Raw genomic sequence first — 569150 nt, 5'->3', positions numbered from 1 at the left:
TTTCGTTCCTCCACAAATATTTATGTGTGCACATATTTCAGTGTGTGTGTGTGTGTGTGTGTGTGTGTCTGTTGTTGTATTTGTTTTCACGCACGTAAATATATGGTGTATATATCTACTCTTACTTCCTCGTTCAACTAAATCTCCAGCAATGCGCACGCCCATCTCTCCACAATTCGTTTAACTGACGACTCTTCCTCTCTCATTCGCACGCTCACGCATTCACTCACTCTCTGCACAAATGTATTGAAAGTAGTGTCGCTCAGCGACTGGTTTTCTATATGACATTGGGCAGCGCTCAGCACAACGCCTCTTTAGCTCAGTGGTAGAGCGTTGGTCTCGTAAACCAAAGGCCGTGAGTTCAACCCTCACAGGAGGCAGTTACTATGAAAACATTTTTTAAAAAAAATTGATTAAATTTAGCGCTTTTTAATATTTATTAGTAAAAGATCTCATGTTAGATCCTAATGTTGTAATTATTCTAGCTACTTATCGTTTTTTATTAGTCAACATATGAGAAAGATAAGGAATTTAATTTTTGCCGCTGCGCATGCCATTTCTCTGTGATAACGGATACGATGTGATCTTTTCCAATGTTGTTTTTATCTTTCATTCGCATTTCAGTTTTTATGACGTGTAGTTTGTGTACGTCATTTGGCAGCGCTCTTCGCAGCGCCTCTTTAGCTCAGTGGTAGAGCGTTGGTCTCGTAAACCAAAGGCCGTGAGTTCAACCCTCACAGGAGGCAGCGTTTTTCGGAGTTGAGACTTTTTTAAAATTTTTTTTTTGTTTTATTTCAGAATGGTTTTTAATGTTAACAGCTATTATTGTAGTTTGTTTGTTATCGATTATAGTCGGCACTTTGCACTGCATGTGCTTTCGTTTATTGGGATTACCATAATAATCAGATTATGAGCTGTTTTTTCTTTCACCTTTAAGTAGTAAAAATATTTTTTGTGGTGGTTCAGTTGGGGAGCATCCATGTTGGGGGCAGGCAAATTGTGTCGAGGGCATAAATAGTTCGAGCGCGCTATTATTCTTCTCAACTGTTTTTTTTATGACCAACTCACACCAACACATAGAGCACAAACATTGTGTAGATGTGAAGCACGTTTAGGTCTTTAAAACTAACGGCAAATAAGAGTTGTAAATAGGGTTTCGGACGGCACGAGTAAGGAGCAGGAATATGGTAAGTGATGCGGGCGCCTGCCTCGTAAAACCAAATAAGTCTGACCAATGCTTGCGAATGTGCGTATGCGAATGCCACAGTGTAAGTGTGTGTGTGAGTGTGAGTGCGTGCGTAACACGCACAATGATTATGTGCATATGTATTACTCGACATTTGTTTGTGCATACACTTGTGAGTGTATGTGTTGGGGTTGAAATTAACGCAAATGTTTGTGACGCTATTAAAAGGAGGAAATAAAAATAAATTCAAGCATGCGAATGAATCAGTAAAAACAGCTTTACCTTTAATATGCCACATGGGGCAAGCGGCAGAAGAGAGGTCCAAGGACAGTGGCAACAACAGAACAGAAGTTGTGTCACATCGCTCGTTGTTAATTAATCTATTGTGGAAAAAACGGGGCTTCGCCAGCCTTTCATCGCAACTCTGTTCATTTTTTTTTTTGGCGGTTGCACAAAAAACCGCGCAGCGCCACAAAAAGTGGCAAAGCCAACGAACTGCGCTTCAAATGGGGTTAATTTCTGTATCCATTGAACAGGCTGCAAGTGGATTAGCTCGCTTTTGAAACGCACTTGAAATTCATATGCGAAATGTGATTTAATTTTAAAGCTTTATTCAAGCTGGTTTCTACACGTTGTGCGTGCTCTTGACTTTATTAATTAAAAAGTTTTTAATCGCAATTAATGCGGGGCCAAATTAGGTAAGAAAGTCGACCAGCTCGAAATTCTCGTCGCATAAGAGGACATAATGAGGTGTCGCATCACCCTCTGCAGAAAAAGGGTTAACAACATTAAGCCAGTTTTGCCAAATGAAATGACATCAATTTAAAGGCATCTTTTCTGTGGCACCACGACCTAGACACAATTTTGTGAATTTATGAATTAATAAGGCAGCTGATGTTGCCGAGCCTTGTGCTCGACATTAGCTTGCCACAAGCTGAATCTTGGCTTCTCTGGCCCTCTGGCTGAAACTAATTGAAGGTGACAGTGTGACTGACGCTGTGCGAAACATCATTCGTACCTCTCGCGTCTCTCCTCTTGTGTCTCCCCTCATAATGATGACAGCAGAGGCTGACGAAATCCATGACAAGACGAGACGAGGTTGGAGGAGGAAACTCATCAACTGCGTTCTCTGGGTCCAAATCAAATCAAGGTAATTTAGCGTAAAAGACAAAAAGCCATCATTTCATTTTAAGTCTAACCTACTCCTTGGCCACGTATTTGGCTCTCACTTTCTTAACGCGCCAGCTGCCAGTAATTTATATGCGTATCTCTAGATATTTTCTTTACGTTTTTTTTTTGCCTTCTCATTTCTTTCCTTATTTTTATTTTTTTGCCTCCACATCGCGAGAGCTTTGCACTTTGCATATTGTGTGTGTGCGTGTGTTTGCTGACGTCGTCTGGTCTTATAGTCAATATAAACAGGGACCAAAAAAAGTACGTGAGACGCCTCAGGTTGTTGCTTAGTATGCAGGTGATGAACGCGGCCACGCCCACTTTTGGGACACGGGCGGGTTCGCCTATCTATGCTATACGCATTTTGGTACCCTTCAGTTTCCTGATTTTCAGACGCTGCACTTTCTCGCTGTGTAGCCCATTTGGCTTTGGCTTTTCTTTGAAGCATACTTCAACACGCATACACACACAATCACACACAAACACACACACACACATATACATTGAGAGAAGAAAGCATTTGCCTTTTCTCGTTTAATTTCAACATTTTTGTACTCGTCGCCATCTGAGTTGAGTCGAGTTGAGTCGAGCAGGGCGCGTGCCGAAAGGACTTCAAGTGAGCCCTTTGTTTCATACTCAGCTCCCTCTTTCTCCCCTCCTCACCCTCCCTCCTTCCCACCCTATGTTTGTATGTGAGAGTAAATGATTGTTGCCTGCGTTGAATTTAAACAAACGCAGAATTGTTGTCGCCTCTCTCAAAGGTCGCCATTCATCTGCCGCTTGTCGACTGCCTTTTGAGTTATTTAAATATTTTTGTCTCTTTCTGTTTTTTTTTTTTTGCAAGGCATTTGCCTGCCACCGATATTGTGTGCGTGTATGTGTGTGTGTGGCATGCACCTTTCGAGAGAATATTGGCGAATGTATTATTAATGCATTTAGGGCCTCTTTAAACATTGCCATTCACTCAATTTTAATGAGAACCACGCGATGCGTCTCGTCTACCTTTCGTTCCATCTCTCAGTTCATAAATTTTATTGCCCCAATCAACGTCAGAGTGTTTGTGTGTTTGTATGTGGGCGATACTGTGACAATTCAATGAATAAATAAATGAAACGAAATGAAATGTCATAAATATCTAATTAGAAGCTGATAATGTTGAACGTTCAACGTTGAACGTTGAATGAATGCGACCGACGGATGTCAGTTTCACTTACACATTCACTCAACTTAATGAGCCCAAACTGTCCCTCTCTCTTTCTCTCTCTATCTCTGTCTCTTTCATACCATACCATTTAGCCATCCCTTTGCTCTTGACTTACTCGGCCTTGTTCTGAGGCTAGAGGCTAGAACATTTAAAACTTTTCCAATAAACCTCATTTTCTGTTTTTTTTTTTTTTGGGCGGAAAATGAAACCTGAAGTGCTGAAAACTTTAACATCTCGAACTTGTAGTCGTAGGTGCGGCTTCGAGTACCCGTTGACCATTCATAAAACTTTCGTTTTATATTCATAGTTGCTTTATTTTTATTCGTATTTGTTTTTTTTTTTTACATATATTCCATTTTGTCGCACTTCATCTACAATGCGATCGTAATAAGTTTACTTCATTTTTGTTTCTGTTAGGTAAAAGTTAATTTCGTTTTTTTCAAGTTTATTCATAAATCATTTATTGAATAATTTCATTTGCTTCGCTTGCTGCACATTTGCATTACGAGTAATTCTAAACATTTATAGATACTTCAATATCGACAATTGGTTTAAATATATATATATTATATTTTTATTTTGCTTTTATAATATTAATATTTCTGTTTTGTTGTTTTCTTTATTTTGTATATAAGTATATATATATATGAATACGCGCTAGATTTGTTCAAACGTAAACTAGTATATATACTCGTTAGTGGGGCCAGCTATCGTCGATACTATAATCGTATTCCCAAATTTCCCAAAAATTTCTGCTAATTTAATATACATAGTACAGAGTACACACACACACATACAGACACGAGTGTGTGTGTGACTTTCGTATTATACAATTATCGTTTCATATCATTTCATTTGCTTTTGATCGCATGACACACAGACACATTTATACATAGTTAAGTAAATACTCGTATTTATTTATGTTTTATGTTTTTGTGCCAATGAAAAAGCCATAAACAATACGACCTCAACTTTATGCTGTCAAAAAGGCTTTGACATATGTTCTCACTAAAGTCGATACATTGATTGATTTGCTAAATACGAGCAGAGGCCTCAATTATGGCTTAGACATTTTTTGTTCAATATTTTTTTTGTTTTTATTTTTTTGTTCATAGAGTTCAGCAAATTTTTGGTATGTTTTGTGTAGTACATTTAATGGAAGTTCTTTTAAGTTTTATATTTTGGCAAATACACTTTCAGTTGAGTCCGAAGCTGTATGGAAAAGAGTTGCAAATCAAGTTTTTACTATGTGGCACTTACAGATACTTTGACAAGTTTTTTTTTTGTCTCAAACTAACACTCGAAATTCTATATATTAACATATAACAATCGTGACAAGTAAAGCTTCCAAACCAATTCTATTGTATCAGCGTTTAAATGGATAAATTATAAACTAGATACAAATGCAGAAAACATTAAAGAGTATTAATTACTTGCTTCAAAGTATTCGCGCTTAATTCACACACAATTCCATTGTAATCTTTGGCCATCTGTCAGTTTGTTTGGTTTCTGTTTTGATGTAAAATTTATCGCGCCACACTTTAGTTTACATTTATAGCAACAGCTATAGATACAGATACGAATACAGATACAGCTTCAGCTACAGATAGATATGCTCATTGACAGCATCATTTGCGAGACATTTGGATGACAGTTTTCCCTCACCCTCGATGCTTTTGTTCGATATTGAAAAGGAAAACCATATTTTGTATTTGTGCATATTGATTCAATCGCTGTGTGTGTGTGTGTAAACTAAATATTGTATGTTTGCTTTATTTTTTATTGGCTGCGTTTATGGCAAACTTTCATGGGTTTCCTTTGGGTGCCAGATGTTTCCACAGTGTGTGTTTTCCAAATATAAGTAGTATTCCTTTCATTTCTTTTGTTTTTGTTTTTTATTATTTTTCTTTATTTATTTATCTGCATTGCATTGTTATTGCTCTTGTTGTACTATGAGAGGGAGATTTTTGAATAACAACTATTTTGTAATCGGATTGGCTAGTAATAATTACGATATTCAAATACCTTTATCCATTGTTAGTAATTCGTTTTTAAGTATCCTACAAAGCAAGATATTTCTTCATATAAGTATACTCGTATTTTTCTTTTTACCTGGCGGAGACTTTATTAGTAAATATTTTATTTGTTTGTTCAATCTATTTGCTCAAGAAGTGACCCGTATTTTAAATAGTTCATTGTGATAGCTTACAGCTGCCCTACTTCTATGTATATTGTTTAGAAATGTATTGCTAAATCTTGTTTATACTTGAAATTGTGATTTACTATTTTCATCATTTTCAAATAGAATTTCAAAGTTTTCGTTTTTCATCGCGTGAATGAATCAGCCAGAGTTTATAGTCGAATAAATTGCATTAGATTATTTGAGTTTCAAGAGAGAGAGTTATTGACAGGTAAATAAAACAAATCTGCTCTATTTCTTACTGGGATTGTTGTTAGATACATAAATTGTACATTTGAAATGTTCCCATTTGGAATACTTATAAAGGTGGGCTTAAATCATCAAGCGGCGAGATTATGTTTTCTTTTGTTGTTTACTCAGTTCCGATTTGAATAATGAAATTTACTTAAGAAGAATATCTTTAGCTACTTTTCCCCTTCCCCTTCGAATTTGACGATATGCTAGGAAGAGTATACATATTTCTCTATGATATTTTTTTAGTGTGTTGGTTTCTCATTTACGTTTTTCCAGTTGTTATCACAAACATAAGCAGATCGGGAAGCAGGTGTGGGGGAAGCGAACTTAACTTAATCCCGTATAAAGACAAACTCATTGTAATGATTCCAGCGATTCTCTTCCGTGTCCACGCCCGGCTTTGGCTCGGCCGCGGATCCCGCAGTGCCAGATCCACAGCTGCCTGCCATGCGATAACCATGATCGTGCAGATTGTCAAAGGCCTGCTCGATGAAGCAATGCTTGAGGAAGAAGCGCGACGTATAGCGATCGGGACCACCATGATCCGGGTCCCGGGACTCGTTCAGCGTATCGCCAAAGACCTCGCGACACTGGGCCACACGACCGCACACAAGAATCCTCGACAGCTTGCGGAACTTGACATCGGCCAGGCCGTCCTTGCCGAACTGGAAGCTGCCGCGATAACCAATCGTGATGCAGCCCGGCGGTCGAGCGTCTCTGTCGCCGCGTATGCAGTCGAGCATCGCCGTGAGTTTAAAGTGCTCGGCCTCGCGCTGAAGACGCTGACGCTCGCGGAAACCCTCGGGCAGCTGGAGAGCTTTGTCCCGCAGAAAGTCGAGTATGTAGCGGAAGAGGACACCATCACGGTCCAGAAAATAACGGCCTTTGCTGTCCTTGGCTAGGGTGTCGCGACCCTCGGGGCCAGCAAACAGTTCGTGCAGCAGCGTCGACTTGTCCTGCAGCAGAGTATTCAGCGTCGTTGTGTAGTGAACACCGCCAACGTTAAGCTCCACAATCTCAGGCATCTCTATTCTGTTCTGTTCTTAATGCTTTTGCACTTTCCTTCCTCAATAGACACACACTTGTCTTGTCACACTGATTACAGATGCCAGTGTTTAGCCTTAGGCTTCCTGCGCTCACGTGGCACACACAGACACAACAAGACGCGCTTGATTGACTTGGCTTAAACACACAGATTAGCTAAATGTTGCTATTGTTGCTGTTGCTGTTTTGGTGGTCGAAGTGGTTGTTGCACGCTCTATGAATCGCGATTTTGTTATCTACACCTTGATTTGGCGTTACGACCGCTTTCCTTTAATATTTTTTTTATTTTTCCGCTTTGCCCGTCCGCACTCGCTGAGCTCTCGTGTCGAACTGTGGATTCCTGGTCCTGTACTGTTGGCCATGATTCTCGCTCGCTGGTGTATTCCCCAACCAGAAAAATGTGTGTGTATGCGTTGTAGAAACTTTCACCAAACGGAGAGAGCGATGGCAACACTCACAGAGAGCATCGAGAGAGCGAGGCGCAAGTTGTTGCGCACACGCTGCATTTGTGTGTTGTGTTGTTATTGAATAATATTTTGTTTAACAAGTGGTTAAATTTTGCAATGTTTATCAATATTTCAGTCATTGGCATTAGGCACAAAACCTTGACTTCCCCCTGCTCAATCAATACACAAGGCGTGTGCGTCATTTGTTGCATTCGCAAGAAAATAATACGCATACGCACTGTGTGCCACAATCACAACATGCTGCTGCCACTGCTGCTGTCTTATCGCATTCGCCTTATCAATGTCACTCAAGAGACGACGCGAGAGAAGTGTAGCGACTGCTCACCAGCATTCTTTTTTTTTGTTTTTTGGGAGGCCAACAGGCGCTGACAATTTGACACCTTGGCACTGACATTTACCCCATTTTGGCCCATTTCCCCCATTTGGCCATGGCCCCGGGACAGCAAACGTGCCTCGCACGGCTAAACGCAACTGGTTGGCCAAACTCATTCACTCACACCCTCTGCCCTCCGCCCTTCGCCCGCCGCAACACAACAAAATTCAATGCTCCACTCGTTGGCTGGCTGCCAAGTGTGGACGGCCATGTGGACAGCTTTCGGCTGCTTACCTGTGGCAGCAGCAACAGCAACAATAACAGCAGCAGTAACAGTAGGCAGCAACATCTGAAGCGGGTCAAGTTAACAATTCATGTGCCTGTTGACAGACACTGAGCATTACCCTAGACCACCGCAACTACAACTCGTTCGCTGGCGTAATATTAGCCCCAGCTGGCCAGCTTAAAAATCAGCACCAACAACAGCAGACAGAGTAACAAAAACTGCAACAGCAACAGCATCAGCCGTCAGAAGCAGCAGCAACAACGGTTGCTGCTCTTTCAGGCGGCATCATTGCGGACAACGCTTGTTAATGCCTTGACGTAATAACTGCGTTTGTGCGTTGAACTTTACAAACATCCACCCACACACCCATAATCATAGAGATGAACAACTACAGGCACACACACATACACTTGCACTATGGGATAAAGTCTAATGCCATTCTTATGCCAACAAATAGTTTTATAATTTTAGTATTTCCACAGAGAAAAGAACATTTTCTATATATTTATTCAATTACTTGTCAAATAAAATATATAATGGACCCTCTACGCATATAATAATATTTTATAATAATAACGTGGAACGTGGTGCATTGGAATATTCATTTGAATCCTTCAAGCATGTTTTGAATAGCATCTTTTTAAATTAACAATTTAAGGTAACATTTTTTATTTAAATATCTACAAATGCTTAATAAGAAATAGTACTAAAATTTTGGTAAAGAATATTACTTCAAATAAATATATATTTAGAACATTCACCATAAAAACATTACTAGAAATTTCTTTCAAATAAATAAAAATAAAAAAAGATACTATTAAAACACACTTATTTACTACCTCAAATAATTTGGAAAGATGGATATTTTTACATTTCTTCCTGATAATTTGTTACGCAATTTAGCACACAGAAACATGGTAACGATCATTCGCTCTAGCAGCAACGACCTCCCCAAAATCCAGGACCGGACGGACCACACCAGCTGTTGAATGGCCCATTAAAGGGTCCAAAGCAGGGATCATAAAAGCCACTTGGAGCAGCACCGCCACACATTCCGATACAGGCGCCAGGATAGCAAGTATAACTGCACATTGTGATCTGGAAAATATAATTGCTAGCTGTTAAATCGATTGTTGTACAAAATAAACTTAAAATGCAGTATATTTACATTGTCTACGTTACATAAAATCAGGAAGAAATATTGTTTCCAAAATGTTTATTTTAGCAAAATGTGGCTTCAGGGTTGATGTGAAAATAATACTTAAAACTAAAGAGTTTCATGTACTAGCAGTTTTGAATTTGAATATAAAATCGTAGCATGTTGTGTAATTTGAAAACTCTATTATTTAGTAAAATTCGAATGTGTTTGGACAACAGAAACCGAATATAACAACTTATAATCAGAAGTATTGGCTAAGCCCTAAATTTTAGAGTCGTTAAATGATATAGTCCCAATTTTTTTCTCATCGCTTGGAAGCGTACATTTAACTCTTGCTGGCTTTCCAATATTTGCCCACTTATTAATACGTGCAGTTTTTATGGTGCATAGAAATCAGATTCATATCTTAGAAGTCATTATTTATCTAATTGCAGTTGTTTAATTGTTTTGGTATACTTATTGGTTATATTTCAATATTCTATATCTGTATCTACCAAATATACATTTTGATATTTTAAGCATATTTTTGGTATACTTATATGGTATACTTTAGTATAAAAGCCTGAAAGGCTCAACAGTAAGATTATCAATTGTTTTTGTTGATTCCGATGCAAGCAACTGTTGTCAAAATGCTGATAAAATGATCATTCTGTCCACAGTGCTCTTGCAAACGCATTTGATAATCACACATACGCACTGTTCTAATTGAAGTGAAAACTTGCGAGTCGAGAAACCATTTGCCAAAGTGCTGAAATGAAGGTTGTGTGCTTTGTTAAGTGTTGAGTATGCGGAGGAGAATGCTGTGGTGTTGGCTGTGGCCTGGTTTAGTGCGTTCAACCCACCCAAACCCCTTTTTAGCTGTACGAATGTGTGTGAGTGTGCAAGTGTGTGTGTGTGTGTGGTTTTCATTTGTTGTCTGACTTGTTTGCCTGCTTGCTGACTCGCTTCATTTCCGTTTCCTGCTGCTGTTGTGGCTTCTGTTGCCGTTGTTGCTGCTGCTGCTGCTGCTCTGCTGCTACTCCTTGTGGCTGCCTCACTTCCACGTGCAGTTCGCCGTTAGCAATGTTGTCGCTTATCAGACGCCTGTTAGGCTCACGCCCCTCTAACCTTCACTCTGTGCTACTATCTCGGCTCGAGTTTGCCTCCAGCCAGCGTGGCGTTGAATTTGCGGTTTTCGGGCACACATTAAAATGACAGCAACAATTTACGCGCCATTACGCGGCAGGTTCCTGTGCATTTGAGCGAATGAGTGACAGAGAAAGAGCGAACGAACCAGAGAGGGCAAGAGGGCAAGAGGGAGAGGAGGAAATTTAAGTATTTGAGCTGCGCTGCTGCTCGCGTTCCTCTCAAAGTGGAGTTTGTTGCGCAATCGTCCTACTTGGATGCTTTTTGCCAGCCTGGAAATTGATTTTGGCTCTGGCTCTCAGTGTGCGTGTGTGTATATACATATATATGTGTGTCATTTTGTGTGTGTGTGCGTCATGTAGCACTTTGTTTTGACAACGCGCCAAAAAGTGTGGCCAAAAGTGGCTGAAAGCTGCTCACGTGCTACCAACCACTGATTTGTTTGTTTACCTTTCGAGCATTGGCTTCTTTATCCGCCTCATTGCAAGAGGATGAGCGCAAAGCAGGTTACGTATAATTAGACAGCCACCTACACGAAAGTCAAAACACTCAAGAGCAGACACACACACAGACACACACTAACACGGGCGTAGAAACACTTTAATCATTTTTCAAGGATAATGAACGAAAATGTAATTACTTGAAGTGGCATTCAATGCTGACACAAATGATCAAAACCCATAAATAGAAGATTAACTGCATCATTGATTCAGCTTTGATTATAAGTAAAGAACATATACTCTAACCTAGGCTACATTACTTTTGCTGAAAGTAGAACATTTTCATTCTATATATTATGGAATATTAAAATGAAAGTAAATAAAACATACATAATTAGCCACATAATAAGTTTAAATATGTTTCTTAGACATTGTTCAATAATTTTATTCCTTAACTTACCTATTAAATATGAATATTGATTTCTTTACTTAAAACATATGTATATTATACTTTTTTGCCTACCTTATATAACATTTCTATGTTTCTTTGAAATTTTTCTATGTTGTTGTTTTTAAAATAATTTAAATTTAAGTTTTGGTTTTTTATTACACTTTTGGGCATTGTTATAGATTATAATTATTATTGATTCTTATTATATCAAATAAATTCAAGAACCTCTCAGTGCTAAATAATGTTTATTAAAGTTGCTTTTAATCTGCACATAATAAATAATTAAAGACGCAAGCATTTCTTAATTTTCAAAATATTGTTGAAAATGTATTGAAGCAATATAAATAAAAGCGTTCATTAAAATATTATACCTCATAATTTCAATCAAAAATAAAAATGACAGAATTGATTATTATTATTATTAATCCATTTATTTCCTGTTCCATTTATGAAAGAGCAAAGAAATCTCAGACTTTTCCGTACATAAATAATTTTTTTTAAATCATTCCGTGTTTTAATAATAAAACATCATTAATTTAAAACAAATTGCGGACATATATAGCTAATATCTAAAGCATTCAAAATCAAAAACAATAGAACTGAATTGGTTTATCTACTTCGCATAAAACAAGCAATGAAATCTACCCTCTGGTTATACATTATTCAAATTATTCAAATCATGCTAATATTATAGCACACGTCACGGACAAGGTTATTTATATTGACCCCTCCCAAAATTGTTTTTATTTTATGTGAAATCACATTACTTATACGCAGTGTTGCCAGTGTGAAATTGATACAAATGATACAAATTGAATGCATAGAAAGTTGTATAAAACATATGATTTGTGTTAGAGCATTCAGCTTAGAGTTATGGGTTTCTTTGCGTTGTCACTGTGAATATTTGTTATGTCACATTACTCATTCGCACCGTTGCACAAATATCCAATGAAATATGCGAGCTGCTAAATTTTCGCCCATCGCTGGGTGCCCAAAAAGCAATCGAAATCGAATTGAAAGTCGACGCGAACGTCGATGTTGATAGACGTTGTTGTTGGTGGTGCCAGCGAGTGGAATTTTTGGTATCTCAAGGTTTACAGTTGTCAATCAAAATTTCTAGTGCAAATTGCAACGATTTTGGCCAATGTCGAAGCGCAAAGCGAAAATGCCAAAACAGCGACTGTCAACAACGCAATGTCAAGCCAAGCAAATCAACAATGCCACACGCACACACCCACGCAGAAAGAGAGAGAGAGAGAGAGAAAGAGAGCGAAAGAGAGCGGTAGCGAGACAAGCAAATATAGATAGAGATACAAATGTAGTTGTCCTTAAATATTGACACAGCTAATGTAAGGGGAATTACAGCTGTTGGTGCAGGATGAGTTTGAAGAGAGATTGAAGAGCAGGAAGCAGCGATTAGCACACAAACACAAACACACATGCTCGCACTCGCACTCACACTCTCACATAAATATAAATGTGGGTTATTGATGCACACAGTGGTTGATGAGCATGTTGATAGCTGTCCTTTGTGTTAGTTATTAGCTTTGACCCGAGTGGACATGCAACTGGGCGTTGGATAATTGCCACAAGTTGGACAACAGGCGACTCTCAAGGATACGCGCCAAGCACTTTTGTGTGTGTGTCTGTGTGGCAATATGTTATAGCCTTAAGCATACTCAACCACACACACACCCACACACATACACACACGTACACCTACGTCGTATGTATCTTTGTGCTGTGTGTATTCTCAAGATACTCGTATTCTGACAGCCTGCACGCGCCGTTGCTCACGCGAGGAATGCAAATGTGCGACGGGCTGCTGGGCAATTTAACACCATGCAAGGCGTCCGCCGCAGGATGCAGCTGGCAGCAGGCAGCAGCAGCGTGCAGCAGGCAGAATGGCATGGCAATAGATTTAATGGCGCTGCCATCTCGTACTCGGCTGCTATGTAAATAAAAGATGCATAAGTATGCAGCGAGGGGAAGAAAGGCGGAGGCATTTCTGAATTTATCTGAAAAGAAGTGAGCGAGCAAGCAAGAGAGAGACAGGAAGAGAATGCTGGACTGTTTGTTCGCATGTGTTATCGTTGTAGCTGATTTTATTTACTGCTGACAGCAACAGTTTGGCAGAGATGTTGCATGTTGCAATGGCATTGTGTGCGAAGGACATTCCCGAAAGAGCTCGTATTCGCATGTACTTATAATGCACGCCTGTATGTGTATGTGTGTGTGTGTGCTTCTGCATGTATGTTATGTGGCATTCGTTATAAAAAGCAAGAGAGACTCCGCTCTCGCCCTCGCCCTCGCCCATTTAAGTGGATTATTCAAAGCTTACAAAGTTGATGCCCATTATTCAGAGTGTCCCTGGTATGTATTCAAGTATATTGCGGATGCAACCAAAACACATTCATTCGCACTCACCACTCCATGAATAGTTTTGTCACATGAACTGTCCTTCTATAAATATAAATTCATTTCCAGGAAAATTCAGTTTTAAGCATTTGATTTTGCCACCAGCAGCGATAAATTGGCCAAAATCTTAGCTAATTAATTTCATTTCAAGTTCAAGTCGAAAGAGCTTAACAATCATAAATTCTTATCCCCAGCAGAGCAAAGTTTGCGTCCAGCTTTCGCTTAATTTGAGACACTTTGTTAAAGTTGATCAAAGTTGAACAACAATTTTCCTCTTATCAAATCCCTAAAGAGAGCGCAATAAACCTCATAAAAAATTTCGACTGGACTTATTTTAAAGCTGTAAAAATCTGAAAATTGTGTCTAGAATTGAAAGGCATCTAAAAGTGTTTTTTATACATCATAAATCAACAAAAACAAACGAGTAAGATTGAAATCGTTTTGATTGCGTTAAATTCTATTTAAATTTGAAAAATTCCATAGAGCAAATGTCAGAAATGTCATTTTATTTGACCACCCGAAGGCGGCACTTTTAAAACACATAAAAAGTTTGTAGCTGCTATAAAATGAAAAGTGTTCTTTTTGTTTTTAAATTTCATTTTATGATTCGTCAAAGAAATAGAAAACTTAAATTCAATTGAAAATTGAATCAATTATGAGCTCAATCTTTACGGCGAATTTATTTTCAAATTTTTGTGCAGAATTGCAAATGAAATGAGATAAAAATTCGCAGAGAATCTTTCGATTTTCTACTTTCGCCATTCACATTCACAGTCGTCGCAGACACACTCATAAAAGTGAAAAGAAGCAAGACTATAAAATTAGCTCGGGGCATTAAAATTGCAAAACGCGCAAAAACTTGGCAATTAAATCGCAATAATTGCAGTGTGTGTGCTTGGGATTAATTCCAGAACTGATTAGTAATTGCATTTGATTCGCTTATTATTGCATTTGCAGTTGCTGCAGTGGCATCAACATCAGCATCAGTAAATCACCAGGGATGGGGAAAATAAGTAGATCTCACTGGGGCATCTCGTTGATTTCGCTGTGCATCGTTGTTGGTCAACTGATGGACAGCTGTCGAACGGAACGAACGAATGTGGGTGAGTTCAGTGCACAACGGAATATTATTATGTAGAGAATTTATTGGTGTACTCGGAAATGGAAATTCTTACGTAATGGAAATTTCAATTGCGCCATGCAAATGTGCCTCGCATTGCCCAAGCTGTCTCAACCAATGTGAATATATGTGTGTATTCATGTATGTATGCGTGGATGCGTGGCATGTATTTTTATTCCCCACCAAATCGCATGGCAGGCCAAAAAAGAAAAACATCAACAGCGGCGAATTGGTCGGATTTGTGCGCTTCTCTGTGGACTGTGAATACGTAAACAGAATTTGCATATCAAAACAAAAAGCAAAGCACAAAAACACAACACACAAGAAAAACTATGAATAGTTTTTTTCGGCTAGCAAACTGTAATGCGTTCTATGCCCCACAAACACAAGTGAGATGGGGTATTCAAATCTCCTGCAGTCGTATGTAACAAACTGAAATGTTAAAGTAAATAAATATTATATTGTTAGCAGCAATCAGCAATTAGTTCGTAGACTAGGACTTTTTAACATGCTGCGTTTAAATTGAATTGTAGAAAAAGAAAAGATAGCGTTAATTGAAATTGCATATACCAAACATATTTACTAAATAGTTGAATTTCTTTGAAAATGTTTTAATTAAAATGCTCTTCACTTTTTATGCCAACTCGTTTATTATTTGATATATTTGCATATATATATTGAATATATATATTTTTGGTTGGCTTCTAAAAAATTTAATTTTTGCCACTTTAGACAGCTAAGCAAATTAATGTGAAACAACTGCTTACAATAAACTGCTTTAATTGTAATGCTTTATGCACTGCTTATAACACTCTATGAAAATTCATCCAAATGCAATTTACAGGTCATCTCATCGTCACTTTTGCATTCATTTTGCAGGTCTCATCTATGAAAACACCAATCCGGATCTAGAGAAAATCTTTCACTTGGCCATCGACAAGGCGAACGAGGAGAATGAGGAGCTCAAGCTGCATGGCGTGGCTGTGGCGATTGAGCCGAATAATGCCTTCGAGACATCCAAGAAATTGTGCAAAATGCTGCGAGTAGGTCGACATCCCTTTCCCTTTCCACATCCTCACACCCAAAACCCCAATACTTCCCACTCTCGTTTTGGCTGGCCTTGGTCATAAGCTGTGATTTTGTTAGCAAAATTTGGTAGCCGTATTTGGACCAAGCACGAATTTGGCCGCACGCCATGCCATGAGCATATGCGATGCCAAGGAGCTGCCCTTTCTGGACACACGCTGGGATTTTGCGGCCCAACTGCCCACCATCAATCTACATCCGCATCCGGCACAACTGGGCGTGGCTCTCATGGATTTGGTGAGCGCTCTGGGCTGGGAGAGTTTCACCATCATCTACGAGTCGGGTGAGTATCTGGCGACAGTTAATGAACTGCTGCAGATGTACGGCACAACGGGACCGGCGATAACGCTGCGACGCTATGACCTCGATCTCAATGGCAACTATCGCAATGTGCTGCGACGTATACGCAACGCAGAGGATGATTCATTTGTGGTTGTGGGATCGATGGACACGTTGCCGGAGTTCTTTAAGCAGGCACAGCAGGTGGGATTGATGACCAGTGATTATCGGTACATTATTGGTAATCTCGATTGGCATACCATGGATCTGGAACCATATCAGCATGCGGATGCCAACATCACAGGCATGCGTGTCGTCTCACCGCAAAACGAACAGGTGCTGGAGGTGGCCAAGGCGTTGTATGCGAGCGAGGAGCCTTTTCAAAATGGTAAAATAGACAAGCAGTAGCAAAGCTGAATTTCATATTCGTTGCTATTTCAATTTCACGTGTTGGCAATTTATGCAAATCCATGTGGATTTGCATAATTGAATCAGCTTCGAAAAATGAGAAATGATGTATGCAAATGGTCCGTTGAACATTCATTTTGCTTTGCTTTTGCGTTTTCTTCGCCGCTTTGGCAGTGTCATGTCCTGTGACCAACAGCATGGCCTTGATCTACGATGGCATTCAGCTGCTGGCCGAGACCCATAAACATATTAACTTCCGGCCCATTCAGCTGAGCTGCGCCGACGACAGCACCTGGGACAAGGGCTACACGTTCGTCAACTACATGAAGCAGGTTAGTGAAAGAGTGAGTGAGTGAAAGTAGTTGAAGTGGCTTCATAAAACATGAATATGACCCCACAGTTGACGCTCAACGGCCTCACGGGCACCATTCGGTTTGACAACGAGGGATTGCGCACAGATTTTCAGCTGGAGGTCATTGAGTTGAGTGTGTCGGGCTTGCTGCCAATTGGCCAATGGAGCACCGAGAACGGCTTCGAAATGAATCGACCTGCTGCAGCGCATACACTTGAACCGGATATGCGTTCGCTGATGAACAAGAGCTTTGTGGTTGTCACGGCCATTGTGAGTATTGTTGTGCAACAAAGCATCTGTTGCCTGTTACATGTTACACGTTCCACGTTCCACACTCTAATTTCTATGTTGCAGAGCGAACCCTATGGCATGCTCAAGGAGACGGCGGAGAAGCAGGAGGGCAATGCACAATTCGAAGGCTTCGGCATTGAATTGATTGATGAGCTGTCCAAGAAACTTGGCTTCACCTACACCTTCTATCTGCAGCCGGACAATAAATACGGCGGCCTGGATCCCAAAACGGGCGAATGGAATGGAATGCTGCGCGAGATAATAGACAATGTAAGTGTGCTCGTCTGGGGAATAGCAGCCATAAATCCAATCGAACCTCGCCCAGTGGCCATTTATATCAATGAGCTTATACTTATCCCTTGTGTATTAACGTTGCACATGATGAGCATCATCATTAACATAATTATCTCACAGCCACGCCTCCTTTTACTTGCTGTCAACTAACAAAAACGCTTTATAACTACTTTATTCTCGGTCTCATTTTATTTTTGTGTCAGCTTTCTGTTCATAATTATGATAGTCGGGTAATAAATGAACGCAAAATGTAGCTTAAATATTCTGAATTTAGCAAAAAAAGGATTACGCGTGATTAATCAATACAATGCAACAATGTTGAATCTAGTTACACTACGCTACATTAGATATGAGCAGAACTTTAATAATAATGTTTAATAAATCAATCTTCTATGAGCAATATAAAAGTAACGAAGTGCAGAATTTAAATGAATAGTGTTTATTTTGTCAGACAAAATGAATATCCAATTTACTTAATAGAAAGTCTTATTAAATCATAATCATAAAATTGATTTGCAGCAAATTTGTAAGTTTCGTTTTGTATGTAAACGGAGTAGAGCTTGGATGATATTCTTTCATAAATCAAATATCTATGAGATATAGAAATGTGAAAGACTTACGCATTTAAATCAAAAGTCTGTTATAAAGAAGATCTAAATCAGTTTACTGTAAATTGTGATAAATCATAATCTATTGCTTAAATAGAATAGAATTAAGATACTGCTCCAAGTTTTGCTTAAGTTTCATAATGGTTTGATAAATTTTATTTCTACGAGACATAGAATAGTAGTAGTTTGACTTTTTAAAATAATGAAGTTTTTGTAAAAAAAAGCATATCTAAACAACTTTATTGAAAGTTCTGCTCTAGCTTTTAAGGTTGACGACAATTTAAAGCTTTGAAATACTGCTAATATTGTCGTATTATTATTTTAAAACAATAGAAAATATAATTAAAGCCTTGCATAAATTCGTAATTCAGTTAAATGCAAATTTTGCAATGTTATCCAATAACAATGTACTGTGAAGCTGTGAAGCAAACACAGAATATGAAATGCAATTGAATTTGAAAACTTGGCCACACATTAGTTGCACATATCGAGGATTATATGGTAAATAAATGATGTTCATCAATTACAAAAACATTGTTTCATCTCTGCTCATGCATATACATACATAATAACAACATGGCCAAAGCAATGAATAATTGAAATAATTTAAATAATGCCACTGTGCGTATGCGCAATATTTGCAATGTTTGCATATAAATAGAAATGTGTTTGTGTGTGTGTGTGTGAGTGTGAACATTGTTTGCAAATTGTATACTTAACATTATTAATTAGCGTGCTGACATGGGCATAACCGATTTGACCATGACATCGGAACGTGAGAGCGGCGTGGACTTTACCATTCCCTTTATGAATCTGGGTAAGCATACAATCATCAATGCCAGCTGTCCTTTTATTCTAGTATGTTATACAAGTAGTAGATGGGCACATTAGCACGCGTGACTTAGCATTTTCCATTGCAATTTTTTTGGGGGCATTTCAGGCATCGCAATATTGTTTCGCAAACCGATGAAGGAGCCACCCAAGCTATTCTCGTTCATGTCCCCATTCTCGGGCGAAGTTTGGCTCTGGCTGGGTCTGGCCTACATGGGCGTATCCATCAGCATGTTTATACTGGGACGTTTATCGCCAGCGGAATGGGATAATCCATATCCGTGCATTGAAGAGCCCACCGAACTGGAGAATCAATTTAGCTTTGCCAATTGCCTCTGGTTCTCCATTGGCGCTCTGCTGCAGCAAGGCTCTGAGCTGGCACCCAAGTGCGTTCTGCTATTTGATTACACGTTTCTTTTATTATTTATGCTGCTCGCTTTTCAGGGCATTCTCAACACGCGCCGTGGCCTCTTCTTGGTGGTTCTTCACACTGATTTTGGTTTCCTCGTACACGGCAAATTTGGCCGCTTTTCTCACAGTTGAATCGTTGGTGACACCCATCGAGGATGCCGATGACTTGTCACAGAATAAAGGAGGCGTCAATTATGGCGCCAAAATTGGTGGCAGCACTTTTACCTTTTTTAAAGTGAGTCGTTGGCTGACACAGAAATTACTACTAATTTAATACTGTTACTCTTAGGATGCTAAATATCCGACGTATCAGAAGATGTTCGAGTTTATGGATCAGAATCCGCAGTACATGACAAATTCAAATCAGGAGGGCGTCGATCGTGTGGAGAACAGCAACTACGCCTTTCTCATGGAGTCAACGACCATTGAGTACATCACCGAGCGACGCTGCACGCTGACCCAAGTGGGCACGCTGCTGGACGAGAAGGGCTACGGCATTGCCATGCGAAAGAGTAGCTAAAGCTGAAGTTGTATATACAGAACTAAAGTAGTCTCTATTGCTTTGCAGACTGGCCCTATCGCGATGTGTTGAGTCAGGCCATCTTGGAGATGCAGGAACAGGGATTGCTTACCAAAATGAAGACCAAGTGGTGGAAGGAGAAGCGTGGCGGCGGCGCCTGTTCGGTAAGTTGTTTAAGATTTTGAGGACATCCGTATTGCGGCTGTCTCTGTAAGTGTGTGGAGTGAGTGTGTGTGTGTGTGCGCAGGATGCAGGCGACGAGGGTGGCGCATTGGCCCTTGAGATAAGCAATCTGGGTGGCGTCTATCTGGTGCTGGGTGTGGGCGCCTTCTTTGGCGTATTCGTATCGCTACTGGAGATGCTGCTGGGCGTCAAGGAGCGCAGCAGTGAGAACAAGGTATCAGCGCATTTAACATTTACAACAAGTCTACCTTTTTTATTTTCGCTTAAGTAGTTGGCCTGTATCCCAGAAATATACACACACACCAATACCACCATGCACACACTCTCCGTAGACTAGAGACACTTTGTTGATATATTCAATCATCGTTTCCGCACAATGAGCACAGGAGGAAAAGGACTCGGATGCCTCCTCATTGGGCTTTGCCAATTTAGGCGGAGTCTATCTGGTCATGTTTGTGGGCAGTTGCTTTGCCAGCGTTTATGGCCTGATTAACTGTCTGCTTAGCGTCTTGTGGACATCGCTAGAGAACAAGGTAACCAAGGATGCGCTCTCACTCACTCACTATCTATGAATACGTGCGTGTATTAACAGCAACCCAGATGCAGATGGGAATGTGTCTGTGTGTGACTAAAAATGGCCATGCTAAAGGTCGACTGTAACTTAAATAAACAAACTCCCACAATACGACATGCGGGGTCAGTCAAATGAGCTGAGCGCTAACTAAAGTTCATCAAGTTCAACACGTTCATGTCCTAACTGAAACTCTAGAGAATGGCAGCATACTACATTCGCTTTGCATGGCAGTTGATCACATTTGCATGCCTGTATCTGAATTATCCTTGACCATATACACTGCCCGTAACTCATTTGGTGTCTGCTTACTGTCTAGGTCAACTTTAAGGACGAACTGTTGGATGAGCTGCGTTTCATAATGCAATGTTCGGGGAATACCAAGGCTGTCAAGTATCCCAAGAATTCGGGCAGCAGCTCAAGCTCATCGGGCAGTGGCGACAAGTCAAAGGAAGGCTCTTCAATGTCCGTGGACTCGCTACCCGAGGACCAATCCGTTGTCGATGTGGAGGCCGTCAAGGAGAAACGTGCCAAGAAGTAGAAGAAGCCTTCATAGGAGATTTAGTACATTTAATTTAGTACATTTTGTTATTGTTTGTGTGCCCTGCTAATAAACTTTCTCGAAAGCTTTGAGCTTTTGTCAGCAAAGCTTTTGTCCAATATCCCAAAAAAGTACTTCTTTCATTGCGTATACTTACGTTGGATACGACTGCATAGCAAGCAGCTTTTGCTAGGAAATCATAGAATGTCATATGAACTATAGATGGCGCCACGTATTCAACGGAAATTCATTTCAAATCTAATGGGAAATAAATACTCAAAAAGGCCAAACACTTTGTATTCTTTTGAATACCAATATATTTAATAAGTTTTTCATAATATTGCTGTATCGACACACATACACAACATACACAGATGTATATTAATGTACTGTATATAGAGTGTAATTACATGCACAATATCGTTTTACTTCATTAACTTAACTTCTTTGTATAGTATATCCACTTTCCATTTCTGGTAGACACTTAGATATTGAAAAGGTAAAATTGTACGAAATGTTTCGTATTGTAGGTCTATGTAATGTAAGAATGTATGTATTTTTGTTGTATACCCCTTGTATGTATATTTGTTTTGTCATGGTTTTGATGTAAGCTTCTGATGTGTGTGAATGTTTCTTTTGTTGTAAATATGTATACGAGCAAGTACAACAAGTACCATCTGATACTTAATTATGTTACTTTATAGTATATATATATATATATAGTATATGTATATAGTAGATGTTTGTATATATATTTTTGTGTGTATATATCCATTGAAGTATAGACTAACTACTATGCATATGCCAGGGCACGCATAGGGTTAGCGAGGCGTACACATATTGCTAATAAATTGTTATAGTTTTTGTTTGTTTTCCTTTGATTTTTTGATTAACATTCTGTTCAATATGTTTGCGATAGTTCTTAGTAGTTGTTTTTGCTTGCTTTCATCGGCTTTATCAGTTTTAAATTCATTTATTTAATTACCAAACATTTAACTAGTAGTACACATACGTTGCACAACAACAAAATAGATCTAAATAATATTTATAAACTACAATATATACTTTTTTATTCATTTTTTTTCATTAATTTAATTATTTAATTATTTTTATGAGTCGTGTTGTTTTTTAGGTATGTCACATAATGCCACATTAATTCAGTAATTATGTTTTCAGTGTGCTGCATCATCACATTCGCCTTGGGGTCGATCAATATAGAATTATTATTCTGGTTTGAGTCATGCTTTTATTCTTCAAGTGACTGTGTTTGTGTGTTTATATGGAGGTGTGTTTTATGAAGTGTCAAACCAACAATTGCATTTGATTAAGCACTGTTAAACAAACAAACAAACACACACATAAACACAGACTGATACATAGATGGAAGTTATGATTATACACACAATTAAATTTTGCACTGATTGAAATTGAAATATGCCATTAAAAGATTAATTTCGGCATTTAAATGAAATGCATATGCAGTGAGTGAAGTGAGTTAGTTCAACATCATTTGTGTGTGTCTGTGTGGTCTTTGGCATTGTCAGTATGTGAATTGGTAACAAGCTCTACTCTGCTTTTTGTTGGTCAGTGTTAGAGCAGGCCCAAATTCGGTGGGTGGGTGTCAATATTATAGTTAGTATTCATTATTTGTTGTTGCGAGTGTCTTGATATATTGTTGTCTTATGGCATTTCGAGTTCATTTAATTCTCTTATTCAAATTACTTAATTTCATTGAGCTAACATGTCACTTGAGTTATGAAAACATAGTTATCTATCAATAGTATTCGAGGCGCTAACGTGAAATTAAATGGAAATTAGTTGATAGGTTTTTCTTTGTCCCCTAAAATGCTGTAAGCTCGTATAGTTTTTTGTTTTTGTTTTGTTTTGTTTTGGTTTTTGGTTTTTTTTTGTCATTGGTCTCGTATAAAAGTGTTTTGCATTATGTTTCTCTTATTTGATTATTAGTTCTCACTAAAGCTATAACATATACATTTACTCATACAATAAAGCAGCAACATTTGTGGGTCGAGTGGGAGATTAGGAATTGGGGTTGGGGGAACTTGGGGAGGATTTATTTATCATAACAAATTGCATAGGACTTAAAGCTGTCTTGCTAATTATAATTATATAAAATTACACATTTAAAGCATTTGGTATTTCTTTTGTGGTTTTGTAAAGTAGTTTTTGTTCTAGTGTTTGAGAGTTGCGGGAGTGTCAAGGAACCATAACATATGATCCTGAGTTACACATTTATTCACTTTTCGAATATAAGTAAGTATATAAATAACTATTTCCGCAATAAACTTGGTGTTTCCGTCAAAAAGTGTCAAGGAATTTGATTTAGTGTTTCATTCATTTTAATTATGGGAACATTTCCCTGATATTGTCTAACTATATAAGTAATGTATATATTTAAGTATATATAATAGTTTTTTTTTTTTTTAATATTTTGTGTTTTTTCGAAATGGAATAACGCTGTCTAGAACACAAAACATAAGTGTATTGAGTTTGTTTTGTATTAAAAAATTACATAAAGATTTCAGTTTTATTTAGTTTAGCATTTTCCTTGAATTTTCAGTTATAGTTTATATTTGTTTTTGTGCTTTTTGTTCATTCTCTATATTCATCTCAAAAGGTCATTAAAATAAATGCGTTTCTTTTGTTTGTCGGTTTCTTATGGCTAAGTACCAAATTGTATCTGTATCTTTCGCTAATGTAGTAAATAGTTCTGCAGTTATACATAGTTATAGATTATAGTTTCATTTGTTGTTTGTTGTCAGTATTTCACTGTTCTGTGGTGGGGGCTTTGCGTGTTTAGTTTAGTAGATGGGTGTTTAATTTGAGTTTGAGTTTGAGTCTGAGTTTAGTTGAGTTGAGTTGAGTTTGCTTAGTTGCGTTGCCTTTGTGAGTTGGCGAAAATTATCTAAAGATTTGTATCTAACTATTCAAAAAGGTTAGTATCGCTCACCCGGAACACATCATTGAATGCTTTTTAAAAAAAGCAGCTTAACATTTAGCTGGAATAACTGAAAGTCGCATGTGAAATCAGCACACTCAACTCGCATCCTGCCCACATTTTTGTGTTGTGTGCGAGAACACATGGCAGGATGAGCTCCTGTTGTAGTTGTTTGTTTGCTGATGCTGTTGTTGTTGTTACTGTTGTTGTTTGGTTTATTTGCTTTTCGTTTCTGCTTATGTGTGGGCCTCTCAAATGACACTCATGCGACGCCTGCCATTTCCGGAGGCCTCGGCTCAGTTGGAGTTGGCCAGCGTTTCGTGACACACCTCCATGTAGTCGGGGTCGTGCATAATGCCCTTTATCATGTCCTTGAGCATTGTGTATCGTGGAAATATCGGATACATCTTTGAGCTGCCGTACTCTTCCTGCAAAGAGTAAAGGAAACGCAACGGACACAAAACATAGAGACATGTCAAAAAGTTTCCCCATGAGGTCAAGCAAGCTCTGAAGCCCATTGTTTGGCCCGCCTTTGCCTTCTACTTTCTGCTCACCTTTAGCACGCGTATCAAATGCCGCAAGCCCAGATACTTTTTCAGCAAACGATACAAATCATTAATCAGCTGTGTGTTCTCGTGCTCGATTTGTGCCGTTGTCATGTCTGCGTTGTGGGGAAAGGATGCTGGTTAATTATTCTCCTAGCTATCAGCTGACCGCATCAGCTGTCTTTTTGCTTATGACTTACGTTCCAAGCGCTCCATGCGCTCCCTGCGCTCGGCAGCCTCGTCTGCCAGCTTGGCCGACGTCTTCACGCCCTCGCCCGACTTTTGCGTCTTCTCCATAATGGAACAGGCTCGCATGACATACGACGGCACGGTTTCCTGTTTCTCCTGGCGCGGTATGTCCACCAATGTCCAGTACTGAGTCTCCAGTCGTATGACTTCCTGTAAATTGAGTTTTAGTTACGTATTGTTCTATGTTGCATTTGTTTGCGACGCACCTTTATCATTAGCTTGAGCATGGGATAGCGTTGAAATATGTTGCGATGGCTCTTCGAGTCGCCGTACTTGTTCATCAGATTGATCAGCGCCTTTTTCACCGTATCGTAGGACTCCTCGAGGCGCAGGCGTAACGAACGTAGACGTTCATTGGTTTCGATTACCTCATCACGGGTCATGCCACTGGGTGCTCCCTCGTCTTTTACATCCTGCACGATTCGACGCACGCTCTGCGTGAATTTGCCCACAAAATTTGTGGTGGCTAAAAATAAAAATAAAGTATATAAATAAATAAATCACTTAAGTACTGGCAGATATTACAATTATCGTTTGCATCAATTAAAATAATATGTACGGAAATTACACGAAACACTGTCATTCATTATGCAAATGTCAGTAGACACGCGCATTAACCCACTTTAATCTGCGATTCATGCGGAAATTGTTCGTCTATGGGAGGAGTCGAACTATTATGCCTAGAATGAGTCGCATTTAAATCCGTTTAAAAATAAATGCATTTTATCAATTGTTGTTTTTTTCTCGCGACCTGAACCTACGCGGATTCGAACCCGCGATATAAAACATGCGGTGTCACACCTCTAAGCGTTGCGCCACAGGCAGCAACAAAACTAAATAGGCCCAACAGATGTTTTCATTAGCTGATGGCTAATTTCTGGTGTGTAATCATTCTAAAGGCCTTTGATAAGAGTTTAATGGTTAAAAATACTATTTATATAACCCATTTACATTTTAAATGCATGCTGATTACTTGTGTTTATTGTTTTTGCTTTAAAAATACTTTAAATGTTGCTCACATTTATTTAAACCTAGAATATAAACATTTATTAAAGATATTATATTTGATTTTGTTTTAAGCGGCAACCAAGCATAAATGCCCAGAAGGCAAAAACAAGTTGTCAATTTATTTATAATGCGAATGAACTACTTTATTTTTTTTTTATCATTTTCTTTGTTGAAAAGCTTACCATTTGGTATTCTATTCTTTATGCTACTCTTTTTTGCATTTCATTTATTTCATTTCTTCTTTTTGTAGCTTTTTAAATTAAAGTGCTGGGCAATTTAAAAATGTATATTTTAAATAACAAAGAAGACAAACAAGTTTATTGAGAATACAATGTAGAGAGCTACTGAAATAGCACCACTTGACATACATGAGTTAATGTATTTTAAGCTATGAGTAATTCCTTCACACTTGAAGATTTCATTGATGAAACAATGTACATTATTTGTTTTCAAGATAAACATTTTTAACTCAAGTGCCAGCAGATTGAATGTCAAAGAATTTTAAAAAATATTTCATTAAATAAATTTAAAAAAAAGAGGTACTATAAATGGCTGTCGGATTGTGGCCTGAGGCTCAGTTATTTTTTCGCATGCCACAAATACTTTGTATTAATAAATGGGAAAACTTTAGAGCATCTGTGTGTTATTAAATGTGTAAGTGGTAATTAGCATTCATCATGACATCGTTTAATGGCAATCTATTCAAGTTCACGTAAAACGTGACCTACCCATTTCGTAACCTTGGTGGGAAGTCTGCGAAAATGAGTAAAATAAAAAACGCTGTAAATTAGTCGAGGAAGATACGCAAACGTTGAAGACTGAATCGAAGAGCGCGCTAATTGTGTTTGAAAACTAGGAATTTTTGTAGCTTATGACAAACAAATAATTCTTTTATAATCTATGATGATGAGTTTGCATTTAATAATGGCCAATGCAGCTGTGCGGATGCACATAATGAGTACAGAGTGCAATCTATAAAGGGAATGTTATAGTGAGTCATCGTGGGGACAAAGAACTTCTACATATAGCGGGCGTCTGAATGTTGCTATTAAAAAATTGCAAAGTACTCGTGATATGCAATTTCGAATAGTCTCGAGATCAGAAAAACCATTTAATCAATGAGCAATGTGAACTTTGGATGCTGGGAATCCTCGCGTCAAGTAAGAATCAATTTTTATAGGAATACAATTGTGAAGAGACGAAAAAGAAAGATAAAGAGATAGAGACAGAGAGAGAGAACGAGCGAGAGAATCAGTTGAGCGCTCACGCTCCCACTGACGATTGTACAAAAAGTGTTTAAGCTTGCAAATATAATTATATATTCCTACACATGGGAGATCTTTTCAGTCTTTAGTAAAAAATCAAACAGCCAGCAACACGACGGCCCGGCGTACAGAAGTGAGCGAAACACGAACGAAATACGTATAGAGTAATATGACAACGAAGCACAAGGACAGCGGCAGCATAAAGTGAACTTAACATCAGGAAAAACGAACTTATATAAGCTACTATATAGCTACACACTTATACATTATATATATAATATATATAGGAAATGCTCGTAAAGTGTCATTCGGGTGTACAGAAAATTCGCTAAGCATTCGCATTCGCAACTCGATCGTGCGTTTTTATTGAGTTCATTTGCCACAAAAACTTTTAATTAAACAATATTTTCAAATTTAACACACTGCCAACAGCGAAGAGCGAACTAAAGAGAACGATAAAAGAGAGTGAGATCGAAGAGCAGAGAACGCACTAGAATACTCTCGTCTATATAAATTCTCATTGGAGTTACCAAACAAGGTGAGTTTTATGATCGCGATTACCATACACGATTTGTATCTGGAAACCAGATAATATCTATGTTTAAATCGCTGACACAGCGGCAAATGCTATAGCATCATTATAAATTATCCAAAAGCAGTCTCTTTTTATACTCAACATTACCAAGTTAGAACTTTTTAACCTTCTGCTGGTCATTGGCCGACGACAACAGCTGTCGCTATCTGAACTCTTCTTCATATTGGCAATATGCCACAATATTTCCATTTAAAAAAACTGCAAATGATCCATGTTTGTAATTGTTGCGCACGATTTCAGCTGACTTGCATAATTTAATGCAATTTTCCCTCTTTTTTTATCTACTCGTATTTGTTTTGCGATATTCCATATGTTGACCATATGAATTCACTTTTCGACAGAAAAGCTAGACATGCTGTACATGTTTTTTAAATGCTTACTCACAAAATGTGTCACAGACAGACGTCACATTGACAAATAATGCTGCCAAAAAATGGTTTAAGGAATGTAAATCTTAATTCTGAGAAAATACAAGAATTTCAATTAATTTTGGCTTTCGATTCATCAAAGCTGTTAAATAAATTACTTTTTGGCAATTATTGCTGTCTCAATTTTCAATAAATTCGGCTAACAGAAGTATACAGAAAATGAATTAAAAAAAACATGTTTTTTTGTAATGGATTTTTCAATATTTTTGCTCATTAAATCTGTCTGAAAATGTGCGCTAATTAAATGAAGAATGCATTTTAATAAACATAAAATTTTCCAATGTGTGTCAAGATTAAAGCAAATGTTTTGTTTAGAGGAACAGATAAATAAAAATAAATAACCAAGTAAATTCTTCGCGTAAATTTCGAGTATATGCAGATCATTATTTGCGTAAATACAATAATACGCTTCTTTGAACAATTTTTGAAGTCGATCTTTGCGCAATTTGAATTCGTTTTGGTTTTGGACTTATCATGGTTTTTATCATTAACTGGGTAAAGCCAAAAGATATGCGTGATTAGCAAAATTCTAAAAGTTTTGACGTCAGAAAGCTATCTAATATTTACCCAGATGAGTTAGAGCTGTTTTTGATTAAAAATATTCGTCGATTCACTCTTGAAATGAATAGTTCCCTCGATGTCTAACGGTATAGTTGTGCATTTGTGAATTAAGACGCATTTTGCAGGGGCAGCAAACAATCAATGGAAAAAAAACTTAAGCGACGACAAACACAGTTGGTAATGACATTATCGATAAAAAGTTTTTTATTAAAAACCCAAGGAAACTGGTGTCGCTTGTAAAACTCGTTTCTCGTCGCACAGTCAATGTGCGAATCTGGACCAGTTTGAGAGACCAAATACTTATTGCTTGTACTACTGCCATATACTTGTGATATCTATAAATACTAAGTATATACATACTTAATTACACTCAGTTATGGGAGCTAAGGGTGCTGTGCATCAGAAATGCAAATCGAACACACGTGCAAGTATGCAATATACGATATACGATTAACGATATACGATGTACGATATGCGATGTCGAGTGAGCTGTTCACAACACTTGTTTGTGTTTGCACCTTTTGCAAGTGTATTAAGTACGTGAATTGTTTTTGTTATGCTATCATTTTGACACTGATAGTCTGCTCCCTCTCATTCTCTCTTTCTTTCCTCCCTCTCTATCTTTTTTTGCGCTCTTGCGGCCTTGTTGCCGCTCGCATAATTTGTTAAGAGTGTGCCGAGTACTCGAACTTGACTGCACCCAAAAGCCGCTTCACTCCATTCCACTCTTCTCAATCCCAAGCTCAAGTCGCTTTTGTCGATATGAAGTATGTACTGTAAATATTTGACACAAAACGTGCTCCATTCTCACAGCGATTCAGCGATTCGCTTGCCTCCGTCGACAACGTCGACTAATGAGCGAAGCGGCTTTTGTTTACCTTTCGCTTTGCTGCTCTGCACTGCTCAGCTCTGGCCCTTTTGCCCCCCGCCCTTCACTCTCCCCGCATAAGCAACTTCCGCGCCCTTGCTTAGTACATACCTCGATGGCAACCAGTGTAAACCGGTTGTTGCTAATTTGGCAAAACACACACAGAGGCGAAAAAACAGCAAACAAAAAAACCAACAACAAAAATTAAAGAGTAACTGTGCACTGGTTAAATGATGCTGAAGCAAGCAGATACCCTGTTGAAGCAGAATGCAATTAACGCTGCTCAAGTTTAAATTAACAACTTAAAGTTAAGGTCTTAAATTACGTTCACAGAATTCAAGAACTGCTGCCTCTATTGTTATCTTATTTTTAGCAGCGAGTCTCTTTTGATAATTTAATCTCAATAACTTTTCTGAAGTGTGAACTTGATTTTTAAGTTGAAGTAAGAAAAGAAATGATCAAAGAGTTATGTATATGAAATCGGTAATATACAATGAATCTTGAATGTGATTTATTTCTCGCTGTTCTTCGAGTCTCTTTTGATAAATTACTTTTAATAACGCTGTTCAAGTATAAATTAACTACTTTAAGTTAAGGTCTTAAATTACGTTCACAGAATTCAAGAATTGCTGTCTCCATTGTTATCTTACTTTTAGCAGCACGGCGAGTGTATGTTGATAATTTAATGCCAATAGCTTTGCTGAAGTGTGAAATGATCTAAGAGTTATGTTTATACAATCTGTAATATACAATAACTCTTGAATGTTATTTATTTCTCGCAGTTCTTCGAGTCTCTTTTGATAAATTTCGTATAATAACCCTGCCGAAGTGTGATTTTTAAGTATAAGTTTTATACTCTGCTTAAGTATGAACGTATTTAAGTTGACATCTAAAGTTGTGTAAGAGTTATACACAATCATAAATACATTATGAATCGCTAGCAGCAGTTCACTCGGCACAACAAGTCTGTTTTCATCATTTCATGCTGAGTTAAGAACCAACTTGAAGAGTTATATTAAATCTGTATGAACTATGAATGAAGAATGTAATTTTATTTCTCACAGCTCTTCAAGAGTTTCTTGGTAATGTACTTTCAATAAGTCTGTTAATGTATGAATTGGCAACTTAAGTTTAAGACTTAAATTATATAATTAATATTACCAGCCGAAATATTCTATAATTCTTGATTATAGAGTTTCTGTTTTCTTTGAGACTTTCGAATCTCTTTCAATAATTCACATTCAATATACCCCACGTTTCGCTATTTGCTCGCAGGGTATGGAAAAGAAGTGAGCATTGTTTTCAGTCGCAACCTACAAATACAATACAAAAAAAAGTATCAAGCATTCTCACAAACACATCGACATCACATCGCAAACCTCAAACGCAACTTGTCTCCAGTGTCTTCAGCAGTGTTGAGTCTTCGCATTTAGTCTGATTTTGAAGCTGAAGCTGAATGTTTGCAGTGTATCCAAAAAGTACTCGTGTCTGTGAGTCGAATAAATATACAAATATATCTTAAAGATACAACGAAAACGGGCGCCAACTTTTCGTTGTACAAATTTTTGTTTTGTTTTCATTTGTTTGGTTTTTGTTATACGAATAATTAAGGCACTGCACGTGTATGCGGTTTTTTCGTTGTTGATATTGTTGTTGTCGAGTGCTCTTATGTACATTTTGATAGCTAAGTGTGCGTGTGCGTGTGTGTGCGTGTGTGTGTGAGAGTGTGTCTGCGGCCTCTTCAAGTTCAAGCAAGCTATTAACATAACGCTTTTTATTGGCCTACACGACTTTAGATTATGCCAAATTATCTGCCGAGCTGCGTTCGTTTTTTCATTCGTTTTTTTATTTTGTTTGTTTACAGTTTCCACATTGACGTATGCTTTTATTGTTTATACGTTTTCACTTTTATTTAAGCACGAGTACTCTACAGTCTCATTGCTTCTCTTTCTTTGTTTCTCCCTCTCTCTCTCTCTCTCTATCTCTCTCTCTCTTTTGTTACTGTTAAGTGACGCATCGCGAAACGCGTCTTGAAGGCAAATATTTACGATTTGGGTTTCTACGGCTTATTCATCATTCAGTCATGAGAAATACATACTCTACCTACATGCCAATAAATATCTACATATCTGTTTCGTTTTGTTTCGTTTATTTTAAGCCAAACCTCAAAATGGAATTTTCAGTCCGTGAATTTTTTATGCTGAAATTTATTGTCACATGCAGCAGCTGCTGCTCACTGCTCACAAACACACACAATCGTAATAATCTCTCTCGTTGTCGGAATTGTGCACAAAGAACGCCGCCGCCGACACGTGTTTAAACCGCAGACATGTATTGGCAATAATTCAAAATAATAGCAGTGGTTACAGCAATCAATTGACAAACTAACAGCAGCGCGTCTGTTAGCTACCTTACTTGATTGAATCTTTTTGCATTTGTAATTTTACGCAAGGCGTATGCATCATTTGTGTGCTGAGATCATATTATGGGAAATAACAGAATAAGAAACAGAGGCTCGTCATTTTACTAAGAGTGGGAAACTTCATTGACGTCATACTATGATAGAAATAATCTTTACATTACCATGACTGACCATAAATCCTAGCAATTATGATAGCATTAACAAGTTTTGCTTATTTTGCTTAATTGCACATAAATAAATGGAAGGCAAAAACAATCGTAAACAATCGAGAACGAGTTCCTTTTGATTGAGCTACTTCTTTCTTAGCTTATGCCACAGCTGATGTCACGAACACTCGATTGCACTCGAATCACATGCATTTAATTAAAATGCCATTTTACGAGCATAATCGATGCTTTCGGCGTGTCACTTCTAATCGATTGTTTGGGTGGCATAAGGGAAATGGCGAAATGCGAAAACTATTTAATTGCAGCGCATTAGTGCACATGTGGCAGCCACAAATTGAGTGTATATGTGTGTTTGTATGTGTGTGTGCAATTAAGCTGGCTATCGTCCAATTAAAATTAAAGTATTGTGAGCGCAAATTGAGTTCAATTATAGTACAACCAACTCTCCCCCACCCATATAATGTGGTCTGCTACTCACACGAGTGTAACAGATACATCCGCTAAAAATTCTAGTCAATGCGATTTGGGGATCTCAACAGCTAAGCAGTGTATTTATTTTGGTCACGGCCATTGCACAATGGCACGGAAATTACTTGGAGCTTAAGCAATTTGAATGTAGCCAATGCTACTATGTATGAGATCATAAGGCATGAGGTAATGTTTGATCAACAGCATATGGCATAAGAAAGTCGACGGCGTCTGCTTGATGAATAACACACACATCATCTTTTGTCATCATCAGCTTTGTGCATATTATTAACGTAAATCCTTCATTCTTATTTCGTTTGGCTGAAGTCAACGCTTTCACCTGCTTGCCTTTTATTACAAGTATTAATCAGCCCACTGAGCGTATGCGCAATATTTCGTTTAGCTTTTGTATTTGTGTATGCCAAGGGCGTGTGCGTGACCCACAACCCCTTTTCAGGGGCAACCCCTGCCTCTTCTCCCCTCTTATCAGCCAGGCATTCTCTGCTAATTCTCATCAATCAGCAAACTAAATGAGCGTACGAATGTGACGACGCCTCACAAATCCTAGTCGCACGTGCTTATTCCACTTTCCCTATTAGTTGCTCCCTCTCTTTGTGCTACTTCCTTCTACGCCTCCTACACCTCCTACACCACCTACACCTCGCACACTCTGAGTCAGACTCGCTGTTAGTTTATTTTATGTGACAAGCCGGGGGAGTGTTTGCTCAGCGTGTTTTAATTAGTTCACGTTGGAGCCCCTTTTGTTTCACTAATTGACCGCATTTGGCGACATTGCGCGTAGTCAGGCATTCAAACAGTCAAATCGAGTCACACCTCTTTCCCTCTAAAAAAAAGGCGTGTCAATCATCAGCCACCTTTTTGATTTATTGACTTCGTGCTGCAAACAATTGAACTCAAAATGCAAACTGCACTCGTGTTGACGATGACGATGATGATGATGATAAATGCTTGTTGGCCACAAAACTGATTTATGAATGCATCGTTTATTTTTCAACGCAACTGGGGAAATGTGAATGAATGCGCGAGAGTGTGTGAAATGTGTGAAATTTGTAACCTGTAGGTGACAATCTAGCGGATTAGTCAGACGACACTGTGCAGCTTTCACAGTGGCGCGAATGACAAACAAGTGCTTCAATTAGAGCGTGGGATTGCGATTTGTGGCACTTTTGTTATGCCAAAGCTGAGTAAATATTGTTGAGAGCAGTTTAATGTATTGAAAATACACAAAATGATGATATACATGGAACTCAATTATAATGTAAATTAGTTCGATGACTTGTCATCCACCTGTTGGCCTCTAGATAGAACTGGCTTTGTTATACTCGTATTAGAGTACGACCTCAGCATTAGTTAGGCTTACACAGTTTGTGGCATCTTGACATATTGACAGCCCGGACAATGCATTTCATTTGTACACAATGTTGTCTAATGCAGCTCAGCTGGCAAAGTCGACCACAAGCCGAACGACATCGTGTTCTTTTACTCTGTCTGAAGAATGATGTTCTACAATTTTTTGCCTTAATTACAGCTAAAGTTTTACTACCAATTTGGGTGCAATGGGGCGTATGCGCAACATGTTCGACACTTCAATTGAATTAGGACAATAAATTAGATTATTATGTGCAGGTTTTCACAAGTCAATTTTCAATGCAAACGTCGCATGAAATTCAATACAAGTGGCTGCGTTTCGTCTTTTTTTGAGTAAATTTAATGTGCACTCCGGGCCAATGCTATATCGTCACTTAATATTTGATGTAAGTGTTCTTCAGTGTGTGTGGCACTCGAGGGAGAACTCCTTGTGTGTGTGTATGTGTGTGCTGTGTGTCAGTGTGTGTATATTTGTCTGAGCCCGGCATTTTCATTAAAACTTTAAGTCACTTTTGCTGCTGTCATTTGATGCTACTACTACTTTGCATTATTCAGGCAACTGCCGCCGCATTTGAGCAAACATAAACACACAAGCACATGTGCGTGTGCGTGTGTGTTGTGGTGTGTATATTAGTGCGTGTGTGTGTGTGCCCCAGCAGGCAGCACAAATAGATGAGTGCGGCAGCATCCAAACCAAACGAGACGAGTCGAAAACGAAACGAGGCGAAAGGACACGAAAAGGACTCGTCGAAGCTATTCCTGGCGCCTGCCACCAGCTAAATTAGAGTCCCCAGTGTGAGATCTCAGCCTTGTGAGTTTTGGTTTAACCTTAGTTGAGCCCAAATTTGACTCCCCAACACACGCCTGATTGTCCTTCACACAAAGGCAAAATACATTGTAGCAAAAAAGAAAGAAAAAAATGAGATAAGGAACAGCAACAGCAACCACAACAACAATAAAGCCGACAGACGCCCAATTGGATCCGCAGTTTGACAGATGCATGCTGTGTGTGTGTGTGTGTGTGTGTGAGTGTGTGGCAAGAGCGGCAGCAACAACAATATCGATATACAGACAATAATTACAATTCTAACAACAATTTTTCGCTCATGTTGCGCTAATATTGACGCAGCACAGTGACAACCGCAAGGCAACAAAGCCACCAACAACAAGGACTCTCGACAACCAGCTGTCAACTTGTGCAAACTAAACAAGCACCAAGGCACACACACGCAACAGAAGCGGAGAGAAGGGACAGAGGAAAGTGGAGTCAACGCATTCAGGCAGCGAGACAAATTGACAGACAATTTAGCTGTCAATTGTGCGTCGCTCGTTTGGCGGTTGCTCGGTTGCTCTGTGGTCCGCTGCTGCTTCGGCTGCTGCTGCTCTTCACTCTCTGATTTCCTAAGGTCTCACTCCACAGGAAACATCTTCGGCATTAATTTGGCTCGTCCTCCTGCTGCTCACAATGCAAAATGCGACTGTATGAAAATGACCATTTGATGGCCATTAAGCTGGCTTCCACTTGGACCAAAATCAGCTCTTGCCAAAGCCAAATCTGAGTAAATAAAACAGTCATTTGTTTGGCCAAGTTCATGTCGACGTGAACAACAACTACTTACGACTTACAACAGCGATGACGATGACGATGACGACTATTAGGCCAATTGGGCGTGCTTAAAGACATCTCAGTCTCAATTCTCTACTCTCTGCTCTCTGCTTTTCTCTTCTTTCCATAAGCAAATGCAAACTAATAAAATATTTCGTGTTTGCCTCGTGGAACCACTTCAAACTGCCCGCAGCTGAGAAGAGCTCAGTCTGCCTTTCTCTTTCCCTTTTTCCCATTGTGGTCTTTGAGCATTTGCATCTTTTGCACCTCTTCGTGTCTCTCTCTCTCTCTTTTTCTAGCTACTTTCTCTCTAGTTTCTGTCCCGCTGAGTGCATATAATTTGCAAGCCCTAGTAGGGCACAACTTTTGCAATTAGAAGATGCCGTCCTGGCCAAAGTGGCATTTGTGGTAACTCTGTCTTGTCACAAAGCTCCTCCTTGTCGACTGCACCACTTTAACAGCCACTTGTAGCAGTTGCCACAGACCCAGTTGCAGTTACCACTCTTACCACTCTGCCACTTCTTGCTTTACCTCTTTTTACTCTTTTCTCATATTTGACACTGTTGAATTCATTGCAAAAAGGAATAAGTCAAACATGAAATAGTTTTTAGCTAATTAGATTGCTTCCTCTTCTGGGATTACTCAAGTGCCCAACAAATTTGAATTCATTTGATGACAAAAACTATGGCTTCCAGCTAATTTGAAAATGTGATTTTAAAGGTTGAATTATTCCAATGTAATTTGCCACTTGCTTATGTCATAATTAGTTGCCTTAATTTGATAACAAGCCCAACAAACTATATTGTAAAAAAGTTGTTTAATAAATTGTGAACATAATACCAAAAATTGAAAATTATAAAATATAATTTGCTATTTGTTAATGACATAATTAGTTTCATTAGTTTGTTAGGCAATCCAATAAAAAGTATTTATATGCCAAATATTAAAAATTGAATCAATAAATTGTGTGCATAAGTCCATAAGTTGCAACCAATAAAATTATAATTTGTCATAAATAAATAGAAGCTTTCATTTGTTAGGCCAAAAAAAATGCCGCAATGCAATATTCATTTATAATGTTCAAAAAGTAGTTCTATAGAATAGCAAAATTTTTAAATATAATTTGTTAATTTATTGTATAATTAGTTTGTTTCATTTGTTAGGCACCCCAGCAAAAAATGTAATGCAATTACGCAATTTACACATTTTAATGAAAGCTTCTGAAGCTGAAGTAATTTATTTTGCAATTGCAAAACTTGTTTGTAGCATTTATAACTAGTATTTTATAACTTTTGATCTCAATTTATTAGTAGTATTTTATATGTGCTAATCACTGTTTATTAATAATAATTTATATCTGTTGACCACTGTTGCGGTAATAGGATTAGTCAACAGTACTCAATCAGTAAGTATTTTTTAAATCTGAAAATAATTTTATACTAAAGAAAGTATATCCAAGGCAATCTGTTGATTGGTGTTGATTATTCCCAAATTTGAAAACTAATTTAAATTTACATCGTAGCGACTTAAACATTTTAATTGATGCTATTAAAGCTCAAGTAATTTATTCTGCAATTGACAACTAGTTTGTTGCATTTATAAGTAGTATTTTATAACTGTTGATCTCTACTTATAAGTAATATTTTGTATGTGTTGGCCACTGTAGTAGAAATATAATTTTTCAACGTTTTGATAGAAGTCGATTTTTAATCTTCACACTATTTTTAACCGAAGAAAATATATCCAAGGTAATCTGTTGATTACTACAAAGCATCACGATGCTAACGCTCCGAGTTGTGTATATCATCCGTCTTTGGATTGAAACTCATAGTCGGCCACGGCATTGTTGCCACTATTGTTATTATTATGCACATTCCACCACAGACAGAAAGAGCGGGAGGGAGAGAGAGAAGTCCAATGCTCCCCCTGCACATAACACAAATGTATATTTGTTTTTGGTATTGTTTTACTTTTGCCCCACTTTCCAAGCACAAAGTAAACTTTTATGAGTGTGCTTCTGTATGAGGGTGTCTGTGTGTGTGTGTGTGTGTGTGTGTGTGTGCGAGTGTGCGCTACATAAAATTCATTTTTAACAATAATAAGAAAAGTTGGCAGTATTTGGCCTGAGGTCCAACCTCGTAGTCAGATCAAAATCGCACAAGCAACAATTGAAACAACAACAACCACAAAAAAAGGCAACGTGCATAATTTAAACACGAAAAAGCAGACAAACCGATGCCGAAATACACTAACAAAGTGCTATTGTGGATTAAGATTAGGGAAACTTTACAGCATGCCTTGCTCTACATATGCTGGCCATATTACGCATACGCACCATTGCACAAATCTCATTAGGCGTTGTCATAGAGCAATACAAAATGCGGACTACCGAGTGCCAACTGCCAAAAGCCAAATGCAAAATGCAACAACAACAACAACAACAACAGCAATGTGGCATCTTAATTACAGTGTTCTGTGAGCCTGACATGCTCATTGATTGGGACGATCTGAAAAACTTCTAATTACCCGATGGGTCATCGGATGATGGGAAAATGCGCCGCACAATGATGCAACAAGCAGCCGAGATATCGGACAGGATTTACATTCAGTTGCATTGACATTGCCAGTTCCTGTTGCTGTTGTGTTGAGTTGCTGGTGATTTTGCTGCTACGTGAGCAGTTGATGGGATGACACTTTGACGCTTGAATAGAACACGGAACAAACAACACAAGGACACAAGGATACAAGAGAATATTGTATATTGCAGAAATTGTATATGCATGCATATCCTCACATTATGGCATAAGCCACTTAATATGGGAAAACGCCTTTCAAATTCATGTCACGCTCATTTTGTAGCTTAACGTTAAACCGGCCAACAGAATCTCTGTTCTCTGTTCTGTACGTTATTAGATTTTGCAACTTTGCTTTTCATTTTGGGCAACGGCATCGTCAGACTTAATGGCCAAACAAATTTAAAAATATAATGCTCTGGTAGCAATTTGCTTCTTTCTTACCGCGCTGCATGGCCCCACTGTGTATGTTTGCGTTTAATCACTTTTTCAAATGAATTCCTCTTGGCGACATTGATGAGCAGAGCGTGCCCGTTCTTTGCTTCTTTTTCTACGCAATTTCCATATTGCAATTAACAGCTGACGTCGTTTCTGTCGTCGCTACTTGTGCCTGCTGATCAACATTTCCTGTTTGCCTGTTTGCTCAGCTGGACAAATAGTAGTTTGACAGCCGCGAACCGAGCCAAACCAAGCTGCCGTAACAATGTGCCAACGTCACCTTTAAGGCCGCCAGATGCACAAGTACTGACCGGACCCCGGTTGACAATGCTTCTGCTGGCCATGCTGGCCGAGCTCGTTTATGTACACAGACTGTGTGCGATTATCGTCATCGTCGTCATGAGGATACGCCTGACTGGACACTCGGCCTCATCATCGACAGCCTCCGTTTCCATTTTGTGCCATTTGTGACTCGGTCTCAGCTGCTCTTAGTGAAATCTAAAACAGTTTGCCAGCTAAATGGTTGCATTAACGGAAAACTGCTGCTCGCCTCGTCAGGACTTTTGCTGACACGAAAAATGAAAGGAAAAACTTTCTAATCGTCGCCCGTGTTGCATGCAACAGGACATGACGGGAGCATGTGTCTGCCACTTTGTTGGCAACTTTGTTGTTGTGCGCTTATTAAATTTCGTTTCACCTTTTGGCAGTCGAGCAGCTCCTTTCACCCATTTAGCCACTCAATTGAGTGGACTCCCTCGCTGCCTGTAAAATAATCACTTACTATAAGTTGCAAAACTGTATTGACCACAATTGTGTCGAAGGTTCTTCCATAAATAGTTTTTCCACTCGTTCGTTCGTGTAACGTTGCTCCTTTGCCAGTTTGAATATAAAAATTGTGTTTGTATTTGCAGATATTATTTTTGCATTTATTTCATATGTTAACTGTCTCTCAACGAATTCAATTAATTTATAATCAAAAATAAATTAATTCACAATTGGAAAAGCTGCGGGAAAACGCACCGAACAAAAATCAAAATATAATCAATTTTTGGTATGCCAAATAAAAGCAATTACGATTCGATTAATTGCACGAATAAATGCGAAAAATTTTCATTTGAGCATATGTAAAAATTGAAATTTAAATATTTATGCCAATTGGCTCGCATTGCAAAGTGTATTTGTAATGCGATAATTTGTTTTTACGCTGTAATCACCAATGCTTTAATTTGTATATACATTTTTAATTTACTCAAATTATGTGGCAAAGCCTGGAGAGAACGACAGCAGCTGTTGCTACAGCTTGTCAGTTTCTTTTTGGCCATACAAAAGCTTCACTTGCCAAATTGACTCAATTCCCATGACAAACTAACAACTTCCGTTGGCCAAAAGTGCAGCAGTTGAGCAGCTGCCTTTCACATTTCAGGGCTTCCATATAAACTGTTATGAGTTTGCCAAGCCCATCCACGCGCACACACACACACACACCCAACAGTAAATTGCCTGTTATTGTGGCTAACAAAACTCACACTACAATTTGCAAAACAATTTTGCAATCAATTTTATTTGGTTTCGATCAGGAAGTGCATATTTTTATGGCAACAGTTCTAATGGTTTAATTACATAGTTTAAGGATTACATTTTCATATGCTAATAAATATGGAAAAGAGGGTATATCCAATCTCTTTTTTAAACTACAATTTACTCTCTCTTATAAATATTGAAAAAAGGATATGTAAAGTCAGTATTTTAATATAAATCTAACTGTTTTCTCTTTCTAATAATTATTAAATAGAGGATTACATTTTTGAATCCTAAAAAATACAGAAGAGATTACATTTTCATGATGTAATGAATATTGAAAAGAGGGTATATAAAAATAGAATTTTTCAAAGTACAATTTAAAGGGAAAGCAACTCTTTTGCTATTCGTCAGAATGTTATAAATACGTGCTTGGAAATTTTGATCGATAATTAAGAAAAGAAACCACATAGAGTATTTTCCCATCGTTCAGCCCACAAAGTGTTTAGCATTTCATTTAAGCATTCTTGCTCACATTTAAATTAACAAGAAATAGTTTAAAAATTACCAAGTTTTCCCTTCAGTTTGCAGTCTTAAAGAAAGCCAACAAATTGAAAATAGAATCTCTTTCATCTCACAACCCTTCCCCTTAGTTATTTAGTCCGTTTTGCGGTCAATTAATGTAGCGCATCCTTTGGTCGCATTGTTCGGATGCTCGGATTACCGCAAATTGAATTACGGCTTGAAATTGAATGCTTTATTAACACTAATTGGTTGTCGTCGTCTTCCATTCGCCCTTTTTTATGCTTTTTTGCCGGGGTTTAGCCTAGACAAACGCTAAAACAAAAACAGCATAAAAATTGCAACATTTTTTCTAGAGAACACAAAATACATTTTTATTGGTTTTCCAAGGAAATTTCTGGAAATAATTGCGAATGATTTTTTTGTGAATAACATTTTAATGTGTATTTTGCTGGCAACAGATCAAACAGATTCGCACATATTTCCTGATATGTATTCAATTGTTACCTCATGTTGTCAATAAGCAAAATGTGCTCTAATAAATATTTGCCTAGTCGATAACCAGAAGGTCTGTATGAGTCAACCCTCTGTGACTTCTTAGTCAGAGCAAATTTAATCTTTGTGCGATAAGAATTGGAATTCTGTAGAATCAGATCGTCAATCATAAGTTAAATTTAAAAATATATTTAAGAAATATAAAAAGGTTCTCCAAGAGTCCTCATCAACTAATTTGTTTAGCGTTGCCTTATCAGAACACATTTTCTCTGACGTACGAGTTCAAGCATTAGGCATACTCATACGACACATTGGCTTGAGTCTGGGAATATATTTAAGTGTGAGTGTTGAGCACATTGAGTGTTCTTTAAATTCAGATGTACTTGCAAGCAATTGTTCAGTTTACAATTGCATTCCGAAGCGGAAAGATCGAAAGCACATTTGGTGACTTTGACAATATCAAAGTGAGCTTAATATAAGTAATGTAGATTTTGTGTGTGTGAATTGCAGTAAAGTTTAAAGCCGCAATTTAAAGTGTCAACTAGCTTTGGCCACATTCAAAGCCAAGGCTAGTTACCAGAACCGTAGCAAAACCCAAAACAAAACAGATGTCAGAGTGAAAGTAATTCTAAAGTTCGCCGCAGCACACAAAAACATGCAGCGTGGCCCCCCAAAGAAAAATTGCACTAAACTTGATGTCTAATTTAAAATAAACCTCGACTCCTTCAAGTCAAACGCAAACTTTCGAGCCTGGCCAAAAGCCAAAACAGAACCGCAACAAAATTTACAGCTCGAAAAGTTTGACGTCGGATTGCTTGTTGTTGGGTTGAATTGGTTTCGTTTTTTTTTTTTTTTTTTTGTTTTTTGTTTTGGGGTTCTGGATATGGGTCTGAATCTTAGTCTGTATTGTTGTTGGGTTTTTTGGATTTAAGTAATTGAGATTGAGCTTCAAGTTGACTAATGATGAATCGTTGTTTGCAGAGAGAACAACAAATTCAATTCAAGGATATGAACGAAACGAGACGAACAATCGGTGGCCTTGCACTTCCGGCACTGCTATTGACGCTGCTGCTGCTGTTTGTGTCCCAAACCGAGTGTCGAGCTGCGGGTGAGACGGAAAATGAGTCTGATATTGCATCGCTTCCGCCGGATGTGGATAACGTGGAGGTAAGTGCAGGGCAACATGTTATGTTAACACCATCGATTATACAACAAGTATTTCCCTGAGCAGTTGCATCGAGTGAAGCTCGTTAATGGCGTGATGACTGAGGATCATCCTATTGTTATGTACAAAGAGGACTTTGTCAACGAGGATTATGGTAAGTTTAATACTAGTTGTGAAACTGAAACATGCTTGATGAACTTGTGCATTCCTTGCGCAGATCCCACCCAGAGTGAAACCAAGGCAAAACCTACAAGGAAATACAAGCAACTGAAGCGCATGCGTCATCATTACAGCACCGCAGAGAAGATACGCTTCGATGTGCTGCCGGAGACACCAATCTTTGTGGACGATGCCGATGACTCTGGTGCCGATAACTTTGAGGCAGCCTCGCTGTTGGAGCCTTCCAAGCAGGAGACTTTGCAGAAGTATCCCAAGAAGTATCACAGTCGTCAGCGTCGTCAAGCGTACTACTACAACAGAAACCACTACTATGTCCAGCCCTATCAATATCCCCCCTCTCCCGCACCATATTATCTGCCAGTTGCGACACCAAATCAATACCAACAGTTAGTATAGAAAGTTGTTTATGAAAATGCCTTGAATTTCATTGTTTATCTCTGCCATTTGCAGTAGTCAGGTAGAGGGCAAGAAACCTAAATATCGTGGCAAGCAACCGCCATGGCAAACGAAGCCCACGAAACCCAACATGCCCACCGATATTGGCACACGTCTAGGTGAACCCGATGAAAACTCTTTGTTCCATGACTCGAATCCTGCCAATGCCGACTTCTCGGTATTCAATCAACCCAGGCCAGCAGCAGACACTCCCAGGCCAAGCTCAAGCAATCGGCAAACGCCAACAACTCGCCCTCCTTTTGGTGGATTCCAGTCCCCACCAGAGTCACCAGGTTAGACGACATTTTCTTAAACTCAATACTTAAATTAAACTCCATTATTTTATGTACTTTTTAGTGGAGCAACCGCCTAGATGGGAGCCCAGCCCACAAAGACGTCCAGGTAAATTTAGCTCCCTTCAACTCCTCTCATACTTGATCATTCACTTGCATTCGAAATTCATTCATTTTGTGGCATAACAAAAACCCCTGCTTTATCTCATTGAGTAACTGCTAACCAAAACGCTTTCTCTCTGTGTCTCTCTTTCTCTCTCTCTCTCTCTCTAACGCTCTCTCTCTCTATTGCTGCTTAATATTTGACAGCCACAAATAGGCCGACGACATCCGCACCAGCAGCGTCGAGAAGAACCACACCGAGGGTGTCAAGCTGTGTCTGGGCCATTGTCAACTGTTGTTCGCAGGGCAACAGTGATATCCACTATAATTGCTTTGAGGAATTTGGCTGTCACGGCGCCTTTTGGGGCGTCAATCCCTGTGCGGACAATGTGCGCGATGGTGCGATTGCCTCATTAACGAGATCCTTTTCAACCGGTCCTCCATCCCTACGCCAATAAATAATCGAGATTTTCGCTTACTTCGATTGGCTGTGTGTGCGCCGTGAAAGTATTTTTGGGATTTTCGCTACATACAGGAAATCTACCTATTTAATTTATTCTCTAAGCTTAGGTCTAAAACACTTAAAATCCAAAACACAAATAAAGAATTTTCAAATTTGTCTTTTTTAACTGCAATTATCTTTCAATTACTAAACATATCTGATTTAATTGGCAAATGGTAAACTTAACAAATCCGTAGCTGTTACTTGGTTAATGGCTTTTACATGTTATTGGTTTGGTCTACGATTACACATCAATTGCAATTACAATTACAATTACAGTTACAGTTATAGTTATACATTAATTACGCCCACTCAATCAGTTGACCAGCTTTCAACTGTTGCAGTCTTCTATTGTTTGGCCAAAATGCATTTCAATTGCAGACAATTAAAGGCAATCCGATAGCTGGCTAATAACTGTTCTTGTTGTAATACGATACAAATATTCCCACACATTCACACACATACACATCACAAACACACACACACACCTGTAGAGCAGCACACTTGTCCACGCCAGAAAAGTTAACAAGTCGGCGCATTTTAATTGCAGCTTCTGCGCTCTCCTCTCGCCCCCGTCCAGCGCCCGCGTATCGCCAGGGTAAGCCAACTAACGTTGACTGGCCATGATGGATGTCCATGTCAAAGTAAATCAATTGCTTTGTTTCATTACAGACGTCCTCGTGTATCCCGAGGAGCCGAGCTACGAGGAGGGCAGCGCCTGCCATCGGGCCTCGCATCTCTGCTGCAGTCTCTCTAATCTGGCATCGTTGTACGATTGTTTCCAGCATCTGAACTGTGAGAACAGCATCTCTGAGATACTCTCGACCTGCTCTTAGTGATTGACAAACACACACATACAGACACACGCACACAATGACTCGAGTTGCTTTTAACTCTGTCTCACATTACTGCTTGCTGTCTGGCCGCAATTATAATTAAGCCAACCACACAGAGAGTGCTGCTGACCATTTGGCTTTGACCTTTTCCTAATTCACATACAAGAAGTAACATAGCTAGTCGTCGACTGACTTTCCCGCATACTCGCTTATAGATGATACAGTTTAGCCTAGCTTAACATAGCGTGTTTATACATATGTTAATACCACGTATACTCGTATATTTTGTGCCAAGTTTCATAAATTACAAAGTTCTGCTCTGCTGTCAACTTAACAAAGTATGTCTTTATTATACCTGTCAGTGATGGATTAAAAGGGTATGAATACTTAGTTGTGATTCCTTGAGTAAGTACAGAAATGTTTGAGTAAGTATACATACATATTTAATTTTACTATCAGCGACTACTGTTTTATATAGGTGAAATGCTGATTTCAAACTTGATGGCAATATTAAAAAGACTAAAGGTTTTGACTCAAAAGTCTCATGACCAATGCATAGGTTTTTACATATTTTATATATGTGAATATTTCGTAGAATTTTCTTATTTAATAGGACACATATATGATTGATAACAAATCTTCTACATCCTTGAATCTATTGGAGAATTGGCTTTAAATTATCAAGATAATATTTTCTATAGGTAAAAGAAATATGTCAAAGGTTTCATAGTTAATGCGACGATATAAATCATAAAAAAATAGAATTTTAAGGATTGAATATATTTTTTAACCATAAATACCAAATCCTTCTAGTACGTATGTATATTTTAAATTTTAATATAGTGATATATGTATGAAATATTTCTTGCAAAATTTATGGCCTAAACAAATCTAATTTTTCAAAGGTTGGATAGAAAAAATGTATACGTACATACATATAATATGGAAATATTTTGTATAATATTCTTAAAGTTTAAACACCATATTTATTATTTTGTTCAACATATATAATTGTTTTCCTTGTGAGTAGGAATCATACTGCAACAGTCATATATCGATAAGTGTATTAAGACTTTTGCTTAAAATTGTAAATAAATATTTATATGGTTTAATCAAATTTTGTCAAAAATTAAGTAGCGAAGAATTATGCACATTATTTATATATATATATATATTTCTTCGCCTTAGTTTTATTTGATGTCAAATACTTATCAGTTTGTTTTGTCCAATATTTTCCATCTTATTCAACTTGACTTCATTGCCCACTTCCATTTTCACTCCCATTCACCCCTCTGGCGAGTTTCGAGCTTTTGTTGAAAGCCGCCACATAATACGTCTGCAGAGAGTCGCACTATGGTCCAGGAGCCCACTTTTTGTGGCATTTATTAATAACTCCTGAACTAGATAAGATTTTTGTATGCGATGTGCCGGTAGGAAATGTATGTAACAGGTAGAAGGAGGCATCTCCGACCCTATAAAGTATATATATTCTTGATCAGCGTCAACAGCCGAGACGATATAGCCATGTCCGTCTGTTCATCTGTGTGTCTGTCCGTCTGTCCGTATGAAACACTGGATCTCAGAGACTATAAGAGATAGAGCTATAATTTGTTAGCATTTGTTATGTTTGCACGCAGATCAAGTTTGTTTCAAATTTTTGCCACGCCCACTTCCGCCACCGCAAACCAAAAAAAACTAATAACAAGCCTAATTTTAGAATAACAAGCCTAATTTATAGCGAATTTTGGCATATACAATAAATACTATAGTAGTTATGATTCCTGAAAATTTGGTGACGATCAGATAAAAATTGTGGAAGTTATTAAAGAAATACTTTTGTATGGGCAAAAGCGCCTACTTACTAGGGTCTGAGTTGGTTTGGCCGTTTGACCATTTGGTTTATTTTTTGTATTTTTGCAGTATATTCGGTATATTTGGAAAATGATACCGCAATATTTTGCCTTTTTTAAAAATGGGTAGCGGGTATCTCACAGTCGCGCACGCTCGACTGTAGCTTTCTTACTTGTTTTATTTAAACTAAGGAAGGTCCTTAGAATAAATTTGGAAAAGAAGGCGTGTCCACGCCTACGTGAAATATTTTTTTTTTAATATTTTTTTTTTTATATTTATTGATATTAATACATTGATTTTCACTCTGCATTTTTACAATTGAGGTTATGGTCTAATAATGCAAATTTCATGAAATTTGGTTATATGTGGCGATGCAGACTAAATACAATTGATCAAGAATTAATTTCTCTACGACACACAATAGGTTTCAGGGTCAAAAGGGGGTCAGAGACACTTTGTATAGCTTCTGATAAATGAGATTTAGGTGAAAATTTTGACTTGCTTGATGACATACTTTTACACATAACTACAAAGACATCAAGACGACTTGAGACATTTCACTTTACAAAACACGTAGTACATACTCCAACTTTATTAATACTAATTGGTTGTCGTCGTCTTTCATTCACCCCTTTTTATGCTTTTTTTGCCGTGGTTTAGTCTGGACAAACGCCAAAACAAAAACAGCAAAATAAATTTTTATTGCTTTTTTAAGGAAATTTCTGGAAATAATTTTTTGTGAATAACATTTCAATGTATATTTTGCTGGCAACAGATCAAACAGAATCGCACATGTTTCCCGATATGTGTTCATTTGTTACCTCATGTTGTCAATAAGCAAAATGTGCTCTAAGAATTATTTGCCTAGTCGCTGTAACTTTTGAGTCAGAGCAAATTTAATCTTTGCGCGATAAGAATTGGAATTCTGTAGAATCAGCTCGTCATTCATAAGTTAAATTTGAGAACATATTTAAGAAATATAAAAAAGGTTATCCAAGAGTCCTCATCAATTAATTTGCTTAGCGTTGCCTTATCAGAACACATTTTTGCTGACGTACGAGTTCAAACATTAGGCATACTCATACGACACATTGGCTTGAGTCTGGGAATATAATTAAGTGTGAGTGTTGAACACATTGACTGTTCTTTAAATTCAGATGTACTTGCAAGCAATTGTTCAGTTTACAATTGCATTCCGAAGCGGAAAGATCGAAAGCACATTCGGTGACTTTCACAATATCAAAGTGAGCTTAATATAAGTAATGTACATTTTGTGTGTGTGAATTGCAGTAAAGTTGTAAGCCGCAATTTAAAGTATCAACTAGCTTTGTCCACATACAAAGCCAAGGCTAGTAACCAGAACCGTAGCAAAACCCAAAACAAAACAGATGTCAGAGTGAAAGTAATTCTAAAGTTCTTGGGTTTCTTGAATTTAAGTAATTGAGATTGAGCTTCAAGTTGACTAATGATGAATCGTTATTTGCAGAGAGAACAACAAATTCAATTCAAGGATATGAACGAAACGAGACGAACAATCGGTAGCCTTGCACTTCCGGCACTGCTATTGACGCTGCTGCTGCTGTTTGTGTCCCAAACCGAGTGTCGAGCTGCGGGGGAGTCGGAAAATGAGTCTGATATTGCATCGCTTCCGCCGGATGTGGATAACGTGGAGGTAAGTGCAGGGCAACATGTTATGTTAACACCATCGATTATACAACAAGTATTTCCCTGAGCAGTTGCATCGAGTGAAGCTCGTCAATGGCGTGATGACTGAGGATCATCCTTTTGTTATGTACAAAGAGGACTTTGTCAACGAGGATTATGGTAAGTTAATTACTCATTGTGAAACTGAAACATGTTTGCTGAACTTGTGCATTCTCTGCGCAGATCCCACCCAGAGTGAAACCAAGGCAAAACCTACAAGGAAATACAAGCAACTGAAGCGCATGCGTCATCATTACAGCACCGCAGAGAAGATACGCTTCGATGTGCTGCCCGAGACACCAATCTTTGTGGACGATGCCGATGATTCTGTTGTCGATAACTTTGAGGCCGCCTCGCTGTTGGAGCCCTCTAAACAGGAGACTCTCCAGAAGTATCTCAAGAAGTATCACAGTCGTCAGCGTCGTCGAGTGTACTACAACTTCAGCCGAAACAACCACAATGTGCAGCCCTATCAAAATCGCCCCGTTCCCGCATCATATTATCTGCCAGTTGCGCCACCAAGTCAAAACCCACGGTTAGTATAGAAAGTTGTTTATGGAAATGCCTTGAATTTCGTTGTTTATATTTGTCATTTGCAGTAATCATTTAGTGGGCAATAAACCTACATATATTGGCAACCTACCGCCATGGCAAACGAAGCCCACAAAACCCAGCATGCCCACCGATATTGGCACACGTCTAGTCGAACCCAATGAAAACTCTTTGTTCCATAACTCGAATCCTGCCAATGCCGTCTTCTCGGTATTCAATCAACCCAGGCCAGCAGCAGACACTCCCAGACCAAGCTCAAGCAATTGGCAATGGCCACCAACTCGCCCTTCTTTCGGTGGCTTCCAGACCCCACCAGTCACACCAGGTTAGACGACATTCTCTAAAAATCAATACTCAAATTAAACTTAATTATTTTATGTGCTTTTTAGTGGAGCAAGCGCATAAATGGGAGCCCAGCCCACAAAGACGTCCAGGTAAATTTAGCTCCCTTCAACTCCTCTCACACTTGATCATTCACTTGCATTCGAAATTCATTCATTTTGTGGCATAACAAAAACCTCAGCTTTGTCTCATTGAGTAACTGCTACCTAAACGCTTTCTCTCTGTGTCTCTCCCTCTCTCTTTTTTTCTCCCTCTCTATCTCTCTCTCTCTCTACTGTTGCTTAATATTTGACAGTCGCACCAGCAACGACGAGAAGAACTTCACCGAGGTTGTCAAGCTGTACCTGGGCCATTTCCAACTGCTGTTCACAGGGCAAAAGTAGGATCCACTATAATTGCTTTGAGAAATTTGGCTGTCACGGCGCCTTTTGGGGCGTCAATCCCTGTGCGGACAAAGTGCGCGATGGTGCGATTGCCTCATCAACCGGTCCTCTATCCCTACGCCAATAAATAATCAAGATATTCGCTTACTTCGATTGACTGTGTGTGCGTCGTGAAAGTATTTTTGGGATTTTTGCTACATACAGGAAATCTACCTATTTAATTTATTCTCTAAGCTTAGGTCTAAAACACTTAAAACCCAAAACAATAATAAAAAATTTGCAAATTTGTCTATTTTAACTGCCATCAATAATAGTTATAGTGATATATAAGACATTTCTTGCAAAATGTATGGCCTAAGCAAATCTAATTTTTCAAAGGTTGGATAGAAAAGATGTATACGTACATATCATATAATATGAGAATATTTTGTATAATATTCTTAAAGCTTAAACACTATATTTTTTTATATTTTTTTAATAACTAATTAAAAACTTATTTTCAACATATACCATATAATATAACTGTTTTACTTGTGGGTAGGAATCACACTGCAACAGTCATAGATCGGTGAGTGTATTAAAACTTTTGCTTAAAATTGTTTGTCAATATTTATATGGTTTAATCAAATTTTGTCAAAAATTAAATAGCGAAGAATTATGCATATTATTTATATGGGATTATTTTGTAGAGTATTCTTAACGTCTCAATATTATTTCTATCATTTATCTAAACTTTTTTATTCAAAGTTAAGCATCCCAAATAACTAATTTACTTCCCCTATATATATAAAAAAAAATTACCAAGGTGACTACCACATATCTGACAGTCAAATCTACCTTTCTTCGCCTTAGTTTTATTTGATGTCAAATACTTATCAGTTTGTTTTGTCCAATATTTTCCATCTTATTCAACTTGACTTCATTGCCCACTTCCATTTTCACTCCCATTCACCCCTCTGGCGAGTTTCGAGCTTTTGTTGAAAGCCGCCATAAATACGTCTGCAGAGAGTCGCACTATGGTCCAGGAGCCCACTTTTTGTGGAATATATTAATAACTCCTGAACTAGATATGATTTTTTGATGCAATTTTTATACCCGGTACCCATAGGGTAGAAGGGTATTATAATTTTGTGTCGGCCGGAAATGTATGTGACAAGTAGAAGGAGGCATCTCTGATCGGCATCAACAGCCGAGACGATCTAGCCATGTCCGTCTGTGTGTCTGTGTGTCTGTCCGTATGAAACACTGGATCTTAGAGACTATAAGAGATAGAGCTATAATTTTCTTTCGACAGTATTTGTTATGTTTGCACGCAGATCAATAAAATCGAATAACAAGCGTAATTATACCCGCTAGCCATAGGGTAGAAGGGTATTATAACTTTGTGCCGGCAGGAAATGTATGTAACAGGTAGAAGGAGGCATCTCCGACCCTATAAAGTATATATATTCTTGATCAGCGTCAACAGCCGAGACGATCTAGCCATGTCCGTCTGTCCGTCTGTCCGTCTGTGTGTCTGTGTGTCTGTCCGTATGAACACCTAGATCTCAGAGACTATAAGAGATGGAGCTATAATTTTTTTTTGACAGCATTTGTTATGTTTGCACGCAGATCAAGTTTGTTTTAAATTTTTGCCACGCCCCCTTCCGCCCCCGCAAATCAAAAAAATCGAATAGCAAGCGTTATTTTAAAGCTAGAGCTGCGAATTTTGGTATATACAATAACAACTATAGTAGTTGTGATTCCGGAAAATTTAATTGCGATCAGATAAAAATTGTGGAAGGTATTAAATAAATACTTTTGTATGGGCAAAAACGACTTCTTACTGGGGGTCTGAATTGCTTTATCCGACAATCTGGTATATTGTGCCGTCTATGGTATATTTTGAATGTGGTACCATATCGATATAGCAAATATACCGCTCGGTATATTTGCAGTAGTTTTTGTAGTATTTTCGGTATATTTTAAAAATAACACCGCAATAATTTGTTTTTATTCAAAATGGGTAGCGGGTATCTCACAGTCGAGCACACTCGACTGTAATTTTTTTTACTTGTTTTAGATATAGAGCTGTGAATTTTGGTGTATGGAATAATAACAATAATAGTTATGATTTCTTAAAATTGCGATCAGATAAAAATTGTCGAAGTTATTAGAGAAATACTTTTGAATGGGCAAAAACGCCTACTTGCTAGGGGTCTTAGATGCTTTGGCCGACAATCTGGTATATTGTGTCGTCTATGGTATATTTTTAATGGGGTACTCTATCGTTATACCAAATATACCATTTGGTATATTTCTAATATTTTTGCAACATTTTTGGTATATTTTGAAAATAATACCGCATTACGTACTTTGTTTTTATTCAAAATGGGTAGCGGGTATCTCACAGTCGAGCACACTTGACTGTAGCTTTCTTGGTAGTTTTTTATATGCGGATGATTAGAATTAAAAATTCGATTAATTTTAATATATGGAGATCCCATTTAAGATCCCTAAGATCACCAGAGCCATGTTTTGATCATTGAAACGGACTTAAGATATTTCACATTTCATGCAACTTGTTGTACGATTTGACCCATATTTTCTATTTTATATTAGGAACAATTGCTGTCTACATACTTATATCAATTACTACCTATAGCCATTCCATAATAGCTAACAAAAAAAATTAACTTGGCTTTTTTTCTCGACACTGATTTTCATATAACCTAAAACTGCAGTTTTGCAATTGAGGTTATGGTCTAAATATGCAAATTTCACGAAATTTGGTTATATGTGGCGATGCAGACTATATACAATTGATCAAGAATTAATTTCAAAACATCAAAGGAGGTCAGAGACACTTTTTATAGCTTCTGATTAATGATACATAGGTGAAAATTTGCACTTGCTTGATGACATACTTTTACACATAACTACTAAGACATCAAAACGACATGAGACATTTCACTTTACAAAACATGCAGTACAAACTCCAACTTAATTAACACTAATTGGTTGTCGTCGTCATCCATTCGCCATTTTTTTTTTATGCTTTTTTGCCGTGGCTTAGTCTAATCAAACGCCAAAACAAAAACAGCATAAAAATTGCACCAATTCTTCTAGGGAACGTAAAATACATTTTTATTGTTTTTTAAGGAAATTTCTGGAAATAATTGCGAATGATTTTTTTGTGAATAACATTTTAATGTGTATTTTGCTTGCAACAGATTAGACAGATTCGCACATGTTTTCCAATATGTATTCAATTGTTACCTCATGTTGTCAATAAGCAAAATGTGCTCTAATAAATATTTGCCTAGTCGATAACCAGAAGGTCTGTATGAGTCAACCCGCTGTGACTTCTTAGTCAGAGCAAATTTAATCTCTGCGCGATAAGAATTGGAACTCTGTAGAATCAGCTCGTCAATCATAAGTTAATTTTAAAAATTTATTTAAGAAATATAAAAAGGTTCTCCAAGAGTAATTTTTGCTGACGTACGAGTTCAAACATTAGGCACACTCATACGATACGTTGGATTGAGTCTGGGAATATATTTAAGTGTGAGTGTTGCTCTCATTGAGTGTTTTTTAAATTCAGATGTACTTGCAAGCAATTGTTCAGTTTACAATCGCATTCCAAAACAGAAAGATCGAAAGCACATTTGGTGACTTTCACAATATTAAAGTGAGATTAATATTATATAAGTCAAGTAGATTTTGTGTGTGTGAATTGCAGTAAAGTTTAAAGCCGCAATTTAAAGTGTCAACTAGCTTTGGCCACATTCAAAGCAAAGGCGAGTTACTAGAAACTTAGCAATACCAAAACAAAACAGATGTCAGAGTGAAAGTAATTCAAAAGTTCTTGGGTTTCTTGAATTTAAGTAATTGAGAGTGAGCTTAAAGTTAACTAATGATGAATCGTTGTTTGCAGAGAGAACAACAAATTCAATTCAAGGATATGAACGAAACGACTCGAACAATCGGTGGCATTGCACTTCCTGCACTGCTATTGACGCTGCTGCTGCTGTTTGTGTCCCAAACCGAGTGTCGAGCTGCGGGGGAGACGGAAAATGAGTCTGATATTGCATCGCTTCCTTCGGATGTGGATAACGTGGAGGTAAGTGCAGGGCAATATGTTATGTTAACACCATCGATTATAGAACAAGTATTTCCCTGAGCAGTTGCATCGAGTGAAGCTCGTCAATGGCGTTATGACTGAGGATCATCCCATTGTTATGTACAAAGAGGACTTTGTCAACGAGGATTATGGTAAGTTTAATATTCATTGTGAAACTGAAACATGTTTGCTGAACTTGTGCATTCTCTGCGCAGATCCCACCCAGAGTGAAACCAAGGCAAAACCTACAAGGAAATACAAGCAACTGAAGCGCATGGTACGCTTCGATGTGCTGCCGGAGACACCAATCTTTGTGGACGGTGCCGATGACTTTGGTGCCGATAACTTTGAGGCCGGCTCGCTATTGGAGCCCTCCAAGCAGGAGACTTTGCAGAAGTATCCCAAGAAGTATCACAGTCGTCAGCGTCGTCAAGCGTACTACAACTTCAGCCGAAACAACCACGATGTGCAGCCCTCTCAAAATCGGGGCGATTCCGTATCTAATTCTCTGTCATTTGGGCACCCAAATCTAAACCCACGGTTAGAATAGAAGGTTGTTTATGGAAATGCCTTGACTTTCATTGTTTATCTCTGCCATTTGCAGTAATCCGGTAGAGGACAAGGAACCCAAGAATCATGGTAATCGACTGCTAATGCAACCGCCTAGAAGGGAGCCCAGCCCACAAAGACGTCCAGGTAAATTTAACTCCCTTCAACTCCTCTCATACTTGATCATTCACTTGCATTCGAAATTCATTCAATTTATGGCATAACAAAAACCCCTGCTTTGTCTCATTGAGTAACTGCTACTTAAGCGCTTTCTCTCTGTGTGTCTCTCTCTCTCTCTTTCTTTCTCCCTCCCTATTTCTCTCTCTTTATTGTTGCTTAATATTTGACAGCCACAAATAGGCCGACGACATCCGCACCAGCAGCGTCGAGAAGAAATACACCGAGGGTGTCAAGCTGTGTCTGGGCCATTGTCAACTGTTGTTCGCAGGGCAACAGTGAGATCCACTATAATTGCTTTGAGGAATTTGACTGTCACGGCGCCTTTTGGGGCGTCAATCCCTGTGCGGACAATGTGCGCGATGGTACGATTGTCTCATTAACGAGATCCTTTTCAACCGGTCCTCCATCCCAACGCCAATACCTACCTATTTAATTAATTGTCTAAGCTTAGGTCTAAAACACTTAAAACACTAATAAAAAATTTGCAAATTTGTCTTTTTTAACTGCCATCAATAATAGTTATAGTGATATATGAGATATGTTTTGCAAAATGTATGGCCTAAACAAATCAAATTTTTCAAAGGTTGAATAGAAAAGATGTATATGATACGTATTACGTACATATAATATGAGAATGTTTTGTTTAATATTCTTAAAGTTTAAACACCATATTTATTATTTTAATTTCACTGACAAAATTTTAATTTTTGACAAAATTTGATTAAACCATATAAATATTGACAATTTTTTAGCAAAAGTTTTAATACACTCACCGATCTATGACTGTTCAGTGTGATTCCTACTCAACGAGTGTACTCGACTGTGAGATACCCGCTACCCATTTTGAATAAAATCTATATATTTTGCATTATATTTCTCAATATACCAAATATACTACAAAAATACTAAAAATATACCAAATGGTATATGTGGTATATCGATATAGAACCCCATTAAAAATATACCATAGACGGCACAATATTCCAGATTGTCAGATAAAGCAATTCAGACCCCCAGTAAGAAGGCGTTTTTGCCCATACAAAAGTATTTCTTTAATAACTTCGACAATTTTTATCTGATCGTAACCGAATTTTCAGGAATCATAATTACTATAGTTGTTATTGTTATTATATAACTCTAGCTTTAAAACTACGCTTGTTATTCGATTTTTTTTTTGATTTGCGGGTTCGGAGGGGGGCGTGGCAAAAATTTGAAACAAACTTGATCTGCGTGCAAACATAACAAATGCTGTCGAATAAAAAATATAGCTCTATCTCTTATAGTCTCTGAGATCTAGGTGTTCATACGGACAGACGGACAGACACACAGACGGACAGACGGACATGGCTAGATCGTCTCGGCTGTTGACGCTGATCAAGAATATATTTACTTTATAGGGTCGGAGATGCCTCCTTCTACCTGTTACATACATTTCCTACCGGCACAAAGTTATAATACCCTTCTACCCTATGGGTAGCGGGTATAAAAATACCATCTATCTACCTTTTTCGCCTTAGTTTTATTTGATGTCAAAGACTTATCAGTTTGTTTTGTCCAATATTTTTCATCTTTTTCAACTTAACTTCATTGCCCACTCCCTCTTCCATTTTCATTCCCATCCCCCCCTCTGGCGAGTTTCGAGCTTTTGTTGTAAGCCGCCATATAATACGTCTGCAGACAGTCGGCGACAAGTTGAGGCACAAATCTGGGCCAAGTTAATTTGCCAGCCTAATGTCACTTGTTATGGTATTTACTGACCTACGCTCTCAGCTCTTGTAAGGCGATTATGCCAAGGCCACGCCCACTACCATCGGCTTAATTGCGTCTAGTATAAATCGTGTTGTGTGTGTGTGCGTGTGTGTGCGAAGAAAAACGTTGCCTAGTTATGAACGCAGAGTTTACTTACCGCTGCCGCTGTCATAGGATCTGGAGGTGGAGCCGCTGGTATTGGAACGTTTAATCTCACGTCGACCCATGCTGTCGCTGTCTGTGGTCGACTGAAGTTGTTGCTGCTGTTGTTGTTGTTGTTGCTGCTGTTGTTGGTAACGACTGAAGTTTGCGGTGGGGCTGGAGCTGTTGTTGGCCACGTGGCACGTGGCAAGAACTGCACAAGCTGTTGAAGCAGCCGCTTTGGCAACCGCAGAGCTATAGCTCGGACTATTGCCGTTGCAATTGCAATTAAGCGAGGGCGTGGAAGCGGTGGCGGTGGCACAACGATTGCCCAACAACACCAGCGGGTTGCCACTGCGTGTGCTGTTCGCTTTTGCGTGTGCGCTGCTACTGATGTTGCTGCTGGTGGGCGGAAACTCAAAGTAGTTGACCTGCAGTTGATTGCCAAGCAAATTGATAACAGGTTTGGTGGCCAAGCTACAGCCTCCTTCAGTATGGTTGGTGCTAGAGCTGCTGTTGCGTCTATGCTGCTGTTGCTGGTGTTGGTGTTGCTGCGGATATGAATGATGTGGCGAATGTTGATGTTGCTGGTGCTTGCTGGAGCTGGAATTGACGATGCTGCTGCTGCTGGCGGTCAATTGGTGCTGATGCGGCGTGGGCGGCGGCGGGGGACAAGCGTTGTTGATGCTGCTGCTGCTGGAGAAGGACGATTTGCGCAGCGATGATGGTCTCAACCCTTTGACAGGGTACAATGGATACTATCGTCCTGCAATGCGTACCCAATCGCGATGGTCTCGGTCGCTGTTGTACCAAATGCCTGCAAGCACAAATAACAAGGAAGTTGAAACACATTTAATCGACATTTTCATTTTCATGTTCATTGTCATCATCGTAATCGTTACTGTAATCGTCATCAGCGGCCATCATCGATAAGCACATTAACTGCACGCAATGGCGCCAGATTAAAGACAAAGTGCACTTAAAGCCCAACTGAACGCGTGGCCAGCATGACAACAGCCAGCCAGAGCGAACACACTCGCACGCTCGCATACAGATTGCGTATTGCGTATACGCCCCCGTTAATGCCGTCCGACTGCCATCGTAAAAGTCAGACCTCAGACTGTGCGCGGCCATTAACCAAGCCAAACCATTTGGGACAGCCTCCTCCTCCTCCTGTCCTCCGGTCTGGTCATCGAGCGATTGCTGTACGCAAGCGGTCAGCGCCAATTTTACCAAATATTTGGCACATGAAATCATTTTGCGCTAATAAAATTTCACGTCCCACTGGGCGGATCATTGATTTGCTGTAAAATGACAGGCCACAAAACTCAACGTTCCCTCTCTATTGAACCGAACTCGCAGATACCAACGCACTACATAGATACAGATTCAATTTACGCTTAATGGATGCGTTATTTAGCACTTAATACACGCATATGCATTCAATCAGATACTTAAATGCTCTCATACTCCCACTTGTCTGTCCAGTAAAGTTCATAAATATGTTCCACAAAGTATTAGTAAAAGTTGCATATTAAAAGTTGATGGTCGACAATGAATACAACTCGATGAAGTAATTGATTAAACAAAGAGTAAAAGTGGTTATAAATACTGATAGATTTTGAGACTTCATCAACTAATCAACTGAATTAAAAAAAGATAGTTGAAGTCGAATGTGCTCGACTTTGATATAACAATGTGACCTTATTTCTTCACAAATACGTTAATGAATTTTAGTATTCAGAAAAATTATAATTTATTTAAAAAGAATAGATTTCTTACCTAACCAAACTACTAATCAGAACTAGTAGGTGTTTTGTTTTGTTAAAATAAAATGCGATTCTATACTATATATTTATTAATTTTACTTACTACCTTTTTGAAGACAATTTTGCTCTCTCGTTTAACCTAACAAATACCTATTTTAATTATGATGTGAAGCATATAATTAACAATTGAAAACTTTTAAGACAGCTCACAAATTAGATTAGTGTTCCAGAAAATCATGTTTAACAAATACTAAAATTGCACAAATTAGCTGTGGGCAAAACGCGCTAACTCAATCGATAATTACAAGGTTTAAACGCCCTGCTGCATAATCTAATCAAAGGTGCAACGCAGCAGAAACTCTAGAGTGAGCCACATTAAAGTTGAAATGTGTTTAACCAAAGCCAGCTAGAGGGATCCCAGTGGAAGAAGAGGGCATTACTTTTATTTGCCTTGGCAACAAATCCATGCGAAAATTCCACTTGAGCAGCCATCGAGTTGCAGCTTGTATAAACTATAGTACTTGTAGTTCAGTGCACATCTCAATGCTTATCTTCTTGTTGAATGTTGAAAAGGGGGCAGAGAGAAAGGAGGAAATGGTTTTACTAGAGGAAAGAATCAAACACACACACAATGCAATAACAAATCAAGTGAAGCGCTTGCAATAAATATATACATGCATATAAATCAATAATAATAACAATTTTATCAGCAGCAACTCTTATTGCCTCAACAGGTTGCAGGTAGATTCACTCGATTAACTGTCTGGTGAATCAAATCAGTTTGCTGGAGAGCATAGAGTGGTAAACTAGTTTTTGCTGTTTCTCCTATTAAATTATGGCATGTGGCATGTCCGCAGACAAAGAAAGTAGAAAGCAGGACGCACCTCAACTCAAGGTAGAGGAGAAAGGCTGGCAAAACGGGTAAAGAATAATTGAATTTGAAATGCCAGCGAATTGCTTTTAACCAAGAGTAATGGCAAAGAGACAGCAATGCGTTGCACATGCAATGTGTGGCATGCCACACACTCTCTAGTAAATCTTTGCGATTTGCTTACTCAATGTAATATCTACAGCACAAAATAGAATCGAATGGAATATATGTAATAGAAAAGAATAGAAATAAAGCTGGTCACCGCACGCAAGGTTGAATGATCTAATTCAATTGCAGAGAGAAGGGATGGAACAGATAGCTGGAGACGAGGTCAGGGACTGAGAAACTCAGTCTTCCACATGTTGCCTCTAATCATTGCGGATTCGAATTACCATAATATGACACCCAATCGCTGAGGAGTGAGGAGGCAATCCAAGCATAGCGAAGCGAAGCAAAAGGAAAATACAAAAACAGAAAACAAGCAAGAGCAAAAAAAAAAATGTCTAGCTCAATGAATCTCATGGCTCAGATCAAGCAAGTCCGGGGCAGGATTAAAGCATCAAATTGTTAGCCCTTGCCTTTGTGTTGGGTTGCGTTCTGTTGTATTCTTGCCACACACACACACATATATATAGATCAAAAGCAGTAAACAACAATGTATGTGTGTGTGTTTGGGTATTGTGCAACATTTCTCAGCCTCCAGTTGCAGCATCGACAAGGCTTTTAATCAATTCCTCAAGTCAGTCTATCAATATGGACGGACGAAATGAAAAGTGCTTTGACATTGCTTTTCTTACTGTTATTGTTCTTGTTGTTGGCCAACTGCTGAGCAAGTGGAAAATGCGAGTTTCCTTTTGTCGCTCGACGTGTCTTCCGCCTTTCCGTCTTCCTATTTCATTTTGCCATTTGGCGTTTTTTTTTTTTTTTTTTTTCTTTCCTTTCCGTTTTTTTTACAGCCACATTTATGTTCATTCGCCATATGCTTGTTGCCCAACACAATTTTCCTTTTCGTTTTTTTTTTTTTTGGGGGGACAAACGAATATGTCAATTTTTGTAATGAGCCAGCAAAATGCGCGCATTTAAATGTTAAGCTGAGCCGCTCTTCTCTTGCTTCGCTGACAGTTCAGTTTCAATCAGAAAGCTCTCAGAAGCTTCGACTGGAATTCTTGTTTTATTGCTTAAGCGAGACACGCGGTGGCAGGTGGCAAGTGGCAAGTGAAAAGCGACAAGCTGAGTGCAGGTAAGTCTGCCTATTTTCGTTTTGGTATTTCGTTGCGCTTGCGGCAAACTGTTGAAAATACTTTTGTAATAATATTCCGAGGCGTCTGCCACATTCCATTTGCTCCCCCCTCAGCATTGTCATGCCAATCGCATGCTCGGCGAAAAACTTGGCTTTTACATAGTTAACGTCATAGTTAAGCCAATGTAAAGTTTTTTAATTTGCAATAATAATAAAAATTCCGCTTCTTTTTTTTTTGGGCCGACAGCAGCGACCAAAATTTAGATGCCGTCGTCGTCAGTCGCAGCAGGCGAATAATTCAACAAGTTTTATGCGCTGCCATGGCAACACACCGAAAGAGATAGACAGACAAATTGAGAGAGAGAAAGAGAATGAAAAATATTTGTGGCTGCTGTTTGTATTCTATGCCAACTCACACATACTCACGCCTTGGGCGGGGCACTTGGTGGAGGAGTCTGCTCTTATGGCCAAGTGGATCACTGGCGCGTTGTTTAAGACCTATTTGATTTATGGCCCCAAAGTGCAAGCTGAACTGGTTTGGTTTAGTTTAGTTTCTGCTTTATGCCAACACCAACCACGAAGATGGTGAAGGTGACAGTTCAAATACCTGCTTCAATTTACAAGCTCTTCAATTTGCCATAAAATAACTACGAGCTTGTACTTGCTTCTCAGCACTGCAAATTGCTGATAAGAAAATTCGATTTTACACCGACTCGATTGAATATTGATGTAGTCCATGAAGCTCAATCAGTGAATTTGTTCATGACGAAACTGAAATTTCATACTGAAATCGCAGACACCTTCTGAAGGTCACAGCTAGTTTAAAGCGAAATAAATGATGGCCTGCTCCCTTTAATATGATTGAATAAAAGTTGGCATCATTTATCACAACTTCAAAAAGGGCAAATAAATATTTCATGTACTGTACTCCTTCTTGAATTTATGACATTTTTATGTGATGTATTGTCTACTTATGTAATACGTTAATATAAAGTAGACGATTTTGATTCCCGAGTTGAGGGATAAACACATTAAGACGCTTTCTTAGACCTCTTCGTAATATGTGTTGCGTAAAAGTGTGAACATGTGAAAGTTCAATTAGCTTTGTTAGAATCGAAAAAAGAGAGGAGTCTTCCAAGCTGAAGGATGATGCATTGAAACTATTAACAATAAATTTTCTTAAATTTTACAAACGTGTGTTTTATTGTTTTAAATATAAGAAAACAAATTGAATAGAATTAAAAATGTGTCAGTATACTAGAAAACATATTAAAAATGTAAAAAATAATGAGAATCCAACCTAACGATGAAGCACTAGAACTAAAATCGGTAAATTTCATTTCATTTTACTAAGTTTTGGCTGGTTTTCAAGTAATAAAAAGATAGAAGCCGATATTTTATTAGTTTTGAAAGATGTCTTGATGATTAATATATATTAATTGTTAATAAATCAGATAACCACAAATTCGATTAATTTTATTAAAAGTGATCAGATTCTATCCAGTCATTATTTTTATAAAAATTCATTATAATTTAATAACTCTACTCAACTTAAGTAGAATAATGATTACTTCATTCATCAATCAATTTTCTAATTTTACGAAAATTGATTCATATGCAAAATATGAAAATTATTCATAATATGTGCACACATAGAAATATAACATTTCGCTTAAAATAACACGTTGATAGCTTTAGATTTTGTATTTAATCATCATCATCAATCATCTAATGAAATAATGCAATCAACATTTTAATTATATTCAATTTGTAAATGCATTTCAATTGTGAAATCTTTTATGAAGTCCTTACTCATAAATATTATATGACAATTGAATTCTACTTAATGCTTACATAATGTTTTTTTCATTTAATATCTAATCGATTTATGCAATCAATTTTATAATTTTACCAAAATTGAAATGTGCGAGATTTCTGTCATATCGTTATAGTAATTCAATGCACTTAAAATTATATATTGATTACTTTATAACTAATCGATTCATGCAATCAACTTAATAATTCCACGGAAATTGGTTCGCATTCAGCGCTCGCAGTTTGTTCAAAGAAATGCTCTTTAAACTGGATGTTCGCTAAACGAATTCCCTCAGTGAAGAAAACGCATTTGATAAACTTGACAAAAAAAAAGTAGAAAAAAAAGAAAACGCAGCCAATAATCCGTTGTATGGTCTTGGCTGTTCCATTAGTCTCATGTCGGGTGCAAATAAAGGCCAGGACAACGATGCAGAGAGATAAGGAGAGAAGGGGCGACAAAGCGGCATGCGGCATGTGGCAGATTCTTTAGAGTTAATGCTGCTGTCGTTTGCCGAAAATCGATTACCACGCAGAGCGCACGAAGCTGCCAACAGAACGGGAGACGTGGGTGGCAAGTGCAAAAACGAACCCAGAGCGAGCAACATGTGGCTAGTGAGATGCACACACACACACACACACACAGGCGGCGCCTGTTCGTGCAACAGCACGAGAACTATAAAAGACAACAACTACAATAACAAGAACGACAAAAAAAGAGAGAACCTCTAACGGAATAGCGGCATTTCGCGATGATGCTTTTTGTGGCAGTTGCTCGTGCACATTTAGCCAGAAGCGTTTTTTTTATTGTCACGAGCATTTGAAATCGCACACGAGCCGCGCTTCCCAGGCAACTTGATTGAATGAAAGCTGTTGAGTATATATATCTTTCCCTCTTTTCTGCTCTCATTCTCCCTCTCTCTGTTTGTCTGTTTGTGGTGTGTGTGCTCGTTTGTGGTAGCTGCTGTGTTTGTATTGATAAACGGCTGCAACCAGCCAGCGAGGCAGCCAGGTAGCCAAGCGAACTGCCCTTGGCTTAAATAAGCGAAGCTTCGCGTCCTTTCACCTACAAACAATTGCAGCTATCTCGCTCTCTCTCTCTCCCTATCTCACTCGCTCTTGGTTGTCCCTATTTGTTAGTGCTGTTTGTTTATTTAAGCCGCATGTGCAAATAAAACGCTGCCAACAGAAACTTTAAACACAGACCAACAATTGTTGTTGTTCTTGTTGTTTTAATTAAATTTTAATGAAATTAAAGAAAATATTTTTATTGCCCATTTATGTTAACGCTACATCGTTGGCCCTTTTTGCATGTGACTGTGGCACACACACACACACACACACACACATCAGCATCAGCAGCGCATCGTGCTTTGTGCCATAAATGCTCTTCAAATATGAAATGTGAAATGCGAAAATGTGTGCCGCACATTTATGCAGATGACAGCTTTACTCTTTTGTTCATCCACTGCGTATTATGCTTAATCAAATTGCAAACAAAACTTACTTTTGTGCAAAAAATATAGAGAGCGAGAAAGCGAAATGTGAAATGTGAAAGAGGTAAGTGAATGGAAATTATTATAGAGCAAATGTGAAAAGCAATGACTGCCAACTCAAGTGATATAATTATGCTCACAAAAATGTATAATAATGTTATAATGTGATCACCTGTAAATTGTAAATTAAAACTTATAATTTAGATAGACTTTTAACTAAAAAAGAAAACGAATTTTAAAACTAATGACGACTAAAGTGTCTTGATAATAATTTTATTACCAACTAAATTAAAAATTTTAGAAAAATTTTTTTTTATGTATGAAAATAAATTGTAATTATAAAATAAAATATATCAAAAAAGTTAGTTTTACAAAAAAAAAAATAATAAAAACAAAATATTATAGAGGTAAATAAAGAATTTTAGCCCAAAAGCAAAATGATAACAAACTTAATAGATGTGACTAACTTTATTCTCATAAATTAAAGCACAGTATTTAGTACCCTTAGTATTAAGCTCAATTGAACACAAAAAATGTGAAATATTTAAAATATTCTATAGTCTAAATTTTATTTAAAAATATTACTATTATAGTTCGTTAGAGTTTGGACTTTTCTAAACCAAATTCGTTTTATTAACTTTAAAAATAATACCAGAATATTTCTATTATATTCCTTTTTGAAACTATAATTAACTCTAAAAATGAACATATTTTAATTATTTTTTTAAAACAAGATTCGAAATATTAAATTATTTTTGTTATATTATTAAATTAAATTGAATTCAAATCAAGATAATAGTTCTGACGTTTTCAAATTTCATTTAAACAAAATCTATAATATTTTTAAAACTGAAATTTAGTTTTAAAATTTTTATATTGAAAATGTTTTAAATGTGAATCTGTTCTTTTATTTTGTGCATCACTTTTTTAGATTGTGCAAATTGTTATTTTAATTCAAGGCTCGACATTCTTCAAAGATATGCAAATAATCAATATGTCAGAGAAATAACGATAAATGGCAGTGTGTTTTTCCCTTGACTTTTTTGCCATCGCTAATTCGGCCAGCAGCGGGCACTCAACCGTGAATAATCCATTTTTATTAAAATGCCAAGGGAAATATATGTATGTATATGTATAATATACATACACACGCATACCTATGCACTTATGAAGCAAGCATTGTTTGCCACCAGCAGGCGGCAAGCAGTTATGTGGCAGTTGAAGTTATTGTAGATTAACTGCTCGCCTAGGCAAATTCACAGCTTACTTAGTGAGAGAGTTACATACCCGCAACCCGCAACCCGCAGCCCTCCTCACCGTTATCCGTTAGCAGTTTGTCCTGCAAACAGGTTAATTGAATTTACTGAAAAGCGGGGAAGGAGAAATGCCGAGTGTTGGCTGCCAACTGCCGATTGCCAACTGCCAACAGCCAACTGCCGAGAGTGTCGGAGTCTCGGATTGTCGGAGTGTGTTGAGTGTCGACAGCCGGCGAGTAGCATCATTGTGCCGGCTGGCAATGCCTGCAGTTTCGATGCAGTTAGCGTATTACTCGGCTTTTATTCACTTCCACTTTTGTTGGCTGGCATTCGCATTCCCATTCGCACTCATTCTCGTTATCCTTCTCCTTCTCCTTCTCGCAGTGGGCACACAAAAGGAACTACTGCTGTTAAGTATTTTGCCGCTACAAGCCCATTTCATGCCTGATTTCAGCGGAAACGTGCAATGCTCATAGCTTGAATTATTCACAGCCAACCCAACAGCTTCGAGTGTAAGAGGTGTGTGTGTGTGTTGTAAAGTTAATTATTCTGTAAAATGGATTCAGCACTCGCTACACGTAACGAGGCGGCAATCAACAAACTTTTATCGCCATCGCCGTGCAATTTGGCGGCCATCCACGACGCTGTCTACGCCTGTTCCCTTCTTCCATCTCCCACTCCCCCCTCTCTCTCTCATTTGCTGTGTGTGCGAGTGTATGCATTAACTTCATTACCACAACAGAACACAGCACAGCACAGCAGTTTTCCACTGGACCCTTTCTACCATAAAATATAACGTCTCCGCAGCGTGCGCCCCAGCCTTTGCTTTAGCTAGCTATGTTGGGATGAACAGCTTTGAAAATTTGCACGTCATACGCACAGAGTTTTTATGAGCATTACGCAAATAGCGTGGAGACACACGGGTTGCCAACCCTTTTCCCCATTTCCTTTTTTTTTTTGGTTTGGTTTCCTCTACACACGCACACACACAGAGACACATGCGTGTGTGTACTTTATGTGCGCCATTTCCAGCGACTCAACTTTTACGATGTGTTTTCAACAGTTGCTACGTGACTTTTCACTGAGCGCTGCAGTTGGCACTTCAGATGTTGCTTTTGATTTCCCCCATTGGTGGGCGGGGCTGCCAGGGATACCAGCACACTGATAGCCCTAGTCAACAGTTGGCCACACGCACTCTCACGCACACACACACACACACACAGTGGCACTCTTAATAATTACATGTGTGCCAAAGAGCACTTTGATATGGACACGACAGCTGGCAGCACTGGACTTCGAGACACGGAGACTCCAAGACTTTTTGGCACTGCAATTCGAGAGTTTTTGCCAAATTGTGCGAGCTATAGATTCAAATTTTGAGGGGGTGCGGGGTTGAACATTTGCCATCTCTTGCACACAATTTGTGGATTGCATTTTTAATTGCTTCTGCGTAAACTAGCATGTTAACGGCAGCACTCGACTTTTGCTCGTTTGCCAGCAGCGTTTTTATTGCATTATTGCAATTTTCGGGTTGTGCCCCATTCGGGTCACGCTAAAACGAACTTGCCACTGCAAGCCAGCCAATATGCACTATGGGAAAGTTTAACATTTATTTTGGGAAAACAAATTTTCTGAGAAAAGAGAAAGAAAAGAAACTAATTTTGTGGTACTACGAAATAAGATTAATATTATTAATGAAGTTTTTGAAAATATGTACTTCTGGGAGAAAATAAATCCTTAAAATTGTTAAAATGAAATCTATAGAACAATATAACAAGGATTTCCTTTAATATTGTGAACTGGAAAACAACTTGGGTCTACTAATAAAAACTTAAAATTAAAAAAATATAGGAACAACATTTGCAACTAATTTAATCACTATTGACAGTATTATACTTTGCAAAAAAAAAAAAAAAAAAAAATATTGATTAAAAGTAAAATTATAGTAAATAAATGTAAAATTGAAAATAATGAATCAAAGACAAATTTTTGATAAAGTGGCTCTTTTCGAAAGTTTTGAAAAAAGTTTATCATTCATTAATCAATTCAATTTTTTCTTTCTCTATTTTAAGGCCACAATCCCTAACATCAATATTTTATTTTATTTCTTTACAAACTAAAAACTACTAGTCTAAACTTTAGTTATTAATTTTGTCCGCGAGAAGCAATGAACTGCACCACAGTGCACTGCTTGGCCGCAATATAAATCCAATTTCAGTGGCATAGCGTTAAATTAGCTATAACATGCTCACGGCCAAAAAGCGAGTGATATAGATAGTTAGAAAGAGAGCGAGAGACGGGTAAGAAAAAGAGTAGCCAATTATATCTTTCATTTGCCGGGCATAAATCTCAGCTGGCAAATGGGCAACAACTAAAGTGCATATGGATAACGTCAAACCCAAAAAACAAAAATTGAAATAAAAAATACATAACGAAAGCCAAAAAAAACAAAAATGAACTGAAAAATGGCAACGCTTGAGAAGGACCAACCAAAAAAAAACAAAAAAAAAATATATTGTGCAGAAAAGTATGCAATGAAAAATTGTATTTTTCATTTTTGCAAATTCCTCGGCCAGTAACAAAAGGAGAAATGGCAATGGCGAATGGAAATAGAAATGGAAATGTGGCTGTTGATGGAGTTTGAGGCAGAGAGGGTGGGCAGAAGGGGAAGGTGGACGTACAGCACTTGATGCGCTTGGGTCACACAAACGCCATTTGATGCACTCCATTTGTGCCAGACCGCGACGCATTTCTGTGTGTGCGTGTGTGTTTGTTTGCTTGTATGTGTGTGATTGTATAAGCTGCTGTATGTGTAATTAACAGTTTTCATTGTGGTCCCAAAACGCTTGCCGAGTTGTGGCAAAAATAAAAATGCGCATTGCAATGGCAGACACACCCAAAAAAAAAACAAAAAAAAATAAAAGAGGAGGAATGTAAAAATTGTAATATATTTTTGTATGCACATACTGCATATAAAACTACTATCAGTTTCTCTTTATCTTCTGTGTGTGTGAGTGGGTGTGTATATGTGTGCGTGTATGTTGCTGCTGCGTGTAAATGCACTTGAAGTTCTACTTCCGTTTAAAATGTCAACATGTGTGTGCAGACATGCATGCGACCATATCATACCAACATACAAATACTGGCACAAAAATGTGTGTGGTAGATGCATGACAGTGCTTTGTATTCCCAGACTCTTCCTCTTTTCTCTTCAAAGTGCTCAGATACAGTGACAGCAATGCCATTAGATACGGCTCACAGTTGCAAATTGATTGAGAGTATGGTGTTAAACTTGCAATAAAAGGGCACATATGCTGAACTCTGGGAACTTATTTAAATTGACATATAAAAGTGAACCAACCTGATCTTATTGAAGGAAGTAAATTGGGATAGACTATAAAAAGCTGTTTATGCATTCACTCTAAAGTGATTTTAATTTTCTCACTTAAATTTTTTGGATTGGCAATTTCCATATAAAACTACATAAATGATCATTGAGATTTTTGGTACTATTTGACTAACCAGCAATGTGTGCATAAAAAAAGGTGAAAGGTGTATTCAATTTATGACTTATCGCATTACATATTAAATATTCTGTCACTGTTCATGTATCGCACAGCGCTTATGAAATTCAAATTAAAGTCTCATGAATAAAATATGCGCTAATTGAAATCAAATTTATATAATTGATAAAACATTTAAATAACAACGCTTGATTGAATGTAATATTCATAAAAATCAGTACTTAAATTAAATTCAATAAAAATAAATTAAAATGAATTAAATGTATGCTTCAATGTCATCTTCATTAGTTATTAAAACTTTAATTCAAATGAATTTAAGAACTTATTAATAAATAAATTGAATTTAATTAATTATCAAAGATAAAAATTTAACATTGCAAAATACCCTTCGATTGAAATCTATCTTCATAAATAATCAGCAACATAAACAATATATTGAAATCATAATTAGGAAACTTAATACCTTTCTTAATGTGTAAGGTTTTTTAAACATTTAAATAATATTATTTATATATCTTTATATATAATCAATGTATAAATTAAATTGAATTTCTGTTAGAATGTCATCTTTATAATCAATCCAAATATAAATTAAATTAAGACGAACCTATTACATGTATAATAAGTAAATTATGTTTAATACCTTTCTACACATATGATTTTTCATAAATAATCCAAATTTCAATTTAAATGTGCTTGAAAGTTTTATTAAATATATATTAAATATTTCACACACCCTTTGAGCTTGCCAATCTTTAGTATTAAGTGCAAAGAAAGAAATAAAATTGCTCTTAAAATTGAAATGAACTTTTATTCAATCAGAGTACATTAAACACTTTGCCTTTGATACCAAAACCTTTGCCACGCTTGACAACGCTCAGATTGTTTGCATATTAATCGATATGCTATTTATATAATAAAATTGTAAGCTTGAAAGTCTAAAATATTTATTCAAATATGGCACAAAGAATTTCGTGCTCTCTACACACAATTATCTCTTTAATGTTTTATGATGACATATTTTGTGCAAACTCATCTTAAATTCAGCATTTCTGAGTGACACAAACTTTTAATTAAGAGAAAATAGCTGCTTGACTTGTTGGCATATTTAAATAGTTGACTCCTAAAGAATATTTCTAGTCTGGCGTCTAGTCTTGACATTATATGTATATCCTGCAGCGTATTGTGTATAATGCTTGGCATTTCTCTCTCTCTCTTGAGAAGCTTTGTGGATTTTTTGGGGGGTCGGAGTAACGCAGCTCCCAAAAAAACTTTGCAATTTTTATTCAAGCGATAATAAAATGTCGATGTGGAGAGAAAACCATTTTTTATTTTCAATTTTTTGCGTTGTCGAACACATGACAAAGTGCCATCAACAAGCAACATACAACGCAAGGCGAAAGGCGAGGCGACGCATGGCAAAAGGACATGGCGACACGCAAAGCGAGCAACAATGTGTTGCCTGCCACAAACACACACACACACATACCCATATGTACAGTGGGGGAGTGAGTGTTGTTGGTGTGTTTAAATATCGCTGGCAATAAGTGAAGGGCCACACAGCAGTTAAGGAGACGACAGCGAAGGCGAAAGGACTCGCAAAGGAGTAGATGCGATATGCCATAGCAGATAAAAATGGAATATATCCTTGCTCCTTGCTCGTTGCTGTCGAAGTCGAAGAATTATGCGAGGTGGCGGCGGGCAACAGTTATCACTGTTATCCTTTTGGCCTGTTGGCGCCTTTTGATTTCATTAGCTCAACTTAGCCGTTGCCTTTGCACTTACTAAATTATTGATCGAATTAAGGTTTAAATTGTTAATTAAACGGGGCCAGCGTCGTGGTGTTTCCGCACTTCCGGCCCCAAACAGTAGCTGTATATTTTCCCAGTCTATGTGTTTGTGTTTGCGTATATATCGTATGTCCTGTGTGTACTTGGCGCTCGCTTTGCTTCTCCATTATTCGGCTTGTAGTAAGTACTCATTAACATAAGCCGCTGATGCTCTTCCTCGCTGGCCATTGTGCGCGGACGTCGACGCGGATTTGGACGGCACATTTAAATTAATTTTAATAAAAAATCAAGAGCGAACGTAGAATATTTCTTGGCAATTGCCGTATGGCACTCGTAGAATCAAAAGATACCGACCGACCCATAAAAGTGAAAAGCCAAGACAAACTTGAAAACGAAAATGCGAAAAAGCGAAAAGAACGAAAAGAGCAAGCTGCCAGTATATGGCTTAAGCCCGAATATAAAAGATAAATTAAAAAATAATATCAAGGCAGCGGCAACGGCAGCGGCAGCCAAGTTCTGAGGTTGAACTCAAAGAATGGGAACGACAAAGAGCCGAATTACGCATAAAAAGCCGCAATTGAGTTTTTGGACCGCACTCTGTGACTGTCTCTGTACCGCACACACACACACACACACATATACACACGCACACACATACAAACCACAGCCATGCAATATTTGCGTAAATCTCTACAAATTTCATTGGGGCGTATGCGATGTCGACAACAACGTCAAGCGGAACAAAAAGTCAAGCACGAGAACAACAGCTAAATAAAAGCGAATCGCATCAAGGCAAAGGCTATTTCAACTTTTCAAGCACTCTACTATATAAAGCATTATGTATTATATATAGCATTCTATGCTTTTAATTATTTTCACCATATAAAATTGATCGTCATACTCGCTCTCTCGCTCTTTCTCTCTTGCCATTATATTTGAAATTTCGTCAGTTTTGCGAGCATTTTATCACTTGCATATAGCCAACGCTTCCCTGTCCCTGTTTCTACCCTTCGCAAGAGCATCAAAAAACGGCAAAAGAAAAGCACAAAATGGCGGGAATGGGCCTCATAAAATGTGCACATTGTCACACATACATACACGCACAGCTGTGTACTAAGTGTTGCTCGCTGTGCGTGTGTGTGTGTTTTCTTCAGTCAGTGCTGAGACCAAGTCGCGATTTCTTATATCATATGACAAGTCTTGTAGTATATGAGAATTTATAGAAAACTATTATTTGTTGCGAATATAATTGGAGTTACGTGAAGTCCTAAATAGCTATTATTTTTTATTTAAAAAAAAAATATTCATAAAAATAACAATAAATAAAAAAATTATATAATAATACTTAAAGAAATGTTTAAAATTAAAAAAAAAACTAAAAACAAAATTCAACAAAATCAAAACCTAACATATAATATTTTTTATTTAAAAAAACTTGATAATTTAATAAGTATAAAGGAATAAGAAAACATACTATATGCAAACTTTTTCTATACAAGACTAATATAAATTAGCTGCAAATATAATTTTCAATAAATTCTTTTCTTTTCAAATTACTTGAATCTTTTTCAATAGACTTTTACTTATAAATTACGAATAGGAAAATGAAATCCTTTCTTATTTTAACAAAGTAGAAGTCTTTTTTTTAAATATTTATCAGCAATTATGCAATTAAATAAAAAAAATTGCTTCAATATAACTTATATAAAATTAACTAAACTATTCTATCACTGCTAGCACTATATAGCTTTATTTTAATTTATTTTAATTTTAATTTTACGAAATTTTTAATAAGAGTATTTTTTTAATAAGTATTTTTTCTTTTGTCGTTTTTTTAATTATCTATTTTAAAGTCTGACTCTATCGTTGCTGATTTTCGGGAATTTAATTTAGTTACTTCTCAATTACAAAATCTTCGCAACAAACTTGTTACTAATATTGACAAAATATAAAAATATTAGCTAAGCAGTGCTTCTGCATAGTTGCTTGCCTGCATTTTTGTTTAAATCTTCATTTTTACCACAACTTTGCTAAAATGCATATTTTTCGACTGCAGCGCGACAAGAAATTCTGCCAACTGCGAGCAAAGTGCCAATCACATCGTGTGCTGTCCTACTTTGTGCGCTACTTCGAACATCGTGTAATTTCACTTTACTTGCAGTTGCATTCATGTTATAGTATAAGCTAAAGCGCTACAGCTGCTGTCGTGCTTAGTCGCGTGTCCTGCTCAAAAGTTTTTTTGCATGATTGGTCAAGCTCTACCTCTGTTAATGAGAGAATTAGCTGTTTAAATTTCTTGCTTTTCTCTTTCTCTCTGTGCCTTTATATAACCGCTATCCGTAGGGTAGATGGGTAAAACAACCTTGTGACTGCGGGAGATGTATGTAGCAGGCAGAAGGAGGAATTCCTCCTTTAAAGTAGAGTATTTATAATTCATAAAAAATACAGTCAGATAAAAATTGTGGAAATATTTATGTTCTTCTTAAGTCTTAGATGCTTAAATTGTTAACCAATCTGGTATATTTTGTACTTTATGGTATATTTTGAATGTACTAGTATATCGATATACCAAATATAGCTTTTCGAATATCTTATTATTCGCATGAAACGTTATATTAATTTGGTATATTTTAAGAATAACACCGACATGTTTTACTTTTATTGGATCTGGGTAACAGGTATCTCAGAGTCGAGCACAGTCGACTAAAGCTTTCTTCTTAAATTTAGCGCTGTCAACACGCGCTCATCCCTAGCACAATGTGGAACGCTACAGGAGATTTTACAGCATTTTACTGCACTGTTTCATTAACTCGGCATCAATACTTTTTTTTGCGTTGCCAGCTTCCGGAAGTTGGCAACTTTTTACGAGGCTTTACTTTATAAAGACATCGCTTATGGAAATCAATGCACGCTTATCCAGCGCAAACAGAAAGAGAGCGAGAGAGTGGAGAGAGTGAGATGGAGCGACTTAAGCAGTCGCAGTTACTGTTGATTTACTTGGAGCTCGTGCAGTTAAGCCTCGTAAATCTTTGCAGAGATACTCAAGAGGAAATAAGTTATAATTGCAAAACGCGTCCGCGCCTTGATGTATGCAACAAAAACACTTACACACACACAAACACACATATCGATAGGGGAACAGAGGTTAAAGGTAGCAAAGAGGCAGGCGGCAGCACTTGGCACAGTGAGTACGCAAATAGATAGATATGAAGGTAGTCTCTGTGTAGTCTGTGGGGATAAGAGGCTTAAAGCAACGCAAAAGCAAAGCAAAGTAAAGCAAAGATACTCGTACTCGTTTCGTGTGCCGCAGATTTGTGTATGTTTGCCAAGCTCCCGTTTCGTTCCCATTTACACACACATACTCGCAGAAATTACACACAGGATGACATAGTGAAATAAAAGGGATGCCGTAAAACTAACTTGTTGTTAGAACTTAAGCCCGTTTCATGGTCAGCTGAATTCTGCTGGCCAGCTGACGATCCTCCGACCGTCGCCCTTGATTGTTTTCGACCAACTTTAGTTCGTTTGTTTTTTTGCTGTGTATTGTTTATAAATTAATATTGTGGCGCGTCTCTCTGTTGCTGTTACTGTTGCTGTTGCTCAACATTGTTTACAGTTTTTGTAAAAGGAAACTTTTCTCCCTTTTGTGCAGAGTTCTTCTTTCATTTTTTTTCAGCTGTGCCACAGCGAAACAATTGCTCTATTTCGCACTTTGCTGCTGAGTGCCAACTACACAAAGTGATTGTCTGTCCAACTGTCAGTCTGTCTTTCTGTCTGTCTCTCAGTGTGTGTGTGAGTATGTGGCATGCTTTATGCAGTTGTCAGGCAGCGAGCGAAAAAGGAAGCAACACACTCTGAAAAGTAAATATAAAGCACATTAAGTGGCGTTTAACGGGGCGCAGCAGCCACAACAGCAAAAGCAACAGCAACAACAACTGCAAGCCGCATTTGTGTGTGGCACGTGGAGTGTAAATGAGCAGCATACCCCAAACGTTTATTAGCATAATAAGCACAAGGCAGCCGCATCGACAATGGCAATGCCAACAAAGAAACCAAAAAGAGGAGAGATAGGGGAGTCAGCTGGAGGGGAAGCGGGGAATAGAAAAGCAGACAGCGGGATCAACGGCGGCTAAAGCGGGCCAGACTGTGGCCCAATTTTTCACTTACTTATCATTTTATGCCGCTTGGCCGTGCGTAAATCCTTCCGCAAGGATTTCTGTGGCGCGTTCTAATTATGCAGCACACACACACACTCAAGCACGAACTCACACACAGTCACAGTCACAGACAGTCAGACAGTTGTAAGACGTTGGTGAAACTGTTGCTTGCAACTTGAGATCGAATTTAGTTTGACTTTTCTTGGTTTTTCTATTTTTTCGTTTTTTTTTTCCTTTGCTGTTAACTGTTGCGCTTGACACTTCACTTGCACACGAACTTGAATGCGAACTGAACTGTGATAATCGAATAACTTTGCAGTTTTTGAAGCTTTGCACCTGCCTGAGCTGCTGCTGCTGCTGCTGTCGGAGTTGTTGTTGCTGTTGTTGTTGTTGTTGGTGTTGTGCGTTTAGCGCGTGCAACGTGCCACCAGAGCGAGGACTGTCGATGAACTGTGCGTTGCGAGCAGCTGGAATTTCAACAGGCACTCTGTTATACAGGCAGACAACAGCAGACGTAGCACAGTGCTCCCATGCACAGTGGCACACGGTTTCACATTTTGCCGACGCACATGGCGTATGCGCAATATCAAAGAGCGAGAGAGAGGCAGTTTGAGAGCAAGCTTAAGCAAGGAGTTAGAAGATGTTTACGCAGCGACAGCGCAACAATTTGTTGAAGAAGAGCGACTAGGCAGCGACGACGAAAGGCAAGCGGACGTTGATGTCGTTGCTGCCTGCTTGCCTGCCTGCCTACCAGCGATTGTCCTGTGTCCCGTGTCCTGTGTCCTCTGTCCTCTGCTGTCCTGTGCGACGTAACACCGGAAGCAAGAAGTCAGCGCGATAAGCAGAGCCAGCTGGGGCTAGCGCCTTTTTTATTACCAATTCGATGGGAAAAGAAAAGAATGCACGAATATGTAAGAAAAGGCAGCAAGAAAAAGCTCACCTTCAAATCGAAGTCCTTCCATGCCCCAGGAGGAAGCACAGCAACAGGAGACGCCGCTTGCGTCTTGCGACGCATTAGCATAATCGCAACGAACGGCGCTCAATGGAAAATTGAGTTTGACAGCCTGCAACGCAACTTTTTTTGATGGCCAACGTGTCGTATTAGCAACATACGATGAAGATGCTGATGCGTTCGCTGCGTTGCGTTGCGTTGCGTTTCGACTGCAAACTGTTGCTCAATAAGCAATTTTCAATGTTTTCTAGTCTTAATTCACGCATACAAAACTTTGGGTAATGCTGCTGCTGCTGATGTTTGCGATTCATAAATATGCATGAGCTGCAAAGGGTTTCAATTAAATTTACTCGAAATTGTGGTGCCTGGGCTGCGAATCGTCGTCGTTGTCGTGGCTGAGGTCAAGAATTTGCATGCCAACATTTCGCCTTTTTTTGGGTTGCCGCCAGCTCAAGAATTATTTGGGTTTTGCATTTATGATGAGCAGCAGCAGCAGCAACAAAAGCAGCACCAGCAGCAGAAAGAACGACCATAATAAAAACGCAAATTAAGAGCGGAAAACTCGAAGATGCCTGAGACGAAAGTGTTAAAGTACCAAAAAGCGACGATGCAGACTTCCGTCTTAGCACGAAACTACTACAACAAACTCCCCAAGCTGCCAACTAACAACTACAACTACAACAACAACTACAACGAAGAGCAACCAAGTTGTTTGTGACTAGGACATAAGTCCACACAGATCCGGCTCAAATTGCTGCACGCGCAAACATACGCACGCACATCTAGGCTGCCAAAGCCGAAGCACTAGGCAGAAGGGTGGGGCAGGGGGATGGGCGAGAGAGGTGGTTGCCAGTCAGAGGTGGGTTGGGCCAGCGACTTGACGGCCACGGGCAAACATGAGCGAAAAAACATGAAACGTGCGCTGCCTGTAAAGGACATTGATTACGCAACGGGGCTGCCAGCTACCCACGGCCCACAGCCACGCCTCTTTTCCTCCGCCCGATGGCACATTGAATTATTCCAGTTTTATTTCTCAACGTTTTGCTAGCGTTGCACACACACAGACAGCACACAGCAAACTGTAGCAAGGCCCGCGGCGCCTTGACAGCGGGCAACATTTGAACCGTCTTAGCAGAAAGCTGACTTCTTCTTGGCTCGGTTATTGAACCACAACACCTGTTGATTGGCCTCATCAGACAAGATATCGTATTAAGCCCACAAAATCAAAGCGTAAGTTAGTCCCTCAATCAATGAAATATCTCATCTTTTGCTTGATTGAAATAAATACGAAACTTTGCACTCAACTCAACTTCAGCATTAAAGCTGAAAACTAATTAAATTTGACTGTGTGTAAAATAAATCCCAATATTTGCTTTTCTTGAAAAACATTAAAAGGCTCCCAGAGCTCTAAGTAGTCATTGCGCTTTAGTCTCATTAAATTTAATCCTAAGAGCAACTCGATATGTTTGTATGTTTATACGAAGTTCTTCGTTCGCAACTCCCAATTACATTTAAATTACAAAAAGCAGATGTGCAGCGCCATCTATATGTGGGTTTCATGTATATGCCATAACAGCACTAACCATAAATGAGTGCATTGACGCACTGAGCGGGGAATAGAACCCAGCGAGCAGAAACGACAGCGAACAAATTTTTGCTGTTATTATATTATTGTTTTTTGTTATTTTAATTGAATTTCATTAATATTACTGATATTTTTGATATTTTACAATTATTCTATTTTTGGTTATTAAACAAATTTTAAATGCAATTTGTTTGTTTTCCGTTTGTTGGTGGCTGCTTCCACGGTTGCTATTCCAAAAAAATTGTCGCATACATATTTTCTCAATTATCTTGTCAATTGTCATCGCAAATCGACTGTATGCGATATTTTCCAGTGATAGTCGTGGTTCAATTTATAACTGATACAACATTTGTGTCTGGTCGAACAGAGCCATTTGTTAAAATAATATATGTGAACATAAAATTTTATGAAAAATTTAAATGCTAGACTAGGCATATTGAAAATGTACCAATATGAAAAAAAGTGATCCAATGTACCAACGCATAAAAAATGTACAAGTTTTGGTACATTTGTACCGAAAGTGGCAACCGTGGTTGTGATGTCCGCTATGTCCGCCATGTCCGCTATGTCCGCCATGTCCGCCATGTCCGCTATGTCCGCCATGTCCGCCATGTCCGCTATGTCCGCCATGTCCGCTATGTCCGCTGTGTCCGCCATGTCCGCTATGTCCGCTATGTCCGCCATGTCCGCTATGTCCGCCATGTCCGCTATGTCCGCCATGTCCGCTATGTCCGCCATGTCCGCTGTGTCCGCCATGTCCGCTATGTCCGCCATGTCCGCTGTGTCCGCCATGTCCGCTATGTCCGCCATGTCCGCTATGTCCGCCATGTCCGCTGTGTCCGCCATGTCCGCTATGTCCGCCATGTCCGCCATGTCCGCTATGTCCGCTGTGTCCGCCATGTCCGCTATGTCCGCCATGTCCGCTATGTCCGCCATGTCCGCCATGTCCGCTATGTCCGCCATGTCCGCTATGTCCGCTGTGTCCGCAATGTCCGTTATGTCCGCCATGTCCGCTATGTCCGCCATGTCCGCTATGTCCGCCATGCCCGCCATATCCGTCATGTCCGCTATGTCCGCTGTGTCAGCAATGTCCGCCATGTCCGCCATGTCCGCTATGTCCGCCCCTTCCGTCTACAAAATTTAGAAAAAATTTTATATTTTGAGCAATTTTAGAAAAAAAGACCTCATTCTTGGTAGACACAATATAAATCCAAGCCCGGATGTGCTAGGATCAAAAACATGGAAGTTATTCACAAAACATTGCTTCAGACGGCCCTTCTCTCTATTTCCTACAGAGCACAAATCGGTGTTGGAAAACGTGAGGTTATCGAATTGCGCCAATTGTTCGGAAAAATGCAGAAAAAGACATTTATTGACGGATTAAGAATTGATAACACTACAACATACAGTTGAAGTTATTGCTCACTTATGCTAACTTCATTTTCGAAATCCATTCCAAAGTTGAAAATTGTTCTTCATACTTTGAGGGTGCAACAAGGGCGTTTTTTCGAAAACAAGCAATATCACGGGCATATCCTTCCGAATTTTCAAAGCACACATAGGATCGCAAAATGTACCAAAACGTAAAACAGTGATGCAATGTACCAACGCATAAAAAATGTGGCAACCGTGGCTGCTTCATATGTGGGTTCCGGTCCCGGCTATTGAAGTTGCGAAGCTGTTGACAGCGATGTCTCTTTTGAGAGAGAGTTTATGACACTGCCACCAGTTCATAGATGGCGCTGCAAATTTGATTTCCGGCTTAAATGTAAATTATAGAAGTGTAACAAATAAATTCGTCTATAATTATAATTTAAAAAAAAAAAACAAATTTTAAAATGTATATTGAGGTTTTTAAGTTAAATACTTACTCTTACAACGATGCAATGTGGTTTTAGAAAAAACGATTCAAATTTAAAGTGAATAACACCGATCCCTTAATTCAACAGCAGAAAAATTAATCAGAATCAAGAAAAATGAGCATTGCCGCATATTCCATCAAAATATTTAAAAACCATAATTTTTATATTTGTATTTGTTGGTTTTTATTATCATCGTTATCTATGCTGGTTTTGTAATTGTTTTAAATAGTATGAACTACATTTGAATTGTACAATCTAATTAATAATTAACATTTAGCCCATAATAGTACACAAAGATGCGCAATAGGTATAGTTAGGTAGTATATTACTTTTCCATCTTTCTTTCCTTCATTTATTCATTACGCATTATCATTTATTTTTATCTCCGTTTACGTTTACGTTTACGTTTATTTGCCTAGCAACATTTACATTTACTTATGTCTACTGTTTTATGAATTACATTCAAATTTGTTTTATTTGTGTGTTATATTTTGTTTTGTTTTTGTTGTTTTTTTTGTTTTTTGTTTTTTTGATTAACTTTTAGGATTATCAACTATAACAAACGTAAATAGCGCAGTTTTCTTAGCATTCAGTTAATTGTTTTCCTTTCGTTAGAAGTTTTTGTTATCAATCAATTGGATTACCGACTTTTCACAAAAAGAAAACTTCGTAAGCCCGATATTATATGCAGATCTCTAGAATCCTATATATGTATATACAAAGAATGATACCAGACTATATTACGTATTCCATTGCGAGTTCTAATTGTATGATGAATGGGGACTTGGTGGACTTTTAGAGAAATGTACAAGTTACGATTACAAGTTTTTTTTGTTTGTTTTTGTTTTAGGAATATTTCCAATTAAATAGATTTAAGCATAAATTATTACATAATTGTGCTAATGTGTTTTTAAGTTTGCATTTCTTTATTATTTTGCATCATCTTTTCATTCAACTCGTTTTCGATATTCTGTTTGCTTGCCTTTCTGCTTTCTTTGTCATCGCTTTTTTATTCTTGAATGTTTTTCTTTTCTTTTTTGTTTAGAGGGGTTGGAACATTTATTTGTATACGTTTTACGCTTTCTTATTTGTGGTTCACTTTATGCTAAGGGTATTAAAAATAATATGTACAAAGTATGACTTACAAACTAGCAATATTTTGTTGTTGTTGTTGTTGTTGTTACAGTTTTTGTTGTTGGTTGATTTGAATTCCTTTCAAAGAAATTACAATTAGTGTTTTGTTGTTGTAGTTGTCGTTACGTTATCAATGCACAGAGAGAATTCAACTAATTTTAAGCGCTAAACATTGGTTATTACTTTGTATATGCAATTAAGTTTACGCATATCTATATGTATGCTATACGTATGTGTTTATGTATATGTTTATGTATGTGTGTATATGTACGCATGTGTTGTGTGTTTTGTGTTTTGTGTGTATTTTAAATTAGAAGCGACCAGATAAATCCTGCAAAGAAAAGAGAAGAAATCACTTATTAGTTGAGATACATCAAATACAATATTACAGACTAAGAACTGCTATTACAGGGTATACATAAATAGTCAGATAATGGGTATATCATTGCGCTATCATGCTGTCACTCAGTTGGCCATCAACACTTCATAAAAACGCCATCAGCCGCTGTCCAGCTATGCCAAAATTGCGGCTAATTTATTCATTTAGGCGGCAGTTGACACTTGGCAGCCTTTGCTCCCCTCTTCCTTACCCCATTGCTATTCCCTATCATTCAGTCTACGCCACACTTGGCGTCAAAATATTCATAAGCGATAAGCAAATGTGAGAGATTGTTGCCATAAGCCTCAGAGAGCTCTTGGCAATTTTTATGCAAATTGGGGCGACGCTGCTAAACTACAAAAGACAGGCTCAAATTGTGCCATAAAAGCGACAGTGTTGAGCATTTAAAAAAAATATACAACAAAATACAACAAGAAAGCAGAGAAAATACCAAATTTGCTGTGACTATAAAAATAAATTTCAGTTGAACGAGGGGGAGCATAAAAATCAAAACTCGTCGTTTATCGGACGTTTTATTAGTTACAGCTTAAAATTATATATGTAGTCATATCTTTATAGAGCAAAGGGGAGTGGGGAGATGAGATGGTGCTGTATATGTTCAACACGCGCAATTTTTATGAGCTGCAATTGAATTTTATGTGTGCACAGGCCGTGCGAAAAAAAGTATTGCCTACTTTGCTGCGCCGTCAAAAAGAATTTTATTACCGGCCTTGGGGCAGCATTTGCTCAACTGCCTGACTGACTGGCTGACTGGCTGACTGAATGAGTGCTTGCTTGGTTGGCTGGTTGATGATTAGTTGCCACGCCCCAAGCATATATTTGCACTTTGCACACGTTCAGCGAAGCGTAGAGTTGACTGTGCTCCGAGCGCCGCAGAGTATGTCCTGCGCCTTGCAGTTTATTACGAAGCCACGAAGCTTGTTTGCTTTATTACTTATTACACATGTGTGTGCGTGCGTGTGCGTGTGTGTGTGTGTGTCTGCCTGTCTGTCAAGTCATTATCCTTTGTGCTGTGTGCAACAAGTGTTTAAATCGCTGTGCTTTGTTTGCCCTGCCGTGAGTTCGTTCGTGTGTGTGCTCACCGAATCCTTGAGGGTCTTAAGCAGCTTGTGTACAAGCCCTTTGCTTCCTTTCCCCTACTTTGGCTGCTGCCAGCGACTTGGCAATTGTTTTCCGACACTCTTGAGGCGCGTCCTTTGCCAGGACAGAGGCAGGGCGACCTCTATGCTCGCTACACTCGAGTCGAGTTAAGTGAGTGTAAATGTGGTTTGTGGCATGCCTCCAACAAGGCAAGCAGCCTTACAGCTTGTCAGCGGCTTAAATGCTATTAAATTTGCTGACAATTTTCACTGTGGCGCAAATTGATTTCGCTGTCAGTCTGAGCTTTAAGCATAATCAGATTTTTTCGATTCAAAAGTCAGAGCACAGTTAAACAATTAGCCGTCATTTTCTGGACGACGACGAAGAAAGCAGAGGCGGCTGCTGTTCTCCTGGGGCAAACTCAATTTATTCTGACAAATCCCAGGACATTTATTAATGATGCACTGGCATTAAAATTTAATCAAATGTGCCACAAGAATTGGCCGGCAAAACTTGTCGCTCTAACAAACTTGACTGCCTGAATTATTCAGCGAGTTGCGGACAAGTTTCAACACCTCACGCCAACCGTCGACAAAAAAAAAAAGTGGAAAAGGGAAGCAGCAAACTTTTTGCTTCATTTTTCTTTTTTTTTTTTTTGGGTCGTTGCGTTGCCTAGGCGTAGGCCAGAGATTGTGTCGCCAATGTCAACCTCAGAAATCGCGCATTTTGGTTTTCTTCTTTAATAAATTGGCTGAAAATGCTTTTGTGTTTCACGCGCGCTTTCACCGGGGCAACCAGCTGGAGGAAGGAGGAGTTACTTCCCTTGCCTTGCCACTTGCCTCCAAGCAGCTGCAGCCATAATTTGTGTGACTTTATTATGTGTCAAGTGAGTCAATCTGCGGACGATGATGATGGCTGAGCAGCATGTTGGAAGCTGCCACAAAATGTTGCAGCTGACGCTGCCAACTTTAGCCGTTTATTGGCATGTGTCGCTCTTCCCGGTTCGCTCTCTTATTAACTGCGTGAGCCTTAAAAAAAAAATCCAATGCGGCATTCTATTTTGCTGCCATTAAATATGCAATACAACGCGGCACATGCCACACGGCGTAGCACAACTTTAAGTAGACATGCCACACACCATTTGCATAATGAAAAGAAATTTTAAATTTATATACGAGAAACAAGCGCAATGCTTAACGCTGTCACTTGGCGAACAGCAGCAAAAGAAAAAATATATATGTGAAAGATGGAAATATGGAAAATGGAAACAAAAAAAAAAATGCCGGCAAAGAAATGTAAATCCGATCGCTGCTCGCTGCTGGCTGCAATTCAAATTATTCACTCAAATGAAGCGGCAGCCAAACACAAAAGTTTGCACTTGGCATAAATTTTTGAAGTGCCGCGCCCCCTGCCCCCTGCTCCTGCCTCGTACTTTCCTTGGCTTCGCTCTCCTCATCACAAAGTAGACGATTTGATTTTATTTTATTAGCACGTCACACGATTGGCGCCAGAACTTGACAAAGTTACAACTTTGTCCTGTGGCAACTGCTCTTCTCCTCTCTTTTTCTACTACTCTTTGCATTGGCAACTTGCTTTTGCTTTTGGCCAGCAAGTTGCGAGAGATTCGCGTTTTTTTCTTTCTGGTCGCTTTGCTGTTTTCTAATTGTTGGCTTACAAACTTAATGCGGAATTCAATTTGTGCGTACTTGCCCAAGCAAGCGGGGTGCAAAAGTTTTTCATGGCATTTCTTTGGGTTTTTTGTCGCCCCATTACCTATTACACACCCTCATCCTCCTCCTCTTTCCCCCTGCTTTTGGCTCGCTCTACATTACAAAAGTTGAGCACAAAGCAAAAATGCACACTGACAGCTTAACTGACATTGAAAAAAGCCAGAACATAATGAAAGTGAGACAAAAGGTGGACTGAATTTTGCATTAGGATATGCACGAATAAGAGATACGCTTTTAAATATTTGGTTTAGCTAAGAGTGAAATTAATGTAAAGGTTGTAATACAAATAAGGTACTTAAATATCGAACATAAATAATGTTAAAAATTTTAGCGTAAAAATGGCTATAACATATATTTTGCTATCAATAATTTTAGATTTTTTTAAGGAAAATAATTGTTACGATTTTCTTAAAATTTCTCAAAAGATTTCAAGAGAATTTCTATACCAAATAAGTGTAAAATATTTTTAATTATTTTTAATAAATCTTCCTAAAAGAGCAGTGTTATTTCTTTTTATGGAAATTATTTTTTCTCTTTTTGCCGTCTACAGTAAAAAAATGGAACAATTGTTAAATGATTATATTGAAAAAAATTTAATTTGGAACGGAATTATTTTGTGTACCTCTCAAACATTTTTTTTTTATTTAACATATTTAATTAAAAATTTAAATAATAAAGTATTTAAATATATATTGAGAATAATTTTATGAATAAATTTAAAGAATTGCCAACGTTTGTTTCTAAAAATTAATTTTCAATTATTATTTAAATATTCTTCAAAACAAGAAATGTACTGAATAAATCTAATAATTTCCATCAATGAATTTTTTAAGTTAAATTTCTTCCCACCCACAACTGTCACATTCCATTAAACTTAACTTTTTGTCAAAAGGGTTAAGGGCTAAATTTGAAATTTCCATCTCCTACCCTGGCGAAAGAAGTGCTTGTAAAATATGTGAAAAATCCAATGTAATTTTTCAATATTAGCTGCACTTAACACACTTGATTTGAGCGGCAGCTCCACAGCCAAGAGCCGACAGGTAAATAGCCAATGGTTTTAGCCATGGCAAAACAACAACAAAATTCACTGTGCATAAGTCACCCTAAGGACGTAATTAATTTTTCAGCATTTGCTTTTGCTGCCCGCCTGGCAGGACTAAGGGACATCGGTTGCCTTGACGAATTTGCGCGACGAGACGCGCTGGTCGCCAAAGGAGCTGCGACTTGGGCCGCGGGCAGTTCGGCCAACCAAATTAGCGCGGCCATTACAGCGGGGGGAGGAGAAGAGAGAGGGGGAGAGAGAGCACAGCAATGTGTGTGTAAGGACATAAGGACACTTGAATGCCTCCCGCTCACGGGAAGCACACGGAAGCTTTTACATATTTTATGGCACCGGTAAATTGACTTAATTTCCTATAATTTCTCCAAGCACGCGTCGACTTTAAAGTGCCAAATTGAAAGCGAAGAAGGACTTTAAATGTTTTCTTTCCTCTCCTGCTTTGCTTTTCTGTTCTTTTTTTTGTAGGTTTGCGGGGGACGCACTTGACATTGTATTATGATAATTGAACGCGTGTAATTGGCCTCAAGTAGCGACGACTGAGTCAGCAGCAGAAAATGGCCATGAAAGATTCATGGCCCCAGCAGCGAACTGAACTAAGGCGATTTACAGTGTACAAAAAAAGAAATGTATGAAATTTCAAGAATATTATAAAAATAGGAAGCGCGTCAAGATTTTTAGGGGTTGTCTTGCGGCCCTGCCCCTCTTACATATTCATAAAGTGTAACGCGCTTTATGCGTTGTGATTTTTACATTATTAACATAAATTATGCATAAACTGTCACATTGAATGGCTTTTAAGCTTGATGCAAATTGAAAGCGATTTCGAAGCGAAGCGAACTGAAGCTAAGCAAGTCTTCTACTCACTTTGTAAACTGTTGTGGCGGCCAGCAGCTGCAGCAGCAGCAGCATCAGCAGCTCGCTCGCTACTTCTTCATCCATCCTTATGCTTAAACGTCACTCTTTAATGCACCCATGAAGGCGGTACACTTGAGGTAACCACGCTGGGTTGAGAGTACTGCACACGTGCATTCAGATTGGCTGTCGCCGTTTGAGTTGCCAAATCCAAGCTGTTATTGTTGTTGCTCAGCAGCAACTGTTGCTGCTGCTGCTGGTGTTGCTGCTGCTGTTGTTGCTGTTGCTGCTGTTGTTGTTGTAACAGCAATTGTGCCTGCAATGCGCTGCTGTTGGATGTGTTGGTGGTGGCGGCGTTGTTGCTGCTGCTGTTTGTACTATTGTTGGTTAAGATCACATTGGTAGCATTCGTGCTGACGGCGGCCAGCGGTATATTTATGTCCAGCAGTCCATCGTAGCGCATCTCCTGCTGCAGCAGCTGTAAAGTCGAAGAAATAAGTAAGTAAAAAGTAAAAATATTAACCCATTTAGTACTCACTTCCTCGACGTTGCACTCGAGACCGCCGTGAAAGTTCTCCAAGTTAAATTCGTCAATCTGCTGCGACTCATTGTTCAGAGCCTCCAGGCATTGCCCTATCAAAGTAGAGGCGCAGTTATTATCTGCTCAATAGCAGGCGACAGACAGTGGAAGATAGGCGAAATAGATAGACGAAAGAGTTGATTTTTTTGTGTCCGGTGGAAGAGTCTATAAACTTACCCTCCAGCCCCGAGCCCAACTGTTGCTGCTGCTGTTGCTGTTGTTGCTGCACAAGTAGCGCAGTATTGTCAGAGGAGCCATCGAGCAGGACATTGCTGTAGGTGTTGAGGGAGTCAGACGAGGGCTCGCTATTCGGATACGCAGGCGACATTGTGGTGGTAACTGAGTTGGGCGAGAGACCCTAAAGAAAAGAAGAGAGGGAACAGAGATTAGTTTCAATTTAAACAACTGTTGCATGCCTCACACCCTCACAACCCACACTTACATCTCGCGCACTGTGCAGACAGCCACAGTTGAGGGAGCGATGCAGCAGACACTGCGGCTGGCTGGGATGCGGCTGCAGCGTGGGGAAACCAGAAGCCGAGACACCGGGACCATTGAGCGTATAGCCTTGTGGTAGCTGCTGTTGTTGCTGCTGTTGTTGTTGCTGTTGCTGCTGCTGCTGTGGCGGCTGGTATGGTGGTGGTGGCTGCGTTGGCAGACCGGATGCTGCACTGAACCTGCTCCATCCGTACGATCGTTGGGTTGCGATTATGAAACAAGAAACAAAACGTTGACTTTATAGAACAGTTTTCACATAGATGGAGAGAGAGAGAGATCTCTCTTTTGAGATCAAGATCGAGACATGCAATGTGTATAATGTGTGTGTGTGTGTTTCTTTATCCATGCAGAGGCGAAGGCGGCACAATGAATCACAAATAAAGAAAGAGTCACAGACAATCAACAAAAAAATCATAACTCAACTGACCCTTGCTGATTGTGTAGCTTCAGATCATCCGCCATGGAGCCGGCCAGCTGTTCGAGTGCCTGCGCCTGCGCCATCGTCGTATTCTGATAGTCAACCGGAAAGCCCCAATCGGGCTCGAGATCCAAAGCACGAATCGGACTCAAGCGTCCGCAGGAACTGGCATTTGATGAGGCGCGTTGACGAAAATCTGGCGACAGTTGAAACCCGCCGCTGAACCGCAATAACGAAAACGAAAACAGAATCAAAACACAAAACATAAATAAAGTGAAACACAATCAACAATAAATTAAAAATAAAACCAAGTCAAATTTTAAAAATAAAGTTGTTTGGTTTGGTTGCTTTAATTAATAAATTTAAATTATAATTTTGTCAACTCAAGTTTTTCAAGGACTTCTTGTTGCCAAAGAAATAAAAGCTGGCATTCAAATATGCTTTGCATACTATATTACTACTATAAATAATTTCAAAATATTGCTTTAAGTTTAGTTGCTAAGTATATAATAAATAGTGTAAGCTTGAAGCGCATATGTGTGCTATTATTGTAAACTACTTAGCTATTAGGATAGACATGCTTATTGTATTAAAAAAATATATAAATATGCATTAAGTATGTTGGAGTTTAACTACAAATTTGATTAAAATATTGCTACATTTATCTAAAGTTATTTTTGGTTGTAAACCTTAGATCAACCTAAGTTAAATTTGTCATCAATTTATATTTATTTATAAATTCTAATTATTTATTCCCACAAAACAATATCTAGAATTGGTTGCTTACATTTCTTTCATATACAATTAAACTAAGATGAATTTACCTCCATTTTACTTTTTATATTAATTACATATTCCCACAAGTCTTTTACTATAAATCTGTTAATAGTAATATTCTTCAAAGGTTGAATGTTCTTGGAATTTTAACAAGAAAAAAGACTAGGTTTCAAACTATAAATTTGATTCATACATTAACATTGTATTATGAAAACCTATTTGCTAAAAATACCTTTAAATTTAAAAGAAAAAAATTACAAGCAAATTTTTAAAAATAAGGCTGACCTTAATTCTAAAATATTTTGTCATTGAACCAATATTAAATGCTAAAATCCATTCGTACAATTTCCTAATTAAAGAAATTTTAAAGTATTGCTGCTAATCGTAATATATTCTGCTTTAGAATCAATACTCAATGCTAAGAATATATTTTTTTTTTACTAAAAAATAAGGTATAATTAAATTGTTATAAAATCCTAATTCTAATCCTAATATGTAGCGCCTTCGACGCAACGTACTAACTCAGAATCCTTCACCTTTACGAATCTGCAGCTTATATTTATTATTCAAGCTCTAATTCTGATTGTATTCTAAATGAAAGAAATAAATGTTACGCGTGCTTGGCCACTTATCACTTAACACGATCCGATATTGTCACCACTCGAAATAAATCGCTTAGAACTAACACATTAACGAGTCTCTCAATATCCTCATTTATCATTTATCTACCAAGTGTGAACTCAGTGGCTAAAATTAACTTTCAAACATTTGCGTTCATAATTAAAATATTAAAATTATTTGCAAAGATACTAAAAAAAAGGTATTACTAAATACTAGAGAACTCGCAAAGTAATTAAGCAAATGTCTCAGCGGTAAATAGTTACCTGTGAAGCGGACTCTCCGGAAAGTGATCCAATCCCTCGCTGACACTGCTGCTGGGCGATGGAGTCGCATCATTGAGACCAACAACACCGCCTTGGGCACGCAAAGCCTCGACACGCTTTTTGGCCCGTCCACGTCGCTTCTCGAAGCGTGATGTTTCCATGGAGGCGGCACGACGACGCACCGATTTGCCAGGCTTGGCCTCCGGGTTCAACATCCACCACGAGGATTTGCCGGTGCCTTCGTTTTGGACGCGCATGAAGCGATTGTGCAGCGATAGATTGTGCCGTATGGAGTTCTGCAAAACCAAAATTGTGGCAATTAGTAACGTTATTTCCTGATACGATATGTGCTCTATAAATATATTTTGCGGAATTTGCAAATCTTATGCGCTGATGTAACAATTTGTAAGCATTTCCTGGAGACAGAAAAAGAGCGAAACAGGTTTGCCAAGAAGCGTGAGGGGCAGAACTCTAAGGTCCTGTGTGCGTTTCCTTTGCCGGGTTTTTGCCATTCAATTGTCTGACGACGTTTTTATGGGTTTTAGAGAAAATACTTGCGACGCGCTTCTCTCTAATTGGAACTTGTCCTCGCTTTTGTCGTTCCTGTTCTCGTTGTCGTTGGCGTTGTCAGCGCCGTTTGCCTGTCGCTTAAGCTGTCAATTCATATTTTATAACAATAGTCATAAATATCGTCATGCGCAACGTAATGACAGCGAATCGACAAAGAGAGAGACAGACGGACAGAGTTGGAGACCAACCGACAGACAACTGGCAACTGAACTGTGAACTCAATTCCGATACCAACCAGTTGCCCCTGCCCTTGTTTCCATATGGATGCCGCGAGAGGTAAAAACCAACAGCAACAACAACAGCATCAACAATTACACGCCACAACCAAAAACAATCAAACACGTTTAGTGCGGATTTGTCATCAGTTACATTTTTGGGTGAACAGCGAACGCAAAAAAAGAAAAAAAAGAAAAAACGTAAAGTCGGAAGCAAAATGGGAGCTGGCAGCCAAACTAAATGGAGCATTACAAAACTAAACTAACTGTAAAAGCAAAGCTCCCCTTCCTGCTCGTCCCTTATCGTTCTCTTAAATTGCTAACAAAACCCGAATCCAAAAATCCAAAGCGATGGCGGCTGCGTTTGCGTCGCGACTTCAGGCGTCACATTGGCGCCATTTATCACCGTTGCCAGCAGCTCATATGTGTGTGTGTGTGTGTGAGTGGGTGTATGGCGACTAAACCTGTGCACAGACAGCGACAGACAAGTCAAGGGTTTGGGGAACAGAAACCAGGAGCAGACTTTCTAATACTTTTTTTTTTTTTTTTGGTGTGTCGTCTTCTGTGTGAGTCAAAAACTTTTACTTGGCGTCAGTCGGAGTCCTGTTTGGCGAGTCTCCTGGCGTCGTCGACGTTGTAATGACATTTCGGTTTTACTCCCACCAGCAGAAAGAGTGAACAAGAAAGAGAAAGAGAGGGAGAGAGAGACAGTAGGAGGGCAGCACACGCACAATTGCCACTTTACCCCTTTTTGCTGTTGTCGTATTTCTTGCATAAAGTTATCATTTTTATTTAAATGTTTAAGTATGTCCTTTAGCTCCTCCGCTCCTCCAGCACTTGCTTGTCTGGGATATTTTTGGCAGTAATTTAAACAGCATAACGTCTTTATTATGCTAATGCGACGAGCAGTAGATTATCGCACAATCGGCTGGACATATGAACCTTATCGTGTTATTGGAATTGCCATTGGCATAACATGCATAAATTAGTCCCTATTAATATGCCGCATTTTCTGACTAAAGGATTAGACTATGCTTTACTGGCAATCATAATTCTTTACAAGAAAGTTTGGGGATCTTTTAGCTGAACAATAATAAAACCATTCCAACGGTTCTTAGCAAAACATCCAATAAAATAATATTACTTTTATCAATTTATCCATATTCTCAATAATATATTAAACATTATAGATTTTATGAAAATATTTATAAATTCATTTTTGGCAAAGGTAAAATTATATATATATATGTAGATACGACTTTGGGATTTCTTTCGCATTCCATTCTTCTTAATTTGAAAATTTTCAAAATATACATATTTTAAGAATAATCGGCAAAAGAAATATTTGTCAGAAATTAAGATGTTTCATTTTGTTGCAAATACTTTGTTCAATTTGTTGCCTTAAACTTAAAGATAGATTCTTGGCTTGAAAACTTCATTATGAGAATTTAAATATTTATTGTGGCAAGATATTTAGATTATATTTAGAAAAGAATTTCAACAGAAAATTTTTAAAATAATAATATGCATTATTCATTTGAGATACTTTATTTGCAAAGAATTGTAGATCATTTATTGTAATACACATTGCATAAAAACTGCATTTAGATAATTAAATTCAACAAATTTTTGTCGTAAACACTTAATATTAAAAATTTCATTAAAAAGACGTTGAGCCTCAATATTATTGGCAAATTTATTTGTACAATTTATTGTCTTAAAGTTGCAGATAATTTTCATTTTCAAAAGAATTACTTGAAAACTACATTACGATAATTGAATTGAAAAATTGCTTGACGTGAAATTTAATATTAAAAACGCTTTTGGAATTGCAGAACCTTGATGTAACCTTTAAAAAAAAAACAGAGACGTTGATCCTCAAGGCCATAAAATCTTCACGGAATGCTAACAAATGGCATTCATAATTTATGGCACACACTTCATTGAATATTCATAAACTTAAATCTGGCAAAAATGTCGGGCAGCAGCAATGAAAGAGAGAGATTCAATTCATCTAACTAATTGGCGCTATTAAACCAAAAAGATACTCGTCGTATGTAAACAGTCTGATATGGATATGGATATGGATGGCGACCACATGCGAAGTGAACACACAGAGAGTGAGAGAGAGAACTGAGTACTTCAGGAGGATATGCCAAGGATACTTGTGAATGGTAACACGCGGCATGGGAAGTTGCCAAGGCGCTGCATTGTGAACAGCGGGGGAGAGTGTGTGTGTTTGCTTATATGGGTCATCCCCCAATCAACACAGCAAAAATACAAGAGAGTGAGTGTGTGTGTGTGTGTGTGTGGAAAAAAGCCGAGCTAAAAAGGAAGCTGAAACTATGCGAAATTGCGAAATGGTGAAATGACGACAACTCCGATGGCTTCATTGAATTGTTGCTTGCATTGAATGGGAAAAAAAAAGAAAATTTTCGAGAAATGGAAACTTAATACGCATGTGTCCCAAGTCCATTTGTCGCCAAGGATATGGCCGCATGGCCTTTTGTGTACATACAATTAATGTGCACTAAGCGTGAATTACAATGAAACAGCAAAACTCTCGCCTCCCCCTCCCCATCCCCCTTCGACTGACTGGTTGCCATGTTCGCCTCGCCTGTTGACCCAGTTATGCAGAAAATAGTAGTTGAAGCTGCCGATGCCAATTACATTTATTAGGGCACAATTTTTATTTATTAGTCCGCCGCACACACATCATCACACACACACACACACTCTCTGATTCATTTCCCTCTATAATTTATATGAGTAATTGTTCCAGCTACGCGCTGAAGAGCGCAAGAGGGAAGGATACTAAAATATATTAATTCTGCCGGAGTGCGTTTCATATTCAGTCGTCTCTTGTATTCATGACTTTTTTGCTTGCCTAGCACTTGGCTCAGTGCAGGGGCAAGCATCCCCCTTTTGCCCCCCCTTTTTTGTCTAGCACTGATATGAGTTTCTAGTACGCCGTCATCTCGCATCAAATATGCATATTTCATTGGACCATTTGAGCGGCTTATGGGGCGCATTTGGCAGCCACAAAAAAAAAAAAAACCAACGAGCGAGCAACGCGCGTCATGTGCCACACAATGTGGCAACAGAAATGGAACTCACTTGAGCTATAGCTATACGAAATACATTGATATTCTTAGTGGTATTCCCAGCATGATATCTAATCTTGACTTGACACAGTAATTACTGCAACTTTTGCAAGTACTTTACTTCTGTTCAAATTTAGGAATGAAGAAAGGGAAATTCATGGCAAAACAAATATTATAACATTTAGTAAATTGACTAAAATTGTAATTATTTTTACTATTAAATGCAAAACTAAAAGTTGTTTAGTAAATTTATTTCAATTAAAGTTTCAGGGTCATTGTTAATATTCTTATGGTTTAGCAATATCAATATTTATATATTCAAATTCGTTAAACTTTATCTATAATTTTACTTACTCAATACTTCCCAGCAAAATATTATAATTTCTTGTAAATTGAAACGATAAGTTTAAGAAGTAGAGTGAGTATTAAGCTAGGCCTCAATTAAGTTATATGTTTTAGGTTAAAACATTAAACTAAAATTCTGTGTTTATTTATTTACATGATAATTATTATACAAAATAATATAATAACTAAAAGAAGGGAGTGCTAGCAACTAAGGCCATCGACTAATTCTGTGTTTAATTAAAGTTAATACCTCTCTTAATTTGGCCAGTATAATGGTTGAAATAAGCTATGATCCACTGTATAATCTCAAATATAATCTAACTATTTATCAGGATTATTTATTCCTTCCTTTCATTTCAACAAAATTTGATGTCAATTTAAACTTTAACTCACTAAAATTTATGAGTAAATTGAAAATTAAGAAGTTAAAAATAAAGTATTTACCAAGGGCTATTATTTCGCTCTTAGTTTTTGCAATATTTTATTTATGTATTTTTCAAATTTGTTAAACGTTTGCTATCAGCCTTATACCAATACAATTTAAAATCAAATTTCTTGTAAATGTAAACTTTGAACTAATCGAATTGAAGGATTCTTCTGTCATCTACTCTTTCGAATTTTCATTGCTAAGAGAAAGTAAGCAGTGAGTTTTAAAGTAATCCCGCGACAATCCATTCATGCAAAGAACTTGATTCGTTGTCATGGTCGAGCTCAAACCTTTCGCTAACAAAAGTGACAGCATTTCAAGATAATACCAGTGCTTTATGTCGTGCGCCGCTAATGCTATCTATTTATGAGTAAAGTGAATAAATAAATACAACACACAAAAAAGAAAAAAAAAGAAAACAGATCTCAAATAAAAATTCCCCGTTTGCGAGAACTGGAGCGCTTTTGCTGCTGGCTGGCTGGACGTTTAAATGGCATTTAGCAAAGCCAGCCAGTCAGGCAGCCAGTCGCAATCGCAGTCCAGTTTGGTCAACAAAAAGCGTAGTAGATTCATATCGACATATTTGAACGAGTACGTTAGGTATATGCGGAGTCGGTGAATATAGTAGATACAAAATAAAAGTACAAATAGAATATAAAAATAATAAAGAAATCGCGCTCGAATGCTAAACAGCTGTGGCGATTCTCACACACAAATCAAATGGCAACGGGGGGAGAGAAAAAAAAGAAAGAACGAAAAAAAGATTATTCGCATTTAGATGTGAAATTGAGATATAAATTTTTGAAACGACACTCGATGCACAGCCACAAGTAACCAGCAGGTGCTGCAACTTCAGCCGCCCACACAGGTTGCTAATTGTGGCACGCTATGGAGAGAACTCGAAACCAAGTTCAATGCAGTTAAATTTTAATGTGCCACCCTCCTGTGGTACGCCCCTTTTACGCCCCTGAAACAAAAACCTGCACGTCCGGTTTGGAACGCGGCAGGCAATATTTTTTCATTTTTTTTTTTGGGTAAACGATTTGAAATTGATTTCAATTGTTTTAACAAAGTTTTGCTGACCAATTTGTAAACACTTTCGGGCGGCGAAGACTAAACAAATCCCCCCAAGCAAAATATCAATGATATTTAAGCAAAAAAAAAGAAAAAGAAAAAAAAGAATCACACACACAATTTATGGCCACTCACTTGCCTCGCTTCGCTTGTGTTTATGTTTACTTCACTCTAATTAATTGTTTAAACAAATTGTTTTCTTTTCGAGCGAGCTCGGCACGAGAGGAGAATAACCCTCTATATAGCGTACATCGATATTTGTGGGAAATATTGACAGAAACGCGCGGATCATGCCATCAAATTTGCATTTGAAATTCCCCATTATCGTAGCCAGTATGGGGACTGAAGTCTTATCAGTTTTTTTTTTTCGTTTTTTCGCTTTTTTCCATTATTTGGCCTTCTGTTTCTCTTAGCAACTGGCCAACGAACTGATTATACATATGTGGAGGAGGGCTTAAAGCGACTGTCAGGCTAGATTAGATAAGTAATGACCTAGACCAAGTGAATATTTGATGGCAAAATACGATATTCGTTGACAAATTAGTGTATATTTGCAGTCGGGTTGTGATCGATACTTTTTTGGTGTATCAAAAAACGATTTGAGAGTGGGCAAACTTTCCAGCAATGATGCTGATATGGCCTACGCTTCCCTCCACCCTCTACCCTCTGTCCATTTATGTGTTCAAGTTGAAGTCACCCCTGAAGAAGAAAGTTGTACGTATTGTTAAGATATGTGAACATAAAACTAGCTAGCTAGCATTATCGAGCCAATGATGATGTGATGATACAGCGCATGATATGAAATTGCAAAACTTTTCTTTTTTTTCGAAGGGGGATATCTGCGAAAAAGTTTTATGAATTTGAGTTGGCGACAAAGCCGCATAGATATAGAAATACATATAAAGTTTGCGATTAATCGCTGTGGAGTTGGCGCCTGACGGAAACGGAAGCACAACTGTAAACGGAAACGCTACTATAAAAATTCAATTCAATTCGCTACACCTGCTCAGCTCAGCTTTAAGCCACGCAAACGCATCATCAAATGTCTAACAAGTAGCAAATGCCAATGTCAATAAATGTGGAAGAAAAGTGCACTCCATAAACAGTTCATAAGTGTCGCGTTTTGTCTCGACGACTCGCAATGAAAGGTTCTGCTGGCTTTCAATAGAATCAGCCAAAGGCAAGTACATAAAAAAAAGAAGAAAATAAGCACAAACTTTTGCCATTCAAGCAGCTACAACAACAACGAAATCAAGCCAAATTATGTACAATTTGTGCGGCGTCGAGGACATTGCCCCAAAAAGTATGCAATAGAAATGGCAGCAGACAAATTCAGTCTCTTTGGCTTTGCTGTTGGTTTTTGTCTGTCGATGACATTCATTAAGTACTCATATGTAGTGTTTGCTAGTCTTTAAGCCGCTGCCGCTGGTCAATGCTTAAATGTTTGATTGATTATGCAGCCGCATGTTTTGAGCTGGAGGCTTAAGAGTCGAGCTTTGAGCATTGACAACGACTTAAGCATATTGAATAACCATTTGGCCAAGCTTTAACATTATTCACCCACCCACCATGCTCAATCGTAATTTACGAGCATTGGCCCCATTAGTTGCCGCCTTGACCATTAGCTGGACATGAATTGAGTCATTGAAATGATAAACGCGCCGAGGTTCAATACGCTTCCCCTTTTTGTTGCCACTTGACCATCAATCCAGGTTGTCAGCGAATTCTTCTTGTTCTCCTTTTCCTTATTTTAGCCACGCCCATGTCCATATGACATAAGAAATTCACACAATTTGCAACGCGTTTAGCGTAAAATGCAGAACAACAAAAACAGGCACAAGAATAATATAATTTTACGACCAAAAACTCACAAAAAAAGAAGAAACTACAGTTTGGTATGCTCGACTTTGAAATACTCTCATAATAGTGCGGTATTATCATGTTAGTATATCAAATTAATATACCAAAAAAATACTAGAATATATTCAAATATGTATTTGGTATATTGGTAAAAATACCATCTAAATACCAAATAAATTTAAGAAATACCATAATATACTATAATGTATAATAACGTCAACGTCATGTTAGTATATCAAATTAATATACCGAAAAAATACTGAAATATATTTAAATGTGTATTTGGTATATTGATATACTATAAATTCAAAAATAACATAATATACTATAATGTATAATAATGTCAATGTTATGTTAGTATATCAAATTAATATACCGAAAAAATACTGAAATATATTTAAATGTGTTTTTGGTATATTTATATACTATACATCAAAAATACCATAATGTATAATATCAACCAAGACAACTAAGACACGGACAGAGGGATATGGATGTATCAAAAATATATATGTTACTTGATGAGATCAGAAATGCCTACTTGTGTATGTTATACACATTTCCTGCCAGCTCAATATTATAATACCCTTCTACCCTATGTGTATCAGGTATTAAAAACAGGAATGCCATCGCAGGCTTGGCTGGACTCGTCTCGTCTGGAACTGTTGAGTGTATAAAACACAGTTTATCTTTGCCACGAGTTTCATTGCTTTATGTCTGGTTTCTTTTGATCAGTTGTGTGTCTGCTCGCCTTTTATTTTTATGGCGTCTCTCATATGATTATTATTATTGCATTATTATTTATTATATTGGCCAGTAGTCTAACCCCCGCAGAGACAACGAGACAACAGTCACTTTATGACAACATCACAATAAATTCGCCATAAATTTGTTAATTCCTTTTTGCCTTCTTCTATTTTTGGGCTATTGAAAACCAGTTATTGGCTTTCAATTGCCTTTTGCTCTTCAATTAATGCATAAAGTTCATTAAATGCCAAACTTTGTTGTACTTGTTGTGTGTGTGTTGAGCTTAATGATCAAATCAGAAGTCACAATTAAAATTGCTAAAAATTCAAATATTAAAAAGGAGTTATAAAACATTATCTATAGCAGCTGATATACAGCTGTTCACATTCAATAAACAACATAATAATAAGCAACATATCATTTAAATATACCAAATTAATATACCGTTCATCTTTAATAAAAGCAAACAATGTGGTAAATACCAAATAATACCTATATACAAAATATATCACATACTATACAAAATACCAAATTGATAACCAAAGCAATTATTGTCTGACATCAGCTGTAATTTTTATCTACAATTTTTTCTCGAATCACTTTTAGGATTTTTATTTGATCTAAATTTTCAGTAATCGTTAAATCTTTATTGTTGCCGCTAATACTTAATTAAAAACTTAGATCTATTTTTAATTTCTAAAAATAACAATGTAAATGAATCCAAGATTCGCACACCCATCGATTACCCACATTAAAAGTTATTATTACTATTCAAATATTTAATGCCCACTCAATGTTTTCGCCTTCAAACAATAAACTGCGCAGTTTGGCTACAATTTTTTTTCTCTTTTTGTTTGCATATGTTTTGCCAAACAGACACTTGAGCTAACCAGACGATATTTGGTGCATAAGTCGTACAACGTTCAGCGAAAATAAGTAGTTTTATTTTACATATTTACGAGCATGTGCAGCCAAACAATTTTCATAGCCCAAAGGCAGACGGCGGCGTTAATTAGTTCAACAAGCCCGCAAAAAAAAAATTCCAATTCTCGTGCCACTCGAAGTAGTGCAACAAATGCAAACTAACCTCGGACAATGCAAAAGTCAGAGGCAGTGGAAACACAATGAAAGTGTTCGCTTTGCCATAGGTGTTTATTGCATTAGCATATAGCAAAACATTTCGCATAGCCCAGGAACTTAAAATATATATAGTAAGCATACGATTCGCGAGTGTTCTCAAATTTTATGACTGGCATTACTATATCACATGAAATGCGTGAGTGTAACATTAAATCTTAAGTATTTTGCAGCTATGAAATACTAATTGCGTGTTTTCACCGCTCTTAATTTTAAACTTGATGTAATAATTATAAATGCATGGCGAGGTAGCACACTAATGATTTATAAAGGAAGAAATATATATCTTTGCAACATACATATTATATTTATATTTGAAATGGTTGTATTTTCATATAATTATTATTAAAGTTGTGGTGGATCTGCTTTAATAATTATGATTAAAAAGGTATTTTTATGAAATCAAACTCATGATTGCCTATTTATATTTTAAAATTGTGAAATAGAAATCAGTGACACTTATAATTGAAAAAATCATTATAGAAATTATATTCAGGAAAAGAACAAGCAAATTACTAATACAATATTAAATGCAGCATTTTTTTATATAATTTTTTAATTTTACAACACATATTTACAAATCTTTTTTAATAACATTGTGGTTAAGACAATTTTTTAATTTAATTAAGTTTAAATATTTGCAAAATGAATTTAACCTTTTTAGGTTTTTTCATACAATGCTGAGTTTTTAAAAACTTTATATTCCATATGTTACATATGATTTTTTTTCAAATATCTTTACATATTTTATTGAAGTTGTCGTTGTTTGTTGCTGTGTAATTAATAATAAATTGATTGAGAAATGAAATTCATCTTGGCATCATTCTATTGGATTGCTTTGCCTATATACAATACATTTTTAAGTTGCTTAGTACAAATTTCGCATTTGCATAAATTTATTATTACTGCATGCATATTTTATTAAACCGACCAAGTGCACAGTCAATTGTTTGACCTCATTTGTGTTGCTGTAATTCAAGAATTTCACGGCATAAACGTGTTAAATTCGCTTTAGCGAATTAAATTATAGCGCACAGACGCTAAGTGCATTATACAGTTAATGCCGCTATGCACTTTAGAGCGGATTCTTCCTGAATACTCATCGCATATAAATATGTTATGTGTGGATATTTGATGTCAATCAGCAGCATAACGAGTACATAAAAAACTTTACAGAGCCGCAGCAATTAGCCATGAAAATGTTAACTAAAAACTGGCAAATGTAAAATAGAACATAAAATGAAATGAAAGCAACAACAACTAAGCAACTGAACAACAACAAAAAAAGTATTTGCCAAACGGAGGCACGGCTGCTTCCGCGTCGCCATCGCGTTGACGTTGCTGCTGACGTCGCTGCTGCTGCTGCTGCTGCGGCTGGCAGCGAAAAGTGGGCGTGTGCCATGGCATAGCGTCTACTACGCAATACTCTCGGTACTCCCGGTACAGTTAGACGAGACACGACACCAGCAAACCATTAAAAACAGCAACAAGAACAAATTCTGAGTTGCAGGCAAAGCACGAAAACTAACAAAATATGTGTGGCATGGTCACAGTCTGACCAGACAATCAGCGAGTACTTGAGAGGTGGTCGAATGGGGACTGAGCGGTGGGCAGAGTGGTGAGAGGGGGGAGGTGCAGAGGGGAACAACAGCGACTGCCGCGCACAAGGTTAATATTTATTTATAAATAAATATTATAGATGCTAGCCGATTACTCTCTGCAGCTGCTGCCGCTCTCTCTCTCGCTCTCTCTCTCTCTCTCTCTATCTCTCTTAATCATGCTATCGCACTCTATCACACGATCTCTCACTCTGTCTTGGTCTCTCTAATGCGTTATCGCTCTTTTCAGATTTTTATTGTGCACAATTATTCCAGTATTTGCACGCTTCATTTTATTGAGTACGCCAAATGTAAAGCAAAACAAAAATATTTTGCTTTTTTCGCTTTTTGTTTTTGTCTACCTCCACCTCTCTCTCCCTTCCCTGCACCTGTTTTATGGTTGTCCGAAGTTAATGTTATTGTTATTGTTTCTTATGGCGAAGTGCAAACAAAATGCGCCGTAGAATGCAAACAGCAAAATACATCATGCACTTGCTGGGGGTAAAACCAGTGCGGCGTATACTTAATGCGCCTGCAAAATATTTACTATTTACTACTACTACATATTATTACTATTATTATTACTACTTTTATTATTATTGTTTGTTAGCTGCGCATGTCAAGTTCGCTGCCGCTGTTTGTTGTTGTTTGCTTGCTATCTCACTTTTATTTTCTGTTTTCTGCTGTTGGCATTTGATAAACTATTAACTTATATAGTATAAGAGCAGCTGCAGTTTTTGCCCCCCTTTTTTTCACTAAGACGCAGTTTGACTCGGCACATGTTGTGCCCCCTCTCTCTCTCTCTCTCTTTCCCCTCCACTGGAGCTTTGTGACTCTTTGCCAAGTGGTTGCTCCAAGTGTCAAATTGATTATACAAGTAAGGTTGCCTAAACGCAGTTAATGAATGGAATTACTTAAAGCTCCCCGCTCGCTCTGTGTGGAATGTTTAATTACATTTCGCATGCAAAATAGGTTCTGCCTCTGTTTTTTCATATCAAGGCTGTACCGTTAACTATGGACTTGCATTCCGTGTGTAATACGCCAATTGGTAATTAAGCATTTAATTAATTGTGTATGACTATAATAGAGTAAGTGTCAGTTGCAACACACTTTCTAGAAGTGCTTTATAAGGCCTTCAGCCACTTAAAAATGCCGCTGATAAAGACGTAAGTTATTTGTATAATATTACAAGTTGTATTCTAGTGTAGAAATTGCGCAATTTGCGCGCTGTTTGATTAGAAAACTAGATAATAATTCAAAAGAAATTCCAAATAGACATTTTTTGTGTTCATTTTTGAAATTTTGAAATCATATATTTTTAGACACAATTTAAGAACATGAAGAGCACACTAAATTAACTAAAATGTCTAATGTTTTGTCGACAACGCAATCGACAATAAATCTATCAATGCGCATAAAAAAAACAACCACAGAAAACTAATTTAAGGAATAAGTTTGGATGAAAAAAATTAAAATAAATGATATCATTGATTATATTTTAAACATGTAGATGTTCATTTTGTTCTTAAACACAATTTAAGAATATGCAGAGCTAGAAATTATTAATACGACAAGGCAATCGACAATAAATTTCTCCAAATTATTAATCAAATAAATTATACTAATTATTAACTAATACATGGAAAAAAATGTAGTGCACACAAAATTAAAAACAACAAGTAAGAAAACTAAAGAAATTATGTAAAGAAATTTTATGTATGATATATGTTCTTAATTTAATATTTCTTAACGAAAAGGAAACATTAATTTGAACTTTACATTTTGTAGTAATCCATTCTTTTTGGCTTTTTTTGATATAATAATAAAAAATATATTTTTAAATAATAATGATATTAATTAGTACAATTTTAGAGTATGCAAAGCACACAAAATTAAACAACAACAACTTATATTTTGTCAACAACGCAATTGTAAATAAATATAGCAAATATACGAGAACAAAATCATATTAATTTTGGAATGAAATTATTAGGCAAATAAACGAATATTAATATAGAGAATTTAATGTTGTGAAAAATTTATTTATTTATACAATTTAAGAATATGCAGAGCGCACTAAATTAAAAAAAGTGACTAATATTTTGTCGTCAACGCAATAAACAATAAATCAAAGGAAGAAAAAAATTCATAGAAAACACAGAATAAAATTATTAAGCTAATAAACTAAAGGTGTTTTTATAAGGGATTTAAGCAAAAAACTAAAAATAGGAAATGACGAAATGGTATAAGAGAAATATATATAATTGATAATCTATTAAAATGTAAATATATACAATTAATTATCAACTTAATGTGTACGAAGTAATCCAATTATTTAAACTTTACAACGCCATTTGATTTGATTTAAAGTCGAGTTAAGTCAGTTGCAATGCACCGAATGAATTTTCCCACCTGACTGACGTTAGCTAATATTGACAATTGATAAGCAAACAATAAATAGAGATAGTTAAAGCTGATGTAATAAGCAATTACATACGAAATTGAATCAGCATTGAGGTAACGTTTAGTTTTTTACGATTACTAAGTATTAACGTGAAACGAAAGAAAAAAAAAAAACAGTTGGGGGAGACAAGCTGGAATGATTCTGGGAAATATTTCTTTTTTGCGGATATATTTTTAGAACATCGCATTGCCATAAATCAAGAGCTCTAAGCAAGTTTTCATTTAATTACTGCACCGAGCTATAAAAACCGCAAAGTGTGTGGGCCAAAAATATATTTTAACACGTTGGAGGATCGTTGCCAAAAACAAAAAATAAAGATATTTATATATGTATGTATATATAGCGGGCATTGCAACGTTCGTTTTTTTTTTTTCTTTCCTTTTTGTTTTTAATAAAAGAACTAAACAGCAAAAGCAAAGAGAAAAAGAAACGAGAAGAAAAAAAAAAGAAATGTTGGCACAGGTTCAATGGCCAATCGAGGGTGAGTGTGAGTGAGTGTCTGTATGTGAATACGTTGTGAATGCGATGTGAATGTTGCCACAAGCCACGAAGCCAAATTTAAAATTCCACAAATGTCATTTCTGTTTTTATTGAAGAGGAAGCGCCGCTGAAGGTGTCTTCGTTATGTGGCAAGAGAGAGCAAAGAAGTTGCAGACTGACATCTGACTAAGTATAGAAACTTGCAACGTGTTGCATAAATTAGCTAGCCAACTGCAACATGCAACTGTCCCTTTCAACCGACGCAGAACCGGAAAGTTGTGGCCACTAAAAATAGTCGCAAACTTTTGTTGTATTTGTGTATCTGTGTGTGTGTGTGTGTGTGTGTGCATCTGTCGATCTGCCGATTTCTGTATCTGTATCTGTCTCATCTCATGGATGCTAACTGCGTACTTTCTTTGCCCAATCAGCAGTCGTCTCAATTTTCCCCCTCGCAAAGCGTCATCATTGCGTTGTCTACGCTGCGGTTTCTTTATCACGTTGTTATTTTGCCGCGTAATCGCCAAAAAGGGAGCAAAACGTCAGACAGACGAAGAGACGAAGCGACTGAGCGACACTTGACTACTTCCGCGAAAATAATTATAAACAATCATAATACTCATGCGATTCTAGTTTGAGTATCATCAAAATATGAGTTTCGGATGTCGCCAGACCAGCAAATTCTTCACTTCTTTTCCTCTCTCTCCCTCTCTTTTGCTCTCGCTCTCGTTCTCGCTCCCTTACTTCTTCTTCAATTCTTTTTTTGTTTAACATTTCGCAGACAGCGAGGTGCTAAACTACAGCAACAACAAAAGCTGGCCATAAAGTCTGGTAAATGGGCAAAAGTGGTAACATCAGCGAAATTTATGATCGGACAACGGCGCGTATGTGAGAGTATGAAAATCACGTGCATGACGCACAACACTTCATGCGAATACGTAAAGTTCTATTGAAAATGATAAGAGACCATGAAGTGCCCCACACACACACACACACATCATCATCAAAACAATAAGGCGAAAGTTTTTCTGCGCATTGCAATGTGAAATTATGTGGAACATGTACTTATAACAAAATTTCATCATTTTTATGCGGAATTGTGATAATCAATAAGTCATAGTTACGCTGCAAGCAAACGAAAGAATCCGGTTCTTGTGATCACAATCTATTTATAACATTTAATTAATTACGTATTATTTTATGTCAAAACCATTGCTTGCACTTGAACTTGTAATTAATTAAATTTAACTTTTGAGTACCGTGCCAAAAGATACTTTTTAAGGGTAACAAACCGACGACGACTTAACTTAAGCAATTTTTAAAAGACAGGTCTGTCTGTCGCTTATCACACGCATAAAATGAAATGTATTTATATTTTTGTAAAGTAGTCTTGAGTATTATTATATTTGCAGATATACATTTTTCATTTGTATGCTACATATTCTAAAAACTTCAGCACATTCTTTTAATAAAGTTGACTTATAACCAACGAATATCTGAGACGTTTGAAAGACGTTATTTTGAGATATATATTTTAATGTACATTTCCTGAAAACTTAAGCAGGATCGCTTATGAAGTTGTACTGATATTCAACTAATTATTCGCATCTATAATGACAAACCTATCATCTGAGTACAGGTTATCTTAAGTTCTGTTATATTAACAGATATGCACTTTTATGATGCTCGCTACATATTCTGAAAATTTCACGACGATCGCTTTATTCTTTATTCGACTTAAACTCAACTAACTAATGGATATCTTCAAGCCCAGCATGCTCCTAATTGTCTTGTTTCCAATTTCAAAAAGTTAAATACAAATTTAACTTGTCTGGCAGTATGTACATATTGTACATATAAATTAATATACATATTCTTATAATTACATACGAATGCAAAGTCAATGAACTTGCGAAAATTTGATAGCTTGCAAAAAAATGACTGTAGAAGCACTCACGAATACACTTGTACTTATCAGGAGAACAACAACCAAAAAAAAAAAAGACAAATAATAATAGTCTGTATAAAAAATACAAGAAGAAAAAACCAGCAAATAAACCTGATTGAAACTGCAATTAATCAAAATGTCTATACTACAAATAATTAAGTAAATTCGATTTAAATTTCACAGTTTATTCAAATTCGATTTTAATTTCATATGGTATTGAAATTCACTTTTAATTTTTTGAAAGAATCTTCTGGTATGAAGTAAATTGAACTAAAGTAAAACTTGTGTTTGTGTGTGTATTTTACTACTACTACTATTGTATTTATGTACGTATGAATGGATGTAAACAAAACGTAGAAAAAACGTTTTGCCATTCGCCAGCAAAAGATAAAAGCGCATTAATTGCAACTTTCAGTGACGAAGCGTGGACCACGCAAATAGCCAAAAGACGAGCTGAGGAAGGGGAAATGGGGGCTAAATAGAGCAAGGGGAAAGAGAGAGAGGGGGCGAGGGGGAATGTATGACAAACGAGCATATGTAATAATTCATGTATTTATTAAGTAACATGCACAACAAGTGGAAACGCGACAATGCAAACAACAGAGGATGATGACAACGATGACGATGACGATGACAAGACAACGGGCCGCTGACCGAGACACAGAAACACATAAAAAAAACACACACACAACGATAAAAAAAAAAACAGAACAGCAACAAAAAAAGAAAAGCATAAAATGAATGAGAATTATATACACAAAAAAAAAAAACAAAAAACGGAAAGAAAGACATAAAAAAAAGTAAACCAAACATCGCAAAAAAAAATGCAGCAAAAAAACAAAACTAAAGTATAACAAACGATTGTTTGACTCTTTCTCTATTTTGTTCGCCTTTTCTCTTTCTCTAGCTGTAATCCCTCCCTTTCTTTCATTCATGCCTTCTTTGGCCATGAACTTGAAACATTCATTCATTCATTGTTTAATTCATTCACTTCATGTCATTTTTACTGCGTGAACTAGTTAAATGAACCAGTTCGCATTGTACTAGGAATAGACAAATTAATTATATGATGTCAGATTTAGTCGTGAATCGATAATTATTCAGCGCACTTAAATGAAGTACTAAACTGAACCGGTTAAAGACATTAGTACTTTAATAAATGCTCTAATTTAAGGTGATGAATTAATCATGAATTTTATTGTTGTGAATTAAATGAATTTATATATAAAAGAACTAGTTCTCTGTTTTAGATTTTGATAATGGTAATCATTAATCCCAATTTAAGACGATGAATTGTGTTTTGTATTCAATCTTAAATTAAATAAAAGAACTAGTTCACATTTCTAGGTTTTCAAAACTCGAATCAATAATCCTATTTCAAATTAATGAATTTTATTCCAGTCAATCCTTTGAGTTTTGCCTTTGAGTTTAATTTACTTTCAACTCTTTCCAAATTTTGAATTACTTCATTATGAAGCAATAAACCAGTTCACATTACACCTAAAATTGTATTCAAACACTCACCTTCCAGCCTGCACTGCTATTCGAATCGCCTTTATCCTTAAAGTATGGCACATTCTGAACCATCCACTCGTAGATTTGGCTCAGCGTCAAACGCTTGTCGGTGGCAGAGCCGATGGCATGCGTTATGAGATCAGCATAGGATAGATTACCCCATGCATTGCGACGGGATGAGTTCTTTTTGGCCGCATTCGCATTCTGTATGGCCTGCTGTGAATCTGCATGATGAGATAGAAGGAAGAGAAAGCCATAAAAGACTTATTTCAACTGATTGCAATTGGGGGCAAGTTACTTACCACCCGGTGCCAGTTGCTGATTGCTGGCCTTTGTGCTATCGAGCTCGTCGACAGGCTCCACAAAATTCTCGGGACGTGGACATGGCCAGGTGTTAGAGCGGGCGCGTGTCTGTGGCTCGAAGGCGGCATCTGGATGCAGCTCGTTTACCAATTGATCCATTTGTAGTGCATTGTCTGATCTGGGCAGATTGGGCCAGTCCTGTGGGAAGCCGTCCATGATGGCGAACAGTTCGTTTTGGAGTTGCAGCTTTAAAGCTTTCGTCCGCTAGCTCCAAAACTTAAAAGCTACAAAGAGAGAGAAAATAAGATGAGTTCATGAATATTATTACAAATTTCATTATTATATATTTATTCCCTTACTAAAGTAAAGATAAAAGAGAAAAAGAGATGGGATAATATTAAGCATCATTATTTATATTAAAAGGAATTTCACTAATAAAATAAAATACATAAACAAAGTAATTATGATGTAAAGTTATGTTGATATCATTAGCAATTTCATTGAATCGTTTGATTGATTTATCAAGAACGAGTCAAATTCAATTCGGCTAAATTCAGCATTTAAATTGACTCCATCAAGTCGATTTTCAATTGAGCTCCCATCTTGCTAAACCCTTGAAGTCATTAGTAATTTCATTAAATCATTGTATCGTGTCATTTTGTCATTACGTTTAATTCTCAAGCATGCACACTCTTGTTTCATAATACATACTGAAACACATACACATTCACTTTGCTCGTCGATTAACATATTTAGTAGGAAGAAGCTGTCGATGTATAGTCCCCAAAACTTAATTCGATCTCTCGCTTCAAAGTGATCTAACCTGTTTGAATGCACGGAAACCGATTACGAAACGCGATCTTTAAGTGTTTTGAAAAATTTACGAGTTCGTTTTGTCAGTGAAATTTTTTAAACAGAAATTTGTTATGGCTTTCAGCGTGAATTACGTTAACTTCATATATTAAGAAATACGTTTAGCTGACTATTTGCGCTCTTCTTAGACAAATGAGCTAAACTTATAAGTTACAACCATTTTATTAATCATTTTCGTGATTGAAAGTTCATTTATATGTTAGCTACAGGGTATGTGTTAGCCGAAAGCTTTTGTAATTAGTCTTAGTTTCATTATCTTTATGTACTGTTATCAACAAAAAAAATGGTGCTGCCATACCAGATTATATTTATATTAGTTACAGGGTATCTTCCAGACGAAAACATTCAAATTTATTGAGTTGAGCCTCAGAGTCGGGGGTCGTAACTCATTATGTAGGAAAATTGTTGTACTTTGGCTACGATTTGATATCTTTTATATACTAAAAACTAAAACAAAAATGGGAACAGCGCTGCCATACCTATCTTTATATACTAAAAGCTTTAGAAAAATAGGAACAGCGCTGCCATATCTGCTGGTATTTATATTTATATTGGCTACAAGCCGACGAAAACATTTCAAATTTATTGAACTTGTCTTGGGACAAGCTAAGTAAGACTTGTATAAAATTGGAATGTCTACAAGAAATACTATAAAACTCTACAAGACCTGTAACTGATTTTTATTAAACTTACAGGGTATAGGAACGTTTTATAACTTTTGCATTTACTTCGCTTTGTTTTAATTCAATTTAAGGAGCAATGAGATGATCGTTGACTATCAAAAGGGGGTGTGCATTCTTCTGAATAGCTTCGAGTGCGTATATTTCTGAGTCTGTGAAATGATCGTCTGTTTGTGTGTGTGTCTGCGTGTGTGTAGACTTCTGCCTCTATCAGTGGAATGTGCGACGAGGACGACATTGGACTGACGATAATGTATTATGGGTTATGATCTTGTCGTATGCCGCGCACAATCTTCAGGCATTCGCTGAGAACTCAATTAAAATTCATCAATTTCAATGTGGAGACATTCGCTGCATTCGCGGCGGTTGCTTTTGTGACTAAATTTAGCATACGAAACTATTAAATTGAGAACGAAATGCATAGAATTCCCAATAACTGATAATATAAAAGGCAACCACCAAAATAACGCCAGCAATCTTTTCTATATACATCGTTTGCCCATACATATACATATTTATGTATATAGTACATATATACATTATCAAAAGTCTATTGACACTGGCCGCGCGCTGTCTGCACGGGGAAGCTGATAAGCTTTTTGGAGATTGACTGCAGCTTGACGAACTTTGCACGAATTTCAAAAGCTGTTATTGTTATTTTGGAGACTTTGTGGTATATATGTACATGTATACAGCACGCACACTTATCTACATATACTATATATGCTTTGTATACATAATATTAACATTTGCGTGGTTTTGCATTTTGAAATAGTTTCAATTCCTTTCAATTTAAATTTTCATACACATTTGACGCGCTCTCTTAAATCGTTGAATTTGATAACAGACTCGCACTCACACTCACCGTAATAACAAAAGAGGCAAACACTTCTCCCTCTCTTCTCGCTCTTCGTTAAGCCGTTTGACCGATTACCCGATTGCTCTCTTTTGCGTGAGCTTTGTAAACAAATTGAAAATGTGTGTGAATTAAAATACACACACCTCATACACACACATCTATTGCGCTCTCGCAGAGTACACACACACACACACGCGAGTCTCACACACATTCGTTGAATATGTACAATGAAATTTTAACGAAAGAGGCGCAAAACAACGACCGTTGATCGCCGCAAACTTTTTGTTTTTGTTGCCTTTTTTATTGAGTTTGTTTTCATTTTGTATTTTTTTTTTTTTTTTTGCTTTGCTTTTCGACATTTCTTTGCTGCCTTTGAATTTTTGTGTTGTGTGGCGCATTAGGTCCACAAAATTTTATAAGTTGAGTGTGTGTGTATGTAGGAGGCAGAGATGGCGACGGAGAAATACCTTGAGACACAAGCACAGCACAGAACACGGAAGTATAACAAACAACAAACGATGTTCTTCTTATAAATACACATACACATCAATTTACGTGCATGTGTGTTTGTGTGTGTGAATATTTTTGGAATCTACCTGTGCTGGGAAACTACACACACGCTAGTTATTCTAAGAATTCCAGTTTCGTAACAAGCATCGCTGACCCGCCCAAAAAAGAAGCCAATTTATCGCAGAGTGCCAAAAAATACTAGATCCAACTCGTAAAGCTTTTAATACTACATAGTCGAATATGTAATACTCTAATCAAAGTTTCAAAAATATGGTACAGTTCAATCTTTTTAAACAGTTTTTTATATTTTATGCTGCATCGCAATTAAATACTTTAAGCAAATCTTGAAAACTTAAAACTAATTCTTCATAAAAAGTTTTGAAATTTAATCCGTCATAGCAGTTTAAATCTCGAATTATATCTTGAAAACCTAAAACTTATTCTTTTTATACAAAGCATTGTCCTTCTGAAATTCCCAGTCGTTAAACATTTTTGCGTAATGAAATTATTTGGTGGAGAGGTCGCGTTTTGTGTCATCATCGCATTACATTATATTCTATATCTTAAAGTGACTAGTTTATGGCCGTAAATAATGAGAACGAATTGGAAACATTTAACGACAGGAAAAAACCGCACAAGCAACTAACTGAACTGAACTGGAATGAACCTCAAACTGACCTTAGACACTAACAGCAAAGAGCATAACAATAAAAACTAAAAAAAACACAACAAATACTAAAAATAGGTGGATGGAGTTCAGTACTTATGCAGCTACGAAATTTAACTAACTGAAAGTTAGAAATGCAATAATTATTATAAAGTTGCCACAAGAATTACAAATAATATTTTAATATCTGATATTTTTTAATAAATTTTAAAAATACTAATTTTATTATTAATCAATTGTTCAAAAAATTCTTTTAACATTTTAATAATTAATGTTGATAAATTATCATAAGAAAAATACATCTATTTAAAAAAAAAATGCCTGAACATATCATAAACCCATTTAACTGCGCGTTAAAATGTAAGAAATTAACTCATTAGCTCAAAATTTAATTGTTTCCCTCGTTGATAGCTGGCTGACATCTAATTTTAGGTGCAACAATTGCTTCCAAGTTAAAAATAATCCACACATTAGTATGCATATGTATGTTTAGTTGTATGGCTTAAATATGCATATATATTCGAAACAGTGCGAAAAATTGCGTCGCACAATTAAATGAAATGAAATGAACAACGCGGCTACTTGTTGCCCGCCAAATGTCACCCAGAAACACATAAATGCTAAATAATTTACAATAAAAATAAGAATGACATTTACGAACGTCATCAACGGACACACATACCGAAATACCGAACTAAACATTTACATACAATCTGTAGATATATTTGAAATTCTCAAGAAATTCAGAACAAACGTAAACATCAAAACAATAACAGAGCACAGAATTCAGAATTCAGATTGATTTAGTCATCTTTATCATTGATGGGCTGCGTCATCTTTTAAGGTACAGGTTGGAGAATCTTTAAAATTAGTAATCAACATAAAAAGTAAATATGAGATTTACATATTTTATTCATTTAATATACAAGAAATTCAGCAGTAGATTCTTTCCGGAATTTAAGTTGAATTTGTCGAGTATATTCTACTCCCCCTTTTTTAGATACTTAACCCAGAGTAATTAAGATAAGATTAGATCGCATTTGCTTAAAATTTTCCAAAACTTCAGCGTAATTTGTTTTCGAAGAGACTTCATTAGACGAAGAGAACTTAATTATAAATGTGGCCAATTTTATAGTATTGACTTTAGTTTAAATGAAGCATTTATTAGATCTTATTCACTATTTTTCCACTCTTCAGCTGGATTCAGATCTTGTTGTTTACAGTTTACAGAACGTGGAAGAAAGAGAATTCGACGCCAACGCATTCAAAACAAAAACCTAGACAACAAATACTAAATAGACCTACGCGCGCAAGATGAAAGTAAAAACGTATTCGAAACTAAAAACATTTACGAATGCGAGTATAATTCAGAACGGGGCCCATTATTATTACTATGAATCAGTGAAAAGAGCCGCAAGCACGGAGAATTTGGTTCACATTTCTTAGTAAAAACGTAAAACGTAAAGTGGATCGCACAGAATTTCAACAGCATTTTGTGTGGGCGAAAAGAAATTAGCATTTGAATGATTGAACAACTGACAAATTGAATGCGATGTTTGTTCTAATTCTGTAGGCGAGGCGAGCACAAATATTACACAATTCTCAAAATGGAACCAAAAACGGTTTCGGGATGGCAAAATTTTCGAAATTTCGCCAAGAACACACCCCAAAAAATTAATGCTGAAACAATTTGCAATTTTGCTGAAAGGAAAAGTTCCATTTGACAGAAACTCATTAGCAAAAAGTGTCAGGTTTGAAAGAACACAAAAAAAAACAGAAAAAAAAGCGAGATTTGCAGAGAGCGAAATTAATAAAAAGAATACGACGAAATAAGCCATAAAGCAATAAACAAAAAAACACTCTAGATACTATATTATATACACACATATAGGCGAAACAGAAATTAAGCAACAAAAGATGCACAAACAAAGAGCGAAAGAGAAAGAGAAATAGAAATAAAATATAAGCAAAAAAAAAAGAAAAGAAACATTGTTATGTAATTTGTGCTGCTCAACATTCTCTTTCGTCGATTATAACGTTTTTTGGCCAACAGATAAAAATAGATATATGCGCGCTTAACTGGACCGACCTGAATGATAAGCACTGCTATATATAGTAGTATATATATATATATATATATGCGTACATTTAATGTTATCAGCAGAGATCGCAGGCAAACAGGCGACCAAAACAGATGCTCATGTGATGTTATTCCGGCTAAACCCTTCTCGCACATGGCCAGGTTCAGTTACGTGGAAGTAAAAGATACTCATACGAGTAGAAGATACAACCACACACAGACACACACATGCGAAGATATAAGTGTATGTGCTTGGCATAACTCGTCAAACAGGATTATTAAGCAAAAGTAAGTATGTCAGCGCTGGCTTTGCTTTGCTTTTGCTTTTTTTTTTTTGCTTTATAAAGACGCTGCACACTCAAGAGGCGGCCCTCCAATCAGACAGCCAAACAGCAACGAGTGCGAGCGAGAGCGCCTGAGTGAGAGTGAATGAGTGAGCAGAAAACTAAATAAGCTGACAGCTGGCACCTTAACTGGTCTGAACTCAGAGCTTCTACCTTGGTGTGGTCTACTTAGGCCTAAAACTCTGCGCTGACAAAGCCAAACTCTTCAGCCACCTTCACTTGCCACAGCATGTGGCATGCATTGATTAAAGATCTATTGAAGTGATCGTGACTATATTTTTTTTTGATTTAGCCCCTTTTTTTTGCACTTTGCTGCACTTGAAATGTTTGCCACGCTATTATCACTTCAGCTTCAGACACATATTCTTTCCCTCTCTCTCTCTCTTATCACTATGCGATAACAGCAAGCGACTGCGAACTGCACTCGTTTGTTGCCAAGGCAATAAGTTCTATGTGGATATAAATATATCAAAGTATTATGCACACACTGTCAGCTTATCTCTGCTTAAGCCTTGCCCAACAAGTTTGCCAACTGAACTTGCAATTTATCGTTTATAGTTTATCGTTTATCGATTACACTTTTGTCTATTTGAGTATGCATCTCTCGAGTGGGTCGCAAGCATTTCATTTGTATGATTATGTCATTAGTTTTCATTATTTACAGGTCTTAAGTAAATCATCTTCGCCTCTTACACCCACACGTGCTTCCCCCTTCTCACTCTCACACTCACTCCCTCTCTTTCTTTCACAATCTCACACGCTCTCTCTTTCTCTATCTCCTTCACCCGTTCACTTGCTGCCTGCACTCAAATGTTGTAGGCGACTGGAATGCAACAAAGAAAGTGCCAAAAGAGGCGACTGCAGTTTGCTCTGCTGATATCGCTGACGCATTCTGGTTTTCGTACACTGCACACAAAAAAGGGGTACATCGAATAATAATCAGATTCGAAGGACATCTACTAAGAAAAATTTGTTTATTATATTCCTCAGAATCTTCATTCTAAATTTCACTTTCTAAAAATGTATTCTTTTTTAAAGGCACTAAGTAAATGTAGTATTTTTTCGTATAAATACTACAGTTTAGCGGTATTTTATTATTTTGTATTTGAGCACGTCTTAACACAATTTCATTATTTTAATAAATGTTTATTTTATCATACTTTATTTATTACCATTTTTAATTTGCTTTTTTAAATACAGTAAAAACGAAGATAAAATCATTATAACGTAATTTTACAGAAATAATTGGCTAAATTCTGTTTTAAAATTTTATTATAATTATACGGACTTAAATATTTACAATCTATCAATTTGTTAGAGTACAGTCTTATATTTATTTTTCTGTTTGTATTATGTTTTTCTCTTTAAAAAAAAAAAAAAAAAACAGTAGAAAGGAAATATAACAGAATCTTTCTTAAAATACTTTAATTTGGTTAAGTTTTTTTAAAATGAATGATTTCATCGTATACAATTTATCGTATATTTCAATTTGAAAATCGTATTATTAAACCCTTCTTACTAGCATTCCATATCTAAATCCACCCACTTTTGTGTCTCAGTGTACGCCACTCAATTCAGTAGACAGCGCATCTAGTTTTCGTCGAGAACCGCATCAACTTGTTATTAATTTATTAACTCAATTATCACGGAAGCGCATTCAAATAGAAGCTTATTGAAAGTGCCATTTGCCGGCTCTTTCGCTCCTTAGCTCTACACGTGGCTGGGACTGAGGTCAAAAAGAGAGAAACACGCGCATTGCATTCAAAGGGAGTGCAAGGGAAAGAGGCTGCCAAATGAATAATAATAAATGTAAAAAAATTGTAAAAAAAAAAAAAGTCCATAGAGATCGCTGTGCTTTGTTTACAAATACAAATCAAAGTCTGTCGGGCAAACAACAAAATCAACTCTCGATCAATCAGCAGCAATGACGACGACGCTTGAGATGTTTCATATATAAGGAAGTTCTAATCGCCAATATATAACATATATTTTACTATACACTTCGACTCGTGCTTGACCCATTCCCACAATTTCATTTCAACTTCACAACTATCATTTGGCAAACTTTTTGGCCCAACCTTATCATAGAACACTATCTGTAAAAGTGGCCAGCAAACACTCGAAGATATGCCCGACTTTAATCTATAACTACCACCAGCGGCTATAGATAAGACATTTACATAAATACACGAGTAATTCAAGTATATGACAACTTATCGCAATGTCTGTCTCTCTTTCTCTTCATTTTTTTCTCTCTCTCTCTATCTCTTTTGTCAGTGACCACTGAAAAATCGACCCATTTAATAAAGAAACTAGCGGTTTAATCACATTTCAATGTCAATTTTGTTTGGTCCAACAAAAAACATGTAATATCACAATGACTGAGTATTTATTTGGGAAAGAACGCCTGCAAATGTTCCCAATTAACTAAAGCAGAAAAACGAGGAAATAACTGAATTTTGGAGGTAAGAACTAAAATACTATATTATGAATGAAAGAAAATCTTGTATGAAATATTTAGAGAATACTTGCGAAAAGAAAGCTTAGAAACAAACGGGAAAAATTTAAAGGAAATAAAAAAAGAAATCTAAAGGAATCTTGAAACAAATAAATAATTATTTTGTCAATATTTAGGAAAGCAAAATTTGAGAAGTCAAGTCAAGTCGAAAATAAATAAAATACAACTTTTTCAATGTTCTCCTAAAAAAACGAAAAAGAAAGTCTTGCGAAAAATGTTCAAATTGCGATTAACAAGCATACAACTAAAATATAATAGAAAAGGCAGCTAAAGTAATGTGAAGTTGAAAAGTAATTTCAGGAAATTAATAATTCTTATTGCTATAATTATAGACTGCCCTATACAATAATCGTTAAATTATAATTACGTTTAGTCTTAAGTATTCTTAAGCTCTAAAACATTAAACGGATCAAATAAAAACCACAAAGATCTAAATAAAAATACAACTTTCAATGAATATTAATCGAATAAAAAATGTTAATTGTGTTTTTCTTAATTATTTTAAATTATATATAAACTGTAATCTGTACATTTCTTAAAATTTACCCAAGCACTAACTTCGTTCAGTTTAATAATGTTTATTATAATTTTTGCAATCTGCTTTTTCATTCCTCGAATTCGAAGAAGAAGCTTTCTTTGAGTACTTAAACATTGTGTGAAACAATATTGTTTGAGATATGTAGTACGTTTTCAAAAAGGGTATAAATATCAACTAGCGACAGCAACAACAACATGAACAACAACAGAGCAACAACAACAGAGCGACAACGACAACGACATCGTCTGTGGTGCGACACGCGCTGTAGTCGCTGCTATCAGCGACGCGTGTTATTTTTAGACGTATTATCAGTAGTGCTCTAATTAAGATCTCTGCACTGAACTCTCAAACAAAATGCTAACTAATCAAAATCAAAGCCCTGCAGCAAAGACCACAAAGCAGGCAAGACTTCCAAATAGACCGGAAAATCAAAAAGATACTTCCAACTTGCCGCTAATACAAAAAAAGATATATTTGTTTTTGGATATATATTGAGCTTGTAGCTTTTCAAATTAATTAAACACAATCCAGCTAAATTTTTTGATGTAGTTTAAACTATGTTTTCTTTATCGAAACAATTTAAGTTAAAAAGTATTCGAAACAAACATTTGTGGCTGCAAATATTCAGATTGTTGCCTAAAATTGCTATATAACAACCTACTTAAATTGGTTATAATAGTTTGAGTCTTGTTTTCTCTATATTCTAACACTAAAGTTTAAAAGTATCTTGTGGATATTTTTGTAGAATTGCAGATTTAATTATTTTAATCTTTATTTAATGACATTTTCGTGTTTTTTATTCAGTTTTTAATCAAATTGAACAATAAAACAAATCTAAATTTGTTTCAATAATTAAGAGATATTTAAAAGTATCTTAAAGATACATTTGCACTGCACTGCAAAACTATATCAATAATACATTTATATATAAAAATGCCGCTTGCTGACAAGCTAGGAAAAAAAAACACCCATTTTGTAGGCGTTAATTGGGCAGCTGTCTTTATATAACAAACTCACACAAACACACACTTAAACACTTGCAAATATTCCATGTATAACTGTTATTTACCTGTGTAAATCCAATTGGACGTTTCAAAGAAAAGCTTTTGTTGTTGCTCCTGTTTTGCTTAAAGTTGCTGTTATCGGCTGCGTTTTGAACTTGTTGTGTTTTGATTCTTTTGTTGAATTTATTTTGCACTTATTTCTTAATTTTTTACGTATGTATTTGATTTGTTTTGTTTTCCTTTCGGCCTTTTTTATTCACTTGTTGTTGGTTGTCTTTTATATTATAGGGTACAATATATGAATATTTACGTATTTATGTTATGTTGTTGTTGTTTTTTTTCTTTTTGAAACTGCAAAACTTGTGCAGGTTTTTTGTATTAATTATTATTTAGCTCTGTTTTGTTTTCTTGTTGTTGTTGTTGTTTCTTTTTTTGTAGGCTAACTCGCATGATTTCTTTTGCTCACACAGACACAAACACATATGTACTTCTCCTGTTGTTGTTGTTGTTTTGTGGGCGGCTGCTTGAGTTACATATAAACATACAAATTTAACTGTATTTAACTTAGCAATAATAAAAAAAAAAATAAATAAAGAGCAAATATACACATAAGTACATATGTGCGTATGTATGTAAATACACACGTACACCGTTCGTATGTATAAAAGCTTTATAAAGAAGAAAAAAGAGCGCGCCACAGCTTTGTAAAGAGACGAGGAGCGAGTAAGAGAGAGACAGATAGATGCGAGCGCGGGATCGCGTCACGTCACCAATTCATGCCAATTGGACGCATACAGAAATTAATTGGAATTCTTATAAGAATTCAATGAAAGCGTGCTGCGCAGTCGACGACGACGACGATCTACAAAAAGCGCACACACAAAACACTCACAAACACACACACACACACGAACACGTACTCTCATTTACACACAAATAGGCTGGCTTATGTATTCGTATGTTTAAAGTTCAAATGGAAAAAAATTGATTTTATTTATTTTGTTGCTTTTTACTCCAATTTGAATTTGAAAATATATTTTGATTTTGCACCAGTGTTCTGTGTTTTTGTATGTGTGTGTGTGTGTAGCGACCGGCAGTCAGCAAAGATCATCGTTGTTCTTATTTATTTTTTAATTTCTTACTACGCATTCTTCACACGCTTTTTTTTAGTTATTTATGCTTTTGTCACCGTCTCTTTGCTTTATTTGTATGTGTGTGTGTAAATGTGTGTTTTGTGAATTTTGCTTTCGACTTTCGTGTTGTGCGCACTTTTCTCACTTTGTTAATGTTTTGATTTTGGAATTCAACTCGTTTGCTTTTATTATCACATTTCAGAGCACTTATTTACGTTACGTTGCGTGGTTTGGAGGGGGGGAGGGAACACGTGATCGTACGGGTGAATTTGGTGACGTTGGGGTTAAGTAGCGCGCTAAACGCTCAACGACCTCGTGGCTTTTAACCGCAAACGCAACGGACTCTGCTCGTTAACTGCTTTCTAGTTGGATGCGAACTGACAACTGATTGGTATACGAAACGCCACAAACCGAACCAGCGACAAAAACCGAACGAGCGAGAACCAGCAGCAGCAGCGACGACGACAAACGGCAACGACAGCGACGAAGCGACACGAACACGAAGCGCGGCCGGCCCTATTGTAGTGGTGTGTGTGTGTATCGAGAGAGCTTTGGGCACAAGAGAGCAAAGACTGGTTGGATGCCTGTGTTTGTGTTTGCTGCTCTTTGTGTTGGCATCCACACAACATTTTGAGTTCCACAACAAAAATGCACGTTTTGTATTTTGGCGCTCACATTTTATTTAGTATTTGTTTTTATTTCTCTTCAGTATTACAACACATACTCATACACCAACGAAGCAATAAATAACACGCCAATAGTTCAGCTATGTGTGTGTGTGTTTCTTTTTGGAATTTAGTATAACTTTGGAAAATTTAGTTGGTTTTGTATGGCAAGCTGCTTCTTTTTTTGTTGAACGTGTGAGAGCAGCGGGGTCAATGATAAGAGGCAAATTGACTGTTATCTGTACACACGTCCAAATTGCATTTCAGATAATGCAAATTCCTTACGAATATGGGGCTTTGAATTTTATTACTTGGCCAAAGAGTGGGAGAGTCGTCGTCGTCGTCGTCGTGAGTCGTTTTTACCAGTTTCACCCAATAGACTGGTTGGCTCATACGGCATTTGAGCATTTTTTTTAATGTGCCTGCCACATAAATTCCACAAATTACGCTGCTAATGAAGTCTAGACGCCTTTTGCCAGCGTTTAAGCAAGGCTTAGCGGCATTTTATGGCCAACGACAGGGACGCAAAAAAAAAAACAGAAAAAACTATACACAGGGCTGCAGCCTATCGAATGTTTCGATGAGAATTTACGAGACAGAAATCAATTTAGTTTCTATGCTTTGCTTTTCTCTCTCTCTCTCTCTCTTTCTCGCATTTTCCAGTTGAATAACTTTGCATACTCATCGCACTCTTCTTGCTACTCATTCTTAAAAATTCAGTTCGATTTCTTTTTAGTTCATTATGCAATAATGCAAGTGATTTTATGAGTGTTGACGATTCGCAAAAACAAAACAGTTACAAACTGGTTTGTAACAGGTTCAATTATTGAACCATAAATAGTGTCTGCATTTGTAATATCGAAAATCGGCTTGTTTATCGATTGCATCGATTAACAACGCGAGTGAGATAGACAGAGAAAAAGAGAGGGAGATCAGGCAATGCTCTTTCTTTTTTGTTTGGCGCGTGTCGAAATTTCATGTCTCGCCGTCATAATCGACACTCAGTTTTCAAGTGCTCAAACGCCTCCCCGTCCAAACACATAAAAAGAGTTTAAGAGTGACGACGAAAGCTCAACGTGTGGCTACTGATGACGTCTCAGGCAACAGCGCAGTCGCGTCGCCTCGCCTCGATAACATTTCCATTGCGCGCCTACGTTAGACAACACAAGGCATGCGCAGCGGCTGTCGTCGTCGTCAACGTCAACGTCACTGTCAAAGCTTTAAGCTCCGCCTGAACAATTGACGGCGTAGTTTAAAAATTATCTTAACACGACGTCGGCGCAATTGGAATTAGATGGGAGTAATGATATCAGCCGTTGACTGGCCTTCAAAATATTATAATTTCTGGTTAATGTGCTGTGTGTGCTGCGGAGAGCGCAGAGAGGAGACTACTGTGTGTAGAGTTTAGAGCTTGCCAAATGTTTGCCTAAGCGTGTGTGTGTGTGTAGAATGTTTGCTCTCTGCCGGCGTGTGTGTGTGTGTGTGTGTTTGTTAGAGTATCGCAAATCGAATTTGAATATGGTTACTAACAATTTGTTGGTTCGATGGGGTCTAAACTGGAATATAGATTGGTTATTTGCTGTGTATAGAATGCCAAATGAATATGGCCATTTTTTTGGTTGGATTATTACTGTTATTTATGTTCTATCGGAAGAGCTCTGATCGATCGCAAGATATTTCTATTATTTGTACAAAACTGAGTTCAAATTGTGCAATATGCAAATGTGTTGTAATGCAAATATGAATGTGTGTATTATAAAAGTAAGCTAATGAGCCAAAGGCGATATGATTAATTGAGCGACGTACATAATTAACGCAATCAGACAAGAGCTCACGACTTTAGAATTGACGCAATTGAGAGAAAAATGTGCCCTGCCCCCTTTCCCTTCTCTTGGCCATAGAATTATCATTCTCAAACACCCGTTTCTAACAAACCTAGAGGCGTCAATGAAAGTGCGACTTATGTATACACACACACATACTCAGAGTAGAACGCTTGCTGATGACGACGCTTAATATGCAAATGGCAGCGGGGTCTAGAGTCGAGTATCACACACACAGCTACTCACATACACACATCATAAACTCTTGCTTGTGTGTGCATGTAAATTTGATGAAGAACTTCCTGATGCCGCTAGAAGAAGACGACGACGACGATGTCGCAGAGACAACAACGATATTAAGATAAAAGAGCGACATCCACAAATGACATCCACATTGAAAATATCGAGAGTCCACAAGCTTTAATCATGCATAGCATCCACAATCACATCCACACACAAACACAAATGTGTAGCTGGCAAAACTGGCGAATCGCCAACACAGAAACCACGTGGTCTTTCAAGTTCACACCACACAGAGAGAAGACTAGCAAAAATAGACAAGGCGTAGAGCGCAATAAAATAGGCAAAAAGCGCAAAGCGAATAAAAAACACACACACAAACATTCATATAAGGCAACGTAGTAGTGTGTGGTATGTGTTTGTACATATGTATGGTATGTGAATTGAAGAAAACCACATGCTACGCGAAAATATTTATTGGGGTGCAAAGGGGGGTCAGCAGCGGCAGCGCAGCAGCTGCAGTGGTGTCGAGGATGACGTTGATGTTGATGACAGCGCTGCGACTGCAGCAAACAGGTTAGGACGTAGCGGCAATGAAAACAAAAACACAAAAACAAATGCAAAGAAAGCGGAAGTAAACACACAACAAAACACAACGCGAGCGGTTTATGTAAACAAACTGGAGCATTTTGGGTTCGGCGAGAATACAAGAGAGAGACAGATAGAGAGAGCGAAAGCAAATTGGAGAGAGAGTGGCATGACTCTCATTGCCGGTCGATCGCTTTGGAGAATGGCGAGCGAAAAAGTGAAGTTAGTCCACAAATGCACACATACAAGAACAGAAACACATATGTATACACGTTTCTGTATTCTTGTATGGGTGTGTGTGTGTGGCAAAGTGCCAACGTCAAGCGGCGCGAAGTTAGAAAACAGAATTGAAAACCTAACCTTACCTAATGTGGTATGAAATGACACGCAAAGCTAGTCACACACACACAGTCACTTCACTCAGATATTCACGCATACATTTACAAATAATTTATGTGTGTGTGTGTATAACCAAAGTAGCGCAAAAACGTGGTTTTCTGCGTCGACTGCGGCAGCAAGCGCGGCGGCTATTGCGTCGTTTTGAAATGTTGAACAGCGAAAACAACAACAAAACGCACGTTGCTGAAAGAACGACAAGAAAATAGAAATACTTCTACATAGTAAATGGAAGAGAATTGTGCTCCCCATACAGTGAATCGAATTAAACTGATACTCAGCCAATGTGTGGAACGTAAAGTTGCACTGAATACTTTTTTGTACAGTTCAGTATTAATCTAAGTATGGTTACAATGTATGCTTGCGCTATATTTAAATTTTGCCAGCTAATAAATTAATCTACTACAAGCTATTAAGCTGATTAACAGCACTCTCTCATTATGTTCCACAAGACCACTTGTATGATTTCGACTTATACTCCACACACTGCTGGCTGTCGCTCTCCCACATGCTCTCCACACGCACAAACTCTCTCTCACACGCACACACACACGGAAACAAGCGGCGCTCTCTCACACACAGCACAGCATAAACTTTCTCTCGTCGTTGTGTGTTCTTTACTCTTTTCGCAGCCTCGCTCGCATGCCCGTTCGTGTTCGTCACTCACTCAACCCCCAAAATGCATTGTCGTCTGGTGCCAACTCACTCGCACGCATGGGCTGATGCCTAAGTGCGAATGAGATGCACTGCATTGGCTGAGGACTTGCTTGGCTATGACAGGTAATCGTAACACGTATACGCAACCCTGGGCATGAGGCGCCGTTTTCTTGACACACTTTTCGACGAGCGCTGTGAGGGGTGAGGGGATGGAGAGGGGAAGCTGCGGTCGGCGTTTGTCGGCTGCTGTTAACTGTTGGTTAATATCGCCTCCGGGCCCGTTTAGTGGGTGTGGCCCTTGCGTGTTCGCCTGGCGTCTGCGCAGCTCGTCCTTTGCTGCAATAGGTTGCTGGCGCCGTCGACGTTAGTGGCGTTTAATTGCCGCCTGCCTGCTGGTTGGACGACGACGACGCCGAAGAGGCTTTTCTTAGGCCACCGGAGCTGCGACTTTGACTCCGACGGCGTTTCGTTTTGCTTGGATTTCTTTGGCTATTCTTTCGTTTCTTCCTTTTTTTGTTTGCCGACGGCATTCCTAGGGGTTGTTAGGCAGGCTAATGGCGTGTCCTTGGGCCTACTCACACACACACAGACACACATAGAGAGACGCACACGCACTGTTAGCAGGCAGGTAAAGAGGCTGTTAATGTTTGCAGCTTGATTTACCCCTCAAAGCTTTCCCACCCCTCTCCGTTGTCCGCAAACTTCCCCCTAGGTATATGGGCAGCATATCAACACGTATAGCACGTAATCATCATTCAAATTAGCACATCATCATCTCCAAGTCGCTGCCATATCAACAAGTGCACCCCCTCCCTTAACATCACTTGGTCCCGGGATACCCATTAGTAAATTGAGCAACGCCCATTATGTTGATATGCTGAATGGACGGAGTTGTTTCCCTGACCTACTTAAGTCATTATAAAACCTGTTAATTAAACAATTAGTTCTAGTCCTTAGAAAAGTCGAGAGAGAGAGAGAGGGGAGCGATTGTTAAGGGAGGCTGATGAGTCATTTTTTTTATTAATCAGACTCTATAGTATCACATCAGATTATTATTTGTGACGACCCTTTATGCTTCATTTCTATTACATATTGTGCATATATGTGAATATGCATGCAGCTTTTACCCCAATTTTTTTTTGAGTTATCAATTAGGTTAATGCAACTGGAGCATCTTGTTCGACTTGTTCGACATACTTACATACTTACTTACAAATAGTATTAGTGCTCCCCTCTAATCAAAACCATAATCGTCATTTGCGCAACTGACAAGCGGCAGCCAAGGAAATCGACGTCATTATTGGCAAAGTGTAACATAAGGAATTGGAGCAGACAAGCAAACAAAGTTGCACACAGACGGCATATTTAAATATGTTAGAACATATTCAGATTTTATTTTTAAAGCACATACACATGTGCTCATAGTAATAAGTGCATTGTTTAATTTAAAGTTTAAATACTGACAACACTAAATTATAAGCTACAAATATTATATAAAGGGTATATGTTTAAAAATGAAATAGTTATATATGATATTAAATAATACACGAAATCATATTTAGAGATTATTTTAAAGAGAGTACTTGTCACATATTAATTTCCTGAGCTTTATGAAAACCACAAAAATTATGTTATATATTATTATATATAACTATATTTAAAGCTATACAAAATGATTTGTATAGTAAATGCTTTTTCACAATTCTTATATGGTATTTAGTTTCATATCATTTCATCTTTTGTTTTATTAAACTTACAGAATCTATGAATTTGATAAGCTAAATTCTAAATAAATTAGTCTAATATTGTCTTTATTATTTGTTTATTTATTTCGTAATATCAGAAACTTTTTATATTCATTGAAAATAGTGAAAAATGTTTATTAATTTTCCTTGACATCACATTTTAAAATATACCAAGCACTCGCTAAACTTATTCTACTAGATCAAAAAATTTACATTCTTTTTGTCATTTAATGCTGAATGAATATTCTTAAAAGCTTAAAAAGTTATTATTTAGCTTAGAAAATAAAAATATGTAGTGAAGCGATACAACACTTTTTTAGCATTTAATAATATTTTATTATTTTGTTTTAAATACAACAATTATTAATTAGAAAGTTGATTTTCTAAGTTATAGAATATAGCTAGGAATTATGACAGATTACCCGAGTCACATGTTCTTCATATTCAATCAGATTGTTAATAATTGAAATTATTAATTATTTTTATTGTCAACATCATCGCCTCTTTTGCTGCCACGCCCCTGTCATCAATATGCACGTGGCTGCTGCGCTTTTCATGGTTACATTGAACCTGTCGCAATGCAACTGCTGCTGCTCTGCCTCTGCCGCAGTCGCCGTCGCAGTCGCTGCTTCTGCTGCAGTCGGTGCTGCAGCTATTGGAAAATTTTTGTCGTATCGCCTGCTCGACTTTTGCATTATCTCAATAATATTTGCGCGTTGCAAGTGTGAGTGCGTTTGATTATCAAGAATATATATAGTTAAGTTGAGTGATAGAAAGAGACGACGAAGAGACGATGAAGAAAACAAACAAAAGTGGGCGGAATGAGTGAATTGGGGGAGGCGCGGCGGGTGGAGTTTTGGGGCAAACAGCTTTCGACTCGCACATTTCTCGGCCTTGCTGATTACGCTCCCGGCAATGGGAAATACTATATAGACATACATATATATATATATATATATACTTATATATGTAGCTGTGTCTAGTTGTGTGTTTGGGGCTTATGCAGTTCTCAATTTGCGGCCAGCTGTAATTGTAATTGTAATTGTGCCTCGTCATACGTTCACAGCAGCTTCTTTGTTGTAATTATAGATACGAGTGGATTGACTCCACTTTCCTCTCTCACTCTCTCCCACTCACCCACTCTCTCTCTCTTACTCTCTCATCTAGCTGTATATATAGCTGTATAGTCGGCTACATTTGTGGCATATCGGTGTATATGCTCCGTTGACATTTGTGCCGGTTTGTGTCTGGCATTTCACTGATACTCACACCATTTCATTGCTCCTCCCTCTTTCCCTCCTTGAGAAAGGAATGCATTCCCCAGTCTGACGCAGATAGCATCCCAGCGTAAGTACTCAGTACTCTCCTATAGGTAACAACGTCATTATCTCAGTTGCATGTCTCAGCTGTTCAGCACTCGGAAACAATTCCCATCGACAGTAAATCATCAGAGATGAAAAACGAAGGGTACTAACATTAATTTTACAATTTTTATTTTATTTTTCCAATCATTAAAATTGAATTTATTTCAAGCACTACTATTAAATTGCTGAATATATATTTTGTTAACAAGTAAAAGAATTTATTAAACTTTTTAATCTTATCAATACTATGATCAATGTTAAATTTTATTTTGAAGTGATTTCAATTTCAAGAAATATGTGACAGCTATTAAGGATTTAATATATTACTATATATTATACATATGTACATACATATATAACTAAAAATGTTACCTATCCAAACATTAATATATTTATTTAATTGTTCAATAATATAAATCAAATAATATAATTCAAATTTAACTACTTCTTTTATTTCTTTGCAAATTTGTAAGTTTGCTTGAAAATAATACATAAAAACAACTAAGAAAGCTACAGTAAAGTATGCTCGACTTTTAGAAACCCGCTACAAATTTTTTAATAAAGTCTAAACGGTGTGGTATTAAATTTAAAATATACTAAATTAATATACCATAAAATACTAAAAATATACCATATGCTTTATTTGATATATTGATGTACTACATTTAAAATATACCATAGTGTGCAAAATATACCTGATTATCACCCAAAGCAACTAAGAACCTCTTGCAGAAAACATTTTTTGACAATACAAACTTCAACAATTTTTATCTGATTGCAACCAAATTTTCAGGAATCATTAGGACTCCATATTTATACGTATGTTATACGTATTTATTTAATATTTAGATATCAAAATTGCTTTAGTTATATTTCCTGATTATGGATAAGTTTCAATTTCAGGTATGATATAAGAATACAATAAGAAAATATTTTATAATTTGTTTTAATTTAATTTGTTTAAGTTTGCGGTTTAACAATTCGACCTTCAAGCACATTCAACTGATCAATTATAATTCATTAAAAGATATTTCCAAAATCTTTTTTGTTTATACTGAAAAGAATACTTAGAATTTATGCAGACTCTTATAAAGTTTTTTTTTGGCTTTAGTTTCTGATAAGATAAGATAAGATTCACATACTAAGAAAATAGTTAATTTTTATCTTAATTTTATTAACTTTTTGAGAGAACCAGTCCAAGCATAGAAATAATTAATCTAACATTATAGTTATTCGCCAAAAATTAATGATTGATAAAATTAATGAAAGGATGAAAAACTGTGTCTTAAGCTTTCTTTGGAAAATTCCCACTTGTTTGTGCCACATAAAACGATTAAAATCTGCGTCCTTTTTGCATACGAAAAAAATGAAGAAACTGCGGAATTTAATTTGCATTTTTTTTGTGTGTGTGGTTTCAAACATTCTTTGATGCCAAAAGCACTTTTCGGTCGATGTGGACGATGGACGATGGAAAAAGATGTAATCTAAACCGTCCGCTAACTGATGCTGATGTCGGCAGGCCATACTCGTATAGCCAAGGCAACCAATAGCCACTAAAAGGCTTAGATAATCCATTAGTGCCAAAAGGCCAGGCCAAAAAAGGTACAACTACAACGAAAGGATGTGAAAGGACGAAGTGAGGATAACGTCAAGTTGCCAGCAAACTGTGCGTGCGGGTGCGTCTCTGTGTGTGTTCGAATGTGTGTGAGTGACTGTGTGTGTGTGTGTGTGTTGATGTCGACACAGCAATTTGTACAAGTCAAACCCGTTGGCGCCAAAAGTCTACGGCGCTGGCGAAAGCAAAAGAAAAGCCAAACGCAAGAGATGAAAATCCGCTTAAAAAAGTGCCGAACGTGCCAAAGGTATCGCCATCCCCTCCCCCACCCTCTCTTTTCCCTCCTTCACATCTCTGCTGCATGATAATTTATAGCCCTGAAAACTTTGCGTACAAAAAGTTTTGCGCTCTTCGATTTTCATCGCGTATTTTTTTTTTTTTGGGTTGGCGCAACTTTTTCGCATGTTGCGCGGCGTTTGCGATTTTTAATTCTTGTGCTAAATTGTTTAAAAATGTTTTAGAAGAATTTTCGTTTTTGCCAAAAAGTAACTGCTAACAAAGTTTCGTGGCATGTTGACCACTTTGTCGCAGCAGATAGTTTTTTTTTGCTTTTTTCACAACAATTTCCGCTTCAGTGTCGATGCAATTTGTATTAGCAAAGAGAAAAAAAGAGAGTGGAGAATGGAGAAAACTTTGGCCCAAAGAATTTGCGTTTGCTCTTTTGAGAGGGCAATAAATTTGTGCGCGACTGATTTATGCTCAATTAGTGAACAGAGAGAGCGGGAAGGAGTGGCAACTATAATACCTGCCTCATGCCACAAAACTAAACTCAGATACATTCATAATCCTTGCTGAGCAGCATCAACGATGGCGACATTCATCACAACTCTTTCGGCACTTTGTTTGTTTTTTATGCGTTTGACTTTTATGTGCGACATTTAGTACCAGCCACGCCCCCCTTTCCCGCCTCGATCTGCCCCTGCAGTCGTAAAACCATTTAAGCCGTTACCAACGCCGACGCTTTGTTGATTTTATGCTCAGTTAAACCAATAGTTGACGTAGCCTGAGTTAAAGAAGACTTCTTGCTCCAACCGATCATAAAACTACACGCGCCCTTCATAAAAGCGTCAAAGTCAATTTCTGGATGATTCCCAACTCTGACTGGAGTCTGAGTGTCTGTCAGTTTCTCTTCCCCTCTCTTTCTTAATTCGCACTCTTCTCCCTCCTCATATATGGTTTTTTTATGGCGCTTTTTTTGGGGCGCAACTTTAATGTGGCGCTCATAAAAATTAATTTAAATCGATTGCAAGCGACTAAGGTTCATTTTTTGTTTTTTTTTTTTGCACAAGTTTATCATTTATGGAACTGGCTCAGAACTCAGCTGCCAAAAGTAAGGCCATAAAGCGTAAGAGAGATAAAAGCATATGCAGTGATATGAGCTCTGAACTGAAAGTGCTTCACAAAAAATATTCTCTCACTCTGTGATAAGGTATTCTTATTTCGTTTGAAATAGAGTTAAAGTTATCAAGCTAAAAACAGCAAGAGTTTTATATGAGATAGGCTAGTTTTTTCTATTTGATCAGCTCTCTGCCGCTTCAACACTTAAAGAGAATGAATTCTTTTAGTGAAGAGATCATTTCTTTGCGCTGAGAACTTGCTTAGAATACGATCTTTTAAGCTTTACCTCAGCAGATGAGAAATATTCGCTCTTTTTAATCTTCTTTTATTCTTCCTCGCCCTTCAGTATGGATTCTCCCTTTTTTTTTTTTGAGACGAGTTCTTTAATAGAAGACAATATTTAAAATTTCGGTTTATACCTAAAGCTGATGAAAAATACTCATCCATTCTATACATCTGTTATTTTTCTTTCTCCCTATTGAATCTTTCTCTCTCTCTATCTTCTAACTCTTATTCTTATTCTAACTTTTTCTCTCTTCTAACTCTTATTCTTATTCTAACTCTTATACTCATCGAGTTATTTGATTACCCTTAACGTAATATAAATTAAAATCTAATTTCCCTTTTTTTTGCTATTAAATTTATTTATTTCTTTATCTAAATCTATTTCTTTTACTCTTACCTTCTTATTAAATCAAAATTTAGAATTTTTATAGTATATCTTATTTTCCATTCCCCCTTTTTATATTAAATATATCAATTTTAGATTTAACAATTAATTATATATATATTTAATACACATACATATACATATGTTTCTTTTTATATACCCTTGGAAATTACTCCATTTCCTTTAAAAAAACTTCCTTTAATATTTCTCGATATTTTCCTCTTTCCCACAACTTCCTAAGCTGCTTGTATTTTATCTAAAGCGTTCGCATTAAATAATAAACTTGAGTTAAGTCATTGAGGGTAGCAAGTTCTTAGTTCAAATAAACTCTTACTCAATCTCCCCTTAAGCTGTATAAACCCTTCAAGGTTTTGCCTTGAGTTGCACTTGCAAAAAAAAAAGTTTTGCTAAAAGTTGATAGCCACTATAATTAAGGTTAACCATAAGAGCATTTATCTTTATATATACGAAATATCAGTTAAATCGTGTTGCCATCGTCAAATATTTAGATAAGAAGCATGGTTATAACTCTCTTTCTCTCTCTCATTCTTACTCTCTCTCCCCTCTCTCTTGCTATCTCTGTCACTATCAGCTGCTATTGAGACTAGCATAATTTGTGCGAAAAGAAATGCCAAATAAAATAAATGCTAAGCAACGCTTCGGCATTGAAGAAGAGTTGTTCGACGCTCGAGAAGAAAGTGACGAGGTGGCCGAGTGGTTAAGGCGTTGGACTGCTAATCCAATGTGCTCTGCACGCGTGGGTTCGAATCCCATCCTCGTCGAGAGTTGATCTCTACTTTTTTTTTTTTGCTTTTTTTTTATTGCACTTTATGATTATGCATTTTTGGTCTGTCACCTGGCAAAGCTTCGAGGCTGGGATTCAATTTCGAGCTTTGACGTTGATGAAAATGTTCAAGCACCAAAAATGGCAAATAGTTCTTCTTTTTTTTGGGGGAAAATGAATTGGATTGAATTGAAATTGTAGGCGATAAAAATAAATCTTTGCAAGTGCGCAGCAAGGCGTCGCCGCCGCCAACAGCTGACGAGCAAAATACCCAGCAGAAGGAAGAAGGGGAAACGAGGGGGCCGGGGAAGGAGAAATGATGAAATTGAAAAACTACACGAGCTGACGGCTGCAATGCTGCCTGCTCCCTGCTGCCTGCTGTGAGGGGGAGAACTGATGGAAGGGTAGAAGGACTGCTGCTATAAGTCATACAATGTGCGTTATCCTTGGCGTCAGCGAGCGAGGAAGGATATTGTGTCGCCTTCAGCCACGAATCGAATCGAATCGAGGCGAACTCGAAGTCTCAAGTCACTTCAATATGCAAATGCTGCTCAATTGTGCTTGTCTTTCATTTTTATGCGACGCCTTGCAAATCCTTTAAAGTCCTGTGAGGCCGCAGTCATCAAACACACACCACATACATAGACAGAGAAATATATGTATGTATGTATGTATCTCTCCTCTAAAGACTTCCCCATTGCCATCAATTTTTATGCGTTTTCTATCGCTGGCCATTCTGACCGACTTCATAAAAACCAACTTTACGATATCAACAAAATTTTTTGGTCTAAAAAACTATAAATGCTTCCCAACAAATCGTGAGTATGTCTATATTTTCTTACTCTTTTTTTTTATTTATTTTTTCGGTTTGTAAAATGCCGTTGAAGTGTTGCTTTGACGATGATGATTTTGAATGCCAAATGGCAAAAGTCGTATTTCAAATTGATTGCTGATGTGTGAAAGGGTAATACTCAAACATCAATCAATTATTACTTAATGCAATGGCAGTAAAAAGGATTTAAAGTTAACAAATGAACTCGAGTTATTACCAATTTTAGACCATAATAAATAACCTCAATACTACAATGTGTGCTTAAACTATATAATGTTTTTTCCTAATTTCGGTATTGGACTTTAAAATTAGAACCTCAATGTATTTTTTGAAAATATTATGTAAATAATATACCGAACTTATTAATTCTTAGGTTGGCTAACAATTTAGGTCACTCTCTAAAATAACACAAATAAATGTAGTATTAAAAATCATACATATTTAAGGGCAATAAGGCTTCCAAAATAATATCTGCAAAATATTAATTATTTTTTTAATAAGCAAATATTAATATGTACAATACGAATGAAAAAGCCAAAAACCATATAAAAGACTTATTAAAAATCTGTTCTAATTATTATCATATTTGCAAAGACTGTATAACTGTTTGGCAATTTTTTTCAAATTTAACCATCTATAATTTTATGTTTAGTCTCTTTTATAAAAATCTTTTAAGAACTGCATATTGCATATTACTATTTTTCAATTTATGTATTAAAGTTAAACTTTCCTAGTGATTGATTTATATTTCTTTTAATTTTAGTTTTGGCTTCTTTTATTCTAAAAAATATTATGTATAAATTATTGTTTGACACTCATTAAATTTTTAACAAATTATGTATGAATTTGTTATAAGTATATTTATTGTGCACTTTTAACACTTTTTAAAATAAGGAATAAGAACCAAAGGTTAAAAATTACAGAATAATTATAAAGTGTGGCAAAGACTGATTTAGGAGTTTATAAACATTCTTATAGAAAATATTTAAGAATTGAAGAATTTCTATATTAATTATTTTTGGTTTTGGGTTCTTAAAATATATATTTATTCATTTAAAATAGTCGAAAAATCAGTTCTTTTTGCAACATTTTTTGTATTAATATTTAGCATAAACTTTCTTAAGTTAAATTCTTTACATTATTAAGTAAATATTAAAAAAATGAAAATATGTATTTTAATCAAGTTTGGTGTTATTATTTATTTATCAATTATAAATTATGGAAAACAGTTGTCTGTAGAAATCTGTTACATTTGTAAAATGTTTTTTTTTTTTTTTAATATTTAGCATAAACTTTCATATGTTAAATTCTTTGCATAACAAATTTGCTGTTCACAGCTTAATCAATTTGCATAATCTTTATTATGATAATTAATGATTAAGCGATCTTTTGTTCGTAACTTGTTCAATTTGCAGCGATTCGCTTTAAAGCTTTAACATGATATTTTATCTGCGCAAAAAAAAATATATGAAATGATTTTAGTCTATGCTCGAACTCGAACTCGATGCCTAACAAGGTCACACACTAACCTGCTGCGAAGCATACAACATACAACATACAACAATGCTAGCCCTGAAAAGTACAAACATACGAGTATATATATGGTATATTTATGTACCATATGTAACTGTATTGTATGCGCGAATTAACCCCGCAGCATTTGCCACACGCCAGACTTACATGCTCCCACACAAAGCAGTCGAGGGGAAGGGGAAGGAAGTCAGGGAATGTTGCGAGCAGTGCTGCCAGAATTTCCGAAGTAAAAGTTGATAGATTTGAGAAAAAAAATGGCTAAAAATGGCTAAAAATTATAAAAAAAATTGCCAAAAAATTGCTAAATCTTTTTAATGTTAGTTTTCATAGATTATACAAATATTTTATTAATTAAAAAAAATTAAAATAAGCAGGATTTCGTATCTTCTTTTTTTAACACCTATTACAATAATATCCGTGTACTTTTTATTTTAGTAAGTACTCATAAAGAAGTACAATCAAAATTTTTCATGCTTATGTTTATATACATATATAAAGTTAATATTTAATATATTTTATTTATATTAAAAATATTTAAATTCCAAAATAACGTTATAAATGTTGTTTACATACTTTTTGTCATATTTATTTAAATTCAAAAAATAATAATAAACAGTGAATTATTAAAATGCAGTGAATGGCAAAAAAAGAATACAAAATAAAAAGGGTTTAAGTAAAATATAAATGAAAAATTGCTAAAATAGCTAAAATTGCTAAACAAAAAAAATAAAAATTTGCTAGATTTGTACCTAATAGAATTAAAAAAAAGTTGCAAATTTTTGGAAAAGTTGCTAGATCTAGCAACTAAATTGCTAAACTGGCAGCACTGGTTGCGAGTCTCTAAGCTGTCCAAGCGAGAGATTGAGTCTGAGTCTGAGTCTGTGTCTGAAACGGAATCGAAGTCGGAGTCAGAGTCAAAAGGTGGGAAGTCTGGGCAACCAACTGAGCTCTGATTGAATAATCGTGCTGCGCTAGCTTCGCCAGCTGATGGAACAAATCGTGTCTAATAGACTGATTAATATCACAAGATTTCCAGTTGGTTCAAGTCAAGCGAGCAGCCCTGAACTCTGCTCGCCCCCCTTCTGCCCCGCCCCTGTTTACCTCTGTGCTTGGCGCATGTAACATGATTCGCTTGGATTAAATATGCTTAAATTGATTGATTGTTCAAATGATGTATAGTCATTAGATGGTTTTTTTTTCCTATCGACTTCTTGGACGCAGCACCTGTCGTCTATCGTTCTCTCTTTATTTCTTCTTTTTCACTTCAACTAGCTTAGCAACGTTTTTAATTAGTTGCAGTTAAGCGAAAAACTGCAAAAATTTTCGAAACGTATCAAATTGATTTGACTAAGGACTTTGCCATGATCTATGCGAAAGGATATCCGCAAAAGACGCTCGAAAGTATGCAAAACTTTTTTTGTTCGCTCTTGTTGCTGTTTTGGATTATCATTTGTGCCACCTTCCATGGCGAATCGGAGAATCTTTCAGGGAGGGGGGGGCGGATGCGTAGTTTGGTTATAAAGAAGAAATATTACACATTACGACAAATTGTGGAGACTGTCAGGCGACAATAATAACGTTTAAACTTAAATGTACGACGACTCTGACTCCGACTCTGACTCTGACTAACTGCCACAAAAGGGGTTGAATGCCGCATCTCGAGACAGTTTTATTGTTGCACACTATAAAATATACGAAAATATTGCCACATCTCCCACTCCTTCTCCCTCTCTCTTTTTATTCCTGTGACATAAGCAAACAGTTGGCCAAAGTGCAACAGCTCAATTGATAAGAGAGCATTTAAAGTGCGCACACGATTTTTAAGTGCACTCCGAAAGCATTCTGCAAAAGTTTTTCCCCAGTTGCATAACATATTGTGTTGCCCATTGTTGTTGTTGTTGGTGTTGTTGCTATTGCTATTGTTGTGGTTGTTTGTGGCAGGTATAAAGGAGGTGCCATAAATGCTATCTTCAGTTTGGAAGAAATCTTTTCTTGCAACGCGATACTCGAAGTTGTTAATACCCTGTAACCTTCACTATGGATAGTATCTACAATTCAACGCTTATATACTATGGGTTTTAGTTGCTTTGGCTGTCAATCTGGTATATTTTTGGTATATTATTAATTGATTATTCATTTAAAATAAATTGTAGTTCAAATAATTCGATTATGATTTTAATCATGCTTAAAATTTGAATAAAATTTCAAACATTTTCATAATATTTTCTTCGGTATAATAAATCTATGCCATATAAAAATGTATAATCTTCTTCCAAATCTCGTATCTGGTATATTTCTGGTATATTATTAATTAATTATTCATTGAAATAAATTTATCTTCAAATAATTCGATTAACATTTTAATTAGGCTTAATTTTTAAAGACAATTTCAAAAGAGAATATTTTAAAGATGTTCATAATATTTTACTTGGTATAATAAATCTATGCCTAATAAAAATGTTTATTCTACTAAATAAAAACTTTCTATTGAAATTTTTAAAATAACCTTTATAAAATACTACAAAACATTTATATCATTTGTAATATCCAAATTGTAGATTAAGCATTTTTTTTAAATAGCAAATTTTTTTTAGGAATAACTTTTTGGGATAAATTATTAGAAATCATTCATTTAAAATTTACAACTATTAAAATTTTATTTTTTACGTGTATTACTTACTAACATATACATATGTCATTTTAAGTCCAGTTATGAATTATTAATTTACAATTGATTTTTTGATTTTAGTTAGTAAAAAACAAGTAAGAAAGTTACAGTCGGGTGTGCTCAACTGTGAGATACCCGCTAACCATTCTTAATAGAAGCAAAATATAACGGTATTATTCTCAAAATATACCAAATTAGTATACCGAAAAATAACAACAAAAAATACGAAAGGCCCTATGCGGTATATCGATAGTATATACCGTGCAAAATATACCATAGAGTACAAAATATACCAGATTGTCAGCAAAAGCATATAATATTAAGTTATTTCTTAAATAACTTATACAATTTTCATCCGATCGCAACCAAGTTTTCGGGACCTACATATAAATACTGTAGTTATTAAGGTATTTACCAAAAATCGCCTACTACAAGTTATACCATACTTTAACTTAATATATGTATTTAAATTACACATAAATATTTTTAAAGAAAATTAAAATGTTATTGACATAAAATTAATTTTATGCGAAAACAGAATTTTAAAAGTGATTTTTTATAAATGATTTTTGCCCATAAATATTTTAATTTTATCTTACCGATTATTTATCTTCTTTAATTTCAAAATATATAATTCGCTGAAGCCAATAAAGGAGAAAATAGTCGTTTGTCTCTATTATTTTCTATAAACAATATTTTATTTTTTTATTTTTTATTTATTTATTTATTTTTGTCAAATTTTTCTACAATAAAATTCAATATAAAATAAAATGAACCTAAAACAAAGATATTCACTCATAGTTAACCTACTATCTTACAATCGCACATTACTCGCCTAAGCCACTTACAGGATATAAGATAAGGATACAAGATATGTAACTTGTGTTCATTTGAATGCCATGAATTGCTTTCGGGGTTGATGGGCGCCCCCTTCGATTGTCTCTGCGGAGAGAGGGGGAGGGAAAGAAGCACTTCAAACATTCGTCGTAATGTGAGCAATGAGACAACGCTGGCATTTCATTTAGGTAAGTTTTTCTTGCTAAATGGCCGACATTAAGACAGGACTCGCGAAGCAAGCATATAAAAATTTATTGCGCGCCCAAGTAAGAAATCAAAGTTGCAAATGGAGATGGAGATGGGGAGAGGGGAAAACTTAAACGAAACGGTGGTGAAAATTCAGCAAAGGTATACAAATTGTGGCGCCCCGCGTCCTGAGCCGAAAAAGGACACTAATAAAATATTGAACAGGCCATCGATAAGCGAAGGAGTTGCCCAACAAACGGAGGAAAAAAGAAAAGAGGAACGTCAACGAACCTTGCGGAAAAGTTGAAGGAGAGTGGGGGAAAGCAGGGAAAGCAAAGATGACGATTAAAACAAATTTCCACGACAACCTGGCGCCGTTTAGCCAGCGGAAGGAAGCGAAATTGTTAAACGCAAAAGTTGCAAAATGCCAAAGTACGAGTGGGGAACGGAAGCGAGGACTTTACGAGTTCAGCACACACACACATACTCTCAAGTGTGTGTTTGCACCTTGACAGGATTAGGAAAGAGATGAAGAGAGAGAGAGGGACAAAAGGATGGAGAAGCATTGGGAACTTGGCAAGTTGCAGACAAGTTTTAAATGAATGAGCAGCGCTTCCGTTCAATGCGTTTCACAGTGGCCACTGGCAAATGTCCTGTCGTGTCCTGCCGGCTCCTGCCAACCATGACAATGCTCGAGTGGCGGCGGCCACTTGCCAATTGCGATTATGGTTTATGTACAAGCGTGGATAAAGGTCGTCAATAGGTCGCCACACAATATCCTTCCTTACACACATCCTTGCCGAAAGGAGCAAGTTTTCCAGTATCTGTTACGACAGAGAAGAGAAAGAAAAGGAAACAGAATGAGAAAGAGATGGAGCGAACTTTTGCTGACCACTCGAGCGCCTTCAATGGCTCAATTATTTCTTCTTGGACAATTTGCGAATAAACCAAAGTTTGTCAGTATCAAAAAAAAGGAGCAGCTACATCGGCAGCAGCAGGACATCATCGTAACCCTCTTTTCTCTTTTCTCTTGCCTTTTTAGCAAATTTGTCGCATTGAAGCAGAAGCAAGTGGCGCTTTTTGAGCCGCTGCTCGAGTGTTATTAGCCGTAATTGAGTTGCTATCAAATTATGCATGGCAAGGACTCTCTACCTCTCTTCCTCTCTCTTTCTCTCTTCCCCTCTCAAGGGTGACTGAATGTCCTCGCATCGTTTCGCATCGCCATCGCATTTCCAATTTAATTTGCGCTTTGTGGCCTCGGCTTCAGTTCTTGAAAATTGCATTTTCTTAATTTATTTGCTATGCAAATTTATTTATTGACTGTGCAACTGCAACGTGCAACGTGCTGCAGCAAATGACATTGGCATGTCGCAGGACAATGCAACAAGGCTGACTGCATAAATCGATTCCAGACACACTCACACACACACACACACACACACACACTCACTCACACATCTGTTCACACAATCGTCAAATCAAAGCTGCAAATTCCGAACTGAGATTTCAGATTTTTCGCTCAATTCAGAATTCGAATGCAGCAGATTCCTTGATAGGATTTAAATATGCAGCAAAAAGGTTAAACAACTAATTGAAAGCAGCGTGACATTCAAATAATTATTAAAATCGAGATAGTAAAAGGAAAAAAATTAAAATTTAATAAATGTTTGAATTTTTTTATTTATATTTCGTAAACTTTATATTTAACAAGTAAGAAAACTACAGTCATCTATCAAAAAGAGCGAAACAGTGAGATATATTCTTAAAATATACCACAAAAATACTAAAAAGTATATATACTAAAATATAAAAACAAACTAAAATGATTTAATTAAAAATATGACTTTTGATTTTATTTTTATATAATTTAATATCTTAATTTTCATCAAAATACAGCAAAACTAATATTCTATTTAAAATTAGACTTTTACTTTAAAGTATAGTCTAAAGTTGTTGGTTATATGCTAAATAATCAGTCTACATTTAAGTCTTAAGTGCAATTTAATATTTACTTCAAATAAATATTTAGCAAAGAAATAAATAACATCCAACAATGTTGGTTAGCTTATTATTGTTTGTTGCCTAGGATTAAATTTTAGGCTAACTAAATACAAAAAAAAATGTAGCATCCTATGTTATTTATGACTTATAGTACTCCCTTCTTTTAGTTATTATATTATTTTGTATAATAAATTACATGTAAATAAATAAATAAATAAAAAAAATAATAAATGATGACTTTAAAAATATAGATATTTAATGATTTGTAATATCATCATAATTGAAAGAAAAAAAGAATACAAAAATAAATAATAAATATATTTTATATTTTTAAAATAGATATTAGTAGAATTGCAAATTTGACGAATAAAAACTTCTCCCTGTATTAGTTAAATTATAAATAAAAATCATTATAAATTTATTTATTTTATTTTGTACACACAGAAAAGTTACAGTTTCTTAAAGTCAATTCAAATTACAAAATAGTAATTAAAAAAAAAACAACAGCATATTAATTATTAATAAAATATTTCCATGCCAATTTCATTTTTCAATATTTATGAAAGAAATTGGAATAATAATAAAATATTAATATTTAATTTGTTTTTATAAAATAATTTTCCAATTTCTTTTTTAAATATTGAAATATGAAATATTAAAAAAAAATCGTTTAAAATATTAATAATTTATTTGTTTTAATAAAATAATTTTTCAATTTCTTTTTTAAATATTGTAATATGAAATATATAAAAAATTTTTTAAAATATTAATAATTTATTTGTTTTAATAAAAATTTTTTTCCAATATCTTTTAGAAATATTTAAATAAACTGTGAATTTTAATGAGAAAATCATTAGAATTTTGAAACCTAAAAACTGTAATAAGCTGTTTGAACTTTTTTATATTCATTATTTTAGTATTTATACAAAGAATGAAAAACATGTGCTAAAATCAAGAATAAAATCTTAAAGCAAGATTATTTAATATGAAAATTTCTGGTTTATTCTTAAATCAAGATGAACAATCATCTGAATTCTTCCTGCTGTTTTAGTTTCTATAATTTCCGATTTATTTAATTATTTAAAACAATGTTCTTTGCTATTAAATAAGACGAATACTGTTACATAAATATTGTATTTAAAACTCAGCCCAGACTTCTCGTAAACTTTTCCATGAGGTTCGACACTGGGTCAATGTTCTAAATCAATTTGTAATCGATTTATCCGCTTATTTTAAATCAATTCCTATGCCCACATGCGATTCGCTTGCAGCACTTAAAGCGATTTCCCCAACTTCCGCCCCGCCGCAGAATAAAACCAACAAATAACGAAAATCAAGCCAAAAACAATGCAGCTCAATTACAACGTGCGGCCAAGTTGCGACTCCTTCCTTTCCTTGTTTCCAGTGTTGAAGAGGCAACATCACTCCCCGTCCCCTTTCCTTTCCCCTTCCCCCTCTTATCCAAAAGTATCCCTTGCAATGTGCCCCAAAAAATATTTACTGTGTGAACGCGAACGCTCAGTGGCACATGCAAAATGGGGGAAATGGAAAAGAAATGGAGAAAATGGAAAATGAGAAATGTGAAGTTGGCTGAAGACAATGCGGAGAGTTTTGCAGCGATGGCGGGCCAACGTGGCGAATGTGCAATTTGTGCGGCCAAAAACCACAATGAGCCCCAAAATTGCGAGCATAATTTATGTGTGCAAGTGTGTGTGTGTGTGTGAGTGTCAGTGTTAATTAGCAGCATAATTTAATTTGCAATTGGCAATTGGCAGCTTGCGACTTGTGGCACGACCTGCGACGACGTTGCAACCATTTCAAATGTGCGGCCTGTTGCGTCACACACACACATACTCAACACACACACATACACACACACACACACATGAGTTGGCAAGGCGATAAACAAATTTTTTGGCTGTGAAACGCGCTGTGCATGTGAAATGTGATTTGCTCCAATTTGTCGCTGGACTTAAAGTGTTGCACACAAGCCAAGCAAATCCAATAAAATGATATTAAAACTGCACATATGTTTGTCACCCCCATTTCGCCATCTCTTTCACTCTCTATCTACCTCTCTCTCTTTCACGTTACTTTTGCCTTTGGGCTCCACTAACAAATGATGTTGACCGCCCATGGTCGAGATGTTAATTAATCTTGATTTTGCATTAAGTGTGGGCAAAGAGAGAAAAAGTGAAGGGAGTGAGATGGAGAGGGAGTAAGCTAGAGAGAGAGAGAGAGAGAGTAAGGGCAAGCGAGCGAACACTTGCGTCAAACTGACAATTAAATTAATCATGATGGCTAACGATTATGTCAACAGGACCAGGACATGGCTGCACCGCCCGCAGCGAACTCGAACGTTGGCACACTGTGAGAGTGACTCTCCCCCTCTCTCTCTCTCTCTACTTCTCTTCCCAACACTCCCTCTCCTTTCTGGACTTCCATGTGTGCTAGTTGAGAATCTCATTATGTCTGGCATCAAACTTATAATTAACATTTTAAACCACAACAAAATTTACAAGAGTTTGCGGCATACAAAAAAGTAAATGAAATATATATAAAATACATACATACATTTCTACACATTTGTACATATATACCGCATTGAAACAGTTGACAGCTTTATGCTCGAGACATTTTTAATTAGTTTTGCGGTCCCAGTGCACTATTTTATGTGTGACAAATTTAAATAGATAACAAGAAATTGTGGCATCCATTAAATAGCAGCTGACAAAAGTCTAAATGAACTATGCAGCTGTTGAATTAATTCTTTTTAGCCTATAAATTTAAAAGGAAATAAAACTTACAAATTATATAATATTAAACAATATATTTTATAAAAATACACTGCAGCTATGTGCGGTCAAGTGAAAAATAAATTCAAACTTTTTATAATAAAATAAATAAATTCTACAACTTTTGGTACTTTTAAAAGTTTCTAAAATATGCTCAGTTATTTTTTAAAATAGAACGGTATCCAAAAAGGTTTTTTATTTTTAATTTTACCATTATAAATTAAAAACATTTTTCCTAAATATATATTTATGAAGAAGCAAACTAAATATATTTCAAATACTAACGGAAAAATCCTTGGGCTGTAGGGAAATGTTAAGTGACTGCTAAGCCAAGACGACAACCCATGTTAAGACTAACAGTGCCTGAGCTGTTAACTGTCAAGTCACGCTGTTAAAGTACAGTGACATTGCTGTTAACAAGAACTTGTGGCGGTCGATCACAGTGCAGTATGGTTTATTTACAAAATAACAATAATATGCATAGAAAAAGCATTTAAATTTAAACTTTAACCAAAAACGTAAACTAAACTTATTCTTACCCGTATTTTTTTTATCAAAAAACGTAATCCAATGGGAAAATTATAAAACTAGTATAAGCTGGTATATTTAACGTCCCAAAACAGTATATTGTAAATTTTCATATTCGGTCACCTAGCATCAGTGTTAAAAGTAAAAAAAAAATACACTCGCACGAGGCTCTCAAAAGCAAAATTAAATATCCTACTAAATTGACATAAAAACAGTTTGCAGCATGGCGGAAACAGAGCCCGAGGTCGAGGTCAACGGTGAAGCTGAAGGCGAGGCCGAAGACGATTCCCAAGAGCAGGACAAAAAGCAAAAGAAGCAAACGCGTCACGATGGCGGCGCCGCTGATTTGGAACGTGTGACGGATTACGCCGAGGAGAAGGAAATTTCAGCGGCGAATATTTCAAGTGTAAGCACAAAGTGCAATTTATTAATTTGACAAGTATCTAAGACATTGGATTTTGCAGGCTGTGGAACAATTTGGCAATCAGCGTGACAAGGAGAACAGTCTGAGGGTGGCCAGGGAGAAGGAGCTGCAAAAGGTGCAGGTGAAGAAGGAGGACATTGAACTGATCGTAAGTAATGAGCCCGTAATGGGTTGACATACATAATGAAACTACTCCCTCTCTTAGATGAACGAGCTGCTGGTTAGCAAAACGTTGGCTGAGAAGGTGCTGCGGGAGCAAAGCGGCGATGTTGTGGCCGCCTTGGAAGCCATCATTAGCAATTAATGATGCAACTGCTCTCGCCCAAGTCGTCGTCGTCGTTTCTTTTACTTAGCATAACACTGCTTTATTTGTACATTTATAACTAGTAAAAAACAACAAAAACAAACAGAAAATCAATTTTTAACATAACATTTGTCTTTAATATTTGGGAAAGGGAATCTTAATGAGATGCAGAACACAATGCAGTAGTCTATAATTTATATTTATATAGTTTATTTATTAATTAGCTTGTCCCCATTTTGACTAATCGCAAAGAATTTTTGCATATGGTTTTCGATTTGATTTGTTGATGAAATATGTATGTAGAGGAAATACATGAAGGATATCATTACATATACATATATAAACTATAACAATCAATTTCGATTTAAATAAAATCATTGTTTTTTATAACAAACTAGACACAAACAGTGGAAACTACAACCAAAGAAAAAACAACAGAGGAGAAAACGAAAAAGCGTTTAAATCACGTTTCAATTTCATTGCTTTGAATTTGTTGCATATGGAAATCATGTGATTAAATACTTTTGCAAATTCTCGCACGACGGCGTATTAATGTTCTGCGCCTTGCGATACAGATCTCGATCTCCAAAGGTTCGTGCCTTGGCCAGCATTGAATCGCCTGCAAAAATGAAGTACAATTAAATAAAGAAAGATTTAAATGCAGTTTCAGGAGCTTACGATAGTTGCGTTCCCGACTGCACGAGTGCTTCAAATGATTGACAAAATCTTCTTCAACCGATTCCTCAAGTCTCGCCACCGACCCCTGATACTCAGAATAGAAATTATCTTTGACATAATAAGGAATCTTCAGACCGTTTGTCTCGCGTTTAACAGAGTATTTGCTGTAGAGTAAGAGTATTGCAATTAGTAGAGTTTAATAAATGAATGCTTTCATGTTTAAACTCACTGTGATGGCGATAAGCTGTACATGGGATCCGATATGAAGAACGAGGACATCATGGACAGTCCAATGAGCAACAAAATGGGCAACAGATTGATTAAGGCAGAAGAGTTATTAGACTGCAAAATAGTAGCTTATTAAATGACATGTTCATATTAGAATCGTCGTTCATCTAATTACATCTCTGTCCTCGCGAGCCTGATGCCGACGTCGCTGCTGACGCATGTAAACATTTTGCTGCGGGAAACCGCCATTGAAGAACATATTGAACAGTTCCTCAGCACTGATGTCGGCCTGGAAGCCGCGGGAATAACCATAATCATTGTAATGCTGTCCATGTCCATGGTGTCCACCGCCATTGCCATGTCCGCTATGCGACTCATTGATGCCATACAGATCGTAGTTCTTGCGCTTTTCCGCATCGGTCAAAACACCAGCTGCATTGCCCAGTGCCTTGAAGGCCTCCACTGAGCCGGGTGCCTTATTCTTGTCGGGATGCAGTTGTAATGCCAGCTTCTTATACGCCTTTTTAATCTCAGAATCAGTGGCTGATTTGCTAACGCCCAGCACCTCATAATAGTCCTTACACCTGCGTTGAGTATACTAACTTGATTAGTTGTCATTTATAAAGGGATTTTTGTTTGACATACTTTTTGACTTTACGCACTGCCTCCAGCTGATCGTTGGTGTAGTCGGGTGCATGATTGCGTGAGTCGGAATTGACGCGCTTACGCGGTCCAGTATCCTTTTCATCAGCTGCTGCAGCGGGACGCTCCTTGGCGCCGCCATTGGTGCCATTGTTGCTCGAGGTGCTCTTCACCTGTGCCAACAGCCCTACAAAGCGGAGTTAATTAATGATTAATAAAGAGTAGAACTCGTTGTACTCACTTTTTGCATTGTCCGTGGGATAAAGTCGCTCGGCTTTGAGCAAAAACTTTTCGGCCTTGTCAATTTTGCGTTCTGCCAGCGCCTGCACAGCGAGATCGATGCAACGCTGCGCCTCGTCTTTGTTCCCGTCCATGCTTGCCTCTGTCTCCGCCGTCGTCGTCGTTGTCGCTTTTGCCGTTTCCTGCTGCTGCTGCTAATTAACTTTGTTTGTTACGCACTACGTGGTGAGGGCGACACACACTACGCTGCACACTGCAATAGAAAGCGTGCGTGTGTTAGTTAGTTAATCGTCTGTGTACACTAAACACACACCGTCACGAATTTTATTGGAACACGTACAAATACTAATACACACACAGTCTGGGCTCGTGCCCGCTTCGCACTTTCTTGTAAATATTGCAACAGATCAAAAAACCTAGCAATGCTGTTTACCTTTCGTTGCACAAGAGCTGTCTGGCTTAATAGTTGGTTAAACAAATGTTTTGCTTTTGCTAAATCACCAGCTCAGCCCTATAATTTTAATTGATTTTACTGTGTTAGGTTGATTTTTTCATCAGCACGATTAAAGAGTGTATCGAACTATCAGCCTGCCGCCACAATCTATCGCCGCAAATGCTGCCAGACAAATGAACTGCCAATTCCTTTATATTTCCGTGGTTATCAAGCACAAAACAGAATTAAAAAAATATAATTTTATTTATTATGCACATGTTGTTGGTATTATATTTGTAGCTTCGCTCTGAATGCATATTGCTCGCCGCTCTGCCGCTACCAGCTGGTAACAGTGTTGCACTGAGCAGTAGTGTTACCAGATCGACTATGAGCGCCCACTCACAATCAGACGTTTATACACACACACGCACATTCAGTGTATTTGTGTGTGTTTGTGAGTGCCGCAGCATGGAATGAAAAGCGCAGCGCGTTCGCTGGCTTTATTCGTCTCGTATTTACCAATAATAATATCAATAAATAATCGTAGTGGAAGCTCTTATTGTAATGCAATAGTCGCAAATAGTCGATTTTAGCAATAATATAGTCAAAGTGCAGTGCAATAACCGATGCAATTTCGGCCCGATTGTCGTCCAATCCAAATCGTCGTGTGTCGCTAAAAAAGAGTGTGTTAGTGTGTGCGTGTGTGGCGCAGTTCATACAAGTTGGCCTGAAAAAAAAGTGAAAGAGTAATATCGCCATATTGTGTGTTAATTTATATCGAAAAGTGCAACTAAAATCAATATCATTTTGTTAACAAAGCAAATGCAATTGTAGTGCACATTGCCGCCTTGTTGCACCCGACTTATGTAAAGCAAATTGACAGAGTACGCAAAAAAAAAATAACTATCTACAAAGGTGAGTTGCGTTGAGAGTGTGTGCGTGAGTCTGCTGTGCATGTATTATATGCACATTTGTATGTGTGCATGTACGCATATTAGGTACAAATACAACTCTTGCATGCGGGTTCAAGTATGTTTGGTTGTGTGTGAGGCAGGAACCCAACCAAAATCTTTGCCATGCCAATTTATTGCACTCGGCGCTGCTCTGATGAAGTCCACCCATCCCTCCCCTTCAACAGATCAAACCATAGTTAGAATTGTTGACATTTCGGGGAAAATATCGAGTACGTGATATCGATATCAATTATAATCATCGATATTTCAGCTGCAGATGTAAATAAAGCAAAAACCGAGGCAGGTTATTAATGTTGTGTTTATTGTTGTTTTTGATGAGGGCGCGAATCACGTTTTATTATTGTGTCAACTGCGGCCAATATAATGCAAAAAATTTGATAAGGCAATTCATTTATATTTTAAAGCAATCAGAACTTTGGTGTAGAACAATGTACTCCATTACAATAGTCAAAGCGCCGGTGTTTTCAGTACGATTTAAATTCACATTTAATATTATTAGTTAGTATTTCATGTTTATTCGCTTATTACTTGTAGGCAGGTAGAATTAGAATTCTCTAAAATTCTAATTTACCTGTAAGTGGAATTGAAGTTTTTTAAGCTTTTTTTATATTTCAATTAACTTATAATTAAATTAAGTATTATTTTTAATAGAGTGCTACTTGGCCTTGGACTTCAGCTTTAAACTAGTTCGAATAATTTTAAGCTCCTACAGTTTAGATTAGGTGCCTTCTTTTTATAAAATAAAATAAAGTTTTTAAATAAATTTATTGAATTATTTTTAAGTTTTCTCCATTATTTTTTTATGTAGTGGAAATATGTCAAGAAATTCATTGTTCAGAAATTATAATTATCTTAAAAAGAAGTAGACGCTAATTAAAAAAATTTTTTTCTTAAAAAATATCTTAAAAAATTGCTACTAGTTAAAGGGTATTCTGTAGTAGAATATGTTCGGCGGTCAAGCATTTTTTGTGGCTGTCGGCTCGTCAGTTTGTTTATTTTTGCAAAAACTTTTTAATTTCTGAGGGGAATAAATGGCAACGACACGAGCACAAAGGGAGCAACAGCAATAACAACAACAATAATGAGAAGAACAACATCAACAACAGCGAAAAAAAAGTCAAAGACCGATTTGCGCATTTTCGTATTCGTTAATTTTTTATGCAAAATAATATGTGTGTAAGTGCACAAGTGCACAATTGTATATACTATATGCATATAACACTTGCAATGAATACCATGATGAATTAAACGACAACGGGTACACTGATAACATGATTTTTCCAATTTAATTTCTATTTATACTTATGTCGCTTCATATGCAAAGCTCTCACAATAATCGATTTCTATAATTACATACTTTTATTTCGTTACGATTACAGACTCGCGATCTCTGGTAGTTTTGTTCTTGTTTGCTGCACACACACATCCGCACAACAATCTACAGAGAGATCAATCAATAAAGTAGCTGCAGATCGATTGGCCAGATTGACAGGATAGGACAGCGAGAGCTGTCAACAATTATATAGAAGGTGAGTTCTAACATATGCGATAATTACTGTGATTTCCTGCAATTTTAATTGCGCTAGGGAAACGTTTCATTATTCAATTTAGTGAAATATCAATGATAAGCATCAAGAGTAATTAATTACTAATCTAATCTACTGCACTAACTTTATATCAATGCACGGGAAGTACATATTTGCTTAATTAAATACTGTCTGAAATTGCTACGATAAATATAATATAATATCGTCCGTAACTTAGTATTAGGCAGGAACTGCAAATTTCATATTCTTATGAAATGATCGCTAAGCAGGTATAATTCCATATTATAGAAATTTTATCTGATTTATAAATGTACATTTATCGAAAACCAATGTAATTTTTGTAATACGTCTTATAATAATTGCGGTCTCTGGTGTTAGGACCTAAGCTTATTTGCAAGAATATTGCCTGTAATAATAGTTGTTGATGCGGGCGCAGGGTGCGGGGGAGCCGAGGGTGACAGACCTTGGGTTCAGTTACCAGCAGTGAAAAGCAGCTTTTCGACTATGGCATAATAATCCTTGCAATAGAAGCAGCAGTAGCAGCTTCTTTGCTTCTCATTTTTGGGCACAGCTGAGATGGCAAACACAAAAAGCTCGCACAGCAAAGGCAAAAGCAAACACAGAAAACAAAGACAGCAACGAGGTGCAAAAGCAACACGCGCGCACACACAACACAGCAAAGCGCAAAGCCAAGAAAAAAGCTCCCTCAGTCGTCAGCTGCTGCGCGTTGCGTTAAGTTTGTGTGCTTTTTGTGTGTCGCGCTATCTCCGCAGAACACGTCTAACCCAAACGACGGATAATACTAAACTAAAATACATATAACATTTAAAAAAATCGCACACACACACACACACATGCCAATAAATATTTTGGGTGTGTAAAGGTCGAACCTCAGAGACTAAGCAGAGACCTCGTCAAAATAATCGGTAGTCAATCAATTTTTTGTTGTAACCGGCTCACAAGTCGTATGTGGTATATATGGTGACCCGGAGTCGCGTCGCGCGTGTTTTGTCGTTAGCCGTTTGTCGTTGATGTGTGTATCTGTGACCTTATTTGAAATATCAAATATTAGAAGTAAAATACACAACTAGATAGCTAGCTAGCTAGCTAGCTTTAAACACGCACAATTAAACACTAAAAAAACGTATGCGAAAAAGAGAGCTTTACAACAACAACAATAATAATAATAATAATAATAATAATAATAATAGCGACAACGACAATGAGATTGGCATAGACAACTTCCTCAATTCCTCAGCGTCGTTGAGGTCACATTAGGCAAAGTACGTGGAATAATAATAATAATGATGAAAACATCAACAGTAACAGATTCACTTCGGTTCGAGTTAAGTTCATTGCTTGAACTTAATACTAGGCGGCGTTTTAAAGTGCGCTCTTTGTCCTGTTCCTCCCTCGCTCTCTTTGTCTTTGCCACTCTCACTTTGGCAACTTCTAAGTCTGTCACATGCTTGTTGTTTAAAATTGTTGAAACAGTTTTTAGCACCCAACGATGGCGTCGTCTGATTTGCTTAAATTTGCTAACAAATAAGATAGATGACCAAAAAGCAAAAGCTAAATCCAATGCAGTCAGCATTGAAATACTTGAGCTCGTTCTCTTTTGCTCTCTCTATCTCTATTCATATGTACTACACACACATATGTGTGTGTTCTTATGTATGTATGTATTTGCATTTACTGATGTTGGCTGTCTCGCTTACGCGCACAACATATGTTTTGATTTTGCCTCGCTAGAGAGCTTTGCAAAGCAAAAGTCAATTAAAAACATGTGCGCCACTATTTTTGTTTATTGTTTATAAATGAGCGCATTAAGCAACCAGAGAGCAAACCGTGCGCTCTCGCTCTCTCTCTCTTTCGTTCGTTCTCTTGCTGAGGTCATGCTCAAAACAAAACACCCACCAACAAACTACAGCTATCAAACGACCCTCGCCGGCGGCGCAGGTTTTTTGCTTTGCAAGTTACGTTAGTGAACAAGCAAGAGTGAGAGCGAGAGCGAAAAAGAGAACACGAATGTGTGAAGCTTCGGTGCAAAGTCAAAAGTAAATGGAAGCTTTTTTCGCTGCGCAGGTTTTTGGCTTTTGATTGTGCTTTGGCTGTAGCTTTTTTTTTATTTTTTGTACTGTTCTCTCATATATGTGTTTGTATGTATATGGCCAGTACATACCTATATACGTGTGAGTACACAGTCGCTCACACACACGCACACACGTAAACAAGTCAAATCGACTGATATAGGAAGAACCTTGTGTGCTCTCATGACTATGAAATGGAATTTAGTTGGTAGTTTTTTTTTATTTGCCTTTTTTTGCCTCTCTTCTTCTTGCTGCTTGCTCGCTTGTCGTTTGCACTTCTCAATGCTGCCGTTGTCGTTGTTGCTGTTGCTGCTGCTGCTGTTCTTCTTCTTGTTATTTCTCGTTGTTGCTTTTTAAGATTACTAGACATTCACATTTCGTGTCCGTTTTGCTGATATCGGACTGCACATTGGCCACTTATGAAGGCATCTCTTCGTCTATCTTTGTCTCTCTCTCTCGCTTTGGTGTTGCTGTCTCTGCTTTTCTGATATTCTAAAGATGCCCAAAAGACCTTCCAACCTCCCACTTTGGCTGCCCGCCGCCTCATGGGGCAAAGGGAAGCAAGCACATTTGGCTCATCTGGCATGAGCGTCAGTGCTGACCTCGCTCTGTGTACCCGGTGCAAAGTTATTGATTTCTGTTCTTGTTATACCCGTTATCCAATGGGGCAGAAGGGTATTACTTGTTGTTGAAGGAAACATGGAAAATATGATGACGTAGTAAGCTATCTATGACCTTATGAAGTATATATAGTTGATCAGATATAACTGATTTTAATGACAGAGAAGTTCCGAAAGTTTACCGATAGTTTCAATATGATGATGTAATAAAGCACAAGAATGACTGGAATTTTAATAGATATAATAGAATTTATATTCTCAAGGAATCCTGAAAGTTTCAATATGTTTGAAAAGAAAAATCTTGAATACTTAAAGGAATTCAAATGTTCTGTATGATTTCAGATAATCTTATTAAAACTGGATAAAAAACTGGAATAGAATAAATAATTCACACTAAACTGTTTGGTTTTTCCCGAAAAACCGGCAAGCGGGTAGCTTACAGTCTAACACACTTAACTTAACTTTAACAGTTGTTGCTGTTGTTTTTTTTTGTCGTATTCGCATTTTTATCAATCCTTTCGCCGGGCCATGTGCAAAATTGGACAAACACCACACCCGACAGGCGAAAGGGCGCAGAGAGGGGAAGGCGGGGTAGAGATCAACAATTTTTGACTGTCATTGGTCGGTTGTTGATGTTCTTGCTGTATTTGTTGTTGTTGCTGGTTGTCAGTGCCTTTGTTCAATTTCGTTGCTTATCACACACAGCACAAAATACTGATAAGCCACTTCGTTTTACGTTTCGAATCATCTTTTTTTTTTTTTTGTTTTTCTATTTTGTTTTTCTATTTTTTTTTTTTTTTTCGTCGATGGCATTGAACATTGTTTGCAGGTTTCTTCACCCTTCTTTTATGTGAATACTTATACAAATACGACCATGTGTGTGAGTGTGCGATTTTTTTTTTCGCGCTGCTGATGTTTTGGCTTTTTGCTTTGTTGCTCTTTGATAATTTCACGCACAAATATCACGTAGCCGGGAGAATCAACTTGGGCCATTTTATGGTGACGCACGTACTCCCCATACTATATATTGGATGTGATAAATTTTCAGTTTTGACGGATGCCACTTGATGTTTTTGTTGCTGTCACTGTTGCTCTTCATCATCTGCTGATTCTTTACATTATTGTTGTTGTGTTGTGCAAGTTTTTTTTCCGCATCCAAAACAGTTGCACACTTTATGGCGTTTTGGCATTCTTAGAAATTATATAAACTTCTCTTTGTTTAGCATAAAAATGACGTTTTTCTGACAACAATCCAAATATATATTTGTAAACATAGACAAACATAATAAGCTAGGAAATTTAAGTCAAATTAAAAAAAAATATTAAGAGTGCTGTGAAAAAAATTCAGTTGTTAAACACGATTTTAACAACGCAAAAGTAAATTTTTTTTGTGCTGGGAAATTGTCAAGGAAAATCTTTCAAAGTGGATGCAATTGCGCTGCCTCTCGGAAGGCTCTCTCATGCTAGAATGGCTTTAGCAAGGTAAGCTGAAAATTAAGAATAATATTGATATAGGGCTTAAATATCAAAGTTATTAAAAGATAACTATACAACTATTATTTTTTTTATTAACATTCTTGTTGGACTTAACATCTAAGTTTATTGCAACTTTGGGGATTAAAGTTTATTGAAATCTTTGCGTTATTAAAGTAGATTTAAATTGTAACATAAAACTTCATCTTGCTTTATAAAGTTCTAAATTAAGGTTAACAACATTCATTCCAATTCTTAGCTAAAATTTATGGCAACGATTTAGTTTGTGATTTTGTATATTTTTTAATGTTCATTGTCGGAATCGATTCTGGTCTCTCAGCCTTGATCAGCTGCTGTTTTGTGGCCCAAACCGCAACCCCAACTCCATTAACATTAACATTAACCATTAATTAATGGGCAACAAATTGCAAAGTCAATGTCGCCATTAAAAATCTGTGGAAAAACAATAACAAACGAAGGGGAGGGAAAAATCGCATGCTTACATTTAATGCATATATTTGTCAGTTTGTATTTCTCTCTCTCTCTCTCTGTGTGTGTGTTACTAAAAATTCAGGGGCAATACCGTGCCTAGACGTAATTACCGTTATGCTCAAGTGCAACAACGCATGTGGCAGATAAATATCTACAATATATGACTGACCCCGCGGCGCTGCCACCTCGAGATCGTTATCATAAAACGAAACGAAACGAAATGAAATGAAATGAAATTTCCTTGCCATGAAAACTCATTGCAAACTATCGTAATTGTAATTGCAACCTTTGCGTTGTCTAATGATGCTGATGCCTCATCAAGAGCAAGCGAGAGAGTCGGAGAGGGAGAGAGGTGGATTGAGCAAGAGAGATAGTTCAATAAGTGATCGTAGTGAAGTGTAGAGGGAGAGGAGGGAACTTTTATTTCAAAACTATTACATTCTCCTCGAAGAGACGACTCTCACCTGGTCGCTGATGTGAGAGGTGACCCGAGACTGTTACCCCACCCCTTAACCCTGTCTTCTGCCGCTTACCCCACGTCACTTTCACGCTTTACGAAATGTGTCTTTGCATTGAATTTGTAGCTGAAACTCGATTTCAACTATTTATAGAGAGAAAGTAGACACAGTGAGTGCGAGAGGCCCCAACACACTACACCAACAATACAGCAATCTACAGTCGACAGCGCTCTCACTCTCTCACGATTATGCGAGAGAGCAAAGAGGCTGCTGACTGAACGGCACACTGAGTGGGAGAGTGGGAGAAATAGAGAGCGTCGCACACAAGGCTCGTGCCAATTCGTTTCAATTCGTTTGGCCGAAGGTGAAGACGACGATGATGATGATGATGGCATGTCAGTGGCTGTGGGCGTGAGGCGTAGAGTAACAGAATGAGGGAGAGAGAGCACAAAGTAGTTGGTATTGAAGTGGGAGGAGGGGGTTAAGTGAAGGCGTGTGTGTGTCGGAAGGATGGCGCCGGATTTGATGTTGACATCAGCAGAGATTCACATGTGCGCTTGAAGCGACAATAATTGTAGTTGCTGTTGTTTATGTTTCGCTTTCTGTATCTGTATTGTAACGGTTTATTCTCTGCCGTTGACGCTGACGCTGCTGCTGCGATTGCTGTTGTTGTATTTAATTTTTCAATGCGTATCTCTCTGCCAATGCGATTGTATGAGTGTGTGTGTGTGTACACAAGGAAGTGAGCAAGCTTTTGTAATTTTGTGCTTTGTATTGTTTGTTGCCATTGCAAAGGTGTTTGCGTTTACACACACTCTCATACATTCACTTATCTATGTTTCAACATATGCACTTATACATTAGTGTGTGTGTGTGTGTGTGTGTGTACATTAGCACGTGTTTGCTTCTCTGTTGTAATTATAGGTTACAAAAGCGATTTGTTAAGTATTGTAGCACATGAAATTAATGTACACGATAAGGTCGTTTTGCTCTATGATTTTGCGTAATTTGCCTTTGATAATTTTCAATGCGATTCCGATATGCGAGAATTATTATCTATGTACAGTATGTCAAGAAACTCTTTACACACTGAAAAAAAACACATATTTTTTGACTTTGCATGCAAAAATAACGCCTTTAGTTATTATTTTTCAATTTTTTTTTAATGCAGATCTATTATTTAGCAAATTTCAAATTAGTATGTACAAAAATAAAAACAATACAACGAAAGGGAAAATTTTAAATCAACAAAATATGAGTTTACACATTTTTGACGCTGTCAAGAAAGTGTTTACACACTTTAGTTTTCGATTCTGTTATGTCCTGTTTTTCGAAAAAACTGTACTTTATTGTTATCTATGCTTCTGCACTATTCGCTATTTTTGCATTCCTTTTCATTCAATTGCGAAATTTTGCTACGCACTTGTCAAAAAGCTGATTTTTAAATTATTTAACATGACTGGAGCTAGATTGACTTATGAAGTTACCCAATTAACTTATTATAGTCACCAAATTGGAAAATCTGTAGCTTAGCTAGTGGAGCTTATTGGGGTATCGCAAAAAATAATTTATAATGCTCCAAATCGAGCCGAAAATGAAGACAAACTGCAAACAAAGTGTGGAAATGGTCGAAAAATGGATATTGACGAGCGAGCATACCGCCTTAAAATGGGCAAGGTCCGTCAAATCCCCCAAATTTTGATCAGGACCCATGCTAAGGAGTTGGAAGAAGGGTGTGACACGGTCAATTCACATAAAATCGTCCGCCAACTAATTCTGCGGAACAAATACTATTTACCCCATTTTACTGTCAGAATGATGTTGCGCTGATGTAAGGCTGTTAACGACTTGTGCCATACTCTAGTTGGTCCATCATTGTAGTATAGAATTTTTTTGGTTTGGACATAGAATACGACGTCATCCCAATAGTTGTCCAGCGTGATTTTCATGTTAAAAGCCAAAATTTAAGCGTTTTCAACATTTACTTTCGAAAGCAGTGGCTTCTTACGCGCAACCGTTTCAACGGTTGAAGAGTGTTTGTTCCGCAGAATTAGTTGGCGGACGATTTCATGTGAATTGACCGTGTCACACCCTTCTTCCAACTCCTTAGCATGAGTCCTGATCAAAATTTGGGGGATTTGACGGACCTTGCCCATTTTAAGGCGGTATGCTCGCTCGTCAATATCCATTTTTCGACCATTTCCACACTTTGCTTCCCGTTTTTCTTCATTTTCGGCTCGATTTGGAGCATTATAAATTATTTTTCGCGATACCCTAATCAGCTCCACTAGCTAAGCTACAGATTTTCTAATTTGGTGACTATAATAAGTCAATTGGGTAACTTCATAAGTCAATCTAGCCCCAGTCATGTTAAATAATTTAAAAATCAGCTTTTTGACAAGTGCGTAGCAAAATTTCGCAATTGAATGAAAAGGAATGCAAAAATAGCGAATAGTGCAGAAGCATAGATAACAATAAAGTACAGTTTTTTCGAAAAACAGGACATAACAGAATCGAAAACTAAAGTGTGTAAACACTTTCTTGACAGCGTCAAAAATGTGTAAACTCATATTTTGTTGATTTAAAATTTTCCCTTTCGTTGTATTGTTTTTATTTTTGTACATACTAATTTGAAATTTGCTAAATAATAGATCTGCATTAAAAAAAAATTGAAAAATAATAACTAAAGGCGTTATTTTTGCATGCAAAGTCAAAAAAGATGTGTTTTTTTCAGTGTGTAAAGAGTTTCTTGACATACTGTACGTATATAAATTATCTTTAGCTTTAACACAAATATCAGATAAAAGTGCTTTAAATGCGTATGCTGATTTGTTATCGATAAGTTTTTGTTTACTTTCTATCTTCCTTGCACGCCAACGTTATATATTATTCGAATATGGTATTTCTAATTTGTTGTACTGATTACTTTTGTCTACAATCGATAACAGTTGAAACGCGACAACACTGCGTTTACCAATTCTACTATCGATATCACAATCGCTTCCAATTACAAAGCAATGCCAAGTAATTCTTGCCATGGCCAACGCCTCGCACGCAATACAAAATTCATTTGGCACTGAATTGTCAACTTTTGAGGACTATTTCCAGCTATACTTATCAGACCACCATGGTGTTTGTCCCTCAAGTCCCCAAGGTTCCCACAAGCTGTCATATATATATTGACACTAAATGGTCGTACGAAACTTTTAGGGTATCTATTGAGTAGTGTTATAAATAGCAGTCCAGCTATCATAACGGGCCGTATGACAACTTATGGCCAACGCACTTGGTTTCCTAGCATTGCACACACTTGTTTTGTACCCACCAACATATTATATCTAGTATATCTCGACATATCGATTGAGATTTGACCTCAGTACACACATTCTCAGCTAATGACGTTAATCATAGACGTAATTACAGTTAGAACTGCGCCTTAACGCGTGAATTCAAGTCTCATTTTCATGCATTACATTAGACTGCGAAACCAGAGCTTAATTTAGTACTTGAATATGCAATTTTATCGAATAGATTACTAGATTATTGGAGAATTGGAATTCATAGAGCAATGTCAATGGTTGTAATTGTTTGGTTTTTACTTTTAAATATTTAGTTCTATTGTATTGAAAAGTTTTGTTTATGAAAATATTTTAACTTAAGCAGAATAATACAATTAATGAATCTCGGGATAAATCTGCTTTTAGGACATTTTGAAAAATTGATTTTTAGTTCAAAGTTTTAGTTGAAATTATATGCATCATTTACCAGTCATCTTAAATCTTTTATTAATGTAATTTTAATCAAAATAGAGCGAGAGTCTGTAGAGCTTTTACAATCTTATAAGCATCTTAGTCGAGCCCCCTTTCATTCAAATTGAATGCAATCTGGAATATAAACTTAGTATATGTATGTATATTTTAATGTGACCAGCCATAATTATAATTGCATTAAAGTGGAGCAACATTTTTGTAATGTCGTGTGCTCGTAATTCGTGGGCGAGGATAGCGATGATGGGATGTGTTTCGTTTTTTTTAACCAAGTTGAAACACATATTTCGTATTTAAATTGCAGGCAGAGAGCGAACAACACTACAACTACAACAAATGTACAAATGTACGAATGTACAATACAATAATAATAATAATACTATAAAACAATGCATAGCAAAAACAAAAAAAAAAGGAGGTGGAGGCTAAAAGCAGACAGCGCGACAATCGCAGCAGCAGCAGCAGCGACAACAAAATGCAGGCGACTGCGACGTTGACGGCAGCAGAGACGTCGTCACACCGCTCGCTTAGCCTCGTTACAAGCGCGCGGTCGCGTCAGCCGCGCCCTCGGCAACGCCAACGCCACAAAAGTTGAGCTACAGCTACGGCCGCGGCAGCGGCAGCAGCAGCAGCTCAGTTGCCCTCCATGCGGCCACAAATCTTGACGCCGAATTCGTCACCAGGTGGCGATTTACAGCTGCACGCAGCGTCTGCAGCGACGTTGACGCTGGCGTTGGCAGCGTGTACTACTTTTGTTTTCATTGAAAACGTTTGCTGTAATATGTTTGTGGTATGCTGACGTTGGCGTCGCTGCTCACATGGTCACTGAGCTTTGTTGAGCGACGTCGCCGCCACTCATGACACTCATTTAAACGACGCTGCTGCTGCGCCACCTATGCATGAGCTTGGGAAGCTCAGAGCGTTACGTTTTGATGCGCTGCCGTCGAACGCGACGACGTCGTCGCTGCCTGCTACTCTCGGCTCTGCTCTGCTCTCGCTCTGCGTTTCGTTGCGTTGCGTTACGTTGCCTCGTCGCTCGTTTGTTTTGGGTTGTATTGACCTTCTTAAAAAGTAGGTAACCTCATTTCTCATTTATCGTGTACAACTTACATGCTGCCGTCGCTGTCGCTCGCTGCTTCTGCCGCGGCTACGCTACGTCGCAGCGTCGTTTGCCGTTCGCCGCTCTCTGACTAACTTTGCCCATGAGAGCGCTGGCTGTGGAGCATGAGGAGGAGGTGGAGGAAGAGAGGGCGCAGAAGGGTGGGAGGAGGAGGAGGCAACGCGACGATTGCTTAGCAATTGTCTGTCATTCAAGTCGTACGCACAGTGCGCGTCATTGTTTGACCAACGCGTTGGTCATTTGTACACTCTTTGCTACTTAGGCAGGGGGTTGGGGAAGCAGATTAACATTACTTGAAAGCGCCGCAAAGAGAGGGAGTGAGAATGGGCTATGGACAGCACACAGATTCAAGGCTTTTATCGTTCCAAATGCGGCTGTAATTCGTTTGTAAGAATACCCTACACTTGACTGGGCATTCAACATTTTATGTGCAGTTTGGTAATCGGATTTCCTAGAAATATTATTATAAAATATTTCTTTCTTTTTTTAAAGTTTAAAATAGTAGTAATGTGATAAGATTCTTCATTATTTTTTTTATTTTGAAACAATTCAGAATGTCATAAAATAATGTAGAAACTTTATTATATAGTATTTCTACTCTTTAGTAATAATAATATTGCTTTGGTATTCAGAGTTTGTTAGTAATATAATAAGTTCTATAGTATATAATTATTTAATTTTTTTAGCTTTTTGGAAATCATTATTATTATCATTATATCGAAAATTATTTAATAATCTTACTAGACCTTCTTTTTAAATATTATAGTATTACTATATAATATAATAATCTTACATTATCTGTATATCAGAATAAAATGTCATTCTTATTAAGAGTATCTAAAAATAAAATGGTATTAATAAAATTAGTATAAATACAAAAAAAAAAAAAAATTCGAAACACTTTTAAATTATTCAAAAAATGCTATAGACATTGGAATGAGTTGAGAACTTGTGTAGGTCATTCTCAGTTTTGTGTGTACTCTGCTCTAATTTAGTTCAGAGGTCACACGAAAAATTATACGTTTAGACAAATTGAAATTGGTTTGTTTTAGGAAATTGTAATCATTAATTTTCAATGCAATGCCCATAAACGCGAGCCATTAATCATCAAATTTACATATGGAAATATGGATCAAAGTGGGCTGTGTGTAATGCAGATGATCTAATGCGAGGTCTAAGGGGGGGGCTTAGCTACAACAATGTGCTATTCATATAACTGTATCGATAATTACTGTATAGACAACTGTATTCAAGTTGATTTGTATTATTTGTTGCTTCCTGGTTTCTCAGCTGACGTCAGAGGATCAGCTTTTCATTTATGTTGTATTCAATAAATAATGCGATAATCTCTAAACAATTTCACATTGATTGTTGCACTTGGAATTCATGTTTCCCCTTCCCCCCTTGCCCCCTTGCCACGCAGCTCAAGCTCAACCCATCTAAGCAGTGTGCGTGCATAAACATTCAACATTTTTCGTTCGCCAGCTGCTGCTGCTGCTGCTGCGTCGACGTCGACGTCGCCGTCGTCAGTCTCGTTTACTATTGACACCATTAATGCTGCCATGCTGCCCCAATGTAGGTCAATTGCGCGCTAATTGCCCCGCACTCGCTGACTGAGTAGTGTATGTGAGAGCAAGAGCGAGAGCGAGAGAGAGAGGGCGGTGTGTGTAGCTTCAGAGTCTCTCAATGTTGCCGTCAGTGCCGTTGAATGATTGACGCTGCCGTTGACGACGCTGCTGCAACAGCAACAGCAGCAGCAGCAGCTTGACCTTTTGGGCAGCAGCAAGCTGCGTTTTCAAAGAAATTTCGCATATTACGCATACGCCATGTATACGACAGTTAAGCTGAACTTCGTTCACAACAAAAGGCAAGGCGCTTGTTATAATGCCGCCCCTGCCATCCTTCCCTCTACACTCTTGTGGTCGCAGTGATTGTTGTTGCTCTTGTTGCTGTTGTTGTTGTTGGTTATTTTCGGCAGGCAGCAACTCTGACCCAGTTTCCGCTTTTTAGGCACCGCAAAATTCACAACTCAAAAACTCTGCTTGCTTTTCGTGTCGTGTCTCCAGAGCCGCTTTTGCTCTTGCTCTCGCTCTTGCTGTTCATCTCCCTCTATGCCCCTCGGGCGCTTCAAGTTTCCCCCTACGTCGAAAAAAGGTCATGCGTTCATCCATACATATATATGTATTTTTTTTTTTTTTTTGCATATTTCATGATTTAATCAAAGATATTATACGCACACACACATACACATTTAAACACTGGGCCAACCAGGGAGTGCCTGGGAGCAAAGGGACCAAACCACAAGGCTACCGCCTGCCTGCTGCCTGCCCCTTCATGTCCCCCCATGCCCCCTATTTCGAGGGCAATAAAACTGAAACTTGACCCAATTCTGCCAATGGCAACCGACAGGCATGAAAACAACACACAGCTCCACATCACAATAGAAATATTCAAAATCTATGTAGATGTATTTTTCGGGGTGTATTGTGTGATGCTGGGCACACTCACTCTATACCGAGAGAGGGGGGAGGGAGGGAGAATTGCGGCACAAACTTAATAAACAATTGGGCTATTTCGCTTCCACTTGATTGCTCAACTTCAAACAGAGATGCCCAAAAACCCCCAAGGGTCTGCATGTGCTAATTAGAGCAAGCATTTCCAATCGAATTTATGGCTCTGTTAACTATCGATAGTATTCGAAAATGAACGCATGTACATATTTTTAAAACGAAAAAAGTAGGTTAAAGATGGTGTTTGTAGTAGGTTAAATCGATCATCAGTTAGAACAGTTTTAACAGTTTACTTGAAAAGGTTTAATAACTCTAAACAATCGATAGTAGCTTTGATAAAGACAAAGTACAAACTATCGATTGTCTTGTTGCAGTATTTATTACAGTTTTTGATGAATACAAGTTTCGCAATGTTGTTTTAATTTAATAAAAGTTAATTATTTTGGTTATATTTATATTATGTATTTATTTTGTTTCTGTTAACTATCGATAGTATTCGAAAATGAACGCATATACATATTTTGAAAACGAAAAAAGTAGGTTGAAGATGGTCTTTGTAGTAGTTTAAAGCGATTATCATTTAGAACTGTTTTAACAGTTTACTTGAAAAGGTTTAATAATTATAAATTATCGATAGTAGCTTTGATAAAGTTTAACTACTATCGATTGTCTTGTCGAAGTACTTATTACAGTCTTAAATGAATACAAGTTTCGCTATATTGTTTTAATTTATTAAAAGTTAATTATTTGTATTATATTATTATTATTTATTTATTTTAAATGTTGCTTACTATCGATAGCATACTTTCATTGCCTTTTTCTCTGCAGCCACATTATTTCAATTGGAGCTATATAGTAGTAGCATTATTCATGTATGAATATTAATTTTCATTGCCTCCGCCCAAATGATGTTATCCATTGATTAGTCACTCGCTGAGGCGGCACATCACCATCACCAACAACAACAACAACTACAATCATAGCAATTCATTCACAATCTGCAAAAGTTGGCGTTGTGTGCGCGCATTCAAGTCGTTTTCCATTTTGTGCCTCACAGTCATTATTAATCGCATATCGCATCGCATATCGTTTCTCCACCCCGCTCTGCAATCACTTAATACAGTCATTTGCCTAGGGCCAGGGCCAAACACAACCACATAGTATATAGAGAAGGCAACCCCTACCGGGTTTGGGTTTTAGTGTCGATTCTATTTCGTTTCATTTCATTTCATTTCGCCTCATTTCGTTTCATTTCATTGGACAACGCTGCTCTCCCGTTCCCATTCCCATTCCCGTTCCCTGCTCTAGCATTTGACTATTATTACTTGCCCATTACTATTATTATGTATTTTCATTAGTTTATTGTGTCGGTCTTGTTGCTAACCCGGAGTACACACGGGCATCTCTCGGCTCGGCTTTTGGCCCCCAGGCGACGTCGACGACGATGCTTTTCCCCTTGTTGTTTCTTTGTCTCGGGCCGTGTAATTTACGCGCTTCGATACGTTTTTCACTTTAACTCTGGCTAACTGACCGCGCAATGTTCCTAACCTTGTGTCGACTACTGCATTGTTGTTGTTGTCGCTGTTGTTGTTGTTGATTGTTGTACCTTTAACCTTTGCTGCTCAATGCGCACTGCGAAGTCAACGCTGTCGTCGTCGTCGTCGTTGTATCCTTGAAAGTGTCTGCTGTCTGAGGGTCATCAACTACAATTTTGTTGTCGCACACACTCGCACACATAAAAAAGCTATAGCTATTTGTATTTTCATGGCCATAAAAAAGAATCGGGAGAAGGAAGAAGCCAAGTCAAGTCAGTTGGCCAACATATTCATCCCTAAGGTGTGGCATTTGATATGTGTGTGTGTGTGTTGTTGGCATGTGCGGGCATTAATGATAATTATAAGCGATAGCTAACAGAGCTCTCATTCCTCCTCCACCGCCTCGTAACTTCAGCCATTATCAGTAATTGCCATTGTCCAATATCGATTTTCATAGCAGCTAAAACGCTTTGCATGTTTGCCCATATATGTATGTACATATATAAACAACTATAACTATAACTATAACAATATAACCAAACCCGGGCAATGTAACTGTATGAATATTGTGTGTACGTAGTACGTCGGTAAGCCAAGCAAATAAAGCGGCCTTTCAGGTCAGGGCTTTACACTGCTATATAAATAATAACATACACAACAGACAAAAAAAAAGAGGTTGCTCTCTTGATAATTATCTGACAATGAGCTGCGGGGCAATATGCTCATTGAAATCGGCTAAAAAGCTAGAGAAAAGTAAACGTCATAACTTTTTGCTGCATGCTGCTGCTGCAGCACAGAAGAAACTGGGTTATAATTGAAGTCAATGGCGTTTCAACATAAATATCAGCAAGAAAGAGAGAGAGAGAGAGAGAAGAGAGCGAAAAGAAGAAGACACTTGTAATAAGTAAAGATTTATGGTCTTGGGATGATGTTGTTGCGCCGGCGCATTGTTTTCCCTTTGCTGTTTTATTTTTGGCATGTTCCATTCCGTTTCATTCCACTGGCCTTCAAAAGACAACATGCACGTGCGTGACAAAAATGATGACAGCCGGCAAAGCAGAGTGAACAAAGGCCGTAGAGGGGGAGGGAATGGGAATGGGAAGCGGTGCCTGGGCACCAATTGTGCCCAGCTGTAGTTGTAGTTGTAGTTGTAGGTTCTCTTTGTCGGAGATATCTCAAGGGTAGCCTCGCGTTGTTGTTTCGTTTCCATATCGTTTCTGTTGCTTTGTAGTAGAGTTTGGCACCGCCCCGTTGACCATGAGGCCGTCTACCTTCGACTACAACCGCAACGACAACAGCAGCAACAGCAACATCAGCGACAACAGCAATGGCAACAGCAACAGCAACAGAGCTGAGTCGACTGCTGCTGCCACTTCCACTTACACTCGACCAGACATGCTCTTTAAGCTCTTTTAATCATTTTCATGCTGCCTCCGCTTCTGTGTGTTTATTTATTGCCCTCCACTCGACAACAGCAGCAACAGCAACAACAACAACCGCAGTTGGCGTCGTGTTCGCTTAGGCCTCAATCTCAATGTCTACCTCTTGTAATTTGTATCTTTAGCCAAAGAGTTCAACTCACAACTCGCTCGCTCGCTTCGCTGTCCGCGTTGGTCTCGTGTGTCCCTCAATTCTTTCTTTGTGTTTCTTTTTTTTTCATTTTGCTTCTTCTGTTTGCTGCCGCCGCTGCGGTCGTCGCTTGTGTTTCCGCTTCGTGTCCAAAAGTATCTCAAGAGCAATAACTACATGTGCTCTCCGCTTTGCTCTGCTCTGCTATGGCTGCTTTGCTGCTGCGGTTTTGCTGTCTGTCTGTCTGTCCGTCTGGCTGGCCAGCTACTTAATGCCAAGCAACTTCTATGCCTCAACCTCTGGTTTTTCTCCTTCACACACAGAAGGTTTCTCTGCTACCCTAACCCCGAAAGTATATTGCTTTGCCTCTAATAAATGACTACTTAAATAATGAGGGAACAATACTCAGCGGCTTGTTTGATTCGTTTTTAATTGAATTATGATTAATTTGATTATTTCACATAGAGTATCCACAATTCGTTTGCTTCAAAGCGAAACCGACTCTTCTGCTTTTGTTAATAAGTATAATCGGACTGTATCCACTTCAACATCGTCGTCGTCATCGTCATCGTCGTTGTCGTCATCTGCTTGCCTGCCTGCCTTTTTTCAGATAGTTTTTTGTGTTTTATTTCTTCTTTTTATTGTTGTTAATCGCTTCTATTATATCGCATTTGACTGCCTGCCTTTTTTTTCAGCTATCTGCACATTTTGATCTCGTTCGTCATTTTCCATGTGCTCTCGCTTCCCGCTGCTCTGCTCTTCGTGACACGACGCAGAACTTCTCACTAATTACAGTTAATCATTTCACAAAGGTTTTTCCACTACCTCAACTTGAGTTTTTTCTTCCCCATTTTCTTTTCCATTTTTCTATTGCCCTCCCAAGTCGTTGGCTTTTAATTTGCATAGTAAATCAGTTCTTGTTTGTAGTGTGTTTGTTGTTGTTTGGGGTGCTGTCATCTCTGCTTTTGGACGTCGTTTGTTCGTTCGTTAGTTTCGGGGCGCCTCTTCGCCGGAAAAGCGTGAAAATTATGCCAGCTTATCGTTGTAGCTTTCACCAAATTCTTGTAAAAAGCCAGCCTATCGCTTCATTTACATCGTTTGACACTCACTTTGTGAAATTTGATAGTCGTTAGAAAGTATTACGAGCATTCGTGTACCAAACTCACAACACAGCCGCGATACAGAAACTTAGGACTCTGCCTAGGGTATGGGCTTGGCCCAAGAAATTAGCCATGTTTCTTGTAAAACATACAAAACAAAAAAACGATTAAGTGTTGAGCCTACTTTGAGGTCTGTTTTATGTTCAAGAGTAGCTGATAACGTTTTATCTGATGTTCTGTTGGTGAACAAGTAGAAGTACAGACCCAAATGTCATTAAAGTTGGACCTCGAATGTTATTGATTATAAGGAGTGTTTGAATATTTGTTTGTTTGTACTAATAAGAAACTTACTGGTCATTACAAATTTAAATATGTATTTTTATTAATATACTTTAATTTGCTTCTACTAACTTTTTCCTCTAAAATTGATTATTTTATGATTTTTGTTATACATTATAAATCTATTTAAATCGAATAGGTTAAATTGACTGAACTCTTTATTTGTTTTATAAATTCGCACCCACTTGTGATAAATAAATATTTTATAAATGAAGTATTCTATATAAAAAATTATATTATAGCAATTGGTTGGATAGATTGTCGATAGATCAATATGTTTTATTTTTTCAGAATATAATACTAATAAATTCAATAAATATTTTTCAATGTGGTTCTATAAAAAATTGTACTCAAATAAAATAAAAATAATGTTGTTAGCATAGATGATCAATGAATCAATTGTTATTATCGAAAGCTGTCTATAGATTTAAATTTCCTTACATTCATCGAACTATCGATTATGCAGTAAATGCTGTGAAATACTATTGATTGGTATCTCAAATAAGATAAAAATAATGTTGGTAGCATATATGATCAATTAATCAATTATTATTATCGAAAGTTAATTTGTTATTTTTCTATTAAATATCGTGTTCATAGATTAAAATTTCTTACATCTATCGAACTATCGGTTATGCAGTAAATGATGTCAAATACTATCGACTGGTATCTCAAATAAAATAAAAATAATGTTCATAGCATAGATGATCAATGAATCAATTGTTATAATCGAAAGCTCATTTTTTATTTTTCTATTGAATATCGTGTTCACAGATTTAAATTTTTTTACTTTTATCGAACTATCGATTTTGCAGTAAATGGTGTGAAATACTATCGATTGGTATCAATTGCTACAAACTGCATTCGTTTTTAATAGGAAATTGATATCCAATTTAATGATGATGCAAATAATTGTTATTAACTCAATTTAAAACGTTTTAATAGAAAATCGTTGTTTTCCCATGACAAATGCAAAATTGAATCGAATGCAGACGCGCTTCGTTCGCTTTGCTATTAACGTGTTTTTGCAGTGCAAGTAAAAGTGAATTTCAGTAAAATTCACTTCCTGCTTGTGCGATGTTGCAGTTGCCACAAACACACACACACACTCAAGCACACACACAGACAAACACATATAATTAGCAGCAATATTTTGTGGCTATTTGAAAGCCGTTGAGTCTGCGAGTCGTTGTACAAATTGAAATTGGTCCTTTTTGGTGAAATGAAAACGGCCAAAGCGAAGCGATGAAAACAAGCCAGTTGAAGAGGCTGCTGTAGTGGGGGGAGGAGGATTGAAAGAGGGGAGGGAGGGGAGGGAGTATTGCGGTGGCAACGAGTTGGAGGCAACAACAACAATAACAGCTTCAGTTGTTGGCGCATGCTGGGCGGCAGCAGCAACAGCGTGAGTATCTTTCACTCAAATGAAAGTAATGAAAGTACACACAACTCGCACACACACCTTAAGGCGGGAAGACTGAGCAAGCGAGCGAGAAACGAAATCAAATGAAGAAATGAAATTTGCTTTCAAAGAGCTCAGCTCACAAATGCCTCAGCAGCTGCCAATTGTGACGTCAACTGCGACGTCGACGTCGAATGAAAGCTTTTTGGCACTGGCCCGACGACAGCTGCTGCCGCTGCTGCTGCTGCTGCTGTTGTTGCAACAGCAGCCCGTGTTCAAGGTGGCAACTGTCATTCAGTTAAAGCTGAAGCTGAAGCTGAAGTCAAAGTCAAAGCTGGAGCAGCGTCCTCAGCTTGGCATTAACTTGACACCTTGCTGCTGCTGCTTGAAATTTATGAAGTGAGAGCGAATGCGACGTTGCGTTGCCTCCTCTCTCTCTTTCTCTCTGTCTCTTTTCAACTGCAACACTTGGCATGCATTACTTTCTCTTCCTGTTGGCGCTAAATGATGGATATCATAAAGAGTTTTCGGGCCCCAGTCACTCAGAGTTTCCCATGTGGGTGCCATTGGGTGCAGCTAAAATAAAAGACGCAAGTTGACCAAATACAATACAATGAAAACAACAATAACAAATGACAGTTGTCGCGTTGTCTTGTCTTGTCCCTTGTCTCCCATGTCCCATGTCGCTTGTCGCTTGTCTCGCATCGAAAAGGCAACTTTATCTCAATTGCCTAAGCGCAGCTGCTTCATGGCAGTCTCTGGGCTTTTCTTTTATTTCATTTTTTTGTTGTCGTTGCTTTTGACTGGATTTCATTTGTTCAAATGTCGTTTGTTGCATTTGGAGACACCCACACACTGTGTTGCAAGAGAAGGCGAACTCGCAGTTTGTCGAGTTTATTTTTATGGCCTCAAAAGTTGCAGTTTATATTATTAGTTTTGTCTCTGGCTGCAGAGTTAATTTTGAAAAGTTTTAAGCTAATTGGGAAATGGTTTTAAAATCATGCTGCTGATTATTTATTAATGAGTTGTTTGAAAGAGTTCAGACAAGTTTTTACTGTTAAGTGTTTAAGTGAAGCAAACATTCGCTTGCAGAATAATAAAATGCATAGAATGGGAATTACATATGAAAAAAAAAAATCATAAAATAAAAATATACATTTAACGATTTATAATATAGAAAGTAAGTAAAAAAAAAAAATAAAAATAGAAAAAATAAAAAAATATATAAAAAAATAAAAATATAAAAAATAAAAAAATATAAAAAATAAAAAAATATAAAAAAAAAATAAAAAAAATTTAAAAAATAAAATAAAATAATAAAAATAATTATAATTAATTAAAACATTAAATTCTTTACAAGAATTCTGAAACATGAATGCAAAATTACAGCTATTAATATGACTACAATTTTAAATAATTTTGTATATAAAGTGTCATACATAATTCCTAATAATTTATGGCTGTCATTTTAAATTGCAAATATATGTTAAAAAATTTGTACAAAAAATCAGAAAAAGCGAAAGTAAAATATGTATTGTAATCAATATGTGAGTGAACTCGATGTTAACTTGCTCAATGTTGAACTTTTCAATAGCTCAACTGATAGTTACAATCTTTTGCTGATTCTGTTGCCTTTAAGCAAAATCTGAGTCACATGTAGATTTCTTTTTTGTTTTTTTTTTATTGCTGCTTTGCTATCGAAATTTGCATTTGTGAATTGTTGGTTGTTTTAAGTTTATTGCACAATTGGACAAGAAGTTAAATGACATAAACCATAAACATGAAGTGTGTGTGAGCGCCGCACACTGTGGCAAAATGCCATGAGAAATTAGCATAAGAAAATTGTTTGCTTAATGAGAGCTGCTCCCCTTCTTCTTCTTCTTCTTCTTCTGCCCCCTTTTAGCAATTATTATTGTGCTTCTTTTGTAAGCACATTGAATTCATTGCAATTTTATGACAAACAAAAACACATTCAAGTTATCTGTTTTTTTTTTTTTGCTGCTTGCCACTGTGCTTGGAGTCGGTTTTAAAATGTAGACTCTGTCGATCCCCCCAGCCTCGGTGGCAGTTGCAGTTGCAGTGTATCCGATAAGTTGCGCTTTATGGCTGCGCCAGTTCATTAAATTTAGTTTACCAGACAGCGACAACAATGTCTGCACAGAGAGACCTCCTTCTCTGTCTCCATCTCTGTCTCCTGCTTCTCATTCTCCCTCTCCTTCTCCTTCACCAGCTGATTGCCGATGCGGTCCCCGGTTCAACTTTAGCTTCAGACTGCGGAACGGTTTTGCGAGTAGCTTTTGCACAAACTGGCTACAAAAACGACAACTCACACACACACACACAGACGAGACACATACGCATACCAAACCACAGACACACACACACACAGTCCTGTTCTCAGTCTCCCCAACTTCGGCATCTGATACACTCGATATACATAACATATATACAGTAGTCTCCAGCTTTGTGCCAAAGTAGTAAATTTAATGTCAGTTGCATTTAAATTGAAACTTGGAGTTTGTGCTACGCTTAAGGGAGGAGAAAAGGCGAAGAGAGAGAGTGAATGCAACAACAAATAAGACAGGCATGTAAAGTTGGCAACATTAAGCCGAAAAAGGAATACCCTATTACAAGAACACAAATTACTTTTATGACAGTCCTTTCGGGTTAGAATAAAAAAGGCATTTGTATTGTTCGATATCGTTTGATTTAGATTTTATTCTTTCAAAAATTTGTGTTAAAATATTCTACTTTTGACTCCGCTTTACCAATGAGAAAGTGCCTCTTATAGAATCAGTTTTGCATTTATATTATTTTTATTATTGTTAAGTACCGTGAAAATAGTTTTCTTGGGCCGTCGGAGTCTATATGAATAATAGATACATACATGGTTGCTAGTTTATATAAGATTAAAGTAGTTTTTACCTTAAATTGTCTTCAAGTAATTGTCATTAAGTTATTAAATCAACTTTTTACAAATTTGTTACTTTAAATGAAATATAAATACTTATCCTTTAACGAAATTCTTATTATGTTCCCTAAATTGATTTTTTTCTATATACTTAATTGTTAAAACTGTTTTGCTATTATTATAATGTGTATTAGTTATCATCACATGAAATTTTCGAAAAATCTAGTGGGTTTTAAATGTAACTTATTTAACTAATTATTAGTTATAACTTCTAGTATACATATTCAGCTTAAATTCTATACTATCTACAACCCAAAAAGTATATGCAGACCTTGTTTAGTCTTACAACAAATATCTGGCAAGCTTTGACAATATAGAAAGTGTGCCACGCCTCCTTCACTGTGTTACACAGTTTACGACAGAATCGTAACTCCCTCTTTTGTCTTTGCCACAGCAATGTGAATGCTTCACGGTTGCAGCTCCAACTATACAGCTCGGTCTTCGTCCTCTTTGTCAGTCTCAGCCTCATCGTCATCCTCATCATGCTCAACCTCGACATTGCTGATGTTCTCTCGGCCTGTCGACAGTTTGAGTTAATTTCGTTGCCTCCGCCTTTTCCACACATTTAGCGCACACACACACACACACGTGTCTCGGTATCTTTTGCATCTGGCATGCAATGGTTGCATGCCCCCCCCTCTCACTACTCACTACTGAGCTCAGCTTGCAACATCAACTGCGTTCGCCGTCTCGCAATCCTCCAATTTCCAGTGCCAATCTCAAGCCCTAGCCCAACACCAATCCCAATCCCTTTTTATGGCCTCGTCTCTCTCGGTTCGTCCGTCCGTCTGTTGTGTCCCTCACAAATTTAAAGTTGAGCAACAACGAGTAAAAGTTGGCCCCTTGTTGTTGTATTGCTTTAACGCGCTCCACTGAAAGATACAAATTGTTATGCAAAATGGTGAAAAGTTTCATTTGGCATCCTCAGCGACCGACCGAGTTTTTTTTCGTTTTTTCTTTTTTTGTTTTCTTTTCTTTCTTTCTGTGTGTCGCGCTGTGCTTTGCTTTTTATGCAAAATTTTTTTACATTTTGATTTATTTTCATTTTATGTTGATCTGCTTTTCTGCTGCTTTCCGCCTCTGTCGACGTCGCGACGTCTGCGCTTTTATTTAATTCTCTTTTTTTTCTGCGCTCGGTTTTAGTTGTCGTTGTGTTGCCTTCACTTTTTTTTATCTGCCCATTGTGCGCAACTTCAATTGACTTTATTTGACTTGATGGTCTGATGTTTGCTCGCCCTTCCCTCGATCTCTTTTCCCTCTCTCCCCTCTCACATGTAGTTTGTGTTTGTTGCTGTTTGTCATCGTTGTTGTCTGTCATCGTCATCGGATTGAAAAAAGATCCCTTTTTGCGACAACCTCAGTCTCAGCTCTTAGCTCTCATCTCTCGACTTCATTTTCATCTTCAACCTCAACCCTCTTCTTACCCATCTGACATTCCCAGCTCTCTTAAGTGTCTGTCTTGGCTTGGAACAATGCACGACGATGATATCGCATACGCGTCGAGGCTGAAAAATTGTTGTGATTTTCTGCACAATATGTTATTTAAATTGTTTAATAAGCGCTTACATTATGCGACCTTTTTTTCATTTTGTTGTATATGAATTGCGATCTCTACCCTTTAAGCTCTTAACTCGGATCAAATTACACCTCTTTATGTTATTAATCTGTTGATGGAATACTTCAAATGTCACTGCACAGCAAGTTGGCAGTTGATTGCTCTGATCGTTATTTAAGACGGTTAATTTCAGATTTCGCTTATTAGTGTCTTTGGGTTTTAAAATGATATTGGTTATACGATAAGCTATCGCTGTATTGAAATGATTGGATTGAAACGGAATAAAAGCGTGCATAAGTTAGCGGTTAAATGGAACACTCGAAATGGAACACAAAATGCAATACCATAAATTCCATTTCAGTTGCGCTTTAGTAGTTTTGTTTATGTTAAAATATGCAAATGTCTAGCAACATGATTTTTATTTTTGCGAAATTCTCTTCTTAAAATTTGGATAGAATCCAAGGCCAACAGTAAAAGAACTGGGCATCGCCCTGAGCTATATTAAAACCCTGGCACAACGAGCTTCGACAGTAAAGAACAAAAAAATACGAGACGCCCTAAAATGTTGAGAGCTCATCGGACGTTTAATGCCCTGAATGGTCATTGAGACACGATGGAATGGACAAACAGACGGGCAGATAATATGCATGTATACTAAATAAAAGGCTTTTCGACTTCTAACGTTCATAATTACTATGCACACATGCAAACAAACTCATACATATAAACACACACACCCCGTCTACACGCAGCAGCTCGTTAATTATGCCGTCTAAACCTACCAAATTATGACAAATTTCAATACGGCCAAAAAAAAAATGAAGAGGAGAGATACGAAAGAAACAAAATATAAAAAACACAGTATGCGAAGAGAGTCAAATGAGTTCAAATAGTCCGCCCATTTAAATAAACAAAGGTGGGGCAGGGCGGGCAGGAAACATGAGGGGAAATAGTGCGAAGAGAGGAGGAGGCTATAAATGAAACTACTACGACTACTAAGCGATACTACAGACACATTCTATATAGTATAGTAGTATGGCAAACATTGCCCGAAACCAAATGCCGAAAACCCCGAGAAGGCCCGAAGCGTGCGGCATTTGAAACTTATGATGGGTTCATGGTCAACAAAACACCAAACTGAGTTCGTTAAAACAATAAAAAAAAAATGAAATGAGACACGAAGAATTTTGACGGTCGAGAGAGTGCTTGACTCACAGATACTCTGTCTGTGCAAACGTTTTTGGCAATGTCAATCGAGTGAAGATTAAAGATACATTTCGATTTATCATGAGAGTGAATGTCTTAAAGTTTATGAACTTTCAGCATTTGAGTGTGGGACAGATTAAACTATGAATCGGAATATGAAATGAAGTAATAATTGACACTAAATTTGTATCTATGTGGAAAGTCATTGATCATTTCAAGATTGTAAATACAAATTTTGAAATAAAGAATTCATAAAAACTTTATTAAATAGAGAAAAATTGTATTTTCAATTTTTGTATGAATAATTTAAAGGAACTATTATTCATTTCATCAAAAAACTTCTTTATACAATTCTTTAATTTGAAAATTCTCATCTAAAAAAAGATCCTTGAAATATTTTCCTAAAATAATTTGTAATGCCTTATAGTAAGTTCTATTGCTTTAATCTAAATAGTTGATGCTATTTACAAATGTATTATTTTTATTTTAAATGATCTACAGCAGACTTTAAAGACTGTTGGAAGAGTATTTGAAAAGCCGAAGAACATCTTCTTTGCGCCAAACTTCAAAGCAATCGAGCAAAAGTCCCTAAGCGAAGAGCAAACACGAAACGAGTAAAGAAAATATGAAGTATTGTCTGTTAGCTTGGGATTGAAATTCTAATAATGTCTTCTCTCCCTCTCTCCGATATGCTGCCCCTATCCCGGGTATGTCACACCTTGGTCACATTATTTGAAGCACATACATAATTTAGGAATACGTGAAAAACGTGAAGCGACACAAAGTTATACAAAACTTGTGTCATGTCTTGTCTCTCTTGACAGATTCTTTCGCATTTCGCATTTGGCTTTTGCTTCTCTTGTTCGCTTAGCGCCCCTGAAATAAAAAGAGCTTCCAAGGTTGTTTAGCTTGCGACAGTTGTGTGCAGTTTTTTGTTGCTCTTTGTCAATTCTAAGGTCCTTTTAGCACAAAAGCAGCAGCAGCTGGAAATAGTTAGTGCTTGGGGAGGCGTGGTTATTCCCTTTTCTTGAGCTGAGCTGAGCGTACTTTTGATCCCAATTAAGGTGGTATAATGAACGACTAAATTACAGGCACATGCAACTTGAATATCTCTGTCATTATCATGTTGTATCTTGAAGCTGTTGTCTGTATCTGGCTGGTGTGTACGTACATACGTATGTTTGACCTACTTATGGCAGTTGTAAAAATTCAATAACAAAAACGGAAAATTAACTGAAAACGGCACTCGACGCAACCAAAAAAAAGAGAAAAAAATACAACTGAAAAAATTGATAAGACACAACCCAAAGCAAAACTGAACCAAGGCTGCAGCACGATGGCACGATTTCTACTTTGGTTTGGGCTGGCTTTTGGGATGCCCTTCGCTTAGCTTAGCTGCAGCAGCAGCAGCAACGGCAACAGCAGAGACATCGCAAATGAAACCGACAAAAGCCAAGGAGGAGTCGCAGACAGACAGACGGACAGAAAGACGGAGACAACAACAGCAACAACAACGACACGCAGACACAAGCTTGCACCCATTTCCATGCCCATTTCCCATTTACGTGGTCGCATATTCGAAACGTGAGTGGAACTGTCGATGATGATGCCAGAGTAAAACCATCGAGTACAGAGTACCGAGTATAAAGCAGACGACCGTCGATGACACCAAGCGATGCCATGCGATGCGATGCGTGTGCGTACGTGATGCAATCAAAATGTTATTAATAACGCAATAAAGTAACCATAATTTCGACCATTAAAATGCACACATTTTGCGCTACGTGCCAGCATAAAAATACAGCCAAATACAAAACCCCTAAACTGTTAACCGTAACCCAAAACTTGGCCAAAACTACGGAGTAACAACAACAACTACAACAACAGCAGTAAAAGACCATCAGCAGCAGACACAAAAAGAGGCAAACAGAAACCGCGTTTTAATGTCATGTTCAAGTTTACGACAACGATACGTTTACAGTAGTTACTTACCTACGGTCTACGCCTACTTTGTGCCACACCCCAAAGTCCAGTTGGCCGGCAGTCCAAAAAGTGTGGGGAGCAGGTGAGGGAGGTGATGGGTAACGGTCTCTATATCAATTGACTAACTAAAAGGTGCCCAATACCTCGGGGAAGCATTGAGGCAAAGGCAGCTGGACACGTATTCAAATTAAATGCAAAATTGTGTGTGCTCGACATTGAAGCACTCGTTACATAGTTAATAGATAGAGGAAATAGAAAGAGTGTGATGTCTACATACATAGATTCAACATGAATTCTCGAATAATATATGAATAGCAATCATAATTCAATTAATTAGAGTAATTATATAGATAAATTGTGCTTAAAATTGTGTAAGCTCGATATTTTAATACTCGTTACTTATATAAAAGATAGACAAAACTAATTAAAATTAAATTCACAAACGAAATATGAATCATAGATGAATCATATCATAGATTAAGTACGATTATTTTCCTTTTTTTTAAATAATTTTGAAGTTTTTGTATTTAATTTCATCATTAAACTTTTCCTAAAATTGCATCAAAAACTATTTTGAGGTGGAACATTCAATAGAACTTGCTTAGAAATAAATTACATTTCATTATTTACGTCAAACTAGTTATCTCTTATCTCTCTCTTAACACATTAAAATTTGGCTTTTTTATAACTAAGATAAAATAAATATTATTGGCAACCTATTTTAGATTCTTATGTTTAACTTTTATTATGTTAGTTGACGAGTTTAAACATAAAAGTAACATGACTTTATTAACGATTTCGCATACCTTTTTCAATTTATTAAATTTCAACCATTAGTTTATATATTATGTATACACTTAATACAAATATGTATAGACGCAGTCAGATATGAGATACGAAATGATTTCAATGTTGGGCTAAAAACAGCAATGCGTTTACTTCGCATGCCCAGCAATTAGTCGCATCAAACTTTTACTACCCAAAAAAGCTGTATCTTTTTGGCCTCCAAAACCCCATATGTGACCATAACTAAGAGTGTGTGGTGTGTATCTCAGTGTGTGTGTGTAAAGGTATAGATACAGATACAGTCAGCACATGTTGTGCTGTGTGACAGGCACAAATGCATTAGGCACTGTGCGATAAAACATTGAAAAGCTTCTTGAGTGCTGGAAAGCACAGCAATAACAACAATAACAACAACAACGAGGCGTAAATAGCAGAGTAGTTGTATCTGTGAGATACAAATGTATCCAACCGACGCATTGTGTTTTTTTTGTTGACTTGGTTACATAAAGCAGAGGGGAGGAGAGCAGCTGCTGCCAGAGAAAAACCAAAATTTGTTTAAAGGAGAAATCATTGGAGATTGTTTCACTGTCCATATGAATGTATGTGTGTGTGTGTGTTACGATATACACAACAACAACAACAAAGCTCAATTGAGCTCGAATTATATTTATGACAGTTGTCAGTGACTGTTGTTGTTGTTGTTGCTGCTGTTTTTGTTGTCTTTAGTTTCGCTGCTCGTTGCTGCTGCTTTCCCATTTGCATGCTGAAAATGTGACGGTCGCTTTTTGTCTGCCTGTGTGTGTGTGTGTGTGCCAGTGTTGGTAAATGCAAATTTGTGCAGCGATGCGTTTTGTCCGCGTGAAAGTCGCAAAACAGTTGCTGCCTTCTTTTTTTTTTCCTTGATGTTGTTGCTGCCGAAAACTTTAGCTCAGAAATACGCAAAATTAAGAATTAGTTTATGCTTTTGTGAGGCAATTAATTGTGAAAATATGATTACTTGTTGCCAAGTGCTGGCATAGAAAACAATTTTGAAATGGCAGTGCAAAGATTGTTGGTTGCTGTTGCGGCCATTGCCGTGAAATTTGTGTGAATAAAACAAACAACAGCAACAGCAACTACAACAACATTAATAGCACTTGACAAGGTAAAGCGAGCCGGCGATGATTTTCACTCCAAGCTCTGCAAACTATGCCTATATTGAGTATAGAGCGGAGGGGCAAAGCAAAGCAAAGAGAAGCAAGCGGGACGCTGGCCGTGAAACTATTGCCGAGGCAGCCTCAAATAGAGACGCGATGCGACATCAGAGCTTGGGCATTGCCTTCAGCTTCAGATTCAGCTTCGGCTTCGGCTTCAGCTCGCGGCAATGGACAAATATGCGTGCGTTATTTATTGTTTCAACTCGAGCTGTTTGATATTTGTGTTTGAAATGAGCCGAACACAGCAATAGCAACAGCAACAACGATAACTGAAATATGTTGGCTCATTGCCAGAAGCAACGGCAGCAGCTCATTGTGATTTGAGATGAGTCGAATTGAGTTTTGAGTTTTGAGTTTTGACCCCAACACAAAATGGATTCAATGTGTGTGTTGCACTAAATCTCTCGACAATGTCGAACACAATTCATATGAGATCATCTATATACATTTGTGTTTTGTTATGTTATGTTATGCTATATTGCCCAGCCTACCTGAGCGAATTTTGTACTCGTCTTTGACAGTTGTGGCTCCCCTCGTTTTTAGGGCTTTTCTCTTAAGGCCCTTTGCCATGTTCCCTGTCAGCTTTTTGACGTGACAGCGACAGCGACAGCGCCTGTTGCCATTTGATTTATGGCGAGATTAATATCAAACATTGCCTGGTTTTTCTCTTCTCATTCACTCACTCATTTATTGTATTATATTTATTTTATAGCCCAACTATTGTTCGAGTTCATGTAGATTTCGAAATGGATTTCGAACTTTGGTCCAATTTCACTTTATGTCGATTTGTTTCGATTTCTTTCAAGACATAATTTATTACATGTGTTGTATTTGGTATGGATATCTGTGTGTTGCAAGCAGCAGCCGCGTATAAAAGATGAAATGTTGACCCTGATCACATTGACGCTTTTATGGCATGTTCGATGGCATTAAGCACAATTTGGGCCACCAAGTATTCTCTTCTCTCTCTCTCTCTATCTTTGTCTCTTTACGTATTGCTTTCAATTAAAATTACAATTAATTAACCATATTTCTTTCGATCTTCTTCTTTTGCAGGTATGTAACTAAAAGGCTTTCACAGCTTAAAAAAACAAAAAAGAAATATATGTATAAAACGTGTGAGTAATTATAATTTATTTAAATTGATTACGCGTCAGCGAAACTCGATCGCAGATCGAAGTCTCGACCTATTTAAGCAGCATTCGCAATTATTCATTCCCCGAAAGATAAAATGAAAAACACAAAAACCAAACGATGCTTAACCAGTTTCATTCCTGGATAAATGTTCGATCAGTTTTTATAGCCTTTAACGAACTGAATCTTAAGATGAGTGTGTTATATAAGTGACTTGAGCTCAAATCCTTGACTGCGAGAGTTTCAAACTTCAATTGAATTTAATGCCAAGACGAATTCGTTTTAATCAGAGTAGAAACAGCTCCAGATAGTTGTTTTTGCTCCCTATTTTGAATGCCTTTAAATAGAAACTGAAATCATTAAAAAAGCCCTTCGAAAACCTCATTTATTCTGTACTGAATATCTTAAGTTTAAATCCTGAATTCCATTCAAGTGACTTTAATGAAGTTGAAATCATTTTATGGAGAGTAACTCTCATAAAAAAAATTCGAGAATCTTCCTTTCTAATGATCTTAAATTCTAAACGTTTTCCAAATTTTGAGTTTTATTCATTATATAGAGAGAATAAAAGAATACTTAGAAACAACTTTAAATATATTTCTTCGCTCCTTATCTCAAAATGAAATCTTGTATAAATTCCAAATTTCAATTGAATCATTCGAAAAATGATGAAATCACTTTAGTAATTCTCTTAAATGAGTTATTAGAAAAGTCTTAAGAGAGAGTTTATTTTTTTCTTATTTCCATGCTGAGTATCTTGTAGTCGTTAACTGCCTTGCTCTCATTTCTCACTCGATGAACGCCGAAAAAAAAAAATTGTTGAGGTTGCGCCGCGTGCGTGCCCCAAATATCGTGAAGTGAAGTATGTGGTTGAATTGGACACAAGGGAAGAGGGAAGCAGAGGGGGGGAGAAGAGGAAGAGGAGCGTTAAGTCGACATGTCATAGCAGGCATGTCGAAAGTTTGGGCATGGTCAGTGATGGAGTTTTAGTTGCTAGTTGTCGTTGTAGTTGCCATGGCAAAGCACAACTAAATGAAAAAAAAAACACTAAAGGTACAACTTAAAAGCAGGTCATCATCGCACACACTCACATATTATTCACTAAACAGAAATAACGCGCCTCTAATTTCCCTGCGTTTTGCTGCCGTTTAAAAAAATACAAAAAAAAAAAAGTCGCGGTCAAATTTTTTAATTGCGGATGCGCGAGACTTTCGATTTCATTTCATTTCATTGCTGCGGTTTGTTGTCGAGCTTGAGCTCTTGAGAGAGGCCTAAAGCAGCGAGGAAGCCGCCGTCGCCGCGTTTTGAGGCTTTCCAAAAAATAATAAAGAAAAAAAAAAAAACAGTAAGAGAAGCAAAACGCTGCTCAGTTTCACTTGAGGGAAATCGCAGCAGCTCAGCTCCCGGTGTCGCGACTGTTGCTGCTGCTGTTGCTTTTGCTGTAGCTATGACATAACCAACCATCGCAGTCAACAGAGACTGCGACGCCAACGTTGACTGCAACAGCGACTGCGACTAGCGAGTAGCAACTGCTGCGGCTTGTGGAAAGTTAAACACACAAATTTGGTTTTGTTGTCGCTGGGTTTTTGCTTTTCAACTTTTGCAACTGTTTTCATTTCGACGTGAAAAGTGATTTTTCTGGGCCAACAGCAAATTGTGCAATCCACAAAAAAACAAAACCTAAACGAAACGAAACGAAAATGGCATAAATGGAATTTGAAAGTAATCCCTAACGAAAACGCAACTGATAAATAACTAGAAATCCAGCGTTAACTTTCATTTAAATGAGGCGCTAACGATGTCGCCTTTGGAATGGAGGAATTGAAGAATTGTCTCGCTGAGCTCTGAGTAGTCGAGATGAGCTCTGCGAACGAAACTAATCACTGATGATAATAATAATCACTTAATTTGAACTCTAATTTGTTTAAAAAAGAAGAGGGGGGAAGGGAAAGAAGCATTCACTTAATGACTTTCTCAGCGGCGTGAAAAACGAAAACGAAAGGTGATCTGCTTTTTCAAACTCTTGTTTCTCTTGTGTTTTCTCTTTCATTCAACTTATGCAAAACAATGAGCACTTTTTTGTCCAGCTCACCCTCTTTTTCCCCTCCCCTCGATTCCCCTCGACCTGCTTAGGCTTTCGAGTCAAAAGTTGAATTCAAATTCAAATCCATTGAACAATTTCGAAAGAAAAAATAGGGGAAAAGTAAATGTCTGGACACAAAGGCTGCATTTGGTTGTTTGTTGCATGACTGTTCGTGTTTAGTTGCCATCTACATGTATTATTATTTGTTATTACTCTAATGTATAACAGTTAATTGTTGGGCTCGCGTCTCCAGCAATGCATTGCACTTTCGGGTTGCTCCCGCAGCGTGCACTTTTCGTATGTGTAATGGATTTAAATCACACTTAAATTGTATATAATGGTTCTGTATAACAGCTTGAAATCAATTAAGGAGTGAGTGAGAAGTTTGTAGGAAGTATTTTGTATTGCAATTAGATGTATTACAGCAAGATTTCGTAGTATAACAGTTGCATTTGCAAACAAAAAACGAGTTGTGTAAACATCTCACAATTTCCTAAAAAAAGTTCGTTAGGTTGGATTTTGTTCAACAGATTCGTATCAATTATTAGTGAGTTTTATACATATAACAGTTGTGTTTGTACAAGTCAAGAATAATCTTTGAATGCATTTTGATGAGTTCTTGTACTGTATAACAGAAGATATGAATATAATTGCTGTTTCCAATGTTATACATTTCCAATTGTATAACAAAGACGTCATTAGTGTATAACAGAATTGACAGTTCGATATATATTACCTTAATTATTGCGTTATATGTCATATTAGATGCGAATTTATTTACATTTCAAGTGTATAACAGAAACTGCATCTATTTATAACAGTTTCACAGTGTACATATAACAGTTAGTGGTTACAAGTTACAAACAATAACTAGAGGTAGAGCATACGTGATTTACTATAACAAATATTTATGTGTATAACAGTTGGCATATGACAGTTATTGAAGTATAACAGAATTGACAGTTCGATATACATTACTTTAATTATTGCGTTGTTTGTTATATTAGATACGACACAATTTATATTTTAGGTGTATAATAGAATCTGCATCTATTTATAACAGTTTCTCAGTTTACATATAACAGTTATTTGTTACAATTTGCAAACAATAATCAGAGATAGAGCGTACGTGATTAGCTATAAAAATATTTGTGTGTATAACAGTTGGCATATGACAGTTATTTAAAGCGCTTTGACAATAACTAGCTGGCTAGTATTTGCATTTCACAACAATAACTTATCAAATGCACAGGCCTCAAAACACTTGTTATACAATATGTATAATAGTTATTATTAAGCCGCAATATTCATATAAAGAGAGCAACCCCGCCACCCACTTTAAAGTCATCTCCCACTCGTGGATGGAACAGATCACATTTCAAATTCAATTTCCTTTCGTTTTGCCAATCAATTTAAATCTCGCCTGCATATCCAGCTGGCTGGGCAAATCCAGCAATGCCGGAACTACACTCGACCCAAAACAAACACCGAAAAAAGAAAAAAAAAATAATCAAAAAACGAAAAAAAGTTGAAAAAGGTAAAAAGATTCATGCACTTTTTACCTTTTTCGGTGGCGCGGGGCGATTTCACTTGAATTCGTAACACCCAAAAGAGAGTTGCAAAATTTGTCGAGTTGAGTTGCGAGTCGCGAGTCAAGTCGAGATTTGTATTTTTAAAACAAAAGACAAAAACGAAACCACCCGCGATTTGTTGTGTGCACACACAACAGCAACAACAACAACAACAGCAACAACAACAACAACAGCAACAGCAACAGCGTGGCAAATAAAAACAACAAAATCTCACCCGCTATCACATGAGTTGAAACTCTCTTTTCTGTTGTTGTTGCTGCTGCTGCTGCTTGGCGATTATCTACACCTTTCACCTTTCACGCCAACAATAACAACAACAAACGTTGCCCCCGCCTGTAGCTTTGTTTTCCATTTTGATCTCCAAATTTGCAGCCTTTCTAATTTCAATTGTCGAACGAGTAAAAAACAACTTTAAAAAAACTTTACTTTATAAATGTTGTGCAATCTCTTTGGCTTAATTGTTAAGCCAGGCTCCTTGCATTGGCAATTCAATTGAAAATTGAAGTTGCAGCAACTGAGTGACATTTATACGTGTGGCAGCGCCCACAAGTTGTGGCAGCAACAACAGCAGCAGCAGCAGCAGCATGCCACCAAATCCATGACAAATATGTATTACATAAACACTCTGAGGGATTTCCACACCAGGCAGCAGCTAACAAGTCAAACAGCCACCACACACTCCCAAAAAATAAAAAAAATATATATATAAAAGAAGAAAAAAATTAGTTTCACCTCTTTTTCATGCCATGCGCTTAAAAAGCGCAGCAAATTATAAACAAGCGAGACTGACAAAGCAAGAGCGAGAGCGACCGAAAAATAGAGAGGGAGAGAGAGAGAGACTCCACATGCAGCGCCCACAGTTGCTGCCGCAGTGTTGCAGTTGCATTTTGGGTAACAACTTTTTGGCAACACCAAAAAAAAAAAAAAGAAGAAAAAATGCACACAAGATTGCAATAAAAAAGAATAAGCAAGCAAGCGAGCAAAAAAAAAAATGATCAAAAATAATAATAAATAAAAAAATAAATGAAAGAAAAAAACTACGTCAAATGACAAACTGTAGCCAGCGTTGGCGTCGACGGCGACAGCGACGTTGGCAGCGCTGTTGACGCCGCCGTCGTCGCGCTGGGGACGATTACATAACAAGCGCGACACGTTTTTTGTGCAAGCAACGCGAAGTCGCTGCTGGCAGCGCGACGATGGCGACGTCACATGGCCAAAAAAAAAGGGGGCACGACTGCGCGACTGCCACAAGCTGCTTTGCCGGCGCAGGCGACGTAATAAGCAACAACAACACCAACAACAGCAGCAACAACACGCCGTCAACAATAAGCACAAAACTCGACTCAACTCAACTCGCGTCTTGTGGCTTAGTTGCTGTTAACGCAGCCGCTGATTGAACTCCGAAAATTTGGCATCATAATGTGGCTTTCTTTTTTTCCTCATACACACACACATATATTTAATGCATATGTATATAGTTAGCGTGTATGTGCGCATAGAGATCTGCAAAGCTGTCTCAATAACTCTGCCTTAAAGAGACCTTTTCGAAAACGAACTATAACTGCAGCAAATGAGAGCAATGAGCTTGATGAAGCGACTTTCAGATACCCATTAAAAAAAACGCTCTTACGATTTCATATATCGATAGTATTCGATTACGTTTTCTTGATATTAATGTTCTTTGTGGAATACGCGTAATTCTCAATTTTTGTATTAATAGATGAATAAATAAGATAAGTCTACTTGATGAACTTAAAGAGAAACGGCTTACATTTTCATATGTCTATAGTATTTGATTACGTTTTCCTTTGTGGAATACGCATAATTCCCAATTTTTGTATTAATCGATAGTAAATTCTATCAACACTAGAACTGAAGTTATTCATTAAAGCGAATTTCTTTTATACAATGTATAAATCTTTTTCAGATTTCCGAATTTGCATATTTTTACATTTATTAGGGATAATACAAAATTATTCATTTGAAATATTAAAAGATTGACATATTTTGAAATTAGGACGTAAATACATACATATTCTTAAATACAAAAGTAAAATACTGTGCCACCATTATTATAGGGAAGCGAGCTTCTATAAGAGGGACAATATGAAGTTGGCATGTCTTTGGGAACTCGCCATCGAACAAAACGGCGCGTATTTGACTTAAATCGCATTATTATAATCAATTTTATGAACAATTGAAAATTCAATAAAAATACCGCAAGACTTTTTTGACAACCTTATATAAACATAATGTAAACTGATCGATAATATCGATAGTTTAACCTCTTCAATTCTTCCATCACTAACTTCCGCTTGTACCTACTTTCCATCTATAAAATACCGCAAATACTATCTTACTATAATATACCGCAAGACTTTTTTGACAACTTTATATAAACAATGTAAACTGATCGATAATATCGATAGCTTAACCTCTTCAATTCTTCCATCACTAATATCCGTTTGTGCTTACTATCGATAGTTAATCGATTATCTGTCTGCAGTTGCGCTTACAGGGTAACTGTGCGATAAAAGCTACTTTTGAGCATATCTTTCATCTTGGCCAACTGTCTGGCGTGCGCCTTTTGGGCCGCCCTAATTTCGCTTAATTACTCACACACATACACACTAACCACACACTCACACACACACATACAACAATGGAAGAGATAACAACTTTACAAGTTGTGCGTAACTGCGGCGACGTCGCCCGCATTTTAGCCTTCTTTTTGCTTTTGCTTTTGCTTTTAATGTTCATCATCTCGCCGTCTGGCGACGAGCAACAATGAAATGTGTATTTAAACAACTTTTTGTTCCCCTCATTTCTTTTCGCTCTTCAATTTTTGTGTTGTCTGGCATTTATTTTTTTCTCTTTTTGATGTAATTCAGCTTTTAGTTTTTTTTTGTGGCACTTTTGGATTTATTTTTATTACATTTTCGGACTGCTAAATGTTTGTTCGCGCAGTTTTCACTCTTCTTTTTTTTATTTTTTGGTTAAAAGACTTCGAAATTTACGTTTATTTACAATTTGTCTTCATTTAGGGCGACGCACACACACACATACACACACTCACAGTTTTCGGGGCCAACTCTTTTCTCTATCTTTCTTGCTGTTTGTTTGTTGTTGTCACGCAGCGCTCTTAACTGGGCCTTGACGCTGTCCCCGGGCTCTGGGCTTCGTTTAACTGTGTGTTTGCTCAGTTTCCAAGTTTGGTAGTTTTCTTTTGATTAGCGGCTCATTTGAAAGTTTGCGCATAAGTTTAGGACAACTTTTTGGCCACGTTTAGTTGCACAATTTGTCCCAAAATCAATGCCATAAACATGAATTGATTAGCCACAGTTGAGATAAAGATTTCTGAGAACCTGTTGCCATAATTCGCTGTGTTGTGTGTCAAAGGTCTAATATTATGATTGTCTCTCGGCCACAGAGCACAACAAACAAGCAAACAAACAGCAAAACAAAGCAGAAATCAAGGAGGAGGCAGCCCAAAACAATTAAGCAACAAGGCAATAAAATAGAAAATTACAAAACAAAAGAGAACCCAAGGTGGCCAAAGCCAGAGCCGAAAGAGAAATGCGACATAAAAACCAGCAAAAAAAGAAAAACGAGAATTAATTCTGATTGTTTCGCTGCCATCGCAGCGTTCTTGACGTCGACGTCGCTGTCAACGTCGCTGCCGCAGCGGCCACCAACGCTGCAGAAGAAGCAGAACGAAGAACAAAAAAAAATCGTGTGTGGCTCCTCCAGCGTCACCGAGGCCGAGGTCGACTCTCATGTTTGCTGCTCTGAGTGTGTTCTGCATGTGTGTGTGTATGTGTGTGTGTGTGTGTTTGTGATTGTGATTGTTTAGGCTCTGCGTCTGCGCTTGACACACACACAAACACACACATATGCTTGTGAAGCCGCACAACTTTGGTGGCATTCTTATAATTTTTTTTTATTTAAATTATTAAAGCAGCAAGACAAACAACACCGAACAGGAAAAAAATACACACAATATTTTGTATTATGGGTAAAAAGGGGTTTCCTTTTCGGGATTGTGCGAGGTCCAGTCAAGCATTTGAATCACAAGCCAGGTATAAGCCAAGCTACCTGACTGCATCAGTGTTCAGAGTTCTGTCTTCTTTCTGCTGTCTGCGTTGTGGTTGGCTGGCAAACTGGCGACGTTGAGGGCCACACACATTGATAGCGGGCTGTAAAAGAAGAACAACGCACGCACTTCAAATTAGCCTAGCCGCAGCTACAGATACATTTGTATCTGAGAGTGTGTTCATGTGTGTTCGTTCGTTCTTTGCATGTTTGCTCCAGCTCTCGCACATCCAAGCCGTCGCCGTCCATCCATCAAAGAGCAAGAAAGAGCGAGTTGAGGGGCATCCATCACACACACATCACAGACACACAATGGACGCAAAGCGAAGATTGAATTATTTGCCATTGAGGCGTAATTGTTAGAAACGAGAAGCTCAACGAAGAATAGACCGCAACGGACAGGACCACACACAGGTGCCCCTGCACCTTCCTCTGCCTTATGGTGGTGAGGTACTCTCTTTCGCTGCCAGCTGCTTGCCTCTTCTGCCACCTTTTCTTTCATTTTTTGCCTTTTAATGAGCGTAAACAAACGCCGTGGGTAGTCCAGAGTCTCTCGTCTTCGTCTTCTATTCTGCCTGGGATCGTTATTTCTTGTGGTTTTGGAAACTCGACAGCATGCTGTGTGTGTGGCAAGTTCGGTTGAGGAGGGGGAAATCCTTGGCAAAAGGACAATTTCATAATTAACTCAAGCAGCAGCCCACCCAGAAGATACTCAGATACACAGACAGAATCGAATTGTTTGTCGTTTATTTTGACACCCAGATTAAAATCAACGGCCTGCCTGGGTGTCTTGCCCCTTTGTCTCTTGCAACATGTTGTTTGCCACAGCATTGACAAATTATTCTCGTGACCAGAATGCTTCATTCAAATTTGGCAGGAAATGGATTGACAAACAAGCGAATTCAAAAGAAATGTGCAAACAAAGAGTGAGATACAAGTTAAGCCAAGTTAAGTTGTTACGTTTTGAGTTATGTAGTATTTTCTTTTGGGCCAAACACAAAAAAAATACAACACGAAAATATCACACTTTCAAGCGGAGTCTCGGTCGGATATTGTATAATCGCTGTTGCTGTTGCTGCTGCTGAAACAAGCAAGCAAACAGCAAACAGAAACCAGCATTAACCAAGCCAAGGGCAACGTTAAACTTGCCACGCATTTTTTCGACACTTTTCCCCACATTTTTGCCCATTCCCCAGTGCACGGCCTAAAACCAAAAAGAAACAACTCCCAAGTCTCACTTAGCTAGAGAGAGAGGGGGAAAGGCAGAAAGAGAGAGCCAAAAGACTTGGACAACTTTGGTTACGAAAATTTATTACAATGAAAACATGCTTTGTTTGAAGGGTGATCGACTGATAAATTCCCTACGCTAATAATTCAGTTTTTGTGTGTGATACTTTTGTTAAATAAATTGGGGTGGTAAATTAACTAAATAATCCATCAGATTAGCTTCTCAAATCCTAAATTATCCTATAATATTATTTAAATGCAAATGTTAGGAAGGTTTTGGGATAGAGAGACATTAAATAGTATACCATCTTAGATTTGTTTATAAAGACAAAATTTGATTATCAGATTAACTTATCTAATTGTCAATTTCCTTAATACATTATTTGTAATACATATTTTGGAAATATTGTGGAACTATTAGAAAGTTTTTATGATGACAATATATTTATATAACTCATCAAATTTCCTTATTATTTGTTTCTCTATATTAGGTTTAATAGATATGAAAATGTGTCGAAGACTTTTTTGTGAATGTTGGGTGGTAAATTAACTAAATAATCCATCAGATTAGCTTCTCAAATCCTAAATTATCCTATATTATTTAAATGAAAATGTTAGGAAAGTTTTGGGTTAGAGAGATATTAAATAATATACCATCTTAGATTTGTTTACAAAGATAAAATTTGATTATCAGATTAACTCATGTAATTGTTAATTTCCTTATTATATTATTTGTAATATTTTGAAGAAAAAAAATCTTGTGTATTTATTATGGAATTATTAGAAAGTTTTTAGGATGACAATATATTTATATAACTCATCAAATTTCCTATTATTTGTTTCTCTATATTAGGTTTAATAGATATGAAAATGTGTCGAAGACTGTTTTGTGAATGTCTATTAATAAGTTCGTATAGTTCAATGTTATTAAGTTTAATATAATTAAAATCTAATCAGTAATACTTATGAAAGTTTCAGAATGGCAAGATATAGAAAAAACAATTATTTTTTAAAAACTGTCAAATAATTTAATAGAAAACACATTCAGTTTAAAACTGCAAACAGTTCGCATAAAAATACCAAATTGTCATTAAGTTATCGCTGAGCTAGTTTCACGCCATATTACAAAGTGTCTTGATAGCTGTGATAAATAAATAATAGATAAGAAAAGCGATAAATATGATAATGATTATGCCTACAACTTGAGTGACCTCTATAAAGCGCCCTTCCCCCTCTGCTGCTGCTGCCAGATGTGGAAATTGTCTCAAGTGAGTTAGAAAGTTTGCTATCGATGTAAACTGACTGATATAACATTATTTCGTTTGTTTTTTGTTTGGTAGGCGGTCAAAGCTGCTTTGTTCGAGTGTGTGTGTGTGTGTGTGTGATTTTGTGAAATGCGGAAAGCGTCAGTCTCGGAGGATTCCCTCGACTTTCCTCCAATCACTTTGCAAGCTGCAAAGTATTGTGAAAATTTGAAATGTAAATTAAAAGAGAGTGAGAGACCGGGGGGGAAAGAGATGGAGAACATACAAGCCAAAACAAAAAACACAAAAAACGAAACCGAACCGAAACGAAACGAAACAAAGCAAAGCAAAAGTTGGATAAAAAAGCGCTGCAACCAAAACGGCAATTGCTGCAAACTGATTACGAAAAAGAGACTCGCAAGTTTCACTCGCCACAAAGCGGCGCGGCACGAGTGCGGAAGTTATCCCACAGCGTTTGCGGTGGCAACAGCAACAACAACAACAACAACACGAGCTCCACTCGAATGTATCTTTGTATCTCTTTTTTGGGGCTGCTTACAACTTTATTTCGAGTATCTAACGGATGCGCGTCGTAACTTTGTGTGTGTGTGTGTTGGCAGCTTGTTCAACTCGTTTTTCGCATGGATTGTGTGGCTTTTTTTTTAGTCAGCTGCGATCACCAGCTAAATCGCCTCTTGAAGCCAATCAAATCAATTAACACTTTCGTCAGCCCACGCAGCGCAGCCCGCGTCACACTTAACAAGCCAAAGAGGGAGAGAGAGAGAGAGGGAGAGAGAGCGACCGATGGCTCTGCTTTAGTTTACAAAAAAATTGTCAAATTTCTCAAAAAAGGTGACGAGATGAGAATGAAAATGAAAATGCCGATGACGTCGCATATCACATCGACATCGCAGCGCAAGCTTTAGCCTCAGCGTTAAAGTCGGCGTCGACTGCGGCTGCGGCTGCGACTGCGCTGCCTGCCTTGGTCGTCAATGCGTCGCACACATATTTTTGCTTTGTGTGTTGCTACTGAAAAATTGGGTTATTGTCAGAGAGACGGTCAGCCATCAATCCCCCCTCCCCTCCCATTCTCCGCTGTGCTTGCCTTAATTTTTATTGAACTTTTTGTTTTATTTATGGAAATTAGTGTCAAGTAAATCATGTGCATGCGCTTTTAAAACGTTTATCGATAGCAATCAGCAGCGCAATATGGATTTCTAAAAACAGCTTGCAGTTTATTGGAAATCGATAAACGATAAAAACTGCTTTCGAAAAACTGCACGATAAATATGGCAAAGGGGTTGGTTGTGTTTGTTGATACTAAACACAGCTGAAAGGTGAACCAGTTGTACCGTTTCCGCAATTTGGAAGGAAGTGCTAAAAGGTCAGTGAACGTCCAATGGCCTCTGAAATCGCGCATAGAAATAGAAATATACACGAGTGTATGAATTGATCTCTCTAATATGATATTGAACGACAACCTTATACAGCAGTCTGTCTGTGTGTGGGCTGCGTGTTGTGGACCGTAAGCTGAGCAACAGAGAGGGCAACAACGAAGTCAACGCATCACTTGTGACTGGCAGCTAGCCGATTGAGTAGGCAAAGTTAGTGTCTGTTCCCCTTCCCCTCTCTTTGGCACTGCACTCCTAGCGATAACTCAACTAAAACGCAATCGCAACTCTCGCTCAACTTTCAACACCTTGCGACTTTTTGTCGGTATATTTTGCAAAACTTCAAAGCAAACGACAACGCATTACTGTCAAATTTTCACACATTCAATTTTGTAGTTGTAGTTGTAGCTAATGGGCAACAGATTGCGACTGCATGTAAGAGCGAGCAAGCAAGAGAGCAGCGCACACACAGTAGCTGACATGTGTGGCCCGGGCCAAAGGACATGGAACACACACGAAGCCCTAGGGGCAGATGCTAATTTGCACGCCATAAATGAAACGAATGTGTTGAGTGGGCATGAAGCGAAGAGAAGAGACGTCAGAGAGAACGAGCAAGAGAGCATGCGAGGAACGAAACTGAAGTGGAGTGAAGAGCCGGCTGATGTTGTTGTTGGGTTTGCTGTGCTAGTTGGGTGGGCCAAGACAACGCCACCAACGACGTTGGCGACTGCAGGCGACGTGACATGCGTTGCCGACAACGCCCCTGACTTAATACACACACAGATGTATGTAACGGCATATTAATACATACACAAAGATGGAGAGTTGAATGTGTGTGTGCATATGTGCAAACCCCCAAAGGGAGCTGAGGATATATTAGGGTCCAAACGCCGATATGTGTGTGCAATCGAAACTGAAGCTGACGCCGCCGCGCACTTTGATGTAAAGTAGGAAGCGCCGATAAGCCAGCCGCGGCAGAGGCAACAAGGCTACGCGCTTTCGGCGGCTCAATTGATGCAAAGAGAAGTCTCTGTGACTAAATGATTACGGCTTATCTCTACACGAAGGACCTCCGCTCGCTGCCGATGGTCATTTCATTCCATTGTTGTTGGTCATTCCATTTCATTCCATCACCATCATCAGCAGCAGCAGCATTTTGTGGCCTCGTTCGTTCGCCTCGCCCTCGCCCTCGTCAGTCCTGCATTGTACTTGTACATACATACATATGTATGTACAAAAGTCAGTGTGTACGTAGTACAATTATCAGCTGCCGTTGGCCCTCAGTTTAGTGCTCTCTCTCTTTGACTTGCGTGCTCGCTCTCTCCGCAGTTGCGCGCTCAGTGGTTTTTCAGTGTCGCTTCCTTTCTCATACGCTAGTCGACCTCACACAGAGCGCGCCCCACCGACGCGACGCGACCGCCTCTCACTGTGTGTAGGTGTAGGTGTGTGCGTGTTTTACGTTTCGCCACGCTTCAACGTTACATAGAGTGGAAACGAAACAAAAACGAAACGAAGTGAAACGAACGAAAATTGAAACGCTACGAACAGCAGCAGCGCTGCCAGCGTCGACACCAAAAGTTGCCGTGCACTGAAATCGGACAGCAGCAAATGCTGCTGGTGCTGCCGCTCACTCAATAGCAGCGCAAGCAGCGACGCCGTCGTTAGTCGCTCGACTCGTTGCTCAGTTGACTACACTTGGTTCAGTTCTCCGCAAACTTTCAAGCGAAGCGGTTGTGGTTCGTTCTCCTTCATCTCCGTCGTCTTCGTCATAGTCGTTGTCGTTGCGCCCACTAAAAAAAAAATAAAAAGCTGACAGCCCAATAAGCAGCAGCTGCTACAGCAATATAGCAACAACAACAGGCCTAAATTTTTTAGATAAAACAACGACGTGTGTGTGGAGCGAGCGAGCGTATTGCAGGGTTTCAAAAGTGTTGCAAGCACAACCAACAACAACAACAACAATAAATAGCAATGCTTTTTATAGATTTTTAAAACAAATATCAATTGAGCGCGCTGAACGGTTAAAAAAACAACAAACAACAAAAATAATACAAGAGTGAGCAATATAAAATTACTTAATAATTTGTGTGCTTATTTTGTGTGTGTAATAAATGTGTGTGCAACAAGCAGCAATTCATTAAAAATACAGAAAAAAAAATACAAATCAAATCAAATAAACAAAGAAATAAAAAGCGCGTTAATTCGATTGTAAAATGTTTGAGCCGTATGTGAAAATCAAAAAAAAGCGAAACGTGCACGAAATTTATCAAAATCAAAATGAGAATGTCGTCGATGTTGTTGTCGATGTGAATTTGGAGCAACAGCAGCAACAGCCCCAACAACAGCAACAACAACAACAACAGCAACTGTCAAGTGATAATTGTTGCTGCCAAAGTGGCCCGCAAAATAATGTTGCTAGTGTTAGCGCATTAAGCAGCGCATTGGCCGAGACGTCAGCAGCGACGCCAGCAGCAGCAAGCAGCAACAGCGACGCCAGCAACAACAACAACTGCGAGCAGCAGCAGCAGCAACAATTGCAGTCGCCTGCAGCAGTTGATATCAACGCCTCCAGTATTACTGCGCAGATCGTCGCTGTCAACGTCGACGTCGACGTCGGCATCAGCGTCGCCGTCAGCAGCGGCGTCAACGTTGCCGCAACACCCACACGCTGTTGTGGCAGCTGTGAGCACGCCAACGCCACCGTCGCAGCAGCAACAAGCGGCAGCGCCTTCGGTTTTGCAACAACATTTGGGTCACCTGAATTACGAAAGTGGAGCAACTGCAGCAGCAGCAGCAGCAGCGGCAACCAGAAGTGGCACAGCAACAACACTGGCGCAACATTTGGCAACACCCAGCAGCATATTGCAGGCAGCATTCAGCAACAACAACAGCAACAGCATTAGCGGCAGCAACAGCAACTTGCAACACATTTTAACGCGCGCACAAAGTTCCTCCACCTCCACCTCATCCTCCTCCTCTACCAATTCCAATTCAAGCTCCTCAAACAACTGCAGCAGCGCCTGTGCAGGCAACAGGCACTACAACGGTGGCAACAACAACAAACAACAGCATTATTGCCAGCCGCCTTTTTGGACCAACTTCGTCTAGTGCCAGCTCCAGTTCATCATTAGCTGCAGCGAGTTCATCAGCCTCTGCCTCTTCCTGCCTCTGCCTCATCGACGTCGCATCACCTGTCGCCGCATCACCATCTGCATAGCCATCATTCCGCGTTGACCAATTCCATAACGAATCGTATTAATCAATCGATACGGCGGCATCTCAACCAGCAACAGCATCATCACCACAACAACAACAACAACGCCTCAACCTCAACTTCATCGAGCAGCAGCAGCGGCTCGAATTCTGCCTCAGTTGCTGCCTCCTCGTCGCACTATCAACAACAACAGCAACAACAACATTTTAATTGCGTGCATCCTGCACAACAGCAACATCAACAACAGCAACAACAGCAGCAGCATCACAGCAACCATCATCACCACAGCAGCAATCACCATCAACAACAACAACAGCAGCATCATCATCATCATCACCACCACCAACAACATCAACAACAACAACAACAAAATCAACAACAACAACAACAATCTCCTCTGTGCCTAGTATTATTAGTTAAATGCCCAAATTCAAAGGAGTTTTGTAACGCCGCCGCAAATTTCTGTGATAAAAGGTAAATTCAATTCCCAATAATCATTATAATTAAATGCCGGAAAATGCATTAAAAAAAACATAATCAACAATTAATATGCGCAAAATGGCGCCACAATAACGTTTAAGCGACTTCCGCAGTTTTTTGCATAAATCGGAAATGAAGCAACGCTGTTTATAGGCAGAGTTATGAAGGAATTATAATTGAAATCAGTTCAAATTTGAACTCAATTATATAGTTAAAATAAATGAATCGCACTGAAAGACTAAAAAAGTAAAGATGCATGGATAAGTTGTAAAGAAAGTGTAGTTAAAATATGATCAAACTTGAGGTAGAATGGAAATTGAAAGAAAAAAAACAACTTGAAATTAATTGGAAATGAAATATAAATATATTAGAATGCTTGCAAAGTTTAAGAAGTTAAAATCAAACCAATTAAAAAAAAACTAAAAAAAAAATGGGTTTAAGTCCAATCTTAAAAGAAATATGATCAAACTTGAGGAAGATTGAAAATTTTAAGAAAGAAATAAATTGAAAAATAATTGGAAATGAAATATGAAGAAATATAATATCAATATTGAAATATAATATTAGAAATGCTTGCAAAGTTTAAGAAGATTACTCCAGTTCAAATCAAAAAAAAATAAAAAAAAGTACTAAATATAATCTTAAAAGAAAACAAAGAAATGTTCAATAAGGTATACAAGAAATTTCCAATTGAGATCAAAGAATTTTACAATGCTGACATCAATTTCATCAAGTGAAACTCTGAAAGCTTTAAAGAATTCTTTATGTGTGTCTCCCCAACTAAAAAAAACTACTTGACCCCATTGAAAACCTTCGAGTGACCTGATCATCCACCTCGTTATACATTTTGATTAGCACTTGAAAATCGTGTTGCATCCTTGAGTTTTGAGCAACAGTAGCAAATTTAGTGTTGTGTTGTTTACCAACATTGCTGCAGATTGCTGTTATTGTTGTTGTTGTTTGTTTGTTGTAGCATATTATAGTGCAGTGTATTCATTTGAATGACTTGCCGTTTTCACTGGCATTCATTGGGTGTTATTCATTTGCGAAGCGAGCGAGCAAGCGATATTTGTGCTAGTTTAATTTTCAACCTCGACGTAACCCACTTTACCACCACACTCGACACACTGCTGACCTTAGGCGTCAGTGTTGGTAAACGCTTCGAAAGCCCAAGAACACACTTCAGTGTTCCCCCCCCCCATCTCCTCTCCATCCGACGTTTCTCTTGCTCTCTGACCTAAAAAGCAACAAAATTAATACAATTTTCGGGGGTAAACAATAATAAATTTAATGCTGATGCGTTTTGTTTGCTTTTGTTGGTTGTGTGTGCTGCTCCATTAATGTGGAAAGTGGGTGGTTGTGGGTTGTGGGCTGTGGCAGGGGCAAGTCCAAAGGTAAAGCAGCTGCTTGCTTGTCACTGGAGAGTTTTGTTTGTTGTTTACAATCCAAATGAAACTGAAGGCACATGCCTTTCTTCATTTCATTTTATTGCTCTCAGGGAAACAGCGTCAACTTTAATTTTGTACTTGTTGCTTTTGTGACCTTGTGGCGCCACAAAGTCCAATGGGAACTCAAGCGATATGGCAATTGTGTGTTCTGAGATTGTGCCAAAATGATTCATGCTAATGTTATTTATTGTAAAACACATTTATAAAAACATTCAAACAGTTGGAATTTGTATTATATCAGCTCGATTTTATATTGCTCTAGAAATTCTACAATTTATATTCTTGCGTAGTTTTTCAATTAGTTTTTAGCTTAAAATTATCGATAAGCAATCTTCAGTTCCCAACAGAACAGCAAATTTGTTTTTAGATCTGCTACAAATTGGGACAAAATATATATAGAAGTAAAAGGTACATTAAAAAAGCTTTTCTAGAGATCGATTCGTGATATCGATGGATAACTGTAACAGTTGTTTGCTGTGGACTGCATTTTAGAGTGGCATTGTTTATGAACTGGGGAAATGTCTGAGTTGTGGTTTTCTGTTGTTTCTTTTATTTATTATTTCTTTTTCAATTTTTTGCACGCCCTCTGAGCAAACGGGACGGGAAGTTTGCTTCAGTGCCTCGGCGTTGCAAGGGTCCAACGATGCTTTGGCAACATGTGGCAGCAACATGCCATGTTAGTGGGGAGCACAGCTATATTGTAAATGCTTATGTAATTATTAAAACACATTCGCTATGATTAAATCCTACTACAAGTTGTTTGTATTATAAATACATTCAACTCTGGCAACTTTCTCATTTTAATATCAATAAGTAACATACGTTGTGGATGTATGTATATGTTTAATAAATTATTTAAAGGCAACTTTCAAAAGTTATACACGCATTTCGCTTGAAATTAAATTAATTAACCACGCAGCAGGCAAAACTGGCAACAATGTTGCCAACAACATCGCCTATAACAACATGTTGCCAAGTGGATGCTAAGCTTAGGCTGAGCTGAGCCTGTCAAAGGCATTTCACTGTGTGAGAGTCTGTGTATGTGTGTGTGTGTGTGCGTGTTTGTTGAACTCTTCGCTTGGGCGCAATAAATGAAATGAAATCATTGCTACAGATATTTCACTTTTCACTTTGCTTAACGCATTTCACCCAATAATCATCATCATCATAAAAAAGGCAACAACAACGATCCACTCTTTCACTTGGGGCCCACATTTTGAATTTAGAACAAATCTCTACGGAAACCACAAGAAGCAAACAAACACAAATTTCTAAGCCAATAAAAAGATATTTGAAGCCAACTAGAGATAGATAGCGAAAGAGAGAGAGAGAGAGATAGAAGAGGATAGCATGCGCCTAGAGAAAAAGTAGTAGAAATCCGGCAACAACAACAACAGCAACAACAGAAATGAAAGCACGACAAAAACAAAATGTGAAAACGCATGAAAGCCAATTTCTTGTCGTTTCCTTCGTTGCCTTCACTTCGTCGTCGTCGCAGTCGCCGCACAATTTGTTTAGAAAGTGCAGAGAAATGGTAAAAGCGGCAAAATGCAAACAAGCCGCTACAACAACAACAACAACAACAACAAAAGCACGCCAAGTTTGGCCCAAAACTTGAGTTTGCTGAGCATTGTTAAAAATTGGGCACAAAATGTTTATTAATTTATTGATTTCATTTCATACCTCAACACGATAATGAAGTACGACTCTAATCATAATGTGACTCGTATGTTGTCTTCTGTCTCTTTTGCACTCGTCTTCTATCCATCATCTACTATTATACAATACTATGCGCCAAGCCACGCGTTAAACGGCAACGTGCTCACTACGACCAGAAAGCGTGAGCGAGATAGGGAGAGCGTGTGTAAGCTGAGCTTTGGCAACGACAACTACGTCATCAAACAAGTTTTGACTTTGCACGCTTTTGTTGTTGTTGCTGGCTTCGCTTTACCGATTACATAAAACACAACGAGTATCGTTTCGCTGTTCGTGCCTCGCAGCGATGTGCTCTCGTTTCACATCGTGGCCCAACTTCGGGTTACACTACGACTGCGCTCGGGTGAAATTCGCTGTCGCTGCGACGCCTACGCGCCTGCGCACACACACACACAAATACATACGAGAAATAAATACAGGCCAGTGTTTATGGAGTCTGGGGAGGGGGAATGATGGGTCTCATTTCAATGCCTGCTTGTAATGTTTACGTAATCGAAATATGTTTTCCCTTTGTCGTTATTTGTTATTAACGCAAAAAGAGTGTAAACTTTCATTTATGTTGCAATGCGGCCGCCAAAGTGTCAAAACTTAACGAAACTTAAGCTCTGCCCTCTTATAGCATCGATCGTACAGAGTCAACTTTAAACTTTTTTGGTCACTTCTTTTTTTAAATCATTAACATAGCTGAAGAGGAGAAATGTAATTAACCTTACCCTAATAGTCAGCAGTGCAAACTTCCAATCTTTGGCAAAAAGAAAAAGAGTTCGCAGCAGACAAATTTCACTCTACTTAAATGATTTTATACATTTTATATAACAACAACAAAAATAACAGCTAGCGACTTTCACGAAAACTGCAAGCAAAACTGCAGAGAAGACAGAAAGAGAGACTGAGACGCTGAGGAGCTTTCTCCTTATGCCTCGGCCTTTGCCTCGACTGCGCTGCGACGGCGCTGCTAAAGGCAAATGGACGCCACAACAACAACAGCAGCAACTGTGACTGCAAAAACAATAAAACGAAACGAAACGTAACGATAAAACGAAACTTGAGCGTGGGAGTTTTGAAAATTAATATGCATTCAAGTGTTGACATCGACTCCAAAATGTGTGTATGCCTCTGTGTGTATTTGTGTGTATGTGACTCCATAGGGCAATACAAAGAAGGGCGATGCAAAGAGAAATTGCATGAGCAGTGGGTGTTTGTTGTTGTTTTTATTGCTTTGGTGACTGCATTTAGTGATGCGGAAGTTAAGAGACGACGGCGCTTTAAGAGTAGTTTCTCTTTTGAAATCATTTTCATTGGCATGAAAGATCACATTATTTAAATTAAATGGCCGTCGTTTCTTCGCTAAATTTATCTTTGCATCGCATTTATACAAATACAAGCAAGTATGTGTGTGTGTATGTAAAATGAAAAGCATTTCCTTTTCTTCAAAACGTTTTTTTCACTCGACTCATTTGTTGTTGTTAGAGGCGAGTGAAAGGAGCTGCTGTTGTTGTTTTTGTTTTGTTGGTGAAAACGGCAACAACAACCAACACGAGGCAGTGAAAACTCATGCGATAATTTGTTGTAAAAAATGAAAATTTTCACCATTTTTATTATTGGCTTGCCTTTTGTTGTCGACATTCGTTTGGAGGCTTTTTATTTTCATTTTTTTCCCTCCCTCCGCTGTGCACTCCTCTATCAAATTTCATTTAAATGCTAATGAAAAGTTGCCGGAAGTGTGTGTGGAAAGCAGCAGCAGCAGCGTCAATTATATAACATGCCTGCTACTCTTGGCGGAAAATTGGTGAAAAGTTGTAAGTGATTGTTGCATTTGGCGCGCTTTTCACTCTTGGCAGCTGAACGCGACCCCCACACGTCTCGCAGTCTTCGTCTCTCGCGTTTGTCATAAATTCTCTTTACATTGTTGACCTGGGTTGCTAGATCGCAGCATTAGCAGCGTGTCCGTGTCCAAATAAATTCGCTTCAGCTGCCGCGCAACAGAAGATGGCAGACTAAGCGCACACATGTATATTTTATATGCAGCAGAGTGACCATGTCATTTGTTAGAAACATTTATTACCCCCGTACTGCGTACAACGCAACCACCAACCCTCATTCTTTCAACTCTTAAGGTTCATCCCAATGCTGAGTCATTACGCGCTTTGGGAGTTCTTGACGTTGGCGTCGAGGGCAACAGAGACAGCGACTGCGACAGCGACAGCGTCACATTAATCATCACACAATATTTAACCTCACCAACAACCACTGTAAGGGAGATTGAGGGGGCGGAGGCTGCCTCCAAAAAAACATTTAGTGTCGTTTTCTCTTTATATTTGGTATATGGTATTTTTAACCTTAGCTTGCTTCTGCGCCATGGGCTTTGCCTTGTGGCGGCGCCATTCAATGCCATCAAACCAAAAAAAGTTTTTTATTTTGCTCTGAGCCCTTCAAAGCTTTTTAAGCGACAGACCGTGAGAGCAATGATGATGATGAGAGAGCACAGAGGAGAGAGCGAACAGCACAAGAGAGCGGACAACACAGCTTAAGCTGAACGCAGGTGTTTGTCATTGTGTGTGTGTCTCTCAATGCCAAATCAATGTCATTAACACTAAAGCACACTCACTAAAAATTGAATAAAGCTACTTGAAGGTACTAAACCTGACGATACACAGCGCGGTTGCCTTCGCCGCATGATTGACGTCGCAGTCGGCGTCGACGTTGCTGTGATTTCTTGTTCTTGTTGTTGTTGTTGTTGTTGTTATTACTGCTGCTGCTTCCGATGCTGGTTTACGGTTTGTTCGTTCGTTTACCTTGATAAATATTCGCGTCAACCTTTTAACACACGCACGCGCTGTTGCACACACACAGACACACAAACACATACATACGGGTGGATTGAAGGTCCTTTTTGAGGCATTTGATGGCCACTGGCTGGCAGATGTATCAACTCCTTGGTTAATCTGCAGCTATAATAGTGACGGTTCTTCTTCTTCCGTTTTACGTGTTGTTTTTGTTGCAGCCTTGTAAAGATTTTTCTTTTGCTTAATTGTATATAAAAATGTTGCCGTTGTTGCTTTTGTTAAGGTGTTCCTTTAGCATCTGCTCGCAGCTCGCATTGTTATTGTCTCTACATGCTTATATTTGTGTGTGTGCAGCAGATCCTCTCTTTGCTCTCCCTCACCTTCGTCGTCGTCGCCCATTGTTTGTCAATTTTCCACTCTTGGCAACATTTTTGGCCTTTTGTTTGCTGTCATCTGCGTTTGCTCTTCCTCTTCTGCCTGAGTTATCCTCGCTGTTGAGATTTTCCCGAGCCCACACAACACAACACCAAATTTAGTTTTCATTTACCACTTCAGCACTACAGTTGTCGCGCTGTCCACTCCGGTGCTCGTCCAAAGTTCCTACCAGAAAAAAATTCACTCGAACTGTGATCAGAATCCACACAACATTCAAATTGCTGTTGTTAAATAAAGGCGAACGCCCTGTGCTTTCAAAGCTTTCGCTCTGTCTCTCTTTCTTACTCAGTATTAAGCTCGCCCACTCAAGTTGATCGGTCAAAAACGTTTCTCACTCAATGCGAAATAACGTTTGTTTACTCACGAATTTTGCTTTCGCTGCCATTTGCTGCACTTTGCATTTTGGCGCATTCCATTTTGTGATTTCCGTGTGCTTGTTCATCGTCCTCGTCTCCGTGTCTCGTGTATTATTTTTGTGTCGAAAATTATTATTAAGAACTTGCGTGAAAAAAGTTAAATTTGAAACGAATTTTGTTGTGTGGCAGTTTGATATTTATTGCGGCAAGCTGGAGAACTCGCTGCTGTTAAAGCTGCTCAACTTACTCGCCACACATTCGAGCGCCGATAGCAACTTAGTCAAGATTGAGTTTGAGCGCAGCATCATGGATCTGCTGCAAGAGCCGAGGTCAGCTCAATATTTCAGTTATAATACGATCTATATAATATATAATATTATCTATACTTGTTTTACTCGGTAATTTATGAAAATTTTGCTAATTAAAATTCTTTTTCGTTTCTGCATTTTACAGATTGCCGGTGAACGAATGTCAGGCAAGCCAAACAGCTAGAGTCACCTCGAACCTGCACGCATCCAGTAGCACAATGGCGGTCAGCCGTGTTCCCTCACCGCCCTTGCCGGAAGTTAATACGCCAGTTGCTGAGAACTGGTGTTATACGCAGGTAAGACTTTGAGACCACCAATAATCCACCAAGCCAAGCCAAGCCTTCCCTCCCTATCCCTATCCCTATCCTGCTCTTAACCAAAATGGATTAAATTACAATGCTAAAAGAGATCTGCGCGGATCTGGCTGGTCAATGTTTGCACTCCTATGGATTGCAGCTGCGCTCGAATTTCAATAAACTGTAAACTGAATCCGCATTTTGTGGTTATGTGCACAGGAAAATGCATTTCCGTTAGCTCCTCTTTCTTTTTTTTTCTCTCTCTCTCTCTCTCTCTGTGTCTCTTGTGTCGCAGGTGCGCATTGCATTACAAACTGAAATTTAAACCAATTTCCATTATGGGAAATACTAAAAAAATATATAAGACACCACAAGAAATACGAAAAGATTTAAGACAAGAATAAACTCAAGCTAAAGTTCTTTAATGTTATGCGCTTGCTATAGAAAGATGAATTAAAAAAAATATTCTTATTTAATAAAATGTATTTCTTTGATTGCAGGTCAAAGTGGTTAAATTTAGTTATATGTGGACCATAAATAACTTTAGTTTTTGTCGGGAAGAAATGGGTGAAGTACTCAAATCGTCCACATTCTCAGCCGGTGCTAATGACAAACTAAAATGGTAAGTGAAACTAATTAAAATCTGAAATTCGTATTAATTCATATTCCTCATTTCGTTTAAAGGTGTTTACGGGTAAATCCCAAGGGACTAGATGAGGAAAGCAAGGATTACTTATCATTATATTTACTGTTAGTTTCGTGTAACAAATCTGAAGTCAGAGCCAAGTTCAAATTTTCCATATTAAATGCAAAACGTGAGGAAACCAAAGCAATGGAATCCCAACGGTAAGTTATAATCAAAACTTTTAATATTGAATTTCAACTAATTAATAATCTTCTTTCTCTCCCTCTGCAGAGCTTATCGTTTCGTGCAGGGCAAAGATTGGGGCTTTAAGAAGTTCATACGCCGCGATTTCCTTTTGGACGAGGCCAATGGCCTGCTGCCCGAGGATAAGCTGACCATATTCTGTGAGGTCAGCGTTGTGGCGGACAGTGTGAACATCTCCGGACAATCCAATATTGTGCAGTTCAAAGTGCCGGAGTGCAAGCTCTCTGAAGATCTCGGCAATCTCTTTGACAATGAGAAATTCAGCGACGTAACGCTCTCGGTGGGTGGCCGTGAGTTCCAAGCGCACAAAGCCATTTTGGCAGGTAAGTTGAATTGGAAAGTGATTAAATAATCGTCTTGCAACTAATATTTATTTCCTTATTTTTGGAACAGCGCGCAGTGATGTCTTCGCGGCCATGTTTGAGCACGAGATGGAGGAGCGCAAGCTGAATCGTGTCGCCATAACCGATGTGGATCATGAAGTACTCAAAGAGATGCTTCGATTCATCTACACAGGCAAGGCGTCGAACCTAGAAAAAATGGCTGATGATCTCTTAGCGGCTGCTGATAAGGTAAGTTCTTAAAATACCACAAATATTTTGGAATACATATTCATTTTATATCTATTTCGCATTACAGTACGCACTCGAAAAGCTGAAAGTGATGTGCGAGGAGGCGCTGTGCGTCAATCTCTCTGTAGAAACAGCAGCCGAAACGTTAATATTAGCTGATCTCCACAGTGCGGATCAATTGAAAGCACAAACGATAGATTTCATTAATACGTAAGTGTTAAATTTAATATTGATTTGTTTGTGCATTTAATTAACAATCGATTCGCTTGTTGTAATTTACAGTCATGCCACCGATGTGATGGAAACCTCTGGCTGGCAAAATATGATCACAACACATTCACATTTGATAGCGGAGGCATTTCGTGCCCTCGCAACACAACAAATCCCACCAATTGGACCACCAAGGAAACGCGTGAAAATGAGCTGAAACCATAATGCAGAAGTAAACTGTCAAATAGCATCAACAACAACAAAAACAACAACAAGAGCAACCACAATAACACCAACCAGCAACAACAACAATACCTACAAGAGCAACAATAATAATTATAATAAAGCAAACAAATGTAAAGCAATTTTCAATAGTTGCCTACAAATTGAAGAAGAATATTTCAACAGATTTCAAACGAATGCAACATTAATTAAGGCAGCTACTAATATTATTATCAATAACAACAACTACAGTAAAACATCAATAAACTGGCTGCAGCCAGCGGTAGAAGAAGCAACAACAAATGCAAAAGCAAGCAGCGAAATGGGTATAGTTTCCAAATCGGTTAATTTTATTTTCAATAACTTGATAATTGTAATATTCTTATTTTGTTGATTTATGATTATGTTTAATGTTTATTTTTAAGAAACAAAAACAACAAAAAAAAAACGAAAACAAAAAAACAAACAACACAATGAGAGAACAGAAAAAAACAAAACAAAAAACCGGAATGCAACAAATTTATAAATAAAAAAATAATATAAAATGAAATCAATTTAATAAGTGAAGAGAAAGAGAGAGAGGAAGTTTATTAAGAAGAAATGAAGGCAAATATAATCATATGCATAAAAATAATAATAAAATAAAATAAAGTAAAAACTTTGCGTAACTATTATAATTATGATTATTATTATTATTATTGTGTAATTCTATTATTATTATGATTACCGCGTATAATTACAAAGCGTACACTTTGATTGTGATGTATATTCGATGAGTATGACTAATGCATAATGATACGGATATGATAATGAAGTTGATTTATATATTGTGTATATGTAAACTCTGCTAATTGAATTCAAGAGAGCATTAAAGGTTTTATTTTTGTATTTACCGAATGAAAAACACTCCCCCCTCAACTCCACAAAGCACTCACACATACACACACACACACACTCAATTACACACTGACATCAGCCTCAAGAGAAGAATCTTACTTCATTAAAGAGCTGCAACCACCGCCGTTACAACAACACACCACACAACAACAACAACAACTACAAGAACACCACAAGCAGTAAATTTGAAACATTTGTATACATTAAATTTCTATTCTACTTTCGTTAAACAAAACAAATAAAAATAAACTCCAATGTTTTTTTTGTTTTTAAGTATTTAATGCAAATTTCTTTATTTCGTGTATAAAAAACTAAAAAAAAATCGAAAGCATTGAAGAAATAAAAGCAAAATGTAGCACTCTGTGTATAGTAAGCAAAAACAACAACAAACAAGTCTTTCTTCTAAACAAATCAACCAACGGCAACGAGTCTTCTACCAGTCAACATATAGAGGGTATATATGTCTGGATTGGATAAGTTTGGACAGGATTTGATCGTTCTTTAGCTGCAATTGATGAAGTTATTTTCCCCACACAAAACTTATTTGCAAATCTACAAAAAAAAAAAAAACAAAAGTAATAGCAATTAAATAGAGCAAGAAAACGAATAAAGTAAAAGTGATAATACTCATCCAACTAACTTATAAATATTCAAGTTTTTATAAGATCGACTCGAATCGAATCGATGAAACTTACAAAATTTGATGTTTACTACCATGAAAAGTGTATCTAATGCAGTTGGATACAAATAAAACGGTTTGCTTGATGAATTGATTGATTGATTGATGATTGTAAATATCTAGCATTAGTCTTTCGATTGTGGTAATACAAACACAAAATGCACAAAAACAAACAAAGGCAAAGGTTAAATGATTCTTATTCAAAAGCTATTCCAAAATATGATCAATATACACATAAAGTGCTGTTAGTCAGAAAATCAATGATGATATAGGTTTGCTTTCACCACAAAATCCAAACAACGATTGTTATATTTCAATTCCAATTGACCAAAACAAAAACAAAACAGACAAAAAATAAGGAAGCAATTAATTTATAAGAGTGCGCTGTGTGTGAATGATTGAAAAGCGATTGATAAAAACTAAAAACTTGGAAAATATCAAAATCAAATATAACAGCTAAATAAGATACATTTTTATGCATGCCAATCTAAATGTGTAGAAAACAATAAAGGATCAGGAGAACGTAACAGAACGTAACGTAACGTAAATATTGTATGTAATAGAACTTAAAAGTATAAAGTAAATCGTAAAAAGTAAACTGGGGAATACGCAAAAGCCGCAAGAAACCTTTTTAAAAAGCAAATTGTAATTGTATTTAACAAATTAGATAATAAATTAATATGTTCTAAACACGTTAGCGACTATTTCTTCTCCTGCTCATCCAGAAACTGTTGCAACAACGCGCCATCAATCGGAATGGTTAACTGCTCCGAACCATCTACACTTCGCTTCGACTTGACCAATTTGTGATCCAGAAATTCAGTCAATTGAGCACGCAATGCCAAATCGGAGCTGACGAGAAAAGCCTCGCGACAACTCCAATACAAATCCTTGAATGGCATGCCCTGATACGTAGCATTGCCTTTGTTCTTCAGCTGGAACTTGACAATCAGCATGTAGATGCCTCGCGAGTTCGTTGTCAGCGAGGAGAAGACGCTGCGCATCGAGGAGAGCGCCAGTTCACCAGAGTTCTGCACCAGCAGCGAGTTCTCGAAGGCCGTTTCATCTGTATACGGCAACATGGTGGTGCAATCCCACCACGAGAAATTAAAGTTGCTTAGCTTGTTCTGGTCCCAAACTAACGAGAGAAAAATTGCCTATTATTTAAAGTATTATTTCGTTGTATTCTCTACTCACGCAGTGGCGTATTGATGTGATCGATGGAGGCCAATAGATGTATATTGGGAACTCGCGCTAGGCGCGATAGAATCGCTTGCGCCTTCACATTGCGCAGCATTGCGCCATCCAAATTATGTACAATCAAATAAAGATGTGTTTCGGGTATGAGCGCAAACTCCTCTTCAATCATGTCTACAGCTTCGTGAGCATTGCCTGGACTTGGGCCTGCATCCAGTATCTCACTGGTTATGCTATCCAGCACATCTTTAAGCGTCAAACTCGGAAAGAAGCCATTGATCACCAGCACCGTTTGATTGGCCAGCACTTCACGATGAAACGACAACAGCAGCTGTCGCTTCGAGCCCAAGCCATAGAGCAATATGTTGAAGCCCTCGTTGAGTATGCAGATCCATTTGGAGAAGTACGAACGATACTCTTCCATGATGGCATTGATGGCTGTCTCATGCTCCGCTGATGCTTTCATCTCCGCCAGCAAACTAAACAGCCGATCGGCCGCAAGTCTGGGATTCTTTAGACGATCCAGCGTATGATCAGAGGTAAGTATCTTGCTGCTGGCATGCGAATGAAAGTAGCCATCGCTTTCTGGCACATATTCGTTGGAACGCTTAACCCGTGCTGATTGTCGTTGCCGCGCTGCCGACGGCGTCTTGGGCAGAACAGGAACGACAATAGCGCGACGTGCTTTAGCCGGCGTCTTTGGTTCATCATCAGCGGCATCGTTGTCCGAGGTGGCAGAGCCACTGTCACTACTGCTGCTGGAGGAGTGTTCGTCGCTTGGTCGAAAATCACTTTCATCGCCGGAGAAATCCTCATCGGAGTCAGCGACAATTCTGGCAATTTCTAATAAAACGTTTCATTAGCTAAAATAATTTTTAAAGAAGCAACACTTACGTTTCTTAACACGCGTGCGCACATGCGACGGTGTCTTAGGATGGATCAGCCTTCTTGCGTTTGGTGTCTGGTGTTTTTACTCCCAATCGAGGTGTCTTTGGCGTCTTTGGAGTGCAAGGAGTGGCATTGAGAGCAGCCAGCGCCATAGCATCTCGCTTCTTGGGTGTATTAAAGCCAAACATGCTGGTGCCTGACACATTGTAGTCCGACTGTATCAGTTGCAAGTCTCGTGCATTAGGTTTTGGTGCTCCAACAACATCAACTTCTTCATTCTCCGACTGTAATTCTTCATCCTCCTCCTCTGAGGCTTCCACATAATTGACAACAATACGTTCTCCTGCAGTGGCATCCTTAAAGGCTTGATATTTCTTGGTGGGGCTTGGTTTGCGTGCCGAGCGTCGTGTTGTGGGTTGCTGCTCTTCCACTTCGGCGGCGCTCGATTCTTCTGAATTTGTTAGATTCTCAATTGATTTCAAACTGACCGATTTTCGACGTCCTCTTATTGCCGTTTGCTTCTTGGGTGTTTTATATTCACCACCAGCTGTTTCTTTAGATGGTGTGGTACTCATTACGTTTAAAATTTTAATTTCACTAGCAAATGAATAAATGAAAGAAAAACTAAAATAAATGTTTGCAGTGCACAAAAAAACCTCTTGTTGTTTTTGCCGCGGTTTTCTTGTTGATGATATCGAACGTCTACAGCTTTTCGCCTATCGATAGCATTGCAGGAACAACGTTATCGAATTTATAGAATAGATAAATAAGAAGATATCGCACTGCAAGGTCATCGAATATGGCAATTGAAGAAGAAGCACAGCGTGTTTGCCGCCAAAGATTTGAATTGTGTGTTAAATAAATTAAAATAAATATCTGATTAATAAGTGTTTATTAAAATAAATTTAGACAAATGCACCTAAAGTCAACAGCATATTTATAAAGAGGAGGAAAATAATAAATGTAAATATAATCGAATATTTCTTAACGATATATCGGCAAAACGCATATAGTTCCATCTCTCACTCTGAGTCAGGCGGTTTAGCGTGCGGCAATTTTTCACTGAAAGCAGAGGCCAAGTGTTATTCATTTGTTTGAATTTTTTTATTAAAAGTAGCAGAACACAAACGAAACATGTCGACATTGGCGAGTCCTTTATCCATCGCAGGCACACGACAGTCCGGCGCCTCAGTGCGTTCGCAGAACGGTAAGAAATCATTGCTTTGAACAACAGCTGCAAAGTCGCCGGGGTCTTTTTGAAGTCTCAAGCACGTTGCCAGTCATTTTGCTATCCTCCCACGACCGCTGGGAACATTCCCGAACAAAGAGACCCAGAATGCTTAATCGCTTTAAATTTGTGTGTCTTATTACAAATCAATTACAACCAACTGCATGTCAATGCCACAAAACATCAGTAACACAGCTTAAAGTGAGGTTATGGCTTTGGAAGCGTCTAGTTCTTTTCTATTTACAATTGGCCAGATTTATTAGTTTTCTTTATTTTTTGGTTTTTAAACAGTGATGGCAGCTCTCTCTATATCAAATATTGTGAAGAGCTCGCTGGGTCCCGTTGGCTTGGACAAAATGTTGGTGGATGACATCGGAGATGTGACGGTGACCAATGATGGAGCCACTATTCTGCGTCTGCTTGAGGTGGAGCATCCAGCTGCCAAGTAAGTCTTCTACACAATTAAGTATGTTTATTGTTTACTAATTAGTTCTTTAGGTGCTGGTGGAATTGGCCCAGCTGCAGGATGAAGAGGTGGGCGATGGAACCACATCTGTTGTTATTTTGGCCGCCGAGCTGCTGAAAAACGCCGATGAGCTGGTCAAGCAGAAGATTCATCCCACTTCCATCATCTCCGGTTATCGTATTGCCTGCAAAGAGGCCTGCAAATACATTTCCGAGCATCTGACGGCTCCAGTGGATGAGCTGACGCGTGACTCATTGATCAACATTGCAAAGACTTCGATGAGCTCGAAGATCATTGGTGCCGATGCTGAGTTCTTTTCGGCTATGGTTGTAGATGCGGCCCAAGCTGTCAAGATCACCGATCCCAAGGGACAGACAGCGTATTCCATTAAGGCCATCAATGTGCTGAAGGCTCATGGCAAATCGGCTCGCGAATCTGTATTGATTCCTGGCTATGCCCTGAACTGCACCATTGCTTCGCAGCAGATGCCCAAGAAGATTGTGAACGCTAAGATTGCCTGCCTTGACTTCTCGTTGCAAAAGACAAAGATGAAGATGGGTGTCCAGGTGTTGATCAACGATCCCGACAAGCTGGAGGCCATTCGTGCTCGTGAGCTGGACATCACAAAGGAGCGCATCAACATGATCTTGGGCACCGGCGTCAACGTTGTGTTGGTCAGCGGCGGTGTCGATGATCTCTGCATGAAGTATTTCGTTGAAGCAGGCGCCATGGCTGTGCGTCGTGTGAAGAAGAGTGATCTGAAGATTATTGCCAAGGCCACAGGCGCCGCTTTCCTCACATCATTGACAAATATGGATGGTGAAGAGAGCTTCGATGCCTCCATGGTGGGCGAGGCAGCTGAGGTGGCACAGGAGCGCATCTGCGATGATGAGCTCATCCTCATCAAGGGCACCAAAGCACGGTAAGACATTTTTATCCTTTCGCGTTGTCAAATCCTATATTAATGTGATCTATGTATGTAGCGCTGCTGCTTCCATTATTCTGCGTGGTCCCAACGACTTCTACTGTGATGAGATGGAGCGCTCCGTCCATGACGCTCTCTGCGTGGTGAAGCGTGTGCTTGAAAGCAAAAAGGTCGTTGCTGGCGGCGGCTGTGTGGAGCTGCTCTCTCCATCTACCTCGAGAACTTTGCCACTTCGCTGTCGTCGCGGGAGCAATTGGCTATTGCCGAGTTCGCCAAATCAATGTTGGTCATTCCCAAAACACTGTCGGTAAATGCCGCCAAGGATGCTACCGATTTGGTGGCTAAACTGCGCTCCTACCACAACTCCAGCCAGACAAACACTAAGCACGGTGACCTGAAGTGGACCGGCTTGGACTTGATTGAGGGTGTGGTCCGTGACAACAAGAAGTCCGGCGTTCTGGAACCAGCCATGTCCAAGATCAAATCGCTGAAGTTCGCCACAGAGGCAGCCATCACAATTTTGCGCATCGATGACATGATTAAGCTGAATCCTGAGGATAAGAGTGGCAAGAGTTACGCAGATGCCTGCGCCGCTGGCGAGCTTGATGGTTAAAAGCTATCATAGTTAGTGGCTCATCAACTATCATTTCTTTAACTCTGTTAGGCATTTAATCTTATGTATCACCAACACTCACTGCAAACTTTCGCCCACCCATTTATTTGTAATAACAATTTAATTGTTTCGTTTGCTAACCTGCGATTTGTATTAATTCCGCACCATAATTCAAACTTTCTCATTCACGTAACATGCATAATAAATGGAACTTCAGAATATGCTGCGGCGTATGCCAAAACTACAACTCTGGCGAGTCTAGTTAATGTTTTTATTCTATGGGATATCTATGAGAGAGAATGCGAAGAGAGCCGGAGAGTCCAAAGAATTTATCTATTAATAGAGCGTGCATCTATTCTGTCTATAAATACAAAAAAAAACGAAATGAAAACAAAATCCCATAGCTCACAAGAAAATAGTCTCTGGCGTGTAAAGATATTTAATTAATTTAAATAAAAGATTTTTGTTTAAATATGTCTGAAAACTCTGCTGAAGGCGCCGTTGGAGGCGATGTTAATAACAATGGCACCGAGGTGGAGGAGCAAGTGGAACAACCAGCTGCACAGCCACAAAATGAGCTTCTCGATATGGTATTCACATTGGAGAGCGAGAAACAAGCGTTGCTAGAGGAGTCTCGCAAAAGAATCGGTGCTCTGCGTAAAGATTTTGAGGTTAGTTTTGAAATATTCTTTTCAATTAACAATTAATTCATTGGGAAATCTTCGGTACGTAAAGGAAGCGCGTTGTGAGAATGAAAGGCTAAAGAAGCGGGTGTCCAATTTGGAGCAGTCTCTCAAACAGTCGGTGATGCTGGGTGGCGTGGATGCGCCCAAATCACGTCAAGAGCAGGATGAATTGCTACTCAAAGCCAAAACGCTGCTCTTCGAGAAGACCAAAGTGAACAAACAGCAGGAACAACAGATTGCTGTGCTTAAGGAGCAAGTCGATTCCATCAAAGAAGTGCTGCAGGTTACCAAAGACATGTTGCAGTTGAAGACCACAGAATGCGAGCACACGGAGGCACGGCTGGAGAAGAGTCAGCTCTGGATTAAGGCCGAGCAAGACAAGTGTTTGTTGACCGAAAAGAAGCTGCTCATCTCGAAGGCTGTGTACGATAAGCTGCGAGCGGAATACGACACACAGTCCAAGATATTTAAGGTGAGAATAAAAGCATCTTAAAAACCCTAGAGCTAAATAAATGTTTTTCCCGACAGGATCTAAAATCCGCCTATGAACAAAAGTTGAAGGTGCTGAGCATCGCATTGGAGGAGGCCAAGAAATAGTTGAACATTTTAATAAACTACATAATGTTAATTAAATGCACAAATATTGTTTATAAGTTTATAATAATTTAATCATCTTTCATATTTGTTCTGCGTCAACGCGTTGCCGGCCGGGTGGAGTCCTTGACCTAAACCTTAGGCTGTCTGCTTGGCTTGTGGTTGCTGCTGCTGTTGTTGCTGCTGCTGCTGAATCATTTTTGCTGCAGCTGCTTGCTTCACCTCCAGTATACCGATCACAGAGTTGAGGAAACGCGTCTTTTGCAGCTGAATCTTTTCGATTTTCTCGATCTGCTCCTGCACGTACTCGACGCGACGCTTAAAATAGTCCTTGGAACCATCCAAGTCCTATAAAACAATCCAGTGTTAAGTTAACCAATTTAAATGTATCAAATCAAATACCTTTTCGATGTAGTAGCCGGTGCCAATGTCTATGATAAAGTTGTTGAGGTCCTTGATGCGACCGGGCACGTACATACTGCTGGTGAGTGGCACCAGGATCTGACGATTTTCCCAATCAGGCTGGAACGATTCTAAGGCATCTTTGGAGCCAGCGTATTTCGCTTTGCAGCTATGCAGAGTCGACAGCGAGTCCTGTATACTGCTCATCTCCTAAACACGCCAAGTGAAAACCCATTTTATTGTAACATGTGCAACACAACGATGTTGCAACCCGCTCTTGCCGTTGCCCCCTCCCTTGACTCTTTATGGTCGGTGAGCAAGAGCAAACACCCACATGCGATTCGGTAGACTCACCTGCTCGAACTCTTGCTTGATTTGCATCAATTGGTCCGGACTGAGCTTGGTGAGATCGATCATCTCGGTTTTAGCGGTATTATTTGCGGTCGCAGCCATGTTTTGTGCTTAAACTTATAACTTATCAAAAATAATTTCAATTTTTAGTCACACGCAAATCGTGTAGAATTATACCAAGTGTGGCCGCACTTTTAATTTGAAAATATACCACTTTCAACGCGAAATAAATACTACATTACACCGAATTCGACCTCAGGGCTGAAGTATAATTACTTGTAATAAATAATAAATTAATAAACAGAACTAATACGAAATCATAAGAACTTTTAGTAAAGGGAAAGACTAAAAGTAAGTTAAAATAAAAATAGGGTAAGAACAATATTGAAAACTGAAAAAAAAATATTATTTGTTTTGCAAAAGGTAAGCGGGCTTATAAACTGGACAAGACGCTTCTTAAAATATTTAATATCAACTGATAAATTTGGTACCCACGAATCGAGTGCAATGAAATCGGTAATGATAGAACCGAGATAGAATAATTTGTTTAACATTTAAATAATGAAATGAGCAGCTAATAAAATTTTTGTTGTATACTTTGGGGATGCACCATTTTAAATATTCATAGAAACAACGACAACGACTCATAGATGGCGCTTTTGTAAAGGAAAGCTGAAAATTTTGCGCCTTTGATAGGCAACATTTCTTCGGCAGGCAAGTGACTTTCTGTATTTTTGCTTGCTGTTGATTTATGTTTGCCTGGTATTTCACCTGCTGAGTTGGTACTTTTTGGTCTTCGCAGGGGTTTCGAATGACCAGTAAATACAACAACAACATTCAAAATTACAACAACAGCTGCGTTTTATATGATGTTGTCCACTCGAAGCCGCCACCCAAAAAAGTGGTACATCAGTAGGTGAATTATCAGGTGAACCTAAATCAGCAGCAAGCAAAAATACAGAAATTAAACTATGCCACGTGCTCTCCAAGTGAAAAAGAGAATTATCTTCCGCTCATGTTCTAAGCAGAAACAAACATGCATGGACCACAAGAGAATATTCCATTTAAAAGCTGCACTCTGCTGCACTCTTTTTTGCAGGGGACGCCACTCAGGCCTGCAGTTGATTACACAGGGCTGCTGCTACTTAATTCTGTTTGCCTGGTATTTCGCTGTACAATAAGTACAGAAAGAGAGAGAGAGAAAGAGAGAAATGCGTGATGTGGGGAGACAATTGCTCACCAGTTCCCTATAGAGGTTTTTTGACACAGTTTCTTAAATGCGCGCATTTTTGTTGCGTATGTGAATATCAATAATCAATAAAGCATATTTAAACTGACTGCCAATGAAAAATATTTGAAGTAATATATGTAAATATAAGCTTATACTATATATTTTTGAATCTTAATCAGCAGGATGATATAGTCCGATTGTCAGAATCTATAAGAGCTAGATAAAGGTGCAAGAATTGAGCATTCTCGACACTTTTGTGTTGTTGGTTTTGTTGGCCTATTAGCCAATAGAGTTCCTAAAATATGTTGCTTAAAACACTTACAAAAACGAAATAAGTTCAACTTTCTTTTATACTTTTATTTTATTTATTATATGCAATGTTATAATTCTGTGTTTTGTCAGTCATTCTGTATTTGTATGCATTTTTTTTTACCATTTTTCTTTCTCATAAATTATAAAATCTAACATAAAACAAAGCAATTTCTTTAACAATCACTGCCGCTACATGTACATACACGTTACGATTTGTTATAATATATATGTTGGGGGGCGCATATACATATACATATTCTTTGTAGTTATATACTGAGTATATGTGTGTATGGGTATGTTTGTGTATGAATGTTGGGTCTGTGTATGTGTGTGTTCGTGTGTATATATTAGATAACAATGATATTAAGCCTAAATAGATACATATATATCCGTATGTATGTATTTATGTATGTATGTAAGTTTAAGTTGTATTGATACATTTGCATTTGCCTTTCATTCGCATCTATCTGTTCCTATGACCATTCAACTATTACATGCTTTAACTAAGTTACTGTTACTCATTATACAAACTAACTGTACTTGCCCTTGCCTCTTATCAATTATGTTTATCATACACATAACATTATTCATTCTATTCAATTGGTATCTGAATTGATTTAATTGGTTTTCTTTTTTTTTTTTTTTCGTTTTTTTGGGTTTTTTCTTTGGTTTTACCTTTTTCTAATATTGGTTTTTAAACAATTTGCATGGCGTGTGTAGAATTTTCAATAAGTTAAATTTTAATTTTTTTGGTTTTTCGGTTTTTTAGTGTGCATTTTGAATATTCGCAAGGCAAAAGATTTGAGTTGATATCAATCGAGAAATGAATAAACTTTGTGGTTTATTTGCTTTTTGGTTTTCTTTGTTTTTTTTTTTTTTTTTTTTTTTTGTTTTTTTTTTTTTGTTTTTTAAATGCAGAGATTTCCTTGTGCAGCATTAACATTGTGAAGATAGAAATTTGTCGTAGCCATTTGGAGAGAGTGTTTGTGTTTCATTACAAAAGTGGGAATTTGTTTTGTTTTTGGTTTTTTAAATATATAGTAGTAGTTATCAACAGCATTTGAATTTAATTATCAATTAATTATCAAATCGCGAAGGGACATAATGATAATCATAATCGTAATAATAATAATCAATAATAATTCATTTTACATTATATCGTATATATGCATGTATTGTATGATTTTGTTTTGTATGTATAAGTTTATATAAAGAGTAGAGTATGTATGAATGTATTAGTATTATTATGTAAGAAGGGTCATTCATTTGTATAGAGTATATATATGTATAAATTTGTGTGCATTGTATTGTGTTTTTTGTTTTTTTGCTTTGTTGTAATTGTCCTAGGTGTCCTTCATTTTGCTAGATTCGCTAGTTTTCGTCATGTGGTATTTCGGTTGTATACAAGTTGAGGTTTCAAAACACTCGAAAATATATCAAAAATTTGTTTGAAATGCAGTATATATATGTAAGCAGTTAGATGTTAATTATACACATATATTGTTGTATATGTAAATAGATATATTTATATATGTATATATGTATAAATAGTACATTCGATATTGGTATAAACCGTCGATTGGTTAAACGTTAATTCAGGATAACAATGAACAACTCAATTCAGCTAAGTCCTTGGACATGGGCGTGTGTGTGTGTATGTGTGTGTGTTTTGTGTGGTGTGAGTGAATAAATGAATTGAAATAGCTGCCAAATCATAGAAAGCGTTTCACTAAACGATATCTTCCAACGTGATGAGTGTTTTAATGTGTGAGTGTGTGACAGAGTTTTCTTATTGTTAGTTGCAGCTGCTGATTGTGTATACGTCACGTAAGCCTCGAAAAATACGCATAATGCGGCTCTAATACTGTAAAATTGTTGCTTGTTCTCGTTTTCGTTTTCATTTATCATTTTTCATTTTTCACTTTGGTTTTTCATTTTCCACTTGTTTAGCTGTAAAGTAATTTTCGCTCACATTTTTTCGTAAAAAAGCTAGGTAGGTTCGCTTCAGTGTCGAGTGTCGATGTCTGTGTGTGTGTGTGTCAAGTGTGCGTGTGTGTGTATGTGAGATGGTGTCTTGTCAATTGATATGTCCGAGTTCATATTGCACAGAGAAGTTCTCTGGCAATATATAGTCTCAAATACATATACATTGTATTAAAAGTATATATGTTGTGGGAATTTCTCCCTTGGGGGTAAAAAACAAATAAAAAATCGCTTTCGCTTGCTGCACGCAAACAAGGAAATCGCATTACTTACATATACACATATATATAGTATGCATATATATAATAAAATCAACTAAAGCGTTTGGGGGGAATCCTACGAGTACAGTTTTTCAATTGGGTTTCTCATCCACATTATCATCATCATCATCATTATTTTCATTATTCAATTAACTAATTAAAGCCAGTTTCAATTCAATTAAACAATCAGTTAGCAGAGAGATTCGTGCATTTCATCATTGTTTTCTTCATTATTATATTCATTAGCATTAGTATTATCATGTTTCGTTTCATTATCATTAGTATTTTCATTACTATATATGTATGTATAATAATAAGTAGCATTAAATTGCACGCTGCCTGCGTCTTTCATTAGATTACAGCACCACATTTGATAACTTTACACGCTGTTCACGCAACAAACAGAAACTGTTTTTTATATTGAATTGGATGTATTTATATCTGTATATATATATATAGTATTAGTATGTGTATAAGTATTCATTATAAGTATTTCTTTAAATTACGTTTACATTGAATTTTCGCTAAAGTTTTGTGTATGCATTTTGTATCATCTTTCGATTATATTTTTTTTTTTTGTAGCGAAATATTATACACAATTATTTGATTGGCTAGTGGCATAATTTGTTTACTATAACATAATGATAATATACACACACATATGTATATATATATATATATATATTACGAGTGTATATATATGCTGCATCATTTTTTTTTTGTTTTTCTTTAGCAAGTCTTGAGTTTGAAGCTATAATTTCTTAGGCATAATTTTTGCTCAAAATGTATGTTTATTAATCGTATTTTTTCATTTTTTTTTTTTTGTTTTCTGTCAGCTAGATTCAATGCCTTTAAAACTTAATGCATATGCAGCTAAAGTATCTGTGTGTTTGAGTTAGTGTGTGTGTGTGTGTGTCTTGATTTATGTCCTTTTGCTAACATTATTGCCATAACAAACCAATCCATGCGGGCACCGCTTATTATCCTTCCGTCATTTGTACACTTTGTCAATGTGTCTAATTAACGTCACGAGTCAATTGTAAATAAATAATTATACTTTCTCTATAGATTATTGTTTTTGCTGTTGTTCTTGTTGTTGTTGTGTATTCTGGGTAAATGGATGTTCATCATCACGTGTTTTATTGCTAATTTGACGACGCTTTTGTTAGTTGTTCTGTCCTGCTTAGACATACCACTCCTTGACATCCTTTGAGTCGCGCTTCTTGGCCTTTGGCTGCACCAATCCCGCCATCTGTGGGCGACCATCGCTGCCATAGCCCAAGGAACCGCTGCCACTGGACATCATGCCACCGCCGCCGCTGCCATTGTTGTGTCCATTGTGGTTGTTGTGATGCGGCTGCTGCTGCTGTTGCCCATGATGCTGCACCGCCTGCAAGCCACCGCCAGTGGCCTGATGATGCTGCCGCTGCTGATGATACGAGCCATTGGTGCTTGTGTTGCCCAGTAAGGCGGCATTCGGATTGTGCGAACCGTATGCGGCGGCCTTCTCGCTCTCCGTCTTGTAGCCACGATCGCCATTCGATTTCAGCCACAACACCAGCAATATAACCAGAATAACCGCTATCAAAATACCTGCCACAATGCCAATGATCATCGCCGTGCGCTCCTCCTCAATGGAGTTGATGCGTCCACCCTTGCCCCCTTGGGTCGATAGCTGTTCACATTGCTGTTGTAGGTATTGCCACCGTAGGGTCCGTATGGCGGTGGATCCGGTTGTGGCAATTGCGGTGGCATCGGGGGCAACGAATGCTCATCGGGCAGTCGCATACGCTCATGATCGTGACCTGAGCCACCGCCACCGCCACCCATACCACCGCCTATCGCATCATAGATATTCTGTGTGGTGTCGCGCTCTGTCACCGTGGTCCGTATCTCTGGCACTGGTGTTGTGGTTGTCGTTGTTGTCGTCGTCGTGGTTGTTGTTGTGCTCGAGCTGCTGGTGGTCCGCTGTGTCGAAGTGGTGCTCACGCTGCTGGTGCTGCTGGGTTGGCTGATTGATGTGCTGCTGCTGCTACCAGTTCCAGCACTCGACATCGTTGTCATGTAGCTGGGAGTGCTGCTGCCCAAGCTGCTGCTGCTGCTACTACTGCTGCTGCTGCTGCTGCTGCTGCTGCTGGTGCTGCTGTGTTGCTGCTGCTCCGTGGTGACATCGCTGCTGCGTCCTGTGGTCGAAGCGGTGACCATCTCGTTATTGGACTCTGCAAGTGGGTTAGCACCAGTTTTTAGTGTTTTCAATTTCATTTATTGTTTCTACGCTACGTGTTATTGTGTGTGTGTGTGTGTGTGTGCTTGTGCTAGTGTAGAAGTGTGTGTGTGTGTTCCCACCCGGAAAAATAGATTGCTTTTATGCCGCTTGCAATTAGTAATCATAGTTTATTGAACATAAAGTTAGAGATAGATAGAGATAGAGAGAGTTATTGATATTGAGAGAGATATGCTGTGCTTCGACTTGGCTGATATGTACAATTGGGATATACATACGATATTGAGGCACAAACACTTAAACACCTAATAGATGCATGTACATATGTCAAAGGGTAAGCTAAATACTTTTTACGATAATCGTTTCACGATATTCAGGTTACATTTGTCAATGGGTTAGCTAAATACTTTTTACGATAATCGTCTTACGATATTCGCCTAACAATATTCAGGTTACATATGTCAATGGGTAAGCTAAACACATTTCACGATAGCCGCTTTACGATATTCAGTTTACGATATTCGTTTTTGGCATATGCACTTACCCCATCGGTAAATATGTGCATGTATGCGATGTCAGTTAATACTTTTCATGTTAATTGCAATTTACGATATACATTTACGACATACAATCCTCTTTTAGGTTAATAAGTGCATATGTAGGTAAGCTAATGTAGTATGTAAATACTTTGTACGATATTCGTTTTACGATATTCGACTAACGTTTTGGTTTTTAGTATGATATACGAGTACAATAAATAAACTATGCAAAAATACAAGTACTTTCTAGACCACGTTCAAAGAGAGGTAATACTATTAGTATACACATAAATACACACATATACAAATCCACATATATCTGATATGACTTCCTTCTGATCCACCTTCTGATTTATTACCCCTACCCGATGCTCAACGAAACGCTTTACGTGCACACGCTAATGATCGCTGTGTAGTTTGTTGTTGTTGTTGTTGTAGTTGTAGTAGGAGTAATTTGATGTTCTAGTTGTTGTTGTTGTTCTTGTAGTAGTAGTAGTTGTTGTTGTTGTTATCTTTATTATTATAATTATGCTTGTCGCTTTTTGTTGGTGGTAATTGCTCAGATATCGAATATCTGCCTAAATATGTAAATACTTTAGGAGCTTAGCCTAAGTGCATTGCTTTTTGTTTATTGCTACTAGAGACAGACGTTTGCTTGCATCGATTTTTGTTCTGTTCTTTTTTTTATGTAAATTTACAGAGTATCCAAGGCGCGATTACAGTCAGAAATATGAAGATGTGTTCACATTCTGAAAGAGACACATAAGGCGTACTCATTGTCAGTTCAAATTACTTAGAAGGAAGGAAGCATCATCAACAACTTGAATGGATGGCGCTGAGCTGAGGCTGAGAAGATGACACGAGAGTGAGGCTGATTTTTGATATCGATTTTTGTTGATTTGGGATTTGAACTGAGCTGAAATTGGATTGGTATTGGTATTGGTTTTGGTATCGATTGGTCTGATCAATGTCTGTGGAGTGAGTGTAGTTTTGCAACTAGACGATATATATGTTATATATATAGATTGATATAGTTATAAACATTTATATATGTAGTTATAGGTTTTGTGTACTTGTGGCAAAAAGCGTTCAAAAAGCGTTGCATACTTCAAGGCGCGCACACAAAAAGAACCCCGAGGACGAGATCGCTAACAAGAACATTGAGACTAATAAAGCGGCTTAACTAGACACAAATATACAAACACATGTTCATATATATGTAGTATATATTCATTATGCATGTGTGTGTGTGTGCGTGTATGTGTATGTATGCACTAGCTAAATATGCTTGTATGTGTTTATAATTACAACCCAGAGCTCTAGTTCTACTTACTCGAACAATATAAGAGTATATATAAGTTTGTATCGCTAGCTAAGAATGTCTGATGATCTGTATATATATATATGTGTGTGTGTGTCTGGTTGTGTGTGTGTGTGTACGTGTTTTGTGATGCTAATGTCAATGACAACATGACACCACATTGGCAAAAAACAAAAGAGGAATAATAAATTCTCGAATCCAAAGTGCTAAACTCACCTGCACCCTTCGCCGTGCTTGTCGCTGTGAACTGTTCCGTTGTCTCGCCATAATCCCCAGATCCGTGCACACAATCCTCGTCATCACAGGCACGCTCTGTGCCATTGTTGTTGTTGCTCGTGTTATTGTTGTTGTTATTGCGATCGACACTCAAGCTGTTGCCCTGCTGTGTGGTTGTTGTCTGCTTTGTGGGCGGCACATAGACCGGGGTGATGAGATCATCTCCACTGCCCGACTCGAAGGGAGGCGTGCATTCGTCTTCGTCGTCGCCACGACATCCGGATCCGGCGCCGGAGAAGATCAGATCGTCTATGGCACCCGGGTAACCGCTTGCTGGCGTCTGTCGAGTAGAATTCAAAGTCTGATTTTACTTCAGTTGATCTAACGCCGAACTGGCCAAGCGGTTATTGTATGTTTTAGTGATTGTTAACTGTATTACGAGTAAGTATTAGTAGTAGGTGCATTATAAGTACGTGTGTATGTACAGTGTGTTTATGTTTGTGTATGTGTGTGAGAGAAACTAAGAATGTCTTGGCTTCAAGCAAATAATTATAATTGCGAAGTAGCAAATGAAGGATTTAAGTGCTTCACTAAAATTTAATATTGTGTTGATGAATTCAATAATTGGAGTTTTTCTATACTGGATTTTTTTGTTAGATACATATGTATCATAAAATAGAAGTGCATAGAAATTTAAATATGCTGGCGAAGCTAATCATCAATCTTCGCAAGTTCAAGTTGAGTAAAGGACTATTTGGCATTTATTAATGTAAAATAATTCGACGAACTCATGTGGCAATTATTGATATTGATAATCAGAATATTAAATTCGATTAAATTAGGTGAGATTTCTCAATAGTATTTACATGTTTTTCTTTGAAATGAATATGAATTGCTTGCGCAGCGATTGATTATCGTAAGTTTGAATACAGTAAATGAAAGTCTGCCATTCATTAAAGCTCTTCGAAAATTTGGAAATATCATTTGGCGACTAATTCGTAAGAGTATTCTTATATTTTTTTTCAATTTCAGATGAATTGATTTATTGAATATAAATTAGGAAAGTGCCAACTGTATCTATTTGAAATATTAAATTAATATTCAAATTAACAATAAATTATTTTGAAAGTATTTGCTTTTAGATGTTGTGAATGAGCTGTGTGATTGTGTGGATTAGTTTATTGATGTGCTAATAAATGTGTAGAGTCATGCAGCATTAGTGCGCTCAAAAATGGCTGAATTACGAGTTACAATTAAAGTGCAATTGAAATCAATAATAAAATACTATCTGCATTTGTTAAATGTGTGTACGCTTATTAGTAATTGTAGATAATTTTATAATATATATATTCACAATTTGATTAGTTTGCATTATGCTGTGCGTCAAGGAATAAATATATCAAATAGCTGAGTTTTAACTGAGGTTAGTAGCAATTTCAGTTTTGGGTAGTAATTATTAATTGCTGGTGCTGGTTAAAAGCGATTACGTCACTGACACAAAAACAATTGAAATAAATAAATAAAGTGGCATTTACACTAGTTTATACATTTATGATTAGCTAATACTTTTTTTTTTTGGTTTTAGTTTTTTTTTTTTCATTTAAAATGCAGAACCAAATTTCCCCCTTGCATGGAATTTCAGACTTGGGGGGAAAAGTGATTCAAATTGCATATGAAGCTGATATTATACGATTTTCATTGATTTAGTTAAAATATTTGAATTGATTTTTAGGTGGTTTTGATTAAAGAAAGAATTTTGAATAAAAAACGGTTTGGTTTTTGTTACGATGAGAAAAATACTTGGAAAGTTGAAAGTTGAGAGGAATTGAAATAAAATTTCAAATAAATTCCCTAACCTGCTGCATTCTCTGCAGATCATTTCTATCTAATACTCCAGTTACCAATTGAACATCTCCTCGCACGGTGATATGGGGATCGCGTTCGACGGCCAAATCCAGAATGCGCAGCTTGTTCACCGACAAACCGGCAATGACGCCAGCAAACGGACGCTCGATCCTTATGCGACCGTTGCGGCTAAACTTGCCTCCCACCTGGATGTTCGACATCGTATTGAACACGGTCGAGTGGTGGCCTGTAAATCACAACCAGAACAAGGAACCACTGCAGTCTGCATCGTTTGTATTAGCCATTCATCACTTACCCTGCGGTGTAAGTGCCTGCACATTGTAGTCGTCCAGTTGAAGCGTGGCATTGCCACCTTTGCGGGAGAAGCGCACCACGTGATAGGCATTGTCGTTGACCTTGGTGCCAATCTCGCCCAGCGGCAGATCCACGCTGCCAATGTTGTACACCATAAAGATGTTGCCCTCCACAATCTCCAGTTCCATGTAATCCTGTGTGGTGGCACTCTCAACGCGCAGCAAACCGCATCCGGTTTGGTGGTGATGAAGCCCAACGCAATGTTGTCCTCCTCGGTGTCCGCCTGCGTATTCTCGGGGAAAGTGTACTGCACCATGCCCTTGTTGTTGCCAAAATCGTAGGCAATCGATTCTGCAAGAGAAAACATTGAATTATAAAGGGTTAACAAAAGAAACGAAAGAAATTAAATTCTAGAAAAATATAAAAATATAAGAATGTAGCTGAAGAATGTAGCTGAATAATTTGGTTGTGAGTTGCGAGCAGATATAGTTTTTATAGCTGCTTAAATAGGTGTTAGTAGATAGATTCACAATCTGGTATATTTTGTACTCTATGGTATATTTTGAATGTAGTGGTATATCGATATACCAAATAAAGAAATAATACATATATAATATATATATTATTCCATCTGTATATGCTTTGCACTTTATTGATTTTGGAAAGAGTAAAAGTATCCCAAAGTCGACTTTCTTACTTGTTGTTGAAAGGATTAAGAATGGTAGTTTCATTGAAATATGACTTCAAAGCGCTACACAAACTTATCAAAGTAGTTTTGGTATTAATTAATAAAAATATGAAAGTATGTAAAATATGAGGTATGCTTATTATGATCTTCCATTTCTCATTTACTATGCTCAACCAGTTGCTTACCATCATAGCAAGTGGGTCCCGTGTACGAAGTCATGTCACATTCGCAGGCATACGCATTCCATTGCTGCACACAGATGCCACGATTGGCGCACGCATTCTGGCTGCACTTTGTGGGTCCCTCACATCCACTTACAACCAGCGAGCTGGGCACAACTGCATCGCTGGTAAGCGAAGGCGACGTATCACCCAAATCCAAAGAAGCCAGGCAACCCTCGAAGCCAGAGCGAGATGAGATCGAACCCGGCAACTTGGAGTACATGTCCTTAAAGACGCCGCCAATGTACAATATGCCCGCCAACTCCAGATGCATATTATTGCCCGTCAGCGTGATAATCTCAAAGGAATCGTCCACGGTCAGAGTATGAGTCTTGGGTCCCGGACGACGTATGCTGACCTGATGCCAGCGATTGTCGTTCATGTGTATGCGAGACTTGTCCCGCATCGTCACAGGTCCATCTCCCAGATCGAAGGTGTAGTGTATGTGGCCATTGACCAGCTCCACAGCAACGAAATCGTTTCGTCTGCCGCCATTAAAGACGAGCAAACCATTTGGTTCCACAGTCTTAAAGCGGAAGTCAATGGAAATGCTTGTGTAGGCCTTGAGCATGGCCAGACCTACGTAAGAGTGCTTGGAGCGGAACGTGGCCGCATGATACGGTTGTCCAGCTGGTGAGTTGACAAAGCGTGCGGTCAGCTTGAAGGTGGCACTCGGCAGCGCCGACAGCTCCGGTCCCAACGACTTTACGATATCCAAATAGCTATGAGAAAATACAAAATAAAAATAAGTATTAAGTATAGAGAAGGAAAATCGTCAGTTTACCGCTGCCCATTGAAGATGAAGCCCTGCATTTGTCCCACAAAGTTCGGCATGGTCGAGGTCATTTGGATCTCCTCCTCGGCATGGAAGAGTCCACCGAGATGAATGGAACGTATCTCCATGGTGCTGTGGCGTCCCAGGATTGTCTCAGCTGTGGTGCAAAGAATACAGCAGAGATCGATAAAGCTCAAGGGGTTACGGGCATGGGGAATGTGCCAGCCTGTGGGGGCTTGCTCTAATATTTAGACTAGGCAAAGTACCGTTAACACTTTAGGCATATCGTATATATAGAGTAGTAGTAGTAGTAGTATATATATTTATGGATATATGGATATTATTATGGTTAAATGGATAAGGATAGTAGTAGTACTTAGAGTTGCTGAGTTTTGTTTTGTTGGTGACAAACGAATGTAATTTTTTTTTTTAAGTTTAGTTTTTAGTTACAAGAAGCACATACGCATACGAGTATATGTATTCAAATAGTAATAGATAGTAAGTAATAATATAGTAGTAGTAGTAGTAGTAGTTGCGTTTTTAGTAGACATTGATCTAAGTACGAATAGTATTTCAATTCATAATTCATTTCAAGCAGTTGCTGTACGAGTTACTTTTGAAAGTGTCACTCGAAAGTGGCTAGAATTATTTGTTTGTTTGTTTGTTTGTTTTGTAGTCAATGCAGCTTGGGTACATACTAAAGAAAGGTGCAGTTATACGATAGTTTTACGATAGTTTTGCATATATATGCCTACACATAAGTATATGCCGGTGTGGATAGATTATAGTAGAGAATAGAGTAGAGATTTCAATATCAAATGAAAAATACGAAATAAACTGAGTTGTCGTTACATTTGCATTTGCAAGCGACTTTCAATCGAAACAAATTAACTTAATGAAGATAATATCGCTAGTGAAGTTAATTAGTTAAATTAAATAGTAGAGTATTGAGTATTGATTTGGGTGCGCAGTACATATATCTACACACATACATACAGATTAGTTGTACATATGCGTTCCATATTGACTTATTTTAATAATTGCTTTTTGTTGTTGTTATTGTTGATAAATTGGTGTGTGAGATACATTCTCTTTTACGAGTATTTACTGTAGCGGTGACATATTTTTTTTTATATATATTCGATAGGTGCATTGCTTGATAGAATAACTCAACAAAATGAAAGAGTTGAACTTAACGTACGTTGCAACTAGACGCCTACAACAATGACAACCGAAGACAACGATTTCAATTTAATTGATTTTGTTTTGTTATTTGGTTTCTTACCTAAACGCCAAACTCATCAACCAGAAATAAATAATAATCAAAAAGAAAAAACGAAAAACGAAATAAACAGTTTTTTTTGCGGCTGTTTGAACGACATTGAAACTAAACATCGATTTGTAATTTGTAATTTGTTCAGTAAATGTTATGTTATGTATGTGCTTGTATGTATGTATGTGTATGTGGGTGTGTTTGGGTGTATGTGTGTGGCCTATAGAGAGTCGCAAGTTGTAGTTTTAGTGGTTTTGGTTTTGGTTTGCGTGTGCTTTTGACTACTACGTCTAGCTAGAATACGAGTATGAGTTATTGTGCGACTACATTGCGCATACGACGCGTGGTTCAGCGTGAGTATGATTGACATAATCTGCACATGCAAATGGCTGCAGTAAGCGATAGTCTGAGGCGAAGAGAGAGAGAGAGACAGAGAATGAGTGAGTGAGTGAGTGAGAGAGTGAAAGCGATGTAGGACACAATTGTTGGTTGCAGCTGCTTTGTTAGCCATATAATTAGCCGCATTTACATATGTATGTAAGTAGTTATAAGTACTTTGAATTTGTGCCAAATTTTCTATAGAAACAGACAGAGATAGAGTTAGAGAGAGAGAGAGAGAGAGTGTGCGAGAGAGAGTTAGAGAGAGAGATTGCTAATCGTAGAGAATGTTGTGTGGCATGTGGCAGCATGTCATGCGATTTCCATTGTATTTATTCAAAGTTATTAATTTTGTTTGCTTGCTTTTTTTACTCATTTCACTTTCAGGTGCGCACATGCAAACTCTGACGTGTGTGTCGCGACTGTGTGTGTGTGAATGTGTGCAATTTGTGTGTGTGTGTGTGTGCGTGCGTGGTGCAGCAATACTTCTTCTCAAGGTGTGTGTGCGTGTGCGAGTGCGAAGTGTACGGCCGGGCTACACGCAGGCAAAGAGCAAAGCAGCCAACACGGACCACCAACAACAAGAGCCAGAAGATGGATTTGAAGGAGGAGGCCGTGTGGTTGGCGATGTCGTTTTGTCGTTTGTCGGCCAAGTTGCACACATTTTGTACACTTACACAATATAATGCGAAACTAATTTGTACGTTTTGGACACGCTTAGTATTTTTTTTTTAGTTTTTACTGTAGTACTAGTAGTAGTAGAAGTAGTAGTTGTAGTTGTTGTTGTTAACGAGTACATAGTTTACTTAACACAAAGCTAATTACATATTAAATGGTGCAAAATTACAGCCCTGGGTGCTTCCAAACATTGTTTTGCCTTCTCGTCTCAATAAGTCGCCACTCGCGTGAGACTCTTTTTCTTATTTGCCACATTTCATTTTCATTCATTTTCATTTCCATTTTTTTGCATCCTTGAGTTAGACTTTATCGAGCGATTTGGCAAAAAAATGTTTCACCGAGTTCTTGCGTGTCGATTTTTTTTTCTTGCTCTCGCCTCAAAAAAACATTTGAAATTATTTACGATGTTTATTTAGTTCTCTTTGGCTTTCGCTTTCGCTTTGGATTCGGATATGGCTTTCGCTTTCGCTGTTGTTGCATTTTTGTTGAAATAGAAAAGGTCATTAAGATCACAATTGTGTGATATGAAAATTGCATTTGCATTTGACATTGTTTTTTTTTTTTTCTTTTGATTTTTTTGAATAATTGAAGTACTTGAACAAGTACCGCAGTTGATGTTAATGCTGAGTTGCTGTTGTTTGTTGTTATGCTTGTTTAGTTGGCTAAAATACATATGTTTTACTTTAATTATACACTCCTGAAACGAACTTGTTCACATACCACACGTGTCGTTTAATAATTTATTTAAACACACACACTTTTTGATTGCTTTTGTTTGTTTAAACTGAGAATGCCTGTAATTACAAATTGTTGTCATATTTACAAGGAAACTATAAACGAAAAAGTAAACACATAATGAAATCATGAAAGTAATTTACAAGCACTTGATGTGGATCAAGTGCGAAAAGTTTCAAACAGAAAGAAAGTACGAATACTTCAAATATGATAATATGTATATCATATCATGGACATAACAATTTACAAGACAATCAAATTGTATATATTTATAGTAACATTCAATGCGATTTGATAGCAGCTGTACACCTGTTTCAATACTTGGTTGTTGTTAATCTTAACTTTTGTTTGGCACATAGATAGTACATACTAATAAGTAGTTGAGTATTTAATTTTCATTAAATTATTTATTTTGTTTGGCACACTCTCGCTGATTGTTTTATCGGATTGTCGCAAAATCAAACATAGTATAGTAAGTAGTATATGAGAGAGACAGATAGAGAGATAGAGAGAGAGAGAGAGAGGGGGCAATAGAGAGTTATTGCAAATGAAAACACAACATCAAGATGTTTGAAAAAGTCTCAAATATATAACTAACGAGAGTCAAATAAATTGTATCAAGTATAATAATGAGATTGGCAAGATAATAGAATTGATAATTAGTCAAATATGGGCAAAGAATCGTTTAATAATTTGTCAACAATGATTAATCCAAAAATGAAAAGTAAAAAGAACACAACAAAGCAAATGGAGTGGAAAACGTTGAGTTGAGTTGAAAGTTCAATAATTAATTAGGTGAAAGAGCCTTACAAAATGTACGAGTATTTTTTTCATTTGGTGTGATTTTGATTTATAAAGTGAGTGTGAATCGAATGAGTATACGAGTACGAGTACGAGTAGAATAATGAGTATTATGTTGATATTATGTGATGTTCAAATTCTATCTCAAATCTCAGCTAATTAAGTTTTTTGTTTGGTTTTGTCATGAGGAAATCAAACATTTAAGAGGTAAAACATTTTTAGCTTTTCATCATTTTCATTTTTCCATCATCAATATGTGTGTTCTTTTTTTGTATGCGTGTATGTGTCATATATAGTTGTGTGTGTTTGTATTTGTAGCTGTGTTTGTGTGTAGTTAACTGAAAAGCTCTCGAAATGAAAAGTTTAAACAACGTTTAAGAAGAACTGAAAAACCGCTGCTTCAATCTGCATTTTTCTTTCTTTTTTTTGTTTTTTGACTGCTTTCCTATCACCTGCACATACCTTTCAAGCAAAAGGGATATTTTGAAGGGTAAAGGATCTCTACAATAGCATATAGAACTGGCCTTCATTGCGCTCTTTTGGGGGGAGGTCTAACAATCATTGATATGATATGGAATAACTGTAGTAGTAAGCAGGAGACTCGAGAATGGGGAGTATCCTTCATTAATATTTTTTTCTTCTTTTTTTTTTTTGTAAAAAAAACGACACGGCACGACACGTAGTAGGGCAATAGATGTGCTGTTGATACATACATAACATACCCCTGACGGGGGGAGCCCCGTCAACTTGTAGACGCAGATTCGATGCTCTGCGCGAAAATCGTATGGTGTGCCAATTATTGTCATTGAGCACCGATTGGCCAGCGAGCAGGTTCTGTCGAGCATAGATCGAGCAAACATACATATTAATACCATCATTAAGTCACTCACAAGTTTGCTGAGCACAGCAATCAGACTGCCATCAGACTCTGTTTACCTTCTCCCGATCGCTCAGCCGCACACTCGCTCGAATGCGTCCAGCCACCAAGGCAATCTCTAGACGATCCGGTGAATTCGATTCGGCGCTGGTCAAGAGCAACAACCCAGCGGGACGTGAGGTCTTGAAACGTATAATGAGCTCCTCGGTCTGTGTCTTGGTGCCCTGTCCATTGGCCAGCCAAATGGTCATGTGTTGGCTGCCATTAAAGGCCAACGTGGCCAATTCCCTGCCGCAGGTTGGTCCGCCGTACAAGGTGGCCGAGCAGTCGCAGATGGGTCTATTCCATCCCTCGAGACAGGTGCCGCCGTTGAGGCAGGGATTGCCGCTGCAAACATTGCCCTGCACATGGCACGAAGGTTTCACCGAAGCTGCAAGAGGTGAGAGACGCGAGAGACGTTACTCATTACATTATTACATTATCCAAAATTAAACCTTCTAACTATGTAAATTGAGTCTGTGTGTGTGTGTGTACTCACCCGAGTCCTGCACGCGTGCAAAGGCAGCTATATCGATCGCCTTGCCGCTGAGCACCAGGTCACGCAAACAGCCCACAAATCCCTGTCGCAACGTTGCCGTCCAGATGGCCGCCGGCCAGGCCACATTATTGTAAGCAGGCCCAACGCCACCCACATACATATGACCATCGAGCTCCAGTATGGTACCGTCGCCAGGTGTGCGAAAATCATTCCAAATGCCGTCCACAGCCACCTTGGCATCGCGACCATTGCGTCGCAGTATGAGATCATGCCAGTCGCCATCGTCGACGCGGCGTCGCGAGGCGCGTATCTTCGAGGCACCGGAGCCGAGATCCAGATGTATATAGATGTGTCCATTGAGCAGCTCAATGGCAATCAGCACAGGCTGCAATAGAGAAGAGCATTAACATTGGCTAACAATAAAGCAATCAAACTTACGTTCTTGGCACGCGGCTGCTTGGAGCCGGTGGCCAGTATGATGATGCCATTGGGTTCCTTGGTGCGGAATTTAAAGCTGATGGAGCTCTGCTTGCCCGTCTCCCATGGCGGCAGCACCTGCAAACACCAGTTAAGTACACAATACACAGTTCAAAATGCTCTTTCACTTCACTTACCAAATGGGATTCGCGTGTGGTGAAGGTCACCGGATCCTGAGGATCGCCACTAGGACACTGATACTCCAGACTGCCCGCCACTTGAATCAACTTTGAGCCACTCTTGGCCAGATCGATGAGATTCAAGTTCAAAGTGTCTGCAGAGAACTCCACTTTGCGCAAACAGCCCACAAAATTGTTGTGCACACGAGCGCCGAGCAAAGCACGCGGATTAACAGCGCCGCCAACGTAGACGCGAGACGAGGACAACATGGTAAACTTGCCGGCAATGTGCGAGTGATCCGTATAGACATCATCGACCACAGTGACGAGCTGCACAAGGAGTAAAGTCATTAAATAAATCCGAGTAGGAAAAAAGAGAGCTACGCACCCGACAGAAGCTGGTGATAGAAGAGATCTCCTGGATGCGTCGATGCACGGTGACCTTGTGCCACTGATGGTCGTCGAAGCGCACCTTCGATGGCTTAATGTGCATCTCCTGCTTGCCATTGGCTAGACCCATGGTCAGCGAGACGCCGCCATCGCGCAGCGCCAAATTCAGATAGTCGGTGCCGTGGCCCGTGTAGAAGAGGAGACCATTTGGCTGGCGAGTGCGAAAGTAGAAAGAGATCGCATCTTGGGCACTGACAATTGGCTCGGCGCCCGTTTGGCCCAAGTCATACGAAAGGAACTGTGTACCGCGGAACGTTGCTTCCGATGGCGCCTTCTCCTTCTCACAATACTGGCCATCGTACTCAAGGTTACGACACTCGCAAATTGGACCGGAATCAGTGGATATGCATATTCCGCCGTGCTGGCAGGGATCGTTGCGCTCGCAGGCATCGGTCGTGTTGCCTCGAACGCCCTGCAAATCGGATTGATTATTCAATAAAAAGAAAAGTAATGCTTGTCTATTGAACAGCTGTAAACTTCATAATTTACTATGCAATCAATATCAAATTTATTCAATACTGACGCATTAAATGAAACCTATAAAGCAGCAGAAAGGTAAATTATTATTATACTCAACTTGATTTTAAGAGGTAATAATGTTTGGGACGGGACATAAAGAAAATTACATTGAAGATTATGAAAAATAGTTAAACTACTCAGCCTTTTAGTTTACTGTTAATTCACCAAAAATAATCAAACCAAATTGCGTTAAAAATATACATACTGATATTGACTTTGATTATTTTTATTTATTGATTAGAAGAGAGTTAAATAGTTGTGAATTATTTCCCATTTTTTGAATAGTTTTTGTTATGAATAATTTTTTAGTCGTAAACGTGAATTAACTACATAATGTAGCAAATATTTAAAACAACAAAATTTGTTTTCTTTTTTCGGTTTAACATATACAAAATTTCGAAATATTATATATAGTAAAAAGTAAATTTTGATTACTGGATGTTGGAGGTCGGCTGATTCAAGGTCATTCAATACAACGAAATAATTGATAACATTTGTTGCGCTAATACTGAAAATCCAAAGATCTTATCTTATTTTGAAAACAAAATTCGCAACATAAGCAAATTAGATTTAAAACGCATATTATTTTTTTGCTTATTTTCAATAATGAAAGAATACTACTATTTATATAATATATATTATAAAAGTATGTATTTGAAAGCTTGAGTATGACGAATTGCGAATGTGTATTTCATTGAAATATAAAATTAAATTAGTTCTCTTCACTTCGCCTTTTCGATAAAATGTTATAAGCTATATACTTTATAAGTAATTCAAAATTGTTCTTGAATAGATTCAGTGAAATAATAATAAAGTACGTAGAATTTCAATTCCAATAAAATACACAGCATAAACAAGTTTTTATACAACTAATATTCAATAATGAACGAATATAATATTATAATAAATACAATTTTTTTTTATAATATTCAATGCATCTCTTTTTGTTCATCACGGGAATAACTGGGAATATAAATTTACTTTAAATATACAGTCACCAGCATTAGCTTGAATTACTTCAGAAAACTTGGCATTAACTTCATCTTATCGGCGCTATTAAACTAATATGCGACATATTTTCAGTTACATACATTACAAGTAATTTAAGATCCTCCGTCTTTGTTAAAGAATAGATTGAAGAGATAAAGTGTAAGAAAAACTCACCCTCATGCCTCGCTCGCGTGTTGGCATCTCGCCATGGTCACAAGGCGCATCGCCGCACTTGATGTCCCGCGGCTGCTTCATCTCCTGGCGCCTGGTGGTGCCACCCGGCTGATCCGCATAGACTAGATTGCGAATGGCGCCACGGAAGCGTGGCTCAAAGATAACGCTGGGCAGTGCGAGCAGCGCCAGCTTGCTGCTGTACCAGTTGGGCATGCCGCCGACATACACATCCGAGTTGCTGGCAAACTTGCCAAACTGGAACTCTTTGCCTTTGGTCGAACGCTGCTGTGAGACGCCGTCCACAATCAACGAGGTCTGATCATCATTGCGCAGCACCTGCACCTTATGCCAATGGCCATCGTGCAGCTCCCTGCCCACGGTGATGATTTGTGCGCCTCCGCCAAGATTATAGCGCAGACGCAGGGCGCCCTCGACCAGTTTCAGCTCAAAGAAATCATAGGTGCCACCATCATCCGTGTAGAGTACGAGGCCATTGGGCTGTTCCGTCTTGAATTCCAGCTCCAATGTGCCATTGAGGCCGGTGTACCACTTGCGGAACGTGTAGAAGGAGTTCTGCGAGCCATCGAGCGGAAAGCCAGCACTAATCGTAATGAAGCTGGCAACCAAGCTGACGAGGAGCGCGGTCACGATGAGCACTCGATATGAGCGTCGGTACTCGACCATTATGGCTGGCCGAACACGAGGACGAGGACGTAGAAGAGAGTGCTCCGACTGCTCCGGATGCTTCAGCTGGTTGTGTGCTTCGAGAGCTCTTCGCCGGCGTCGCGCCTTGTTGAATAGTAAATCGGAGGAGCAGGCTTTGGTAGGAGATTCAACTGGCTCGGGCAGCAGCCGCGTGTCATTATTATTATTATTATTGTTGTTATTATCGTCAGCTATCAACAGCAGCTTCTTGGCATCGACGACGTGGTCGCAGTCCATTTTGTGGACGTTGTCAATGCTGTTGTGGGCTGTCATGGCCTCAAATGCATAGTTTGTGCAGTCCTTGAAGGATGTTCGTCTGCTATGCGTGTGTGTGTCTGCTATATGTATCTAAAATCCTATATCTCTGATATGTTGCACTTGGCGCGCGCTCATTCACACGCACGCACACACAGACACACGTGCGTATACGCACACTATCACACACGCGCACACAAATAGTTACAGAGTTGCGCGCGTAAAACGTAAATGTCGCCTTGCTTTCGACTCTGGCTTTGGCGTTGGCGTTGTCGTTGACGATGACTCTTGGCTGCGTATACGCGTCGTATTCCAGTCCTTGACTGGCAAGCTTTCACTCTGTGTCCTTGTATTGGTGTGTACTATTACTACAACAGCCCCCGACTGCTGTGATACATTGGAATATTATCCGCGCTTATAGTTTTCATTGAACTTTTGTTTCACAGAGAGAGTGAGTGCCGAACCAAAGCCGAGAGAATGTTAGTGGGAGTCACAGACAGCGAAAGAGAGGGAGAGAGCAGCGTGAGCGTGAGAGAGAAAAGCTCAGAACACAAAAAAATACACAAAGTTGGCTGCGGCTGTTAATGCACTGTTAGCTTTTGTTACTTATTCGCACCGTTTCACTGCTGCTGATTATTTTTTCTTCTTTCTTCCTTTTCTTTTCGTTTTTATTTTTGCGTTAATATTGTTGCCTTGTTTTGTACTCTATATTACAGTGGTTTTTAAGTTTTTGGCATTTTTTACACTTGATTTGCATAATGATGGTTTGCAAATTGTTCGCTGGCGTGCACAACATTTCATTGGCCATTTGTTTCGTGCTAGAAAACCGTTAGCAGCCGCATCAGCAGCAGCAATAGCTGGTCGTAGGGGTGGCAAAAGCTCGCCGGACGCCTCCTCCACCCGATGTGCCTGCTATGGTGCCCACGAGCGTTTCAACGTACATGTACATACTAAAAATCGGAAAAAAATTTTCACTGCACGTAGGCGAAAATTTTCATTTCAAATGTGTTTAATTTTTGGGGGACACTTTTAACACAATTCCTAGATTAGTTATTCTACTCAATTATTACTTGGCAAATTGATTGAACTATTGATTCCAGCTTGGTGTTTGGATTTGATTTAACCATTTGATTTAGCTTACACAATTGTACATTTTTTGTAAGATTTATACACTTTTTTCTTCTATGTTTTACAATTTTGATTTTGCTTTTGTAGAGGAATTGAATTTGAATTTTGCGTTGGTTTTGCGATTTTGATAAGCAGCGTTTTAGTATGGGAATTTTTGCAGAATGAACCCAAAACGGGGATACTTAAATTATGTGTCGAATTTTTTGTTCAAAGCACTTCTCCGCTGCTTCTGGTTTTATTATCGATCTGCGCTGCATTCACGACAAGACTGAACTGCAATTTCAAACTTAATTTCTTCGCAGTGTTTCCAATGGATAACGAAAGCTCCATCAGCTTATTCACAGAGTGCTGCGAATCCAGCATAGACAACACTGCTTATACGCTACACTACTCTCGAATATAGGCAACTTACAATATTTTTGTTTAATTATGGAAACTTTTTAAGCTATGCTACTATAATAATTGTTAATTGCTTGCTTTAGTCTACAACATTCAGCTTTACTCTTGTTCACCCCGAAATGTATGCTATGGAAAAGACCTCGATGTTGTGTGTAGAGCATCAGAATGCCAAAAATTAAAAGCTCTCTTCCTTCAACGAGGCATGTGTATGTATGCGTACTACTAACATACATATATGTATATGTATGTATGTGAACGCACACACATTTTCATACACACACATGCGTAATGAGCGCAGAACACGCAGGTTCATAACCTGCACCACTCGAAGCGTATTAGAAGGGACAGGATATGCATATGTGTGCATGCGTGTGTGTATGTGCAGGGACGACAACGTCGGTCGACCCATGTAAAATGCCTTGACATTTATTATACACTACACACAACTTCGACAGCTCGGCGTCAAATTCGATTTGCATTTGTTGATGCATACTATGCCGTGCGTTTGTATTTGTGTGAAGGAATGTGTGGGTGTCCCCCATGTGCTTTCTCAGTAGATAGAGGGAGCCTTTGGCTTGTCACTTACTTATCATATGCAATTTTTCACAAGCAAGCACTGCAAGGCCAACGACGCATCTATGTTAGTATTTTGCCATTAACGTCACTTTACACATTTTCTTGAACACGCACTGACCATTATTCACATAATGCAAACGACATGACCGCAATTATAATTTAGCGAAGAATGACAAGAATTGTAGTTGTTTAAAAATCGCAAATGTCCTTTAGATGCACCACAAGCTTTTTGCTGCAACGCGCGAACAACGATGTTTTTTCGGAGTCGGCAATGAATATAACTGGAAGTATTATTGGACAATATACTTTTTAATTGAGTTCAGACCCCAAAGGGAGTTCTTTTCAATAAAATAATTTGTAACTTTTGCAATTTATTTTTAAATTAATGTTGGTTATTCTGCAACACCTTTGTTGATTGCAAGGAGAGTGACCGCAAGATAAATGTACACGCTATGAAACGGAAATATACTAAAATGAACTCATTATTGATTGCTGGTTACACTTCTGATAGTATATTAATTGAATGGTGAACAAGCTGTTAGGAAGGCGCGACTTTTTAAACAGTTTGTTATTTTCAAGAAATTACCATTGGAATGTTGGGCTTTTAATGATGAGACTTTAATAAAAATAATGATTAATACAAAATTTATGAAAACAAAACTAGTAACGGAAAGGAAGTGAATATGCAATAATGTTATAAATTTGTATGCGTGGGCGACCACTCGAAGCAGTGTTGTAAAATGCAAATCAATCGCAGCTGTTGAAAAGTTCACCACATTCATCAGAAGACATTTACAGCTGGGCTAACTTATCAAACCGTTTCTTATCGAACACTTTACAAGGCAGGTGCAGCTGTATATGTGTGTTGTGTTTACACAAACAGACAGACAAAACGCGCTTATTTAGAGTGCACTTCAAGTAAACAGTTTTGACAATTGTTTATATCCCCCAATTCTAGGCAGCTTACGTAATGCTGGCAGGCACTCAATTGGGACGTGTGGCGAGTCGCCTGATGCCGCGATTATCATCAATGCGATCCATTTACACGGAGCGAAAAGTGCAAGTTCAGGGCGCTGGTGACTTGCACATTGTGGAGTGTGGCAATGGTGCTCGTAGCCTGCTGCTTATGCCCGGTGCCCTGGGTTCGGCCTGGACTGACTTCAAGCCACAAATCGAGCAGCTACCCAAACTGCTTCCCGACCACACAATTATTGCCTGGGATCCACCGGGCTATGGAAAATCCGTGCCACCCCAGCGCAAATTTGGACTGGATTTCTTCAGCGAGGACGCCGACGCGGCTGTGCAACTAATGCGTGCCCTGGATAGACCCAAGTTCTCGATTCTGGGATGGAGTGATGGTGGCATTACAGGTCTGCTGTTAGCGGGACGTTACAACGATGCAGTGGACAAATTAGCTATTTGGGGCTCAGGCGCTTATCTCAACGAAGCGGAGGTGAAGGCACTGCAAGCGATTCGGGATGTGGCGAAGTGGTCGCCACGCATGCGCGAACCGATGGAGAAAGTCTATGGCGTGGAACGCTTCGCCCAGCTCTGGGCGGAATGGGTGGATGCCGCCTGTGACATTTATAAGCAACGCGACGGCGACTTTTGTCGCAAGGAAGTGAGCCAGGTGAAGGCGCCCACATTTATACTGCACGGAAAGAAGGATCCCATGATTGCCGCCGAGCATATTCCCTGGCTGAGGGAACGATTACCACAGGCGCGATATCACGAGTTTCCCGAGGGCAAGCACAACATCCATTTGCGATATGCGGAGGAGTTCAACAAACTGGTCGCCGACTTCTTCAGGGAGAAATAACAGGCCTATGAAGAAACAAGTTGAAAAAGATGAAACATACTTGAGGGAAAACAAAAATGAAGTGGCTTATCATATCTTCAATTACTTTCATGGTTTTTATCCGATCGTAATAATTATTAGTCTGTATACTAAAAAGTTTAAGGGAGCATGTTATCGAATTTGAAGTCCTCAGCTTATATGCAATATAAGATAAAACTGTTTATAGGAACGTTTGGACAAACGGCCCATAAGAATATTTGTATTAATATACTTTTTATATGTACCTATAAAACTGTTTGTCTTCACTCACTGACGAAACTATCAAGTCACAGCCCAAACGGTAATTCATATTATTTATGGGTATACACAAATTTATTAAAGGAAGCATAAAGTTTACTGTCATATTGCTTTTGACTATCAAGTTCCATATAAAAAGAGACTAAAGAATAATTATCGAATCGTATATCTTTAGGTATTATGTAATATCAGTTCGCAGCGTTTATAGAGACGGACATATAGTCAATCGGGCAGTTAAATGATGTATATTTTGACTTTAAGGTTTTATACAAACTTATAAAATAAATGGCAACAAAAATGAAGAAGCTTATCGGTCTTTAATTAAATATTGAATAAATAGTTATCTATCCGATTGTGATAAATGTTAATCTTTATACATAACGAGAAGGAAGAAATTTAATTAACGAATTTATGCAATATGACTTTAGAGAGTTAATAGAGACAGATAGTTAATTAGGCATTGAGTCTACAGGACGACTCAATAGTAAGAGGTCTCGAAGTGGTCGAATCACTCGCAAGAGAAAATGAAGTTTATTGTATAAAATGATTTAAAATCGAAAAACTATTGTCTTTCATTAGATACACCTAAAACTTATCAGGTATTACTCTAATTTATGGCTTTGTAAAAATATAAAGAATGAATCTCTTTTTTTTTTTTTTGCTTACGGACAAATGCGTATAAAATTTATTAGTTTACAGTTCTTTAGAGACAAAAGAGAGTGGTTTATTTAACCTGGGCGAGAAGAGTGGGCACGAAGTCATCGTATTGGGCCTGGAAGAAGTTGCCGGCCACGGGAGCGCCGAAGTTGTACTTCGACACGTAGTCACGGATCTTGACGTTGAGGCGACCCTCGCGGGAGCTAAAGAGGAGAGAAGGGATAATGAGCATCTTGAATCCTGCAAAAGTACAAAGATTACTCACGTCTTGGGGATGATCTTGTCGCTGGTGATCTTGTCGCCCTGCTTGAAGATCAAGAAGACATAACGGTGGAGGCCACTTCCGTCAGCTGGAGCAGCACCAACATACTCGGCCAACACCTGACCACCGGCGACATTGTTACCGGGAATGTTGATCACAGCCCAGTGGAGAACCTCACGGAGCTTGGGATCAGCACGGCTGGGTGCATCGGGATCAACCATGAGCAGAGTGTACAAAGCACCAGCCTCGGCGTCCCAGGTAATGGTGGGCTGATCCTTAACCTGTGTGGGTGTCAATTCCTTGCCGAGATCGAGCTGAACACCGCCGAACGCGACGGTTGCCTTAGCCTTTGGCTTCTCATCGATGATGTCGGGAATAATACCGCTGGTGTCCATGTTTAGCTGAGCTGATGTGCTTCGACTGATGTTGAGACAGTGACTCTGCTTACCGTGGCGCTCGCCTGGCTATTTATCGATCCACCAGCGGTGGCCAAAATTCATTCAGGGCTCGCGTAATCAGTGCCGTGCACTTTTGGCCCAATACTCACACCACCACCACTAGATAAAGATAAAGATATAGATAAAGACGGGGTCTAGTATGCTGATAAAGCCAGCAAATGCAATGGGTAAATTTATTGCCACGTCTAGAAACTACCAACTAGCAACTAGAGGAAGTAGAAAGGGTGAGGAACCGTAGTGTCTAGCTGAATTCTTTGTTGCGAATCAGCACATATTCATCGAACTGAGCCTCGTAGTGGTTGGCACCAATGAGTTCGCCCAATCCATGTTTGGCGACAAACTGGCGAGTATTGAAGTTGAGGCGTCCAGCGCGAGTGCTGCAAGAGAAAACAACAACATTATGACCATTATAAATCGTCAATTCTTTATGCCCCCCTTTGTACCTACCGGTTGTTAATGTGCAGCGACTCCTCAATCTTCTTGCTTTGGCGATACACCAAAAAGATGTAGCGATGCAGTCCAGTGCCCTCTGGTGGTCCAGAGCCCACATACTCGGCTACCGCCTGTCCCAAGTTCACCTTGTTTCCGGGTATATTGATAACAGCCCAGTGCAGAATCTCGCGGAACTTGGGATCTTTGCGCGTTGGTGCATCCGGATCCACCATGAGCAGCGTATACAGCTGATCTTCATTCTCCGCTTCCCAGATCACCTCTGGCACGTCCTTCACCTGGGTGGGCGTCAATTCGTTGCCATCTTGCACAGACACGCCTACCGGATAGTTCACTTGCAATTTGCCCTGGGGAGGCTCAATGTCCAAAACATCTGGCACAATGTCGTTCATTTTGCTGACCAGTCGACGTGTTAAATGAAAATCTCAGTCGAATGTTCGTTAACAATTTCCGTTGACCGCTATCAGGTTGGTAATGTCGTAATTTGGCCGGTCGAAGTGATTCAGACTGAGTGATAAGACAAAAACCTATCGAAACTGGACGACGCAACAACAGCTGGCTTCACATGCAAAAATACACGCACTCAAAGTGTGTTGTATAATGTGCAAGTGTGTGTGTGTGTCTTTGTTCAATTAATTAATATCTAAAAAATAGGTAAATCAAAACTAAACTGAAGGTGACTGGTGACTGTTAAAAATAACAATTGTATCTGAGTGTGTGTGAGTAGAAATCAAATCTGAACTTTGTACAACGAAAGTTTCCACAGATAGTGTAAACTACTTACGCACACATAGAGACATCGGCGTATGTGAGTTGAAAGTGTGTGTGTGTGTGAGAGTTAGATACCGTGGTTAAGCGGCACCAGTTGGTACGCAGCACTCACACACTTGCAAATGACAAAATGACTGAGTATGTATTCGTCACCCGACTGTTAATTAAATTTTATGTTTTGCCGGCATTTCAATACATAATAAAAGTCACAGCAATAATCTGCAAAATGCATTTCTCTTATATGTAGATAATTAAACGAGATGTGGGCCACAACTTGATAGCACATAGTTTGTTGTATATATGTATATCATGCTATTTATTCATTTAAACAATTCGAATATTATTATTATTAACACTTTGAATATCAATATTATTATTAGCATTGAGTGACAGACAGGATTTGTTTGTTTGGTCTACTAAATACACAAGAATAATATGTATGTTTGTATATATTTTGTTTTGTTTTGCCTTTTTGTTTAAGTTAATAATACAAATGATAATTAGAAGTAAAAAGTAGAAAACATGAGCGTGAGATTTGAGACGCGCGCCAGGGCGTATTATAAACAATATTATTACAATATAAAATACATAGTTGTAAATAATAGTTTTGTTTTTTTTTTTTTTTTGTAAATAATGGTATGTATGTTTTACAGGCATAGAGATGTGCATCATACTTATATGCATTATAGGATGGGACAATTAATCAACTAACTTTGTAGTTGATTAATTTGCCCTTGCTGAAGAACTAATTTTGGAATACGAGACAACATTTTGTTCAATTTGATTGATGAAACTTCCAATAACGGACGAATGGTAATCGTTTTTCCATCTGTTTTTTCTTTTAAATTCAACATATTATTATTATTATTATTAATATATATAATGTCGTCCACTTGCTCGATTGCTTTTGGGAGTCGCACTTGCTTATCCTTTAACAACGCGTCTCATACAGTCCGCTGCGGCCAATATAGCGCACCCATTTGACCACATCGTGATCGGAGTAGTTAATCTTAGGCTCGAACACTTTAAGATAGCGCACTTTGAAGCCAGACGGTGCAAATGGCACCTCGAAATTCATGGAAATCGGTGGACGTGTCCATTTCTTTTTGGTATCCGTCTCCAGCAGCTCAATTTCCGCCGACAGTTGAGTTTCCTTCATGCCCGCCATGCGTTTGATTTTCCAAACGATCGCATTCTCCGATGCCTTGTACTTGGCCTTGCCTTTGAGGCAAATCAGCTGCACGCCCGATGTATTGAGGGGCGTTGGAATTTTTACTTCGATCTTCTGGCCCAACAGCGATGGCTTAAAGTTCGATTTGAGTACAACCTTTACCTCCATCTTTGTGCGTCCCACTTCGCGCACCAGCGGTATGACACGGAATGGCAATGAAATGTCTTTTGTGGTGCGATAGCGCATCAGCTCAAATTCACCGTCCGGCGGTATAAAACTAATCGAATGCTCCGTCTCGAATTTGCTCAGCTTGACGCACTGATGGAACTGGCAATCGTCAATCACGACCACTGGCTTGCCAGAGCGCGATGTTTCAGCTTCCGAATTGCCCGAAAGTCCGCGGCCCTTGGACTCCATAACTATTTTGTCATTGATGCCAAACTTGCACTCGGGCATGCCTGAAAACGAATTATAATTAATAACTACAGCAAATTCAGTTAGTTTAGAGACTCACCTGACAAGTACGACTTCATGACCACCTTGCCGGCGACGTGAGCGGACAGCACCTGACCCTGCGGACTCATCAACAGATTCACATACTCCAGCACATCGAGGAACAGCTCATTTCGTCTATACTTGATGCCCTCACGTCTCCAACCAATTTGGCCGGTGACCTGCGACGTTATTTGCATCTGCTCTTCCTTGGTGGCCGACTTGATGCCCTGCTGTGTGATGAACGTCTTCAGAGTGCCGGAATCCGTATTTTGGGGATAGCCGAAATCCAAGATCTCGTCCAGCAGCTCATAAATGAGCACAAAGTTGTTCTTGATGTTCTCCTCGGAGATCTTGCCAAAGTAAGACTGCATCACCTCAATGATCTTCAGCAAGAACTCAAATACCATGGCAGCATTTACATTCTGCTTGGTGACCGCAGCCAACCAAATGTTGGCACGCTAAAAAACACAAAAAAGAGGCGTAAGTTTGCTTAGTGATTGTGAAGACTCTCGGTAAACAAGACATCCGGTTGACGTGGCAAATAAATACCTTAATGTGGAAGAAGCTGGTCCTCGCAATGTTGGTCACTGGCGAACGCACTTGCTGGCGAGCATGGATGACGTTGACCCGAAAGGCGTCCACGGCATTGCGTCCGATGTCATCGCGATAAACACGGGAGATTAAAACCTCGCCCTTGTGGTTGTAAACGAACAAACCACCAATCATTGTGTGCACCGTCTGCTGCCGAAACGCTCTTGTTATTCAATTTCCTTCTCAGCACAATTTTATCTGGCTGTTAATGAGAGTTTTCCGCAAATTTGGTGCCACTAATTTTTCCACTTTTCCACAAAAAAAATCAATTGCTCTCGCCCTCCCCTTTTTTCGATACACACACAGTTATCGCACCTTATCGCACTTATCGATACTGCCTAATTCACTAACATTTTTAACCAACACTGTAATTGAATCGCAGCCAACTTTAGTTCGTACATGACTCTGCGGCTTTGACAAAAACAATTCATTTTCATAAGTAAAGTATTTCTCTGTTTGAAACAGTCGTGTCGTATAATTTATAAATAAAAATAAATATGCCTACCGAAAACCTTGAAGAACAGGGTCTGGAGAAGAACCCCAACTTGGAGCTGGCACAAACAAAGTTCCTGCTAACGCTGGCCGAGCACAAACAAGATGCTGCCCTCAAGTCAAAATTGCTAGACGCCATACGAGCCGATAATATGGCTCCGTGGTACGAGCATATTTGCACCGAGCTGAACTGGAATACGGACAAAGACCTACTGGCAAGAATGCGCGAGCAGAACCGCATTGACATCGAGCAGTTGGATGCCGCCATCGAGGATGCAGAGAAGAATCTGGGCGAGATGGAGGTGCGTGAGGCCAACCTCAAGAAATCAGAGTATTTGTGTCGCATTGGCGATAAGGCAGCTGCCGAGACCGCCTTTCGCAAAACCTATGAGAAGACTGTGTCATTGGGTCATCGCCTGGACATTGTCTTCCATCTGATTCGCTTGGGACTCTTCTACTTGGATCATGATTTGATAACTCGCAATATCGACAAGGCAAAGTATCTGATCGAGGAGGGCGGCGATTGGGATCGTCGTAATCGTCTCAAGGTCTATCAGGGCATCTATTCTGTGGCTGTGCGCGACTTTAAGGCAGCTGCCACTTTCTTCCTGGACACCGTCAGCACCTTTACCTCGTACGAATTGATGGATTACCCTACATTTGTACGCTACACCGTGTATGTGTCCATGATTGCGTTGCCGCGCAACGAACTGCGCGAAAAGGTAGTCAAAGGATCGGAAATACAGGAAGTTCTGCATGGCCTGCCCGATGTGAAGCAGTTTTTGTTCTCGCTCTTCAACTGTCAGTACGAACAGTTCTATGTGCATTTGGCTCAGGTGGAGAAGCAGCTGCGCTCGGATTATCTTGTTCATCCCCATTACCGTTATTATGTGCGTGAAATGCGCATTCTGGGTTACACCCAGCTGCTGGAATCATATCGCTCGCTCACTTTGCAGTACATGGCAGAGGCATTTGGCGTCACTGTAGACTACATTGACCAGGAGTTGGCACGTTTCATTGCGGCTGGCCGTTTGCATGCCAAGGTGGATCGCGTGGGCGGCATTGTGGAGACGAATCGACCCGACAACAAGAACTGGCAGTATCAGGCGACCATTAAGCAGGGTGATCTGTTGCTTAATCGCATCCAGAAACTCAGCCGTGTTATAAATATTTAAGGAGCACACATAGAACATAGAACACACTCACACCCAAGAACATAAAAATTTATTAAAAAAATTCAAGTAATTACATTGTAAAACTAACATTACATAAAACGATATAATTGTCTTTAATTATTGTCTTGAAGCAAAGAGTTGCATATTCTTAAATTCGCTAAACAAATGTAGAATTACATTTGCGTTGGTTAATTATCTAAATTCTTTGGAATTTGTTTGGTATCGCTGTGTCTTGTTATTTGAGTATTATTGCATGCTTTTCCGTTTTTTGTACTTAATCTGGTTTTTCATGTTTAAATTTTAAGTCAGAACCGCCAAAGCGAAAGTACGCATGAAATGCGCCAGATGGCGTTTACTTATCTGAACTCGCTGTCATTGTTATCGCTATCGTAAATGCAACGCTGTGTGCGCGCAATGTGTTCAAACATTTGAACAATAGAGCTATCGATGCGAGTCGTCGCCCTCATTTTTGCATTTCCATTCATTACTTTCCTTGGTCAAATCATTGTCAATATTATTGTTATCGTTCTCAGCCGCTTTGTTGTTGTTATTATTGGCCATAAAAGTTCGGGCCATATCTTCCAGTGCTGCCGAATTACGCATTCCACAGTCCAGGGGCTGTTCATCGTTTTCATATTTAAGTGCCTCCTCATGTGCCCGCTGCTGCTGTTGCGCCGAGGCCTTGGCCAGATCATGTAAATTTTGTACAACCTCATTAATATTGGGCGAACCCATGGTGGGCAGGACCGGTAAGCCCACCAGATTGTGTCGACGCAAGTCGGCAAAACTATTTGTGCTCAGATTAATCAGTGCATTCATCATGACCTTGTTGCGCTGGTAATCCTTGCGCAAATGCTGACGTATCTCCGTGTGGCAATGCTCGTTGTTCGTCACAATGATCTCGCCGGTGTCCGTGGTGGTGACGCGTGCTTTGCAATTGAATTTGCGCGACAAATTGCACTGCCAGTATTTCTTATCCTTGCGCACGTATTGAATGCCAAACGTGTGACCATCGTGGACGAGCAACGGTTTGCCGCGCTGACTCAGCATAAACTCGAGCTTGCCTTGAAACCAGTGCTCGCCGGGTGCGACTATAATATACACAAGATTGGCAGGATTGAGCGTATGTGTGAGTGTGTGTGTGTAGAGTTTTGTGTGTGTGTGTTTGTATGAGTAAGCTAAGGCTTATCTATTATCTAGGTCTAAATGAGAGAGAGTTATGTTGGATGTCAGGACATTCACAAATGAGATCCCCATTAATTGTTGCGTCTCATGCAGACAAATCCCATGAGGTAACCTACCTAACTTACCTGCCACACGGTGCCAGCCACACAGTGCCATAAGAGAACCCAAGTCGTTGTTGCAATATACTTATGTGTTTCATTTGCATTTTCACAAATACTTATACAAATATCATTATGTATATACAATACATACATAAAAACAAAAATCAAAAATCAAGTCAATCAAGTAGTATTGAAATTTCATCTAAAAACACTAACTAAGCGGCTCCAGCCGCAATAATAAATAATAAATCATTTGCTGCTTATTAACTAGATGCATTCCTTAGATGTTCTCGATCTTGAAATTGTGACCGCTGCCCGGCGATATCGTTATGGAATCAATCACGTGCGCTGTTGTCGCCGCACTTTCTGCACTTCCATCGGCACTTGCGTTGATATCCACATGTTGCTGTTGATCCGTTTCTACTGACTGGGTTTGCGGTGGCGGTGGCGGAGGACTCTTCATGCCCAGCGGCGATTCGGTGGCATGCATGGAGTGACTGCTACGATTCGACTGCGGACTTTGTTGCATATGCGCTGGAGAAAGTGGCAAGAGCACCGAGCCCGCACTCAATTCTAGATGATGCTGCGCATGTGGCGAGTGTTGCTGCTGCTGCTGTTGTTGCTGATGATGGTGATGTGGATGCGACTGCATGGGTAAATGCATCAGATTGGGATTGTGCATAATGTTCTGTATGACGCTGTTGCTCGACGAAGACGAAGCCGGCGGCGGCTGTGGCGGAGGTGGACCACTGCCACCCACCATGCCATGCTGCTCCATGCTACTGCCGTGCGACGAGTGATGCTGCACCAGCAGATTGGGCAGCGATTGCGTCAAGTGATGATGATGGTGATGATGCACCGAATTCGCGCCTAAGCTCGCATGATGTCCGCCAGGCAAAGCTGGCGATGGTGGCGTCTGGTTGGCAAACAAATTGCTGCCTAGACGACCGCTTGCCGTATTCGCGTGATTGGCTTCTACGCCAGATGTTGATGGTGTGATTATGTGACTGCCATCGGAGATGCTGTAGCTGGTCTGGCCAGGATTCGGATTGGGTGTGATGGTCGTTGAGGAAGAGCCGCTGTTGTTTCCACTGCTGCTGCTGTTCGGTGTGTTGTTGGCGTTGCAAGCCCCAACAGCGCCAGCGCTGCCGCCACGCATGTGCGGCAAATGATTGTGGACACCAGTGGCGGATATAATGCGTCCGAGGTGAGTGATGCAACGGGCACGGCACATGCTGATGCGATACGATTTGCACAGCCAGTAGGTCTTCATACCCTGCTGCGTGGCAACGGTGTTGTTGCGATTGAAAACGCAATTGCCATGCAGCAGCGAGGTGGTGGACAGCATCACCATGTTGCTGCCATCTGAATGCAGGATCCGGAGAATGCAGCGTCCGCAACAAATATACGTACAACAACATTATGGAACATTAGTGGGCAAGTCTTTTGGGGGGTGAGTGGAAGGGGGAGGAAGTAACCGAAAATGCTTGAACGTATGTTATGTACAAGGATTGAGAGACAAACGCCTCAGGGAATTTGCAAAAGTGGACAAGGGGGGAAGACTGGAGGGGTCGGAGTAGAGGAGTCGGCAAAGCAAATGTCCAGGCAGCAAGCTAGACATAGACTAGACTACTGTGGTTAATCCAGAGATGGAAACCACACCACCAAAACAGAGATCTACACCAGGTTTCCATCCCTGTGTTAAACCAATGTTATATCACTAGTTGTTGTCGGTGGGATTAGTAACAGCTGGGACATGAGGCGTTAAGTTGTTGATGAAGTATCATGCAAGCCCGTAAACCACAAAATTAAAATCAGTATGAATATGAGCGCCCACAACAAAGAGGCATGCAACAGAGATGATCAGAGAGAGAAAGAGTGATGTGGATGAGGCAAACATAGAAGATGCCAAGTGGCGTCACCTACTTGACGGAATGTCCATGTGATTGGCAAAGTTCTTGGAGTAGTCGCTGGGCATATACAGTTCGTTGGGATACTCAGTGGCCGGGCCACCAACATTGATGCCCAGACTGTTGCTGTTGTTGTTGCTGCCAGCACCGACGCCAACTCCGCTCACGCCAAGACCAGGCACATTGTTGGAATTGCTGGCACCGCCGCTGCTGCTGCTGTTGCCCGGTTTGTAGAAGTTGTTGTAGTCCAGATTGAATGCAGGCACAAAGGGATTGCGCAGCGAATTCACCGAGGTTGATGACGAGGATGCACTGCCGCTACCTGGGCCAGCAACAGCACCGTGATGGTTGTCACCCTCACGCTTCAGGCTGCCCAGATCGTAGCGTGATTCGACCATCGAGATCTGCGGTATGGGTGGCATGAAGAACTCGTCCGAATTCAGGGCATTCTCCATGCTGGCCGCATCTGCATTGTCCCCGCTTTCGCTGCAACCGGCGCCGGAATGTTCCGTCAGTGAGCGACGGAATTGTTTGCGCGAGTAAATCGATAGCGAATCGCTGCTGAATTCAGCAGGAGCTAAACGCTTGCCGGGCGCAAAGAGATGACTCCCTGGATCGCTGATGGAGGTGCGACAACCATTTGGAGATGCTGTCGAAGTGCGTGAATTGCTCTGTGTGCTGTTCTTGGAGTCATTGTGTTCCGCTTCTGTTTTGCTGCTGCTACTGTTGTTGTTGTTGTTGCTGGGGGTGTTGTTATTGTTGCTGTTGCTGACGTTGTGATTGCTGCTGTTGCTGCTGCTGTTGTGGGGTTCATCGCCGGCGGCATTTGTCAATTGACTAGCTGATTTCTCTGATCCGCTGGAGCCGGGTGAAGTGTTCGAATTGGTTGCCAATCCCTTAATCTGAAGCAGCTGACCAATCTTCATGAACGATTGCAACTCCGTGTGCTTCACATTCACAACACCTTGATACATGAACTCCAGCAACTCGCACATAATGTTGAAGCTCACATCTTTGAGTATGACTGCAAGAAGGTGAAGGCAAGTATTACAAAAAGGTTTAGAGTGAATCTTTAATAAATTCTTATTAAGGCTATTAATCATATTGATTTAGTATTCATTAAATTGTATTATCTCACTGTGAGTGTGAGCGGCGACGAAAACATTATTATAATGAAAGGAGGTCACATTCATAGTGGAGATGTTATCATCTGTACGTTCAAATACTAAATCAATACATAAAAACATCTACTATAAGAAATCTGAAAAACTTAAATATAAACTCAACAACACAAGCAGCAAGCGGTACAGTACCAGAAGCAATAATTATGAAATAAATACAAGTAGCAAGTAGCATGTCATATCATCAGCAGCAGCAACAGCAGCAGCAACAGCAGCAGCAACTGAAGCTTCAACTGGCGCTGCCTTGCGACACGGCCTATGAAACTGTCCCGGCTGCTGCTCTTTGCACAGTGGTGTGCATAGCTTTGATCTGAGCCTGACATAAACTGGGTCAATAAGAAGAGATCGAATTAGAAATCAATATAAGATGAAATCGTAAAAGACATTATTTTTCCCTACTTGCAGTTAAAAGAATTTGTTGGAATAAACTTCACTTCTATACAGAATATGAATTCGAAATGTTAATTTTAGAAATATTATATATCGTAAAACTAAAGATAGTAATTTGACATTCAAATTTAATTTTGAAACAACTTTTAAACAGATTTTATAATATTGTAGATTCAATACGATGTAGTAATTATATCAGATTTTATTCAAAAATATATTTATCCGTATTCATATGAGAATTCGTATAAAAAGCAAACCTTTTTTAATAATAGGTTTAAAGCTGAAGAACTAGTTTACTTATGACAATAGCAACAGATTCTAAACTGAATTCGAATCGTAAACACTAGATTCGTGCTACTGTGACAGCTCAATATTCAGACACCGGGCATCACAGCATCAACATCTAGTTAAAAAAACAATATTATCGCTTGTTCTCAATAACAAGTGACTATATATGAAATCGACGGCTTGACTGTCCATCCGTCGGTCCGTCTGTTGCTTAATCTGACCGTGCGACGCCCGCTGTCATCCAGCCCCGATGCCTTCCGACGTCTACATAATGCCCATATTCCCTATCTGTTAGTCGTATCTGTGCGTCGCCATGTCCGTGTTTGTATTGCAAAGATCAAAATCCGAGTGTTATACCTAGTACAACAAGTAAACATACATATGTGCTTTTTGTAACCCTCATCGATCTAAAATAAAAAACACTCAAATCTCATGTGCTTGACTGATGATCCTGATATAGATTCGGAGACTGGATCGTTATGCAGCTAATCGTTTCGTACTTGCTTGAAATCACTACAAAATATAAAATGTATTTATTCTAAAATGTATAGTACCGATCTATTAACGATCTGTTGTTATCAGCGATAAATATTAACTTGTTATACAATAGATTATAGATGCAATTCAATATTTGTCTATAGCTACAGATACAATTCAAATTCGAGATAGAGACGGTGACATGGATAGAAGATAGGACAAGCTGACACAGCACAAAGAGATCTATAGAGACACAGAGACCGACACAAATACAGATACAGATACAGAAAGTGAGAGACACAAAACGAAGACAGTTCGAATGTTCGAATCTGAAGCTGTAGATAAACTTTTGTCAAAAGTTCACGGAAAACGTGATAAATACGCGTACGGCGTGCCCTGTTGATAAGGAGCACATCCAAAAGCAGCAAACCAACGACTACAGAATGTAGAATTCGGGGCATCTTGCTCCGGATTGCCGCAGCCGATCAACGAACGATCAACAATTCTGTGTTGTCTGGGTTGGTTGTTTGCTTAAAAATATTATTACTTATTTCGAATCATGTCTGTTTTTATGTTTGAACCCCGCTGATCTCTACTGATATCGCACATCACAACAGCTCAGCTCGACTCAGATCTTGAGCTCGGCGCCATGTGGAGCAATCAGCTACGATACTTATATTTATAGTACTATATGGCTTGGTATATAGACACACTTGTATTTGATATTTAAGAGCGAGATTTCTATTCTATAAAAACTATAATACTTTTGTTTGCCGACGACACCCATAAGGAACAACGTCCACGCCCACTTGAGAAGCAACAACCAATAAGATTGCAGTCGAATCGATCGCTTTCGAACCAATATTTTTTATTTTATGATTATGATAAATGTTTATCGAATCAGAACGCCAATAGGTTTTGTTTTTTTTGTTTCTCTACCAGCCAGACCCGTGGAGTGGGCTGTCGCATTTCGACAATGTCGACACACAAACATTAACAAATGAATGTTATCTATAAACGCCATATTAGTCGAATCGAGTAGTCGCTATTTGTGTTGTTTGTGTGTGATTGCTAGTGCCTAGACCTAGCGAAACTTTACTGCAACCTGATAAAACGTGGTGAGAGAAACCCCATCGAGTGGCGACCATTTGCAATATGATGCATATCACGTAGACCATTTCGGATAAATTTCGTTGGATATTATCACCATTAGGGGATTATCTACTCATAATACGAAATTATAATTTATTATTTTAATTAAACGAGATTTTCTGATAAAGCAGAAATATTAATGAAAATAAAAAGGATAAAACAAAAATACTTGTTTTTGAAAATGGAATTATGAAAAGGGATTTTTTGGTAAATTAATTAAAAAATATAAGTAGATTTATGCCGTGGAAATTTTGATTATAATTATATATGGTTTTAAGGGTAATTTTCAATATATTAAAGTAAACTTTAGATAAGAAGTAAAAAAAATAAAGTTTAAATCTTTTTAAAAGCGTTTTGAAATATGTAAATTTTTTGATTTTCACTTTCAAATTGGATAATAAATTTCTGAGAAATTTGAAAACTAAATTCTAGAAAATAAGAAAATTGTTTCTAAATTCCTATCAGCAAATAAATTTCTAAGAAATTTGAAAAGAACAATAAGAAACAAGAATGTTTATTCTTGGTTACAAATAATATAGCGCAGAATATAATCTATGAATCCAAATCTGGTTTCCTTCAAACTTTAGAAGGATACAACGTACTAACAATCTAGCTGGTATTGATTTCTTACCACATCTAACTGCAATTAAAATTAATCATGCGAGGATTATTAAAATACTGATTATATCAACTGTGGCACAAAAATTCACAGCGCTTGATAACAATTATAGTTTACAATGCTGTGTGGCCCATTCAAGTTTATGCATATCTTGGCTTAAGAATATCAAGTTGTTTGGGTATTAACCAAGGAATTAGGAGCGGGGGCGATAAGTAAATCTATTTGTTGCTACTGCTGTTTGACTCATAAATTAATATTTGTCAACACAAATGCCTAATAAACGCGATGAAATTTCACATGCTCAATGTCAAAGTCTGATATTATATGATACGCTTATAAAATGTGCTCCCGGTCTAATACGTAAGCAACGAATTATAGCACCTGTTAAAGCCAAGGGCGTAGTATTGAAAGGGGTTAGCTAGTAAAAGGATTCGCAGATATTTCGAGTGTCTTGCAGATCTTTTTGCTTTGCTCTGATTGACCTGCGTACAGATGGAGCATGCAGTAAAATGGATTATAATTGGCAACCCCTTTGAGGGGGTGGCACTTCCTGACAGCGCCGCCCATGGTTAAGTTTGGCTATTAGAGCATGCAGAACTATAAAAATAACATTGAGTTTGATATTTACGACAAGTTCAGCGATCGATATTATATTATCTCCATTTATTGTTGGTAATATCAGCAAGAGGCACAGTTCGATCCGATCGCTGGAGCACTTGAGAAGGAAGCTATGGCTATAGTATATATATATAATCGTAGTAGTATGTGTGGCAACTTGCTAATTGTATTTCAGGCTGTGTATTAAGTGCCATAGAGGCCAACCAAGTCTCAATGGGTGCGTGCGGTTGTGTGTGTTATCTGGCCAAATGGTTATAAGTTGAAAATCTTATTTTACGATTTGGAATGATACCCATGGAAAGCAGAGTACTAGGCACTAAATACAAAGCTGATAAACACTCCAGTCCCAGCCATTAATGTGCCAATAATAAAACTTAAACGGAATCGCACCGGATAGGATCGAAACCGAACGAATCGGGCATAGATAATACATATAAGGTGTTGGAGGATTAGTGGGGTTCACAAAATGGCGTAGATATTAGAAGTGGCCAAAGCATTTGCTCTTTAAGTATTTTGTATATATCGATCGCGACACGGCAACGACAACTAGAACAACAACAGTAACAATAACAATAACAACAACGACGTCGACGACAATGGTTAAGGTAATATCAACAGCAATTCATATCGCAACCTCAGAGTGTCCCCTAATCAATATCTCGGGTAAAAAAAAAAAAATAGAAAAAAAGGTGCTCGAGTGCCTGTGGACAGAAGTGCCGTTAGAGACCCGGGGACCCAGTTGCCTGCTCAGTTGGGCAATAAATGATTGTTGAACGCGATAAAAAGATAAAATGTTTGACTTTTGTTGTTGTACAAGTAGTTGCTGCTGCTGTTTTGTTGTTATTTAAGTGTAACACGCCCCAGCAGCAAAACTAACAGCAACAACAATATCGAAGACGCAGACGAAAGCGAAGACGACGTGGACAACCAAATGATTTGGCTTGTTAGCACCTTTAAGTCAGTTGTTGTATTATGACTTGGTTTATTTATAATTATTTTACCCCAAAGCATTATTTATAGCGTATATTAATATTCTTTATCTTTGGAAATGTGTGTTGTTGCTATTCCCTTCTTGTTTTGTTGTTGTTAGGTAGCACATTTCTGCTGCTACTTGAAAGATAAAACATTGTTGTTTATTGCCGCTTGATCTGATAAAGCCACCGTGCAGCAGACGTGTACAACAAGAGCTAACCAGACCAGCCCAGTCCCCACTCCCCAGACCGCAATCCCCAGCCCACAGCCCACAGCCGACAGTCCCAGACCAGTCCTAGGTATAGTCAGCCAGTTAGGCGATATCATATCCATGAGTACTATTCCAGAGTCCATGCACACAACAATATGTAGGTTGATTTGAGTTAAGCATTTGTTATACATTTGATGAGGTCAGCAACGCACCCAACTTGAAGTTGCTGGAGTATCGATGGAGCACGTTATCAAGTGGGGGACACGTGTGTGTGTCTCTCTGTCTTGGAAGGAGGTAGCGGAGGAAGAGGAGGAGCAGTTGTGGGCAATGTAAATGTGCGTTTGCCTGCTGCATCTAGGAGACAACGTGGCGACAACGACAGCTCAATGCTCAATGTGGATTATCAGACAGTTGCAGCTAATGCTGTTTGATTTTCTGATTTATGATAAAGGCTAAATTGTTTTATTTGTGGGCAAAGAATGGAATGAAATGGATGTTAGTGCCCCAGGTTGGTATCTCCGCTTGATAACTGTTGAATGTGACAACGAATTTATTATAAAGTTGATTTATATCGAACGCTCAACTGACAACTGACGGCCATGCTTAGATAAACTGACAGGTGGACAACGGACAACTAACTAACTGTGAACTGTGTGTAGTATCAGAGTCAGAGTCAGAGTGTGATAAAAATTTCTCTGTCGATGAATGTTGTTGGCGGGCGGTTGAAACTGCCGCGTGAACATTTTGGGCAAACAACAAGCGCAGCGAGTTGCTAAACAAATCATCGACAACTTGCGAAGAGAACGTGGCAATAATAATTACAGTGTAGACAATGTTTAAATATGGCAACTATTCGGATTGGAAGTACTTACTGATTGGATGCTGGCAGGGATTCGTTGTAAATATCTCTTGGAAGTACGGACTGCATATGGCCAGGACGATCTTGTGGGCTTGAAGCAATTTGCCATCGCAGGCAAGCGTCACATCGACCAGATCACCACGATCATATAGATTCTGGAAGCCGCTGGCAATGTTGTCCTGGAAATTCTTCCAGCAAAGCTTAAACTCATCATCCATCGTTGTTGTTGTCGTCGTCTGTCAGTTGTTGGCGGCGTTTCACAGCCAAGCCAGCAAAAATGAAGTTTTCTTTTACTTGTATTGTATTTTTAGCAAAAACTTCCAGTTGTAATTGTTTGTTTAATTTTTATATACAAGTTCTTGTGCTTGTTGAGCGGGAGCAAGTGCGAGAGTCTGTGTTTTATTGCCGTTTTTAATGATTCTTGTTTATTTGCTTTTGGGCCGTGATTTCTTGCCTCGTACACTTTGCGGCTGACATTCACAACTGATGCCACAGAATGTCAGGTAGAACATAAACACAAAAATATATGTACATATATACGTGTATGCAAAAAGCACGCTCACGAGCGCCGCCAAAAACGCCAAACGCCAATTTGCCGTCGCACTCACAATCGTCGTTGTCGTCGTCTCTTCTGACGCGAAACTTTTTTTAAATGTAGTATTTAATTTTAGCAGATGCTGCAAACGATTTATTTTTGTCGACGTTGTTCACGCGCACAAACACGAACCGTCTGCGTCCACAGCCACATTGACTTTGATTTCGGTTTTAATTAACACTTTTTGATTTAAAACATTTTTATCAGAAAAGCGTGAAATGGCAGCGGACGCTGTTTACGTTTCGGTTCGCTCCCCATTTGTGTGAGATAGAAGTAGCGCGAGAGAAAGAGAGCAAGATCATGCGCACAAAAACAACAGCTGATCTGACAATAGTGCTGTAAAACGAACAAGAACATTTGAACGGCGGACTTTTTAAATTTTGTTTATACGCAGAGCAGATTTCTAAGTAATTTATTTCCAATTAATAGATAAGCTATATTACTAGATTGTTATTATGTTTGATTGATAAATATTTGCACTAACTTGCAAATACAATAGTGATTGAAATATTGTTATAAATATAGTTAACAATGGGTATATCGAAAAATTATTCGATAATCTTAATCGATTATCGATATGTTTTGCGCTAGACATAATTGAAGCGCGGGCATTTAACACAACAGGGCCAGCCAATGCTGTCTGATAAGAACTTATCTAAATTGGTAAATTTCACAGTCACTGTTTGATCGCAGTCGACCTGGCTTATGCTCTGAAACCGTAGAGCCAAAAGCAAATTTCTAACCAGCCAATGTGGCCGACCCTGTAGATAAATGCTCTACGCCTCACCGTAAATAACCCACTTTACATTTTAAAACAAAAGCAAAAGCCCCTTATCAATAAACCGTGAGTCGTTTGCACATCGGGTGTACATACAACTACTTATGAAGATACCATGGCCGATTGGTCACCGGTTTTTGATTTTTCTGATTTAGTTCTTTGAATTCTTTCCATTGTACGGCCACGAGTGATCCTCGTTAATCTTCAATTATTATGGGTTGTTGTTGTAGTAAGTGATTCAATATCTAACCAGTTAACATAAATAATTGTTCGAGTGATCTGATATGTTAAAGGTACAAGCAAGTCCGTGGATTTGCCTCCTGTGCCCCCAGCGCCAGGTAAGCAACGGAACACAGTGCTGCCAGAATTCCCAGGCGGAAATTCCGGAGTGATTGGACCAAATTCCGGAATTTCTTCTGTAGGCGGTGGCGTTACCAACATAGCACTTGAAGATGATTAACTAAGCCAATCAACGAACCCGACCATCTATATATAAACGAGACGTTAAAGAAAATCGACAAAATATATATTTATTTAATATACATATATGCCAACATGTGGTATAAAATATAACCCGAACTAGAGGTGAATTTAGACGATAAGTGTTTATTGTTCAATAAATGATGCTGAAATAAAACTGACATTGAAGTATAAAGCCTTTGTTTGTTGCGTTTATTTCTTTATAGAGTAAAGTGTTTAATCTGCAGATAATACATCTGAATCTTTTTCAGGCGCTATGGAATTTCGATAACAGCGCTCGATAATAATAACAGTAACATTAAGATACTTTACTCAACACTAACGTCAATGTGACCAAACATACTCAACGAACATTTCATACGGCCGCAACACGTGCGTACGGCTCGTGGGGTAAAGCGGTTTAAAAAGTTTTATTATTTCTTGGCTGATATTTAGATTAATAATATAAAGCACACAGCAAAATGGCAATACAAACGAATAGGCGAAAAAGGAAACACGAAGGCGCTGCCGAAGATCAGAAAGATGACGCTGAAATAGCGGTACCCAAAAAGGTGGCAAAGGAGTCTCAGACGCCAAAGAAAAAGAAAACAAAAGGAGAAAACACAAAAGCCGGCAAAACAGAGGGAGAGGAGGAAAACTACCAGGAGCCTATGGAACAGGCTGATGCAGAGGAACAAAGTGCAACGCCTGACAATGAAGACAATAAAACTGAAGAAGCAGCCTCACCAACGAAAAAGCGCAAGCCAAGACATGAAAAAAAGAAACAGGAAGGAAACGTTGAGGAAGCGGACATCAGTCCCGACTCAGGTATTGAGCCCGAAGAGAAACCGCAATGGTTTCCCAATGATTTCAAAATGATGCATTTCCGTACGAAACTGCAGGGGAATAGCTTCATAACAGGTGAGGATGTACATATATTATTTATATTAAATTTAATAATTAAATGTGTATTCAAATAGAACTGCGCCATTTTCTGTACATGTGCAAATCGAGGCCCAAGATCGTGGCTAAGTACATTGAGAAACGCGGCAAACCACTGGAACTGGCCGAAGCGTTTAATCGCATCGATAAAACCAATGTGCTGCATGTGGGCTACCTTTGTGAGGCACTGCAACGCATAATCATGGAAATTCTTACCAATCAAAAGAACCACATGGAGTCCGCTGCACATGCTGGTCGATACTTTCTAAAGACGCACGGTTCAGTGCTGGATCAGTTATTGCAGTCCGCTCAGCCGAATCATCGTCGTAATGCTCTCAAACTGTTGACGGCCATTGTGTGCGTGGATCCACAGTTGGGACGTCAAGTGCTCAGTTCCTATGACATATTGTCAAATGTACGCACAATGGAAAATATGCTGTCGCATTCAAAGAACGACTACACGAATGAGGAAACCGTGCGTAAGGCTTATATACACTTTATACTCGCCTTTTTGGTTGACGATAATACTTTGCTCATTCGCAACATTCTGGATCGCGCACATTTGATACGAGTGCTCGCTAAGGGACTCGTCTTCGATGACCATGTGACGGTGTGCGTGGTGGTCAACGCGCTGCGACAATATGTGCTCGAAAATGTCAATATACAGAAGACCAAGAAGGTGCACGTTTTCGACCTTGAATGCTGTAAGCATTTTAGCCACCTCTATGAATGGCAAGGACCGCAAGGCTTAGTGCAACGGTACAGCAAACGCAAACAACCAATTGAAGACAAGAATTTTGAGCCGGAGAATCGTGAAACTGTTGCAGAGGCAGCACATAAGTTTCTGGTCACGTTGTTGACTTCACGCAAGCACGGCATCAGCTTCGATGCAATGACCAACTATCGCCAGAAGCACAATAAACTGCAGGGCAAGCTGATGGGTTCGCTGTATCGGCCATTTGCCGATGAACGTAAGGTGGAGTTGATTCTGAGAATCCTTCAAGCATGTCCCGATCTGGGTAGACATTCGGCCCGCAACTTTTCCAACTATGTGAGTCCAATGCGTATGTCATCAACGGATTTACCCAAGGGCTTAGACATGCTATCGAAAGTGATTGCTGCTGTTCCACCGAGCTCCCTGTCCACGGCCATGGACAAAATGACGCTTACAGACTTTGGCTATTGGATAAAGGAGCTTTGTCTGCCAGCGGAGGCATTGATTCAAATTGTTAGCAAGAACTTGCTGAGGCACGACGATTTCAGTGTGCGTTTAGCAGTTAATCGTCTGCTCCTGTCCATGATGACACAATACAGCAACTATGTGAACGCCATCGCACTCCGAGAGCAGTCGAAGCGTGCTGGAAATTCATTGCGTCGCTTCAAGTTCGAGTTACTGAATCACTTGTTGGTCAACTTTCCACCCATGGAGAGCATATTGTATTCGTTGTACAAAAGTATTCAGGAGAAAGCGGACCCCAATGTCAATGTGCTAGAGCAGCTGTCAGTCACTCTCGAGCTGGTGTTGATGATGTGCAAAGAGAATCGCGCATTCGTGAACAAAACAAGTCAAATTCTTGACTACTTGGATGTTCTACGCCCGTTGTATGAGACAAACTTTGATGAACCCATTGATACTACTAATCCTGGAGGAATGGATAAGGTGCAAAAAATCAAGCTGGAGCTGAAGTCAATTAAAACCATACTGCTGCTGTTTCCGCGCTCGCTGCATCCCCAGGAGAAGCTTTTCGAGAAAGTGCTGCGCTCCTTTATCAAGGCCTACATGCTGGAAGATGTGGAGGTCAAAACAGAGGCAGGCGAGTTGCTGCATTCTCTTTTTCAAAACACGGGCATGTTTGATTCGTCCAGCTTCGAGATTGACATCTGGTTGGAGGCTCTAATTGGCTTCAATGCTGAAACCGTTGATAATGTGACCAGTATTCTGCTCACTTTACTTTCCCTCGATCTGTCGCAGGTGAAGGAGCTGCCGGTGCTCAATGCCAGAGAGACGGCGACAAATGTGGAGAATCTGCGCAAGCTATTTACTCAGATTGAGAAAGGTCAGACAGTGCAAGCTTATGTGGAAACTCTGACACTGAGCAAAATGATGCCATTGCTGCTGCAAGGTGTGACAATTGAGGCGCCCTACGATGCCTACGTTGAATTGGTCATGGTGCTGCTTTATCAGTTCCACGCCAAACCTACTCAAGTGCAGCAATTGTACTCTTCGCAACTGGAGCAGCACACAACATATATGCAGAACTGGCAAGATGGCAAGCCCAGTCAACTGCCCGCTGCAATTGGCAAGCATTGGACACAACTGGATGCCTTGCAGCGAACGGTATTGAAGCACCCGACACAATCCTTTGAACAGATCTTCAAACCGGCTGCCGAAGACACCGATCGCTTTGAGCTCAAGCTGGAGGATGGCAACTCAATGCAGTTGCATCACACACTGCGTAATCCACGACGCAACACGATCTATGCCCATAATCTGCTCTTTCTGCTCTCGCAGCTGGTGGCCAGCGAGCAGCTGAATACTGAGCAGTCGCAGCTCATTTGCGACTCTTTGATAAAACTACTGCAAATCGCCACTCAAGTGGATGACAGCCAGCAGCAACGTTTGGAGCTGCTGAAAGACGAAGATAATCAACAGCAGCAGCGCGAGCAGGAGACCCACACGGAGCGTCTGTTGCAGTACATTTATGGGATGCGACTCAGTCAACTGCATACGACACAGTTGCTCAGCGAGACGAGCGACACTTTGCTGCATTACGTGACCTTTTTGCGACGCCTCACCGAACATTGTCGCACGCTGCCCAAGTTCAGCAGCTACACCAGCTACTATCGTCAACAATTGGTTATCGCACTGGAGATTGCTTTGGATAACGCGGCAGCAGACGGGGAGCAGAGTATGCAACAACCTGCCCAGCTGATGGAGTGGGTACCACTAGTAGACAGCTTTGAATTGAGTGCCACAGAGTGTGCGCAGATGTTGCAGCTGCTGACGAGCAAGTTACAAGCTGGCGATTACTTCAATACGAGCAACAAGACAAATCATTATTATGAGCTGTTGTTGCGTCTCTTGCGTCGCCTTGCCCAGCTGCAGGAGCCCGTGGACTGCAGTCAGTCCGTGTTGAAACTACAGGCATATTACAGGAATTTCTGTGAAAACGCCTTGGCCGAGCAACTGGAGCATCTGGAGTCGGCGCTGTTGCAGTTCTTGATCGGACAGCATCATCATTTAGCCACATGCGATGCACAGTTCTTCGAGTGCTTCTTCTCCACAACTAATCGCAAACTGAGCAAGTCAGCCGTCAATCTCGCCAGTTTGTTGCTGCAGCGAAATGCCAAATTGGCATCGACATTCGCCCATCTTTTGCCGACGCATCTGGAGCAGAAGGAACTAATCTATCCACTGCTAGACGTGGCCTTTAGTAGGGGCTACAAGCTGGAGCAATCGTTGCTGCAGCGTTGCTATCAGACCTACAAGAATGGCATACTCAAGAGCATCGAGAAGCCATTGAAGGCGGCCGTTATCTATCGAGACCATCCCGAGGCCAGTGCTGCTCTCATTGCCCAATGCATGCCCAAGTCGGAGTGCCTTGATTACTGCCAGAAACAGCTCAAATTCGATGCTGTGGAGAACTTTCAAATGCGTGTGTTGCGCGAGATTTACTGGCAAGCCTTTGCCGCCAGCAAGGATGAGAAACAACAGGCCAGCATTGTGGTGAGCTACGTGAATCTGAGTGTCCAAATGCTGGCCCTCGACCTGAAGAAACAGAGCGTGCAGCTGGACAAACTGGAGCAGTTGGCCTTTAACTGCTACGACTGGTGGCAACAGCAGCCAGAGACGCTGGCCGATCAACTGGATTGGAGTCGTCTGCTGAAGGCGCCGCATTGGCTGAACTACTGCCGCAGCTGTCTGAAGCAAGCCATGCACATGGCCGAGGAGCAGCAGAAGCAATCAACTCCTGAACAGGATCAAGTCAATGGACTGCTGCTTAAGCTGTTGGCATTTCTTTGCGATCGTCTCTATGTGGATTACAGCGAGGAGGCAGATGGGCAGTCAAATGAAGATGCTGCTCTGCTCTACGAGATGGTCTGCACGCATTCCTGCTGTTATGATCATCTACTGGGCGAATCCAGCGCTGTGAAGACTCATCTGTTGCAGCTGTTGGAGACGTTGGCACGCAAAGCGCCCGCTGCCTTGCATGCGGCCCACATCCCCGTCATTCTTGGCGCCTATCACGCCAAGCTGACGCCAGCGGATCGTTATGCACTCGCACTGCTGGAGCACTATGAACGCTTCGACGTGGGACTGGCCCAGTATCGTCCATTCATATGGGGCGAAAGCGCTGTGGCGCATTATGCGCTGCGAGCCACCGACGATGATGAGCGCGCCAAGTTGCAGCAGCAGGAGACAAACGTGGCGCAAGTGCTAGCGCTGATTGTGCGTCCCGGCTGTCAATATACCATCGAGAACTTTCCCATCTGGCGTAGCTTACACGCCAGCCAGCAGCTGCCTGAACTGCAGTTCTTGAACCCCTGTCGGAAGTCGCAGAATTTTGGCGATAACTCACTGGAGCAACAGATTGAAAGCGGCGCCTCGGAATTCACACAGGATGTACGTCGTTTGTGCCCCAAGCGCGACGAACTCTATGAGCAATGCTATGATCCGGCATTCATGCTGCCACTGATGATGCATTGCTTCGCACCTGAGTCTGTGGTGCGTGCCCAGTGGCCAGTGCAGAATGGTCTACTTGCGCTCAGCTTCTGTGCGTTGTCTTCACTGGACAAAGATATGCGACTGGCGGCCGCCTGTTGCCAGCAACGCTATCGCTCTCACTTTGAGCTTTCCAAGTTCTACGAAAAACCGCTGTGGACGCAGGCTTACGACAACATACAGGGTGGATTGAATGAGCTGCGCACTGCTTGGCTGGCACAACGCCGCGCACATGGCGGTACTCCTCGTGTACCTTTGATCCCGGCGCTGTTCATTGCGAACAGCTTCAATTTGAGCACGGATCCCACACATCTGCTGTACAAGCGACTGATGATGTATCTGCAACTGAAGCAGAGCTTCAATTTCCAAACGATACCCGAATTCAACGTGTTCTTTTATTCGCCGGAGCCGGAGCATCAACAGTACCGCGAGTTCATCGTGCAGCTGCTCAGCAATGGCATCAAATGCAGTGCTGATCTCTTCTTGCTTGTGTCCACAAATACCTTCAAGGTGCTGCTCAGCTTCTATTGCTCGAATCTGGCCAATCTAGACACAAATCTACTGTTGCTCTCGGTGCTCTCCACGTGCGTTAAGATTCCTGGTGCTGTCAAAATCATGCTGGAACATGTGGGAATACTCTCTTGGCTGGCAGGCGTCATAAGGGATACACAGTTCCATCAGTTCGACATCATTGAGGGCATCATTAGCATTATCAACAATCTATGGTATGCTGTGGCCGCCAGTCAAAGCGAGCTTCCAGACTATGCTCATATTCAGCTGCGTCTACATCGCCTCGTTGTGCAGTTGTTGCCATTGATATCGCCACGCGTCTCGATTCCCGGTCTCGCACGCCTCCTTAATGTGCTGCAGAAGACGGCCACCAGGAGTGGCCAATACCTTGCATTGTCCGCCCAACAACTAGACCTTTTGCTCGACTGTGCCGCCCGTCACTGGCCGCAGCAGTTGGCCAGCATTCGCTATCTGCGCAGCTTTGGCGGCACTTATGCCTCACCGCGAGCCGAATTTTGTGATTGGCTGGCCAAGGAGCAACAACTGGATACGCACACTGTACTCGCCCTGTCCAGCCTGAGAGAATATGTCACTCACTGGTGGCAGGTGCACAAAGAAGCAGATGCAGATGCTAAAAAGGATCAGAAGCAAGTTGCCGAAGAAACTGCTGCTTAGTTGGGTATTCTATAGTCTAATCTAAAGCATTGTTTTAATCAGATTGTTAGAGTTTAAGTGTTTATAATATAGTTTTGCAAATGAATACGCGGCATTTTCATTCGCTCGAATTTGTTTAAATTCCTTACAAAAGGCACATTTGCGAATCGCTGAGAGAGGAATTTAATACACGGTTACACAGTTATATAGGTAATATATAGATAGATATATTGTGCATACTGATTACAATTATTGCGTGGATATAATATTGCGCATTTGCCTTATGGCCGTCACGAGTCGCGGTTCGCAACCGCTGCTCAGGCTAAGATATTGCTCTGGTGCCGCTTTTAGCAGGATTAGAATCTGTGACAGCTGCAAGTTGATGGTTAGACCAAGTTCCTCCAGCACATTCGACAAGTACTCAATGTCTACGCTTAGCTGCGTCGCCGACGAAGCGGGCAGTGACTTGATTTGCAGTATCTGTGCCTGGTAGAGCACACAGCAGTGCTCCACGACCAGCGACAGCAGCACATCCGCACAAGGAATAGCTTGCGTATACTTGATGTTGCACAGCTCCAACGCCTGCTTGAGCAACGCCGATGGCGACAGCAGCAGCGGCTCCAGATGTTGCGGTAGCGTCAACAGATATTGTCCAATTTGTGTGATGCTCTCCTGAGGTGCAAAGCTAAAGGCAGGCATGTTGATGCCAGCCGAGGTATGCGATTCCACGGGTGGCCGTATGTGCGCCAGATGCACCTCGATTGGCTGCAGCAATATGTTCAGTGTAATGTCATGCGTTTCCGCCAGATAGGTCTTGAGTGTGCCATAGATCTGTGGGAAAATGCCTAGACTGTCTGCCGATGTGGCTGCTGATGCGTCGGCGCGCTTCGCTTGATAATCAGCTATGCTCGCGAGCAACTGCGTGTGTGCGGAGCGTTCACAGGTCTGATAAATGTCAATGGAATGTCCATCAGCAGCTACTTGGAGTCGATTGGCCAACGTCGTCATGCGCGTGTGCAGAGTCTGCTCGAATTGATGGAGTCGCAGCAGAAAGTCTGTGAGACATTGCAGCTGTGACATGGTGTACTGCAGCAGTGACCAATTCTCGCTACGTGCTGCTCCTGTGCCCGTTGCACCATTGCTGCCCAGACTGAGACTCAACTGACGTTGAGTGCGACTGAAATTCTCCAGCTGACGCTTGAAGATGCCATTAAGCACCGTGATGAGCTTGCAGAGGGCAAGATCGTTGGTTATCGATGCACAACGAGCGCATGCCTGCTGCAGCCATTCATAAAGTTTGCGAGTGCTGTCCTCGAGATGATGTACTGCATCACTGGGCGTTGCCTGCTTCGACAGCAGCTTATCCACTTGCGTCGAGAGCTGTGTTTCCTCCAGACGCGGATATTGATTTATAAACTTATGGAAATACTCAAAAATGGCCTCCCCCAGCTGACGATGCAAATCACTGGGCAGCACAATGTTGGACTGTTGCAATATGGAATTGAGATGCAGCACAAAGCTTTGATTCGCCTGTGCATATTGCCCCAGCAGCTCCAGCCGTTCATTCGATGTCTTCAGCAACTGTAGAATGTGAGTGTCTCGTGTTGGTTGCAGGGCCGGCAGCAGCTCAGCAATTACCAGGAATGGTTGTGATTGAGCCACTTCCGAAGACGAGTCGTCCCCGAATAGTTGAACGCACCATTTTAGCTGGCGTTGACAGTGCTCCAATAGTTGGTCATAGAAGTGTGTCAAGAAATGCTGATGTGGCGTCTGCTGTGAATCGGTTACTTGCAACTCCAGAGCTTGCTTCCACTGCAGCTGTAGCACGTTCTTTTGAACGGCGCGATAGTATTGATGCAACTGGGGCAGACGCTGAATGCTGCTAAAGATCTCCACATGCTTTTGCGACTGCTCCAAATTGGACTCGGCGAAACACTGCACCAAACTAGGCGATGCCATGGCCTCCAGTCGATTCTTAAAGTCCTCCACTTGTGTCTGACGTTCAGCATGCCCAGGCAGCTGTTCCTGTGCATGCAGTGATTTCTGGAGCGCTGTCAGCTTGTCGCATACGCCCTGCATTAAAGGATATCGTTTAAAGTAATTATTATATTAATGTCACTTTTACGCACCTTTAAATCGTTGCGCTCAAAACAGTCCTCCAGCTCAGCAAGCAGGTTGCCCCAGCCGTCTGACTCTTGCAACGATTCCTTTGCAGCCTGTAGCTTGGTTTGCAATGTATTCAAACGCTCCAACGTGGCCATGCAGTCTCCTGTCTCCTCCTGCACCGCTGCCACTTCTTGACGCATTGTTCGCATCTTTTGCTGCAACATGGCGACATCACATTGCAGCGTGGCAGCTTCTTTGGCAATACGCGGCATATTGGCCACAACCTGCTGGCTGGATTCTTCAACAGCATAGTTCACCTGCTGCACATACAGCTGCAACTTGGCCACGTAGCTTTGGATGAATGATGTGGCAGTTGCGCCGTCTTTTTTACCATTTTCTTCGGCATACTTCTTGTAGTTGGCATTTATCCAATCGGCTGCACTGAAGCTAGGCTCCGATAACGCCGAAATATCCATAATAAAACCGGACCGAATAAATTAATCCAAATGGTTTTAGTCTTTTACAACTACTAAACAACAGCTGTTTAATAGTAAGTGTTGGGTAATGGTAAATAAGAGGGCTGCTTAACATCCCCATGATCTGTAATATCAGCTGTCAAATGTTACATTTACGGAATAACGCTGTTAAATGGTCAGTGTCGGTAAAATCTTAAATTTGCGGAATAACATCTGTTAAACGGCTTGTGTTGTAAAAGGGTTGACTAGAAATTTATCTGCTTCGCAACACATTCGCATTCTGTTTAGCTGTGCGATTAAGATTATTTCAACATTTGTGAAGGAAATTAGACCATTTACAAAGGGAATAATTAACAAACAGCTGGTGATACATGTTTGGTGAGTAAAGTCCTATTGTTAGAATGAACACATTTATCAATGTGTTGGAAACTGCATCACTTATAGGACGATGTGTGTTTTTGGATAAAACACCCACAATTTATTAAGAAATATAAATATATACTTCTTTATATTTCTATTTGTAGTTTGTAAAACATGTCAGTTTGCAGTGCCGATCCCTGGCAAGTGAAAAACGATAATATTCAACAAAAAGAGAACGGAAATATTGAAGTAATTGAAAAATTTGAGGATAATTTCAACCCCCATAAAACTGGAACTGCATCATCTGAAGAAATCGACGACAAGAAAACCGCAGCAAGTGATGTTAGTAATGTTACTGGCGTCACACAAATCGAACCTTTGCCCGACTCGGCAAACTACCTGCAGTTGCTAGGTAAAAGCAATCGAATTAATAAACTATTAAAACTACTACTAATAATAATGCTCTTTTATATTATTAAAGAACGCAAATTGCAAAGGGTTCAAAAGGGTAGCAAACTTTTGGATTCGCTGCAGGAGAAAAAACAGGATTGTATGCGTAATCTGTTGGCTGCATCAGCGGACACAACACTTGAGCAGCTGCTTGAACTCGATACGCCCATCGAAAGTGGTCGCTTGCATCGCCATCTGCTGCCCGTGCAGGCGGTGACGGTGGGTGAAACACTGCACATTGTCAAACACGACGCTCTCGAAGAGCAGATCGAGCAAGAGCAGCAGCTGGAATTGGAGTTGGAGCAAGTGAAGCAGGAAGGGGAAAGTAACTAAGAATATAATGGATTCAACATTTGGCAGTGTGTTTCTCTTTCTCACGGACTTGGCATGGAAGAGTCGCCTAACCATCCCAGTGCTTGTCACCACAGCCTTTCTGGTCATGGATATACGACTGCAGATCGAGATTAACATACAGACTGGTCAAGTGGTACGTTGCAGGCTACATAAAAGTTTATAGATTCTCGATTCTTACATAAATCTATTAACAACAGAATGCTAGTGATCTTGACGAGTCCGAGGATGATGGCTTCGAGGAACATTTAGCCGCGCACGGCGTGCACCACATGGACGACGATAGCGAAGCCTATAGTGACGATCTCGAGGAGTACAACAGCGAGTACACCAACGGAGATGGCAACAGCAGCAGTCGCAGCAATAGCGACGCCGCTTCACATTATAGCGCGGGTATTTACGATGATTTGGGATCCGATTATGATGCTGAGAATGAGCTCGAGGATTATTATGCACTTCTAACCAGACCACCTCGAGTATAAATTTGAATTAGTAATGTGTAAATGCTAAATTTACTTGATTATAGTATAGATTAGATGTTTCTTATATAGTACTACTTACAACAAACTGCATGTAATATCCAAGATAACTTATTTCATATATATATGTTTCGTATTTCAATTCAATTCAATTTTATTGTCTACGGGTTTACATGTACAATTTGATCAATTCATCGCTCACTGCGGATGGCGTCAGTATTCCCAGATCGCTGAACAGCAGCGTGATATAAGCGGGCGGCGTATAATCGACCAGCGGATGCACCTTTGACACGTCATTTAAATGTTTGCGCGAGTACTATTTTAATATACAAATTGTTAATTAACTACGAGTATTGCAAATTGAACTGCAGACGCTTACCTTATACTCGTTGGGCAGATCTCGTTGATTAAGTGGATACAAGCGCGAGAATTTGAAGCTTTCGGCGAGCACATAGAACGGCTTTTTCATCTCCCTCGCGCACAATCCCATCGTATAAGTCCCAATGCGATTGATGATGCCGCCACTCTCGACAACAGCTTCGGCGCCAACCATTACAAAGTCAACTGATTCCATCACATAACCAGTGGCAGAGTCTAGTATAAGTGTAGAATCAATGCCCGCCGCCTGCAGATCCTGCACCATCTCCTCACTAAGCAAAGGCAAAATATTAAAAATGTCTTTGTAATATACATATATTGTATGTACTTACCCAGAATTGCCGACGCCACCTTGCGTCACAAAGACGTGAAATGACTTCTTATTCTTGGAGGCAGCAATCAGTGCATTGAGCACCACTCGTGATCGTGAATGCGTTAGAATGCGACACCCATCGCTGATGAAACGCTGCGCCTGTTGTGAAATTACTTGTCGTGAATTAAGCAACTTGGTGAGGAAGATTTTGCCACGATTTAACATGATCTGGCGACACTCTTCCATGTGTTTATCATCCAGGCTGAGCGTGATGAACCGACAAAAGAGTTCTCCAGCAGAAACGATGGCTGCAATGGACAGATCCGTTTTTCGCATAGCAGCGACAGCTTCCCGCATTGTGGTGTGCAGAATGTGTATGGTGCCAACTGAAAGAGCACATTCATAATGTGATAAAATAAAATTTAAAATTTATTCACTCACATTGTTTTTTTTCCAATATCATAAGCAGTGTTTTGATGGCCGCAATGCCAGAGGACATGTCTTTGTCATCCTCAAGCAGCTGCAGAAAGTACTTGACCACATCTAAAAGAAGGCGTGTTAATTTAAAGCTCCGTTCTGCAATCTTTAAATGCAATTGCTGGGCTTACCAAATTTTTCGTCAGATTTTTTAATTTGCGGCATTTTTTTTTTTTTTTTTTTTTTTTTTGTGTTTTAAGTTACCACCCGACCCATGGGCAGGGGGGAATTATTTGGCCGCTCCCTAAGCACCCGACCGAGAACTGGTAGATGCCTTTATAAGGTGAAAAACGCCACGAAAAATTGATTGAAGTGCTCAATCAGAGGTCCAAATTTGCTTCTTTTATGAAATCTATGATAGTTTTAATGTGCTCGACATTTCCTTCCTTCAAGAGAGCGTGAATGTTGTTGTGTGTTCCTAGTGTTGGGTAACGTTGGCGTACAGTATCGTATTTTGAACAGCTGAGGATTGCATGTGAAGCGTTATCGATAGCTCCACAAGTATCGCACAAGTCGTCCAACGTGACATGCATTTTGAAAAGAGTGGCCTTATCGAAGCCGTTACCACTTAATAAGCGATTGATCGTTTTTATGTCTTTTGGTTTCATATTGAATTTATTGTTGGAAAACCAGGGTTTCTTGATTAAAGCTGGGAAGATGTCACAGAAACCTCGAGGTTTGCGAACTACGAAGGAGTTGTACTCCTCTTCCCATTCCAGTTTAATGCGTTTGTATATCTCGTTGATTGCGTCTTTGACTGACCAGTTTAGCAATGTGAAGCTGCCTTCTGTGGGTGCGTTTTTGGCTGCATTATCGGCTATTGTGTTTTGTGGGATGTTGGAGTGTCCCGGAATGTAATGAATTTCTATGGACTTTAGATGGTGATGCCGGTTTATTTTTTCAACGATGCTGGCTGCAATATGATTGTCGTGGATTGTTTTGCATAGGTTGATAATGCTATTTTTGCTGTCCGTAAGAATAGCGACTCGAGGAAGATTGTTGAATAAGGCGAAGTCAAGTGCTTTGTCAATTGCAAGGAGTTCGGCAGAGAGTGACGACAGTACTTTGTCTGTGTAATAACTAGCTATGTGCTTTGACCTCTCGTGCAAAAAGGCTGCACTCGAATGTGTTCTTGTAACAGATCCGTCCGTAAAAAATAGCTCAAAATTATTGTTTTTTAAATGTCCAATTTTTCATTAAATAGAAGGAGAATACTAGAATTGCAAATTGATTTTTTGTTCTTTGCGGAACCTTTAAAAAAGTCAGTAAAGCCGGTCAGTTTTTTGCAATGGGTAACAGAGGATTCAATTCCCTCGATATGCTCAAGCACGTCTGCGAACTGTCTGTATGTTTTTGTGTAACTTGTGTTTATGTGGGGACTGACACATATTGTTTTTCTTGCGGGGAGGTTTAAGGCAAAGACTTTAACCAGTTCCTTTGCAGTTGTGAATTTGTAGCGATAGAGTGGAGGCAATTCAGCAGCAAGATGGTAAATTATTGGGACGGGTGTGCACTTTATGAGTCCCAGCGCTTTTCTTAACTGGCAATTTGCGTGGCTTTGAATCTTGGACAAAGCTGATTTGCTGAGGTTGCTGAAGGAAGAGCATGCATATTCCAATTTGCTTCTCATGTATGCCTTGTAAAGAGTTAGGCTTTGTGACGGATGAATGCCGAAACGACAGCCGCTTAGGAGCCGCAGGAAAGTACACGCTTTTGATGTCTCAGAGATCGTTTGGTCAATGTGCGCTGACGAGGAGCTAGACGCTGACACGACTCTACCAAGGTATTTGATTTGGCTGACTTCTTTTATAGGCCTATTTTGATGGAAAATGGGTAGGGGTCTTCTCTGAGTGCTAAAGTGAATGACGTTGGACTTGGCTGCGTTGAAATGAAGGTCTAGGCTATTGCAAACAATTTGAAATTCATTTATCTTTTGTTGAAGTAGATCGGATGCTGAATTGAAATCTTTGTGAAAGCAAATTAAAAAGAAATCGTCTGCGTATTGAAAAAGTGTGCAATTTGGGCCATTTAGATCGTGGAGTCCTGCCGTGTACAAATTAAACAGAGTTGGACTAAGGCAACTACCCTGACACACACCTTTACCAATTGTAACTTCACAATTTCCCTTGACTAGCGTCCTCCTGCGTAAAAAGCTAGCAATCCACTCGACCAAATGCCTATCAAAACCTAGTTCGTTTAGCTTACACTGGAGGATGTCTATGTTTACACAGTCAAAAGCTTTTTTTAGGTCTAGACATGCTGCTAAGACTTGATACTGCTTGGACTTCAGTGATTGAACTTTATTTATTAGATCATTGATGCACAAGGCTGTAGATCTCTGGCGGCGAAAAGCGTATGATCTTTCTGGGATTATTAAATTCGCTCGAATATGCTCCTCCATTCTTTGTTTTACTAGCCCCTCTAGTATTTTAAAAGGGACACTCAATAGGCAAATCGGTCTGTAGTTGCTTACTATTGAGGTGTCCATACCTTTCTTAGGGATGGGGACTACTCCAATCTTTCTCCAACTTTCAAGAATGACGCCCATGGACCATTTCTTGTTTAGCATCTCCAGAAAACAGCATTTCCTTCTGTGATCCAGCTTTTGGATCATTTTGTATGAAATGCCATCAAGACCTCTGGCAGAGTTGGGATTTCTAGCATTAACAAATTCATTGAAGTCCGATAAGTCGAAGGGTAGATTACGAGGGTCTGTGTCTTCTACGCCGTTGCTAACTATTTGGGGGCACATAGGTCTAGTGGTGTCTACTACGCTTTGAAGAAAGTTTTGATCCTCTTCTTCCGTCCATTTATTACCAATTCTTTTAACTTTTTTGTAGTTTTTTATATTTTTAATTTTGGCCCAAACATTTGAAGCTGAGGAAAATTCGTTCACAAATTCTTGGAAGCTGGACTTTCTGCGATTTTTGACTAGATTTTGAAAGTTTCTATCTGCTTCAAAAGCTTTCAGTGCGTCTTCTCTCTTTTTTTGTGCTGTAAAACTTTTTCCTGCAAGCATTTCTTAATCTAAACAATCTGTCTACTTCTGAGTCCCACCATTTCTTTGGCTTATATCTATTTTCCGAACTAATTATAATAGTGTGCTGCTTTGTGAGTTTTTTAACACTCACGCTTAGGTCCTCTAGGCTGGTGAATTCACACTCAGCGAAGGCATCTGCGATTTTGTTATGTAAAACTTTCCTATGTGATGTTGCTGTGGGAAGATTGTCAAAGCAGATGAATATTGGGAAATGGGGGCTGTTTGTAATGCGTACATCGTGCGCTGACCATCTAATATTGCTTGCTCTTGAGTTGGTAAATGCTAGATCTAAGACGGAGGATTGGTTTACGCTACGGGAAAATGTGGGGGAACCATCATTTAGGCAAATAAAGCCCGCGTCCATGGCAGCATCTTCCACAAGTTGGCCTTTGGAGTTAGAGCTTGGGCTACCCCAGGATGTTGACTTGGCGTTTATGTCTCCCGCGACTAGAGAAGGGTTATTAAGACCTGCTGAAAATTGAAAAATACTCTGCAAACCAAGTCCAACATCCGCAGCTGAGGTGGAGGGGGAGGAATAGATACTAAAGATATTTAGATTGTGTTTCAAATTTAGCGTTTGAATTCCAACGCATTCGATTTTGGTAATGGGATTTAGTATCTTAAAGGTTATGTTGTTTCTAATGTATATTCCTACCCCTCCATATCCGTCTTCCCTAGGCTTGCAATAAAATTTGTAATCAGGTATGCTACAATCGCTGTTGTCCATAACCCAGATTTCAGAAATAATAGCTATGTCTATGTTGTTGTTGTCAAGGTACATATATAGAAGTTGTTTGTTGTTGTTGTAGGTCAGGCTTTGGATGTTGAATTGGAGGATCTTCATGATGATAGGACGTTTCCAAGAGAGAGTTGGCTAGCTATTTTATATGCATCTATCTCTGCGTTGGCTGAATTTATAAAATCTCTAAGCTCCACGAGAAAAGCTGAGAAAAGACTGGTTGTGGTGTCCTCTCTGCACTCAGTTACAAATGCAGCAATTTTAGTGCCTAACTGACTGAGTTTCTCCTCAGCAAAGAAGTGGTTCGGGCTGGCTGCTCTCACTGGTGTAGGATTTGAAAAGGATTGGACTGGCGTACTCTGAAGTGAAGAATTTGAGGATCTGGCTGATCTAGGGTTGCCTGTTTGCTTGGGTAGCTGTGGGAAGTTCAACGCATCGAGCGGAGGGGGTGAAGCTTTCTGAAAAATGGAGGGGAATTTAGTTTTTACATCCTTTCTAGACATATTTTCGGAAGCCATTATTTTTTTAATCGAATATTCTTTTATCCTCGCCGGACAATTTGGGTCAGTCGCCACATGCTGCTCCTTGCAGTTGACGCATGAGGTTGGGCCGCAAGGCTCCTGCTTGTCATGTGCAAGGCCGCACCTGAAACATCTGGCCTTGCTCTTGCAATGTTTAGCCAGGTGGCCAAACCGGAAGCAGCAAAAACACTGGCAAAAATAAATGAACGGCTGAACAGACAGTCTAGAGTACATAAGCTTTATCTCTTTAGGAATCACTGCTCCATTAAACCACAGTTTTACTCGTCCAGTCGGGATAAGCTGTCCGTCAATTCGAGATTTTTTCATTATGCGTTCGACTTGGTCTATTGTGATGTCAGATTTAATGTTTTTTAAAATGTCGGAATCTGAAAGGTTTAAAGGGATATTGAAAATAATGCCAGCCGTGTTTACTAGGTGGCGAGGGATCTTCGGCTCGTAGCAGCCTGCAAGTAAATCGCCACAGTAAGCCAAGTTATTAGCGGCCTGCGCCGAGTTGCAAACGACTTTGCACCGTCCGTACCCCATCTTCTTAATCTCCTCTATGCCCTCTATTTCTTTTGACGACAGAAAAGCCGCCAGCTCGATGGAGTTTATGGCTCCGCTATTTCCATTTAAATTTTTTTCAAGATATACCGCGTAAGGGCCCTTGTGGTTTTCGTTGTAAGAGTATCCATTTACATTTTCTTTGCTAGTTCCGTTATCCGTGGTGATTGTTGGTGTTTTTGCCTTTTCCGTTTTATTCTGCTTTGTTGTTTTGTCCGTTATTTCTGAGCGCGTGGCTTCAGAGCTGGTCATACTTTTTTTATTGGTTTCTTTTGGAGTGTTCATTTTGTTGGATTTGCCGTCCAATTTTGAATTATTTATTTTTGAAGAAGCCGAATTGATTGCAGTGGCAGTTGTTCGCCTGGTGGCGATTCTCCCACTTGAGTTGGACGTGCTGGCCATGATCGCGCCTACAAATTCTCCTATTCCCCTTGTGCCTGTGGGCTAGAGAAAATAGTGGGAAAATAGGGGAAAAACCGCTGAAATGATCGAAATGAGCTGAAAAAGGGACCGAAAGAAAAAGCGTCCGCGCAGGATGATAGCTAAACGGAGACTGTTGCGGCATTTTAAACGTGGAATTGCAACTGTGGCTCCTTGTTACTGTTGTCAACAAATGGTGAAACAGCTGTTTTGGGATCGCCCAGATGTTACACGTTGCGACGAGTTGTATGTTTTGGCAGTGTTGCAAAGTTCGATTTTTTGTCATTTAAATTTTGAAGTTAAAACTGTAGCTATTTGATAATTATTTTTATTTTACAATATTAATTCTAGCTTCAAGTTAATTGATAATTAAAATAACAGATACTATCAATTGGTCATTGCTATAGACACTTTTTGGTTTTATTTTTAAGAATTAATAAGTGCATTTGAGTATAATTTTATAGCTGTCAACATTTCTCAAAAAATATGTTAATATTTTAAGCACTGTTTGAGTTGGAATATACATATAATAACCAAGTTCGCAAAATTTATTTAATTGCATTTTGCAATTTAAATAAAACAAGATTCTTAAAGTCAATTAATCCCAATTCTGTTATTTACAGCAATTTTGTTGTGCAGTGTCGTTTTGCAAGAATATTTGAAAATTAGTCAGCACTGAGTGCCGGGGCAAAAAAGTAAACAATTGTGAATACTGTGGCAAATGTTATTTTGTTTTGTTTTTTTCGGGCTTAGATTTTGATCAAAATTAACAGAATGTGCAGCAAATAAGAAACGGCTACAAACTAATTAAGTAAATAGCCCAATTGGTGTAACGACGATTAATGCGCTGAGCGAGCGACGCGTGTGGTGGCGGGGCAACAGCAGCGATAATGTTTAAACTAGAGTCCTACATCACACCGATATTGCTGAACTACGTGGCGAAATATGTGAAAAATATTCGCGATGAAGATGCACAGGTGTCACTGTGGGAGGGCGAGGTGACGTTTCAAAACCTTGACTTGCGCCTTGATGTTCTCGAGGAGGAGCTGAATTTGCCTTTCGAGCTCGTGTCCGGCCACATTCATGAACTCTCCATTCAAGTGCCGTGGACCAAGTTGACGTCGGAACCGGTGCGCATTGAGATCAACACGATTGAGTTTGTGGCCAAGCTGCCTGATGAGGAAGACAAGAAGCAACAGCTGGCCGAGCGTCGACGACAGCGTCTCAGCGGGGATGTGGTCGATGAGCAGCAGGGCGGCGGCGCCATCAATTCGAGCGTGGTCAATAAGATCATTAATAATATCAATCTGCAGTGCCACAACATCATTTTGAAGTATGTGGACGATGATATTGTCGTCTCCATGAATGTGCAATATCTAAACTTTAGTTCGGCTAACGAACTTTGGGAACCAGCTATGATGGATGTGAATCCTGTGCAGGTGCTAATGCGCAAGTTGCTGCAGGTATCGGATCTCACTATTTGCCTAGACAAACGCAATACAGCCGGTAAAATTGAGGTGTGCCAGGAGCCCATCCTATATCGTTGCACCTTAGAGCTGCGTGTGCTGCGCAAGTACAATGTGAACACCCTCAACACATCGAGCACAACTCGCATTGGTGTCTTTACCAAATCACTTGACATCAATGTATCGTCGCTGCAATTTCCCATGGTCATGCGCTTGGTGAAGATCTTGCTGGAACTTAAGCCCGCCAACATTGAGGAGGACTCGTTCGTCTTAGAAGATCCGGTAGAGCCACCAACTAGCGATTCGATGCAGCAACGTGTGGCGCCCGATGCACCAAACACCATGTTTGGCTGGGCCTGGAATCTGTTGCCCAGCTTTGAGGCAACCGCGCCACCTGCCGCGGACGAGCCAATTGGCCACTTCTTTGACGTTGGCGTCTATGCGGAGCAGCTGAATTTCCAGCTCAAAAATTCAGAGATATTTACCGATCAAGTGATGGGCGGCATTAAACGCATACGCTATACTCCCATAATGCGTATAAGTCTGGGCGGGATTTACTACGAGCGGTCGCAGCTCAAGGAGAGCGATTGGGCAAATGTGCGAGCTGGTTTGTCCAGTCTAAATATGGAACCGTTGGGAATCTATCGTAGCGAGGATCCCATGACGCAGAATCTGATGAACACGCAGGAGGTAAGCGTAAGATTCTCTTGTATACAGTTGAATTATTCATTCCACATCATTTGCAGGCGGAAAACGAACGTGGGTTTGTGGATAAGAGCCTCTTCGACGAGCAGTATATGTTTGCGGATCGGCCCTGGTGTAGCAATAACCATGATGAATACTATGCACGCAACACGGATGACTATATGCTCTATCGAAGTCCGGTGTTGGCCTTTGACATTGTCGAGTATCGTGCGCCGCAGGCGCAGACCAGAAGTCATGTGATGCAGGGAGCACAGCTGAAAGATGCCGGGTTGCGGGTGAAGTATCGTTTGCTGTCCGCTGGCATCACGTTCCACTTTTCGCAGTCGTTTCTTCAGGTTAAAAATGTTATTAGTGATTTATTGCGTCCTTACGATTACACCGGATATCATGCAGAAGCTGCCAGTGAAAATGTCAATCGTCCAGTTACTCGAGACCAGGAGTACAAGAACGAGTACATGACCTACTCGGACATTGAGTACTTGATGCGTTTCATGCCCGTTTGCAACTATCACGTCGATCTGCGCAACATGACGGTGAAGTTCTATCCACGCCAACAAAGCTATGAGGGATCCACGGCTGCCAATCAACATCGTTTGAGCACCACATTCAGCCAGACGCTGTTGCCGTATTTGCAGGTGAACATGTCATCGGTGGTGGGCACAATATGCGGACCGGCGAATCCAAAGCGTCTGGTTCACTTGATCACACATCTTCAGGACAAACCGCGTGAGATTATCGATTCGTGTTACAATTTCTACAATTTGCACGTGAAGAATCTAACTGTGATGGCACTGAACACCAATCCGGAGATGGGCAAGGCCAAGCTGGTGAATATACCCAGCATGCAGGTGAACTTCAATCGTTTAGTATTGCCCCATCTCTGGCGACCGAATGTGGCTGCCTTGGAGTCGGCAGAAATAATCTCGGAGCTTATCAGTCTGGAGTTCTCTAAGCGTGAACTGGTGCTCCTCAATCGCATGATACTGCTGATTATTGCCTACGATAGCGGGAGATTGGGTGCGCTGGTCCGACTGGTGGCTCGTGCCAATCTCTCGTCTGATGTGATTAAGCTGCAGACGTTGGTGACCAAGCTGCGCTTTAACTATCGCAAATATCACACGCATTACGCCATGCTGCTGTCGCTGCGCAACCTCAACACTGATGTCTATCACACCATGATGCATGTTCGCAATGTAATAATCTCCACCAACAAGGGCATCAACAATAAATGGCTGGAGCTGCAGCTTCAGATACCGCGCGAGGGATACGAGGAGTCGGAAGACTTGAAGCGTCCAGCCACCGCCGTCTGCCTATGGCTGGAAAACTTCCGTGTCACGCTGGACGTGTATTTAGTGCAATTTTTTAACTGTTTCAATTTCAATGATTGCGTCGAAAATGCTGGTAAGATTAATAAACTAATCAATCGCTTGCCATCATTATCGCTTTATTCGTTGTAGATGTAGAAGCAGACTCGGATACGCTGAGCTTGTTGGAGAGGAATCAATCGTTTTCGAATTTATCCTATACCTCGGCCCCACTGATCAAGCCATCAAATATTGACAGGCAACCACGACGTGCTATGCGCAACAGTCGCAAAATCTCCATTCCCGCGGAGACAATACATTTGAGTTCGGAACGTGAGGAGAAATCTGTCCATACGCAAGTCAACACAGAGACGAACGAAGAGTCGAATGAGGTGCTACTGGACATGTCTGCGCTGATCGAGCGACTTACTTCCATTGTTGTCGTCGTGGACATGGCAAAGGCCAGAATTGATGTGTGCGAAGTGATGCTGAGGAAGACCACGAAGGAGCAGACCGTTGAATACACTGCGATTCGCCTGCCACACACAAAGATCACGTCCAGCAATTGCGATCATGTGATACGCGGTAACATTCGCACCACCATCCATATGACCAGCGGTCGCACAGAGCTCTGCAAGTGGGTGATTGACTTGCATGATTTTTGCATGTCCCTGCGTCGCGGGACAAAGTCTGAATTGATTGTAGCGCCAGTGCAGACTACTGTAACGATAGCATTGTCGCAAAAGGTAACTGACAAGCCGCGGCCAAAGAAGACTAAACCGGTGGAATCATTCATTGAGGATTCCGATTTGGATTTGGGAGGACAACAGAGCAAGAAAGTGGATTGGCACGAGGCTAAGCCATCCACAGAATCATTGCGCACCGTCTCCATCAATGTGCATGTAGATATGTCTGAGATCAGCATCTTTGGTCGTCGTGTAAGTCTCGTTTTTCCAATTAATTAAACTCCTTTAATGTATCGTGTCTTTTATAGTTAAAGTTGCTACATGAACACTATGAAATCGTGTATTCCATATATAAAGCAATTCGTCACCTGGATGCCAACAATGAGTGCATGGATATTGCTGCTAAACGTCTACTACAAATCTACACAGGCAGCGTGGCTAACTACTCGAATATCAAAGATTTTCTAGATCTTGATCCCGACTACATACCTAGCAGTATAAGCTTTGGTAATATTTACATTTGAACTTATTGAATTGACCATCAATGCATAACTTAAACATGCCGTTTATTTCAATCTAATTTTATAATTTACTAAGCTAACCATTTGAGGATTATGAGTATTCACATCTCTCCTCAGCGATTCTTAAAATTAATATCTCACCTCAATAATCACCCATCTCTGTTTTTGCAGTTCAAGAAGAAGGTGTCTCCTTGATCATATTTTGTCAATGGACCATTCCGCGCATCTCCTTAGAAATGGAAACTGGCGGCACTCGTCGACAGCGCAAGATTGTCATGAACTTTGAGGATTTGTTGCTGAATGTAGATAAGCATCCGGATTTCTCAAAATTCACCTGTAAGGTGGAGAATGTTAGTCTAAATTACTATGAGGCAAATCAGCCGACAGACTTTAAGCTTGTCGACAATATCTATATTAAGATGTTGCCCGACAGCTCCAATTTGCCAATGATAAGTGTCGTTGTGACGACAGTTAGCCTCCATGATTTTTACTCCAAAATTGGTGCTATAAATCTGCACAATAAACAGCACACCATCTCTGAGCTGATCATTGACTTGCAGCCAATTGAAATGATATTGGATCTGGATAAGATTGCAGAGTTTGCATTACTTCAATGCGAGATACTGGACATTATGCGCACAAGTCATCGTTTAGGGTCCAGTAATGAAGAGCTAGTACAAAAAGAGACCATGCTAACCGTTCAGGATCTGCCCATAGTACATCTTAATAGCAAGGGCATTTACATCTACATTCCACAGGAGACGGAAAAGAAGCGCTATTCAGTTCTACTGCTGCGAGTAAGTGCTCTAAGTATTGGAGTCTCAAGTTTCTTCTATTAATCTATGTATTTTTGCAGATCGAGAGCATTAAGTTAACACCTACTGTTGAAAACCCTTTGGTGCGTTCTCTGATACGTCAGGATATATACAATAAAGCCGCAGAGCTAAACATGCTCAACACGCCTGGCTCTCTGGTCGAGGATCGTCAGTACGAGCTGAGTGTGTTAAACATTTCACTTTCCTCCGGCAACTGGGAGCAAACACAAAAATATCGTTTGGCCAAAACGCTGTCCGACGAGCACAACAACCCAGCCTTTGAGTGGAATAATCAGGAACAAACCACAGAACTCGAACATATGGTTATATTCAAGGAGTTTGATTTTATCACCATCTATGCGCCTGCCATGTGCTTCGATCGCTTTCTGGTGGCTGGCCAAATTATCGAGTACAATTGCCTGACGGACTTTTTGGCCACTTTGAACACGCAACAAATTCGCTTGATGTCCCGTCTCATGGAGCAGCTGCTACGACTTCGAAAGTATGCCATATGCTAAGACAAACTAAACACACATGAAACTTATTCTATTTTTCAATCAAATGTGTAGCATCTTGGACTTGGAGTGCCACAGATCGCAATCAATGACGAGATCGGGCGGCAACAGTTCGAATATTTCATTGGCAGCCTCTTCTAATTCTACGAACCCAAACTACAGCACAAAAACCGCAAGGATTTCTAACCGTCATACCACGGGAACACAGATGCCAATGCGTGGAAGCTTTCTGGATGCCCAGAGCAGCAGTGAGTTCATGATGGACGCCAGTCAGTGTGATTCGGGCATTAATATGCCCAAAAATGCCCAAGCTACACAATCCCAACCACACTTTTGGCTGCCAGAGACGACAGAGAGCCATGTGGGCACTCGACATAGACTCAGCTATCCATCGAGCGTGTCATTTGTGGCTGGCAAGTTTGAGCTGCAGATCTACGACGCCGTGGAGGTGGAGAATAAAGTGCTTTTGAAGCCGTTGCTACAAATAACCATATCACAGCCCAGTTTTCTGTCAAAGAAAACGCTGCACGTAAGCACAACCCAGGCCTCGCTGTTCGACTTTCAAATCCACTTGGCCAAGACACTCGAAGAGCGAGAACCTCTCATCGGATCACAGATTAATAGCGAACGATTTAGTGAGTTCATTTTTGATACGATGCCCGGTCCACTGGGCAGTTCTGGTATTCCCCCGCCATTACTCTCGTTGAAGGCGCAACGTGATCGCACCCAACAGTTGGAGGTGGACGTTGAACTGGGGAAACCTTTGTTGATTCGGCTCTGTGAACGAAGTGTGAAGCTGTTGTTGAGCGATCTCATCAGTATCCACACATTGCTGCAGGAGACACCGTACTTTGCCGTGCGCACCGAGAAACCTGTGGTTAACTCGACGCCAATGCAACAATTGAAGCTCTACTGTTTCAATGCCGATCGCATGCATTTAGTTTGCGAACGGTTAGCCATCAAGTTCTACGATGAGAAGCGTGCTTTTAACGTCAGCGCCATCTGTCTCGACCTTAATGCCAACGTCAAGTTCAACATGCGTCCGAACAAGGCATCGATTAAGGCAACGTTGGGTTCCTTTTTGGTGCAGGCGGGCAAGAGAATATTTCTGCATCCGCTGTTAATACGCTTCTCGACTGATCTGTTAAGCGAACCATGGTGCGATCAGCTCTTAATTTCATCTATACTAAAGCTGAATGTGCTGCACATCGATGCGAGTGTGATGAGCATTCTGCAGTTGCGCCTGGCCAAAGACAAAATGGACAGTATTATGGAACATGTTAATAGCGAGTGGCAGCAGTTTTTGCATAATCGCCCAGCCATTGGAATGCCGCTAGTACTACCTACAGATACGTTGTTTAAGTTTAAGCCATTGCAGTCACAAATCGTGCGCTCGAAGACCTCGTTGAAGCCCAAAGCTGAGTTCTATCAGGACGATCTACGGTCAGTTAACTAAGTAGAAATTCTATACTTATTTACCAATTATGCTCAATTTGCAGCGCTGGAGCTTTTCAGTTTGTATATCTAAAGACGGATTCGGTACTGCCGATGCCATACCAGGTGCAGATCATTAAGAAGAACTATGGCATCGTTTGTTGGCGCTATCCGCAGCCACGCCAAATGCACACAATATACATCTATCCAGTGCCAATGCCAGTAAGTAGCTCTGTGTTAACTACGAAGTGAAACTAATTTAAATTGTATTTGCTAGGTGGACAATCCCATACATATCAAGTGCCGCATGGAATACTTCAGCGAGACGCACGAAACATTTTTGCATTACTGTGATTTTGAGCTGTCAGAGATTTCCAGTAAGCAATTGACGCCGCCGGAACGCAGCATCAGCGCCACCATCTGGCGAGTTGTGATCATGCAGTCGCTGATCTCGGTGGATGGCACATGCTTCGATGCTGACGAGGACGATGACTTGCAATCGGTTAGCGAGTTAAAGAACATTGTTCCGTTCATCTTCAATGTTACTCAATGAATTTTTGATTTTCAGATTGAAAGCAATCGTGTAGTGAACGACTATAAAGGCAATCTGGATAATGATTTCATATTACATCCCAAAGTTCTGGTAGGTTGCATGCGCATTGACACAACCTTCGATGTCCAGCAGGTGCCGAAACTGCAGTTGCTATTATGCTGTCAGGACATTGTGGTGAATCTGCTCAACATGCCAAATGCCGCAAATGTGCTCCCGTTGCAACTTAAGAAATACGATCTGAAATTGACCACCGATCTGACGCAAACCTTTCTCACCGTCCACATGGAAAATCTGCGTATCCATTCCAATGTCTATACGCGTAGCAACTATAGCATCGATACGAATTTCCGCAGCCGCATCAAATGCCTCGACTATGGTTTCTTCAACATGGTTGACATACTTGAACCCATGACATTCCAGAGTTATTTGCGTTTTAACCGTTCGCGTCGTCAGCTTAATGCCAACATAGTGCTCGACAAATTGCGCATCAATTGCGGCCCTTGGGTGATACACACGTTGCTCTGTTCCAAGCAGCATTGGCTGGAGGTGATGCAGCAGAATAAGGTGGTCAATACGTTGATGCCACGCGTAGTGATTGTTAATCGCATGCAGTGTCCCATCAGCTTTGGTCAGACTGGCACAACGGAACGCATATTGGTCACACCACAGGAGGTGTCTCTTTACTACTTCAGCAGCGACTATCATAGCCAAGAGTTGACATTCTTCAAGCCAAGCACTGACAAAGATAAAGTAGAGGTCAGCGAATCAGTGCACATTGCTCTCAAATTTGAGGAGAAGCGGCGAGTTCGTCATGTGCGCATTGGCAATGCTTGTCTTACGATTAAACAGGGCAAGCTGTCGGCCACTCAAGTTTATGTGCTTATCAAGGGACAGATTGAGGTGGTTAACATGGCCTCATTTCGGCTGATCACTGACTTCCGATCCGAGGTGGTTTCGAGCGAAGAGCATAATCTTCCAGGTGACTGGCTGCCTGCCAAGGGACGCACATCCTTCTACAAGACTGTAATGCGGAACGAGAACATAGTCATGCGGTGAGTACCGGTCACTCAATTTAAATAGTTCTTCATATAATTTTATGATCAACTTCCCAGGCTTAAATTGAGCTCTGACCAAAGCAAGGGACGCACTGGCGACATTCCACTAAAACCCAATAATAACTTGCCCTGGTTGGTGAAAGTACCCACGCAGCAGCCACAGCAATTCATCAGCGTTTGGGTGCGTATTTTGCGTGAGGACATTCCCCTTGAAGGCATGGAGGATGGCTTCCAGCCGCAGAAAATACTCGTCAGCATCTGGCCCATATTTGAGATCTGCAATTTGCTGAGCTGGGATCTGCCGGCAACTGAGACGACGACAGACGAGCAGCTTGTCATTGCCAAACAGGGGGGCAGCCAACAGCTCAATACGGCCACAACACATTCCACCGAGCATCCTGTGAAGTTCAACTTTCCGTAAGTAGACTGAAGGAGAGTAATTAATGAATGATACTAAATCTCTCTCAAATCGTTTTAGTTGCGAACTTGGGGAAGCTTCGCAGAGTGAATACACCTTCATGTTGAAGAATATGGATTGGCAAAAGTTCTTCAACTATGATTCCGCCGAGTGGACCATTGAGACAACGCTGCAGCGTCTGAACAAGACACCAAAGCCCAAATGGCCCTTCGATGATGACGAGGAAATGCGTGTGCAACGTATCTCCAAAGTGCTCGACAAATTGGATATTCAGTATTGTGTGAAGCCAACGCGTGAATTTTCCTGCACCCTAGGTTTGGAGGTGTCAGCTTGGGGCATGTTTATCAATGCCACGGGCGTACCAGTGAGCTTGTCCTTGCCCAAAGAGGGAGCACGCTATCCGATTGGTGCAAACTGTTTGGAAATGTTGCCTGTGATCAGTGGTTACTTTACCATCGATGTTACCTTTGGTTCCAATTGGATACCTTCGATGCCCATTTGCCTAGAACAACAGATGCAGGCGGTGCAGACATCGAGTGGCATTGGACGACCTGTTGTGCTGCGGGTGAATTCGTATGTGGACTTGGTTGTGGTGCGTAACGAGGATGTTTTTCGCATAATCTTAGAATATAAAATGGAAGATGGGCGACGTGTGTTCAAGCTACGCTCCAAGTTTATCATTGCCAACTTTACGGATGTGGTGCTGCATGCAATGCCGCTGACAATGGATCACAAGGAAACCTCCAGTCGGGAGGATGTCAGCCTGCTGGACATGACTAAAAATATACGCAATTTGCTGCCCATCAAGGCAAAGGAAAAATCGTAAGTGAAGTAATCTAATCATCCTTTACAGGCATCTACTATTATTGTTTTCTCTGATTGCAGCATTGGTGTAACCATGGAAATGTTTCACGATCTGAATGCGCGCAAGACGAAGCACACCAGTGATACGGCCTTTGTGTACTTCGTCAGCTTTGCGGCGAACAACACCCAGCACATTTCCATACCTGTCCCATTGGCCATGCCGTTCACACGCCGTTGCTTCAGCGTGCAGAATGGCAAGGAATCCATTCCATTGACAATCACGTTCATTGAGAAGGATAATATATATTATCTCAATGTGTTCCGGGACACTGCGCCGACGATTGTGATTAGCAACAACACGAATGTGAAGTTCATTGTGGCCCAGACAACGGCGTCGGGGAACAGCAATGTGACTTGCACCACATCCGAGTTTGCGGGCAAGCATTTTGAGTGGAATCAACTGATTGAGCCGTACAGCAAGTGTTATTATTCACCACCTCAAATGTACGCCAACTTTCCCGATGTGGAGTACAGCATGTGCAATCTTTCACTGGCGCTTTACAATGGTACATTTATACTGAGAATCTTTATATAGAAACCTGATAGTAATATTCCTTTGCTTGCAGCGCCTAGCACTTGTAGCAAGAACAAAATCGGCTGGAGCAAACCCATACGCACCGACAAGTCGTGGCAGAAGTTTATGCATGTGCCCAACCATGGCGACATCAAAGTGATCATCTGTGATAAGCATCGAGTGATACGCTTCAACATCTATTACATTGCACAGCAGATGGAGTTCTCTGTGAAGGATCTGCGCTCACGTCTCACCAAACCTGATGAGGATGCCACGCTCATGTTGCCAGAGAATGTATTAAAAGCATCATTCCACGATCATGAAAAAGAGGACTTGAGCGAACCAGAGGAGGAAATAATCAACGCTGATTGCATGCACTTTCAACAAGAGTGCGAGCAGAAGATTCAACTAAACCTGCGCACGTTCATCAAGAGTTTTGTGTTTAGTCTGCAGACCAACAATCGCGAGCAGGATTACTTAAAGACTGAAGTATGTAACATGTATGCGGACGATGTGATGCTTGCGTACAATGATGATGACGATCAGCGCGTGCTGCATCTGCAACTGCCTAATATGCAGATTGACAATCAACTCTACACTAATGGCAAGTACGATTTCCCTGTGCTGCTCTGCGCTCAGCAGCTCTACAAACGCAACTGTTGCCTGCCGCTGGTCTACGATCTCGACGCAGTCTACAAGCGGCAGGCGGAACGTATGCCCGTCTCTCTGCTGAGCTTTGTCTTCTACCAGGACGAGCTTCATTTGCAGTCGGTGCGCTGTCAACTGCAGCCGTTGCGAGTGTACATCGAGGATGCGTATCTTAATCAATTGCTCGATACACTAGTCGAATGCGAGCCCTCCAACTGCGTCTATACGCCGCCACTCGACACTGAACGTGTTGAACTGGCCGACGGTCAGACTCTATTGCCTACGCATCTTGTTACGCAAGCATTGTACATTTCAGAGCCATTGCGTTTGGATAGCTTTGTGGTGGAGCCGCTGAGTCTGCTGCTATCGGTGCACACTTCGTCGCGTCTGTACATTGCCTTGGATCACTCACCGTTATCGTTCTCCCGCTATGAGCGACACCAGATACTGACGGTGCCGCTGCGCTTCGGTCAATCCCTGGGCTTGCATTATCTGAGTGGTGCCATCTTTGGTGCCGGTTGGGTGGTGGGATCCCTGGAGATACTGGGCAGTCCTAGTGGCTTGGCGCGTTCCTTTAGCACTGGACTTCGCGACTTTATCTCGATGCCGGTGCAAGGACTGTTTCGTGGTCCATGGGGATTCGTGGTTGGCGTTACCCAAGGATCTGCATCGTTGCTGCGCAATGTGACGGCGGGCACGGTGAACTCGGTGACCAAATTGGCCGGCTCGGTGGCACGCAATCTGGACAGACTAACGCTTGATTCGGAGCACATAGAGCTAACAGAAGCGAGGCGACGTGCACGTCCCCAAGGCTTTGCGGATGGCCTCACGCAAGGCTTGACCGGACTGGGCATTAGTCTGCTGGGCGCTGTCGGCGGGATAGCGCATCATACGCTGGAGGCACGCTCCTCTGTGGGTGTCATCACAGGTCTGACCAAAGGCATTGTGGGCGCTCTAACGAAGCCCATTAGTGGTGCAGCTGAAATGCTGGCACTTACCGGCCAAGGAGTGCTGCACACCGTGGGCTTTAATACAATGCCACAGCAGGTGGAGCCGAGCACCACACGCAATGTGGCGTTGCATGCCAGCTCCTATCGCATCTGGCGTTACTTGCCGCCCCAGTTGAAAAAGGATCAGATATTGTTCTTCCAGGATATTACGCTGCTGTTGAATGGACAAATGCTGCCAGCATTGCTGTTCGTAACATCAACAGTGCTCGTTATCATCGAGTTGCAACGCGAGGATTTGACATTCATAGCGTCGGTGCTGAAAGTTGAGGTTGTGGCGGATCGTGAAGATCCCACCAAGCTGTACTTGAGCCTGAGACCCGAGCAGGCTGACGGCATTGAAGGCGTAAGAAACTCTTATTTATTGTATTCGAATTTGATTTTAATTCATTCATCACTTTTGCAGCAATTAAGGTACACGAACGAGCGTATCAAGAGCTTTCTGAGCTCTTCGTGGGCGCATGTTAAGTTCAACGATTCGCTGAGCGATCTACTTCACGTGAGTGACCACGAGGAGGACGATGAACATCGCCAGAGCCAGTGTACCTTCTTCCTCAAGCAAAACATGGGCGAGCATCTGATGCACTACCTGAAGGTTATTCGCCAAACGCAATAGACTTTACTCTTTCTGTACAGCCAATGTATTGTTATCTAGATGCATACAAATCCCCATATTTATATTTGTAATTGCCCCCTTTTCTACTCCATGTCCGCGTGTGGTGTCTTAAGTGCATTCTGCAAAGTATTTTCAAATCGACTGTATTGCTATTTGCCAAAAAAAGAAGAAAGAAGACAACAACAACAAAACAAATTACATATTCGAGTAATGCAGCCAATTTCTTTTTGTTAACCTTTTTGACTGGTTGCCCTTTTGCAATAAATACGAAAATTATAAATTATAACCACGTAAATGTCTTAGCGGAAAGTTCAAGCGCTCAACAAATAAAATTGAGCCTGCGTAGGGTTTCTTTGGTATTTTGTGCTCACGTGCTTCAAGGGCAACGCCGATGTCGTCCCCTGTGGTACACTGAACGTGCATGCCGAGATGCCGATGCCAATGTCGATGTCGATGTCGATGCGGCAAAGCTCAATTTAATGAAATTGATTTTAGTTAAGACCAGCTGTAAAACTATGTGCTCGACCCAACTCAAGACAACGACTAACGCACCAAATACCACGTATTTACAATCACTGACCAAAGGAATGCACAGGACATGGACATCGAGTGCAATTCGCGCTCCTTTCGACTTCAGCATTCGCAAAAAGGGAAATAAGAAGTCGTAAAATTTGTTTGCCGGGCAAACCCAAGAGCCACAAGAGCCACCGCATCAAATTACTTTTCCGTTTTTTTCGTTGTGTTCGTTTAAAATATAATTTGCTTGGTTGGTTCGTTGGTTGCTTGGTTGGCTGGCTGACTGGTTGCATCGACTACGCGGCTGCATAACCAAAGGATTCAATTATAGCCGCCGCTTTGCCGCAACCGCGCTCGCCACACAATCATGCTTGCATGCAGTGTGTATAAAATATATGCGAGTATATTATTCACTTTAAAACAACAAACACAAAGTTTGCACAAGTTGGCCTATTTAATGTATTTGACAGCTCGCTAGCACACATACTTGCAAACATTCTTAAACACAGCCCCCAAATGATGCTTATAAGCAAATAGCGAGCGTGTGTGCTGGCAGTTGCTTATGGCCGCTAATATAGCCCTGTCAATTGTTGAGAACGATGTGCTGCACTTCATGACTTTGTTTTGCTTTTACGCCGTAAAGTTGCCGCCTTTGTCTTGCTCTTGCTTCTGCTGTTGCTCCTGCTTCCCCTTTCACCCAACCCAATAGCCACAGAGCTTTGTGCATGTGTACTCACACATATGCAAACACACTGCAGACGCTCAGTAATGTGCAGGCATGTTGTGTTTTTGCATTGCGCTTAAAAGTAGGCAACGAATTGTGTCATGAACAGATGCTTGGCTTTGGCCCTTCTTGTTTTCACTATGGTGGAAATTCTTATATCGCGAGTATTAGACTTGTTTTCTAAGCAGTGAAATTAAGGTTTTTTGTTTGAGACTATATTAGGAAAGCATTAAAAGTTTACGATCAACACTAGAAATGTAAATATCAAATATATTTTCACTTAAGGTCAGCTATTGCAAAAAGTTCAGAAAAACAAATTATTTTGTATAAAAAAACTAAATGAAATATAAATGAAAATAGTTTGAAAAAACAATAATGCTCAAACAAGCTCTTTGTGTTCGAATATAACAATTCCGCGATTTAAAAAATATTTAAAAGGTAAAATAATCGTATTGAAATCAAATGTGTATGTTCTAATTCCAACTCATTAAGTAAAATACATTTTAGGGATAATTCCACAACATGAATAAAAACGTCTGGCTTAGTTTAAAAACAATTTGTGAATTCTAGAAACACTTATACTTACCCATAGTGCATGTCAAAAGAAATGCTATGGGAAATGGTTTTCACTAGCGGATGCTTCCTCTCGAGTAAATGTAGTGCAAATGCATTAAGCATACGACTACTTCATGAACTAAATACAGTTCAATTAATGCACATACAGACTCGATAATCAATTCTAATCGTAACTCCCAAAAAGAGCAATTGAAAATGCAAAAAGCAATCAGCTGGCGAATGCTTAATTAATTATGCAATCATTTTGCTTAGTTGCACGTTACACAAACATGATTATATGCCACAAGTCAAGTCGACAGCAAATCAATTATTAATCAGGAGTTTAGGCAAATCTAGTGACACAAATGTGCGATGAAATGAGAGTAAAGTAAGCCAACCCCTAAAAAATGAAAGGCATGAGAAATTACGGAGTGTTTGTTCAGCAGAAGTGCTAGATTTGTCTCCACACATGAAAGTATATGTATGTATTTACTTTTCGGAATAGAAATGTCTATACTTATTTCTAAGCATATATACTTATTCCGCTAAAGTGGAAATTTCATAAGGGGCGCCGCATTTGAAGAGTTTTGTGCACATCTATGCAAATATTACTAGCAAAGGCCTCCGGCCGATTTTTAAAGGGCACCCACGCGAAATTTTCCGGAACTCGAGAGGCAGGCGGCACAGATGCTCAATTACATCAACACGCTGAAATCAACACACACTCGCACACACACGCATATGCACACATAAACCAAATAAAGGCAAATGCAATTTGCTCAAAAATGGTTACTTATGAAAAATTGATACGGCGACAAGACAAGCGCACAAATACAGCTTCAAGGTGTACATAGAGATCTGCATGGAGCCGTACTCTAAGCATGTGTTTATGCAGCGACGTCTGCCTTGTGGCAGCAGTCGGATTATTTATATTTACATACAATTTTTCTTCCATCTCTCTGCACATGAAGTTAGTTATGCCAGCCAGAGATTTGGAGAAGCGTCGTCTAGGCGCCACGTGTCAAGTGCCAACTAATGGGTTGGGATTTCATCAATCTGCCATAAAAAATAATTTTGAATTTAAGACGAGTATCGCATTTGAGTAAGACGCTTTATTCACAATTCTCAGAGAGGCAGACATTGAATCGTGCCTAAACAAATACAATTTATTTTCATATTTACACATAAATTTTGCATAACTTAAAGAGTTAAAGAATTGTTACCATATATTATGTATGTAGTAAGTATTTGATACGTTTTAGTTTATATACAAGTGTAACACGTATAGAATTATAAAGTCTTCATTTTGCTTTAAATCCATAGATGACTTTGGTTTATGGTTTATCCATTATATTTAGCACTTAGATCAACGAAATAATATATTATATATATATAGTTTTTGGTTTCTGGTATTAAACACGCATTTAATGTAGCCGCAATGAATGCTTATGAAATGTGATATGGCAGCTGAACATAAGTGAGTTATCATTTCCACGAATCGCATAACGTATTCGCCCCGTTGGCAGCACGCTTTCATTCATTCAATTCATTGATTTGCCTCACTTGTCTGTCTGGCATGTAAGACGTTTACGTGTGGAGTCTATCAATTAATTTTGCTTTTGGTTTACATTTACATCAATTAATTATGTATTTAACAGTATCCATTCGCTAAACATAAATTCGAGACATGATTGGGAGAAGGTCGCAAGAGGAACCTACAGCCAAGTTTTGTCATCAGCCACTGTCTGTGTTGTGTTTGCCACATTGTTCACATTGTTGATGCGACGATAGTTATTGTTGTAACCAGAGGAGCAAACGACTTGCATTTGCAGCTGCAACTCGATGCTTTCCGGTGACGTTGCTGATGTTCCTGCCGCTGCTGTCTGTCAAGGCAAAAGGTTTGTGGTGCGACTTTCTGTTGCCATGTTGATGCCACTGCTGCACTTGTCGCTGCTCCAACGTTCCTGCATCTCCTGCTGATACGGCGATCTGTGGCCACGCAGACTAATCGGCCCTCCGCTGTTTCTGCTGACCGGCATCGAGTGCCTTTGCTGTCCCTCGCTGGCAACCTGTTCCACAGTTCGTCCCACCGAGTTACGCAGCAGACCTGACGAGAGAAGAAAAAGGGAATCGTTTTTGCAAAAATTGTGTAACAGTTGCCCTGGCAATTTCAAATTGCAATCGTAGCTCGCTTACCGCAGTGCGAAACTCGATGCGATTTCGGTGAGCCGGGACAGGCATACAGTATGGATTTCTGTGTATCTGTTTGGAGCAGCAAAAGACAAAACAAAAAGAGAGTGCGTGAATCAAGACAGAAGTCATTAGGCAGCCGCAGGAGCGTTTACCATTCCGTTTGATGCGATTGTGGTCGGGTGAACCGGAGCAGGAGTAGCGCGATGTGAGATTATCTCGGCGGTTAAGCGACTCGGCGCCCACATTCACAAAAGGACACCAGCGAAAGACCATTTTGAAGCCATAGCGAAACCTGCAAATACATTACATCGAATTGCAAACAATGAGCAACAAGGAACAAGGAAGCAATGTCATGTCTTGTGACTTGTCTTGACGGGTCAATGTGCATCCATTTGGAAATGAAAATGGAATAAATAATCAGCAGCGCATGCTAAAGATGTTGACCAAGTCCAACTTCGCCTGTTCATTAAAAGATATGCCAGTTCTCTGACTCAAGCTGAAGAGGATGCCGTCAGCTTGGAGCTGGCAACCTGCTCCAGTTTATGTTATTTGCATTGCACAGCTAGCATTCCATCTCTGTTTACGTGTAATCGAATGAATGATTGACATCTCTCTCGTTCGCTCTCTCTCTTCGAGTTCGATCTGGTTTTGCAGTTATTTCTGTGGTAAACCAAGCAACCTTTGGCATTTGAATGATTTGGTAGCACGTCAACCTGCTTGATTTACGTTTCACTATTCATGCTCATTCACTCTGTATTCACCATTCAACACTCGCCATTCACACTCACATAGTTCGACACCGAGTACTTGCAATAATAAACAAGTCAGAGTAAAGAATACTCGACTTGTCGTTCGTTTCTTTGACTTTAATATATGCTGAGTAGACTCGTCTTTGGTGCACCTTCTTTTATAGGGTAGCGCAACCACCTTTATGGACTCTCATCATTTACATAAGGGCGCCGCAGTTTGCCACAACTGGGTGGAGAGTTGATACGTGTTGGCGTCAAACTTTGCGATGCACGTAAACCGGCAGGACATCAGCAACGCGCCCAATACAACATGACTTCAGCAGCGTCGACAGCAACAGTCATTGGCATGTTGACTGGGCCAAATTAATTGCAATCAGTTACGTTTCCCCTTAGCGGATGTGGCACACGGCCACGTAGCGCACAACACAGGCCCCACTGTGTGCCACATGTGGCACTCACTCACTCACTGTCTGTCTGTGTGTTTGCTAAACTAGTTGCATACTCATATGGCATGCTAGATATATGATAGCTTTCAACGAGGATGGCTCAATTAATTTGAAATGGAAACTCTCTGATCGAAATCTGAACATGCAAACGCCTACTGCTGACGAGCCTAAGGCGAAATAACGGTCTAATTATTCAAAATACGAGTATATACAGTGAACACTCTATAGAGTGAATAACGAATATTTATAGTATGAACTTACACAAGAGTGTAAACCACGATTTTTTATTTCCTTGCGTAGAAATAATAGTACTAAATCAAAAATATGTTTTTTAAATAAAATTAATATTTTTTTTAGTCCTTACTTTTTTTATCCTTCTGCATTGAATATTTCGCTTTGTAAAATAAACTTACGCAAGAGTGAGAATCAACATTTAAGTAATGTTTGAGGATGAAAGGAAATTGTTTTCAATTTGAAGTATAAACTTATAGAATAGTGAAAATCAACTTTTGTTTGCTAATGAAAAGGAATTGTACTCCTTGCAATAATAATAGTAAATCCATCTAATATCTTTTCTTTAAAAAAAATTAGTTTGAATTTATTTCAGTTTTTACTTTTTATCCTTCTGCATTGAATATTTCGTTATGTGAATTAAACTTACGCAAGAATGGGAATCAACATTTAAGAAGTATTTATGGATGAAAGAAAATCGTCATGAATTTGGAAGACAAATAAAAAAACTTAAAAAAATATGCTCTTGCATATACATAAATAATAATACAAAATTCATCAGAAAGCTTTTCATTAAATAAGATTAATTTTCTTCTTTAGTCTTCACTTCTTTATCCTTTTGATTTTATTCTTGCTAGTATGGAATTACTCATTCTTACTCTTTTGAGAATCAACTTTAAGAAGTGTTTGCTAAATCAAAGGAATTGTTCTGCTTGGCAGACAAATAATGAAAGAAATTGAAATATTTCTCTGGATTGCAATAATAATAGCAATTACATAAGAAATCTTTGCTGTAAATAAAATTAATTTTCATTTATTTTACTTCCCCCACTCTTAACTTTGTTCATTATCCTGCATCGAGCAAGAAGTGTATTGTTCTCATTCTACTTGATAAACCGCCCTCGCTGCGATTAGACAACTTACGATTTCTAAATGCGCGAAGCCAAATGAAGATAAAATAATGATAAGAATAATTATGCTGATAATGCTGCTGCTGCTGTTGCTGCTGCCGCTGATGTTGATGGTGATGATGATGATGATGACGAGTTGAGGGCGTCAAGTTCATTTCCGGCCAACAAGTTAAGCGAGTGGCTAGCTGACGAGCTGACTAAGTGAGTGACGTTAGAGGAGCCAACTGTGTGGAATGTGGGCAAACATTCTGTGTGTGGCTGTGGCTGTGGCAAGGGCACTGCGTGAAGGGTCTGAGTGAGCGGCGCAAGTGGCTGTGGCATTGCACTTAACGCCCTCAACGCTAATTCAACCGCAAATTACATAATTTGTCGTCTGACAAAGGGCAAAAGGAGGCGGCGGAACCTTTGAGAGCATTGCTCTTGTTGATTGTAAGAGTACTCACCGCGAATTCATCCAGCAGTAGATAATCGGATTGTACATGGAATTACTCATGGCCAGCCAATAGATTGCGAGATATAGTTCCTGAATGAAAGGTGCCTCGGTGATGGCCGGATAACAGGATGTAATAATGAAGTACGTGTGGAAGGGCAGCCAACAGACGCCGAATATTAAAACGACCACAATCATCATTTTGACAACCTAAGCGGAAAATTAAAATATATGTAGAAATTAGTATAACGATATATTTATGCAAATTGCAAAAAGTGTTTAACAAAAAGCATAGCATACTTTTTGGGGCAGCGCATTAATACGTATTTTTGTATGCATGAAAGCAAGGGGTTTGACATTGACTTACCCTTCGCTTGCTGCGGACATTCTCCACTTGGCGGGGCGTATACTCGCCAATGGTCTTGGAGCCCCACAGTTCGATGCCCACACGCGAGTAGGTGACCGTCATCGAGACAATGGGCAGAAAGTAGGTGAGTATAAGAATGAGTATGTTGTAGCTACAGAGAGAGGAGTGAGGGGAGAGAGACAGATGTATAGATAAGTGTAACAAGCCATCATTATCATTATCGCATCGTGTATGTAAATGAACAACCGCCTAATGTGCTGTCAGTTTTTATTTGAATCGACATTTAATGACAGTCCATCCAGCTGTCTAACTTAATGGCTCTAAAGCGTATTTTATGCGCCATTTCGATGTGACTTTGTTTGGTGGTGATGGTGTTGGTGTGACACATTTTATGACACAGATAAACAGATCTTTCGAATTGTCTGATTTACTGATTTATAGCTGCATGTGCAACAAACTGCAAACACGATTCCTTTTAGTTGCAATACTTACAGATGCTCCTGCTTCGAGTGATTCGTTTGGCCATCTGGCCACTCAGGAAAACAGACGCTGCGTGTTGTGTTCTGCACCGGCACCTGAAAGCAGTAAAAGCAAACAAAAAGCGATGCGAAGTTGGTCAGTGGCAGTCAGAGAGGCAACACACACACACACATAAATATTGTATAAGCACCTCTTCGGTTTTAAAAAAGAGCAGCATCGGGCAGGAGATGAGAGTCGAGGAGAGCCAGATGACCGCGGCGATGGCCAAATTACGCCGTTTGCTCATCCGCGGTTGCAGTGGTTTCATAATTGCCACGTACCTGCAATATCCAAAAAGTATACATACACTACGAGTAACTTTTAAAAGGGGCAGCTGCGTTGTAAACTAATTATTTTAATTCGCATGAGTGCAACCAAAAATGTATTTAAGTGCGCTCGCGATATCATTTTTGGGTAACTTGCAAAGGGAAGCGCAGAATTGAATCGAATTGGGGAAATATGAAGCTCACACAATTATTGTTTATATTATTTGAAACTGCTTAAGGTTAACATAAGTGAAACCATTTCAATGCAATCATTAAAAATAAACAAGCATAGTTCTATAAACAGAACTAGAAATAGAAAAAACTTTGCCTTTTATATTAAAGAATTACAAAATTAAAAATTAGTTCTTCTGCTGTTTATGCAATTCAAATAAAAAATTAAAAGAAGTTTTCTTGCAAATATAAATACTATCAACATAATCTTCTTTGGTATGTGTTGTTTATGGCTGATGTCTAAACAATTCAAATACTATATATAGTTAATAATAATAATAGTCTTAATATAGTTTTCTATAGCTTTGCATGTGATCATGTCTAAAAATAAGAGAGTGTTTTTATAAAACACCTTTAGCTAACCTTTTCACTCGCATGTACTGGCAAAAATCAAATTAAGCTGGTACATTTTTGGCAGTTCCTCGCTTAATGGAAACTAATGAAATTTGAACTCGACCCAGTTGCATTTTGGTACAAGGAAATTAGTTTATTTTGATGCAACATTAGAAGTCTCTTTGCTGTAAAGTTCAACTGAAATCTAACTGAAATCTTTTGGCCACGTAATGAATTTAAATGGAGTCAACAAATGAGAATGGGAAATTTAAAAACGCTCTTTGTTGTTTTCCATAGCTTTATTTAAATCAATTGAGTGAGACCTTTAAGTGGGACGATACTTGACAGGCTCTTGTCAGAATTGATGAACTGCACATAATGTTTGGAGTTTCGATTGCTTATTGTGTGAAATCCCCCGTTGGCTTTCCACTAAACGAGCTTCACGTTTTGGCTCGATGAATGATGGCGTCGATTTGGCTAACAATATCTGGGAGCGCAACAAGCTATTGACATGCTCTTACCCCTTTTTTATTTTTATTTTTTTTATTGTCAATTTTGTTGGCTTAACATATCAAAATGCAAGACATACATATGACTACATATGTGTACATTATATTAAATTGATCCGTTTTTTGGGTTCACCGAGTCGAGTCAGAGATTGATAAGGGTAACTGCACCCAAATCACAGCGACCTAAAAACTTGGCAAACGAGCCACGCACGTCTGCAATTTGTTGAGTACTCTTATACACGAGCATATATCAAATATATGTATGTATATACGAGTATAGTACACATAAATTGGGAGTTTGTTGGGAATTAACTCACTTACCTGTCGATTGAAATGGCCATTAGAGTGAACACCGATGCACAGATACTCAGCATGGCTATGAATTGCGATACCTTGCAGTAGAACTCGCCGAAGGGCCAATCACCGTCCAGCATATAGTAATAGTTGAAGGTCACATTCAGACTGGAGACCATCGCATCTGCTATCGAGAGATTCACTGTGACCACGCAGCAGGTGACAAAAGTAAACAGAAAAGAAAGTAAACAGGTGCTCTTGATTAGTTTCAGTCGAGGAAATCATGCGACACTTGCAAATACCCGAATTCTAAATAAATAATCACATAATTATCTGAGACAACAAGTGGGTATTATGTGTTTTAAGATATGCTGGCCTAAAAGATACTTCTTGAAGACGGAAACCGAAGCTCAGAATTGAATCTTGGTGGGTTTAATGACGGAAATAGAATGGAAAACATTTTTTTTGGCTTTCGTTGACTTACATTTATGCATTAATAAAAACTGCGCTTATATAATCGTTTTAGTGTTTTTTTGTATATTAATTAGGTATATAGTATTTTCACAAAAATTACCTCACTTCTGATAAAGAGAATATTTATAGCATTGTTAATTTAATTTCTTATAATTATATTCATGAATATTCTAGCAAAATAATTGCTTTACATTAAATTTCTTTGTATAGGAAAGTTTTTAATAAATTGCAAAGTCAGACTACTAACATTTCATTACTTTGAATCTTAATGAAAAAGTCAATTTAATTTTTACTTGTCTTCTAAGCTAAAGAAACTGTCTTTTAAGTACACTATTAAGAATTACAACAAAACTTATTCCAGTTTTACTAGATACCAAAACTCTATTTAGAATAATTTGTATATTTTTAGTCTGACTCAAAACTGCGCTGAGTTTAGCATATTGTGCTTGCAGTCTTTATGCCTTAATCACAGCTTAACTTCACGCAGTGTCAATATCAGCGCACAGCAAAAAAAAGAAGGGAAAGGGAAAGCAAAGGACAGAAAAGAAACGAGAGGAAAAGCTGAAAGCAAGTTGAGTGATATTTGCATAGCTTTAATGTGCCCACCATTTGCATTTCATGCAGGGTATAGCGAGAGTTATTTAACAACTCAGATAAAAAGGTAAAAGGCAACGAAAGGTACAAAACATATTTTGGCCATATGTACATAATAATTTTTGGGCGTTAGAGAAGCAACTGCTGTTGTTGGGTGTTTTATTTGTTTGTTTGTCTTGTATTTTTCACGTTTATTTATGCGCTGTACATTTATAATTAGCGAAAGAGTTAAGTGCAGTTCACGGCGGGGTTTTCTCAGAAGAGCTCTACGAGACTTGGCATAATTAAGTGAGAGCAGAGAGACAAAACCCATAATTCTTACTTTCATTCGCGTTTTTACGAGTATAGTAAGTATGTTTGTAACGATTTACATGCCAATGAATCACTATGAAACCGAAAGAGAGGGGGCTGAGAAAAGTGGTGTCGTTGGTAGCCAAAAAGAGACGAAATTATTATTATTATTATTATGATGATGACGACGACGACGATGGAGATGGCGATGAGTTTGGCTGGCTTGCCTTTGCCCATTGTTTACTTTTCATTATCTATGTAGATAAGCAGCAAGAGAAAATAAGCATAAAAAGCAACACTCGTAACAACACCCACAGCAATAACAACAACAACAACAACAACAACAACAACAACAGCAGCAACAACAGCGACGGCAACAATGCGAATAAAACAAATGTTCTCTGAGGCATTGGACTGTGTAGTTCTTGGCCAACATTGACGCCTCCAGAACAAGGAACGTGTCGCATTTGCCAAACGACCTGTCTTAGTCTCGTCTCGTCCTTTTTGTTTTTTTTTTTGTTTTCGGTCTGTGCGGAGTCTGACGATGTAGCAGCCACGTAGTTCAATATCGATTTGGCCTCGTTTTAATTAATAAAAATCTAATAACAATAGCACAATGAACACAAAACACAAAAGATGCAAATGATTCGCTTTGATAATAAACCTGGCTCAACCAACATCATCTCCAACTCCATCTCCATCTCCAACTTCATCTCCATTTTCTGTTGCTGCGTGTTTTGAATTTATAAGAGGCAGAAGCTGACTAAACGTTGAACTCTTGGCCAACTAATAAGGTTGGCCAATGTGGAATTTACAAATGCAAATTCCATAATGGCCTGCAAAGCCATTCGCGCTTCAAGGCATTTTAGTTTACATAATAATAATCAGTTCACAGACAGATGATGATAACAGAGAGAAAGAGAGTCTCCTTGGTCTCCTTGTCGGTCTTTACCGTACTTTGGCTGGGGGCATGCCAACAACAGAGTTTCCGCTCTGAAGACATTTTCAGCAAGCAAAGTCAAGTCAACTATTGCTCTGTAAATGCAGCAGTTGTTGCTTCTTCTTCTTCTGCTAGTGTCCTGCGTTTGGGGTTGAGGTTGTTTCTCAGACGCCATTATGGCTGACAGTGCAACTATTTTGTCAGCCTTTTTCATTGTCAACTAGCGCATGCATAAGGCCGCCGGGCTTTCGACTATGCAGTTGACTGTATAGTAAGAGTGTGTACGACTGTGTGTGTGTGTATGCTAGTGTGTGTGACAATTGTCGGAAGGCAGTCAGCTGACAGCATCTGGCCGGGGTTAGTTTGCTGTTGTTGCATTTTTATACGCTTTGTTTTTAATGGTTTTGGCAATGGCAGTTGCAATGCAATGCATACAAATACATGTGTAGTCAAAGTACACACACACACACACACACATACACTGGCAGACTCTCATATGCCTTGCATATAAAATAAATGACTCGAATATGGCATATGCATGAGTTGAAGCAGAAGCTGAAGCAGAAGGAGAAGGGCAAAAAGGCGTCGACAAAGCGAATCAAAACTGAAAGAGCATTGTCAGCATAATATCATTATGGAAGCCCAAACGACGCCCTCAAGCTGTGATGACAAGAAATTTCATTAGTTAACTCTCGGACTTTTGCTTTCATTGCTTTTAATGAAAGTGCCCAAAAGCGAAAAACCTTAAGCAGCGGCATATCTAATTGCATTAAAGTGTTCTTTTGCAAAATTTGATTATCTCATTTATTAGCTTTCTCTTTTATAGTTTATGGCTTCGCTTCTTTGCATTTGCACAATTGCAACGCAATGCAGCGTGGAGTCCTTAAAAGTGCCGTCAGGCGAATGCCTCATTAATCATTGCCACACACTCACCATTTTCCTTGAGCATTTGATTAAGCTAACAATTTCATAAATTCAGCACGTTCAGCGTCTAATTGGACTTGACGAACTTTAAGCTTAAAGGCAAAGGCACAAGAGTTCACATGACGTATGAGTGATGTGCATTAAGTATACGCCTCGTTGGGCACTCACCTATGAAATAGTTGGTCACGGTGCGCATCCGCTTGGTGGTCAGCACAATCCAGACGACAATTAGATTGCCGCCAGTTGCCACAATTACCATGCCACCAAAGAGTATGCTCCAGAGCACCTGACGCCACCACGGGACCACGAAGGCAAACTTGGCATCCGGCGATGCGGCATCCTCGTGATCGCCATTGACACCGAAGCCAACATCTCCGGCTGTTAGACCCGTAATGCCAGTGGGCAAACTGTGTGAATGAATGAGAATAGAAAAGAGCAAGAGAAAGGGAGAGGGAAAGAGAAAGAGAAAGCAAGAGTGTTAGAACAATGCTGTATTACGCTGACATAAAGATTATGTGTGTTAAGCCACAACGAGTGTGCAAAGTGTGGTGTCCTGTTGCTGCCAGGATATTAGGTGTATGTAATTGTGCGTGCGTTGACAAATCCGTGTTTTGTGTGCGCCTTCTGCGACATGAAACCATTCCGACTACTCAGTCTCTTTCGCAGTCGACATCTTTTTAATATTTTCTGTCTCCGATTGTTTATTTAGCTCACTTTCTCCCTCTGTGTGTGTGTGTGTATTTGTGTGTTTAAATAGGCAATTCACACATAGAAACGGCAAAGGGCGACACAAGCTGAGACATAGATTTAGTGGTTTATTGTTTAAAGAGGCAACCCAAGTAGAGCACGTGCAAGAGAGGCAACAAAGAGGCGCCACAACGCATCGTCTGTCAAGCGAGTGAAAAGCGTGTGTGTGTGTGTGGCTCCTTCTTAATATGTGCGAGTCTATCGGCCTCGTGTTATACGGCTCGTTAAGGGCCCCGGACACAAGTAATTTAATATGTAAGCTGTGTGCTTGCTCTCGTATCTCTCTCTCTCTTCTCTATATAGAAAGAAGCTGTCTGCGAAGGGTGCAAAGGACTGTGAAGGGGAATGCAGACTGAGCTGCTGCTGTTTTTAGTGTCATTAGTGTTTACGGCCAGCTCTTCAGAGCAATTAAAATATGTATTCTCATCACTTTAGTGTGATGGATTCAAAAACGTGGACTCGGGGGCCATTTGCATAAGTCCCCTTTTGTTTATTGGCCTAGTGCAAAGAGGATTATTGATTTTTGCCAAGGCGGCTAGTTTCTCAGTCGCCCACAAAGGCACACACAACGAGTGGGAGGAGCGCATATAAAAAAGAAGGAAAAAAAATACATATAAATAAAATAACAAAATCTAAAGAAAACCATTTCATGCAGCAGCCGCAGGCACACGAAAATGTCATGGTAAAAAATAAAATAAAAAATAAATCTGTTATTGTTGCTGTGGCCCTATGCTGTTGTTGTTGTTGTTGTTGCTATTGTCGAGCTCTTTTCTTTTGGTGTGTTTTGATTTTTTGCATTAAGCCCAAGAGCGCACAATGCGACGCGGCGACGGCGGCAAGGCAAACAAATAAACAGTTATAAAAAGAAAACATTGGCAACAGCAGCGGCAGCGGCAGCAGCAAAAGATACGTCGTACTTCAACTACATCAACTTAAAGATGTCGTTGCCATCCTAGATGAGCCATTGCCATTGCCGTTGCCATTTGCCTGCAACTTGAAGGCCGCTCAGGACCTCAGAAAATGTATTGCCAAAACGTCAAACGCAGCAATTATCTCTGTCTTCCCAGCGCTGTCCCTCTGCGCCCTCTCTTTCTGTGTTCCCTACATATCTGTATTTCCTTGGCTAGGCGAGGCAGCGAGTACTTATGTGGCTAGAGTCAATGGCTGTGTGTGTGTGTGTGTATGTGTGTGTGGGAGGAGTAAACAAATTTGAGCTGCAGCAAAACGACTGCCGTAGTCGTTAAATATGTAAAAAAGCCCGCTCTAAAAGCATTGACTGACTGCATTATACCCTAAGATTTTTAAAAAGCAACAATAAATTAAGTAAAGTACATTTCCTTTCATGCTAAGCGGTAATAGGATGTTAATTTAATGCTATCTTTAAAAATGTTATTAAAATCGACTGTTAACTGTTAGAAGATTCTGTCAGCTCTGGCTCTGTAATGCTGTTTTCGCTATGTATAAAATTCGTTTAGAATATTTATTATGTTAATGTATAGTTAAAAATATCAATGGTTAACTAATGAAATGCAAAATGTTATGATTTTTGACAAAATGTTACAATACCAAAACTGTTTTAAGACTTTAGCTTATATTAATGGAAATATAATTTAAAATTCAACTGTCAATTATCTGGAATCTGCGCTATATTTCTAATTAAAATCAACTGTTAACTTAGCAGACTCTGTTAGCGTTTACAATGTTAACATATCCTGTTTTTGCTATGTATCAAATTGAGACTCGCGATGCTCGCTGTTCAATATAAAATATGCCTTTTGTTCCCCAGGGGACAACAGAAGATGTCGTCTTCTGCAGTCAGCTCCTCACACACATACTGCGACAATCGGATAGATAAAATGCGAAATGTGTATTTGTTGTTGTTATTGTTGTGTGCGGGGGCCATCAATGTAATGTATTTGAAACGGAAATAAAAAGCCAAAGAGCTGGGTAGAGTAAACGGAAATGCTTGACTGATTGAATGGCGACTTGCAGCGAGTGTGTGTGAGTGAATGCTCGAATGAATGACTGAATGAATGAATGAGTCACTGAGTGAATGGCTGAATGGATGCCGCAATGTGGAGTCATTAGATATGCATGGTTAGCACACAAAGCGAAAACGAATTGAGTCCAAGTGAAGCAAGTTCATCTACTTGAATCAAGCAGCCTCAGCAAAAGAGTGTGAGGCACTCAAAGAGAGAGAGAGAGAGAGAGAAAGAGAGCTTAGAACTTTGACCATCTTGGAGAGTCGTTTAATGGCTGCGTGTGTTGTGCATTAATTCAATTTGTGTCATAATTAGGCATTGGCTTGGCATAGCTTTGTTTGGCACCATGTTTACTTACACCCGGCTCAGATTGTAGGTCAGACTGTTGTGTCGGAAATCTTGATTGAAATCAGGAAGTGGCGTTTGATTGGCCACAGCCATGACGCTGTTCATTGCATTGTAGATGATGGCTGGCGCTAAAGTGCTCCAGTTGCTCCAGCTGTAGCTGATGTCGCCATTGCCATGGTCGCTGTCATTGCTGTCCAGCAGCTCATCGATGTTTTCCATGACGAGTGACGGATGTTCCACCACGGAGACACACAGAGACAGAGACCAGTCTTTTAACTGGCGTTCTGGGAGTCTCCCGTTGTCCCCTTTTGTCCTTGGCCTCGCGTTCCCTTTGTTTGTTCTGACTAATGTTGCGTGTCCTTTTTTTTTATTTGGAGGGAATTGCTATTCCTATTCCTATTTGGTTTCCATTTGCTTGCTCGTGTGCCTGCAACAACAACAGAGAACAATAATACATTTAACTAATTTCATTTTGAGGCGACTAAAAGGCAAAAATAATTCTTAGATGTTTCGTGTTTTCACTCAACCACAAAAATAGGACCACTCTGTGAGTCTGTGTCTGCATTTCTTTTCTGTCTGCCTCTTTGTCGACTTAAACTTTTGATTTCTCTGTCCGACTTTTATTTACCACTGACATTGTGTGGCGATTGCGATTGAATTTTGATTTGTGTATTTGTCACAGTTGCGGTTTTTCCATTGAAAACTACAAGCAGCAAATAACTTTTTCTGTGATTCTTGCAAACATTCTCGTCTATCATAATAGCATAATAGGCTTTTCCAGGATTCATGTGTAGCCAAATGTAAATAAGCTTGGCTACCTTTAAAGTTCAAAAAACACACGCACACACACTTACTTTTCACTTTCCACTTTTCACAATTTCAATTTCTTTTCATTGGACAAACTTTTAAATTAGCAAAGAACTTTGTAAACATCAAAGACAATTAAAAGTTCGGCACTCTAAGCTGGACATTGACTAATTAGGCAGCATTTAAATGCAAATTAAAATGTTCAGCATTTAAACTATTTTTAATGATGAATATATATAGTTTTTATTTGCTTAGAATATCAAAAGAAAATTAAATCAGCTTTCAACATTTTCTATAAATAAAATTTCTGATATAAATGGAAATTGAACGCGGCTTCAACAATCAAACTGATAATGACCATTGTGATAAAGTCTTTTATCTTTTTCTATTGTAGCATTTGAGCAAACACGTCAATAAAGATTTGTGTTGGCAATTTTCACAACCAAACCTTCAAAATATTATATTTGCTCAATTTACACATTCACATTCACTTTCACCCGTTATTTTTTGATTGAATACCACAAATATATCTATTATATATCTAATTAATAAGAAATAATAAACAAAAATTTGAAATACATTTTAATTTATTGCTTTACTTTTTATTACGTTTACCTTGCAGCAAAAGAAAATGAAATAAAATTGAACTAAAGTTTGAGTTTGATATGTCGCATTCTAATCAAAGTTTGCTCTCCAAACTTTGAATTATGGCAATGAGTACACTCAATTGCTTATCAATAAAAACACTTGAAATCAGCTCGACAAACATTTGAGAAGTATTTCTTGTCTTTGATAAATAATCTCTAGTACTCTCAAAACACAAATAGTCTAAAGCATGGTGGACTTAAAGATACCCATTGTAAATTAAAAATTAATTCCTTAACTCGCATTTTGTGGCAAATCTAATCAAAATCTCTCTCAACACGGCAACAATGCAATTAATAATACAAACAATTGTGGTTTTTATAAACGAATGAAGCAAGAAAGATAAAAATATATATAAAAATAGACTTTTCAATTTTGCTTTGTTTTCAATTACTTTTGTTTTTCTTTTGTTGCCTGGACAAATAAGCATTGAAACAATTGATGAAAAGCAGCAAGAGGTCCAACAAAAAAAAATCAGAAAAAAAAACTAATCCAATTCCATATATACATTCACACTCGAGACAAACATTTTATATAAATTTGTCCCCAGAGCTCTAGATTCACTCACCTGTAGCTGTTACCTCAAGGTAAAGCTAAGCCTGAGACAGAGACTGAGACTGAGAATGAGAATGTTGGTGACTGGCGCGTTCTGGCATAGAAAATTGCTTTTACTTTCCCTTTATTTGTCGCTCGCAATGACAGTTAAAGTTTCTTCGTTTTTTTTTTTTCTTTGCTTGATAAAAGACCAACAGATGTGGCAAGTGGCAAGTGAACTGAACTCAACGGTGGCAACGGTGGCAGCCAGCTTCTTAAGCTGTTCGCCCTTCAACCGCCAACCGAAACTGCTGCTGACAGATTGAGACAATTGCGAGTGACGGAAACGTCAGACAGACTTCTCTGGCCGCCTCTTGAAGTTGAACGAAATGAGGACATCACCCAACCACCCAACCACCCTACCACCATTATCATCATCATCATCGTCACCACCACAAGCACCACCGGCCAATGGTTTGACATTTTTCGCCAAATTAAGCGACGACTGAGCCCTTAACTCTCCGTATTTATGATGCTTAAATTCCACAGAAAAGAATGAAATATACCAAACAAATTTTCAAGTGCAAACAGAATGAAAATGAATTTTCAGTTTTTTTTCTTTATTGAAATGGGTTTCGGTCTCTCGCGCTTGAGCAGATGATGCCGACGAAATGAAAATGCCCTCTGCTCATTAATAATGCTGGATTATGTGGCCAAAGCAGTTAATCAATTAATCTGCCGACATTTTCAAATTCAATTCCATTCGCGTTGGCTAAAATTGTTGTTAAACAAATGCAAAAATCAATTACTGTCAAGTTTGCCGGCGCTGACAATAATTACGTATACGCCACGCATACTTTAACAGCGAACAAAACATATGGCAATATTATGCATTCGCTGTGATGCGACTGAAAGCAGAGAACCAGCCAAAGAGTGTGAGAAGGAGTGAGAGAGAGTGAAGAGGAGACAGCACTACGTTGCAGTTGTGGCGACTCGTCGGGCATTGTAGTCTTAATGAAATGTAAACAAACTTCAAAAGAATGTTGGCTATAATTGGCAGCTACCCAGACTCTGGCATCGCGCTACAAACCCGAACAACCCCAAGACTACCCTAGACTAAACTGCTATATGTTATAGTAGACAGTAGTGTTGTGTCGCATCATTCTGAACTAGTTCGATCGAACACTGAACTAACGAACTAGATTTTTGATGGTCGTTTATATTCTATTGATTTGAGTCAAATTGTCATTCGTTTAGATCGTTTCTTATAATGGCTCGTTTAGTTTAATGGAGTTTTATTAACGTTCGCTTAAATCGTTTATTATTTTTGGTCGTTCCTTTAGTGCCAATATTGATCATCTGAACATGATCTTTGATTGCACGTTTTTACACATCGCATCACTCTAATCAAATATTTTAAAATTTAAGAAATTCCAGATAATAAAAATGAACATAAAATTAAGTTTCACTAATACGAACAGTAACGATCTAAATGTTCCTAAATATTTCCGAAAAGAACTAAGCGGAATAGAACAAGGCTCATTGAACTAAACGAGTGAACGAAGTAATTGAACTTTTGGAACGAAAAGTTAGTTCAGTTGAAATTGAACAACTGAACTACTTCAGCAACATGAACTATAAAGCGCAACTCTGATAGACACTCACTGCAATGGCCACGAATGCCCCACGAAATCAACTAAAAATATTTGTGCACAAAATATTTGTTAAACTAACAGAGAGGGAAAGAGAGAGAGCGTAGAACATAGTAGCGTAGAGTTTCAACATTTCGGGAACCTGATGAGTGATGACTTTTTTTGCAATAATCACAAAAAATTGGATTTCGTTTTTTCTATTTTTTTTCTTTTTTATTATTTTTTTTGTTGACTTGAAAAATAGCCCAACTGTCACGTGCCGTCGAGTTGATTGTTGAAAACTGTTAAAGTCACAGCCAGACAGACTGTTGTTCAACGGTAGCTGATGCCTGGGGAGATGGATGGAAGCGCAAGTTTGGCAATGGTTTGGTAATGCCATCTCACCACTCTCTTCTATCCGATGCGACATGCGGGCAGATAACGTATACGCGCCGTGTGCAGTGTGTTGAGAATTATTCAATATTTTATGGCATATACTGCATACCATCTAAATGAATTTGTCGTGCTGTTAGTCTCTGTTCACTTTTCAATATAAATTCATAGAAAAAAATGAGAAAGAGTTACAGTGCAGTAAAATAGTTACAGCCAAAGGTATTCGTTTAATGCCAGGTTCGTTTGACACGAAGCGCTGAGTCATTTTATATGATAATTCCTGGATTACGCTTGTAAACTATCGACTCAACATGTATTTAGGTCAGACTTGGATGACCTCTAGCTCGGGGGAATTTGTGCTGACTGAATCATAGGGTATAATGCTTGTTTGACAAGTCAAGTGCAGGGTGTGTGTGCACCCTGTAAAACTGAAAGCAGATACAGAAGCAGAAGCAAAAAGAGCACATTTACACATATGTATATAAATATATGTGTGCAATAATAAAAGAGTTTTTATACCCGCTACTGATAGAGTAAAAGGGTATTATAATTATGTGCCAACAGGAAATGGTGTAACATGGAGAGGGAGATATTTTCTACCCCATAAACTAGATATATTCTTGATCAACGTCAACGCCATGACGATATACATATATCCAAGTCTATCTGTCTGTGTGTCTGACCGTATGAACGCCTAGATCTCCGAAATTATAAGAGATAAAGCCCCAAATTTTGGACAACGTTTGTTTTTGTTGCACAGCTTAAGTTTATTTAGATTTCAGCAAGCGTAAAATGCTTTCTATTACATGCAACAATAACAACAGTCATATTATTATTATCTTAACTTCGTTAAGATCAAATAAATATCTTAAAAGTTATTGAATGCTGTTGCTGCTGTCGTGTCTTCACTGCTTTGTTTGGCAATCTGATATATTTCTAAGTATGTTTTGAATGCAGTAGTTAGGCGTTATACCACACATAAGTTTTAGGGTATTTTTGTCTTTTTTACTGTTTTCTATGCTATATTTAAAATGCAGTAGTTTGGCGTTATACCACACATAGCCTTTAGTATTTTTTCTGTACTGTAATTTGTCGATAATACCGTCCTTGCACTGTTTTGCTTTTATTGAAAATAGGTAGCGGGAATCTCACAGTCGAGCACACTGGATTGCAACGTTCTTTCTTGTTATGTGTGTGTGTTCGAGGCAGTTGCCCCATTGTTGCTATAACTTTGCCCTCATGGTAGGTATGTATGTGTGGGTGCTACACACACACATGTGTAAGTATGTATGTCAATAAGCAATGGGTTCCGGCAGTCGCTATGCGGCATGCTGGTCTACTTTTAGGCTCAAACCTTCACCTCACACTCCGAACTCTGCCACTTTCTCTCACTCTCACTCTGTCACTGTCTCTCCGCCTCCCTCTCTCACTCGCACTCTGTCACTCCATTGAGATGGCGTGGCAAAGTTCTAAAACAATTTAATGCTAAAATGCGCCTAGCCCCCATTTTTTGGTGGGCTGCAGCTTTAACACAGAGACTGAGACTGAGGCTGAGGCAGCGAACACTTTTGCTTTTCATTACAGATTCGAGCTTTTGTTTCTCTGCTCCGCGAGAGCACAATGGAAATGAACTTGAATTGTAATTACCAAGGCCTATTGCGTATGTATGCAGCGTGTTTGCTTGTTGCCGTTGTTGAGCAGTCGAGGCTCTAAACGAGCACGTAGCATTTTTAATTTTCCCACACGAAAAACATATTTAAGTGAAATGAAATTTAATTAAATACCCCATGCTATAAATTGGCCGCAAAAACCAAACCAGACCAGACCAGACCTACCAGAAAAAAAGAACACAACAGCAACAACAAAATATATATTCATCAAAACATCATTTTTTAATGAGCTACATGAGCTGCTCCAGCCGAAAATGTATTTACGAGTGTCGGGGGTATGTGTGTTTCGTTCTTCTTTCGCACCTCGCAAAAAGCGGCCAAAAATGCTAAACAATACTGGAATAAAAGGGGTACGCACACATCCATACATCCATACATCCATACATATATATTTATATATCTGCTATATAGCATCTTTTGTATACTATACGTCGCTGGCAATCTGTTTTCAGTATGAGGAGAAACCGTGTCTATGTGGGCGTGAGATAAATTGTTTATGCGCTTTTAATTTGTTTGCGTGTGTATTAAAATATTTAAAATGAAAGCAATTACATGCGCCGCGCCAGGCAGAGGGAGGGAGGGAAAATCAGCTAAAATCATACAGTACTTAACACTTTTGTTTTGTACTTAACGCTTTGTCAAGACTTCGCATTTCGTCTATATTTAGCGTATGCAAATCATCATTTAAATTGGTTTAAATCAAAAGGAACACGCTGTCAAACTTTTGTGTGTTCATAAATTTGCAAAGCGCATGCAAGTTGAACTTGTCAGAAAGTCTTACAGTTTTATATTACAAAGGGCTGATAACGCTGATTGCTCTTTATGGCAAAATTTAGAATACGAGTGCCGTCGAGAAACAACAGAAACAAAAAGTGGAACAAGAAATTCCTTTTTCCTTTCCGCCTTGGAAAACTTTATCGTTACTTAAATTAAAGTGAATTATGCATGACATTGCAATAAGTAGCATATGATGCTTATTTAAAGCCACAATCTGTATGTAGAGCAGGATACAGAGGATACTCATACGACCTGTTGTACGCCTCAGCGGATAAAGTACACCGAATGTAGCAAGGCCAAGAAAATAAAGCCAAAGCCAAAGCCAATGCTAAAGTTCGAGCGAGAATACATACAAGAGGTTCGTTCAATGCCTTATCTTATCGCCACTGAGTTTATTAAGAGGCCAACAGATATATTTATGCCCCGGCTGTCTCTGTGTATGGCAAAATCCAAATCGATTCGCAGACAAGAGACATTACATTGCAACTACACTCGAATGCGAACTCGAACTCGAACACTGTATTAAGGGTGAATATAATAAATTCTGTTCGGTTTTCTTCTATATTTTTTTTTGCTGTTGCCTCTTTGTGAGCAGTCAATTTATTGCAATTATGTGTAAATTGAGGAACAAAGCGAGTCCAGACGATGCCATCGCATCCGATGAGATCTCAAGTAACCAAGTACGTGTTGCAAGTGCAAACAGCATTCACTTGCCACGCACTCTCAGCTAGATTGACTTGACTCCGACTGAAGGATAAAATTGTGGATGGGACAGTTGTCGGTTGAGTGAAGCTGTTCAGAGCACTTGGAAAGCTGAAAGCTAAAAAAAAAAAAAAAAAACTAAGAAATACTATAAACTGTGGAACAAACTGGAATCGTTAAAATATGCACATGATTCAGACATACAAACATAGTTGTTTAGGACTTCAGCTTGTAGCTGCTGTTGCTATTTACTGGTCCCTAGTCCCGTTACCTTCATTTTAAATTCATATACTGCAAAAGATAGTGGGCACAAGAACTGTCCAGTTTTTCACTGGCTCCATGGGCAGAGCATAGAGCAGAGGCATGAGAGGATCCGGGCTTTTGTTGCTTCAGTTCCAATTTAATTAAATGTTTTGATGCATGACAGCACAGCAGCAGCAGCAGAAGCAGTACGAGAATGAGAACGGGAACGTAAATGGGAACGAGCACACGATATGGCATTCATTCTAATTCGTTTAAAGACCTTTCCGCCGACTGAATCTGTAGAAACTGGCCGAGTCCGGGTCCTGGACCGTGGACCAAGGACAAACATGAAGTATATTCGCAACGGCATCGCATTGGTTCGCATAAAGTTCAACTAATGGCTGCCGAAACACACTCACACTCACACTCATACACACACTCACACTCACACACTTTTGACTCTCTTCAATACGTTAATGTGACGTGGCATCAGGGGTCGCTAAAAGCAATTCGTGTTGAAAGGATTTGAGCTTTTTGGTCGCACTAAGCTCGGACCCACAGTGCTCGTGGTTTTTCATTATGTTAGCCTATTACTAGCTCAGCTGACCGTTTGTCTGGTGAGTTGGCTAAATTAGGCTAACAACAAAGTCTCCATCTATCTTTTTCTTTCCCTTTCTCTTTTGCACTCTCACATTTTGATCCGTTTATTTGGCAGAGCAGGAATCAAGTTGAGCAAATGTTCAGCCGGATGACCGTCATTTTCGACATTAAATATTTAGTGCTGGATGGGTTAGTGGCGCTTTGATTGATTTACGAGATTTGTCGGTATCAAAAACCACATTATGTATTTTCACACACACTGAACACATGCACATTCACACACTCACACACACACGCACACAGTATAGAGATAGACAAAAAGTTAGGTAGAAAATTGAGTTATGTTTCCGCTTTACAACAAACGAAAAGAAAAGCAACGTTTGCAATATTTATTTATTTATTTTCAACTGGTTATTAAAGTTGTTTTTTGTTTTTGCCTTTGTTTTTGTTGTGACAAAGCCACAAAAAACATTTGCCACAATTCACGGAAATCTAAAATCATACATAATCCAAACAAATTTTCATTAGACTAAATCCGTTTTGATATCTATAGATTATTGTTGTATGCATAAACAATTGAAAATTAAACTAGTGAAAAGCTATGTTTGTTACTCATAAATATGCATAGAATCAGCTTCGCTTCAACTGTCGGACAACTTTGTTTCAACTTTATTCTTTTATTCCTTTTGTTATTAGTTTCGACTGCATTCGCAACCAAAAACTGATAGTTTAATTATGAATTCCAATTATGTTAAAATATTGCAAAATCAGGCGGAAATTACATTCAGCCGCATAATCAAATGTAATTTGCAATTCGCATTCGAATCAAACTTAATTAATGAATATTAATTGATTCATTTACTCGAGCACACAAATAAGTTCTTGAGTTCTTCAATTTCATTTTTTTGTGCTGCACAACTTGTGGATTTTCTCACTTAATTGGCTTTTACAACAAATACAAAAAGCAATCGTTGCACTCAGCTGAAGAAGCACAAAACACGAAGCTCAGTTAATATGCAATTATTATTCACTCGATTTGAATATTTTTTGGGCGTTGTAGATGCTCAGGCAAATCGAGTGTAAGCACACGATGCTCGACACAAATTGCGTAGAAGTTTGTTTTGCGGTTTATCTCGAGTTTTAATTGTGTATAGAAAACATAATAAATTAAATGTCTTAAAAAGATCTAATTATCTTTGTGTGTAATACTTTGGTTAAGCTATTATTCGGCTTAAAAAACTCACGTTATTTTTGCGTTTATTCTAAATAATATAAATATTAAATTAGCTCAATGTCTTCAAAAGATATGATTATAGAACTCATTTCACTTTTTCTAAAAATATTATTATTTAATTAGATTAATGCCTTTTAAAATATTATTATCTTGAGCTTCTACAAAGTTATTATTTTTCTCAAAAAATACACATTATTTTGGCGTTTTATATTTATGTCTTTAGAAGATATGATTATCTTTGAGTGTAAAAATACTTTTGCTTAGCTATTATTTATCTTAGAGAACGCACATTATTTTTGCGTTTATTTCAAATATTTACTCAAAACATTTACGTCCGCTTGAAGTGCTGTTCTTTAAAGTACTAAACCTTGGCAATTGTGAAATTTCGTTTGAAATGGTAAAAAGCGCAACATTTGAATTAAATTGATGGCTTTGAAACATAATATTAAGTATACGCTTCCTGTTGAGCTCACTTTTCACTCAACCGCGCATTTTGCATCCGCATTTATTGCAATTGAAGAATCTCAAATAACAATGAGTGTGCCAAGTGCTCAGCAAATAATCAATTAAAACTAAACTGACGCATTCAAAGATCAACAAAAACTATTCAAGTACTTTCGAATTTTGTTCGAAAATCTTCAGCTTACCGGGAAATACCTGTCGAATCACGTGGCGTATGAGCAATGTGTGTTGAATTTGTTGGGTAAAAGAATTTTAAATCGCTCATAAATTATAATTTTTATATGGTGTTATTTTTTTAAGCAGCAACGATTTTATGTAAATATTTATTGGTTCCATTCAAAGCAGGGGCCATAATCAAATTTTTCATTTTTATTTTATTATTTTGTTGCTGTATTTGCTAGATACAAAAAACATAAACACAAACGGAACACACACCTTGCACTGCACTGGTCAATTGTTTAATGTTTTTATGTTTATTTTAGAGAAAATTCAATTTGGAATTCAATTCACTGGCCCCCAAAATTTAATTACGATACGATACGAAAAAAATGTTGCCGCCGGCATTTTCCATGCGTTAAGCATTTTCCAAGTTATCCCAATTGACAGCACAGTGGCACAACAAGCGACACCGTTCGTCGCCTTTTTCGAACTGTTCGCGCGCGAGTTTGCCGTTGAACTGAACTGAAGGCAAACCGACGACGTCGCCAGTTGCCAGTGTTGAGTTTTGTGTTTTGCCCAGCAATCGTAGCAGCAGCAGCAGCAGCAGCCAAACAGTAGCCATGTGGCAAAGGCAACGACAAAGTGCCAGATGGAGAAGGAGACGCGCAACAAAGTGGCGAGCAGACGCAGGTCGCTGCTGATTCTCTGCTTTTGCTACTGCGCGCTTGTTGCTGCTGCTGTTGATTTGATTTCGCTTGTTGCTGCTGCGTTTTATTTGCTCGCCACAAATACTCTTGAAGTGCATTTTCAATTGCACTCTCTACAATTTAATCAGTTTTTATTTTTTTTTTGCAAAACGCCCTCAAAATGTTATCATTTGTTGTCTGAGCATAAGCTGCAGAAATATTTAAATGAAAAAACGTTCGCATTTAGTACGTTTTTAGTACGCTTTGACGTAAGTACTTTGCCAGTGTTGCCGTGCTGCGTTTCTGCTCCACTCTTTGGCCACTTGGCGTCTGCGCTGTTGCGTCTCTTTTTTGGCGCACTTGAACGAAACGTATTTTTGCGCTCTCTGTGTTTTTACACGCACATTCGTAAACAGAGCGGCCGACGTCGTTGTGAGTTTGGCACGTGCACAATTGGCTCAGTGTGAAATGTGAATAGCAGCGTAAATTGAAAATCAAATTGGCAGCTACGTTGCGATGCTTGTCTGATTATCCCGCTGAGTATGTGTGTGTGTGTGTGTGTGGGAATATCGTGGTATATCTTAGTGTGTTTCTGTGTTCTTGTGGCAACGCCAAATGTCTCGTCTCACTCGCAGCAGACAGCTGCAAGTGCAGAATAAAAATGTCTTAAGTAAGCAACATTAAAGCATGCGAAGCACAACACTCATCGATTCGATTCATAAAAACCACTTCCTCAGCTTGCCTTGACCAAAGCCAATGCCAGCTAAAAATTCATCATTAGACCATTTGTGTGCAGAGAGATTCACTATTCAATTTCATATTTATGTGGCCAAAAAAAATCGAAAAGAAAATCATAATAAATAATGCGTATACACAGAAAAAAATAGGGGTTAATTAGATGAAATAAACTCGAAATGGTGTCAATATCTGAATAATCCTGGGTTTACTTAATTCAACTACGAAAATATATAATTCCGAAATGCCTAAACTCGGAATTGAAATTTGATTAAAATGAAATTGTAATACATTTTAAAATCAAGTCAACAAAATATTTCTTTATTTTACTAAATTATGTTATTATTATATTCTAATCTGATTTGCATTTATTATATTCTTATCAACGAATCGCGCAGCATTCAAACCCAAGACTTAAGAGAAATTAAAGAATAATTCTACTAATTGAGCTATAATTTCAGAAATACGAGATCGATTCGAAAATGTTGAGCTCCAAATCAAGTATTTGAAGTATATTTTATCCTCAAATTGGAATTATTTAACTAAGCAATATGCTTAATTTTTCAATTACTTTTCTTTCTGTGCACCAACACTTGCAGAATGTTTCTTTGGCATTGGCTAATCAATCAATTGAGTCTGCTGGTCTTATCATCTGCTTCATCATGCACTTTTCTATACCTTCAACACCTTTTGCAATGATTATTTGCTAGAAGCGAATGACCACACGCAACACTGGGCATACGTGGCGTATGCGCAACGTCAACAGCAGCTGCTCATAATTTACTGCTCCCTCCAACAGAAACGGATAGAGGATAGCCTGGTCATTGCTTTATTAAATGCTGTGCGCTGATGGCGCGTATTTAATCACAGTTAATTGCACTCGCCCTTGTCGTAAGCTCCATTCGTGTCTTGTTCAGGCTTTCCACTTTAAATGATAATGTGTTTGTCAACTTGAACTTAAAAATTTACATTAGGCCGAGCACATTGTGTCAGGCGATGGCAGCGCATCATATTTATTTTGATTGATGGCCAGCTCGCACTTCCGCTACTAACGATGCTTCTGTTTTTTGTTGTTGATTTTTTATGGAAGCTCCTTTATAAAGATTTCATTTTGCCAACAACAGGATATCCTGTTGCGCGCGTCCTTCTGCTTTTAAGCTGTCGCTGTCACTCGCATGTGCACAGCAACAAAAAAATCAAAATACAATCTCGATTTAAAGCACGCTAATTGAATTTAAAAACAATGCAATTAACAACTTTAAACAACAAAACTGTTGTACACAATAAAATTATGGCTTACCCAACACACACACACACAACTTTCTATTGCTTATAATATATGTATGAGACCACAACATGGTTGCCTCTTTTGTGCCGTGCAACCTATTTGGTCGAGTTTTTAAAGTGCCTAAAAAAGTTTTTAACGATGTTAACCAAAACATTTCCATGTGGGATTTTCTCTGGTCAACGCTATAATGCTTCATTAGTCGCTTCATTGACGCAATCGCAAAGTATTTTGGCATTAAAAATATTACCCTTTTTTCTTTTTCAGCCTTTGTTACACTGCAACAAACGTAATATTATATATTTTTAATTTTTTATATTATAATTGAAGCTTAGAAATAAATTTTATAGCACAATGTTAAAACTTAGGCCTCCAAACAGAAATTATATAAATTAAAGTTTGTATTACAAACTTTGTAACGCTTTAAAGGAAAATAAATATTTGACTCACTTAAAAAGCAATTAATTATTTAAGGTGGATGAATGTAGTTATATTTTTTCACTGCATTTCATTTCATTTTGGCATTGCATTATAATAATATTATATTTTAATATTTTATTATAATTTCTTGTCTTGCTCCTACTTGTTTTATAGTGAGTTGGCGGATTAAAACACTTTATTAGAAATATTTTAGGAGTAAGAGTGTTTAAAAAACGACAGAAAAAAGGGTGTAGACCTATTAGGTTTTTGTATATAAACACATAACATTAAGAAAAGGCAATATAATGATCATAAATAAACGATTTTGTTAAGGATTAAAGTATTATTTAATTTAAAGTTTTTTATCATTTAAAGCTATTAACTAAAATTATTTTCAGTTGACATGACTCTTCCCCTTTAGTAGGCTAAGATTTTTTATAAATTTTTGTCTACTTTTATAAATATAATAAATAAATATAAATTATTTTCAAGCTTTTATATTCAGGCTCTCAAAAGTTTCGTCTTGAACTCCATATATTTTATTTATTATATTTTGGATTTCCTTTGCAGTAAATATATTTTTTGCTAAGCTGCTGATGAAACTGTATAGTATATATATATACATACATACATATAGGCTTATGCTTAAAATAACTTATTTGTTTATTTTTTGGCAACTAGCTAATATTAAAAAATAGAACAATATTTACAACATGTCAACAATCTTCATCAAACTTCAACTCGTGTGTATAAAATGTTGTTAGAACAAAGCCATTTCGGTTTTAAGGCTATAAAGGTAACCGAGTAGAGCATAAGGCATCAGTCAGCCAGGTAAAGAGGACTCAGTACATCAGTATTAAGCGAGCATCTGTTAGTTATTCCCTCTTTCTCTGTCCTTCTCCCTCTTGAAGGTCGTGTCATAAAATGCCATTGCGCTCAGCTGTTATTCGAAACTCCGAAACACTTTAATTTACGGCTAATAAACTGCAAGCATGAAAATGGCCAAAAAGCAACAACACCAACATAACAGAAAAAAACAAAAATACACGAACTTTTTTAAAATATGCAACGATGTCAAGAAGGGCGGCGACTTTGCTGCTGGATTTGTTGTTGCCGGTAGCTTCATTAGGAAAGGTTCAATTTCCATAAAGCATAAAGTTTTCGTTTTTTTTTTTCCTCTCCTTTCCATTGCTCGGTTGCTGAGGGTAACATTAGACAGCTGCTCGTAAAAAGAAAAAGCGAAAAAGCGGCGAAAAAGAGCAGCAAATCAACTACAAAAACGAAGCTCGAGTACAAAACTTTTTTCCAGCACGTGTGTGTGCCCCAATATGTGGCAAAAGAAAAATGAAGGTGTCGCCTTATGGAGCAGTTAATTTTGCAGCGTGTTGCGTGTTCCACACTCAGTGTCGTATATTGTGTATAGGTATAAGCTTATACCTTCAGGATCGCAGAAATGTCCTGGCTTCAGTTAATTATGCGTCTACGTGACTTTTGCAACGAGACAGAGTGAGAAAGTGATTGCGAGATAGAGCGAAGAAGAACTGATTGCGTTTTGCTGCGTTTCGATGCAGCTTAAGTCTTAAGCTAAAACCACAACCTTGAACTCTTAAACCATATTTATATGCCACAGACACGCACAAATACATACGTATGTGTGTGTGTGTGCTGTGCCATTTATCAAAAGGGCCGCCGGCTAAGCATCTAATCAAGCCCAGACTCATATGCCAGCCGTGGCAAATCAATGCGAATTGCCGCATGCCACAGCATCCTGCAACTGTGACCGAGCTCAGTTCAGCTCAGCCCCAAACTTCCCTCACTTTCGCTGTCTGAGGTGAGGCACATTTGTTGTTGCTTCTGCTGCTGCTGTGTATTTGCATGCACTGCAAATTGAAGTGCAAAGTTTATAAATTTGAAACAAAATCAAATCAGGCAGAGCAGCTTCCCAAGGGTACGAAGAGGACACAACACACACACACACACACGAGACAAGAGCACGACACGAGTGCTTTCGAACATTGTTCCAGACAACAGACAACATACAACATATGTAAAATATTGGGGCTTATGGTGTAAAAACTTTGATTTGAATTGTGGCGCCAGGCAAGTAGTTTATTCTGATTGTGTGCAGTTGGCAGAAGCACCAAACAAAATCATGGGTCGATTCAACAGAATGTCAAACAACCACATTACCAAAATCTCCAGGTAATCAGCTTTAAAACTATTTAAATGTATGTATTATTTCAACAGAATGTGAACAACAAAATGTCCAAATACCTCTCGGGTAATCAGATTAAAATCACCTTAAATATATGTTCATTATTCCAAGTATAGCGGCTAAAAATATTAAGTTTGCAGCATTTTCTGTTTAAACAGAATGCCAAGCAACAACATTACTAAGCCCTTAAGTCTGAAATCACTTTGTTCGATTTTAACTACTAACGAATCCGAGGAAGCTTATTCTATAGCGTATCAAACAATAACATTAAAAACACCTCTCGAGTAATGAGTTTTAAATATATGTAATTTTTTAAATTTGAAATTTGTAGCATTTTCAACTTCAACAGAATGCCGAGCTACAACATTACCATACACCTCTAGAGTAATCAGTTTAAAATCTCTGTAAATGAATTTTTTGTATTTGCACCGCATGTCAAGAAATAATTTTAAATTTGTAGCATTTTCAGCTTCAACAGAATACCAAACAATAACATTTCTTGTTTAATCAGATTAAAATCTCTGTAAATGCATGTCTTTTATTGGCACCTTAAATATATTTTCATTGCATGTGACATTTTTAAGTTTATAGCATTTTAAGTTTCAACAGTATAACAAGCAATAAGATTACAAAACACCTTAAAAGTATTAAGTTTGAAATCACTTTGTTCGTGACAATTTCAAATTTTGCTCGATTTAAACTTTAAACGAATCCGAGCATCAACATAAGGAGCTTCTTCTATATTATCGTAGCAAACAACAACATTAAAAACACTTCTCGGGTAATCAGTCTTAAATCCCTTTAACGTAAATAGAAGTTTATTATTTCGAATAAAGTCGTGACAAACTTAAATTTGCTTCATTTGAATTTTTGTAAAACCGAGCATCAACAAATCAAAAGCGGATTCAACAGAATACCAAACAACAACATTACAAACACCTGTCAAGTAATCGAAACAATAAACTTTTATTTAAAGTCAAATCACTTACTGGCGCATAGCAATATACAATTTCGAACTGACAGCATTTTCCCTTTAAACCAAGCCGAGCATCAACAAGTCGGTTGCTAGTCCACAACAATACTGACACCTCTCTGGTAATCAGTTTCACCTTACTTTAAATGTATGTTTATTAAAATTCGTGACTCTTTCAAATTTGCTGTATTTTCTCTGTAAATAAATCCGAGCTTTTCAAGAGCAGCCCTCAACTTGAACTTTGGAGTACGTGGCATTCAAGGTTGCAGCATCAAGCCGTGCGGCATTAGTTTTGCAGTACGCAGGAAGAACTCTGCAGTAATCACCACAAAAAGTTCCAAGTTTAATGGGCATGCGGTGTAGTGCCTCACAGCTGGTTGCCATGTGCCACCTGCTGAAATTGGAATCGTACTCCTAGTTGGAAGCTGAAAAGGAAGTCGTTTCACAAAGGTGCCATTTGGTGGAGCAGCAGGACATCAAGTCCCATCCCAGGATATACCCACGGCATGAACTCGCCTAAATAGTCCTTTTTAGCTGTTGTCTAATGTAGGCTGGCAAATTAGCTTAACGATGATCTACTTTACGACTGCGGAAGCTTGTTGCCCAAAAAGTTTTGTGTCGGCAAAACAAGCAGAAAGCAATGTCAATGTATCTGTAACTGTCTCGAGGCTCAAGGAGACAAAAGGCTTTTCAAAGAAATTTTTAATCAATTTCTATGCTGTGGACATCAAACATCAAGGACAGCACTTTAAATCGCTTGCCAAATTAAATTAAAAGCCCAATTAAATGGCTGGCAATTTTCGCATTGTTATAGCCCGTTTAGCCGTCATCTTCAAGCATGACCAAAAGTCAATCTGCGGCCTAGATAGAGGGAAAGAGTAAGTACATCAAATTATTTGTACGTTGAGCAAATCAGTTTTTCAATAACAGAACCGCAATGACAATGACAATGGTAATGGTTGTGGCTATGGCTATGGCTGCGTGGCTCAACATGGCTGACGACACTCTTGGGAGCAAAGGAGCAAACATCCTGCGGCGGTAACGTGCTAACTCCAATTGCCCAGCAATAAAAACTTTGTCTTTCTTCCCCCCAACAATGTCTTGGGAACCCACACAATGTGCCTTAGGGCTGAATCCCTGGTATGCTGGGTTCCGTCTTAGAAAATGAGCAGCGCATAGCTCTGAACTCTGAACTCTAAGCCTGGGCAGAAATCTCAGTGAAAAAAGGAGCGTAATGCAAACTGTACGACTTCCGCAACTTTAGCATTTTTTCAAAACGATAACAACCAAAAAAAATGTAATTTAGAATGTTGTCTACATACTTATCCAACATAATGACAGATTTATTACATTTTAATTTGTTGAGCACAATACGAAAAAAACAGCGGATGTGTCCAAGGAGAAATACATAAATAAATAAAAGTAAGAGTACATATATTTTATGACAGCACTTAACAACTTGTTCATATTTTTTGTTGGGTAAATAATTTGGCAATGTTTTCTCGATGTATACCTACAAAAGTATCCCGTAAATACTCGGAGGATTCGGTCAATAGCAAGTTTTCGGCTGGGCAAAAGTTGCAAGTGTCATCGAAGCGAGCAAAAATTAAGAGTTTATTTATTTACTGTTGATGATAAAGTAACCCCAAACTCTTAAGCAGATGCTTGTATTGGAAGACCAACTCTTTGCATCGCCTCCAGTTGAGCGTGAATCTGGGCCCAACGACAACAAACAACTTGCCTAGCAATCACTCAGCCCCTTTAATATTTTGTCGACCCTTTCCTACTATTGCCATACTCGAGCCATCTTTAATAACAAGCAGGCAAAGCAATTTGCCTGACTGTCAAGCGGCTTCAGAAGGCAAAAACGAAAAAAAGAAAAAAATTACGAAAATATTCCATGTTGAAGGAGCGACGCAGTGGCAGGAATTTAAAAGGATAATTCTAAACAAATTACTGGTACAAGCCGACAAAGACCCGACGACAGGGATAAACAAAAAAAAAAAAAACACAAACCGAGGAGAAGCAAATCTGTGAGGAATCTTGAAGCATTTCGTCAGTCGACATCTTGCATGCGCTGCAAATAAATTTGTGACTTTCCTGTCCTCAGCTAAAGCGGATATCATAAATTTTACTCGCTGCCAGACAGCAATTTATGTGATCCCGGCTCCTGTCTGGCAGCCACTTTGTGTACATTAATGCGTGTAGAATGTAGAGTATAGAGTCGAGTGTAGAGTGTAGTGCGTGGGTCTGATATAGCCGAACGAATGTGTGAGGAGGACATAGACCAAGCCGCTTTAGCCCAGACAATATGGTAATTCCACACAGCAGCGTAATGTAATGTAATTGAGACAGCGACGAGGGGCGTTTAACACCAACACGCAAAAGCAACGGTATGAGTAAAGATATTTTGCAAACAAAAATAAAAATAAAAATAAATAAATAATATGAAGAGTAAGTAGACTCGCATCGTGACCCTGCAAAGCACTTTATGAAATTATGCGACCTCTCACAAAATCGTGAGACGGGACTCAACTGAGAGTCTAGGGCAATGTCAAACCTTTCTCTGGCCGCCAGGTAAACACCAACGTCATATTCATATCGCCCAGCTCCATTTAAAAAAAAAAGTTAAAGCAACCTTTTCGCACAATCGCATGCAAATGAGCTGCTGTACAATACACATATACAAAACGCAATATGCTTCACTTATAAACTGCGAATATTTGTATGTATATACTTTAGTCAATGTAATTTCTTGCGGCTAGCTGGGCAAACAGTATTTTCGCCATTTAAGAGGAGGGTACAGACAGTGTTTATGCTTATTAATTTCGGTCGCAATTCGTTTGGCAAATGACTCCACGCCTAGACGCCGCCCACTTTTCCGAGCTGCCAAGCAGCAAAACTCGTTCATCATCAGCATGTTGTTAGCAAGTTTATGAACTTAACATGGCAGCCCCGTGTTGTATTTAAGCGACTGGCGAAAAAGTTTACCCCACAAAATTACACTTGTTTGCTCAAGTTGTCAACGCCACGTTCAGATTTGCACATGTCATGGCATAGATAAGCAGCTTGACTCTACCTCTTAAATGTGTGTTATGTAAGTGCCGCATGCCGCATGCCACATGCCGCAAATCCCCAACTTTAATTCAATAAAACAATTTTGTCGTTAAATCAACTTGAGCTTATTTTTCATTGCATAGTTTTGGGCTTAAACGAAAAGCATTTAGCTTGTTTTCCATTGCATAGTTTTAGGCTGAAATGAAAACATTTGCTCACCAGTCGCAAAACTGCTCAATTTCAACGAAGTTGCTTAAAGAATGCGAGTCTGTTTCAACTGTGTTCGTTACGGTTTAACCACCTGACATTTTTTTGCGACAAGGAACATGGGCATGTGGCAACGTTCAGGAATGTGTTGTGCACAGCATGGGGAATGTTTGTAAAATGGTTGTGTTCTTCCTATCAGACAGAGTCTGTTTCACACTGTCGCAATGTCACCAACAAGTTAATTTCGATGGCATTCGTGCGACACGTTTTCACACATCATTTCTCTGCCGTGCGACTGTGTGTGTGTGTGTGTGTGTGTGTGTGGAGTCTACTTGCGTTGCTATTTAAAGTGAATGGCATTGTGAAAAACTTGCTGCATACTTTTGAGCTGTCGACTTAAAATGGCAGTAAGCCAAACGGGATTTGGGCGCCATTTTCAGCAGCGTCAGCAGCACTTTATTGAAAATTGGTTTGCTATTCTGAAAAGAGAAAAACAGAGAAGAGAGGAGAAGGAAGAAAGTCAGTGGGAAATTCAGACAATAAGTCAAGCAGCCGCAGGGGCTGACTTAACGTTCAGTTCATTTGCATACAATAATTATCGAGAAGCTCTAAAATTTCACAAGTGAACGAGCAGCTTCCGTTAATGAAGACACAAGACGAACGCACAACGAAGAAGATAAAACAAAAGTCGATGATTAAATAACCCATCTTAATCGAAATTGTAGCCCAAAGTAATGCAAATTACATGCACCCCACTGAATTACTTATACCACTTATGTGTGTGTGTGTGTGTGTTATGTACAATGTACTTTGACAATATTATAATCTCATTTTCCCATTGTGAACATGCAACAATACGAAAATAGGCGCCTCACTCTTGTGCGACTTCCGAGTGTAATTTATGTATCAATATTATTCAATTATGCGACTTTAATAAATTATACAGTCAAAGCCACATCAGCATAAATTGTGAGCAGCTGACACCCGCGCACCTAATGTGAATAACAATGAATACACTCATAGATACTTGGCTCGTTGTTTACCTCAGCGCCAGCTGACTATCTGCATTAATCAATAGGCTTTCAATTTATGATTTGTTAGTGTTTTGCCAGTGCAAATGCTTTTAATGCCTCACAACAATCTGGCAAGTAGATTAACTGGATTACAAATTGAGATTGCTGTCTGCGGATATTAAGTATACGTCACGTAGAACCATAATCTAAGGTTCACTTAAAGCCATTGCAATTCATTTAAAAAGCTAGAAACTGTATCGTAAACAAGAAGCAAATCTCGTAATATTTTTCTGGATCCAGCTTTCAATTTCACACCTCGTTGCAAGGACACAAGAAAACACAAAATCCGGGCGACGTTGCTTTTGCCTACTTGACATTTTTATACAACAGTAAAAGAAGACGACATCATCAAAAGTGTCAATGTGTGTGGGTGTGTGTGTGTGGCATGCGTGTGTATATTTGGCAAAGCTTGTAGCCTTTTTTTCGCCTTCAGAATGTTTGTTTACTTTCCATGATTTTAAATATGCGAGCGCAAAAAAAATGTAAGAAAATATTTGTTTGCCATAAAATATGCAAATGTACGTCAAAGCTGAACACCTCACATTTACGGATATTTCTCTCTGTATTAAAGTATTGAATTTATGCATGCCCACACACACCTAAACACACACACACACGCACACGCATACACATGCGTTGCGGTCTTGACAACATCTTCGTCAAATATTTTGTACCTTGGTTTATGTTTCTAGCCGATATAAAAAGCGGTTGATGGATATTGAATATCCAAAAGTTCCACAAACACACACACACACACACATAACATATAATATAATATATCCTTCTTCTACAACCCAATCTAATGATGTCGCCTTCAGGCCACAGGCTCTTTCATACCCGCAGTCTATTGTGAAAATGAAAAAGAAAAATATTTGGCCAGAAATGCTAGCTGTTGTTTTTTTGGGAACGCAGCTCGAAGCACACTTCAAAGTTGCTATGTTTCTTTGAAATTAAACGATTTAATTGCATTAAAGTTAAATCAAATGCGCGTGCGAAAAGTTTTACGCATTCAGCAGCGGCCAAATCAAATCGTTCAACTCAAGCGTACAACAAATGGAGGCGCCACCGCCTCGCTAGCTGAATGTGGTTGTTCCCACTTCGCTCTAATTTCGTCTTTGTTTGCGGTTTTGCTTGGATCTCCTGCAACGCGAAAAAGTTTTAATTAACTGTTGCAGAACACGCCTCTGCCCCAGCAGCAGCAACGGCAGCGGCAACAACAGTGATTTTGAGGCTTTAAGCTGAACCTTTAATCACCCATTGACAGAATTTGATCGGGAATGGGAAGCAGGTGAATCCGTTGCGAACCCGAAACCAGCCAAAAAAGGTTGCTTACCATTTTCCACCTTTTCACACATATTTGCGCATTGACTTTGTGGTTTTCATTTATTTTTGCATTTTCCCTTAATTACAATGGGTATTTTAGCTGCTTTGTGTTGGCTGCAACAAGCAAAGATTGAGTAAATAAAGTAATTAGGTTAATCATTGTGATGTAAGTTAAAGGTAATTGAATACTAATTCAAGTAATTATAATAAGATAAAGCTCAATTTGTATATTTTAGATTTTATTCTTAATATTTTTATTATATGTAGAAATTCTGTTATTAAATATTTTACTGAGCATTTATGAAAGAGCATTTGATATTCGCCAAGCTAAAATATTTTCCACCTTTTTTTTACTGCAATTCTATTTTTAAATACTCCACAAATTTACGCAATGAAAACATATACAAAAAGGTTCATTTAAATTAAGTCAAAAATAGAATTGTAAGTACATTTCAATGCTTGTTGACTGTTGCTGAAATTAACACTTCAGCGGATCCGAAACCGAGATTAAGTTCGTACCAATTAAACATTGTTACAAGCATTTGAATAAATTATAACTTTAGGGTATTTTTGCTGATGTGCAACAACTTGTTGATCTACATTTTTGCATTTTTGTGTATTTTTAATTGCCTTTTAATAATATTGTTTGCGCTTTTTGCAATGCAATCGGTAACTATCCAACACACACTCACATGAGCGAATGCTTTGTGGCAAGAGTGTGCAGCTGTCAATAAAGCAACTGCATTAATTACGCATTTCTGCACTTGCTGCTTACTTGCTACGAATAATGCCGATGTTGTTGTTTTATTGACAGCTGCCTGACCAATTATGGTGCAATTAACACACTTGATTGGCTAACATCTCGTTTACAGCAACCCTTACACACACACTCTCTTACATCCACTCACATTCACACACACCCTCAGTCACTCACACTTGCACTCATTGAGTATACGCTCTGTATGCGCTGAGGTGTATGCTTTGATTTTAACGTTTCAAAGGTGCCTCCTCCTCATATCCTTTTCCTTCTTCGATCCCAATCTTTGCCCAGCAACAATTTGCAAAATGTTTTTGCTTTTGACTGCAAAGTTTGTTATAACAAGTTGGTCATAAAGCTGACTGCTAGTAGCCGCTATAACCATTTTGGCTAACGGCCATAATTCAAATCCAAAAATAGATGAACCGGCAAATAGGTACATTTCTTTTGTACAAGAATGCCACAAAAAAAAAAAAAAAATTTTGATCAAACAAAATTCAAATATTTATTGGCTTTTTAACGAATTTGTAATTCATGCTTGCGTCTTGAAGTTATTGCATTATTAAAAATATAATTCAAATTAGAATTTATAGAATTTATATTATTCCAATTATTTATTATTTCCTTAATATGTACTTATTTATTGTAATATTTTACAAACATTTTTTAAACTTAAGGAATTCGTTGTTTCTTTTCCTTATATCAGCAGAAACAATATGTATGTTATAAAACCATAATTGTAATAAATATCAAACATATTTAAATAGATTGTTTTTTTTTATTATTTTTTTTATTTAGAAAAAATTATGAAGTTCAGAGTTTGGTTTTTAATTTATATTACAATATTTATGAGAATATGAATAACAACTTTTACTTTCAACAATAAAATGCGACAAAATCTTGTCTATCTTTATGGTGTTTCTAAGCGAACACTTATTAAATTTAAACCGTTTCAAAATAATAAATTTAATGGCAACATTTTTACATAGTCAAAATACCCACTTTCATGGCTGCAGGGTATACGAATCAGCCAATTGATTTTCATGCATAAAGATACATTCAGACCCAGACAAGCAAACCATTAATTGCGGCAGGTGCTCAAACGCAGGCAAAGACAATGAATGAATGAGTAAGTGAATGGGAAAGTAAATGAGTGAGTGAGTGAGTGTATTCAGTCTGGAAAATTTGAATATCCCGTCTGGGCACTTGCCGCAAATTGAATTCAAAATGCAAATTACAAATGTAATAAAGGCAAAAAGCGAAACATTTATCAAAATAAATATAGAATTGCTGAGTTAAATTGAATTGCCATTCGTAGGCGGCATAATAGTCATGCATAGTAGACCGAGTATTGAGTTCTACTTGTAGATTATTTGTTCACGATATCAATTACAATAGAATGTTATGGCCAAGTTCAAGACCAAAACGAATACAATACAATCAATATTCATCCTACTGTTTGTATTGGCTGTCAATCGTCGGACTAATTTGATGGACTAACTGTTGAGGGCGGGTTAAGAAAACCAAGGCCACACAGACAATAATACCATTGTACTATAAATATACTAAATATAATATACTACATATAGCAGACATTAATTGTAGGCAAGTTACAAGCTACACGTTGTAGTTTAATAATTTATTAAAATATAAATCAAATTTAAGAAAAGCAAGGCCGCAGACAATAATACCATTATACTATAAATATACTAATTTTAATATATTATATAATACATAGCAGATATTAGTTGTAGGAAAGTTACAAGCTTAAATAATTTATTAAAATATAAATCTAGTTTAAGAAAAGCATGGCCACAGAAAATAATACCATTATACTATAAATATACTATAAGCATGCTACAAGTTGTAGATTAAATAATTTATCAAAATAGATATCCGGTAAAATACACAGCTTGAGGAAAGCTATGCAACAGACCATTATACTACAAATATACTGTATGTAATATACTGTATACTGAATACATTTAACGTAGGCATGCTACAAGTTGTAGCTTAAGTAATTTATTAAAATATAAATCCAATTTAAGAAAAGACCGCACACAATAATACCATTGTACTATAAATATACTAAATATAATATACTACATATAGCAGACATTAATTGCAAGCATGCTACAAGTTGTAGCATAAATAATTTATCAAAATAGATATCCGGAACAAACACAGCTTGAGGAAAGCAATGCAACAGACCATTATACTACAAATATACTGTATATAATATACTGTATATAGCATAGATTTAACGTGGGCATGCTACAAGTTGTAGTTTAAATAATTTATCAAAATAGAAATCCGGAAAAATACCCAATGTCCAAATGTACAATTCTCCTCCGACACATTTTGATGTACGAGCTGCGCCAAAGGCTGCCCCAAGTGGCACAGTCGATAGGCTGCAGGTCCAACTCCAACTCCTGCTGTTTGCGTCTTTGCGCATTATTAACGTGCGACGATGCGACGACTAATAAAATGAAACGCCAACTGGGGAGATGGAAACGGGCAGCCAACAAGCAACAACAAACAAGAACTGTGGCAACTAGCAACAAGGAATGACAAGGACAATGCGACGCCACCGTTGCCTTATTATGTTGACACACCATCAGACGATGCTGGCGCTGGGAAAAGCGTTTGTATAATTGATTAGGTTTGGCTTTGCCAATAAAGCACACACACACACACATACACACACACTTTACTTATCGCTCCCCCGGCTCCATCCCTAAACACATCGGCTCTAAATAATAATTTATGTGCTGTGTACAAAGACATTAATCTTTATTGGAACTCAAAAGTATATGCAAACCGCTGACAAGCTATTTTCTTGTCTTCTACTCATAGCTAAACGTGTTGTGTACTCACTTATTCGCTCTCGTAAATAAAGCACTCGTCTCGCAAAAAACTTTCTCCAAACACCAGACAAGCTATGATACCTTTCATGGCTGCTGAAGACATCTCGCCTTCTGGAAGAGGGGAAAAGGTCTGAGGGAGGATATTTTGACCCTTCACAGGTGGGAAAATGAGGTCGCAATGCAGCTACGATGTTTGTTCCCAACTGACACATTAAAATCATTTTAATTGCCAACATTTTTGATAGGCCTCCTATTTTATAGGCCACAAGTGTGTGTGTGTATGTGTGTGGGGTCGTTTAATTGAAATTTATGATAAACTGCGCTTGTAATCAAATTTTACGACAAACGTGGCGGGTGCAAAAAGGGCAAATATGGCGTGCTTTGTTTTTTATTATAGATTCAACCGACTCAGCTGCTAATACCGCATAATAATCCTTAACCTTGGTTGGTCCCTTCTTCCATTTTGACTGCTCTTTAACAGTGCCGTAAATTTAATTACAAAGGATCATAACTTGGATAATGTCAGATTTGCGAAATTTTGTAAGAACGTGTTCTTTTGTTAAATTGTCTTGGCATAGTTTTTTATGGATAGCTATATAATTTGTATAAACTAAATTAAATAGGTCTGCCAAGTTTCAAGGCTACACTTAGTTATAAAAATGATATAACTTTACAGCATAAATTCTGAGTGCAACTGAATTTATTATTTTTGTTTTCTCTTTTTATACCCGCTACCCATAGGGTAGAAGGGTATTATAACTTTGTGCCGGCAGGAAATGTATGTAACCGACCCTATAAAGTATATATATTCTTTATCAGCGTCAACAGCCGAGACGATCTAGCCATGTCCGTCTGTCCGTCTGTGTGTCTGTCCGTCTGTCCGTATGAAACACTGGATCTCAGAGACTATAAGAGATAGAGCTATAATTTCGACAGCATTTGTTATGTTTGCACGCAGATCAAGTTTGATTCAAATTTTTACCACGCCCACTTCCGCCCCCGCAAATCAAATCGATTACAATAATTGTTATAATAGTTATGATTCCTGAAAATTTCGTTGCGATCAGATAAAAATTGTATTGTATTGTATTGTAGTATTTTTGCAGTATATTCGGTATATTTTGAGAAAAATACCGCAAAATATATTTCTTTTATTCAAAATGGGTAGCGGGTATCTCACAGTCGAGTACACTCGACAGTAGCTTTCTTACTTGTTATTTATTTCTTTCACTCTTTCAGTATATACTACATATTTTAGTATTTTATTTTTTATTGTACAATTTATATAATTAATAAAATTATAAAATTGATTTCTATTTTAATATTACAGCATAAAATTTACATGCAATTAAATTCAAATTTAAGAAATTTATTTTCTTTTGCCATCTTTTATTTTATTTATTTTAGAATTTTTAATAAAATTGATCTATTGTGCAAATTACTAAGTCATAAAATTTGGAAAGTACATACATTTTGACACATTTCTTTTTTTCCTAAGCAAGTTTGTTTTGAACGTTCTTCTTAAAAACATTGTCCTGAAATTAATTCTGTTCTTGCGTATACTTAATAGAGTTGCATATGTATCCCTTTAGCATTATCTCCAAGCGTAAAATTGGGTCTCTGATCGCCATTTATCAATAAGTCAATTACTCTACTCTCTCTTTCTAGCAGTACTCCAAATGCATGCCATTAACCTTAACTGAATGGTCAGCTAGGCTGTCTGCTCAGTGTCCATTTTGCATACTCGTATATGCAAATTGAAGCAATCAATTTTGGGGCTGGGTCCAGTCTAAAATAAAAACATGGGAGCTGCCCCAAGTGTGTGTGTGTGTGTGTTTGTGTGTGTCTATTGTTTTGCTGGATTAAACATTAGAAAATTGTGGAGATTTCGATGAAAAGTGGAGGCAAATTGTGGGAGCGACGAATGCCAAAGCCAGTCAAGTGTTGCGCTTTAGATATAATTCATCAGTTGAATGATTTGATTTATATGGTTAAGCACGAAGCATGCCATGTGTGAGCGTGCGTGTGTGTGTCTGTGTGTGTGTGGCACGTAAGTTGCTAGCTGCTCTTCATACTACTTACTATTATTATTATTTTGTTTGCCATTTGTGGACCATTTGTGCTCATGAAAATGGAAAGTAATTTTTTTGTTGTTTTAGCGCAAAAGAAATTTTTGCGGTCGCGTCGTTGTTAAATGTAGGGGGCGGGGCACGTCTGCCAGTCTGCCTGCTTGCTTACCTGCTTACCTGACTAGCAGCTCACTAGCTGCCCGACTGTTTTGTCAGGTGTTAACAACCTCTCTTGATGTGCATGGCAAGTGATGATCTGCGTGGTAGATGCCTCGTAGTCTTTGCAATTACTTACTATAGTTCAACACACAAAACAATTTACGACTGTGGAAAGTAAGTAACATATCTTGGCATCAATATCGAGATCGTCGTTTTGTCGCTTTTTTGTCACTTGCTTGAATGCGCATTATTGAAGACTTAACCCCATTAGCGTAAATTGGCGCACTTGCCAATCAGCGAAACAGGTAGATGGCTAGGCAAGGGCAACAAAAGAAACACACTTTCTGTGGCTGCGACTGCGGCAGCGGCATGCCAAAGAACAGCGAGGCGAAAACTTTTACCCAGCCCCAAAAAAAAAAAAGAAAAAAACGAAAACCATGATCGAAACGCACAATATCAACTCATTCACGAAGCGCAGAGACAACGGCGAGAGAAAGAGAGCCAGCATCTTGGAATTTTTAGTACCTGCCTTCTTCTTTTTGTTTTTTAGTACAAAAACCAGTTTCTGGCATGGCGCCCGCTGACCAAGGCAGCCCATGGAAGGCAAAGCTGCTGTGAGCAGCGTCAGTTGCTGCGCGACGCTCAAGTAGAGCACAAGACACAGAGATCGAAACGAGCAAAGGCAAGTGTTTAAAGCCGAAGTTAGCTACCAAGCCGAACCGAGTCGAGCCGAAGCGAAACGAAACCAAACCGGGACGCGACAACAAAAACAGCGCGAGTCAAAGTGAGACGAGATGAGGCGACGCTGTGCATGCGCAGTCAGTTGTAGTTGTAATTGTAGTTGTTGTTATTCGGTATTGTTGTTGTGGTGGTACTTGCTTGTGTAGAGCTGTGTGTGCAGTGCGCCAGTGCGCAGTTTAATTATTGCCCCACCAACATCCCAACAACAACAACAACAGCCGCAGCAGTAGTAGCAGTAGAAGCCACAGCTCCCTGCTTAAATTCCCGTTCCCCGCAAGCTGGCAAGCAAAGTTTACTTGTTTGTCTGCATTTTTACTGCACTCGTATTGGTATACATGTGTGTATAAGTGTGTGTGTGCGTGAACAGCGGCACTGTGTAATAGCCATTTTTCCAACACTCCACTGTGTGCGCTTTTCCATGGGAAAATATTCTTTTTCGCGTCGTTTTGCGCTTTCTTTTTTGTGTATAACAAAACAAACGTAAACACGTAACAAACACAACAACAACACTGGGCAATATAAAAACTAGCCACAAAAGAATACAAAATTTCCCAAGCAACAACAACAAACCAAAAATAAACACTTTTTGTTTGGAATTGTGTGCAATTTCACAAGCTACCGCTGTTGTCGTAGTTTCCCCTGCCCGAAAAAGTAAGCCAAAAATATAAATCAGAAAAGAAACTTGTTACAACAACAACTACAATAATTACAACAATAACAACAGCAGGTCCAGCAGCAGCAGCAACAACAAACACAGCAAATTGTTTTTTAACCGCAGCTTGTGATTAACATATTTCCCATCAAAAACTCCATGTTTTTAATCGCCACAACTGCAGGTGTATGCGTGTCCATACAAGCGACAGTGTGCGAGTGTATGTGCGTGTGTGTGTGTGTAAAACAAGAAGTGGACGCAGCCGCAGTCGCAGTCACAGAGACCTTGAAGCTGTCGCTGTTGTCGTCTTGGGGTCGCTTCATGGACCAGATTTTCGTATCGATACGAATCCAATGAGATGAAATCAAATCAAATTGCATATTACAATGTTAATGTGTGTGTGTGTAAATCCCGAAGATTTTGAAATGCAATGTTTTATGGCCAATATAAATTCACATATTTGCATACTCATAAATAGCTTGTCGTATGCCCGTATATCTATCGAGATGCCTGTGACCAAACCCGAGTCTCTAGTCTTCAGATGAGTATTGAGACAGCTTATTTCGAAAACTGACCAAATAACGTTTTGCATGACTATGGACCGTACAGCAAATAAAACATCCAAATGCATAAATATGTGTGTGCGAATGAGTGTGTCTAATGTACACATACTTACACTCACACACACTTAGAGTGTAACAACACCTGTGCTTGCTGTGTACGGTACAAGTTTTTTTCTTCATTTTTTCGTTTTTGGTGTCGGCGCGCGAACCAACAATCCAATCCATTCCAACGGTACTGCAAACGCCCCGGAGAGAAATAATCAAGAATATGAACGAACACACACACAACAGCACACACATATATGAGCACTTGTACTTGTAGTTGTGACCTTACACAGACAGACAGCGAATTCGCTCCAATAATTGGCACAATTGTGCCATAAACAAAGTTTAAAGAACTCATTATTATAAAGTATTACTTACATTCTTGTTGATCTAACATTGAAATGGATTTATTATACTTCAAATATATTTCGCTTCTGAATACAAATATTATAATATAATAAAAACACCTTCTTGAAGCTAGATTGAAAGCCAAGGTTAAACATGTTCAAGTTGTTTAGTACGACTGCAATATCTTTTTAATCAAACGCAATTATAAAGCAATGTAGATCGTTCCCAAGTAGTCAAAAGCACTTTTAATTTGCTACTCTGCTAATTGTCTGACCAAACCTTTTTCAAATAAATTACCATAGGTGTGATAATGCTGTAAAACATTGTTAATTATTTCTTGAACATTTCGCAAAGATTAAAGCACTGTAAATAATTGCTAATTATTATGAAATTTGAAAACTGGTTTTTGTTTTCGTCAAGTATTGATTAATAAACATTAGCATTAGAGTGGTGTCATTATTTATTGCAAAATATTTAGATGCTACTTAAGCAACAAGTTTTATTTCGGCGAATAAACCTATTGGAATTTGTATTCGCCGGGATTAATAACTATATATTGTTTTGTTTTTATTTGCATGACTGCATTGCAGTTATGATTTCATTACTCACCAGTTGATTAGTTAATTAAACTGTGCTGCTTAGAGTTAACTAACTTTTTCTAGTTCAATAGAAAAGTATAACAAGAGTAAGAAATAGAAAAAAGAAAATCCGACATAAATCTAGTTTAAAAGCTATTCACTTTTCCTACATAACAATAATGAGAGAGTTCTACAAAAAGAACTCTATATACCATAGAAGAATATTACTCAATCCCCGCTCATAGCTCAATAGAAAAAGAACAATGGCTTGCATAGAATTATCATAACAAAAGCGACACGCATCTATTTTGCTGTCCAAGAGTGTCGGCATCAAGAATTCAATATGTAGTAAGAGAAGTCAAAGCAGTAAAGAGAAGTCGAGATGTAGCACTTAATGCCATCGTAGCTGCAGGCAGAGTCCGTGATTATGATTTGATTGTGAAGGCTAGAATGTTTCTGCTATTTAGGTGGTAATCGTCATGCCCCATTCTAAATCGTATGTGTAGCTAAAGTATTTTTTTTTTTCTTTTTGTGTTAGCTTTGTTGATTATAGCGTTCATATGATTTTGGGTTCTCTCGCCAAGCGATTGTCAACAAACAACAACAACAGGAAAAAAAGCCAAAGGCAAATATGTGGTTTTGACCAAAAAACTTGCCTGCGGTATGCAAATGAAATGTTTCTAACAGAAAACTGAGAGAGAAAAAAATAAACGTGGAAACCGAAACAGAAACAGAATAACGTTAAAAGAGGAAATGACCAAATACGAGTCGACTTTGAGTTTAAGTTTGGGGCGAGAATGAATGTGTAATAAGCGCGGCATTTGAAACGGGTTTCAGGTAGCATTAACATTCGTATCGTAGTAACATAAATTGGCAAAGCTAAATGGAAATCAATCTTATATGTAGTATATTCGTATCTTAACTGCAGCGCAACGAATCAACGAAAATGGAAATGTGGAAAATGCTTCGGCTGCTGCCAAATTGTGGACAGCGACAACGACAGCTCATGTTGTTGTTATTTTTCTGTTGTCTCTGCTACTTGACCCAGCACTCTGAGGCCTGGCGACCATGTCCGGAGCTGAGCACCGCTCTGCGTTTGCCATGCAGGTGAGTGAATCTATGTGGCGAATATTCGTATATCGTATGTGGTAGAGAGACAGCGCATTTCCGCTTGTCGATGATTTTAATAATTGCATGCAATTTACGAAGTGGTTTTGTCTTTGACTTTAATCATCGCGATCATGACGACGTCGACAACGAATACGACAATCAACGTTGCAATTACAAATTACAAACACAACAAATAACAATTACAGATGCAATGTGGTGCCTTTTGCGGCAACCGGACAACTGGGCGCCGTGGCCATGGACTGCGATCGCGTTGTCTTTCACAGCGATGCACCACAGCTGCCATATGGAGCGCCCATCGTGGCATATACGCAACGTCACAGCGGCCAACAAACATTGCCCGCCCAGGTGAGCGAACGTCAACGAACTGCCAAACGACAAACGAAGTGTTGTCGCTGTAATTTAATTGTTTATTTACACACCTTAATTAAATTTTTATTCGCAGACATTTGGACAGTTGAAGTTGCCCATTGAGGAGCTGGACTTGTCCAACAATCTGATACGTCGCATTCCCGACAAGGCTTTCGTTGGCCTCAAGGACTCCCTTAACGAGCTGCGCTTGGCCAACAATCTGCTGGGCGATAATCTGAATCCCATCTTCTCCACCGCCGAGCTGCACAGCTTGAAAAATCTGCGACTGCTCGACTTGTCGGGCAACAAGATCAAACTGGTTGAGGAGGGTGTGCTCAAAGGCTGTGTGGACCTCAAGGAGTTCTTCATGGATCGTAATAGTCTCACCGAGGTGCCAGTTAATTCGCTGAATGGTCCAACTGCTCTGCGACATCTTTCACTGCGTCAGAATTACATAAGTAAGTCTATTTGAATGCTATGAATACTTATAATAGATGCATAATGTCAAATTGCCAACTTTGTAAATAACTTTGTGGCAGTTTGAATTGTCAATTAAAAGTGATTAGTAAATTATCAACTCCCACTCGGTGATTCACAAGTTGTTAACCTCTTTCAATTGTTTATTTCACATGCAAATGTGCCATTGAAAAATCGACAGTTTGATTTCTAATTTGATTTGACTAGTGTCGTATATTCACATCTCCCACCTCAGTGATTCTCAAATGACTAACCTAATGAGTGGGTGGTAATTTTAAAATAATTTATGTTTTGTAATTCCAACTATTAATCACAGTTTAAAATTCTTACTTTACTAAATGGCTTTGCTGCACTCATATATTAGTCAAAGCTGATTATTTTGAAATATTTCTTAATAGTTTATTACCGCAATCATCTCTTAATAATTGTAGGCTAAATGTTGCAATTGCATGAAATTCATAATCACGCATCAGTTCTCGAAACTTTATTATAATAATATTATCTAGTCGGTACAACTTAAATTTATTATAGTTTACTTCGAATATCAAGTTTTTTTTTTAACCGCAAAATGACTAAGACAATTGAAAAGAACATGAATCTGAGCCGTTGAATTCAAAATCATTTTGTAATTTCCGACATATAGGGAATAAATGCAGAACTTGCAATTCATTGTCTTACCTTTTTCTTTTTAGCAACTCTGCATCGTGATGCGTTTAGTTCGCAATCGCAGCTGGAGATCATTGATCTGCGATACAACACATTGCGCAGCATCGATAGCCAAGCGTTCCATGGACTGCGCAAGATACGCGAAATTAAGCTGGCTGGCAATCGTCTTAGCAATCTGAACAGCGATGTCTTTGAGAAGTTGCCAACGCTGCAGAAACTGGATCTCTCCGAGAACTTCTTTGGTCAGTTTCCCACTGTGGCATTGGCGCAAATACGCGGACTGAAGACTTTGAATGTCTCCTCCAACATGCTCCAAGTAAGTTTGCAATAAACATTTCCTTAAGCAAAAAGTTTTTAACTGTAATCGTTTGCAGCAATTGGACTACACGCACATGCAAGTTGTGAAATCGCTGGAGACTTTGGATCTAAGCCGCAACAGCATTACGAGCATTCCACCGGGCACATTCCGCGATCAGACTGCACTCAAATACCTCGATCTGAGCCTCAACTCGCTGCGCACAGTTCGTATACTTAATGTTGCGCATACGCAATACGTTTATAATACTTTTCATCGCTTTACAGATCGAGGACGATGCTTTGGAGGGTTTGGAGAACTTGCAAACGCTCATCATCAAGGACAACAACATTCTGCTGATTCCAGGCAGCGCTTTGGGTCGCCTGCCACAGCTCAGCTCGCTGCAAATGGACTTTAATCGCGTGGCCGCGTTGTCGGCTGAAATTCTCGGCTCAGTGCAAGCAGGCGACATTACCACGCTCTCGCTCTCTCGCAATGTGATACGTGAACTCCCTCCTGGCAGCTTCCAAATGTTCAGCAGCCTGCACACTCTCGATCTAGCTGGCAACTCGTTGGCCATGATCAATGCGGATACTTTTGCGGGCTTGGAGAGCACGCTGATGCAGCTGAAACTTTCACAGAACAAACTCAGCGGCTTGGGCGGTATGCCATTGGTGTTGCCAGAGCTGCGCAGCTTGGATCTGAACAACAACAATCTTGGCGAGATTTCACCAAACATTTTCACAGAACTGGAGAATCTGCAATCGTTGAATCTGAGTGGCAATCATCTGGCTCCCCTCACTCCAATGCTATTCAAACCTTTGAGTCGGCTGCAGATCATTGATCTGAGTCATTGCAGCATACGTCAGCTGAGTGGCGATGTGTTGGCTGGTCTGCAGGATCTGAAGCACATTTACTTGGCAGGCAATCAGCTGCAGGAGTTGCAGGATGGCAGCTTCCTCAATCTGTGGAACATTAGCTTCATTGATCTGTCCGACAATCGTATCAATTCCATACGCGCCGGCGCCTTTGTCAATGTGATGCAGCTGAAACGTTTGGATCTGCATGGCAATCAGCTGTCTGCCTTTAAGGGGGAGTTCTTCAACACGGGCACAGGCATCGAAGAGCTGGACATCTCACACAATCAACTGAGCTATCTGTTTCCTTCCTCCTTCCGCATTCACCCGAGATTGCGTGAAATACGCGCTGCCCACAACAAGTTCTCATTCTTCCCCGCTGAGCTCATCACAACGCTGCAATATCTGCAACACATTGATCTGTCCCACAATCAGCTAAAGACCATCGATGAACTGGACTTTGCCCGACTGCCACGACTGCGGGTGCTGCTGCTGGCCGACAATCAACTGGATATGGTCAGTGAAATGGCATTCCACAACTCGACACAACTGCAAATTGTCGATCTGTCCAACAACAATCTGGATCGCATTGGCGAACGCACCTTCGAGGGTCTCGTGCGTCTCGAGCAGCTCAACCTGGAACACAATCGCCTCTCGGAGCTGTCCGATGGTGTCTTTGAGCACTCCAAGCTGCACATGCTGGAAAATATTAATCTGGCGCACAATCGCTTCGAGTATGCGCCACTCAATGCGCTACAGCTGCGTCAATTCTTTGTCTCCTCGGTGGATCTGAGTCACAATCGTATTCGTGAACTGCCTAAGGATGATGGCATCATGATGAACATCAAGAGCATTGATTTGTCCTTCAATCCTCTCACTCCACAAGCAGTGCACAATGTGCTCAACGAGCCCAAAACGGTCAGGGAAGTGAATCTTGCCGGCACGGGCATTCAGGAGCTGCAGCTGCTGGAAACTCCTTTCCTGCAATCGCTGAATCTGTCGCACAACAAGCTGCGCAACATCAAGTCCGAGGTGTTCCAACGCGTCACGCTGCTAGAATCTCTGGATCTGTCCAGCAATGAGCTGCTTTCGCTGAGCGATCTCTCACTCGCCTGGCCACAGCTGCAGGTGCTCCAGGAACTGGATGTGTCCAACAACAGCTTCGAACTCATCTCACAATCCAACTTTGCACAGCTGGAAATGTTGCGCAGCCTGCGCTTGAATCACTTGCCGCTCTGCAGTCGCATCGAGAAGAATGCCTTCCGCACGCTCCCGAATCTGGCCACGTTGGAGGCTTATGATCTGCCGCTGTTGGGCTATCTGGATCTGCAAGGTATCATGGAACTACTGCCGGGATTGGAGATGCTAGACATTGAGGTCAAGGATGGCACAATTGGCAGCGAACAAATACAACCGCTGAAGCATCCACGGCTTAGCTCGCTTGGCATACGTGGCGAGCGTTTGAAATCCATTTCCTCGGGTACCTTGGCGGGTCTCAAGAGCAGCGAGTTGACGATCAAACTCCAGAACACCTCGCTGACTGCCTTGCCACCTGCGCTACTGTTCCCCGTGCCACGCTCCTCACATCTGACACTCAATGTGCATGGCTCCAAGATTGGCGCGCTGGTGCCGCAGTTCCTAAACGCTCTGGAGGATCGTCGTGCCAGCCTGCAGTTGCAGGGTCTGGAAAGTAATCCCATCAACTGCAATTGCGAAGCACGCGCGCTGCGTCGTTGGCTGCCTAACTCAGGCATGCCAGACTTGACTTGTCACGAGCCGCCTTACATGGCCGGGCGCAAGCTCATCGAAGTGGGCGACGACGAACTCACCTGCGATCCACGACGAATGACTTCAACGACGCCGGCTTCACGTCCCTCCACGCCGCTGCTGCAAAAGAGCTCCAGCCAACTGGTGACACGCACCAGCAGCAGCGCCACCACCGAGGAACCGCTCATCATCTGGAGTCTGGAGCCCACACAGCCGACGATAATGAAGATTAAGACAAAGGCGCCGCTGATGAAGGCCCAAGCGCCCATCATTGGCAACGATGATACTTTGATCATTGGCATCGTTGGTGGTGTGGTCGCCTTCATAGCCATACTCATCATCATCATTTGTATTATACGACTGCGCATGAGCAACGCCGAGTATCAGCAGAGTGCCGCCATGATGGGCATGCCATCGGCCATGCAAATGGGCGCTCACAATGCCGCCTACAATTACAAGTCGAGTGGCGGAGCGCCGACAGCAGCTCTGTACGCTGTGCCACCATATCAGGCGAATTACGCAACGCTGCCGCACAAGGCGGCCTCCATTCATCAGTCCACACAGAATCTGTCTCAGCGCCAGCAACAGGCTGTGCAACAAGCGGCAGCTGCTCAACAGGCAGCAGCTGCTGTTGCCGCCTACTCGACCATGTCACGCATGTCGTACTTCAGTGGAGCTGGAGCGGGAGCGGGAGCTGGCGGCGATGGTGCTGAGAGTTTATCACAGCACCAACAGCAGCAGCATCAACATCAACCATACATTATTTATTCGGATGACAAGGCATATAGATAAACACGTTGTAGAGATTGCTTAGTCAAATCTGTAGATCATCCTCACTTTTCTCCATCTATCTCAGTCAAATCAGCAGAACAGGTTCTACACAATAATAATATTAATAATGATAATAATATATGAATATGAATAACAATAATATTCATTGTCAGCTTATGTTGTATATAGACTTAGTACACTCTTATCTGTATCGTATCTGTATCTTAACAATTAATTAAGTCGAAATATAACGCGTATGCGTAATAAACAAATTATAGTATAATAATAAATTGCCACAGTGGTTTCATTTCATATAGTTTTTCACAAAAGGTGTCTTTTATTTATACATCAAGATGTTTTTTTATACAAGTCTACAATACTCGTAAATGCACATAAGTTATATCGTATATATGTATATATATATATTGATTTATAAAATTAACACATGTGTAACGTGTGTTCAAAATGTGTCAGATACTTCAGGATAATCATTCACAGTCTTTGCTTTCCATATGCTTTAAATAAACAACAATAACCAGAGCACATATTAATTTCATTTCCAATGCTTAACAAAGTTATGTCGTATTTACAATTCTCGCACCAATTAAGATTATTAATTAATTAACATGTTTTATGGCAACAAGAAACCAACAAAATTTGAGATACAAAATCTAATGTTTCAATTCGGTAGATATAACAAAAGTCTTTTTCTTTGTGAGTATCTATGCCATTTGACCATACGAAGTGTGCATTGTGTAATTACGACGACGATAGTAGACCATTAGGCCATAGCTAATACACAACAGCGCAGCTATGATTCCAATGAGCATGGCTGCGAAAAGATAAGATTTATCAATATCAGTGTTAATAAAAATAGACATTATAATTTACCTGTCGCCGCACCTAAGTTAGCTTCTTCGTAAGTCATGGTCAAAGTTGAGCGCTGGCATTCTGTATCCCAGTCCACGGGCAGCACATCCTCGTACAGTTGAAAGAGTTTCTCTAGTGGACAGGATACACCACAGCCAGGTATATCCATTGGCAGCGGCTCCGCTGTGGTGTTCTTATAGAACAACGACACCAACGGCTTATTCTGATCGTCGACACGCAGCTCAAACATTATGCAAGCTGTGTATGGTGGACTATGCAGCTGTTAAAATACAGAACCAATGAATCACAACAATTACAAATAGTACAAAGCACATACCTGAAACAGATTGAGAGTATTCAACAAGTTGGCAATGGTTGTGTCATGTGCACTATACACAAATACTGTACGATCCGGATGCAGTTGTTTCTCAATCTTCTTGTTGAATCGCGTGAGTATGTCTTTAAGTAATGGGCCAGTCTTGAGACGTGCCAGTTGGCGGGTGTAAGTATTGATAGAGAATGCAAAATTCGACACATACGTCAAGTCAGCGCCGCCGTAAACCTTTTGTGTCCACACTGGCAGCGTTTTGTTGTACAATTGCTCGATAAACAATGTGTTATTAAGATATTGTGCCTCCATAAAGGTTTTTACAGGACGACCACTATTTTGGCTTAAGTAAAAAAAGAGATCTTTAAAGCGTTCCAGCTTCGCCTTAAACTCCGCAGACTCTTGTAGAATAGACAAATAATAATCAAATGCAGGGCAGTCTGCCTTGGCACCGATAATCTAAAAGAAAGGTAGCTATTAGTCTTGAACTTTATGGAACACTCAAAATTTGCATTAATATTAATTGGATTTTTAGGATAATTTCCCAAAACAATAAATTGGCAGTATAATGTGCTTAACTGATAAAAATAAATGAAGCCATGCGCATTTCGAATAACTGCATAAATCTGATTGCAATATTTTTTACACAAGTTAAGTGCGCTCTCAAGAACTTAGAATTTGTATTTAAATAAATAACGTATATAAGATAACTGCTTATGTCAAAGAAGTTAAATCATTTAAGGGTTATAAACTGTACTACCAAACTGTAGAACTTCACAAACATGTTCAAAACTAGTTTAAAACTACCAAATTGTTTTCATAAGTTAACCTTGGCATTTAAGTTAATTGCATTTTTATGATAATTGCCAAAGAATTTAAGCCATATTAAGTGAAACTAAAGAATCAAAAGTACACATACCGCATCGTATTGTTCAGGCATCGTGTGAACAGGAATCGGTTGCCATTTGATTTGATCATTCCACACATCCTCACCCACAGGTTCGTATAATCCAGCCAGATTGGATTGGGCACTCATCAGTGTGCGGTCCACATCTGTGGACTGTATGTAGATTTGATCTACGTCAAATCTTGTGCTCAACAGCGAATTATAACGTTTCCTAAGCCATTTCCCTAATTCATAATGTTGTTGCTTGCCACGCTAATAATAATGAGGTAAATTTAGTCATAACTATCCGTAAATTATGAATACATAAATACAAAAACTTACATTAGTCAACTGTCCCCAGCCCGTTGGCCAATACTTGCGGTTTTTCCAGGGATCCGTTGGATATGGATCGAGTGGCATTCGATCGCCATGTCGAAAAATCTGCAATTCAAAATTCAATGATGAACCATATGGTATAAAGTATTTTTAGGGTACAAAAAAGCGGGACTCTTACCACATGCGCAAACTTCAGTTCACCTGGCAACGTGGCTGGAACACCTTCAACATCTTCGCTACGAGATTCCAGAGACGCATTACCACATCCAAGTAATGAACATATGCAGAGAAAGACGATTGCCTTGACCGAGTAGCTGGTTTGGTAATACACCATCTTGAACAAAGAAAAAAACCGCCAACGAGGTAAACTGTTATTCTTAATTAAATTCAACCTCACACAATAATTGAGTATGTGTCATGCACAATTGCGCGCTTACCGTCAACGTCGAGTAATGGAGACCTTATCGTGCACTAGCTATCTTTTAAATAACATGCATTACTATCCAATTTGATTTAAGCAATTGTTGCCATTGTGTGTTGCGATTTCACAGCAGAGTGACCAACGTGACCGTTATTTGTATTTCAAAAAATACCAAATCTTCACCGAATGTTTTGGTATTTTTGACCAGCAGTTCAATTTACTGCTATACGGTATAAAAAGGTTATTTTCAAAATATTTTAATATTAGAGTTTATATTTTTATTTTGTCGATCGTAAGTCAATGGCCATTGAGTAAGAACATGTCTTACTATGTGCTCGTTTTTATTTTTTTTTTCTAATTAAAATTTCTATATGCAATTGTTGAATCATTCTTAATTTCAATTAACAAACATACTGTTGATTGTTTTTTGTTAAATTGTAACGCGTTTGGGATTGGTTTCGAACTGTAGACTTAACTTAAGAATTATTGGAAAACGAAATTCGGCTATGGGGGTTATTGTTTTTGTTTAGTAATCCACTCTGATTACATTTGCGTCTGGTATTTGATATCTAAAATCTTCTATTACCACCTCCCATATTCAGTGCAGCTCTAGGGGGTCCATTAAACCTGTATTAATAAAATAAACTTATTAAACTATATTGTGGAATATAATTTATGATAACATACCTATTTCTGCCAGGAACACTGCCGCCCTGACTACCAAGCGGTGGGAAGTCCGATTGATATGAATTTGGTGCATTATTATGCTGCTGATTATGGTGACCATTTGTAGGTCCGTGTTTATTAAAGTTTCCGCTCTGACTGCTGTTTTGTCCACTGCCACCACGTCGCGCATTAAAGCCACCACGACCAGCAAATCCGCCACGATTCGTACTAAAACCGCCTCGTCCAGGTTGCGTGCTTCCACTTGAATATATGAAACTTTTAGTGATGCATTTCTATATAAATGATATTTATAAACTACCTATTCATGCCCAGATTGTTGCGCTGACGCTGGAACATTCCGTTGTCGGCACTGTTCCCACTTGGCAGAGGCCCATTACCAAATCTTCCTTGCTTGTTGGCGCTGCCAAATGACATTTGCTGCTGCTGCTGTTGATGATGATGATCGACAGCGGGCAACGCAAATCCTCGTCGATCTTGCCCAATATTTTTCGCTGCTCCAAAGCCACCGCCACGATGTCCACCATGTGACCCATTGTGGAAATCATTGTAGCCGCCACTTTGATTGAATTTGTTTTTGTTAAACGCTTGCTGTGGCGGTGCGTCAGTGCTTTGGTTCTGTTTGCTATAGGGTGCATTGCGTTGCTGTCTGAAACTCCCCTCGTTTCTCATGGGTCCAAAATGACTGTCGTTTGAATTTGATGTCCGATTATTGCCTCTTCCACCTCCAGCTCCTCCTCTGAAGCTATTGCCACTCATGTGACCACCACGATTGAAGCTGCCACCTAAAAATTAAATATTATAAAGCGTCTTAATACCTACAATATTTGTTAATTATTTTACCTTGCATAGGCCTTCGATTAGCAGCTCGTACCCCTTCACTGCCGCCTCCTCCAGCTGCCCCGCCTCCGCCACCACCACCTCGTCTGTCTTTTGGTCTTCCGGGCTCCACGACTATAGCCTGTCCTTTGAATTCAATACCATTGAGTGCAGCAATGGCGGCCTCAGCCATTTCAACGGTCTCCAGGTGAACAAATCCACAGCGATTCATAATATCGCACTCGACTACAACTCCATAGCTGGTGAATAAATGCCGAAGCTCCTCGGGTTTGCAGCCAGGCGGCAGGCTGCCCACGAAGACTTTGGCGGTCTGAGAAATGCGGCACAGAAACGAGGGTTAGTCATTTAAACGCTCCATGCAGCACCTCAAATATACTTACAGACATGAAAGCACCTTTAATGTTTTGAATTTTCAATTTTTCTTTATTTTTATATTTATTTTCGTGTTTTCTTCTTCCTCTTTCCACATCGCCCAGCCAGACTAACACTTAACAGTTGCTGGTGCTGTTATTTAACAGCAATGCCAGGGATTGTTTAAATTTAACATTATAATTTTTAGCATGTCAATTCACATACAAAATGACAATTAGCTACAAATATTTGTTAATTTACATATATAACTGAAAAATATAATAATATTGAAACGCTAAAATTACACTATCAGCTGTTTTCATCAACGATAGCAGTATCTATGTTAGGCTGCAATCAAAGAATTATCGATAATTAGTTAAATTGCGGTGAAAACAATTTAAAAAGTTATCGAATATTGTAGTTGTTTGCTTGTTTGTGTTTTTTTTATAAATATTTTTAAGCAATGTGGGCGCCAAGTAATGAAGAAACTTATTTTGCAAGCATGGATGCCACCAAAAACGTTGTACACATAATGCCCTGTGTGGAGATGATGGTCACCTTTAGCGGGGAGCGAGGAGAAGCGTTGCGCTTGAAAAAAGCTTGTGTACTGTACGCTGAAAGAATTGACTTCAAGGAGCTGATCGTAAGTAGGGCTTTATAACAATAAACTGGAATTAAAATTGACTGTTTGTTTGCTTAGCAACTGCGATTAACTGAAAAATGCGATCAGCGACGTATGTATATAACCACCGTCGACAACGCATCCTTTCACATACTAAAACAGGATCAATCATTGAATGTCACCTTCGCGGGCTTCATGGAAAATGTGATACGCATGTTAAAGGACTGCCAGGCTGGTAAACTGGAGCTCTGCCTCTCCCAACGCAACGATGCAGCTTCAGGCGTCGATCAATCCAATCAGGACTATCTGTTGCAGTTCGTCGAGATTAGATCGTTTAAAAATCTGGTGCATCTAAGCCTGCCTTGCCGTGTGGCACCATTGAACACAGTGCTCTTCTACATCAACAACATGCTTGAGGTGGCACACAAGCAGTCCTACAAGCTGGAGCAGAACACGCAGCAACTACAAATGGAATTGCAATCACAACAAGCACACATCGATCAACTCAGTTCGGACAACGCAAAATTACGTGAAGCGCTGCTGGAGAACACACGGCAGTTGGGAGAGAAGCACTCTACAGAAATGCAGCAAATGCATGACAAAGCTGCAACATCTAAAGGAGCAGCACAACAATGAAGCCGAGCGGAGTCGGCGTACAATTGCGGGACTTCAAGCGCAATTGGACAGAGCGATACAGCAAAAGGGAGATGTAAAGGCGGCGCACGAGCAAGCGGAGCAACGTAATCAAAGTCTCAACGAAGAGCTGGCGTGCTGCAAGACACGAATCTCAACCCTGAAAGAGCAAAACGATAAACTGCATACTGAGCTGACGGCGGCCAAGAAGCAAGAGCGCAAGCTAGAGTACAAAATCGAGGACTTGAAACAGCATACAAGTGAGCTACAGGAGCACATACAAAAGGGTCATAAAGAAAAGGTATATACGTACCTAATGAACATTATACATAGTACCAATTTTATTCACAATTTCAGGCAAACATTGCCGCCGAATTGGAAGCTGAGAAGAAAATCAATCACACCAAACGACAAGCTCTGGAAATGGCCTCCAATGAAATCTCGAAAGCGAATCAAATCATTCTAAAGCAAGGCCAAGAAATGCTCAGTCAGAAAAAGACCATCGCTTGGCGCACCGAGGTAGCGTTGCAACAGGAAAAAGCTATTAAAGAGAAGGATAAACTGCTGTGTCTACGTGAAAACGAGCTTGAGCATGAGCGTCAAACTTTGCAACAGCTGCGACAAGAAATTCCACAACAGCTGCAATCAATGCGACACTTTGCCGATGGCCTGGAACAAAAATACACCAATCGTAAGCTAGCATTAAAACTATACATTACAACATTCTTCACAAACGAATATTTTTTTTTTAGAAATTGAATCGCTCAAGCAACACTTGACAGCAGCGCGTGGCAAGGAAAATCAAGGCCACAGATCCAATCGCAAATAGTTAAGGAAGTTTTTTATAGAAGAATTGTTGTGTGTTTGTTAATTGTATTATATCTATAATTAAAATTTAAGTTATTCATAATCTTCATCTGCATTTTTGCCCGTTTTGTACTTGAGCCGTTGCCACATTGACTGCTTGGCTTATGTCCTCAAACTGATTCATTTTCAGGCGCTCGCGTATCAGTTCGGCAATGGCTTTCTGTGTGCGTCGCTCCAAACGTTCCAGTTTCTTGCTGACATCACGCTTCAAATCCCAGTCGGGCTTGCGTGGAGCCAAATTTGTTATGTCAATCTCATCAATGACCATTGGCTGCTCCAGCAAATTAAGCTGTGACTGCACAGCCGTCTCAATATTGCCCGTGGGCTCTTGTGGTAAAATTTCACCCGTTGTGTTTTCATTTTGTGGTTTATAACTACGAAAAACTGGCCTAGAATCGAAAAGGGAAAAAACAAAACGTTTTGCATCTCATCACTCAGAACGTAAACAAACTGTACTCACTTTGGCAATTTGTTGTCTGCTGAGTCTGCGGCACCAGAATTTTTCGCTAAAGCCTGTTCACGCAGCTTTTGCAAACGTTCTTTGCGCTTTAGCGACTCTTCGGTAAGTTTCCCCAAGTTGCTAGTTTCGTTGCTGGCCATTGCAATTAGGGATAATAAGAAACACAAATAAAAATAAACAAAACTTAGCTCGTGCGCTTACTGTGGCTAGTTATCGATAACTCTCAGCTCGATAAGCGATTGTGTTTAGCCAATAAGTCGAATGTTAATAAAGGCTTTCTTTTTAAAACGCCTAATCGACACTAAAGTCTATGATTGAAGCAACAACTAATTATTTATAGTTTGGTCTTAATAAATCTAATAGTCACTTATTTACTCTCTGTAAAATCTATTCGATAGCAAGTGTTTACGATTTGTCGATAAGCAGTAGGTGAGATACATAGCAGTTAACGAGTTGGCAGTTCGCGTTCATGGCATGAGAGTGAGAGGGGAAAACAACGCAACTTTTTGCTGTATTATTTAAAGAAAAGAAAACAAAAACATTAAAGTTAATTTGATCATTACAACAATTAAAACAACGTAGACACAAACAACGCACTTCTTCAACGCAAGCAAAAGCAATCGCCGCTCAATTTGCCAGCCATAATAATGTAGCAGCTGCTTCTAGCAAACTGTTTTTCTGCTGTTGTTGTTCCTGCTGTTGTGGTTGTGGAGTAAGGTAAAATTATATTAGACTGGCCAAGAAAACAAGGCGCGCTAGGTTTGCTGTCTATTAAAAACCTCCCAGTGTATTTTTGTGTGTATTGTGCTAATTTTCGTTTCGTTTCTTTCGCTGTCGATTAAAAAGGGAGCCCGCTGTTGCTGCCAACGGACGATCGACAACTAACTGCAATAGAACATTTAATTCCCCACGAAATTCAGCGCGCCTCGTTGAGCTCATTGTTCTGTGACTGTGACATCGTTTTGCCCCGGCATTTTAGCCAGCAGCTGCGTAGCTAAGTAGCTAAAAATGGAGTGGACTAGGGAGAAGACATTGCTGCTGATCAACGAGTATAGACAGCGACGTGGACTGTGGGACATGACATGCGACGAGTATCGCAAGAAGGATGTTAAACAACGACTTTTGAACGAAGTTAGCGAAGTGCTTGGCGGCAACATCGCAATTCCTGAATTGGAGAAGAAATTTCACACATTACGCACACAATACCATCGTGAGATAAGTCGCATGAAACGCAAGGAACCCTACAATTCCAAGTGGTTTGGCTTCAAGAATCTCGTCTTTCTAAGCTCACCGTATGCGTGTCGCTCCACCAAAAGTCGCTTGAAAACCGAACTACAACTCCAAGAGAACCCCGCAATACAAAAGTACGTGTTAGGAGAGGTATCAACAACGGGAACCGCGGTTCCCGTAGAGAGCAGCAACACTATGAACGATGAATACATCATAACGCCGCGAAAATCGCACGCAAGCAGTCGAGCCCAGGAGTTAGAGAAGCTGATAGAGGAGACGACCAAAGATGTGGACGATATCGATGATGATGGTGAGCCCGGTGGCGGCGTTGAGGACGATGTCGACACAAAGCCCAAACTGAGCAAAGAGATCAGCGGCACATACGTGCACATCAATGAGGACGAGACCGAAGCACTCGAGACGCATCACCACCAACAGCAGCATCAACATCAACAGCAGCATCACCATCAACAACAACAGTCTATGTTGGAGCTGCATCACACGTCCAACACTGTGGAAGCGGTTAGTTTTCAGGCCAACGAAAGCGGGGAACTGCACTATCAATCAACGCCAACGGCTGCGACTGCCGGAGGTAATGGAAACGGCTCCGCGGCGGTGCATGTGATGCCCACACGTATCATTAAGATACAAAGACGCGATACGTCCAGCCAGGAGAACGGTTACTACGAGGAGCAGCCCACACAGCATCAGCTGCATGCGCCGCCGGCTAAACGCATCTATTTTGATCCCAATAGCAGTCACAGCACCACAATTCTATCCACATCCACACTAGCAGCGGCAGGCACTCAAAATGGCAACGCCAGCAATGTGTTGACGACAGCCGCATCCGGCGTAGCGGGCGGCACATTGCGTCTGCCGCGTGTTAATGCCATAGTCAATACGACGCTGTCACCGCCAAAGCCGGCCAGTTCTCCAATACCGCCTGCTGCTCAGGCTGGCTCAATTGTTAGCCAGCTGCGTGATGAGTTCTCCACGTACGGCGAATACGTGGCCAATGAGATGCGTGCCATCAACAACAGGGAGGTGCTGATCGCACTGAAGCACAAGATAAACACGGCCATATTCGAGGCAAATATGGCCGAGTTGCAGAAATGAAGAATGCCGGAAGAATTCACAATTGTTTTCGACATGCCGACTATTTAATATCCTGGCGGAGAGAAGACAACATATTGACAAATGTAAATTTTCGAAACTGTCTTTTTTAATACATTATTGATGTGTACACTCTGCTAGGCTATTAATATAATTAATAAACTCAAGTTTTTAGCGAGAATTTAGTCGTAAGTTTAATGTTCAATTTACCCTCCCCAGTAATTGTAAAGTTTTTGTTTTAACCTGTTTTTTAAATATGTAAATTTACATAGATTCACAACAAAAATATGTATGTATGTATCGATTTGATTCAATAAGCCAAATATAAAGTTTAGTAGAATCCAAATATAAAACATATTAAAACGTTTACTTATTAAGCAGGCCTAAAAATTTAAACTTCGTATTCAGATATTTTCCAAATTCTTGTGTAAAATGCGTAATAATCCAATTTGTGAAACCATAACAAATTTACCGATGAAATTCGACATTGAGAATCTTGCTGCCGAATTCAAGCCAAGAGACAAAAAGCAGAATGTCGAACAAACTAAATCACCCAGAGATTTTCTTAGTACACCCGATAATAATTGGGTCGTCTTGCCCATGTTTAAAAATCATTTGGACCACTTGAAGCCAATTATATCGTGTCGTACCAACAAATATATGCGTTGTCGCTATAGAAAATTTCTTAATAATGTGCCTGACAGCTATGTGAATATCACTGTTTACGGTAGCACCATCAGCAAGTGTGTCAACTGTGGTTTTTATTTAATTGATAGATTTTAATTAAATGCGTTTTTAGCCAACCATATCCAAGAAGAAAATCACTTACTGGACAATTTTATGGCGTGGACTTTAAATTAGCGCCTGTCCCCGCCTCGGCTGATCCACGTGGTGCCTTGGGAGGACGAACCGACAAAAAACATTAAACCAAGACAAACTGCATTTTAATTGAGCGCCAAGAGTGTTATCGTTATCGGACTACAACAAATATCGTACAGATACAGACTAGAAATCGACAGCAATTGGGCAACCCTAAAAGCACAAAAAGGGTAGCACGGGCATTTGGCAACACTGCTCGATCAATTGAGACGAAAAATGTTTACAAAATGCATTAATTGTTGTGGCTCAATAATTATTTACGTTTTATTCGCATGTCTGCTGGTCGAAAATTGTGGCAAGTAGCAAATTAGAGATACTAAATAGTACAGTGACAATAAATAATATGAATTTTTCATATATAGTTGCGTTGAAACGGACACTGCGCCACTACGAAGTTTTCCACAAAGATGATGTTGTGCACAGAATTGTCAAGCGAGGTGCTAAACAAAGTAGTAACCCCTACAACACGATTAAAGAGCTTGAATTCAAGACGCTGGGCAAGAATTTTCGTGTAATTCTGCATCCACATCGCGATGTGTTGCACAGCAAGTTCCGTGCCTACGCTGTGGATGCGGATGGCAATGAGACTGTAGTGCACTTGGGTAAGCTAAGCAAAGAGGGGAGAGTGTTGTCGTTCTATAACTCGAAAATACACAATTATTGCAGACCATGACAACTTTTATACGGGTCGCGTCTTTGGCAAACTGGAATCCTCAGTGCGCGCTCACATTGAGGATGGCACACTGACCATGTCCATTGAACTGCCCGAAGAAACTTACCACATTGAGCCTTCCTGGCGCCATTTGCCCACAGCGAAGAAACATACAATGGTAGCCTACAAAACTTCCGATGTTAAACTCAATCAACATGACGCACAAGGTATTGTGCCCAAGACTTGTGGGTATATTAAAGAGGGACGCGAATTAGAGAGCAATGATATTGATGACAACGCGGAGCATTTGGCCCGCGAGAAACGACAGGCGGATCAATATGAATATACTCCGACCAAAACGCGTTGTCCGCTGCTGTTGGTCGCCGACTATCGTTTCTTTCAGGAGATGGGCGGTGGCAACACCAAGACAACCATCAACTACTTAGTAAGCGAAGAGAATTTCAACCTCTTTGTATTGTAATTACAAATCTTGTATATTTGTAGATAAGCCTCATTGATCGCGTACACAAGATCTATAATGATACCGTGTGGCAGGATAGATCCGATCAGGAGGGCTTCAAAGGCATGGGATTTGTGATCAAAAAGATTGTGGTGCACTCGGAGCCAACCCGTTTGCGTGGCGGCGAAGCCCATTACAATATGATACGCGAGAAATGGGATGTGCGCAATCTGCTTGAGGTAAGTCTGGTATTAGGATAAGTTTATTAATAATTGAAAGTAGTGCTAAATCGCCTAACTACAACTGCTAATTTGTCTTGTCTCCCATACTGAAATTGCTGTAGGTCTTTTCACGGGAATACAGTCATAAAGACTTTTGTTTAGCTCATCTCTTTACCGACCTCAAGTTCGAAGGTGGCATTTTAGGCTTGGCTTACGTTGGGTCGCCACGCCGTAATTCTGTGGGTGGCATATGCACACCAGGTTGCTTATCCTCTTTAGCCCTAAACATACAAAATCATTATTATCATTTGGCTTAGCTTACCAATTTCGTTTGATTTGTAGCCCTCTTCATTTGGTTCATTTATTTCAGTTTTTTAGGAGTTTTATCTGGCATCAAAGTGCTATTAATTGTTTATCTAATGTAAATTGATTCTTAGGATCAATAAATATCATTATCATTTGTGATAAACCATTTGTGTTTCCTTAGCTTTGATTTGATTTGTATTCCATTTTGTGATTTCTATTCCGGTTCATCCATATATTATTATTTATGTTAAAAAGTACCTTAGGATTGATTTGATTTGTAGTTCTTTATTTTATTCAGATTTTTTAAGTAACCCTTTAGCATATCTAATATTCTTTACTCTTTACTCATTCCAACTTAAGAGTACTTCAAGAATGGCTACACGCTCTACTTGAACTCCGGCTTGAGCAGCTCTCGCAATCATTATGGACAGCGCGTCATTACACGCGAAGCTGACCTGGTAACTGCTCATGAGTTTGGACACAACTGGGGATCGGAACATGATCCCGACATACCTGAATGCTCACCCAGTGCCTCCCAAGGTGGCAGCTTCTTGATGTACACATATTCCGTTAGCGGCTATGATGTCAACAACAAGGTATGCACAGTAACAACAATATGCAATATTTGGCTAAATATTTCTTTTTTACCTAGAAATTTTCACCCTGTTCGCTGCGCTCCATACGCAAAGTGCTGCAGGCGAAGTCTGGACGCTGCTTCTCGGAGCCCGAGGAATCATTCTGTGGCAATCTGCGCGTCGAGGGCGACGAGCAATGCGATGCCGGTCTGCTGGGCACCGAGGACAATGATTCGTGTTGCGACAAGAACTGCAAGCTGCGACGCAATCAGGGCGCCATGTGCAGTGACAAGAACTCACCGTGCTGTCAGAACTGTCAGTTTATGCCAGCGGCGATGAAGTGTCGCGACGCTCAATATGCCACCTGTGAGCAGGAGGCACGTTGCACAGGCTCACATGCCGAGTGCCCCAAATCACCGGCCATGGCCGATGGCACCATATGCCAGGAGCGTGGCCAGTGTCGCAATGGCAAATGTGTGCCGTACTGTGAGACACAGGGATTGCAGAGTTGCATGTGCGACATCATTGCGGATGCCTGCAAACGCTGCTGTCGCATGAGCATAAATGAGACTTGCTTCCCCGTGGAGCCGCCAGATGTGCTACCCGATGGCACACCGTGCATCACGGGCTTTTGCAACAAGGGCGTCTGCGAGAAGACCATACAGGATGTGGTCGAGCGCTTTTGGGACATCATTGAAGAGATCAATGTAGCCAAGACACTACGTTTTCTCAAGGACAACATAGTCAGTAAGTATACGAAGTAAATTCTTTATTTGCTTATGTATTTAATGATTTTTATACTCCACCAGTGGCTGTGGTGATGGTGACTGCAGTATTTTGGATTCCTGTAAGCTGCGCCATCTCTTATTTCGATCGTAAGAAACTGCGCCATGAGATGAAACAAATTGAGTGGAGTCAGAAATTGGATCTCATACATCCCAGTGACGAGAGACGTCGTGTCATTCACATACGGTGCGTCAATTGATTATTGTTTAAAATGAGTTGATTACATATCAAATTACTAATTGCAGCGTTCCACGCCAGAAGATCTCGGTGGCGCGATCTTGTAATTAACATATAGAACGCTTGGTGGTCGCCGACATTGTTTTATCTTCCGTGAGCATTCTTCTCAAAACTGCCACAATTATTTTACATATATTAAGTATAACAAATTGACATACATAAAACATAATGAATAAAATTCCCAAATAATATAGCCACTACAGTAATGAATTCAATGTGTTGATCACAAAATAATTAATTTTTTGTTATGGATTGTTTGGATTTTTGTTTTTTATTCATACGTTACCAAAAATATGTTTTTTGTTTCATACTGTTAACATTGTTATGATTGATTTTGTTTTTCCGTTGTGTGTTTGTTATTTTTAATTAGCTTACTGATTGTTGTAGTTATATATTTTCTTATTACTTCTTTTTATTGCTCTTTCCATTTGTCTGTGGCGAAGCTTCCTCATCCAGCTCCAATTCGCTTTCGTCTTCCTCATCCGAATACTCCTCGTACATATTAACATCCTCGTATTCGCCCAAGTTCATCTCAGACTACAGATATGAAAGTTACAATTATACATTATCTGTACGAATTTGAGCAATATAAAATTACCTTGCCACACACATAGACGGGCCCCGTGCCTTGGACAAGCTTGAATGTGACGGAACCATTTGGGAATTCAACATTTGGACGCAACGAGCGGGTTTCGCCCACCTTCAAGACGGCAATAGGAATTTTAACTATCTTCTTGCTCTCATTTTCTTGTGTTTCCGCCTGGAAAGAAGAGATACAAAACATAGTATTCGTCAGTGTTTTTCCTCACTTGAAAAAGTATCGATATTAAAATTACCTGTATGACATTGAATTCGCCTGATTTTGCCTCGGGGCCAAGGGAAATCTGTTTAATAATCAGTTTGTATGAATGCACCAAATACTCTTCTGCTACTTCCGGCACAGCAAACTGGGCAATTGGCTCCTTTTCGCTGAGGGTTACACCTAAAACAAGATCAAATGTAAAGATTACTTATGCTCATATTACTTAGGACTATACTTGGTTTTGCCGGCAACAAAGCCGACACACCAAAAGCACTTACAGTACTTAAGGCGGATGCTAGATTTGATATTACAACAAATGCTTACCGTAAAACGATTCAGACTCCATTTGTTTGCTTTAAAATAACGCTTTTGTACAGTCAATTAGAGAAGTTAATGAAAACTTGCACTTTTCACACGTGCCCGTACAATGGCGATTGTTAAATAAGAGTGACCGCACATTAAGTTTCGGTAATGCACTATTTTCCGTGCATAAATATACCCTAAATATACTAAATATATGCTATGTTGTCCAGAATTAATCGATTTTCTGTAGCTGATAAATTATTTTAATGGACTAATGGGCAGCTCAAACTATAAATTTCATATTTAAACCGAGATACATAAAGTATGCTATTAAAGCCCATAAATAGGTTCATAAAAATACTAATTTTAAATGAACATTTCGTTAATAGCCTCTAGTCTGGTAACCCTATTTGAATATTTGTGGGCATTGTGTCATCTCTATTTCGCGCTGCATCCCTAGTTGGTAGCTTCCATTTTGCAAAAGTTTTTGCTCAACACGTGCTCGCCGCTTGAATTTAAACGTTTAAACCTTCAAATTCGTAATTATAATGGCGGAAGAATCATTCTATGGTAACTATTAATTATCGACTTGCCGCCAATTTGTCTAACACATGTGTCCAATAAGTTACAAGTAGATGTAATTGTAATTTGCTGGTGCAACGTTGCCGGGTGCCGGCATTTTTATTCAAGGTTGCGACGGCGAGACAGTTTACATGTATACGCACGCACACATAAAGGCACGCAATATGCGTGTGTGTATATGTAAATGTACACACAAGTGCGAATATAATTTTTTTGTGTGTTTTAATCCGCAATACGTATCAATTTGCAGGAGTCACCCTGACCGCAGAGGAGAACACCGAAACCTGGGACTTTGTCGATGAGGATTATTCGCGCGGCCAAAAGCTCGTTATCAAGCAAGTGCTGCTTGGTGCTGAGGCTAAGGATAATGAGTTCAATGTAGTCGAGGTAAGTGCTTATATATAAGTTGGTGTGGGTGTCACTTTTTTTTATCTCGCTGCCAGGGCCGGAAAAATGTACCGGTTTTGTTGTATTTGATCCAAGCACGCGCAACATTTGTTTGTGGCATAGGGTAATTTTGTCTGTATCTGTAAAGCGCGCCCTTTGTCTGATAGCTGTGCGCTTGTGACGTCACAAATGGGTTTTGCTTATGATGATATACCTATTGCACACCCTACAATAAAACTTGATACATTTTACCAAATAGAACATTTACTATAAAATGATTTCAAAGTGTAATCTCCCATTTATACAAATATTAAAGTCAAAATACAGTAATTACAACTGCATTTAAGATAAATGCATAACTTATATAAAAAAAAGGTAGACTCAAAATAAATTAATGGTATTTTGTTATGTGGAAAAGATAAAAGGGATCACAACTTATTTTAACCAGCAATTAAATAGCATTGTACTTGCCAAGGGGAGAAACTACTAAAACTTAAAGGTACCCAAAAATAAATCACTTTATTTTCTACATCTTTTTTTCTTTTTTTTTTTTTTTGTATTCAAATTCAATTCAAAAAATGTATGGTATGTTACAAAAAACAGCAATATCAGGCGCTTGCAGGGTGTCTTCTATTCTCTCAAAAGCACTGAACACTGTATGCTTAACTGTACATGAATTAATGTATGCTTAAAAACAACTGTCTTTTTTATTGACTCAAGTCGCATGCAATATGAGAATCGTTGCCGCCATGTGCTGGTGGTATTGTTTCTAGAAGTTCTGAAAAGTTTTTCGTAAACTTGAACATGTTGCGCGACTTCTTGTGCAGACGGCACACGACTCCCGCTGCTGCCAAGTTCCAGTTCCAGCAAATGAGATCGCACTGCAGTAGCTTGAGATCTTCCTGTAGCGAAACAATTGTCTACAAGGCAGAGAAGACAATGAGCTTAATATGATGTTGATGGATATGTAGATGGATGAATTACTTACAGCTGCCACTGTCGCATCAATTGAATTAATCTCGGCACCTTTAATGATCACCAACGAAACATTGCCATTGCCCATGTGCCGCTCCGTCACGTGCGTGACAATTGTGATCTTCAAATATTCGGCTGCCGTGTAATCAACGCTGCCTTTGAGCTCCGCCAGACACAGTTCGATGCCATTGTGCTGAGTTTGATAAGGAGGGTAAACAAATAATTAAGAATTCTACAGTTTAGTTTTGACTGTAATAGACGCTTCACTCATTATTTGTGTTCTTTGAAGCGCATTCATATGTCTAAAAATTAGAGATTTATTTTTCTAAGCTCACCTTTTGTGTTTCAAGCTGAAACTGTGGCGTCATGCTCTTCTTCAGTATGAACAGCGCATTGACCACTATGCCAACCAACATTCCATACTCCAGCGACCAGAACAAACAACTCAACGCTGTAGCCAAAAAGGGCAACATATCGCGCTCTACGTAGCAACCGGAAAAGATAACAAATGAATCATCAAAGGTGATTTTTATCTATTCAACTTACTCTTGGCACGCCAAATCTCGGCAATCTTGTCGTACTCCACCATGAATAACATGGCTGCTATGATGATGGCTGCTAGTGTTGCCTTGGGAATATACGCAAATGTGGGAGTGAGAAATGCGAGTGTCATCAGGATAAGGATGCCGGTGATGGCGCCGCCAAGTGTCGTCTGCACACCACTCGCATTGTTGACAGCCGATCTTGCGAATGATCCAGTTATGGGCATCGAGGAGAAGAAGCTGCTGAAGACATTGCAACAGCCCAGGGCAACCATCTCCTGCGAAGCATCCACAATCTTTCCCTTGGCTGCAAAGAGAAACTCTTTAATATAATCAAAATCTTGCTATGCAAAGCAACCAAGTTGACGCACAGAATGATTTGGCAATTGCCACGCTCTCCAAGATGCTCAGCAACGCTATTGAGGCGATCGATCCTCCGAGCTTGGAGACCATTTCGCTGAAGTTAATTGGCTCACCATCCGCATCCTGAGTTTCGAATGGTGGCACACGAACGGGTGGCAAACCGGCTTGGATTTCACCACTAATGCGAAATGGCATTTCATTGTCACCACGACTCAGCAGATAACATAACAAGATACCCACAATTACGGCCAAAACATTGCGGCATAGGGACAAATATCTGTTTAACTGATGAAAGCCCCATTTAACATCCTTCAGTTTCTATTAAATCAAGATTTTTGTCATTAAAAGTGTTGTAACACTGCAACATCAAGTAAACTTACTCGCATGAATAACAATACAATCATCGTACAGCAGCCAAGTAAGGCATCATTCCGCCGCGTCTCTGTGATGTGTCCAAAGAAATTGATCCACGATTTGAGAAACTCATTCGAATTACTTTGAATGCCAAAGAGATTGTTAATCTGACCACTGCCCACCGTCAAGGCAGCGGCCAGGGTAAATCCCGTTGTCACAGGCATTGAAATGAATCGCATCAAGACGCCGAGATTTAATAAGCCCAGCAGCAATATCAAACAACCCGATAAAAAGCAAAGCAGCACTGCAAGATCTGGATTTCCATCGATGTGTGGATTCACCATCATCGATATAATGGCCGTGGGTCCTTGTAACAAATCAGAGATTAAAGAATAAGCCTATTGCTTTCGTATGAACGCAGATACTTACCCACCGTGATGTCCTTGCAGGTGCCAAAGAAGATGTACGTAAAGCTGCCCATGAACGATGAGTAGAGGCCATAAACATTCGGCAGACCAGCAACAGCTCCATAGGCAATGCCTTGGGCGACAGCTGTGAGACCTACCGTTAAACCAGCCACAATGTCGTCTATCAGATATTTCGCCTTGTATTTGGGCAGCCAAGTGCAGATGGGCAACTTTCGCTTTATACTATCCGTGCTGCAACAGTTCCTGGCCTTGGCATTGATGGCACTACAAACGTTTGGAAGGCGTTCATGATAAAGTTCATCTGCAGGCGAATAGGAAAAATACTTGAACCAGAAAATAATGATTGGGATCTTATCTAGCTTAGTTGACAATTATATTTATATAGTACATATCATAGCATATGTTTTATTTTATTTATTGCTTTACACTTTAGGACCACCGACACTATCTCAAGTGGGACCAAGAATTGCTTCGGGAATATTGGGAGTCTCGTGATACGTGGCCTACACAATAGATCTCCATTGCTTGATAGACCCCCCAACTTTAATCTCAAAAAAAAAAAAAAAAAAAAAAAACGGAAACCATCTGTAAATTTCCATTGAAAATGTCTTTAGTTGATATTTATCTATTTGTTTTATGAGTTTTTCGTTCATCTTCTCCGACCCTTAACGACATTTGAATACCATAAATTTATGAGGACTTTTGTTTATGATGGCGTTATGTTTATTATCACGTTATCTTCGAGACGGGTTTTGTCTAAGAAAATCTTCTGAAATTTATGAATAGTTAACTAGCATTTATTGTACTCCATTAATAAGAGAGTTTTTCTGGTTGTAGTTTTATAAACAATAACAATAAACGTTATTGATACCGAAATAATTCGTCAAGACCAATTTGGCTACTTGTGAAATAATTTAATTCCTAGGATATAGAATCCTCTTCTTTTATAATTTAACGATTTCTTGCTTCAATGCGCAACGTTTCTTTAAAATCTGCTAATATTTCACTTTCATTGAAGATTTCTCCTGTTCCGTATTGTCTGGGGATTTTTTTTTAGAAAGTTGTCTAGTAATTTTTTTTATTTACATGATACTTGAAGATTATTAAACACTTATGAAATACTCGAACGCACCGTCATAGTCGCACATATTTGCGAATCTTTCTTTGTAAGCGAAGTACTTTGGATGAATTAAAACCCTTGAACACAAGTTGACTCTTTTTCAAAGATTATTTTTTATTATAAATGTATATTATGTATTATTTTTATTTGTTTAAGTAGAGTTCGCGTTAACTTGTTGAATGTAGCACGCGCTTGGCACTTGCAAATTGGAAAATTGAATGTAAAACGTAAAACTTCCGCAAGCGTGGGATTTAATAAGCCGGTTGATGGTTGATGTTGTCTCTGCGACTGCAGACCAACGAATGGCCCGGGAAGAATTCGTAAGCGCCGTTATTAGGTCGTGTTTACCGCTGTTGCCCGATGTCCGCTGTCAGCGCTACTCACTTGAGTGGAATAACTGATTTTGAATAGATATCGCCGTTGGAAGTGTGACAGTGATATGTATTCGCTGCGATTAATCTGATAATTCATAATTCTCGTACATATTTAGTTGGAAATTCCAAATTCCAATTTTTGATAGTCAGATACAATTGCATGATGCATTATATCAACTTAGTATTGAACTCTTGAAGGTCTATTTATATCAGAGACAAGTGCGTTTTGTTCAGCTTAATGAAATCCTCTTATCAAGCCAAAAGTGAAAACCGAAACACTTGAAGAAATTATCTTGAAAAGTGTAACCCCAAAAGTAGACTTTTGAAATGCAAGGCTTATCTACATATTCATTCATGATGAAGAACAATATTTTGTTACTCTTATCTCAGACATTTTGGTGTCTGCAATCTGATTTAATTGGAATTTTGCGTTGATCTAATGGAGAACTATTTGAACGCCACTTTATCGGTTTAGAATATAATCAGTAATTGCCATTGACAACAATTGTACATTCGCTCAACTGTAATAAATAAACATTTCTCATATCTACAGGTGACCACAGGCAAGGACTCGATACAGATACCGATTGCTGTGCTCAAGGCCGGAGAGACGCGCGCCGTTAATCCCGATGTGGAGTTCTACGAGACAAAGGTGACATTCAAGCTAATCAAGGGCAGCGGACCTGTTTACATTCACGGCCAGACCATTAAGGATGATGTTGAGGTCGTCGACATGGAGGAGGAGGACGATGAGGATGAGCCAGAGGATGAGGAAATCGAGAACCCAAAGAAGCGCGCCAAAATTGAGCAGAATGCCGATGGCAAAAACGCCAAGAACCAGAAGAAGAAGTAAAGCATCGAGACGTTTCTAAGCTATATTTGTAGATTTTTAAAACTGTTTTAGGCCCTATATACACAATATATAATTACATACTTTACATACGAGATAAACGATGTATAACTTGAAAATGTACGTTTAGTTCCTCTTCTCAGATCCTTAAATGAAAACACCACAATTTAACAACAATCAATAATAAAACCTAATGATGATGTAATACAAACTACATACTATATGCTACTAACTCTTTAACTTTTAAGTACTATCTTTTTACAAACTAACTAAAACTGTGTAAATCCCCCCATGCATTTTTGCAAACAGTTGAGACAACGCGTATAAATTGTATATAAGTACTTATTACGATACAAGTGTAACAGTCCCCAAACTTTCGACTATATTTTCACAGCTAGACCTTAGCCACACTTTCTGTTCACATCATTTCATAAATTGGAGTATGAAACAATAAATTGTCGCCGGTATACAAAAATGATATAAATAATATGCATGTTTTTTTTCTTATATTTTGGTTTTTATTTATCAGCTGTAGGTCAGTTTTTTTATATTACCGGAATTTCAAAGAATGCATTACAAAAAAATAATATCAGCTTCGCACATATAAATTGTATCGACTGTTAGTGTAGTTCCAAAGTTGTAGATGCGTTTTTTATGACGTACGGGCATAATTAATTGGGCGATGGCATTACTCCTAATCTCTCGCAGGCGGCCTTCTCCAACGCCTCACGGTGCTTGGGATCGGCGATTTGGATGAGCTCATACATACGCTGGCGCACATTTTTGCCAAAGAGCGAAGCGATGCCATGTTCGGTGACAACATAGTGGACATGGGCACGCGACGTGACAACACCGGCACCTGATAGAGATTACATTGTTGATTAGAATTTGTCTAGCCGGCAGGAAGTTGAATCGTTAGCTTACCGGGTTTCAGCACAGGCACAATCTTGCTCTCTCCCTTGTTGGTTGTCGAAGGCATGGCAATGATGGGCACACCCAAACCATCAAGACCTTCGGCAGCGCCACGAATGAAATCAACCTGTCCACCAAATCCAGAGTAGAAACGTGTGCCAATCGAGTCGGAGCAAACCTGGCCAGTTAGATCGACCTCAATGCAGCTGTTGATGGCCGTCATGCGGGGCTGTTGCTTCACAATGCTCGTGTTGTTCACATAGTCAATGACCAGCATCTCTGTAAATAATCAAGAGTTGGAATTGCAGATCTTTCAATAAACTTGGCTGACTTACCAATGAAAGGATTATCGTTGACAAAGTCGTACAAAGCTTGATCGCCAATGAGGAAAGAGCCCACAATGCGTCCGCGGTGCATCTTCTTTTTGCTGTTTGTGACGCAACCTTTCTTGACCAGGTCAACAACACCGTTGGCAAACATCTCAGAGTGAATGCCCAGATCCTTGTGATTGTGGAGAGCGGCGAGCACAGCGTCTGGAATGCTGCCAATGCCCATCTGCAATGTGGCACCATCTTTTACCAGATTCTCGGCAATCAATTTGCCAATCTTCTGCTCGACCGGCGAGATTTCACCTGTTCCATGTTGTGGCAGTTTTTCGTTGACCTCGACGGCAAAGTCAAAGTGCGATTTGTGGATGATAGAATCGCCAAAAGTACGAGGCATATTAGGATTGATTTGAGCTAAAAGCAAGAAAAAATTAAGTTAGCATACAGAAATTTTTATAGCATTGATAGAAAAACACTCACCGACAATCTTCTTGGAGTTGAGCAGACCAGCACGAACGCAATCAACGCTGGTGCCGAGCGAGCAGAAACCATGACGATCTGGAGGCGACACATGAATGAAGGTCACATCGGGCTTGACAATCTTCTTGTAGAACAACTGAGGAATTTCGTGCAAAAAGATGGGCACATTATCGCCACGGCCCTCGGCAACAGCTTTGCGCACATTGCCGCCCATGAAGAACGAGTTGGAGCGGAAGATGTCCTTGTACTCCGGCTTGCAGTACTCGGCAGGTCCCTCAGTGTGCATGTGGCAGACCGTGATCTTCTCCAGCTTGTTGCACTTGCCGTGCTGGGTCATCGCATTGAGGAGCACATTTGGAGTACCGGCAGCGCCCTGGGCGAAAACGGTATCACCTAAAAGCCAGAAAATTTATGATTTATTGATTATTAATGAATGCAGAATAATGAACATGTATTAAGAAGTGTTAGAATTTAATTCTCAAATACTAATAATTATAATAAAATTGTGAAGCCTTGTTTTTAGTCCCGCGATAAAAGGTTTAAACGCTCAGTGATTGATGTTCATGGTTCATGTCTTCGCTAAGTGTTCCCACTACATATATAAATCTGTTCCTAGTTCTATTAAACATTGTTCGAAACGACATTTTCGTTTAGCAAGGCAATTTTGTATCTATATATGAATGTATTAATACCCTGACCACAACCGGCATATATTGCTGCACGTGCTGTTTTATATTTAGACATATAGTGTAAAAATTAACATAGCTATGCCAAGAAATTGCATGCCAAAAATGCGTACAGTAAATATACGCATTAAAGTTCAAACTAGCATTAGAATGTGTTTACTCAATGCGTGGTGTAAGCGATTGAACTCAAATGTAATTGAAATTAACATAAACTAATGATTAATGCATTATCTAAACTGTACTTGTAGTCACGTCTAGCGACCCTATCACGCACAGTGGGCAATATTGACTTTACGTATTTTAAAAATATTTAATTTTCAACAATATTAGCTGCGACTTCGACTGGCAAAAATTAGTATATATGTACATATATAGGTTCTGTCTGTAGGTCATTATCTATTTTTATTGCAGCCAATGCGCTCTGGCGTCAATAATCCTAAATCGTATCGCTTGAATGTGCTGCCAACTGAAAGTGTATTCGTGTGTGTCTGCAATACACTGTATACTAACGACAAGATCACGATAAGATAAACCCTAAGTGTCATAAGTCATTAATTTAATTAAATGTCATTACCGCAAGTTCATAAATAAAGTGTTAACAACATTTTGTTGATGGCTTTACATGGATTATGTTTACTTTGCCTCAAGTTCAATAGGTATCGAAATACATGGATATGTATGTGTGTGTGTGTTTGTTTGTTATCTGCCAAAACGTGCCATAAAAAATAATAAAAGAAAAAGAAAGAAAAAAACCAAGTCAAACAACAACAAATCTTGTCCGAAAATGAAATGACGTCGCTTCTTTAGTTCGGCGCGTGTTTGCTGAATTAGTCTAAATTTAGACAGGGTTGAATCTTTCAATATTTTATCCATTTGTCCATTGAGATGAAGCTATCAAAGTACGACCAGTGTTGCAAAGCTCGCAAATGTTTGTTTTTCTTTTTTTGTGGGCGGGGCTCAACCATCATTATCGTCATCATCATCATCATCAACTAGTTTGATAAAAGAAATATTTTTGTGCGTCGTCTGGCAGTCTTTTGCGTCTCTTGCGCAACTTGCCAATTGAAATTAATTAAATCAATGCTGCATTAGCACCCCACAAAAAATTTAGCAAGTGCTGCTGCTGCCGAATGTTATCAACAGAATTGTTCGCCTAATTGCTGCTCCCAATAAAATGCTAATACCCTTGTACAGTCAGCCCACCTTCTACATATTATTATTGCATAAGGCCATACTACTCACACACACATGCAAGTATAACATGTTATTATATTTTGTATGTAGATAATAATGCCCTTATCAGCACAGCTGTCTGCTCGTTTTAGTCTATGGCCAGACCTGTTTTTTCTGCCGCTTCTGTATGTCTCTGAGTGTGTCAGTGTGTGTAAGCTAAGCTTTTCACTGTCAGCACACAGGGCAAAGTACAGAATATAAATACACTAGCAAGCAGATGTTATTCTGGATGTGTGTGCGTGTTCTTAATTTATTCCCCAACTAATAAAACTAAATGCATGTACATATGTATTTGTTTATCTGCATACTTGTTGTCCAAGCTGCAATCAATGTAAATAAGCGAGAAATTAGCTGCAGCTTCTGACATACATATGCATATATATGTATGTACGTCACAATTCTTTTGCTTGTTTGAAAGATTTTGATTAGCTAGCAAAGATTATGTAAGGTGCGCTTCATTATTTTTCATTCAAGGGTAGGGAGAGTGCTCATAAATAACTGATAAGTCAATTTCTGGGTCTAATCACGGTCAATCAATTGATTTCTATTGCCGGCATTGTCAATTGAGCACCCTGTAATGGCCCACTTGATATGGTGTGAGTGTTTGTGTGTGTAAACAGTTTGAATTACAATCGCCTCATTACACCAACAAACACACGCACACATGCAAACCCGCTTAATATTTGCATGACTTGTGTGCCCCTCCCTCTACATCTTGCTCTTCCTCCTGCTCGCATAACCTTAACCTGGCCGCATTTTCATTCTACTTTCTCGTTGCTCTAAGCAGAACTGTAAACGGCGCAGGGACGGAGGCGATCAACCACAACAGTGCAAACATTACATAACGAATAGAAAAATCTGGCCCGAATTTTTTTGCATTTCCAAGTTTCTACACCACATTTAAAAGTGAATGGCAAAGTATCAGCAATGCTTTGCTTACCAGACTTAATGCAGCTGACAGCTTCCTCGGCTGAGACAATTGGAGGCTCTCGGTCAATAGGATGGGACAGCTCCTGGACATAGGTGTAGTAATTGTTGTGGGTAGCCGCAGCATTTGCGGACGCAGCAGTCAAGAATTTATTGACTTGGCCCACACGACGCGCCAGTTGTTTGCTCATGATTGCTTCCTTATTTCTTATCACTCGACTTCAAATAAATTGCGAAGGCTGCACACAAATTATGCTTCCTAGTGTAATAAGAAGCACGAATGTAGTTACGCTTAATAACAACAACTACAAAACTAGAATCACTGTTTATCGAATGCCGGACGACTTCACAGTCAGCTTACACTTCTTTATGTTTGGTTGATTTGCCTCGGTTTCTTTAGCCCGCGTGCTCTCAGTCCAGTAGCGTGTTTACTACTGATTCGCGTGGAAAGCTTTGCCACACCACAAAAGCTCTGTGCATCGGCTCTATCCAAGTATTGTACGACAACCGCTTTTCAAATGCCCATTTAATTTGCCATTAACATTTTGTTAACAATTTTTTTTATGTATTTTTGTTTGAATCCAAATTTATTACAAATAGAGCAACATTGATTGACACAATTTTTAGATTGATTCGTTTTTGCGTCCAGGGTGTGACAGCAAACTACAATTCTAAAACATTCAAAGCTAGCAACCTGGTAACACTTAATATGATATTTTGGTATATTTTTAGATGGCGCGATTTGTTTTTAAAATCTCGTTAAGATTTTGATATTTTTAGTAAATTCTATCCTTTTGCTAAGTTTGACCACTTTTTCTCTTTACGAAACATTTTTTAAAACTGAAACTTATGCATGGAATGATATCAAATCAAACACTTTAATATTTAGGGAGAATGACAAAGTAATGCGGCTCGTTAATTTTTGAATTACCATTTTTATTTTCATTCATTATTTTTTCAAAATGTGCTATACTATTTTAAGCAAATAGATTGCCTAAAAATTATTACTAGTTATTTATATATACACGAAATTGACTATTAACGCTATTCAACATTTTGTTGTTGTTGACTATTAACGCTATTCAACGTTTTGTTGTTCGGGGTGAATGGAGAATTTACCATTCGCACAAAATCACAATCGCTTTAAGGTAAACAAATAAATGTGATAAAGTGGTAAACATTGCATTATTCAAATGGATTCATCGCGGAAAACAATTATGTGGGTGTCAAAGTATGAGCAAATGCTCTTTGATATGTGGGAGGAAAACATTGGGATATTAAACGGCTCGGAACTAAAGAGTCCAACATTTGTAGAATTCGCTCTAAGGCTGCAAGGAGCTGGCTTTAATGTAGACTGGAAAAAAGTTAGATCAAAGATGGATAACTTGACCAAGCGCTACAAGTACGTATGTATCCAAGCGTTAATTATTATTTTGAGCATAGATTACAACAATGTATACAATTAACAGAGCAGTGGTGCGTGAATTGCGAAAACCTGATGGAAAACGAACCCACTGGAGGCATTTTAAAAGACTTCATAGAATCCTGGGACCCAGAATGTCGAGAAAAAAGTTGCTGAGCAGTACACGTAAGTAATTGATAAAGAGAAATGCCATTATGGTTAATCGATCCATGCTTTAGCTTTTTTAAAAGTCGATGAACAGGTTAATAGTGATGCAAATGAAAGTGATGAACTATTAGCGGAAAATTTTGACGCCCTTATAGAAGAGCCGTTGGATCACTCCTATTATACGCAGTTCCAAGAGGAACACGTGGAAGAAAATGAGAATTATTCCACAAACGAATCGGTACCAACAATGAAATTAGAAAAACGTATTGCTGACCCAGTAATGACGCCCTTTGAATCGGCCATGATTGAGGTTGTCAAGCAACGCACCAATGACTTAAATCAAGCGGCTGCAGAGCGTCTGGAAGTCCTCAATCGTCACTTGAGCAGCACCATAGAGTTTCAAAATAAGGTTTTGAACATGTTGTCAAATTAGACAAAGAACTATATAAGTATAATGAAATATGTTAAGTAAAACACAGTTTTTTTATTTGTTGATGGAATAGCTGCGCGTTCAAAAATATGATCGCATTTGAAATAGCGTTTATTATAATTTGATTTTCGTTCAATTAATTGAAAATCCTAATCAGATAAAAGCGCTTTTGACTAACAATTTAAAAGTAACAAATTACGTACATAAATGTAATACTTAGATTAAGAGAACTTATGCAAAGACGTTTTGTTCTATTCAACAACAAAAAAAGAGTCACTATTTACACAGGCTTAGGATCTAGAATTAATAATTACTGAAAAGATTCATTCTCTTGTATTTTCCATAGTTATGCGTATTCCTCGGTTCAATCAATTTACTATTTCTTTTATCTTTTCCATCTATTATGTATATTGTTTAGTAGTAGTATTGTATGGGTTTCATATATGACTAGTTTTTTACGATCTGCTTCGGCACAAATTGGGGTTTAGTATTGAACATTCAGTTATATAAGTATAAGTGCATAGGATATACGACTATTACGATTACGGGGCTTATGTATATGTGTATATTTATGTATTGTTTTCATGGAAATTTGGAAAGAATTTATGCTACTGGGGATCGTTCGGCCTTTTCAAATATGGACGGAACCTAAAGAATAAATAATAATAAATTGTAAACGGCACAATGTGAAATTTTCTTAGTTTTTTTTTGTTTTTTTAAATCATGGCAAGCTTTTTGCCTGTACAAATCTGACTAGAGATTCGGGATTTTGGGGATTGTTTTTGAGTTAGGGTTTTTAAAAAACAATTGTGCAGCATTTTTAAAAAGTTTCCATTATAAAATGTATGCTAGTATATAAGTATAATAATGTATGTACTATATATCTGAGATTACAAATTTGCGTTGATTGCGATTTTGAGTTGAGTAGAAATAATTAGTTAATAGTAGTTATTCAGTTTTGCTTATAAGAGAAGTACTTTCTTGATTTTTGCCTTTACATAATTTAAAATGACACTCTACTAAGCTAATATTTAAAGAACTAAACTAACTAAGCCCTCTTCAGCTTCATTTTTGGCTGTTTGCTGTTTGTTTCTTGGTTTTTTTGTTTTTTGGTGCACTTTATGTGTACTTTAAATCGTCTCTCTATCTCGTTGGCAGCGTCATGTTCATGCAGAGCTCATGATCCCGAAGATCGCCCCAACCGCCGTTGCCCTTGCGCAGCTTCGATTTCTTCAGCAAACTTGGCACCGTCATCATGATGGAGCGGGGAAACAATTGATGCGAATTTCGCGCTATGCGCAAAACGTGCTGCACCTTGGAAATGACTTGATTGGATTCGCAGTTCTTATTCTTATGATGAACCCCACTGCAAATGCAAGAGAATTGAATAAGTTAAGTGGAATAAATGTTTGTACTGATTAGATTGAACTTACCACTCCCCAATGTGGAAGACACGCGGTCCCTTGACTATCATGGCATGCAACTTGCGTTGCAGGCACTGCTGCGACACATGCTGCAGTGACCAATCCCAGTTGTAGTCATCGTATGAGCAAAAGTGTTGGGCACACCGTCGTATGCTTCGCCAGGTGGTGCGATTGAAGGCAAAGCCCATGTTGTGCTTGCTGCTAATCCATGGCATTGCCTCCACCTAGTTAGACAAGTAAAGCAAAGGCATCAAATATTTAATCAGTAATTGCAGTTCAAAGAGTTGGCGAATATTTCTTTGGGGTAAACACATTGAACAGGGGGATAAAAAAGGGGGAAGCATGCAAATTTCAATTTGTTTCAAGTATCAACTAAAACGAGCCAAGACTGTGTGTGGAATCGAAGCGTAAATAATAACGATTGGCATTAAAAATCAATTTCGTTTATATACAGCAATAATCCTGGGGAATCAAAACCAAAATGATTCCCAATTAAGTTAACATCAAATGTGTTTTTATGTTTATATCCTTAAAGTATCTTTGATTTTCCTTTAATCCAGTTAACGATCTAATCTATGAGCCTTTATATATGGGGATTGTGTTGAATACCTTGCGATAATCTTTGACGATGCTGTGCCTATTGACCTTGGCGACGCCTACGCGAGCCCGTACGTGCAACTGCTTGTTGCATGTGTGGCATGCAGAATGAGGAAAACATGCCCAACGAAAACACACACACAGACACACATCACAAATATAACATCAAGAAAAGTAGTAGAACAATTAACACTGAAGAAAGACAGACATGCATTATGCCAAAGCAATTGAAAGAAAATGATTCGGAAAAGAAATCGATGGGATCATGCAAAAAAGAAAGACTTTCAAAGGAAATTGCAAAACGAGTAAGGAAAAGCAAACAATTTTTTGTGCTTCACAAACTACGGCAATGATGGGGAAAGTGCTATAGTTTTGATTTCAAATTAGTTTTGATTAGATTATAAGGTCGTTTTTTGGTGCTACCTTCTGATAGACGGAATATAATGACGGCAGGACATGATAGTTCCATGTTTGTGCACCATTTTTATCATTTTGATTTTGATTTTTATTGCTATTCTCATTATTATTGTTGTTGTTGTTGGTGTTAATGTTGGATGTGGCGGTGACAGTGTTTATGTGATTAGTTCTTTTATTCTTATTGTTATTATTATTATTATTTGAATTGGTTTTGTGGTTGTCTGCGTTATTATCAACGTTGTCAACGGTGTCGCCCACATAGACCTTGACATTCTTTAATGATGTGCTGGATGATTGCGCTGATGAGGACGCACTTAATTGCAGTGAGTTTCTATTATTATTATTGTTATTATTATTATTATTATTGTTCCTATTCGATCCTAATAGACTGTTTGACGAGATCAGCGAGGAAGCATACGATTTTTTGTTAGTCTGCACGAAGTATATAGAGAAGAACGCAGAGAGAGTTATATGATATAATGTGATTAAATACATGACAATCGGTGACAATCGTGTGTTATGTTTACAGCAAAATATATATATATATATATATGTAAGTGTGTATGTTTGTATGTACACTAGGCTTATATCGGTGTGTCGATGTGTTGTGAATATTTATGATCTAGAAACCTAGTGAAAACAGTTATATATGTATATTGGCATAAGCGTTTAGATTTGCTTTTGTTCAAATCAAAGAACAACTAAATAAAAAGTAAACATAAATTGTACAGATATCGATATTCATATTCATATTGATATTTAAATAGATATTGTAATATTTTTTTTAGAAGCAGCTGTTTTGTTTTGTCTTTTGTTTGTTTTCCAATTAACCATTTAGCCAGGCAAAGGATTGCATTGCATTGGTATATTCGATTCTTACCTTGCTGTGATAAGTGTAGTAGTTAAAGGTCTTGAGATAAGTGCCCAGCGACAATATATTGCACTGGGGACACAAGTCTTTGGTGCGCTGCTGCATCATGGCCAGCAAATAGAGGAAATCCTCGGCCACATAATGATCCTCCTCAAGGAATAAAACGAGACCTGCAAACGAAGGGCAAATCAATAAGTGATTCCCAAGTAGTTATTGAAATGAAACAAACCGGTGTGAAAACGTGTGACTTCCAGTTCATTAAAGACACGATTCGCCTTCCACCACCAATGGTGTTTGGTCTGTGTAAATTTAGCCTCTCGATAATGACCATAAAGATCCGGATACAAAGCATTGTTGCAATTGGTAATTAAAGCTCTGCAAATTAGAATTTTTTAGCAAAGGTTTGAGACAATCAATAACTCTACTTACTGCTCTTTCTTAATGTTTCTGGGACAGTCATTTGGATCCACGCCGGGATACTCATGTGGATGGGTTTGTATTGAATGCGGATAGAAGATCTGCAGCACCTTGCAGAAGTCAATCTGCTGCACCAAATCATTGATGTCATCGTCGTAGTAATCATGCGAGAAGATCAGCAATGTTTTCGAAATGTCACGCGCCTGCGCCAGGCTGACAATCAAATGACGTAGGTAATTGATGCGTGTGTGCACCTGGAGAAAGATGATTAATTACATATGGCTAGACAATGCGCATTGCACAGCTGCTGCCTACCTGTATGACAATTATCACAGAATCATTTTGCAGCGGACCGAATGTGTCCTCGTTTAGCACCAGCTGCATTTCGTTGTATCTGATAATCTGACGCTTAATCTCCGTTATGTTGGGCGGTCGATACGGATCAAAACTGATCGTTGTCGCCGCTGACAAGCCAGCTGTTCCGCTGCCCGCCGAGTTGCTGGCATTCAATGCGAGTGCTGCAAGAGTTGAGTGTACTTTAGTTTGATGTTGAATTAATTACTCTAGGGTTTCGCCTACCTGCTGCCGATGTGCTGTGATTACGCGAATGCGGCGTCAGATATTTGTGCAGCGTGGCTGGCACCATTGACAATATGGCATCCACCGAATCATTGGTCACCGAATCGCCCATCATGGCATCTCGACTGTCCACTAAAAGCGTAGGGAAAACAATTAATTTATGTACATAGTTCAGTCACTTTTTCTATACTTACAGTAGTTAAAATTGTGATACTGCAGCAGGCCAAAGATGCACAGCGCCAGTATGAAAATGCTGCGCATATAAAAATTGTTGCGTTTGCGTCCCATGGCCCCCGTATTGGGCAATGGTATCAGTACACGGCCTACAAAATATATAGTATAGTATATTAAGTACTGGCATCCATCATGGTTGGCAGCACTCACCTCTCATTTTTGACATCTTATCAGCGAGTTGCTGACACTGAGTTGCTACCAAATGCCTACTAAGCAGGCTCTTTTATTTCGCCATCTGAAATTGAAAAGTAATTACATGATAAAACTTTTAGTTAGATAGCGCAATATGTAGACAAGAAATGAGAAAGAGCAGATTCGTCAAAATTCATATTAATCACTATTGTTACAAGGTAGTTTGTAGTCAAGCACACTCATCACTTTTACTTGTTGTGCTGTTGATCATGCCAATGGAATTCTGTAACCTTATAAAAAAACTCATCTACAACTCAAGGGGCATTTCATTTTGCCAAATTGCACAACTACAACAATAAACGGAGACTAAACGTGAGTGCTTTCGCGCACTCGTCTGAATAATGTTTGTTCTGCTCGAACAAATAGCAAACGAAGCCGGCTTCGCATCCAAAAGTCATAATGCGCATACGACATGTGGGCATTTCAGTCTGCCTAGGGAATTAGCTTGAAGACTTAAGCTAATGCACAGTCGCAGCTAAAAGTTATGGGGGCAAAGACGCAGGCGGGCAAAGCTGAGGCTGAGGCTGAGTTGGATTGGCCTCCCAGCGACACGTAGTCGAGTCGTGGCGTGTTTTGTCATCCGTCCCGGGATCGCTTTATGGCGTCGAGACGCGAAAAGACGTGCGGGTTTTTTTCTTTTTTTTTTTTTTTTTGTAAAGTGGGCGATCGCGGCCTCGCGTCAATTGGCATATAAATAGAATATATATTTGGCGAATGCGATGTTTGACGAAATGCTTATTTCGTTTCTTAGCAGCCCAAGATTTTACAATCGCTATTACCAGGAAATGGGAATTTATTTGATAGTAATATTAATTGTTTTTAAAGAATTATTGTGATTTCCTTGAATTATATTATAATCAGGAATTATTTATGAATCATTGCAATTAAGCTTGAAAGTAATAATTTTGATTTCTCCATTGATATAATAGGAAATTTTCTTCCTCTTTTCATTCCACGTAGAACTTCTAACTAAGCTTGCCATAATCCCTTCCATGTTCTGTGTATTACAATAATCTCGCAACTTGCACTAGTTTATCAATTCCTCAACTTACAAAGTTTATACTACAATATTTATGTAGCATTAAGTTATTTTTATCTATATATATACAAATATTTTTCTTTGTTTAATTAAAATAGTATTATTAGCTTTATTTAGTTAGTTGTAAACAAGCCCGTGCTTGATATCGCTATGACACATGACGGTCCAAATATAATAATATATTATTTATAGAAATAGTTCAATTTATTGAAAGAAATAGTTTAGATTGTTCAGATTATAAAAACACTTCGTACTATTTCTCCGTTAAAATAAAATACAATCTTGTATATTATTTTAAGTTTTTTGATTTATGCTCAAACGAAAAATGGCACAAGACTTTTGAATCGCGTGAATTGTGAGTAACGACTGACATAGTACATTTAATTTTGAGACGAGCTGTTTCAAATAATCTGCTCGACGATTATTGACTATCAGCTGCTTATTCATTTATTTTATTTTTTTTTTGTTTATCAGCACTTCCAAATAAATGGATCCGCCCCTCTTTCTCTGAACTTGAAACTATACATTTTTGGGAGTAAAATTTGAAATACAATATATAAAAATAATAGTGTATTAACACATTTCGTATGTGTCATTTTATTCTTCGAGTTGTGCTGAATTATCACTAGTATTTCCTAAGGCTTTGCTTCCACGTTCAAATGTTTTAATGCATTCGATTTTTATATATATTAAATAATACTTTGATGATTTTATATAGTAAACCAAAACAGCGAAAAAGTAAAGCCTAAACTGATAACAGAGAACTTGACACAAGTGATGAGTTTAAGAAACTTAGCAGCTTTCTTTTAAACAATGACAGACAATGAGAATGACAGACTACAATATAAAAGTATTATAAATGTACAAAGACAAACGTACATAATTAATGAAAGAACAAATATAAATAATAATGTGATGTACGAGTGTAAGCAAACAAATGTTTTGTGTCTATTTAAAGTTTAAACAGTTCTAAAGCTGTTCTCAATAGCGTTGAACACATCTGTTTTTAAATAAACATAAATACATGTGTGTATGTTATTCCCATTACTTATTGGTTCTTTATATAAAAACTTCTTAACATATTTGTGGTAAATTGAATCGACAAACTCCGATGAGCTGACTCGATACATAAGTACATATGGATGAGAAAGCTAACAAGTGCCTAGTCTAAAGAGGCTATTCGAATTTTCTGTACTATTAAGTTACGTAAGCAGTTTTAAATGTAATGCTAAGAAATCCATCTTTCAGCTTGGATTTGGTTTCCTTTCAATAAAATGCCCTTATGATAAGTATTAACATGTCATTTAAAACTTTTATTAAATCTCAAATAATTTTTATTTTGAAAAAGTTAAGGCCTTATTTTGTTTTTTTAATAAAAATAGACATAATTAGCGAAGAAAAATAACCGTACCATAAACATGTTAAAATTAAATAATAAAAAAGGCATTTAAAAGAAAATTTGTCAGCCTCATACTCTACAGTAAGTATAAAAATATCAAAATTCTTAAAATATTGACATATGGGTAATTCTCTGGTAAATGTCGCGTGCGAACAGCTTTTCAGTGACAAAAAAAAAAACAAACTAAAACAATAAAATTAAGTGAAGGTTTTTCTTAACTTTGGATTAGCACTATTTTTAGAGCATTGATTTTAGTAACTTATTCTGTTTTACGATAAATTATATAAATTGTTCAACGAATTTGTTAATTTTTAATTATCAGAACAGAAAACAAAACAGAAAAAAATTCCAAAACCATTCTTAGCTTTAATTAAAGTACTAATCTAGAGCTATAAAAATAACCTTTACTTATTTTTAAAATTGTTTAATATGTTTTTTTTTGTAACTGAAAAGCTGGTCGCACGCGACATCCCTCAGAGAATTACCCATATGTCAGATAAAGACTGATTTAATTTGAATAATAAATTAATTATTGTACCTATTTCTTTAATAAAGTAATTAGGTTTATTACAATTTTTATTTATTATTTATTGTAAATTGCGGCAGCTAACTGTGCGTCAAATGTTTTTGTTTAAATTGTAATCGGTTAGAGAAATGAATAAGAAATCTGAGTAAGTTGTTCATTTCTTAAAAATACACAAAATTTGAGTCACGGCTAAACTTATTAATTGCAAAAATTTATTTGAAAATGAAAAGCAATGTGTTTTCGCATAGGCTTGGTAATATTATGTATTCAAACTAATTCTAATCAGTATATTTTTTTTTTTAGTAGTGTCCCCACTTAATTACTAATTCGGAGAATGAATTCTTAATAAAGCAAGGATTCTTGAGTCACGACAACAAATTATTTATTTTAATTATTTTTTGCAAACATATATTTGTAAAAAATAACACAATGTTTTTTCACTAGGCTTGGGAATGTTCTAAATTCAAACTATTTGTAAATTTTAGCGTTTTTCCTAGAGGAGTGGTGGAGAAATTTGGAGAATGAATTCGTGACAAACCAAGGTTTTATAGTAATTGTTTTTTAGCGATAATGTTCTTGAGAATTGTTTTTTCTACTAACTGCAACTACAAATATAGGCCCCTTATATATGGCATATTACCATTTTTATCGTTTGTTGTGACAAGGAAATAAATTAGGCACATTCTCGAAGCCAGTAAAAATGCGCAAAAGCGTTAGGAACATAAGGAAATGGATTCAATGAGTCACCGCCCCTTCAATCTATCAGTTCCTACTCTACCTCCGTCCCTTCTCCTGACGTTATCAAGTAAACCACTTGGGAAACATAAATAAGAAGCAATAAAAATGCATTTGCTCATAAAAGACAAACTCTAATTGATTGTGGGCTCCGCTCTGCCCCTGCTCAAATAATGTCTCCCTCTATCCATTAAATGTTCATGGCAACAACAACAAGCATTACAAAAAGAAAAAAACGCATATTCTTTTTGTATTTCAAGTAGTATATTTTCATTAATGAAATCAATCAATTTCCATAAATAGCTGAGAGCAGTATGAGTATCGTATGGAGGGGCAGATATTCGAACTTTTTATTCTGTTATTATTTTAATGGGGGGCGTTGGCGCTAATGCTGACGTTTAGACCAACCCCTGCCCCGCCTCCTCGCTTAAAATGAGCTACCAAAAGTTCAAAGCGCAGTGACGGAAACTATTACACTTGACTTTGAATTTGAACTTTAGACAATGAGATTTGTTTGTTTGTGGATGAAATCGATTCATTCGGTCTCAAGTGCTAAAGTATCAGGTGTTTTTATCGAGGAAGTCAGAGAGTGAGGGGGAAAGATATGTAAACACAATATTCATGTGAAACTGGCAGCAAGCACATTTTATTTATTTTCGTTCGGTGGCTGTTACGAAATACTATAACACACACACTACATAACATAACTGTCAAAAGTGCTTGCACAGCAGCACCAGCAAAGACAAAAAATGAAAAATCAAAATCAAAATAAACCCAAAATACAAAAGCAATGAGAGCAAAGACAGTGCAAAAACAAATTCGCCGCTTGCTTTTACACTGTTTGTTGTTGTTACTCTGATTTCGCAGCAGCTGCTATAGCTGTTGTTGTTGTTGGTACAATTTTCGAGCATTGCGCTAATTTATTGACCGCTGTTGATTGAAATACTGAGGAATAGAGTTGACGTTTTTTTTTTACCTTTGGCTAAATTTGCAAGTGCGCAATGTTTTCGTTTTTGCCTCCGTCTCCGCCTCGTCTGTCGTCGGCATCGTTTTGTGTTGTTGTTGTTGTCCAATCGATTTTTCAGACGCCCCAAGACCACCAAGTCAATTTTGCAGCGTAACGTCGTCGTATCAGGAAATTGAGCGCGAATTTCAATTGTTGCTGCTGCTGCTTCTGCTTGGGCGACGTCGTTGATATTACGCCAATTTCAAGCATTTTGCAAGAGACATTTGCTAAATTTGTTTAATTGTGACTTGCTCTTGTTGTTCTCGCTTCTATTGTTGCTTGATTTGACTTTGTTGATACTGAGATTCAACACACAGATAGATTTGGATCACATTTATGTACACACATTGTGGCAGGCTGTGGCTGCTGCGGTTATACACACACACTCATATTTGCACACAGACACACACCTTTGTGTGTTGATTTCGGTGATAAAGTATTGTTATTGCTACATTTCACAAGCCCGTTTTATTTTGATTAGGCTATACGTTTTATGTAAATTAATGTATTCACTTTTCGTTTTCTTTAAAGCACACACGAACAAATTTCACTTGACTCTTCTTATGTAGTAGTAGTTCGTCGTCCGCCGCTCGCCAAATGTATCTTTCGGTGCGCTCTCACGACTGAAATTATATTTGAACAGCTGTGTTGAGATGTTGGATTTTAAGCGCAGAGAGGGGAAATTTCAGCCCAACATTGTTACTGTTGGGCAGCGTGACCGTACTTTCACTTCTCAACTACACTATTTTATGCCGAAAAAATACCAAGATAAACCTAATTGGAACAAGGCGCTATTATTTGAATAAATGTATGTTTGCCAAAGGTTGTTTAATTAAAAATAAAAATTCGTAAAAAACATAATATTGATAAGAAACGGAGAATGGCTAACCAATTGCAAATCAAAATCTGTTTTAACAAATTGATTCGGGGATAATATTTGCTAATTGCCATAATGATATTAACATGGAAAATGCTCGCTTTGAGGAGATTACATATTAACCATCACATGTATTAGATAATATTTTGTAATAATATTTTATTTATTGACCTAAACCTAAGCCTATCACTCTCAGATGGATATTCATTGATATCGAGCACTTACAAAAAGATTTTGAATTCATGTTTCTTGAAGCACCACATTTAATGATTGGAGTGACCATTTGTTTGCTTTATATGTAATCGATTACTCATACAAACAAATTTACCAAATAACAGGGTTGTTATAGTTATTGAAGTATTTGACAATATTTTATCAAATAATTTAATAAACATTACATAAAACATGTCAATAATATTAACTTATTTTATAGCTTATATAAAATTAGTGTAAGCTGTCAGCTGTGTTTTTTACAAAAAATGTAATTTCTGAATGCCATAAGAGGAACTCTTTAAAATTGTAAAGTTAAAACGTTTTGGTTAAACGCAATTGTATGAAAATTGAGAGTGTGATTTGAGAAGAGTTGCAGTATTGCAACTAGAAATATTATTCGACCCACAAACATATTATGCCACCCTGGAAGGTTTATCGTGCGCTGTATCGGACTATCGACTGCGATAAGTCGATAGGTTATTAGTCTTCTTGGTGTTGCTCGGTGTCGCTTTTTGAGCGACCAACATTTGATTATTCCAAAAATATACGGACGGACGGACGAACGCGCGTGAATCATTCGCGGCGAATCGACTCACGACACGCATAAATCGAGTGTACATAATACACATACATATATAGTATATACGAAATATTCATATTCGAATTTCAATTACACGTATACGCATTCGCCTCTCACAATAAAAAAAGACTTGTATTATTTCGCTGTCGTTATTGTCGTCGTCGTTGCAGTATTTACGCCCCAGCCCTGTTTTCCCCCCTCCGCGTTCGGCCGCGTTCCTCGACGAGCGTCTAGCAGTGTGTTACTAATTTTGTATTAATAGTTGTGTGTTCAAAAACAAAAAATCCAAATCAAATATGTTCAGTTTTCTGAAGCGCGAGACTCGCAATCAAGAGGTGGTTGAAAATGTCATCGGTGAGCTGAAAAAGATCTATCGCAGCAAACTGTTGCCCCTTGAGGAGCATTATCAGTTCCATGACTTCCATTCGCCAAAACTGGAAGATCCCGATTTCGATGCCAAGCCTATGATACTGCTGGTCGGCCAGTATTCGACGGGTAAAACGACCTTCATTCGCTATCTATTGGAACGCGATTTCCCCGGCATTCGTATTGGACCCGAGCCGACAACAGATCGTTTCATTGCCGTAATGTACGATGAGAAGGAGGGCGTTATACCAGGCAATGCGCTTGTAGTTGATCCGAAGAAACAGTTCCGCCCCCTCTCCAAGTACGGCAATGCGTTTCTCAATCGCTTCCAATGCTCCAGCGTTGCGTCCCCAGTGTTGAATGCCATCTCCATTGTGGACACACCCGGCATTCTGTCCGGCGAGAAGCAGCGCATCGACCGTGGTTACGATTTCACCGGAGTGCTGGAATGGTTTGCGGAGCGTGTGGATCGCATTATCCTACTCTTCGATGCCCACAAACTGGACATATCCGATGAGTTCCGACGCTCTATTGAGGCACTCAAGGGACACGACGATAAGATCCGCATTATATTGAACAAGGCGGACATGATTGATCATCAGCAGTTGATGCGTGTCTATGGCGCACTTATGTGGTCCTTGGGCAAGGTGCTGCAGACGCCGGAGGTGGCACGAGTCTACATTGGCAGCTTTTGGGATCAGCCTTTGCGTTTCGATGCCAATCGTCGTCTGTTCGAGGATGAGGAACAGGATCTGTTCCGTGATCTGCAGTCGTTGCCCCGCAATGCTGCGCTGCGTAAGCTCAACGATCTGATCAAGCGTGCGAGGTTGGCTAAGGTCCATGCTTTTATTATCTCGGAACTGCGCAAGGATATGCCATCGGTGTTTGGCAAGGATAGCAAAAAGAAGGATCTGATCAAGAATCTGGATCAGATCTACACGCGCATTCAGCGTGAGCACTCCATATCGCCAGGAGATTTCCCCGACGCGAGGAAGATGCAGGAGCTGCTGCAGCATCAGGACTTTACCAAGTTCCATTCGATGAAGCCACATCTGCTGGACATCGTGGACAATATGCTGGCCAAGGACATTGCGAGACTGATGGAAATGATACCGCAGGAGGAAATGACACTCGTCAACGAGCCCATCGTCAAGGGTAAGTTTAGAGTCCTGCTACGCAATACTTTCTTTGGAGGATCAACTATTTGTCTTGTCTTATTTGGGTGCATGAAACGCACCTTGCCACATCACGCTGCAAATAGCCATAGCAAAGCTGTTTTCGCTTACTGCAACCGCACCCGTATTGTGCACTCTCACCTCTATTTTTTGACCTACCCTGCTTTGCGATAAAGTTTTATCGTTTGACGCGATTATTTCTGGATGTGATGCCCTCTTTTGTTGCTCGACTGCGCCCCTTGTTGCTGTTTGCAGGAAAATATCATTGCCGGTTGACAACCCAGACATTCAGGGTCTTTAAAGTCGACCAATCTTTAGTTGTTTCTGGATCTACTTGTCTAAAGAAGTTTTCCTTGTATTTATTGTCATAGAAACGTATTAATTGGCAGCATATTGACATTACCATTGGTCAAATAGACTCTATTATAAACGTAGTAGACTTTTCCTTTACTAATTTGATAGTTTCTAGAAGTGTAGGAAAAGTTTCTCGTTATTTTTTAGTTAAAGTTCTCAAAGATTTTAAATGCAAAGTGCGTTCGAGATAATTTAGTGAACGAGGCATTATTATTGTCAGTAGAATAAAATTCTGCAAATTCTTAAGTATCTAAGTCGACTAATCGCTTGCGGTTACTGGGAATTTTGTAGAGAGTTTTCTTATGAAATTGCAGTCAATAAAGCACATTCATTGGCAACTCTCGCCAATTTTTAAGGACAGGGTCTCTTGAAGCTGACTAATCGTTAGTAAGTTCTTAATAATTATGTATATGAACATCGCTTGGAGTTTCTCATTGAATTTTTCAGAGGTTTCTTATGAAAATAGTCAATTAAATAGACTTTGATATTATGAATGAGTAACTCGAAACACGTTAAAACGAAATGTGTATTATGTATAAGATATACATATTGTATAGCTATAGAAGCTATGCATATTGCATATTGACGGCTCTCAGATATTATAAATATTAAGCTTAAACAACATTTAAGTACAAGGGTCTGATGAAGTCGAATAATCGCATAAAATTGCTAGAAAATATGCTCAGCAATTTCTTGCGTATAATCGCGGAAATCCAGTCAAACAGGGGAATTAACAAACTGATTTAATAGCCAAAGGTCAGGGGGCAAGCAACATTCAAGTGCTTCAGGAAAGCAATCAAAGTGAGCTTTTGTCTACTCTATATTGCCCCTACTTGAGTAGACTGCCAAAGCACGCGAAAATACGGCTGCAAAAAGTACAAAATTATAAAAACCAAGTTGACCCAGTTAACAAATAGTCATGCCAAATTGTAGAAAACAAGTTTGCTAGCACACACAAACATAGAAATAGACATCGGCACACAGTCATAGCTACAAATAGTTAGTTGGCGTGAGAGAGATAGAGATTGAAATGTATCTAATGGATGCGGCAATTACAATTTAACTGTGTAGCGGCGCATGCAACACGTAGAATGAAAGTTGAAGCAAAAGGAGGCTACTTGCTTTCCATGTGTATTTTTGCTTCCAGCTTCCTCTTTTCGCGCTTATGTAATAAGCTAAACATTATTCTGATTGTGTGTGAGCTAAGTGCGAACCATATACCAAAATGCTACGTAAACATATGAGATAAGAGCGCGCGTCGCTGATAACGCGGCAAATAGTACTTGTTGCCGGCTAGACGCACTTTTTATACACGCTACTTGCCAGATAGACGAAGGATGCCAATAAAAATGTGGGTTAGATGGAAGTAGTTGAAGGTAGCTGCGACCTCATAAAGTATATTTTTAAATTATCTAAGTGATAGAGCTAAAAAATTTAATGACAATGCTTCTTTATTTTGCAAGCAACCAAAAGAAACTCAATTGCGATTAGAAGAATTTCTAATTTTACTATACACAATAGCAACCACAATTTAACTTTATTTTAGTCAGAATAAATCTCTTTGTTTAACTACATAAAGAAAAATTAAGTGACTCACAGTCGATAGCACTTGATTGCTTCTATTCAAAAATAACTTCGCTTGTAATAAATGAGACTCTGAGAAGTATCTCAGAGTCGAGTACACTCGACCGCAGTCAGTTTGTAAGTCAGTTGGGCAAACAAAGTGTCTGAAGTTTAAGTAAATACTTGCAAGTAGCCGGCATAAGGTGTTCGTTGTTCTATCCCCATATCTGCCGCAAGTGTAGTCTATCTATAAAATGCTATTATCAGAACTCAACGCTTTCGTCATGTTTTTTACCCAATGATAACAAAAATATCGAATTGAACCCCAATGCGGCAATGATGTAAGCAGCAAGTGAAAAAAGAAAATATCGTCAATGGAAGCGCTGACTCGCATGACTCACTGGGAATGAGAAAGTGGAAGTGGATGGTGGACGGTGGAAGTGCACCCCGTCATAAGTTAGGGTACAGTTGAGTCGACTCGCTATTCACTTATTCAAGCATTTCACAGTCCAGCGACCAGCAGATAGTTTTAGACATAGACTGACCATAGACGCGTCCAGATCGCGATTGGAATCCAGGCAACCATGACGACGACTATGATGATGAGCACACGCATCTGGCTGAAGCGTTGCCAAGTGAAACAGAAAAATCTAGAGTGAAAACGTTTAGCGCCAAGTGCTTGCTTAAATGCTCGACTAAGAGTTACTCATTGAGCTGCGCTAATTACACAATATTCATGTAAATTTAATATGCACTTTATTGTCAATGTGTAGGGTGTTTGAGTAGTAATCGCTAAGCTTGTTATGTGTTATGTGTGTTTGTACATTGAAAGTGTGATTATAATTGTCGCCTCTCCCTCTCCCTGTTTGTTTGTTTGTCACTCTCTGTGACCTCTGAACCTTTTTATCGTTTCTGCTACGTGTTTGTTCTATGTTGGTTCGACTTTGTTTTTCCATTGGGGAGAGAGTTCAAGGTCGGTTTCGTGTGCCCCACTTACTCGTCGCTTCGATTGACTTTAGCACCTGTTTGTATTCACCAAATGAATTGTTTATTGCAGCTGCAGGTGCCACCGGGCACGGCAACTGAATTATAGTAAACTAACTAATAATAAACCCCATAATTAGCTTAGTTGTTTGTCTGTTGCCTTATCGCCGTTGCCAGGCGCTGCCTGCTGAGCTAACTTTTACTAGATAAAAATCAATGCAAGTGTTTGACTTGCTGGCTTATCAATGCCAGAGTAGAGAATCGAGTTTGTTCTTATATTCCATGCTAGAGACTCGCTCCACTTTTCTGTTAGCACTTCTCTAATTTGCAACAACAAAGCGCCTTATCTGCAGAGTGTTTAAGGCATAAAATAGAAAAACCAGATGAGTGTAGAGTAAACAGCATATTATTGGGTTTATAACAAAGCCACATGACAATCGAAGTCGCAACTAAAAAGCTTGCTTTGCATTATGTTTAACAATTTTTTTATATTCTTCACACGTACAACAAATTTTACTGACACAATAAGCAAATAATGATTACCTAATAACTGTAGAAGACTCCCCACATAGAAAATTCCACAAAGCAGCGGTAATTAAAAAAAGCGGAAGATGACAACAAGAAAAATAGTATAATATATATAAAAAGTCAAAAATGCTGCTCGACAGTGTGAGATGCTGTAGAGAAATGTTGTGAATTGAGCAACAAGAACTAAGTTAACATTATATAATAGAATATTAAAGAAAGAAACTAGATTTGTTCTGTTGAAATTTCTATAACAGGTTTATCTGTCACGTATGTAACCGTCAGCTTATAATACTTTTTCCTGCATCAAGTGCAGTGTGTGCCACAAGATTTATCTCTTTTTATGATACGTCGATTCGTGTATACTCTTGTCTAGCATTTTAACCTGAATCATGTTGCCAACTTATCTAACGTTGATAGCACAACTTGGTCACATATCTAATGTAGATAAGTGTAGATAAGAATTAGGTAACAGTTTTTACCTCGCTGAATTGCATAATACAATTTAACTTTCGTTGCCATAAATCACGCATTAAGCTGCATCAGTCAGCTTATAAGCTTCCAATTCACAGCGAAGCCAAGCCCAACATGCAACCTATTCAATTCTAATTCCAATTGCATCGCACACACACACCGCTTACACCTCTCGGTAAACCTGAGGAGGCCGCGTATCAATTTGTTGAGCTGTAGAGCGGCGCCGGTTTGGCGCGTGTTCCATTAAGTGGACTCATCCTTTTTGCGAAATGTGAAATTGAGACGGGCTAGCTAGCTAGCTAGATAGATAGACAAGAGACAGGGCGCTTTTTGTGTGTCGACTAAACGCAGGAAGAAAGCATTTATTTGATGATATATGTAGATGAGCTAGAGAAATTTCTTCAATGAGACTACAATCTGGGATCGTTGCCTTTTTTTGCATGCGTTTTTTTATTTCTGTGGTCTGTGGTCTGAACTGTTGTCCACTTGAATGCTCTTCTAATTAAACGATTAGCAAATTTTGGCACGACCTTGTAGAAAGTATTAGAGCTACATTTCGGCACAAATCGCAGTGGAAATATCTACTATACATATATGCTTAAAGTGCCAACAAACTGATGTCATGCGATCGCTTATTGAATGCGTCATGCTCGAATCAATTGTCAAATGATCGAGGGGAGCGATGATTGAGAGCTACCTAACTACAAGTTCAAATTGAAAAAGGTCAGATTTCGTGTCAAAACCTGTAATGCCCATCCCCTAAAAAACACTGCCTGTAAGCAAAGTCACTAAAAGTGAATGAACTTGTACGTTTAAAATTACATCGAGTCAACAAAGAAATCCCCCAAAGGAATGTGCTGATAAAATGACTAAGAAGCAGACCTAACTAAAAGGCAACCGAGAAAAAAAAACCAAATCAAAGTCAAGAACATCGACGCGTCGTTCCGATCCACACGACAATCACGAAGCTAATTTTGTGTGTCGAATTCGTGAGGTTGCAACGATTTGTGTATTTTTTTTTCTTTCCTTTTCTTTATCTTTGCATAGTTGAATTTTCGAATTACTTTAGCTTCAATTTGTTTTTACTGCATTTCCGTTCTATACGGAGGCAATTGACCTTAACACTGGGATAAGAAACGAGCAGCGAGGGGAAACTCGAAATAATGGCATACAAAATGTGGGGAACTTTAGTAAACAAAAGATCGACGACAAGTGAAAGAAGAGATATGTGAATACGCTTGAAGAGCATTGCTTCTATTACAATATTTACTGTTTTGTGGTTATAAAGTTCTTATAAATAGTCAGCATAATCTGAAGACAGAAGCACTGATGCTGCTCCATCATCACAGCGACGTGACTTGCTGACATTATGCTTAACTGTACAAATTTCATCACCACGCTATCCATTTATACCTATTAATAATTATTTAGAAGGCGTATTACTTTGTGTTTATTAAAAAATATTGCATAAGTTCTGCCTATAAATAAGATTTATAGCAGTATATTTTTCTCCCTTCTGTGTAATACTACTAATGAGCAAATATAATATATACATAACTAAATGATGTTCTCAAATAAGAGTTGTGATAAACAGTTTTATAATAATATATAAATTCTAATACAATAGTACGATCGATAGTGAATCTATAAATAGTCAAAAAAGTTCTTGTAAAAGGCAGCACACTGTCGCCATCTAGCGGAGCGTAGCTGCATGTGAGCACCTTTACACTGACTGTACAGAGTACCTCGTAGTCGAGCACTTTCGACTGATGACAGCTGTCAGTCACTCACTTGTTTTCCAACTTTTTTCGTTTGCTTATCTACTTGTATCATATCATTTGGCAAATATGTAGACTCGTTTATGTGACGAGTGAACACTTCTGCAATATCACAATGTTGTTTAGCAATATGTCGCTAAAAAGTTTATACACACCAAGGCAGCTCTCTGCTCCAAGTTTCAGTTCAGTTGAGTTAAGTTGGTTAGTTCTTTTCATTTTGACAATGGCACACTAATTTCTTGTAGATTTCCAAGTGTGCGTCATGCTCCAGCACCAGCATTTCAATTGCTCTCTCTCTCTCTCTTTCTCTCGTTCTCTTTGTGAACTTAATTTCTTTTTATTATTGCATACTGCAGAGGAGGATGAGGAGGAGCATGAGGTCGAGGAAGCTGAGGTTTTGACACCCGGCACACAGAGCGCTCAATTTGCGGAGCGTTTCGATCGCTGGCTGCAGAATCTGCGTCAGCAGCAGCTTAGATTGTTCAGCAGCTGTACAAGTAGAGTAGACAATGTCGAGAGTGACGCAGGAGCTGAGATCACTAGCGAACCACCTGCCGACAATCCCGATTCCAATCTAGCTGAATCCCAGCCAGATCCAGACCCAGAGTCAGTGCCAGAGCCAGAGCTAGAAGCAGAGCCAGAGCAGATCGCAGCGACCGAAGTAAGCAAGCTAAACCATTTGTCGAACTTGCATTTTTTGCCAACTTTATGTGCCGCCAATAAATTGAAACTGGAGGAGGGCGGCGCACTTGCAACGCAGCGCCACAATCGTTGATTGTTGCCGCTGTTGTTGCACTTAAAGTAGGTAGTGCAACAAGTACGTACTTAAGTCGGAGGTCGGCGGTCGCCCGTCGTTTCTCGAAAGCCTGCTCACGATTCCGCCGTCAATTGGGAGCCTTAAACGATCTGAAGGTTTTTAATTGCGCCTAATTGAATGTCTGTGCACGGCGACGCACCGAGCAAACTTAGATTACATGCTTAATTAATATATGTATACACTCTACTCTCTGTCTACTCGTTTATTTATATATTGCGTGACCCAATGCAAATGAAGGCTGAAATTGATACAGACACTGTAAACTCATTCCAATTTCTATTTTGCATTCCAGGAGGTGCTTTCGAGGGCGTCATCGAAGACAATGTCTCACCATTCGGCTACATGAAGGGCGAGGGCATCGACGCTGGTTACGGGGAACACGAATGGATATGCAACAAGGACAAGCCACGCACAGATGCCATCTTCGACGGGCTGGGACCGGTCGATGGCAAAATCTCCGGCTCAAGTAAGTTGCAAATGCTTTGTGCAATTGGAATATCCAATCTAATTAATCTGTATTCGTTTTTCCAGCTGCCAAGCAAGAGCTCATCAAATCCAAACTGCCCAACTCTGTGCTTAGCAAAATCTGGAAGCTGTCTGACATTGACTGTGATGGTTTCCTGGACGCCGATGAATTTGCGCTGGCGTTGCACTTAATCAATGTCAAGCTGGATGGCTGTGAGCTGCCCACTGCGCTGCCGGAGCACTTAGTACCACCGTCAAAGCGTTTCGCTTAATTCTCTGATAGCATCAAGGCCTAAATGAAATGCACATAAACAAACACACGCAGACACATAGACAGAACAACACGCTCCCCTCCCACACACACACAAGACAGCAATTGCTGGCAAATCCTACGTGAAATATGCTGCACTCTGTTTATTTCTTTTCCTTTTGTCAATGGATGGCACAACAAAACAGAACAGAACAGATACTGTCTTTTTATATGTACTTTATTCTTCTAACAAATTTTGCATTCACGGGGAAATATTGTAACTCATAAATGCAGAATTATAGCATAAAATATCAGCAACAATGAATTCATAGAATTTACACACAGCAAACAAACTATTTTTGGATAATAATCAATTTAAAATTGTAAAGCGAGAGGATAATTAAATGATGAATGAAGAAAACCGAATCAGAAATTGCAACTGCAACTGAAACTAAAAAATAGCTAGTGCAATTATACATAAATATTACAGTACTGCATGTGCGTCGCCTAGTTACCCAATGTCACTGTTGATTTAAGCGAAAAGTACATAATAATAAAAAAAACCACTTGTTTAATTATAATGAACAGGCACGAACGCGAACGTATACAATATGTAGATTTAAATATGTTTATGCCCTTTAACACATTTTTGCCTACAACTGAAACCACTTTTGATATAAATATTTTATATATACAAGTATATATATTATACACACATATACAATGCATTGAAGTCGGTTTAAAGTAACATATTTATTTGCTATATTTGTTTAATTTATCAAAATGCTCCACGCATGCAATGAAAGTTGTGCAATTCTAATTTGTTGGTTTAATTAAGTAAAGCATATTATTGCCTTTGATTCTTATTTAGTGAATTTTTGAATATTACAAAATGTGAAATGAAAATTTGATTTACAAAATATGTATAAAAGAAATAAAATGAACAATTTTTAAATAAGCGTGTTTGACTAAATAATATGAAGGAAATTTTTGTTTAGGAAATATAATATTAAAAAAAAACGATGAAGTCATCCATTGCATATAAATTATTTATAGTGGATCGGACTAGAAAAAAGCAATTCATGTTTGGTGCGTATATGTGCCTGTGTTATTTATTTTTTTTTTTTTTCACATCACATTCTTAATTTCAAATCGTGAAATTTTACAATTATTTATATTGTTTTAAAAGTAATTTGTCCACTTTTATGTTTGTTGTAAAAATAAATATTTAAATTTAAAAAGTGTTGTTCGTTATTGAACATGTACGAAATTACCCTTGGGGAAATTTGTGTATTTTAGTATTTTTGTGCTCAAAGTGGTATATTTTGAGCTTTAACTTGCAGCCACTCTGATGATTAGCCGGCATTTTAATTCAATCAGATAAGATAGTTCTTGCTTTTATACTTTCGTTTTCTATTAAGCAAATTCTTTAAACATTTTTAAAATGGCCACTTACGAGGAAGTTAAGGACATTCCCAACCAGTCGGACAAATATTTAATTGATGTGCGCAACAAGTCAGAGCTGGAGAGGCAGGAACTTTACCAGCTAGCATTAACATTCCTAGTGAGTACTAAAGACCCTGAATTAACTTAATTAAGGGGCATTTATCATTAGTTATATATATAACTATATAATCTTTACAAAAGTGCCTGATTTGGAGAATGCTTTGAACTTGAGCGACGCTGACTTTGAGAGTAGCTATGGTCGGGCAAAGCCGTCCACTGATGCCGTCGTCATTTTCTCCTGCAAGGCTGGAGGACGTGCTGCTCGTGCCGCCAATTTGGCCAAGACTCTGGGCTTTACCAAGTAAGAAATTTATATACTTATTTACATAATAATGTACATTTATTTACACAAAACAAAACTAAACACAATTGCAGTGCCAAACCGTATCGTGGTTCGTGGACAGAATGGGCACAAAAGGAGGGCAAATAAATTATTAATTGTGAGCCCAAAAAAGGCGAATATAAAAACAATTTTAATAAATATTATACAAAAAATCCTAAACTTTGACTTCCTGCAGCTCACCCCAGCTGCGTCCTATTCTGAGTTTTACTTTGAGCGGTACATTTATTTTCACACAATTCTCCATTGTGAGACTTAAAATTTTTGCAACTTTCTTTGCTTTCTCCACGGGCACCTCAAAGATGAGTTCGTCGTGTATATGCAGCACAAAATTAACAGCATTCTCCGCCAAGCCAAGCTTCTGGCCATAACGTTCAATGCTCTTCTCCATGCTTAAGATCGCCTGTTTGGCAATATCTGCAGCTGAGCCTTGAATCGATGAATTGACTGCTTGACGCTCGGCTTGTTCTGCAATAAACAGCGATTAGAAGATATTTATTTTTTTTTAAGTTTGACTACGTACTTTTTAACTGCGGTTCACCACTATTGATGTGGTCCAGATATCGTCGACGACCTGTTATTGTCTCAACGTAACCATTGTTTCGGGCAAACTTGACAACTCTCGTTGTGTACTCCCTAAAATTAAGAAGATTCTTTAGAAATCCAGCTATAATATTGTGGCTGTACCCACCTAATGCCAGTATATGTTAGATGGAACTGCTCGGATATCATCTGCGCCTCTTGTTCGGTGCACTGAAGTGATTCAGCCAAGCTGCGCATGCCCATGCCATAAACAATGCCATAGCAAATCTGTTTGGTGCCGTTACGTAGATGCTCCGATACTTCCGATTCAGCTATCTTATTCCAATGCGCCGCAATGGCTGTGAACAGATCTTGCGGCGAGTTCATCACCTTTAGTAGTGCTTTGTCCTGCGACAAATGTGCCAATATACGCATTTCTAGTTGACAAAAGTCTGCCGAGATGAGACAACGCTTTGGATCCATGGGTGCAAAAGCGCTGCGACACGAGATGTTAATCTTCTCTTTGTTTATTTCAACTACAAAGTCCTTGGCCACATTCTGTAGATTGGGCTCCGTCATAGATATGCGTCCAGTGGCAGTGTAGGTAATGCTCTGACCATGCACTCGATTTGCCTGAGAGCATTTGAGCAGCGGTTGCATGTTTTTGGAGAGAAGCATGCTTAGCTTGCGGTAGTGAAGTATCAGCTGCGATATGGGCGAGTCTATTTTCTCGAGTATCTGACGAGATGTGCTGAAGCGTCCGTTGTTCTTGCGATGCAGACCCAGCACCTTGGCCACAGCCTGCGTTGCGCCCAAATTAAACCGTGAGCCGTGTAACTCGTAGATTTTATTCTCAAGCTTCTTCATTGTGCCAAGCATCTGTTGAAAGAGTAGCTGCAATCGATGCTCTTTGGCCGGAAAGCCCACGCATTCCATGTTGACCAGCGACAGCTGTATGGGCATCTCAACTCCTGTAAGAAAGAAAGCTGTAAGCTGGAATTATAGAGGGAGTAAAGTGAACTTACTTCTAAAGAACTTGAGCAGTTGTCCTGTTCCGATGCGCTCCAAATTTTCAATCTGTCCATTGAGTATGTGCACCGTGATGCAGGCCTCGATGGAGGCACGCACCTTGGGCATTATGGCACTACTTGCATCTAGTCCATAGCTGCTATAGCCACGTCCACTGCCGCAAAGATTGCACAGCGCTGTGCACTCTGGCGCAAACTGCTGGCACTACAGAGATTAGAACAGATACATGATTAATAATTGTTTTTAAGGGTTAAAGCATTTTTCATTTACCATATTTTGAAAGCTTAGGGTTCTGTCGGGCTGCAGCAGCCAGTTGCCCACCTTGGGGTCCTCCAGGCTGGCGCTAATCTTATGCACTTCTGGCACAGCATGACGCAGTGTCTTTAGCTGCTCCTTGCCATCGTGCATTAGCAATGTCAGCTCCTGTCGCTCCAATAATTTGCACAGTTCCTTCACTTTAGTGTCTTTGCTGATCAGATGCGGTTCTTCCGATTGTAGATTCATGTAGTAAACAACATTGTCAGCCAGACTAAAGGCGACACCAGCCACAAACGAGCTGTCGTCCACCTGGAAGAGTATCTCAGTACCAGCAGCAGCTGCGCGTTGTTCAGCTGCGGCCACTTGATTAATCAACAGATTGGCACCAATCAATGGTTTTCTTTTGCCAGCCTGAGCCTGCAATCCAATGCTGAAACCACAGCGCGACGCCTTGTGCAGCTCCTCAAAGGTCTGCTGAAACAATTGCCGATTGCCGCATATGTCAATGATGTCGATGCTGCTAAAATTGGATGCGTTATCCTCCGTCTTGGAGCAGCTCATGATATGCGATGCATTCAGCTGCAACGGATGCTTTATTAGCGAGTTTTCCATCGACAAGTTGGACAGCTCAATAGAAGAGCCAGTATTCGATGATGGTTCATCTGCTGGCTCAGGCGGCGGTTGCTGCTTTGCAGATTGTGGTGGTGGCTGCGGTGTCGCTGACTTGCGCTCCGAACGCAACTGATAGGAACGCATTAAGCGAGAAGAATGCGGCGTAAGCATGCGACTGTTGTTCGACTCCTTTGGCTGAGAGCTAGGTATCTCATCTGCATCCGCTTGTGGCTTGTTATCGACCGCATCGAGTGCTGCTGTGAGACCTGTGCTCAGCATAAAGGAGTCATCTCCCGTAAATAGATCCTGCTCAACAGCAGATGATTTGTTTGGTTGACTGGGTGCCGTCGGGGTATTGGAACCCTGATGATTTCTTGGACTACGTCGTGGTAGTTGCGTTGGCGTCTTGTTTTTGCTATTGCTGTTGCTTTTAGTGTTCTGCGTAGTCTTTGCTCTGATTGGTGTTGTGTTGACATTGCTGCTGATTGGTGTCTTGAATCCTGTACTTTGCCTGTTCTCAACATTGTTCTCTTTATTGCTGTTAATCTTTGGCATTGGCGGCGTGGCACCAGCTATCGTCTCCATTGGAGTTTTACTGGGCAATCCTTGCCGTATATTTTCCATTTCGGCGCGACGCTTGTTGATTTTCATCATTGCTTCGAGTCGTCGCTCCTCCATTTGCTTTTTCAACAGCTCTTTGCGGCAGGCTTCGCTTGTGCTAGGTTTCTCTACCGTTTCTACTGTAGGTTTGACAATTGAGTCGATTCGATTATGTTCTGAAAATGGGGTTTTTGTTGATGGAGTGCTTGCGACTTGTGCAGGCTTTGGGGTGGAAACCCTTGGAACAGTCTGTTCAGGCTTCGTTATTTCTTCTTTCTTTGGGTCTGTTTTTATTTGTGGGCTCTGCTGCGGAGGTTTGTTCATTGTAATTGGTCTTGGAGCTGATATACTTCCCTTTAATGGGGCTACTTTTGATGATGAATTCACTGAAGGATTCTGATGAGTTTCTTTCTTTGCTTCAGCCCTTAGTGGAACACTTTCCTTAGTCTTTTCCAGAGGTTTGCTTATTGTCATCGTGTGCAACTTATTGGCTTCAACTTTGACTATTTGCTCGCTCTTCTTATACTTTTCTAGAGGTTTATTCAGTCCAATGCTGGGCAAGTCATCGGGCTTATTGCTTTGTGTAGTCTTTTTAGAGTGTTCCTGTGGCTCTCTAGAATTAGACTGCTTCAATTTGGCTGCAGTATTCATGTCCACCCTTACACTCTCCTTGGCAATCTTCTGCAATTTATTGGATTCAGTTACTTCGGGATTAAGCTTGCGCACTTTGCGTGGCGACTCTACGCTCTCTGTAGACTTGCGTTTGAGGGAGCTCTGCAGCTTTTCCTCTTCCACTGACATATGAATTTCCTCGACTCTCGCACTAGTATCTTTTGGTATAGAACTTGTATCGGCCTTGGTATTTGCCTTTTCTTGTGTCCACTGTATATTTCCAACACCAATTTCATATTGTACAAACTGTCGCGCCTCGGAAATGAGAAATTTAGCAGCTTCCGCGACTGTCATGCCAGCTTTCCCTGTTATGAAGAAGTTTCTTGCTGAATTCCGTTGCTCAGCTTCAAGAGCATTTTCATTATCATGCTGCTTGGCAGAATCAAAGCTTAGGGAGTTGAACAGCACCTGCTCCAGAGCTAGCATATCGACGTTAGCCAGCTCCACAAGGCTCGTGATACCCGCATCGTAAAGCGCTCTAGCCCGTTTGTGGCTCAAGTCTGGCAGTCGCATCAAATCGATAAGATCTCGATGTATGCCAAAGTACAAGCGATCCTTGAACTGTGAGACAACCAGGGAAAGTGTCGACCATTGCAACGAGTTGCAAAATGCAGTCACAATGCCAGCAAATGTTGAGGCCATCTGCTGAAGACTTTGAAGCATACCGCGGCCACATTTGAATTTGTGGGCCACCACGTTGATGGGCGTCTCGTTGACCAGCTCCTGCAGTGCCAAGGCTGTGTAGAAGCTGCATGAATCAATTTTATAATTAGAAATGCATTTGACTTAACCAAGTGTCGACTTACCGTTTGTGGATCTGCATTAGTTTGTAGTCCAGCTTTGTTTGTCCGCGCATAGCACGCACCAGGAACGCCTCCTTGACGCCCACCAGCTCACCAACCTTTTTCATGGCCGGGTTAAGTTTCTCCCACATGTCCAGATAGAGCAACCAGTCAACATCTTGTAGCTGATAGCATACGGAATAAGGCGTCACCAAGTAAACAGCATGTAGCTCTGATTCAAGCACAAAACATCGACGTGACTTTTGCAGCTCGGCAAAGAGAATTAGACCATCGGTTGGTGGCATCGATGAAGCTAAGCAGGCCGTGCCTAGTCTTGTGGCTACATAGTTCTGCTTGTCCGCTTCCTCATCTGTTTGCAGGCGTACAAACTCATATTCGATGAGGAAATCCAAGGCATCGTTAATATGATTTGAATCGTCCTCGTGCTGCTGTTCCTCTTGCGCTTGCTCCTCACCCAATGAACTCTGAGCACTTAGCAGTGTGCAATTGACAAAGTTATCAATGTCCTCTCTGGTGCTCGCCACACCAGACGAAATGACTTCGAGCAACGCTCGCTTGAGATGCGTCTATAAAATGAATTGTTTTAAAATTGTTATCTAATATTAATAAGTTGCTTACGCTGCTATCCATGTCCAGGCAGGATCTAATTGGCTTTAATTGAGCCGTCACTAGCTCCTTGCCCATGCGTGCATTGCTCTCTGTGCAGATTAGTATAGACTCGCCAAGAGTATCCTTGCCAGTGCGTCCTGCACGACCAATCATCTGCCGATAGGTCAAGGAGCTCATCTGCTTGCCGCCAAACAAGGGTGAACGTATGAGCACGCGTCGTGCTGGTAGATTAACTCCTGAACTCAAAGTACTGGTGGCGACAATGACTTTCAAGGCGCCTGCTTTAAAGCTGGCCTCCACAATGTCTCGCTCCTCAGTGGTAAGTCCAGCATGATGAAAGGCGCAGCCATATGTAATCGCTTTGGACAAGACCGCATCGAGACCTAGAAGAATTTAATATAAATATGAGCAGTTGAGGATTAATATAAAAATTTACCCGTTGGAATATCCCGTAGTTGCCGCTTCACATCCTCAATAGCTTCCGTGTTGAGATGCGAACGCAGTTGCTTCGCCACGCTGCTGTCGCTTTTGATTAGTGCATGCATTGCTGTGGCCAGCTGCACCGCCAGATTTTCGCACCAATCCTTCGAGGGGCAAAAGACAACAACGGAGCAGCCCTCGAGCAGCGTTTCGATGCACAACTGTGCAACCTGATCGCTATCGTTGCCAAGTGGCGGCACCGCCGACATGCGGCTAATGTCGCGCATGAAACGCAACTGATTGTCATAGATCTTGTTGCCCACCTTGATCATCTCTTGCAGCGCCACAGGACGATAGTTGGTCACGTAGAGCTCAGCGTTTAGCCAATGCTGCAGGAGATGCACATTCGCCAATGTGGCGGACATGGTAATCACTTGGATTTGAAGAGCATTCTTGCGTGACATGTACAGCACCTTAGCCAGCAGCAGCTCCAAGATATAGCCACGCCCTGCATCCGATATGAGATGCACCTCGTCCACTACAATCGTGCCAATCTCATCGAGTTTACCCTGCTCCAGCAGCTTGTTAATAATGGAATTGGCCTTCTCAATAGTGCAGATGGCCACATGGATGCTCTCGAAGCCACCGGGTGGGGTGTAGCCTCCAAAGAAACCTTCGACGCGATAACCAGCGGGTGTCAGCAAATCCTGCAGATAGAACATTTTCTCGCGCACTACTGAGATAAAGGGCAGAATGAGTAGCACCTTCTTGCTGCGCTCCAGCACAGTTTTTAGCAACAAGATTTCACTGACCAGCGTTTTGCCCGCTGATGTAGGAGCGGAATAAACAAGATTTGAGTGTTCGAAGAGCACTTTTGGATTGCTGAGGCATTCCACCTGCCAGTCGAACATCTGCAAGACGCCCTTCTTTTTGTACTCGTTGAGCACACTGTGCGGCAGATTCCAGGCCGAGATTAGCTTAAGTGCATTCAAATCTAAAATTGGGGCTGGTTCACTTACGTTTGCGGGACTGTTGGGGGAGAGACGTAGTTGACTTGGTGACATACTACTCAAGTTCTGCGTTGATTTTAGTGCGACTTCTTGGCTTTGATAGATACTTTGTTTGGTCAACTCACAATGACTACGTCGTAAATCCTGTTGCAGTTGTTGTGAAGCCTGCGCATCTCTTGCTGGGCAGAGGAAGCTGCTTTCATCGAGATTCTCCATTAATTTAATGGGCGAATTGCTTCTGCTCTTTATAGGTTCTGTTTCTGGTTCAGTTTCGGTACCGAAGACATCTTCTGAGCAGATTTGTGCTTCAAAAACATCCTCAGTGCCGTCTTCAAATAATCCTGCCTCTTCCAGATCGGCCTGGATTTGCGACACACGCATTAAAGACTCCTCTGCTTTCGTTGGCTGCTCCAGATCCTTTCGATTAGTCTTTACCTCCATTTTATCATACGAAAAGTCATCTTTAAAGTAGTCGGAGTATTGCTCACAGCTGGCATTGGGAACTCTCGACGTTGTGCCTATCTTGGTATCGGATTTGCTACGTCGGAAATGTTGACGTTGTGAAACACTCGACCGATTTGTAATGCGCTGCGACTTGGTTTTAAAGGTTGGCGGCGACTCTTGTATAATTTCCAATCCATTCGGCTTAACGTTTCCTCCGTTGTTTGTAGTGCTCTTCACATCATTCTCCAAGTTCATAAATGTGCTCTCGCCAAAGTCAAAAGACTGCGAGAAAGCCATTGCACAAAATTTGAATAAAATTTGTTATTAACTATTATATACAATTAAAAAAAATAAATAAACAAAAAACAAAAATAACTAAATGCCGCGGAATTCATATGCGGACTGCCAACTTAAGTAAATTCAGCATATCACAGTGTGACCATGACCGACTATACTTTTTGCACTGAAAATACTATTTCGCGCTTTTTGCACTTAAAATGTAATAAAGAATTAATGTTTTTGAAATCAAAATTGACTAAATTCTTATAAATGTTACAATTTATTAATTAATTACCACCTGTTTTTAAAAAATTTTAATCGTCTGCAAACGACTGCATCAATGTTTCCAATAAAATTTCGATTTACAATTATAAAATGGTACGATTATCGATACATGAATAGTACCATCTCTAGTATCAATGCGAAATGGATGATTTCAAAGTGCCGGTTTTGCCGTCTGCGGCCAAAAGCGAATCTGTTGCAGATGAAAAACCCACCGAGGAAACACCAGTTTCATCGAAAACTTCACAGCCAACTAATTCCTGTCCATACAAAGTTCCAAAGTGGTCACAGCCGCCAGCTGCAAATGAAAACTACAAATTCGAGGTGCTCAAGTCAGGACAGATTATCGATGAAGTCAAAGAGTTGCAGCAACAGGCTGTCTGGACATTTGGTCGCCTGCCCGAAAACGATGTGTTCATGGCCCATCCCACCATATCCCGCTTTCATGCCGTGCTCCAGTACAAGCCAAAGGCGTCCAGTCAAGTGCCTAGTGATGAGGAAGAGGAAGAAAGCTCGGAGAACGCAGCAAATCCGGAACAGCCTGAAGGTTGGTACATCTACGATCTGGGCAGCACACATGGCACCTTCCTGAACAAACAGCGTGTCCCACCGCGAGTCTTTATACGCATACGTGTTGGTCACATGCTCAAACTGGGAAATAGCACACGGGTTTACATCTTGCAAGGTCCCAGCGAAGATGAGGAGCCCGAGTCGGAGCTGACGGTAACAGAGCTACGCGAACAACGCGACCAGCAAGTGGCGGCAGCTGCAGCTGAGAAGGTGCGGAAGGCACAGGAGGCTGCAGAGCGAGAACGCAATGAAGGCGTCAGTTGGGGTATGGGTGAAGATGCTGACGAGGAGACTGATCTGGCGCATAATCCCTATGCCAGCACCAATAACGAGGATCTGTTCTTTGATGATCCCAAGAAAACGTTGCGTGGCTTCTTCGAGCGCGAAGGTCTCAATCTGGAGTACAAGTGCGATGAGTTGTCGCAGGCTTCCTTTGTTTGCCGTGTCGAGCTTCCCATTGATGACTCCAATGGCCGGCCAATCATAGTTGAAGTTACACACAAAGGCCGAAAAAAAGATTGTGTGGTGCAGTGTGCCTTGGAGGCGTGTCGCACCCTCGATCGGCATGGTGTCCTCCGACAAGCGAATCAAGAGTCTCAGAAGCGCAAGGTTCAGAAAACTGGCGATTCCGATGATGAAGATGAGTTCTGGGATCGAACTGGCGATGTGGCGAGGAAGAAGCAACGAAAAGCGAATGCAGGCGCCAGTGTAACGCTGACTTACGACGATTTGGTATGTAATTATTAATATATCCATACAATAAGTGAAATTCTGAATTTGCTAGGAGGATGTAATGCTTACATATGTACATATGATCTTGCAATTAGGCTGAGTTTTTCAAATTGATATTCAAATAGACTTAAAACAGTAATTAATTTTATTAATTGTAGAGTTTTGAATAATAAGCTAAGCTTTTTAGAAATCAGCTATAGCCAGTGCTGTTTATAAGTTATATTAGCTTTAAAACTACCTCAATTTCAACATATAATTAATATAATACATAATTAAATTTACACATTTCCATACAGCTGAAGCAGGAGTCTGAACTTAATGAAGAGCTGCAAAAAGTTGAGCAGGAGATTACGGCTTATCAACAGAATGAAAGGCGTTTAAAGGAACTGGCTGCGAAACAACAAAGCGCAGAGGATGACTTGGACAATTTTATGGATTCACTGAGCGAAAATGTGACGGCAGTGGATAAAACTGAGATTAAAAAGCTGCGTGTAAGTAAAACAACTGACATATGAAAACTCCTAGCTAATTAGAGTATTATCTATTTTTTAGCTGGAGGAGCACCGCATAAGAAGTGAAAAACAAAAGCTGCAACGGCTAATTAAAATTGCTAAACCAACAGCTCTGCCTTTCCTGGCAACCACAAGCAGCTCTTCAGCCGACAATAAGGAACAGGAAAGCAATGCGACCAAGAAGCAGCTGCCCATGATAGGCAAACGGAATCAATTCAGTAAATTTAAAGTGGTCAAAGCGGCGCCTAGTACTCGACCCAAAGTACAAACGAATGTGTTTGAGTCTGATGGCGAGGAAGTCGAGGAAGAAGAGGAGGCGGAGAAAGATATAAAAACGGATGCAGTGGCAAAGCAATCGTCTAGTGAAGATGCAAAGGAAATACCCTCGCCAGTCGCAACGGAAGTAAAATCGAACAATTCAATGGCAAAGGAAGAGGAGGTGGTAAACAAATGTAATGAAATGATAACGGAAGCACTCGCTGCACCAATCGAGACGCCAGCAGACATAGTAGACACAGACACAAAGTCACAAACTGAGACAAAGGCAGTCGGTGAAAGGAGCACAGAGGAACAAAGCAGTGAAGAGGCAGCTCACAGGAAGCAGCGACGACAACGTGCTCGACAACGCAACAAGCAGCGTCAAGATGTGGACATGGATCTGAACGAGCTGGCCGAGCATGAGGATGATGAAAAGTACGCCAAGTGGGTGCCACCTACGAATCAAAGTGGCGATGGCATTACGCACCTGAACGATAAGTTTGGCTACTGAGCCAATCAGTTGTTAAATTTAAGCAGTTGATAAGGGCAACTTTTATTTGTAAAGACTTTATTTCGCTGTTAATATTTAATTTCATCGATAAGTTGCTATCAATAGTATATTAAATATTAATTTTTAAAATAAGCTCGCTACTCATTGGCTGCAAAGAGAAAGAGAGGGGTGCACAGACAGGTAATTTAGCTTTTCAACACACCATCATTCTCTCACTCTCTTGGCAGTTACTTGCTGTTCTGATAAGCCGCTACCCCAGCTGATTCCAACCCCTAACGTTCATTCGCATTCCACTGGAAGCAGTTCAGGGGGTAGTAGGAGTGAATGTGTTACAAATTCCTGCGCATGTATAAAAAATGAACGCGACCGAGACATCGATGGTAGCCGCTGTTAAGGCTCCAACACTTGAACTTCCAATTCAGTTACAATTTTGCTACTCTTTTCGTCGGTACGGCGAACGGTTGAACGTGGGGACGAGTCTTTTTTGTTGGTTTGCCAAACAGTCGAAATCACATTTTGTTTATGAACACAGTGCCGATCAGAAACTAGTCCGTTGCGTTATTTAATTTCCAACACAACATTGACAACATTAATGGAAAGTCAAAAAGAGTCAATGCCACCGAACGGCACTTAAAATACTTACAACAACAAACAGCGAAAGAAAAGTTCAATGTTAACGCGTTACATAAAATTGCAATAGAATTTGTAACATTCAATCATATTCAATATTTGGAGCTGACACACAAAAAAGTTGTTTTAATGCCGTCGCCACGTGTTTTGTCAATAGCTGGAGCACATGTGTGGGTTACATTTTAAAACGCGTAACAGTCCGTCTCAAAAGACGTCCCTACGTTGGGGCGACTGCTGCTGGTTCCTGGTTCCGAAACAATTGTAGACTCGTTGGATTCCTATACTCGAAACACCAAACTATTCGAAACTGCATAAGCATATATTTGTATGTTGATTAATTAATTGTTATTACTGGATTGGTGTCTGTGATCTGCTTTCTTTAGCAAATGAAAAGTAGTAACGCACACAAATCAAATTGTTTAGGAAATGTTGCATAAGCTAAGGCGCATTTGATTGGCGCGCTCATTTGCCGTCGTTAAAACAGAGAACCAAAGTTGCGTGGGACGTGAAACGTGGAACGTACGTAGAACGTGGGGCCGTGGAACGTGAAACGCGTAGTCTCGTCGCATAACTTAACGCCTGCTTTGAACTTGACACACACACACATACACATATACATATACGATTTTACCATAGCAAAGGTGAGTTCGATTGCCCGCAAATGCATTGGGACAACATGCGCATGACAGAGATTGTGTGGCTAAAACTCTCTGTCACTCTTGCCACTTGCCACTTTTACCACTCTGCCACTTGCCTCAGTGGGAGCAAGCAGCCTTTGGCAGCGTCTGCCATTTGCGCGACACTTTATTGCTCTTGTTATTGTTATTCTTGTTGTTGTCGCTGTCACATTTTGCTTAATTACAATTTGTGATATTTTCCCTTTTTTTTTGTTTTTTATTTTGAATGAGTTCCCACATACAAGCCTGCAAATTTGACAAAGACATGGCACAGAGAATTGGCAGCTAAGCCACAAGCATAATTAACGTTCATTATGAGTCAAGTTTAGACAAAAGCTGAGATCCTTAAGAAATAATTGCCTTAATTATGAAGAAAGACACAACAATCTAAAAAAATCCTAGGGTAAAATATTGCCATAGAAACAAAAGGTATGCAAGAAGTGTATCTATAAGATACTAACACTGTATCTTAACTAACTGCCAAAGCTCTTTGATTTCAAATTGGCTGCACAACTAATTGACGTTGTCATTTAAGCCTTATTAAATACGCAGCAGATACTAGTTCGTGCTGCAACCACACGATAGTTAATTGCATGCTATTAACAAGGACTCCGAATGGTCAAAGGCCATTTACCAGAATGTCATTGCGCCGCAGGGTTTATCCTTGCATAAAGGTCAGCTGAAGCATATCCTTGGTGGCCGATAAAGCAGCTTAATATTTAATAGCAAAATGCGTGCAACTCGAGGCGTGCAACAAACACTATTTATAATTATGCTAACTTTTACTTTTATTCCACTGCAGCTGAAAGGTCGCAAGTATTAGTTTACATAAGCACAGCGAGCACAAGAGGCACAAGTAGCACATCTTAGGGACAAGGACACACATTCAACACTCACAACGATGATCAACATTGCTGGTGTGGTGAGCATTGTGCTCTTCTATTTGCTCATTTTGGTCGTCGGTATTTGGGCTGGCCGCAAGAAGCAATCTGGCAATGATTCCGAGGAGGAAGTCATGCTGGCAGGCCGTTCCATCGGTCTCTTCGTGGGCATCTTCACCATGACAGGTGGGTGTCACTTTAAGTTTCTCTTTATTCCATCGACTGATCAAGTATTGTTTCTTTTCCTCAGCCACCTGGGTGGGCGGTGGCTATATCAATGGAACCGCCGAAGCCATTTATACCTCGGGTTTGGTTTGGTGCCAGGCGCCCTTTGGCTATGCGCTCAGCTTGGTGTTTGGTAAGCTACAAGGTTTTCCTTTCTATCGACTACATTTAACATTTACTCCTCTTCTTAGGTGGCATTTTCTTTGCTAACCCCATGCGCAAACAGGGCTACATTACCATGCTGGATCCGTTACAGGATTCCTTTGGAGAACGCATGGGCGGTTTGCTCTTCTTACCTGCACTCTGTGGCGAAGTCTTTTGGGCAGCCGGCATTCTAGCCGCGCTGGGTGCCACTTTGTCCGTCATCATTGACATGGATCATCGCACTTCGGTCATTTTGTCATCGGGCATTGCCATCTTTTATACGCTCTTTGGCGGCCTCTATTCTGTGGCCTATACTGATGTCATACAGCTTTTCTGTATCTTTATTGGCTTGTGGATGTGCATTCCTTTCGCCTGGACCAATGAACATGTGCGTAGTCTCAGCGACATGGATGTGGATTGGATTGGTCATGTGGAGCCGAAGCAACGCTGGTTTTATATAGACTACGGTTTGCTGCTCGTATTTGGCGGCATTCCGTGGCAGGTTTATTTCCAGCGTGTACTCTCCAGCAAGACCGCTGGACGGGCACAGCTGCTGTCGTATGTGGCTGCCGCTGGTTGCATTCTGATGGCAATTCCTCCCGTGCTCATTGGCGCCATTGCCAAGGCAACACGTAAGTCATTGAAATCTATGATTTCTCTTTAGTTAATGAACATTTTTAACAGCTTGGAATGAGACGGCCTACAAGGGTCCGTACCCATTGACTGTGGACGAGACGAGCATGATATTGCCCATGGTCTTGCAGTATCTGACACCCGATTTTGTGTCGTTCTTTGGCCTGGGTGCTGTGTCGGCTGCTGTCATGTCCTCGGCTGATTCTTCGGTGCTGTCGGCTGCCTCGATGTTTGCACGCAATGTCTACAAATTGATTTTCCGTCAAAAGGCATCCGAAATGGAAATCATTTGGGTAATGCGCGTCTCCATCATTATTGTGGGCATTCTGGCCACAATTATGGCCCTCACCATACCCTCCATCTACGGCCTATGGTGCGTATGATTGACAACTAGCTCATTTAGGTGCATTCAATTATTTGCCTTTGTCATATCCATTTGCAGGTCCATGTGCTCGGATCTCGTGTACGTCATTCTGTTCCCTCAGCTGCTGATGGTGGTGCACTTTAAAAAGCATTGCAATACCTATGGCAGCCTGGCTGCCTACATTGTGGCGCTGTTTATACGTCTCTCGGGTGGCGAGGCCATTTTGGGTTTGCCCGCTCTTATACATTATCCGGGCTATGACGAGGAGACGAACACACAACTGTTTCCCTTCCGTACCATGGCCATGCTGATAAGTCTCATTACGCTCATCTATGTCTCCTGGTGGACCAAGTAAGCAGCGATTACATTTTATTTGCCAGCTAAATTCATATTTTCTACTCTCCCCAGAATGATGTTTGAGTCGGGCCGACTGCCACCGAGCTATGATTATTTCCGCTGCGTAGTCAATATACCTGAGGATGTGCAGCGCGTGGGCGATCCTGCCGAGTCTGGGGAGCAACTCTCTGTGATGGCAGGTCCACTGGCACGTTCCTACGGCGCTGCCACCATGGCTGGCAAGGATGAACGCAATGGACGCATTAATCCAGCACTGGAATCCGACGATGATTTGCCCGTGGCTGAGGCGAAACGTATGAATCAGCAAACAGCACAGGCTCAGGTGCAGAAGATGCTCGACACGGCTACTGGGAAGACCACTACAGGTGGAGGCGGTGGACAAAGTGGTCAATCGATGGCCATGCCCACGCCAGAACAGGATAACACAGCCTTCTGAGCGACATTCCCCACATGTAAGTAAATTCAACAACAACAACAGTTCTAGGTTCTCGACTAAGTTTTCTGTTGCTTCACATGCAGTATTATGTTGAGCTTATTATGTATCTGATGGATGTAAAGATACACTCACACATACACATACATACAGCGTACGTTAAACACACAAGTGCTCAGGTAAAAAGTGCAGAATGTTGCGTCTAAAGTTTATGATAATTTTGCCAGAATTCTGTGTATAGTTTCTAAAGGCTTAGAGCCTCATCCACACTCAACATCCCCAAACACACAACACACATTCTACAAAGGCTTTCACATAGAATAACTGAAGTATCTATAATAATAATCGAGACATATCCAATGTATAAATGTTATATATAGCGACACGAAACGAAACGAAACATATCAATGTCAAAACTGAACGTAACTGAAAACATATCAATTGCATTTTCCATTCAAAGCGAAAGAAAATGCATTCAAAATACATACGTATTATTCTATATAGAATTTAGTAAGGAAAATTGCAGCAACCAAAAAGTAAAAAGCTAAAAACAGAAATCGAAATATACATACATATATAGATGTATAGCGAGCCGATTTAACTTAAAATTCGATTCATTTGTTCACCGTGTAATTTGTGTAATTGACAAAATGTTGTTTGAGAATATATAATATAAATATATATACATATAGATTTGTATTGGTCCTACAGTTTTAGGTGCATATAATGTGAATCATGTGTCCTTCCACAAAAGCAAATATTCGAATGAACAATGCGATCAAAGCTGACTAAATAAAACGAAACGAACATATCATGAATGCAACTGAATAATACTATTATTAATAATAATACTAAATTATACTATAATACCTAAAAACAAATGGTGGAGCGTTATATAGGCAAATGAATTTTAGCTGCTCTCAAAGAGCAAAAACCACACAAAATATATAAAAATAAAACTAACACAAAAAACTATACATAACATAATACAGAATAGAAATGTTAGAAAAATGTTGCGTCATAGTACCTAATGCGTATATACACAGTTATACATATACCTATTTATATATATGTACCTATATATAGAGAGAATGCTAAAACACTGAATTTAGTAAGATAATACCCAGGTGAAAAAAACCAATCTATCTAGATGATTATCTGCGGTATTCCGACATTGGCAAATCCAAACACGCGCTGCCTAAAACCTTTATCCCAATTACCAAAAGTCCGAAAATTATAAAAAAAAGAATCCCAATATCTAAAATCGAAGCGAAAAATTGAACTTGTTTTTACAGTAAATCAATTATTAGAGAAATATTTTTAAACTTGTTCTATTGTTCATTCCATCTCTTGGCTCGTTTGTTGAACATTTGTTCCCCTCCCAGTTGATGTAACATTTAAATAGTAATATCAATTATTATCTATGTGAAACTACTTGTAATGTAATATGTACTTAAATGTTGACTGCTTTTTGATGGAGCCTCGAGGCTAATAAGAGTTTTTTAAACTTTACATAAGCGAACTAAATAGTTAATACTAAATTTGAGCTAATTCAATGTTCATACAAAAACACACTCGAGTTACAAGCAGTTGAGGCCGAAATATTAGTAGCACCTTGTCAGGTTTTTGTTACAGTTTAATTAGTTTAATGGTAAATTATATAATTATTTTTTAGACAAGATTTACATTTGTTTAATTTGAAATAGTTTGAAAACAATGATATGTCTGGTTACTTAATACAATTTGACCTTCACTGTTATGACCATTTTATGCAAGTGTTAGCTTTATTTTGGCTTCAACTGTACAATACAGAGTTAACTATGTTCTTTGCTGTTGTTACCTATTGTTGATATTTATTTTACAAAAACTCTGAATGTACTATTTATCGCAAAAAAAATTCAAGCTCGTTTCAGCAATTGTTAAATGAAATTTCAAGATACAGAAACAAAATAAGAATATTACAAAATTTATCAAATTGAATCGTGTGTTGAATTTGTGCAGCAAAACACAAACTCTGTATATACTATGAGAAACTTGATTGTTTTTTAAGTTATTAAGCAAGTTACTAACAACAAAACCACCAACTATTTTATGTATTAAAACTGAAATGAGATGAGATCAGATGAGATTAGCTGGCAAAAGCAATGATGAATGAACTACTAGAAAATGTACTACATATGGTTAGGAAATGAAATGCGTACTATGATGACGATGTGTTGAAAACTATTAGTATGTTGGGTTTTTATTAGGGTTATTCTTTCACCTATTGTTGTTTAAACATGCCATAATAATCAATTGATGTATACATACATACATATTTAGTGGCATATTGCAAGTATGTTAAATATAATGAGACAAGATTACGATATACAACAATACAAAATATATGATCAAATTATACCATACAACCGAAACAAATACATATCAATGTTAAAAGCAAATGCAAACAAAAACAAAAAAAAAAAAAACAAAGAAAATCGAGAGAACAAAAAGTATTTAATAAATAACAAATATATATATTAAAATGGTTTCTTTGTTGATGCAAATGGCGTGTAATTATTTATTCCCTCTTAATCTTAACTATTTCACGAACCTGCTCTAACTGCATCTCTTTAAATGCCCATATGTGTGTAGTCGACAAAGGCTTGTGTAACACCCGCAACGTCGACAAACATTATTGCAAAAAATATAAAATAAAAAAAGGCCGAGAGACACAAGAAAAACCACCTAATGACAATTTAAAACAATGGAACCGTATTATCGTAAGCGGAAATTTCTCATCATAAAAATGCAGTTCAAATGCAAACAAGAGCAAGGGAGATGACGAGGGGAACCGGGGAAAAGAGGCACGGGATGCAGATCGCAGACAACAGCAAGAAGATCGCAGAGAGAAGAAGAGATCATCAGGTAAGAGGTGTAGTTATGTGAAATACTTAGAAGTAAATTAGTTTAATTTGCCGAAAATAAAACAAAAAACAACTAAAGTTGAGTTCATTATGTTGCCGCTGATGTTATGGTGATTGTTGTTGCTGTCATTGTTGATGCTGCTACTGCTGCTGTTGTTGCATTTGTGTAATTAACTTATTGTAATCTTAATTAGACACAAGTCGTAAAATGCCGCAGTTGTTGAAGCAGGGAGAGGGAATGCCATCACAAGATCATCGCAGACGTCGCACAAGAATTGCCCTTTAATTGATGTTGCGGCTGTCGCTTGTTGTGGATGTTGCTGTCGTGTCATGTTGCTGGCGTGCATGTTGCTACTGCTACTGCTATGGCAGTTGTATATCCGGTATTTTGCTAGTCAATTTGCATAACTGTTTGCATATTGAGCCTTCAACTGTCAGCGGAAGAATTTCACGAATGTCAGCTGTAAAACTGAGATCTCAGATCTTGGATCTATTTAGAGTGAGATTGTCTGCTGCTGTTTGTAGTAATGAATCGCTTGTTATTTTTTATGTAATCATTTTAACATCTTCTTTATTAAAACGTATTATGTCTAGTGCAAAATTACAGCTAACATTCAATGGGTTGTATCGGGTAATTTTGTCTTTTTTTGTTAATTTTTTATTTTTTTGTGATTTTTTCGAGCTGCGAATAATTTACAGTAGGGGATTTCCTTTTGTCTAAATTGATGATGATTGTGAATGAAAATGAAGCTTACCGGTTACCGGTTAAGAAATACAACAATTGGTGCAGGTGGCAGATGAGGACAAGAGTATTCTAAGGCACTTGAACGCTTGCAGTTCCTGATGATACTGATGCAGTTTGGAGCTGGAGTTATTTCTCCCGCTTTCACTTACTTCTTACGGTAAGTGTAGCCGCCGTTGGCGCTGTAACTCTGCTGGATGGTCTCGGGTACTTGGCTGGGTCCATTGTAGTTATAGCCAGAGTCCTGGGAGGGTGCGCCATACGACGACGACGGACCGCTGGGAATGCTATCACCATTGGGGGCGCCATATGAAGATGATGGGAATGAGGATGATGAGCCTGAGCCGAATGAGGAGCTGCTTGAGCCATGGCCGCTTGCTGCAGAATAAGGTCCGCTGCTGCTGCCCCCTGCGCTGGGAGCAGAGTAAGAGCTGGATGGACCCGAAGAAAAGGAGCTGCTGCCACCTGCGCTGGGTGCGCCATAGGAGCTCGATGGTGCCGAAGGGTATGGTCCACCGCTGTTAGCTGCAGGGCTGGGTGCAGAGTAGGAGCTGGAAGGTCCTGCGCTGGGAGCACCATAAGAGCTGGACGGAGCAGATGGGTAAGGTCCTCCACTGTTGGCACTGGAGCTTGGGGCAGAGTAGGAGCTGGATGGAGCCGAAGGAGCACCGTATGAGCTGGAGGGAGCAGCAGGGTAAGGTCCTCCACTGTTGGCTGAGGGGCTAGGTGCGGAATAAGAGCTGGAAGGTCCTGAGCTGGGAGCACCATAAGAGCTAGATGGTGGGGCTGGTGCAGCTGGGTAGGGTCCTCCGCTGTTGGCTGAGGGGCTTGGTGCCGAGTAGGAGCTGGATGGAGCGGCAGGAGCACCATACGAGCTGGAGGGTGCTGCTGGATAGGGTCCACCGCTGTTGGCTGAGGGGCTTGGTGCCGAGTAGGAGCTGGATGGAGCGGCAGGAGCACCATACGAGCTGGAGGGTGCTGCTGGATAGGGTCCACCGCTGTTTGCGCTTGAGCTAGGAGCGGAGTAGGAGCTTGAAGGGCCGGAGCTAGGTGCGCCATAAGAGCTGGATGGTGCAGCAGGATAAGGTCCTCCACTGCTGGCAGCGGGGCTGGGAGCAGAGTAGGAGCTGGAAGGTCTTGAGCTGGGAGCACCATACGAGCTGGAAGGTGGAGCAGGGGCAGCCGGATAAGGTCCACCGCTGTTAGCTAAGGGGCTGGGTGCCGAGTAGGAGCTAGACGGAGCCGAGGGAGCTCCATATGAGCTGGAGGGAGCCGCGGGATACGAACCGCCACTATTTGCGCTTGGGCTGGGAGCAGTGTACGATGAGGAAGGTCCATGAGAAGAGAAGCTGCTGCTGCTAGAGCTGGAGCTGGAGCTAGCGCTGGGAGCACCATAGCGGGATGAAGGTGCCGAGATGGGCTGGAAGGAGCTGGAGCCAGAAGAGCTGGAGGGAGCACCGTACGAAGACGAGGGTGGAGCTGGAGCAGCTGGACCCGAGGTATAACCGCTGCTGCCGAGGGTTTGTGTCTTCGAGGGAGCACCATAGTTGGTCGACGGAGCCGATGCTAAGGGCACAAAGCTGCTCACACTAGGAGCGCCATAGGACGAGGATGGACGAGATGGAGCGCCATAGCTGCTTGATGGAGGCGACGACTTAGGTGGTCCGTACTTGGGCGATGGTGGTGCTGGAGGAGCTGGTGCGCCATAGCTTGAAGAAGGTGCCGATTTAGGAGGTCCGTAGTTCGAGGCGGGACGACGCGAATGATGTTGCTTCCTGGCTGGCGGAGGTCCGTATGACTGGCTGGGACGGCTGGGAGGTGCACCGTAGCTGGAGGATGGTGGAGGAGCTGGACGCGCTGGTGGGCCATAGGAGCTGGACGGACGCTGAGCTGGGGCAGGGTACGGGCCACCCGATGAGGCGCCTGGAGCCGAGTAGCTGCTAGATGGGCTGGGACGCGAGTTGAAAGCTGGAGCTGGACCCGAGGCCGGTGGCAGATAGGAGCTCGCCGGTGGAGCACCATACTTAGATGATGGTCTGGATGGAGACGAAGGCGGCAAATAGGCATTGTTCAGAGGCGCCTCACGTTTGCCGCCTGCCACGGCGACGACGAGGACGGCAACGAAGCCAAAAAGCTGCGAAAGAAGACAAAACAAAAAGCGAACGAGGAAATTAGTTTTGTGGGTCGATACGGATAATCGATCGGATGGATCGGCTGCTGTTACTACTGCGGCTGCTGTTGATGCTTACCACTGCAAGCGACGAGCTCATCATTGGCTGGCGTGCGATGCGATTCAATAGCAAATTGGCCAAACTGTAGCGAGAAAAAATAAGAGAAAAGTGCGCAGGAAAAATTAGATATAAATAAAGTAGTCGATAAAAGCGGTAAAAGAAAGTAAATCGTTGTTGATCAAAGCCAAAAGAAATAAATTGCGCTAATGTTGCATAATGTTGTTGTAGTTTTTTGTTTTTTTTTTTTTTGCTGTTATTTATGATGACCGATAAATGAGTGCCTAGCCATGGGGTCAACCTTCAATGCACGCTCATCAATCTTGACTGACAGACAGTAGTTGGACGTGTGACTTATATGATGATGGCAATGCCAAGAACTGGCCAACTGCTGGACCATAACGCTTGACCCTCAAAATCATCAAAATCTAGTAGCTGTCTTGCTGGCTTGATTTTACATAATTGTTTTTGAAACCGAACTGGGCCAAAAGCGAGAAGAAAATTAAATAGAAAATCGCTTACCAAAAAGGCTGTGACGAGCACAGAAAAAACAATAAAAATGAAAAGCCTCAGGCCACAAAATATAAAGTGAAACTTTTCTTTATGCCCAGCAATTGAATAAAGACGGCTAAGGGTCTAATCCCACACACAATCCAAACTATCTCTCGCTGTGGTGTTGTGATGTTGTGAATAGGCTGATTGGGATTTTCTCTAGTGTTGACGTCTATTCCCTAGGAGGCCTCCTACACCCTAATGCAAGGCATTGCCACACACTCGAGAGTTGACAATGCATGCAATACAAATGTGTTTCTTTACAGTTGTTAACAATTATGGCTTTTCTTGTTTAGCCAGAGTTGCACACATTTTTCACTTTCGATGGTTACCAATTGTTGCTGTTGTTGTCGTTGTTGATGTCGCGTATGTGTTGACTTTATTGCAAAAATAAAACAAAAAACTGAAAACTGAAAACCTAATTATAAAGCTCATTTTGAAGTGCTGACTGCGTTGACCCGAGTCAACTTGCCTCAGACTTTTTATATTTTCTTTATGTAAAGATGCGTCAAATCTGAATTGTAATGCTGAGTCTTTAGTCTTGTTTTACTTAAGCGCGTAAAACTTATCGAAAGAAAAGTTGTTTGGCAAAAAGTTGATAACAAAATCGACCCACTTCTAAGCGCTTAAGAACTTTTGCAACTTTCTGTTTGCTTTCAGTTTAAACACTCTGCACTTGTTTAACACAGTTGGTAGTCGCTGACATCCTTATTCGTATTTGTAGTGATGATATAGAATAAGTCCACACTAACCGTTTAAAGGCAACAGCAGTTTGTAGCGATGATGTGCAATGGAGTTGCTGAATGAAGATGGTATGCTGCTCAGCCGAAAGTCGAATGCAAACTACTCTGTTGTGTGGTACGCAGCATGCATTTTTATACGAAAGCCGCGTAGCTTCCCAGCCAAGCTGAACGAATATCATAACTGGGCAAAAGTAAAGTCAAGCCAAAAAGCCAAAAGCAAAAGTAAAGCAAAGCCAAAAGCCAAAAGCAAGAGCCAAAGACGCAAACGCAAAACAGAAAACACAAAAGCCAAAGCCGAAAACTAAAGCTTCCAGCCAAAGGCAACAACAACGTGTTTTCAATTTGGCTTTTTTATGTAACTCCAAATGCACTCTTCAAAAGCGAATCACTCGGCTAACATCTACATTCAACATTCGTACAACAACAAGCGAAAAACTCTGGCGCTTAACCGACAATCGCTGCGCTGCCAACGTTAACTTTGACGTCAACAGCGACAACAAGTTTGTTGTTGTTGTTGTTAAAGCGACTCACGAAGCGGCGAAGCAGTTGAAGCTCTTGCGGTTTTTGCATTGATAAAAGACGATGAAAACCGCCCACTCGTTAAGGGTTTTGCGGTGGCGACAAGTTCAGTGCCGGCATCGATCGCCATCTGAAGTTAACAGCAAGTACTAGTAGATTGTATTGCGTAACTACGAACGGACTACGATGCGTATACTGTCTATAAATTGCGTATACGCGACGTGCAGCAAGCACAAGACAATATAACATTGTAATTGCTGTAGCTGCAGTTAAAATGTTTTTCATTTATTTCTTTTATTTAGCACCTTTTTGGTGAGGAAGTTAGGCAATAGTTGGTGGGAACTCTGGCTTCTTCCAGATGTAGCTGGCCCATGGGATGCACTCCTTCAGATAATGCATGTAAGCTAATCCAGTGGGGCAATCCACCTCGGTGGCAGCAACATTCAGTTCCTCGCACAGCCAATACTTGGCCGGATCGAAGTGGTGTGGATACGTCTGTCCCACCTCGGTCTCATCCTGACAGGCCGAGCGACCAGCATCTCCGTTCACAGCAATCACAACGGCGGCCAAAAGGGCAAACAAGGCAATGACTGAGCGAGAAAAACATTGCGTTGAGTTTGTGAAACGATAGAACAAGATGGTCATAGAATATACTCACAGGCTTTCATGGTTAACTGCGTAAGTTTTGCTCTCAAGTGTGCTCTGCTCCCTGGCCAGAGCGACACTTATATAGTTCTTAAACAGAAATAAAAGCAAAACGTGAAATATCTACAAACATCAATTGAAAACATTCGCATCCGTTGATTGATAGCTATCAATTGGAAATAACTGGAGACACGTGTCGCGATAAGAATAAACTTGCCAAAAAAGATGCAATTTCAATTTAGATATCAACAATTAATGGATGCTTTTTTGTTGCCTTTGATAAAGTGTATAAATAAATAAAAGAAAGCTGCTGGCGCAATAAAAACATTCTTATTAAATTAACGTTATTATTTATATGCCCCCAAAAATGTTTTTCCATTAGTAGTTGCCTCATTAGTTTTAGGATTTAGTTTAAAATTAATAAAAAATGTTACTCAGAAGTTTATTATTTTAGAAATAATATTCAAAATCGTAACTTAACAACTTATGAAAGATATATATAGAGAATAGATAATTATATATAAAGATTCTTTAAAAATATAATTTTATATGATAACAAAAAATAAAAAAATATATATATTTTTTGAGTTAACAAAATAGTTATTATTTGTATAAAATAATAATGTTTTGAAATCTATTATTTTGTTAAACGAATATGTTCAGATATTTCTTTGAAGAAAAAAGAAGTAATTTTCTTTCACAAATTATTGTTACTTTTAAATTTTTAAATTGAATTATTCATACATATGAATGTTAAGTCCACATATTAACTAGTACAATTTTGTAAACTTTGATTTGATTAACCTAATTTATATATCTCAATAAAGCCAAATATGATTCTCATAAAATTGTTTTTATATCTAGGTTTTTTAAATTTTAGTCATCACGTAAAAAAAAGTTTAAATGCCGAAAAAAAGTTGGGGAATGTGAGCATCGCAAGTGATTAATTATTCTACACATAATTTCGCTTGTTGATTTTGGTGTAAATAAATATTTCTTTTGTTTGGCTTAACCTTATGAATATGGTTGGTCAAACAATGGAGATGATCGGGTTTCACAAAACCCAAACTGCCTTAGTTACAGTAGTAAGCGAAATGGCAAACAATAAAAAGGTAACCCTATAATTTTAATCGTGCTGTAATGTGAATTCATTTAAATTGCAAAACAATCTTTGGCAAATTAGTTGACAGACAACAAACCGTCTGATGTTGCTATCAAAATTGTTGAGTTGTTTTGTTGAATTTGTTTTTTTTTTGATTTTGTCGGTTATTAGTTTTTGTGTCGTTTTGCAAAGTAGCAGAGTGTGAGTGTTGTTACAACTTTTGTTAACTGTTTGTATCGTTGTGTGTGGCTTTTGTTTGGCTTTGTTGTGGATGACCCCCTAAAGCGTTTTCTGCGCCAGCGCCAAACACTTGACCAACATAAATGCTTAAGTGTGGATGCAAAAAAAAAAGTATCACGAAATGAGCAAAGCCAAAAAAAGAAAAAAATGAAGGCAAAGAAAAGAAAAAACTAACAAAAAGCCAAAAATATTTAACGGCTAAAAAACACCAAAAAATCTATTACAAAATGTTTAAAATGTAATTACAGTTTCCGCGTTCAACTCGATGGCAAACGGAGGGCAGACAGGTAGACAGACGACGGTTAGACCTATGTATAGACAGGTGTCGCCAACCAGCATGGGGCCGCATAGTTGGATTGGTCGCCTGCTTAAGTTAATGATGCTCCTAGTCTGCGAAAGACCAACGACAATGACTTTGCACAGGCACCTCAGGCCAATAAATTGTGTATACCTCTGTTTTTTTTTTTCTTTTTTTGGGTATTTCGTCAAAGACGATGACGAAGACAAACGTGTTGCGAGCGCAGCATAGCTCATTATCGATTAAGAGGCTACGCTTTAAAGAAATCCAATTATTGCATTGAGGAAGGGGCAAATGCGACCACAACTTATGATTGCACAAGGTGCCCCTTCTTTTCCACCTCTTAAAAGTATCTCATGTGGCAGGTTTCTATCATTTTTGATGAGCTCTAAAAATAAGAATAGTGAGTAAGGCAAGCAATTTGCAGAAAGTGCTTTTGCTTGTGGAGCATTTGATTTGTTAGCTGGCAAAACTGATAAGAACCCAACCCAATGCTGATGAGGATGCCCAGCCAGCGATACAAAAGACTATAAATATGCTCCCATTATGTCAACGACTGCAACATTTCCATTGAAGTCACGCAACAAAATGCAACCAGGTGCGACAACTAACTTTAGATGAATTTCGAAAATTTCTAACTTATTCCAATTGCAGCTACACTCTTTGGCTTTCTGCTCTTGGGCATCTTTGTGACCCTGTCAACCGCCTACAATGGCCAGGATATCTACGCCGAACCCAACTGCGCCATTGTTGAGGATCATGCTCGCAAATTCCGTGACATCTCGGATCCCACTCACTACTGGGTGTGTCCCGAGGGACAGGAGAAGGCCGACTACATTCAGTGCCCCGACAATTATGCCTTCATGGAGCCCGAGCAGGCTTGCGTTGTCTGGGAGGAGTGGAAGTGGCTTGAGCCTTATACCAAATAAACGACAACTTCGATAAAACTTTATTGGCATTTATGGTGCAAAAGTAAGAAAAAAAAACAGCGCAAAAAAAAAAAAAACTTCAACCTGTCGTTTCAACTTATGTAGCCAAAACTTTTGATGGAATTTGTCTGGGTCAGTGTGAAAGAAATAAATTAATTAAATGGCAACAAAAGAGCGCAAAAAAGTTTGTCATAACAGAGGATAAGATAAGAGCATGAACGAGGGCGGCATCCATAACAGATTCCCTTGTAGTAGTAGAAAGAAAGAAATATTTCATTCAACCGCAAAACGGCAGCGAGTTATGTCGAATACGAGTACGAATACAAATTCGAATAGTATTTGTTTCTTTCATGTTCGGATACAGATACAGAGATACTATGATACATATATTGCAGGTTGTTAAGGTTGTGCTATGGTATGTCTGATAAACGATAATTAGGCAGTGCGTGTCTGTTGCGCTTGTAATGTTATCTAACACCTTCGATTGCCAATCAAAATAATAAACGCTGAGATGCCGTCGACTGCGTCGTCGCTGCTTCTGCTGCTGCTGCTGTTGCTGTTGCTGTTGCTACTACAATCAATCAAGCTGGATGGCACAGACATGTGTGCGGCTATAGACATATTTATTTAAAAGAAAAAGAGCTCGCTCACTGGGAGACTGGGAGACAAGCAGCGATGATGATGGCGATGACGAGCTTCAGTTGCTCCAGTTTTGAGAGCTTAACAAAATATATATAAATTGTTAATTTTTATTTGTGTTTTGATAGTTATTGTTATTGTTATTTTTCTTTAGACAAGTAAAAGTCATAAATATCAAAGCGAAGGCCCCGATAAAACTTGTGCGCTCACATTAAAAGTGAAAAGTACTTCAATAAATTTTTGTTAGAAATCATTGGCGTAATGCAAACAAGTTGAAAACCCAGACCCGACATCCACAAAAAAATAAAACAGACCAGTGAGACTGTGTCGCTATGTGTTGGCTCTCAAGTGCTGCACTCACTCGACTCTTTGCTGTTGCTGTGGCTTTGGTTTTGGCTTTGGCTGTTACCATTGCTGGATGCCCCAGAGCAATTGAAGTGTTCATCAATGGCATCATATAATGAATTTTATTCATATTTGCTTTACGCTTTAATACAGCTCGAAAGCAACTGAATGGCCCGTAGCCATGCCCCAATTAGTGTTATGCTTCACTCCTCGCCTCGCCTCTCCTCTCTTCTCCTCACTCTCTTTTACTCTAAAGAAAGTTTCAATGGCCTTGACAAGGCCCCGCATTAACTTGAGTACCAGTTGCATCTAACCAAATGGGGTCCCAGCTCTGTGTTCCAACCATGATAATGACAATGACAATAGGCAGCAAAAGCAAAACAAAGCATTTGCCATAAATTACAGCTGCTTCATTTGGTAATACAAACAATTTTTATTTTCGTTTTGGCGTGGGTTTCCCCCTCCCCCCAAAAAAGAGCGCTCATACTTACTTATTTATCAGCTGGCAGCATCAACTTACTGTCTTTGCTTCATTTCTGGGTTAAGTTGGTGTGCAAGCAAAAAAAAAAAAACAAAGCAAAACAAAACACAGCAGTCACCATTGAAGTGAGACTCTTGGGGACGCAATTACATGACTGCCACGTTGGATAATTGCTATAATTATTATGCTGTTTCAATATTTCAGCACCTCCAAGGAGATGCGCAGCTGCAGTCGTCATTGCAGCAATACTCTCAAAAAACTTTTTGCCATGTACTCAATTATGCTATCTGTAAATGCCGAATCGTGATTACTTATTTAACCTGAACTACAATATGATTCAATCGCATACTCATAGCAATAAAAATAGATTAATAGCTTCAATAAATAACTTTTGCAATTGATACGATGCAAAGTGAGTCAGATTCATTGCTTGAGTTATAACTTTGGCCCTTTGTTTGATACAAAATTTTATATTTTTCATGGCTTCTAATTATGAAAATCAATCTATCTCCATCCGTCACATTCCTGATGATTGATTGCTTCGCTGAGCAGCGTCAACGTTAAGGAAATAATAACTAGAGTCCTGTCTATTTGGCATTTACTAATACACGAACATACATCGAGTTTGAAATAGACAATGCAGGAATGTGTTTAGAATGAAGGACCGACCGGATGGCTGTCAGCCATGTGAATGACAAATTGACATGTCGCAAAAAATGATAAATTTACCGGTAGACAGGTGGTCGGACAGATAACAGATAACAATACCGAAGCGCGACGGAAGCGACGGAAGCGGCGGAAGCGAAAACAAAATCCAAATGACCTTTCATCAACTGACTGACAAGCGAATTCAACAGCGCTCAAATTGCCCCTCGAGCGATCTAGCAAGAGAATAAGCTTTTAGCCATAAGACATGAGGTTAGCATAGGTCAAAGTTCATGCCGTCACACAGAAGCCCCAAAAAGCAAAAAAACGACTCCTGCTCCAAACTTTGACGAACCCCAAAACACCCAAACTTTAATTCAGTTCAAGTCCGTTGCTGACGTCATGCTTGCCTGGTCTCCCATTTCCCTCCCACTTCGCATCACATCGCATCGTATCGCATCAATTACAACCTTTTGGACCAACGCAGCTGCCACATACATATCTTTCAGTGTACAATGAAAATTAAATAAGTAATTCCCTTTAAAATGCAAACACTCACATCAATAATGCAAAAGGTGGCGAACGTTGCGTATGCGCAATTTATATGTATTAAAACTTTGATGGTTTATAACTGTCATCCCCCTTAGTTGAAACAGCAATGATAATGAAGCCGCATTAAGCTGCTAATTACTTAGTGTAAATAGCGGGCAATAAATCTGCGAATGTTTATTTGGCAAACATGCATAAAATAATATTTTGCGCATTTGCTTTTACCAACTTCCTCTTGTTAAAAACGTATATTTGATGGTTTTATAAATGGGCAACTAAAGAGTTTTGATTAAAAATTGGCTAAGGTTGGTTTACGTAAATTTTTGCGCTTTAGCTGAGTGTTGACAGAGTGTTGATTCATTAATTTCGTTGCTGTTTGCCATTTTTATAGTATACGTAATAAAATCGACAGTTCAATTAATTTTCCATCGATGGCTAAAACGTATTCAAACGTTTGCCTACGTCAAGTTTTAATTTGTTTAAGAAACTGAGCAAATATTTGCAAGTAAATTTGTTCTCCTGGAATGCAAGCCCCAAGCGCCAAAGCTTTTCACCACACTTACCCCAAGACGAACAGCTGATGAATCGCTGGAAGGCGCAGATGTCTTGTAGCAGACTGGAAGTCCCACAGACAGTTAGCATATCCTACGCCTGGAAGGCGATTCATTCTGACAGGCCAACACACAATTAGCAAAGCCAGCTCCGCCTACAAGAGAGCTCTGAGTGCGTGTGTGTGTATGTGTGTGTGAGTGTTGGTGACAAGGCCACACCCACGCGGCCATGTTTGAATGAAATGACAGGCTGCTGCGTCGTCGTCGTCGTCGCTGGTGGGGCCATCAGCTGCGGCAGCTGAAACGAGAAAGCAACCGAAGAGAGGCTCAGCTGAAGAGAGTGCCCCGAGAATGGATTCTGAAATTGGCTGGAACGAAATGGGAAATGTGGAACACGGCGGCAAATAGAACAACAAATTCAATACAGTAGTAACATGAACATGAACCCAGTGCACAGAATTTAGGTTACACATTTTCAGAGGGCAGCTTTGTTCACGTAAATCAACTAATAGTCTCTCGCTGTTGTTGTTGTTGTTAACTTAAGTAAGGTCATCGAAATGTCAAAAGTTGCATTTTTCCAATACAAACACACACATACATTGCATGGGTATGTGTGTGTGTGCGTTTACAGTGACAGCTAAACGCAAGGCGACACGCATTCAGTTTGTAGCCATTCACACGTTTCATGTAACAAAGTGTTTGTCGCGTTGACATTGTTGTTGTCATACAAATACAATGACACATACATACATAAGAAGCGGGTGGCACCGACAATTCGCAATTAATTTGCAGTCTTTGCCTGCGTCACCGACGTCGTCGTCGTCGTCGTCATGACAAAAATACACGCAGACACACACAAAACTTATTGATCGCCTTTTTTTTGCGTTCTTTTTATACTTTTATACTTTTTCCACTCCGCTGTCACCCTCCCGCAGTCTTTTGCTGCGATTTGTGGCCACTTTTTGCCAGTTTTGGGTTGCTGGCTCTTTTTCAGGCTTTTTTCTCGTCCTCGCTTACACACTTCAACACTTTCGGCGGCCATTTTGATGGCGATACTCCCGAAGCTCCCCTGTGCGCCTTAAAAATTCCACCACTCGTGTCACATGCTCTCCTTGCACTCACACTCCTCGCTTTCGCTCTCGCTCTCTCTCTCTCTCTCTCTCGCACACACACTCATACACATATACTCTCAAATTTCTCAATAGATTTTTGTTGTTGACTTTTCTTGCTTGTCATTGCCCATTCGCTTTGTTGTTTTGTTTTATACGATTTTAGTTTCGTTTCTAGGCATCCCACTCACTCTCGTTCTCGCTTGCCATCTCGCTCCAACATTTAGCTTGGGGCTTCGTAGAACGTTGAAAGTCAACTTAATTTTTATTTTATTATTTTATTGATATTATTCTGTTTGCGCAGATTCCATTATGCTTTATTGTGAGCAACGTCTACATTTTATGACCCATTATGACTTACTTATGCTTATTTAAGTGTTCTAAATTGCCCCGAAAAGCAGACATTAGATGCAGATATTTGGCTTAATTAGAATTTACCAAATATTTGCAATTAAAATGTTTACTTTCTAATAACGCAATCAAATTTTCGGCTTAATTAAATCTAAACATTTAACAAAAGCACTGGCAACAATTAGCACAAATTGTTGTCGGTAAATTCGATTGTGTTATTTATTTATTTGATTTAAATTAATGCGGTTTGTATTCAAACTATGTTGCTTTAAAGCTGTTAAATTTATTGCAATTAAATATTCAACGTCTTTGTCTGCGCCTTAATTACGTTGCATCACATGCAGCTCTGTGGCAACCTTTCATTATATACATTGTAAATTGCAACCGCCTGTCCAACGCTTCAGTTCCTTTGGGGAGTCGTCGCCATTGCTCATGTTGTGCCTGTGTATTTTTCTGGCTGCGTCAGGTGCCAAGACCACTGACAGCAGGCTCACCAAAGGGGGCCAGCAGGATCAAAGCGTTGAGGCCTAGGGGATTAACATAAACAGCAGCAATTTACTGTGGAAATAACAGAGCCGAAAAGCAAACATTTTGGTTAAATTATACGAGAAATATAAGCTTATTTGCTCAACTAGAAATTAACTGAAATGGAAGTCATCCGATTAATCATTCCTTGAAGTCGTTCACTACTACGGGATTCCTTTGAGAAACTTTCTCATCAAATCAACCAGCAAATCCATTGAAAATGAACTGCGACACCGTGTGAGAGCAGCACTCTACTTCGTGGGGAGTCTCAACCCGTGGAACGGGGAAGAATCACGACACGACGCTGTCTATCTTGCTGTCAATATCAGCAGACAGGATCAACATCCAGGCAGTCATTCAGTTTTTATGGCAACAGCAGTGCAAATATTTTATGGAATTTATAATTTAAAACCACCTTTGACACACTGGGCCATGATTCAGTTTCAGTTTCCGTTTCATTCTGTCACAAAAAACTCTAGCGGACGGAGCAATCCAATTAAGTCAACGACTAGAGTGGATGAATGTGTGTGTTTGGGTTTTGAAACTACTTATTAAGCCAGATGACAGGCAGTCAGACAGCCAGGTGGATATTGTAGAGCAGATAGTATACAGCTTGGTTATTAGAAAATACACATGCACACATATCAGCGAGTATAAAAATCAATAGAGATTGTAGGCATAACGAGGAGGTGAAGGCGCTTTTTACCTTGGCCACACATCAACTTAGTTCAACTCAACTCAGTCGTCAGTCAGAAGGCCCCAGGCACAGCGTGATATTTTACAAGTGTTGCTTTTGTTGTTGTTATTACAGCTGCTGCTGGTGGTGGTGGTGGTTGTGATTGTTGTGGCTGTGGTGTGTGTGTGTGGTGTGAGCTTCTTGTTTGCGGGGGTTGCTGGTGGTGTCTGTTTTACGGTTCGCTTGCCATCGAGCAGATGCCCTGAACCCGTCATCTAATTACGAAAAGGCGTACTCTGCTCCTAACATTTGCGCATCCTAACATAAAGCATGATTAATATGACATTTCGTATGACATATATAAAATATACTATATATAAAATATACTATTAATATACTTATATACTAAAGTTATGCTATAATATTGGTATAATTAGAAAATAAGTTTTATAAAACAAAAGTTTAAAAATTTTTGTTTTTGACCTCATTTCAATTTAACTTTATTTCACATTAAGAAAAAATAGAATTATATTATTTTTCTATATTTTATTTAATAATTATACTATTCAAATAAGAAAAAATAAAGAAATTGGTTCTATATTTAAGAACGCAACTTTTAAAATAAAATGTATTTATATTTTTCAATATATTTTACCTTAGTATTTTAATTCTTAAAATTATTTCCTCATATATAATATATTATATTGTAATGCATTCTTAACTGGCTGTTTTAATCTTTTAGAGTTTACTATTTACAAAATAAATTTTTGGCATATTGCATAGTTCTTCTCGAGTTATACAACCCTGTTTTGTATAAATTATTCCAAATTTTAACTTTTTATAAAAAAACAAGTAAGAAAGCTACAGTCGAGTGTACTCGACTGTGAGATACCCGCTACCCATTTTGAATAAAATAAATATAATTTGCGGTATTTTCTCAAAATATACCGAATATACTGCAAAATACTAAAATATAAATGGTATATTTGGTATATCGACATAGTACCGCATTCAAAATATACCATAGACGGCACAATATACCAGATTGTCACCCAAAGCAACTAAGACCCATAGTAAGTAGGCGTTTTTGCCCATACAAAAATATTTCTTTTATAACTTCGAAAATTTTTATCTGATCGCAACCAAATTTTCAGAAATCATAACTACTATAGTAGTTATTTATATCAAAATTCGGAACTCTAGCTTTAAAATTACGCTTGTTATTCGATTTTTTTGTTTTGCGGGGGCGGAAGTGGGCGTGGCAAAAATTTGAAACAAACTTGATCTGCGTGCAAACATAACAAATGTTGTCGAAAAAAAATTATAGCTCTATCTCTTATAGTCTCTGAGATCTAGGTGTTCATACGGACGGACGGACAGACACACAGACACACAGACGGACAGACGGACATGGCTATATCGTCTCGGCTGTTGACGCTGATCAAGAATATATATACTTTATAGGGTCGGAGATGCCTCCTTCTACCTGTTACATACATTTCCTGCCGGCACAAAGTTATAATACCCTTCTACCCTATGGGTAGCGGGTATAAAGAGTGTTCTTTATTCGACTTCATTCCCAAAATTAACCGCGCTTGTTGTTGTTACTGTCATTGCGGCTGCCAACTGGCAGGAATAAATTCATAATTGAAAATAAACATTAGGGCATGTAAATTAAAATGGAATGTCAGTAAATTTTGTTCGTGTGCTCGTTCGTGTTTCCTTCGATATAAATGGAATAGTTGAGGGGGACATTTTCTGATAGTACTTGGCAGAGTCTTGACAGTTTTATTGCGCAGATACTCGTTGACTTTTTAATACCTAAAGCGAACAACAATATCCAAGTGTACTCGAAAATAAATAGAATTAACTGTTATACGCATATCCGATGTCAGACCCATGTCCACTGGGCTAATTGAAGCCGAGCCAGCCTCTTTGGGCATAAAGAAAAAAAAAAACAAAACCAATTAGCTGCGAATTAAAAATGAATTAAATTTCAAGTGCTTGGCAAATCAATTTGCAAAAGAAAATAGCTGCTAATGTGTAAAACACAAAATTGCGACACAGCAGACTTCTCAGATGTTTTATTCTATATATATACAGCGCGAGGAAGGAGTTTATTTATATATGTAGGTCTTATATATAATATATATTTGAAAATGGAGCCTTGTTTGGTCTATTGTGGGCGCTTAACGAGCTGCCCTGTTTTATATTTCTTTTCGTTGCGTGTCTTTTGTACATTTCTCTGTGGTTTCGGGTTTTGCCTTTGGCTTAGCTGCGGGCTATGTTTCGTCTATTCTGCTCTTGGTTTTCTCTGCTTTTTTTTTGGTAATGCTGCGAGCCGCCCACGCGTCTTGGCCACTGGCAAAATAACCTTGTTTTGCAACCACTTTCCGACACACAACCAAAAGTACGTTAGCCCGACAGGACGTCTGTGCTATATAATTTTCCCTTTACGTGTGTATATATATGCGGTTATGTATATTAAGACGGGCGGCTATGTGTTTCATGTTTAAGTCGTGGTTCAAACAGCACGCGACACACAAACATACACACACACAACGCACACCCGCTGCGGCACACCTTGATTTACCTTGCGGCAACAAAAAAAATAAAACACAAAAACTTAGAGCCAGTCCAGGCGTGGCAGGAGACTTGTCCTCCTTTCAGCAGTGCTTGCTGTTTGCTGCTGCTGCTGCCCTTATCGATCGTCTCTCTGCATAAGCAAGTCTTTTATTTTTTCCCCTACTTTTCCATTTATTTTTCACACACTCGAAAATGCGGCAGGGAAAATAGTTTTCTTTTTTTTTTTGTTTGTTGCTATGATTTTGCACACGTAATTGCTTTTACGTGGTCAAAATTTTAAAGTTTGTGTTCTGATTGCGGCATTTTACATAGCAACTAAGTTGTTGCTGATTCGTTGCACTTTTCCATGTGCAACTTTGTGCTGCACGTTTACCAAAGTTTGTCACGAACTGCTGCGAATCCTTAAGTTTTGATGCCGATTTGCATAGCGAACACAAGTTTATTGTCATAACGCCTCAAGTGGGCGTAATGCACATTGTATTTCTGTTTGTTGGTTTCACAAAATACGTAAATTACGTATACGAGCGGAGGAGATTGAAAGCAGTCAATACTCGCAAACTTTACCCTTGGTTTGACTTTTGTGCGAGTTTGTCGCAAATGTACTTCTAATGGCTTTATTAATATACAAACAGACAGTTGAGCGAGAGAGAGAGAGAGATACAATAGAAATGTGTACATAAGTATCTAGTAAATAGTTCTTTTTATTTGTTTGGTATTCATTTCAGTGCAAAAGAAATGAAAATAATATAATTCGACATGTATTTCCTGTTAATGGTTAGAGTTTGCAAATAGTTATATTTAGAATTAAATTAAGTTTATAAGGTTACACTGGACTGCAATAAATATTAACCATAAACTTTATAGGATAAAAGAAAAATCGATAAATATATAAAGAGAAATTTAAAGCCGCGCTATTCTATTCAATTCAAAAATAACTAAATTATATATAGTTAGTTATTGGAATATTTATTTAAATAATTATCAGTTTCTTTTTATTGAATTTATAAGTGTAGAATCCGTAAGCAGAAAATTGGGCCATAACAACACACAAGTAATTTCATAGATATGATCAAGAAAAATAGGTAGAAATAAAATGTAGTAGTATATTTAATTTCGGAACTGTATTAAATATGAATTATTTATTTCTTTCTTTTCTTAATAATGCAGACGAATCGACAAGTTTCAAAATACAAGGTTACTTTAAAGGCTACTTAAAACATTAAGTATAAATATTTTAATATTTTTTATTAAGTTTCAGAATTATTGATGTTGATTAATAAATATTATTATTAAATAACCATTAATAGTCAAGATCACAACAAGGCCTTAAATTAATTGTTTTGATATCATGAAGATTATAATTGAATATTGAAAAATTTAAATTAAAAAAACTCATTAGTTGCAGAATCTCATTAAACGCATTTGCTTTGCCTTAAGATAAATAATTATACATTTTAATTTGTGGAAAGCCAACCTTTGACATGTCGCTGGTATTTTGTGGGTAAATCAGTGCACAATGACTTTAATAAGCCACAAAAATGGCATGGCATTTAAACTCGAGAGCATAAGTTAGATCTTGATAAATTGCAAAAAAGTGTCTGACAACGTGATAAATGACAAAGAAATTGCCAAATTTTCTTCTTGCTTTTTTTTTTTTTTAGCAAACACAAAACCCAAAAAAAAGGGCGACAATGCGCAGTTTTTTGGGTAGGTGGCACCACAATCCCCGTCGAGTGATTGAGATTCAGTTGTGATTGGTATCTACGGGCAACTGCAGTGCTGCAGTGCGTTGGAGAAATCAGATATTAATCAGTATCATTTGTACTTGCTGACGGCTCGAACAATGCCGATGATACACAGATTACGCTTCATTGTTGTCATGTGCATGCTGTTCGCTTGTGTGTGTGTGCAACTGTGGAAATTAAAAGAGAATTGTCATGTGCTCTGGTTCAATTACACTATTACGCAAATTGAAAATAACGCTAGTCGACAATAGTCCCTCGGAATGCCTTACATAAGCTCCCCCAAAAAGTATGCTACAGAAAAAACCAGCGAGAGAACAAACAAATAAAAATACACAAAAATACAAAAACAAAATGTAGTGGAATGAATGAAGAAGAAGAAGTAGAAGAAGAAGAAGAAAAAGCGAAGACGAATTTGGAAGCATGTAAATGCCTAGACAGGTAGAAATTGATTTTCTTTTGCGTGGGTACAAAAACAAATGCCAGAGTCAAAGGCAAATGCCATAAGACGGCATAGCGCGAATAGAATTTTATTCAAATGTGTTCAACTAGGCGAGAGTAATGTGCATGGGAAAACAGGCAGGCAGGCAAGCAGGCTGGCAAGTAGGCAGACTAGAGAGAGTTGGGGGCGAAAGAGCTGACTGTCGGTGAGCAAGCAAGCCAATTGGTTGGCTGTCACATGATGGCGCATGCGTCATATCCTGCGCCGTGGAAAGCTCACGTCTTTGGCGCTGAGCCACAGAGCCACGCTAAGCGAGAGACCTGCGACCGAGCGTGCAGCTGGAATTCCAGGCTGAATACCGAAAAATGACGGTATACAAGCAGCGACGTGAAAGCAGCGCCAGACAGAAGTTACCTTTGCTCCTGCCCGGACGACACAACGCACGCTGCTATTTGCTGTCGTTGTCGTTGTCTGGCCTCGGCCTCCCACACACACAAAAATCAAAAAAAAAAAAAGAAAAAGTTTGCAAAATTGTTAACAACAAAATCAAATTATATGTATATAATTAATTTTCTGGTTGCAACAAAACAAACTCATTTTTGTGTTCGAAAACGGGCGTAAGCGAGCGTGTAGAGTGTCAGCGGTGTTCGGTGTGTTCCGTGGACTGTTTTCTCGGTTTTCTCGGCATTTTTGGGATTGTCTCGTCGTGTGCCAGTGAGTGTGTGTTGTTTTTTACATAACCCAACTGCGTGAGGCTCGCGTGGAAAAAGAAAGTAAGCAGACAAATTTTGGTCGAGCTCTTGCTGCTGCTGGCGCGCATTTCATCCTAATTGCTGCATCCACTCATAACGAACGTGGCGTCCAACGAAGGCAACAGCAGCGCCGCGGGCAGTGGCGCGGAGTCGGCCGCCCTGTTCTCCAAATTGCGTAGCTTCTCCATTGGCAGCGGGCCCAACTCGCCGCAGCGTGTTGTCTCCAATTTGCGCGGGTTTCTCACCCACCGCCTCAGCAATATCACACCGAGCGATACAGGTTAGCTATCCACTAAATTGAATGCATATCTAACATATACATATATATTTAGATGCTTTTTGAAATTCTGTTGAAAAAATTACGACTTTTTCAAGTACTTACATAACCTGAGCCTTAGACTGAATATGCATATAATTAAAATTAAACAACTTCTCGCATACAAACACAAACACTACAAGAGCTGCAAGTGTGTGCGAGGTTGTGTGTGTGTTCGTGTTCTCAGCATTCACCTCATTTCTACTCTCCTGCTCCTGCTAGTTGTCCTTTGGCAAACGCACACTCTTACACACACACAAACACTCTCACACACACACGAATGGGGATTATACAAGGCAAGGTATGGATACATTTGTTTTACGATATGAGCGAACGTTATGCTTCGTCTCTCAGTGAAACGAAATGGAATGAAACAGTTACAGTCAAGTCTCCTAACGTGTCAGCGGCAACAGCGGGAGCGCTTCCTGTTCTTATGCAATGACGATACGAAATGTTAATGAACATGAATGAAAAGAAATGAATATAGTTTGAAAAGTTAATAGAATATATATTTCTAGAAAAGATGAATAAAAGGATATGAAAAAGTTTTTAAAAGTACCCAGATAAGAAGATATCTTTTTATTTTTCTATATAATTACAATTATAATAAATAATTTTAAATTTTTTACAGAATGAAATAAATGAATCGAAATGAATACTTTTTTAAAAGTTGCCAGATAAGAAGATATTTTTGTTATATATTGCATATTGCAATTATATTGACTAAAATCATAATATATTATTTAAAATTTTTCAAAGAATGAAATTACTGAATAAAACTTCTTGGTACATGTTTGATTTACGTTTTTCCATTCTTAAAAATTTTGAAAGCCAGTCTATAGTTTAATTAGAATTATGATTGTTTTTGTGTTGACATATTTTGCATACGTCGAATATATTCATTGGTATTAATCATCATATTCTGCACTACAAATATAACAAAAATGTTAATTTGAAAAAACATTAACTTAATAGGTGTATTTTCACATCGATTGAAGAGAAGACCAATTTCATGAAAAAGTTGTAATTGCAAATGACTAAAACTTAAAATATGATTTCTAAATTTTTTTAAAAGGAAGTCAAAATTATATATAAAGTCATTCTTTTATTGAAAAGTAAATAATTCTATGAATATCTTTTGGGTGCTAGAAATTTCTTTTCACATTCTTTTATATATGTAGGCAAAAATCTATAGAGTTCAAAATGGTTTCATTTTCAAGTTAGCTACAAAATTGTGTTGTTATGAAACAAACTAACGTTAAATTGTACGCTTACTACAATTAGTTAATAAAAACTAAATTTATCAAAATTAATCAAATATATTGTCATGATAGGCACAAATATATTGCAGAAGATTAATCAAAGTTTATTGGATTTTTTTATAATCTTAACTTCAAGAAACGGGACATATTCTCTTCAATAATTCAAATACTGAACAAATGCTTATACACAACATATTTCATCTCTATTTGCTCATTTAATTTCATATTTAGCAAAAGCTCTAATCAACTTTGAAGTATTTTGACACTTAAAAAACGTAATTTAAATACAAATGGGGTCATTATTGTTGCCATCTATTTTATATTATTAAAGTCAAAGATGCATGCGAAGATTGCCGTATCTAATAAACTTGGTGAAGTTTCTCATTAAATTAAAAAGCGAAAAAACAACGCTAATTTAGTAGACTCGCAAAAATGTTTATTAACACCGACTGAAACTTAATCATAAAAGCGCAGGTAACTGGTTGTGGAATTCACACTATGCAGTATTTGCTACGGATGCCGCTTTAGCTGCTGTGGCTGCTGCATAATGAAGGCAATAAATATAAATTTCCCACACAAACACGAGAAACAACACACAAATAGTATAAACAAGACAACGGCTGCCTCGTCATTAGATTGTTTGCCTTGTTTGCCGTTGCCGTTACCGTTGTTGTAGACGCGTTTGTAACGCTGATGTGTTCATAGCGGTTTCATGTCAAAACAAAAAGGGGCGCAACGTCATTCTCCCCGAAGGGTGGCCAAGGGTTCGACCCCACAGCAAGGAAAGCGACAGGCAAAGACAAAGACAAAGGCTGCTGCTGCCTGGGGCAGCCAGGAAGGTAGCTGTTGTAATAAGCCAAACGAGAAACAAGTAACGCATTTGTCTTGATGCCTGTCTGATAAAACGCCAACCCCAGGACCAGACCGCAGAGCAACCAGCTCGAGGGTTGGACCCTGCTGCTGCTGCTGCTGACGGCTCAATGTGGCAGCAACATCAGCAGCAGCAAAGGAGTCTGTATCTGGCAGGCAGTCGGGCAGCATCGATGTGCCACATCAAAAGTCGTAAAACGGGCGCTGATGGTATTGTTGATTGGCAAGCATTTGTAGCGCTGCAAATGTTCACATTTTCGGGGCTTAAAACTGGCCCCGGTGATAAGACCCAAGACTTGCCTGAAGCGTTGCCATTAATCAGAATCTTTCGAAATTAACTGCTGCATACATAATGATAGTTGTTGCATCCACTGCTGTCCCATGTACAATTTATGTGTCTATGTTATATTGAAGTAAAGGAAAAAAGCAATAAATGTTCCAAGTCCGAAGTAATTTATGAGCAAATCAATTTGTTGCCGTGGCCAAAGTGCTGACCAGCACTTACCTAGAGCGGAGAGTGCGAAAAAAGTTCATATTATACGCCCACGAATAGGAGACTAGCCACGCCCAGTTAATGTTTTGATTTATGACCAATGTTTCGGAATGTGTGGGTGTGTTAGGGAGGAAGGAAGACACGCATACGCCCCATGGTACCAGAGCAAATTGCCACAGCTACGCATAATGTATATGCTTTTATTTTTACGATTATGCGAGCGAGAAAAAGCTCGTCATGTTCGCAGCCTGAGCCGCAGTCTGAGCCCAAGCTTGGGTTGCCTTAAAGCTAAGTGGCCGCGCATTCTTTGGGGAATTGATAAAAGCCATTTTAAGCTCGTAACAGAAACAATGACAACAACAGAGACCAAGCTAAGAATGAAGCATCTATCTGCTGGTCGACGTCTCCGACACGTTTTGGGATGTAACTGATGCTTTTGGGATTTTGATAATTTAACTGCCCCAAGGCAGTCGTAGAGTGCCTTGCCTCTTGCCTTAGTGTGTATTTAGGCTCGTTTGTAACTTTTGCAATTAAAAAACGTGGCCGCAAGCCAACCAATTAAGCTAACCCAATTGCAGCTAACCCAGTGAAATCGATAGGGGCGCAAAAGACATAAAGTGCGACATAAAGAAAAGTCAATTAAACTTGAAACAACAAGCGAAGTACAATGCGAAGAAGCGTCAGCTTGACTGACAAAAGAGGGTTAAGGCCAAAGCGCAAAAAGGGCGCATTGCTAATCGATCAAGTGGTTTTCCGTTCTGTTGTTACTCGTATTTTACTTACTTTTCTTACCTTCTTACTTGTTGTGGCTATTCGACACGCTTCGCTTAAGTTGGCCATAAACTGGGCACAGTTCATTAGCTGAGCACAAATTGCGCAAGTTCCACATATCGTTTATCAATAAGCGTGCGCCCAAAAGTAGGCAACATTAATATGCTTACGCCTCAGCTCACACACAGCCATATACTCTTATATACATATAATTGCTCTGGTGAATCGTAGAAGGAAACGTTGTGTTTTCCAACCCTTCGCTCGCCACTTGAGCAAAGCAGCTTACAACACTTCAACAACACTTCGAGGGGGGTCCAAAGGCATATGTCTATATATTGTTCTGTGTGTTTGTCTCTTGTGTCGACGTGAGAAACGCAGCTTATGATAAACATTATGATTGGATTGGCACATGATACCCGTAACAAAAAAGTACGTGCAGCACACTTACGTTTTATTGATTTATTAACTAATGTACGTTTTATGCTCGCATTTGTTTTAAAAAACTGCTACAGTCAGGCCATTTGTATTCTTTGCAACATTTATGAGTTGTATTTTTTGCTCGACAATGATACGAAATTGTATTTTACGCTGATTACCTCGTCAGACACACAGACACACCCACCCACCCAGGCTACAGTCGCTGCAAAACGTACTGCGCCACAGGCAACTGTAAAATAAATGTAATTTCATTTCGCGTTCCTGCCTCTCATCATTTTCCTTTCCATTTTTCCCTTCTATTCCTTTTTTTTATTTTAATCCCAGCAGCTTTGCTGCAAAAGACCAACTGCTGTGAAGTTCCCAAGACAACGCGCTAAAGAAAACTGTGGCAAAAGTCGCTGATCATCCTCTCGGTTGTGTTTCAAGGTGAAGCACCTCGTTGTGGGGGGTGTCGAAATCATAAACTCGCAAAATCAAGTACTTTTCTCTTATACAAAACTTAAAGTTGCCTTTGTTCATAACTTATGCAAAGATAAAGATGAAGAAACAAAAGCTCAGCTGCTGCTTTTGCCAGGCGGCTCAAGTTGCTGGCGAATATCTCATTTTGCACAAAAAAAGTGCACTTTGAGTGCGCATAGATTCAATTTCCACTCACACACTCGAAGTGACTTTAGTTGGGTGTATTCAAGGAATATTTTCTATCCCATTAGAAATGCAACTTGAAGCATACATTTGCTTTGAAAGTTTCTCTACTTAGTTATGTACGCTCGACTAGCTAATTGCTGTGGGGAAATATGAAAAGGAAACCCAAATAAAGCGCCACTGGGATAATGAAGGGCTCCACACAAAAGGACGCTGAGCTGAGGGGCTAAATTTAATGTCGGATGAACGCAGTCCGAAAATGTTTTATGTGCTGAGCTGTGAGTTGTGAGCTGGGAAACTCATCAGCTGTCCAGGGTATTTCTGCCAGTCACTGCGGAAGCGGAAAAAATCAATAAAATTATAAAGGCGTAAATATAAATTGGCGCTTTTTGATGTTGCTCTGATGTATACACAGCGTCTGTATATATTTATATTTCCGTGTTCCTAGACTCTTTAATTTCTCAGCTGGTTTTTTAGGTCTGTTCTCATTATTATAACAAACATGTTGTTGGCACACGTTTCTGCACTTGACTCGAGTTGCTGCTCTGGCAGCAGCAGCAACCCCTGGCTTTGATAAAAAAGCGAAACCTTGGCATGAGTATATGAGTATAGCATGAGTGTAGAATGAGTATATGAGTGAGTGTAGCAACCCCAGGGTCAAGTACAACGACCCACCTGGGCGCTAGCTGGCTCTCACTCTCCTCTGTTGTTATTGTAGTTATGGGCCTGGAGCATAAAAAAAAACACACACACACACACATACATACAGAGAAAATTAAAGTCGTTGCATGAAAAATAACATTGAAACACGGCACACGAGACATACGATAATTGACTCATGTGGCTGAGTCTAAGGGCGGACGCGATCTGCCGCTTTTGCTGCTGCTGCTTGCTGAGCTCCCTCCAGGCACAGACACAGCAAAGTTTGGGGAATATAACACACACATATACACACACTAGTAAACCAATACACCCACACGAACGTGGTCATGAAAATTTAATGATAAAACGAAATGTTTTTCCAACGTCTCGTGTATACCAAAGTAAAGTTGAATTGGCAAGCTTCGATGGGGCGGGGAACACGGAACAGGGAACAGGGAAGAGGGATGTATTCATACCCTGCACACGTAATGTTTTATGTTGTGTCTATTTGGGGGATGGCACTGAGTACGTTACAAGGTAGATAAATGTTGAAATTAGATCAGCATAGATAGCTCACAAGGGGAGCAAAGAAGACCAAAAAAAAAAAACACAGCTAAAATATAAAAGTTGAGAAAAAACAACAAAATAGAAACGTGTGGATAATGTGTATAAAATTTCTAGTTCGATGCAGGTGAGTTCAAAGACAAAGTTGCTTCAATTATGCGAATTTCATTTCCATTAAGCAAAGCAGAAAATATTCTGCAGGTCGATGGGGTTAGAATTGGAATTTGAATTGGTTTGCGTGCTTGTTCAAGAGGTGCCTGTTGTACATATTGTATGATATTATATTGTCAAGCAAAAAAGCAATGATTATAATTACAGATTCGAGTGTGGCCACGCGACTTTCGAGGGCGCAATTATAATACGCTTTTGTCTAATACATACATAACATACATGATTGTATATAACAAACTCTATGTAAATCTTGGTCGTAATCACAATGAGAGCGAAAAGCAATTAAATTGATTGCCTTTTGTTCGTAATGCTGTTATGAATATTTAATGCTTTAATTATAGAATATTTTTGGTACTCGTATACGTATATTTGTTTTTATGATTGAAATGTGTGTTAATTGTGCCAAACGCGCGCTTCTTAACTAATCTGTATACTTGATGTGTATATAAATTTCTACAATCGGGAATTGTGTGAATTAATCTTAACAATACACTTTTTGTTCACCAGCAGGCATCCTTTTGCAACACAGAAACAACATTTCAATCATAAAATCAAATTAAATCAAATCAAAAATCAAACAAAAATATACTTTAACGAATGAATCAAATGTCCTCTTAACAAGAACTAAATAAATTATTATATGCAGAAAGAGAGAGTGAAATTAGTTTGAGCAAAAAATAAATGAAAATAAACCAAAAAGAAAAAAACAAATAAAATAAAACTAACGAAATCTTGTTTCTGTGTCGTTAAAGGTTGTTCACTGGCATGCCAACAACTTGCACACCAACAACAATAACAACTACAACAACAACTACAACACGAAATCATGTAAAACACAGCTGTGTGAAATAAGAAACAATACAGTTAACCAGAGAGATCAGAGACCAGAGAACAGAGAACAGAAACCACCTCAAAAACAAGAAATTGCAGCTGCACTTGAAGCGATTGGCGAGAGTAATTAACACACGGAAAGCGGAAACGGAAGCGGCCATATTGAAAGAAAACGTTGCACAATTTCCGGCAGCGGTCATGAAATTGAAAAGCGCCAAAAGCACGACAAAACAACAATAAAGCAACCACAAAAAAAGTGGTGGCAACTTTGAGTACAAAAAAATAAAAGGAATACAAAACGCAAGCAAAAAAGAAAAGGAAGCGAAGAAAGGAGTTTAAATAATTTTTTGACAGCATAAGAGAAAATATTAAAAGAAAGCAAAATGGCCGCATTTCAAATACCGCTGATCAATCTGGAGCTGCGCGAGGTGAAGGAGATTGTGTGGGAGAAGATCCAGGAGCCGGTGAATCAACGTCGCCTCATCCTGGTCATTGTCTCCATTGCTCTGTTGCTGGACAACATGTTGTACATGGTCATCGTGCCGATTATACCCGATTATCTGCGCGAAATTGGCAGCTTCGATGATGGACCAACGCCACCGCCTTTGCGCGACAATGTCACCGGTCGCCTGATCCCAGTGCATCATGATCATCACGGCCAGGACTCGGCCACGGGCATACTGTTTGCCTCCAAGGCCATTGTTCAGCTGATGGTGAATCCATTTTCGGGTGGCCTCATCGATAAGATCGGGTATGATATACCCATGATGATTGGCCTCACCATCATGTTCTTCTCCACTGCGGTCTTCGCCTGCGGCAGCAGCTACAGCGTTCTCTTCTTTGCCCGCTCGCTGCAGGGCGCTGGCTCCGCCTTTGCGGACACATCGGGTCTGGCCATGATTGCGGATCGTTTTACGGAGGAGAACGAACGTTCACAGGCGTTGGGTATTGCGCTTGCTTTCATCAGCTTTGGCTGCCTGGTGGCGCCACCTTTTGGCGGTGCGCTGTATCAGTTTGCCGGCAAGGAAGTGCCATTCCTTATACTCGCCTTGGTTTGTCTGCTGGATGGCTTGATGCTGTTGTTAGTCATGAAACCTGTGAAGGAGCAAATCAAACAGAGCAAAGAAGTCTCGAATCAAACCATTCCCATTTGGCGTCTGCTCATGGATCCCTACATTGCTGTCTGTGCTGGCGCCTTGACCATGTCGAATGTGGCGCTCGCTTTTCTCGAGCCCACGATCTCGCTGTGGATGGAGGATAATATGACAACGGAAAACTGGAAGATTGGCATGGTCTGGCTGCCCGCCTTCTTTCCCCATGTGCTAGGCGTCGTTATCACCGTGAAGATGGCCCGAAAGTATCCGCAACATCAGTGGCTAATGGCTGCCGGTGGCTTGGCGCTGGAGGGTTTCTCCTGCTTCATCATACCCTTCTGCAGTGGCTACAAAATGCTCATGCTGCCCATCTGTGTCATCTGCTTTGGCATTGCTCTGATCGACACCGCTTTGCTGCCCACTCTCGGCTATTTGGTGGATGTGCGCTACGTGTCGGTGTACGGCAGCATTTATGCAATCGCCGACATCTCGTATTCGATCGCCTATGCTGTGGGTCCGATTATTGCTGGCGGAGTTGTGGAGGCCATTGGATTTACGGCACTCAACTTCCTCATTGCCTTCTCGAATCTCGCCTATGTGCCTGTCCTGCGCAAGCTGCGCAACATCTATGACTTCAAGCCGTTCGAGAACGAGGCGAACATCTTGATGCAGGATCCACCGAACAAGGAGTATCAAACGTACGTTATGCACGATCAAAAGCCAGTCGAGGGCGATCTGAAGAATCATCTGGAGTATGGCCAGCAATATCAGCCACAGCAGGAGACCAACCTCGATGATCAGCAATACGATTACCAATCACAGCAGGGCTATCAACAACAGGCCGGTGGCGGTGGCTATCAGCAGGATCAGAGCTATCAGCCAGGTTATCAGGAGCAAGGCGGCAGTTATGCTCAGCCAAGGGCAGTGAATCCTTTCCAGCAGCAACAGCAACAACAACAGCAGCAGCAGCAACAGCAACAAAGCAGAGGTCCTGCGGCACCAGCGAATCCATTTAGACAAGGATTTTAAACTGTTGTCTTATACAAAACTAACGTTTCTTTATGTTTACATCGTTTATTTGTGCATCTTCGAGTCGATTGTTTGTATATTTCGTTAGAGTTCTGATTATCGCAACATCGTATATCGTATGCACATAGATATACCTAATTATATATATATATATATATTACCTAATTATAGTAAGTGGTACGTACACTATAAAAAGCATAATCGTAGCATGCAATTAGTTGAAGCAGCTGCTAGTTAATGCCAAGCACTCGTTTTGTATCATACACAAAGACGCAGATTGAGCTTAAGGTTAAAGGTTATACAATAGAACAAACAACAAAATGCACGCAGCTACGATATTCATTACATACATACATACATCAATACTATATAGTTTAGTGCGCTATATAGACCGATATCGGTGCCCTATACTCAGTACTTCAGCAGCCGCCGTGTTTTCGTGTCTATCAGTGAAGCTAGAGAAACCAAAGCATAGTCATAATTACACACAAATGGGGAGGAAGCAACTTGCAACTGTTGCTGTTCCCATTAGATATCAGATATACATATATATATATATACTATACATATTTATACAATTTTAGAGGTAAGCGGCGCTGCTGACCTGGCCACTCGATGCCACAAGTGCCGTCGTTTCACAGGCAATGACATCAATATCGCAGACATATCACAATTTGCACAAAACTCGGAAATCGACCCCTCCAAAAATGGAGTGGAAACGTAACTCCTCCCTTTCGGGTGTCATTGTGAAAGGACTTGTGTGTTAGTCGAGAACTGGTCTAGTCAGCGGTGCTATATGATTTTCGTGTTTTAATGGAATTTTCCGTTTTGACAGATTTGAACATAAGACACAACCAAGGTAACGATACATATCAGAGTCTCAATGGCTCGCCTGTTAAAATTACCAAAAGTGATATTAACTATTGCTATTAGTATATAGTAAACATACATACAACTTCTACGAGTGTATATACATGCTCGTATATATCGCATCATATCGATAAATTATTTTTAGGCCCTAATATATATACATAGCATATACAACTTTGCGAAATACTCGTATAATGAAAATATTAGATGTTTCATATTTACCTACCAATCAATTATTATTTGCTTGTCGACTCTATGTGCAAAATGGTAGAACCCCCAAAAACACCCGAGCCCCTAACTTGATTTCGTTTGAGATTGAGATTGGGAGGTGAAATCGGGTGCGGGAACAGCCGCCGTAGTAGCTCAACGATAGCATAGCATTAAATGTGTGTACCTTATGTGTATGTAGTATGTAACTAAGTAACTCTATATCATATATTCAACATGATGATATGTTTCAACTCATATTGATTGCACCACTTTTTGAAGGCAGTTTACTGCCCCTATATTATACACAGTACTACATTTAGGCTTAGATAAACTGAATTTTTGTATACATACCCATATTACCAATCACTCAATACTGACTTCAGAGCTACGTCTGTGTGTGTATGCAGTTATCAGCACACACATACTGGCGCATAGTTTAGAGGTATAGATGTATTGGGTGTTGGAATTATCTTATAGACAAAACTTGAACATTCTGTATCCGTAAACATATCAGTGACACGGCCATTTTCAACTTAAATATATACATACAAATAGCAAACGTTATCTAATCTAGTTGATAATCTACAAGCATATACAAGAAGTTTATTCAAATTGAAAACGAACATTATTATCAACAGATTTGATTTTTTTTATTATAGATATACAATATTTATTTCCCATCCAGTATGGTAACTGCACTGATTTTCAAAGCAATTAGTTAAGCAAAATATATAGTGAGGAGTTATATTTCAATGCACTGAATCATTTCGATTGTATCTCATCTACCATCTATATTAATTTTATATTATTTCCTCAACATATACCATATATTAAAATACTAACTTATAATAGAATACATATTAACAAGCTTTAGTAATATGTAAACAAAAACATAATGAATAAAACTCATGAAAAAATCTCCCATCAAATGTATCAATTAAAACAATGCGCGATCGTGTGCGAACAGAATCTTAATGCAAAACTATATATATAGAAAACAAATTTACATACAATATAAAAAAAAAAAAAAAAAAAAACATTAAAAAAATAGTATATGAAAACCAAGTCAAGAGATCACATCAGAATCCATTTAAAGCATATAATAGCGAAATCTTTAAGATATTGTTAATATATGTTTTAAGCGGATGAGAAGAGAACAAACAATTATAATAAATTGTGTATCGATATATTATAATTCACATATGTATATTTAATGGGCATTTCTAAAAGCAATATACTAAATAATTAAAACGAAAACAAAACTTATTGCAATACTTCAATGTATCTGCATAATTGTGTTTATTAATCCTTCTATAAATGGTCTCTCTCCTATCTATTAAAATCTATTCTTTTGAAAGTTAAACCCAAGTTGCGTTTTCCCAAGATATATATTAATTCGAAGAGGCCATTGCAAAGAAGATAAATATACATATGTTATTTGAAGAATCTTCCAAAAACGGTTTAAAATTAATTATACTATATTGTAAATTTTAAATTGAAGAATTAGCAACGCGACTGGAGAGAGCCTGCGAATATTTTAATCTAACAAAGTGAATACTTTCGAAATAAAGAAAGATTCACAATTTAGAGAAAGGGTATTCGCAGATGTTGCTTACAGAACATGCTAACAGTGCCGGCTATGTGTAATAACTTACGAAATTTTATAAGAATAAATAAAATTGAAAAAAAGAAAATAAATATAAATAAAAAAATGAAAAACAAATATATCTGTACGTATTGTAAAAATTAATATGTTGCTTAATAAAATATATAAATATGTATTTATAAAAGCAAATCACAAAATAAAGTGTAACATATAAATAATGAAATAACAAAATAAAAAATAAAGAAAACAAAAAAATAATAATTTGAAAATTAAATTCAATATAAACATATGTATTTAAAGTGTTAAATGTTCAATAGCATATTATAATTACTTAAACACAAAAAAAACTGTGCGCATTACGAGCTATTATTATTATCATTTCGAGAAAGTATAAAAAATTTCAATAAAAAAATATATATATCTTAAACAAAAAATACAAAATTAAGATTAACGAATATGAAATTAAAATGCGACTAAGGTTCATTAAGTGTTTGTTATACGTAAAATTTGATTTCAACAATTTCAAAAAGTTAATTAAAGAAATTTTAAATGAAAGCCCTAAATAAATGCCGCCACAGTTCAGTTTTGTATATTTACACTTAGTTTGAGATGTAAGTTTTGATCAAAGTGTTTCAGATAATGTATTTAAGTACTAGTGTATTACAATTAAACAAACAAACAATTAACTATGTTAAATTATTCGCAATTTGTTTCAGCTAATGTTATAGACGTTTGTGTTATAGTACTTGTAATATTATATAAATATATATTAATATTCTAGTAATAAATCAATGAATTCGTCTAGGCATTCAAACAAAAACATAAACAAAAGCAAAAAACAAAACTAAAACACTCAAAACTGAACAACTCAACGTCTAACTCAAACTCAAACTATTTACTACCTAACCCAGTTCTGTAACGTTGCTGTTCAATTTCAAAGTCTATCCAACTTTACGATTACTCTATAACTAAATTGAGTTTCTTACCAAATCTACTTAAAATTCAAAAACCAAAAAATACTTTAAAATACATATCCCCAAAGAATTATAACTATTTAAATGCTATAGCTGAGAGACGACTTAACATAGCTAGAACCTAAAACGTATTGATTAAACCCTCAGACACATATACAGGAAATTGTGGAAACAAATACAAAACAAACAAATTTCAATAATCAAATGTATACAAACTCATGAGATAATGCCAATCTTCGGTTAGCCGAAGCACACAATATCCTTGCAGATATAAATAATATGATGAGTTCAACCAAATCTGGAAGGATATTTAAGTGCAATCAAAGTACACATTTGACATCAAGTTGAAATATTAACAGAAATTGTTTAAAACACAACACAACAAATATATATCATGAACAACAATGGGCAAATGGTTATAAGTTATGATGAATTACGAATGAAATACGAAATGAAATGAACAGCAAACAAATACACTATGAATATGTACGGTACTCAAAACGAATGAGCAGAAAATGGTATGAGTAAGTGAACAACAACACAAATCGAATGAATAATGCATATTACAGAGTGAAATACACATAAAACAAATACTATTGAAATATAATTGTTAACCATGAAAAAAAAGAACAGAAACAAGTCTTTCAATTGGGACAATGCTATTAATTATATTAATTAGTTAATGAAAACTGTGCAACGTAGAAAGAGTAAGTTGAAAGTTTGCCTTGTGGAACTTGCTTCAGGTAGAAAGCCAGCAACTTTTCCAAGCAAACTTTACTAATGGTGGTTGATGGTGGCTGGCTGCAGGCTGGTGGCTGGTGGTTCGTGTGGTTCATGTACTCATCAAAGTTATCAAGCCAAGGAGTGTGGGAAGCCCAAGTAAATTGTGTGCGTGCCCTGCGGCCAGAAATTTGGACGTGGAAAATGATTTTGTGTTTGCAATTTCCATTAGCAACTTTTGCCCCAGCGCAACGTGAAACCAGGACACGCATGAAGGGGGAGCACGTTTCCACCACAGCTCAAGGTAGTCGATAGATACACACAAATACTATGTATAGAAATAGAAAAGAGAGATTCAGATACAAATGTATCTACAGTAAGAGCCGGGTCAGCTTAGCTAACCGCAACTATTTGACCGAACTCGTTGCTGGAACAATACGTAAGCAATTTACGCTTTCCGCTTGTTTCAACTTGAACAATTAGAAAAAAGAAAAGAGAAGAAAAAAAAGCTGGCAGTTAATTTGAGTTTGCCATGTAACAGGGAAGAGACAGTGGAGCGAGGAGTTGCAAGTTCAACAATGAATAGGCCGCAAACAAAAGCGTCGGAGAGCGGCAAAAGCGCAGCCGAAGGGTCGCCAAAAACTGTATTGAAAGTGGCGTAAAACAGCAGCGTTAAGACCGTAAAGGATTTACGGCTCAATTGTTACGTGTGCGTGCAGCCTCAAACAAGAGGAATAACAGGAGAAGCAGGAGTTGAAGCAGGAGCAGGAGCAGCATCAGCTGAAGCCCGAGCCGAGCCACCCTTAAAATGTGTATAAATTGAAGCGAAGCCCTTTACGAGCAGCGAAAGCGAACAAAAGCAGGAGAGAGACCCATTCTTGCATTCATTTATTCATTCGCTCATTCAGTCATTCATTCATTTATTCAACAATGTTATGACCATACAACTTCCGCCCTGGCACCAGCCAAATACTCTCTCCTACTTATATTAGACCTTCCTGCTCCTGCTGAGGTCACAGCTTGTTTCTGTTGCTGGTGTTTTATGTAGTCGCAACGTGTCGCGGGGGCGTTTCTCGGATTTGTTTTGGCCTTTTTAAATTGTTCTGCTTCATTTGTCACGCTTGTTTCCTCGATTCAAGCAATGCGGCAAGGATTTTGGCAATTATTTTATTTTTTACCACGATTCAGCAGAAAATCCTAAATACCAAACATACCTTTGCGTGTTACGCATTCGCGATTAATTTGGGAAATAGATCGATTATGTCTTTAGATCTACATGCAGATTGCTTGACTGTGTTTGCTTACCCCATGTTTTTACCCCTCATCGAAGGCAATAATGAGCTAAGGTCTTGGGGTTGACTTTCGCTGAATTGGAATGCTGTCTGCCTGCCTGCCAGCAGAAACATTATTTTTCACTGGGATTACATTTTTATCGCCATCTCTGACAGGCGGCAGCAGTTTGCTGTCGTCTGGGATTGGGGTCTGGGGTCTGTTAGTCCTGCCTCCTCCTAGCAAAAGAGCCGCAATGAATTCGAGCGTGATTTTTGCCGCTTAATAATGAGCATGTTGGTTTATTGAAGCGTTTTATTGCTGGTTGTTAAACAGTAGGCGTGTGGCCAATAAGCTCCAGCTCGTTGTTTGGGGTGTAAATCGTTGTGTCTATATGTGGCTCTCTTTTTCCCCAAACCAGTGTTAAAGATGATCATAACGTGCTAATGCATCATTCGATTGGCTAAAATGCAAATCGAGTTATGGGAAACAGAAAACTTTTTGAGACCCAAAAGCAAAAATGTAATCATGAGTAGACAAAATAACTGACAGCGAGCAACAAATTGAAGCTGACGTCTGCACACGAACCTGAACACGGAACGGCTTCATCAATAACTAAGGGGGAAATCTAGACAGTTCCTTTGGGTAGAAAACGGAAGTCCAAATCGATGTCGATGGCAGAGTGGAAGTACACCCAGTGTCTGCTGTAATGGTGCATGAATATCTGATTAGCCGACTGTCTGTCTAATCAAAAATCCCAGCATCAATCAATCAATTGGAAAACAAGTAATTGAATGTGTTGGATACAAAAAAAAAAGAAGCTGGCCAAGCGTATGCAAGCCAATAATTTAAATATGCACATATATTTTAACAAAGTTCGAGAGAGTGCCGAAATCGACACCTCCAAACATTGCTAGTCAGCAGACGTTACGTATACGTAATTACTTTTGGGTAAGCAGTGATGAGGGTCTTATTACATTTCTTTTTGCTGAAAGTATACCTTATTAAGGATGTAGTATAAATAATATATATAAGACGGCAATATAAAAAGTTTATAGCAGTATCAAATTACAACTTTAAGCACACTTTAACAAACTCAATAAAAATATCTTTCTACTTTCGTGTTACGTTTGTCGTTAGCTATTTCAACATGAATACATTTCTATTTAGCTGTTAAATTATAAATACGTTCAACCCTTACGAATTCGTCTTTCACTTTAAAACTCAGCTAATGATGATATAAAAACATGAAACGAGTTAAAAATGATGTATTGCCGGGTTACCTCAGTGCTCTCTGTGCCCCCCATACTTCCGGCTTAATTACTTAATTTGCATTTTCCAAACCCATCCTGTGCTTCCCTAATACAATTTATTATAATTTGCAGTCAACTGCGTGGCAAACTCATCTAGTTGTCCTTCCTCCACACCTCTAAAAAGCAGAAGACGCTGATTGCTAGACAGGCGGCTGGTTAAAGCTTGTGGTTAATGTTGTGCCAGCCAAAGACAACAGTCACACTTCGTGCAACAGCAACAGCAACAACAAAAGAACGGACGTTCAAATTGCTGCCACGTGACTCCATTGTTCGATGGCAGCCACAATGAGACCGACCAACTGTAGCTAGTTGTACTCGTTGTCAGGTCGCGGGGGCAGATAATGAAAAAAGGATAATAAATTGCATTAAATTTGGCCAGGGTGACGCGTGTGCCATTGAGGGCTGTTAGAGGAGCGTTTTGCTTTTATCATGATTGTCGTAAAACCATTTTTATTAATAACATTATGATTGTCATAAGTTGCCCGTGCTAAGCTTTTGCCTTTGTGTCCGTCAAGTGGCGGCCATTTTGAAAGATGTGAAACTAAGTGTGTGAAAGAGAGCGAGAGTCAAAGAAAAAGGGAGAGAGTGTGTGTATGTTTCTATTTCCATTAATTTGTTATAAGATGTGCCAGAGGACAGCACTCCGACTCCGACTCGGACTCGGACTCACACTCACTTGGCCTAAAAGCTAATAACGGAAATTGCCGTTTCTTTGGGCAACCGGAAGTGCTTACATACTCGAGTTACATGGCAAACTTTAAAGGAAACCAAAACGGACACTTGAGCCGGGAAATGCTCACAACTTTAAGTCGTAGTTTTATTGCACTTCTCAACGTCAACGGAAGGCAGCAATAAATGCTCAACCGTTTTCCTTGATGTCATTTCGATAACAAAAAAGAAGAAAAGAACTACATACACACGTATCTATGTCGAGAGAATGTTCTAAAGATTAGAAAGGGAACAAAACGAAAATGGTTGAAATAAAAGTGGAGGAAACTTCTGCAACGAACAATCTAATTTTGTACACGCACTTTGTGCTGTCCGATTAGGTTTCCATTCAATCGAATTTTCGAATCTGACATCCACATCAATGATAAACTATAATCGTCATGTCCTCAGCTCAAATTCTTCGGAAGCTACCACAGACCATCGGACACTTGAGTCAACTGACAATGATTAACTAGCGGTGGCTTCAATGAGACACTCGATATCAGGGCCTCTAGATTAATCGAGACATGTGCATGAACAACAAATTAGTCAACAATTTGATTTCATGAACAACAATAGCTTATTTCTGCTGGGGCAGTCCACAGCGCTTACTAATAATGATTATAAACATATTATACTTGTATTTTAATTGAAAATTTCCCATTAATTTCGTTTTTTTTTTTAGGATGGCGAGACTCGATTCTGTCGATACCGAAGAAGTGGCTGTCCACGGCCGAGTCTGTAGACGAATTTGGATTCCCTGACGTGAGTAAAATTGATTTAACAATTCCCCAGCATTTCTTTGCAGTCAGTCTTGCAAATATTTGAACTGTAGCTCAACAAACTTGCTACTCTCTACTAATTCAAATACAAACACACGAGGGAGAGAATAATACAGATACACACACACACGCACACAGTTCGAGAGACAGACTAATCCTGTTTGTTATAATTACAAATGCAAATAACGAAGGCTTTTGTGTACGGCAACCGGCAATGGTTCGCTGGGGAGCAACCGGAACTGCGAAGCAACCCGAAAGTCCAACTGTCAGACTGTCAGTGCGTCAGACAACTGGGCAGCCCAAAGGCAAAAGCAGCCTACAACCCACAGCAACAGTAAACAAACATAGATTCAAGCCAGGCATTCGTACCTCACTCTCTCACCTGAAAAAAGCACAGCAGCAACCCCCAAAAAATATGGAGAGATTGACATGGAAATATGTAAAGCTGAGCTGAGCGGAGCTAAACTCGCTGCGGGGGTGGACCATAATGAGGGGAGGGAAGGAACTTGACTGCTGTCAGAGTCAAATGACAGCTGAGTGAAAAGTTACTTGCAATTTTATTGCCAATGCTAAAGGCAATACCAAGCGACTAGTGAAATACTCTGATTTTACTGTCATAGAACTTTTCTCGGTTTTTATAAAATCGTGTTATTTCATTCATTGCTTTCTGTAAAATAAGTTATTATTTATTTTAATTTTGAATATAAATAAAGAATAAAATTGTAAAACAGTCTTGTCAATAATCCAATGATAACAAGGTAACAAATTAATTGTCATTATAATTTGATTACATACGACTAAAGTCAATATCCTAAAGTCAGAGAAAAAAGCAAATTTTACTACATATGTGTATATTTATTTTTTTGCTACATATTTCTGAAATTTGCAGAATTTTTGTGCAATCCATTCTGCAATTTATTTAATTTAATTTTATTTACTATTTTTAGTTTAACAAGACGCAAAAAAAAGTATAATTATGAACTATCTTGTTTATAATCTGAGTAGGGATAACGTCACTATCGGATTAGTTTTTCATTTTTGAAATTTCTGAAATTTTCAGAATTCATGTTTGAATTAATTTCTAATATCAAGAATTATTTATTTTAGTTTTAGGTTATAAAGTAGTTATTTCTGTTCTATACCTACTATTCATTTTATTTAATAAATTTCAAAACACTTTTTTTCTTAAATATTTTTGGCATATTTAAAAAGCAGAGCAAATCACCTTACTATATATTATTTACAGAGTATTTGAAATCGCATGAAGAATTTTAATTGCACATTTGGAAATATGTATAACAACTACTAAATTCAATTGCTGTCTATGTTGAAATACTAAAATTAGATTCTCTGATGGTACAATGAGTGCTAATGCTTATATCCATCAAACAAAATTTAATGGCTTCATAGAAATATTGGAAATTTTCGCAGTACAACTGACACAAAAAGTTCGTGTTAGGAATGCAGTGATAAATGATAAGCAACTGACTAGTTTAGTATTTTGCACGTACTACGCAATTTGAGTTCCCCGGAATCGATTCTGAGTGTCGCAGATGGGGGAATCACTGGGGAATCTCAAGAGCGAAATTCTCAATTGAAGTTGTCAGTTGACAAGCAAAAGTGAATGCTAAAGAAATGCCAAAACATTTCAAGGAGTGGGAGCGGGTGTAAGAGGGGAAGGTTAATGCAGCACGCCCCAATGTCAGATTCATGCTATTCCCCCTTGCCTTGATAACATTTTCCCTTTTCTTATGCTTTTTCTATACATTTTCCATTTCTCTAACTTTTTTCTTTTTTTTTTTTTGATTTGAAATTTGAGTCCCGAGGGTATACGAAAAATGTTGAGCGCTGATGCTGCAGGGTTGGGTTTTATGTGGATGTACATACATATATATCAACTTCTATAATGTTGTGCATACAAATGAGCAAAACAGGAAACATCCAGAGGAGGGTAATACAATAACGAACCCTTTTTCTTAACCGCTCCTTCTTCTTTTTTTTGTATTTGGCCTGCAGACTCTACCAAAGGTACCTGTCCCACCGCTAGAGCAAACGATGGCCGACTATGTGCTGGCTCTGGAGCCCATCACGACGCCAGCGCAGCTGGAGCGGACCAAGGGCATCATCAAGCAGTTCTCGGCGCCACAGGGGCTGGGACCGCGACTGCATCAGTACCTGTTGGACAAGCGCGAAGCCGAGGATAATTGGGTGAGTGAATCGACAAGAATTGGAGTAGGTTGTATATATGCTTGTATTTGTTGTATTCATTGCACTATTGAAAACTGTTGTATATTCAATTGAAAATTGTTTGTAGCGCGAGCAAAATGCATAACGGAGTTCCTTTTGGTTTACTATTGGTGGTATACGGGTGCACTGCTTAGCCGACCACTGGTGGTCCAGATGGCACATTGGGAGCAGTTGGGTCTGGGCCAGGTGGTGTGGGACCCTCGTTGGGCGATGGTGGCTCTGGCACATAAATGGTGGTATCACCTGAACTGGCCGTTGTCTCTTCCTCAACGGGTGGTGTGGGCACTGTGACTGTTGTCGGCGCCTTGGTGGTTGACGCCACGGTTGTCGATGCCTTGGTTGTCGACGCTGCGGTGGTCGATGCTGCGGTGGTCGGGGCTGCGGTGGTTGGTGCTGCGGTGGTTGGTGCTGCTGTGGTCACGGCGGCAATGTCGGTACAGTTGACGGGCACCTTCAGCGAGGAGCAGGGCACGGCGGGAATGTAATCAGCACAGGGGTCGCATTGCTGGTAAACGTAGGTGAAGTACTGAGTTGAGGAGCAGTTGTTCAATGTTGGGACGGTGGTAGCCTTATTGCTGCTACACGTATAGTACGATTGTATATCCTTATAGTTGGGCACTGCGATCCTTGTGCCAAGTTTCGAGCAATCGATGTCAACAACCTGGGTGTATTCGGGTGATGCGCATGACTGTGCCTGCACACTGACGGTGGCCAGTAGCAGTACAGCGACTGAGGAGAGAATAACTACAAACACACACAGAGACAGAGACAGAGAAAACATTTGTGATTACTGTATATCCTTGTGGTGATCCTTTAGTATGACTGCTTACCGGCTTTCATAACGCTGCTGTTTGGTGTTGTGAGCTTCCGAACTGTTTCGACTTTACTGTGTTCTTGACGTTGCGATCACTGCTCCCAAACAGCCGGGCAACGAGCCTTTTATGCCATCCAACGCCTCAAAGTTTGGCGCACTTGTTCAACATTCTGTAATCAGTTCGCTCGTCTAGATTAATTCATGTCGTACCGCGGGCCTTGTGCCAAAATTAAAATGGAAATCGAAATCAAAATGCCAAGCGACTAACTTGCCTAATTGAAATGCGTTTTAGGCTGCTCCACCCCATGCTTCCCTCTCTCTCTCTCTATTCACCCCTCCTTCATCGATGTCTGTGTAACCTGGGTAATCTTTGGGCCAAAGATAACGTAACGACACCAGCGAAAAACTACAATCGTAATGATTGAATAATCGTTCGATAGCAAGAGTAGTTTCATTCTTGACATTGCATGACAATTAGCATGGCGTTTGAATCATCTATGAGTGCGAGTTCGAGTACTCGAAAGTCTCGAATAGGCAATTCTTTTGCGGTAAATGTCATCATCATTATCATTATCATACTATATTTTGCTAACGAACATTTATTGTCTATTTGCCGCTAATAACGTTCATATCATTTTCACAACGATTCACAACCTTATTCAATCGACTGTCAAGTGTGAGTGTGCGATAAACATAGCGATGTCTTTCTTCGGAAATTCAATAATAACGGAAGTAATTGTGTCAAATTCAGAACAATCTCTCATTAAAATTCAGGGGGATCACACTTTCCTATTGTATAATAATACACGAATACAGATTAGTAACTTTAATCGTTTACATAGTAACCAAATCTAGTAAAATATTAATAATTTAATAACTCAATTTGTCGTAAAAATAGTTGATCCTACCCTTTCATTTATAGCAAAAATTAATACTATAGTTATGAGTGCAACATTTAATTTGATCTATGATGATATTCTATATAACAATTATTTTAGAAGTTCAATATGTATACCCTGTAGATATTTTAATTAGAAATGCTTAATAGTCATAGTGATGAAGAATATATATAATAATTACTTTGATAACATTTCGAAATGACCATTATAATAATAATAATAATCTTGTAATAATAATTACAAGTTTCCGACATGCCACTAAAGTAAATAATAAATGATAAAAAAATAAATATTGCAAATGTCTGACATTTTTTATTTAAAATGTCATCTTAAATTATAATTTTATTTAATAAATACAACATTTAAGACATAAAACAGCTGATTTTAGAAGAAAGATTCTTATTTTAAAATAAAACACAAATTATAAACAAAAAATGTTTTTCATTTAGAAAATTGAACTAAAATATTTAGTTCTCGCCTCTTTAAACGCTAACAATTATATATGTTTCCATACAAAAGTTTAAAACATAAAAGTTTTTATGGTTTGCGTGTCATAAAATTAGGAAATTACATTTAAATAAAAAAGGAAAAATATAGAATTAAAAAGCATAATAAAAATGTTATATCTGTCACTTTAAGTTAAGTTAAAAACTTTTTATATTGGCATAAAAAGTTGAACTGATACATTTTTAATTAGTAGCAGAAGAAACCCAAATGCAATCTACAGAAGAGAAATAAAGGGTATTAGGCCGTCGTTACACTCTATTTTTGCTGCATTTCCGACTCTATCGAACATCAATCAATTTAAAGTGTCGACTGCTTTCGATATTTTTGTTGACAAGAACAATTAACTAATAGATTTATTAGACTATTATAAAGGTGTACTGGGAATACCAGTTCCAAAGTTGTAGGAACTCCCAAAACTCCCCAAAGTTCAAGACGTAATAGTTTTCAATGACGGTAGTCGGAAATATATATGAATTGCAGTTAGATATTTATTTGTTGCTATTTGTGTTTGTTTTTGGAATGAAGTTTTGAATGAAATTCCGCTTGTTAATAGATTTCTTAGTATAGATTCTGTTGCTGCTTCCCCCGCATGGTGAGGGAAGAGTTATTGTTGTGTAGTTGTCTTAGGCTTTCTTCTGTCCCTTGCTTGGTGGCGTGGGCTTCTTGGCCGCCTTTGCTGGAGCAGCAGCAGCTGGCTTCTTGGCGGCAGCCTTGGCTGGAGCTGGAGCTGATGGCTTCTTGGCGCTGGCCTTCTGTGCCGATGGTGGAGGAGGAACTGGGCGCTTGCCTGGCTTGGGGGCCTCAGCAACAACGGTGGGTGGCGTTGGTGGCTCAGTGGGTGGGGTTGGTGGTGTGGGGTCCAATGGCAGAGCATTGACAACAGGCTCGTGCTCCTCATGATGAGTCAGAGGCAGCTCATGAACAACTGGCTGTGGTCCCAATACTGGTGGCACCTCATCGATCAAGTGGGTGGTGATGGGTGCTGCTGTGGGCAACGAGTCCATGGGTGGAGCGGGCACATACAAAGCTGGGGCGGCACACTGTTGCAGCACAAAGGAGAAGACCTCACCGGCGGGACAATGGACAGTCAATTGGCTGCCGAAGATGCTCTGGCAGACAAAGTACTCCGAGTTGCTGAAGTAGCTGGGCCAGCGGATGCCAACCTCCTCGCGGGTGCACTGCAGCTTGTAGTCCAGGCGGGCCTGCGACAAAGCCAAAAGGCTGAGCAGAGTCAGTGCGAATACTGCAAGTGAAGGAAATTGAATAGGATGCCAGAACAAAATGTATTTTGGTGGTTGTTACCTTTCATCTTGGCTGGTTTGTGTAGTGGAGCTTGGGGTATCCGTTGATGGTAGATGAAGCTGTTGTACTGACTTCCCATTGCCATCCCTGGCCACTATTTATACATGGTTGATGTGCGCTATCAATCAAGATCTTAGATCTGCGATCGATGCCTTATCGCACGCCCAATGATAACGCCCCGAAATATTCAGAGAAATTCGACCCCACCCAGAATTTTATTATCATCAATGTCATTGAGCACTAATTGAATTTGTAATGCCATTTCCATGTTTTGTACATCTCACACACACACACACCTCCACATCTACTAGGCCTACTATTACTGGCTCAACGACATGTACATGAATGTCCGCATCCCCTTGCCGATCAACTCGAATCCTGGCATGGTCTTTCCGCCCCGTCGCTTCCGCACCGTCCACGATGTCGCCCACTTTGCAGCCCGTCTGCTCGATGGCATTGTCGCCCACAAGGAGATGCTGGACAGCGGCGAGTTGCCTCTGGAGCGCACCGCATCTCGTGAAAAGAATCAGCCACTCTGCATGGCCCAATACTATCGTCTACTGGGCTCCTGTCGTCGTCCGGGCGTGGAGCGTGACTCGCAGTACTTGACGCCCCGTGAGAAGCCCATTGACAGCGATGAGGATCGCCATGTGGTCGTCATCTGTCGCAATCAGATGTATTGCGTTGTTCTGCAGGCCAACGATCGTGGCAAGCTGTCGGAGAGCGAGATTGCTTCGCAGATCCTTTATGTACTCAGCGATGCTCCCTGTCAGGCCGGCAAGCCGGCGCCCATTGGACTGCTCACCGCAGAGCCGCGTACTCGTTGGGCTCAGGATCGTGAGGCGCTGCAGCTGGATGAACGCAATCAACGCAACCTGGAGCTGATTGAGACGGCGCTGCTTGTGCTCTGTCTCGACGAGCCGCTGGGCGTCAATTTCAATGCACGCGGCTTCAGCGGTGCCACGCCCACTGTGCACACTGCCGGCGAACGCGATGAGACCAACATGGCACACGAGATGATCCATGGAGGCGGCAGCGAGTTCAACTCCGGCAATCGCTGGTTCGACAAGACAATGCAGGTGTGTATAATATAGATAGTGTAAATACTCCTAAATTTATTAAATTATTTTTAATTTACTATTCTATGTTGTAATATTTCTAATATCAAAGTTGTATTGAAAATAAAATAGTTATTTAAATGTATATATTTTGCACATGTTTTTGTGTATACTACATTTTGTATTTACGTTGAGCTTAAATGAGCGAATGAATCTTTACAGATTGCAACTTGTATCTTTATTTATTTTTATATTTGCCTTAAATTTCGAATATAACATTCAAATTCACATATATACATATTTCGAATTTCATAATTTTGTGCGTATACTTAATTTATTGTTTGGCTTAAATTCAAATGAAAACATTAAAAATGTATTTGTTTGTATTTTTCTAATGTTATTTATTGTTATTAATTAAATTTCTTTATTTTTCTATTGACAAACAATTGCTCCCAATTGCTAACTTAATTGCAGCCAGAGTAATAGCTTAAAATGTAGTTTGATTTGAAATTGGAAAATAAATAAATACAATTATCGAGTAAATTTATTTTGCTGTAGCGTCTGCTGCAAATATACTATAGTTGCGTAATTACTCGATATATTAATTAAACATAGGTTAAATTTGAAATTATAAATTACAAAATAATTTAATATAAATATGTTTAATTGCCATAATTGAGCTGCTCTAATGTGTGCTGCGAAGCTTTCGATTAAATCTTTTTTAATTAGTTAATCTTGAATTGTCATTAAATACTCGATTAATAAATGCAATATCCACTTTACCTCAATAGCTCATCATCTGCACAGATGGCACTTGGGGTCTTTGCTACGAGCACTCCACCTCGGAGGGCATTGCTGTGGTGCAGTTGCTCGAGAAGATCTACAAGAAGATCTTGGATCATCCGGCCGATGACAACGGCATGCCACAGCATCACTTGCCACCGCCCGAGCGCCTCGAGTGGCATGTGAATGCCCAGGTGCAGCAACGTTTCACTCAGGCGGCCATCACAGTGGACAAGGCCATCGATAATCTGGACTTCTATGTGTATCGCTACAAGGGCTATGGCAAGAACTTTATCAAATCCTGCCAGGTCAGCCCGGATGTCTACATACAGCTGTCCCTGCAGCTGGCCCACTTCAAGTAAGTCACCGAATATCAAACAGAAATCTAAACTTAAAACATTTCAACTAATTGCAGACTCTATGGCCATCTGGTGGCCACTTATGAGAGTGCTTCCACCAGGCGCTTCCTACACGTAAGCAAACCCATATCTATATTTTATCATTTCAAATTGATTGATTAATTGGTTCTTTAGGGTCGCGTGGACTGCATACGCGCTGCCAGCTCCGAGGCTTTGGAATGGGCCAAGGCCATGTGCCAGGGTGAGGGCGCTAATGTGCCGCTGGAGAGCGATCGCGAGGACGACGAGGAGGATGCTCGCAAAGTCAAATTTAGCATTTATAGCGTAAGTATTTTCTATCCTTACTTTAACAACAATTTCAATTGTTGGCACTCTTTGTAGAAGGACCATCTGCGGGAATTATTCCGCTGCGCTGTCGCCCGCCAGACTGAGGTGATGGTAAAGAATATTCTGGGCAATGGCATCGATATACCGCTGCTAGGTTTACGCGAAGCCAGCCTAGAGGTCACCGGCGAACTGCACGAACTCTTCACCGACGAAGCGTACAAGATATCGCAATGCTTCCTGTTGTCCACCAGCCAGGTATCGAGCATTGATCACTCTCTGTGTCAAGCACCTCTCAAGGCACCAAAGCACCACTCACTCTTTCATTTAACTTTGTGCACCAATTTTGTATATTGTCTAATTATCTAATCTTTGCACCACAGCACCCACAACAGCTCCTCACGTAAGCCAAAGCTTCTTAAAACTGCACTCTTCACTTCTCCCAAGACTTTTACACATCTCTTTTAAATGCAAATTGATTTAACTTTAGGTCGCCTGCTCGACGGATAGCTTCATGGGTTACGGTCCGGTAACGCCTCGTGGCTATGGCTGCTCCTACAATCCACACACGGATCAGATTGTCTTCTGCGTGTCGGCATTCTATGCATGCGAGGATACGAGCGCCTCGCGTTATGCCAAATCGCTGCAGGATTCGCTGGACATTATGCGGGATCTGTTGCAGGATTAGAGATGATTGGATTCCCAATATAACGAAACATATCAGTAAACGTACCTTAGCAACTGTTGATCCTTGAAGATCCCTGACTATACGACGACTAAACGCGTTGTGTTTGTAATGTAAATGTAAACCGTAGTTAACTAGCGTCCACATGACGTCATCAGTTTATTGGAAACTTTCGAGAGTTGTCAGCAATCATATCAAACTAAATGAGATTGATTGTTCGACTGATGTCAATCATACCTATACATAATCATATTTGAAAACGAAAAATGAAAACTATGGAACTCATTTGCTTTAATTCCCCTTCCCTTAACCAAACGATGAAAACTTGAACTAAACTAACTGAATTAACTAACTACTTAGTAGATGACAAAGAGCAACTCTAGTCAATTAAATGTTTTAGATCAATTTTATGCGCAAAAACTGTTAGTGCTGTTAATTGAATGTGTTAATTATGCAATATTATTATTAGCCGTGTTAGAGAAGCTTAAGCCTGTTCAACAAGCAGTGTAACCATCAATTTGGCCGCCACTGTAGTGCAGCCGCTCAAAAGTATGCAATACTATTTGTTCAATGTTGTGTTTGAATTTCCCTCACGAAATATACGAAATGTTATTACAAATTTAAAATATATACATACATATATGTATATTATGCAAACGCTTGTTACAACTATCGTTCTGTTGCTGTTTAATGAAAAAACTGATGAAAACAAAAAAATTACAAAAATTATATTATTGTTGATGGCAAAGATATCACAATGGCTTTTTAGATGAATAAATGTTGATGTTAAACTAAATACAAAGAAAAGAATAATACTACACTTAATTGGCGAATCATTGTACGTATTATAGACTTGAAAAGTAACAATACATATCAATAAATTTATATACCCTTTACCGAAAAAAATAAAAAGGTCGAAACATATCAAGCAGAACGAATATGAATGAATATATATTTTACCTATATGTTTATGAATATATTGTACTAATTGTCGAAATGTTGTTTTGTAGTAAAGAAATTACGAGTATGTTATACATCTATCTACATATATGAATATATATATATATATATATATACTTATACATAAAAGAGAACTTCTGATATATGGAAATGTTAAAGGAAAAAAGTGTCATAGAGAATATTACTTATGTACCACTTATATAATTGAATTTAACTAGTTGCTGTGTTCATTGTTGCTATATCTGTACTGTATTAAATTCTTATGTATTCGTTAAACTGTTAAATCTTCCCACAATCAAAAAAAAAAAAAAAAAAAAAAAACTCCAACTATGCTGTACATTGTTTAGTTAAACTTGGTTCAACGTTAATGCATGCTAACAATTGCAAAAACAGACAAGAAAAATAAATGAGAACATTGCATTGGAAATCCCCTTGTTTCGCTATCTTGACCTACATAATCTATATATGTGCATACTCGTATATATACTTCATTCGTCAGTATGTATGCGACGTCTTAGTCATAGATACATATTTGGTTCCAAGAATCCAAATAGACGCATATCCAATATTATATTCATTCAAACCGTCCTCGATAAGCGCTGAAAGATAAACCCAACGATAATCTTTTCAATTAATTAAAAAAACGAACTAAACAAATTCATGGAAATTGCGTTAGGCATAAAAGTCACAAGTTGACCACATCGCCACAACAGTCAACGAAAATCCATCAACATGAAATGTGAGTAAGAAAAGCGAATCGTCTCGAATGGAATTGATCATAGGATTATCCTTTGTTACAGTCTTCCAATTGCTGCTTAGCCTGTTCCTGGCAATCGTGCTCTGCACTATGCCTTTGATCAAAGCCCAGGAAATTCCACCAATTCCCACAGCGGCTCCAACACCACCCAATGGTGACGCCGGCGCACCAGCTGGACCGGATGGACCCCCAGCTGCTCCAACTACCATTGAGTCACCCGAAGTGAGCACAATCTACCCCAACTATGCTGGAAAGTAAATCCCGAATTCAATTGAACTTTAAGTTTCAATTGCCAACAAGAATTTAATAAATTTGCAAATCAATTCCATGGATTTTCTTTTAATTTCTTATTGATTTTGGCTGATAAGGATTCTTGGATTAGGATTGATTGTGCGGTTTCTTGTGCTTTACAAATATTCATAGGATATTTTATTGTCCAGAATAAAAACTAGGCACGGCCATTGCACAGCTCGACCTCACATAAATTATAAACACATACACACACATTCGAATCATACATTTACACACTCAAGCACACACACAGATATACAATGCACACGCACATATATTCACACACTTATATAGCGTGTGTGCAATCGATAACAAATATGACAATAGTATATAGTAGTAATAAGTATTTAGTACGCGTAGATACACATTTTCATTTTAATTCATGCTTCTAAGTCTGCACCACGTTGCGCCTGAAGGAGCCTCGCATTTGCGCCTGCAACTGCTCGGTGCTGTACTCCTCATCGCGGCCAGACTGGAAAAGCAAAGTGCATCGATTAGTTTAATTGGATAAATTGCGTCAATTGGCTTTAACTTACCTTGCAAAAGTTCTGCTCGAGCAGTTCCATGGCCGTCATACGTAACTTGGGATCGTGCTGCAGACAGTTGTCGATGAACTCATGACCCTCCTGCGAGAGACTCTCCGGTGCCTGGGGCTTTTCGCCCATGCCCACTTTGAACATGATTTGGAAATTGGAATCAAACTGTGCCCAGGGACGCTACAATAACAACAACAGAAAAACCCAAAAAAAAAATTACTCGCCTGCTTCACGTTCTTGCATCATTTGTTGCTGTTATCGTCAGCTTATCAGCTAACTCGCACACTTACCTTGCCCGAGGCCATTTCGACGACAACGCAACCCACCGACCAGATATCGGCAGCGCGTCCATGGCCATCGCTATTCGTCTTGGTAAACACCTCTGGCGCCATGTAGGCCTGAGTGCCCACATAACCTTGCAGCTCACCCGGCACTGTGGTGTGCGCTTGTATCTTGACCGCCGAACCAAAGTCACCCAACTTCAGACTGTTGCTGCCATCGACAAGGAATATGTTTGCCGTCTTGATGTCCCGATGCACAATGCCGTGCTTATGTAGCTCGGCCACACCGGAGAGCAGCTGTGCCGTGAAGCGACGCGCCAGCGCCTCTGGCAAACCGCCAGTCAGCTCAACCAGCGACTCGAGTGTGCCCTCGGAGCAGAGTTCCATGAAGATGAGCAGCTCCTCGCGATGCACTTCGATGCCATAGTAACGCACCAGATTCTTGTGCTTGATGCCCTCCAATATCTTCAGCTCCTCGGCGACATTCTTCAACGCACGCGTCTCGCCCGGCTGTATGGCAATCTCCTTCATGGCCATCAGCTCGCCCGAATTGTTGTTGACAGCAGTGTAGACTTTGCCAAAGCGCCCTTGGCCAATCTTGATGCCACGATGCCAGCGGAAGTTGACGCTACGCGCACGTATCTGCACCTTGTCGCACGAATTAAGCGCCTTAACCTGGCCAATGAGACGACGTTCTCGCAAATGCTCTTCCAAATCTAAGTCCAGTCGATTGACCGCATCGCGCACTCGCTCATGTCGCGAGGCGAGCGGCGTCGAGTTGCTGCTGCTCTTGCCAGACGCCAAGGAAATGGGCGGCGTCTGTGGCACCAGCAGTCGCAACTCACCGTTAGCGCCTCCAAGTGGCGCCTCCACGTAGTCGGTGCTGTCCACGGAGCTGTATGTGGCCGAGCTCTGCTGCAACATCTCCTCCTTGAGACTGAACTGTGGATACAGCAGCTTGTTGTATGGCGGCGACAGAAGCGGCGGCGTATTGGGATTCAACACAACGCCAGCGGACATGGGAGTGCGTGTCGGTGTTCGGGAGCGACTTGTCGCTGGCGAGGATGTCTTGCGTGTGCGTGGCGATGCTTTCTTGCGCGCCACCTTCTCCGGCTCGGAAGTCTTGCCAATCACATGCGAAATGCAACGATCCATTTGCAGTTTCAGCTCCTCGAACTGCCGATCGTCCAGATGCTGTGTGATTTGCAGATCGCACGCGAGCATCAGGAACTCCAGACCCTGCGAAGCCCAACGCGGACGCACGCCACGCCCACGCTCGCAACGCTCCATCACAAAGTGCATCCACATCTTAGCGAACGAGATGATGCCCAGTGCCAATTCCACGGTGTGAGAGCTGTCCTTTTGGTCCATGATGCGCTGCTCGAACAGTCGTATCACATCCTTGTGGTACTCGAAGCCAAACTTGTATCCCTGATGCAGGATTTCGCGCGTACGCGAAAGCACAGCCAGGCGATCCTGTTCGTCCAGATCCTGCATGTTGTTGAGACAACACCGATGCTGCACACCTTTGATAATCTCCGTTAGTTTGTTGCGCACCTCGAGCACATCCTGCTGCAGCAACTTGAATGCAGCCTTCACATCCGAACAGATGAAATCATGCTGATGATTGGCCACATCGTGTTCGTAGTGCTCGCGATGAAAGTCCGTTGTCTCCACGTCACGACAAAAGGTCTTGGCAAAGAAGAGCACTTTAATGGAACGTTCGCGCTCCTCGGTGAGCAGCGCCTGCGTCTCGCGACAAATTGTAAGCAGTTGCCATTTCAGCTCCTCGTTATCGTTATTGCTGTGCGCCGTGCCCGCAATCTGTTCATCCAGCTCAGCAGAACGCTGAATCAGACGCTTGGCAATGCTGCGCAAAAGTTTGCTAATGATGCCGCAAAACTTTTGGGAAGCAAGCGTATGCATGCCCTTGATCATGGGACTGATGAGCTTGGTGAACATCCATTCCTTCTCCAGCACCGATTTCTGGTTCGTTTCCGGCACCGCAACGAGCACCAATTGATCGATATAATCCAAGTAAAGCTCAAACGTTTTGCGCACTGTCGCATCGTATTGATTTAGTATATTAATGTAGCTAACCAGTTCCGATTCGTTCTCAGCCAGCGCCGTCGTAATGTGACGTTGATAACGCTCACGATGCGTCAACGCCAGCGTGAGACCCTCGCGCAGTTCCTTCATGAGCTGCTCGAGACTAAGAGGATTGGGGCGCACAGGACGAGTCTCGAGACGCATGCGTAAGAACTCGTGCATGAACTGCAACGGAATGCCGCTGAGGAACACAAATGTGGGAATGTACGAGGGCAGATTGATCGATTGCGCCTCCTCGCTCCAATAGCCATAAGTGCGTAGCTCGACAATTTGTTCGTGACTAATCTGCGGATCCATGCGCGGCACATTCGAATCAATGGGCTCGGACTCTAGCTCAAAGTCTTCCACATCCTCGGCACCCGGTTTCTCCAGTGCAATGTGCGCCTTGTACAGCGCCACATTGTGCAATTGGTGGAGGAAAGCCAAGGACTTGGCGAGACCGCGACACTTCAGCACATTCTCGATGAACTTGCGATACAATCCCGACGATTGTTCGCCGTTGCAGTCGTTGCTCGATGTGCCCAGCGGCTCCACACTAAAGATGTTTATGTCGTGCATTGAATTCTTGCGCAATTGGCTATGCTGCAAATCGTTGGACAGCTGACTAACCTCTGTCGATGTCGATCTAGAATGGGAGAAAAGAAATTAGCACTGAGTTTAAAGCAACAACTACAGCACTTACTCATTGCTGCTCGAAGCCTCGCCCGGCACATGCGTCGAATCGTTGAGCATGAACTGCACGCGGGCACAGGACATGCCGCAACCACGTCGAGCTCCTTGACCATTACCCGCTACGCTAGGTGGCTTCGAGGAGTCCATGGAATTCACAGCCGAGTCATTCTCGTTGTCCACGCCCGAGGCGGACGAGTTACCGCTGTCAGTTCCCCTGTAGGATGTTTGCACCGGCCACGAGAACTTGACATCCTGCAGTCTATGAGAAACAAAGAATTTATTAGTTATATAGAATCATTTATAAGGCAGTCTACTCACCTGGCTAGTATTCTACCCAGTATGCTAAGCTTCAGCTTGTTCTGCTTGGTAATATTATACCACAAACACATAGACTTGATGCGTCCCACAAAGCTCTGTGACTTATAGATGGGATGCAACGCACCCATCGCCTGAGACGAGGGATACAACGCTTCGGCGGCCTCGAGACGCGTCAGCAGATCCTCAACTTCGCGCAGTGCCAACTCCTGCTGATCCATGCAATCCTTGCAGTACAGCGACATGCAACCCTGACACATTTGCTCGGCAAAGGAGCTGCAAAGACAGTAAAATTAGTATAGGGAATGCAAGCGGAGATAGTAAACTATACTTACAGCTGGCATTGGAATTGGCATCAGAGTGTATGCCGCTATCGAGGCTCAGTAAACTGGGCTCGCGACGATAGCGCGGCTGGAACTTGTAGCTAATGATTTGGGTCAGCAAATCGGAGACCCCGTGACGCGCCTCGAACAGATACTTGTCCTGCTGCTCGACGGTACGATCTGCCTGCCACGCCTGCAACTCCAGCCAGATGAGATCCTTGAGCTCCGTCTGCCACGTGTGCTCCTCCTGCGACAGTCGCGCATCCTGCCTGTCCACGCTGCCCAGTTTAATCAGATTGGCGAAAGTTTCGTGGAAATCTTTGCGCTTGGCCAATCCCGGCGTCTGTTTTCCATCCGCCGTGCCCAACTGCGGCAGCTGTGGCAACTGTGGAGCAAATGCTAAAGGAGGCGCCGATGATCGACATCCAATTGGTCGTGAGGAGACACAACGATAGCGATTACAACTCTCCACCACCTTGGAGGCAATGCGCAATGGCAGCGGCGCCGACACCTCTGAACTGAGCGGCATAATCTTGTCGAGTGCCTCTTGGGGATGCGCACCTTCGTGGAAGCTATTACCACGCGGCGGCACCAACGTCGCCGTCGCCAGCGAGTTCTTCATCTCGCGCTCCGAGTCGCGCAGCAGGGATTGCAATCGCTTATCGGTGCGCTTGCCCTCGTCGTTGACGAACATTTCGTTGAGCAGCGCGCAATCCATCGTGTTACGTCGCTGGACCCGTGATCGTGCCATCCGCGTCATTCCCTTCTTGGGTGTGCCTCCCACGCTCGCAGGCGCATCTGTGGAGCTGTGAATCAAAGAGAGAGAAATGCATATCGCAATTGATTAAAATGCTTTCACAAAGAACGTCAGCACAAATTAGATTTATTTTTAATGGCACACATTAAATGCTTGAAACAAGACTTATTTGTAGACTTGAGTCAGTTTGTTTGGTTTTAATGACGTATAATGGGGATCGTCAGGGGCATTATTATTAATGGAACATCTCTCGCCTACCTCAACCTAAGTCTGAACGTCAAACCGAAGCTCAAAGCACAAACAACACTGCGTCACTGAAGCGTGGCGCCTGTCTTGGAATGAATGAATGATTAGATCATTGTTTAAATTCTTTGATGCAAAAATTGTTGTCACTTATGGGCCATCAATGTTATTCTTCTCAGAAACAAAACACGCATTAGAGAAGCCTTTAGACAGTGAGGCAAAGCAAAGATAAAAAATACTTTCGGAACAAACTTTCTTTATTTAAGATATGATCGCTGATAAATAATTGAATATTGGAATAAGTATTATAGAAATCTATTAAAAAAATATACATATTAGAAAATGCAACGTTTAAACAATTTTCAATGAGAAACCTAGCCGAAACCTATTCCGATTTTTATTACATTTTATTTATATGAAAAGGAACACTATCGAAAAGTTACCAAATTCGTTTTTATACCCGCTACCCATAGGGGAAAAGGGTATTATAACTTTGTGCCGGCAGGAAATGTATGTAACAGGTAGAAGGAGGCATCTTCGATACTATAAAGTATATATATTCTTGATTAGGATCAACAGTCGAGACGATCTAGCCATGTCCGTCTGTCCGTCTGTTCGTATGAACACTTCGATCTTAGAGACTATAAGAGATAGAGCTATAATTTCTTTTCGACAGCATTTGTTATGATTGCAAGCAGATCAAGTTTGTTTCAAATTTTTGCCACACCCACTTCCGCCCCCGCAAATCAATAACATCGAATAACAAGCGTCAATTTCAAGCTACAACTTCGAATTTTGGTGTATACAATAATAACTATAGTACGATTTCTGAAAATTTGATTATGATCAGATAAAAATTGTGGAAGTTATTAAAGAAATACTTTTGTATGGGCAAAAATGCCTATTACTAGGGGTCTTAGTTGCTATGACTGACAATCTGGTATTTGGAATATACCGTCAATGGAATATTTTGAATGTGGTACTATATCGATATAACAAATATACCATTTGGTATATTTTTAGTATATTTGTATTTTTGTATATTTAAAAAAAATACCGCAATGTTTTGCTTTAATTCAAAATGGGTAGCGGGTATCTCACAGGCGATTGTAACTTTCTTACTTGTTTATATACTCAAAGTGTATAAAATTTACAACTTTGCATTTCATTTTATTAAGTGAACATTCATCAGCCTTTTTGACAACTTGTAATCGATATTGTGTTGATTTAAAAGCAATATTAAATTAGTCTAGACACAGTAAAATCTATATCTTCTTATATGTTTCATTGTTTAAATATTTGAGTCACTGGTCAAATATTTTTCATTACCACATCAATTGGCATCTAGCCAGATTTCAGCATATTTGCAAATAACACTTATACGTAAAATTCATTCTGTGTTATGGACTACTAAATCGATATTAGTTACATTTCTTTATTGGTATTACACAAAATTTAGGTAGTTCGAGCTGCTATAAATCACGAGATATGGACGTAAAAACAGACAGACAGACGGGCAGACAGATGTAAGGCAAACAAATGAAGTTAAGTAAACTGAGTCACACCCTCAACAAGGCAATTAAAACAATATAATTATATTTTAACGTAAGTCAACTCGATTGGCAGCTTAAAACTTTTAAATGATATAAGCATCCAAGTAAATTCTGTTACTTTTTTTAGTGATTACTTTATTTGAAAAAAATATTTATATTTCACAATGGAACGGGAATTTATAAGAAAAAAACGTGTTGAAGCCAATTTGAACTTTTCCACTTCAGAAGATTAATGAAATTAAAGACAAACCATGTGAAGAACACAATATAATATATTTTGAAGGGAAAAAGATATTTACCAAAAATCCCCATAAAGTTAATTTTTATTTTCTTTCTTCCCACACCAGATGGATCCATGAATAAACAGTTAGTTAGGACAAACACACCGACAAACACCCACACAACATTTTGTAAAAGATTATTTGATACTTTATTAAACGAATCAATGAGTCAAATGGAATTTCAATAAAAGAAATTGATTAATGTTTGAGAATGTAGCACACACACACACACACACAACAAATAAATCCAAAATCCCAGAAAATGTGGAATTGCAATATGGCAAACTACTTACGCAACAATTGTGGCCACTTTCTGTTTGCGTTCCCAGTCACGATTCTTGATCTTTTGACGGGTTCGCGGCGGCGTTGAGCCAAACACATCATAGTGGGCCAGCTCATCTTCTGGATGCAGATCCTCCTCCAAGGTGCCGATGCGACCGTTGCCCATCTGCATGGGACGCGATGGCGTCTGTTTGACCCGGTATTCCACCCTAGAGTAAAATTGGGATATTGTTGTGTGTGAGAATCATTCGATCATCAGCAGCACAGCACAGCACAGAACAGGCAGCAACTAATTGTTGCACTAATTGGCCAGCAACTGCTGTTTGGGCCCCGATAAGCCAGGCAAATATGGACATAAGCCCGTTTAGGGCAGGTAGGCGGACATGGAGGACGAGGGCGGAAAGGTGGAGGCGGAAACTGGATCGTTTGCTATTATTATCTTATCGATTGTTTATCGCCAGCTTACAGCAGACAGCCGCTTGTCACGCCTCTAATTATGCTTTAATTTCATTGCTGATTTGATTTATATACACATATGGAAAAGAGGGGCGGGGAAATCACACCACATTTTCCTGCACTGTTTCATCAGATTTACGTTTTATGCCATAATCTGCAATTTTCACTTACTTTTTACGCGGCATTTTCGGCTGCTTCACAGTTTGACGAGCACTCGGCACAGTTGCGCAGCCACTGTGGACTGCGAGTATAGAGATAAAACTCTTTTTGATAATATTTGACAAGTGCCAATCGACTTTGACGTCGTTGTTGTTGTTGTTGTTCTTGTGTTATTGTTGTTAGCTTTTAATTTCACAAATGTGATTTCTAAACGAGTGAAAAATACTATTGAAGTTATGCACTTGCAAGTGTAATTGTAAGTGTAATGTAAAAGGGGCAAGGGGGGCGACAGTGACAACAGTTTTAATCAAACGCAAACACACAGACACGCGACAGTAAACACACAGACACACACACACAAGCAGATTCCGCTCTGCTGCTGAGCGATGAGTGTGCAAAGGGAACAACAGTGGAACCCAAAGTGATTATAGTTGTTATTGTCGCTGGGCAGGCGCAAAGTTCACACGCTTCCCCCAAAAAAATTGCAACGCGCGCTTTGAATTTCACAATGTAAACACAGAAAAAAGAAAAGAGCGTCGCAAAGATGAGAAACGCACACACGCACATAAGCACAATTTGTATAACCGTAACCGTAGCCGAAATCAAATCGCGTTTGGATAAACCAAGCAGAGACAGCGACCACTTGCTGAGGCCATTGTCGCTGCGAATTGAATTGCGGCGGCAGACCGAGAGTCAATTTATTAGCACTTTAACACACAAAAAATGTAGCCCATGTAGTAGTCTCTGTGTTGTGTATAGTACACAGAGAATAGTCATACACAGTCTCACATTGAATGTGCACGCACACACATACCTACACGGTATACGTGTGAGTGTGTGAGTTTGTATGTTCACATGTATAATTAATGTACGGAGGAGCAGCGACGCGTCGCGGCGACTGCAGCCCACAGCCAAGCGCGACAAACTAATCGACGGCATGCGGACCTCAGACCCAGAAAAAAAAGAGTCATCCAATTCCAATTGTCAGCTTGCTTGTTGTGGAGACAGCACAGCAGTAGAACGAGAAAGCAAGAGCGAGCTAGCGTGTTGCGAGAGTGAATTTTTGTGGGTGGCAGTGTGAGATAGCACGAGTGGAACTTGAGTGCAAGTAACCGTGAGAGCGCGAGCGAGAGTGGTAGAACATGTGGAACGCAAGTTAAGCAAAGCGTAACAAAGCGGCGTTCGCTCTCTTACTCTCTCTCTCTCTACATGTTCGATATGATCGAACTGGCGGCAGATCAAGCAAGCGATTGTTATTGCTATTTTGTTTGTGGCGAGAGTATTTATTTAATATTGTTAATTTATGAAATTTTTATTATGTACGCACACAACTTATTAGCAGCTGTGTTTACTCGATTGCTTTCAATTTTAGACAATATCATCAGATTTATGGCCAACGATGCGTATACATCACATAAGTATTATGCATACGCACCGTGTGTTTAAATTTAGTATACAACAAATGAAGGTTAAAGGTTTTTCAACTACAAAGTTCGATAACAAACACTAATTGATAGCAACAACATTGTAAATAATCAATAGATCATATCTATAAAATGAGCAAATCTATTTGTACAAAAAATAATCTATTTCCAATTTTTCAACCTGGGACAAGACTAAACAAATTGACCATATGTCTTTCTGTTCATTCGTTTTCCATAATGAATTTCGCTTTTAATTCATTTCTATATATGCTCAAAGTTGAACAAAAGATCTAATTATACTTTCAAATAAAAGTAGCTATTTAAGTAGTAATGACTATGTTAGCTCCTAGTTTATTTATATAAATGTGACACATTGGGGCCTTGCAACAGGTCCCTAGAGGACCTAATTGTTTCGCATTTAATGTATGTAGAATCGTACATATATAAACATTACATCAACCATTTATTTATGATTTCGTTATCATTGCCAGCCGCATAATAAGTATATTTAATTAAACACGTACAGTGGGTATAATCGCAGATAGTCGACGATTAAGCGATATGTACAGTGGGCATTATCATAGATAGTCGACGATTAAACTGCAATTAAATAGAGCCTTCTGGCGTGTTTTTTTATCAGTTTGTTTACCCCTTTTTGGCACTATAAATTTCAATAAATTGGGAAATTAATGTCTTTGTTTATCTTTAAAAATAAAAAGTCTAGCAAATTTTAATCTACAAAAATAAGAAAATATAAAATTGTACGCTCACTATTTTATAATATTTAAGCTTTGTAAGTTTGTTATTTCTTCATAAATCAATTTTACACTTGTACGTTGTATTTGAACATTGTATGTTTATTAATGCAACCATATCGAAAGTATTTCTCGCACTTTTTCCCAATTGCCCCAGCAAAAATTTATGAACAAGAATTTTGTATACAAGAAAATAATTTTGAAAAATGCGAACTTCGCAGTTCATAGAAGACGTAAGTGTGTTTTTGTTTGTAAGTGTGTGCTTGAATTGCGGAAATGTTTTGCATGTATCATAATTATGCTTATCAAATGTGTAATTACACATGCACCAACAAACATACGTAATTACGACATTACTATTGCGTGTATTTTGCTTGCGTATTTGCAAGACAGAGATAACAACATGTGTAAGTTGTAAGAGTGAAAGGGAGCGCAACAGATGTTGATGGTCCATTTGAAGTTCAAGTGCAATGCATGGGAATTCGGCATTGATCGTGCCGCCGCAAGCAAACGCCATTTTGGGACTACGTGAGTGTGTGTTCGTCATTCCAAAGCGAGACGTTGGCAAACTACAGTTACCCCACAGAAAGAGCGAGACAGAGAGACAGACAGTCAGCGAGCTGAGGTGCTAAGGAATTCCATTGACGTTCGACTGGAACTTGGAAGATTGAGAAGAAAGCGAATTCGATTTACAAAACAGAATTGGTTTTTCGCTTTGAGCTTCAACGCATAACGAAAGAGGTTAACAAAGCAAAATGTGCAAGCACACGTCCACACAAACGCATACATTGCTGCATACGTATCTGTGTGTGTGTGTCTTTGAATTAAACGCGTTTTAACTTCAGCAGCCTTCACCCCGATCATCACCGTTATACAGCGAAAAAAAATAAAACTGGTATCGCAGACTGAGGAGGAAGAAGAACAAGTGAGAAAGCGGCGAAGGAGGAGCAATAATGAAATTCACTAAATTTCAATAGCTTCCCCCTCACCCACTCCTCACCATGGGATATTTTATGTTTGACGTTTTTATTTTGTGCTAAAAGCAGCGATCGAAAAAAATGAAATAAAAAAGATGTGTGAAATTTTCATAAGAAACATGTATCACACTCAAACCACGCGACAAATCAAAACATGCTCTTCACACACACATGCCAAGAATGTTGTGTGTGCAAGTGTGTGTGTGTGGGGCATGAATAATCGTAGCGGAAAAGGTAAAAACTGTCTTAGATACATATATGTATGTATGTTTATTCGCATACATGTGTGTGTTGTCTTATCAGGCAAATGGCTTTCTTATCAGCAAATATCTTGAAAGACCCCGATTTTTTTTCAGCCGGCCCCAGAACTGCGATGTACATTTATTTATACACACACACACATATACGATGAATGCCACAGTCGCAACGAGTGTTGAATTTCAAGCCAAATTTACATTTTTATTGCTGTCTTGCAGTTTCAATTTTTGTTTTCGATTTTTTTCGTTTTGATTTTTTGCTGGCGCTGGCGAACAACAACAATTGCAATTGGCATAAAAGAAAACGCAAATAACGCAACAAAAGCGCAGCTTTAAAAAACACGTTGTTTACGTTTTGGACAAATGGAGCTAACGAAATATGCGGGAGCAAAATGAAAAGAAATATCAAAAGATAAAAAAAAAAACAAATACACCATCGTTCAACCGAATACAAACACACATACACATACTAAAGCTCGACACTCGCACAAATACTTGTGTGCACGCGTGTTTAAGCTGATGTTGTTGTTGTTGCTGTTGTGCTTTTGGGTTTTTCTCAACGACTCGCGACGCCGGCATTGGCAACAAAAACAACAAACTGTACATCATAATCAAAAACCACTTCATCTCACTCTCTCACTCTACCTTCATCTCCGTCTGCTTACCTTGCATCCTCATCCACATTGAGTTCACGACGTAATCTGATTGGTGGCACGGGAGGTGGGCCTGGAGGTGACTCTAAAACTGTAGCCGGCAAAGGAGCTGTAGGTGACTGCTCTGCTTCTGTTTCTGTCACTGCTTCTGCCTCTGCTTCTGTTTGTGCTGGCGGCGACATCGCCGTCGTCGTTGTTGCCTTCATCGCCAACGCTGACAGTTGCAGGCCTTGGAGGGCGGCGTAATCAATGGTACGCACTCTGCGACGATTGTTTGACATCTTAGAAGTTGTTGTTGTTGTTCTTTCTCGGAATTCTTAAGCACAAACACACACTCACTAGCGTACACTCATATATATGTATTTATAGGTATATTTATATTTGCACACGCTTGGCTTTAGTTTTTTCCCCTTTTTTTGCACTGTCGCTAATCAAATTTATTATAATTTTGTACTTTCACGGCACACGAACGCACGAACACACGCGCGAATTCGTAACGACCAAAACGACGGGTTAATTTTCAAATACTTCCACACCTTTATTTTCAACGGGTCAAGCAAACAGGTGACAAACTATACAACGCACGACGCGTTGTTACCTGCACAACATTGCGGTTTAACTGCAAGCCAGCGTGACCGTAAGCTGTCTTTCAAAATGTACTATTTAAGTCGTGCAATAATATTGACATATTTGGTGGGTGGCTGGTTACACTTGTGGAAATACGTTGATATTTTCTAAATATGCACGCCAAAGCATAAACATCTTATTTCTTAATTACAAAATGGTTAAGTTGATTTTCAAAACAATTTCGGAAATAACAAAGCTTCAAATAATACCGAAATAAACTTTTAAAATTGTAATATCAAACTTCATATACCGGTCAAACTGGTATATTTTATAAAAATTTAAATATATTGTTTTATTAAATATGCAATACAACAAAATAATTCTGTAAAATTATTAAACAACAACTATTTAGCCGATATATTAACTGTTAAGCAGCAAATTAAAAAAAAAAAATAACAAAAAGACTTACCCAAAAAATACCATAAAAGTTTACAGTTTGATGAATACCACTGAATCGCGCAACCGGTTTCTTGAGAAATGCAACTGGTGAGTAACAGCTGCTGATTTTGTTTGTTAACGCTTGCCTAACAAATAAATAATAGATAAGCTTCAAATTAATTGAGAACCTTTCTTTAGAATTAGAAAATCACACTAATAAACAACGCCTATCAGATATGGAAAAGTAAAAAAACATTGATAACAATTTAAAATATATTTCTTATTAGGAAAAATATACAGCACTACAATTTACTAATAATTTCACCGACACGAGTATAAAAATTTCGTAACTGCAAATTACTTTTAAAATATTACACTAAGTAACGGCTTTTTCCGCCTTTTTCAGTCAACACAAAAGCTCTGGAAATTAGCGCTGCCAGATAAACGAATTGAAATCAACACCGCACTTAAAGCTGAACGCTATGTCACTGCTGTATGGCGCGTTAAAATGTTATACATTTATTTGAAATTATTTGAGTGTACACACTGCCATCTGCACTTGTGAAGTTTTAAGTTTTGCTGCTAATAAATTATATTGAATTCGTAATTAAATTAGAATCCCAAGTCGAATTAAGCTGCAGCCAATGTCCGCCAAAAGGCGTTAAAATGTATACGTGTTACAGAGTTTCGAAATTGTAGCCTTGACTTTGCGGCCCACTGAAAACCAATGTTGGCTGATAAACAAATTTTGATTTGTTTTTATGGTGTTTATCGTATTTTTTCCAAAGGTGTCACACATCTTACATTAGAGCCCAATCAGGTTATTTGCATTTTTTGACAGCTAACATATTTAAGATATCATGGAAACTTCAAAGCTCGAAAAACGTCAGTTGCCAATTGCCATTTGGCATTTGTGTGTGCTACGAATTAGTTGCGATTTAATAATTGAGCCATAATGTGTCTATGCAAACAAACATATACCCAGCTCGACAAGTTGTCAGCTGGGACCCCATTTGAGGTGTTTTGCCTTTGCCCAAGTTATTAACCAAATTGTATATATCAGATCCTCACACAGCACAAAACATCTTTTGTGCGCAAACGCGCGAAATTTACAAACAAAACCACAACCACAAAAATCTGAGAAAAAAAGAAGCAAAATACATCTTGCTAGCGTTGATTTGTACGTGTTTTCATAATTAACACATATTTTTTTGATTCATAAAACAAATATAGTATTAAGTCGGATCATCGACGCCATGAATTGAAACTGTGACGTCACAACCTTAAGCACAATCCCTCACCTCACACTATAAGTCCATAACGGTTTCACTTTTATTCGCTGAAAACTGAATCATCTGTGTAACAGTTATAAACAATTATATTCCAAGTTGTCCTCAATTTACTTATAAACGACGATATCAGGCCATGACAACAGACCACAAAAAAGGAAATTATAATAATTATGACTGAAGCTGACGCATTTTGTGTACATTATTTACCGTTAGCGGGTGAGTTTAATAGATAGCCGCTATCGATATATTCCCTAGATTTTTTTTTGCTTGCTTTTGTACATCTAACATGGATTGCCTTGTTTGACACCGAACGCATCATTGTTCTTATCACGGCACAACAATAACAACAACAACTTGTTCTGATAGTCATCATCACAAAAAAAAAAAAAAATGAAAATGTGTGCGTTGTCAACACAATGATGATAAGTCAACGCGTATTTCTAACAATATGACTGTCTCTCTAAATTGCTTACAAAAATACAAAACAGAAAAAAATCCCCATTTCCCTTCATAAAGCTGCTTTATTCTTAGTTACAAAGCAAACTTTCCAGTATTTTCAATTGCGCATTTCCATTCACACTTTTCTTCCATAAATAAAGTATGTACTCACTTGCACACACACACATATACACTTACACACATATTCAGCTTCAGGCTAACGCTCATTGCCATGACGTTGACCAGCGTGCTGGGAATGGACCCCATGTTTGATAGCATCTTGGTTCTACGTAGCGCTTAAATAGCGCAACCCAAGACTCTTCTCACAATTGTTGTTATCGGGCACTGTTCGCTCTGAATTTCATGCCAGCCAACAAGTGGCTTTCTCTTTGATTACATGTTATCAACAACAATAACAAATGATTATCACTTAAGCAAGCGCAATCAGCGTGATGTGTACATTTACAAACACACACACACACACACTCACCTTTAAAAACAAATGTGCGTTTGTATGCGTGTGAGTGTGCAGGAGCGTGGGCGTAGAACACTTGCACAAACATTTGAGAGATTCTTCCAGTTTACTTATTACATGCGTTATACAACGATACATACGGACGTTATGCGTGTATGCGCGAGTGTGCGCCTTTGTCGTCTGCGCCTTAATATCCATTCTTAAATTGCATACAATGGACTGCTCTCCAGACATACAGTGCACATGCAGACAACGGATTGCCCCGAGAGTCACTGAGAGCGGGAGAGCCTATGCGTGTGAGCGCACATAAGGGAGAGTCAGACAACACAGTCAGAGAGCGAGAGCTTCCGCCGTTGGCGCTCGCAGCAAGCTTTGACGATCATTGCGCGCTGCCCATCGTCGTCGTCAGTTTGGAACTCGCTGGAGGCAGCTCAGTCAGTCAGTTGTTATCGAGCGTTACTTGAAGTTGGTTGGGCTGCCCACTGCCAGGCTGTGTGTGTTGTTGTTAGTGTTTAGTATTAGTATTAGTCGTGTGCGCGCTGCGAAAATCTGAGCACCTCTCAACCCCCTACGCCCCCCCACACACGCTCGCGTTGTCGCCGCCACTGCCGCCGCCGTCGTCGTCGTCGTTGCCGTCGTCGTCTTTGCTGTCAGTTCCATTTGTGTGAGTGTGCCAGTGACTGCCCAAAAACAAAATTTAACACACAAAAAAAAGAGGTTGCCATTAAAATACAACTACATGTACACCACACACACATACATAGATAGATGAAATCGCGCATAAACAGTTCGAGTTGGAGCGCTTTGGTTGTTGTCAAGCGTCGCAGCAGCAGCAACAACAAAAACAAACAGCATCTGTTGCCAAACAACAATTCAATTAATTATTATATTTAACTGTTGTTGTTTTTGTTATTTTTTCTTTTTCGCTGATGTATGTATTTATGTAGTATATAAATTATGTAGATTGCTTTGTGTATGTCTTATGCATTTTATAGACATCACTGCATATATTATTTGTATTATATCTTGATGCACTTTTGCATTGTGCAAATGACTTGTTGTCAGCCTGAACATCTTAACACAAGCGTAAAAAAAAAAATTAAAAATAATAACAAAAAAATAAGTTGTAGATAAAAAGCACAACGTCAACTGCAAAAGATCACGAAATGCGGTACAATGCGTTGTGTTGTTGCTGTTGTTGTCGCTTGACGTTGTCGCAGACGGAAAACACACACATAATCACACACACACACGCACGCACACAAAGACTGCGATACACACACCCCCAAACACCTGTACACGAGTCATACGAAAAAAAAGCCGCACTGGAGATTTGCACAAGTGCAAAAGACAAAACGATTTCTTTGGGTTTTTTCTATCGCTCTTCGCTCTCTCTCTCTCTCCTTTCGTACCTTGGCTAACACAATTCGTTATAGTAGTAAATCGATTATATAGGATTATCTGTAAAATTGAGTACATAATGTACAGACACATTCAATATCTCCTCAATAGATAGAGACAGCAACTGAAAAAGCGCGTGATAATCGTGGAAAAATGCAAAATATCGTGCACAAACTAAAAACAATTGATACAAAGAACAATATATGAAATAAACATATCAACCGATAAGTGAGAGTGAAGTGGAATACACCTACTTATATATGCATATAATATACTAGATCGAAATTCACATACATATACTTAGAATGTCTCATGTTTTTACATACTACAGATTATTTTTGATTAACGGAACCAGAACGAGAAATACCCGGAAATGGATTACATTGTAAAGGCCTACAAGGACTGGAAATTGCACTCGCAAGTAAGTTAATAAAACAAATTTAAAATATAAATTGGCAATGAAAAGATTTTATAAAGAGTCTTTTCTACATTTAAGTAGAATAGAAAAAACTTAATTTTAACCTTAGACTTTTAGCTTATAATAAATTATACCCAATGAAACTTATTACAAGGAAAAAGTATATTTCGAACGAAAACCTAATCATATTTTCTTAAGATAATACAAATTTGAATTCGGAGTCGGATTGGGAGTGAAAAGATTGTCTAAAGAAAATAACAGTTTATTTCTATAAATTTTAATTCCAAAGCGCAGACCTTAGACCTTTTTCACTTAAGCATTTAATACGACACATAAAGAAATTTATTAAAGGAAACGTTATACGAAGGGGGAAATTCTATTTAAGAAAAAAAAACCCACTCAAAAGTTTCGGCATAATTTTGTATTTTGCACTATGCTATAACTGTTAGTGCTAACAAAGATCGCGTCGTCTTATGAATGAATCAAAGATCAAACATCTGTTCTTTCCCTCTCTTTCGTTCGCTAGCTTTGTTCCTTTCTATCTCTCTCGCGGTCTCTGTCTCAGTCTTTGTCGATTGTTATACATTTTGCAATCCATATATCTGTATATATAGAAAGCACAATGAAGTCATGCCAACCCGCGGTCGTTAGCTCTTTGGGCTCTGTCTCTGGCTTTGGCTCAAAGCCAATTCCACTTCAATGTACATAAGTGTATATTGTGTATATATACATTATGTGGCAACATCACAATCACCAACGGCAAAAGGCAACAGCAAAAGCAAAAGGCAACAAGTCGAAACAGAGTCGCGACGCTTGGCGTCATAGTACTCGTCATCTTGGCCGTTTGTCGTCAGAGCCAAGATCTATTCAAGAGAAGTTAGCGCTGCAGCCAGCCAAAGTGCTTAACCGCATTTAAAGAATTCACTCAGTTAAAAATAATAAATGATATTCTCATGAAACATGATCATGTCGAAATGCTCTCGGATTACCCAACAAAAAAAAAAACCACTTTGTTGCCACCAAAGTGTGCAGCATGGTTATGTGGCTTATAACTCTGGCTTCGCTTGCGACTTGTGCCGGCTGCTTGCTGCCGATCGTGGCCAACGAACCAGGCGATGAGTAAGCTGCCACCAATACCAACAACAGCAACAACAACTGCCACACATCTGGCTAAAAGCAACGAGTCAGCGAGTCAACTAGCTAGCAATGCGGCCAACTTGTGCGACTCTGTTTGAATTGCAAATGAGTGCATGAGTGAATAAAGCCAAATGCATTTTATTTGCCGCCGCCGTTGCTGTTGTTGTTGTTGTTGCATTAAGCTGCTAATTAGGCCAATGCACGCCAGAGTGCAACAATAAAACATTAAATAAAAAACATACTTATCAAGCAGCAAACTTACTTTGTTTCGTTCTTGCTTTGGTGGATCTAAAAATATCCTTAGCCTTGGGCTTGGGCTTGGGCTCCGCGATGAGTTCATTGCCCAGCCCAATAACAGGCCCAAGAACTGAGCCCAATCCTCAAGCCAAAGTTGCAGCTTAAGTGGCACGCTGCAGGCCGGTTTTAGCCACCATTTTGTTGGCTGCAATGCTCGTTGCCTTCATTAGACGCACAAGAAAACACTGCGAGAAATAAAGGTGCAGAAATTACGAGTAGTTTTAAAATCATATATTAAATATATTAAATGAAGAAAAAAGAAAAAATCACAAATTTATAATTGATGGCTAATTAGAATACTTTATTAGGATAGCACCAAAAAAATGTTGCACAAGAATAAAATTGCTTTAAATTTCAATGCATACTAAAACAGCTCAATTTTAAGCAATAGTGAGAGGTACATATATGTATAAGAATTTTGACACATTATATTTATTCACAACCGTGGTAACGAATAATCAAATTAAAATAAATAAACAAAGTACACCACATTTCGGTTAGAATTTACTCAAAGTTAACCAATAAAATGTCGGCGGAATTTTTTAAATAGTTGAATATTCGATTTACGCAAAAACCTCAAATTATATTATTAAAACGAATAAAATCGCAAGTGGATTCATTCTACTCGAAACTTGACGGTTTTGTATTCGCAACAACCTCATAAAATTGTTTATATTAATATCGTGTTTAAACGCTTTGAAATGCTCATTTGCGCGCAATTAATAATAATTAATGTGATATGTGTTGAGCTTCTCTCAAGCGAAGAATTGTTTATTAAACATTTCCACAGTTTATCAGCTAGACTGTAATATACATACATATGTATGTATGTACGTTATTTAATAAACATTTCAATTGTTTTGATTGTAACACTGCCACCTCGCTTGCCCTTCAAAACAAGCCGTCACATTGGGGGCAACTCGAAATGCTAAACAGCTTTAACAGCCGTCTGGTTATCTCTCTCTCACTATGCGCATAATGGCCTATTATGCCGAAACCTTAACATTTTTCGTTGGCCATAAAACTGTGCGGGTTGCCCTGCATTTGAACCAACAAAGACTTTGAGCCACTCCTCCAACCACAAGAAAAGCAACAAGTAAGAAAGTCGAGGTGGCTCAACTGTGAAATACCCGCATACCGTTCACAGTATTAGCAAAACATTGCGGTATTATTCTTAAAATAATCAAATGAGTATACCGAAAAAAATATTTAAGTAAACCGAACGCTATATTTGGTATATTGATATACAACTACATTAACAATATACCATATGCCATGAAATATACCATATTATCAACCAACGCAATTAAGATTCGACAGCAAGCCGTGTTTTTTGGCAAAATAACTTCTAGGATAGCAACCAAATTTTCAAGAATCAGAAATCAACTTTTCGTATTTTATAAATATATAAAACATTTGTATATTATAAGAATGAGTATACTGAAAACAGATTTAAATATACCGCACGCTGTATTTGGTATATTGGTACAGTATTACATCAATAATATACCAGATGTTACAAAATATACCATAATTTAAACAAAAGCAATCGACTGCAATAGCCGTTTTTTGGCAAAATAACTTCTAAGATCGCAACCACATTTTCAAGAATCAGATATCAACTTTTCATTTTATATAAATATATAAATCATTTATATATTATATGAGTGAGTATACCGAAAAAAGATTTAAATATACCGCACGCTATATTTGGTATATTGAGATACAACTACATTAACAATATACCATCATTTAAATATACTGCACGCTATATTTGGTTTATTGAAACACTACTACATTAACATTATAACATAGGGTACAAAATATACCATATGATCAACCAAAAGAAACTCAGACACGACTACAATAGCTGTTTTTTGGCAAAATATAAATCATAAATTCGCAACCAAATTTTCAAGAATCAGAAATCAACTTTTCATATTATGTAAATATAAACATAAATGATTATTTAAATAAATCGAACGCTATATTTGGTATATTGATACACTACTACAATAATCCCGACTGCAACAGACGTTTTTTGGCAAAATAACTTCTAAGATCGCAACCACATTTTGAGAATTCTGGAATCAACTTCTCATATTATATAATACCCTTCAACCTTATGGGTAACGGGTACAAAATCACTTCCAATTTCGTTTTCGAAACGCGCTCCCACATGCAAAAACACCTACACCAATTATTTACGTATTTTTGCATTTAACGACAATCTTCTTCGACTCCGAAAGCCTCGAAAATAAGAGGTGTGAAAAGCCCCCGCAAGCTGATCAAGGGAAATGCCACCGAGTGACTAAGTGGATCTTCCATCTGAGAAAGATTTGTTTATGAGACTGGTTCGATAGAATGTCATTCGTTGTGGCTTGATTCGCTGATTGTTTCCTGCTGCAATTTGACATTGAACCGGTTTCTAGGTATTATCTATGTTTTTTTTTTTGTTTTCTTCACTATATATGCTGTCTATATTTAGGTTTTTCTTGTTCGCAAACCGGTCGAGGGGCTTATCATAAAAATAACGAAATTCTACAAGTTACATTCTGGAAATCGATCGATGACGCACAAAAATATTATATATAAATATAAATATATTATTCCGAATTCCCACACAATCCAGCAACCATGACAGCCCCAAATAGAATCATGCCACATCATGATTTTATTTTACTTTGATTGCCTGCGACACTTTATGAGTACTTTTTCTTTATTCGAGCGTTATAAGTCATTCTTCTTTGTTTCAATTGATACTAGGTGGGATCAATCATCGTGCTTAAGCTACCAATAAATATACATATTGGTTATAAATACAGTCGACTCAACTAACCACACAATCGCAATCTTATCTGCACAAGTCGCTTCGCAATGTGGCCACGAAAAAAACACATACGGACGTTGACTGTTTTAACTGAGTTATATAAAAAACTAGAATAAAAAATAAAAATATAAATATACTAGAGTCGAGAGAGTTGAATAAATCAAAATAATATACATAGTTGACGAGTTTATGATGGTTTTGCCTAACTTTAACGATTTAATGGCGAAAATTAATTAAAATCCACCGCCAACCATCAATCATTCCTTCAAGTGTAGAGAGCGTCGTCATTAGTGTGAATACAAGTTGAATTTAGCAACGCTTATGGAGATTGATAATAACGCAATCAGAATACCTATAAATATGTAGTTTTAAACGAGCATATCCGTTATACTCTCTAATTGATTTGAATATGGATATAAATTATATAATTTTTTCACTCGTAAAATGCTTTAACCACGTATCTATATCTCAATCCGTATCGTTATAATGCCACAAAAACCGCAGTACTCATTTCGGAATTTTACGAAACGTTCGAATGACATCTGGCAACAATTGCATATTTCTAATAGTTTAGCAACAACTGCAATATCATAGAAAGTCACGTTGATTGCTCCCAGAACAGAACAGAACAGAACAGAAAAAAAACAATATTAACGTCATGACGTTGCCCTTCGCATGGGCAAACAAAATAAAAAGTTCAAATATAGTAATAAGTAGTACTTCATAAGCATACTCGTTTATCAACAGTAAGTATGAAGTACACTACGTAAGTAAGAACTCATCCATTAAATTTATCAGAAAATACGTATAAATAAACGTAATACCACTTGATAGTCTCGCCACTTGACTTATGGTATGATGAGGCTTTGCTTTTTCAAGTGCAAGTTGAAATAAAGTAAAATGAAAGACAATTTAAGCTATGGGGGGAATTACTATCGAAGACCGATAGTTTAACATTGAGGGAAATGCAACTCAAGGTTGAATATATGTTCTATTGATACTGCTACTCAGAATATAGAATACAAGCCAATCAGTTGTTAACCAAGTAGTTTAGCTCGTTGACAATTTTTCTAGTACTATTCTCGGTATCACAGAGTTGTTATCAGTTAATTAAGCATGTAACCCAGAAAACATTTCAACTGCCAGTTGAGATAATGTGATGTCGAATAGACACTGAGAGTATTGTATGTTGTGTGTGCGGAAACTTTCCCACATATCATCATAATAATAATATTATTGAAAACAATGCTGATATTGAGACAGTACAAAATGTTCTACTTATATCTAAAATTGATATGTGCTTTGCTTTGCATTCTTATACATTCACTTATACTATATTGCGTGCCAGGCACAATTTGTTATGGTTTGTTGTTGTCACTCATTTTTTGTATTTATCAATTTGCAATTTCCTTTTTAGTTAATTTTAATTAATACTAAAGATAGTGGCGATGGCGTCGCCATAAAGTAACTGTTACTTAAATCTAACCTTCGTTTATAATTTTTCGTGCGCTTGCACAATTCCATAAATTTTGACATACTTACATAAACAACAACAACAACAAATATATAGTAACAACAACAACAACGTCAACAAATTGAAATAGATTGCAAACGATATCATGAAATTTATGGGTATATGCCATACGAATATTTATGATTGTTACTTGTTGTGTTTGTTACTCTTGCTGAAAGCCGTTCGATTAGCTTGACGACTTTAATTTGGCCTTTCCATCTGGCTCTCTCAAAAAATTGCAATTAACTGACTGACTGACCTTCGATTTGATCTCTGAAGTTCTTTGGCTTCCAACAAAATTTTTGTGCTTTTTTTTACCGTGGGTTGCCAACTGGCCATAACCAGTGACAAGTTAATGAGTCACATGTGAGACATCAGAGACATCGGAGATGTGCGATTCGAGAGCAATCCGACTCCATCTGATGTTTCTATTTAGCGTCTTTTAATCGGAATCTCAGACAAAAACAAACAAATCGTATCGGGTGTAGACAATTAAACAACAAAATCGCATAATTAGCGTATCGAGTTTGAGCGTCTTTTCGTCTGGATAAATAAACAGACAATTGCAAAAAGATCCCCATCCCCCGCAGTATCATTCTGTTGATGGTGATTTCCCATCCAAAAGATCACATCACATCATCGCGGTCATTAAAACACTCGATGGGTTTAATTTGTGCCGGGAATGGTCAATTTCGTAGAGAGCTTTCACACACAGAGAGAGCATTATAAATACATTTACGATGGCAACGGGTTGTATACATTATATTGTGGATATATATTTTAGCCAAAACCTTGCCGAGGGAAACCCGGCGCGTGATCAGCTTGTGTGATCTTATGCATGTCAATGACCGTTTTCTTTCTAACGTATATATCCATGCGATATTTAGGTGAAACTGCCAACAACAAATTAGTTTGCTGCGCTTATCAGTTGCGATATATTGGGAAAAATATTTAACCAACATAAATAGAGAGTGCTCTCCTCTCGCTCACTCCCTATCTCACTCTGTCGCTTGCTTTGTCTTTATTTTTGCAGAAAAGGCTTTGACAGCCACTGCGACAACTTGTTGTTGACCTTAACACCACAACCAGATGCCGCTGTATGCATTCACACACACAGACACTCGACACACAAAGCCATTGTAATGGTATGTGTGAGGTCTTTGCTGTGGGAGTTGTGTGGTAGCCAAGGAAGTAATTAATTGCATTTAACCACGTTTGTAACTGCTGCAATAGTGCATTAATATTACAAATATAAAGAAATAATTTATATATGTACATACATTTGTACGATATAAGTCACATGTTAATTAAAAGTCATGCCGGCAATTCGTTTGCTAATTTCCATATATGCAGCAGCTGTTGTGCTGCATGTATTTTGTTGTTTGTCTTTGTTGACTGGGTCGACATCGAGAGTTGCTTTGTCCAAACAGGTTTAAGCTTAACAAAACACCCAGCAATACATGGAAAGGTGTTTACGTTGTTCGCCTATCACGTGAACAACAAAATTATCCGCTCTCGTAAGCAATAAAAACAATATAAAAAAACCGTCGCGAATTAGCATTCAGCCCAAAACAAAACAGAAACAAACACGCGCTCCATTCGCGCCGCATAACAGTTGCAAGCAACTCTGCACATCTTTTGCAATATCGATAACATTCGCAAAATAGCGGTTCAGCGTGCCGCCGTGACACGATGTGTTGTGCGCTATTCCTTTTTCGGTGATTGGTGCACAAGGGGCTCGCCAACAACCATCTCTAATACATTGCGCAGCTGTGTCAGTCTTTTTGTTGACATAGTGCTACGGTCACACTGAGTCTATTCGACATACCACACAACAACAACTTGTAAACACGTAGTAAACGGGAATTATCTGTGCTGTTGATGAGCGTGTGAAAATTAAATACAAAATCAAAGTTAATTCTTAAATTCTTTTATTTATTTGTTTGGCAAGCAATCAAATCAAAGCCCAGCGAAATTTGAAAAGTGAATGCAACAACAGTTTGGGCAAAGTAAAATGCAATACGAATCAGTTTAAATAAGGTGCAATTGTGATTTCAACTTTCGTTTTGCTTGACTGCAGTTGAAACAGTTACAAGGAGGGGGAGGAGTTCAGGGTGAGTGAGTGGGGAACTAATTAAAGCAGGCACAACGCTGCATTTATATTTATAGATACATAATATACACAATACTACATATACATTTCGTATTTTTGTACAACTATATTAGTTGTAAATAGTTACGCCATTGTAATGACATCACAGCTGTTTATTTTATTGCTGTGCTAAAATGTGAAAAATTGCAGAGTGAAATTAAAGGCAACAACTTTCTCCCCTCTTTAATTTTAATTGCAGTTTCAAGAGATCGTGCCCGATATGGATGATTCGGAATTCATGTTCAACGAAAAGCAATCGATACGCGACTCTTCACGCACCCTCAAGAAATACGGCAGCACCTGCTGCAACAGCATGATGAGGAACAATGAAATCCTCATAAGACACACTGTGGAGAAGACCGACACACTACAGGGCATTTCACTCAAATATGGCGCAACGGTAAGTGCACGAAATGTGAAATGTGAAATCCATTTCACTTTCAACTTCCTACTTGCAACTTGCAATGGCTTCACAGCTTTGTGTCTGGCATTTGGCACGCAAATACTATACTTAAAATTTGAATGCCAGCAGAACAATATGTTAGCTTAATAGGCGAGTTTTATCGATTTAATAATCAGCGCAGGGTAAACAAAATGCTTAAACAAATGCTACAGAGTTAACAGTTTCTTGTTTTCCCTTTTTCTCGTTATTATAATTTATGAGAAGCTCCACACCTGCCATAAGAAGAAGAAGAACTTTGAGTGAGTTGTGACAGCGAGTTTAGTAAATATAAGATAGTAGTGTCTTACATTCAAGATACTCTTCTAGCTATCTAGGTTGATTCAAGAACTGCAGAACGACCGTTTGTCTAGCTGCTTATCAGTTGAAGTTGATAAGCACCAATATTAAAAAGGCAGGAGCTAAAATAGAATAAATGCTGCAAGCAAATATGCAGATAATAACAATTGATATGCAAGCAGGAGTCACGAGTCTGAACCCGAAGATAATCTGAGAATTTGAATGTGTCATAAGATTTGCTTTGAAAGATAGCGAATTTATGGAACTAATTTCAAATATTTTCCCAGTAACAATAGTGTTGAATATCTAGCTATATCTATAGATTTACCTTGTAGTCTGAGAATTTGAATGAGGCATAAAAGAAGCCTTAAATTATATAAAATTTATGGAACTAATAACACTATTAACACTATAGTTAAAGTATTAGAATTATAGATCTCATTTGAAATGTATTTAAAATGTCAATAGTGTCGAGTAAATCTTCTTATTGTACATTATTAATATTAAACACCAATGGAAAAACAATAATAATAAATAGGTCTAATAAATAATGCCTTATAGCTGACCCAATTAATCAATTTTCTATAAAAGCTGCGGAGGGGGTCCCGTCAATCTATCAATCAATCTTGCAATTGCAAATAATTACAGATATATAGAATTACCTACTTATCTTTTTCTACTTATCGTATGCATTTCAGACGGAACAAATACGTCGCGCAAATCGCCTCTTTGCCTCGGACAGCTTGTTCTTGCGTCAGTTCTTGCTGGTGCCAGTGGAGAAGACATCCCCCTACTATTTGCAGGCGAATGGTGGGGACTTGCTTGATGTCGATGTCGATGCACTCACCGCTGACGCCAACGTCTGCGCCGCCTCCTCTCCGCCCACTACTCCCGATGCGAATTTGCAGCATGAGGCGCTCAACAATGCGAACAATTTGCATTTGAGCCAGGGCAACAACTGCAGCATGTATAACAGCAGCGGCAGCAGCAACAGCTGCAACACAAACACCAGCTCTAGCTCCAGCAGCTCGACAAGCACACGCTCCGCTGGAGGAGGCACCACACCACGTCCCTATTCGATTGCCGGCGAATTGCTAGTGCAGGGCATCGATGAGGATCCAGCGATGATGAACAATCACAATGCGTGCGGCAGCAAGCAGAGCAAATCGCTGGACTCGGTGGCAGCCATGACGCCCGAGGAGGAGAATCGCAAGTGCATGAATGACTTTCTCAATAAGATAGACAACACAATTTCCGAGTCGCGCAAATACGTAGAGCGTTCCAAGGAGTAAGTTTCGCAGTTGCATTGCTTCAAGCACTTTACTAATAAAGCTTTTCCATTGCAGTTTGGTTAGTAGCCATAGTGATGCGGATATTTGCATCAGCGCCAGCACCGATGTCTTTCCGCAGCGTCGCCATCAGTTGAACAACTCCTACAAGAACAACAACAATAAGCCGCCGCATCATCAGCGACACAGCTCCACGGGCAGTGGCAATTCGGACACGGCTCAGCTGCTGAATACAACACAGACGCGTCGCGTCCAGAACTCACTGAAGCGTCTGGAGAAGCAGCAGGATGACTTCTTTGAATTGTAGCAGCTTATCCAACAATCACTGGGATATCAATCGACAAGCGCTTCGACGTTAGCTCTAGTTTAATTACTGTGAATGAGAGAAAGAGAGTTAATTTTACAAATTGTTTTTAATTGCAGCGTAATGCTGCACTATATGTAAATTATATACTATAATCATAAACAGACACAGACACACACTTACATGTAGACACTACCTTTATGATAATGAAGAAAGAGAGAGAAGAGGATATTATGTTATAAGCGCTGCGCTATTTAAACCTGTACTATATACACACTATACACTTCATACTATTATCGTATGTATGTTGATGATGATGACGACGACTCAGTTGTCGAATGTTTTGATCTTATTGTTAATCCAACTGTCAGCCCTTTGTAATTGCCGCCAATTTGCTTGCAAAGTCTGTGCCCCATGCCCCTGGACCCCTCCCCTTGTGCCCCTTCTGACCCCCTCTTTAATTATGATTACTTTTGTATGACTAGCTTTAATTACTCGTTTACTTTTACACACTTAGTTATGTGAGAATTATTAATATTAATTCACAATAGCATAGAACTTTATAACACACACCCAACTAAATGACTGCTCTTTTGCAATATTGATTGGCCAATTAGTTGACTTATATATATGATATATTTATTTGAGTCTGTGTGTCCTTAATGTAATTAATTGTAATGTAAATTGTCCACACACAAAAACACACAGTTTGTGCAATCAAATTCCATTTATTCAAAACACGTCCAAGCCTATAAACACACAAACACGCCCCTTCCTAAAAAGAAATCCAGCCGATATCGTTCCCTACACGGCCAAACAAAACTGCAAAATCAAGTTGTATTAGAAGATTTTATAAACAAACAAAATAAAGTAAGCAAGTGTTAGAAAAAAAACCAAACTTTTATTTCTAATTTCACAACTGTTGGAATTTTCTTATTGGGGGAGCGGAGCATGCGCAGTTGTCCTTGCACCGCGTTACCAGGACAACAGAACGTGGAATGTGGTCTAAACAAAAAACAAGTCGAAACAATTTCTTTTAAATTTGGCTGCAAAACAGTTTTCAATAACTACGACGCAGATTGACAATGTCCGAGCAGGATCTCGAAGATGAGGCAATTAAGGTCACTCAACAGGCCTTGGGCAAGTTCATTAAGAAGCCACCTCTGACGGAGAAGTTGCTGAAGAAGCCACCGTTTCGCTACCTGATGGACGTTTTCAATTCGGTAAGCAAATCTCTTAAAGAAATCAATTTATTTCTATTATTAAAGTGTGTAAAACAGTTTATTAAGCAAACGGGTTGCTATGAGGGTCTCTATACACCGGAGGAACAGCTCTTTGAGAACATTAGCGATCGGCAAGTAAAGAAAGGAAATATCACTAAACAATGATCTAATCCTCTTTATTATAACAGCAATGACAAGATGCGCTTTCTGCAGAAGATGATTGACATTACAAGTGAGTCTCATTAAGAACTTTATTGATTATTAAGTTACCTTTTATAACGTTTCTTGAAGTGCAATAATAGCCTAAGGACCGCTTTTGAAATATTTCAATGTTTTTATGTAAACTAAATTTAAATTACATATGTATTCCTTGAGAACTCTATATGATGTTTGTTACGTTCCTTTTTTATAACATTATATATTATACTACTCTCTAAATTTAAACTTTAGCTTCAAACTCGTAAACTTTAAATTTATTAGCTAAATTATACATATGTATGTTTTTATGTTTACTTTTTCTGAAATTCTTTTAAATACTAAACTATTTTTGTTTCGTTGATTTGTAGTCATTTAGAATTGTGGCAACTTTAAATCCCTTAAATAAAAATCTTTTTTTTTGCAGAGCTTACCACTAAGCTGGATCTGAAGGTGCGCACCTCCAAGATTGTGGCTGGGCACGAGGCAAGGCAGACCAATGAGCTGCTTCAAGCCATGGCCAGCGTGGCGGAGCAGCAACTTGAATGGCGGGAAGCTCTGAAGCAGGTGCTTGAAGCTGATGCCGAGGCAGAAAAGTCCAAACCACCTAAAGTAAAAGACACAAAAGTGAGCAGCAAGCAAATCTCGCCAGCTGGCAAGGAGCGAGAGAAGCGTATCTCCCCACAGGAGCAAAAACTGCGCAAAGCAACCGAGTTGGCGTCCCGCTCAACGCCTCCGGCGAAGGAGAAAGCACAGCGCAAATCGAAGCCGTCGCCGGATGCGGATGCCAAACCAAAGCTGAGTAGACAAAGCTCCAAGAAGACGCCATCGCCGGCGCTGAAGCCCACATCAAAGGTTAAGCAACAAGCTTCAACGGAAAGCGATATTAAATCATTGTCACCAGCGCCTGCTGCTCAAGCTCCCATCAAGCCGGTGTCACCAGCGTCCTCAACTAAATCTCGAGGCGAGAAGAGTCCGCCGTCCAATGCGCCACCTGTGGCTGCTGTAGAGCCGGCCAAGGAGGTTTCTCTACCCTCCACAACAGCTGCGGAATCGTTGCCATCTGTTGAGCATGAGAGTCGCAAATCCTCTGGCAAAAGTCGACGCTCCAGTGGAACACAACGACAACCAGTGCCTGACGCACAGCCAACAGATTTGCCCAAGGCAACTAGCGATGTCAGTGAAGCATCTGCCAATACATCGCCAACTGTGCCGACTGCAGACAGCAATAACAACAGCAATAGTAATGAAGTGAAGCGGGAGCGCGAAGGAACCTTCACACGTGAGAATTCCAAGGAGTCCAATGGCTCAGTGACGCGTCCTCGCACCTCATTACGTCCACCCAGTGCACGTCCAGCCTCCGCACGTCCTGGTGCACCACGCCGACGAAACGTGGAGATTGTGCTGCAGCCAAACGATCAGGTGAAGATGTCCGGCATCAATGTCAAGTTGGAGACATTTGGTGATTTCGATGATGATGGCGAGAACTTGGTCATCATAGAAGATGCCAATGCCCATGACATCGAAGGCGGGCACCGCAGACCCTCAACTCGATGTGGACGCTCATCAGGGACGCTTGGTGCAGCAGATCTTGGAAACACAAAAGGAACTCGTGCAGCAAGGCGGCGATCCCGCCAAGGAGGAGCAGCAGAAGCAAAATCTGGGCGCCCGACAAAGTTCGGCGCGGCAGATGAATGATCTGCGAGACATTATTCAAACACTGACGAAGTCGGTGAATCCGCTAGGAAAACTCATGGATTTCATACCCGAAGACATCGATGCCATGCAGCTGGAGTTGACCATGTGGCGGGATACTTACACGCAGGCAGCAGCTGAGCTAAAGCGTGAGAGAAGTCTTACTGCATCAGCCACAGAGCCGATGAAGCAGCAGCTGTTGAGCACCGAGTCCAGCATCGTGGAGTACAAGGAGCTGATCGATGAGAGTCGCCACAAAATAATGCTAAATAACGAACGAATTTTAAAGATGCTCATGGAACAATGAGCTGCAAATTCAATAATATATATATGTATATTTATTTATATAAGTTTATAAAAAATAGTAATTGAATAAATCGTTATATAAAGTTAAAGTTGGTAATAATAACAGTTAATGGGTGGTAACACTTGCTTTCTAAGGTCACTTAGTGTTCAAACCAAAACCGAAAAAACATGCTCTTTAAAACTAGAACGGATCATTATGCAGATGGTGTAGTGGTTGTGGTTGTGTAGTATTGGATATTAATATATTAATATTTACAATTTTAACACGCTATACGAAATTGTTAGGTCTCGGCTTCGGGTTCCACAGCATTTGGTGTCTGCTCCGAATCCGACTTTTCGTCCTCTTCCTTTTCATCGCCCTTCTCCATGTCTTGATCCTGATCCTCATCGCCCAGCACATACTCAATAACATCGTCTATGGGGAAATTGTTCAACAGCGATTTGATCGAATCATTGTGTATGACAACAGTAAATAGCAGTTTGCAATATTCACGCATGCGACTGCCATAATCCAATTCGGCGTAGTTCTCGCCTCCCTTGGCCAAATCGTGGCCACAATTCTCGATGACTTTGCACAGCACCGTCTCCTCGGAGCTATTTGGCCAATTATATTTTTTGAGTGTTTGCGGATCGACCAGCATGTCGATCAGCTTGGCGATATTCTCTTTGAGCTTCAGATCCTCTTCGGTAAGCACTTCGCCGGTGAATTCATCATCGCTCGACGGCTCCTCAATGTTATCAGCAATAGCAGCTGCCAAACTAGCAGCCAAAGACTTGCGCTGCTCCTTCTTCACCACTGGCGACACAACCGGTGTTGCCTTCTCCTTAGCATTGTTGGGCTTGACATCGCTACCAGCTGCAGCTGCCGGTGTCTCACTGGCTCCCTCCAAGGGCAGAATGGTGTAGACTTCGTTCTCGAGCAGTATGGTCTGGGCATTGCCATCGCCCTCATCGACCAGGAACTCACGGACCACAACGCCATTGCCGTCGGTTTTGCTCGATATGAGCGAACCTGCAGATGTGTTAGCTGGGGCCGCTTCTTCATCTTCATCCTCATCATCGTCCAATACAATTGTCTTTTTAGTAGTTGCCTTGCGCTTGGCTGGTGGGTCAGTACCAAAGATATCATCGGGATCGCATTCGTGGACGTTGCGTATGTGGTTCCTCAGGGTTTCAGTGCTGTCGAAGTTCTTGTCGCAGATGGCGCAGTCAGTGCGCTCGATCATCTTGGCCGTGCGCTTGACACGTGTTGTTTTGACAGCTATGTATGAAAATAAGATTGTTAGTAAAATAAGTATGAAAGCTATAATCATGTTTAGGCAATAATAGACCCGTTGCTTAAATTATTTGCTCTATTCAATTTTTGAACAGCTGTGTAAACAGCGTGCAATGGACTGAATAAGTTCGTTCCCGCATTTTTCATCAGTGAACTAGATCAATCTTTTAGTTCTTTCTTTTGTTTCATGTATCGTTCATTGCTTGCTATTTGTTTTACCAATCCTGACATGATAAGATCGAACAAAACACTGTGTTCACGGTTAATTTTAGGTCGTTTTTTCTTGAAGAAATTAATTACGATTAACATAACTTTAAGGATATTACAATCTTTGAAGAAAGATTATAAAATGTGAAGCTTGAAGCCCCTGCTAAGATAACAAATGTAAAAGGTTTGGTGACATTATTATAATTGATGAGCTCAACGTATTTAAAAAGATGGACTTGGCTAAACCTGTTGATCCTTATTCTAAATACATTGATCTCGGAAATCTCTCTTTTTGCCTACTAAGTTTTCTACTTATTGGAAAAGTTTGAGTTCTAATGAATTTACAACAGATTAAGCCTTGGAACTTACGTGAATGGTCACCAGCATCCATGTGCTCTTTAAGCAGTGCACTTGTCCGGAAGCTACGCGTGCACTCGGTACAAGCGAACGTAGCACGCTTGGCGCGTGTGTGCTCCTTAGCATGGCGATCCAATCTAAGATAAAAAGCAATTAGTAGCTGATACCAAAATGTAGCTTTAAGCATTGCACTTACTGCTTCTCCGTTTTGAACTTTTGGCTGCACAACGTGCAGGAATGCGGACGCAGATGCGTCTTGGAATGCGTACGCAGTTGTGTGGCCTGTATGAAGCTCTTGCCGCATTCGGGGCATTTGTGTGGACGCTCGCCAGTGTGGCGTTTCATGTGACGATTGAGCACCTCCTTGACAGCAAAGGATTGACTACACTGCAGTGCCAAAAACGAAAGAGAATGACCATTAATAAAAACAGAGATTAATTACAGCATTTGAGATGCGTACCACGGTGCAGGTGTAAGGTTTCTCGCCGGTGTGATAGCGACGATGCTTCTTGAGTGCCACCAAGGCGGAAAATTTCTTGTCACACAGATCGCAATCAAAGGGTTTTTCACCTGTGTGCGTGCGTATGTGAATGCTGCAGAGAAGAAATTTGAATTAACAAGAGAAGATAGAATTGTATATACGCTTAAATCATACTTCAACGTGGAGAGACTGTAGAAGCAGTTCTTGCACACATGGCACATGTATTCCGGCTTCTTCACCACTTGCGTGCCCAAATGCTGCTTGAGATGCGCACGCAAATTGTCCAGGCGATAGAAGACGCGATCGCATACCTTACAGCTCATGGTATCATTTTCATTCGCGGAGCACGATGAATACTTCTGATGCCGCTTTAAATGGTAAGATCGCGTAAAATCCTTGCCACAGATCTTGCAGGCATACGGCTTGCCTCGAGACTTGTGCTGCTCCTCGTGCAGCTTCAACAGCGCTGCACTTCGCAATTTGGCATTGCAAGTGGGGCACGGGAAATCGTTGAGCTCGGAGTGAGTGATGAAAATGTGACGTTCATAACTGGTTTGAGTCTTGAATGACTTGGGACAATCGGGACAATTGATGTGGCCAAGCTAAAATCGGCAGAGTTAGACATTGAACAAGAAGAATAACTCATCACATAATGCTTACATGAAAGGTGTCGTAGCTCTCGCTGCAACAGAAGCAAATATCTTTTTTCTCCATGACTACTGCATCGCGCTCGATCTTCTCTAGATTCTTAAGCATGTCCGCTTTTCGCAGGTGATAGCCACTATCATAGCGACAGAACTCCAAATGCTTCTTCAAGCTCTTGACGCGTCGGAATGTCTTGTAGCACTTGCCGCACACATGCTCCACCATCTCCTTCAACTCGTTGTTGCCAGACGTGCGATTTGAGCCACCTTCAATCAATGCATCGTCATCATCATCTTCGTCTTCTTCGACGCCAGAGACTACGAATTCGTCATCGTTTGCTTTACCAGGTGCGAGCTCGATATCATCATTCTCCGCGAGTATAAAATCAATGGTATCCTCCTCATCCACCACAATGCTGCTGGAACTGTTCTCGGCTTTGTTGCTGCCACTGTTCTCACTTTTAATCGCCTGCAGCACATAATGATCCATTTTCTTCTTTTTGCTGGGAGATGTCTTAATCTTAGCGGTCTCCGTCGTAGGCGTCGCTGTCGAGGATGCAATGCGCTTCTCATTCAGTATCTTTACACTGCCCGTGGGGCTCACAGTTTTGTTGTTTTTCCCCTTGTCGGCCTTTGGAGTCGTCGTCGTCGCCACTTCATCTGATGTGTTGAGTATCTTGATACTGGCACGTTTCTCTTGCTTGACACGCGGCGACACTGTTGCTGCCTTTTTTGCCCCTTTGGCTGGTGGCACATCGTTGAGCAGCTTCATGCGGTTGCCTGTCCTTGTCTTGTCCTTGGGCGATGAAATTAATGCGACATCAAGAATTTTAATTACAGTTCCAGCATCAGCGGTTTCAGTCATGTTGCCTTTTGTTGATTAAATGCGCAAACAGCTCGGCGGAATCTCTGTGAAAAAATGGGAAGGATGCCAAGGATCAGATTGATGACGTAAAATAGCCTACTTTTAGGCTCGTGATTTAATTAAAATTGATCAGTTTGTCGGACAACAAGCGTCACGTCAGCAACGCCTAGAAGCAGCGCACAAAATAAAAAATGGCGGCGTCATCGATCGAATGAGAGAGTGAACGAGAGCACGCTACGTACATACGTAGCTGGCAAACTGATGAAAAAACGAAAGGCAGAAAAAATACGCAACGCAACAAGTTCGCTCGCTCTGCTGGGATCGCTCTGCTTGCGTCTCTGGCTGACTGTGAAAAATATATTTTAGGGTTGAAAATAATTCTAAAATAAATTTGAAAATTGTTGCATACTTTTCAATATTGAATATTTTTGTTGCCGGCTTTATTGGAATTCTGTGTAAAAATATTTGATATGTCGATCAACACTGACGTTTATTTATTTAAATATTACGTTTTAACTCGAATTACATTTGAGTTACACACTCTCGCACTTGTTCAATGTAGTTTCTCTAATTAAATGTGAAACTTGCGTCAATGAAAGTCGTCGTATGCCGATGTAGATCGACACTGTAACAAAGCACAACAGCAAGAGCAAAATATGAGTACTGTGCGCAAGAGCGAGAGCGATAGCGAAAATTATTTACACGTTTATTTTTTGTACTTTTAGTACTAACATTTTAACATTTTCTTTAAATATATAAATATCACAATAAAAATCTAGAAACAAATTTTATTCTCGTTTATTTGAATGAAAATACTTGCAATTTGAACCACGAGCGCTGGCACGTAACGCGTACACAATGGCGTTGGCGTCTAACAATTCACAGTTTTCGTAAACAGCCAATCAGCTGTTCGCAATGTAATGTGACCAGACGCATACTGTTTTCACTGTTTGTTCAATCAAAACAATACAGTTTGTCTTAGTATAAATATTGAATAGCTTATTAAATATTTTTCCGACAAATAAAAAAACCTAAAAACTAGACCGTTCTTAGAATTGTGAATAAATTTTTCATACATTTTATTTATGTCTGACTTAAGGTATAATTTGGTATATTTAGAAATAAAACTTGCGACCACACTGTTATTGCTGTTGCTGTACAAATCAGGTAAATTTCTAGCTAATAAACAAAAATTGTTATTAATTTTGATTTCATAGGAATTATGGCTGCTCTTTTCGACTCTGCGCATACCGAAGGCCCCGGCTTTGTGGGCATTCGTTTCTGTCAAGAATGCAACAATATGTTGTATCCCAAGGAGGACAAGGACAACAAAATCCTAATGTACGCATGCCGCAATTGTGACTACAAACAGGAAGCTGACTCAAATTGCATTTACGTCAACAAAATTATGCACGAAATTGACGAACTGACTCACATTGTGCCCGATGTCATCTCCGATCCCACGCTGCCCCGCACCGAAGACCACGCTTGCCCCAAGTGCTCGCATCGTGAGGCGGTATTCTTCCAGGCGCAAACCCGGCGTGCTGAAGAGGAAATGCGACTGTATTATGTGTGTACAAATCAAAACTGCACTCATCGTTGGACTGAGTAAATTGCACTTCGTTGCGCAATTCCAAAATATACTTATTAAGCTTATATGTATATAAAGTTGTTAGCCAAGTAATTTTGATAGATCGTTGGAGTTTTGACGTTGATCAGTTAAAGCGTAAAGCGCTGACATTCAATTTCCGATTGCAGCCGCACATACTTCGCATTCATTCACATGCCATTTTCAAGCATATGATTTGTATTCATTGCAAGATTCATTAAATAATCGATGCTCATTTTTGTTTGAGCGAAGATAGAAATAGAGAGTGAGCAAGAGAGAGATTTGCGAGCGCATGCAAATTTCTTAAAGCCCGTCAGCAGTGACAAAATTCCAATATCTATCAAACCAAACACAACACAGAATGAAAAAATAAAACAATTAATAAACAAGTTTCTAGTGCGTATCGAGTTGTCGTTCGAACATCGCTTGCCCAGCACGACGACAGTCTGATGCTAGAACTTGGCGCGACATGTTGATTAACATGTAGTATACGACGCTACAACAAACGAAACGGCAAATTAAATAAATATCAACAAACTCGTGCTAAAATGGCTAAAGCAAATCAATCCCAAGCTGCCACTGCGGCAAATGCTGCTGCTGCTCCAACCGATGAGCCCAAGTTGAACTATTTTCAGAAGTTGTGGAAATATCGTCAATATCTGGTGATCGAACCGTTTTTCTTTCTCTATGCGGCGGCAACTTTTCTCAATACGATTGCATTGAAGAATTTTCCGCTTGAGAAAGCATGCCGCATCAATCTACACTTCAACGCTCCCACCTGCATCGCCATACTGGACAAGGGCGAATATGGCATTGACTGCGACCCCTTTGAGGCACAACTTCAAAATATAACCGTTCAGGGTCCGACACCCGAAGAGCTGCTGGCAGATGTCATGTCACCAATTTTCAATTTTACCGTTTGCAAAGCGGAAAGTCAGACGCAGATTCTGATGGCCGACGTCAACGGCAAACGAACACCAATCGGTAAATATTACGATTCAAATATTAAGTATACGCATAGTATGAAGGGGAATTCCTTGGCATTGTATAGAAGTCCAGCTAATTATAATTGCTGAGCGGTAATGAATACACAGAAACTGGAAAGAGTATTAACTTTTATGTCTGAGACTTACGACATATATGTACATATATATTTTTATGATCAAGTCTCTGTAAATAATATTCGCCTTTGGCAACAAAATATTTTTCATGGCAAAATAAATTATTTTTCTAACGGGCAGCAAAAGTGCACATTAAATAATTTGGAATTCGTGTAATTCATGTGTGAAACAATTGTTTTTGCAGTTGAACTTCGGCTGAGTATGAAAATAAATAACTAAATACCTAATTTTGCTGCCGTTATAAGCAAAGAATGAAACAGAAATTTGATTTTTAAAAGCCACATTATGCGTACGCATTTTTTATACCCATCAATCAATTAGCACCTGTATAAAATCATTGGCACAATTGCAGTTTGATCCCAGCTTAAACTGGTAGCTCTAATAAAAATTCTTTATTCCTTGTACGAATCACGCTTTGAAATAAAATTAAAATAAAAACATGCTTGAGGAAAAAAATATGTGAATATTGAATTCTAGTCTCTAACTTAACAATACATCTGGTGCAACCAGTTTCAAAGCTTCGCATTCCAATAATTCATCTTTCAGGTTTCTTAAAAATAAACTCCAAAGATCTAACGAATTATTTAACATTTTGGTTGGTCTTCGCTTAGACATGTGCTATATGTATAATATATGAGCAGACATTCTGCGAGTAAATTGATATATGTTCCTAATATATTTTACGAGAATATGCCATTTAGAGATGCTGGAACATTTAATTGTTATGTGTAGATTGTATTTTCGCACGAAATTCTCTGAATTCCCCCAAGTAATCATAAGTATTTTTATATTGTCGATTAAATTGAAGCTAATGTGTGTTTAGTAGTAGTATAGAAGTCTTAAATCATCAACAAATATCGTTAGAGCCCAAAAACCGGTTAGTTATGTAGTTTTTCTCTTAACCTTTGGGCAAACCATTGCCAAGCCAACTAATTTGTTAGATAAAAACTTTTGAATGATTAGGCTTAATAGTAATAGTATTTTAAGCACAGTATTTGATTGAATCGCCAATAAAATATTAATTGAGTATCATTGCATGATCAAATGCAAAAGACACAATAGTATAATGAATATTCATTGTCATTGTCATTATCATTATTTCATGCTATCCGGTTCGGAGTTTTTTTCTTCTCTTTTTTTTTGGGGGGGTATTCCGAAGCGATCTCATTCTAAAATGAATTGTTTCACTTTCGTTTGATATAAAAGAAAAGACCTGATATTATATTCGGTAATATTATATTTATAGCACAATTATTTTGGCATTTTTATAGCTTCCATATTCCCGCTGATTATTTTACTTTTCGCTGGAGGCTGGGCAGATAAATACAATAAGCGTAAGCCGGGAATGATATTGCCAATTGTTGGCGAGGGTCTTCACTATTGTTGTAAGTATCTTCAAAGCAACTTCTCAAGAATCCATTTACAAGCTCATTAATCTTACAGGTCAGCTCATATCGTCGATTTATTTTGACAGTATTCCTTTTGAGTTTGGCGCATATATGGAATCTATTGTGCCGGCACTCTTTGGAGGTTTTACCTTCTGTCTGATGTCTATTTATAGTTACATGACAATAACAGTGCCAGAAGAGGATCGAATCTTTCGCTTTGGCATCTTTGCTATGCTTGTAACAGCTCTGCCTTTCCTAAGTCTTCCCAGTGGAGCTATCTTAAATCTCTTGGGCTATACAAGTAAGTTCAATGTTTGATATAATGAATGAGTGTTTTCTAATTGAGTTAATTTTCTATAGATTCTTTTATACTGTGTGTGGTCTTCCAAGTTCTTGCCATAATCTACATTATCATTTTTATAAAAGAGCCTAAGCCTCTGACCAAGGCGAAAGTAGAGCCAACTGCTGCTGCAGCTGCTGCTCCTCAAACTCAAAGCCATGCGGCTGATAATATGGCCTATGAGACAACCACCTTGGATGAGGTACCTGTAAATAAGAATGTTAACTTTCAGTTGACTCCACAATTGGAGCCACCAAGAGTCGAACCTCCCCCTGTGCCCAAAAAACGCAATCTGTGCAAAGAACTCTTTGATCCCACGCTACTGAAACAACTCATTTATTTCCCCTTTGCGAAACGAGAGAATAATGATCGATTTATATTGCTGCTATTGATATTGGGATATTTCCTGACCACTGGACCAACTGCGGGAGAAGGTGAATACTTTTATCCATACAGTTTAAAGAAACTTGGATGGAATGGTGAAGACAACAGTCTCTATGGTGCTGTTAACGGAGGATTAGCTCTTATTGGAACCTTCCTTGGCACTGCAGTCTTTAGTAAAATATTGAAGTTCTCGGATTCAATGATTGGCATGTGGTCTGCTTTGTTCACTGTGGCCTCTCGCTTTGTATTTGTAAGTACTATACAGATTTTAATAATGTAATTTATTTAGAATTGAATTTCTTCCATTCTGCAGGCATTTGCAACTAACTCCGGAGTGTATTATCTTGGTGCTGTGTTTGACATGTTTGCCACACTGCGTGTTATCCCCATCAAATCTATAGGATCCAGCATTATTGCTGGCGATGAACTGAGTGAGTTAATATAGGAGTATGAAAAGTATATCACAGTTTATTTCAATCAATTTCTTTTTTTAGGTAAAATGTACTCGTTCTTCGGCATTTGTGAACCAATTGCAGGATTCATATTTCCGCCTATCTACAGTTCGCTCTACACTGCCACAATCGACACATTTCCGGGTGCCGTCTTTTTGTTCAGTGAAATCTTTTATGTACCCAATGTGCTGGTCTTCATGTAAGTTTAATACTCAGTAAAACAGTTTTAAGATGTTAACTTATTTTTTATTTTGTTGACAGTTGGTGCTACTTTTTAATGCGTCGCCGTGCAGCGAATGATAATGCCGTCGAATTGGCTCAAAAAAATGAACAAAATGGACAACAAAATTCCGGAACCGAGATTACTAGTCTGTAGTTTAAATATGAAATTTATTTTTAATAACTTCTATTGTACATTTTAAATCTACTTATTAAAGTTACAAGAAATGTATTATTGTGTTCAATATATATAAGTAAACGATCTTCTCCTTAGGTTTCTGCATTAGAAGTCTTCTTTTGCTTAGATTTATGTCTCAATCTGCTTTTATTGACAATTTGTTAGTACTATGAATCAACAAAATATGAAAGCGTTTAATTTCAATGCAAGAAATTCTAAATACTCAAGATTCCACAGACTTGAATTCATATTTGATAAAAGTTGTCAAAGAATTTGGCCCCAAACAAATAAAAAATAAATTTTTGAACTCTTAAAGTTTGTAGGAGAAATTTAAAAAATCATAAAAGTAGAAAGTCGGTTTTTAGCAAATGACGATTACCATTTTGACTGCATTTTATAAAGTATTTGTTTTTTTTTTAAAATAAATTCTTTGTTATTATTTAGCTAATATCCAGACAACGATGACGATTTTAATAGAAATTTTAACTGGAAATTTTTGATTAGCGTGATATTTAATATGAATAGAATTGAAAGATTAAAACAAGTATTATAATATTCAAGTTTCTAGTGCAAATGTGGCTTGAATGAAGTTAAAATACGAACAGAGCTGCAAAACTGAAAGTCAGTATGAATTTGGATCTTATCGCGATGTGTTGATTAACATGCAGAATTCGTTGCAAACAATAGTGTAGTTAACAAAGTGAACTTGTGACAAAATGGCAGAGCCAAATAAATTTGGTGATGTGGCTTCTCCGCAGCAGGAGGAGCAAAAATTGAGCTATCTGCAAAAATTATGGCGATTTCGCCATTATCTAGTTGTTGAGCCGATTTTAGTTTTATATCTGTCAGTAGCCTATTGGAATTCAATTGCAACGAGGAACTTTCCATTGGAGAAAGCGTGTCGCGTGAATCTTCACTTTAACGTTCCAACCTGCATCGCGATACTCGACAAAGGCAATTACGGTATTGACTGCGACCCCTTTGAGGCACAACTTCAAAATGTAACTATTCAAGGGCCAACGCCTGAGGAGTTACTTGTGGATGTCGCTTCGCCGCTTTTCAATTTCACCGTTTGCAAAGCGGAAGTTCAGGCACAAAAACTTGACGCAGATGTTAACGGAATACGTTCCCCAATTGGTAACAAAAATTTTAGAAATTATGAATTTTATTGGATATAAATTAGAAATATTTCATCTCCCTTCAAGTCCAAGTTATACACTTAAATATAAAAATATATTTTACAGGTGCTATATTTCCGTTGATCATATTGATATTTGCTGGCGGATGGGCGGACAAATTCAATAAACGTAAACCAGGAATGATAATTCCAATTGTGGGTGAAGTTCTTCAGAATATTTGTATGTGTCTTGAAGTCTCCTTGTCCCGTATTCACTTACAATGTCATCTTACAGGTCAGCTCATATCGGCGATATATTTTGATACCATTTCCTTTGAGTTTGGAAGCTATGCAGAGGTTATTGTTCCGTCACTTTTCGGCAATACCACCTTATTTGTGATGTCAGCGTATAGTTATATGACCATAACAACTCCAGAGGAAGATCGAGTCTTTCGTTTTGGCATCTTTTCTATGGTTGTAACAGGATTGTCATTTGTAGGTCTCCTAAGTGGATCGCTGTTGACATTAATAGGCTATAGAAGTAAGTACACAGAAAAGAAAGATCACTTTCTAAAATTAAGAACAATCGTCTTAATATAAGACCACTTTAGGGTCAAATATTTCAAATTAAGATTATTAAATTAAAAAATTACCAAATAATAAAATACAGTAATAATAAAAAAGAATCCATAATTTATAATAAATTATTAATTTTTTAATTTATTAATAAAATATGTATATAATTTTTTCATTTTTCTTATTCATTCTTTTATATGCATATGAAATATTCGTGAAATCAAGATATGGGTAATTCCATGGCAAAATTTGTCCCGTGCGAGACTTTTTTCAGTGCACTGCAGTGAAAATAACATAAACTGAAACAATTTTAAAAATAAATGAATGTTATTCTTAAAGCTCTAGATAAGCACTATATTTAGAGCTAAGATTGATTTTAGGAACTTGATCTGTTTTCCGATAAAATATATAATTTCGTTCATTTTTTGGTTTTGCGTACGAATTGGTTAATTTTTGCAATTATCACAACAGAAAACAAAACAGAAAAAAAATTCCAAAACCATTCTTAGCTCTAATTAAAGTACTTATCTAGAGCTATAAAAATAAACTTTTCTTATTTTCAAAATTGTTTCAGTTTATGTTATTTTCAATGTAAAGAGTCTCGCACGGGACAAATTCCGTTTTGGAATTACCCATATGTTTTCTAACTTCCAAAATTTCTTGTTATTGATTCACTTTTTCGAAGAAAATTCTCAATACTAAGAACAATATCTTGATTTTATAACTTATTTTTATATAGTATTAATATCTAAAATGGTTTATATGGTAGTTACGTTTCTCTTTTATTCCAGATTGCTTTATATTAAGTTTGGTCTCTCAAATTCTTGCCATACTCTACATTGTCTTCTTTATAAAGGAGCCTAAGCCACAGACCAAGGCGAAAGTAGAGCCAACTGCGACAGCTCCTCATACACAAAATCAGGCAGTTGACAATTTGGCCTATGAGACAACCAACTTGGATGAGGTGCCCGTGAATAAAAACTTTCAGTTGAATCCACAATTGACGCCACCAAGAGTCGAACCTCCCCCAGTGCCCATAAGACGTAATCTGTGCAAAGAACTCTTTGATCCCACGCTGCTGAAACAACTGATCTATTTCCCCTTTGCGAAACGAGAGAACAATGATAGATTTATATTACTGATGTTGATTTTGGCTTATTTCTTCACTGTTATAGCTCCTGTAACTGAAGATACTTACCAATATCTTTTTGCTTTAAAAAAGTTAGGATGGAATGGCGAAGACTACAGCGTCTATGGATCCGTTGGTGGAGGACTAGCTGTTCTTGGAACCTTTATTGGCACAACAATTTTCAGTAAAATATTGAAAATCTCGGACTCCATAATTGGCATGTGGTCTTCTGTCTTTATCACTGCGTCTCATTTCGTATTTGTAAGTACCCATAATGTTATTAATTATGAATAAACTTCTTCATCTTTTTCTATAGGCTTTTTCAATTAATTCCTGGATGTTTTATCTTGGCAATGTGTTTGATATGTTTGCTTCGTTACGAGTTATTCCCATTAAATCAATTGGATCCACTATAGTTGCTGACGACGAGCTAAGTGAGTTAATGTAAATGCACAACGTTTAGGAGTTTATTATAATCGATTTATTTTTGTTTAGGTAAAATGTTTTCATTCTTTGGCATTTGTGAACCAATAGCAGGATTTATATTTGCGCCCATCTACAGCCTGATTTACACGTCAACCATCGATTCTTTTCCGGGTGCCTTTTTTTTGTTCAGCAATATTTTTATTGCTCCCAACATACTTGTTTTTATGTAAATTGAAATCAAAACATACTAAGACATTAGCTAATCTATTAACAACTTACAGTGTCATCTACATTGCAATGCGTCGTCGCCCAGTGAAAGATAATTCGATGGAGTTGGCTCAGAAGAACGGACAAGAAAATTCCGGACGAGATAACGAGATAACACATTTGTGATTCCTAAAATCTTATAAACATATTTTTCAAGAATGGCTAAGTTTAGATTTGCGTCTATATATAAATACAGAAATACATAAGCCAGTTGATAGATTGTTAATTTTGTGTTCGACAAGTTAATGCCGCTTAAGGTGCTGGGCAGAAGAAATCACGAAATTCCCCACGCCCATAAATGGCAAGACAAGTTTGATGACTTGAAGAGTGCAAAGAGATACTACTAATTGAACATGTTCAGAATGAAAGTGAGCATACTCGACTCTCAGTTACCCTGTATGAAATGGTACAATATAAAAATGATCATTTAAACTTGTTGGTGCATAACATTTCTTTAAGTACGAATCATAAATATTTAGTTAAATTTAAATTTACATTATTTAGCTACAAATGTACTAAATTTTTAAGCAATGTTGAATCTTTAAAAATTACTGTGTATATTAACTTTGTGCTGGAAATAAAAATTCATAAATTCTTTTAATTGGCATAACCGCAATCTTAAATTTGAGAGTGTTTTGACGGCACGTTTTAATTAGCATAAAAATTGCGTTAGGATTGAGTTTGTTTCTAATATAAATTATGCAAATAAAAATAAATTTTAACGGGTCGGAAAGAAATTGAATGCGACTGAATTTAATAAGAAATTGTCTATAACAAATATATGATTCATTCTTATTGTTACTCGTATATTTAAGCTGGTTAATCGATTATGACTCTAACCAGAAATTCAGACTCTTACACTTCTACTCTTCTTCTAAGTAGTAACTCTTTAAAGGGTATAAAAATCAGAAACCCTTTTATTTAAACCCTTGTGCTGAACAAATACTCGACGTCTGAGAAAAGTGTTTTCTATGCTTGCGCAGTGGCAATTTTCCAATCAACAAATGCATTCAATTTGATCAGCCAGCCGGGAGTGGTGGGCGTGGCAGGCGTGGGTGGCGCGTGGGACTTAAATGCCACCTTTGGCCAACACATGAAAACAATTGGCAACTAATAATCTCAGTTAATCTGCATCTGTGTGCGCGTGTGTGTGTACCTCGAAGGCAACTTGTTGGAGCAGAAGGAGGAGCAGCACTTGTTTCGTTTATGGCCGGGAGATTTTAACGAAATTGCTCTTTGGTTTTTGCAGCCTTGCGATATAAAAGGATGTCGATGGGACCATTAAAGGCTCAGAAGCGGTTTCGACCTGGTAGCGAGTAGTTTGCCCAGAGTTATTTCAGTGTCTAGGCAAGTGCCATCGTCTGTCTAGGCGACTTTATAATAAAACAAGTTTTGTTGGCGACTCTCTTCTTACAGTTCTCAAAATGTTGCGCCTCTTGATGTTGCCCCTCTTCCTGTTCACCCTGTCGATGGCTTGCATGGGGCAGACATTTCAATATTCTCGCGGCTGGACCAATGGTAAACGTGCACCGCCTGCAACAGTCGTAGGCAATGGCCACAATCTCGGCCTATTGGATCTCTATGATATTCCAGACGCACCCACTGATCGTCGATTGGAACGGTAAGTGAAGCTCGAGAAAATTCATTATAATTACGGCCAGTTTAATTTCTCTTCCGCCACAGTTGTCTTGGACATCTGCAGCACTTTGTGGGCAACAATCTGTTGCATCGTTCGTTTGCCAATGGATTGGCCTATGATGCCAACAGACCCGACTTGGATGCCCCAGTTCGCAGTGGCAACATTCGCACTAGAGCTAATGCCAATGCCAATGCCAATAATAATGATAACAACTTGTATGGCAACTCCAATCATCATCAATCAAGTGAACTCTATGATGCACTCAATGCGGCTGTGGCAGCATCTTCTTCTGCTGGTGATTCTGTGGAACCTGGTGATTATGGCAAGCATTAGAGGCGTTCAAATTGGAAATTGGTTAAACAAATTATAGTTGTTATTAGCAAGAAATGCTACAAAAAAAACTAAAAAAAAAATGTAAATGACAATTTAAAGTGAAATATATTCTGGCTACTATTGCGAGTGATAGAACATAACTTTACAATAATAAAGCTTGCAATTTTATAGTTCAATTAAATGTATACAAATTGTAGTTTTAGCATTCACACTTACTTTGGAATTTCAATCACATTTTTCATATTGCTTCAATCAACCCTTGAGGTCAATTGGCAATCAGCAAATGCATTCCGCTTTAAGAGCATGCTCAAATGTGGGGCGGGGTTTGTGTACCATTGACAATTGACAATCGCCCAGCTAGCTTGCGCATTAAGAAGATAGTAAAATACATGGGCAACCGCAATTTATTTTCGTCTTGACTTAATTAAAATGTTCTGAGCTTAGTGTGGCTTAAATATAGTTACCAAAGTCATTAAAAACATTAAAATTCTTTCATACCTATTAAGCCAAGCGGTTGAACCATAAAAATACGTAAAGGCAAAGTAGCGGTTGGTTGTTGCATGCGTTAGAGCGGTTTGAGGCTCTGCTGTATAGCAAGTGGCGCCATCTGTAGTAAAAGTGCGAACTAACCAATGTAACCGCTTAATGTGTCTGCGCTGCTTTCTGAAACGGTTAAGCATTGTAACCGTTTTATTTTTATAGGTGGTATTTAAATTTTATTTATTTTAAATTTTAAAAAAAAAAAATGTTGTTAAACGTTAAATATAAATATTTGAAGAGAATGAATACATTAATGGTTAACCTTCTTCTTTTAATAAATATATTGCAAAGTTCAAAGTATATATAATAACTTTAATTCATTCTCTGTCATAATATTATGAATGATAAATGTTAAATAGAAAAATAAGTTCCATTCCTAATATTATTTCACGTTATAAAGTGACGTGTGCTTCAATATAATGATTGCAAGATGATTGCAAGCTCCAAAATTTGACAGCTTGTAATTTGTAGGCGATAGTATCCATATAAACAGTAATAAATATGATATTTACAGTTTACGAGCGAATCCGAATCCACATCATCAATCAACTAAGCTTTTTGAAACAACTAAGAGGGGATAATGCGTAACGATTATGAGAAAAAACATTAAATCGAAACGGGTTGTAAAATCGATAAGCTACAAATGTTTATAAATTATTCATTGAGATATTCTCTACAAATTTCTATTAATAAACCAGTGCGTAATAATAGGCGTAAGTGAGTATGTGGCTATATATTTAGGCCAAATATGCAGATGTGAGTGAGAATGCTGAACGTTGTGTCTGTATTTTCATTCAATATTCATGCAATAAAAGCCTGAATTAAATTATTCTATGGATATTTTGGCTGATATAATTGCGCATTTATGACAAACGTTACGTTGTTAGATGCGAAAACGTTGTAGGCACGTTTTTGTGGCCGCTTGACGGCACAATTTTCCCTGTTCTCTGTTCTGCATCAGGATGCTCAGGAGCATCCCGTTGATGAAGAACAGTAACCATTTAATTTGTGATTCGGGGATGAAGACAACGATGACGACGACGACGACGACGATGGCAATAACAATAGTAAATGGAAGTGGAAATGGAAAAAAATAAAGGAAAACTGACGAGCAGCTCTCAGCATCTCAGCAGTTAATTACTTTAAGTGGTTAGAGCAATAGTGTGTGACTGTGTGTGTGTTGGTCGCTTCTGGAGCGGTTGCTGTGGCACCTGTTCAAGTGAGAGAGCATGGACATAGCATGATATAGCTGCGGACTGACAAATATGAAATCAAACGGGCTGCCATAAAGCTGAGCCAGCTCATCATTCACGCAATCCCTTTCATAAAAAGATTTATGACACAAGACACAAAAATACAAAGAGAGCTGGAAAAACGCAGTTTTCAAATTGAATTCCTAACAAGCTAATCGATCCTCGGGGAGGAGGAAGCATGACCAAACGCAGAACACAGAACTCAGAACACAGAGCCCAGAACACTGTGCACACACACTTCGCACGCACCGCCCCGGGTGCTTGGGGAATATGAATTTATATCTTTTAATCTGCAACAGCATCGCCGGGGCAGAGGCAATTGCCAATGCTGGCTGGCATTGCTGGTAAAAATAAAAGTGAAATTAAGGACGCAGGACATATTTCAACAATGCAATGCCCGGCTACACTCTGCGCTCTTTATTGTCAATGTCAAGTGGGCCTTCGGGGGTGTCAAATGGAATGGCATTCTCTCGGGATGAGAAGCAGAGTTCAGCAGAGCAGCCTGCCCAGTGTAATTGCATTAAAATGCAATTCGAAGTGCGTCGTTTGAGTTCAGCATTTTCCCAGGCTGAAGCATCCACGTTGTTGACTGACTGCCATTCAATGTATTGGTCACTAGGCATCCTTCGTAGGCGCCACGCATGGCCATAAATTGTATTGAAAGCTGCTTTCAACGCCTTTTCATGTCGCCACGATTGCCTACAAGTGACCAGCTGTCGTTGGGCACATGTTGTTGGCGCTGACATTGCAAATTAAATTGGTTACCGGACCTGCGAATGATGGCTCAAAAGTGCCTTATGAATAAATAAAAGCACATTCAACTTATTGGGTCAGAAAGCTTCTTAAAATATTTTTCTTAAGAAATGTTAAAACCAAAAGTAAAGCTTACAAGTTATTTTGTATTTGTGCTCTAATTTCTAGGTAATGTATTTTTTAATCTTAATGTTTTTAAATTTGATAATTAAATTTTGAATTTAGCTGGAACAACTTTCTTAGTCCATTTATTAGTATCAATTTAAAGCCTCTGATCTTTGTTGATTCTGACGAATGATAAGCATCAAAATATGTGTTATAAAAAATTTGTAAGCCTGAGGTGAAGCGAACAAAAATTTATTTAAATGATGTAATTTCTTAGCAATATCTCTTTAATCGTTTAGCTTGACAACTTTGCTAATTTTCAAGTTTCAAAGCATCTTAAGAAATGTTGAAATCAAAATAGAACACACAAATATATAAAATTTTTGAAGCATTTGCTCATGCAAATTACATGCTTACCGATAGTTTCCAGACATTTGTCTTTGGAAATACCATAATCAAACAAAAGCTAAATTTTGCAATTATTTGATTATAAATTTCACTAATCCCTAGGTAATACCTTCCTAATCATTTTTGCGCCTTAAGATTGATTAAATGCGATAGTTCTGTATTATAATTAGCTTGGAATTGCAATGCCTACAAGTTTCCCATGATATTTATCTGCATCTATTTGTAGCATCTGTTCTGTGTTTGATTCTGAGGCCTTACAATTATCAGCAACGAGTATGTGAAAATCTCAACACTTGCTGCTATTGCGACAGGCTAACATCAAACATTTAACAACTCGATATCCTCCCTAACTCAAGTGTGAGGAGAGACAAGCGGATAACAATTATATTAAACAGCAAGCAAAACAACATTGACACTGGATTTGTAACAGGATACGCGTGTAACCACGAAATGGCAAGTCAGGAAAGGCAGAAGCTGGAGTGGAAACAGTAACAACAATAATGCGCAAAACACCCTTTCAATTAAATATTTGAAAACAACATTCGGCAATTACACAATTGACACCAGCTTGAGGGGTGGCAAGCCGCCGCCGCCACCGCCCTTCAACCGCCTTTCCATCCTGACGTCCTTTCGTCCCTTAACATAGTGTATGCCGTGAGCAACTTCATCAATTTTGAGGGCATGACTTGAAGGCACGCGCGTCAATTCTCGCTGCGATGCAGACTCACAGGCCGCAGGGATTTGAATAGCCTGCAAGTCGCAGAGGGGGAGAGGACGAGGACTAAGGACAGTGGCAGTGGCAGGTTCATAAACAACATCAACAAGGACAAGTTTGGGCTCGTTAAACATTAGTCAACATGAACATGACATCGCTTCCAGCCTACTCTCTCTCAGTTTCTCAGTCTTTCAGTCTCTCCCACTCTTCAGGCAAGTATTAAGCCCGTTTTCACGTTCGGTTTTGAAATGTCGTAAGTCGTGGCCTTTTTTATTGTTGGCCCATTCGTTTGTCGTTTATTTTTACAGCCAGCCATTTATTTGGCCAAAGCAAACAGGACACAAAATCTGCGGGACGTTGTACGTATTTTAATATGCATTTGGGAAAAATTTGGCAACCAATGAAATTGCCAAAGCTGGGGAGAATCAACGGTGAGTGAACTGTAGATTGGAGAAGAAGCAGGGAGAGGGAGGTATATCTAAATGAGTTTCTTTTCATTTCAATTTCCGTGTTGTTTTTTCCTGCCCCATGCAAAGCATGAAATTCACGTATTTTTGACCATTTTGGGCCTTGGCAGCCTGCATTATTTATGGACCAGCAACGAATTTTGACTTGGCTCGAATTGGCCAAAGAAAAATTACGCAAAAATCAAAATTTGCCCAGAAGGCCACTTACACAGCCAAAGCAAAGAAAAGCAAAGCCAGCGTCTGACGTCCAGACAAAGGTCAAAATAACTAACAGGGAAAAAGGTCAATTTTGTTGTTACAAATAAAAAATGCAAATGCTGCGCGTCCATGAAATGGACAACTGGGAATGGGCAGACAATCACAGAAAGAATGAATGCAGAATGTAGTTGTATAAGCCAAGAAAGTTGTGAAGAAGGTAAAGTACAAATGAAATGAAAGTCTTGACTTTTGTAAGTGGAAATCTTGCTCAATTTGCCAGCTTAATTTTAATATTTCAACAGACGGCGCCTAAAGAGACATTGGAGATTTCGCAGTGAATAAATGTTTTCTCTCAACTCAATTGCTTGAGTTGCTTGATTAGCAATTCACTCCCATTGATTCTTTCTAATTTCTGCGTGTCACATTGATTTAGCTTAAGGAAAAGTTGACTAAGCAGCGAAACAATTTTCACGCCATAACTCTAATGGAATTCAACATAAATTTTCCAAGCACTTCAATAATTGATCAGCACGTCGTTTTTTGTGGATTTTTATTTGGAAGCAGTCACGGTAATAAAATTGAAATGTTCTACTGTATTTTTTCTGGCTTTGACAGGTCGAAACGAACCTCGTCAAAAGTCAGGCGAGCAGTTGTTGTTTTATTTACAGCCTTTTATTGGCTGGTTATAAATTTGTGTGTTTTGGCAATAAATACCGAAATGCCTCACGTATCGTCAATGTGGCCCAATTGCCGTTAGCTGTTGACATTTGTGGCCAGGTTGAAAAAAAGCGTGGGGGACGAACTGCAAAGTGAAAACATCCCCTCCGATACTGAGGGCTGACCATTCGATGCCGATTGAGTTATATGTCTATCTGTCTGTCTGTCTGTCTGGTGATTGGTGTGAGGTCCGAAGGTTTGGCACTTTACACTCTCCACTTTCGACTTGCCGCATGCTACATTCTACATTCCACTTTGCCACTTTACACTTTTTATGTTGCTGATGTGATTTTGCACTCAATTGAAAACAACTTGATTAAATTTTCATGTCAAATTGCAGTGGGTAGTGTGAAACATGAACTTCTACTCTCCATTACAGGTCATTTGACTAGTCGCTTTATTTCTGAACTACGCGCAGAGCGCTTTCTTTTATTATGAAGACCGCAGATAAATGTAGAACATAGAATGAATTGACTAAGAAGAAAAATGAAATTTTGATTGTAAAAAATCTAATTTCTATTGTATCACACAAATTAAACAAATAATGGAACCTGCTTTCAATATCTTATTATTATATATTATATCTGTTAGATACGCGCGTGTATCTTGAACCTTTCCGAATCATTTAGTCAGCCAATTTATTGTCGACAAAAACAAACACTTGTGTGTGTGTTTTTTTTTTTTTTAATCGTGTTTATCATTAGTTATTAGCATATTCTTTGCTCAGCGCACAAAAAAAAAAGCACCATAGGAACCTGAATAACCAAAGGCAAAAGCAAAAGCAAAAGCAAAGGTAATCAAAAGGTAAGCACATGAAACTAATGACAAGTCCAAAAGATTAATTTACAGAACAAATACGAGTATCAACGTCCAACGGTGTCGTTAGGTCATTAGAAGTTCTGTTAGTTGTCGTCGAAACGGATCCAAATTGTCGCTGTTCCGTTCGACAATAATGGCTGCCGATGCCATGGAGGGGATGTTCATACGAACTACATACTTATGGGGTACTATATTTTGTAGGTACTGCACTCCATTTACTCCATTTTAAAACTCATTTAGACTCGCTTTTGTCTACAAATTTTAATAGAACCACACAAAACTAGCAGTATTTTGTACTCGTGTAAAGTAAACATACATGGGCTAATGACAGTTAGTTTGCCAACAGTAATATCAAATTTGTTATACCCTGTAGTAGTTCAGATAGTTGCATGGTAGACACTAACGTTCGCTCCAATAATGATACGAATAAAACTGAAATTTTAATTTTAAATAAGTTAAGGACTAACATCATTAGATTTTACTAGAATTTAGTTTCATATATAATATATACTATGTATATATTTTCAATAATGGTTTGGTTTTAAATATGTTATAAATTAATATAAACATATTATTTGTTTTTTTTTTGGTTCATGTTAATTTACTGAAAGAAAGTTATATTTTAATAAAAACAATAAGTTATTCTTTAGTTTGTATTAAATATCATCAGCATTTTAGCTTATGGGGACGTGTTATAATAAGCTCCTTATGAAAAAGCATTTTATTGAAAAAGTAACATAGAAATGTAATAAATTAAATGAATTTGAAAATTTAAATTTAAAGTATATATATTCTTGATCAGCGTCAACAGCCGAGACGATCTAGCCATGTCCGTCTGCCCGTCTGTGTGTCTGTCCGTCTGTCCGTATGAACACCTAGATCTCAGAGACTATAAGAGATAGAGCTATAATTTTTTGTCGACAGCATTTGTTATGTTTGCACGCAGATCAAGTTTGTTTTAAATTTTTGCCACACCCCCTTCCGCCCCCGTAAATCAAAACAATTGAATAGCAAGCGTTAATTTAAAGCTAGAACTGCGAATTTTGGTATATACAATAACAACTATAGTAGTTGTGATTCGTAAAAATCAGATAAAAATTGTGGAAGGTATTAAATAATTACTTTTGTATGGGCAAAAACGCCTTCTTACTGGGGGTCTGAGTTGCTTTATCCGACAATCTGGTATATTGTGCCGTCTATGGTATATTTTGAATGTGGTACCATATCGATATAGCAAATATTCCGCTCGGTATATTTATAGTATTTTTTGTAGTATTTTCGGTATATTTTAATATAGCAAATATTCCGCTCGGTATATTTATAGTATTTTTTGTAGTATTTTCGGTATATTTTAAAAATAATACCGCAATAATTTGCTTTTATTAAAAATGGGTAGCGGGTATCTCACAGTCGAGCACACTCGACTGTAACTTTCTTACTTGTTGAAAATGTCGGAAAATTAACTGCTTTGTTTTGAGAAGAATAAACTCCTCGTCATTTGTAAAAAAAGAGTATCTAAACGTCGAGTTGGCTCAACTTGTACTAACTTTAGTTTTTACGTTAAAAATGGTTTCCTTTATGACATTTTTTATGACTGTCATGTGGAGGGTTGAAAGGCCGCCGAATGACGACCATAATTAGACGCTAGACGTGCCACAGCCGGCCATATCAAATGCAGCCAGAACACAAAAGCAATGAGAGCTGCAACAAATACGAATACAGCGAATAGCGACTCATATTTAATTTAAATGTCTACATGATGGCCGCTAATTATTTGCTGTCACTGTGCGCTGCTCATAGTGACTGTCATTGTGATTGCCATTGTGACTGCCTGCAAAAAAAAAAAAAAAAAAAAAAAAAAACTGTCCAACTTGACTGAAAAGCTGTCGGCGATTCCCCAAGCTTTTGTTGATTCTTTTCCATGTTTGCTCCATTCATACTTTTCTCATTGTATTTTGTGATGCTAACATGAAAATTGTAACATGAAAATATGACTTTGAAAAGGCTAAAAAACTAATTTGAAAATGGTTTTTGCTTTGTTGCTGCCGTTTTTGTTTCACTGCTATATGAACATAATGTGGCTCCCAGTTTTGGCTTGACTTTGGTCGGACTTAAATCCCTTTCAATCTTGCCATAATCCAAATTGACGTGGCAGCCGGACTTCAGGAGGCTTCACACGAAATCCTGCCACCTCGACGTCGCCAGTGCAGAGAGTCTGCACTCAGTTGGCATCGCCTCCTTCTGCTGTCGACTGTCTGCTGCTTGCTACTGTTGCTGTCTTGTTGACCAACCGCATTGCTGTTCATTTGTATTTTTCATATCCAGTCACTACAACTCTGACACTTGGAAGTCGAGACTGGACAGAGGCGAGAGCAACCACCCTCTTCTGGTCACTTTCAATTTGTCTTTTCTTTTTGCTGAATTTCGGCCAAAAACTTTTGTTACTCTTTCGAGGGTTCGATATACTACTCGTAGATAGCTGCAGAACAAGCGAGAGAAAGAGAGATTCAGGGAGTGAGAGAGACCTGTGCTGGCTGTCATTTCACTAAGTGGACACAAATAGATTGTTGCCCCCAAAATCCAAGTGCCTGTCCGCAACTTCTCTCAATAATCAATCAAACCTGCAGCCCAGGCGAGCCAAGCAAAGATCCAGTCTCGCAACCAATTAGAACGACATGCGCACATCTCCAGCTCCACATGCAATATGTGCGGGACACAAAGTAACCGAATTGCCAAACATCCTCATTACATACAAAATATGATACGTTATATTCTCTCTGCCGCTGGCCACAAAGAAATAAACCAAAAATTGTCCAATTAAACGCAATTTATATGAATTTCCAAGTAGTCCAGCACAGGATCTCAACAGCAACAGCAACAACAATTCTCGGACAGAAGCTTTGACGATGATGAGATGAGGCAGGGGCGGCGGCCAATGCCAAATTAAAAAGGTGTCTCTGTGGAAGTTGCAATCAAGAATAAAGAGCATTTGATCGCCGACTTAAGATGCACAGTGGAACAGGAATTTGAGCAAAGTTGGCACATAATTTGTTAATTTCATATGCTTTTATTTATTCGACAGTCACAATATTTTTCAATTCTTAAGCAGCAAGGAACGTGAAAAAAATAAAATATTGTTCTTTAATTCCTTCTTCCTTTACTTATTGAACAGCCAGAATTAAACTCAACTCTCTTTATCAAGCATATTATTGTTTTTATTTATAAGACATTCAACTAATAATTGAATTCTCGATTAAGCAACTTTAATACAACTTTAATAATTTCATTAAACTAATAACTCTCAGTGGAATGTCAGCTGAATTCGAAAATTATTCCCCTTTCTATTATAATTCATCTCAGCCAACGATAATAACAAATTCCTTTTTAAATCTTTATAAAACTTCGAAAAAAAACAATTCATTTAAATTCTCAATAACTTGTAACTATTTTGAGCTGCGTTAATTTCCTTTAGAAAAATTCTCTCAATAGAATGCGAGCTACTTCCTTATTATGACAGTTAGAATTTAATTCAACTTTTGATGAGTTTTTAGCTCATGCAGCGATAATAACAATTTCCTTATAAAAATAACTATATATGGAATGTGAGCAATACTCCTTAATGCGTCATGTTTGCTTTCTTTTTTGTTTCACAGCCAGAAATTCCTTCAACTTTCTTTGAGTCGTTTGCTCAAGCAGCGATCGTAATAATTTCCTTTCAATAAAAACTCTGTATGGAATGTATGTATAAAAAAATGTTGTTAAATTTCAAATTTATTTATTTATGTAGCTCTCCCTGTTAGCGAAAATTAGCGAAAAAATAAATCCTTTCAACGAATCCAATTTATTGATTTGCCTTCTATACATTTTTGTTAGTTGTTATCATAATTTCATAATATGTATCGTATTTCAGCCACAGGATGCCAACTGAGTGCCACTGTGCGACGGCGTCTGCAACTTTGTGGGCGCCGTCTTTCAACTTGTAGCCGAAAATGGTTTACTTCCGCAGCGGCGACCACCGTGCAGCTTGTAGGAGTTGAAAACACTGTCGAAGACGGCAGTCGACGCTAATGTGACAGCGGCCAACACTTTAAGGGATGTCGGGAGTGGCGGCCGATGGCTAAGTATAGGAGGGACTACCTGCTGTTCAGGCGGCGTCTGTTTGTTTTGCCTTTGCAGCGCAAAAAACACACATAATATATTTATAATGAAAGGCCGCTTGATATTCTGCTATAGTAGCAGTAGTTTTTTCTCAGATCCTCCAGCTCTAATAGTTGTTGGTTTTTGGTGAATTGAGCATATGGCTGATATCATTCGATGAAGAGCTCATTAGGCCAACACATATATCCGGTCAAGGTGTGGATCACCAATATAAATAAAATTATCGAGACAGGTTTTGTTTTGTTTTTTTTTTTCTTTGATTTCGTAGTGTATTTATTTTCATATGTTATTTATATGTTTACTAATTATTCATTTATAATACTAGGTAATGCCAGTTGACTTAAAACTAACGTACAATACAAGCCATATATTTAAAAGTTGTTCTTCTTTTTGTTTGTTTTTTAATTATGCTTAGAAGTTGACATTTTTTGAGATGCATTAAGAGATGCAATAACTGAAGAAAAAGAAACACTGCGCTACAAAACTAAACATAAACTACATAAACTTAAGACGACAACTTAATAATTAGTGTATATAGATATACTTATATATATACCATATATGTGTGTGTGTGGATGTATCTAGGAAGTATAGCTAAATATTTACAAATTGTAGCAGAACTGCATTACTTCAACTGTATTTACAAAGCAAACTTTATCACAAATAAACCTTATAGACTATGCGACATATGCTAGGTTTGTAGACGATTAGCAGCCCGCTGCATGCGACGCCTCCGCCCACGGCTGCAGACCATGAAGCGCAGCCAGCGGAGCGCCATTGACCCCAGTTTGAGAGCTGAGCGGAGCCGCGGGCGGTGCGAATCCTTTGCTAATGGCCTCCGCCTGTAGGGAAAGCATCAGGCGATTGGCCGCTTGACGTTCGGCTTCTCTCTCCTCGGCTGTCTGACGTCTGCAAAAAAATAGAGTAGAGAAAATGATTGAGTTATGATTGAGCTATGATTGACTTAATACTATTTTGGGGGTATTTATCAATTGTCTGGCATCGCCTAATGTGCATATTCATTATCGAAAAGTAATTTGTCGGGGTAAAGGTAAAAACTCATCAAGTCATTATGTGGGCGGCTTGTTAAGACCATTTAAAACTAATCAAATCAAATATGCCGACATATCCAATCCACAATCCACAATCCCTGGCGCAATTATACGCAAATGGGGGAACTGCCGTTTTGTGCTTTTGTTTATTGAAAATTAATTTCGAGTCGACTCGAAATTACATTTTAAATGTTTTGCGCTCAAATGGGATTTTACCTGCAACAACCGTTGGCAATTTGTGTGCCCCAAACTACCACTAAATTATTCATTTGGTTCAACTGGAATTGCAACACACACACACATACACACACACACACACACACACACACTCAGAGCTTTATGCTGTTGCAACTCTGTTGCAATTTCCATTCCCACATCGCAGTTTCCCGTTCTCAATTCCAGTCTCGTTATGGTTCCCATTCTCATCCCCATTTCGGTTCGCGTTTGCGCAGCATTTATGCTCTAATTGTGGCCATCCCCCAACTCACACACACACACACATACACATAATGTAGCCCTCCTCTCCATCCCCCTCTGTGGTGGGGTTGAATTGCCATCGCGCGCCATATTGAATATTTTATGATCTAATGAAGTTCTTCTGGTTGCTCGTAAATACGAAAGTTTGTCCCGTAATTACACTTACTACGTAAATACCTTACTCATTAGTATCTGTGTGTGTGTTGTGTGTGTGTGGGACACACACATGTCATGATTATAATATAGTTTAATATGCTATCATTAAGGCTTTCATCAGCAATGTCATCATTCAAACTACAACTACATAACTTGAATGCGCACCTATTAAATATGCATTACAACGCAGTGTGAGCTGCTTATACTGAAACTTGTGAACTCAGAAATGTGTTAACAAGACTGTTGTTAAGGGAATTTCAAATTTAAATTCAAATATTTTGAAAAGGTTTTAAAATGATGATTATAAATAAAAAGTGTGTCTTGAGTTTTTAAATTGAATTTAAGACAAGACTGCAAAAACTGTTATTTATATTAAAATCTATTTTGGCAGTATTTTTAGTATTTTGGTATTTCAATATACTAAAAGTTGATTTTAAAATACGAACATTATTTGTTTCATATTATTTACAACTTAACATAAGAAACAGGTAATAATTTTTTGTATTTCAAAGCATTACTATGCATTAATTAGTATTTTAGTCTTTTTAGTATATTAACTTACTACAAGTTGTAAGATATTATATGCAAAGTATTTTGTACAACCTTTCTTATAAAGAGCAAGAAGTATTTAAATCTCTGCTTTTTTTATATAAGAGTTTGACTGTGCATCGAAAATTAACCTTAGCGCTAGAGTTCCACAGTGCTTACTCCCACATACTGTTAATCGAGGGTTATATATCTTATTGAATTACTCTGGGCACAACAACGACAACAACAAGGAATGAAAACAACAATAAGTTAACTCCCCATGCATATTCGTATCTACAACAACTCAATTGTCTGGGCAACGGTTTAGCTTCAAGTGAATTGCTTAACTTTTACTTTCTGGGATTTTGGATGCTTTATCTGCGAGCACATTTTTACAGCTGGCGCATAAAAAATTCAACGAAAATTGATTAAAACTCTGAAAACAAGTAAACAAATGTACGAGTGTGATTGAGTGTGTGCAACTCTAATTCCAGTTGCTCTTTTGTGTGTGGCTCGAGAGACAGAGACACGAGACAGGAGACAGAAGACAAGAGACAAGAGGCACGACTGTAATTTATCTTCAGTCACGAGCTTGGAAATGGAAATGAAAATGCAACAAACGCTTTACAAATGTTAACTGTTTGTCTTTTGGCGCCGGGGCGCTGAAAAAAGTTTTTAGCCACGATAAATAATGGCTCGACATTAGGCTAAAATGTTTATTAAAGCTCAACGCATAAATCGCTTGACTGCGCTCGACTCGATTCACCGAGTGTGGGAAGGAGAGAGAGAGTTTGTTAGAGATGGGGAGAAAGAGAGAGAGAGATGCAGGGGGCTTTTATGTTGCCACAAATTTAATGGCAAGTCAATTGTCGCACTGTTAGCAGCTGCTCACAGGTTTTCCGGTCCGGTAATTAAAATCATTTCACACACCGCCCGCAAACGAGCGTCAACAAATTACGAGCAAATAACCATGGCCCACAAAACTTAGTTTCTTGTTTTTTTGTGGGCCAAAAGCAAAAAGGGCCTTTGGTAATTATCTTTCAAGACATAACAATTTAGCTAGACCATTAATTGGCTGGCCGGTCGCATGGCCGCTTCCTCAGGGACTTGCTGCAAAAGACGAAGATTTAGCCCGGCCCTCTTTCTTTTACTGTTTTGGGACTGGCCCATTTCGGCATTGGGCCAGGCCACGTGCCGAAACGAATAAGGCAGCAGCAAAAGCAGCTTCAAAGTTAATTTACAAATGGCCAACACAGCTGTAATTAATTTCATTTGATTTTCCTTATGCCCCAAAACAAAAACTTTGCTCTCAGGCAAATTGATTTTCGTCTTGCGGTTAAAGTTGCTCAACAACTTCTTGCACTCACATTTCTCTAGTTCATTTGTCATTCGAGTGCGTGTGTGTGAGTGTGTGTGTAAATTTTTAATTAGACAGCTTTCAGCAAAGAAAACTTTTCCATATGCCAGGCAATTAATTTCCTGTGTGTCTCATGTGAGTTTTGCGTACTCCAATTTAAGATTTCGGCCAAGCGAATCTCGTCGAGTGGGGCGCAATTTTGATGCATGGCCATGTAATTAAAAAGGGTTTAACGGCAAGTTGATTTATGTGCCGGTAACTAATTAAGTTATGCAAGTGTAACTCGAAGCAGTCGTTTATACAGACAGTAGCCCCAAAATAACAGCGAGTTGCCTTGTTTTAGCCGGGAATAATCCCATATCAAGCTGTGCACTCTACAGGCATTAAGAAAGGTTGTTGTGTTCTTGCTGTTCATTTTAAATATACTGAATACCTGGAGAGTTGTTGGAGAATGAACCACTTAAATTATTTTCAAAGTAGGTTTATTTTAGTAACAAGTTATGCCAAAGAATTATTTAATTGATTGACTTAATTTTAAGAGGCGGCTTAGCAAATTGTTATAACTTGTCTAATATAACAGCAGTAAAATATTATAACTCGATGTCTAATATATCTTCGGGATGTTCACTTGGCCAGGACTTTGTCAGACAACAGTTAGACGGCGTCATTTGTTTTGGGGGCGAAGCGTCAAAAAGTATGCAATGACAAGCCATTTTTTATATTCTTTTCGTTTCTTTGCTCTCTGCCATCTGCCTTTTGCTCTGCGTCGTTTTTTTGTTTGTTTTTTCTTTTCTCGTTTTTTTACTTGACGTTTTGCTAAACACATTGTCGGACTGACAGGCTACAAGCTTCATTCAATTGCTCAGTCTTCAGACTCGCACTTTGTTTGTTAATTATTAATTATTTATGTTGTTGTTATTGCTCTTGTTGCTGTTGCTGTGAGCAATCGAAACATTTAAAAGCCCCCAGCAAAACAGGTTGCAATTTATTTGTATTAAAATGAGTAAGAAAATACAAAAGCAAAAAATAAACACATTAAGCAATCTTTGTGCCTCGGCCGCATAACTCATACGCCATGTTGGACGCAGTTCATTATTTAAATTACTTGGCAAACAGTTTTGAGACTGCATTAAAGCAATTATGCATTCATATACTCGTCGTACATAAGTATACTTATATTTACGAGCTATACACAACGTAATAATAATCATGGCGTTTCTGTGTATTATGCCGTTGCCATTTCACTTAGCCCCAAACGAGCCGTGGCCATTGCCGTTAACAAAATTGCGTTTTACATCATTAATTTTTATGAGCTAAAATAGGCTCAAAATGGCTGATAAGCTAGCCAAGAGAGAGGCAGAGCCATTGTCGGCCTGGGACAGACTATGGCTAAGCGGCAATTAGCGCCTATGGGCGATAGAGACTCTTGGGTTCGCCTTGGCCAAGAACTTGGCTCAGTCACATAAAGTGTTTGCATTATATACAGAAATACGTGTGAGTATTTTGTGTATATGTACATATATAGTTGTAGTATTCTAATGTTAATAATAAAATAGAAAACAATTTGAGACACGCAAATGCGAACGCATTCAACGCATCAATGCCTCATTAAATTAGAGACAAACAAGCGCGTGACTTGTTCATTTATTTGTAGGGTAGCTTATACGTCTGATAAGGCTGCGCAAGCTCCGAGTTGTAGTCGTTAATTGCCATTTGCATTGCCATCGCTATAAATCAAAATGATAACCAACAGATGGCAGCCTTTATATGTACTTCTATGCGTGCTAAGTAAAAGTTTCATGATTCAAATGTATTTACATTCAAATATGCTTAAATACTTATGTACCAAGTACATGCGAGTACAGTTTGGCTTAATTAATGGCGCGTCAAGCTTCAATATTTGTTGAAATTGTTTAGATATTATTTCAATCGTGCGCTTTGTAGCTTATTAAATGGCCATCTGTCATTATTTATCGATTATTTAAAATTTAGTGTCCAAGTCCAGTTCGTAATTACACAAAATAATATTCACAAAAAATGTAACTATTTATTTTTGGTTGATCAGTAAACAACTTTCTAATGAATGCTAAATTACTATTATTTGTTTATTTTCATAACCTATTTGAACCCATTTAATGACACTTCAAAGTATACAAAACAGTTAGGAAAGCTTTCATCATAATAATATGCTTTGAGTTCTTGTTTTATAATCTTCGCCGTTAACTAATTTAAACTCTTTTCACCAACTTTTTCTCTCACACTTTGTTGAACAACTTTATATTTTTATAGCGGCCATTTTGTGGATATATTTAGCAAGCAAGCACGGCTAATAGAAGCCCGGGCTCATTATTAGTTGACGCTACAAAGGGCTATTCGGTCTGGTGCAGATAGCAAATGAATCCACCCCCACGATTATAGCAACCCCTAGCGAAGAGTTGGGGGTTGGGGGTTGGAACAGGCGTTGCTGGCAGAGCTTTTTCATTTAATGTGCTCATGCATAATGAATAAACCTTTTACCCCCAGCTTGAAAGGCACGCTTTTCTTTCGTTCTTTTTTTTTGTACTGCTATTTTTTAGTGCGAAAGGCTTTTGTAGATTTTGTAGTTTAAAGACAGACAGCAGTTGGAGTTGGGGCTTAACTACCTGTCATCACTTTGGATATGGGTAGCGGTTGTATACAATCGATTTTATTTTTTTGTGAGTTGCTATTTTTGTTGCTTACCTCCATTTGGTGCGTCTATTTTGGAACCACGTCTTCACCTGAGCATCGGTCATCTTGAGGCCACGGGCGAGAGCAGCTCGCTCCGCAGATGCGAGATACTTTTGTTTGTGAAAGCGTTTCTCCAGCTCGGCCACCTGGATGCGTGTGAAGGATGTGCGCGGCTTTTTTCGCTTGGGCGGCGTGCGATTCTGATAGGGATGTCCGATGCGACGGGCAATGGGAAATGCAGCTGTAAAACAAAGGCAGAGTCAAAAATATTAAATAGATATAGTTAAGTAGTTGCAGCTAATTGCACTTTCACTTCATTGTGACTCGGTGTGTCCTCGCAAGCAATTAGCAAACAATAAATTCCTACTCAGATAACAAGCAATTTCCGATATTTGCTTCCGGTAACAAAGAAAAAAGAGCCAGGCACCTGTATGGACATATATTGCTACTTAGCGACCTTAGCGACCCGCCTCTACCTGTCCCACACTCCCTCGCGGCACGCTGTGAAATCAATTTGGACTGTGCCAGCCCTTAAGAGTCAGTGACTCGCACCGCTAAGCGTCTAAGCGCCTAATTGCCGCAGCCTGAGGTCGAGATCGTACCTTTATCATGCTAGAAGCAGACGAATACGAAGACGAAGACCAAGACTCGAGTCCGTCTTCTAGACAGACGCACGCGACATCAATTTCATTCTGTCAACTTCCGTGCCTGGTTGAGTCATAAAGTTGCGGCTTCCTAGGATGCGTAGTTCTCAACTCGCCTATATAGTATCGTTATATATATAGACTATTGTATGTGACCCAGTGTCTCGACTGCAACTCGAACCCAGACGCTGGCGCTGCCTTAATGGGTGCGGGCGCTCGGTGCTGTTGTTGCTGCTGTGGTCTGCTGTTGTTGCTGCTGCTGCTGGCGTTGGCGCTGGCGCTGAACCTTTTAAAATTCCTGCCAGTCGACTTACTTTGCCATAGCGTGCGTGTTGTTGTTTATTATGTGCGATAAGCGCAGTGGTCACCAAAAAAAAACACACACACAACAACAACAAGAAATATTGAAACGATGTCGTTGGTCGTCGGTTGGTGACAACTGACAACTGCTCAACTGGGCAACTGTTCAACTGGGGAACCGGCTTGACCATCGTCACTGGGGTCATGCGATAAGTCAGACATGAGCTTGTGAATATTCTGGCGAAATTTATTTGCCACAGCCATTTGAACAGCAATTTGAAGAACACGATAAAAACCTAGACGGTCTTTTCGCTGCAACACAGTACGATGACTCAAGTTTCTTTTGCATGCAAACAAATGCAAAATTTGCGTATTATGTCTTTTAAACATTGTTGCAAATGTTTTAAAAAATAATCAAAACAATTTATTATATAATCTTGAAAATGCCTATTTCTGATATACACAATTCTATTTAACATTTTTTATGTGAATTTATGATGTATTTATTTTTTAAATTATTAAATTAGCGAATTTTGAGACACCAATATTTATTGTTTATTTAATTAAAATATCTCATATACTATTAATTTATGCAGAAAACCTTGCACGTTTTAATTCATATCTCAAAACAAGGTTAAGTACAACTTATGAAATTTGACGATAGAAAAAATACAAAATTCCATATTGAATACCAAAATTAAATGATGTTTAGTTTCTAAATATAGAAAACTATGAATAATTTATTGAGTAGTATATAAAAGAAATAGCATTGTCAATTTAGATAAATTATGATACTTATTTTAAAGTCATTTAAATTTTTCTTTAAACTGAACGTAAATAATATTACATTAGGAATAAGAGGAAGTCAAATAATTGATGGCAAAATCTGACTATAATTTTAAGAACTTCATATTTACTTTCCAGAAACTCATTCCCAATATGCTTCTGGCCATAAAAATCGAAGCTTAACACATCCCTGAGCCACTTCCTGGCAATAGATTTCAACCCTTGAGATGAACGAATTTTGCACTTCAATTGAAAAGTGCTCAATGCCAGAATCTATGGCGGGTGTTAAACTGACAAATCATGTTTTTTATTGCCACTTTTCCGCAGAAACCCCTTTTGAAATATGCGCCCAAAAGCAACCTTAGATGGTGTGTGTGTGTGGCGTAAATATCGCATCTTGTGGATTGGGATTGGCGAACCATTTGAATATTTCAAGCAATATCAATTTCAATAAAAAGCCATTTATCGCACCACATAAGCAGCACCACTCATATCCTTAAAGGATTCGTTGGGGATGCGAGTAAGGAGCGCGTAAGCATAATTTTATGGCTTACCAACGCTTCCCATGCTGTGCTTATTTATGATGTTTTTGGCTCAGTTCTTTGGCGTATCTTAAAGATACTCTCAACCTGTCTGTGGGCTGTGGCTGTGGCTGTGGCAGCGACTGCCTGTAAACTGCTTTCCCAAAATACGTAAAATAATGCTAAAAGCTTTTAGCATGCATTATTGATGGCGCCTGTGGCTAAGGCCGAAGTCAGTGTGAATCGCAGTCAGAGTTTTTGAACCACACCAGGCGTATGCGCAATATGCGTCAGCTATCAAGTATCTACACTTTTGACCTTTTTTCCTTGCCAAAAAACTTAAGAGTCAAGAGCTACTGGAATATACATATGTGTGTACATATATTCGAGTAATAGTTTTGAGTGCACATTTTTGGCTATTTGGCAAATTGGCATAAAGGGCTGTGGTTGACCCCAAAGAACCGAAAAATAATTGGCTCCTGCTGCGCCGGCTGTCAGCAAGAGCAACAGCATTCCAATTAACATGCAATGGTTATTAATCATATGGCGCTACAATGCAGTGCAGTGCAGCCTGAGGAGAGGAGGGGGGATCATAAGAAGGCAGGCAAGGGTCAGTTTGTTACGGGTGCAGAGTCAGACCGTTGCTCGCTCGTTTGTCTTGTTAATGAAAAAAGCCAAGGCGCCAGCTTATCAGCAACTCAAGCGACACACCACAAACACACAACAACACACACACACTCGAGAGACGCTGACGAAGATGTTGACAAAACGAAACTGGTCAAAAGATCGCTGAGTTGAGTGGAGTGGAGTGGAGTGGAGTGTCTGTCTCATAAGTGTGGCCAGGTTCTACTAGGCACTCTCCTGGCTAATTAAAAGCTGACCATGTCAGTTGGCCGCCTCACATTGAAGTGTGGTATGTGGTGATAAATAAGAGTCCACAACTCGCTGGCAGGGCTTTCGTTCTTGTCCCCAGGTTGAGTCCAGCGACCGCCCAATGTGTAATTAATTCCTTTTCGGGGCACAGCGCGAAATTAAAAAGTCATGTAAACCAGCTCATTAAAATAACTGAAAGACCGACGGCAAGTAGCGGATGTTGGCCATAAAAGCAAAAGTTTTCAGCCACTGTCGCAATCGCAAATGCCAATCGCAAGCGATCCTTAGTTAAGCAGCTTTCTGTTTTTTTTTTTTTTTCTTTTTTGGGTTGCCTAAATATGACTGAGTAGGGACAGCTGATAAAGCAAAGCTTGGGCCAAAGGAGGCGTAATAAAATCAACGCGAGCTCATTATTTAAGCGGCTCGCGCTGCGAATGCCGCTTGTAGCTACAAGTGAAGCTCATAATGTAAACAAATTAACAAAAGCCGCAGCTCAAGCTCAACGCAAATCGCAGCCCAGAGGATGCAGACTGTGGATGCCACTGAGTTGAGCGGCATATGCAAATGCGTTGCGATCGCTTCGCTTCTGGGCGGTGGCGCAGCGTAAAGTTCTGCTTTTTTTTAACTTAAGCTGCGATTGCGCATTTGAAGGCAAACATGTTTTTATACTTTAGGGCCAGCTTCAGCTTCAGCTACAGCTTTGGCAGACCCCACACACACACACACACACACACACATAGATAGAGTTTGTAGTTGTGCTTACGAATGACATGCCGACAGGCATGTTGGCTTAAAAGACTTCTCTGATCGCGCTTATTAGCCTGGCCAGAACAAGACTTTAATAAGCCGCACTCTCGCACTCGCACTCTCAGTCGCATTCGCATTCGTGTGCGTGCCACATGGTAATCATGGCCCAAGGCACTTGGCCAAATCGAAACAGTAGCGAGTGTAGCTTGTGTTTGCGGAGTTGCTACCGTTGGAAGCAGCTCATAAAGAGAGCGCAAACATGGCCCAATCACAGCATGAACTTCGAATACGAATTGCTTTGCTTTGGGGTTGAGTTTTTTGTTCTCTTTGGAGCTGGGGTTGGGGTTGAGGGTAGAGAATATGTTAGCTCACCTGCCAGTCGATCCTTGACCGCCTGATGCGCCAACGCCGCATGATGCAGAGGCGGAAGTGCCCAGGTTAGCGGTGTGCGCTGCGGTGGCACTCGCAGCACATGGCCAGCGGCAGCGGCGGCTGCCGACGGATAAAGATGCGGATATGTGTAGAGAGCGGCGGCGCTGCCGTAGGTTGAGTTCGCAATGCTGGTGGCCAGTTTGTAGGCAGCCAAATCCTGATCGTCTGCCTGCAGCTCTTTGTCATCGACGGCGCTGTTGTTGTTGTTGTTGTTGGGGCTGCTGCTTTGTATATTGCTGCTGTTGTTATTATTGCTGCTGTTGTTGTTGTTGTTGTTGGTCTCGAAGGGTTTGGAGAGCAGCCGGGATATGCTGAAGGGCAGATTCTCGCTGGACGAGGAGCGTGTCTGTTCCGACTGCAGTGATTCGCTGTAAAAAAAGAAATGATTGTAGTTGTTGTTGTTGTTGTTGGCTCATTAATATTAAAAGTGTCGCACGATAAGCAAACATCGCCAGAACAAATTATTAATTAATGCTTGCGAATGGCATTTCGAGACCAGTCGAGACCAATATGCCCACGCTATTGTCGAGCAAAAGTAGTTGCTATTTACTTTGATCTCTCAGACTGATAAACGCGCAACACGCAGAAATCATGTTTGCAGCTGTTGTACGCGGCGTATACGCAATACGCTGACGTGTTGGCAAATTAAGTAATTATGCAAATGCTAGACGCATTTTATTTGGATTCTATAAATCATAGCAAGACGTCAAGAGGCGCTCGAAACGAGTCACGATCGATATTTAATTTTTTTACAAAATTTAAATCGACACTTTCGAAAACTTAAAAATTTTATTTACAACAAAAAGAAAAACTTGTTATTAAACATTTAAACATAAGGTACGCTATTCTCCCTCAATCTTTCTCTCGCGACATTCCTTAAAGTTTCGATTTTTATGGCGTTTTTATAGCTTGCTCTATTAAAATGTTAATCCAATATGCTTTGGCCGCCGACTGTGGCATTGTGTGGTGAGGAACTCGTTTAAGCCCATTTGGGAATTGTTATCAGAGCGCGCTTTTTGGCGCCTTGCTAATGTGCATTTTATCGCCGACCCAGACTCAATTCCCAATACTCCGATCTCAGTTCTCAGTTCTCAATTCTCTACAAACTTCAAATTTCCTACCTGCTTTTGTCTGTCAATTCAGGGAGTTTCATTTGGCTTCGCTGCGGCAATTTATTAGTGTTTAAGAGGTTTGTTCACGCCAAAGCCAAAAAAATTGGTCTAAAGCCGTGATATGAATGAAAGTGGCTCAAAAAAGAGTTGGGCCCCCATCAATTGCCAGCTTGTTAGCATCGGACAATAGAAGTCTTTGTCTTGGCACACAGAATGTTTAGGCCATAAAGAATAACATTTTGTGGTGCCATCAAAGCATTTAAAGATTAAAATTATGAATAGCACAACGGGCAGAACAATGATTAAACTTTTAGTTCAACTATTGTATTCAATGATGTGTTATGTTATGTTACCTGAGTGGCGTTTCGGATTCGTCGTAGCAACTGCCACCATCCATATCCACATCGGAGCCGCTGCCGCATGACATTCGCGAATCGGAATCGACATCGACGTGTATTTCCTGCTCCTCCACATCGTCGCCATGCTCGTGCTCATGCTCGTGCTCATCCTCCTCGTGGCTGGACATGTTGAGAGCGAGTGGCGCCAATTTGATCAGATTGAACAATAAAATAAATTAAATTTCACTAGTTTGTTTGCACTTGGTCTTCTTTGCTTTGCAAATATTCAAATATGGTATTGATATCGATTTGATTTGTTTTTTATATTCTTGTCACACTTCACACTAAATACACAGAACTTTGAGCGTAGCGTGTTTTCCGTTGCGTTGCGTTGCGTTGGCAGTTTAATTAACTTGGCTTAGTGACTTCCGCGACGACGACAGAAAAACCGACTCGACAAATTGAGCTGACGCCGTTGACTGAATCCGCTTTGAGATGCGATCTCTGCAAAAATCGCCGTGCTGGGAGCGGGCGCGTGCTGGCGGGCGTAAACGCTTTTCATAAATGCAGCCCAAAAATATGCCGACGGACGAATTGCCGCTTCAGTCGCTGTCGCTGTCTCAGCCTCAGCCTCAGTCGCTGCTTCGAGTGCCGCTTAGCTTGTTAGTCAAATAAGCCAGGAGTCACCCCGCTGGCAGAGCAACAACAACAACAAGCGACAAGCAAGCAAGCAAAACAAACAAGTAAAACGAGTTTTGCTTGACGCCGGCAGCGACGTCGACGCTGCTGCCGCAAGCGCTGCTGCTGCTTCCTTCCTATTTGGTTAACGTTAACGAGCCTGTTTGCCACCTTGTTTGAACCTAACCTACCATAATAAACGTTAGCCAACCCTCACGGCACCCGCACCCCGCTCTGCTCTGCTGCACTTGCTGTGTGTGGTGGTTGCCGCTAACTTTGCTGGTTGGCCCGCCCCAGTCATAGCGTTGTCTCGCTCTCGCACGCATTTGCTCATGCGCTTGGCTATTTGCTCGCTCTTTGCTCAACGGGCAAACAGGTTTCAGTCTGCTCGATTATGGGCAGCACTGGTCAACAATTGACGCAGTGGGCGTGACGCAGCTGGATTGTGATTGGTTGCTGCCGCAGTTAATGGCAATTTGGGTAGTGAACGGCAGCAGTGGGTGAGTGGGAGAGAGAGTGAGAGAGAGAGACAGAGAGGGAACAACATTGAGCTTTGCATTTGCGACGACATTTTAAATGGAAAACGTTTTGCTTTTGGGGTTTTTATTACGAATAGACGAGAGCATGAAGAGAATGTATTTTCATTTTGATTGTTTCTATTTTCGGGTTAGCCAAGCGTTGCCATCAGGAAGCTGTGTGAGTGTGCGTGTGAATGTGAATGTGTGTGAGTATGAGTGTGAGAGTGAGAGAGGGACAGCGCATGGCCTGGAGAAGTGCAAATGTGGCAGATTAATAGCACAATTGGAAATAGCAGCGTTTTGTCAGTTTGAGTTCACAAAGCGACGGCGTAACAGAGGGCAAAGCTACGTCTTAGCCTGTGGTCCACTTTCCTCTGACTTTTCCTAATGCCCATTTTCAGCTCCTCCATGTGCCATTCATTGACAGCAGCAGCAGCAGCCACTGCGAGAGAGATCTCTCTATTAGCGCTAACGCAAAATGTTCGGTGCTATCTCTTGAGCCAGGCATTCTGGCAGCCAACGATAAGATATTTCCCCCATCCTCCTTGCATTTCCTCCCACTTGGCCATGCAAATGGAAATTATTTTGTTTAGCGTCCTCTTCCTGTGTGCTGTGCGCATTGGCATCTTTCTAGCCAGGTTCACTTAAAGGTTAATTGACAGTTTTATTGCCCAGTCTCTTGGCCTTGAGCACGTTGCCCATTTGCCCACTTGCCCACTCAGGTGGCTTCGACTACGACTTCGACTTCGACTTGAGCTTGGAATGCCGCGACTTGATTGTGAAATGTATCCCGCATGAATGGCAAGAATCTCACTCCGCTTAGTTGGCATGTGCCATGTGTATTCACCATACGCGACTCGTACTCCGCTGGCAGGCAGAGAAATGTTCGTGGAGTCTATTTGATTACTTCTAGATTTTACTTGTTTACAGCAAAAACCAAAAAATTAATCACAAAAATTCAATTTTGCACTTAAAGTTGTACGCTTTTTGTTACCAAAAGTTTTGCGAAAATCATGGCCAACAATGAAACGCGCAATTACTGCATATTCAATTGGGCGCGTGATCCGACACACAGCGACTGATTATACACGGAGAAAAGCGAATGACAGCTTTACAATTTATTTAATCATTGGATAAATTATGACTATTTAGTGGATTAATCATTTGATTTTAAAATTTTAACGATTTTAAAGTTTGGAATTGGAAAAGTTTTCCAATTATAATATTTTTCTCAATCAAATAAATTGTTTTTAGATATTTTGAAACTAATTGAGTAAATTTAAACTTAAATAAACGAATAAAACATAAAATCCTGAAACTATTGGAAATGTTGAATTTTAATTACAAATGGAATAATGTCAAAGCAATTGGTTTGTACATTTAAAAGCGCTTAGAATAATTATGGAGTAAACTTTTTAAGCCACCATAAAGACGCTTATTTTTAATGATCTTAATGTTCTTTTGTAGAACAATTTTTTCTTAAATATTTATGTAGTCGATTGATAATACAATTGACAATACAATGTAAAATATTTGTAATATACGTTTTTGCGAGTGTAGTCAAATCTACATACAAAGTCGAGACAGACACGGAGAGTCAGATGCAAAAGGACTTCTCAAGTCACGACGCATCGTCGTTGTAGGCCTTGTAGCCAACTAATTGGATTTCATTTGAACAGCAACAGTAATAGCAACGGCGACGGCAACAGCAGCAAGAGGCAACGGCAACAGCGGGCAACAATTGCCATAATAAAAGAGTAACAACAACAATAACAACAACAACAATAACAGCAGCAACAACAACAAAGGTCTTGACTTGGGCAATTGCAATGCAATTTTAATGCAAAGCGAGAGGCGGGCCACATTTTTATTGCAGTTTTTTTGTTGTTGTTGTGTACTTTTATTTCAGTTAATAGCAGGCAGCAGCAGCAACAATAACAACAACAACGAAGAGGAGAGAAGAGAAGAACAATAAATGCAACAACAGCAAACGAGAAATTGGTGCTTGGTATGAATACAGAATGAGGCCAAGATGCCACCACAATGCAGGGCATTGGAAGTGTCTGCCACAAACTCTAGATGGAGGCAGAGAATGTCCTGAATTAGTATGCAGCAGCATACTGCAGTGAACAGGAGCAAAAGCAGCAGCAGCAGTTGCCCCACCTTCGTTACCATTTTGCAGGACTTGCCACTTGACTTTATTGGCAACTTCATGGAATATTCAGCAGGAAAGTTCTGCGCAAGTGCCTCGAAATGGCGACGGCGACGGCGACTGCGACGTTGACTCTGCTCTTGCCTCTTTCTGCTGTGTTGCAGCTTCATTTCGTATGCATTTTTATTTAGCTCATATACAAATGGTGGCATGATGGGCAAAAAGGGGGCGTGTGGCACAGCGCAAATGTCACTCCAATTGCCAATACTGATTATGGTTGTCCCTGTTCGTCGTCGTCGCAAATTTTATGTGCGGTCAGGTGAGCGCTATTATTGGTGACAGTTTTACCTTTATGCCAATGTCTTTCAAATGCCCACGAATCCAGACGGCATTAGAGTCTCCCTCTCACTCTCTACTACATACTACTTTTGGTTTTCTATTCTTCTTTCTCTGTCTGCCCCATTTAAGTGATTTCCCTCAACACGTGAAGCACTTTCTTTGAACTCTAAGCTCAGCCCTAGGCCATTGTGTATTTGCTGCATTTCTCTTACGAAATTCTTTTCGCCTGTCCACACTTGACTTTGGTCTCAGCTGAGATGGCTTCGAGTTTGGGGTTTGGGGCTCTATGCGTGATTTTGTTAGTGAATTGACCACACAATTTGCTAACCGATAAATTAACACATTAATTATTTAATCCACATTGCTTTGCGAGTGTGTATTGATGTGTGTGTGTGCTGGTGTGTGGGCGTCTGAAAGTTTTTGCCTTGAGGGCGGACTTGTTAAGCTTTGGCCGAATCGAAGACGATTCTCACAGCGCACTGATTTTATACCATCGAGATAGATGGAGGTTGTGAGATGAGAGGTTTTGCCTCAAGCTGAGATTATTGAATTTTCGTGTTCGATGAGCACAACAAGAATTCTTTAACATGTAAGACAAAAATGTGTTAACAAACATTTTAGTTGCTCATTTTAACCGAAAGTCGCTGACTTTCAACTTCGTAGTTCAATTCATTTAATATTAATACTGATTTTACTATTTGTTGTATAATAGTTCATTATAAAAATAATACACAACATATTATGAATATACATATGCCCCTTCGGTTAGTGAATGAAAAATAAACTTTAAAATGTATTAAAACAAATACTAACAAACTGTAATATTCTTTAAATTTAAAATTTCGCTTTTGCTTATATCTTGAAAGCAAAACACTTGAAGTAAAGTGCACTAAATGAAATCGGCTGTTTCTGAAGCTTGATTATTATATGTACTACGAGTATATGTATATTTTATATTCAATTTTAGACTTTTGTGATATTCTTTTTAATGATTTTTATCTCTTGCTTACTGATTTTTAATAGTCTTATACTCTTATAAGACCCGTCTGAACTCAAACACCACGCACAATATTCGATTAAGAGAATACTCGTGCTCATAAGCATTCAGAGATAGCGGTTAATTGCCACAAAATGCTGCCAGTGCTTTTAATTCAAGGGGAGCACAATACTCGTAACATTACCAGAGTGTGCTTAATTAATTTCGCACCCACTCTTTGCAGGATCCACTGATTTTTATGAGGCCGCACCCACACTTCCATCCATTTATACCCACACACACAGACACAACTATAGACATGCATATTGTATGGTATATGGGCATTTTTAATAAGTAACCGATTTTTTTCACGCATTTTTGCCGCAGTGCTTCCTTGTTGCTGGTGGCACCCTTCGTTATTGCCCCGTGCCCCTTGCCCCATGACTCAACCCCACCAAACTCACTCCCCTGTGTGGCTCGCAATGCCATTTGCCCCTGGACAATTTTGTGCGCGCCATTTTGGTCGTTTTATAAATTAAATATGCCTTCGCGCAATTCCAGCCAGCGATTGTTAAAATACCCTGTTCAAAATAAGCAAGAGGAGTATTGAAAGAGAGTATCCTAAATTATGAAAGTTTGAAGTCACTCCGGGGGCAATTTTATTTTATTTACAATCACCACAATCACAAATTCTTTTTAAATTAAGATATTCAGTACAACATTTAGATATTATAATTGAAAAGCAAGAGTCGCTTTACATATAATTAAATTTGATTATTATTATATTGAAAATTGCCACCAATGGTATTTCTATTACTATTTTTATTAAATCCAGAGACCGCCAAAGATGATTGTTTTATTTTTGTATAACAAAAAAATCTATTACTTAACGATAAAATATGTAATTATTAATTATAAATATTTTTTTATTTAATAATAATTAATGGAATATATAAAAGTGTACTGAAAGGCTGTACTTTATGTTAAATTTTTTGCCAATTCGGGATGTATTTTGTAATTTATTATTTAATTCTAAGTTACGATTAATAATATATAAACAAAATATGTTTAGACATATAGTATATGTATGTAAGCAGATTTTTTAACATTCTACTGCTTACATTTAAGTCTGTATTATTTACAGGGTATGCAGATTGTCTGTGCAAAGAACTGTTGCTGACTTCCTTGCTACTGTTGTTATTTTGGCTGCCACAAACGCAAATGTGGCACAGTTTCTGAGCCCGGTTAAATGGATTAAAATGGGGCTGCTGTTGTTATTGTTGTTTTGGCCTTTGTTGGCGGTATTATTGGGTGTGTGTTTGTATGTGTATGTGTGTGTGTGTGTGGCACTTTTGGGTGTTTCGGTGCTTGCCAAATGTGCGACACGCCGTTAAGCAGTTCATTTGTAGGCAATTTTCGTATGATTACAAACAATTTCCGTGGTGTTTGCTCGGTCTGAGTGCGTGCGATTAGCTGGAAAAATTTATGGATCATACTTAGCCACATTTACAAGGGGGTAGCCATGATTTTTATTGCCTCAAGTGGCTATGTTTTGCAGAGAGTGTGCAGAGAGGGTTTTTTGGAGGGGAATATTAAACTGGGGTGCTTGTACGATATGTGCATGATATGTGTGGTTCATAAATTGCCAAACGTAGCGGGGACAGAGTTATGTAGCTAAAGGCTTATAAATTTTGGCACAATCCGCTAATTTGTATAACAACTCAGTTAGCCGTGGCGAGTTTTCAAATATTTTTAACTGCTTTTTGACACATAAAACTAATTAAATCAGACGCGATCGTAAAAAAGAACGTCGAGAGATATCAAGCTTTCAACGACACATACTTATGAACGCCCCCATAAAAAGTCTAAACAAAAGGAACCACAAAACAACAGAGACATTATGCATTTAAATTCATATATTTACGTTAAATATTTTGAGAAAGTAAATTATAACATTAAAAGCTTAAAATATCGCATAAAAAACGGTCGTTGAAAAAAAGCAGTTCAGTTTCGATCATAAATCGAAACTCAAAGCATTTCGACATTGATGTCGACGATTTGCATATGCAAACGTGCTTAAACCAAATGCATTATAATCGCTCAGTGGGATATATAGTATTCATAAAGCAAACACCTTTCGAGAGAGAGCGAGAGCATTTAGCAGAGTGAGAGTCTTATCTCAACTACCCAAGTTAATTGCTTAATCTGTGAACGCAGCCGAACCTCAATTCTTGGCTCATCTTTAGTGCATTAGAAGAGAGACACTTCCCACTTCTGTGTGTGTGTGTTATTATAGTACTCTGGCCTTTTGTCTTTACCTTTGCCTTTTACCTGTCTAGTGACTGAACTGTGCTCTTTCTCGTGCTCGTGCCTTATGATGATGATGATGAGTCATGGGCCGTGGTTTCGGTTTTTGGGAACGCAATTTGCTTATCGACAAGACGAGAAATGCGTGTCTCCTGCCGGCGGTGGCTTCAATAATTTTATAGCCCACGTTGAGGCAGCAACTTTGCTGCAATCAATTAGCATTGTGACCTGTTTTCTCTTCCCCTCCCCCACTTCTGTGTTCTCCCCCTTCATCATCTTCCATTTCTTATCAGTTTGACGCGCTTGTTAATGAACGATCGAGGCTTTCCTCTCATATTTTGATACATCGATTCTCAGCCTTTGTTGCTGTTGCTGTCGATGTCGATGTCGCTGTTATTGGCAGTTTCTTAAAAGCTTTTTGCTTAATACGCATTTTAAATGTTAATTAAAATGTGTTTATTTGCTTAGCCAGCTCATTAACCGTTTCATTTCATTTGCATATACAAAACGAAGTATGACAAATTCAGGAACGGCTGCAAACTTCTTTTTTTTAAGCGAGATATTATAAATGATTCTCTGCAAAAAATGCAGCAATCGCAATCATTTTTCAAATACAAGGAAGCGACTTGGCTTCTTCCGTGTAACAAATGAATATTTTCATTTTTTCTGGCCGCCTTTTCCCAAAACAATTAAAAATCGCATTGGCAATGGATTGGAGCTGTCTAAGCAAAGGAGACTTCTGCTGAATATGTCTCGTTCATCATCCGAAATGCATTTTAGTTGAAATTAAAAAATATTCCCCACCCTGCAGACTTTGAATCACAGTTCAATAATTTAAAATGCCCAGCATCAGGAACTGAGTCTCGACTGAAAATGTGTTTTTGTTGCTGGAAAATTCAGCAAAGGTAAACACGACTCTAAATACAGACTTGGCTGACTGACAGCTGGAATTTGTTGTGTGCTAGTACAATAAAACACAGACTATATACTACTGTGGGCAAAAAGTAAGGTGAATTTGTTTGTAAAATGAAAAATCTTTATTTATTTTTCTAAATCAATATCATACCCTTCAAAGTAATCCCCTCCCGATAAAATACACTTATGTACACTTTTTTTCCTATCCTCGAAATATGCCAAATAGTCCCTTTTCGGTATAGCCATCAGTGCCTTCTTCGATTTAGCTTTTATCTCCTCAATCGACTCGAAACGCATTCCACGAAGTGGTCTCTTCAGTTTTGGGAATAGTCAGAAGTCACACGAAGCCAAATCAGGCGAATACGGTGGTTGTGGAACGATATGCCTCTAATTTTTGGCGAAATGGTCAAGAAAAACGTGTACAGAAATTGGTCGTTTTTGGTACCAAACGAGATTTGACTTTTCGTAGGCCCAAATGGTCTTTCAAAATGGTTTTTACAGATCTTTCTGATATTCCGATCATATCAGTAAGGTCTCTAATAGTCAACCGACGATTTTTGCCTCCACTTCATTGACGTGTTGGTCATGTGTTGACGTCGATTGTCGTCCGGAGCGCTCCAAGTCATCAACACGTTCTCGACCCTCTTTGAAGTCTTTGTACCACTTATAAGCATTTTTTTTGTGACATGGTTGAATCACCAAAGGTCTTCCGCAACATCCTCAACGTTTCCGCAGCCGAAATTTCATTTGGCAAACAAAATTTGATGGCACTTCTCATTCAGACATTGTTAAAAATCGAAAAATGCACTCTTGGTCGCTTGGAAAACACAAGCGTAAATATATTTCTGATAATGACATTCATATGAAATTTGGCCCAGATGTCATTAAGAGTCTTGCCAACTTAAGAAAAAAAGAATTAGGCCGAATTGTTAGGCCCGCGAAGTTTAAATTGAAAATTCACCTTACTTTTTGCCCACAGTAGTACAAGCAATAAGCTCACCTTTATTATTTCAAAATATATGATACTTTACTTGCGCTCTTCAAAGTCCAGCCAAATGTCACCTTGGAGCTTAGGGAGGAAGCTTGAGCTATCAATTAAATTGTCCTTACGTGTCTTTGGATTGATTTTGACATCGAAATTGTTGATCACCTCAACAATAGCAGCTTTGATCTGAGTTAAAGCGAAGCGCATGCCTGGAAAAGTCAATAAAATATTGTAGTTATTGAACAAATAGTAATAGCTTTAATTACGCACCTATGCAGATGCGTGGACCATCTCCGAAGGCCATGAAAACGCCACGATCACGATAGGTTTTGGCTGCATTTGGTTCCATAAAACGATCGGGTTGGAAGAGTTCGGGATTGGTAAAGTAATCCTCGTCCTTCATGAAGCAACCGTGAGGGACAACTACAACAGTGCCCGGTTCTATGGTAACCGTTGGACCCTTGCCATTGGGTAGATCAATGCGCTTAGTACACAGCTTGTTGGATGCAATCAGAGGCGGGAAGAAGCGAATGGTTTCTAAGAAAAAAGAAGAAATTATATTCTTATTATATTAAAGAATAATATAAAAAGCTGTGCTAACTCACCCTGCACACAAGCGTCTAGGAAGGGCAAGTCGTTCAGTTTATCAAAGTCAACAAAGCCTTGATTGTTCAGATTCGCATGGATCTCATCGCGCAATCGTTGCTGAATTTTGACATCACGAGCCAAGAAGAGCAAAGCATGAGCCAGCACAGTTGCCGTTGTTTCGAAGCCATCGATGAGAAAGGTCATCGAGAATGCCGCCAGCTGACGAGTGCTCAATTTATGCTTGTTGCCCAACTGCATGATGTAGTCCAAAAAGTCGACACGATCAAATTGTTTGCCAATATCAAGTTGTTGCTTGCGTGCATCGATGGCGGTTTCTACGAGGCTGACAAAGAACTTTTCGACATCCTTGGGAATAAAGCGTAGTTTACGGATTTTGCTTAAGATCGGAAACATAGCGAATATCATGACGTTCAATATAAAGGTCAACGACTGATCGAAAACATTTTTCATTTTGTCCATGATGGGCGTGGGATTATCGGTGAAGCTCTTTGCGCTGAGTCCCAGGACACAATCGGTGACCATTTCCGTGGTGTAGCACAGGCTGAGCTGTGAAGTGTAAGGATTAGTAACGAGCTTGAAATTCTCAATTGTTTATTTCACTTACATGCTTGCTATTGAGGCCATCGGGTGCTCCAATGCGCGACTGCTTGCGAATGTATTCGGTGAGCTTGTTGCACACTTGGTTGGTCACCGGATAAACTGTTTTGATCTATAATAGGAAAGAGAAAAGACTCACTAATAAGTATGAGTATAATAAAGAATAAAGTATTGCTTACCCGACTCATGGTCAGTCCGGGAGTTATGTCCGTTCGACGCTGCTTCCACTGCTCGCCCTTCATGGTGAACATATTGTTTGCCAGAATGTAGTCGGACTTCTCGTCGACCGCATTAGCCAACTCATTGTCATGGAAGCTCTTGAAATCAGCTACAAAAACACGATGTGCCAGCTCTGGATTGAGCACCAGCAACTGTGGAGCTCGGCCAAGGAACATGCCAACCATATCATAATCCTGCTTGTATTTGCTGCAATCAAGTGAATTAGCCACGTCCATACAAAAGGATCAGCTAGCAAATTACCGATAGATATCCTGCATATCATAGAAGGAATGTCGCTTCAGTGTGTACATGTTGGGAAAGTTGCCAGTTAATGGCTTTGGACTGGGACCCGGCACCTTACGCTTCCGCCAGTAGCCGAAGGTCCAGGTGAGATACTGATAGCCCAGAGCCACCAGCAGAGCCAAAAGCGCAAATGTCATCAACGTCATCTTTGTGTTGATCAGCAACTTGCGAACAACCTTTCAGAGTGCCGTTTGTTGGTCTACTGCAGCGTCAACTGCTTTTATATTTGTTTTCATTTCAATTGAGGCTCTGCTTCTTACTTAGGTCAGTTTCCTGATAAGCTGCAGTTGATAATGAGTTTATCAGCCATTGGCGTTGTATGCTGCTGAAATTGCCAGTTGGTCTGTTGAAATCCAACAAACATTCTATAAAGCTAATCAGCAATTATATCCCATTAAATATTATCATTCATAGCAAAACCTGCTGGTGTTATCAAAGTGATAGAGCGGCAAGCAGGAGAGCGATTATTTTTTTAATTTTTAGCATTTTACAACACTGAATACGAGTAGTTCTATTCGCTTTAGATTGTAGAGAGATTCGGTTGTCATGCTGCTCAGCTCAGCAGCATTTTTGCGCTTTCATGCTGATATTATTCTTGAAGCCCTGCGAGCGGAAAAAAGTAATTTCTCTGCGCAATTATTAGCTAAATTTCGTAAGCCTTTTTACTTCTTGGCAATAATAAACAATATAGTATTTGTTCACGGTAATATAACGTGTACTCTAAATTCAAAACAAAGAAGCAGCAAACAATCTTCTGATAATGCCATAATCCCATATCAATAGAATAATGTGAATCCGCAATGTTGCGCTAGTAGTGGGTATTCAGTTGAGATTTGTACTATTTCTTATATGTATTAAAGGAGTAATGTGCCAAAAATAATAACAAAAAATATAGATAAAAAAAATATATGTACATACATACAATAAGTAATAACAATAAGTATAAAATTACATATTGTGCTAAATAAGATAACAATCGAAAATATAATTTTAAAAATCAAAATAAATAACCAAAACATTAAAAAAAGAAATTCTTAAATATAAGTAAATAATAAATAAAGAAGAATTGTATTTAAAACATATGACTAAAAAAAATATAAACAAATAAATAATTCCGTATTTCCAATTAAATATGTACATTCACTGTATTATGCACACTGTGCGAGACAAGTGAGAAAGCTACAGTTGAGTGTGCTCTACTGTGAGATACCAGCATTTTGAATACAAGCAAAATAGTGCGGTATTCATTTTAAAACATACCAACCCATACCGCAAAAATACTAATATTATACCAAAGGCTATTTTAGGTGTATTTCAGTATGCATGCATTTAAAATATACTAATCCAACCAAGACCCGTTGTACATATGTATCTATGTACATATAAAATAAAATAAAATAAAATAAATATAAAATGTACATATAAATATAACATGTGCTGTCGAAAAGAAGTATAGCTTTTTATCTTATAGACTCTAAGATCTAGTCTTTCATAAGGACAGACAGACAGACAGACCGACGGTCATGGATATATCAAGTCGGTTGTTGACGCTTATCAAAAATATATATACTTTATGGAGTCCGAGATGACTCCATTTTCTACAGGCACAAAGTTACAATTCTATATTTATAATTTTTTTAAAAGTCAGAAGTATTTTGAGTTGAAAAAGATGCTATTATATGAAAAATAAAAATTCAATTTGAAATATATTAAAGTTTATTCACTTCGTAAATGTGAATTAAAGTCATCCAAAGGATAAGGTAGTAAATTTAAGTAAATAAATATTTATACACGGAGTATAATAATATATGCAAAATTATAGTTAAGCAAAGCAAAGCAAGCAAATTATAGTTAAGTTTGAGATGAAAAATATCCTATAGGTTAACATTCCACATTTGAATACGGGCTGTCTGACTAATGCTTTTAGCAGCACATAAACTAGCATTAAGAAACCAAACGCCAGCCTCAACGGCAATCTGCAGTCATGTGACAAAGTCTGATGTATGAATACACTTATATCTTTCACTCTCTTTGTGTGTGTGTATCTGTGTGAGTGTGTGTGCAGGCGTCAACGTCTTTTCCATCTTAGTGTGCGAAGAGGGGGCGGGGCTGTCAGAGCTGCATTTCCATTACACCCACGCACAAAGCCACTCACTCACACACTCATGTATATATGTGCGTTGTATTGTCGTCCAATTGCTTACTTAATGGATTGCAAGCGCAGTTAATAACTTAGCAGACTTGGCGATGACAAGTCGACAAAAGTGTGCCAAGTCGTTGTCCCCTCAACTGTCCCCCCGTGTGTATGCTGGGCAATTAAACACTCAACCACAAAAGCGTTCTTAATGACAGCGAGGATGGGGCGGAGGAAGGCAGAAGGCAGAGCAGAGTCCAGTCCAGTTTACTCCACCAGCAGTCCAGTTGATTCGAGGCGAGTTCGCAGTTGACCTGACCACGTGTGACAAATTGACGCTTTTTAATTTCGCCAGCATTCAACACACACACATCCGCACACCCGCATTCATATTAGCACCAGCCGACTGACCACTTTAAACGTAAAGCGCCATACGAATCAGAAATCACGCATACGTCGCGTATTCCGCCCCACAAATTGGGCTGCTGCTGCTGCTGCAATTTGTTGATGGCTTCCACACTGGCTGCTCTTGCCTCTCGCTGCCTCGTTGTCAACTGATACTGATTGACGATGTTGTTCTGATTCTTGTTGTAGCTGCTTCTGCTGCTCTGCTCTCGTTGTTGTTGTTGTTTGTTTTGCTTGCTGCTAAAAAGGTGTTTTCATTTTGAATGCAAAAACGTCGCGTTGATTAATTGCCTCGCACATGCGCTGTCCACTCTGCTGAGAAGCTGCTGCTGCTGCTGCTGCTGGCGAAGAGACTCTACTTTATTTAACAAATGATGTGCATGTCTTCTTCGGCGATAATAGCCTGTTCCTGGCGCTCATAAGAGCTGCTCGGTGGAATCAATGCCTGGGCTGGACTTGCTGTGGACGACTTGGGTGCGCAGCGTCGTGTCTGGCAAACCAATCAAAATGTTAATGACACTCTCAATACAGTTATCACAACAGCGTCAACTTTGACGATATGCCAAGGGGCGCAACGGGCGCTGGCATCGAACGATGTCCCACTTGACCGAGCCTTTTAACATTTCTGCCATAGCTCTTGGACATCGTTGTTGTTGTTGTTGCTGTTGTTTTGGTTGTTTTGCTTGGAGTCGCCTTCGTTGCCGTCATTGCTGTTAAGTTGTCATTTCCATTATGACCATGTCGCTTTAGCATTTAACAAATAGTTGAGACATTTACAAGCGGCGATAAGAGCGCCTTAGTGCTGCAATCGAGTGGAGAGTGAAGAGTGAGGAATGCGGGGTGGAGAGAGGGAAGAGGGGAAGCAGCTCCAAATGCACCACGAACGAACGATTTGTGTTAATGTATCTAGATTTGGGCTTAGCCGCTTTGCCGCAACTTATTAATGCTGCTCTTAAATGGGCAGACAAAGTTTAATATTCATACGGCTTTGTTTCGCTTTGTCCCCCATATTGTCACACATTAATCACGGGCAGCATCCATAAAACTCATAAATAACACAACAGCCTATAAAACAAAGCCATTCACTGCTCGCCAGGTGTTGGCAGTGTGAGACTAGCAGATGCCCTGTAGAGAACAGAGAAGTCTTTTAACTTTACAATGACTAATATTAAAACTGCTAGAAAACATACATGCAAATATTTTATCAATTCGAAGACGCTTTATTCTAGTTGATTTCTATGTTCACTATAACTTCTTTAATACCTTTTCAAGCACAAAAAGTTTACTGAGTATAAAAAGCCAAAGCCAATCATTGGCCAAGGCGGCATCGGCCCACACAATAGGCAAACACTCAGGTACAGGGCTTTGGCCACAATAATTGGCTGGCTCTTTTGACATGTTAACATGATAATATGACAGACAAGTCAACGGCGCATCACAAACTTATCAAAGACAGCCACAACAACAACAACAACAGCATGCTGAGAGACCGGATATGCTCAATGGAGCTGCTTGCTTGGCCAAAAAGGGGGAAAGGGAAACGCGGATGCGCTCGAGTGGCGCTTGGATGACGGCCATTTGGTTTGCTGCCCTTTTACTGCCAGAGTGTTGACAAAAGGTCGTAAATGAGAGGAAGAATAACGAGGAGGAAGACGGAGAAGGAGAAGGAGAGAAATTATAAAAAGATAATATTGCTGGCTGTGGCAAAGGCAAAGCATTAAAATTATATCGAGAACATAAATAAGCATATCGACAAACTGTTTGGCTCATTTATCAAAAGATATGTGAGAGCGTTCTGTTGGTGGGCGTTATTGTTTATGCAGCTAATTGCTAGCTGAGCGCCAGACTACAGCAATTTGAAATCGATTTGTCATCGACGGATAGATAGAGGGATGTAGCCATAGATCAGACCATATGGTCAAGAGTACGCATAGATGGCGATTCCTTTCTCGCTTGTGTGACTGACTCTTCATTAGATCGACTGATAAATCATTTTCGTTGCATGATCGTTTCCGTGAATCGCTTTTTACTGGGACCTTTAACCAAAATGAGCGACTGGCAATCAGCAAAAACACTTCCGATCAGATCCCATTCAACTTAACTTAACTCCATCTTTGAAATGATGCAACACGTACAGAGTAAAACCTTTGCGTAATTTGCACAAAACGTTTTGTTTGAAATTGAAATTGGTTTTCTTTCGCAAGACAATTTAACCGCAAATCAACTAAAACGATGGGCTCAGCTCTCTTCTCCCCTCTTGGTCCACTCTTGGTCAGAGTTAAGAGCTTTTGCTGAGAATGCGAAAAAAAAGATTAAATCGAGCAATCGCATTCGCGTTCGCATTCGCATTTGAGGCGAAATGTTAAACTCTCTGTGCGATTTAGCATACCCTACAAAAGAGGCGAGCTATATAATTGGACACGGCACATCAGGCAGACGGGCACGTTTCATATTAAGAAAATCGTCAGGTTCACAAAGACACAGAAAGGCTGAAAGACAGAGATGGAGAGAGAGATAGAGAGAGAGAGAGAGAGAGAGAGCAAGAGAAAAGGAGGCGAATGGTCAAAAGCATGCAATTGGCTATGAAAATGATGGCAAATCATACAGAATCCTATTCGCCTTCGCATTTGCATTCACATTCGCATTCGCATTCAGCGCGAATCAATTTCAAATAGCCATCCATCAACTTCATCATCATCATCATTATGAGGCTCATTATGATCATCGCTGACTGATTGCCGCAAAATCATTTTCTTGCATTTCGACCAGCAAAAGCACAAAAAACTCTTTTAGCTGATGTTGATGAAAACGATTTTAAATTATTTTATTTCAATTGCAAAATTGTATTGCCCGACTGACTTGGCTTGCCATGGCTTTAGCTCCAGCTATGCTTGGTTGCTTGTACCTCTCTCTCACTCTCTCACTTTTTTTCTATCTCTATCTCTCTTTCAACTGCATGCCAACTGAAGCTGGCTTATGGCTGTTGCCGCATGGCTATATCAATTTTTTGCGCTTTTTCTGTTTTATTGCTACTCCATTAAAATTGAATTGACTTTTCGTTGTTGTAGCTCATGCTATTGCCATTGCTATTGTTGTTGATGTTATTGTTATTGTTGTTGTTGGTATATTGCCTGTTAATGTTGAAAATATAATAATGGTCATTACGCTGAAACAGAAACGATTGTTCGATTGATGTTAAATTAAAAATTATTGATTATTCCACATACACCAGCTCGAAAATGTTCGCATAATGACAAATACAATACAAATCATTACCATATCGCATGAACAATTTGTATTAGCCATTCAAGCTAATAAACTAACTGATGTGTTTTAGATAGACTGTAATTAAAATGTATTTATATTTTGCATACTATAATAAATAAAAATATTTATTATTCGAATGGTTTAAATGAGCAATTTGTATTCAATAATTCTATCAGCGTTTGTGGAAGTGGCTACATTGTTGGATAAAATCACGTTGAGTTGGGGAAACATCTGTCGCTCTTTCAAATACTTATTAAATATTATTATTTATTAAATTATACTTTAGCTCAACTGACACTTCCACAATAAAATAATTATTATAAATATTAAAACTGTTGCAAGACTAACAAAGTAGTGCATAACCGGTTGGGTATAAAATCGACGCAAGCAGTAGATCAAGCAGTGTAATTGTGATTCTCGCATTAGCCAGTAGGTGCCGCTCGCAAATACATGCCTTTTATCTCTAGTCTAAATATAGTCATGTCTTCAAATCCATGTAGAAAAAAATGGGTGTGCCAAAATTGCTCTTGAGTGTGAATTCATATATAAAGACATGTCATATTGAAAGGATTAATACTAAGAATCTCAACCAATGTAAAGCAGTAAAACCGGTTAAGTATAGCAAGTGGTGGTTAAAGTATAACAACAGCAGTAGCGCAAGCAGTGTCCTCGATGTTCTCTTAGTAACCTCTAGGTGGCGCACGCCAAAAGAAGTCAGGTTTACGTCTTGACTAAAAGTAGTCATGTCATCACTAGCTGAACGAAATGGAGTTTCCGTTTACAACCAACATAACGAAGATGTCGCTTTGATTCAATGAATTTTAAGGTCATGTAGAAAACGATTGGGTTATCCAGTTAAAAAGAGATTAGTAGTTTGGTCAATTCAGAAACTACCTAAAAAACCATGAGTATCTAAATTAATTTTCTATGATATCTAATAATCTATGAAGTTGAATTATTTGTTAAAGAAGATTAAAGAGAATGTGATAGCAGCTCTGGCGCAACTAAAGAGCTTCCTCCCTGTTTATAATGTTCAATTGAGTAGCTTATCAATTTTGTCATCTTTTAACTAGCTCAACAATCTTCTTACAAGAAATGTAGTGCTGCCGTCAAGCCTCATTAATAGTCGCCAGTTGCAGATCGACCGCCCTGATTCTCTTCTGTTCGGGAATCTGCCTTGCAATATTTTTGCTTTCATGTGATTGTTTTAAATTAGGCGATGTCAATGGAGACTTCTTTGCGCTGCTCCCGTTTTTAGCTCAGCATGCGCAAATTGTGCAGTAATTGAAGTGGAACGGTAAACGCAGCTGACGTCGCTGCGGCAGCAGCAGCAGCGGAGCTAGGCAGCACAACACTCATACGCACCGTTGCTGTTGATGAAGGGAAATGATAATTACACATATGTACATACAGATGTATGGGCACGGACACACACACGCAGGCAATTTTTGTGGAAAAACGTACATAAATAGTAACAATCTCATTAAAAATCTCCGGCAAGAGCCCTAATGAGCGACTCGAGCTCGCTTACGAATGAATGCCCCAAGCTCAACCGAAATGTAATTATATCGCATTATTTGTCATTTCGAGCAAATGAATTGAAACAAATTTAGTGTGACAAATGAATTGTTTATACGCGAACACATGTGTTTGTGTGTGTGTGTGTGCTATAGAAATGTATGTGTACATAGATACACTCAATTTGTGTTTGCTTTCTAGCCAATTTCATTTCATTTGCATGCGTGCGAGGTTGGCGAGTAGAATTTGTCTAGAACCATGTTACATACATATTCGAAATGTTTGTCTGTCGTTGTCGTATCTCTCATTTGGCCATCGGCGCATTTGGCTTTTACCTAATTCAACTTTATGAGCCATGTCTAATTACCAAATGAATTGTGCAATTATTTATTTTTGTTTATTAATTGGCTGCTACGCTAATGAGGCCCAATGTGTATAGCAAGAAACTAAATCTAAAATCAGATGACTCAGCTTTGGGCATGATCTTTTTCTGACTGAGTGACAGGGCATGACATAAATGTCATGAGTTATGACTGCTGATCTGTAGCTTGCGGTTAAAAGCAGTTTCCGACCCTATAGATCCATTTCAATTCGAGTGGGCTTTAAGCCGAAACCGAAACCGAAACTGAAACCGAAGCTGAAGCTGAAGACGTCGCCATCAGTCAATGCGTGTTATTTGCGGTTGCCGAGAGCGCATAACGAGCACTTTGGCAATACAAAGTTGCCAGTTGCCAGTTGCCAGTTGGCAGTCAGACAGCGGAAGCCATTTATGCAAAGTGCTGAAGCATTTAATGCTGGTCCGTGGTCTTCACTCATTGTGCAACTCATTAGCACTTATTAAAATTAAGTGCAGTCAAAGGGCTGCGCCTCATTCTCTGTCTCTTTCTATGGCTATGTCTAGCTTTGGTCTGGGAGTGTGGTATTCATACCAACAGCTAGGCGGAAATGGGCCTAGATTTGTGGTGCGGGTTGCGAGTGCAACATCATCATGATGATGATCATCATTATTATCATCATAGCTGCAGTCGACAGCAGCTGCGTCAGTTGTAATCAACATTTCAGCAATTGTCAGTTACAGTTGCAGTTTGTTTGTGGTTGCCACTCAGCTATTGTTGTTGCTGTTGCTGTTGCTGCCTCTGTTTCTGCTTCGTGCAGTGGCGCGTGTCGCAGCAACAAACAGAGAAACAGAAACAGAAACAGAAAGAAACAGTTCACAGACACTGGCAACGAAATGCGCTTCAAAATGGCGACCAATTATCGTGACTGCCATATTTGTTTGTTTGTTGTCTGTTGCCGGGCAATAAAACATTTCATTTATTAGCCAACCCCACGATTTCGTTTTGTCCTGAGGCGTGTCCGTTGGCATTGTTATTGCCGCATTTGTTTGCCGCACTGCAATCACATTTGCCGCATTCGTAATTTGCCTGTAGTCCCATTGATTTTAAATTGCTGCCTTCTTTTTCTTTTTTTGCTGATGATGTTTGCATTGATCGTGTCAGTAGGCAGTTAGCTTGATTCGTTCGTTCGCTTTGCTGGCAGCTGTGGCCCCGATTGCCACAATGTTTGAGCCACGCCCACTTTTGGCAGCCACAAGCCAAGAACAGTTCACACTTTCACACAAAAAGGATGCGGCTGGATCGAAGAAGCCAACAAATTAAAACAAATTGGTCAACACAATTTCATTATAAAAGCAATAGCCAAACGGATGAAGTGAAACTTTTTCCATCACACATCGCTGAGTGCATCGCACATTAAGGGCAGCTGCAGGCGCCGCGTCCGGTTAAATCGATTATCCTTTTTTTCGTGGCCAATCCTTTACTTGCAGCCTCGAACGTGCCGCACCTGTTGTCATGGCTGATGTTCATGCTCATGCATAATCGACAGGCGCATCAGATCAAGATCGAGATCGCATAGCTCTCAGCTAACTCTCTCTCTCTTTCAGCTAAATGCTGTTAGCCATGCAAACACTCACGAGATGATATCGCTCTAATGGCGACCTGGCCATCAAATTGAGCCGCGTTTTAATGGCAGACTTGGGTCGAAGGGCTGCGGCAGGTTTTGTGAGAAAGGAAGGTGTGAACTTTGATGTCGCTCGGTTCCACTTTGCCGCCTGCCCCGTTGCATAATTATATGCAATTTATAATGCTGTGCAACAGCAACGTTAGTCCTTCTAAGAAGGACACAACTCGAGCCAGTCGAGCTACCGTGTTCCGTGCTACCTGCGGCGAGACTCTCGATTGCAGTTGAGGCATTTAATGAGAGCTAGATCTAAGTATTGATGAGTGGGTGTTTATTTCTGAAGCTGGGCGTATGAATGATCGTTGCCGCATCTGCAGCTGCCTGTGGCAAGGGACAGAGCGCGTGCGGTGGCGCCACTAACTTGGCCATAACTTGCTTAATTAGCAGTCAATATCACGCACTTCATATTGTCCAATTAATTTAGCATATTACGACGACTAACAACAGCAACAGCAGCAACGTGTTGTTGCTGCCCCACTTGCTGTTGCTGTTGTTGTTCTCTGCTTGGCAATTACCTGGCATTGCAGCAAGTTGATAGCTTGACGTTGACGGCTTCGTTTGTTGCTGCAAATCAGGCCGCTGCTGCTGCTGCTGCTGTCGATGTCGCAGCCAACATGCAAAACTAAAATCAGCATATTGCATGTTGTCATAGACGTAGTTGTAGTCATAGTCTAGGCCCTCTAGTGGGGCCTAATGATAGACCCTGTCCGGGTGGCGCAGCAAAACGTCTAAACGTCAAGCATCTATTAGCCTGATTCTTGTTTTTATACCCGCTACCCATAGGGTAGAAGGGTATTATAACTTTGTGCCGGCAGGAAATGTATGTAACAGGTAGAAGGAGGCATCTCCGACCCTATAAAGTATATATATTCTTGATCAGCGTGAACAGCCGAGACGATCTAGCCATGTCCGTCTGTCCGTCTGTGTGTCTGTCCGTCTGTCCGTCTGTCCGTCCGTCCGTATGAACACCTAGATCTCAGAGACTATAAGAGATAGAGCTATAATTTTTTTTCGACAGCATTTTTTATGTTTGCACGCAGATCAAGTTTGTTTCAAATTTTTGCCACGCCACTTCCGCCCCCGCAAATCAAAAAAATCGAATAACAAGCGTAATTGTAAAGCTATAATTGCGAATTTTGGTATATATAATAACTACTATAGTAGTTATGATTCTGAAAATTTGGTTGCGATCAGATAAAAATTGTCGAAGTTATTAAAGAAATACTTTTGTATGGGCAAAACGCCTACTTACTAGGGGTCTAATTTGCTTTGGCCGACAATCTGGTATATTGTGCCGTCAATGGTATATTTTGAATGCGGTACTATATCGATATACCAAATATACCATTTGGTATATTTTTAGTATTTTTAGTATATTTGGTATATTTTTTATAATAATACCCCAAAATATATTTTTAGTATTTTTGTAGTATAATTGGTATGTTTTGAGAATAATACCGCAAAATATATTGCTTTTACTCAAAATGGGTAGCGGGTATCTCACAGTCGAGCACACTCGACTGTAGCTTTCTTACTTGTTTTACCTAATATCTTTACCCTAGAAGGGTGTTATAAAGTTGTACCATCAGGAAATGTTTGTAAGAGACTGAAGTTCATGCATCCTATAGCCGATCCCATAATGTATATATTCTTGATAAGTGTCAACAGCCGACACGTCAATCCGAACGGAGTTCAAGTTTTTTTTTTAGATTTTGGACCCTTGCGAATCGAGAAATACGAATCATAAGCGTAATTTGAAAGCTAGATGCGATCTTTTGCTCACATAATAAAACACAATGGACTTTAAAATTCCTCAACATTTTATTGCGATCTGATAAAATTTAGACAATTTTTCAATGGTAAAAAAGACTTCAGCAGTCGGTTCTTAATTGCTTTGTTGAACAATTTTGGTATGTTTTGAATGTTGTACTATATCGGTATACCAAATACAGCTTTCGGTATATTTTAACAATAACACCACACTATTTTAGTTTCATTGAAAAATTTTAACTTGGTATCTCACAGTCGAGTACACCCGACTATAGTTTTCTTATTTGTTTTTTGTGTGCTATGCGTTGACGTCGTTCCTGTGGATGCAACCAACGCCTTGTCCTGTGTTTGCCTTGCCTTGCGTTTTTTACACCCTCTGGTTATACTTTATTATAATACAGGGCTAAATACACAAGGTATATACGTGTGTGCGTGTGTGAGTGTGCTATTTTAAATCAGCTAACAAAGTCTGGCTTCGACTTTGTTTGTTCGTTAACATTCTCTGTGTAAATGGCATAGTTGCCTCTTGGTTGTTGGTTGCATGCAACCGTTTTTTTTTTCTACATAGCTGCCACAGCTTGTGTTGTTGCTGTAATACAATATTTAGTAAATTTACTTTTTGTCCTGCCCTCTCTCTGTTCTCTATCTCCCTCTCTCCCTCTCTCTCTCTCTCTCTCTCTCACTCTCTGTCTCTCGCTCTGAAATTCGTGTCATGCGCCTGTGCAATTTAGCGTTTAATGAGAAGGCGTTTGTTGGTCATTAAACTATCGCCTCAGTCGCCCTCCACGCCCCCCTCGCAAACGCCTCACGTAATTGTGACTTGACTCTTTTTTTGTTAAATTCTCTTTTTTTCGTTGTTGCTGCTGCTGCTGTTGTTGTGTATATCGTAGCAAAATAGTATCTGGCATAGCTGCTTATTAGTTGCACTAAGCAGCTTGAGCAAGTTGCGTGCTCGTTTGGCGTGTTTTCAGTTTGCCTCTTTTTTTTGTCGATTTTTTATTTATATTTTTGCTTATTAGTTTTCGGGTTAGTAGTATGTAATCAAGGGTTAAGAGGTGACCATCAGAAGGCGGGGCATAATTACAATTTATAAATATGTAATGACAGTACAAAATGCTGCTAAAAATTCATAGTTCACTTTACTTAACAATAATTTTTAATTTTTTAATGGTTGCTTTAGTTAAAGTAATGCCTATTATTAGACAAAATAAGTGTTAGTTTTATAGTGTCAGTTATTGGCATTTGAAAACATAAACGAAAGCTAGTGTGCCCGACTGTGAGATACTTGCTACACATTTTTAATAAAACCATATACTCAAATTATATCAAATGAATATACAAAAAATATTAAAATATGCCGAATGCTATATTTGGTATATTAATATAGTATTTTATTCTAAATATACCAGAAAATACAAAATATACCAGATTGTCAGTCAAAGAAGCTAAGACGCCATTTCAGTATGCGTTTTTTCCCATGCAAAACTGCCGAAACATAATATTAGCATATAATATAATAATACTTATGCTCTCTAATATTTTTTACCATTCTTTTTTTGAGCAAATAATTTTGTATCAACAAAACCAATTAAAATACATATTTTGCAGTGAAATATCATTATATATACATATAGATATCAATTTTACTTAGGTAACATATTCGTAAATGTATATTATTAGGCAAATAATTGTTAATTATAGAGTATCAGTAACTTGGCATTTATAAATTTGAAAATTATCTGAAAGACAATAAATTTCCTGCTAGCAACTAGACAATAGTTTATTTAGTTGAATACTTATAGACTACTGAAAATTAGATTGAAATCGAGTGAATATAATTTGCTTGCAATTTGTTTTTCAATGCAGCATTTTAATTTTAGACATTTTGAAAGGCATTTGCAATGTGCTCATAATAACCGCAATTAATTTTCGTGTAAAATACGAAAATGTCAAATGAAAAATGCATGTGAAATGCAATTAATTCAAGAGCTTTAAAATCAAATAGCACCCACAACAACACTGTTGTAACTATAATAATGAAAAGCAAAAGATAAATTTAATGACAATGTTGCGGCCATATTTGAATTTGTGCCAACGAATTCAACCCTCGTTGTTGTTGTTGTTTTTGTTGTTATTCCATTCGTATTAATTATAATTATAGCGCTGGCAAGTTGCAAAAGTATCTCATTTTCCAAATTACATACAGACAGAAAACGAACCCAACTCCAGCTCGAATTTCAATTCCAATTCCAATTTTAAACTCCAACTGCCATTTAACATAAATATTTTGTCTGTTTGTTGGTTTGTTGGTTTGTCGAGCTGTCGTTGTTGTTGCATTTAAATTGGCGCATTAGTTGGCTAAATGCATTGTGTGTTGTGCCTGGGCTCAAAGCCGCAACGAGACGGACGCCCGTGACGAATTGCCATTGCCACAATAACAACAACAACAACAACAACAACCACAATGCGATGTATGCAGATGCAATTGTCACGCCCCTAACCCCTATCCACCATTCACCATTCCCTATTCCCCTATCCCCCATTCGCTTGGCTTATTTGTAATTCATAAAGTTGACGGCGGCTGTTTGATGTTCTGTTTCATTTCTTCTATTTTGGCGCATGCATTTGTCATTTGGCGGCAAAAGTTTTCCTCCAATTACACGTTGCAACAATATAATGACATAATGTGTCAGGCCATGCACTGCGAGCTGCTCCTGCTGCCAGCTCCAGCTCCAGCTCCATCTCCAACTTCAACTTCAACTGCACTTTATGCAAATCGCCAATAATTGCCAGCCAGGCAAAGGCTGTGGCTGCGACTGCGGCTATGACTGTGACTCTGACTGTGGCAGCTATGGCAATGGCAATTGCAAATCCTGGCCCAGTTCAGGTCCAGTTCTGCAAACTCGAAACTGGTAACTGGTCGTCGCTGCGATTGGTCAGACCAAGCTGTCAGCCGCCATTGCCATTAAGCGCACTCAAAAGCGTGGCCAACTCACGGTGGAGGAGTCACCGCATTTTGAAGTTCAGGCAATTTGTTTATCGGCTTCGGCCATATTGTGCATCATTAGCTTTTCGGCCACACTGCAGCACAGCGTCTTGACCTTATTCGTCTTCGTTATGAATGACAACGATTCACACTCCAGACTCAGACTCCAGACTCAGACTGAGACTCAGACTGTAGACTGCAGACTTCAAAGTCTGCTGACTGTAGACTAATTGCCTTAATAGCGCGCCATGTGTAAACCTCAAGTGTTAATTTTGTATCTACAGCCAAAGCATAATTATCAAGTGGGCTGTGTCTGGGCCGCGTCTCATGATGATGTTATGCATGCATGTGACTGGTTCGACATGGGACTCGAAAGCAAGCTTAACGTTGACTCAGACTTTACCCCCTTTTCGACAAAATACATATCACGCACTCGTAATGCCAATCGATCAGCCATTTTAATGCGAAGCTAAACAAAATTAGCTGAGATGTACTTTGAGCCTTTTCTGATTTCGGCTGAGTAGACTAATTAGTGCTTGGCTACCGATCGCAGCTTTGAGACTATTTTCGACTGCGTAAATTAATTAGTTTTAGGTTTCACCAATTAACACATTCTGTTTATGGTAATTTCTCAGATCGGCAACGATAACACATAAATACAAAGATATCGACAACAGTTTTATTGCTTTATATAAGTGTGTGCGAGTACGAGATCATACATATATATGGAGTATGGCATATAGTATAACAATTTGCACATTGAATCGATCGATATCGAATATCACGCAAAACCAGAAGCCACAAAAAGCCGCTAATTGAAATTAGTTAAAACCCACTTGAACCCATTTTAGTATTGCGCAAATCACGTCTAAACTTGGGCCGGGGCCTGACAGCATTCCTTATATATATTATATATATATATAAATACACGTCTATATCAAATCAATTAGTGGATGGCAGCTCGGTTTGTTTTTTGGGGCCGGGCCCGTCTCACAAAATCGTTTTTGCATCGTGATGAAGTTATTAAAAAAATCAAATTAATTAGTTAATGTGTCGAGAATAGAAAGCGCTGATTGAATGCGACCGCTGCAAATAAGACAATTTTCATAAGAGTCTAGACATAATGAATGATATAAATATTTAGTTGAACAGAGGGAAAACCGAGTAAACATTTAGCTAAAATATTTTGCACTTACATCTGAACTTTCATTTATTTGAATTTCAACATTTGTAATCGCATTTAATCACACTTTTTTGTGCTGCTTCGCTGCTTAAAGAGGGGCCTACAGCATTCATTAGAAACTCTAATCAATTAGCTGCTTCAGCACCGGACTGAGCATGAGTTTCATTAGCAGCGCGGCCCTAATTAAGCTAAACAATCAAAGCCAACAATTGTCATAATTTAGTCATGGCAACAGTTAACAGCAAAAAATAAGACTGAGAACTGCGATCAATTAACATTAATATTCATCAAGCGACGACGCTTTCGAGGTAACTAGAATCGAAACTGATCAAACTCGGCGCCAACTGTACCAAGTCGTTTGACTCTGTTATTTATTCGAATTTTATTCATAGCAATTGATGTCTGCTTAATAAAACTTAACGTTTCGTATAATTCCTAAGAATTGGCAGCGATGCATGCCAAATGACAAGACTGCATTCGCTCTTGGAATGGGAATCGTTTGGGAATTGCTATAATATGAATATCATTTCAAACAGTCCCCAAAGTATATACACAGGCTTTCTGCTTGGCTGGGGGCCTGGGAATCGGAATCGGACTGGAGATCTCTCTGTGTGTTGGCGGCACTTAAAATTCATATATTCGCTTCTTTTGCTCTTATTATTTATTTCGCTTTTTTTTTGTTTTTTGGGTGCTTCATCACATCCGGCACAAATATATATTCATATCTGTCGCTGGGATGAATGTAGAGATGTGTGATTATTTCTGCTAATTGGACTGTCAGTTTGCAAGACGAGTGTTGAGTGGCTTTTGTTTGCTGAATTTAACTGGCATAAATTTCACTTTAGTTGGTAACGCCCACTTTTTCATATGAAATATTATATGTAGGCAACAAGAGTTGAATAATGAATAAATTAAACTTAATAATTTCTGAGAATATAAAAAGCTAACAAATTATTATTATTTGTGTTGAAATTGATATTATGAGTAATTTATTGCCGAAAAGTGTAGTCTATTAAATGTTGACAGACAATTGCAAGATAATTATTTAAGTTGGTTGTTAAAAGTTTGACAAATCAACCTTGTTCTAGTTCTTAACTAGTCATGTTGATTTTTAGAGTAGATATTTCCTTGTCTTTCTACAAATATTTGGCACACTTAATCAAAGACATGCTTACTAAACGAATTGCGATTTAGTTATAAATAAATATTGTAGCTAGTCAACTGTCAGCTTCGCATAGTGTTCATATCCGAAAAGCGTTTTATGCATGCCTCAATGCCGCGGCACAGTTGTTAATTAAGTGCCATTAACTGAAGGATATAAACGCAATTAGCGCCGAGGAGATCTCAACCAAATCGTCAGTCCACCCAAGTGCCTCCCTCTGCCCCCGCTGTACCCTTCTGCTGCCCTCTTCCGCGCTTCCTTCCCTCTGTTGCACACACGTTGACATAAACACGGCCGGCGCTGTTGTAGATGTTGCGTAGCCGCGAGCAAAGTGCCGTCTGCTTAATTAGTCTGCATCAGTTTGATACTGAGGACTCGACTACACACTAGCATGTGTGTGAGTGAGTGAGTGTCCCAACTCATTTAAGTCGCATTTAATAAAATCAAAATTCATTACGCGTAATTTTGATTAAAACATTGGCATTGCCAGAGCAGAGCAAAGAGCAGCGACTGCTCATTAAATTGTCACGCATGTTCTCGCACACATCCCAGTCACAGTCGCAGTCACAGTCTCAGTCCGAGAGAGCTCCACTTCTCCTCATTCTCCATTTGCCACTTTTGTCGCCCAGTGTCACTTTGAAGTTTGCTTTTTTGCAGGCCGCCAACGCTGACACTTGCCTGACATCCCGCTGCTCCTGACAGCTTGCATGACGGCATGACAAACTCTTCTCGCACACATTCCCCTGATTTTGTAATACTCTATGACTACTTGAACTACTCTACTCTCTGCTTGCCCCCTTTTGATTGGCTTCTCTCTCTCTCTCTCTCTCGCGCTCGCTCGGATCTATTTGCAACATCTGCTCGGGACGCAAAGTCGGCAAAAAGGGAGGCACGCATTCAGCGGCATTCTTAAAAACGATTTAATTTAATTTTTATTGTTGACATAAACGTAATTGTCAGACCATTTATCCGCATTAAGTCTTGTGATGCGTAAGGATAACAACAACAACTCAACAACGACAATAACACCACCAACATCAACAGCAACAACAACAGTAACAACCCGCAAACAAATATGGCGACAACATTGAGTGTCTACGTGGACTATGGAAAGAAAACGATGAATTGCTGGCGTAAAAAATAATATAAATTTCATATATTTTTATACCCGCTATCCATAGGGTAGAAGGGTATTATAACTTTTTGCCGGCAGGAAATGTACGTAACAGGTAGAACGAGGCATCTCCGACCCTATAAAGTATATATATTCTTGATCAGCGTCAACAGCCGAGACGATCTAGCCATGTCCATCTGTCAAAAATCGAATAACTAGCGTAATTTTAAAGATAGAGTTGCGTTTTGGTATATACAATAATTACTATAGTAGTTATGACTCCTGAAAATTTGGTTGGGATCAGATAAAAATTTTGGAAGTTATTAAAGAAATACTTTTGTATGGGTAAAAACGCCTACTTACTAAGGGTTTTAGTTGCTTTGGGCGACAATCTGGTACATTGTGTCGTCTATGGTATATTTTAAATGGTGTACTATATCGATATACCAATCATACCATTTGGTATATTTTTAGTATTTTAGTATTTTCGGTATATTTTGAAAATAATACCGCAATATTTTGCCTTTCTTAAAAACGGGTAGAACACTCGACTGTAACTTTCTTGTTTAATTTCCATGTAAGGTTCGATTTACGTTTGAATTTATAATAACTCAAAAAATTTAAAGAAAAAGCGATTTATTAAATTAAAATTAAAAAACAAAAATAAAGTTGAATAAATTTGTAAATTGTTAAAAAGTTGTTTTAAGTTTTAAATTGAACAAACTTTTATTTTAAGAGATCATTATTATAAATTTGTAATAAAAACCTTAGTAAACAATTTAAATACTTTTTTATCTCCCACATTTATATATTTCTATGCATTTGAAAATAATGTTATTAAATTAAAATTTGCTAATAGAGACTTTATGAAATACCTACCATACACATTCCACGTTAATAATAACAACAGAAAGACACAGCACAACCATCTAATATTTTCAATGTTAATTTTATTTATTATATTTTGAAAATATATATATTATATTATATTATATTATATTATATTATATTATATTATATTATATTATATTATATTATATTATGGGTATATATATTATATTATATTATATTATATTATATTATATTATATTATATTATATTATATTATATTATATATATTATATATATTATATTATATTATTAAAAATCATTTTACTTATTGCATTATTAAAGAATTCCTCAAAACTAACCACTGTCAATGTAAGACAAAACATAAATATTTACAATTTCGCACACCGTAAAATGAGTTTAACTTTATCTCCCTTTGTGGTTGTTTACCAGATTCGGGCTTATTCAGTTATCGCCTGGATGTGGAGACGAGAGGCGTCTAAAGCGAATGCTGTTATTTTCGTTTGTTCGTTGGTTATTTATATGCAAGTCAGGTTTTGTCAACAAAATGTTTATGTATAATGGCGTCAAAAGTGTCAGCAGGAGCTGAAGAGCTGGTTCAAAAAAGGAGGGCAGGGTTAACGCGCACATCACGCGCCTCACTGGACACTAATGGAAAAACTCGACCAACCCAGGACAGTGAAAGGAAAAGAGACAGTTAAGAGTAACTGCTGGTGGTTGTGTCCACTTTCATGCCTTTGGTCTTAAGTCGGCTTTAAAATGTTGCCTTTAATGGCGACGACTTGTGAATATGTTTGCTGCCATGAATTGGCTCAATTTAAAGTGATTTGAATTGTTTGATTTGCAATTTTGGTTGCTGCCACATGCTGAGTTTCGAGTTTCCGCTGGGCGCGGCACGTGTGTCTTTTAAAAGTGGAGCGCGAGTCTGTCTTGTATTACCAGCGAGCTATTAATAGCAAAAAACCTCACATGTGGAGCACCTATTAAATGTATTTTTTTTGTTGGCAAATTTCTTAAATTATATTTTCCAATTATGCGCTACTTTCTTTTGCGTCTAATGATGTAATGTATAGGCAACTGATTATATCGAGAGAATAGCAGCCAAAGTTGGCAACATTAAAATCTAATTAAACAAACGACGCTTTAATATGCCTTTCGCTGGGTTCGTTGCCACAGGAGTTGCAATTAGCATTTACATACAACAAAATGGCAGCAAAAATGAGCCTACGTCCCGCCGACATTTTTCGGCCCTTTTGTTTGGCGCACAACATGGCGTATAATTAATAAATTGTACACGCGCTGCAAAGGGCCATTATTTAAGTTGTTCTCTGCTGTTGTGTTGTTGTGTTGGTGGGCTGGCGTTAATTGCACAAATTCGTTTTTGAGCAGTCCATTTTGAAATTACTTAGACGATGTTGCTTGCCCCAGCCACAGCCCACGCCACATACAACACAACATACAACAAACTGCTATTCGGCGCGCGTCAAAAGCGGAAATTTGTTTATAATCGTTGTTAGCGTGTGGTACGCGTCTCTGCTGCTATATATAACTGACGCCATCAGTTGCCATATCAATTCCCTAAATGATTTTGCTGCGAACCCTAAGCGCACCAATCAAACCAAAAAAAAAAACCGAAAAACAACAATAAACCCAAAACTAAATTGATACATTACCCCGCCGGCTCTCACGGCCCTTTCGGCAGCGATATTTCAATTTCTGGGCTTGGACACAGCTCACAGTTCTCTCTTTCTCTCACTATCATCAGACTTCTGGGTGTTCCTGTGGCCATATGACATGCCACTTTCTTTGGCCCAAGTTCGTGTCGCTGTCTCTGTTTCTGTTTCTTTTCTAATTTGTTCGTTGTGTAATTTTCTTGCCTTTCTTTAATAAATTTTTTATTGTTTGTTTGATAGCCACAGCAGCAGCAACCAACAATAACAACAAAAGCCTCAAGAGTCGAAATATTTGATGGGCTCCGAGCACGCGGCATTGCTCTTGTAAAATGTATCTATTAGGCGTTCATTGTATCTATTAGTGCTCCCTTTCTTTCCACATTTTTCCACATTGAGAACGAACCCTTTGTGACTTTGGCCCATTGTTTTGATAAAGGATTTTCTCTGTATGTGTGTGAGTGTGTTTTCTAATTGCTGAACAGTCCCTAATATCGTGTTTTTTTTTTTTGGGTTTCTTGTAGTTGAAAACCGCAACGAAAATGCACAACATATGAGCGTCATTAGAAAATTGTTTTGCCAAATGGTTTTTAAATTGTTTTTGTTTATACTCGTCATCCGGCAAGCGTTTCTAAACGCTTTCTATTTGCCTGACTGCCCCCAAGCCGCATCCTCTAACTCTAACTCCATCTTCGACTGATGTCGACTGACAACTATGGACTACAGTTGCCAACTGCCAGCAGTTGTTTGTTAACCGCTAAAAATGAGTTAATCTCTTTGGCTTGTGGTTTGCACCGAACGATTAGCGATTTCAGGCCAAGCTATCCAACAACTGTTGTGCTTGTTGTTGTATTTGGATCATCGTCAACATCAACATCAGCATCAGCATCAACATCATCTTAGAGTTGGCATCGTCTTACTGATTGGTATTAATTGGTAAGAGAGATGGCGAAAATTTGAATTTGGATTGGCAATTATATCAACTGGTACCAGTTGAAGGATCCGCTAATTGAACACGATGCTAAACAAATTCGCATAGCTTTAAATAAAAACTGTGCACCACAAACATGCTAAACACTTTTCTATGGAATCTGATCTATATATGGTATGCAAAATGTGAAATTCCCCCAAAATCTAATTTCACAAAAATCTACTTTATTTGTGCTGAATGAAATGAATAAAATAAATGAATGATGATGTGTTCAAAGTTCGACATTTTCAATGTTATCTGATCACTATGTGCACATGTGAAATAGCTCACAAATTTAACAATTTTAAATGCTTTATTTTATGGAGTTAATTGATAAATTTTGAAGAGGCAGTTTATATTCGTAAAATTAAGAATTAATGTTAAATGAATTATGATGTATTTGTTGCTCGGCATTTTCGATAATATTTGATCATTATGGGCTTATGTATGTGATATTAAATTATTTAGTTAGGTAACAGCTTAAATTTTTGAGCAATTGCTTGTACAATTAATGTTTGTGTACAAAGTCCGATAATTTTAATGCTATCTGATCATATTTTGCACATATGAATTAACTCATAAATTAAACAAATTTTAAATGCTTGGTTTTGTTAGGTTAATTGCCATAGCAACAGTTCTACATTTTGAGCAGTAGACAGTTAATGAAATGTTTATAAACACTCAAATTTAATGATAGCCATTTTTAATGCTATCTGATCACTGTTTGCACATGTGAAATATCTCATAAATGAAACAATTTTAAATACTTAATTTTATTAGATTAATTGCCGTAGCAACAGTTCCACATTTTATAAGTAAACAGTTAATTCATGTAAAATTAAAAATTAAGGTTTTATTATAAATATATGACACTAAAATTTCGATGTTGATATTTTCAATGCTATCTGAGCTTAATTTTGTTGGTTTAATTGCCACAGCTTCAAATTATTGAGTAGGCAGTTAATAAAATGTTTGTGAAATTGAGGATCAAAGTTTAAGCACTTGATAATAAAATAAATTCTTGATTATAATTCTTTAATACTCGACTTTTTCCAGGCTATCTGATCTCTATTGGCACATGTAAAATCGTAAATAAAATAAAATTTTGAAATGTCTTATAACAATAAAAACAGTTTTAATTTTGTAAAATTATGGATTAAAGCTTAAGCGCTATTTAAATTAATTAATGATGTTGTTCGATATTTTCAATGCTATCTGATAATTATTTGAGAAATGACTCACAAATTTAAAGTTTTACTGCTTTTTGTTAGATTAATTGCTGTCTATAATAGATTAATAAGTTTTTGAGTAACTAATTAACCAAAAGAGTTTGTAAAATTAAGGATCAAAGCTAAATATATGTATATATTTTTAGAAAATATTTATTTAAGCAATTTACTTATTGGTAGCCTAATTAAAAGGGTAGTAAGAAATTTGTGAAGCGATTATTAAATCTATTTGGTTACTTTTCATTAAATTGAAACGAGGGTCAGGAATTTGAGAAAGACATTAATGATTTTCTTGCAACTGATTTGTCACAGATATGAAATATTTATGCCTCAAATTTTGAAAAATCAACCCCTATAAAAGAAATTTACAAATGGGACTGAGTTGTAATAATTTTGGAATTATTATTTAAGATAGTAAAATTTAATGAACAAAGCAAGAGTTGTTGTCAGTTCTTTCTGGCTCTTCTTAGAGTTTTACGGGTATACTCGTAATACAATTAACTGTAAAAGCTGTCATTAAGGCCCTATAATGTACTCCCTAGGGTTATTGGAAGTTAAAGTGTTGAGTGGGCTGAGGGGTAGAGGGAGAGAGGAGGGGGTCAAAACGACATACAGAAGTTAGTGGCCCATCGTCGGCATCATAAACGCAAACAACAAAGTCACACCTCAAAAGCGGTGCGATAAATCAGAGTCAGAGTGCGATCTGACCGATCTGCCCGAGAGAGAGAGAGAGAGACTAAGAGACCAGGTTAAGAGACTTGGACAACGCTTGCGGGCGGCCAATTTTAATTACCAAAATTATGACAAAGTTGTTTATGACATTTTAACGCGAGTTTCTCGCTCACAAAAATTTGACTGAGAATTTATTGATTTTTAAGAGTGTTGTGCGGCAGCTCAAAGCGCAAACACAACGCACACCACACACAAAGATTTTTAAGTCAATTTATGCATAAATGCTATATGAGTATATACACTCATTTATATGTGTATGTAGATCCGCTTAGCCGTTGTGCCCATCAATAAACAATATTTGAGAGCCATAATAAAACAACAGCAAAAAGCGCTAAACTGTTGCCACTGCTTGGGGCAACCTTCCAAAAAAAAGGGTAAGTTGTGAGGGGGAAGAGATGGGGAAGCAGTTCGCTACCGTTTTATAGGGGGCAGCCGCAAGCGTTGTAATTTTCTTAAGAGCTCAAACCACAAAAGTATTAAAGTAAAGGAAAGATAAAGAAAACAGGCCACACGAATTCATAATTTGAGAGCAAAGCCAAAAATCATGATCAGTGCGATCAACTCGATCAGGTCGATCAGCGATCGATCGATGCGGTTGGTAGTTGGTCTTGCATCTACATAAAATCGATTTAATCCTGAGCAGCATTTTGTGCGCCCAGCGTCCGCCCAAGCCGCACGCTCGCTCAGATTAATTGCCCAGACGCCAGACGGAGAACCCACAGATGAAGTTGAAGAGTTGAGGAAGGAGAAGGGGGACCTACAGCAGCGCAACGAAACGTGGGGCAGGAGCAGCATGTATAGTACGATATGTGTGTGAAGGAATGCGAGACAGTCGAATCCAATAAAGCCAAAATTATCAATTTATTTCACGCCTCGAAATCACAACATGAAAGAGAGAGCGAAGCTGAGCCTGGGCCAGACAACGGCTTAATTATGTTGCATCGCGATGATGCAGCGGATGTGCGACTAACTGCCAGTTACTAAGGACTGTCTAATAACAGAGAGTGAGAGAGGGAAACGAGTTGAAAATGCATTTAATTGAGGAGAAATCTTTCACTGTTCACTGAAGCAAACTAAAAGAATGTCTAGAATTGAATTTGAAAGACTTAGTCAATCTTTTCATTTACTTTCATTTTGATGTGCGCCGCAAACGCAAACAATCTGATTGGTAGGCGTTAAGAAGGTGTTATCCTTTAGCGCCTTCGCTTTATGCAGCCAAGCAACCCAAGAAATGTGGCCAAAAAACGATGCGTCGCCTTCTCCGCATGCCGCACACGTAATTGCAGTCTCGATGTGATGCCAAAGCCGATGTCGATGTCGAAGTCGATGCCAATGTCGATGCCAATGTGTCGATGCCGTGCCCTCCAACACACAAAGGAGAATTTACAATGCCCGCAAGGACAGCAAGAGCAACAAGAATCAGCCGAATAAAGGCAAGACATGCCCCTTCAGGCAGCAGGCAAAGGCAACAACCAACAACATACACCAGGCAGGCCACATTGTTGCCTTTGCCAAATTCTCGTTTTTCGTTTTTCGTATTTTGTTCGTTTTTTGCTTTTGTGGTCAAATCGACCACCGAGCTGCGAGGAGCATAATGAATGAATTCCATTAAAGATTTATGCCAGTTTGATGATGCCGCACCAAAGGATCGAGAGAGTTTCAGGCGTTGCCCGGGCAGCGATTGTCTTGATTGAAGGTTGATTTGTTGCGTTTAGTTTATAGTGCGATCTGTGTCGGTGTTTGTTTTGATGAGATTAGCACACGTGTTGAACACGCACACACACACAACTATTGTGTGCAAGGATCAGGCTTCGTAATATTGGCAACTGTGTGTTGAAGGCGTTGCAATGCGACGCGTCGGCTGGCTTGAAAGGCCGTTAAATTTGTATTTTGACAAATGACATTTCAATTGCAATTGTGCACACAGCATGTGGCCATAAAAAAGAAGAAAAAAAGAAGGAGACGGCGGCAATGATGCAACATTTTGCTGCAGCATAATTCAAATTGAAACTGCGCAATTCATTTGGGCCAGATCAAACAAATCGTAAAAGGCAAGCAGCGCGCGAAAAAACGTGATTGGAGCCACCTCAAGCTAACGCCACCAGATCCAGTTGCCTGACCACCATCTCGATCTCAATCTCCCTCTCTCTCTCACACTCACTTGTGTGCTGTCTTTCTACCTACAGCGTTGCTGCAGCAAAGTGATTTGATCTTTGCACCAAAGTGGTAATCCGCATCTAATAATGTGAAGCATTCGCAGCATTCGGCGCACGATCTCCAGACCCGCTGATGATGGAGCCAGAGGCTCTCAGTCAGCGACGCCAACTGCGACGCCTACTGCGACTGCGACTGAGACCTCCCAGTTTGGAGTCGGCCCCTCGCTTTTTGTATCTCTGTGTGTGTGTGTGTGTGAGAGGGGCTGGCAACTGTGCAGCCGCCTGCCCAAAGTTGATTGGAGTCAACGATGGAGTTATTTGTACGATTGCAGGCCGAAGACGACGAGGCCGGTTTGGAGCAGCTGCCGCTGATCAGTGATTGTGGCGCGTATAACAACAAATTATATGCGTTGCAAGTAATTGAGAAATATTGAGACATTATATGAGGAAAAGCAGCAGCGTCTCAGGTAGATGCTCCCAAAGGTGTACCTCGCCTGCCCAGGGCAATTACAAGCAGCCCCAATTTCGAGGTTCAAGTCTGGCGACTGGCATTATTTCTAATTACAAATAGTCGAAAATGAAACGTAGCACAAAACTGACAACTTGCCGCGACTGCCGCCGCTGCTGCTGCTGCGTCATTCTCTCAGACCCCTTTCCCCAATCTCTTTCCCATTGCCATATTGTTTGCTGGTGTTCTCCATTCTCGTTGCGGGCGCCGGAGCAAACAAAACGAACGGTGATTTTATTTCATAGATAATTCGCTTAAATTATGGCGCAGCGGCGTCGACTTAATGCCCCAAAGCGACCTACAGCAGCGTCTGATTGGATCGCAGTGCTCTGCGATCGATCGATATCGATCGAGTAACGTCAATCATGCCGCGATTTGAGGAGAAAGACACCAAAAGCTACCCAGCAGCGTCAACAAAATGGCCGCTACCAGCTTGATGTAAAACAAACAAACAAGCGCATTATTGTGGGAGTATGAGACTAAATCATACCCTGCAAAGGGTATTTATGATAAAATAAATAAATTAATTAAGCATTAGCTACTTAGTTCGCCTAGTATTTTTATTGTCTCAGTTCAGATTTTAAGAAGCAGAAAAGCAGCAATCAAGTGTGAGATACTCGCTACCAATCTTAAATAAAAGCAAAACAGCGCGGTATTATTCGTAAAATATAACAAATTAATATACCGAAAGAATTCTAAAATATACTATATTTGGTATATTTGTATAGTACTACATTCTAGATGTACCATAGAGTACCAGATTGTCAACCAAAGCAAAGTAGAAGTTTGTACCAAACAAAAGTCAGTTTTAAAATAACTTCTAGAACAAAGGAAAATATCGTTTTGGTTGTTGATGCTGATTAAGAATACAAATATATGCTTTATGGGGTCTGAGATGCCTCTTTCTGTCATTTACATACATTTCTTGCAGGCACTAAGTTATAATACCCTTCTATTCAATGCAATGGATAGTGGTCATAAGAAGGATCCTCATGATCTTCAAAGAAAATCCTTAAACGTTGCCTATCTTATAGGCGCAGAAATTATAAACATTTATTGAGCTTGCCTTCATGAATTGAATACAACTTTTATTGATATGATAAAACACTTAATATTCATATAATAATTGTAATGAAGTCAATTTTTTTATTGTTGGAATTTAGTATTTTTAACATACTTGCTTTTTTTAATATTTTTCCCATTAAATTATTAATATATTATTTAATTTCATTCTGTGGAATTATAGTAATGGTAAAATTAGCGGGTACTTTTAATTTATTATATGAATTCACGTTCACCTGTGAAATATTCAGATTTTTAATTAAAGCGTTCTAAAAATAATATGAAATAAAATAAAATAAGTATAGAATTAGTGGATGGTTACTAATGAATTCCACTAAAACTGTATTTTTAACAACCACAAAGTAAATATTTTTTGTTTTGAGGAATTGACCTCCAAAAATAAAAAATGTAAAAAAAACGTAATATCATAAATTCAAGAATATGTATTATTTTGATGTTTAAATTTAAAAATTTTGTTTTTTCTTGTAATATTTAAATAAACGAGATTTGTAATATCTTAGAGGTAATCTAGTAGTACACTAGAGCAAAATAACAAATAAAACAAAAAATACATAAAAATTATTAATTTTAGATTTTTTTTTTAAATTATATATTTTGTATACTAACAATATTAGATAGTTTATATTTATAGCTTTGTTCGCCTTATTAAACTAGATGGTTTCAGAAATTATTAGTTATAGATTATGGGTTGTACAATTTGACATAGATAATGTATATTGCTCTGTGTTCTATATTAACGTGAATCGCCAGTTTTTTCGGAAATTTCATTGGTTCCAGGACAGCAAGAGCAACGACATTTAAGTATGTCATGATTGTGATGATAAAAGTGTTTATTGTGAGTACAATTGAGAAAAGGCTGTCATGCATATTTTATAATCTTAAAACATGGAGCGAGTACGCGTATGACAGCACACTGTGCACAGTGGGCCATTTAGCGGAATTAAAACACGCCCCTGGGCCAGTCATGTGTTAAGAACCTCGTGAATGTTTCAACATGGGTGTGGGAGTGGGTGGTGGTGATTATGGTGGTGCTGGTTGTTGCTACTGTAGCTGTAGCTTTTGTGGGTGCGGTAAGCGAGATTGACAAATTGAAACGAATGTGGCCATTCACTTGGAAAAGTTCATTAAATGCCCACCCCTCACACCCCTAATACCCCTGCGCAAACACACTCGTCATAAAAGGCAGGACGACATGGACATGGATATTATGACAATACACAAAAAACACCTCAAACGACTGATAGCCTAACTGGTCTCGAGCACTTTCCACCGAGCTCATGAAATTGAATTGAAAATTCTTCATTGTCATCAGAGTCAATGGCGACGATGACGACGAGGAGGTTGTCATCCAAGTTTATGGTCATGTTCATGTGGCACCACCCTGTTCTGTTCTGTACTGTTCTGCTCTGTTCTTGCCACCAACCACACAAAAAGCGTGACGTATTTCCGCTTCCCATTTGCACCTGCATTCATTATCCTGAAGAACTTGCTGTCGTTGTCGTTGTTGTTGTTGTTGTTTTTGGTATGCGTAACTAAGTTTTAGCTGTCAGTTTTTATGCTTGCCACAGCATAATGAAGTCAGAGTGGGTTTTGGGGTTGGCAATTGAGATAGGGATTGAGAGTGTGTGTGTGTGTGTGTGAGTGTGAGTGTGTGGTACAAGTGTGCGTGGCCAATGCGATTTAATGCAGTCAAGTGACTTTATTTTTATTAGCACAACTTAATGAACTTGAAATTTCCAACATTTATTACAACAATCTGCTGCTGGTGAAATTTTTCTCAAATTGAAATTAGAAAGTCAAGTGATTTATGAACGTGCCGTGACTGAAGATTAAGTTTCGTCCACCAAAAACACTCTCAAAAGTTTTGTCCAGCAAATTAAGGTTACAGCTAAACTTTGCTTTGTATTGGTATGTATAACATACAAGTATTTCTTATAGTTGTGGCAAATCTGCTGCGAGTTGCAACAGTCCAACGCTCCAGCAGCACCGCCCAAGTGGTTCATTAATGAGCGCAAACGATGCATTTGATGGCAATGCAATCAGCAGGCAAAAAGAGCGAGAAATTTTAATTGCAGTCTTGGCAGCTTATAAACAAAAGTACGCCGTAATTATATACCGTATACGAGCATATCGTGCATAGAGCGACAAAGAGAGAGAGAGAGAGAGTGTGAGAGAGAGAGGGAGAGCTTCCATGACGCATGCGCGTAATTGCTGCAACGCACACGAATACTTTGCTCAAAGGGTGCAACACACGCGGCTTCGCGCTCTTTATGGGACTTATTTATATGGCCAGCATAGTTGCAGCGCATCAGCTTGCAACTTAAGCAAATCGCATTCTCATTACTTACAACGCGACCTGCGCTGCAGTTGGGTGAGCGGGGAAAACGAAGTGAGGAGAATGTCCATTAACGTCAGTCTCGCGTTAAAAATCGATAGATAGATTGAGCACTGCCAACTACTGCCAACGTGGTCGCCAACGAAGCTCATGAAGACAGAGCAGAGCAAGAGAAAGAGAGAGAGAACGATCCAAGGCAAGATCAGGCGACTGAGTTGGACTCGACTCTCTCGTGGCGGCGGCTGAGATCAAAGCGCGCGAAAAACCACCATCATCTTCTTAAAGGTGGTAATTATGTCTCGCTTTGCGTCGCCTTGTCTGAAGCTCTGAGAGTCAGTTCATGGGACACAACAGTGTAGAGCCATGCTGTTAGTTAGTTGGCCAAAATCGTTTTGACTGCCCTGCGCGACTTGTTGTTGATAAAGAGCTGGCCTGGCCATGCGCGAGATCTGTCAATGATCAGCGATCGAGTTGCAGCTCCTTTTTTTTCGTTGTTGTTCTTCAAATTCAATCCCCTTTGCATTCTTGTTTGGCAGTGAAAGCTTCACAGTAAATTTGTACACACTTTTGGTCCCAAAATGGCCGCTGGCCATGCCGCTCGACTGAACCCCAAATTTTATTTAAGTAGCCATCCCGATGCTCGATCCCCAGTCCCAGCCACATCCACATCTGAGGCTACATTGTTGTTGCCCCTTCGTCATAACTCAGCTGTCAGCTGCATGTCACTTTTGTGGCTACCGTTGTTGCTATATATCGATGCCGATCGAAAATTGTAGACGCAATTAGCCTGAAATATTATTATCGACACGTACTCTTCCAGTTTTACTGCTGCTGTTGTAAAGTGCGGTGTACTGTGGTCGCACCACAATTACCCTCAATTGAAGGGAATTTTATTCGTGTTAAACTCTTTGACCACATCTCACACACATCTCAGCTGGCTGCTTGAAGCTGATTTCACTTGACCATGCACGAAAATATATTGAAAGTCGAGTCGAGTCGAGACGAGTCGTGTGCTGTTGTTTCAATTGAAAAGCTGCTGACAAAAGTTGTCATTGATGATTCCGGGATGCGAAGACTGGGACTGAGACTGAGGCTGAGAGAGCGAACCGCTATTTGAAAATCAAATTGCGCCATTAAGTGGTGGCAATTAGACGATGTGTGGTTGCTTGTTCTACTGAATACCAGTCTCGATCTCAACTCGTCTCGACTCATAGAGTGGGCCTGCCAAACGGTAGTGGAACGTTACTTTTTCAATTATGAATAGAGAATGATTGTTTCGTGCCGTGCTGAATGATGGATGGCGATGGTTGCCCAGTCCCCAAATCATAGACAACGCCAATGTTGGAATGCCAGGCAGTTTAAGCCTCAAAGCTTCAGTCATCAAGCCTAATGGCCGACTCGCCATACTCATCGTTCTCTCGACGATGGCGTTAATTAATTTGTGGCTGACAGACAGACAGAGAGACAAAACGATAGACAGTCAGTACAGAGCTAATTAATTAGACAATAAGCTTCAGTTGGGCACTTATTCATAGTTGACATGCGCTGTCCTAATGTGAATGCAAATGCTATTGTGAGTGCGCTTAGTACGAAACGAATACAGCAATGAATTCGAATACGAATACGAATACGAGTGCGAGTAATTGGAGTCAAAGCTAAAAGCGCAATTATCAATAATAATATGAGTATGATATTATAATTTAAGCAAATGTATGTATTGCCAACACTCGCACACTTAGCTTGAGGCACCAAAATTATATGTCTCCCGCTCTCTTTCCCTTGAGTATATAACACTTACACTGAACAACAAAATAAAGCAAAATGTACTTGTAAGTGAATATTTAATACTATTTGAAATTAAATCAAAACTGTAGTGGTAATAATTATGATTTGTATCTAATGAAATTTTGGATAATACAAATATTCTACGAAGCCAAAAATGATGATGATTAGAAAATCGAACATTGCTGTATACAAATATTATCGAATATTTTGAAAAAAAATATGGAAAAGATCACAAAATAGCATAATAAAATATCTACGCGTTCTGGAAATATTTACGGACAATTAAAAATTAATTTAAATGAAGATACAAATAGCTTTTATATTATAATTTGTGTTTCTCAATACTACGTGGTTCAATTTCAAATTTTAAGCTTTAAGAAATTTGAAGTTATAAAGTAGAACAAATTACGTAACTTAAAAGGTAATATATATCATCTCTATATCTCTAAATCTCTATATCTTTTTCTCTATATCTATATATTATTTCTATATATCTATATATGAATGTATCTATAGAGATCTATATATCTATATCTCATATCTATATCTATTAATTTTAATAACAAGATTTTAATCTACTCATTTTTAATAAGTTATCCTAATAATACAGAAATATTGTTTATAAAATAACGCCTTGATTATAATTGTCGATTAAATAATTATATAATTTTTAATTTTTCTAGTATTCTCTCTTAGTTATGTTACACAGTGTAGTTGTACAATTGTTGATATTGAAATGCAACCAACTGAAATGTCACAATGCTGCATGGCGATGACGAGGTTGCCATGTGAATTCATTTCATTAATTTATTTTTGAGTTACGAGGCGCAATGCAATTGGCAAAGGCAAAAACCAGCAAAACAAATAAACAAAACAAAAAAAAACAAGTAAGAAAGTTACAGTCGAGTGTGCTCGACTGTGAGATACCCGCTACCCATTTTTAATAAGGGCAAAATATTGCGGTACTATTTTCAAAATATACCGAAAATACTACAAAAATACTAAAAATATACCAAATGGTATGTTTGGTATATCGATACATCACACCATTCAAAATATACCATACATGGCGCAATGTACTAGATTGTCGGCCAAAGCAACTCAGACCCCTAGTAAGTAGGCGTTTTTGCCCATACAAAAGTATTTCTTTAACAACTTCCACAATTTTTATCTGATCGCAACCAAATTTTCAGGAATCATAACTACTATAGTAATTATAGTATATACCTTGTTATTCGATTTTTTTGTTTTCCGGGGGCGGAAGTGGGCGTGGCAAAAATTTGAAACAAACTTGATCTGCGTGCAAACATAACAAATGCTGTCGAAAAAAAATTATAGCTCTATCTCTTAAAGTCTCTGAGATCTAGGTGTTCATACGGACAGACGGACAGACAGACAGACGGACAGACACACAGACGGACAGACGGACAGACGGACATGGCTATATCGTCTCGGCTGTTGACGCTGATCAAGAATATATATACTTTATAGGGTCGGAGATGCCTCCTTCTACCTGTTACATACATTTCCTGCCGGCACAAAGTTATAATACCCTTCTACCCTATGGGTAGCGGGTATAAAAACGAAAATGAAAATGCAAAAGATAAATATGTGCTCGAATGTGTTTACGAGTATGTGTTTGATGTAGAACGACGACAGCGAAAAGCAACAGCAAACAGCGAAGTACGGCAATGGCAACGACAACGACAACGACGGAAAATTACACTGAAATTATAGCAACAATTATTTTCAAATTGAATTACATCCAATTACAAATAAAATGAAATGCAGATGGCATGAAGATAGCGACTCTCTCACTCAGTATAATGGCGTCGTTGTTCGGGACTGTGCCCGAAACCAGTCGGAAGAGAGGGGAGCAAAGAGGAATGGAGAGGGCCTTCGAGCTGGAGGAGTTTGTAGGCGTGTTGTGGGTGAATATTGTGTCGCCTCCGCTGCCGATGTGGCACGGTACAACAAACAACACAACATAGCACAAAAACGGCAAAAGGCAGAAACGTAAAAAAACCAATTAGAGTCTTGGCCTGTGCTGCCTGCGGCTGTCACAATCGTGTGGAGAAGGGGGGAGCCGTCGCCGAGGGTGTGGAAGAGGAAGCGGGAGACGGAGGCGGTGTCAGATCATAAGTTATTATCCTGCAATTAATTTGGCTAAATGTTTCTGTTGGACTGTTTGTTGCCTGTGCGCCGACGCGCAGCGCAAGCGCCTAAAAGAGCCACGCTGATTGGCTGACCAAAGTCATGACGTCACTGTTGCAACAGGCATGTAAGACACGCCTGCAACACGGCTTCATGTTGCCAGCGTTAGTGCTGAAACGAAACAGAGAATAAAAGAGATGGCAAACGAGGTGGACTAAAGAGAAGTAAGAACAGAGCGACAGAGAAGAGTCGAGTGTGTTGTGTTGGAAGTGTTTCTGTTGTTGCAACATCTGAGATGTTCGATGTTGCACTCAAATGTTGCAGTTGAAAGTTGAACAAAATATGATACTTTTACTTAACTTGAAAGGAAATAAATATCATCTTCTTATCTCAATATCTCTTTTATCTCTAAATATATATATATTTTGTATCTCTAAATCTATATATCTCTATATCTGTATATATATTTTTATACCCGCTACCCATAGGGTAGAAGAGTGTTATAACTTTGTGCCGGGAGGAAATGTATGTAACAGGTAGAAGGAGGCATCTCCGACCCTATAAAGTATATATATTCTTGATCAGCGTCAACAGCCGAGACGATATAGCCATGTCCGTCTGTCCGTCTGTCCGTCTGTGTGTCTGTCCGTCTGTCTGTCTGTCCGTCTGTCCGTATGAACACCTAGATCTCAGAGACTTTAAGAGATAGAGCTATAATTTTTTTTCGACAGCATTTGTTATGTTTGCACGCAGATCAAGTTTGTTTCAAATTTTTGCCACGCCCACTTCTGCCCCGCAAATCAAAAAAATCGTATAACAAGCATTTAAAAGCTAGACGAATTTTGGTGTATACTAAAACAACGATAGCATTTATGATTCCTGAAAATTTGATTGCGTTCAGATCAAAATTGTGGAAGTTATTAAAGAAATACTTTTGTATGGGCTTTGGCCGACATCTGGTATATTGTGCCGTCTATGGTATATTTTGAATGTGGTAGTATATCGATATAACAAATATACCAATTGGTATATTTTTAATATGTCTGTAGTACTTTTGGTATATTTTGAAAATAAATACCGAAATATTTTGCCTTTATTCAAAATGGGTAGCGGGTATCACAGTCGAGTGTGCTCGACTGTAGCTTTCTTACTTGTTCTCTATATATCTGTATATCAATATATGTATATTTATATCTGTGTCTTTATATCTTATAACTATATCAATTAACTTTACTAACTTAATGATAAATATTAATAAAAATCTTATTTTTGTTCTTCTTAATATTTAATTACATTACCAGAGCAATTAACTAAGCTAATCTCGATTAATTTTCATTCTTTTGCTACCCACTTGACTTAATACCCACGCTCTGGAACTGAGATCAATGTAGATGGAACAAATGGTTAATTTTCAACATGTCTCGCGCTTATCGGAAAATGGTGGAAACCTTTTAGGCAACTTAGCAACGCTGCAGTGGCGACTTGTGTGGCAAATTAAAATTCAATTTTTCAAAAAATCAAATCAAATCGAATTGAATGGAATTTGATAGAAGAGAAATGGCCTCACAAGGGGCAATCGGATTGATGCATAGAAATGCACATTATGCCCCAGAGAACAAATTGAATGTCAGTCCACTTAATTCGATTTAGTTTAATATACTTTTTGTTCTTATTGTTGCTGTGTGTATGGTATAAATGTGTGTGTCAGCGCGTGTGTTAATGACGCTTTACAAATGCAGCAATCCCTCACAAGGATTTTGGGGGTAAAGAGAAGCTCTATTGTCTCTCGGACGAAAAGGATGCGTAACAAATGCGGCATAGAATAGAAATTGGCACAGGTTTGCCAGCAGGTCTAGGAAAACGCATTATAAAGCGTGTGATAATCCACAGCTATGCACAAAAGGACACATTCGCCACACATAGTTAGCGCAAGGATCTACACAGAGCTAGAGATCCTTGGTCCTCGTTCAGCGTAGGTGGCTAATGGACTCTCGGCAAGAGAGCACTTTAGTTTTGGTCAATGCCTTTCACACCTACTCCTTGGGCAACAACGATCGAGGCAAGCGTGAAGAATCGTAAACGAGCGAACGAACATCGACAAGATCCTTTTGTGTCCCTATCTTTTTTGATCTGCGCCGCCTCGCACAGGTGCCGAGCGTTGCCAAGAGTTGAAGCTGGCCAATAACCATGCCGCAATTAGGCTTTAATATGGATTCGAAATCCGGAATCTAAATCCAACAGAGATTTATAATTGTGTTAAAAAAAACTTCGCGCTCACATTTCATGAGAAAATCCCCCAAAAAGAACATTGGCCAAGGCGATCGATCGAACTGATCTAATCTGATCACAAGCGATTGTCGAGGGCGTCACACTATTTGCTGTTGAAATGTTTAAACTAATTTACACATTTAACAAAAGCAACAAAAATGTAGCGTCACAGCGTTAATTGCTGCACAGTCATTGCATTCCAGCCTCTCAATAGTTTTCTTTCGACTTTCCCATTTCCATCGCTGCATCTCGCTGTATTAGCATCTGCATCTGTCGGTTCACGCCCCATATTAATCTCCATTATTTGGCGCTACCCCCCAAAAAGTATCTCACACTACAATCTGAATGTATCGGGGATCCAATCGCGCCTTTCAACGCGGAAGCAATAAAAACCCAAATTAGTTTTCGTTTACATCCTGACACGAAGTTTGTCTCCTGCCTGCTGCTGCCATCACATCGACTCCTAATTCTCATGTTAATGACAGCAATTAATTTTCGTTCGCCTTCGCCCACACTCCGAGTGTATCTCTATCTCTAGCTGTTGTTGTTGTTGGTCTGTGTATCCATGTCTGACCCCAAAAGTCAAAGTCAAACAAATCGAGATACATATTTTTATTGCCGCATCGCAAAAATACCGCTGGGAGCTATTAATTACTCAAAATGCAGTCAACAAATCGAACCCCAAACCCAATGTACAAAGTTTTCTTGTTGTCTGCGGCGTAGCAAATTCTTATCCCTTTTCAATTTCACTCACTTTCTCGCTCTCGCTCTCTCTCTTTCTCTCTTCCTCTCCCTCTCTGTGTGTGTGTGTCGCCCACGCAAAAAGTGTCGCCTGTCCTGGACTGATTTATGACCTTTTGGCCGGCAATAAATTTCAGCACTCCAGGTGTTAAAGCCCATAAATCAATCCATTAGTTTTTCGCACTCACATGTATTTCGATTTGTTGACTCTGAACTTTTATTTGCCAGGGGGATGTTCACTCTTCTCCCCTCCCCTCCTCTGCAAGGGGATGGCTCAATGAACTGACCAATTCGTTGCACAGTTACAGCTTTGCTTTGCTTTGAGTGACAATAAATTATGGCCATGATTAGTCTAAATTTGCCGAAAAGCGTTATACAATGCGGAAACTGTAGCTGTAGCTTAATTCCCAGGCATCGAATGCTGTAAATGTTTTTCCCCAAACACACAACAGCAAAAAGTTTGCCAACATTTGTCAAAACTTTTCTCACGCCGCAAAAGTTGCGAAAAATTGAAAAAGCAAATCAACCAAATCATTAGTAAACATCAATAAAAGCGACAAACTAAAAAAAAAAAACAGAAATGAATACAAAGTGACAAAAGATGCAGCGCCGCAAGGTATGCAGCAAATTGAAGTTTGAAGAGAGATTTGCGAGAGTGTGCGTGTGTGTGTGCGTGTGCAACAACACAGGTGGCAATGTGGCCATTATGGCTAATGGGTAAACGCAAGAGGCCTTGCGGCCAAATGAGTTAAGCCAACAAGAAGCAGCAGAAACAACAACAGGCTCAAAGTAAGCGTTAAAGTAAGCCATAAAAAAGACAAAGCCGTCATTTTTCTAATGAACCACCAGCAGCAGCAGCAGCAGCAGCAGAGAGATGATATACTCGTATGCTTCCAGAGAGATGCGTTCTTTGTTGGAGCTGCTCAAAATGCTGCCCAAGTAGAAGCCAGTTAAAGACTTTAGTTGCGCCTCAGTGTGGCACGTTAAAGCCAAGTTAGGCCTCAGCCAATCACGCAGCTGCGCCGAACTTCAAAGCCAAAATCAGACAGTTGGCTGGCCTGAGTAAAGGCGCGTATATGAGCCGCTTAACGCAGTCAGAGAGTCACACACAAACACAAACAGACAGAGATAGCTAAAGATACACAGTGTGAGGCAGAGATACAGATACAAAACGCAGTCTCAGCCTCAGCTTTGATAAATGAGCAGACAGGCGTACAAAGTGGAGAATAACGAGCGAAAAAAACAGGCTATGTGTTGCCTCCAGAGGCAACAGCACTCTGGGGGTAACAAGAGGAGCCAAAGAGGCTTTCAATGCGTCTCTCGCTCTCTCGCTTAGTGCACGAGTGTGTGAGTATGTGTGTGTGTGTGAGTGTAAAGCAGGCTTAATCACATTGCTTGGCCATTGGCCAAGCGGCAAAAGATCAAAAGCGCGCTTTAGCTGTTAGATGTGGCTAGCTTGGTGGTCGCCTGGACTGGGCTAGAATGATGGCTAGGTAATTGGCAGGTAGCTCACGTTGCCGCCAAATGACATGCCAATGCCAATATCGAGACAGCGAGATAGCGACAGAGAAAAAGCTCAGCTCCTCTTCCTCTGTTTCTGACAGACACCAAATGTGATTTTTGCCGAATGGCATTTTCATATTCCCATGACATCTTTTGGCCAAACGGATCATCATCCGCAGCGGAAGTGGCAAAGCGCTGTGCATGGCGTTTCAAGACGCCGCTGCTCTGCGAACTGAACAAAGTGACATGCAAAAATGCTGTCAAATTAAAGACATGACGACCCGACACCAAAAACTGAGCTGAACTCATAATATCATTAGCATAACTGTCAGAGAAAGAGGCGTCTCAGTGGCGTCTCACTCGAAAGGCATCTGGAAACAAAAGGCAACCCTCTCTGATACGCATCGATGCCAAGCAGAAAGAATTTTGACTTTGGCAATTCGCGGTAGACATTAAAGTTAAACGATCTTCGAAAGAGTATCTCATATTGCCTAATAGCTGCCTGCTGCTGCTTCTGCTGCTGTTGAGTTCAAAATGAGGCACATCCTCAAGGAAATGCTGTGGAGGACATGCACTTCCCAATGCCACCAAAGATGCGCGGAAAATTTGAAACTAATTGCTGTTAAAAAAATACAACAAAAAAGACAAAGAAAAAACAACAACAATCATAATCAAAACACACTTGCAACGCCCTCTCGAGTGCCCGGTGTCAGCCTAAAACAACAAATAAAGCAATCAAAGTGAAGAGGAGATCTGAGCACAGCACAGGGAGAGTTTCGCTGGGAGCAACATATGTTCTCACATGCGGCACCTTTGTCCATCAGCATTACGTCAGAGAATGTTGCAGCAACAAAAACAAATTGTTTGATATTTATAAACGTCAAAATAGGCAAAAGGAACCCAAGAGAAAGACAGAGAGAGAGAGACCCTTCCCGAAAAAACATAGTGTAGTGTATTTTATGAGGCGAGTTCTGGGCGTGTGAGTGGCCAATCTTGAGATTGACATTGGCATTGGGCACACATCTCGCTGCTTACTCCATAAACTCACTCGGATCTCAAGAACTGTGTGAATAGAAACATCAAATAGGCAAGCATCAAAGGGGCAGCCACAGAATCATAAAAACACCGACAATTTCACACTCGCCTTCGCCTTCTTATTTTTTGGTATCTCTTCGCTCTTGTCTCTCGTAATAAAAATTAAACGGTAGCTAGTTAGGATCGATGCATTCCTGGATTTCCGTATTGTTTGCATTGATTTGTTTTGCTGCTGCTGCTTCTTCCTCTGCGGGTTTTTATCGGCTTCATTTGAGGGATTTTCATTAACAAATGAAATTTTCGTGGAAATATGAAGTCGACGGCGCTTTTGATGCTGAGAGAGCATTCCAAGAAGGTGAGAGAATCTTTTGCACAGCTCCCTTCTCCGATTGCTGCTAATTAAAGCACACATTTTAATGATCCAACTATTCAATGTTAATTTATAGAATTGGTTCCGGTACAAACCGTCTGTGCCTATTAATATCCAACTGCAAATCTGCCACATCATGCGCTATTTGGATCATTCAGTTCTCAAGATTGGCGATAAGAGGCGACGCCTGATCGATGGCCATCCGGATGGGACGTGATATGCTGCTGTGTGTGCCAAATTTTGTGAAGACGACCAAATAAATTAACCAACTAATCATCGTGAAATTAATCACAGACACAATATTTAGGCTGTTAATTAAAATGTTTACGCAAATGAATAATGCGCTGGATCCGCTTGGCAATGAATATTCATGACGAAGAAAAAACCACGAGCTCACATTTTAAAATAAATTAAATTAAATTAAAATAAATTCAAACGAAAATCAAGTCCCAACGCAATGAAATGCCACCGACTACGCTTCGCTTTGCTCACTTCTCTCTGCTTTCTGCTCGTTGCTTTGGCAATCAAATTAATTAATTATTTACTCAAAGAAGTCAAAGAAGCCGCTCCAACGGTAGCACACTCACACTCGCCTATTATTAGCCCAAAGTTGGCCATAATAAATTCCAAATAACGATCGAAATTAGTGGCAGCAACAACAACAACAAGCTCGAGCCGAGGGCAACGGACCAATGGCAAGCCTCATGCAACTAATCACAGTTTATTAACTTTGTTCATTGTTGTTGTTGTTGTTGTCACCTGTGATGCCAGCAAATCAAACTTTAGACTGTGACAACAAACTAATTGTTATCAAATATCGTAAATAAGTCATCAACTCTACGCGAAAATTCCATTTGCCGTGTGTCGACTGCCTGTCCAAGCTTGTTTTTTTTCCATGCTGTCGGATACAGTGATCTCTGCTCTTGGACGGATAGAAATTTGAGACGAACAGAGAAATTACGTATTCTATAGAGGAAAACGTTTGTAAATCTCAGAGACGATAAAAGATAAGGACAACACTTGGTATGTTTGCACGCTGATCAAGATCAAGTCACTTCATCCCACGCAAATCGATAAAAATCGAATAACAAGCGTAATTTTCCAGTAAATTTGGTTGTGATCAGATAAAAATTCCAGAAGGTATTAAAAAAATACTTTTGTGTGCGCAAAAATGCCAACTTAATAGGGCTTTGGCTGACAATCTGGTATTTCTTGCACTCTATGGTATATTTTGAATGTAGTACTGTATTAATATATCTAAGAAAGGGGGCTTTGGTATATTTTTAAGCTTTTGTGGTAAATTAATTTGGTTTATTTTAAAATTAATACCGAACTGTTTTGTTTCAAGCTGGGTAGCGGGAATCTCTCAGTGGAGCACACTCTACTATATATTTCTTACTTGTTTTACATCTTATAAATAAACTTTAAACAATTAAAATAAAAAAAATTTATAACACCTTTACAAAATCTAAGAATTAGAAATTAATAATTCGAATTCAATTGAAAAATTCAAGAATTTAATAATAAAGAATTTTAAAAAAATTTTAATTTTATAAATCTTAATTTCAGTATTGAAATCACAAACAACTAAAAGCACTTAAGGTAGGTAAAAATAAAATTATTTATTTTATTGATTAAAATTAGAAACTCAAATTTTAAAAGTATTTGTTAAAGTTTATTATCCTTAAGAGTGCTCTAAAATAATTAGTTTACGTTAAACTATTTTATTATATCTAATTTTCAGGTTTTATAATACATGCTAAAATAAATTAATATACATATATATTTATAAACAACAAAAAAATTTCAATATATCGTGCTTCCTCTTAATTTAAGATTTTCCAAAAATATATTTATCCATTCAAAGCACTGTAGACTGTACTAGGTCAGCATTGCGGTGTTGAACGTTTAATTTTGCACAGATTTAATTGACTTGACGCCACTAAATAAAAATGTGTACGAGATTTATGCTGCAATTTGCGAAAAATTATGTTAATTGCAGGGGGGAAGGCGATGCGATGCGCGGTCGCAGCTAGCGATGGCATCATTCGAGTGTTTTGCACAAAAAAATATAAATATATACTATATCATTGATTTAAATTAATGGACATGTCAGGCAATTAATAAATGCAAAAACCATGGCAGCCCACCC

The 569150-nt window shown here is 39.0% G+C and overlaps 62 protein-coding genes and 3 non-coding genes across 100 annotated transcripts; 35 read left to right on the top strand and 30 right to left on the bottom strand.

Annotated features, from left to right (window-relative positions):
• The first annotated feature begins 308 nt into the window (after positions 1–308).
• Positions 309–380, top strand: Trnat-cgu (transfer RNA threonine (anticodon CGU)). The gene has a single exon. It is a non-coding gene; the product is annotated as a tRNA-Thr (tRNA).
• A 294-nt stretch (positions 381–674) lies between these two features.
• Positions 675–746, top strand: Trnat-cgu (transfer RNA threonine (anticodon CGU)). Its single transcript has one exon. It is a non-coding gene; the product is annotated as a tRNA-Thr (tRNA).
• Positions 747–5443: 4697 nt separating this feature from the next.
• LOC117575326 (BTB/POZ domain-containing protein KCTD12) lies at positions 5444–7389 on the bottom strand. The gene has a single exon (XM_052007152.1). The coding sequence runs from the start codon at positions 7020–7022 to the stop codon at positions 6330–6332; it is 693 nt and encodes a 230-aa protein (XP_051863112.1). The 5' UTR covers positions 7023–7389; the 3' UTR covers positions 5444–6329.
• A 1530-nt stretch (positions 7390–8919) lies between these two features.
• Positions 8920–9397, bottom strand: LOC117574863 (uncharacterized). Of its 2 annotated transcripts, none has more exons than XM_034258879.2 (2): positions 9276–9397; positions 8920–9205 (listed from the first exon to the last, which is right to left on the bottom strand). In XM_034258879.2, the coding sequence occupies exon 2, from the start codon at positions 9197–9199 to the stop codon at positions 9041–9043; it is 159 nt and encodes a 52-aa protein (XP_034114770.1). In that variant the 5' UTR covers positions 9200–9205; positions 9276–9397; the 3' UTR covers positions 8920–9040. The 2 variants fall into 2 exon arrangements, with proteins under 2 accessions (XP_034114770.1, XP_034114771.1); XM_034258880.2 differs by having other exon boundaries at positions 8920–9221; positions 9276–9371.
• Positions 9398–14488: 5091 nt separating this feature from the next.
• Positions 14489–21318, top strand: LOC117575740 (glutamate receptor ionotropic, kainate 2). 3 transcript variants are annotated; one of them, XM_034260090.2, is made up of 14 exons: positions 14491–14587; positions 14658–14803; positions 15700–15863; positions 15967–16573; positions 16768–16925; positions 16994–17215; positions 17300–17506; positions 18871–18955; positions 19079–19355; positions 19414–19615; positions 19670–19892; positions 19949–20064; positions 20148–20297; positions 20974–21318. In XM_034260090.2, the coding sequence occupies exons 2-14, from the start codon at positions 14701–14703 to the stop codon at positions 21193–21195; spliced, it is 2736 nt and encodes a 911-aa protein (XP_034115981.2). In that variant the 5' UTR covers positions 14491–14587; positions 14658–14700; the 3' UTR covers positions 21196–21318. The 3 variants fall into 3 exon arrangements, with proteins under 3 accessions (XP_034115982.2, XP_034115980.2, XP_034115981.2); XM_034260091.2 differs by lacking the exon at positions 20148–20297 and adding an exon at positions 20470–20616 and having other exon boundaries at positions 14489–14803; XM_034260089.2 differs by having other exon boundaries at positions 14489–14803.
• A 3387-nt stretch (positions 21319–24705) lies between these two features.
• LOC117573434 (uncharacterized) lies at positions 24706–57083 on the bottom strand. Its single transcript, XM_052007153.1, is given in 5 exon segments — positions 24706–24812; positions 24897–24920; positions 24922–25095; positions 25152–25411; positions 56351–57083. Coding segments are annotated over 5 exon segments (534 nt in total). The 5' UTR covers positions 56421–57083; the 3' UTR covers positions 24706–24806.
• LOC117573894 (uncharacterized) lies at positions 26512–54973 on the top strand. Of its 19 annotated transcripts, none has more exons than XM_052007137.1 (8): positions 26512–26607; positions 27651–27756; positions 42250–42435; positions 42500–42587; positions 42651–42999; positions 43064–43341; positions 43406–43450; positions 54615–54902. In XM_052007137.1, the coding sequence occupies exons 3-8, from the start codon at positions 42277–42279 to the stop codon at positions 54875–54877; spliced, it is 1182 nt and encodes a 393-aa protein (XP_051863097.1). In that variant the 5' UTR covers positions 26512–26607; positions 27651–27756; positions 42250–42276; the 3' UTR covers positions 54878–54902. The 19 variants fall into 19 exon arrangements, with proteins under 19 accessions (XP_051863097.1, XP_051863106.1, XP_051863096.1 ...); XM_052007136.1 differs by lacking the exon at positions 26512–26607 and adding an exon at positions 27247–27351; XM_052007138.1 differs by lacking the exon at positions 26512–26607 and adding an exon at positions 27303–27573.
• A 21957-nt stretch (positions 57084–79040) lies between the features above and the next one.
• Positions 79041–116481, bottom strand: LOC117573834 (forkhead box protein O). Of its 2 annotated transcripts, none has more exons than XM_034257266.2 (10): positions 115984–116481; positions 105845–106129; positions 105552–105766; positions 88062–88357; positions 86410–86619; positions 85927–86161; positions 85662–85842; positions 85443–85564; positions 84917–85382; positions 79041–80113 (listed from the first exon to the last, which is right to left on the bottom strand). In XM_034257266.2, exons 2-9 carry the CDS (start codon positions 106059–106061, stop codon positions 85014–85016), a joined length of 1845 nt encoding a protein of 614 aa, XP_034113157.1. In that variant the 5' UTR covers positions 106062–106129; positions 115984–116481; the 3' UTR covers positions 79041–80113; positions 84917–85013. The 2 variants fall into 2 exon arrangements, with proteins under 2 accessions (XP_034113157.1, XP_034113158.1); XM_034257267.2 differs by having other exon boundaries at positions 85443–85537; positions 115984–116471.
• A 12371-nt stretch (positions 116482–128852) lies between these two features.
• Trnas-gcu (transfer RNA serine (anticodon GCU)) lies at positions 128853–128934 on the top strand. Its single transcript has one exon. It is a non-coding gene; the product is annotated as a tRNA-Ser (tRNA).
• An 11506-nt stretch (positions 128935–140440) lies between these two features.
• Positions 140441–141170, top strand: LOC117576433 (huntingtin-interacting protein K). The gene is made up of 4 exons (XM_034261183.2): positions 140441–140457; positions 140532–140722; positions 140781–140888; positions 140946–141170. Exons 2-4 carry the CDS (start codon positions 140540–140542, stop codon positions 141042–141044), a joined length of 390 nt encoding a protein of 129 aa, XP_034117074.1. The 5' UTR covers positions 140441–140457; positions 140532–140539; the 3' UTR covers positions 141045–141170.
• Positions 141155–143430, bottom strand: LOC117576431 (dnaJ homolog subfamily B member 12). 2 transcript variants are annotated; one of them, XM_034261180.2, is made up of 7 exons: positions 143266–143430; positions 142834–143085; positions 142596–142779; positions 142126–142534; positions 141952–142064; positions 141723–141886; positions 141155–141663 (listed from the first exon to the last, which is right to left on the bottom strand). In XM_034261180.2, exons 2-7 carry the CDS (start codon positions 142964–142966, stop codon positions 141551–141553), a joined length of 1116 nt encoding a protein of 371 aa, XP_034117071.2. In that variant the 5' UTR covers positions 142967–143085; positions 143266–143430; the 3' UTR covers positions 141155–141550. The 2 variants fall into 2 exon arrangements, with proteins under 2 accessions (XP_034117071.2, XP_034117072.2); XM_034261181.2 differs by having other exon boundaries at positions 143173–143412.
• Positions 143431–188795: 45365 nt separating this feature from the next.
• LOC117576430 (protein roadkill) lies at positions 188796–200200 on the top strand. The gene is given in 11 exon segments (XM_052007157.1): positions 188796–189162; positions 189194–189777; positions 189779–189881; positions 189883–190406; positions 197607–197757; positions 198258–198379; positions 198442–198603; positions 198674–198969; positions 199040–199218; positions 199286–199428; positions 199501–200200. Coding segments are annotated over 11 exon segments (2640 nt in total). The 5' UTR covers positions 188796–188931; the 3' UTR covers positions 199646–200200.
• A 1650-nt stretch (positions 200201–201850) lies between these two features.
• Positions 201851–204214, bottom strand: LOC117573771 (origin recognition complex subunit 2). Its single transcript, XM_052007127.1, is given in 5 exon segments — positions 201851–202364; positions 202424–203266; positions 203318–203367; positions 203369–203908; positions 203968–204214. Coding segments are annotated over 4 exon segments (1848 nt in total). The 5' UTR covers positions 203887–203908; positions 203968–204214; the 3' UTR covers positions 201851–201927.
• A 119-nt stretch (positions 204215–204333) lies between these two features.
• On the top strand, positions 204334–206790 carry LOC117573772 (T-complex protein 1 subunit alpha). Its single transcript, XM_052007132.1, is given in 5 exon segments — positions 204334–204518; positions 204831–204985; positions 205038–205927; positions 205989–206125; positions 206128–206790. Coding segments are annotated over 5 exon segments (1671 nt in total). The 5' UTR covers positions 204334–204445; the 3' UTR covers positions 206544–206790.
• A 142-nt stretch (positions 206791–206932) lies between these two features.
• Positions 206933–207857, top strand: LOC117573773 (uncharacterized). Its single transcript, XM_034257172.2, has 3 exons — positions 206933–207214; positions 207279–207701; positions 207758–207857. Exons 1-3 carry the CDS (start codon positions 207017–207019, stop codon positions 207824–207826), a joined length of 690 nt encoding a protein of 229 aa, XP_034113063.2. The 5' UTR covers positions 206933–207016; the 3' UTR covers positions 207827–207857.
• LOC117573774 (probable prefoldin subunit 5) lies at positions 207806–208776 on the bottom strand. Its single transcript, XM_034257173.2, has 3 exons — positions 208580–208776; positions 208226–208435; positions 207806–208171 (listed from the first exon to the last, which is right to left on the bottom strand). Exons 1-3 carry the CDS (start codon positions 208676–208678, stop codon positions 207962–207964), a joined length of 519 nt encoding a protein of 172 aa, XP_034113064.1. The 5' UTR covers positions 208679–208776; the 3' UTR covers positions 207806–207961.
• Positions 208777–212923: 4147 nt separating this feature from the next.
• On the bottom strand, positions 212924–230936 carry LOC117573689 (neurexin-1). Its single transcript, XM_034257047.2, is given in 15 exon segments — positions 212924–214022; positions 214025–214581; positions 216663–217002; positions 218519–218754; positions 218824–219048; positions 219051–219173; positions 219696–220453; positions 220516–220663; positions 225094–225205; positions 225308–225678; positions 225787–226171; positions 226225–226341; positions 226401–226712; positions 226771–227244; positions 228516–230936. Coding segments are annotated over 15 exon segments (5613 nt in total). The 5' UTR covers positions 229494–230936; the 3' UTR covers positions 212924–213545.
• Positions 230937–232326: 1390 nt separating this feature from the next.
• Positions 232327–233966, top strand: LOC117574801 (valacyclovir hydrolase). Its single transcript, XM_034258766.2, has 2 exons — positions 232327–232424; positions 232541–233966. Exon 2 carries the CDS (start codon positions 232549–232551, stop codon positions 233395–233397), a length of 849 nt encoding a protein of 282 aa, XP_034114657.1. The 5' UTR covers positions 232327–232424; positions 232541–232548; the 3' UTR covers positions 233398–233966.
• Positions 233967–234317: 351 nt separating this feature from the next.
• Positions 234318–235045, bottom strand: LOC117574803 (protein D3-like). The gene is made up of 2 exons (XM_034258768.2): positions 234596–235045; positions 234318–234533 (listed from the first exon to the last, which is right to left on the bottom strand). The coding sequence occupies exons 1-2, from the start codon at positions 234985–234987 to the stop codon at positions 234398–234400; spliced, it is 528 nt and encodes a 175-aa protein (XP_034114659.1). The 5' UTR covers positions 234988–235045; the 3' UTR covers positions 234318–234397.
• Positions 235046–235183: 138 nt separating this feature from the next.
• On the bottom strand, positions 235184–236195 carry LOC117574802 (phosphatidylethanolamine-binding protein homolog F40A3.3). Its single transcript, XM_034258767.2, has 2 exons — positions 235498–236195; positions 235184–235427 (listed from the first exon to the last, which is right to left on the bottom strand). Exons 1-2 carry the CDS (start codon positions 235890–235892, stop codon positions 235292–235294), a joined length of 531 nt encoding a protein of 176 aa, XP_034114658.1. The 5' UTR covers positions 235893–236195; the 3' UTR covers positions 235184–235291.
• Positions 236196–236876: 681 nt separating this feature from the next.
• LOC117576931 (AP-2 complex subunit mu) lies at positions 236877–238816 on the bottom strand. The gene is made up of 3 exons (XM_034262074.2): positions 238487–238816; positions 237957–238395; positions 236877–237900 (listed from the first exon to the last, which is right to left on the bottom strand). Exons 1-3 carry the CDS (start codon positions 238661–238663, stop codon positions 237203–237205), a joined length of 1314 nt encoding a protein of 437 aa, XP_034117965.1. The 5' UTR covers positions 238664–238816; the 3' UTR covers positions 236877–237202.
• Positions 238817–238913: 97 nt separating this feature from the next.
• Positions 238914–240312, top strand: LOC117576932 (26S proteasome non-ATPase regulatory subunit 6). Its single transcript, XM_034262075.2, has one exon. It carries the CDS (start codon positions 239026–239028, stop codon positions 240193–240195), a length of 1170 nt encoding a protein of 389 aa, XP_034117966.1. The 5' UTR covers positions 238914–239025; the 3' UTR covers positions 240196–240312.
• On the bottom strand, positions 240228–251000 carry LOC117576929 (nuclear transcription factor Y subunit gamma). Of its 2 annotated transcripts, none has more exons than XM_034262073.2 (3): positions 250172–250998; positions 243408–244415; positions 240228–241286 (listed from the first exon to the last, which is right to left on the bottom strand). In XM_034262073.2, the coding sequence occupies exons 1-3, from the start codon at positions 250374–250376 to the stop codon at positions 240637–240639; spliced, it is 1863 nt and encodes a 620-aa protein (XP_034117964.1). In that variant the 5' UTR covers positions 250377–250998; the 3' UTR covers positions 240228–240636. The 2 variants fall into 2 exon arrangements, with proteins under 2 accessions (XP_034117964.1, XP_034117963.1); XM_034262072.2 differs by lacking the exon at positions 240228–241286 and adding an exon at positions 241405–242846 and having other exon boundaries at positions 250172–251000.
• Positions 251001–252361: 1361 nt separating this feature from the next.
• On the top strand, positions 252362–258925 carry LOC117576767 (nucleolar pre-ribosomal-associated protein 1). Its single transcript, XM_034261816.2, has 2 exons — positions 252362–252911; positions 252971–258925. The coding sequence occupies exons 1-2, from the start codon at positions 252473–252475 to the stop codon at positions 258838–258840; spliced, it is 6309 nt and encodes a 2102-aa protein (XP_034117707.1). The 5' UTR covers positions 252362–252472; the 3' UTR covers positions 258841–258925.
• Positions 258926–259031: 106 nt separating this feature from the next.
• Positions 259032–261480, bottom strand: LOC117576768 (conserved oligomeric Golgi complex subunit 7). Its single transcript, XM_034261817.2, has 2 exons — positions 260949–261480; positions 259032–260892 (listed from the first exon to the last, which is right to left on the bottom strand). Exons 1-2 carry the CDS (start codon positions 261399–261401, stop codon positions 259069–259071), a joined length of 2277 nt encoding a protein of 758 aa, XP_034117708.2. The 5' UTR covers positions 261402–261480; the 3' UTR covers positions 259032–259068.
• Positions 261481–261647: 167 nt separating this feature from the next.
• LOC117576770 (uncharacterized) lies at positions 261648–262544 on the top strand. The gene is made up of 3 exons (XM_034261821.2): positions 261648–261779; positions 261926–262173; positions 262243–262544. Exons 2-3 carry the CDS (start codon positions 261936–261938, stop codon positions 262542–262544), a joined length of 540 nt encoding a protein of 179 aa, XP_034117712.1. The 5' UTR covers positions 261648–261779; positions 261926–261935.
• Positions 262545–262551: 7 nt separating this feature from the next.
• Positions 262552–263169, top strand: LOC117576771 (uncharacterized). Its single transcript, XM_034261822.2, has 2 exons — positions 262552–262698; positions 262763–263169. Exons 1-2 carry the CDS (start codon positions 262552–262554, stop codon positions 263042–263044), a joined length of 429 nt encoding a protein of 142 aa, XP_034117713.1. The 3' UTR covers positions 263045–263169.
• Positions 263167–269770, bottom strand: LOC117576769 (translation initiation factor eIF-2B subunit alpha). Its single transcript, XM_034261820.2, has 6 exons — positions 269642–269770; positions 264341–264377; positions 264174–264275; positions 263752–264118; positions 263421–263691; positions 263167–263357 (listed from the first exon to the last, which is right to left on the bottom strand). Exons 2-6 carry the CDS (start codon positions 264372–264374, stop codon positions 263211–263213), a joined length of 921 nt encoding a protein of 306 aa, XP_034117711.2. The 5' UTR covers positions 264375–264377; positions 269642–269770; the 3' UTR covers positions 263167–263210.
• Positions 269771–270198: 428 nt separating this feature from the next.
• On the top strand, positions 270199–282900 carry LOC117576936 (intermembrane lipid transfer protein VPS13B). 2 transcript variants are annotated; one of them, XM_034262080.2, is made up of 15 exons: positions 270205–271649; positions 271706–273065; positions 273122–273906; positions 273963–274161; positions 274347–274972; positions 275032–275492; positions 275560–276948; positions 277005–277161; positions 277217–277441; positions 277508–278544; positions 278605–278964; positions 279026–279787; positions 279851–280335; positions 280396–282344; positions 282405–282900. In XM_034262080.2, exons 1-15 carry the CDS (start codon positions 270384–270386, stop codon positions 282612–282614), a joined length of 11271 nt encoding a protein of 3756 aa, XP_034117971.1. In that variant the 5' UTR covers positions 270205–270383; the 3' UTR covers positions 282615–282900. The 2 variants fall into 2 exon arrangements, with proteins under 2 accessions (XP_034117972.1, XP_034117971.1); XM_034262081.2 differs by lacking the exons at positions 273122–273906; positions 273963–274161; positions 274347–274972; ... (8 more) ...; positions 280396–282344; positions 282405–282900 and having other exon boundaries at positions 270199–271649; positions 271706–271999; positions 272058–272257.
• A 2607-nt stretch (positions 282901–285507) lies between these two features.
• Positions 285508–308560, bottom strand: LOC117575630 (tachykinin-like peptides receptor 99D). 4 transcript variants are annotated; one of them, XM_034259907.2, is made up of 11 exons: positions 308072–308559; positions 298199–298615; positions 295280–295518; positions 291916–292090; positions 290407–290536; positions 290229–290311; positions 289737–289887; positions 289383–289579; positions 286755–286894; positions 286606–286671; positions 286180–286516 (listed from the first exon to the last, which is right to left on the bottom strand). In XM_034259907.2, the coding sequence occupies exons 2-11, from the start codon at positions 298405–298407 to the stop codon at positions 286296–286298; spliced, it is 1611 nt and encodes a 536-aa protein (XP_034115798.1). In that variant the 5' UTR covers positions 298408–298615; positions 308072–308559; the 3' UTR covers positions 286180–286295. The 4 variants fall into 4 exon arrangements, with proteins under 4 accessions (XP_051863089.1, XP_051863091.1, XP_051863090.1 ...); XM_052007129.1 differs by having other exon boundaries at positions 285508–286516; positions 286606–286894; positions 308072–308560; XM_052007131.1 differs by having other exon boundaries at positions 285508–286516; positions 286606–286894; positions 308322–308560.
• A 17921-nt stretch (positions 308561–326481) lies between these two features.
• Positions 326482–335396, top strand: LOC117576588 (protein artichoke). Its single transcript, XM_034261475.2, has 7 exons — positions 326482–326553; positions 329727–329905; positions 330115–330274; positions 330372–330735; positions 331447–331736; positions 331795–331941; positions 332003–335396. Exons 2-7 carry the CDS (start codon positions 329745–329747, stop codon positions 335129–335131), a joined length of 4251 nt encoding a protein of 1416 aa, XP_034117366.2. The 5' UTR covers positions 326482–326553; positions 329727–329744; the 3' UTR covers positions 335132–335396.
• Positions 335397–335412: 16 nt separating this feature from the next.
• LOC117576593 (prostatic acid phosphatase) lies at positions 335413–338114 on the bottom strand. Its single transcript, XM_034261481.2, has 7 exons — positions 337968–338114; positions 337709–337864; positions 337537–337635; positions 337228–337467; positions 336318–336767; positions 336002–336260; positions 335413–335942 (listed from the first exon to the last, which is right to left on the bottom strand). Exons 2-7 carry the CDS (start codon positions 337862–337864, stop codon positions 335833–335835), a joined length of 1314 nt encoding a protein of 437 aa, XP_034117372.2. The 5' UTR covers positions 337968–338114; the 3' UTR covers positions 335413–335832.
• A 92-nt stretch (positions 338115–338206) lies between these two features.
• On the bottom strand, positions 338207–340008 carry LOC117576594 (RNA-binding protein cabeza). Its single transcript, XM_034261483.2, has 5 exons — positions 339856–340008; positions 339479–339785; positions 338937–339420; positions 338639–338878; positions 338207–338578 (listed from the first exon to the last, which is right to left on the bottom strand). Exons 1-5 carry the CDS (start codon positions 339859–339861, stop codon positions 338521–338523), a joined length of 1095 nt encoding a protein of 364 aa, XP_034117374.2. The 5' UTR covers positions 339862–340008; the 3' UTR covers positions 338207–338520.
• A 111-nt stretch (positions 340009–340119) lies between these two features.
• Positions 340120–341976, top strand: LOC117576591 (spindle assembly abnormal protein 6 homolog). Its single transcript, XM_034261478.2, is given in 5 exon segments — positions 340120–340469; positions 340527–341048; positions 341050–341382; positions 341439–341772; positions 341834–341976. Coding segments are annotated over 5 exon segments (1446 nt in total). The 5' UTR covers positions 340120–340289; the 3' UTR covers positions 341911–341976.
• An 8-nt stretch (positions 341977–341984) lies between these two features.
• Positions 341985–342699, bottom strand: LOC117576595 (coiled-coil domain-containing protein 12). The gene is made up of 2 exons (XM_034261484.2): positions 342409–342699; positions 341985–342337 (listed from the first exon to the last, which is right to left on the bottom strand). The coding sequence occupies exons 1-2, from the start codon at positions 342546–342548 to the stop codon at positions 341995–341997; spliced, it is 483 nt and encodes a 160-aa protein (XP_034117375.2). The 5' UTR covers positions 342549–342699; the 3' UTR covers positions 341985–341994.
• A 133-nt stretch (positions 342700–342832) lies between these two features.
• On the top strand, positions 342833–345044 carry LOC117576592 (uncharacterized). Its single transcript, XM_034261479.2, has 2 exons — positions 342833–343125; positions 343255–345044. The coding sequence occupies exon 2, from the start codon at positions 343417–343419 to the stop codon at positions 344752–344754; it is 1338 nt and encodes a 445-aa protein (XP_034117370.2). The 5' UTR covers positions 342833–343125; positions 343255–343416; the 3' UTR covers positions 344755–345044.
• Positions 345045–345116: 72 nt separating this feature from the next.
• On the top strand, positions 345117–345695 carry LOC117576596 (uncharacterized). The gene is made up of 2 exons (XM_034261485.2): positions 345117–345494; positions 345551–345695. Exons 1-2 carry the CDS (start codon positions 345184–345186, stop codon positions 345675–345677), a joined length of 438 nt encoding a protein of 145 aa, XP_034117376.2. The 5' UTR covers positions 345117–345183; the 3' UTR covers positions 345678–345695.
• An 86-nt stretch (positions 345696–345781) lies between these two features.
• On the top strand, positions 345782–349069 carry LOC117576589 (ADAM 17-like protease). Of its 2 annotated transcripts, XM_034261476.2 has the most exons (9): positions 345782–345925; positions 345993–346232; positions 346297–346727; positions 346787–346981; positions 347086–347224; positions 347630–347865; positions 347922–348591; positions 348654–348816; positions 348876–349069. In XM_034261476.2, the coding sequence occupies exons 1-9, from the start codon at positions 345847–345849 to the stop codon at positions 348916–348918; spliced, it is 2196 nt and encodes a 731-aa protein (XP_034117367.1). In that variant the 5' UTR covers positions 345782–345846; the 3' UTR covers positions 348919–349069. The 2 variants fall into 2 exon arrangements, with proteins under 2 accessions (XP_034117367.1, XP_034117368.1); XM_034261477.2 differs by lacking the exons at positions 347086–347224; positions 347922–348591; positions 348654–348816; positions 348876–349069 and having other exon boundaries at positions 347630–347798.
• Positions 349070–349101: 32 nt separating this feature from the next.
• On the bottom strand, positions 349102–350153 carry LOC117574229 (nucleoplasmin-like protein). Its single transcript, XM_034257938.2, has 4 exons — positions 349994–350153; positions 349704–349849; positions 349466–349627; positions 349102–349404 (listed from the first exon to the last, which is right to left on the bottom strand). The coding sequence occupies exons 1-4, from the start codon at positions 350013–350015 to the stop codon at positions 349270–349272; spliced, it is 465 nt and encodes a 154-aa protein (XP_034113829.1). The 5' UTR covers positions 350016–350153; the 3' UTR covers positions 349102–349269.
• Positions 350154–350391: 238 nt separating this feature from the next.
• LOC117575140 (nucleoplasmin-like protein) lies at positions 350392–356434 on the top strand. Its single transcript, XM_034259246.2, has 3 exons — positions 350392–350542; positions 350805–350941; positions 355651–356434. Exons 1-3 carry the CDS (start codon positions 350521–350523, stop codon positions 355948–355950), a joined length of 459 nt encoding a protein of 152 aa, XP_034115137.1. The 5' UTR covers positions 350392–350520; the 3' UTR covers positions 355951–356434.
• On the bottom strand, positions 351582–355018 carry LOC117576726 (sodium-independent sulfate anion transporter). Its single transcript, XM_034261748.2, has 8 exons — positions 354736–355018; positions 353605–353904; positions 353202–353542; positions 352830–353139; positions 352463–352765; positions 352252–352397; positions 351930–352109; positions 351582–351861 (listed from the first exon to the last, which is right to left on the bottom strand). Exons 1-8 carry the CDS (start codon positions 354749–354751, stop codon positions 351649–351651), a joined length of 1809 nt encoding a protein of 602 aa, XP_034117639.1. The 5' UTR covers positions 354752–355018; the 3' UTR covers positions 351582–351648.
• Positions 356269–361127, bottom strand: LOC117573587 (4-hydroxybutyrate coenzyme A transferase). Its single transcript, XM_034256879.2, has 6 exons — positions 360873–361127; positions 360525–360770; positions 357666–358058; positions 357195–357599; positions 356872–357138; positions 356269–356806 (listed from the first exon to the last, which is right to left on the bottom strand). The coding sequence occupies exons 2-6, from the start codon at positions 360700–360702 to the stop codon at positions 356619–356621; spliced, it is 1431 nt and encodes a 476-aa protein (XP_034112770.1). The 5' UTR covers positions 360703–360770; positions 360873–361127; the 3' UTR covers positions 356269–356618.
• Positions 361128–361596: 469 nt separating this feature from the next.
• LOC117573589 (uncharacterized) lies at positions 361597–362945 on the top strand. Of its 3 annotated transcripts, none has more exons than XM_034256881.2 (3): positions 361597–361913; positions 361981–362099; positions 362165–362945. In XM_034256881.2, exons 1-3 carry the CDS (start codon positions 361705–361707, stop codon positions 362512–362514), a joined length of 678 nt encoding a protein of 225 aa, XP_034112772.1. In that variant the 5' UTR covers positions 361597–361704; the 3' UTR covers positions 362515–362945. The 3 variants fall into 3 exon arrangements, with proteins under 3 accessions (XP_034112772.1, XP_034112773.1, XP_034112771.1); XM_034256882.2 differs by having other exon boundaries at positions 361604–361917; positions 362153–362945; XM_034256880.2 differs by having other exon boundaries at positions 361608–361913; positions 362153–362945.
• On the bottom strand, positions 362891–372574 carry LOC117573586 (alpha-1,6-mannosyl-glycoprotein 2-beta-N-acetylglucosaminyltransferase). Of its 2 annotated transcripts, XM_034256877.2 has the most exons (11): positions 371918–372574; positions 367201–367285; positions 367011–367139; positions 366817–366948; positions 366553–366755; positions 366250–366491; positions 366050–366195; positions 365830–365990; positions 364956–365381; positions 363945–364159; positions 362891–363877 (listed from the first exon to the last, which is right to left on the bottom strand). In XM_034256877.2, exons 2-11 carry the CDS (start codon positions 367214–367216, stop codon positions 363655–363657), a joined length of 1893 nt encoding a protein of 630 aa, XP_034112768.1. In that variant the 5' UTR covers positions 367217–367285; positions 371918–372574; the 3' UTR covers positions 362891–363654. The 2 variants fall into 2 exon arrangements, with proteins under 2 accessions (XP_034112768.1, XP_034112769.1); XM_034256878.2 differs by lacking the exon at positions 364956–365381 and having other exon boundaries at positions 371918–372567.
• A 702-nt stretch (positions 372575–373276) lies between these two features.
• On the top strand, positions 373277–383326 carry LOC117574340 (EH domain-containing protein 1). Its single transcript, XM_034258160.2, has 3 exons — positions 373277–375138; positions 381946–382119; positions 382185–383326. The coding sequence occupies exons 1-3, from the start codon at positions 373914–373916 to the stop codon at positions 382388–382390; spliced, it is 1605 nt and encodes a 534-aa protein (XP_034114051.1). The 5' UTR covers positions 373277–373913; the 3' UTR covers positions 382391–383326.
• Positions 383327–383712: 386 nt separating this feature from the next.
• LOC117574877 (rhodanese domain-containing protein CG4456) lies at positions 383713–384348 on the top strand. Its single transcript, XM_034258907.2, is given in 4 exon segments — positions 383713–383891; positions 383894–383932; positions 384016–384175; positions 384250–384348. Coding segments are annotated over 4 exon segments (333 nt in total). The 5' UTR covers positions 383713–383812; the 3' UTR covers positions 384305–384348.
• Positions 384349–384367: 19 nt separating this feature from the next.
• Positions 384368–391606, bottom strand: LOC117574876 (DNA polymerase theta). Its single transcript, XM_034258906.2, has 8 exons — positions 389756–391606; positions 389329–389702; positions 388714–389276; positions 386036–388655; positions 385762–385969; positions 384906–385707; positions 384738–384850; positions 384368–384682 (listed from the first exon to the last, which is right to left on the bottom strand). Exons 1-8 carry the CDS (start codon positions 391488–391490, stop codon positions 384372–384374), a joined length of 6726 nt encoding a protein of 2241 aa, XP_034114797.2. The 5' UTR covers positions 391491–391606; the 3' UTR covers positions 384368–384371.
• A 264-nt stretch (positions 391607–391870) lies between these two features.
• On the top strand, positions 391871–394469 carry LOC117575681 (kanadaptin). The gene is made up of 3 exons (XM_034259969.2): positions 391871–393056; positions 393353–393547; positions 393609–394469. Exons 1-3 carry the CDS (start codon positions 391899–391901, stop codon positions 394335–394337), a joined length of 2082 nt encoding a protein of 693 aa, XP_034115860.2. The 5' UTR covers positions 391871–391898; the 3' UTR covers positions 394338–394469.
• Positions 394470–394761: 292 nt separating this feature from the next.
• On the top strand, positions 394762–401239 carry LOC117575331 (high-affinity choline transporter 1). The gene is made up of 7 exons (XM_034259488.2): positions 394762–395608; positions 396447–396711; positions 396776–396883; positions 396942–397526; positions 397579–397900; positions 397970–398242; positions 398300–401239. Exons 2-7 carry the CDS (start codon positions 396546–396548, stop codon positions 398682–398684), a joined length of 1839 nt encoding a protein of 612 aa, XP_034115379.1. The 5' UTR covers positions 394762–395608; positions 396447–396545; the 3' UTR covers positions 398685–401239.
• A 1220-nt stretch (positions 401240–402459) lies between these two features.
• On the bottom strand, positions 402460–405940 carry LOC117576305 (sialidase). Its single transcript, XM_034260960.2, has 3 exons — positions 405862–405940; positions 404579–404642; positions 402460–404463 (listed from the first exon to the last, which is right to left on the bottom strand). Exons 2-3 carry the CDS (start codon positions 404600–404602, stop codon positions 402478–402480), a joined length of 2010 nt encoding a protein of 669 aa, XP_034116851.2. The 5' UTR covers positions 404603–404642; positions 405862–405940; the 3' UTR covers positions 402460–402477.
• Positions 405941–406635: 695 nt separating this feature from the next.
• LOC117576307 (uncharacterized) lies at positions 406636–407107 on the bottom strand. The gene is made up of 2 exons (XM_034260962.1): positions 407030–407107; positions 406636–406961 (listed from the first exon to the last, which is right to left on the bottom strand). The coding sequence occupies exons 1-2, from the start codon at positions 407037–407039 to the stop codon at positions 406693–406695; spliced, it is 279 nt and encodes a 92-aa protein (XP_034116853.1). The 5' UTR covers positions 407040–407107; the 3' UTR covers positions 406636–406692.
• Positions 407108–409176: 2069 nt separating this feature from the next.
• Positions 409177–409748, top strand: LOC117576306 (uncharacterized). Its single transcript, XM_034260961.2, has 2 exons — positions 409177–409254; positions 409311–409748. The coding sequence occupies exons 1-2, from the start codon at positions 409203–409205 to the stop codon at positions 409583–409585; spliced, it is 327 nt and encodes a 108-aa protein (XP_034116852.2). The 5' UTR covers positions 409177–409202; the 3' UTR covers positions 409586–409748.
• Positions 409749–421056: 11308 nt separating this feature from the next.
• On the top strand, positions 421057–449571 carry LOC117573433 (choline O-acetyltransferase; the record flags this gene model as incomplete). The annotated part of the gene is made up of 10 exons (XM_034256648.2): positions 421057–421258; positions 438457–438536; positions 440570–440761; positions 444634–445401; positions 446172–446521; positions 446579–446636; positions 446697–446846; positions 446904–447104; positions 447337–449230; positions 449292–449571. Coding segments are annotated over 9 exons (2199 nt in total), but the record flags the coding sequence as incomplete, so codon positions are not given.
• On the top strand, positions 421161–434383 carry LOC117576320 (vesicular acetylcholine transporter). Its single transcript, XM_052007478.1, has 2 exons — positions 421161–421258; positions 427900–434383. Exon 2 carries the CDS (start codon positions 428362–428364, stop codon positions 430099–430101), a length of 1740 nt encoding a protein of 579 aa, XP_051863438.1. The 5' UTR covers positions 421161–421258; positions 427900–428361; the 3' UTR covers positions 430102–434383.
• Positions 443489–444483, bottom strand: LOC127566038 (uncharacterized). Its single transcript, XM_052007479.1, has 2 exons — positions 444323–444483; positions 443489–444263 (listed from the first exon to the last, which is right to left on the bottom strand). Exons 1-2 carry the CDS (start codon positions 444405–444407, stop codon positions 443644–443646), a joined length of 705 nt encoding a protein of 234 aa, XP_051863439.1. The 5' UTR covers positions 444408–444483; the 3' UTR covers positions 443489–443643.
• Positions 449572–449670: 99 nt separating the features above from the next.
• LOC117576319 (mitogen-activated protein kinase kinase kinase 4) lies at positions 449671–462182 on the bottom strand. Its single transcript, XM_034260978.2, is given in 9 exon segments — positions 449671–450011; positions 450076–450255; positions 450366–453090; positions 453148–453396; positions 453456–453714; positions 453717–453728; positions 453788–454581; positions 456903–457100; positions 461585–462182. Coding segments are annotated over 9 exon segments (4770 nt in total). The 5' UTR covers positions 461854–462182; the 3' UTR covers positions 449671–449927.
• A 3035-nt stretch (positions 462183–465217) lies between these two features.
• On the top strand, positions 465218–477757 carry LOC117576913 (uncharacterized protein DDB_G0281497). 2 transcript variants are annotated; one of them, XM_034262052.2, is made up of 5 exons: positions 465218–465446; positions 466515–466604; positions 474730–474930; positions 475968–476557; positions 476616–477757. In XM_034262052.2, the coding sequence occupies exons 2-5, from the start codon at positions 466557–466559 to the stop codon at positions 476863–476865; spliced, it is 1089 nt and encodes a 362-aa protein (XP_034117943.2). In that variant the 5' UTR covers positions 465218–465446; positions 466515–466556; the 3' UTR covers positions 476866–477757. The 2 variants fall into 2 exon arrangements, with proteins under 2 accessions (XP_034117943.2, XP_034117944.2); XM_034262053.2 differs by lacking the exons at positions 465218–465446; positions 466515–466604 and adding an exon at positions 474234–474492.
• A 168-nt stretch (positions 477758–477925) lies between these two features.
• On the top strand, positions 477926–480359 carry LOC117576910 (TRAF3-interacting protein 1). The gene is given in 5 exon segments (XM_034262049.2): positions 477926–478085; positions 478143–478216; positions 478274–478317; positions 478708–479830; positions 479832–480359. Coding segments are annotated over 5 exon segments (1830 nt in total). The 5' UTR covers positions 477926–477947; the 3' UTR covers positions 480283–480359.
• LOC117576909 (protein suppressor of hairy wing) lies at positions 480291–485019 on the bottom strand. 3 transcript variants are annotated; one of them, XM_034262047.2, is made up of 7 exons: positions 484932–485019; positions 483263–484155; positions 482777–483204; positions 482582–482714; positions 482318–482508; positions 482134–482258; positions 480291–481542 (listed from the first exon to the last, which is right to left on the bottom strand). In XM_034262047.2, the coding sequence occupies exons 2-7, from the start codon at positions 484109–484111 to the stop codon at positions 480563–480565; spliced, it is 2706 nt and encodes a 901-aa protein (XP_034117938.2). In that variant the 5' UTR covers positions 484112–484155; positions 484932–485019; the 3' UTR covers positions 480291–480562. The 3 variants fall into 3 exon arrangements, with proteins under 3 accessions (XP_034117938.2, XP_034117939.2, XP_034117937.2); XM_034262048.2 differs by lacking the exon at positions 484932–485019 and adding an exon at positions 484844–484910; XM_034262046.2 differs by lacking the exon at positions 484932–485019 and adding an exon at positions 484521–484656.
• Positions 485020–485124: 105 nt separating this feature from the next.
• LOC117576914 (DNA-directed RNA polymerase II subunit RPB9) lies at positions 485125–486109 on the top strand. The gene is made up of 2 exons (XM_034262055.2): positions 485125–485278; positions 485329–486109. The coding sequence occupies exons 1-2, from the start codon at positions 485197–485199 to the stop codon at positions 485721–485723; spliced, it is 477 nt and encodes a 158-aa protein (XP_034117946.2). The 5' UTR covers positions 485125–485196; the 3' UTR covers positions 485724–486109.
• A 99-nt stretch (positions 486110–486208) lies between these two features.
• LOC117576912 (solute carrier family 46 member 3-like) lies at positions 486209–489826 on the top strand. The gene is made up of 7 exons (XM_034262051.2): positions 486209–486704; positions 488113–488226; positions 488285–488530; positions 488590–489203; positions 489267–489384; positions 489448–489604; positions 489667–489826. The coding sequence occupies exons 1-7, from the start codon at positions 486269–486271 to the stop codon at positions 489779–489781; spliced, it is 1800 nt and encodes a 599-aa protein (XP_034117942.1). The 5' UTR covers positions 486209–486268; the 3' UTR covers positions 489782–489826.
• A 597-nt stretch (positions 489827–490423) lies between these two features.
• LOC117575145 (solute carrier family 46 member 3-like) lies at positions 490424–493676 on the top strand. The gene is made up of 7 exons (XM_034259251.2): positions 490424–490939; positions 491047–491160; positions 491215–491460; positions 492287–492885; positions 492941–493058; positions 493120–493276; positions 493332–493676. Exons 1-7 carry the CDS (start codon positions 490519–490521, stop codon positions 493441–493443), a joined length of 1767 nt encoding a protein of 588 aa, XP_034115142.2. The 5' UTR covers positions 490424–490518; the 3' UTR covers positions 493444–493676.
• Positions 493677–494577: 901 nt separating this feature from the next.
• On the top strand, positions 494578–495398 carry LOC117574757 (pro-corazonin). The gene is made up of 3 exons (XM_034258701.2): positions 494578–494664; positions 494734–494938; positions 495001–495398. Exons 2-3 carry the CDS (start codon positions 494742–494744, stop codon positions 495287–495289), a joined length of 486 nt encoding a protein of 161 aa, XP_034114592.1. The 5' UTR covers positions 494578–494664; positions 494734–494741; the 3' UTR covers positions 495290–495398.
• Positions 495399–505985: 10587 nt separating this feature from the next.
• Positions 505986–518008, bottom strand: LOC117574964 (T-cell leukemia homeobox protein 3). Its single transcript, XM_034259027.2, has 4 exons — positions 517470–518008; positions 515945–516372; positions 511714–511942; positions 505986–506331 (listed from the first exon to the last, which is right to left on the bottom strand). The coding sequence occupies exons 1-4, from the start codon at positions 517640–517642 to the stop codon at positions 506130–506132; spliced, it is 1032 nt and encodes a 343-aa protein (XP_034114918.1). The 5' UTR covers positions 517643–518008; the 3' UTR covers positions 505986–506129.
• An 8331-nt stretch (positions 518009–526339) lies between these two features.
• On the bottom strand, positions 526340–528255 carry LOC117575968 (probable cytochrome P450 28a5). Its single transcript, XM_034260447.2, has 6 exons — positions 528011–528255; positions 527710–527956; positions 527538–527642; positions 526930–527479; positions 526595–526861; positions 526340–526533 (listed from the first exon to the last, which is right to left on the bottom strand). The coding sequence occupies exons 1-6, from the start codon at positions 528196–528198 to the stop codon at positions 526367–526369; spliced, it is 1524 nt and encodes a 507-aa protein (XP_034116338.1). The 5' UTR covers positions 528199–528255; the 3' UTR covers positions 526340–526366.
• Positions 528256–569150: the final 40895 nt, after the last annotated feature.

The sequence above is a fragment of the Drosophila albomicans genome, chromosome 2R, assembly GCF_009650485.2.
Source record: "Drosophila albomicans strain 15112-1751.03 chromosome 2R, ASM965048v2, whole genome shotgun sequence".
Classification (NCBI taxonomy): Eukaryota; Metazoa; Arthropoda; class Insecta; order Diptera; family Drosophilidae; genus Drosophila; species Drosophila albomicans.
This window is presented reverse-complemented; position numbering and strand designations above follow the sequence as displayed.

Bases quoted from the DNA above. Each gene is read 5' to 3' on its own strand.
- LOC117575326 (XM_052007152.1), bottom strand. From the start codon at position 7,022: ATGCCTGAGATTGTGGAGCTTAACGTTGGCGGTGTTCACTACACAACG.
- LOC117574863 (XM_034258879.2), bottom strand. From the start codon at position 9,199: ATGTGCAGTTATACTTGCTATCCTGGCGCCTGTATCGGAATGTGTGGC.
- LOC117575740 (XM_034260089.2), top strand. From the start codon at position 14,701: ATGGGGAAAATAAGTAGATCTCACTGGGGCATCTCGTTGATTTCGCTG. The intron at 15,864-15,966 runs GTAGGTCGACAT...TGATTTTGTTAG, and splicing joins AATTGTGCAAAATGCTGCGA to CAAAATTTGGTAGCCGTATT. The intron at 17,216-17,299 runs GTGAGTATTGTT...TCTATGTTGCAG, and splicing joins TTGTGGTTGTCACGGCCATT to AGCGAACCCTATGGCATGCT.
- LOC117573894 (XM_052007133.1), top strand. From the start codon at position 41,646: ATGTACTTGCAAGCAATTGTTCAGTTTACAATTGCATTCCGAAGCGGA. The intron at 43,000-43,063 runs GTTAGTATAGAA...TGCCATTTGCAG, and splicing joins ACACCAAATCAATACCAACA to TAGTCAGGTAGAGGGCAAGA. The intron at 43,342-43,405 runs GTTAGACGACAT...TGTACTTTTTAG, and splicing joins GTCCCCACCAGAGTCACCAG to TGGAGCAACCGCCTAGATGG.
- LOC117573834 (XM_034257266.2), bottom strand. From the start codon at position 106,061: ATGGACGGCTTCCCACAGGACTGGCCCAATCTGCCCAGATCAGACAAT. The intron at 88,358-105,551 runs GTGAGTGTTTGA...TTGGTTTTGCAG, and splicing joins ATAGCAGTGCAGGCTGGAAG to AACTCCATACGGCACAATCT. The intron at 85,383-85,442 runs GTGAGTACTAAA...TCGACTTTACAG, and splicing joins TCGAGTGCAACGTCGAGGAA to CTGCTGCAGCAGGAGATGCG.
- LOC117576433 (XM_034261183.2), top strand. From the start codon at position 140,540: ATGGCGGAAACAGAGCCCGAGGTCGAGGTCAACGGTGAAGCTGAAGGC. The intron at 140,723-140,780 runs GTAAGCACAAAG...TGGATTTTGCAG, and splicing joins CAGCGGCGAATATTTCAAGT to GCTGTGGAACAATTTGGCAA. The intron at 140,889-140,945 runs GTAAGTAATGAG...TCCCTCTCTTAG, and splicing joins AGGAGGACATTGAACTGATC to ATGAACGAGCTGCTGGTTAG.
- LOC117576431 (XM_034261180.2), bottom strand. From the start codon at position 142,966: ATGGACGGGAACAAAGACGAGGCGCAGCGTTGCATCGATCTCGCTGTG. The intron at 142,780-142,833 runs GTGAGTACAACG...TCCGCTTTGTAG, and splicing joins TCCCACGGACAATGCAAAAA to GGCTGTTGGCACAGGTGAAG. The intron at 142,065-142,125 runs GTAATTAGATGA...ACTATTTTGCAG, and splicing joins AGGCTCGCGAGGACAGAGAT to TCTAATAACTCTTCTGCCTT.
- LOC117573773 (XM_034257172.2), top strand. From the start codon at position 207,017: ATGTCTGAAAACTCTGCTGAAGGCGCCGTTGGAGGCGATGTTAATAAC. The intron at 207,215-207,278 runs GTTAGTTTTGAA...CGGTACGTAAAG, and splicing joins CTCTGCGTAAAGATTTTGAG to GAAGCGCGTTGTGAGAATGA. The intron at 207,702-207,757 runs GTGAGAATAAAA...TTTTCCCGACAG, and splicing joins CACAGTCCAAGATATTTAAG to GATCTAAAATCCGCCTATGA.
- LOC117573774 (XM_034257173.2), bottom strand. From the start codon at position 208,678: ATGGCTGCGACCGCAAATAATACCGCTAAAACCGAGATGATCGATCTC. The intron at 208,436-208,579 runs GTGAGTCTACCG...TGGCGTGTTTAG, and splicing joins TCAAGCAAGAGTTCGAGCAG to GAGATGAGCAGTATACAGGA. The intron at 208,172-208,225 runs GTATTTGATTTG...ATTGTTTTATAG, and splicing joins CCGGCTACTACATCGAAAAG to GACTTGGATGGTTCCAAGGA.
- LOC117574801 (XM_034258766.2), top strand. From the start codon at position 232,549: ATGCTGGCAGGCACTCAATTGGGACGTGTGGCGAGTCGCCTGATGCCG.
- LOC117574803 (XM_034258768.2), bottom strand. From the start codon at position 234,987: ATGGACACCAGCGGTATTATTCCCGACATCATCGATGAGAAGCCAAAG. The intron at 234,534-234,595 runs GTGAGTAATCTT...TCTCCTCTTTAG, and splicing joins GACAAGATCATCCCCAAGAC to CTCCCGCGAGGGTCGCCTCA.
- LOC117574802 (XM_034258767.2), bottom strand. From the start codon at position 235,892: ATGAACGACATTGTGCCAGATGTTTTGGACATTGAGCCTCCCCAGGGC. The intron at 235,428-235,497 runs GTAGGTACAAAG...TTTCTCTTGCAG, and splicing joins TCGCTGCACATTAACAACCG to CACTCGCGCTGGACGCCTCA.
- LOC117576931 (XM_034262074.2), bottom strand. From the start codon at position 238,663: ATGATTGGTGGTTTGTTCGTTTACAACCACAAGGGCGAGGTTTTAATC. The intron at 238,396-238,486 runs GTATTTATTTGC...TGTGTTTTTTAG, and splicing joins CCAGCTTCTTCCACATTAAG to CGTGCCAACATTTGGTTGGC. The intron at 237,901-237,956 runs GTGAGTCTCTAA...ATTCGTTTTCAG, and splicing joins CATGAAGTCGTACTTGTCAG to GCATGCCCGAGTGCAAGTTT.
- LOC117576932 (XM_034262075.2), top strand. From the start codon at position 239,026: ATGCCTACCGAAAACCTTGAAGAACAGGGTCTGGAGAAGAACCCCAAC.
- LOC117576929 (XM_034262072.2), bottom strand. From the start codon at position 250,376: ATGGATGATGAGTTTAAGCTTTGCTGGAAGAATTTCCAGGACAACATT. The intron at 244,416-250,171 runs GTAAGTACTTCC...ACCTTCTTGCAG, and splicing joins TCCCTGCCAGCATCCAATCA to TCATACTCAAAGATGTGAGC. The intron at 242,847-243,407 runs GTAGGTGACGCC...TCCTGCATTCAG, and splicing joins TCACATGGACATTCCGTCAA to ATGGCAGCAACATGGTGATG.
- LOC117576767 (XM_034261816.2), top strand. From the start codon at position 252,473: ATGGCAATACAAACGAATAGGCGAAAAAGGAAACACGAAGGCGCTGCC. The intron at 252,912-252,970 runs GTGAGGATGTAC...GTATTCAAATAG, and splicing joins GGGGAATAGCTTCATAACAG to AACTGCGCCATTTTCTGTAC.
- LOC117576768 (XM_034261817.2), bottom strand. From the start codon at position 261,401: ATGGATATTTCGGCGTTATCGGAGCCTAGCTTCAGTGCAGCCGATTGG. The intron at 260,893-260,948 runs GTGCGTAAAAGT...CCTTTAATGCAG, and splicing joins TTGAGCGCAACGATTTAAAG to GGCGTATGCGACAAGCTGAC.
- LOC117576770 (XM_034261821.2), top strand. From the start codon at position 261,936: ATGTCAGTTTGCAGTGCCGATCCCTGGCAAGTGAAAAACGATAATATT. The intron at 262,174-262,242 runs GTAAAAGCAATC...ATATTATTAAAG, and splicing joins AAACTACCTGCAGTTGCTAG to AACGCAAATTGCAAAGGGTT.
- LOC117576771 (XM_034261822.2), top strand. From the start codon at position 262,552: ATGGATTCAACATTTGGCAGTGTGTTTCTCTTTCTCACGGACTTGGCA. The intron at 262,699-262,762 runs GTACGTTGCAGG...TATTAACAACAG, and splicing joins ACATACAGACTGGTCAAGTG to AATGCTAGTGATCTTGACGA.
- LOC117576769 (XM_034261820.2), bottom strand. From the start codon at position 264,374: ATGCCGCAAATTAAAAAATCTGACGAAAAATTTG. The intron at 263,692-263,751 runs GTAAGTACATAC...GCCTTTGCTTAG, and splicing joins GGTGGCGTCGGCAATTCTGG to TGAGGAGATGGTGCAGGATC. The intron at 263,358-263,420 runs GTAAGCGTCTGC...ATATTAAAATAG, and splicing joins ATCTGCCCAACGAGTATAAG to TACTCGCGCAAACATTTAAA.
- LOC117576936 (XM_034262080.2), top strand. From the start codon at position 270,384: ATGTTTAAACTAGAGTCCTACATCACACCGATATTGCTGAACTACGTG. The intron at 273,066-273,121 runs GTAAGATTAATA...TATTCGTTGTAG, and splicing joins TGATTGCGTCGAAAATGCTG to ATGTAGAAGCAGACTCGGAT. The intron at 280,336-280,395 runs GTACATTTATAC...CTTTGCTTGCAG, and splicing joins TTCACTGGCGCTTTACAATG to CGCCTAGCACTTGTAGCAAG.
- LOC117575630 (XM_052007129.1), bottom strand. From the start codon at position 298,407: ATGGAAAACATCGATGAGCTGCTGGACAGCAATGACAGCGACCATGGC. The intron at 290,312-290,406 runs GTGCTTATACAA...TACTGCTTTCAG, and splicing joins TCTTTTTTAAAACCGAAGAG to GTGCCGGTGCAGAACACAAC. The intron at 286,517-286,605 runs GTAAGCGAGCTA...TTCTCTCGTCAG, and splicing joins GCATCGAGTTTCGCACTGCG to GTCTGCTGCGTAACTCGGTG.
- LOC117576588 (XM_034261475.2), top strand. From the start codon at position 329,745: ATGGAAATGTGGAAAATGCTTCGGCTGCTGCCAAATTGTGGACAGCGA. The intron at 329,906-330,114 runs GTGAGTGAATCT...TAACAATTACAG, and splicing joins GCTCTGCGTTTGCCATGCAG to ATGCAATGTGGTGCCTTTTG. The intron at 330,736-331,446 runs GTAAGTCTATTT...TTTTCTTTTTAG, and splicing joins ACTGCGTCAGAATTACATAA to CAACTCTGCATCGTGATGCG.
- LOC117576593 (XM_034261481.2), bottom strand. From the start codon at position 337,864: ATGGTGTATTACCAAACCAGCTACTCGGTCAAGGCAATCGTCTTTCTC. The intron at 337,636-337,708 runs GTAAGAGTCCCG...TTTGAATTGCAG, and splicing joins AACTGAAGTTTGCGCATGTG to ATTTTTCGACATGGCGATCG. The intron at 337,468-337,536 runs GTAAGTTTTTGT...CATTATTATTAG, and splicing joins GCTGGGGACAGTTGACTAAT to CGTGGCAAGCAACAACATTA.
- LOC117576594 (XM_034261483.2), bottom strand. The intron at 338,879-338,936 runs GTAGTTTATAAA...CATATATTCAAG, and splicing joins AACAATCTGGGCATGAATAG to TGGAAGCACGCAACCTGGAC. The intron at 338,579-338,638 runs GTATGTTATCAT...TTATTAATACAG, and splicing joins AGTGTTCCTGGCAGAAATAG to GTTTAATGGACCCCCTAGAG.
- LOC117576595 (XM_034261484.2), bottom strand. From the start codon at position 342,548: ATGGCCAGCAACGAAACTAGCAACTTGGGGAAACTTACCGAAGAGTCG. The intron at 342,338-342,408 runs GTGAGTACAGTT...TTTCGATTCTAG, and splicing joins GCAGACAACAAATTGCCAAA to GCCAGTTTTTCGTAGTTATA.
- LOC117576592 (XM_034261479.2), top strand. From the start codon at position 343,417: ATGGAGTGGACTAGGGAGAAGACATTGCTGCTGATCAACGAGTATAGA.
- LOC117576596 (XM_034261485.2), top strand. From the start codon at position 345,184: ATGCGTAATAATCCAATTTGTGAAACCATAACAAATTTACCGATGAAA. The intron at 345,495-345,550 runs GTGTGTCAACTG...ATGCGTTTTTAG, and splicing joins TACGGTAGCACCATCAGCAA to CCAACCATATCCAAGAAGAA.
- LOC117576589 (XM_034261476.2), top strand. From the start codon at position 345,847: ATGTTTACAAAATGCATTAATTGTTGTGGCTCAATAATTATTTACGTT. The intron at 347,225-347,629 runs GTTGCTTATCCT...TTCCAACTTAAG, and splicing joins GGGTGGCATATGCACACCAG to AGTACTTCAAGAATGGCTAC. The intron at 348,592-348,653 runs GTAAGTATACGA...ATACTCCACCAG, and splicing joins TCTCAAGGACAACATAGTCA to TGGCTGTGGTGATGGTGACT.
- LOC117574229 (XM_034257938.2), bottom strand. From the start codon at position 350,015: ATGGAGTCTGAATCGTTTTACG. The intron at 349,628-349,703 runs GTAATTTTAATA...TCTTCTTTCCAG, and splicing joins GCGAATTCAATGTCATACAG to GCGGAAACACAAGAAAATGA. The intron at 349,405-349,465 runs GTAATTTTATAT...TCATATCTGTAG, and splicing joins CCGTCTATGTGTGTGGCAAG to TCTGAGATGAACTTGGGCGA.
- LOC117575140 (XM_034259246.2), top strand. From the start codon at position 350,521: ATGGCGGAAGAATCATTCTATG. The intron at 350,543-350,804 runs GTAACTATTAAT...ATCAATTTGCAG, and splicing joins GGCGGAAGAATCATTCTATG to GAGTCACCCTGACCGCAGAG. The intron at 350,942-355,650 runs GTAAGTGCTTAT...TCATATCTACAG, and splicing joins ATGAGTTCAATGTAGTCGAG to GTGACCACAGGCAAGGACTC.
- LOC117576726 (XM_034261748.2), bottom strand. The intron at 352,110-352,251 runs GTGAGCTTAGAA...TATCAAACTCAG, and splicing joins TTCAGCTTGAAACACAAAAG to CACAATGGCATCGAACTGTG. The intron at 351,862-351,929 runs GTAAGTAATTCA...TCTGCCTTGTAG, and splicing joins TTGATGCGACAGTGGCAGCT to ACAATTGTTTCGCTACAGGA.
- LOC117573587 (XM_034256879.2), bottom strand. From the start codon at position 360,702: ATGAGCAAACAACTGGCGCGTCGTGTGGGCCAAGTCAATAAATTCTTG. The intron at 357,600-357,665 runs GTGAGTGTTTTT...TCTTGCTTTTAG, and splicing joins CAACTCCAAGAAGATTGTCG to CTCAAATCAATCCTAATATG. The intron at 357,139-357,194 runs GTAAGTCAGCCA...GATTATTTACAG, and splicing joins CAACGATAATCCTTTCATTG to AGATGCTGGTCATTGACTAT.
- LOC117573589 (XM_034256880.2), top strand. From the start codon at position 361,705: ATGGATTCATCGCGGAAAACAATTATGTGGGTGTCAAAGTATGAGCAA. The intron at 361,914-361,980 runs GTACGTATGTAT...TACAATTAACAG, and splicing joins AACTTGACCAAGCGCTACAA to AGCAGTGGTGCGTGAATTGC. The intron at 362,100-362,152 runs GTAAGTAATTGA...TCCATGCTTTAG, and splicing joins AAAGTTGCTGAGCAGTACAC to CTTTTTTAAAAGTCGATGAA.
- LOC117573586 (XM_034256877.2), bottom strand. The intron at 366,492-366,552 runs GTAGGCAGCAGC...ATCTTTCTCCAG, and splicing joins CTGTGATAATTGTCATACAG to GTGCACACACGCATCAATTA. The intron at 365,991-366,049 runs GTTTGTTTCATT...CTTCGTTTGCAG, and splicing joins AGTCACACGTTTTCACACCG to GTCTCGTTTTATTCCTTGAG.
- LOC117574340 (XM_034258160.2), top strand. From the start codon at position 373,914: ATGTTCAGTTTTCTGAAGCGCGAGACTCGCAATCAAGAGGTGGTTGAA. The intron at 375,139-381,945 runs GTAAGTTTAGAG...TTTGCATTCCAG, and splicing joins CAACGAGCCCATCGTCAAGG to GAGGTGCTTTCGAGGGCGTC. The intron at 382,120-382,184 runs GTAAGTTGCAAA...TCGTTTTTCCAG, and splicing joins TGGCAAAATCTCCGGCTCAA to CTGCCAAGCAAGAGCTCATC.
- LOC117574876 (XM_034258906.2), bottom strand. From the start codon at position 391,490: ATGGCTTTCTCGCAGTCTTTTGACTTTGGCGAGAGCACATTTATGAAC. The intron at 389,703-389,755 runs GTAAATTTTTAT...AAATTCTTCTAG, and splicing joins ACTACGGGATATTCCAACGG to GTCTCGATGCGGTCTTGTCC. The intron at 388,656-388,713 runs GTAAGTCGACAC...TGATTCATGCAG, and splicing joins CTAATGCAGATCCACAAACG to CTTCTACACAGCCTTGGCAC.
- LOC117575681 (XM_034259969.2), top strand. From the start codon at position 391,899: ATGGATGATTTCAAAGTGCCGGTTTTGCCGTCTGCGGCCAAAAGCGAA. The intron at 393,057-393,352 runs GTATGTAATTAT...ATTTCCATACAG, and splicing joins CGCTGACTTACGACGATTTG to CTGAAGCAGGAGTCTGAACT. The intron at 393,548-393,608 runs GTAAGTAAAACA...TCTATTTTTTAG, and splicing joins CTGAGATTAAAAAGCTGCGT to CTGGAGGAGCACCGCATAAG.
- LOC117575331 (XM_034259488.2), top strand. From the start codon at position 396,546: ATGATCAACATTGCTGGTGTGGTGAGCATTGTGCTCTTCTATTTGCTC. The intron at 396,884-396,941 runs GTAAGCTACAAG...TCCTCTTCTTAG, and splicing joins TGCGCTCAGCTTGGTGTTTG to GTGGCATTTTCTTTGCTAAC. The intron at 397,527-397,578 runs GTAAGTCATTGA...CATTTTTAACAG, and splicing joins CGCCATTGCCAAGGCAACAC to CTTGGAATGAGACGGCCTAC.
- LOC117576305 (XM_034260960.2), bottom strand. From the start codon at position 404,602: ATGATGAGCTCGTCGCTTGCAGTG. The intron at 404,464-404,578 runs GTAAGCATCAAC...CTTCTTTCGCAG, and splicing joins TGAGCTCGTCGCTTGCAGTG to CTTTTTGGCTTCGTTGCCGT.
- LOC117576306 (XM_034260961.2), top strand. From the start codon at position 409,203: ATGTCAACGACTGCAACATTTCCATTGAAGTCACGCAACAAAATGCAA. The intron at 409,255-409,310 runs GTGCGACAACTA...TTCCAATTGCAG, and splicing joins ACGCAACAAAATGCAACCAG to CTACACTCTTTGGCTTTCTG.
- LOC117576320 (XM_052007478.1), top strand. From the start codon at position 428,362: ATGGCCGCATTTCAAATACCGCTGATCAATCTGGAGCTGCGCGAGGTG.
- LOC127566038 (XM_052007479.1), bottom strand. From the start codon at position 444,407: ATGGCAATGGGAAGTCAGTACAACAGCTTCATCTACCATCAACGGATA. The intron at 444,264-444,322 runs GTAACAACCACC...CTTCACTTGCAG, and splicing joins CAAACCAGCCAAGATGAAAG to TATTCGCACTGACTCTGCTC.
- LOC117576913 (XM_034262052.2), top strand. From the start codon at position 466,557: ATGGATTACATTGTAAAGGCCTACAAGGACTGGAAATTGCACTCGCAA. The intron at 466,605-474,729 runs GTAAGTTAATAA...TTTTAATTGCAG, and splicing joins ACTGGAAATTGCACTCGCAA to TTTCAAGAGATCGTGCCCGA. The intron at 476,558-476,615 runs GTAAGTTTCGCA...TTTCCATTGCAG, and splicing joins TACGTAGAGCGTTCCAAGGA to TTTGGTTAGTAGCCATAGTG.
- LOC117576909 (XM_034262047.2), bottom strand. From the start codon at position 484,111: ATGACTGAAACCGCTGATGCTGGAACTGTAATTAAAATTCTTGATGTC. The intron at 482,715-482,776 runs GTATGATTTAAG...TCTTCTCTGCAG, and splicing joins TACAGTCTCTCCACGTTGAA to CATTCACATACGCACGCACA. The intron at 482,509-482,581 runs GTACGCATCTCA...TTGGCACTGCAG, and splicing joins AACCTTACACCTGCACCGTG to TGTAGTCAATCCTTTGCTGT.
- LOC117576914 (XM_034262055.2), top strand. From the start codon at position 485,197: ATGTCTGACTTAAGGTATAATTTGGTATATTTAGAAATAAAACTTGCG. The intron at 485,279-485,328 runs GTAAATTTCTAG...TTGATTTCATAG, and splicing joins GCTGTTGCTGTACAAATCAG to GAATTATGGCTGCTCTTTTC.
- LOC117576912 (XM_034262051.2), top strand. From the start codon at position 486,269: ATGGCTAAAGCAAATCAATCCCAAGCTGCCACTGCGGCAAATGCTGCT. The intron at 488,227-488,284 runs GTAAGTATCTTC...TTAATCTTACAG, and splicing joins CGAGGGTCTTCACTATTGTT to GTCAGCTCATATCGTCGATT. The intron at 489,204-489,266 runs GTAAGTACTATA...TCCATTCTGCAG, and splicing joins TGGCCTCTCGCTTTGTATTT to GCATTTGCAACTAACTCCGG.
- LOC117575145 (XM_034259251.2), top strand. From the start codon at position 490,519: ATGGCAGAGCCAAATAAATTTGGTGATGTGGCTTCTCCGCAGCAGGAG. The intron at 490,940-491,046 runs GTAACAAAAATT...TATATTTTACAG, and splicing joins CGGAATACGTTCCCCAATTG to GTGCTATATTTCCGTTGATC. The intron at 491,461-492,286 runs GTAAGTACACAG...CTTTTATTCCAG, and splicing joins GACATTAATAGGCTATAGAA to ATTGCTTTATATTAAGTTTG.
- LOC117574757 (XM_034258701.2), top strand. From the start codon at position 494,742: ATGTTGCGCCTCTTGATGTTGCCCCTCTTCCTGTTCACCCTGTCGATG. The intron at 494,939-495,000 runs GTAAGTGAAGCT...CTTCCGCCACAG, and splicing joins ACTGATCGTCGATTGGAACG to TTGTCTTGGACATCTGCAGC.
- LOC117574964 (XM_034259027.2), bottom strand. From the start codon at position 517,642: ATGTCCAGCCACGAGGAGGATGAGCACGAGCATGAGCACGAGCATGGC. The intron at 511,943-515,944 runs GTGAGCTAACAT...TTTGTTTTACAG, and splicing joins GGTCAAGGATCGACTGGCAG to CTGCATTTCCCATTGCCCGT. The intron at 506,332-511,713 runs GTAAGCAACAAA...ATTTTTTTGCAG, and splicing joins AATAGACGCACCAAATGGAG to ACGTCAGACAGCCGAGGAGA.
- LOC117575968 (XM_034260447.2), bottom strand. From the start codon at position 528,198: ATGACGTTGATGACATTTGCGCTTTTGGCTCTGCTGGTGGCTCTGGGC. The intron at 527,480-527,537 runs GTAAGTGAAATA...TACACTTCACAG, and splicing joins ATGGCCTCAATAGCAAGCAT to CTCAGCCTGTGCTACACCAC. The intron at 526,534-526,594 runs GTGCGTAATTAA...TGACTTTTCCAG, and splicing joins TGGTCCACGCATCTGCATAG to GCATGCGCTTCGCTTTAACT.